This window comes from Leucopleurus acutus (assembly GCF_964270905.1).
Source record: "Leucopleurus acutus genome assembly, chromosome: 18".
Classification (NCBI taxonomy): domain Eukaryota; kingdom Metazoa; phylum Chordata; class Mammalia; order Artiodactyla; family Delphinidae; genus Leucopleurus; species Leucopleurus acutus.
This window is the reverse complement of record NC_139160.1, coordinates 35,158,307-35,735,022: the sequence shown is the minus strand read 5'-3', so window position 1 is coordinate 35,735,022 and position 576,716 is coordinate 35,158,307. Positions and strand designations below refer to the sequence as shown.

Sequence of the window (576,716 nt, the reverse complement as noted above, 5' to 3'; positions counted from 1 at the left end):
GCTGGGGGCTTATGAATTTAATCACTACCATAATAATGATAGAGATCCCTAAGGAGTATTTATTTTAAGAAAAAGAGAAGAAGAACTGGACAAGAGGCTGGAAAAAAAGAGGAACTTTTTTCCCCATTCATTAATTCATTCATTCCACATATATTTATAACAGTCCACACTGGTATCACAATGGTCTGTTATCAGACATGTCATTTTTCTTCTAAAGTACAAAGTTAGTTGAAGAAAATTCATTAAATAATCACATGAACACATTTAGAAAGAGTTATATGTGTAATGAAGATAAGGTAACAGATTTAATAACAGAAAAACATCCTTAAAATTAAGAAAGAATCCCTTGAGTATGTGGTATAGTATTTGAAATATGCTGGATAAGTGGGAATTAACTATGTAAAAACAGGAGAAAGAGCATTTTATACAGAGGTTGTTGTATGGGCTAAATCTTGTACTGGTAGAAACAAGGTGAGTGGTCCATCAGGGGCATATGGTTGGAAAAGAAAATGCAGTTTAAGGGAACACAAAAATACTTAACCATCATCCTAAAAAAGAATGAAGTAGTTGATACAATGATTTCTGCTGTGAATTTGGAGACATTTCCCAGAATATATTGCATGGACAAAAAGAAAGAAAAATCAAGAGAGAATCAAACCAGAAATTAAAATATATGACTTGAAAGTGAGACCAAAACCAGAAAAAAAATATTTTTTTAATCAAGAATTTCTCCAAACTGAAGGAAGATACAAGTTTTTAATTTCAAATGGCATACAGAAAGCCAAGCAGGATGAGTGTAAACAACTCATTATTGAGAACCTTATTTCAGAACTTTGAGAGAGAAAAATAGAGGGAAATGGCATCTAGATTTTTAAAAACAGGTCTTCTACACTGAAGTAAAAATTAAGTTTGAATTAGACATCTCCCTGGAATTTCAGGCCAAGTATAAATGTCTTTGAAATTTAGAAAGAACAATTTTGATCAGAGGTTGTTTCTAAATTCTCAATTCAGTCAAGATAAAACTAAGATATTCCCTAAAACACAAAGATCAGAAAGTAGAATTTGTGTGTATCCATTCTAAGAAAGTTTTAATACTAATTAAAAGAAAAGTCAGTCTACTTTTATTGAAAATTAAGGAAATATTTTATTTCACATAACTGCAAAGTCTAGATATTTCTGAATTCAGGTGTCGTTTTCCACGAGGCTCCAATAATCTCACCAGAAGTTTTAGTCCAACAATTCTCAGATCCACTTCCTTGAGTTAACTCTATTATTAGATAGGGTCATCTGTCTTGGTAACAATATGCTTGCAGAAATTCTCAAAACTCAAAATTCCAGGACTAATAATAATAACTATACCACTTGTTGATGGACTATTGAATCCAGCTCTTTCCATAACCCTGAATAAGTCACTTGGCTGAAGGAAAGTAAAGCTTTTTTTTCTCTTAGTTTTACATCCACCCTGGTCCTGGTGGTTGATTCAGTCCCTGAAGCCACATGGATAGAAAGTGGATAAGGGTTGATTCCCATAAGGAAAATAAAGATATCATTTTTAAAACAAAGATAGAATACTGTAATTTAGCTAAAAATAAAAAATCCTGGATCTACCTAATGATTATAAAATTAGCTAAAACCTGGAAATAAAGACAAAAAAAAAGGCGGCCTGTTTTTTCAACATCATACAAGGATCCCTACCTAAGTCTTAGGAGAATGTATGCTTTTGTTTCATTCCCACTCCATTTATTGAGGTATAAATGGCAAATAAATTGTACAATATTAAAAACTGGAAATGTACTTTTTCAACTCACTATTTACTATTGATCTTAGGTCCCAGATTTAGTAAAAGAGCCATGCTAAGTTGCAAATTTTGTCCAATAGAGATGTATATAACTTGTCTCATGGCAAAAGCAAAGATTATGGTTTATGACTGTAGGACATTGGCCATTTTTATAATAAACTCAGCAATCTTGTGCTAATATTCCTATATTTAATTGCCTATAAATATCTGAAATATTCTTTGGACCTATATTAATGACTTACTGTTTCCCTAATTAATTGATGTGTGAAATACATTTTTTGAAATATTTGTTTATATTTACAAGAGAGTTATGATTTAATATTTATGAAAATATTTTAGAACTGACATCCATATATATCATCCTTCCCATACATATGTTTCCAAAAATATTCCTGACAATACAAAAATCATTAATTTCCTCCTCTTGTCACTGCATCCATCTCCCTCTCCAGGTAAGGAGTGGTCAGGTCGACTTAGTCTCCGTGTGACCTGGAGACCTTTGGATAAATGTTAATTACCTTCAATTAATACAACATAAAAAGGAAGGTAAAACAATACAACAGTAAAAAATAATTGGAGAGAGGAAGTAATTGGAAAAAAAGTAATGTGGTTATTGCTTCATAGTTCTTATCCTATTCCAAAGAAGAGTGTGAACTTTTCACCCTGATAGTGGGATGATTCCTAGTTTTGTTTTGTTTTTTTTTTTGTTTGCTTTGTTTTGTTTTTCTGGAAGGAGCTCCTTTGCTCCTTCTTGCTACTTCTACCTCACTACCCATGCCTCTTGGTTCTGGCTTCTGAGAGGAGTCCCTTATTCAGTGGTATCCATGCCCACATCTGAGATGGGAATTGGAAAGGATGTATATTCTGGGTGCTGACTCTCTTTATCATCTTACTTCCTGCAAGTTTGTTTACATATGTCTTCATTGTGTGAGAGGATAGCAAATGTGAAAGTGGTGTTGGAATTGCTAAATGGGAAACCAATCATAATCTCTTAATCCCAGACACTAGAAGGTAACTACCTGGAAACCAGATAGCATGCTGAGCCACATTCCTTGATTCTAGAGCTGGACCTTGGAGTATCTATTTCATAGCAACAATTCTCAGTTATATTCTCACTTCCCTAGCCCTCAGTTTAATGGCTTCCACTGAGGCAGCTGCTTTGGACAATTTGAGACAAGGAATGGGAAGGTGTAGTTAGTCAGCACTTGTCCATGCTATCTGCACTTATACCATAAAAATAAGTGTCTCCTATGTCTGCCTGGTATTTTATAACAGGAGATTCATGGAAAAGGCCTGTGGGAATCAGACTTCTCTCATATCTCAATCTTATTGCCAATTTTAGATCTGGATTCCTTAACTTTTCTAACAATAACAAGCTTTTTGTTAAATAGTTTAGATTTTTCATCCCAACAAGCCTCCAGGTTATTACACTCTCAGCCATCCTTAGAGACTGGTCAGAGACAATAAGTATGCCTTTTCTTTCTGATGAGTCAGTTTCAAGCCCAGTCTGTATCTTTATTACAGGATATTACTGAAATTATAAAAAGGGAAAAAGCTAACAACCCACTCTAACAACCTGAATTTTCTCTCTCAGATTTCAAAATGTACAATCATGTAAATTTATATTGTAAAGTACAACAAAGAACATTTTTTCCATCTGTTTGATAACAAATAACAAGAATGGAACTTCCCTACTTAGGATTATTGTGATTCCCATTGTCTCTCAAACTACTTCTACTTAGGCAATTTCAGTTTTAGACTCTGCCACTTGTATGTTCACATCATGATACCAAATTTCAGCATCAGTTACGACAGACTTTGACAGCTAATAATTAGCCTAAAATAGGATGGTGAAAACATTTTTTTAACCACCTTACTACCTATTTCTTAGACATACTTTTTTTTTTAACTTTTTGTGTGTATAACTATCATTTACTTCAGGGTGGTTTCATTTAACTCAGCCTTCAACTGTAGCTTTATTAAAAGATGTTTTACTTTCTATTGTAAGTATGATAATAATATGCAACAATAAAGTCTTCAGCTTTTCACTTTCTTATAAAATATAACTTTTTGAACAAAAAAGGGTGGAAAGACAATTTCCAGAGAGAGAAGGGCACACACACACACACACACACACGCACACACACACATATATTTTGTTCTAGGCATTTTTGTACCAGGACAGCCAAAAATAAGTCCATTGATCAAAACGCTGAAAATAAACTCTATAGTCTCTATATTAAATTCAATTTAAGTATAAGAGATTGAAATGATAACAGTGTCACTCTGTATTGGGACACAGATGAGTGCAGATCTTTCTCCAAATTTTATGTCCAAATATTGCTGGTGCTCCCTTCTCAGCACGTGTTGGTCCTGGCTCAGCTGAAGAGGGAAGCACACCTCTCCAAAGCCCTATAAGTTAAAATGGAAGAGTATGAATTACTGAGAACATTGTCAATACCTTTAACTTTCATAAACCAAGAGATGATTCAGTCCACAAATACTATGTCCATCATTCCATCCCATCATTAGGACAAAAAGCATTCCCCCCCAACCAAAAAAGAAAAAAAGATACTTCTGATGTTCAAGACTATTCAATCCTATGCTAAAATCACCAGATACTGCAGAAGGATGCTTTCTTTAATAGTATCTAGAGTAACTTTTAAAAACAATGCTTTCAATGTCACAGCTGACATTGAGGTTCTTTCATTTAGCTCTCTCAGAGATTCAAAATCCCCTATTCCCTTTACTTCTGCTTTCCAATTTTTATCACAGTTTAATATGACTGGTGTGATTATGAGTCATGAGTATACATTTAAATATTGTTTAACCTCTCTCCTGTATCTGTACTAGGGTGATTTTTATTTTAAAAATTTCAGAAAGTTTATATGTAGAGAATAGAAAAACATTTAGAAATAAATAAAAATGGAATAACTAAATATCAAGATATGCCAATGAAATAAATTATAATTTTAAAATAAAACACTAATAGAAAATGTAATATAATATCAATCTTATGTTTAATATTTAATGTAATGATTCATTTAAACTTTTCTTAAATTATTATGAATTACAGACAATTCCCTAAGAGCTCCTCAGTTATAGACTGACCACACAGTTTCCTGGCCAATCATAATTACTCAGCGATTGTTTACTGAAATGATTTGACCCTGTGGCAGAGATAGCTAACCCTTCACCAAACCTACTTTCTTTACTTCCTGGTTATAAGATATGGACTAAAAGTCTCCAGGGCCCTTACTGGATCCCCAGGTGTAGCAATGCAATCTGAGATCCGGCTATGGAATATAGTTACTAAAGATGTATATCACTTTCAGATCTGACCTGCTAAAAACTTCCCACACTATCATTCTTTCCTCTTCCGTGGTGATTTTGAAGCTATGTGTTGATGAAGATGGAGCAAAACAAGAGAAGGACCCTGGGTTTGGAGGATAATTGACTTCCAGTTAGGACCAACTGCTTTGCACAGAGACAGTAAGAAATATGGTTTTCATAATATTTAAGTCATTATAACATATCATTGGATATGTTACAGCAACTATTTTTACCTTATATAAATCAGACTTTACAGGAAAGCCTGATCCCTTTTTTCATTTTATTTTTTTTTCATTTTTATACAATTTTGAAAGGTTACTTTCCATTTACAGTTATTGCAAAATATTAGCTGTATTCCCTGTGTTGTACAAGGCATCCTTGAACCTGTCTTACACTCAATAGTTTGTACCTCTCACTCCACGCACTCCTCTATTGCCACGCCCCCAACTGGTACTCATTAGTTTGTTTTCTTAATCTGTGAGTCTACTTCTTTTTTGTTATATTCACTAGTTTATTGTATTTTTTAGTATCCACCATATAATTGATATCATGAAGTATTTGTCTTTCTCTGTCTGACTTATTCCATCTAGCATAATGCCCTCAAAGTGCATCTATGGTGCTACAAATAGCAAAATTTTGTTCTTTTTTATGACTGAGTAGTATTCCATTCTATGTATATGTGTGTGGGTATATATATATATATATATATATATATATATATATATATATATATCACATCTTCTTTATCCATACAACTGTTGATGGACAAAGGTGTTTTTTTTTTTACACCTTTATTGGAGTATAATTGCTTTACAATGGAGCATTAGTTTCTGCTTTATAAAAAAGTGAATCAGTTATACATATACATATGTTCCCATATCTCCTCCCTCTTGTATCTCCCTCCCTCTCACCCTCCCTATCCCACTCCTCTCAGTGGTCACAAAGCACCAAGCTGATCTCCCTGTGCTATGCGGTTGATTCCCACTAGCTATCTATTTTACATTTGGTAGTGTATACATGTCCATGCCACTCTCTCACCCCGTCACAGCTCACCACTCCCCCTCCCCATATCCCCAAGTCCATTCTCTAGTAGGTCTCTCTCTTTATTCTCATCTTACCCCTAGGTTCTTCATGACATTTTTTTTCTTAGATTCCATATATATGTGTTAGCATACGGTATTTGTCTTTCTCTTTCTGACTTACTTCAATCTGTATGACAGACTCTAGGTCCATCCACCTCACTACAAATAACTCAATTTCATTTCTTTATATGGCTGAGTAATATTCCATTGTACATATGTGCCACATCTCCTTTATCCATTCATCTGATGATGGGCATTTAGGTTGTTTCCATCTCCGGACTATTGTAAATAGAACTGCAATGAACATTTTGGTACATGACTCTTTTTGAATTATAGTTTTTGCAGCGTATATACCCAGTGGTGGGATTGTTGGGTCATAGGGTAGTTCTATTTGTAGTTTTTTAAGGAACCTCCAAACTGTTCTCCATAGTGGCTGAACCAATTCACATTCCCACCAGCAGTGCAAGAGTGTTCCCTTTTCTCCACACCCTTTCCAGCATTTATTGTTTCTAGATTTTTTGATGATGACCATTCTGACAGGTGTGAGATGATATATCATTGTAGTTTTGATTTGAATTTCTCTAACGATTAATGATGTTGAGCATTCTTTCACGTATTTGTTGGTAATCTGTGTATCTTCTTTGGAGAAATATCTATTTAGGTCTTCTGCTCATTTTTGGATTGGGTTGTTTGGTTTTTTGTTATTGAGCTGCATGAGCTGCTTGTAAATTTTGGAGATTAATCCTTTATCAGTTACTTCATTTGCAAATATTTTCTCCCATTCTGAGGGTTGTCTTTTGGTCTTGTTTATGGTTTCCTTTGCTGTGCAAAAGCTTTGAAGTTTCATTAGGTCCCATTTGTTTATTTCTGTTTTAATTTCCATTACTCTAGGATGTGGATCAAAAAGGATCTTGCTGTGATTTATGTCATAGAGTGTTCTGCCTATGTTTTCCTCTAAGAGTTTCATAGTTTCTGGCCTTACATTTAGGTCTTTAATCCATTTTGAGCTTGTTTTTTTGTATAGGGTTAGGAAGTGCTCTAATTTCACACTTTTACATGTACCTGTCCAGTTTTCCCAGCACCACTTATTGAAGAGGCTGTCTTTTCTCCACTGTATATTCTGGCCTCCTTTATCAAAGATAAGGTGACCATATGTGCGTGGGTTTATCTCTGGGCTTTCTGTCCTGTTCCATTGATCTATCTTTCTGTTTTTGTGTCAGTACCATACTGTCTTGATTACTGTAGCTCTGCAGTATAGTCTGAAGTCAGGGAGCCTGATTCCTCGAGCTCAGTTTTTTGTTCTCAAGATTGCTTTGGATATTCGGGGTCTTTGGTGTTTCCATACAAATTGTGAATTTTTTTCTCCTAGTTCTGTGAAAAATGCCACTAGTAGTTTGATAGGGTTTGCATTGAATGTGTAGATTGCTTTGGGTAGTAGAGTCATTTCCACAGTGTTGATTCTTCCAATCCAAGAACATGGTATATCTCTCCATCTATTTCTATCATCTTTAATTTCTTTCATCAGTGTCTTATAATTTTCTGCATACAGGTCTTTTGTCTCCTTAGGTAGGTTTATTCCTAGATATTTTATTCTTTTTGTTGCAATGGTAAATAGCAGTGATTTTTTTATTTCACTTTCAGGTTTTTCATCATTAGTGTATAGGAATGCAAGAGATTACTGTGCATTAATTTTGTATCCTGCTACTTTACCAAATTCATTGATTAGCTCTAGTAGTTTTCTGGTAGCATCTTTAGGATTCTCTATGTATAGTATCATGTCATTTGCAAACAGTGACCGCTTTACTTCTTCTATTCTGATTTGGATTCCTTTTATTTCCTTTTCTTCTCTGATTGCTGTTGCTAGAACTTCCAAAACTATGTTGAATAAGAAGAGTGGTGAGAGTGGGCAAACTTGTCTTGTTCCTGATCTCAGTGGAAATGCTTTCAGTTTTTCACCATTGAAGACGATGTTGGCTGTGGGTTTGTCATATATGGCCTTTATTATGTTTGGGAAATTTCCCTGTATGCCTACTTTCTGGAGGGTTTTTATCATAAATTGGTGTTGAATTTTGTCAAAAGCTTTCTCTGCATCTATTGAGATGATCATATGGTTTTTCTCCTTCAATTTGTTAATATGGTGTATCACCATGACTGATTTGCATATATTGAAGAATCCTTGCATTCCTGGAATAAACTCCACTTGATCATGGGGTATGATCCTTTTAATGTGCTGTTGGATTCTGTTTGCTAGTATTTTTGAGGATTTTTGCATCTATGTTCATCAGTGATATTGGTCTGTAGTTTTCTTTCTTTGTGACATCCTTGCCTGGTTTTGGTAGCAGGGTGATGGTGGCCTCGTGGAATGAGTTTGGGAGTGTTCTTCCCTCTGCTATGTTTTGGAAGAGTTTGAGAAGGATACGTGTTAGTTCTTCTCTAAATGTTTGATAGAATTCTCCTGTGAAGCCATCTGGTCCTGGGCATTTGTTTGCTGGAAGATTTTAATCACAGTTTAAACTTCAGTGCTTGTGATTGGTCTGTTCATATTTTCTATTTCTTCCTGGTTCAGTCTTGGCAGGTTGTGCATTTCTAAGAATTTGTCCATTTCTTCCACATTGTCCATTTTATTGGCATAGAGTTGCTTGTAGTAATCTCTCATGATCTTTATTTCTGCAGTGTCAGTTGTTACTTCTCCTTTTACATTTCTAATTCTATTGGTTTGTGCCTTCTCCCTATTTTTCTTGATGAGTCTGGCTAATGGTTTATCAATTTTGTTTATCTTCTCAAAGAACAAGCTTTTAGTTTTATGGATCTTTGCTATATTTTCCTTCATTTCTCTTTCATTTATTTCTGATCTGATATTTATGATTTCTTTCCTTCTGCCTACTTTGGGTTTTTTTGTTCTTCTTTCTCTAATTGCTTTAGGTGCAATGTTAGGTTGTTTATTCAAGACGTTTCCTGTTTCTTAAGGTAGGCTTGTATTGCTATAACCTTCCCTCTTAAAACTGCTTTTGCTGCATCCCATAGGTTTTGGGTCATCGTTTCTCCATTGTCATTAATTTCTAGGTATTTTTTGATTTCCTCTTTGATCTCTTCAGTGATCACTTCGTTATTAAGTAGTGTATTGTTTAGCCTCCATATGTTTGTATTTTTTACAGATCTTTTCCTGTAACTGATATCTAGTCTCAGAGTGTTGTGGTTGGAAATGGTACTTGATACAATTTCAATTTCCTTAAATTTACCAAGGCTTGATTTGTGCCCCAAGGTATGATCTATCCTGGAGAATGTTCCATGAGCACTAGAGAAAAATGTGTATTCTGTTGTTTTTGGGTGGAATGTCCTATAAATATCAAGTCCATCTTTTTTAATGTATCACTTAAAGCTGGTGTTTCCTTACTTATATTCATTTTGGATGATCTGTCCATAGGTGAAAGTGGGGTGTTTAAGTACCTTACTATGAATGTGTTACTGTCGATTTCCCCTTTAGTTAGGCTGTTAGTTTAACAGTTTAGGCTGTTAGTATTTGCCTTATGTATTGAGGTGCTCCTATGTTGGGTGCATAAATATTTACAATTGTTATATCTTTTTCTTGGATTGATCCCTTGATCATTATGTACTGTCCTTCTTTGCCTCTTCTAAGAGTCTTTATTTTAAAGTCTATTTTGTCTGATAGGAGAATTACTACTCCAGCTTTCTTTTGGTTTCCATTTGCATGGAATATCTTTTTCCATCCCCTTACTTTCAGTCTGTATGTTTCCCTAGGTCTGAAGTGGGTCTCTTGTACACAGCATATATATGGGTCTTGTTTTTGTATCCATTCAGCCAGTCTGTGTCTTTTGGAGGGAGCATTTAATCCATTTACATTTAAGGTAATTATCGATATGTATGTTCCTATTCCCATTTTCTTAATTGTTTTGGGCTTGTTTTTGTAGGTCTTTTCCTTCTCTTGTGTTTCTTGCCTAGAGAAGTTCCTTTAGCATTTGTTGTAAAGCTGGTTTGTTGGTGCTGAACTCTCTCAGCTTTGCTTCCCTGTAAATGTTTTAATTTCTCCATCAAATCTGAATGAGGTCCTTGCTGGGTAGAGTAATCTTGGATGTAGGTTTTTCTCCATCACTTTAAATATGTCCTGCCAGTCCCTTCTGGCTTGCAGAGTTTCTGCTGAAAGATCAGCTGTTGACCTTTTGGGGATTCCCTTGTGTGTTATTTGTTGTTTTTCCCTTGCTGCTTTTAATATGTTTTCTTTGTATTTAATATTTGACAGTTTGATTAATAAGTGTCTCGGCCTCTTTCTCCTTGGATTTATCCTGTATGGGACTCTGTGCTTCCTGGACTTGATTAACTATTTCCTTTCCCATATTAGGGAAGTTTTCAACTATAATCTCTTCAAATATTTTCTCAGTCCCTTTCTTTTTCTTTTTCTTCTGGATCCCCCATAATTTGAATGTTCATGCATTTAATGTTGTCCCAGAGGTCTCTGAGACTACCCTCAGTTCTTTTCATTCTTTTTTCTTTATTCTGCTCTGCAGTAGTTATTTCCACTACTTTATCTTCCAGGTCACTTTTCCATTCTTCTGCCTCTTTTATTCTGCTATTGAACCCTTCTAGAGTATTTTTCATTTTATTTATTGTGTTGTTCATCATTGCTTGTTTAATCTTTAGTTCTTCTATGTCCTTGTTAAATGTTTCTTGCATTTTCTCTATTCTATTTCCAAGATTTTGGATCATCTTTACTATCATTATTCTGAATTATTTTTTAGGTAGACTGCCTATTTCCTCTTCATTTGTTTGGTCTGGTGGGTTTTTATCTTGCTTCCTCATCTGCTGTGTGTTTTTCTGTCTTCTCATTTTGCTTATCTTAGTGTGTTTGGGGTCTCCTTTTTGCAGGCTGCAGGTTCATAGTTCCTGTTGTTTTTGGTGTCTGTCCCCAGTGGCTAAGGTTGGTTCAGTGGGTTGTGTAGGCTTCCTGGTGGAGGGGACTAGTGCCTGTGTTCTGGTGGTTGAAGCTGGATCTTGTCTTTCTGGTGGTCAGGTCCTTGTCTGGTGGTGTGTTTTGGGGTGTCTGTGGACTTTTTATGATTTTAGGCAGCCTCTCTGCTAATGGGTGGGGTTGTGTTCCTGTCTTGCTACTTGTTTGGTATAGGGTGTCCAGCACTGTTGCTTGCTGGTCGTTGAGTGAAGCTGGGTGTTGGTGTTGAGATGGAGATCTCTGGGAGATTTTCGCTGTTTGATATTACATGGAGCTGTGAAGTCTCTTGTGGACCAGTGTCCTGAAGTTGGTTCTCCCACATCAGAGGCACAGCAGTGACTCCTGGCTGAAGCACCAAGAGCCTTTCATCCACATGTGTCAGAATAAAAGGGAGAAAAGAAAGAAAGAAAGAAAGAAAGAAAGAAAGAAAGAAAGAAAGAAAGAAAGAAAGAAAGAGGAGAAAATAAAATAAATTAAGATAAAATAAAGTTATTAAAATAAAAATAAATATTAAGAAAATATTTTTTTAAAGTAGAAAAAAACAAACACCCACACAAAAATATGGACAGATAGAACCCTAGGACAACTGGTGAAAGCAAAGCTATACTGACAATATCCCACAGAGAAGCATACACATACACACTCACAAAAAGAGGAAAGGGGAAAAAATAATAAATCTTGCTCTCAGAGTCGTCCTCCTCATTTTGGGATGATTCGTTTTCTATTCAGTTATTCCACAGATGCAGTGTACATCAAGTTGATTGTGGAGATTTAATCCGCTGCTCCTGAGGCTGCTGGGAGAGATTTCCCTTTCTCTTCTTTGTTTGCACAGCTCCTGGACTCAGCTTTGGAATTGGTCCCGCTTCTGTGTGTAGGTTGCCTGAGGGTGTCTGTTCTTCGCTCAGACAGGATGTGGTTAAAGGAGCAGCTAACTCGGGGACTCTGGCTCACTGAGGCCGGCAGGAGGGAGGGGTGCAGATGCGGGGCGAGCCTGCGGCAACAGAGGCCAGCAGGACGTTGCACCTGAGGTGCACCATGCGTTCTTCCGGGGATATTGTCCCTGGGTCACGGGACCCTGGCAGTGGCAGGCTGCACAGGATCCTGGAAGTAGAAGTGTGGAGAGTGACCTGTGCTCTCACACAGGCTTCTTGGTGGTGGCAGCCACAGCCTTAACATCTCATGCCCATCTCTGGGGTCCTCATTGTTAGCCAGTGCTCGCGCCTATCTCTGGAGCTCCTTCACGCAGCGCTCTTAATCCCCTCACCTCACGCACCAGGAAACAAAGAGGGAAGAAAAAGTCTCTTGCCTCTTCAGCAGGTCCAGATTTTTCCCCGAATTCCCTCCCGGCTCACCGTGGCGTACTAACCCCTTCAGACTGTGCTCACGCCGCCAACCCCAGTCCTCTCCTTGTGATCTGATGGAAGCCGCAGCCTCAGCTCCCAGCTCCGCCCGCCCCAGCGGGTGAGCAGACAAGCCTCTTGGGCTGGTGAGTGCCGGTAGGCACCTATCCTCTGAGTGGGAGTCTCTCTGCTTTGCCCTCTGCACCCATGTGGCTGCGCTCTCCTCCTTGGCTCTGAAGCTTTCCCCCTCCACCACCCGCAGTCTCCACCCATAAAGGGGCTTCCTAGTTTGTGGAAACCTTTCCTCCTTCACAGCTCCCTCCCACTGATGCAGGTCCCATCCCTATTCTTTTGTCTCTGTTTATTCTTTTCTCTTTTGCCCTACCCAGGTACGTGGGGATTTCTTACCTTTTGTGAGGTCTGAGGTCTTCTGCCAGCATTCAGTAGGTGTTCTGTAGTTGTTCCACGTGTAGATGTATTTTTGATGTATCTGTGGGGAGGAAGGTGATCTCCACATCTTACTCTCCTGCCATCTTCCCCCTCTTTCCCACTTAGGTTTTTTCCATATCTTGGCTACTGTAAATAGTGCAGTTATGAACATTGGGATGTATGTATCTTTTCAAATTACTGTTTTTGTTACCTTCAGCTATATACCCAAGAGTGGAATTGCTGGGTGGTACAGTAGTTCTATTCCCTTTTAACAGAAGGAATCAGTCAACAGAAGGCCATCCTTCACAGTCAAAAAACACTCACTGTCAGCCCTTAGAAGCATATGACACTCTGTGAGTGATGAGAGTTCCTAGAATTCTCTCGTTTTACTCATCTTTACAAAATCCCTTTCCTGAACACCCTACATAAGGGTTCTTTTCTGTATGGGTTATGTTAGTTTCCAATGGCTGTCATTGCAAAGTACGACAAACTGGGTGGCTTAAAATAACAGATATTTATTCCCTAGCAGTTCTGGAGACTAGAATTCCAGATCAAGGTGTCATGTTCCCTCCTAAATCTCAAGAAAATCCAGTCACATTAAATTTAAGGCTCACCCTAATTCAGTATGATCTCATGGAACTTGATTACTTATGCAAAGACGTTATTTCCTAACATTCTGAGGTTCCCAATGGAAATAAATTTTGAGGCAATGCTATCAACATAGTACAGTGTGGGAGGGAATAAGAAGAGGGTTAGAGGGACAGGTCTTTTGTAGGATAAGTATGTGCATAACATTCATAATAAATTTCCATAAATAAACAATATCATAAAAGTTGCCTACTTTTATAATTTGGAAGTGCAAATAAAGGGTACATTTTGAGATGGGGAGGACATCAGCAGTGGCCAGTGCTACAGATGACAATAAACTTATCATCCTACATTTTGGGGGAATTTTTTTAAGGGTCCAGATTGTAGTTCTTAACAAATTGGTTTTGACTCTAATTTTGAAATTGTTACTCACATTGGATTGAACTTTTTAATCATTTACTAATTCACAAAACACCATCATAACATCAGCTTATTCATTCATTAAATTATGCAATAACTTCAGTTTGTAAATTCAAAATAAAAATGACCAGAAAAATACATAATGTCATGTAAGACTTCATCTCAAGATGACCAAACATAAAATTTAGAGTTGTTTATTGGACTTGAAAATTAATGATATAGACATACCTGTGATTTTCCCATTTCCCTAACATCCCTTTTCCTTTCTTCAGTAAATAAATATGCATGTTTTCCCTTTTGTCGATCTTATCCTAAGAACTGACATCATGTTTTTTGAGTGAAATAAAATAATAAATAAAGTATGCTTGTATCAAAGAGATATTACAAATTTATTCTGTAAATATTGCATTAGTATACACTATGTGCCATGTTTTGGGCTAGGTACTTGGGATATAATATAATAAACTGTATACTTGATGGCTTCCTGTCTTCTTTCCTGACTTGTCACACCCTATACACAGAAGGGCCTCTGATTACAGTTAAAGCTTTCCCCTCAAAGGCAGGTTAGCTTTCCCAATACACACATTTAAACCAGAACTCTACCCTAACATGCAAAATAAAGAGTTTGCTTCCTTTTCTATTGCAATTTTATGATACTGATCACTTTTTCATATAATTATAATAGCAAATTGATATAATTGAGTGTTTTGAAACCTAGGTCAGAATTAAAATGAAGATCATATTATTCTGATTATCCTTCTTCCTAAAAATACATAGGTTAAACTTTCAAAATTTGAGAGTGATTCTAATTCTATTTCTAATTTATGCAGATGGATTTGCATGAATTATTGTCTGTAACCATTTTTCTTAATGTTAAGTCAAAACATGATCACAATTTAAGAAGGGGATTATCAATTAAAATCAAATCCAGGCTTAGGTAAGGAAAAAAAGACTATTTAGTCCCGACTAAAAGGGGAAGGGAGACTATGACGATAGAAACACTCTGAAATTTTGAGATCTATAAGCCTGTTAAAGATCAGGCAGAAATGAAGTTTACTTATAGGGATGAGTAAACAAAACTAGAAAGAACCCATTGTGAGGGCATGAGACAAGCAAGTGTTGTGGGGGCATGAGACAAGCAAGTGTTGTGTTCAGACAGTTGATCAGCAAAGTGTTTTCTAAGTCAGCTGATTCTCAGGAGCGAATCACAGAGGAGAGATCAAAGTTCAGAGGCTTGGGGAAAACTGACAAAATTTCAGTCAATTCAGTTTACCAGGCATTTTGTCCATATTGGTCAGTGAAGAGTGTAGCTACTCATTTAGCTACAAATGCCAAAGAATAGGCATTTGAAAGGTCTGTGTCTAGCCTTGTCATATGTAAACAGGAGAGTCACCCATGAACCTTATCTAAGTCACATTGGGGTATTTTTTTGCAGTAAACCATTTCCTAGAACACAAGATAGGTAGGGGCTGTGGAAGGGTGTTTCTTAACTGTTGCTATTTTCCAGGAACATTTGGCTCAGATAAAGTTCAACATTGTCAGGGGAAAGCTAAACGAACAGAAATGGAGAGTCAACTAATACATTAAAAAATAAGTTCATCTGTACTCTTAACTAAACCCTTAGTCATTGGATGCTCAAACCAAGTCATATATTTCAGAAGGTGAATTGCATTCCATGCAATCAAGTAATTATTATATTAAATACTTACCATAAGTTTCAAAATGGAAATTTTTTTCAGTTTAAAGCTTTTCTTAGTTGTTGTTCTACAAACAATTTGCAAAAACATGCATCTTGTCTGCAAAATTAGCATGAAAATCAGATGATTAGATATAATGCCTTCCTTAGGAAGCACAGCGATCTTAATAGCAAATTCATTAAGTAAAAATTCTTTCTTCTACTTTAAATTCTAGATTCTTTGTCATTTGGTTAAAAATAATTTTATATGATCTGTGATTCAACTTTCTTACAAAAAAGCACATGAAATATAACAAATAAATTATTGCAATTTAATAGTCTAATTTCATCTTTTAAATCTCACATTGCTTTTTCCATGAACACGATTTGCTGAAATTCAATCACATCTTATGGAAAGGTGATATTTAAAATACATTAAAACAAATATATCATATCACTTTTTCTCCATATTAGATTCAGGAAATGTTATTATTTTTGTAGTCTTAATGTGAAATATATAACAGTTCTCTTTCTGTCCAGTTCATTAGAATTTCACAAATCTTAATACATAACTTAACCATTGAAAAAAGGGATGATAACTAAGTCTGAAGAAGAATTAAATCAGATTACACTAGAAGCTGAGTAAGTGCAAAATAATAGTGATGGGATGATGATACTTAATAATATGCCTCATGAAAATTCTTGAGTTGATATTTCCAGGAATTTTTTTCTATATGTTTGTAGTTGTAGAAAGAATATAAGAAGCTATTTTTTAGACATAAGATTAATTAGAACAACTTGCTTACAAAAAAGCACATGAAAGATGATTATTTCCTTACACTGTTTCATGTATAATAAATGCTCACTAGAGATTTAACAATTATAAGAGAGAAAGAGATGTTTTGACAAATGGGATTTAAGAAAGTTTATAGGAATAAACTTTCCTGTGTCATGGAAGAAAAGCCTCCACAAATTCTTCACCCTTACACCCTTTGGGCATCTGAAGTAACCAGTGTGGAATTGTTGCAGTAACAATTTTCCCCAATGTGCAATATACAGGGAGGAAAAAATATTACAAGTATAAGAATCAACACGTTAAACAAAACTCACAAACAAAACAGCTGGATGGGGAGAGTATAAAGAATAATTATAAGTGCATTGTCCACCTGGAAAAAGCCTATTGTCCTGGTCACAACCCAGGGCTCTCAGAAGTCTTCCCTAATTTCCCTAGGCACTCTTTGCTTTTTCCTTGCATGTGTATTCACTTTATATAGTGCCTCCTATTTCCCCGTTACGCTCTAGGAGATGAAAAAGAATGAGATGTGGCAAAATAAGTAACTAAAATCAAGATATGTGGAATATATTTTTTGAACCTGGCAAATAAAATTAAATCTTGCCATATCATCTTTACTATTGTATTATTTGATAATATAAAGTTAATAATTGGTCTATGTTTCTGGTACAAATTCTTATTTCTAGTGTAACTATGACAACATTCTAACAAAGTAATTTACACACTAGGCTACATGATATACCTTCCTCAAAATTAAGGTGGTTGCTGACATTCTTTCTTGCTCTGGGATGTGCAAAATTGGTTAAATATGGTGCTTCTGAAAATACTTTTAAAATTTGAGCATTTCATACTCAAAGGGTAAAAGATATAAAAACTGATACTTCCAGAGCCAAGAGTAAATTATACAAGGTTATGTGGTATCTCTGGGCCATGTCTCAGAATATGAACATTCTGGGTACAATATAAGAGATTAAAAAACTTAATGATTTCAACCAGCTCACAAACAAAAATGTCATTTCAGCAACTGCCTTTGCTTTCTCTACTCTTATTGGAAATCACATAGAAGTCCTTGATCAAGGACTATCACTATTAATAATCCAAGCTTTGGAAAGCCTGAAATGGTTTACTGAACACATATAAGATCTTGAATCTGCTTAGATTTCTAAATACCTACATTTAGAAATTTTTAATAAGTAACTGTAAAAAAGCAATTATTACAGATAAAGTGAGAAGAAAAAAATTAAGATTCTGAATTTCAGAATCAACTAAAAACAGAAACCAAGGATCACACATCCCACTTGGGAGCCTTATGAGACAACTTCAGGCACATCAGTCATTACAGATTTTAGTTCATTTTGGGAAAAAAATAGTAGTTTAATAATCCTGACCTTGAGATGACAAATTCCTTGGTTGTTTTTCAGAAATCAGGGACAGAACAATAAAGCATGATCATCCATCAGTGTTCTGTTTATTCATATATACCCTAAAATATAGTAAGCTTATATACAGTGTGTGGGTTTATATATATTAAAAATACATATGATAAAAGAGTAAAAGAATGATATTTTGCTTTCAGAGTTTTGAATTTCAGGAAAGATAAGCATTTGGACAAAGATTTTCTTTGGTTTGGGGGCACCGATTACTTTTTAAAAATCTTTTCACATCATCTGGCCAGCAGATGAAAGTATTAAGATGTGCTAAAAAGCAATGCCACTTCCAATTAGGAATTCAAATGTTGTTTTACTTGTGTTACACAATTAAGGGGCACTTTGAAATTGTAGGATGTTGCCTTATAAAATTGCTTTTGACTATACAGAACCAAATCTCTTTGGTTCTTAGGGAAAAAAAAACAGCATTGCCAAGAAGGTTTGTGCTTTCCTATTTTAGTATGAATTTAAATCTATCTGTAGCTACTCTATGTATTCTGCAAAATAGACATGAGTTTGCATTTGTATAATCATAGCCTTAAAATACTTTACAGATTAAATTTTTTGTAACTTTTAATTACATCATTAGCCTGTGAAGTTGAAAGAGTTTCCCAGCCAACCAAATGTGTATTTGGGGTTTTATATCCACATAAAATGCTTTGTAAAAAAATTGCCTTAAAATGTAATATTTCTTCTCTCCTTTTCTGAGGGAAATATTTCAAATATAATGTCCTCCACAAAAACGTAACCTACTAAAACATTGTGAAGGTGCTTTGGAATTTTAATACTCTTTTGGAGAAACCACACTTATTTAGCAACTTCTAGTAGAAAGGTGTTGTCATTGATTATTTCAATTTGCTGTATCCCATTCTTTGAATGAAAAGGTGGATGTGGACAATCATTGAGAAGTGAAAAGTAATTAGGATGGTAAAATATTTCCACCTGAAATCCAGAAGTTTAAGAAATACATCTTTGCTAGGTAGATGAAGATTTATTAGACAAGTCACAAAAAGGACTGATATAAGAAAAAAATAAGAATTGAACTTCACTCAAACTAAAATTTCAGTTAATTAAAAAATACTGCTAAGAAAAGGAGGATATAAGCCACAGAAAAGAAAAATAGATACAATTTGCCTTACATATGTTTGACAAATGTCTCATATTCTGAATATATATCCATACTATATAAAAGACTCTTACAAATCAACAGCAAAAATATGCAATAAATATGGGCAAAAACTTGAACTGAAACACCACCAAGCAAGACATACAAATGACTGATAAATTCATGAAAAAGTGCTCAACATCTTTGATCATCATGATAGTGCTAATTGAAATCACAATGAACTACCATTTTCCACCCACTAGAATGCATAGAGTTAAAAAGTCTAACAAAGGGTTGGTGAAGTTGTGGAGCAACTGGAACTCACACACTGCTGGTGGGAGTGATAAGTGGTACAAACATTTTGAAGAATTGTTTGGCATTTCTTAACAGTATAACAAAATAACATATGCTGTTACATAAACATACAGTTTTCTATCTAAATATGGCTTATAAAATACATATATATACATATATACATATATACATATGTACATAAATATGTATCTTACGAGTCAGAGATGTATATATATCTTATGAGCCAGAAATTCCGCTCTTACACATTTACCCAAAAAGCAATGAAAGTATATGTTCTCAAAAATACTCACACAAGCATTTTTAGACCATTCTTATTCATAATAGACAAAAACTTGAAACAACCCTAATGCTCATTAACAGAGAAATGGACAAATTGGATAAAAACTTGTGATATACTCAAATTATGGATTACTACTTAGCCATAAAAAAGAATAAACTACAGGTATTCAAAACAACATGGACAAGTATTTTATTAAAAATACAGCCTAAGAAATCAGACACAAAGGAATAAATATTATATATAGTTGAACTTTGAACAACAGGGGTTTTAACTGCATGGGTCCACTTATACACGGAATTTTTCCAATAAATATGTATTTCTGTACTACAGGATCCACAGTTGGTTGAATTCACAGATGCAGAACAGGGGGTGGTGGATATGGAGGGCCGACTGTAAAGTTATACGCATATTTTCGACCTCCTGGTGTTTTGGCTTCCCTAACTCCCTCCCTTTGTTCAAGAGTCAAACGTGTAAGATATTTGAAATTCAAGTAACAGACAAAAGTCGTCTTTAGTGATAGAAGTCAGGTCAGGGGCTGCAGGGAGTGAGGTATGGAGGAGTAGGTTATAGGAAACATTAAAGAGTTTTGGAGGGTGATAGAAATTTTCTATATCTTATTGAATGTGATAGCTACAGGGTTGTATACAACAGTCAGTACATATAAAACTGACCATCTAAGAACAATGCAATTTATCAATATGTTAACTTTACCTCTATAAAAATATGAATGTAAAATATAGTGGCAGCATCCATCATAATTCATGTGTTCCTCAAGGCACAAGGGATAAATTAGACTACATACTTAATTTAAGAAAACAGATGAGGGCTTCCCTGGTGGCGCAGGGGTTGAGAGTCCGCCTGCCGATGCAGGGGACACGGGTTCATGCCCCGGTCCGGGAAGATCCCACATGCCGCGGAGCGGCTGGGCCCTTGAGCCGTGGCCGCTGAGCCTGCGCGTCCGGAGCCTGTGCTCCGCAACGGGAGAGGCCACAACAGTGAGAGGCCCGCGTACAGGAAAAAAAAAAAAAAAAAAAAAACAGATGAAAAGAGATGATATTTAATAATATATGATACCTACATTTAACCATTCTAAATATCTATTTGTAATTATAAAAGTAATATGTAACCATAGTAAAAAAGTTTTCTTTTAGAAGTATAGAGAAATATACAGTGAAATAAATTAACCCCCATCTCATCTTCATTGTTTACTACTAATGCTCAGTATAAAATGGTACATTTTTTTTTCCTAGAAAAGGAAAATATGTCAGAAGTAAATTTCTGAATACTTGCATGACTGTAAATTTTTATTCTATTCCTACATTGAAGTCAAGCTTTAAAATTATTTTCCATGTGCATTAGAAGGCACTGATCCATTGTTTTCTAGAATATACATTATTGCTGGTTAGAAGGAAGATGACAATCTGGCTCTCACCCATTCGAAAGCTACCATATCACTCGCCCATTTTTTTTTTTTTTGCATAATACTTTCTCTTTTTAATTGAAAATTAAAACTGCAGCAAGATTGATTAGGTTTGCTTCCTCTTTCTTATTTGACACTTCCTGGATTGTTTTAATCAGAAGATTACAAATATTCATCTCAAGGGAAATTTAATCTATTAGTTCATTTTACTGCTCCATTTTTTCTGGCATTTTCATGAGATGGAGCTGGAAATTCAGGACATATTTTCTTTGAGTTTTATAATGATATCTTAATAATAAAAAACAGCTATAAAATAATTTATTAAGCATTTACTAAAAAACAAGCACCTTAAATTCTTTTGATGAATTATTTCATTTACCAGCAAACTACCTTATGAGGTAAATATTATATTTAAACCAATTTTAGAAGATTAGAAACCAGAATATTTATAAGGTTAAGTAAGTTACCCAAGATCACACAATTTAAAAACTTCCAGTGACTGAAAGAAGGATTAGATAAATTGTACACTTAATTGTTATCTTGTTCTTTCTTTTTTCTATATATGTGTTATATATTCCTCCAAACTTTATTTTATAATTGTCAAATTTGGTCATCACCCATTTCTATTGTTAATCAGTGTTTCTATTGAAATATATTGCTTTATTTTTCTTTATTGAGATAAAATTTATATAGAATAAAATGTACAAATGTACAGATCTTTAGTGTACATTTGATAACATATGATAAATGTGTGTATCCATGCAGCCAACAACCATTTTAAGATATAGAATGTTTCTATCATCCCAGAAATTTCTATCATTCTCCTTCTGCTCAATCACTACCACCACCACTCCAACCCACCAAAAGCAACAACAGTTTTCATTTCTCTCATTATAGATTACTTTTGTCTGGTCTTAATCTTTATATAAATAAAGTCATATGCTACACATTTTTTTGTCTGGCTTCTTTCAATCAACTCTAATTCTGTTAGATTCTTTCACTTTGTTTTAAGAATCAGTGATTCATTTCTTTTTATTATTGTGTAGTATTCATTTGTATGAGTATAAAACAATTTTTAAATATAGTCTCCTTTTAAAAGAACTCTGTTTTTGGCCATAATGAATAATGTTGCTAGGGAATTCTTGAACAATTCTTTTTGTGTACAGATGCCTTCATTTCTCTTGGATGAATAACTTGGAGTAAATGTCTGAGTCCTGTTATAAACAAACATTTAACAGTATAGAAAATTGTTTCTATAAACTGAAGAAAACTGCCAAATTTCCAAATTCTTCTTTTTTGTTAAATGAATGTAATATTTTCTATAACCAGTCTAAAGATCTTTTAGATCAGAGCAGGAGAAAACTACTGATTTGGATAACAAAGCTAACTTCAATATCATCCTGGTAAATGTTTAGCAACTGCCTTTTGGGAATGATTGGTTAAATACTCCTATCATAGCCAATTTTAAGCTACCAACATAACACCAAAAAACTCCCCATACTCCTGAAAATTTCACAATCGGTTTTCCCAATAGAAGTCAACTCAGTACCCCACTGGACCTATCATTTTATTTTTGGTAACAGGAAAAATAAAGCTAGGCAACTCACAAATTATTTAGCCTAACCCCTCTCCAAACCTCTCTGTGGGAATGGAATAAGTAAATAATAATGTTTAATGAATACACACTACATGCCAAGTAATATGCTAACTGCTTCAGATGCAATATAAAGTACATTTTGATGAAGAAACTGAGGTAAAATTAAATGAAATGCTTTCTCATAGCCTCACACCTAGTAAATTGTGGAGCAAGTATTTTTACTTTTGTTTTTTGTTGTTTTGTTTTCCAGTTTATTTTTTGTCTTTTTTTAAATTGAAGTATAGTCTATTTACAGTGTTGTGTTAGTTTTCAGGTGTACAGTAAAGTGATTCACTTATACATACATGTATATCTACTTTTTCCAGATTCTTTTCCCTCATAGGTTATTAAAAAATATTAAGTATAGTCCTCTGTTCTAAACAGTAGGTACTTGTTGATTATCCATTTTATATATAGTATTGGATATATGTTAATCCCAAACTCCTAATTTATCCCTTCCCCTCTCTTTCCCTTTTGGTAACCATAAGTTTGTTTTCTATGTCTGTGGGTCTATTTCTGTTTTGTATATAAGTTCATTTGTATCTTTTTTATTTTAGATTTCACATAAAACTGATATCATATGATATTTGTCTTTCTCTGTCTGGCTTACTTCACTTAGCATGATAAAACCCAAGCATTCTAGTACCAAAAGTCACATGCTGAACATTATTACATGGTTTCCATTCTTGTAGCAATAACACAAGGTTTTATTCACAGCTATTGCAATAACACAAAGTTTTGTTCACTATTTAAAACCTTGATTAGCTGGAGAAATAGATACTTGATAGTGTAAATTATTCATCTGTATATAACACAAGCTTTACAGAATCCATCTGCTATTTCATTTGTGAAGGAAACTCGAGAGATTATAATTATACACAAAGACAAATTTGAAATCTAGAATCAAGCAATCATGAGAAAAGAATGACTTTGTATTGCTTTCAAAAGCAATTCAAGTTAAATTACTATTATTTTAAGTCAGCTCTAAAAATGTTTTGGAAAACTGGATAAAAGATGTATTTGCTTATTCATAAGACATCTACATCATAAGACTGGCTGCTCTGAAATTTCCTTATATATACTTTACTGTAAAATAAAAATTATTTCCCAAGTTCATCAAAGTTCAGCTCATGGACAAAACAGAAATGTCAGCTGTGGCAGTAGGAGCTGATCCCTGAATGTGAAAGCCCCAAGCAAGTCTGACGTATGGGTTCCAGTTAGGCATCAGGAGAGCAGTTAGCCTTGTCAAAAGACTGTTGGCCCCTAAGGCACTCATAATAAGGAGATACGCTTCTGACCTTTTATTACTTTGAGTTAGACTGTTTAGAAGGTTCCAGAGCAGGCTAGGCTTCAAGTGAGAGGGAGAAAACAAGATAAGTAAAGGTTAAATAAGGGAGTGGAGCTGGCATCTATGGTGTTAAGAGGGACGTGCAGACCTGGAAGCTGTGAAATGATGTAATTTAAGCTGATGTTCAGCCTGCTGGGAAAGCTGTGGCTGCAAAAAATGGTATCTGGCCATGTCAGACATGAAGCAAAAGAAGATGGTTCAGGAGCGTGTGTGGTTATTCTAGCTTGCAAGCTCAGGATATGCAACTTCCTAGAGTGAAGAAATGTCAAAGTTGTCTATAAGAAACATGACAGCCTCTATTTCTACTGTGCCATCAAGGGTCAAGACAATGAGCCCGTCACACTGTTGCTGAGACCTGCCCTCTCTACACTGGCACCGAATTGAATCTCAGAGACAGAGTTTTGGGTGAAGCAGAAAAGAATAGCTTTATTGCTTTACCAGGCAAAGGGGGCCACAGCAGGCTATTGCCCTCAAGACTGTGTGTCCTGTCCTGGAGGGGGTAGTGAGGAGTCTTATAGTAATGGTTCAAGGAGCAGGGTGTGATCAGCTTGTGTCCATTCTTCTGATTGCTTGGTAATGAGGTAATGGGGAGTCAGCATCATCAACCTTCTGGTTCACCAGTCTAGGTTCTATGTTCTTGCAGTCAGCAGTTTTCATCTGGTGGGGGTCTGCTTCCTGTACAAACTACTTAGGAATGTGTGTCAAGCCTTTATCTATATATTTCAGGGAACTGCTATGTGGCAGATTTATAGTCTAAATTGTTACCAGTTCCCCAGCCCAACAGCTATTGTTTGTTCCACAATCTTCACATTTCCCCATCATTAACTCTTGGTTCAGCCTTTTATTTCAAAAGACAAGGACACAGGGGTTTGTACACGGTTTCAACTCTGGAACTGACTGACCAATATGTGGAGCTCCTGGACAAATACTTCAAGCTGGACATCATCTTCAACTTTGAGAAGGCCTGCTTCATCTCAGATGCATTTTTGATGAAGGGTGATGTCCAGGACAGCTCCAAGAAGAGTGTGACGAAGACTGCAGGTGGATGACCAGCTGCAGGAGGAGGATGAGAAGCCTTGAAGTATGCTGGAGAAGATGGGTTAGGAAGAGCCCCTGCCTGGCTGGGTGATAATGTGGGGAGTGGTGGAGAGACAGGTTATGAGTGGCTGCTTCTCATATGTCTTTCTGAGTGCTGTTTTCATGGGGGTACCCAGTAGCCCCGCCGCTGCTGTCTCACCTTCTTTCAGAGTGAGCTGTAGGTTTAGATCCTCAAACATTCCCTTCCTTCCTCCATTCCCCACTTCCTGTTTCCCCTTTTCCCACCAAAGGTTTTAGGAGCTAAGAGTTAGGAAAATGTGACCAAGACAGGGGTGTTATATGACTTTCATTTCCTGTTTTTCAGGGACTAATGTTACCCCAAACTCCTCCCTTCCTTTATAACTATAAATACATACATATATCAGGTTTAAAGAAAAGATTTCAGGGTTCTTCTCTAATCCCTGCCACAAAACCTACCTCCACCCCTCCAGCAGCCTGCCAGGGTAGCTTCTCTGCCTGGGAGCGGGGCTTCTGTGTGGGAGAGAACTCCTTCTCCCTCATCTGCCCCTCCCCTTCCTTCTTGGCTGCAAAGGGGTCTGGGACTACTGCCAGGGGAGAAACAACATAATTTTTTTCTAACCTTGCAGCTTTGAGGGAAGGGAGAGTTGGGTGAAGGGTGGATTTAATGGGAGACTGGGACCAGTCCCTCTTTCATTCCATGTTTAAGGGGTGGGTACAGGAAATGTTTGACTTTATTTCCTTTTCTCTGATATGAAAAGAAAAGCACAAAGTTTTTTAACTAATGAATATCAGGTGGGAAATAAGATCTCTTTGATATCTTCATAATACTCTAAATCTTCCAAAGATGAAACCTTAGATACATTCTATTTATCCTTATACAGGTGAAAATAAGTCCAGACTATGGCAAAATTGTGCCTTTGTAAATTAAAATATGTTTGAGATACAGTATTATGTTAGTTTCAGGGGTATTACATAGTGAGTTTCCATTTGCATAAATTAAGAAATGATCACCACAATAAGTCTCATAACCATCTGTCCTCATATAAAATTATTATAATATTGTTGAAGATATTCCTTGTACTGCATATTACATCCACATGGCTATTTTTTTTGTAACTGGAGATTAATACCTTTTAATACCCTTCACCTATTTTGCCCCCAACTCCCCCCACCCCCGGTTCTTGCAAACACTAGTTTGTTCTTATCTATGAGTCTGTTTTCTTTGTTTGTTTTGTTTTTTAGATTCCACATATAAGTGAGGTTATACTGTATTTGTCTTTCTCTTTCTGACTTATTTCACTTAGCATAATACCCTCTAGGTCCATCCATGTTGTCGCAAATGGAAAGATTTCATTCTGCTTATGACTAAGTAATGTACCATTGTATGTATAAATTTTGTTTTTGTTTTTTAGATTCCACATATAAGTGAGGTTATACTATATTTGTCTTTCTCTTTCTGACTTATTTCACTTAGCATAATACTCTAGGTCCATCCATGTTGTCGCAAATGGAAAGATTTCATTCTTCTTATGACTAAGTAATATACCATTGTATGTATAAATACCAAAATTTCTTTATCCATTCATCTATTGATGGGCACTTAGGTTGCTTCTATATCTTAGATATTGTGAGTAATGGTACAATGAGCATAGGAGTACAAATATCTTTTTGAATTATTTTTTTTCCCCTTTGGAAAAATATATAGAAGTGGAATTCCTGGATGGTATGGTAGCTCTATTTTTAATTTTTGATGAATCTGCATACTGTTTTCCATATTGACTGTACCAGTTTACAATCCCACCAATAGGTTTGCTTTTCTCCACATCCTCACCAGCACTTGTTATTTGTTTTCTTTTTGATGATAGCCATTATGACAGATGTGAGAGCATATACCTTTGTGGTTTTGAATTGCATTTCCTTGATGATAAGTGATGTTGAGCAATTTTTCATGTGTCTGCTGACCATCTTTATGCCTTCTTTGGAAAAATGTCAATTCAGGTTCCTTGCCCACTTTGTAACTGGATTGTTGGCTTTTTTTGTGTGAGATTTTTGTATGTTATGGATAATAAACCCTTATGAAATATATCATTTGCAAATATCTTCTCCCTTTCAGTAGGCTGCCTTTTCTTTTTGTTGATAGTTTCCTTCACTGTTCAAAAGCTTTTTAGTTTAATGTGGTCCCATTTGTTTATTTTTGCATTTGGTTCCCTTGCCTGAGGAGACAGATCCAAAAAATGTTGCTAAGGTCTATGTTAAAGACTCTGTTGCCTAGGTTTTCTTCTAGGAAGTTTATGATTGCAGGTTTTATATTTACATCTTTTTTAGTTTTATTTTTTTTGTATATGGTGTGAGAAAGTAGGCATTTGATTCTTTTGCATGTAGCTGTCCATTTTTCCTTACACCATTTATTTAAGAGGCTTTTTTCTCCTCATTTTATATTCTTGCCACTTTGTCATAGATATTTGACCATAGAAGTGTGCATTCATTTCTGTGCTCTCTATTCTTCTACTGATCTATGTGTCTGTTTTTGTGCCAGAACCATACTGTTTGGATTACAGTGGTTAAGTAGTGTAGTTTGAAATCAGAAAGTGTGATACTCCCAGGTTTGTTCTTTTTTCTCAACATTGTTTTGGCTATTCAGGGTCTTTTGTGTTTCCATACACATTTTAAATTATCTGTTCTATTTCTGTGAAAAGTGCCATTGTTATTTTGATAGGGATTGTATTAAATCTGGAGATTGTTTAGGTTAGTATGGTCATTTTAACAATTAATTCTTCTAATCCATGAGTATGGTATATCTTTCCATTTGTTTGTATTGTCTTCAATTTCTTTTGTCAGTGCCTTATAATTTTCTGAGTACAGGCTTTTTATCTCCTTAGTTACATTTTCTCTGAAGGATTTTATTCTTTTTTGATGCAGTTGTAAATGGGATATTTTTCTTCATTTCTTTGCTGAAAGTTTGTTGTTATTGTATAGAAATATGACAGATTTCTGTGTGTTAATTTTGTATCCAGCAACTTTACTGAATTCATTTATTAGCCCAAATAGTTTTTGGTGGCATCTTTAAGATTTTCTACTTATAGTATTATTGTATCTGAAAGCAGTGACAGTTTTACTTCTTCCTTTTCAATTTGGATTCTTTTTATTTCCATATCTTGTCTTATTGCTGTAATGAGGGCTTCTAATACTTATGTTGAATAAAAGTAGTGAAGTTGGACATCCTTGTTTTGTTCCTGATCTTAGAGGAAATGCTTTCAGCTTTTCACCATTGAGTATGATGTTGGCTGTAGGTTTATCATATATGGCGTTTATTATGTTGATTTGTATTCCCTCTATACTTACTTTGTTAAGAGTTTATACCATAAATGAATGTTGAATTTTGTCAAAAGCTTTTTCTACATCTATTGAGATGATCATATGATTCTTATTCTAAATTTGTTATGTAGTTTATCACATTGACTGATTTTTGAATATTGATCTATCCTTGCATCCCTGAGATAAATCCTACTTGATCATGCTGTATAATCCTTTTAATGTATTGTTGAATTCAGTTTACTAATATTTTGTTGAAGATTTTTTCAACTATGTTCATTAGTGATATTGACCTGGAATTTGCTTTTTTTTGTGATATTTTCTGTTTTGGTATCAGGGTGATGCTGGCCTCATAGAATGAATTTGGAAACATTCTACCCTCTGCAATTTTTTGGAGTAGTTAATTCTTCTTTAAGTGTTTGGTAGAATTCATCTGTGAAACTGTCTGATCCTGAATTTTTTTGGAGTTATTTTATTATCAATTTGATTTTATTACTGGTAATTGACCTACACATATGTTATATTTTTTCCAGATTCAGTTGTGAGAGATTGCATACTTCTAGGAATTTCTTAGGTTGTCTATTTTATTGGTGTATAATTGTTTGTAGTAATCTTTTATGATCCTTAGTCGTTCTGTGGTGTGGGCTGTAACTTGTCTTCTTTCATTTCTGATTTTATTTATTTGTGCCTTCTCTTTTTTTCTTGGTGAGTCTTGCTAAAAGTTTATCAGTCTTATTTATCCTTTTAAAGAAGTAGCTCTTATTTCATTGATTTTTCCTAATTTTTTTTAGTATCTATTTCATGCATTTCTGCTCTGATCTTTATGATTTATTTTCTTCTACTAAGTTTTGGTTTTGTTTGTCCTTCTTTCTCTAGTTCATTTAGGTGTAAAATTCGATTGTTTTAGATTATTCTTATTTCATAAGATAGGCTTGTATTGCTATAAACTTTGCTCTTAGAACTGCTTTTACTGCATCCCATAGATTTGGATTATTGTATTTTTGTTTTCTGTTGTCACCAGGTATTTTTTAATTTCCTCTTTGATTTATTCGGTGACCCATTTGTTGTTCAGTAGCATGTTGTTTGGCCTCCACATGTTTGTTTGTTTTTATGTGTGTTTTTTGTGGTTCGCGGGCCTCTCACTGTTGTGGCCTCTAGTTGCGGAGCACAGGCTCTGGATGCACAGGCTCAGGGGCCATGGCTCGTGGGCCCAGTCACTCCACGGCATGTGAAATCTTCCCAGACTGGGGCACGAACCCATGTCCCGTGCATCAGCAGGCAGACTCTCAACCACTGCACCACCAGGGAAGCCCCCATGTTTGTATTTTTTGCAGTTGCTTTCTTGTAGTTGATTTCTAGTCTCATAGCATTGTGGTTGGATAAAATGCTTGGCATGATTTCAACCTTCTTAAATTTACTGATACTTGTTTTGTGGCCTAGAGTGTAATCTATTCTGAATTGTCCATGTCCATGTGAAAATAATGTGCATTGTGCTGTTTTTGGAAGGAATGTACTGTATATATTTATTAGATCTAGGTGATTAATATGTCATTTAAAGCAAGTGTTTCCTTACTGATTTTCAGTCTGGATGATTTGTCCATTGATGTAAATTGGGTGTTAAAAGTTCTACTATTATTGCATTACTGCCAATTTCTCTCTTCATGTTTGACAATATTTGCTTTATGTATTTATATGCTCCTATGTTGTGAGCATATGTATTTATAATTGTTATATCTTCTTGGATTGATCCCTTTATCTTTATGTAATGTCCTTCTAAGTCTCTTGTCACAGTCTTTGTTTTAATGTCTATTTAGTCTTTTATAAGCTACCTCAGCTTTCTTTTTGTTGCCATTTTAATGGAATACATTTTTCCATCCCCTCACTTCCCATCCCCTCACTTTCAGTCTGTAAGTGTCTTTAGATCTGAAGTGAGTCTCTTGTAAGCAGTATATACTAGGGTCTTGTTTTATTGTCTGTTCAGCCACTCTATGTCTTTTGATTGGAGGATTTAGTCCATTTACATGTAATTATTGATAGGTATATGATTATTGACATTTTATTCATTGTTTTCTGTTGTTTTGTAGTTGTTTTTTCTTCCTTTTATTTTCTTTTGCTCTCTTCCCTTGTGATCTGATAACTATCTTTAGTGTTACATTTGGATTCCCCTCACTTTTTGTGTTTGTGTTTCTTTTATAGATTTTTGGTTTGTGTTTACTGTGAAGTTCACAAATAACAACATGTACACGTATATATGATTTTTTATGTTGATGTTCTAAGTTTGAATTCATTCTAATGACCCTACATTTTTACTTCCCTACTCCAAATATTTATGGTTTTGATGTCATATTTTACATCTTTTGATTTTGTGTATCCCCGAACTGCTTATTATGGAAATAGATGATTTTACTACTTTTGTATTTTAAGCTTTCTACTAGCTTAATAAGAGGTTGATTACTATATTTACTGTATGTTTGCCTTTACCCATGATACTTTTCTTTTCTTAAATTTCATATTTCTAGTTGTGGCCTTTTCTTTTCTGCTTAAAGAAGTCCCTTTAACATTTTTTGTAATACCAGATTAGTAATGAACTCTTAGCTTTTACTGTCTGTAATTTTTTATCTCTCCTTCAAACGTGAATGATAGCCTTACAAGGGAGAGTACTCTTGGTTGTAGGCTTTTTTCCTTTCATCACTTTGAATACATTGTGTCACCTCTCTTGCCTGCAAAGTTTCTGTTGAAAAGTCAGCTGATGGCTTCATGGGGTTCCCTTCTGTGTAACTAGTTGCTTTTATTACTGCTTTAAGTTTCTTTATGTTTCTTTAATTTTTGACATTTTAATTATAATGTGCCTTACTGTGGGCCTCTTTAGGTTCATCTTGTTTGAGACTCACTGTGCTTCCTGGACCTGAATGTGTGTTTCCTTTCTCAGATTAGGGAATTTTTCAGCTATTATTTTTCAAATAACTTCTCTGCCCTTTCTCTCTCTCTTTTCCTTCTGCGGTCCCTATAATGTAAATGTTATTATGCTTGATATTGTTCCAGAAGTCTCTTAAACTACCATTAAATATTTTTTTTCTCTTTTCTGTTCAGCTTAGATGATTTCCACTACTCTCTCTTCCAGATTGCTGATCTGTTTCTCTGTATCATCTAATCTACTGTTGATTCCTTCTAGTGTATTATTCATTTTAGTTATTGTATGCTTCAGCTCTGTTTGAATCTCCTTTATATTTTCTAACTCTTCGTTGTAATTTTCATTGCATTCATTCATTCTTCTCCTGAGTTCAGATAGTATCTTTATGATCATTACCTTGAACTCTTCCCACGCAGTTGGATGTGAGGCCCAGCAGTTTGCGGCATGGGTCTTGTGCTGGCCCAGTGCACAGTGGATACAGATCCCCATGTAGCTGTCTGTGTGTCTTGGTGGGTGAAGGGAGGGTTGGGGTTGATGCCAGTTTGCTGGTTTGTGGACCATGTCCCCAGTGCTAATAGCACAGAGGGGGCATTCCAAAATGGTGCTTGCCAATGTCAGTGTTATTGCGGTAGAACTAGCTCACCAAAATGCATAGCACTAGCATCTCCATCCTCAGGGAAAATCTCAGTTGCCTCCTGTCTCTTTAGGAGGTTCTCTAAGATATCAAGTGGGTCTGAACCAGGCTTCTTTCAAATTACAGCCTCTGTGCTGGGACTTGGGGTGTGATAGATTTTGGGTGCACCCTTTGAGACCAGAGTCTTGATTTCCATAATCCTGTGGCTCTCCCAAACACAATTCCAGCGGTTTTGAAAGCAGATATTCTGGTGGCTCATCTTCTCAGTGCAGGATTTCCAGGCTGGGGACTCTAATGTGGGGCTTGGAGCTCTCACTCTTTGAGGAGGACCTTTACAGTTGTGATATTCCTCTCAATTGCAAGTTGCTAACTCTGGTGTGTGGGTCCTAGCTATACTGCATCTCCGCCCCTCTTATGTTTTGTGTTGTGGTTCCTTTTTTATGTATTCTTTTGTGGAAAATCTTTTCTGCTAGCCTCCAGGTAGTTCTCATAGATAGTTCCTTTGAAAATATTTTTAATTTTTGTGTGTTCATGGGAGGAAGTGAGCTCAGGGTCTTCCTACTCTGCCATCTTGGACATCAGCCACAAAATTGTACTCTTGATTAATTATTGTGTTGCCATTTTAGCTCTATTTTCTGCCTTCTAATTTTAGTTGCATTTTCTAAATGTTCTTTGAGGTCAAAGTCCAAAAGTGTATATGTTTCTTACATGCAAAGACAATACTTTCCATATTTTAAAGTCGGACCTCTATCAAGTGTCAGCACATTATTAGGAGTACAATATTTATTAATGTGTTAATACTAAAGTAGCCTCTCTTCTTCTCATATAGGAGAAGAAATGTGAGTTTCCTGTACAAACTGTAGTTGCTGCATGTTTTTTAATGTTGTTTTACTTTATCAGGAGTGAAATGTGTTTGTTAGGAATAAAATATGTGGAGTTTGATTAGAATTTGAATCCTGGTTGTGATATTTCTTAGTTATAAGACCTTAAACAAATGATTTAAATGGCTTTAATGTCATATTCTTCATATTTAAGTGGGATATTAATATGCATTCCATAGGATTATTTTTTGTGTTGTAAAATAATCAGCATGATTCCAGGGGCATAATGAGTTTACTCATTTGTTTACTTTCTATTTTGTTTCCCAAAATATGTTATGTAAGTTATAATATATTATAAGTTGTATCCTCAGTATCCTCATAGTTTCAGTAACAAATAATTATTTAGCTCTAAGTTTACTCATTTAGTGTGGTCTCCAAATTCAGGACACTGTTTGACTAACCAAAACTACTTTAAGCCAAAAAATATTTAACTTTTAGAATCATGTAGCCAGCTATATATTTTCTCTTATCTTTTCTCAAGTTAAACTTCCCCTTAGCATGTTATTTATGCAGACATTCCCAAACCTCATAATCTCCAATTCCCACCTCTAGATTCTCTACTCTTCTCAGCCCTCTTGATATTATTCAAAGGATAACTCTGTACTCTGTATACTGCTCCTAGTTCTATCCAGGGCTTTGCTGGTTATTGCTGAATTAGTGCAGTAACTTTCTAGTTGTCTTACCTACTCCTACCTCATTGCCTCCTAACCCATTGTCCATACTCAGTCAAGTAATAGCTTTAGACTAATTACCCAATAATAAAATTCTAATGGTTAATTTTTTTCCAGTGTATTCTATGTAAAATCCAAACATCTTCCCATGGAACATAAACCCTTTCACAATCTAAAATGTATTTTCCTCTGTTGACCACAGTATAGACTACCACTGATATATTACAGACAGAGGTTCAATGTGCCCTGGTGTCCCAGGCCCCCCCTGCATTCATGTGTGCCTGTATGTACCTGGGACACTGCTTCTCCATTTCTTTGTTGCTAACTTCTAGTAGAACTCCATAACTCACTCAAAATGGTTCCTCTTCTCTAGTGTGTCTCTGAGAATGTTTCCAATCTCCCATGTGCCTTCCTCTATTGTGACACCAAACACATTGGTGTGCATTGATCTGCTTGTGTTTTTGTCCCCTAAGTAGACTACAACTCCTTGATGGAAGAAATAACAAGCATATTGTCTGGCACATACTATCACCAACACTGACCCCTGTCTTCTCTTCCTACCACTATAATCATGATTTACAGTATTAATAGGTAAAATGTGCTAAGAGATTACCATGTGCCAGACATTGTTCTAACCTCATTACATCCATTTATATCTCATTACAAGACTCTGTCAGGTACTATGAATGTCCCCATTTAACAGAACAGGAACTGAAGGTACAAAATGTTGAAATCATTTGCTCATGGTCATACAGGTAGTAAGTAGCAGAACCAAAAGTCAAGGTGAGATAGTCTGGTTTAGAGTCTCGTCTCATAACCACTACAAATTGCTGCTTATAACTTCTCAAAGTAAATGGTTTTCTAAAATTGCAAATATAATTGAAATAATTATATCTTTGAGACCACACTTTAGTTGTATGAAGCATTATACTGTTTCAAGTTAAATTAGTTTCATAATAGTTATATATAGGTAAAAGAAAAGTCAAGTAGAAATTTGAACAATCGTATAATCAATGTTGTTAATGAAGACAACTAAAGTGTATGCTTTTTGTCTCCAAATACTTCAGAATACTAAATTAGTGATAGGAAAATGTGCTACATTGTAACAGTAAAGTAGGAAATTGATAGCATTTATTTGAGATGGGTTGGATGGGAAAAGCCTCACAAAGATCATATTTAGCCTTGGAATATATAATGAACATACAAGTAAGAGAAAGCAAACAAAGCAATTCAAGTTGGCTAAAACACATGAATGGAGAAATGAAACTATGAAAATAGGTTTCATATGGAAAAGAAACTTGGCAAGTTGAAAACACCAAGGGTGTCAAGAGGAATGTTCAATAGTCCTAGGAAAGTAGGGAAAGACAGGTTTGTGGGAAAATTATGAAAAGTATTTTTAATGACTCTACAAAAGAGTGTGACCTGTGTTTTGCAGAAACAAAAGCCAGAGTTTTCAAGCAGCTTCTTCAGTTGTTTTCAGATGGCTAATTCCCTGTAAAAGCACACATATTTCTACAAAGGAAATAAATGTATCTGACATAATCATTTTCAACACCTTAGTGTATGCAAGTATAGTAGGTGTAAATCAGAGTCCAAAACCTCTTGTATGTAAGAAATGTAACTTTATTTTCTAATAAGCCAAAATGATATCTACTTTTATGCCTCATTCTGCCAAAATGACAGGAATTCAATTACAGTCATTGGGTTTCAAATCCTTCCTGGAATCATGACTAATCTCTAACGTTTTAGAAGATAATTGGAGGGAGGGGCAATCTGATCCTCTACCATTGATTAAGAAAGCTCTTCTCAGTTGGTCCTTGGAGTCAAGCCTGGGACACTTGTGCCATATCATTTTATCTTCCTGTATTTCTACCCTTGGCCCTTACTAAAATTATAATCAAATATATAATTATGTAAACATGTCACTTAGTGTCTTCTGTATCCATCTAGCATATAAACTCCTTGAAATCAGGAGCAGGATCTATCTGACCTATCTCCACTTCACTTAGTTGTTCTTATGGGGTTTTTTTTTTTTTAACATCTTTATTGGAGTATAATTGCTTTACAATGGTATGTTAGTTTCAGCTTCACAACAAAATGAATCAGTTATATATATACATATATTCCCATATCTCTTCCCGCTTGCCTCTCCCTCCCTCCCACCCTCCCTATCCCACCCCTCCAGGCGGTCACAAAGCACCGAGCTGATCTCCCTGTGCTATGCGGCTGCTTCCCACTAGCTATCTACCTTACGTTTGGTAGTGTATATATGTCCATGCCTCTTTATCGCTTTGTCACCGTTTACCCTTCCCCCTCCCCATAGCCTCAAGTCCATTCTCTAGTAAGTCTGTGTCTTTATTCCTGTTTCACCCCTAGGTTTTTCATGACATTTTTTTTTTAATTCCATATATATGTGTTAGCATACGGTATTTGTCTCTCTCTTTCTGACTTACTTCACTCTGTATGACAGACTCTAGGTCTATCCACCTCATTACAAATAGCTCAATTTCGTCTCTTTTTATGGCTGAGTAATATTCCATTGTATATATGTGCCACATCTTCTTTATCCATTCATCCGATGATGGACACTTAGGTTGTTTCCATCTCTGGGCTATTGTAAATAGAGCTGCAATGAACATTTTGGTACATGACTCTTTTTGGATTATGGTTTTCTCAGGGTATATGCCCAGTAGTGGGATTGCTGGGTCATATGGTAGTTCTATTTGTAGCTTTTTAAGGAACCTCCATACTGTTCTCCACAGTGGCTGTATCAATTTACATTCCCACCAACAGTGTAAGAGGGTTCCCTTTTCTCCACACCCTCTCCAGCATTTATTGTTTCTAGATTTTTTGATGATGGCCATTCTGACTGGTGTGAGATGATATCTCATTGTAGTTTTGATTTGCATTTCTCTCATGATTAGTGATGTTGAGCATTCTTTCATGTGTTTGTTGGCACTCTGTATATCTTCTTTGGAGAAATGTCTATTTAGGTCTTCTGCCCATTTTTGGATTGGGTTGTTTGTTTTTTTGTTATTAAGCTGCATGAGCTGCTTATAAATTTTGGAGATCAATCCTTTGTCAGTTGCTTCATTTGCAAATATTTTCTCCCATTCTGAGGGTTGTCTTTTGGTCTTCTTTATGGTTTCCTTTGCTGCGCAAAAGCTTTTAAGTTTCATTAGGTCCCATTTGTTTACTCTTGTTTTTATTTCCATTTCTCTAGGAGGTGGGTCAAAAAGGACCTTGCTGTGATTTATGTCATAGAGTGTTCTGCCTATGTTTTCCTCTAAGAGTTTGATAGTTTCTGGCCTTACATTTAGGTCTTTAATCCATTTTGAGCTTATTTTTGTGTACGGTGTTAGGGAGTGATCTAATTTCATACTTTTACATGTAGCTGTCCAGTTTTCCCAGCACCACTTATTGAATAGGCTGTCCTTTCTCCACTGTACATTTCTGCCTCCTTTGTCAAAGATAAGGTGACCATATGTGCGTGGGTTTATCTCTGGGCTTTCTATCCTGTTCCATTGATCTATCTTTCTGTTTTTGTGCCAGTACCATACTGTCTTGATAACTGTAGCTTTGTAGTATAGTCTGAAGTCTGGGAGCCTGATTCCTCCAGTTCCTTCTTTCGTTCTCAAGATTGCTTTGGCTATTCGGGGTCTTTTGTGTTTCCATACAAATTGCAAAATTTTTTGTTCTAGTTCTGTGAAAAATGCCAGTGGTAGTTTGATAGGGATTGCATTGAATCTATAGATTGCTTTGGGTAGTAGAGTCATTTTCACAATGTTGATTCTTCCAATCCAAGAACATGGTATATCTCTCCATCTATTTCTATCATCTTTAATTTCTTTCATCAGTGTCTTATAATTTTCTGCATACAGATCTTTTGTCTCCTTAGGTAGGTTTATTCCTAGATATTTTATTCTTTTTGTTGCAATGGTAAATGGGAGTGTTTTCTTGATTTCACTTTCAGATTTTTCATCATTAGTATATAGGAATGCCAGAGATTTCTGTGCATTAATTTTGTATCCTGCCACTTTACCAAATTCATTGATTAGCTCTAGTAGTTTTCTGGTAGCATCTTTAGGGTTCTCTATGTATAGGATCATGTCATCTGCAAACAGTGACAGCTTTACTTCTTCTTTTCCGATTTGGATTCCTTTTATTTCCTTTTCTTCTCTGATTGCTGTGGCTAAAACTTCCAAAACTATGTTGAATAAGAGTGGTGAGAGTGGGCAACCTTGTCTTGTTCCTGATCTTAGTGGAAATGCTTTCAGTTTTTCACCATTGAGGATGATGTTTGCTGTGGGCTTGTCATATATGGCCTTTATTATGTTGAGGAAAGTTCCCTCTATGCCTACTTTCTGTAGGGTTTTTATCATAAATGGGTGTTGAATTTTGTCAAAAGCTTTCTCTGCATCTATTGAGATGATCATATGGTTTTTCTCCTTCAGTTTGTTAATATGGTTTATCACATTGATAGATTTGCGTATATTGAAGAATCCTTGCATTCCTGGAATAAACCCCACTTGATCATGGTGTATGATCTTTTTAATGTGCTGTTGGATTCTGTTTGCTAGTATTTTGTTGAGGATTTTTGCATCTATGTTCATCAGTGATATTGGCCTGTAGTTTTCTTTCTTTGTGACATCCTTGTCTGGTTTTGGTATCAAGGTGATGGTGGCCTCGTAGAAGGAGTTTGGGAGTGTTCCTCCCTCTGCTATATTTTGGAAGAGTTTGAGAAGGATAGGTGTTAGCTCTTCTCTAAATGTTTGATAGAATTCGCCTGTGAAGCCATCTGGTCCTGGGCTTTTCTTTGTTGGAAGATTTTTAATCACAGTTTCAATTTCAGTGCTTGTGATTGGTCTGTTCATATTTTCTATTTCTTCCTGATTCAGTCTTGGCAGGTTGTGCATTTCTAAGAATTTGTCCATTTCTTCCAGATTGTCCATTTTATTGGCATAGAGTTGCTTGTAGTAATCTCTCATGATCTCTTTTATTTCTGCAGTGTCAGTTGTTACCTCTCCTTTTTCATTTCTAATTCTATTGATTTGGGTCTTCTCCCTTTTTTTCTTGATGAGTCTGGCTAGTGGTTTATCTATTTTGTTTATCTTCTCAAAGAACCAGCTTTTAGTTTTATTGATCTTTGCTATTGTTTCCTTCATTTCTTTTTCATTTATTTCTGATCTGATTTTTATGATTTCTTTCCTTCTGCTAGCTTTGGGGATTTTTTGTTCTTCTTTCTCTAATTGCTTGAGGTGCAAGGTTAGGTTGTTTATTCGAGATGCTTCCTGCTTCTTAAGGTGGGCTTGTATTGCTATAAACTTCCCCCTTAGAACTGCTTTTGCTGCATCCCACAGGTTTTGGGTCGTTGTGTCTCCATTGTCATTTGTTTCTAGGTATTTTTTGATTTCCTCTTTGATTTCTTCAGTGATATCTTCATTATTAAGTAGTGTATTGTTTAGCCTCCATGTGTTTGTATTTTTTACAGATCTTTTCCTGTAATTGATATCTAGTCTCATGGCGTTGTGGTCAGAAAAGATACTTGATACAATTTCAATTTTCTTAAATTTACCAAGGCTTGATTTGTGACCCAAGATATGATCTATCCTGGAGAATGTTCCATGAGCACTTGAGAAAAATGTGTATTCTGTTGTTTTTGGATGGAATGTCCTATAAATATCAATTAACTCCATCTCGTTTAATGTATCATTTAAAGCTTGTGTTTCCTTATTTATTTTCATTTTGGATGATCTGTCCATTGGTGAAAGTGGGGTGTTAAAGTCCCCTACTATGAATGTGTTACTGTCGATTTCCCCTTTTATGGTTGTCAGTATTTGCCTTATGTATTGAGGTGCACCTATGTTGGGTGCATAAATATTTACAATTGTTATATCTTCCTCTTGGATTGATCCTTTGATCATTATGTAGTGTCCTTCTTTGTCTCTTCTAATAGTCTTTGTTTTAAACTCTATTTTGTCTGATATGAGAATTGCTACTCCAGCTTTCTTTTGGTTTCCACTTGCATGAAATACCTTTTTCCATCCCCTTACTTTCAGTCTGTATATGTCTCTAGGTCTGAAGTGGGTCTCTTGTAGACAGCAAATATATGGGTCTTGTTTTTGTATCCATTCAGCCAATCTGTGTCTTTTGGTGGGAGCATTTAGTCCATTTACATTTAAGGTAATTATCGATATGTATGTTCCTATTCCCATTTTCTTCATTGTTTTGGGTTTGTTATTGTAGGTCCTTTCCTTCTTTTGTGTTTCTTGCCTAGAGAAGTTCCTTTAGCAGTTGTTGTAGAGCTGGTTTGGTGGTGCTGAACTCTCTCAGCTTTTGCTTGTCTGTAAAGGTTTTAATTTCTCCATCAAATCTGAATGAGATCCTTGCTGGGTAGAGTAATCTTGGTTGCAGGTTTTTCTCCTTCAACACTTTCAATATGTCCTGCCACTCTCTTCTGGCTTGCAGAGTTTCTGCTGAAAGATCAGCTGTTAACCTTATGGGGATTCCCTTGTGTGTTATTTGTTGTTTTTCCCTTGCTGCTTTTAATATGTTTTCTTTGTATTTAATTTTTGACAGTTTGATTAATATGTGTCTTGGCGTATTTCTCCTTGGATTTATCCTGTATGGGACACTCTGTGCTTCCTGGACTTGATTAACTATTTCCTTTCCCATATTAGGGAAGTTTTCAACTATAATCTCTTCAAATATTTTCTCAGTCCCTTTCTTTTTCTCTTCTTCTTCTGGAACCCCTATAATTCGAATGTTGGTGCGTTTAATGTTGTCCCAGAGGTCTCTGAGACTGTCCTCAGTTCTTTTCATTCTTTTTTCTTTATTCTGCTCTGCAGTAGTTATTTCCACTATTTTATCTTCCAGGTCACTTATCCGTTCTTCTGCCTCAGTTATTCTGCTATTGATCCCATCTAGAGTACTTTTAATTTCATTTATTGTGTTGTTCATCGTTGCTTGTTTCATCTTTAGTTCTTCTAGGTCCTTGTTAACTGATTCTTGCAATTTGTCCATTCTATTGTCCATTCTATCTCCAAGATTTCGGATCAACCTTACTATCATTATTCTGAATTCTTTTTCAGGTAGACTGCCTATTTCCTCTTCATTTGTTAGGTCTGGTGGGTTTTTGTCTTGCTCCTTCATCTGCTGTGTGTTTTTCTGTCTTTTCATTTTGCTTATCTTACTGTGTTTGGGGTCTCCTTTTTTTTTTTTTGCAGGCTGCAGGTTCGTAGTTCCTCCTGTTTTTGATGTCTGTCTCTAGTGGCTAAGGGTGGTTCAGTGGGTTGTGTAGGCTTCCTGGTGGAGGGGACTAGTGCCTGTGTTGTGGTGGATGAGGCTGGATCTTGTCTTTCTGGTGGGCAGGTCCACGTCTGGTGGTGTGTTTTGGGGTGTCTGTAGACTTATTATGATTTTGGGCAGCCTCTCTGCTAATGGGTGGGTTTGTGTTCCTGTCTTGCTAGTTGTTTGGCATAGGATGTCCAGCACTGTAGCTTGCTGGTCGTTGAGTGAAGCTGGGTGCTGGCGTTGAGATGGAGATCTCTCGGAGATTTTTGCTGTTTGATATTATGTGCAGCTGGGAGGCCTCTTGTGGACCAGTGTCCTGAAGTTGGCTCTCCCATCTCAGAGGCACAGCACTGAGTCCTGGCTGCAGCACCAAGAGCCTTTCATCCACAGGGCTCCTTAATTTGGGATGATTCGTTGTCTATTCAGGTATTCCACAGATGCAGGGTATATCAAGTTGATTGTGGAGCTTTAATCCGCTGCTTCTGAGGCTGCTGGAAGAGATTTCCCTTTCTCTTCTTTGTTCTCACAGCTCCCAGGGGCTCAGCTTTGGATTTGGCCCCGCCTGTGCGTGTAGGTCGCCGGAGGGCGTCTGTTCTTTGCTCAGACAGGACGGGGTTAAAGGAGCCGCTGATTCGGAGGCTCTGGCTCACCCAGGCCGGGGGGTAGGGAGGGTCACAGAGTGCAGGGCGGGCCTGCAGCGGCAGAGGCCGGCGTGACGCTGCAGCCTGAGGCGCGCCGTGCGCTCTCCCGGGGGAGCCGTCCCCGGATCCCGGGACCCCGGCAGCGGCGGGCTGCACAGGCTCCCCGGAAGGGCGTGTGGCTAGTGACCTGCGCTCGCACACAGACCTCCTGGCGGCGGCAGCAGCGGCCTTAGCGTCCCATGTCCGTCTCTGGGCTCCGCACTCTTAGCCGCGGCTCGCGCCCGTCTCCGGAGCTCTCCCAAGCAACGTTCCCAATCCCCCCTCCTCGTGCACCAGGAAACAAAGAAGGACGTAAAAGTCTCTTGCCTCTTCGGCAGGTCCAGACCCCTCCCCAGACTCTCTCCCGGCCAGCCGCCGCGCACCAACGCCCTGCAGGCTGTGTTCACGCCGCCAACCTCAGTCCTCTCCCGGCGCTCCGACAAAAGCCGGAGCCTCAGCTCCCAGTCCCGCCCGCCCCGGCGGGCGAGCAGACAAGCCTCTCGGCTGGTGAGTGCCGGTCGGCCCGATCCTCTGCGCTGGAATCTCTCCGCTTTGCCCTCCGCACCCCTGTTGCTGTGCTCTCCTCCGCAGCTCCCAAGCTCCCCCACTCCGCCTCCCGAAGTCTCCACCCGCGAAGGGGCTCCTAGTGTGTGGACACTTTTCCTCCTTCACAACTCTCTCCCGCTGGTGCAGGACCCGTCCCTATTCTTTTGTCTCTGTTTAGTTTTTTCTTTTGCCCTAACCAGGTACGTGGGGGGTTCCTTGCCTTTTGGGAGGTCTGAGGTCTTCTGCCAGCGTTCAGTAGGTGCTCCGTAGGAGTTGTTCCACGCGTAGATGTATTTCTGGTGTATCTGTGGAGAGGAAGGTGATCTCCGCGTCTTACTCTTCCGCCATCTTCCCGGAACTCTCTTATGGGGTTTTATTATGCTCCTTCATCTGGAACATATTCCTCTGCCATCTCATTTTGTCTAAATACCTATTTGTATTTTTATGTATGTGGAAGGTTACTTATGTTTCTCTACCTTGGATAAGTGGTCCTCTGTAGGGGATGTCCTATGTGTCCCAGCAGTGCACTCCCCTTTTATCACCCAAGGTCCAGGGACCAGCTAGCTGGCCCCAGGGAAGGTCCCAACCTGTGCCTGCAGACTCAGTTCTGCAGGTTGTGGGATTATAGTTTTCTTGCTTCTGGTGTCTGCCTGCTGGTAGGTGAGGCTGGTCTCTATCCTCCCATACACTTTAAATCAACTCTAGATTATTTATGATACCTAGTGCAATGTAAATGCTGTGTAATAGTTGCCAGTGTGACAAATTCAAGTTTTGTTTTTTGTAACTTCCTGGAACTTTTTTTCTTTAATATTTTTGATCTGAAGTTGGTTGAATCTGCAGATATGAAAACCAAAGATAAGGAGGGCTGACTATACTGTAAACAGAAGGCGTGTAAATCTGTCCTTTAGGCAATGTTAATTGGACATTCTAAACTGAAACCAGCAAGGTTCCCTGAACCCACACAGTATAAAATAGAAACTGGAGTAGGGGAAGGAACAAATTCTTTGTGTGATAGACCTATGTGGAGCACAGACTGCAGCTTATGGCAGAAACCTGTGATCACTTCCCAGCAACGACTACTAGGACTTTGGACTAGAAAATTTCCATTTGAGGGGCATTTCCTACCTTGCTGTTGTACATTCTTAATTGAAGCTACCCCTATGACTGCAGGACATAAAATGATCTTAAAATATGAAACAGTTATAATGTCTAGGATGATGCCAGAGAAACACTCTAATGGGGATGGCAGTGCCCAGAAGAGTTTCATAATAAAATGCAAAAGGTTTATACAGGATCATGTTGCCTGGAGACTGCCATGAAGAGGTACTTACAAGCAGAGAGATTTTTTCCCCTAAGACTGACTCTGGAACTGTGTGAGGAACAGCTTCTATTGTCACATGAGCAGTGCCTTATAAACAGCTCTTTACTGACCAAAAGAAGCTGCTTGGTTTTTGTATGGCAGTTCCAAGATGAATGGACAATATCCTATTTGGAAGGCCACTGCTCTGACTGAAGAAGGTAAAAACAAATCAGCTCAGTGAGCTGAATCACATGTTACTTTCTTAGCAGTTATGGAAGAAATGAACAGCAGTAAAAATCTCCTATGTTTCAGTTTTTACTGACTTATGGATGGTGGCCATGGGCCTGGTCAAATATTCAGGCAGGAGGGCAATGGAAACGTAGCCTACTAAACAGATGTCCATATGGGGCACAGCCCTGTGGAAATGACTATGGGAATCTGAGGGTTGCATTAAAGTAGAACAGGTTGATACTCATCAGAAGAAACCCTTTCAGGTTCAGAAGGTGATTAGAATTTACAAGCAGATATCTCTGTGTGCTCATTTATGGTGTCCATGAAATGAGTGGATATGGTGGTACTGTAGTGATTCAGAGGTGGGATGAATCTAAACATAGCCCCCTTGTACTCTCTGATGCACAAAATGCCAATGACTCTTCTGTCTAACAAGAGAGACAAAGACTGTAAATGGCTATATGGCAGATTCCCTGATGGGAAAGCCTTGATCACAGCTGGCAAGTGAGACTAATGCTTGGGAGCTGCCAATGGGTCTTTTTTCTCATTTTTAAAAAAATTGAAGTATAGTTGATTTACAGCGTTATGTTAGTTTTAGGTGTACAGTAAGTGATTCAGTACACACACACACACACACACACACACACACACACACACACACACTCATACACGTATGTTATTTTACAGATTCTTTTCCTTACAAGTTATTACAAGGTAATTGAATATATTTCCCTGTGCTATATAGTAGAACCTTGTTGTTTATCTATTTTATATATAGTAGTGTATATCTGATAATCCCAATCTCTTAATTTATCCCTCCCCCCTTCCCTTTTGGTAACCATAAATTTGTGCTCTATGTCTGTGAGTCTATTTCTGTTTTGTAAATAAGTTCATCAGTTGGTTTTGACAAGAATAGACACCGACTCTGGACTGGGCTTTGCTTACCCAATGGTAGATACAAATACTCACAGTGTTATGGAAGAACTGGAAGTGAAGATATTGCACCAATTTGAATGGCTCACAGTCATTTCTTCAGATGAAGGAACACACTTTACAGCCCCTAGTGTCCAACAATGGAAAGAGAGATATCCTTCTCAGAGTAATAGTTTTAACAGAAAATTAGAATGGACAATGAAAACATTGGTTGTCTAAAAGGGGGAGATTAGAACATGAAGGGCTGGCTTACATGCCTTCACAAATATGTGCTCACATTCAAAATAAGCATGAGTGGGGTGAAGTGATGTCCCCACTGGATAGATTTCTCTGTTTTTCTGGCAGATGTGGGGAAGAGTGGTGGGGAAGGATGGTGGTGCTCTTTCTTTCACACATCACCTCAGCATTTTTTTCCCCCTAATTGATAAGGTGGTCATAGGATCAGGGCTGCAACTACCAGGGCTGGAAGCGGTGTGATGATTCTTAATCAAGGAACTGTGTTTTTAACTTTTATGTCATAATTTCTAAGGTCCTGATAAGGCAAGATGTGCCTTCACCCCATCTGGCAAAATTGGGGCTAACAGAGAAGATAGGCTACTAGTGAAACCAAGCCCCCATAAAACCAATTTCCCCTCCTGAGTTTATAATCAACTACTCTATCCAAAACTTTATTCCATTTCTTGTCCTCTGTGTTAACTGAACACAGTAATCAACCAGAGCCAGATGACTAAAATTGCTGTAGTCAAAAACATCATTAATGTGCTAACATTGCTGTTGTTGATAATATCATTAATGTACAGACTTGGGTTGTTTCTCCAGGGCAAGATGAGTTAACAGACCCCGAGGTCATGGACCATCAGACCAGAGACTTGTAAAGTAGACATCCTGACTCCAGAAACTACACTTAAGAAATGTTACAAGCAGCTCTCACTTTCTGAGATGGACATTCAGCCTATGGAATGTGTATCTCTCAAAATAAATCTACTTCTTACCTAAAAAAAAAAAAAAAGTCACAAGGCAGTGATTAATTTCAGCTTCTTTGTTCTTCCTCTTTAAAAATACCCCCAACCCACAGACCAAGTTGGAGTGGATCTGAGGCTTGTTTTCCACTAGCTTGCTTGGCGCCCTGCAATAAACCCTTACTTTGTTCCTAACACTCACTCTCAGAATTTGACTTTTTGTGCCTCAAGCACACAAGCCCATTGTTCGGCTAATAATTTAATCAATCATGCTTATGTAGTAATAAAGCCTCCATAAAATCTCAAAAAGAGGGGGTTCCCAGAGCTTCTAGGTTCATGAACATGTAGGGATTTGGGGAGAGTGGCATTCTCAGGGAGCATGAAAGTTTTCCACACACCTTGACTATTCATCTCTTCCATCTGGCTGCTGCTGAGTTACCTCATTTTCAATGGGCACCTCTGATTTACAGCCAGTTATCAGGAGTACAGCTAACAACCTGGACTTGTGATTGGCATCCTGAGTTGGAGGGGGTTGTTGGAACCTCCAATCTGTAGCTAGTGTGTTAGAAGTACAGGTAACCTAGGCTTGTGATTGGCATCTGAAGTGGAGGGCAGTCTTTTGAGATTGAGCCCTTTACCTTTGAATCTGATGCTATATCCAGGTAGGTGTGGGGAAAAGCCCCACACCCTCACATAGGAATTAGGGACAGAACCAATTAATTACACAGTATATCCCAAATTTTAGTGGTTTACAGTGCACATTATCATGTTCAGGGATCTAAGATATTCTGAACTAGGTAAACCTATTTTTTCTGTTTAACTCACAATTTCCCAAAATTATTTGTTCCTGAAATACATTTTTCCCCTTCGTATCACCCAGTAACGTCGCACAGAGCTCTTAACTATGGACTATACTTCAGAATTTGGTTGTAAACTTCCCTCCATATGTCACTCTTTATGAATTTCATGCACCCAAAAGTTAATTACATCTTCCAAACCCTTGACTTCACAAGCCAGAATCTGGGTTTGGAGAAGAACTGGATGACTCCTGTTTCCACCCTTCATTGCAATGTTTGTAAGCAGCTTTTGGCAGGAAAAAGCTCTTTGTAGGAAAGAACCCTTTGTAGATGGCACCCTTTGGTCTTGTCACTGACCTTAAACCAGGTACCCACATGTTCTACTCATCTCTAGCCTTGGGACACCTTTCAAATCTTTTGATCACACAATACTTTGCCTAGCATGTTGTTTTTTTCCATAGATTGAAGAAGTATAGATGAAGAATAAGTAATTAATTGATTAGCAGATCTGTTTCTTAGCTTCTCCTCAAGTAATCTTGCAATCAAGCTGTGTGAACAAGATCATGAGGAGTCCACAAGCCTGCACACAGTGGGGGATGGGAATGATTCTGAACCCCTATCTCAATGATTAATTGAGATTACTTCCCTGTTTCCCTTTAAAAGTTTTCATGTCCAGGCAGAATCTTCGGAGGTGGTTTTTGGGGATGCTGAGTCCACTATCTCCCCAGATTGCCAGCATCCAGATTAAAGGCACTGTTCCTTTCTACCAACAGTTGTGAGTATTGATTTTGTAAGCCGCAAGCAGTGGGATCTGATTTGATAACATGTTCATGATGTGTGCTCCATGGCTGCTTTCACATGGTTGTGTTCACTAGTTCATTGGTCACTAAGCCTACTTCAGGAGATTAGAGGAAGAATATGGGTCACAGAGATAATATTATTTTCTCCAAATTTAGTATAGCATTTAGCTTACTACCTTCTGAGAAAGAAGGGGAAAATAAAAATTAATAAGTGTTGTCTACCTCTATGCTTTCTTTGGAATCTGTGTCACATGAAAGCCAGAGGCAGCACACCAAAATAAGAGAGAAATATACCATGGGTACTTTTTACTACTCTGATTTATTTTCTAAACAGAAAGCAAACAACACATTTTTAAGACGTATGAGCATTAGTGGATTATGAGAATATCATTACAGAAAAAACTATATAATTAAAATAAAATAACTCTATCAGGTTTCAAAATTGCTTTTAAACTCTATAGGCAAGTGTATATCAGACCCATAGAAAGTGAACAGGGATACACAAATAAAAACACCTACACAAAACAGGAAGATTTGAATTCTAAACAGTTTAACCTATATGTTATGCTCCAAATGGACGGCTGATTTGTGCATATTAGGCAAAGGATCTTTGTAAAATATGAAGGACGTACTTCACTTTAAAAAAAATTGAATTACTCTTGACTTAAAGAATCTTATTCCAGCTTTCCAGATGAATTGCTTCTTAACTCTCTGTGCCAAAAAAACTGTAAAATAAGGGTCTTTAGTGTTCTATGGAGCTGCTTTCAGATTTATATTGTACATTCTATACTCTATATTAACTATACCCTCATAATTACAAAGGTTTAATTTTAGCTATTAGGAAAATATTTACAAAAATTATCTAAATACTAGAAAATTAAAATATAGGACCATGAGTATAATGACTATTCATGATAAAAATTCCTCGAGAAATTATTGATAAACTCCTACTTGTATGAAAAAGATAACAAATTTACAAGTTCCCAAAACAAAATTTTTTTTAATTAAAATATTGGAGCATTCTTAGAAACTTCTTGGAGAGTAAAGTTCCAAAGGCAAGGTCTAGAAAGATTTCTTGAAGATAAATCTCCAGCTAGGAAATCTTAAAGTTGGTAAATTAATTGTAGACAGAGAAGAGGAAGGAAATGAATACCAGATCATTGAAACAGTCTGTTCAAATTCCTAGCTTTCTACAGCTTTATATTCTCAGGGAGAAAGAAACTTTCTTTTACCCTACTAGGTTCTTCTGGCTGGTCTGAGAATTAAATTGGCACAAGACAGATTAACAGGAGAAAAACAAACACAAATTTGATAATATGTATACCTGGGAGAGACCCAGGAAAATTGAGTAATTTACCTTAAATATCATTTCAGCTGAAGACAAAAGGGGATGTTGGGAGAATCAGATATGGGAATTACCAGGAAAACACAGTAAACCAGGGTAAGGTTGTTATACAGATTTAAGTCATTGCCTTCTCCACTGATAAGAGTTTCTAGAGATTTTATCACTCTCTTCTTCCCAGTACATCCAGAGAGACACACTTACAAATGGAGATTTCCCTTAAAAGTGCAAATGTCTCTTACAAAAGAATAATTCCTACTTGGTTTTCAGTTTTTCCCATGTCTGTTGTTTTTTAGAAAATAACCAGTTTAAGATTATTAATATGCCAAAGAGACATATTTGGGGGTAGCAAATTCTGCTCCTCCACAATACCCCTACCAAAAATAGGAACCATGGTCATCCTTCAGTATCTGCAGGGGACTGGTTCCAGGATCCCCCTCAGATACCAAAATCTGAAGATGCTCAAGTCTGTCATATAAAATGGTGTAGTATTTAAATGAAACTTATGTACATCCTTCTGTATATTTTAAATCATCTATACATTACATACAATACCTTTATAATGTAAATGCTATGTAAATTGTTATAAGTACAATGTAAATATTTGCCAACTTGTGGCAAACTCAAGTTTTATTTTTTGGAACTTTCTGCAATTTAAAAAAAAATATTTTCAATTCACAGTCAGTTAAAACTGTGGATTGAGAAGGCTTAGATATGGAGGATCGATTAATCTAAAAGCAGTGCATGAACTGTGACATGACCTGAAAATTTGAATGCATAAGCATATACACAAACACATGCATATACATATGCACATAGATATCTATATTCCCACAACTATCGAGCTCTTTCAGGCTTTATAGTTTTCTGCTTGATCGTTTTTAGCTGATCTCTGCTGCATGATTTCTACATATTATGGGTTGAATTGTGTTCTCTCCACCCTAATGATATGAGGAAGTCCTAATCCCTGATACTTGTGTATGTGACTTTATTTGGAGATAAGATCTCTGCAGATGTAATTAAAATGAGGTTATACAGGGATTGAGTGAATCGTTAATCCAATACAACCAGTATCCTCATAAGTGTTGGAGAAGAGACACACGGGGAAAACACCATGTGAATATTGAGGCAGACACTAGAGTGATGCATCTGTAAGCTAGGGAATGGCAAGGATTGCCAGCTGTCACCAGATGCTAGAAAGAAGTCAGGGGACAGATTCTCCATCAGAGCCCTTAGAAAGAAGCAACACTGCCAATCTCTTGATTTCAGATTTCTATCCTCTAGAACTGTGAAACAGTACATTGCTGTTTTTTTTTAGACACCAAATTTGTGGTAGCTATTATAGCAGCCCTGGAAACTATTACAATGTGTAACACTGGACATATTAAAATTCCAGAAATTTCCATGGCTATTGCTATTAAATCTGATACAACAAAGAATCTGTTTTTCTTATATATTATTTACTTGAATATGTAGGTATCACATGTTTAACATAATGTAAAAATTATTTAGAATTTCTTCTTTTTACTTAATCAGAAGAATATATTCTAAAACTTTCTCCTCATGAGGAGAACATCAAGTAAATGATTCTGATAGTTTTAGAAACAGTAGGAGCTATAATATGTAAAGAATGCATCAGATTTTGAATCTGAATCTGAATCTATATTTGGCCTTTTCTTTTTCTTCTGTTCATTTAGGTAAATCTTTCTGTGTTTCCAGTCCCTCATCTGACTCATGATATTGTTGATAGGATAAATCATATTGTTACTGAGTCCAACCTCATTCTGCTTGCTTGCATGACAGGCCAATAAATTGGGTAAGGAGCTGTTGGGACAAGGAATAACGACTTTATTCGGAAAGCCAGGAGTCTGAGAAGATGGAGGACTAATGTCCTAGAGAATTCTGACCCCAGTCAGAATTAACCTTCTTTTATATTGAAAGGGGAGTGGCATTGGTTGGTTGTTGCAAACTTCTTGGTGCAGGAATCCTTTGCTCTTGCAGCTGTCCTAGTAGGCCAGGTCACGATATTCCTGTATACTTCCAACAAGACACATGTTATTCTCTGTTCTGCAGCTACTTATTTCTATATGAATGGAAAAGTATATGAATTCCATTCTATATGAATGGAAAAGTATTTCTATATGAATGGAAAAATATCAGAGCCATGAGAATGGGTTATCCTGTATATCTCAGGCTATAGGCAACATTCTTAACTTGAAGCAAAAGCAATAGAATACAAAGATTAAAGTAAAAGAAACAGATGTAAAACGGAGTCAAATTTGTTCTTCCCTATTGCAATATCAGGTTAGTAAAATTCCTATAAAAGTATTATGAGTTTTCTCTTCATTTTTAAAAATAAAGTTGGGAAAGTAAACACCTTTATTCTTCATGTTGAGGGGAAAACATGCTACTTTAAAGTTTTCATTTGTTGTAATTTATGTTAATTGATTGGTATATTTCACTCATATGAAAAAAGATGCTTCATGCTCAGCAAGATTTTTTCAACAACAAAGACTCTTGTTTACATAGGAAGTAGCGTTTGAACATAATTGACTTCTCTGGTCATTATAGCTAATGTTTCATAAAACTATGCCCTTCTAAAGAAATGTCAGGGCACCAGCACTAACATTTTGTGGGGTTATTGTTTTACCTCAGCTTTGCAGCTTTTACAATGGCACTAAAGTGTAAAGAGGTCACTGAAACTCAATTCCCCTGTCTTTGTAATAATATTTCTAACCTTTGTCACAGAAATTGTTTGATTTTTTTAACACTTGTGTTCACAATGTTAAAATGGTTGAAAGTTTCCAGAACCATAAGTATAACCAACTCTGCTTCACATCATCCATAGCAAATCATATTTACTTTAGAGTATCAAGAAAGCATGATGGAGAAAAAAAAAAGAAAAACAAAGATTGTTTTTGCTTTTATAGCCTTCGCTTTCACAATTCAACAGTAAATCAACAGTGAACATTTGGTTTGCCTGAGGCCAGCATGATATCAGCTTGCCTGTTTGGAGCTTATATTGTGTTTTGTTCTTATCTGATAACTCTTCAAAATAAGCACAAGCTTTCCCATCTTGGAGACCCTCAGCACCAGTGGTAGTCCCCGCAGAGTTTATTTATTTCATCAAAATGATATGAAATTTGGTTGTTCAATTTTGTATTTGTGAAGAATATTGGTAATATAGCTCAAAATAAAGCCATGTTGAAGAATTCATTTCAGCACACGAATGATTTCCCCTATAGCTAATTCTGTTTTTATTCATGCACAGAGACTTGCCTCCACAAGGCCATTTCTCTCCCTTGGAAGAAAACAGGTTTGTTGAGGAAAAACCATCTCATGAAACAGATATTTAAGCACACAGACAAGAACATTCCTATTTAGGGTGATTTTCTTGCCAACTGAGTGTCCCCCTGGTCATATCTATGTTCAGTGTCAGATTCAAGCTTTACTAGTGACAAAGGAAACTGTCAGCAAGGGGGAACAGATCAGTCATGATTTGAAAACACAATAAGACAGGGCAAGCAAGGGAAAAAGAACAAGGCATGGAGAAATTCAAAGTGATAGGCCTGATTTAGCTGATAGCTGCATCGGGAAGCACTATTTGATTTGTTAAAGTGGTATATTGAGAACTTAGCTTAAAGATATTTCCATTTCTTTTATTTTTCCTATACATAATAGGATTCTGAGGATTATTGATTTCTTAAAACAATGAATCTAATGTAGGCAAAAAGGATTCGTAAAGGGTAAAACATACAAATAAAATTGAAAGTATTCTCAACACTGCTCATGAAATGGATCTGTCTTCTTTAAACTAGGGCAAATACATTTAAATGGCTGAAAACCAAGTGTTGGTTAGGGCTTCTGATATGTCACACCACTGAGGACTAAGGGAGATTAGGTTCCCACCCTTCATTTTAAAAAGAGCACAAAAACCTGGGCATTTACCCCAGGGCTTATTGCAGTATCAAGAGTCTCTCTCACTCCTTCTATAAAAAAAGGAAGTTCTATGTCCCTTCTTCCGGAATATCCCAGAACTATGTTAATATTTTGACCAGTGGAATATGAAGGAAGTGATGTTGTGCCAGCCTAAGCTGCCATGATGTGAGGAAACCAGGCAGGTACATGGAAAGGCTTGTGCCAGGGAACTCATGCCAATGCTTCAGTGGAACACCTAGCTAGTGACCAGCACCAACCTTCTAGCTGTGTTGATTGAGCCTCTTTGGAAGTGGATCTTCCAGCCCCAGCCCAGGCACTCTAGCTGATGAGACATAGAACAGAGACAGAATTCCCCACATAACCCTGATCAAATTTCAGATGCGTGAGCAAAAGAAATGACTCTTCTTGTTGTAAACCAATAATTTGGGGGGATGTACTGTTACCAATAATACAAAACCAGAGAAGCTTGTTAAGAGGTAGTCTGACTCTGCTACCCCTACCATAACTCTAGCACCTCTCTACTCTGTATTTGGAGAGAAAAAAAAGGCTAGGGGAAATGTGCTCTCAGAGTTGTAAATAACTGACCATAATTCTCTGGGTGTTAAGTAAAGGTTGGAGGATAATGTAGAAGAATATGTTTCTTTCCCTTTTATGTCTCATGGCTCAACTCCTCTACAAGTGTTACAGGATTAACCCTCAATAACTTACTTGCATTTAAACTACAGTTTTCCCTCAGTGTCTGTGGGTGATTGGTTCCAAGACTCCTGGGGATACCCAAATATGAGGAGGCTCAAGTCTTTATATAAAATGGTGTAGTATATTCATATAGCCTACACACATTGTCTCATATCTTTTAAACCATCTCTAGGTTTCTTATAATACCTAATACAATGTATATGCTATGCAAATAGTTGTAAATTTAGTGTAAATGCTATGCAAATAACGACAAATTCAAGTTTTGCACTTTGAAACTTTCTGGAAATTGTTCTTTTTAAAATATATTCTCACCCATGCTTGGCTGAATCCACAAATGTGTAACCTGGAATAGGGAAGGCCAACTGTACTGTCTTGAGAGAATCCTAACAATGACAACCTTTAACCAGTGATGCAGGTTATACTGGTTGGGTAAATATGTCTTGCTATTTTTACTTCTAAAAATATGGATATAGTGTCTTCTGTGATCTGTTTTACTTTCTTTTGGTTTTCAGATATGTGACTGGCTGATTGAACAATGCAAATTCAGTGAGTATAAATATGAGTAAGTTTGAACGTGATTTACTTTTTTGTTTCTTCATTTTTTAATTTAGCCTCAACTGGATAATATGTAATCTCTCTTTTATAATGATTAGTAAATTCCTTAATTATAAGATTATATGACACCTTCTATGAGCTTTCTATTATTCATCTCCAGATAGCCCTGTGTTTAAACCTCCAATTAAAATTCAATTTGTCATATATCAGCTTTCTACAAGCAACATCTGAATGATTGTTTCAGTCTCAGTAATTTGGAGTAGAGAGGAGGCAGGATCTGTTCTTTCACTCTTTCATCTCTTTACAATGGAGGTTAGTGCTTTGGAGCTATGTCTTTTGGGGTATTTCTGTTCTTCTCTCTCCCTCTTCTGGGTCCACCTCCTCTGTTGTGAGCTGGCAAGGAGAAAAGGCCATGACAAAGGTCTTCTGAAAAACTAGGCCATATCAGTGGCTGAATGGCCTGGGTATAGGTTTGCTTTTTTCTGGCTGTCTTTGTCACTCATCACTACCTCTGAAATGGTATTCTGAAGAGATGCAGGTCAATTTTGACCTCATCAAGCCTCCATTGCTGCTGGTATTCTTAGAGAACTCCATTTTTTTGAAGACTCTGACAACTGTGGGAACTTGGGAGCATATTTCTCTGATCCTTTTTTTCCCCTAGAATACACCATTCTGTAGTCTCTACTCATTGTGTGTTTGCAAGCTTCTCTAGCATGCTTTCTGCTTTCAGAAATATTCAAAGATTTAGCACAAGTTTCTGTATCTCCATATGTTGCCAAACTCTAGTAGATAATGGCAAAGTTATAGTGAGTTTTCCCTCTTTACATCACATTAGCAGTAATTTCATACCTTAGGAAATGCACAAATAAAAAAGAATGAGAAATGCATCACCCATATCTATTTGTATACCAAGGTAAGTTTATTCTCTCTTCCTACAATTCTTCAAAGTTTTTACTGGTCAAATTTCTTAAAACAAAACAAAACAGAACACTTATAAGAGGGTTACTGGGATGTCCGCAATACCCACTGCTTAACTTGGTCCAAAGGCAGCAATATCCATCACACCATTCCTAGACTCCTCTTATCCACAACAAGCAGTTTTGCTGGTCTCAGTTACTTCCATCATAGGATTGGAACCTCTGCTCAAGTCAGGCCATAACTGATATAATTATTAATTTGCAGTTGTCATGAGGCATGAGAACACAAATTCCAAATGAGTTCTAGACATTGTTTTCTCTATATTTTATATAGCAGAATGATCAATTCCTTCTGCTAGTATAGTGACACTTTGTACTCTGGTTTTCTGGCATAAGGATCTCAAAGTGACAAGGCCTTAGCTACAGCTTTAGCTTACTGTGTCCCCTTGGAGAAAAGTGTCTATCAGGAATGAGGACATAAAGTCAAGCAGAGTATACATTTACTGAAAGAAGAAGCAGAATTTCCAAGAATGATTGTAAAATGTTCCTTCTACTTCCAACCCTTGGATACCCAAACCCATTTATTCTACATAATAGGATAAATCAGTATGTACTGGTTTTTGATCCCTAGTACGGTTTTCATTTCAAAGAACATTGCCCAGATGACAAGGATATCATATCTGAGTCATTAACTATGCCTTTAAGTGTGTAATCCAAAGTTCCTTAAGATTAGCTGTTTTACTAGTGTTGTAGAATATGGTACTATGACTCATTTTACACACTGTGAGATGGACTTGGAGTAGTACTTCACTTATCATCTGGAATTTGAAACTTCCACTCTAACTAGGGGTCCCTAGTATCAATGGCAGCCCAAAGTATATTCAGCAATCCTTGAGATATTTATGTATTCCTCTTTCTTCAGTATACAATTACTCTGGTGAATGGCCATAGCTTTCTTTGAGATATATTAGAGTAATTATTACTATGCACACACTATAGCATTAAATCTTTATTTCTCAAGGAGCCCGTGCCTCTCCTTCAATCAAAGGGTCTTTGTTCTGAGGAATGGCTCAGGTCTGGAAACTAGATTAAGAATTGTTATTTGTATTGTGAGAATTGTCATCAGTCTTCTGTTTCCCCACTCTTTAAATTTCTTTATTATGAGTTGAGAAATACACCCAATGGCTGCTCAGCTACCTTAAGACCATAGTTTTAAGGACAAGGTCTTAAGGACATAGTTAGCCATATCCCTAGAGGTCATGTGTGTCATATAAGCCTTGCCACCATTAAGACAATTAGGGTATTCCAAAATTCATGTCCACCAGGTATTTCCATCTTTGGAAATTGGACCTTTGAATATTTAATCAAGATGAAGTCATACTGGATTAAACTGAGCCCTCAATTCAATAACTGATATCCTTATAAGGGAAAGGAAGGGAGAATTGGATATAGAGATATTGATACAAAAGAAACACAGGGGAGAAGCCCACGTGATAATGGAAACAGAGATTTGAGCGATGGAACTGTAAGACAAAGGACACCAAGGATTTCTGGCAACCATCAGAAGCAAGGAAGAATTAAAGAAGGATTCTTTTCTAGAACCTTCAGAGAAAACACAGCTCTGCCTACTCCTTGACTTCAGATTTTTAGCATCTATAACTGTGAGAGAATAAATTTCTGTTGTTTTAAGTCATTCAGTTCCTTTGTTTGTTACAGTAGCCCTAGGAAATAATATAATCAGGGAAAGGAAGGAAGCCAAGAAAGGATATGTTATCAAGCTCTGAGCCACTGGAACTTAATTCCACCGAGGAAATCTGAGTACCAGTATAGAATGCATTCCTCAGTTATTCCTCTTAAATGGGACAGGAGTTGGAGTAATTAGCTACCAATTCCCATTGGTTGAGTGCTATTTTCAGAGGGTTTCTTTAATTTTGCAACACTTCTGACCAGCTAAGCACTTGAGCAGAGCAGGCTGTGATGGTCAGAGTACTCAGTCAAGAAGACACAAAGACTGGTAGTTGGAATTAGAGCCTATGTGTGTGGAAATGGTAAGGATCAGTGGGATATAGATAAGACACTAAGTGTCTCCTAGAGATATTAAAATAAACCGATGTTTTTTATTAACATTCAAATTACATGGACCATCCACATGTAGATTTTTTGTCACCAAACTTCCCAGAACTTCTGAGCTCAGTTGGTGCACTCTGGGTAATCCTTTAGTAGGCCAGACTTTTGGCTGCAGTTGATTTTGTTATGTGCCATCTAGCAAACTAATCCTCTACAATTAAAGAGATCCTTGCTCAATATTCTTTTGATTTTTTCACAGACCTCAGTGGTCTTTCAATAGAAGACAATACCATACCTCCTAGGTTATATACAGACAGTCTCCTCCAAACAGATGGTGGCTGTTTAGTTTACACTTTTTGAACAACCATATTGACGAAACGTTCCCTCTATGTCAGGGCAATGGTCTCATCAGAGTGTTCCAGAACAGCCACATATTGTGCCAGAGCCAGCCTTCTCTAATTTCCCTTTGACCCTGGTGCTGAGCTGGATTACCTGCTCAGAGTCCCTGCTCCCTCATGGTCATCTCCATTATACAGTTCCAATGTCTCAATTGGAATACATAAACTTTTTTTCATCATGCATGTCCTAATGACATTAATACTTAAAGAGAGGAATAATTTCTATTCCTTTGCTCTCAGGAAGTCCCTTGGGTTTGCACAAATTTATCTATCCCTCCACAGTGACATTCTAGATCTTCTTACCAAGGGCTATTAGGAGGAATTATATTAATGACATAAATGTGGTTATTATATCAACTCCAAATGTGCTCATAAGTCTTAAAAGCCAAATTGATAGTGAATGCTCTTAGTCACACGAGAGATAGGGCATGAGGGAGACTGCTTTCATATTCACCAAAGCTATTAGAGAAACAAGGTGACATTTTTTTTACCAATAAAATATCAAGTTTACAGTAAGTAGAAGATGTAAAAAAATATAATCACCCAGATATTTGGTATAAATGATTTATTTGCTAAAACATTTACTGTTTACCTACTTTGCATCAACATTCTACTGAGTGTTGGATAGATAAAGACAAACAAGTACAGCCTTTGTCATTATGGAGTTGACAGGAAGGAAGGGAAGAGAGAAATACAATTAGCCAACAATGAAATAATTAACCGTATGACAAGTGCCACCAAAAAAGGAAGAAATTCCAGTGATTCAGATGATAGATATTCAAATAGACTAGAGATATTCAAAGCCAACCAATCTTAGAGGAATAGTTCAGGGAGGACCTTTTAGAAATTACATTTCTTCATAGACCTGATGGAATAGAAGGATGAAACGGCAGGAAGGAAAGAGTTTCAGGCAGAAAGATAATGCTGTGCAAAGACTCATATTGCAGGGAGCTTGGAATAACCATGAAAGTAGCCATTGTACTAGAGATCAGGTTAGAGTGGCCTACAGGATCTAGAAGATACAGGGCCTTATAGGTAAGGATTATAAGTGTAAGCAAGTAGATAACATGACACAGTTTATGTTTTAGGAACCCTCTGTCTTGTTCACAGTGCATTGAAGAAAGCATATGAGAAAGTGGAGGGCAGAGTTTGGAGCCTATGGTAATTGTCCAAGGGAGAGACCATACATTTTAATTGGGAAGTATCATTGTTTATGGTTATTTTTCTTCTGAGTTCAACTTGAGTTTTGATTCAGTAGATACAGCTTGGTGCACTCTGGCTGTGCAAGGCCAATGTAGTGATAGAACACTATATGGTCCACGTTGATTAGGAAAGATGAATGAGTTTTCTCATTTCTGAATTCCATACCAGAAAGTTACTCCAGCATTGTGGGAAATGTGATTCAATAATTATAGAACTGCAATTAGGACGATTGGATTTGTGTTAAATGAATATATACTTTATTTCTTATCTAAAAACTTGGCATAAATACATTTATCATATTTAGGAGATGTATACAGTACATGGCAATTTCTTTTTACCTAGGGCTCAGATTGATGTTAATAAGTATAAATTAAGTGTTAAAAGTTGCCATTAGAAGAGAATTTTCCATTAAAACAAATATATCAAAGAAAAGGAAGGTAGTTAAATTTCTTAGCTTATATCTTCTTCTTAGCCATGACTGACTGTAATTTAATTGTTTTCAATAGTAACTTTAAAAATTTCATTTTCAAAGTTATAAATTCATTCAATGAATAACTCTGTGATGACTGTATTTTGATTTCATAGTATATAGTTCAATATACAATGAATTTCTATTGATGTGCAAGTTTTGCCACTGGATATATTTATTCAAAGGTAAATTAGCATAAGGTTTTGGAATTTCACTTATTGAATCACATATTGATTTAACAAAGCTCTTTAGCAACAACTGGCTTTTCTTTTTCAAAGCTCCACAACAGTTCTAGCAACTTCAACACTATACCATCTTGATTATGACATAGTAATTTTATACTTAAAAAGTTACACTTATTTTCAAGGTCAGTTTATTGATAGTTCAATTGGCTATACATAGATATAATTTGAAGCCTAAGGCATATTTGGCTATAAATATACCCAACAATTTACTTTCCTAGAATTCTCATCTGATATTTTTCCTTCTTTTTGATGAAGATATGGAAGAATGTATTGTTCATAAAGGACACCCAATTAGTCTTTATTGCTAGGGAAGAGAACTCAAGGATCTGAAGTATTAAAAAAACACATCCAAGATATGTAAGACTCAATCATATCTCTCTGCATATATCTGGAACTCGCTATCTCTCTCTGGAACTCTCTCCTCTCTGGAGCTCTTCCCTGTTGGTTCTAGCTGCTATGGTCTCCCCAGGTTCTAACCACTGTTCCTTCAACTCAACTGACTACGAGGCTAGCTCTTTTTGTATTTCCCCTCCCTGTACTGAAGAATGGAACCTCTCTTTCCTTAGGAATCATTGTCCTCTGTTGTCTTTTGTCTATCTAGTATCTGAATACTGCTGCTTCATATATTTTCTAGTTCTTTATCTGCTTGACTCAAGAGGGTAAACCTATCCCGTGTTACCTCTTTGTGGCTGAAAACAGAATTTACCTCTTGATGTGACTGAAAACCCTTGACTTAGTACTTCCTTTTTGAAATATATGTCTTGAAGATGATGGGTAGCCTTCTCATGTTTGCAATTCAGTGACTGCTATCCATATCTTCTGATTTATAGGGGATGTTTAACATCAAATCAAGGATTCACAATGTATTTTCAGAGAACATAGAGTTCAGACCATTATTAAGACCACCATAATTTTGATGTACTAAATGTAGTTATGGGCATCGATGAATGTTGTGATTATATTTGTCAACAAAATTCCTAAAATAATTAAAAGTCTTTTTTTTGGTTTGTTTTAATTTAATATGATTGGGGAAGAGAAAATTCAACATGTAGATAAATCTAGTCAATGATTTTTCCCCCAATACTATTATAATGATGTAAAATTTAAAAGAGAATAAAAGTAGAGAAATTAACTTACATGAGAAAGTACTTATGGACTTCAATGCCTATATTTCAATGGCAGATAATGAGAAAATTTTTTTAAAAGAAATGAAAAGGAGAGAATTAAAGTTGAAATCTGCAAATGCATTTTATATTATTCTATGTTCTAAGATCATAATCACTAAAAGCTTTTTGCTCATTCAACTAAATTTATTTTAGTGTTCAAAAGCAGAGGAAGTCGCAATGTTTGCTAATGCAATGTTTGCTAATTTGAGTAGAGGAAAACTCTAGACAAAATTGGACAAAAATTTAAAGGAAGTGTTAATAAAAGGAAAGATAATGATTGTTTACTTCCAAGACCCTGATGAAAGTTATTTTTCAGTTTCCAGAAAATAACTGACAGTTTCCCTGTATTCACATCTGCATGTTTTTACAGCTCTTTGAAATACGCTTAACCCAGAACTTTAAAAAAAAATAGAAATAATTTTGTCACACTTTTGTGGCTTTAATGTCTATATATTTTAGGGTCAAACAGAGTTGCTATGTCAAAGAGACCCTGAGATACAGTGGTTTACACAAGATAAAATTTAATATCTCCTCACATTACAGTTTTGGAGTCAATGATTCATCTTTGTTCCTCAGGGACAAAAATGTCATCCAGGTAATTACTTCAGAGTCCCCTATAATGCTTTTGTTGTCTCTATGGTTCAAACACATACCTGGGTTCCAGTCACTGGGGAAAAGGAAAATTGCTTCGAGGAAGCCTGTGTTATGTCTTAAGTCCTAGACCCCTAATTAGCATACATTATTTCTGCTCAGAGTCCAATGTTGATCAGAACTTAACTCACTAGTGATGGAAGGTTTGACAATAGGTAGTTAAATAGCCTTGTCCAAGCAAATTTTTATTATAATGGAAGAAGAAAAAATTTTGTTAGATGATTAGCAATTTCTACTCGAATTCTCTATGTCATTAGCTCTCAATTAATCTATCTAATTGTGAACTCTCTTCCCACTGATCAATTATTTTTTTCAAACTGTCCACTAAAATATTTCAACTTTTACATATAGATAAATTATTATGCCCAGTTAATTTTCATCCTACTCTACTCATGGACTTTCCTATCTCTATTGATGAAAACTCTATCCCTCCAGTGCTCAGAAGCCTTTCTCTACCTAATTCACCATGATCAGACAAGATCTAGTCAAGGAACCAGAAACCATGCTAGGTCTTTTAAATAGAGAGTTATTTTTATCTTATTTTTATTTTTGTTACATATATATTGAAAATAACCAAAGAGACTTTTGAAATTTTGGCCAGATCATCCACCCATAATTCAGATAAAAGCTGAATTATCTCCCAGATTTACCCAAAGAAGTGCCAGCATCTTTTTATATTCTAAAAGTACCTGCCTCTCTGTTATCATTATGACTTCATATTTATTTTCTTCCCATCACTTACTCTGCTATAACACATATGTTTCCTTCCCTTTTGATGTTTTTCTAACACTCCTTTTCCTCTCCCACTTTAGAGTTTTGGCACCAGTGATCTATATCATCAAGAAAGTTCTTCATCTATACAAATGAAAAAAAATGTTTTTCATATTTTACCTTCCTAATAATGTCTAACTTAATCTCATATCTTAAATTACAATCTCCCCACTTTCAAGACTCTGTCAATTCTGTTTCACTTTCTCTTTTATTTCATCTTATTTGTAATGTAAAATATAATTTAGTTACTATAAGAAAATAATGTATTTTTTATGGTGTATTTGTTGCCTATCACTAAAATATAAGCCTTTTGTATGCAGAAAACTTTATCGCTATTGTTCACTAATGTATCCTAGTGACAAGAACAATATTTGGCATATGATTAGTTCTCAATAAATATTAATTGAAGTAAAAAATGAGTAAATGAATGAATTTCCTGTATTGGAATTTTCATATATACTTCAAAATTACTTTATTCTTTTTTCCTTTTTTCTTTATAATATAATCTTATATAAGATCTAAGACAATCTTTGTGAACTAGAGTTTCAGTGAAAAACACAGGCATCCATATTAACTTTATTAACAATAGACTTAATTTTTCCAAAATGTAATATACTCAGAATGGCTTGTATTTCCATGTATTTTATCAACAGTTTAAGTAAGTGATGGACATTGTAATAACCAGAATATAAAGAAACCTTTATGATGTGTCATTCCATTTTGAGAAAGAAAGATATTTTTGTTTTAAAAAGAAGGTATAGCTGTGGAAACAAAATCAATTTTCATCAGTAACTATATAAGTAAGAATCCACTGCACTTTGTACATCAATTTTTAGTCATAACATTCTTCTGGTAGAACTTAAATCATCCCAAAACACTAATTAACCTAACCTAAATAGAAATATCTCTAAAGCTATTTCCAAAGTATTTCATTCATTCATTCAACAAATCTTCAGCAAACATTATTTTTGAAAATAGAAAAATTTTGTATTTAAATTAATTAAAATTATTCTTACTATTACTCATCAACCAGCCATTAGACCTAAGACTTATGACTGGGAACTCTAGTTTTATTTATTTATTTTATTATTTATTTATTTTTAAACATCTTTATTGGAGTATAATTGCTTTACAATGTTGTGGTAGTTTCTGCTGTATAAGAAAGTGAATTAGCTATATGTATACATATATCCACATATCCCCTACTTCTTGAGTCTCCCTCCCACCCTCCCTATCCCACCCCTCTAGGTGGTCACAAAGCACCGAGCTGATCTTCCTGTGCTATGCGGCTGCTTCCCACTAGCTATCTATTTTACATTTGGTAGTGTATATATGTCCATGCCACTCTCACTTCAGCAAACATTTATTGATCTAATACAATGCTATACTAGTTACTAGTCTAACCCATAAAGATATGTCACTTTTTAAAAAATGGGTTCTCTTGGACACAGAATTGGATTATGGTGTTAATGAAGAGTAATATTATACTGAAATTCAAGATGACTGGATAGGATGTTGCAGGAGGATGTGGTCCCTCTTTGCTACTGTAAAGATGTGGAGCAATTTACCAAACAAAGAGATATCAAGGGGAGAAATAGTTTTCAGAGAAATGATAAAAATTGATTTAGGGGTGTTAACCTTGTGTTTCCTGGAAGACATTTAGATAGCTGATTTGGAATAGAAATTTAAGTTCAGAACTCAGGCAAGAGGTCTGAGATAGAAACATAATGTTGAAGTTATTATCATATCAGGAGGCTATTCAGTGAAGTTGAGGTAGGTCACCCTGCAGATGTGACCGCTAGTTGAACTGAAAGCTGAACCCAGGCAGTTGGAGACTCCACATCCCCTCCCTTATCTTTGGAATGTGTATTCCACACTTGCCTTTCCCATCACCAGAAGTTGTCTCAAGGATACAGCCTTGAGATAGATATGTGGTATTGAGACTATCTGGATGTTATGTGTGACTGAATCCAGTTAAATCCTCTAGATAAATTTTAAAAATTAAGGTGGTGAGTGTGGAAAACTACCCATCATCTTGTGGCCACCCAAGACAAATCTTGTAAGTTCCCTTGCTTATTAAACCTGCCACCTACCAATTTGTAGTGGTTTGCCTCTTTCTTCCATTTCTCCCTGCCCTCTGCATAAGGGGCTTTTTTCGGATTATACCTGGGAAGCTCCCAAGGAGATTTCAAACCAACAAATTATATATGCCAAAAAGAATCTATATAAAGAGAATACCCACAGAGCATTAAGGAATACTAAATTTAAACTACAGGCTGAAGAAAAAATAATAAAGGAGAAAAATTTTTGAGCAAAGAGTTAGGAGTAAATGAGGAGATACACACACCCCCTTAAGTTCATTGAAAATAAATACTGTGTTTGTCCATCTTTGCCACATGGAGCTTGGAAAAAAAGAAAGGATGCAAAAAATATTTATTGAATTTAAATATCTCTACTTTATATGGCATTGTGTTAAGTATTTTTTAATAATAATGAAATTATTTTTTTCTGAATTTTATCAAAATGGATAAATATTTATTTAGTTTTCAGATTATACCTGATATATTCTAATAAATAAAATGCCATAGTCAAAGGTATAAACAATTTTAAGATTGCTATATATTCCCAAAATGATTCCTAAAAATATTTTACCAATTTGTATCTCTACCATCTTTTAATATACAAGAGCATTACAAATATTGATTATTACATATTTTTGTTTTTAATTTAGTTAATTTTGGGGGTATGTCAACTCTTATTACCCCTGTAGTTATAATTTAATTTATTGGACTTCTAAAGGTGGTAGAACTTTTTATTTTTCATCTGTTACTATCTCTAAGCATTTTATTTTTTACAGGATTGTCTATTCATATCCTTTGATTCAGGTCATATTTCTACTGTGAAGAAGATTAAGGAATGTAATACAACTTTCAAATTAAGAAAAAGTTCAGCTAGCTGTTTAGTTGAATAAATTATTAGAGTTGTCTATAGTAAGCACTGATGTGGAAAATCACAAAATCTCCTGTGAATATTATGAAATTTTAAGAATAAAAATTAATATTTTATAATTTATATTTGGTGAGAATATATAAGTTTAGAGTGATTCAGTATGTTTTTAGTGTGGCATGGCAATGATATCTCCTTGTTGATCATACTTTCCAAATGTAAATTATTAATGTAAACAGAAAAAATTAAAATGTAATCAGAAAATCAAGTTAAAATTAAATCTACTTAATCAAGTCTGCCTGAAAGATATAATAATGTACAATGGCTTTACATTTTGCCTCAGACTTACCATGTTGTATCATAGTCATGTTTTCTGAAGATATTATGTGTCATTGATTCTATGTGCCACTAGTGAGTTCACCATAGTATACTGAATATACTTCATTCACAATATGTATTCCATTCCATAGTTATGGTGTTTTCATGGGGATTTATTCCCATGTCAATATTATAATGCAGTTTTTTTTCTTTATTGTGGAATATTCAACAAAAGACAGTCACAACTACTTTTACTTCTCATATTTTCTGATACAGCATATAAGTACATCCAAAAAATGAACAAAAAATAAGTCACATTTTATTGGTGTTACCAACTGTCTTCTTAACACAATTTTTTTTTTCTTTTTTTGTTGTTCTGAGTTCTTGCCTTGCCAAGTCAAATTACACTCTAGAGGGGTTTATTCAATGAATCTAAATTCAAGTAATAAGAAATGTATTCTCCAGTCACTTCTATTTATTTGTTCTGCATTCTCACACTTATTTCCCTGAAAAACTGAATTTAAGCAAAGAGAATTACTTAAATGACTTGATAAAGCTCTGAGGAATCAGGTTGAAACTTTCAGTAATACAATATGTATAGATGTATATATAAATGTAAGTATATATGTGTATATATATCTATATGTATGTGCCATGTGTGTGTGTGTGCATGTGTGTAGAGAGGTAGATTGATCAATAAATAGGTAGATTTTCCTTTTTACTGGAAGTTTACTCTTTGCAATTCCACCACTCTTTTGATTCATATTTAGACTTCGACCAGTTTCTTTGTTATGTTTTACAATAAGTATAGCCAAGATAGTTAAACTGAAATTATAATTTAATTTGCAACTCTGTAATCTCTAAGACCAACATCTTTAACCATTTACTAATATTTGTCTTTAGTCATTCAAAGGATGGGAAAGTATAGAAAATAGCAGCATATATACTTCATGAGGGATGGTACCTTCTCTTTTCTTCACCACTATAATTTTAGTGTCCACTGCAGTACTAAACACAGTAACTATTTATTCAGTAAGTAAAATGAACTATTGTCCTCTGAATTGATGGGTTATATTGAGAAATTTAGCATCAATAAAAGGAGAAAAAACAAAGAAAGTCTAATTCTCCAAGGCATCACATATGCCTGTGTCCTTCTATTCTTTCCCCTTCATCCATTTAGCCAAGTCTCTGACTGTTGCCAGATTTCCAAGATGGCAGTAGAAGTATTATATTATAAGCATTCTGTTCAACAGTCTTAAATTTATTTCAATAGAAAGAAACCACTGCTCATAACATATAATCTTTTCATTTTCAAGATGATCATCTTGAAAACCTCATCTTAATGCATGTGTATTTCATTCTTATTGTGGATCTACTTTATAATCATAAGAGACTATATTCTGCTATCGTAGACAATATTCTTTTTCTGCAAAACTCTGGCCTGTTCCACAGTTCATTCACACACCTCATAGGGAACAATCTCTGACTCAAGGAGAAGTAATTCAACTGCCAAAAAAAATTTTTAGACTTCCTTTCTTCAGCATATTCTTCAACAAGCAAAATTCCTGGTAGGTATTTATTTATTTATATCATTTTCATTATTGTTGGTTTAGAGCACTTATAAAAGCAGAGCAGCTGTAGGATCTATATTATATCAATAATTGATAGTGCCATATGGACACTGTGAAAGATTTTTGTCTGCAAATAGAAGTACCTGGGGAAAAGAAGCTCCGGATCAAAGTATGCTCATTCAGATCTCTAACCATGTTGACAAAGGAAAGGGAGAGAAGAGACTAGAGAAAGGCTGATTTTAACAAAGCAGGTTTAAAAAACAATGGTAGTTCCAATCGAAGATTGTAAATTTCTAAATGATACCTTCAGAATTCCCTGAATACAGCTCTGTATTTATCAGATAGAAAATTATTCTAGCTAAAAAGACATTTTTAAGACTAATTATTTCTGTATTTCAAAAATAAAGTACTGCTGCATGATATGTTAGGTGTGAAGATACCACAGTTTATCTAAATCCAAATTTTCTCAATTTTATAGGCATTTGACTTACTTCTAGTTTGTTGGCTTTCCTTTTGCTGTTGTGTCCAATGCTGCAATAAAGAATTCTGTACATGTCTACTAGTGAAAATGAACAAGTTTGTTTTTTTGGCATATATCTAAGAGTAAAATTACTGAGACATAGGTTATATATATATATATATATATATATATATATATATATATATATATATATATATATGTATGTATTCAATTTTACAAGATGTGTACGAGAACTTGAGGGAACTACATGGGTTACTTGTAGAAATATAATATTGTGTGAAAAAGTAAGTTGTAGAAAAATACACACAAACCTTTAATATAAAGTTTCAGAAAAGCACAACAGAGCCAAAATTTCCAATAGTGGTGACCTCTGGGGAGAAGAAAAGAGAAGAGATGGGGAAGATTGCACAGTAAAGTTATTGGCAAGGTCCTAGTTGTTAGATTAGGTGGTTGGATTAGGAGTATTCATTTTATTATGTTTTATAGCAAGCACATTGTATGTAATACATGTATTATTAAAAAATTAAATTAATTATTATGAGTTATCAATGATTTTTCTAAACTAACATACGAAGAATTTAATTCCATTGCTGGTAGATTGTGGAGACCTATAAATGGTCAATTAGAGAAGCTTTATGTATGGACGTATAAAATAATATTAATACTAGTAATGTTTTTGAAATGGTAATTAATAAAACTTGAAAAGCTATAATGAGCACAGGAGTATTTGATAATGATAAATAGAAAGTATCTTGTTGTTCATATTTTTTGAACAATGGATGCTCGGTTTTGAGTATGAAAAGAAATAAAGCATAAAGCCCAGTTACAACTGCTTTTCTGTGGATCCACAGGAAGTAGAAGAGAGTGCTCAAAAAACAAAGGTCTACAAAATTCCTCTCCTTTAGAGGACCCACTGCTCCAAACACAGAGCCACAAAGAATACCATAGGATAAATCTTAAGACCAGCTAGACATCACTTTACTAGATGAGGTGGGCAAAAACTATAAATAGGAAAGCTGAAGAGGGAGTCTAAACAAAATCCTTGAAAGAGTATTCCACAGGTTTGCTTTTTTAATAATGATTTCTAAATGTTAAAATATTTTATCCAATGTAAGCCCTGAGTAATATTTTTTATTGCATTCAGATTTCACTTTATAAACCTGAGGTTTTTATTTTCTCAGTAAGTTTTGAATATTTCATGTACTAAATAAATCTAAGAGAGTAGAGTTCCTTCTACTCTTGAGCTATAAATGCAATATTTAACTACACACTAATCTTGATCCCATAGTCTCTTTATTGTACATTAAGTATCTTAATCAAGGGATTATTTTGTAGTTATTTTGTATAAGAAATATTTTATAAAAGAAAGCCAAAACTTTACTGAGGATCTTGGAGGTCTATGAATCTCTCTCACTCTTTCATACACACACAAACACACACACACACACACACACACACACACACACACAAGGCTTTACCACTCAGAAGAATATAGTAATTGCAGGTTCAGTTTATAGAAAAGATAAAAACTCAGCCTTCAGGGCTAGAAGTTGCCATATATTCTATTAAGATTTTTCTCTGGGTTTATATTGTTTTGCTCTGATGGAAAAAATGAGAATTACTGCCAAAGAGTGAAACTTGCCAAGTTTTTATGGTCCTCACTGTGTTGTCTGTTGTTTTAATATCTATAAAATTGCAAAATCTATCCACAAGAATGTAAAAGTAGGAAAAAATAAAACTGAGACCTTCTATACTGGGTGGTGGAGAATTGTTCTAAACAAATAGTATTTAAGAGCTCTATTAAGATATATAAGAAAAAAAGCAATTGCTTAAAGACTTTAGATATTATTGGCAAAACTATTGAGTGACACTTTTGTTCCCTATGATTTGGACAATGAAAATAATAATTGAGTCTAGACAAGTTACATTTTTTTCTCTTTATGACATTTTAAAGTATATTGGAATTGAAGAATGATAGTATACTATTTTATTTTTAGCATTTTACTTGCTCTCTTTGACAACAATTTGGACAACAATCTAATTCCAACTATTAACTTCCTAAAACATATCTTAGTATAAAACTGAGTTTAAAACAGCTACTTTCTGCAGGAGAAAGAAGAAGTATGGAAAACAATCCTTTCAGAAAAAAAAAAAATATATATATATATTTTCATTTAATGTGCTGGACAAGCCTTCCTCAAAATTATTTTCTTCCAGTTTTATTGAGATATATTTGACAAACAGCATTGTATTAGTTGAGGTTTTCTCAAATACTTGACTATATTTTTTTCAATGTAATTACAGACCGAAAAGTATAATATTAGTACAATGATTATTTTTTTCTAGTACCTTGAAGATGAGAATAGTAAATATTTGAAAATTTAGCAAACTTTCACATTGAGGGATGCATAGAAGAACTTATTTTGTGGAGCTGCTAGTGTCAAGAAAAGTATAAGACACTAACAGTCTCTATGTTATTTCAAAATAATGGAATGTAGTAATGTATTATGTTGTCCTCAATTTTCTTTTTAGCACAGAACACAGATTTCATAGAAATTAGAGGAAAAATTTCCACCGGCTACCCACATTTTCTCCCAGAGCATACCCTAGGGGACTTCAAAGCAATTCTTATATTCACTCTTAGTTACAGCCAGCTGAAGCTTGTCAGGAATAATCTACTTGAAGTGATTTTCTCTGCTAACATTTTATACTTATCACTGTCAAGTAGGTATTATCATTGATATCTGGCAGAATTTCAGAATTTATCATGTTGTCTAACACCTGTAAGATTTATGTATAAGCCTCAGAAATTTATTAGGAAAAGCACAAATTAATTAGTGTTTATTAATGCTTTTATAGTACTCTTATATCCTCATATTCTATTTTATCAGCCACATATCTTTATCTTAACACTTAAAATATTTTTCCATGAAATAAAAATAATATACATTATATTCACCATTGTCAAATACTAACATATTTATTAGTCCCACTTCTATGTAACCAGTTCAGATTTCTTATTTTCTTATATTTATTTTACTTCTATTACCAAAAGAGGTAGAGGAACAAAGTCATTAGGAAAACTACTCAGGCAGAATAAAATTTATGTATATCTAAATATTTTCTCATTAATTGCCCCTTATGGTATAAAATGTATTATTAAAAAGTTGAATGAAGAATGTGGCTAAAATAAAATCTGTATTATGTACCAGTTGTTCTTAATATTTTATCTACATTGTAAACTTTAGTTTTGTGTTTACAACTTTTCATTCTCCACTGAAACTGGGAATTCACACATCATTTCATCTTCTTCTCCAAATGAAAATTCAACATATGTGGAGTAGATATTTGGGGATTGCTGAAAATATATATCTTACTTAACTTCAGCAATACTAGGGATTATTACAAAATTTTGGTGGCCTTAGTTTTTGCCTATATTGAAAACCAAATTATCCCTCTATACCCTTGTTACCTACATGATTATTATATCTCTAACAATCAGGAACATTTTTACTTAACTTATTTTAAATTTCATGATTTGACAATTTTTTCCTATATTTCATTTCATTTGTTAATATTTGTTAAAAATTAGGAGAATGTTGCCTATTTGGAGTCTTTTGTGCATGCATAAAAAGTTTAGGATATTTTTTTAATGTGAAAAGATGCCATTGGAATTTAGAAAAGGATTGCATTGAATGTATAGCTGGTTTTGGGTAATATGGACATTTTAACAACATTAATTCTTCCAGTCCATGAACACAGGGTATCTTTCCATTTGCTTTCTTCTTTAATTTCTTTCATCAAAATTTTTAGGGTTTTTTTTGTATGGACATTTCACTTCCTTGGTTAAATTTATTATTATATATTGTATTATTTTTGATGCTATTGTCAGTGGGATAGTTTTCTTTATTTCTTTTTCAGATATTTTGTTGTTGGCATTTAGAAATGCAACTGAATCTGTATGTTGATTTTATATCCTGAATCTTTACTGAAATCTTTGATTAGTTTCAACAGTTATATGGTTGAGTCTTTACAAATTTTTATATATAAGATTATAACAACTGAAAAAATGACAATTTTACTTCTTCCCTTCCAATTTGGATGTCTTTTATTTATTTATCTTGCTTAATTCCTCTAAATGATACTTCCAGTACTATGCTGAATAAGAGTAGTGAGAGTGGGCACATTTTTCCTTGTCTTGTTCCTGATGTTAGAAGAAAAGCTTTCAACCTTTCACTGTTGAGTATATGATATCTACTGTTGGTTTGTTGTATAGGACCCTGAATAGTCAAAACAATATTGAGAAAGAGAAACGAATTTGAGGCACCACTCTTCCTGATTTCAAACTATACTACATAGCTATAGTAATTAAAACAGTGTAGTACTGGCATAAAAAACACAAATAAGCCAATGGAACAGGATAGAGAGTCCCAAAATAACCCACACATATATGGTTAACTAATGTTTGACAAGGGAGCCAAGAATAGTTAATGGAGAACAGATATTTCCTTCAATAAATGGTTTTGGAAAGCTGGATAACCACACAGAGAAAAATAAAATCAAATCCCTATCTAATACCACTCACAAAAGTTAACTTGAAATGAAGAAAAAACTTAAACATAAGACCTGGTACCTTAAAACTCCTAGAAGAAAACATAGGAGAGAAGCACCTTGACATTTGTCTTGGCAATGATTTTTTTGGATACTACCCAAAAGCACAAGCAACAAAAGCAAAAATCAACAAGTAGGACTGCATCAAACTAAAAAGCTTCTGCACAGTGAAAGAAACAAACAACAAAATGAAAATGCAACCTCTAAAATGGGAGAAAATATTTGTGACCATATATCAGATAAGGGGGTAATATCAAAAATGTATTAAGAATACAAACAACTCAATAACACAAAATAATCCAATTAAAACATGGACAGAAGAAATGAATAGACATTTTTTAAGGAAGCTATCCAATGGCCAACAGGTACCTGAAAAGATGCTGGACATCAGGAATCATTAGGGAAATGAAAATTAAAACCACAATAAGATATGACCTCACACCAGTTAAAATGGTCATCATCAAAAAGATAAGGAGTAGTGAGATCAAAATGGAGAAAGATGAGGAACTAGGGTTCACTTCTCCCCACAAGTACATCAAGAATGCATCTACAAGTGGAACAATTCACACAGAGCACCTGCTGAACACTAGCAGAAGACCTCAGAAACCTAAAAGGACAAGAAAAGAATCCTGTGTAGCCAGGTAGGACAAAGGAGAGAAAGGGAAGAAAAAGAAAAGAGGAAATGGGATGGGACCCACATCCCTGGAGGGGAGCTGAGGGAGAGGAGAGATTACCACACCTGGGGAGCCCCCCTGAAGGGTGGCAAAATACACTGAAATAGAGGGGGGTCTTTGGGGCCTAGCAGAAGAAAGTACAGTTGCGTGTCTGTGGCAGGCAGGATAGAGAGAGACTTGAACAGATGGCCTGTGTCACAGCCCTGTGCACCCCTGCCTGAGACAAGTGTCCATCAATGCTGGCAGGGGTTAGGTGCTGAAGCATTGGGTTAGGAGAGCAGACCTGGGGAGAGGACTGCTGTTGGCTGTGTGGAGATGGCCTGAAGAGATAAAAGTGAGGAGCTCAGCTGTTTGGAGACAGCCTGAGGGGACAGGAGTGAGGAGCTCTGAACCCAGGAATGCTCCTGGAGGAAGAGTGGACTGCCTTGGAAGTGAGGAGCCATTATTGAGTAGTGTGCAAGTGGTGGGGCTGCCATCACAACATCTATCCCCACACACCAACCCCTGAATCTGTGAGCACTGGGGGGGATTCCCACCAGAGAGAGTGCACATGAGCCCCAGACTGTTGCCACCTCCTGCCACCCCCTGCCTCCATGGACACTAGAAGGGGATCCCATTGGAGCAAGCATGTGTGCACCATTTGTTCCCACCTTATTCCTCTCCCGCCTGAGCGAGCACACATGCCCAGGTCAGTTGCCACCTCTTGCCCCTCTCACCTAACGGAGCAAGTGTGCTCCAGTCAGTTGCTGCCTTTGCCCCTTCTGGCCTGGGTGGGGTGCAGAGGCCTGAGGGGGTCCCACATGCAGGGGTGGGTCCAAAACTAAAGCTGAGCTGCAGGGGCTGGGTGGTTATGGAAGAGGAACTGAAATCTTTCTGTGCAGTTGCACAAGCTGTGGATTAAAGCCCTGTGACCAGCTTAGTAAACCCAGCAACAGCAGAATATCTGAATTGATGAGTACTCCCCAAAATGAGACGGGTCTAGCAGCTGTGGACTTTGGGGGAACATACACACAGGAGTTGGGTCAGTTCAGAGTAAACTGCCCCCACAGTGTCCACAGCAGGTCCAGAGACCTAACTAGAGGTCTTAGAGGGCCTCCTGGGGAGGTAGGTTTGGCTGTGGTTCACTGTGGGGGCAAGGACACTGATAGTGGAGGTCCCAGGGAATTTTATTGTTTGTTTGTTTTGTTTTGTTGTAGTTTATTTTTTACTTATCTTTTACATTTGTAATGTATTTTTTATTTGTTTTTTTTTATTTTTTTGTTTTTCTCTTCTTGTTTTATTGTCTTTTTTCCTTTGCTTTGTTTTTCTGTTGTTTTTGTTTTCATTTGGCGTTTTTTGTTTTTGTTAGTTTTGTTTTATTGTTTATTTTGGTTTGGTTTTTTTTTTGTTTGTTTGGATGGTTGTTTTCTTTTTTGTTTGTTTTGTTTTTTGATTGGTTTTGTTTTTATTGTTTGTCTTGGTTTCTGTTTGTCTTTTTTATGGCTGTGCCTTGGGCTTGTGGGGACGTGGTTTCCCAGCCAGGGGTTGAACCTGAGTTCCCATGGTGGGAGGGCCGAGTCCTGACCACTTGACTGCCAGAGAATCCTCTGGCCCTAGGGAATATTAATCAGCATGAGCTCTCCAAGAGGTCTCCATCTTGGGACCAAGACCTAGCTCCACCCAACATCTTGCAATCTCCAGCACTGGACTCCTCAGGCCAAACAACAAGCAAGACAGGAACACAGTCACTTCCATCAGCAGACAAGTTATCTAAAGTCATACTAAGCTCACAGACACCTCAAAACACACCCTCTGACATGGCCCTGTCCATTAGAGGGACAAGACCCAGTTTCACCCACCAGAGGGCAAAGCACAAGTCCCTCCCACCAGGAAGCCTACACAATCACTTGGGCCAAACTCACCCACCAGGGGGCAGACACCAGAAGCAAGAGGAACTACGACCCTGCAGCCTACAGAGAGGAGACCACAAACACAGTAAATTCGACAAAATGAGACTACAGAGAAATATGATGCAAACAGAAGTGTAAGGTAAAAACCTACAAGACCAAATAAATGAAGAGGAAATAGGTAATCTACCTGAAAATAACTCAGAGGAATGATAATAAAGATGATCCAGATCCTGAAATAGAATGGAGGCATGGATCAAGAAGATACAAGAAATGTTTAACAAGGCACTTGAATAACTAAAGAACAAACAACAATGAACAATACAATAACTGAAATGAAAAATACACCAGAAGGAACCAATAGCAGAATAACTGAGGTAGAAGAATGGATAAGTGAGCTGTAAGATAGAATGGTGGAAATCACTCTCATGGAACAGAATAAAGGAAGAAGAATGAAAAGAATTAAAGACAGTCTCAAAGCCCTCTGGGACAACATTGAATGCACTGACATTCAAATTATAGGGGTCCCAGAAGAAGAAGAGAAAGAGAAAGGGTTGGAGGAAATATTTGAAGAGATTATAGTCAAAAACTTCCCTAAATGGGAAAAGAAATAGTCTCCAAATTCCTGGAAGCACAGAGAGTCCCATACAAGATAAATCCCAGGAGAAACATCCCAAAACACATATTAATTAAACTATCAAAAATTAAATGCAAAGAAAAAAATATTAAAAGCAGCAAGGGAAAAGCAACAAATAACATACAAGGGGATCCCCATAAGTTTATGAGCAGATTTTTCAGCAGAAACTCTGCAGGCCAGAAGGAAGTGGCAGGATATATTTCAAGTGATGAAAGGGAAAAACCTACAACCAGGAATACCCTACACAGCAAGGCTCTCATATAGATTTGACAGAGAAATTAAAAGCTTTACAGACAAGCAAAAGCTAAAAGAATGGAGCACCACTGAATCAGCTTTACAACAAATGCTAAAGGAACTTCTCTAGGTGGGAAACACAAGAGAAGAAAAAGACCTACAAAAACAAACTCAAAACAATTAAGAAAATGTCAATAGGAGCATACATATCTATAATTGCCTTAAATGTGAACGGATTAAATGTTCCAACCAAAAGACACAGACGGGCTGAATGGACACAAACACAAGACCTGTATATATGTTGTCTGCAAGAGACCCACATGAGACCTAGGGACACATACAGACTGAAAATGAGGGTATAGAAAAAGATATTCAATGCAAAGGGAAATCAAAAAAACCTGGAGTAACAATATTCATATCAGACAAAATACACTTTAAAATAAAGCCTATTATAAGAGACAAGGAAGGACACTACATAATGATCAAGGGATCAATCCAAGAAGATATAACAGTTGCAAATATAGATGCACCCAACGTAGAAGCACCTCAATATATAAGGAAAATGCTAACAGCCGTAAAAGGGGAAAATGACAGTAACCCAATAATACTGAAGGACTTTAACATGCCATGTACACAATTGGAAAGATCATCCAAACAGAAAAATTAATAAGGAAACACAAGCCTTAAATGAACATTAGACCAGATCATCTTAATTGACATTTATAGGACATTCCATCTAAAAGCAGCAGAATACACTTTCTTCTCAAGTGCGCATGAAACATTCTCCAGGATGGATAACATCTTGGGCCACAAATCAAGCTTCAATAAATTTAAGAAAACTGAAATCATATCAAACATCTTTGCCCACCACAATGCTATGAGATTAGAGATCAATTACAGGAAAAAAAAAACTATAAAAATCACAGACACATGGAGGTTAAACAATATGCTACTGAGGACAAGGGGAAGATAGTGGAAGAGTAAGACGTGGAGATAACCTTCCTCCCCACAGATACACCAAAAATACATCTACATGTGGAACAACTCCTACAGAACACCTACTGAACGCTGGCAGAAGACCTCAGACCTCCCAAAAGGCAAGAAAGTCCCCACGTATCTGGGTAGGGCAAAAGAAAAAAGAATAAACAGAGACAAAAGGATAGGGATGAGACCTGCACCAGTGGGAGGGAGCTGTGAAGGAGGAAAGGTTTCCACACACTAGGAAGCCGCTTTGTGGGCAGAGACTGTGGGTGGCAGAGGGGGAAAGCATCGGAGCTGCGGAGGAGAGCACAGCAACAGGGGTGCAGAGGGCAAAGTGGAGAGATTCCCGCACAGAGGATCGGTGCCGACCTGCAATCAACAGCCCGAGAGGCTTGTCTGCTCACCCGCCGGGACAGGCGGGGCTGGGAGCTGAGGCTCGGGCCTTCTGTTGGAGCACAGGGAGAGGACTGGGGTTAGTGGCATGAACACAGCCTGCAGGGGTTTAGTGCACCACGGCTAGCCAGGAGGGAATCCGGGGAAAAGTCTGGACATGACAAAGAGGCAAGAGACTTTTTCTTCCCTCTTTGTTTCCTGGTGTGCAAGGAGAGGGGATTAAGAGCGCTGCTTAAAGGAGCTCCAAAGACAGGCATGAGCCGCGGCTAAAAGCGTGGAACACAGAGACGGGCATGAGACACTAAGGCTGCTGCTGCTGCCGTCAAGAAGCCTGTGTGTGAGCACAGGTCACTATCCACACCCCCTTTCTGGGGAGCCTGTGCAGCCCGCCACAGCCAGTGTCCCGGGATCCAGGGAAAACTTCCCCGGGAGAAGGCACGGAGTGCCTCAGGCTGGTGCAACGTCACGCCAACCTCTGCCGCTGAAGGTTCGTCCTGCACTCCGTACCTTTCCCTTCCCCCGGCCTAAGGGAACCAGAGTACCCGAAGCAGCTGCTCCTTTAACCCCATCCTGTCTGTGCGAAGAACAGAGGCCCTCAGCGATCTACATCCAGAGGCAGGGCCAAATCCAAACCTGAGCCCCTGTGAGCTGTGAGAACAAAGAAGAGAAAGGGAAATCCCTCCCAGCAGCCTAAGAAGCAGTGGATTAAAGCTACACAATCAAATTGATGTACCCTGCATATGTGGAATACATGAACAGACAAAAAATCATCCCAAACTGAGGAGGTGGACTTTAAGAGAAAGATTTATGATTTTTTCTGCTTTTCCTCTTTTTGTGAGTGTGTATGTGTATGCTTCTGTGTGAGATTTTGTCTGTATAGCTTTGCTTGCACCATTTGTCCTATGGGTCTATCCATCTGTTTTTTTTTTTTTCTGTTTAAAAAATTTTTTTTTCTTAATAATTATTTTTTATTTTAATAAATTTATTTTATTTTATCTTATTTTGTTTTACCTTCTTACTTTCTTTATTTCTTTCCTTCCCTCTTTCCGTCCTTCATTCCTTCTTCCCTCCATCCCTCCTTCCGTCCCTCCCTTCCTCCCTACTTTCTTTCTTTCTTTCTCTCTCTCTTTCTTGCTTGCTTTCTTTCTTTTGCTCTTTCTTTCTTTTTTCTTTATTTCTTTCTACTTTTTCTCCCTTTTATTCTGAGCTGTGTGGATGAAAGGCTCTTGGTGCTGCAGCCAGGAGTCACTGCTGTGCCTCTGAGGTGGTAGAGCCAACTTCAGGTCACTGGTCCACAAGAGGCCTCCCAGCTCCACATAATATCAAATGGCAAAAATCTCCCAGAGATCTCCATCTCAACACCAGCACCAAGCTTCACTCAACGACCAGCAAGCTACAGTGTTGGACACCCTATGACAAACAACAAGCAAGACAGGAACACAACCCCACCCATTAGCTGAGAGGCTGCCTAAATCATAATAAGTCCACAGACACCCCAAAACACACCACCAGACGTGGAACTGCCCACCAAAAAAACAAGATCCAGCCTCATCCACCAAAACACAGGCACTTGTCCCCTCCACTAGGAAGCCCACACAACCCACTGGGGACAGACACCAAAAACAACGGGAACTACAAACCTGCAGCCTGCAAAAAGGAGACCCCAAACACACTAAGATAAGCAAAATGAGAAGACAGAAAGGCACACAGCAGATGAAAGAGCAAGATAAAAAACCACCAGACCTAACAAATGAAGAGGAAATAGGAAGTCTACATGAAAAATAATTCAGAATAATGATTGGGAAGATGATCCAAAATCTCGGAAATAGAATAGAGAAAATGCAAGAAACATTTAACAAGGACCTAGAAGACCTAAAAATGAAACAAGCAATGATGAACAACACAATAAATGATATTAAAAATACTCTAGATGGGATCAATAGCAGAATAACTAAGGCAGAAGAATGCATAAATGACCTGGAAGATTAAAGAATGGAAATAAGTACTGCAGAGCAGAATAAAGAAAAAAGAATGTAAAGAACTGAGGACAGTCTCAGAGACCTCTGGGACAACAAGTAATGCACCAACATTCGGATTATAGGGGTTTCAAAAGAATAACAGAAAAAGAAAGGGACTGAGAAAATATTTGAAGAGATTATAGTTGAAAACTTCCTTAATATGGGAAAGGAAATAGTTAATTAAGTTCAGGAGGCGAAGAGAGTCTCATACAGGATAAATCAAGGAGAAATACGCCAAGACACATATTAATCAAACTGTCAAAAATTAAATACAAAGAAAACATATTAAAAGCAGCAAGGGAAAAACAACAAATAACACAGAAGGGAATCCCCATAAGGTTAACAGCTCATCTTTCAGCAGAAACTCTGCAAGCCAGAAGGGAGTAGCAGGACATATTTAAAGTGATGAAGGAGAAAAACTTACAACCAAGATTACTCTACCCAGCAAGGATCTCATTCAGATTTGATGGAGAACTAAAACCTTAACAGACAAGCAAAAGCTGACAGAGTTCAGCACCACCAAACCAGCTTTACAACAAATGCTAAAGGAAATTCTCTAGGCAAGAAACACAAGAGAAGGAAAAGAATGACAAAAACAAACCCAAAACAATTAAGAAAATGTGAACAGGAACATAAATATCGATAATTACCTTAAATGTTCATGGACTAAATGCTCCCACCAAAAGTCACAGATTAGCTGAATGGATACAAAAACAAGACCCATATATATGCTGTCTACAAGAGACCCACTTCAGACCTAGAGACACATACAGACTGAAAGTAAGGGGATGGAAAAAGATATTCCATGCAAATGGAAATCAAGTAAAGCAGGAGTAGCAAATTTTATATCAGACAAAATAGACTTTAAAATAAAGACTATTAGAAGAGACAAAGAATGACACTACATAAGGATCAAGGGATCAATCCAAGAAGAAGATATACCAATTGTAAATATTTATGCACCCAACATAGGAGCACCCCAAGACACAAGGCAAATTCTAAGAGCCATAAAAGGGGAAATCGACAGTAACACATTCAGACTAGGTGACTTTAACACCCCACTTTCCCCAATGTACAGATCATCCAAAATGAAAATAAATAAGGAAACACAAGCTTTAAATGATACATTAAACAAGAAGGACTTAATTGATATTTATAGGACATTCCATCCGAAAACAACAGAATACACATTTTTCTCAAGTGCTCATGGAACATTCTCCAGGATAGATTGTATCTTGGGTCACAAATCAAGCCTTGGTAAATTTAAGGAAATTGAAATTGTATCAAGTACCGTTTCCAACCACAACAATATGAATCTAGATATCAATTACAGGAAAAGATCTGTGAAAAATACAAACACATGGAGCCTAAAAAATGCACTACTTAATAACGAAGAGATCACTGAAGAAATCAAAGAGGAAATCAAAAAATACCTAGAAACAAATGACAAGGGAGACACGATGAGCCAAATCCTAAGGGATGCAGCAAAAGCAGTTGTAAGAGGGAAGTTTATAGCAATACAATCCTACCTTAAGAAACAGGAAACATCTCGAATAAACAATCTAACATTGCATGTAAAGTAATTAGAGAAAGAAGAACGAAAAATCCCAAAGTTAGCAGAAGGAAAGAAATCATAAAAATCAGATCAGAAATAAATGAAGGAAACAATAGCAAAGATCAATAAAACTAATAGCTGGTTCTTTGAGAAGATAAAGAAAATTGATAAACCATTACCCAGACTCATCAGGAAAGAAAGGGAGAAGACTCAAATGAATGGAATTAGAAATGAAAAAAGAGAAGTAACAACTGACACTGCAGAAATACAAAAGATCATGAGAGATTACTACAAGCAAATGTATGCCAATAAAATGGACAACCTGGAAGAAATGGACACATACTTAGAAATGCACAACTTGCTAAGACTGAATCAGGAAGAAATAGAAAATATGAACAGACCAATTACAAGCACTGAAATTCAAACTGTGATTAAAAATCTTCCAACAAACAAAAGCCCAGGACCAGATGGCTTCACAGGCGAATTCTATCAAATATTTAAAGAAGAGCTAACACCTATCCTTCTCAAACTCTTCCAAAATATATCAGAGGGAGGAACACTCCCAAATTCCTTCTACAAGGCCACCATCACCTTGATACCAAAACCAGACAAGGATGTCGCATAGAAAAAAAAAAAAATACAGGCCAATATCACTGATGAACACAGATGCAAAAGTCCTCAACAAAATACTAGCAAACAGAATCCAAGAGCATATTAAAAGGATCATACACCATGATCAAGTGGGCTTTATTCCAGGAATGCAAGGATTCTTCAATATACACAAATCAATCAACGTGAGACATCATATTAACAAATTGAAGGAAAAAAAACCATATGATCATCTCAATAGATGCTGAGAAAACTTTTGACAAAATTCAACCCCATTTATGATAAAAACCCTGCAGAAACTAGGCATAAAGGGAACTGTCCTCAACATAATAAAGGCCATAAATGACAAACCCACAGCCAACATCATCCTCAATGGTGAAAAACTGAAAGCATTTCCACTAAGATCAGGAACAAGACAAGGTTTCGCACTCTCACCACTCTTATTCAACATAGTTTTGGAAGTTTTAGCCACAGCAATCAGAGAAGAAAAATAAATTAAAGGAATCCAAATCAGAAAAGAAGGAGTAAAGCTGTCACTGTTTGCAGATGACATGACTCTATACATAGAGAATCCTAATGATGCTACCAGAAAATTACTAGAGCTAATCAATGAATTTGTTAAAGTAGCAGGATACAATATTAATGCACAGAAATCTCTGACATTCCTATGCACTAATGATGAAAAATCTGAAAGTGAATTCAAAAAAACACTCCATTTACCATTGCAACAAAAAGAATAAAATATCTAGGAATAACCCTACCTAAGGAGACAAAAGACCTGTATGCAGAAAATTATAAGACACTGATGAAAGCAATTAAAGATTATACAAAAAGATAGAGAGATATACCATGTTCTTGGATTGGAAGAATCAACATTGTGAAAATGGCTCTACTACCCAAGGCAATCTACAGATTGAATGTAATCCCTATCAAACTGCCAATGGCATTTTTCACAGAACTAGAACAAAAAATTTCACAATTTGTATGGAAACACCAAAGACCCCAAATAGAGAAAGCAATCTTGAGAACGAAAAACGGAGCTGGGAGAATCAGGCTCCCTGACTTCAGAGTATACTACAAAGCTATAGTAATCAAGACAGTATGGTAGTGGCACAAAAACAGAAATATAGATCAATGGAACAGGATAGAAAGCACAGAGATAAACTCACACATATATGGTCACCTTATCTTTGATAAAGGAGGCCAGAATATACAGTGGAGAAAAGACAGCCTCTTCAATAAGTGTTGCTGGGAAAACTGGACAGGTACATGTAAAAGTGTGAGATTAGAACACTCCCTAACATCATACAGAAAAATAAACTCAAAATGGATTAAAGACCTAAATGTACAGCCAGACACTATCCAAATCTTAGAGGAAAACATAGGCAGAACACTCTATGACATAAATCACAGCAAGATCCTTTTTGTCCCTCCTCCTAGAGAAATGGAAATAAAAACAAAAATAAACAAATGAGACCTAATGAAACTTCAAAGCTTTTGCACAGCAAAGGAAACCATAAACAAGACCAAAAGACAACCCTTAGAATGGGAGAAAATATTTGCAAATGAAGCAACTGACAAGGGATTAATCTCCAAAATTTACAAGCAGCTCATGCAGCTCAATAACAAAACAACAAACAATCCAATCCAAAAATGGGTAGAAGACTTAAATAGACATTTCTCCAAAGAAGATATACAGATTGCAAACAAACACATGAAAGAATGCTCAACCTCATTAATCATTAGAGAAATGCAAATCAAAACTACAATGAGATATCATCTCACACTGCTTAGAATGGCCATCATAAAAAAATCTAGAAACAATAAATGCTGGAGAGGGTGTGAAGAAAATGAAACACTCTTGCACTGTTGGTGGGAATGTAAATTGGTACAGCCACTATGAAGAACAGTATGGAGGTTCCTTACAAATCTAAAAATAGAACTACCATACAACCCAGCAATCTCATTACTGGGTATATACCCTGAGAAAACCATAATTCAAAAAGAATCATGTACCACAGTGTTCATTGCAACTCTATTTACATTCGCCAGGATATGGAAACAACCTAAATGTCCAACAAGAGATGAATGGATAAAGAAGATGTGGCACATATATACAATGTAATATTACTCTGCCATAAAAAGAAGCGAAATTCAGTTATTTGTAGTGAGGTGGTTGGACCTATGTCTGTCATACAGAGTGAAGTAAGTCAGAAAGAGAAAGACAAATACCATATGCTATCACATATGTATGGAATTTAAGAAAAAAAATTCATGAATAATCGAGGGGTAAGACAGGAATAAAGACACAGACTTACTAGAGAATGGACTTGAGGATATGGGGAGGGGGAAGAGTAAGCTGTGACAAAATGAGAGAGTGGTATGGACATATATACACTACCAAACGTAAAATAGATAGCTAGTGGGAGGCAGCTGCATAACACATGGAGATCAGCTAGGTGGTTTGTGACCACCTACAGGGGTGGGATAGGGAGGGTGGGAGGGAGGGAGACGCAAGAGGGAAGAGATATGGGAACACATGTATATGTATAACTGATTCACTTTGCTATAAAGCAGAAACTAACACACCATTGTAAAGCAATTATACTCCAATAAAGATGTAAAATAAAAAAAATAAATAAAATAATATGCTACTAAACCTGTAAATCACTAAAGAAATCAAAGCAGAAGTTATGAAAAACCTAGATAAATATGAAAATGAAAGCAGGTCCAAAACCTATGAGATGCCCAAAAGCAGTTCTAAGAGGGAAATTTATAGCAATACAATCTTACCTCAAGAAACAAAAATATCTGAAATAAGCAACTTATCCTTACACCTAAAGCAACTAGAGAAAGAAGAACAAACAAAACTCAGTTAGTAGAAGGAAAGAAATCACAAAGATCAGAGCAGAAAAAAATGAAACAGAGATGAAGAAAACAATAGCAAAAATTAATGAAACTAAAAGCTGGTTCATTGAGAAGATAAACAAAGCTGATAAACTTCAGCCAGACTCATCAGGAAAAAAGAGGGAGAATATTCAAATGAATACAATTAGAAATGAAAAAAATGTTACAATGGACACCACAGAAATACAAAGGATCATATGAGATTAGTACAAACAACTATATGCCAATAAAATGGACAACCTAGAAGAAATGGACAAATTCTTAGAAAGAAACAACCTTCCAAGACTGAACAAGGAAGAAATAGAAAATATGAACAGACCAATCATAAGTACTGAAATGGAAACTGTGTTTAAAAATCTTCCAACAAACCAAAGTCCAGGACCAGACGGCTTCAAAGACGAACTCCATGAAACATTTAGAGAAGACTTAACACATACCCTTCTGAAATTCTTCCAAAAATTTACAGAGGAAAGAACACTCACAAGCTCATTCTATGAGGCCAAAAACAGACAAATATGATTGTCAGTGGAGAAAAGCTGAAGTCATTTCCTCTAAGATCAGGAGCAAGACATGGATGTCCACTCTCACCACTTTTATTCAACATTGTTTTGGAAGTCCTAGCCGCAATGATCAGAGAATAAAAAGGAATAAAAAGAATCCAAATTGGAAAAGTAGGATTAAAACTGTCACTGTTTGCAGATGACATAGTACTGTACATAGAGAATCCTAAAGATGTTACCAGAAAAGTACTAGAGCTCATCAGTGAATGTGGTAAAGTTGCAGGATACAAAGTTAATACACAGACATCTCTTGCATTCCTATACACTAACAAAGAAAGATCAGAAAGAGAGATTAAGGAAACAATCCCAATTACCACTGCATCAAAAAGAGTAAAATACCTAGGAATAAACCTACCTAACGAGACAAAAAATCTGTACTCAGAAAATTTTAAGATACTTATGAAAGAAATAAAAGATGACTCATATAGATGGAGAGATATACCATGTTCTTGGATTGGAAGAATTAACTTTGTGAAAATGACTGTATTACTCAAAGCAATGACCAGATTCAATGCAACCTCTATCAAACTACCAATGAAATTTTTCACAGAATTAGCACAAAAAATTTTACAATTTGTATGAAAACCGAAAAGGCCATGAATAGCCAAAGCAATCTTGAGAAAGAAAAACGGAGCTGGAAGAATCAGACTCCCTGACTTCAGACTATACTACAAAGTTATAGTCATCAAAACATTATAGTACTGACACCAAAACAGAAGTATACATCAATGGAACAGGGTAGAATCCAGAGATAAACCCTTATGGTAATCTAATCTATGACAAAGGAAACAAGAATATACAATGGAGAAAAGACAGTCTCTTCAATAAGTGCTAGGAAAACTGGACAGTTACATGTAAAAGAAGGAAATTAGAAAACACTCTAATACCATACACAAAAATAAACTTCATATTGATTAAAGACCTAAATGTAAGGTCGAATATTATAAAAATTTTAGAGGAAAACATTGGGAGGTCAGTCTCTGACATAAATTGCAACAAGATTTTTTTTGATCTACCTTCTAGAGTAATGAAAATAAAAACAAAAATAAACAAATGGGACCTAATTAAACTTAAAAGTTTTGTACAGCAAAGGAAACTATAAACAAAATACTCAGAAAAGACAATACTGAGAATGGTAGAAAATATTTGCAAATGAAGAAACTGAGAAGGGATTAATCTCCAAATTATACAAACAGCTCATTCAGCTCAATATCAAAAAAACAAATAACCCAGTCAAAAAATGGGTGGAAGATTAAATAAACATTTTTCTAAAGAAGACATACAGATGGCCTACAAACGCATGAAAAGATGCTCAACATCACTAATTATTAGAGATATGCAAGTCAAAAGTACAATGTAGTATCACCTTACTCCAGTCAGAATGACCGTCATCAAAAAATCTACAAACAGTAAATGCTGGAGAGGGTGTGGAGAGAAGGGAACCCTCCTACACTGTTGGTGGGAATGCAAACTGGTACAGCCACTATGGAGAACATTATGGAGGTTCCTTAAAACACTGAAAACAGATCTACCATATGATCTAGCAATCCCACTCATAGGCATATATCCAGAGAAAATCATAGTTCAAAAAATATATATGCACCCCAGTGTTCACTGCAGCACCATTTACAATAGCCATGACATGGAAGCAACCTAAATGTCCATCAACAGAGGAATGAAGAAGATATGGTACATATATACAATGGAATATTACGTAGCCTGAAAAATAACAAAATAATGCCATTTGCAGTAACATGGATGGACCTAGAGGTTCTCATACTGAGTGAAATAAGCCAATAGAGAATGACAAATATCATTTGATATCAGTTATTTGTGGAATCTAAAAAAGGTTACAAATCAACTTATCTACAAAACAGAAATAGAATTAGAGGTGAAGAAAATAAACTTATTATTCCTGGGTGGTAAAGGGGTAGGCATATACTGGAAAATTGGGATTGACATATATACACTTCTATATATAAAATGGATAACTAAAAAGGACCTACTGTATAGCACTGGGAACTCTAGGCAATACTCTGTAATGGCCTATATGGGTAAACAATCTAAAAAAAGTGGATATATGTATATGTAAAATTGATTCTCTTTGCTGTACACCTGAAACTAACACAACATTGTAAATCAATCATACCCCAATAATCTTTTTTAAAAAATGATAAAAAGAAGAAAAAAGAAAACAAGTATTTTCCTGTTTGTATTCAGTTTCAAGAGAGAACAGTGAAATTGAAATCAAATTATGTTCACCAAGAGAGGTCATTATCCCTGGAAATTTAGAGGTGAGTTCAACATGAACCCTAGGGAGATCCCAAAATTTCCAGTGATGTGAACTTGTCTGTTAGTTTAGCCTTCAATTACTTAATGCAAATTCTTGAATAATATAATGTATTTTTCTTTCATGTAACCACCTGAACTACTAGTATGCATCTCCACTTTTTTGGAAGTTGTCATGATGTAACTGGCTGTCCATGAAGAAGTGGAGGAATGAATATATATAATGTGGAGGAGGGAGAACTTGCAGTTTTTCATTATTGATCAGGACGACATAACACATATTTAGCAGTAGGCAGAAAAGAATAAAAACATCTCTTGCTAAGATCTGTATCTGTGTGCCTCATCTCCCAAATTTGTATGTTGAAATCCTAACCTCCAAAGTTGATGGTATTAGAAGATAGGGCCTTTGGGAAGTGATTAGGTCGTGATGGTGGAGCCCTCATGAATGGAATTGGTGCTCTGACAAAAGAAATCCCTCCCCTTTCCCTGCGAGGTTACAATGACACATTTGTGACTCAGAAGAATGCCCTCACCCTATCATGCTGATCCCTAATTTAGGATTCCAGCCTCCAGAATTGTAAGCAAAAAATTTCTGCTTAATCTAAGGTACCTAGTCTGTACTATTCTGTTATAGCAGCCTGAACAGAATTAGACACTTCTACTAAATTAAAACCTCATGTTGCAAATACATTACAGATAACTCTGGTTTTTTTTAACATCTTTATTGGAGTATAATTGTTTTACAATGGCATGTTAGTTTCTGCTTTATAACAAAGTGAATCAGTTATACATATAAATATGTTCCCATATCTCTTCCCTCTTGTGTCTCCCTCCCTCCCACCCTCCCTATCCCACCCCTCTAGGTGGTCACAAACCACCTAGCTGATCTCCCTGTGCTATGCAGCTACTTCCCACTAGCTATCTATTTTACGTTTGGTAGTGTATATATGGGCATGCCACTCTCTCACTTTGTCACAGCTTACCCTTCCCCCTCCCCATTTCCTCAAGTCCATGCTCTAGTAGGTCTGTGTCTTTATTCCCATCTTACCCCTAGGTTATACATGACCTTTTTTTATTTCTTAGATTCCATATATATGTGTTAACATACAGTATTTGTCTTTCTCTTTCTGACTTACTTCACTCTGTATGACAGACTTTAGGTCCATCCACCTTACTACAAATAACTCAATTTCATTTCTTTTTATGGCTGAGTAACATTCCATTGTAGATATGTGCCACATCTTCTTTATCCATTCATCCGATGATAGACACTTAAGTTGCATCCATCTCTGGGCTATTGTAAACAGTGTTGCAAAGAACATTTTGGTACATGACTCTTGTTGAATTATGGTTTTCTCAGGGTATATGCCCAGTAGTGGGATTGCTAGGTCACATGGTAGCTCTATTTGTAGTTTTTTAAGTAACTTCCAAACTGTTCTACATAGTGGCTGTATGAATTTATATTCCCACCAACAGTGCAAGAGTGTTCCCTTTTCTCCACACCCTCTCAGCTTTTATTGCTTCTAGATTTTTTGATGATGACCATTCTGACAGGTGTGAAATGATATCTCATTGTAGTTTTGATTTGCATTTATCTAACGATTAATGCTGTTGAGCATTCTTTCATGTGTTTGTTTGCAATCTGTATATCTTCTTTGGAGAAATGTCTATTTAAGTCTTCTACCCATTTTTGGATTGGATTGTTTGTTGTTTTGTTATTGAGCTGCATGAGCTGCTTATAAATTTTGGAGATTAATCCCTTGTCAGCTGCTTCATTTGCAAGTATTTTCTCCCATTCTAAGGGTTGTCTTTTGGTCTTGCTTATGGTTTCCTTTGCTGTGCAAAAGCTTTGAAGTTTCATTAGGTCTCATTTGTTTATTTTTGTTTTTATTTCCATTTCTCTAGGAGGAGGGACAAAAAGGATCTTGCTGTGATTTATGTCATAGAGTGTTCTGCCTATGTTTTCCTCTAAGAGTTTCATAGTGTCTGGCTGTACATTTAGGTGTTTAATCCATTTTGAGTTTATTTTTCTGTATGGGGTTAGGGAGTGCTCTAATTTCATACTTTTACATGTACTTGTCCAGTTTTCCTAGCATCACTTATTGAAGAGGCTGTCTTATCTCCCTGTGTATTCTGGCCTCTTTTATCAAAGATAAGGTGACCATATGTGCGTGGGTTTATCTCTGGGTTTTCTGTCCTGTTCCATTGAACAATCTTTCTGTTTTTGTGCCAGTACCATACTGTCTTGATTACTGTAGCTTTGTAGTATAGTCTGAAATCAGGGAGCCTTATTCCTCCAACTCCTTTTTTTGTTCTCAAGATTGTTTTCTTTATTCGGGGTCTTTGGTGTTTCCACACAAATTGTGAAATTTTTTGTTCTAGTTCTGTGAAAAATGCCAGTGGTAGTTTGATAGGGATTGCATTGAATCTGTAGATTGCTTTGGGTAGTAGAATCATTTTCACAATGTTGATTCTTCCAATCCAAGAACATGGTATATCTCTCTATCTTTTTGTATAATATTTAATTGCTTTCATAAGTGTCTTATAATATTCTGCATACAGGTCTTTAGTCTCCTTAGGTAGGGTTATTCCTAGATATTTTATTCTTTTTGTTGCAGTGGTAAATGAGAGTGTTTTCTCAATTTCACTTTAAGATTTTTCATCACTAGTGTATAAGAATGCCAGAGATTTCTGTGCATTAATTTTGTATCCTGGTACTTTAACAAATTCAATGTTTAGTTCTACTAGTTTTCTGGTAGCATCTTTAGGATTCTCTATGTATAGTATCATGTCATCTGCAAATAGTGACAGTTTTACTTCTTCTTTTCTGATTTGGATTCCTTTTATTTCTTTTTCTTCTCTGATTGCTGTGGCTAAAACTTACAAAACTATATTGAATAAGAGTGGTGAGAGTGGGCAACTTTGTCATGTTCCTCATCTTAGAGGAAATGGTTTCAGTTGTTCACCATTGAGGATGATGTTGGCTGTGGGTTTGTCATATATGGCCTTTATTAGTTTGAGAACAGTTCCCTCTATGCCTACTTTCTTCAGGGTTTTTTAACATAAATGGGTGTTGAATTTTGCCAAAAGCTTTCTCTGCATCTATTGAGATGATCATATGGTTTTTCTCCTTCAATTTGTTAATATGGTGTATCACATTGATAGATTTGTGTATATTGAAGAATCCTTGCATTCCTGGAATAAACCCCACTTGATCATGGTGTATGATCCTTTTAATGTGCTCTTGGATTCTGTTTGCTAGTATTTTGTTGAGGACTTTTGCATCTGTGTTAATCATTGATATTGGCCTGTAGTTTTCTTTCTTTGTGACATCTTTGTCTGGTTTTGGTATCAGGGTGATGGCGGCCTTGTATAATGAGTTTGGGAGTGTTCCTCCCTCTGCCACATTTTGGAAGAGTTTGAGAAAGATAGGTGTTAGCTCTTCTCTCAGTGTTTGACAGAATTCTCCTGTGAAGTCATCTTGTCCTGGGCTTTTGTTTGTTGGAAGATTTTTAATTACAGTTTCAATTTCAGTGTTTGTGATTGGTCTGTTCATATTTCTTCCTGGTTTAGTCTCAGCAGGTTGTGCATTTCTAAGAATTTTCCACTTCTTCCAGGTTGTCCATTTTATTGGTATAGAGTTGCTTCTGGTAATCTCTCATGATCCTTTGTATTTCTGCAGTGTCAGTTGTTACTTCTCCTTTTTCATTTCTAATCTATTGATTTGAGTCTTCTCCCATTTTTTCTTCAGGAGTCTGGCTAATGGTTTATCAATTTTGTTTATCTCAAAGAATCAGCTTTTAGTTTTATTGATCTTTGCTATAGTTTTCTTCATTTCTTTTTCATTTATTTCTGATCTGATTTTTATGATTTCTTTCCTTCTTGTAACTTTGGGGTGTTTTTATTCTTCATTCTCTAATTGTTTTAGGTGCAAGGTTAGGTTGTTTATTTGAGATGTTTCCTGTTTCTTAAGGTAGGATTGTATTGCTGTAAACTTCCCTCTTAGAACTGCTTTTGCTGCATCCCATTGGTTTTGGTTTATCGTATCTCCATTGTCATTTTTTTCCAGGTATTTTTTTATTTCCTCTTTGATTTCTTCAATGATCACTTCGTTATTAAGTATTGTATTGTTTAGCCTCCATGTGTTTGTATTTTTTACAGATCTTTTCCTGTAATTGATATCTAGTCTCATATCATTGTTGTTGGAAAAGGTACTTGATACAATTTTCTTAAATTTACCAAGGCTTCATTTGTGACCCAAGATATGATCTATCCTGGAGAATGTTCCATGAGCACTTGAGAAAAATGTGTATTCTGTTGTTTATGGATGGAATGTCCTATAAATATCAATTAAGTCCATCTTGTTTAATGTGTTATTTAAAGCTTGTGTTTCCTTATTTATTTTCATTTTCGATGATCTGTCCATTGGTGACAGTGGGGTATTAAAAAGTGGGGTATTAAAAAGTGGGGTATTATTATGATTGTGTTTCTGTCGATTTCTGTCAATTTTATGGCTGTTAGTATTTGCCTTATGAATTAAGGTGCTCCTATGTTGGGTGCATAAATATTTACAATTGTTATTTCTTCTTCTTGGATCGATCCCTTGATCATTATGTAGTGTCCTTCTTTGCCTCTTGTAATAGTCTTTATTTTAAAGTCTATTTTGTCTGATAGGAGAATTGCTACTCCAGCTTTCTTCTGATTTCCATATGCATGGAATATCTTTTTCCATCCCCTCACTTTCAGTCTGTATGTGTCCCTACGTCTGAAGTGGGTCTCTTGTAGACAGCGTATATCCAGATGGTGTTTTTGTATCCATTCAGCCAGTCTGTGACCTTTGGTGGGAGCATTTAATCCACTTACATTTAAGGTAATTATCAATATGTATGTTCCTATTCTCATTTTCTTAATTGTTTTGGGTTTGTTATTGTAGGTCTTTTCCTTCTCTTATGTTTCTTGCCTAGAGAAGTTCCTTTAGCATTTGTTGTAAAGCTGGTTTGGTGGTGCTGAACTCTCTCAGCTGTTGTTTGTCTGTTAAGGTTTTAATTCTCCATCAAATCTGAATGAGATCCTTGCTGGGTAGAGTAATCTTGGTTGTAGGTTTTTCTCCTTCATCACTTTAAATATGTTCTGCCAGTCCCTTCTGGCTTGCAGAGTGTCTGCTGAAAGATCGGCTGTTAACCTTTTGGGGATTCCCTTCTGTGTCACCGGTGTGACATTGCATCATCCTGAGGTGCAATGGGGTCCAGGGGTCTCTGGGGTCCAGGCTGATAGCCGTGGCTTGCACCTATCTCTGGAGCTCCTTTAAGCTGCACTCTTAATCCACTCTCCTTGTGCACCAGGAAACAAAGAGGCAAGAAAAAGCCTCTCGGGCTTGTGAGTGCTGGTCGGCACCTATCCTCCATGCGAGAATCTCTCCGCTTTGCCCTCCGCACCCCTGTTGCTGCGCTCTCCTCCATGGCTCTGAATCTTCCCCCCTCTGCCACCCGCAGTCGCCGCCCATGAAGGGGCTTCCTAGAGTGTGGAAACCTTTCCTCCTTCACAGCTCCCTCCCACTGGTGCGGGTCCCGTCCCTATTCTTTTGTCTCTGTTTTTTCTTTTTTCTTTTGCCCTACCCAGGTACGTGGGGAGTTTCTTGCCTTTTGGGAGGTCTGAGGTCTTCTGCCAGCATTCAGTGGGTGTTCTATAGGAGCAGTTCCAGGTGTAGATGTATTTCTGATGTATCTGTGAGGAGGAAGTTGATCTCCACGTTCTACTCTTCTGCCATCTTCTCCTGTCTCCTCGATAACTCTGATTTTTAATAGAAATATTTTTAAAAGAAAATTCTGTTTATTTTGTATAAAAATACTGAAGGAATAAACAGGGTTATGAAGTGAAAAATCCAGAATCATTAAAGTAAAAAGTAATGCTGATACACTTTAATTTGTGTTTGAAACACTGTAGTGTATATATATTTTTAAGTTAATTAATTAATTTATTTATTTTTGGCTCTGTTGGGTCTTCGTTTCTGTGTGAGGGCTTTCTCTAGTTGCGGCAAGCAGCAGTCACTCTTCATTGTAGTGCCTGGGCCTCTCACTGTTGTGGCCTCTCTTCTTGTGGAGCAGAAGCTCCAGATGCGCAGGCTCAGTAGTTGTGGCTCATGGGCCCAGTTGCTCCGCGGCATGTCAGATCTTACCAGACCAGGGCTCAAACCCGTGTCCCCTGCATTTGCAGGCAGATTCTCAACCACTTTGTCACCAGGAAAGCCCCTGAAATACTATAATATTCTTAGTAATACTAAGGCTTTCTTCATTATAGTAATAATATATATCTTGCAATGCTTAAAATACTACGTGGAAAAGAGAATCACCTTTATAAAAGTACAAAATTGTATTTTATATATTTTTTTATTAACTCATGAAAATGCTGCTATATGTACTAGAATAAAAAGATAATTTATTCATATATTAAATGCAAAAAAATGATTAAGCATCTGAAATTAAGGGCAAAAATATAGGCATTCTCACATTATTTTATTTTCAAATAATACAAAGAGCACCCAGAGTTTCAAAATATTAAGCTTATGGGTATATTAAATTGTTATTATTCATTACATTCTTCTAAAGCCTGAAAATTTTAATTTGTATGCTTTATTCATGAAGAGACAATATTGTTGTTTCAAGGACTCAACATTTTCATAGTCATCCAAAAACATTTATTGAATGCTCTAATGAGATTGACATTGTACTAGATTGTACTAGACCATATTTAATAAGGTAAATATATTCCCTGCATTCATGTTTCTTATATTGTAACAGTAGGCTAGTTGGATAAATAAAATGTAACTACTAGAATATAATGATATATACTCATAATAATGTGGCTGAATCAAAAGTCTTAAAAAAATGATAATGAAAAGTCTAAAAGGAATAATTGGGTTCTAGATGTATTCTGTCACTGTTTATGTATAACCACTGGTTAATTTGTCTAACTTCTAAGGGCTTTAAATTATCTGTGAAAGGAGAAAGCTAATTTAATTTCCCCAGAGTTCCTCTCAACCACTAAAATGTTATGATATTAAAAATTATTATTGTTGTGCATTATTTTTTTCTTAACTGTGTAGTAATCTTCTTAGAAGAATCAATAACCATGTTTTATAATAATAAATATAGATGTCATCAAAATAATAATAGTTCATTCAGAATATTTATCAAACAGCAATATAAATACACACACAAACAACACAAATTATATTTACAGTGGTGATAAAACTAGACATTTTCCTTGGTCTCATGGAGTTTAGTAAACTGGGAGAAAATTAATAATAAAGAGGTAAACACATATAGTATATGAAAACACAATTATAATTTAATAAAATAGAAGTAAATATATTTAATAGAATTCTGAGTTTCTAACTTTAATTTGCAAATGATGCAAATTTGTTGAAGTCAGTATGAATAGGTTTTTAGGAGAAAAATGACAATTGGCACATTCTGTTCAGCTGGAAATTATGGTGAGCTAACCAAATCAATATGTCAAGTAGAAAGTTGGATTCATGTGTCTGGCACAAAATATTTAGGTTTTTGATGGAGAAACTTGTATAAATGTGTCACCATATATTTGGCATTGAAACCCATGAATTGGTTGATAGTACCTACAAAAATAGTGCAGAGAGAAAAAAAGAAGAAAGATCAGGAATGAATGTCAACATGGGGATAAGAGGTGGAGGTAGAGGAGTGAAAGTGAGGCAGGATATAAAGCACGAATGCTTCATGAAGCAGAAACCAGAGAGGAAAGTTTTGTAAGAAGGGAGTAGTTAATCCTGTCACGTACAACTGAGACACTGAGCAGAAATTTCTTGTTTGCCTAATATTGGTTGTGCCCCTCTGCATGCCAGGCACAATCCTAGGCTCCTAGTACACACCAGTGAAGAAATCAGTCACAGATCCCTCCCTTGAGGAGTTTTCCTTCTCTTCCCTAGTTGGGGGAGAGGGTATAAAATAAATAATACACACACACACACACATATAATTATAAACAATTATATAATTATAAATCATTAAATATTTCAGAATATGATAAATGCTATAAAGTAGAGTAAGTAAGGTATTTTGAAAGTGCATCAACCCAGTGGAGTGTAGCAAGGGATGAGATCAGTGAGATAATGATAATTGGGTTTTACTCTGAGTTTGAGCAGAGGAGTGACAGGTTATGAGTTGTATTTTGAGAGAAATATTCCAGTAACTCTTCAGAGAATAAACTGAAGAAGGACAAGTGTGGAAACCACATTTCCATTTTGGAGGCTGGATTACCACAAGAGAAATTTTAGTGATGGCTTTGGACAGAGTGTATAAGGATGATGAGAGGTGCTTAACTTTTGCATATATTTTAAAAGTACTGACAAAATTTTCAGATATACTGAATGAGAGCAGAGGGAGAAGGGGAGAATTCAAGGATAGCACTAAGATATTTGGCCTGAGCAATTAGAAGTTTGGGCTGCCATCAACTACGTTATGACAGGCTGAGGCTGGAGAAGATTTTGAGCAGTTTCAGGAGTTTGATTATAGACTTTTCAAGTTTAAGATATTGATTTGTCACTCAATTAGAAGCATTGTGGAGAAAGTTGGCAATAATGAGCTGAAGATATAAATGATGATGTTTTCAATATGTTGATAGTATTTAAAGACATATGACTGGATGTAATTATCTAGAGAATGAGGGTAGATAGAAAAGGTATCCTGGGACAGTGCAATATTAGTATGTGAGGAAGAGTAGAAGGAGCCATCAAAAGATACTGCTTGATTTGGCTATATGTGAAGTGATGATGATTTTTATGTCAGAGACATGTCCTCAGCCACAAAGTTAATAGCAGGCTATTAAGAAAAGTGAAGTTAAAAAACAATAGATATTATCTCATTAAATCCTCTTAATAATCCTATTAATGAATTGCATAGTTGTTTAAAGTATAGAAATTTGTCCAAGAACACCCATAGATTAAGTGACTGTCAAGTGTTACTGAGTTTTTAACTCTTAGGTAGTATAGCTCATATTGTTCTTGAATAGGTCTCTTCTTAAAAAAGGAAAAGAACAGAAAGAAAAAAAAGAGAAAGGAAAAGAAAGGAAAATAAAGAGGAAAAGAAAAAAAAGAAAGGAAAGGAAGATAAAGAGAGAAAAAAGCTTTCTACCAAATAGTATGTTGATTGGGCATTTGCAATGTATTTGTTCAAAGAATAAATATGTTATTTGTTAATTGAATAAACCATGTAGTACATTTTGTTTGGGGATTTAAAAGGATGGCCTATAACTGTTTGAACCAAATCTCAGAACTTCTAATCAACATTTAGATCCCATTAATTCCTTTTACTCATCCTTCATTCTTTTTTGTTATGTTTTCATTTGGTTATTCTTCATTAATGATGGCTTCTGATTTCCTCGTTAGTTTTCTATGCATTCTCTTCTCCTCTAGGGTCCTTCCTATTCTTGATATGAAGCAATTTCCAATACTCCTTCTAAAGTTTCAATTATATTCATTGTTTTTTATTTATATTCCTTCAGCTGTTTTATACACATTTTGTAGTGTGTTAAAATAGACTCTAGGACAGACTAGAGACATAAACAAACAAATAAGCAAAACTAGGAAAGTAGCGGTGTATGAGTGAGACCAAGAGAGAAAGTTAAGGTAATGTGTTGATAAGAAGTACGTAGGAGAAGAAATGAAAAAATTTTAAAGCTACCAAAAAATATAACCCAAGATTATAATCTATTTTGAAGCAGTAACATGTAAGCCAGCATTGTAGGACAAGAAATACATTGTGGGATAAAAATTAAATTGTAAAGCTCTGTAGACATGTTAAGTGTAAAGACTCTCAAGATGGAGGGTCAGAGAAGCTGACACACTCTAATTTTGTAAGTGCTTTTAGGCCTTGACTAATTAGCTTAGATTTTTGGCTATTATTATTTGTTCAAAAGAGCATTCATATCATTTACAGTAGTTTGACAAGTCCGTGCTCCTTGAGTAGTATAGTATTTTGTCAAGTTTATTCTGATCTAGAGTCATTGTTAAACAAGCATGATGTAATTGTTTACCATAAAAAATAATTTATCATGTTGAAAGGGATTTTACTGGAGATTTGTCTTTAAGAGTTAATTTCTTCATTACTGTTATTATTTCTTCCATTTGAAACTGGCTGTTAATGTTAAAGTCTGTTGTAGTATTTTTTATTTGTTCCTTTGACATCTCTCTAGTTATTTACAACTGAACTTCACTTCTAGAATATTCAAGCTTTAATAAAGTGTTTTAATGTGTGCTAAGGACAGTTTCTCTGTTTTACCTCTGCATTTCAAATACAAGAATACAAAATAAACCCCTTAAACATTAGTTTGAATGTTTTCCAAGCATATACAGCTAAATTGTGATCTTTTTGAGAGAGGAAACAATGTAGTTTATCAATGTATGCCTAATCCTGAGTGCAATGTTAATTTTGTTTACTGAATGCTAATCTGGCTTGGGAAAACAAATGGAAAAATATTTTTGACAGTGACTACTTTGGAATGGTGGGATTTCATGTAGTAATTATTTAATGACAGATATGAGAGATATGTTCTTTATTAATCATATTAATTTCCACCCAATCAGCTTGAACAGAATTTTGTTGCAAGGTCACTGGGAAATGTAGTCTTCCTTCTGAGCAGCCATAAGTTGAGTAAAAATTTCTACTTTTATGAAAGAAAAAGATAACCAACATTTGGAGGCAACTAATAATATTTCCATGCAACTATTTAGTTACTAATTCTCCAAGTGCCAAAATAATGAGACTTGAATGTTACCATAATTTTGGCAAGTCTTTCAATATGCAATATTATTTTCAGAGTCCCTTGTATGTGGAATCTAAACAGAACAAAATAAACAAACAAGATACAGAGAACAGATTGATGGTTGTCAGAAGTGGAGTGAGGGATTAAATAAATAGGTGAAGGGGGTTAAAAGGTAAAGAAAATCACAATATTGGGGTCAGCAGATCATATAACCATATATGATGCTGACTCAGGAAAGTCTTAACATTTGTGTGGCTGGACCACACTGACTCCATTTTGTCAGCTCCATTTTAGGTTCCCAGTCCTAACCCCTCCCGTTTCTGCATGGCTGCACTCTAGCCTACTCGCAAGGAATGCGCCCAAGTCAGATAAGTTTCCTATCAATTTTACCCTTGCCTTCATCTGTTATGAAAAGTGGAAGAATGCCTTTGCTTATGCAGACGTTTAATGGTCCATGAGGAATGATGGACATGAGACCACCAGGGGAGGAAAAACCCCTGGTTCCCATTTGCTTGGGTATACTTCCTCCTTAGTAGTCAGATTCTACATTTAGCTTTGAGTCCATTAAATTCCCCTATGCCCCTTTCAGGGGTGCAGAGTGTAGCTACAAATGCTTCCGGATCACTGTCTACCTGCCTGTAAGTTACCTGCAATAAACTTCACAATTGTACTTTATGGAGTTGCCTGCTTTGTTTTTTGGTCTCAAAGTTCTTTCTCAGTTTGGGGGATATTATTCAATATACCTGCCTTTCAAACAACATTCTTCCTTGAGTACCATTACCTTACATTTTGTTCTAAATTGTAGCTACATTAGGGAAAGATTTGTAATTGTGTGTATTTACATTAGGAATTTAACTTTTGTATTTGTTAGAGTAAAAGTTGCTGCAACAAATAAACCACAAAAGTTTAGTTGCTGAACACTGTTTTTTCCTGGTGGACAGGCAGATGACTTTCCTCTATATGGTAATTTGGGGACCAGGCTCTTCCAGTCTGTGACTCCATCAACTCTTAGGGTCTTAAAATCCTTTACATGAAGCCAGTGGTAGAGGGAGGATTATACGGAGAAAGGACACTTACTTCTTATCTAAGTCATCATAGATAGCAGAAAGATTTCATCTGTTACCTTATTAAAAGACACACACACACACACACAAACACACAAACATCTGTACAATAAAGAACAGAGCTCTGCATATGTGGGTTTGAAAGAAACAAAAACAAAAAAAGAACCTACAGCCAACATCATACTTCATGATGAAAGACTAAATGCTTTTCCTCCTATGAATGGGCACATGGTGAGGATATCTGCTCTTTCCATGTCTATTCCACATATTACTGGGGGTCCTAACCGGTGCAATTAGGCAAGTAAAAGAAATTAATAGTGTAAAAATTGGAAAGCAAGAAGTAAACTGCTTTTATTCATAGGTGACATGATTGTGTACCTGTAGAAAATCTTAAGGAGTCTATAGAAATATTTACAAGAGCTAATAAGTGAATTTAGCAAAGTTGCAGAATAAAGGTCCATATATGACCCCCCAGAAAAACCATAACAACCTCACATTAAAAAAGGAGGGTAGAGGGTAGAAAACTTGTAATTAAAAAATTACAAGTTTTCTAAATTAAATGTTTTAACAAAAGAGAGATCAGGGACCTATAGTTAGGAAGAAACCTCTAGAAATTTTGGTCAAGCTGAGAAGAACTTTAAGGCAGTCTTGGTTATCCTTTAATAAGCACAAAAATTATATGTGACTTTTGCCCCTTATTCATTCATTTTTCCATGCTAATATCTGAAATGTAAGCTGTTCTTTGGACTCTGCAGATATGGACGATACTTTAGGGATAGCACAACAATGGATTGAAGAGACTCTGAGTCTGTGAGCGCTTTGTGATGGAGCAGAGATTCTGCATCAACCACAGATGCACGCTTCTATATACTCTGAGTGTTTAAACCACTGGGGAATTTTGATCTCTCTTACTCTCAGCTGAACATGATCCTAACTTTTACTGCTTGGTTGTTGAATTGCAATGAATTCTAACAGATTCCAAAATAACTTCTCTCACCTTCACCAACACAAATAAATGCTTTTTACCTCAACATTCCTACATTTGTTTACCCTCTATTTTAATTTATTATATTTTACATTCCCAACTTAATTCAAAGCTATATCTTATATTTTGTGAACCTCTTAAAGAATAACATGGTAACTACCACAAAATTTACTCTCAAGTAATATTTTCTTGAATGATTATCTCCTTTAATAGCATCTATATTTCAAAATTGAGCAGAATTTCTAGTATTTCTTTTTGTGTGTGGGGGGGTACTATATTAGAGAATGCAGAGGTTTGTGAATATGGGATTGTCTTTGCAACATATCGTTCTAAAAAGTGAAACCAAAATATAGAACTTAGCATGGGAGAATGGAAAACAATATCCACTGCTAATTGGTTTGATTATTGAATGATTTGAAATAATATCAAAATAAAATGTACAAAGGATGTAAGAGCATTTTTCATATTTTAGACATCCTTGAAGTTATTTAGCTCAACTTTTCTGGTCTCCTTTCCTCAAATAAAATTTTAGTTAATTTGAAATATAGGTAACCTCAAGTTTAAAATAATAGCCATCCAAGTTTGGCAAACAAAATTGTTTTCATTTTTTATAGGTATTTTACTGAGACCTTTAAAACCAATAAAAATAATGTCAAAGCTCAGTGAAGAAATGTGGTCCACAATAAATATTAAACAACATGATAATAATGATAACGATTTTTTCATTGAGGTCAGCTTTTGAATTTTTGATTCATACAAACTATTAGCTTGAAGCCTTATTAGAGTATTTATTGTATATGAGGGCTCTAAATACCAATAAAGAGGTTATCACAAATGGAAAACATCACATGAGAGAGTTTCTAATTAAAGTTATAATTTATTATTATAAAAATAAATGTTATTGCTATAATTTATGGTCACTATACCTGAAAAACTAACTCTGATTGTGGTCAATAAGCATTGACTAATAGAACTGAGTTGGTTGCAATTTTTTCCGAGCTTGCACACTAGGACACATTTGTAAACACCAAAAACTGTCTTCCTTTAAGTAATACATTCTGCTAGCAAAAATAAAGTAAACATACAATAAAAAGAAACCAATTTAACTACTGGTCTTATTTTATATGAAATTTAATTTAATTCAAATTGTGATGTATATTTGAATACCCAAGAGTCAATTTATATATTCAAATGAGTTTAGAGGAGTAGAGTGGGAAAAATATGCTTGAAAAGTGGTATCTCAAAATAGAAAGCAAATTTTAAACATAATTTTGGATGGTAATGAAAAACAGAACAGTCACTTCCTCATGCTAGATAATGATCACCTTTATGTTCAATCTTACTATGGAATTTATTCATTTGTAAATAAGAGTAAAAACTTTTAATTATATTTATATTGCTAATTTTACCTACAAATATTTTTTGAGTACTCCCTATGTGCTAAGCACTGTTCTAACATGTTGAGGACCCTATGTTTATCATTGTCTTCAAAAAGTAATTCGAGTTTGAGTAAAAAATGGAGAATGGTGGAACCAGTGCTATCCTTCACCTCTCATAGATCAAATTTTAAATATCAGGGCCACTGTGTGAACTCCGTCTGTTATTTAATTTTGATGTGTCTCTGTTTCTTCTTCTGCAACATTAAGATGATTATAACTAATTTGCTGGACTGAAAGGGCTAAGTGAAATGATATGAAATGTGCAGGTACATTATACAACTCAACAGATGGCAGCTTACTATAAATAATAAGTAATAGTTGTAAACCATTGTGAGCATTAACAAAAAATTTTTGGTGATTGAGATTTCAAGTGATCAGTTTATGTGAAGATCCACCTTCAGTGGTTCTTATCTCATTTCAGTGAAGAACATGAGCCACATATAACATTCCTAAAAAGTGTATATGTCCTGTCTCACGTGTTCATGAGATTCCCTTTGATAACATCTGGGCACAGCCACTGGTAATCGAACATCAATAGCCTCATGTTCAGGCAACTGTCACACTTGGGGGACATCCTTGTTGTTTCCAGTGAGTATCACTGCATTAGGTTGGCTTGACCACTACTTGAAATGATACCACAGAACAATTGCTTCACTTTTCATAAATAATTTTTCAGCTAGTAATGTCAGTTATGGGGATCCTCAGGCTACCAAAAGCTGTGTGGTGGTCTCTGGCTAAATTGAAAAGAATATCACTTTGCATTTAGACTGTATTCTGTTAGAGAATAATCAAAATCCTGCCACTTGTGCCTTAAAATTTTGAAATTTTCAGTGAATCATTTCTTTTAATTTATATTTACAACACTTACTATGAAATTGTATGATTTTTTAATCTACTGTTTAGCTTATGTGTCTGACTTCTCAAATGACATTTATGATTATTGCCCTTTTATTTTCTAATTTATCAACTTTTTATATTGAATGGCATTATTACTGGAATACATATTCTAAAAGTGGCATCAAATAAATAGTCTCAAGATCTCTGCTAACAAAATATCCAAAGACACTGTACCATCCCACTTCAGACAAGGGTTACCTATTACCCGATTTAAATTCTGAGACAGTGTGTATATATCTGGTCAGTAGTTTTCAAAGACTGCTACAGAGAACATTAGACCCACAAGATGCTCAATTAGAATGCAAATTCTATGAAGGTAGGAAGTTTTGTCTCTTTCGTTCATTGGTATATTGCTAGGACCTTCTAGGCTGTTCTACAGTGCCTTTTATTTGGAAGATACTGAAAAAAAATTTTACTGAGTGAGTAAATGAATGAATGAATGAGAAAAAATGGGAAATTGCTGAGGAAATACTGAAAATTATTCTAATCTTAGAGATTCACAGTGCATGTTAATATATTAAAGGCTATGAGGGATTTTGTATCACATAAAACAGTTTATATAAATTTTTATACTCAATTTCCTACAGAACCCTTTCAACACCTGTAAAAATCAATTGGAATATAAGTTCTAATGAGTATATTTTGGAAAACCAAATTGTTTACACAATTCAATTTACATAAGGTCATCAAATTGACTAAAATTGATTTTTTAAATATACTATTAATTTTGTTTTTGTCATTTGGAATGCCAAATTTCAATCTTAATATAGATAAATTCAATAGTGATAGTTTATCATCCTGAAAAATCAATATTTTAGATGGATGAAATGATTTGTTTCTCCCTGACTGCTTTCCTGTCATCCTTACTTTAAACTAACAAGCTAGTCTGAATGTCTTCCTTTCTGATCCCAACTTACTTATCTAGAATTAGTTTCCCTTTCATGAAATGTTGTTTACATTTTCACAAAAAGAGTCATTAATAGGACTTCTTGTCTGCTTAGCATCCTCAGAAGAGCTAGTAACAGGCACATGAATCTTTTCTTTTGAAACATCATTTAAAAAGCAGGACTGGGCTCCTAGTTCCCATTGCTGTTCTTTTTTTCTTTTTTCTTTTCTTTTTTTTTTGCTGTATGCGGGCCTCTCATCATTGTGGCCTCTCCCGCTGCGGAGCACAGGCTCCGGATGCGCAGGCCCAGCGGCCATGGCTCACGGGCCCAGCCGCTCCGTGGCACGTGGGATCCGCCTGGACCGGGGCACGAACCCGTGTCCCCTGCGCCACCAGGGAAGCCCTGCTGTTCTTTTTTTCTGATTCCTGGGAACCAAACTGGAAATGTAACACACAAATTGACATTGTCTGGTTAATCTGTTAGGTTTTATAATGGACAGCAAAAGGGAGGCACAATCTCCAATGAAACTGTTTCCATCTAGAAAAAGAAGTGAATTCATTGATCCTACAGGGACAAAACATCTAGGACTCAGAAAATCCAATTCACTTAAAAAATTAAAGTTGCATTGTTTGTCAGTCAAACCTTCATTTTATTCTGAAAGAAGACAATATTGAACAACTACTTTGTAAGCACTTTACTGTATAAAAAGATTTGTACATTGACAAATTAAGTAAGTAATGCCTTCTTTATTCTATTTTCTGCGTTTGTTTTCCTTTTACTTGATTTCTTATTAAAAACAGCAATGAGGGCTTCCCTGGTGGCGCAGTGGTTGAGAGTCCGACTGCCAATGCAGGGCACGTGGGTTCGTGACCCGGTCCGGGAAGATCCCACATGCCACGGAGCGGCTAGGCCCGTGAGCCATGGCCACTGAGCCTGCGTGTCCGGAGTCTGTGCTCCGCAACGGGAGAGGCCACAACAGTGAGAGGCCAGCATACCGCAAAAAAAACAAAAACAAAAAAAACAAGAGAAAACAGTAATGAGAGGAATAAGCACAGTTAGAAGTCAAGGTTTTACTCCAGCAATTCATTCAAAGATTTCAATCAAAATTATTTTTTAAACAAAAAATTTTTCCTCAATAATTTTTTTATATGTCAAAAGTTCAACTAATTATGTGAGCTGCAGTATAAGTAGGATGGTTACAAGAATAAGTCTTGAATATGAACAGATTTAGCTGCTTACTGACTGCATGATCTTTCTCAAAATATTTAATCTTCAAGTCTAGTTTTGCCTACAGAAATGGGAACATTAAAATTTTACTGGCTAAATAGATTATGCTAATTTAACCTCTGTGTGTGTGTGTGTTTGTGTGTTTAAAACAGGCTTTTGGGCTTCCCTGGTGGCGCAGTGGTTGAGAGTCCGCCTGCCGATGCAGGGGACACGGGTTCATGCCCCGGTCCGGGAGGATCCCACATGCCGTGGAGCGGCGGGGCCCGTGAGCCATGGCCACCGAGCCTGCGCGTCCGGAGCCCGTGCTCCGCAATGGGGGAGGCCACAACAGTGAGAGGCCCGCATAACGCAAAAAAAAACAACAACAACAAAAAAAACAGGCTTTTATGACAGAACTTCAATAGTTTACATTCTATATATTCTGGATAATATAATAAATATAAAGATTTATTCTATTAATAAAATGGGTTTTTAAATTATAATATATTGATAGCACAATTAATATAATAAATTAATAATACCAACCAATTTATTTGTCTCTACCATTAAGTCATATCCTTCATTGATTCTCTTAAGCATTATAGCTACAATATATAATGTGTGGCATACTAGGAGAAGGGAGTTATACCAATATTTCCTATCATATAACACATAGTATACAACCTAACCAATTATTGTACATCCATTTCTGCATCTCAGTATAGAAGCCAATTTACAATAATATCATTAAGACAATTCACTGAAAAACACTTTTAGTTTTAACTCCCTTAGCTCAAATATTATCCTCATTTGACAATTTAAGTAACAATATCTAAATACTGAACACACAATGTCAAAATATTAGACCTAGGTAATGTTTCAGGTTAGCGATTTTTTTTTGTAGTTGATTTATAATGTTTCGTTAGCTTTGCTGTACAGCAAAATGAATCAGTTACTCATATACATATATCCACTTTTTTTTAGATTCTATTCCCATGTAGGGCATTACAGAGTATTTAGTAGAATTCCCTGTGCTGTACAGTAGGTTCTTATTAGTTATCTATTTTGTATATAGTAGTGTGTATATGTCAATCCCAATCTCCCAATTTATCCCTTCCCCCTTCCCTTATATAGATATATCAACACCTCATTTTTAGAAACCTCCTTTCTTTGTACTTCATATTTTTAATTCAACATCTTTCAATTAGTGTGAAGCTATTGCTAATTAAACCACTGAAAGTTGAATAACATATTTTGAAATATATTAAAATATTGGGTAATTATAATGATTAGAAATTATAATTTCAAAAGAGTATAATATTTTGGCTCATCTTGCTTCATACTTATCTTTCAGGGATTGTTTTTATGCTATAGTTCATCAAAGGACAGACATAATCATTAACATATAATTGTCAAGCTTTTGACATCTTTGGGAAATGCATCTCCCTGTACATTGTAGTAACAAAATGTTCTGTATTTGTCTAGTGTGTTACTCAAAAGGGAGCAAATGTTATTGCTTTCTTCATCAATGAGAAAACTTCCAACTTACTTTTTACAAAAACTGAAAAGATTGAGCTGGAGACATTTTTCTTCCTCTGAGAGGAATAGTAAAAATTTTAATACTATTAAAAATAATAAAAATAATATTTCCTTCTGAAATAATATTAATATTTATATGGAATGTAACAAATACATTTAACTATAAAGAGACATATAGGTATTTAATTATATAGTATTCATAAATGTATTATTTTATTCAGTCAACTAATATTTGTTGTACACTAAATGTACACTATTCTCAATCTTGTGGGCAGATGAAAGGGATTAAAATTTTTTGCATATATATGTACATGTATATGTGTGTGCATATACAGATTTTCCAATTATACATATATATAGTCCTATCCATAAATAAATGAATTCTTATTCATTTACTTATGTGAATGTAGGTGTGTATAAATGTGAGCTTATATATATACAGGTACATATATATACATATACAGTTACACACACAGGTGTCTATATACACAGATATATATGGATATATATGAATGTACATATATATACACACAAAGGTTTATATATATATAAGTTTTCATAGGTCTATACACACATATGTATATATACATACAGGTTTATCAAACACATGAATTGTTCAGCTGAGTGTGTGTGTATATATATATATATATATTCAGAAATCACTGGGGAAATAGCTTTTTACTAGTTGGTTTTACTAATTATAATATAAACATATGAATGTTTTTATACATATATAATATAGTTAACCATTTTTCTCTTCTACAAGCTTGTAAAATAAATAACATTTATTTAAATATCAAAATTATATTTTATATTCTATATTCAGTAATTAAAACTTCATTTTGATATTTAAAAATTTAAGTAAAGCCTACAAACATCTGATAAAAAGTTATATTGCATATTAGATTCAGAATACAATTGGTAACAAAATGATTGACCATGCAGACTAATTTAATTGTCAAACACCAAGATTTCTCTGTGTTTTAATATATTAGATCTAGAGTTTTTAAGCCACTTAATTTCAGCTTAGAAAATATGTAAAACTGCTTAGAAACCATTCAGGTGAGGTGTCATGTGCTGTACTGACCTGAGATTAATATACAGAGGATGATACTGTGATGAGAACATTAATTTAACCTATGACTGAACAACTGCATCCACCCCCAATTCAAACTACGTGTTTGAGCCTGTTCAAATCCACCTGATTGGAAAGTATCCTCAACAATTTTTTTTATTTAATTCTGTCATATTTCCAAAATTAATATTAATGACTGATGAGCAATTACAGTTTCATATCAGTGCATTTTTGTTTAGCTATGACTGACCATTCTCATCAAAGCTTTGACTAAAATCTTATCCTAATTTAGTAACAAAGTTAGGAATTCAGTGACACAGGAATAATGGCTTTTTAAGAGCAATTCAAGAAAAAGTCTTTAAATGCGTGTATGACACACACACATACAGTTTTCTACCATTAAATAACATGTTATCCAAAATTTAGGTGCTTTCAACATCACCCATGAATTATCTTACTGTTTTCATGAGTCAAGAATCTGAGCACAGAATAACTATATACTCCTCTCAGTTCTCACCAGGCTGAAATTAATGTACTGGCTGGCACTGAGATGATCTTGTGAACTTGAGTTTTCTCCCAAACTCACTCAGGGTATTGAAAGAATTTAGTAACTTGTATGACTGCAGCCCCACTTTCCCACTGGCTGTCAAACCAGGGCAGTTCTCATTTCCCAGGTGGCACTCTCAGGTCCTCCATATGTGGCCCCTCCATTGTTCTCTCACATTAAAATCTCCCTGACTTCAGGAGCACACAGACCCTTTGAAAGGCATACTTGATTAGTAGATGCCCATCTCAACAATTTCCTCTTAAATCAACTAACTAGTAATTAATCAGGGGAATCATACCCCATCATATTCACAAATTATTCCTTACTCCAAGAGAAGAGTATACTACAGAGCCCCACAGTAGGATCAGGCAGGCATCTTAAGGCCATCTTAGAATTCTGCTCATCATAATATTCATGTGATATTATAGGTCATGAAATACTAGTTACAGATGAAGTCTGCAACCTGCTTTTTACTTTATTGTGGGCTATACTTTGCTGGAATTCATACTGGGAGACACATTTATATTGGCAGTCAGGTCTTCTTCTGTTTTGATAAACAGGAGCCATAGTAATATTTTGAAAATGTACGTCAAATGACCATACTTTTTCTCCCACTAAAAACACCTCCATGCCTCTTCATTTATTGAGACATGTAAGGCCCATTAGCGCTAAAAGATTGAGAAGCCCTTATCACAGCAGCACCTTGTAACCCCAGGACCCACTTGCTCTTACACTTCCATTTGCTCTGGACTAGGAATAGGCTATGTATGCTTCCACCATGGAGGATGGTACATGCAAATCTCTCTCCTTGGAGTGTTTGCCTAAATAAATTATATCCATTCTTTATTAAGCAGCATCAGTATCTCAGAGAATCTTTCTCTGATCTCTGTAACTGTCAAATTCTATTAGTAGACCTGTTCAAATGGCAATCTTCTGTCCATTTATGTGTATACAATGTATACATTGTTTTCAACACTAGATTGTGATTTCCAAGAGGGAAGTGGCCTTGTAGGACTATGTGTATTATTACTTTATTAGAGCTTAATAATATTTTAAATAAATAAAATAACATAGAAAATTAAGAAACCTTAGAGTCTCAAAACTGAAAAAATCTTCCCTGGAAAACTTTAAGTTTATAATTTTAAATATTTCTTAATTAATTACAGTATAAAGATAATGCCAAGAGATAATTCTCCCTGGATTTCTGTTTTTCTGCACATTTCAGGCCTTCTGTAGGAAAAGAATTATAAGCTATAATCAATGTAGAGAACATATCATTCACTGGACACATTTCAAGATAATAAAAATTCCCTCCTCTTCCTGAAGATTTGTTGTGTCCCACAGTAATAATAAACTTAGACACTCCTTCTTTTGAGAGACATTTGATTAAATTTCAGAGTAATAAACATGAAGACTCTCCAATCCTCATACGAAGAGATTCTTTTATATTTCAGATTAAGAATGAAGTCTTTCTTTTCCTAGCAGGAAAATTGGGTAGATGTACGAGCTGCTCTATATAAGCACTAAGTGTTTTAATTTTGGGCTTCCACTCTTGTGATGTGAACCCACTGCATGATGACTTAATAACATATACTGTGTGCAATGGAAAGAATTTTTGTATCCCCCTTAAATTCATGTTAAACTCTTAACCCCAATGTAACACTATTAGGAGGCGGGGCCTCTGGAGGTGATTAGATCATGAGGGTGGAACCCTCATGAATGGGATTAGTGCTCTTAAAAAAGAAGCCTTAGCAGAGGCAAGAAGAACTACAATCCTGCAGCCTGTGGAACAAAAAACACATTCACAGAAAGATAGACAAGATGGAAAGGCAGAGAACTATGTACCAGATGAAGGAACAAAATAACACCACAGAAAAACAACTAAATGAAATGGAGATAGGCAACCTTCCAGAAAAAGAATTCAGAATAATGACAATGAAGATGATCCAGAATCTTGGAAAAAGAATGGAGGTAAGGATGGAGAAGATGAAAGAAATGTTTAACAAAGAACTAGAAGAAGAAAAGAACAAACAAACAGAGATGAACAATACAATAACTGAAATGAAAAGTACACTAGAAGGAATCAATAGCAGAATAACTGAGACAGAAGAATGGATAAGTGACCTGGAAGACAGAATGGTGGAATTCACTGTTGTGGAACAGAATGAAGAAAAAAGAATGAAAAGAAAAGAAGACAGCTTAAGAGACCTCTGGGACAACATTAAACACAACAACATTTGCATTATAGGGGTTCCAAAAGGAGAAAAGAGAGAGAAAGGACCCGAGAAAATATTTGAAGAGATTATAGATGAAAATTTCCCTAACAAGGGAAAAGAAATAGCCACCCAAATCCAGGAAGTGCAGAGAGTCTCCTAGAGGATAAACCAAAGGAGAAACACACTGAGACACATAATAGTCAAATTGGCAAAAATTAAAGAAAAAGAAAAATTATTGAAAGCAGCAAGGGAAAAACAACAAATAACATACAATGGAACCCCCATTCCCTTGTTAAGCTGTAAGGTTAACAGCTGATTTCTCATCAGAGACTCTACAAGCCAGAAGAGAGTGGCATGATATACTTAAAATGATGAAAGGAAAGAACCTACAACCAAGATTACTCTACTGGGCAAGGATCTCATTCAGATTTGATGGAGAAATCAAAAGCTTTACAAACAAGCGAAAGCTAATAGAATTCAGCACCACCAAACCAGCTCTACAACAAATGTTAAAGGAACTTCTCTAAGTAGGAAACACAAGACAAGAAAAGGACATACAAAAACAAACCTAAAACAATTAAGAAAATGGTCATAGGAACATACATAATGATAATTACCTTAAATGTAAATGGATTAAATGCTCCAGCCAAAAGACACAGGATTGTGTCTTTTGAATGGATACAAAAACAAGACCCATAAATATGCTGTCTACAAGAGACCCACTTCAGACCTGGAGACACATACAGACTGAAAGTGAGAAAAAGGAAAAAGATATTCCATGCAAATTGAAATCAAAACAAAGCTGGAGTAGCAATATTCATATCAGATAAAATAGACATTAAAATAAAGAATGTTACAAGAGACAAGGAAGGACACTACATAATGATCAGGGGATCAATCCAAGAAGAAGATAAAACAATTATAAATATATATTCACCCAACATAGGAGCACCTCAATACACAAGGCAACTGCTAACGGCAATAAAAGAGGAAATTGATAGTAACACAGTCATAGTGGGGGACTTTAACACCTCACTTACACCAATGGACAGATCACCCAAAATGAAAATAAATAAGAAACAGAAGCTTTAAATGACACAATAGACCACATAGATTTAACTGATATTTATAGGACATTCCATCCAAAAACAGCAGGTTCCACTTTCTTCTCAAGTGCGCACGGAACATCCTCCAGGATAGATCACATCTTGGGTCACAAAGCAAGCCTATGTACATTTAAGAAAACTGAAACCTTATCAAGCATCTTTTCTGACCACAACACTATGAAATTACAGGGAAATGAATTACAGGGAAAAAAAACATAAAAAACACAAACACATGGAGGGAAACAATCCATTACTAAATAACCAACAGATCACTGAAGAAATCAAAGAGGAAATCAAAAAATACCTAGAGACAAATGACAATGAAAACACAATGATCCAAAACCTATGGGATGCAGGAAAAGCAATTCTAAGAGGGAAGTTTATAGCTATAAAAGCTTACCTCAAGAAACAAGAAAAATCTCAAAGAAACCATCTAACCTTACTCCTAAGGGAACTAGAGAAAAAAGAACAAACAAAACCCAAAGTTAACAGAAGGAAACAAATCATAAAGATCAGAGCAGAAATAAATGAAATAGAAACAAAGAAAACAATAGCAAGGATCAATAAAACTAAAGGCTGCCTCTTTTAGAAGTTTAAAAAAATGATAAAACATTAGGAAGACTAAACAAGAAAAAGAGGGATAGGACTCAAATCAATAAAATTAGAAATGAAAAAGGAGAAATTAAAACAGACACCGCAGAAATACAAAGCATCCTAAGAGACTACTACAAGAAACTCTATGCCAATAAAATGGACAACCTGGAAGAAATGGACAAATTCTTAGAAAGATATAACCTCCCAAGACTGAACCAGGAAGAAATAGAAAATATGAACAGACCAATCCCAAGGAATGAAATTGAAACTGTGATTAAATCTTCCAACAAACAAAGGTGCAGGACTAGATGGCTTCACAGGTGAATTCTATCAACCATTTAGAGAAGAGCTAACACCCATCCTTGTCAAACTCTTCCAAATAATTTCAGAGGAAGGAACACTCCTAATCTCATTCTATCAGGCCACCATCGCCCTGATATCAAAAACAGACATAGATACTACAAAAAAAGAAAATTACAGAGCAATATCACTGATGAATATAGATGCAAAAATCCTCAACAAAGTACTAATAAACAGAATCCAACAACACATTAAAAGGATCATACACCATGATCAAGTGGGATTTATCCCAAGGATCCAAGGATTCTTCAATATACACAAATCAATCAATGTGATACACCATATTAACAAATTGAAGAATAAAAACCATATGATCATCTCAATTGATGCAGAAAAAGCTTTTGACAAGCTTCAACACCTATTTATGACAAAAACTCTCCAGAAAGTGGGCATAGAGGGAACCTACCTCAACATAATAAAGGCCATATATGACAAACCCACAGCAAACATCATTCTCAATGGTGAAAAAGTGAAAGTATCTCCTCTAAGATCAGGAACAAAACAAGGATGTCCACTCTCACCACTATTATTCAACATAGTTTGGAAGTCCTAATCAGGGCAAAAAGAGAAAAATAAATAAATAAAAGGAATACAAATTGGAAAAGAAGAAGTAAAGCTGTCACCATTTGCAGATGACATGACACTATATATGGAGAATCCAAAAGATGCCACCAGAAAACTACTAGAGCAAATCAGTGAATTTGGTAAAGTTGCAGGATACAAAATTAATGCACAGATATCTCTTGCATTCCTATACACTAATGATGAAAAATCTAAAAGAGAAATTAAGGAAACACTCCCATTTACCATTGCAACAAAAAGTATAAAATACCTAGGAATAAACCTACCTAGGGAGACAAAAGACCTCTATGCAGAAAACTATAAGACACTGAAGAAAGAAATTAAAGATGATACCAACAGATGGAGAGATATACCACATTCTTGGATTGGAAGAATAAATATTGTGGAAATGACTCTACTACCCAAAGCAATCTACACATTCAATGCAATCCCTATCAAATCACCAATGGCAGTTTTTACAGAACTAGAACAAAAAATCTTAAAATTTGTATGGAGACACAAAAGAGTCGGAATAGCCAAGGCATTCTTAAGGGAAAAAAAGCAGAGCTGGAGGAATCAGACTCCCTGACTTCAGATTATACTACAAAGCTACAGTAATCAAGACAATATGGTACTGGCACAAAAACAGAAATATAGATAATTGGAACAAGATAAAAACTCAGAGATAAACCCATGCACCTATGGTCAGCTAATCTATAACAAAGGAGGCAAAGATATACAATGGAGAAATGACAGTCTCTTCAATAAATAGTGTTGGGAAAACTGGACTGCTACATGTAAAAGAATGAAATTAGAACACTCCCTAACACCATACACAAAAATAAACTGAAAATGGATTAGCCACCTAAATGTAAGACCGGACACTATAATACTCTTAGAGGAAAACATAGGAAAAACACTCTTTGAAATAAATCACAGCAAGATCTGTTTTGATCTACCTCCTAGAGTAATGGAAATTAAAACAAAAATAAACAAATGGGTCCTAATGAAACTTCAAACTTGCACAGCAAAGGAAACCATAAACTGGATGAAAAGACAACCCTCAGAATGGGAAAAAGTATTTGCAAATGAATCAACGGACAAAGGATTAATCTCCAAAATATACAAAGAGCTCATGCAGCTCAATATTAAAGAAACAAAGAACCCAATCCAAAAATGGGCAGAACACCTAAATAGACATTTCTCCAAAGAAGACATACAGATGGCCAAGAAGCACATGAAAAGCTGCTCAACATCACTAATTATTAGAGAAATGCAAATCAAAACTACAATGAGGTATCACCTCACACCAGTTAGAATGGGCATCATCAGAAAATCTACAAACAACAAATTCTGGAGAGGGTGTGGAGAAAAGGGAACCCTCTTGCACTGTTGGTGGGAATGTAAATTGATACAGCCACTACGGAGAACAGTATGGATGTTCCTTAAAAACCTAAATATAGAATTACTATATGATCCAGCAGTCCAACTACTGGATATATACCCAGAGAAAACCATAATTCAAAAACACAAATGGGGGCTTCCCTGGTGGTGCAGTGGTTGAGAGTCCGCCTGCTGATGCAGGGGACATGGTTCGTGCCCTGGTTCGGGAATATCCCACATGCTACAGAGTGGCTAGGCCTGTGAACCATGGCCACTGAGCCTGTGTGTCCAGAGCCTGTGCTCCGCAACGGGAGAAGCCACAACAGTGAGAGTCCCGTGTACCGCAAAAAAAAAAAAAAAAAAAAAAGAAGACACATGTATCCACATATTCATTGCAGCACTATTTACAATAGCCAGGTCATGGAAGCAACCTAAATGCCCATCGACAGACAAAGGGATAAAGAAGATGTGTTACATATATACAGTGGAATATTGCTCAGGCATAAAAAGGAACAAAATTGGGTCATTTGTTGAGACGTGGAAGGATCTATAGACTGTCATACAGAGTGAAGTAAGTCAGAAAGAGAAAAACAAATATCGTATATTAACGCATATATGTGGAATCTAGAAAAATGGTACAGATGAACTGGTTTGGGCAGCAGAAATTGAGACACAGATGTAGAGAATAAATGTATGGACACCAAGGGGTGAAAGCAGCTGGGGGTGGTGGGGGGTTGTGATGAATTGGGTGATTGGGATTGACATGTATACACTGATGTGTATAAAACTGATGACTAGTAGGAACCTGCTGTATAAAATAAATAAATAAAATAAAATTCAAAAGAAAAACAAGCTGTGGAGAGCTTCCTGCCTGTGTGAAGACACAGCAAGGAGACAGTTGTCTGTGAACCAGGAAGTAGGCTCTTAAAAGACACCTAATCTGCTATCATCTTGATCTTGGACTTCCTAGCCTCCAGAAGTGTGAGAAATAAATTTTTATTTTTTATAAGCCACCCAGTCTATGATATTTTGTTATAGTAGCCTGAACAGACCAAGTCAGTGTGTCACCCAATGAGGTGTGGGGGTCAAGGAACTGGCATTAAGATGCTACTTTGGTGTTTTTGGTGTAATACCTGTTCTGTTTCTCAGATTCAGCAATCTGATATTTCTGTCAAAATATATATGAAACTGTATAGACTAACTTAACTTTCAAGTATGGAAAACTCTTAGACTTTTTTATGACTTAATATATACTACATAAAATATTTTCATCCACAATTTCTGATTTAACATATATTACATAAACTATTTTACAGAAACAAACAAGAAGTACCTGTACCAAAACAGAATTTATACCATCACTCTGAATAATATACAGAGTGTTTAGATAAGTTGTTTTTCTAAGGTCTTGGAGTCCATGGCTTTTAGTTCATGATACTATCTAAAAAACCAGCAATCATCTGTGGCTGGTGTAAAAATCACAAAATGCAACTAACTTGAAAGAGCTTAAAATATGACATGTATATAATAATTATGTGTATATGCAATGACTTCTGCCACAAATCTGGGGAATCAGGCTACCTTCAATAATGACCAGCTGACTACAAATTTAGGAGTATTCACTAACCCCTCAGGTGAGATACTTTTCTGGAATGGCTCACAGGATTTAGGAAAATTATATACTTACAACTTCAGTTTTACTTTAGCAAAAGGGTACAAGTCACAAGCAGCCAAAAGGAGAGATTCCTGGGAGAGGACTGGGAGGAAACCAGATGGAAAGCTTGCAACAGTGCCAAATTATCCACTCGGCACATTGATATGTGACAACATGTAGAGTATTCCCAACTAGGAAAGCACATCCAAGCTTCAGTGTTCAGAGTGTTTATGGGGACTTCATTAAGCAGGAATAATTAATTAAATCATTGACCAAGGGATTAAACTCAATCTCCAGCCATCTCCCTTCCTAAAATATCAAATAGGCCCTCTCATTACTTGACTGATCTTTCTGAAATGACCTCCTTCCTGAGTCATCTGGTTATCACTAACTATGTAGGGGCCACCATGAGTCACATATCATTAGCAAAATTGTCTGAAAGGTTCACCATGAACAGTAGAGATAGTCATATCATGTGGGAAATGTCAAGGATTTAGAGAAGAGCTCCCAGGAACTGAGGAAAAAGGTCAACCGACTTTTTTACTATACTATGTATATTACTAATAAAAAATAAGCATGTAGGATAAATATATTTAGTAGTCTACATTTAATAACTGTTTCATTAAGAAATGTCAAGATCTTCTTGAAAAGATAGAGCAAGTCCTATAGGACAGTTCTGTCCTTACTTCCAAAGCTGTTATTATCTTCTGTAAAGAAACAGGGGTCATCCTATCATAAGAAGAATACCAAAATAATGATGCCTATTTTAAAAAGTATTATTCTGCATTTATAAATCCAAGAAAATATCAACACTTGAAACATCTAAGGAGAAACAGTATAGCTATCATCAGTAAGATGGTAGACTAGATAAATTCTAAAGTATTTTTCTACTCTTAAGAACACATTATTTTGTGATTTGGGGACATAATAATGCTGTGTATTGCGTTCATTCTGAAATTGTGTACAACACTGATTTCAAAATATGGTTAACTTTCAGTTCTTTCTATTTTCAATGAGTGACAACGATATCTATTCAGTTCACCAGCTTAGATACCCAGGCATCATTCTTTTTACCTCTCCACTATGTATAGCATCCATCACTGAGCCCTTTTAATGAATGCTCAAAAAATAACCCTAATTCATTCATACCTGTTCATCTTCACCATCACTAAACTTACGCAAGAAATAATCATCTCTTACCTAGGCTACAGAATTACTTCTATCTGAATTCCAAATGTGACTTAGACATTAAGGTCACAATGTGAAAAAATATTAATATATATTTAGAGCACTAATGCCAATCTCAGAAAAATAATCAGGGTATAAAGACTCATTTCTTTTAGTATAGGCATTTTTATATCTCCAAAGTTTAATCCTCAAAAATGTAATCTAAATAGTGTCCTCTAACATATCCTAAGCCAAGCTGTGATTCTTTCATTCTTTCTGTTTTTGTCCTTGATCTGGTCACTGGGGAAGAAAGAGAAGTTTTAGGAGGGAAGCAAAAATGACTGTGTGATTTCTTAGCAAAAGTCCCAAAAGTTTAAACCTCTCTTTTTTCAATACTTTTAATTTTCACATGTTTTAAAATTAATGTGAGTACTCTCTTCTTCACAGTGGCCCATTTGGATTAGTAAATTCCATTGATAATGACCTTAGGCAAATGCAACCTCATAAATTTTATTAGGAAAATAAGTCCTCCAGGTGTGTTTAAGCAATATCCTTTTATATTAGTTTTGCAAAGGGCATATGTTATCAAAGTTCAATCTGAAATATAAAAAGTGACCATGAAATTTGCCATAGTAGTACTTAATCCCTCCCAGATGTCATATACTTTTGTCAAGTTAAAATAATAACAGTGTATCCTCTTTTTGTCTCTTCAATAAATGGCACTATTGAGGAAATGATTGTCCAGTTATGTCAAAGTTACTGAGGCAGTGAAATGAACTTTCTCACTCATATCTAATAGGAAGTCATTTAATTGTATTAAAATTAAATCTACATTCATTTTTTTTTGAAATAGACAAAATAGGAGTGGAAACTCAGGTAATTCCAATTTTGGGGAAAAATTAGTTATTTCTCAATAAGTTTTGAAGGTCAAATAAACTTTAGATAGAATTTTTAAAGTAATGAACAAGTGCATAATTGCTGGGAACTCTTTTAAACAATAAATTGCATATATGCAATAATGTAGCAGGTATGGCAATTTCCTTGCAATTTCCTCTTTCCCTTTTTTGAATCAATCAAACTCCCCAGGATAAAGATTTCATTTCAAACACTCTCATGTAGTTAAGTATAGCCATGTATCTAAATTTTGGCTAATAGGATAAAAACAGAAGTGCTATATGTCAGATGCTTGGAATTTCTTCAATAGACAGTTGACATGAGTGTTTTCCTATTTTTATTTGTTCTTTCCTGGCTCCTGCTACCTTTATACAAATGTGATGACAAGGGTTGGTGCCTTTATATGCCCTAAAGGGAAAACCAACAGTGTCTAAGTACATCAAAAATGAAATGGAAAAAGCTTAGGTATCTGGGGACTCCAAAAAGGAGGGTTACCATACCAGCCCTGGCCTGCATACCTTCAGACTTTATATGAAACAGAAATATACATTTATCATCTTTTATTTATGACACTTTGATATTGGTGCCCCTACAAAATCTAATCCCAATAGATATAGTGACATTTTCATGGGAATAAAGATATTCAGGTCAGTGCAATATGCTATACATTTTTTGTCACAGGTCTTTGACAAAATAAGAATAGAAACTGAAATAAACATTTAAAAACTTTAGTGACATGATGCCTTTATGGTATTTTGCAAAGATACTCATCTGCAATAGACTGAAAAAGATTTAATAGGGCTCCTTATTACAGATAATTTGAAACTGTTTAGGCAACATGTACTGTGTACGTGTGTGTGTGTGTGTGTGTGTGTGTGTGATCATTATTTCCATTTATGAATGAATGTCTGATAAAGTACAGACTTTACCTGGAGAGAGCCTAAAATTGTTAAACAGATATGAAATCATTCTGTGTCAGCTCTGAGTGTTTAATGGCCCTGAAAGATAATCAGGAACCCACATTAGCTACTCTTGGAATTATATTTCTTGCCCCAAATATATTCCAAAACCCAGATATGAGAAGAGGGCTAAGCATCTTTATGAGTCTTTAGACTCTAAAAGAGATGTTGAGAGTATCTCTATGCTGAAACCATGGTCCTAGGATCATCCAAGTTCAGGATGTGAGTATATAATGATAGGCCCAACTATGAGAAATACCTACAACTGAATGAGTTAAATTGGCCAAGAAAAAGATCAATCAAATGACAGTTCTGGAATAACCCAGAACTGGATGGGTTAAAGGGAAAACATTTTTCTAGAATAAGTTGAGTGCCATTGCTGAAGAGTAAAGAGAGGAGGATGCTTTCAATGTTTTCACTTTTCCATTAGGAGGAATGGAAGGAGGGAGGGAAAAAAAGAAGGGAAGAGGGAGGGAAGAGGGAAGGAAATTTGTTGTTTCCTACCATTTCTGTATCTGTTGGGTGTCCTGGGTGTCAGACAGGAAGAAGTTTCAACAGGGCAATGGTTAATTTATTAAATTTTTGCATTGCACTTTAGCAAAAAGGGAAATAAAACTTGAAAATGATAATCATTGTTCTTCTACAAAAGTATATATAGATATTATTTCTCCCAAATAGCCTTTAAAAAACAAAAAATGAAAAGAAAAGCAAGTGATGCATGCTTCACAAGCAAGAGAATTTTCTTCTCCCTTGCCTTTATGATTTTTTAAGCAATGTGCAATTCATTTCAATTTTGTTGCTTTATTTATTGCTCAATTTTGCTTCTTTTTTATTTGCTATTGAAGATTGCTTTATAAAGTCTATCAAATATACAACTTATTGAGTACTCCAGCCCCTCTTTTTACTGCCGACCCTGAACAATGCAGGAAAAAAAGAGAGAGAAAGAGAGAAACAGCTTTGTTATTACCTACTGCCACTTAAAGATAAACAATGGCTCTGTTATTAGGGGGAATTGGATGTCTTTTCCAATCAGATATGGAGAAAATGTAATGCTTGAGGGTAAATAACAGTTAACTAAGAAAAAGGTATAAACATAATTAAATTCCAGTTCTCAAACAAAACAGTGATGTTTCTCTTATATACAAAATAGACATATTGAAACAGCAGTGATGTGTAGCTGAGATATTTTTAGAAGGAGTAAAAATAAATCAAATGTAATTAGAAATTAAATAATATATTTATTGTGCCTACTGAATAGATCTAATACAGGTAAAGACTATTCTTTATTATATACTTTGTTCCAGGTAGTATATTAAAGTATAAATAATGTATTAATCAGGTAATAATCTCATTTTACAGATAGGAGGGCTTGCATCTATTTTATATAGCTTTCAAGTAAACAAGTTTATGTTAGAAGATGAAAAAAAGGAAAGGAAATAGAACAAATTATAAAAAAATAATAACAAAAGCAACAATAACAAGAAAAATATTTGAAGGAGCCAGAAATGAAAATGTAGGGGAGAAAAGATTTTTCTCAACTCTCTTAGGGTCCCTGGTTAGATATGAAACTTAAACTGACAAAGACATTAACAGGGGAAAAACATACTAATTGATTTAATATAAGTCTTATGTGACACAGGAAATGAAGACACAAAGAAACAGACCTATGTATTTTTAGCTTAGGTTTGATGAAGAGTGGACAGTTGTGGAGGAATACGATAAAGTAAGGAGTACAAGGTAATTGTAGTACACTGGGAGAAACTTAGCAAGGCCTGTTTGTTAGGGCTCTTCCTGACCTCCCTTTGCTTTCAGAGATAAGGCTACTCCTTTCCTCTGGGTATAGGGAAAGCACCTCTCACTTGAAGGTTTTATAGCCTGTTTCAGGAAAGAATGGTGAGGGGCTGGAAGAGGAGGTCAGAGTAACCTTCCTCTTTCTGCTCTTTTCTCAAACTCCTTGAGCATAAAATATTCAATATGCCAAGGTGCCATATCTTAGGGAAATGTGCCTTGAACCCTTTCGAAAACTATGTTTTTTCCTAGTGTTAAGTAGATATTGAATACTGGGAAATGTAACAGGGAGATTTTTTTTTAACTGAAATGCAGCTATAATGTTGGCAGGCACTGAAACTTCAATTACTCTTCCAGGCAATTACTATACCTTTTTATAAAAAACAAAACTAATAAAAAAAACTAGGGATTTGAAAGGATTATCAGAGTTCCAAATAAACATTATACCACTAATTTATATTTTAGAAAACTGAAAATGTTAATGCACCTCCTTAAATGCCAGCATCGCAGTTGTAACAAGGATATCAAGTTTGCTACTCCTTTTAAAGATGACCTTTCAGAAACATCATGACAAAATTGGAAGTAAGAAAAGAACTTGGAAAATCTATGGTATTAAAAAAAGAAAATTTGGAAAATACTATTATATCCAGCCTGTAAATATTATAGCTATTTCATAAGACTGCTATTGGAGTTTAAAATATAAGATCATGTTTAATGCCTTAATAATTTTGGACAATGATCTTGACTGTTTCTTCTCTTTTACCTCTATTGTATTAAAAAGAAGATTTGAATAGAAGAAATCTTATTGTGAGTTTAATAATGGAAGAAACACCGCAAAGGAAAGAATTTAATTTGTTTGTTAATTAGCAGTAATTAACAAGTGAATGTTGGAAATGGGCTTTCACTGGCCAAATTCAACGTGTTTAAATTTTGTGGATGTTGGAGGAAGTAATCTAGAGGGGGGAGGGGAAGGGGTGGGGCCCAAACCCCCAGGCCTTGGACCCTACTGTTAGGAACCCGGCTTCACAGCCGGTGAGTGGCCAGTGAGCAAGAAAAGCTTCATCTGCCACTCGCCATCGTTCCCCATTGCTCACATTACTGCCTGAAACATCCACCCTCCCCAGTGAGTGGAAAAGTTGTCTTCCATGAAACTGGTCCCTGGTGACAAAATGGCTGGGGACCACAGACCTAGAGGACAGGACATCACCTCCTGTTGCCTCTTGAGCTGGACCCAGGCAATGGAGGCTCCTCCCCTCCTCCCCTGTCTCTGGAATGTATACTCTGCCTACCTTTCCCACAGTGGGAGCTGTTCCAAGGACATAATCTTGAGGGTGTAAGATGAGGCCATCTGGACTAAATAGTTGACCAAACCCAGTTAAGTCCTCTATATACAGTTTTAAGATTTGGTTGGTGGGTATGGAGGTCTACTCAACTTGTTTCTGCCCAAGACAAGCCTCATAATTAAGTTTCCTCGCTTATTAAAATTGCCACTTACCAATCTGGAGTGGCCTGCCTCTTTCTTTGGTCTGTCCCTGCTCTATGTGTAAGGGGGCCAATTTGCAAAACCACAGTGGATTAGCCAAAATATTTTAGAAACAATGCCTACACTTGCAAAAGAAATAGTAAAGAATCTGCCAAGACCTAGAGACTGTACGGTAAAGATACTAACTGTGGTTTGATTTTTATGATCTTGTGTTTATCCATTGCTAGAGAAATAGTTCTACTTTTCCAATACTAACTATAAATGTACTGCATTTCTGCCTCCAGAAGCTTGTCTTTTATCTGTTCCAGTTTTCATTCAAGGGGATGGTTGCACTCACTGAAAGGGCAGATCAGGTCACTGGACTTCATTGAGCTTACTGTTAAAAAAACCAAGACAACGGGCCCCAAGTGGAGTCACTTGTGTTAAGCCCTCATCATCGAAACAAGGCTTAATTACAGTTTAAGTTTAATTACAATACATTCCTGGCTCTTCCAGGAATGCACTCTTAAACCGGTCAATAGGAAATCACCTGATCAGCACTAGTTAGATAATCTGTCTGACAGACCCATACCATCCCCTAAAGGAAAGTTATGTTGCAATAAACTACCCACTTTCTTGCCTAGTGTAACTTTCTCTGCCCACTCCCTTCTGCCTGTAAAAGTCTTTCATTTTGTACAGCTCCTGGGAGCTCCTTTATATCTGCTAGATTGGAAACTGCCCAATTCAATTGATTTTTGCTCAGATAAACTCTTTAAATATTTTAATATGCCTCAGTTATCTTTTAACACTGCATAAATTGTTGGGTGAATTGTTTTGCATCTGTGTAGATGTCAATGTTTCCTTAAGAAATGTGTAGGGTATGGAAGAATTCATTTTGAAATTTCCTTCTTTTTTAACAGAATAATGCAAAATTATGGCTGACTAATCAATACTCACCTAACTCAAATTTTTATTTGGCTATCATTATCTACCCAAAAAATCTCCTAAGTATTATGCATCATCAAGTTGACATAGGGTAGTTCCCAGGATTCCAATTTAAATCTTTTACTTGTTTTTCGATTTATAGTTTTAACTAGAAAACCATGAGAACATAGCTAAGTATAAATGCAGCATTGAAATATATGAGAACTGGCCTTGTCATATTTTATTATTTTTATTCCTGCCTCTTACAATTCAGGACTAACTAGAGGAAGAAAAATATGCTTTCCAAACATGAGATGTATCACTTCTAGTTAGCCCACTTCCATCTTATCCCATGTCCACAAACTCCAATCACAGCATACCTCAACACTTTTCTTTAACTATAAAGATTTCCCACTCCCCTGCTTATATTTGAGTTCTTCCAAACTCAAGTGACGGTGGTTGACTCCATTGTTTTAGCAAACTCTAAATAAATAGGCTTTTCTCACTCTTGTATTGATGGTCTTCATTTATGACAGGTACAATAAGAATCTGTTTTCCATTTTATCAGGATTAGAAGTACTGGTATGTAACCAAGGCCTTGTCTGGAATGTCATCAAAATTGAGTCCCCGTAAAACTGACTACCTCTTGCCAAGTTTATGATCAACCTTTTTATTCAAAGCTTTATTCTCTTTCTTGTCCCCTCTGGCCTCAATCCTGTGCCAACTGAGCAATAATCAATGAGTCAAATGACTAAGATTGCTGTTGTCTATAACATCATTAGTGTACTAAAATTGCTATTGTTGACAACATTGTTAAGGTACAGACTCAGGTTGTTTCTCCAGAGTAAGATGAGCCAACAGACCCCCTGGGTCATGGACCACCAGACCAGAGACTTGTAAAAACTCCCTAATTCAAAGACCAGTTGGAGTGGACCTAGGCTTGCATCTCACTCCCTTGCTTGGTACCCTGCAATAAACCCTACTTTGCTGCAAACACTTGTGATCAGAGTTTGGCTTTCTGTGCTTCAGGCACACAAGCCCATTGCTTGGTTCCATCATATTTGAGCAAAATGCTCACTGATTCAGCTATGACCAGATACTTTTAAGAAACTAAAACTGACTTTATAGATCCAATCCTTACAAAGTTCTCTTGGAAAAACTGGCTTGGTATCTGTGTTACAGTGTTCCTACTCTGACATGCTATTAAGAAAATAGGCCCAGGAACATGAAGATATTTTGGCAGCCTTGAAAAGAGAGGAATTCAACCAAATTAATAGGTACTACAACAAATCTGATGTCAAGTTCTTGGTCTGACTTTGAGTTTCTATGCTCACAAGGATTTTATAAATCCAAACTGAGAATCTCCTATGTGAGATTCCAGCAGAGCAAAATTTAAAAGGCCATATGGTAAATTATCATAGTTAACGGTACCTATGAAAGTAATCAGGCCAAACCTAATGACATCAGCCTTATTTTACAATCAAGAATAACCTTTCTTTAAAATTACTTTTTATCAAAAGATAGAGGGGAGATAGTAGAGGAAATTTTTATGTTTCAATGGAAAAAAATCCTTCCAGGTTGTCAGACTCTGTCAGTTCACTGCCTTAAGCTAGTTTGTACCACTTTGTAAATTTCAGATAACTAACGGGTTTACAAAGAAGATTTGATTTCACCCTATGAAAACCCAGTTTGAGTATCTATTTGAAAATTTGAGTGGATCTTGTTAACTTGCTCAAACTTTTAGTTCTTCTAAGTTTCCTTCAATATCTGTCTAAAACCACCCAAATTATTGTTTGCAGTTTTCTCCTTCCCACTTGACTCAGTGTCACTAAGAACTAAAACCTGTTTTCACATCCCGATAATAATATATGAAATCCTGTGAGCTAAACCCTGACAACCTGATAAAACCCTCTTAAGATTCACCATTTACAGCAGGCCTTGCCTAGGCCAAATTTATCCCAGGATAAGTCTCTGTTGGGTGACTAAGGAAGACTGACAAAAGGTTTGGGTCCTATATTCATGCCCTTGTACAAGAGGTAACAATGACTGTGCAAGAGCATCAACATTCTAGCTCTAGAGCTTCAAGAAACTTGAAAGACTTTGCTAAACAACCAGTTGATCCTGGCCTCCAGAAAGGGTCAGAAACAACTGCTGTAGATTTGTTTCCTGAAACTTCTCTGACATCTCTGTGGTCAACAATCACATTTGAAATGCCAATGAAGAAATTCACAGAATATCTACAATTGTTCTGACTCCTCCAGTTTAAGATTTTCCTATAACAACCTCTTAGAATCCACAGGATTGGTGATGCTAGGGGTTTAATTGCTTAGTGTTCAATAGGAGTTTAACTACACACGTACACACATGCATACACACACACACACACACACACACACACACACACATTCTTTTTTTTGTTGCGGTATGAGGGCCTCTCATTGTTATGGCCTCTCCCATTGCGGAGCACAGGCTCTGGACGCCCAGGCTCAGCGGCCATGGCTCACGAGCCCAGCCGCTCCGCGGCATGTGGGATGTTCCCAGACCGGGGCACTAACCCGTGTCCCCTGCATCGGCAGGTGGATTCTCAACCACTGCGCCACCAGGGAAGCCCCCCACACACATTCTTTTTAGGCATTCCTCTTTTAAGATGTCTGACATGGAGGACCCTAAAATAACCGACCTATACCACCAACTATGAACAGAGGGTTCAATTGGTTTTACTGGAGCTTAGTTAACAAGAATCTTCATAAAACCATTTCTTAGATCCTGATTCACTCTGATTCACTCTACTCAGGAGGTTTTGGATTGTTCAGCATTGAATGATATTAATCTTGAGCAAACTCAGCACTAATGATGTTGAGTTTATCTGAGTCTGATCTTCCTGGAAAGCAGTTTGAGAAACACTTCCCCCCCCTCTTGTGTTCTGAGAATTGTATCATCCTTGCCTCTACCAAGACCTAAGCACCTCCATCCTTCAAATAAGACTCTCGCTCATCCTTCATGACTCCCTTGTTTGCCTGACTCTGAACCTTACTTTTCCTCCCTAGTCTTAACAACATCTTTAATGAAAGTTTCCCCTATTACAATAGCCTGAATAAAGTAATCTTTGTAACTGTTCAGTGAATTTTGTATTTTACAAAACTTGTTTATTAATAAAGTGAATAGAATTTGGTAAATGGTCAGACATCAGGTAGTGTTTGAGTATGACAAGAGATAATTTTTATATATTTATACCTATTTTAATTGTTGCCAATTTACTTTTACTCTTTTGTGTTAGGAAATTTTTCTTTTTTTCAACTGTCAATTATTAATGAAACCGAGTGGAGCCCTGTGGGGCTCCTGGGCACAGAGTTTTTTTATCCCCTGTTTCTTGTAGGCAAGACTCCAGACTCCGTTACCTTCCCTGAGTTCCAAAGGACAGATCTTAACAGTTGTTAATTATGGGAGAAGCAGCCAAGAAACCACCTAAGGCAAGATTAAAGGGACCAGAGAATTTCATCAAGATTAGGAGACCAACCACCTGAGACCCTGCACACACCCTAATCTTGTCAGCAACCCTACCCTTGGACTAATGCTATAAAACTCATCAAATTCTCCCTGGTTGGGACACATAGTTTTCAAGGGCAGGAGGCTGCTGTGTCCCCTTTGCCTGTCAAAGCAACAAAACTATCCTTTTCTACTTCACCCAAAACTCTGTCTCTGAGATTCAAATCGGCACCAGTGTACAGAGAAGCTGAGCTTTTGCCATCATTAAATTTTCCCTGACTCTGCTACAAACAAAATTGCTTTCATAACTTATGAAATTACTTGATCTAGGTATTTGCTTAGTTTATATTAATTTTTTTTTCTGTATCGGTCCTAGTGCTAATACTAACCTTGGTTCTGTTAATAGGCATATGTTTCTCAGAAAAATAAACTTCATGAAAAAAGTATTTGTACAATTGCTTCTCTAAAAATGATGGCATAGTAGTAAACAATTTCTTAAACTGTGACACTTTTTGCATTTCTGTATGAAAAATCACCACGCATAGCTGTTATCATAGTTCAAGAAGACTGTTTGGTTTACTTTATTAACACTTATCAAGGATTTTCTCAAGGATAGGCACTGTTCTAAGTGGCTTAAATACTTTTCACATTTAATCCTCCCAATAAACTTAGAGTGAGGAAACTCAGAAATAAAGAGGTTAAGTAATTTGCCTTAGTCACATATCTGGAAAAATGTATATAACCCAGATACAGGAATGTGTGATCTGAAACAAAATTATAACCTCTTAACACCTAAGAATACTTCTTGAATGTATAGAGAACTGTTCTATATTTTGTCACCTAAACCAGCCCCTGAGGGCTAAAGGATTCTTGCCTTAATTTATTTCTTAGCTCTCCCATCTCCATTCCTTGATCAATGAATAAAGTTTCTGCTCTGCTATACTGAACCTGGTTTCCTTGGATTGGCATTTGTGACTCTGGTCATAGGACCCACTGAGGGGTGACCAACCCATTGGGAATCAGTAATACATATTATCAAACTTGCTATAAATGTCAGATAAAAAATATATACCTGAAGTAAAATGGTGAAATGAAAGTTCATTCAGTACTTCTTGCCACTTGGATCCTTATCCATAATTTATAGTTGAAGAAAAGTAGATTACTAAATGCATATAATGTTTCTTTTTCTGGAGGCCTTACAGAAGAGAGAAAGGCACCCTACAATTTTCCAAATCAGAGCTACTTAGCACTTTTAACATAAGAATTCACAAATATTAATTGGTCTGCATTACCTAAGGATTCATCAGTAAACCATCTGAGAATTATTTCTGAGCCTATAAAGAAAGGGCCTAGCAAAAATACCTTCCTCCTGCCAAGATTTAGCAGTGGTAGTCATGTGGGAGATGAGCAAAATGTGGTTAGAGAAAGAAGGACATAATTTTTTCTACATCTTCAAGTCTACTTCAGAAGAGGTAGGTGATAGATGGGGCTGAGTAGCTGGAGTTTGTCCCCTGCGGACAGATATTCCAAGATGAAGATAATAGCAGGAGTCAGAAGCTAAGCCCTGCCCAGATAAAAGATAGAGACCACATATTTCTCATTCTCCATGTCAAGGAGACCTTCCTGACTACACCTGTGAAAAAAGACTCTTCAGGGGCCAGAAAGGGAGGGGGCGCCACCCCATAGTAGGTGATGTCAACCTACCCATAGGCCTCTTCACTAGAATCCATCTTGGCTAAGATAAACCAAATACAGACTCAGAGCCAGGCAAAGCAAGCTGATTGGCCAGAGGAAACCCACAAGAAATGCCCCATATAAGTGATTCAAACTACCTTGAGAGTTCAACTCTTTCTCTGAGCCTTCCCATGTGTCTATCCACACGTATCCTTTTTCCTCCAAATAAACACTTTACTTGTTTCACTACTTTCCATCTCTTTGTGAAAATTCCTTTCTACAAAGCTGACAGTCCAGGGCCTTGTCACTGGCCCCTGGTCTAGTGGGTAGGATTCAGCACTGTCACTTCCATGGCCTGACTTCAATCTCTGGCCAGGGAACCAAAATCCTGCTTCAAGCTGCTGCAGGCCGAGGCCACCCAAGATCAAGACCCTTCTCCAGATTTTTCTATCCTTAGAAATAAGGATATTTTTGTTAAATACTTTGTTAAATGCATCTTCTCCCCAAACAATTTTGATATCAAGCAGGACTCTATGGGGCTCCTGGGCACAAAAGCCTTTCTGTGTCCCCCATTTCTTGATTACAGGAAATAGGTTTCATTCAGCCTCCATGACCTTCCCTGAATTCCAATGAGCAGATTCAAACAGTTGCTGATTAAGGAAGGGAGGGGATATGGAGACAAGGGAGGAATAGTCAAAAGAAACAATAATGTAGCCTTGGGGCAGGGTCCTGGTTCCCCCTCAAGGGATATATATAACAGTATCTTTGAGCTGTTTGGCAGACACTGAAATCCCACCAGGTGGGAGAAGTTAACCGTGTACTGCCCACAAGCACATAGACCCCAGACTGCTTGAAACCAGAAGGCTGATGATGCTGACTCCCACTTACCTCACCACCAACCAATCAGATGATTGTCCAAGAGCTGATAATGCCCTATCTAAACCATTACTATAAAACTCCTCACTATCCCCTGCAGGGTGGGACACAGAGTTTTGAGGGCATTAGCCTGCTGTGGCCCCCTTTGCCTGGCAAAGCAATAAAGCTATTCTTTTCTACTTCACCCAAAACTCTGTCTCTGAGAATTAATTCAGTGTTGAGGTACACAGGCCAGATTCGGTTTCAACTTGATATTACCTCATCAACTTTTTTTACCTCTGGCACTTAAATCTACCCCAAAGTTTATTCAGCATACAGGAATTATTTGCTTATAAGTGTGTTCTTCTCACTGTTCTGGAAATAAATAAATAACTTGTTGCTTAAAATTATGCCTCCAACACCAATTTTGATTCCTAGCATTATAGAAGGTTTTCAGTTAATATTTGACATATGTTGCATTATGAATATATTACATTTAATTTATCTTTGTCATATAAATTATAGATAATTATTTATTATTTTGTTATGGATCTGTAATTTGTATATACTTACATAATTTGAAGCCAACTGAAGAATTGAGATTTTTCTGCAAGTTCCTGAATTTTTATTCAGTTCAAAATAATAGCATAATATGTGAATAATAGAATTAGTCCAAAATATGTCACTAAAATAGTGTTTTTTATGACCATAGAGCTGATTTATTCCAGTTGAGAATGTACATCTAAGAATGTGACATTATTATTAAAGAATATTTTATATGTGCTAAACCACTTGATAATCAACAAACACATAGAAAATTGAGATTAGCCATCAAAACAAACATTTTGTTCACTGGTTAATCTACTATCCTGTTTCTACTCTTTCTGATAGTAGGTAGGGGCTGTTGATTTGTTAGGATTTAGAAAACTCAATGTAGCATATTTATATGTAAAAATAAGATACTTATTTGACTGTGAAATCACCTTAGCCTTTCTTTTACTATATTCTTTGGTATTACTTTGCTAGTTCAATTCCCGTAGTCAAGCTTTTAGTCTCCATGGTTACTTTTGCAAATGTAATTTGGTGAAAGGATCAGAATAAAAATCAATCAAGTCAGTGCTTGGACATGCAATTTAGCTATTCTCTCTAATGTGTACACTTCATGGTCTGTTTCCTAGACTCCTTTAGGAATTCTCTTAATTTTTTAACTGATATCAAATTACCTTTAATCTAATTTTCCTTTTCAAAGATTTAAAATAAAAATAAATTCCCTGTAAGCATCTTTGATACCAGTTAACATCTAAATGTTATTTGTATTAGCTAATTATTGCACATCATTTATTTCTGGCAATAGAGGTGATGGAAAGGAAGAGATTTTGGACATTTAGGAAAACATAGGCATTCAAATACATATTATTTTTAAAAGAATTTCAACATTTTTGTGAGTGGGCATGGGGCGTAAGGGATATAACAATTATGCATTTCCAAACAGATATATCTCATTTTTCTGAATTATTACTAAGCAGAAATAGACTTATTTAAAATTATCTTCAAATATCTAACAGAGATGAGCTGTCCTAAGGTGGGGAAAAAATGAGGTAGAATACAAATACACTTATATTAGGTACAAATATCAAGATATAATGACTAAAACATTATTTAAATACAATAAAAATCTTTACATTTTTTACTGGAGGTAGTCTAATATCCATAAGTTTGTTTAATTTTTGAGGCAATATGAAACATTTTCTCATAAATTTATATTTAATTTAGCATATTTAATAAAATGGATTATCAGATCTATACCATAAAATTCTATTTTTCATTCTATGATGGATAGAGTATAGCTCTGAAGAAGCTGTTAGTTTGAATTGGGGCTAATGATGAATTAATAATAGGTAGGGAAGTACTTTATAAATATTAATATTTTTGTTTTTGACTGAGTGCATTTTATGCAGGAGGAAAACTATTAGTAGTTATTTTCTTCATACAATAAAATCAACTTTTAAAACTAATTATATAAACAAACCATATTTTCCTTAAGTTTCTAAATGGAACTTTCAGAGTCTTGGGATTTTAGTTATAAATCTATGAAATATTAATAATCCTTTTAAAGGGCCCCTTGATTAATATGTACTCATATGAATTTAAGGACATTAAATTTTCTTAAACAATCAGTCTCACTTATATAAACTTCCTCCCACATTTTAATCTACACTCATAAATATAATATGCTTGTGTTCTAAGCTTGTGTAGTACTTATCCTAAGAAAACTTTTCAAAACATTAGTCAACACTAACAAATATAGCATTAAAATTATAAATTCAATGGTAAATTTTTTAATATTCAAACGTTGTAACTTTCTCTTACTCTTCCACATAACATTTTCTTAAATCTAAAATTAATATTACTGCTTTAGAATAAGTCAGTTATGATTGAGCTTCTAACATATCAAAATATATTAATGCTGTTAAATTAATTAAACAAAGAGGCCATTAGACTGAGGTGGCTCTAATGCAAGGATAGCCTATGAAAGCAAACAAAAATCTAAACCAGTAAATGCCTCAAAGGTACAAAATCAAACCGCTAAAAACAATCAATCACAGCCAACTAAGCTTTAAGCTATAGCCAATCAAATAATTCCCTTTCTTTGCTTCTGCACCTCCTCTATATGTCTTTCTCTTAGCTCCTATTGGCTGAGCACTCCTAACTACTTGCAGTTTGGGCCTGCTTGCTTGGAATCAATTTTTGCTGAAATAATTTCTTAAAGTTTTTATTATGCCTCAATTTATCTGTTAACTACACAAACATTTTAATTGTATCCCTCAGTTTAATACAAAAGGTGTTGATGCTGTGGGTTTGATTTTCTCCATCATTTATATACCAATTCTAAATCTAACTCATTTTGAAAATTTAAGTTTCTCAGTAAGCAGGGGAAGAGGTTTGACCTTCTAAGTGTTAAAAAGAAAACCATAGGCCCAAAATGGCATCATTTGTGCTAAAGCCCATGATACCAAACCTAGACTTAATACCTAACCTAACTGTCATATTCACCTTCTTCAGAAATGTAATTTTAATCAAACAGTTTGGAATTTTCTGGTCATCACAAATGAGGTAATCTGTCAGGTAAGCCTTTACATCATCTCCCAGGGAAAGAAGAGGCAATCTGCATGATAAAACCTGCGCTGTTCCCTTCCCCCAAAATAGAAGACATCCTGGATTAAAAATAATTATTTCCCTTCTTTTGTTAATATCTCCCTTGCCCTACCTTCTTCCTATAAAGCCCTTCCATTTTGTACAACCCCATTCTGAGCTCCCCTCTAGTTGATAAATGGGGTGCTGCCCAATTCATGAATCATTGAATAAAGTCAATTAGATCTTCAAATTTACTAGGTTGACTTTGTTTTGTTTGTTTGTTTGTTTTCGGGGAAGATGTTACTAGAGCAATTCTGTTTATTTACTTTTTTATTTTCTTTAATTTTTAAAAAAATTTATTTTGTATTTTTTTTTACATCTTTATTGGAGTATAATTGCTTTACAATGGTGTGTTAGTTTCTGCTTTATAACAAAGTGAATCGTTTATATATATACATATGTTCCCATATCTGTTCCCTCTTGCATCTCCCTCCCTCCCACCCTCCCTATCCCACCCCTCTAGGTGGTCACCAAGCACCGAGTTGATCTCCCTGTGTTATGCGGTTTCTTCCCACCAGCTATCTATTTTACGTTTCGTAGTGTACATATGTCCATGCCACTCTCTCGCTTTGTCACAGCTCACCCTTCCTCCTCCCCATATCCTCAAGTCCATGCTTTAGTAGGTCTGTGTCTTTATTCCTGTCTTACCCCTAGGTTCTTTATGACATTTTTTTTCTTAAATTCCATATATATGTTTTAGCATACGGTACTAGACTTTCTCTTTCTGACTTACTTCACTCTGTATGACAGAATCTAGGTCCATCCACCTCATTACAAATAGCTCAATTTCATTTCTTTTTATGGTTGAGTAATATTCCATTGTATATATGTGACATTTTTTTTTAACATCTCTATTGGAGTATAATTGCTTTACAATGGTGTGTTAGTTTCTGCTTTACAACAAAATGAATCAGCTATATATATACATATGTTCCCATATCTGTTCCCTCTTGCATCTCCCTCCCTCCCACCCTCCCTATCCCACCCCTCCAGGCAGTCACAAAGCACCGAGCTGATCTCCCTGTGCTATGCAGCTGCTTCCCACTAGCTATCTACCTTACATTTGGTAGTGTATATATGTCCATACCCCTCTCTCACTCTGTCACAGCTTACTCTTCCCCCTCCCCATATCCTCAAGTCCATTCTCTAGTAGGTCTGTGTCTTTATTCCTGTCTTACCCCTAGGTTCTTCATGACATTTTTTTTTTCTTAAATTCCATATATATGTGTTAGCATATGGTATTTGTCTCTCTCTTTCTGACTTACTTCACTCTGTATGACAGACTCTAGGTCTATCCACCTCATTACAAATAGCTCAATTTTGTTTCTTTTTATGGCTGAGTAATATTCCATTGTATATATGTGCCACATCTTCTTTATCCATTCATCCGATGATGGACACTTAGGTTGTTTCCATCTCTGGGCTATTGTAAATAGAGCTGCAATGAACATTTTGGTACATGACTCCTTTTGAATTATGGTTTTCTCAGGGTATATGCCCAGTAGTGGGATTGCTGGGTCATATGGTAGTTCTATTTGTAGTTTTTTAAGGAACCTCCATACTGTTCTCCACAGTGGCTGTATCAATTTACATTCCCACCAGCAGTGCAAGAGAGCTCCCTTTTCTCCACACCCTCTCCAGCATTATTGTTTCTAAATGTTTTGATGATGGTCATTCTGACTGGTGTGAGATGATATCTCATTGTAGTTTTGATTTGCATTTCTCTAATGATTAATGATGTTGAGCATTCTTTCATGTGTTTGTTTGCAGTCTGTATATCTTCTTTGGAGAAATGTCTATTTAGGTCTTCTGCCCATTTTTGGATTGGGTTGTTTGTTTCTCTGTTATTAAGCTGCATGAGCTGCTTATAAATTTTGGAGATTAATCCTTTGTCAGTTGCTTCATTTGAAAATATTTTCTCCCATTCTGAGGGCCAGCTAGCTGGGGGTTACTTCCCAAGCAAACTTGAATTTGTCATCTCAAGAGAATTGAGGTGAATAAGAATCACTGATTGATTGTAAGCCAGAAATTTGGCTGCTACTTGAGTCCAGGAATTACTTCTCTTCTCTCCAGTCTCAGTAAGACTGAAACAGATTACAAAATAATGGGCATAGTATGAACATATACTTTCCCTCGCATCTTCCTTTTTAAAAATTGTAGGTCTTCGTAATTGGAACTCTCTGCTTATCATATATGCATTTCACCTAGCTAACTGTTTTTCTGCTGGGGCTTGGAGGGAATCGAATGAGTAGCACCCTCCTCCTCATCTAGTTTCTGAACCCATTAAAAAATTAGACAAAGTGAAAGCAGGTGAGAACTAATACATTACTTCTATTCCTGATAAAATTTATCCTGGAGTACATGGATTAAATATGAGAACTAGATAGGATTGCTAACTCCCTAGTTGGTGCCCTTATTGAGAAAACCAGAGAGGGAAATAGAGTTGGCAGAGAAATAGTGACTGAAGTTGGTGTTTCTCAAGGTTTAACAAGTCACATTAGGTATTTTGTTAAAAAACAGGATCTCATTTAGCAGCTCTGGATGGGTTTCAGATTTAGCTTTTCTAACAAACTCCTAAGTGATAGTAAAGTTGCTTATCCGGGAAATATACTATGTCTCCTAATGTTAGATAGAAAAACAACTGGAGGGAAAATACACTAATATCAATCATGAGGACAAATACAATGAAAACTAAGAAGCTTAATTCTCCCTGTTGAAATAAGGGAAGAGATTTTCTTCCCTTTTTTTTTCTCAGAGCATTTACTTTAGAAAACTTGTAATTCTGAGTACTTTCTCCTCTCTTTGAAATGTTTATAAATCCTCTTAAAAACTAGATAGGACTTTTGTCAGCATTATGACTTAAGGATGTCTTTCTCAAGAGCCTGGAAGCCATTTCTTTGAAATGTAATCCTCACGGAAGACAGCACCCTTATTGCACAGCTCCTGTGGGAGGGGAGGAGTCTATCTAGTGGGACCTTAATCCAAGTTGCAAAATTACCTACTGTCACAAAGTTTTGAGAAGTGTGCTTTTTCCCCCCTCTGGATAAAGCTAATTAGTTAACTCAGATGGTCACGCCAGCTACTGGGTAAAGTAAGGATGAACTTGTGTGACAAATAGTGCTGTTCAGTCCTCTTACTTAAGAAGTAGATATTGATTACCTGGAAAAAATATGTCTAATGTGTTGTATCTGCTTGGCTGCATGGAAGGGTGAGATTTCTCTCTATCTTTGCGATCTCTTAGCATGTTGCCTGTGATGTGTATTAGATTCTGGTTTCATGCTTATTCAATAATAAAAAAAGTTTTTTCTAGTACTTTTGTGGAGAGGTTTTCTGGATTGTAGAAGTTTTTTTGTTTGTTTTTAATTTATTTTCCCAACATTGTCACACATCTACTGCAATACTACTGGTTCACTATCATTTCAATAAATACAGTACTACACAGTCTGAGGTTGGTGGCACACACAGATGTGAAGCACTGACTATGGGACTTGAACATCTACAGACTTTGGTATCCAGGGCAGGTCCTGAAACCAAATCCCCATGGATATGGAGGGGCAATTATATATTATATATTCCTATTATCATTAATAGTCATCTTTAACATTGAAAATATTTGCAGATTATTCTAAGATTATATAGAGGTATTTATAAAAATAAGTTATATTCTAGAGATATCAATGCAGTAAAAAACCTGAACAGTAACTTAGAAAAACTATCCTCATTGATGGTATTTTCTATACGTCTTTTATTTAAGTATGCCTTATTAATTAAACAGCCAAATAGTAAATCCTGTCTTTAGCAGAAATTTTACCCCAAAGGGCAGTCTTTAGCATAGCTGAATAAGGACCTGCATAAATTTCATGCTATGCATCTTTTAACTACATTTAAAAAATCACTGATACTTCCTTAAAACCTTAACAGTTGACAAAGTTTCAAGAATACTGGATTGGAGTCATGGCAGGGTAAATGGTAAGTCCTGGAACTCATGTGAACTTGGTGGACAATATACTTTTCAGTAAATGGTACGGTAATATCCCTTCTTCCTATCTCATATAAGCTTAGAGTTTATTGCCCAAACTGCTTTTCAATGTCCTTGTATGGTAAATTGGGTGTGTACACTCATGGTATGAAATATAAGAGGCAGCAGGCTAATATGATAAACATATAGAAAATAGTTGGTTGAATGCAGCAAATTTGGGGAAAATTCCTTCTAAGGAAAAAAAAAGTTTGTAAAAATATTGATAAATTTATTAACCAAGTTTTAAGTATGACCACCACAAAGCTTTACTGATTAAAAAATAGATATACACCATTTTATCTTTCCCTCTATTTAACATTTCAGAAATAAATTGTCCACCTCAGTTAAATAATATTATCCGTATGTTCTATGCATTGAAGTAAACATGTGGGCAAAGAAGTTGAATATACTTAACAATTCTAAACTGTACAATTAGAAATGGCTAAAATGATAAATTTCATGCTATTCATCTTTTAACTATGATTAAAAAATCACTGATACTTCCTTAATATCTTATATCCTTTTTCTGAAATGTGACTAATAAATTTGATCACATATACATGTTGGGAAATTTTAGATTTCCTAATATTTCCTTGACATAAACTATCAATATTTTCCATGGATATTAATTTCAAATATTTTTCCACTACCCAGTAATAAAACTCAATTTCATGTTTTACATTGACTCAAAAAGAGGGATTTTCTGAGCTGTGACAGGGCGAGAGAGAGTCATGGACATATACACACTAACAAACGTAGTAAGGTAGATAGCTAGTTGGAAGCAGCCGCATGGCACAGGGAGATTGGCTTGGTGCTTTGTGACAGCCTGGAGGGGTGGGATAGGGAGGGTGGGAGGGAGGGAGACGCAAGAGGGAAGAGATATGGGAATATATGTATATGTATAACTGATTCACTTTGTTATAAAGCAGAAACTAACGCACCATTGTAAAGCAATTATACCCCAATAAAGATGTTAAAAAAAAAAAAAAAAAGAGGGATTTTCTTGACTTTTCTAGCCCCTGCATGATTATCAGCACTTTCATTATGGGATGGGCATTTTCTAAGCACTATTGTTAGCTGTCTCAAGTGAGTGACTATAAAAGAAAACAATAATTAAAGATCACATTTGCGGGCTTCCCTGGTGGCGCAGTGGTTGAGAGTCCGCCTGTCGATGCAGCGGACACGGGTTCGTGCCCCGGTCCGGGAAGATCCCACATGCCGCGGAGCGGCTCGGCCTGTGAGCCATGGCCGCTGAGCCTGCGCATCCGGAGCCTGTGCTCCGCAACAGGAGAGGCCACAACAGTGAGAGACCCACGTACCGAAAAAAAAAAAAAAAAAGATTGCATTTGCTGTCAGCATAGTATTTAGGAAGAAATAAACTTGTGTTTTGATGAAAATATATACTTCTTGATTTTTGAAAAGTCGAGCAATAAAACGACTATTTCTTGTCAATTTTTTACTCAGTTCTGAATTAAAATTTATTGAAAAAAATACACTGATAAAAGTAAATTTTCTATTATTTATTAATTATATTTAAAATTTACATGGACTATTAAGGACATTGTGTAATGTTTCTACTATATGCTTTAAACAATTACAAATATTGGCATAAAATAATGTGCATATCAATGTAACAAGTTTGAAAAGTGGGGAATGAGAATCTGAAGTCTGCCTTCCTTCTAACAATGATGATTAACACTCCAAATGAATGGATCATAGATTTCTCTCTCAAATTTCTAAGATTCTTTATGAACAAAATTCTAAAGGACTTCAACATGCAATGGAGATATATATATATATATATATATATATATATATATATATATAAAACATTCAGAATAACTAACTTCCATGCTTACACTGAACTCATCATAAGGCAAAAGCCTATAATTGTACTAATTCTTTGGCTCAGTGTGTTCAAAAAGCAAAGCAATGTGGTAAGCTTAATGAAAAAGATCCTTTGTGTTTTCCAGCTTCAAATTGCTTATACAGTTGCAATAAAATCCAACCATCCTCTCAGATTATATATGCAGCTCTGATTTGTTTTCTGAATGCAAGAGACAAGCATGAATCTGTTTCTCTAGTTCATAGTTTAGGAAAATTAGGAAGAAGCATGTTTGTTTTAATAAACATCATTCCACCTCCTGGTATGATCACATCTGAGTAGGAAAATAGTAAATTGATCAAATTCTGTCAGATGAAATATCATGTCTTCTACTCTTGGCAACCTCTTGGTATCTCCACAGATTATAAAACAATTGAATGAACTGTGGTCATGAAATTATCCATGTCACAAATCTCGGTTTCTCCTTTTAATTGCTCAAGAAAAACAAGCCTTTGGTAACTCTAGTTACTGTATGCTACAATACAAAACAAATTACCAATAACCATTCCTGAACTAATACATGACCAGATAGTGTTCCCAGAGCAGTTTGTTTTCTTGTTTCCCATAATTCTGTTTGATCTTTTATTTCTTTTGACATCAGTAGGTAAATCTACCAAAATCTTTGTTCTTGAAGAATTTTCATCTCAGGAAGTTCTCATTCTTGCCCTCTGATATAAAAATAACCACTCCAGCAATTAAAATACATCCAAATAAAAATAAGTCAAGGTTGCTTGATGACTACTACACAGGCACCTGCTCTCCCAATATTCAAGGAAGCCATCTGTTGAAAAAGATGAAACACAATTTAAGACAAATTTTACTGTCTTAAAATATACAAATTATAATGTATTTAAACCACTCATTCATATGCATGAAAATCATTAATAAATGTGCTTATCTTTTCCCAGTTTATCCACAAGTAGTACAATATAAATGGAAACAATGAAAATGACATTTACATAAAAGAATAATATGTATATTGAATTTTTTTAAACCTGCAATCATTTACAGAATTTTTAATGAAACTAGTAAATTCTTTAATGATTTTTAGTGAAATGAAGCTGTTTAAGAAAAGTTTCCAGCAAAGATTTATTCTAGAGCTTGCATGGACACATTTATGATGATATTTCATAGTGACAGCTTGGAGTATATTTTAGATGAAATAGCTATTTCACTATTGAAGTCATTGTGAAGTTATTTCCCAAGATTTTATGCTGAATTAAATGTATTATTCATTCATTCTAAACAGAGACATACAGTGATATAGCTTCAATATTTTGTTATTAATGGGCCATAATTACAATTGCTACAGGGTCTATTTTTTTAAAAGTCTACATTATGCTTGTCATTGAAATGAGAACTGAGATTTTTAAAATAATCCTGAATATGAAATTGGTTAGAAATATATTAAAACAATAATTTTTACAAAGTTTGTAATGAAAATTTATTCCATAGAGGTAAACTAAGATTTTAGTAGTTTGAACTTTTTCATATCAATGATTTTTATTACAGTTTTCTAAGAATAATTTATGCACATAAAAATATTAGGTAGATGAGAAATTACAGGATATTATTTCAAAGAGAAAGGAATAAAATGTAACAAATAAAATAGCTATGAGCAAGATAACCTCAGATCACATACATTATCTTATTGATTGAGAAAGGACATGGTCTCACTCTCTAAATATGAAAATTACCATCATTATCTAATTATCTGTTAGTTCTTTTAACTGTGCTTATTGTTACCTGCCATCCCCCTTGCAGGTTAAAAATAAAAACAGAAACAAAACCAAAACACCTTCCCATGTGACTTTTTTTTATTCCTTTCATTTAATATCCTATTTTTTAAAAAGCTAATATAACATCTCTTGTCTTTTTCATAGATATTTGCTCAAAATGAGTAGTTAAAAGGGGCATGTGATATATTGATAGCATATTGTGTGTTAAGAATAATTTTTATATATCACTGTCACCTTTATAATCCCATCATATGTTGTCTTCTCTGTATGACAGGCATGTGAATGGAGTGTCAAGAGACAATATGTAAATCTGGTAACATCAATGTCTACAATCTGAAATATTTCTGACTCCAAAATGCACATAGTTTCCATTGCCGCTCTTTTAGTTTCCAATGATTTTGAAACATTGTTTCACATCAGAGTCATCTAAGGGACTTTTACAAAGTATAAGTACTCAAGGCCCACCATTCAATAGGAATGGGATGAGTATTGGGTAGATGTATTTTTGAAGTTTCCCAAATACTCTCTGACATTCATTCAGTACTGAAAACTACTATGCATAGTTTCTAGGTGAAGTACAATGTACATACTTTCACTTTATGTCTGTATCTACATTTGCATCTATAATTCTATACATGCTTGTATGTGTGTGTAAAAATGAATGTCTGCTTTTTTCCCCTGAGTTTACTATTCCTCCTGTATTTCTTTTACCAGTGAATGCCACCACTTTCTACCCAGTTGCTCAAGACAGGAACCTAGAGCACATCCATGACCCTTAATTTTACCTCCCTCAACCTTGCAGGTAAATAACCATCAAGTCCTATAAGTATCTCTCCAACGAACTTAATTATACCCATTCGTACTGTCTTCAACCTAGTTCAGGTTACAGTTTCACCTTGAGTGTGAAGGGGAGCAGAATATGCCACTCTAGGGTATCCCACTTTGGCATATTGATTATTTTGAACTAAAGGTACTTGAGAGATGCCGGACACAGGAGGGACACTCTGACCCTCCTTTGATCCCTTAAAGTAGGAGATAAATCTCCCATGTGAAATGGTACCCTCATCTACCAGGAGGGTAGAGGCATATTGATCACCAGACATAGGGAATTTAGGGCCAAGAAGGCTGTGTAAACAAACCTTGTAACTTCACCAATTTCCTACCTCAGTCTCAAACCACTTTGTCTACTCAGTTCTTCATGAATTTATTGTTTCTTTGTCTAAAAAGTATCAAAGCTTCCTGCTTTGGTCACTTCTTTGAGTCTCATGTATTTATGGGGTTTCCATATGTACAAAATTAAATTTGTTTTTCTCCCGTTAATCTGTTTTATGTCAATTTAATTATTTCATTAGCTGAAGAAACAAGAAGGAAAGAAGGAAAAATTTTCCACCCCTACAGTGGATTAATAAAATATGTCCTAATAAATTTCTCACTCTGATCTTGCTTTCTCCTAATCGTTTTTCACTTCTCATCAAGTGCAATCATTTTAAAGCACAATTCTGATGACTTACTTTCCCTGTCTAAAATCCTTCATTAGCTCTCCTTTAGGTTTATGGTAAAGTCAAGATTCTATAACATGGTTTCTGGTCCTATATGATATAGACACAATTTATCTCTCCAAACTTACTGCTCACCGCTTTATTTATTGCCAAATGAAACACGCTATGTGTTCTTCTTCCTGCGGCTCTTTAAAAATTCTCTTCCTTAAACCAAACCACTCCTTATATTTTTATCTGTTTAACTATTACTCATTTTCTATGCTTCACTCTACATATCATTTTCTGAAAGATTTCTCTATCCAACACACTTAAGTTCTATCATAGTATTAAGTATACCCCTTACCCCAGCATTTATCATTCTATTTTAAACATTTGATATATTCTACAAAAATATATTTTAAATATTTGAGACCTCTTCCCCTTTTCCCCCTTGGTCCAGTTTTATCTTATTTAATACATATTTTAAACAATCTGTCCTGTTCTCTCTCCAGGGTTATACCTTTCAGCCTTAGTATGATAACCTAAAAAGGTTGGCATGAAACCAATTATTAAACAGCAACTGAAAATTTAAATATCTCACCAGGCTTCCCTGAAACTCATTCTAAGCATCTTATATATCTATTATATGCAAATAAACTAAATCCACACACAACAGAGTAAACTGAATTGCAAAAATAATTCACAATAAATTTATTTAAAAAACATTCACATATCTCTCACCCCATACAAGCAACTATGTCAGGTTTTGGAGATATGACAGTAAATGACACACTATCACTGTTTCTTTACAGCTGCAGGTCGATGCAGCAAGACAGCACTACAACATTGTGAAAGGGTGAAAGGGTGATTTTAGCCAGGCTAGGGGAAATGGAAGTAAATTTTTCTTTCTATGTCTTGAAGCACACATATTCTTTTTTCAAATCATATGCAAAAACACAAAATAACAATGCTAAATGACAAAGTCAAATTTATTTAAAACACAAACAAATACACACACCTGCAAGCATGCATGGGTTTGTTCTCTGTGTAACTATTAAGACATGAATCTGGCAAATACTCTCTAATCTATTTACATTATTTCCAATTCTAGCTAGCTTGGGAAATTTTCCAAACATACATTGTTATATATTTTAATATATTTGCTTATTCATTCTAATGCTTGGCCATTTTATGGTGCCAGTAGTAAATGAAATAACCAGATGATATTGTCCATTTATGGGGTATGTAAAGGGAAGGTGACAGGCATTATCCAGCAAATACCAGAACTTTCTCTAGTGGCCTGGAATTTCAAAGGGATTTTGTGTGGGTTTGCTGATGGTCCCTTGAGAGTCTTAAAAATACAAATAATGATAAGATACGGATGTAAAATCTTAAAGTAATTAAGAGCTTTAAAATTAATGTTTATTGTATTAAAATAAAGTTGTTATAAAACATTTTATATCTATATATATATTTTTTTTAATGCAGCAGGTTACTATTAGTCATCAATTTTACATACATCAGTGTATACATGTCAATTCCAATCGCCCAGTTCATCACACCACCATTCCCACCACCCCACAGCTTTCTCCCCTTGGTGTCCATACTTTTGTTCTCTACATCTGTGTCTCAACTTCTGCCCGGCAAACTGGTTCATCTGTTCCATTTTTGTAGGTTCCATATACACGCGTTAACATACGATATTTGTTTTCCTCTTTCTGACTTACTTCACTCTGTATGACAGTCATAGATCCATCCACGTCTCAACAAATGACCCAATTTTGTTCCTTTTTATGGTGGAGTAATATCACATTGTATATATGTACCACAACTTCTTTATCCATTCATCTGTTGATGGGCATTTAGTTTGCTTTCATGACTTGGCTATTGCAAATAGAGCTGCAATGAACATTGGGGTGCATGTGTCTTTTTGAATTATGGTGTTCTCTGGGTATATACCCAGTAGTGGGATTGCTGGATCATATGGTAATTCTATTTTTAGTATTTTAAGGAACGTCCATACTGTTCTCCATAGTGTCTGTATCAATTTACATTCCCACCAACAGTGTAAGAGGGTTCCCCTTTCTACACACCCTCTCCAGCATTTGCTGTTTGTAGATTTTCTGATAGTGCTCATTCTAACTGGTGTGAGGTAATACCTCATTGTAGTTTTGATTTGCATTTCTCTAATAATTAGTGATATTGAGCAGCTTTTCATGTGCTTCTTGGCCATCAGTATGTCTTCTTTGGAGAAATGTCTATTTAGGTCTTCTGACTATTTTTGGATTGGGTTGATTGTTTCTTTAATATTGACCTGCATGAGCTGTTTAGATATTTTGGAGATTAATCCTTTGTCCGTTGATTCATTTGCAAATATTTTCTCCCATTCTAAGGGTTGTCTCTTCATCTTGGTTATGGTTTCCTTTGCTGTGCAAAAGCTTAGAAGTTTCATTAGGTCCCATTTGTTTATTTTTGTTTTTATTTCCAATACTCAAGGAGGTGGATCAAAAAAGATCTTGCTGTGATTTATGTCAAAGAGTGTTCTTCCTATGCTTTCCTCTAAGAGTTTTATAGTGTCTGGTCTTACTTTAGGTCTCTAATCCATTTTCAGTTTATTTTTGAGTATGGTGTTAGGGAGTGTTTTAATTTCATTTTTTTACATGTAGCAGTCCAGTTTCTCCAAAACCACATATTGAAGAGGCTGTCTTTTCTCCATTGTATATTCTTGCCTCCTGTGTCAGGGATTAGTTGACCATAGGTGTGTGGGTTTATCTCTGGGCTTTCTATCTTGTTCCATTGATCAATATTTCTGTTTTTGTGCCAGTACCATACTGTCTTGATTACTGTAGCTTTGTAGTATAGTCTGAAGTCAGGGAGTCTGATTCTTCCTGCTCCGTTTTTTTTTCCCTCAAGACTGCTTTGGCTATTCGGGATTTTTTGTGTCTCCATACAAATTTTAAGATTTTTTGTTCTAGTTCCACAAAAAATGACATTGGTAATTTGATAGGGATTGCATTGAATCTGTAGATTGCTTTGGGTAGTATAGTCATTTTCACAATATTGATTCTTCCAATCCAAGAATGTGGTATATCTCTCCATCTGTTGGTATCATCTTTAATTTCTTTCTTCAGTGTCTTATAGTTTTCTGCATAGAGGTCTTTTGTCTCCCTAGGTAGGTTTATTCCTAGGTATTTTATTCTTTTTGTTGCAATGGTAAATGGGAGTGTTTCCTTAATTTCTCTTTTAGATTTTTCATCATTAGTGTATAGGAATGCAAGAGATCTGTGCATTAAGTTTCTATCCTGCAACTCTACCAAATTCATTGATTAGCTCTAATAGTTTTCTGGTGCCATTTTTAGCATTCTCTATGTATAGTATTATGTCATCTGAAAACAGTGACAGTTTTACTTCTTCTTTTCCAATTTATATTCCTTTTATTTCTTTTTCTTCTCTGATTGCCATGGCTAGGACTTCCAAAATTATGTTGAATAATAATGGTGAGAGTGGACATCCTTGTCTTGTTCCTGATCTTAGAGGAAATGCTTTCACTTTTTCACCATTGAGAATGATGTTTGCTGTGGGTTTGTCGTATGTGGCCTTTATTATGTTGAGGTAGGTTCCCTCTATGCCCGTTTTCTGGAGAGTTTTTATCATAAATGGGTGTTGAATTTTGTCAAAAGCATATTCTGCATCTATTGAGATGATCATATGGTTTTTATTCTTCAATTTGTTAATATGGTGTATCACATTAATTGATTTGCATATAATGAAGAATCCTTGGATTCCTGGGATAAATCACACTTGATCATGGTATATGATCCTTTAATGTGCTGTTGGAGTCTGTTTGCTAGTATTTGGTTGAGGATTTTTGCATCTATATTCATCAGTGATATTGGTCTGTAATTTTCTTTTTTTTTAGTATCTTTGTCTGGTTTTGTTTTCAGGGTGATGGTGGCCTGATAGAATGAGTTTGGTGGTGTTCCTTCCCCTGCAATTTTTTGGTAGAGTTTGAGAATGTGGGTGTTAGCTCTTCTCTAAATGTTTGATACAATTCACCTGTGAAGCCATCTGGTCCTGGACTTTTGTTTGTTGGAAGATTTTTAATCACAGCTTCAATTTCATTACTTGTGATTGGTATGTTCATATTTTCTATTTCTTCCTGGTTCAGTCTTGGAAAGTTATACCTTTCTACGAACGTGTCCATTTCTTCCATGTTGTCCATTTTATTGGCATAGAGTTTCTTGTAGTAGTCTTTTAGGATGCTTTGCATTTCTGCAGTGTCCATTGTAACTTCTCCTTTTTCATTTCTAATTTTATTGATTTGAGTCCTATCCCTCTTTTTCTTGATGAGTCTGGCTAAAGGTTTATCAATTTTGTTTATCTTCTCAAAGAACCAGCTTTTAGTTTTATTGATGTTTGCTACTGTTTTGTTAATTTCTATCTCATTTATTTCTGCTCTGATCTTTATGATTTATTTCCTTCTGCTTCTGGGTTTTGTTTGTTCTTCTTTCTCTAGTTTCTTTAGGTGTAAGGTTAAATTGTTTATTTGAGATTTTTCTTGTTTCTTGAGGTAGGCTTGTATAGCTATAAACTTCCCTCTTAGAACTGCTTTTGCTGCATCCCATAGGTTATGGATCATTGTGTTTTCATTGTCATTTGTCTCTAGGTGTTTCTTTATTTCCTCTTTGATTTCTTCAGTGATCTCTTGGTTACTTAGTAAGATATTGTTTAGCTTCCATGTGTTTGTGTTTTTTACATTTTTTTCCCCTGTAATTTATTTCTAATCTCATAGCGTTGTGGTCAGAAAAGATGCTTGATATGATTTCAATTTTCTTAAATTTACTGAGGCTTGATTTGTGACCCAAGGTGTGATCTATCCTGGAGAATCTTCCGTGCACACTTGAGAAGAAAGTGTAATCTGCTGTTTTTGGATGGAATGTCCTATAAATATCAGTTAAATCTACGTGGTCTATTGTGTCATTTAAAGCTTCTGTTTCTTATTTATTTTCATTTTGGGTGATCTGTCCATTGGTGTAAGTGAGGTGTTAAAGTCCCCCACTATGATTGTGTTACTGTTGATTTCCTCTTTTATTGCTGTTATCAGTTGCCTTGTGTATTGGGGTGCTCCTATGTTGGGTGCATATATATTTATAATTGTTGTATCTTCTTCTTGGATCAATCCCTTGATCATTATGTAGTGTCCTTCCTTGTCTCTTGTAACATTCTTTATTTTAAAGTCTATTTTATCTGCTATGAGTATTCCTACTCCAGCTTTCTTTTGATTTCCATTTGCATGGAATATCTTTTTCCATCCCCTCACTTTCAGTCTGTATGTGTCATTAGGTCTGAAGTGGGTCTCTTGTAGGCAGCATCTGTATGGGTCTTGTTTTTGTATCCATTCAGCAAGCCTGTGTCTTTTGGTTGGAGCATTTAATCCATTCACATTTAAGGTAATTATCATTATGTATGTTCCTATGACCATTTTCTTAATTGTTTTGGGTTTGTTTCTCTAGGTCCTTTTCTTCTCTTTTGTTTCGCACTTAGAGAAGTTCCTTTAGTATTTGCTGTAGAGCTGGTTTGGTGGTGCTGAATTTTCTTAGCTTTTGCTTGTCTGTAAAGCTTTTGATTTCTCCATCTAATCTGAATGAGATCCTTGCCCAGTAGAGTAATCTTGGTTGTAGGTTTTTCCCGTTCACCACTTTAAGTATATCGTGCCACTCCCTTCTTGTAGAGTTTCCATTGAGAAATCAGCTGTTAACCTTATGGGAGTTCCCTTGTATGTTATTTGTCATTTTTCACTTGCTGCTTTCAATAATTTTTCTTTTTCTTTAATTTTTGCCAATTTGATTACTATGTGTTTTGGTGTGTTTCTCCTTGGGTTTATCCTGCCTGGGACTCACTGCCCTTCCTGGACTTGGGTGGCTATTTCCTTTCCCATGTTAGGGAAGTTTTCAACTGTAGTCTCTTCAAATATTTTCTCGGTCCTTTCTCTCTCTCTTCTCCTTCTGGGACCCCTATAATGCAAACGTTGTTGTGTTTAATGTTGTCCCAGAGGTCTCTTAGTCTGTCTTCATTTCTTTTCATTCTTTTTTCTTCATTCTGATCCACAGCAGTGAATTCACCATTCTGTCTTCCAGGTCACTTATCTGTTCTTCTGCCTCAGTTATTCTGCTATTGATTCCTCCTTGTGTAGTTTTCATTTCAGTTATTGTATTGTTCATCTCTGTTTGTTTGTTCTTTAATTCTTCTAGGTCTTTTTTAAACATTCCTTACATCTTCTCCATCTTTGCATCCATTGTTTTTCCGAGGTCCTGGATCATCTTCACTATCATTATTCTGAATTCTTTTTCTGGAAGGTTGCCTATCTCCACTTCATTTAGTTGTTTTTCTGACATTTTATCTTGTTCCTTCATCTGGTACATACCCCTCCGCCTTTTCATCTTTTCTATGTTTCTGTGAATGTGATTTTTGGTCCACAGGCTGCAGAATTGTATTTCTTCTTGCTTCCGCTGTCTGCCTTCTGGTGGGTGAACATTATAAAACATTTTAAACACCACTTTGCTCTTTGTAAGATACTTTATGATCCAAAAGAGTGTAATAAAATACAGATGAGGGAAAATGGCCTTTAGGACGCTTTTACCCATTACTACTACATTCATTATTTTACTTTCAATTTTAGAGGAATTATAAGCATAATGGCTCATTTCTATAAATATGTAATGAAGATATTATATCATTTATATGCCCATAAACTTCCTTTATTTAATGTTCATTTGTAAAAGTAGCACATTTAAAATATATACCACTGAACTGGTACATTTCCTTAGCAAGTCAACAGCCATAGCAGTGCTCCTTTTGTAAACACTAGGGACCTAGGAAGGTAAGGAATTAAAATATATCTTCTAAAATCTCAGTGCAATAATTATAGCTTATTTTATATTTGCTGCTCTCTGGATAAGGAATGCTTCTTTCTCACAATTAAAGTAAAACATAGAATATCACAGGACCTAGTTCTCCAAATTCTTGCTGTTTGTTCCTCTATTCCACCTTTTTTCTTCCTTCTTAGCCAAATGCCTCTTCATTGGAATCAAAGGATTTTCCCTTGGGGAAGAGTAAGTTTCATAAGGCAGATACCTTAGTCTGATCATGTGGAGTCTGGTTTTGTACTTCAAAGTCAGCCTATTTAATATTGTAGTTGAACACATATCACCAAAACTGGCACAATCAAGGAAGTTATGTATCTTTAAAAGTAAACATTTTTTTTCCAAGAAATTTACTTCAATCAAATTTTAGTTAATTTCTATGACCAAAAATAAAGCCTTCTATACATTAAGGAATAAGAGGAGATGAGGTTATTATCCTGCTTCAACTAAGTAAGACTTTGGAATTTAACTGCATCCATTGATGGAAAATTGTTCTGTTTGTTTGTTTAAATTGTTTCTCATTTTTAAGTTTCTGATAAAGGAGTGAAATAAGAAATATTGAAAGATTTGGCAAAGAAAGAAAGAAAGGAGAAATTGAATATAACGACAAAAGTCTGAAAATATACCCATTCTCTTCATTACAAGCAAGGCTATAGTAATGGTACAGCATAAGTTATTTTCCACCATAATTAAGTTGTCCTCCTCTCATCTTTCCCCACCACTCACACACACCTCAACACAAATAGTCCAGATCTTCGACCAGATTGGGAGCTTCTCTGAGCATGATCCTAAATCTCTAACTACAGTGTATGTTTAAAGGCTAACCTAAGATCAGCCAATTATTTCACTCCATCTTCTTGGCCAAAGTGTTTGTCCAGGAATGAGTGCTTTGTACGACAGACCATTCAGAACTCTTTGCTGTTTGTTTTTGGGTTTCTTTTGAAAAAAGAATTCTTTTATTTTCTGATTATGGCTGTGAGGATTCCCACTTGGAGTTTCCAGCAGCACCACCCCATGGAAAATTCTCTCTGCAGTGAGTAACAATCAACCTAACAAAGATAGTCAAGCAAAAACGGGAGGCAGAAAGTTGATTTCTGCAGGTTTCCATTCTCTTATTTTTGTTATCTCTAAAACCAAATATTTTAAAGATGAGTTTTTGTGAACCAATATATTCCACTTTCATTTTTTGCTTCAGCTAATTAAAATTCAGTTCCTGTCTCTTGTTATAACATAATAAAGTGGAAATCTCACTGAAGCATGAATGTAACTTTCTAATATAAATTTTATTGAAGTATAGAATACACAAGAGAAAAGTACACAAAAACATATGATTTAATAAACTTTTTACAAAATGAAAATAGACAAAATCAATCATTTTGAGTTCAGAGTAATTTGACTAGACACATTGCTGTATGTACCCCTCTCCTCCAAAGGAAGTAAGTGAAATAAGTTCTTATATGCGAAGTAACTTATGCTGGCAACAATCTTACCTGGGTCCATTCATTAGTTTGTGGATCGTAGGATTCCATAGTGTTGAGGTAAGTCTGCCCATCATAGCCACCAACAGCGTATAGTCTGTCACCAAGGAGACAGACACCAACAGCATCTCTGGGCATACTCAAAGGAGCCACCATGGTCCATGTATCTGTTTTAGGATCATATCTAAAATGTAAGGATAAAGGACATAACATATTCTAGTCACATTGAACTTTTACTGTATTAATGATGCCCTTTCAAAACAAGCCATGGAAAAGAAAACTTAACTTTTTTTCCTAAAAACTCAATATTTAAGCAGGTTTTCAGGAACCAATATCCATAATGTCTGGCTTTCTATAGCTTAAGGTATTTTAAAAACATACCTAGACTCTTAATTGGATGGATGCTGAGTCATCTTACAAAAATGAATATCATGATTTCTTTCCACAAGGAAGTCAGATATGTAAATAACTATTGTTCCACAGTAGAATGAGGTTCTTTAAAACAGGTACAAGAAAGTGTTATGGTCATGAAACAGAAGTAATGGTTAAAAATCTGGGACAATTATGAAATACTTCACATTTGAAGTCTCCTTTAAATGAGATCTGGAAATCTATCCTGAATTTGCTAGAAAGAAAGAGATATTTTTACAAAGGAACACAAGTGTTAATAAAACTGCATGGCCAGCTTTGCGGAAAGTAGGTGTGCAGTGTGACCAGGTTCAAGCGTATGAGAAGAAGCAGTGCTTAAAAAGGTGGTTTTTGGGCTTCCCTGGGGGTGGAGTGGTTGAGAGTCCACCTGCCGATGCAAGGGACATGGGTTCGTGCCCCGGTCTGGGAAGATCCCACATGCCGCGGAGCGGCTGGGCCCGTGAGCCATGGCCGCTGAGCCTGCGTGTCCGTAGGCTGTGCTCTGCAACGGGAGAGGCCACAGCAGTGAGAGGCCCGTGTACCGCAAAAAAAGAAAAGGTGGTTTTTGATCAGCTCATGAATTGCTTGATTCCCAGAGTAAGAAAGTATTTTGTGCTTACTCAATAGGAAAATAGGGAACCACTGAAACTTGAGGAAATAGGTACAACATGAACAGAGCTATCTTTTAGTGATTATTACTCAGGATTCACTGGAAGGGAGAGATTGGTAAATCAAGAGATTGAAGCAGAGGGTCCAAGTATCATTATTGAATTTTAACCAAAAATAATTAAATTTCCAGAAAGTCTGATTACCGTACATTACATACAGATATTTTATGTGTTGGATGGTAAGACACCAAAGAATTCCTTGGTGAGTGTGCTTTACTTCAGCTAAGAAGGAATGATTAAGCCACCTCTTTGCCTTTAACCTACAACTGCAGGTTCAGATACGAAAACATCTAGTAAGAGCCCAGTAGAGGAAATATAAAAGAAGACTAGATGACAGCAAATTTATTCCTAGTTTGTTTTTCTACTCCAATCTTGTTATGAAATTTTAATGAAAAAAAAAAAAACAAACACAAACAAGCCAAAAAACCCACATACAGTTTATTGACAATAAAGAAGGTTGTTACAAAAAAAATGACTGGAAGGGCCCCAAGGATCTGGAATTTATATTTTGGAGAGAATATTTCTCCCAGGACATTACATGCATTTACACACCATGTCTGGAGGAGTTGTGACAGTCAAGATGATATATGTGAGATGAGAGATTGGTTGAATGCCTGAAAATCAGGACCACCTTAAAGCACAGGCTGTCAGGCAAATAAAAAAGTAATTTTATATGCTATAGTTAATAAGTGTAAAACATCACAAATAGATACAGGCACACATAGACACAAATGCAAATATGCAATCTATGCTATCAAATCTTTAAGATATTTAAACTTCTACAATGAATATTTTGAAATGTATAAACATAAAAACAGAGGACAAAAAAAAGGAAAGATGAGAAAAGAAAAGACACCACAAGGAATCATATTGTACAATCCACAAAGTGGAACATTTTATAACATACCTGACTGAAGTTTTCAGGTAAGAAAAGCCCAGTAATAAAATGAATTACTAAGAAGAAGTAGCTGTTCTAAATTAAATGTGACTTTAAAATGTAACAAAATAAAGTGAATGAAACCTACTTGGATCCCAATTTATAAACCAACTATTAAAAGATGTTTAAGGCATTTTGGAAATTTTAATTCTGGGTATCAGATTAAAATAAGAGATTTTTAAAATTTTTATTACTTGTGATTATGCTAAAAATGTAAAGTTCTGATCATTTTCCATTGTTTGTTTCTGGGATGAATTCATAAGGGTTTTGAGCTAAAGTAAAGAATTACTTTAAAACACTTCAGGAAAAAAAAATACTGTAAAGGTGAATGGATGAAGCAATTTGGTGATGGTTGTTGAATCTGGGTAATGAATACGGGGAGTTGTTTTTTACTTTTCTGTCAGGAAATTTTTGTCATAAAAATAACTTTAAAAGGAAGAATGTATAATACTCCTAATTTCAGTGAAACATGAACGTTCTTTATATTTTATTCATTTTCCAATAGAAACTAGTCTGCCTTTTGTCACAACCACTTCACTTAAATAGCTTTTCCTGAAGTCTTATTTTAGTCCCCATGTAATTATTTTTGAGCTCTATAGGATTTTTTTCAACTATTGTCTACATAGCAGACTTTATCACTTTGCAAAAAGGCAGAAGAACTGAGAAAAAAGCTAACAGTAACAGCATTAGAGAATAATAAACGCATTTCTGAAGGCTTCTGAAATTTTAAATGAAGTTCATATAATGAAGATATTCTCATATACTCATACTTCAGGGAAAATTAAGAAAACACTAGTATGTCCTATATCTAGGTACACATTTAAAATAATATCCTACACTTTGAAATAGATATCATTCTTTTCACATTTTACAAAATTCCTGAAGAAAAGTTAAAAAATTTAGTGCATTCTCCTAGAAGATCCAAATCTTTGAATTAAATATACCTGTTTTCAGTGGTAGGTAACATATTTCATGTGTTTAATAGCAATCTTTTAATTTATATCTGGCAATGGTGATGATATTTCAACATATATATTGCTAGAAAATCAAATCAAACCAAACCAAAAGAAAAACTGAGTCCAAACTACCCCCTCCTACACACACTCACACACTCTCTCTCTCTCTCTCTCAGATATTTATGCAGCAATCACACTAATTCAAAATTACCCAGTAATGGTTATCCTTGTCCTCACATTAATTAATCTAAATTGATTTTTCTGTATTTAGAACTCCGTGGATTTACCTCTCAGCCTGGGGATACACATAATTGTTACCCCCCAAATGAAATAAACAGCATTTTTTAGCTTAGGGAAAGATCCACAGATGTATAAGCTCTTTCCAAACAATTACTAACAGCGAACTTTATCATTATCTGTTCATGTTTTTGACAAAATTTTGTTCTAAGCATTCTTTTTTGCCTCAGGTTGCCTGTTTATAGAAAGAAAGAAAGAAAAGAAAAAGCAGGTGAGGGGTGGCTGCTGTCTTTTTGCATTTAGGCTGTCTGCCTTTCCTACGTTTCACCTTGGCCTTCATGGTCAGAATGTGAGCTCTGCATCAGGGACTCTATTAAAGTTTCCAGCCCTCAGGAAAGAGACGCATCCGTATATAGTGGCTAAAATTGGCTGTAAAATGAAAACTTGCCAAAGGCATATAACAACCACAGAACAAAAGTTAGTTTCTAATTGAAACTCCTGCTTGCAATTTTTGAGGTACCATTACTTTTTCAAGTATTGTTATTTCCACAATTAGAAGATAAAAATTTATCTTATGTTTAATGGACAATATAACTAGATTTCTGCTCCTCCTTTCAACAGTTTTTGCTTATTTTTATACAAACATATTTTTAAAAGTTAATTTGATTTAAACTTTTCTATGAAGGTGTATGAAAAACTCTATTTTGATTAGGTCATATTCCATTACATCTACTCTTCAAGGTTGAGGGGAGGAGAGATGAGCTGGTGACAGTACCGGAGAAAGCAAGGACCCGCTAAGCAACTCCGACTCCTCTCAGGTGTAGCTTTCTCATTAAAGTTTTAAAAATTATTTAAGCTATTGTCAATCAACAGAACATGGAGCATACACAGAAGATCTTAATGCTAGTAAAAACTCACTTTTAAAATATATATCTTTAACAGTTCAAAACTAAGGAAAATAGATTCTTTATGTAATTATTTTCTCTACTCATATAATAGAAAAATTTACTAGTGCTGTGAGTCCAAATTATGTATTTTTAAATACCTTTCTCAATGTGAAAATGAATTTCAGAGTTCGATACCAGCGTTGATAACCTTCCATCTATATACGCCATCACGTTTCACCTTTTCATGTACATCTACCTTCCACAGAATTGTTCTCCTTCCTCCAAAATTTGCAGATAAATTACCACGATGTCAGCATTCCAGGCAGAATATCCCAGGACAACAGATTACTCTGTCACTCCCTGTGTCCAGCTGACCACTTCAAAGATAACACTTGCCTCATAAGCTACTGAGGCAAATATTAATCACAAATATAAATTAGTATGGTTATAGTATAGGTTAATAATTTTTGCATCTACTTATAAAACAAGGGCTTTATATACATAGACTGGATCTCCATCTGTTGAATATATTTCTACCAGAAATTTGAACATAATTTGTTATCAAAGAAGTAGCAAAGATTATGCATGCACAATAATAGAAAAACAAAGGCAAAAAAAAATATTTTCATGCTGCACTCATTTGGCTGGTTCCAACAGTAAGATCTTAAGAAGAATAAAAAGAAATATTTATTATAAAGTAAAATAGTGCCTACCTAACATTTTAACTTTAAACAATTCAAGCAATTACATTTTTGTAGAAAATTTAGGATCTCACGTATCAAAAATGTGAATTAATATATTAATGTGCTACTTAAGGCCTAGGATAGCATCCATAATTTAAATAAAAAGTAAGTCTCTCCTTTATCATCTCTCTTCAGTGTTCAGAAATTCTTGGATTATGTCTAAACCAAAAGGATGAAATGAGAAATTAAGAGAAATGAAAGAATCCAAAATTCCATACTTGCTCTATATATTAATGTTTATGGTAATCTGAAAAGAATTATTAAAGTAGATAATGTAGTTATCCCTGTATGTCAGACAGCATATCTTAAATTATTTCATTTTTAACAAAGATCTAAAGATGATAAAAATAGAGTCATACCCTGACAGTAATAAGTTAAATACTGTTATTTTAGATGACTTTTTCTGTTATGACTGGAGTATATTTTGGTAGACTTTGAACAAAAGTTGTATATTTATTATAAGTTATATATCAAAATTGTGATTATTGTTAATAGTGTTTGGTTGATAAGATATGATGATATAATTTTCAACAAATATATGATTAATTGCTTAATATTTTAGTCTCAATCAAAAATTTTCTGTCTGTTGAAGATATGCCTGAAGTATATGTAAATCATGAATCCTCAGCCAATGATGGTGGAAATGGGTGTTCACATGCAAATAGAGAAGAAATAAATCAATATCTATCTACATATCTTTCCATCAGTCCATCCAAACATCCATCCATCCATCCATCTCTCCATTTATCCCTTTTAAAACCTGTCTGTCTTTCCTTCAGTCCATCTGAACATTCATCCATCCCTCTATGATTCCTCTTAAAATCTCTATCTATCTATCTATCTATCTATCTATCTATCTATCTATCTATCTATCTATCTATCTATTTATCTACCTACCTACCTATTTACAGTATACCTCATAATGTTGTCCTTGTGAGAAATTTGACACCTCTTTTTCTTGGTGTCTGACTGATTTAATAAATGCTTGTTAAGTGCTTACTCAGTGCCAGGAATTGAGCCAAGTGGAGGTGTATAGGCATAGATAAGACAATCTTGGCCAGCACATAGAATCTAGTTTAGTGGAAAAATTGATGTAAAACAAATAATTTTTTCATTATGTTGATAATTCGTACAAAGGAAAACTCCATTGCACTTTCAGGTCAAATCTGTATTATGAAAAGTTTCCTCAGGCTACTCTAAGGGGAAAAGATTGGAGGAAGCAAGAGTGGATATTACAAAGGCAGGTTTAGGAGTTTCCTTTAATGTTGACACCCCTTTCCTATCAGGTCTCATTACTGGGATGTAGATTCAAGGGCAAAGGTGGTCCTGATCTCTTATTAGCCAGCAGTGGTACTGATGGCTTTGAGCATATTTTCTGATCCATTGCGTGATTTCCAGCTTTGTGATCTCAAAGTTCTAATTATTTATTTCTTTATCTCTTTTTTTCTAATACATTTTAAGCTCTATTTAGTATGGTGAAAGCACACACAAAACAGTATTTATTGAGTAAGTGAATAGATGAATGTGCTTTTTCTAATGAATTGCACCTTCTGGGTCTAAATTCTGCTAGAACTTACTGCATTTTTGCACACTGCTTTTGTCCACTAAGATGCTCTCACTAGGGTGAGGCTTGGCTACAAAATTAGCTTTTACTGTTCCAGCAACTATTCTAAACTTCATGTTCTTACTCAGTCTCTGCTTTCTTATCTGTTCTGATATGAAGTACCAATGTTCCTTGCATTTAAAAAAGCCTGACTTTACAATTTTTGATAGGTGCTATATAACTGTACTTTGCTACTTTATAATACCTTTATACTTCTATAAGAAATCATTGTCATATAACAACATTTGTCTATCTACTTATTTATCTGTCTATAAAACATAACATTGTACATTACCTGCTATTCCTAATGATTTGTTTGCCTATGATTATATACTAAGAAACATTCCTTACATTACACATGCAAGGTAATTCTACAGGGGTACCATTATGTAAAATCATCAATATAGAATATATCTTATAGAAATTGTAAAAAATGCTGTTATCTGACACATGGTATGAGCTCAGATAAGAATCATGATGATGCTGTGCTTCTGCATTACCTAAGTTTTTCATCCCCACTGTACTCCTATAACTTAAAATAGTTATGCTTAATTAAATACAATTTTGCACCATAAATGTATTCCTAGACTGAATTCTTTATGCCTCTGTTCATAAACAACATTTTAATGCATTAGAGAGTAAACTTAGAAAATAATGTGTATGAAATATCATTTTATTAGTGGCATTTATATATTTGCCATAAAAGTAGCAGCCTCATCATATTCATTTTTTTTGTCATTGTTTCCCAAGAATTTAGCAAAGGAAAATGTGAATAACCTGCCATTCTAGTAGCAGTATTTTTTAAATAAACGGTTGCATGTTTGTGTTTATAAAAGTATACACTTATTAATTTGGACTCTGATCACTGTCCTCACTATAGCACCCATAGTTCCTAATTTCAATGGACAAGAGAACATTGAATTGCAACTGTGGTGAGCTTAATGCCATCCTCTATGTATATATAGCCATAAATCTACAGTCCATTTCACAGAGTAGGAATATCGTTAAACATTTCTGTATTTTATCCTAGAAGTGGCTTAAGTTTGAACAGAGCCTGTTCACTAAAAGCTATCTCTTGCCAATGGCCTTATTCTCAGTAAAATGTTCACGTATCCTAAGAATAAATTATCATAAATGAGAGAGAGCCCCTTTTTTCCAATGACTCTTCCACTATCAAGCATGGATATAAAGGATTTGGTTTCTTGATATTAAGAGGAAAATTACTGTGGTCATCAGTGTGATCCTCCAGACATCTGTTCCTCTCCCAGGTACCAGGTCAGATACTGTCTTTCCACACTCTGAAGTTTTCTGTGGCCATGTGACTGAGTTGTCATCAAAGTATCAACAAAGGAGAATTATATTACTTGAAGGTTGAATCTTTAAGAATGCATAAACAATGTAGTACTATTCTCTGGCTTTTCCCTTCTGACATGGAGACCAGCGATGTCCATATTTTAGCTTATATGTCCTTTTCGGTACTAGAGTAATAATATCACATGGACACACAGCATGAGAAAAAAAGAGCATTATAGTATTAAGTCACTAAAACTTTTGAAGTTATTCATTAAGGTAGAATTACTTATCCTATCCCAGGTGATAAAAAAATTATCCTCAATACTTCCTAATCTCACTTCCTCATGTATCAGCATGTTTCCTTATGTAATAGAAAATATCACTATAAGTTTCTCTAACTCTCTAATCCTTAATTCACATGACATAAAAGTGCTAAGAGATCCACATCCACTAAAGAGAATTCAGCCATAACATGCCAGGAAGTGTGTGGATAGTTGGACCAAGACTGAAGCCAAGGTAAATTTTCGCTCCAGCCTCTGTGCACCTGCCATTTTTAGGAAGGAATTAAAAGAGAATCTATACTTCTTCTATACACCAGGATAATAGGCAATATAGTTCTAATAAGCTTTTCTTACATTAAGAAAGGTATGGCATAAAACAAAGTTCGTAATTCACCTTTACGAATTTGAAGAGAGTAGTAGAACAAATAAGACAGGATGAATAGAACAGATAAATAATATATCCAATTTTTTAAAAAAAGAATTATCAGACATTCATTCATTTTAAAAATTATTTAAAACTGTATTTTAATCGACCTTTTAAAACATATTAATGGGAAGTTTAAAGATAACTTTAGAATTATATGAAAATAAATTGTAGGGTTTTAAAAAATATTAGTTGAAAAGAACGGAAAAAAAGAAAGAAGGAAGGAGGGAGGGAGGATGAGGAAAGAAAAAATAAGGTAAGGCATAAAGTGGTGTGTGTGTGTGTGCGCGCATGCACGTGGGCACGCACACGAGCGAGAGAAAGAGAGAGACTAAGAAAGCAGCTCTAGGAGTTGAATTTACTTTCCTAAATTATGCAGATTTTATAATTGCTTGCATTAGGTATCAATGTAATTCGCATTCTTTCTTTCACTATAACCGTGCCTTGGGGTCTTACCTTTCTACGTAATCTAGCAGCCGAGAACAGTGGTTTGAAGCAGGAGCATCATGACCTCCCACTGCATAAAGAAAGCCATCACATGTGGCCACTCCAACACCCCCTCTTCGTTTACACATTGGAGCACACATGTTCCACTTATTTGTGTGAGGATCATAATATTCCATTGAACTCAAACAGGAACTTCCATCACGACCTCCAACTGAATACAACCTAAAAACACAATTGGGCAAACATGATTTAGTATTACAGTCTGTATGACCAAATGAAGGAAAGGAAAAGTCCTTTACAAATAAATTTTCAATCACAGCATGATCCTCAAATGTGTTAAAAATATATTACTTCACATGGAAGTTTTTGTTAAAGGAACATTATAACTAATTAAGTATACCTGAATCCCATGATTTTAATAAGCTATATACTAGATGAAATTAAAATGATAATTTTCTAACCTCTTTATTTCTAGAATGTTAGATTAAAACTATTTTTGTGTAAATAATTAAATCATCTAATACATTATTTTAATAAATATCGAGGAATGCCTATTTTAAAATAAGATATATTTATCTTCAATTTTTCTTAAAAATGAGCATAATCAGAAGAAAATCGATTATCTTACTTGTTGTTCAGCAATTGATTTTGCTATTGATTTTGCCAGTAGGTAAATCATGCCTACTTCTTGTGTTCTGTATTCACAGTTTAGAACACTAAATAAATAGAATAATTTAAACACATACTGTCATAACACTAGCTTTCATAATCAGCGCCTATACTATAGCTAATGTGTTATCTGGATAGACAAAACTTTATAGGAAACAATAGTACAATGATATTAGCCTGATTGAATATTGCTGAAACTTACTTGATACACTTATTTTGCTATTTCATTACTGAGAAGTATGATAGGAACCCAGGAAAAGAAATATTACAGCACACATGGTACTTAAAATACATTCATAGAATACAAAAGCAGAAATACATCATCTATTCCTAGTAAAAACATTCTTGCTTATTTAATAATAGCCATGAAGATTGTATCACAGAAAGGTACAGAGTTGAATTTATTTATTTACTCATTTATTCAACACATAACTTTGAATGCCTAGTATATGTCACACACCATCCCAAATTTTGTGAATATATCCATGAACAAAATATTAAACAATTCCTTGCACTCAATTCTACTAGGAGCGATATAGACATAATACACACCGTAAACACATGTATTATATACTACTAAGGGCTGTAGTCACATAGAGCAGGGACGTGGGGTCAGGAGTGCAAATGGTGGGAGTGGGAGTTATAGTTACAAATTTAAATATATGATCAAAAAAGGTCTCACTGAGAAGGTGATGTTTGCCCCAAAACTTGAAGAAGATGATAGTGTTTGGAGGTGAGTTCAGGAATTTCTCTGGGGGAGAAGATTTGAGGTCAATTGAACAGGTTAGTGCAAAGTTCCAGGGGCAGCAAGGAAGCCAGAACAGCAAGAGCAGAGATAGTGGATGGGGTAGCAGAGGAGATGATGGATGGGGGTAAAGGGTAGGTCTCACACAGGTGTTTAGATATTTCTCTAATGTCTAAAGCAAATGTAGACATTTTCCCTAAGTGAAACAGGAAGCCATGGGAGGATTTTGAGTAGAGGAATGTTATAACTTGTTTATGGTTTAATAAGATTAGATGTCATGAAATTTTTGCTTTACTAGTGGACATTATGCTTAATATATTGGTAAACAGACTTAATTCTAACTAAGCAAATGCATAGGAAGACATTATTACTTAGTATATAAAATAGTTTAGGCCTTAGATTTAAAAATTCCTCCTCTTATATTCTTTAGTAAGTCTAAAATATGATGTTTAAACTGACTTCAAATCCTGGAGATATTTTTAAGATGTTTATGTTTCTCTCAATGCCTGCCATGAAAAAATACTTTTGATTGCCCAAGTGTTCCCATTATGGATGTAATGTCTCTTTGCTTGATTACTCACAAGTTGTCTGCTGGCTCTCAGTCTTGCAATATGCTGAAATTAACCAATAGGAGCAATTTAAAGGACAAGTATTGGACACTTTAGCTTGCAAAGTCACCCAGAAGTAAAATGATTATTCACTCGGAAGTTTTTATCATCCTAAAAACTTTTTCATGCTTCGCGAAATCTGAACTTTATTTGTGTTTCATTTAAATTGAAGATCTAACTCAAAAGAAGTATGCTATAATATTGAGATATTGTTATTAAAACTTAGCAAAATAACTTTTTGCAGAGATTTTATTTATTGGTTAAGTATCTTCATGAAGGGCACCTAGCACAGTCCCTGGTACATAGGTTACAAATAAGAAAGGTATTCCCCTTTTTATTTTCTATTGTTTTAATGGAATGGTTGACTTCAAGCTACTGTGTTTATTCATACACATTATAGTGACAAATTATACTGTTGCTTTATCTGAACCCAGCATTGCTGATACTAAAATAATTCTATACAATACTTTATCACTTTTTTTTGAAATTATTAAAGAATCCTTACATATACAAATATATAGCTAAATGTGTATTAAAATAATGATAATTAATTAAACATATTGCTCACATTATAGAAGTCAAATGTCGAGCCTATTAGCATAGCCTTGTATTTGAAAAGAAAATGTAACTTAAATTTCACAAGTTACAACATCATTGACTTTTTAATATAATTATATATATATATTATAAACCACTATTTATTCAATCTCTCTGCCTTTTGTGTGAACCCTCTCCTAATAAAACTCAGTAACACATGGGTTTATACAAAAGAAATTTATGTAACACCTCTATAAAAATGATATAATATCTGACAGTTTTTTTGTAAAATAAATGTTTGATACATCATAGCTGTTATTTTATAAATTATTTACTAAAGCCTAAGCTAGGTATCAGGGTTTTATTTCATTTGGTAAATATCCCTTTTAATGTTCTTCCTATTATATAGTCTACAGATTAACAATGAAATTATTGTAATTTTGATAATGTAATATAAATTATTAATACTAGAGCAAAATTGGTTGAAAATAATAAATACACTACAATTTTTTCCTCAAAAAAAGCTTTGCAAAAGAAATGAGAAAATTGTAATTGTATAGAATAGATAATAGTGTCCTTTGGGGCTGCTTTATGGAGTAATTATTAAAACCAACAGATGCATTTCAATACTTGAAAATATTTTGCAGCTAGAATAAATGTTGCAATGTACACACAAAAATTCATGGACAATTATCCAAGGTTATCTTCTCAGATCTCCTCTTAATATCTATTTAATCATAGTTTAGACTGATTCCCTGTTTTGTTTTACTACAATGACAAATTAGATGTTGAGAATATGAAGAGCAGAGAAGGATCTGTTACTAGAAGTAAATGTGCTGACAACATAAGAAGTGACAGCTGACAGTTTCATGGCAAGAAAGGAGCCATGATATTTTAACTTAGAGTTGAAAGATGAGTAGAAATTTGTAAGATGAAGAAATAGGGGAAAGCATTACATACAGGGAAAGCATTATGTGTAAAGACAAGGGAAATGAAAGGTCATAGCCGGTGATAAATAGAGTGGCAAGTATGTCATATTGGTGGAACAGGTGGTAGTAAAGGAGGGGAAGAAGAGATGGCTGGTAGGATGAAAAGGTTAGACTGAGAATGAAGGGGATTGTATGCCATGCTATGGAGCTGGAATTTCATTCAGAGACAATGAGAAAAGGGCAGAAAAATAACATTCTTAGGAGACATCACTATCATAGGTCAGGTTGCTGTGAACATTGACCTGTATATCCCTCCTTGCATGCCAAAAATTGGCAGGAGGTCAGAAATACCCCTGACTTAAGTAAACGCTTCTAGAATTTTGCTGAGAATGAATGAGTCTTCCCTACCCCTTTCATTAACTTATGTGTTTATTCAGCCTACAGAAAAGTTTTATATAAAGTTTAGCAACAAGGTCTTCCTGTTTTGAGATCTAGTTGCCAGGTGCCCATCTCAGCACCATGTATTTTATATTCTAGTACAGGTATACTTCATTTTATTTATGCATGATTTATGCATTTATTGAATTTGATTGTGCTTCACCTTATTGAGTTTTGCAGGTATTGTCTTTTTATTTTTTTAACAAGTCGAAGTTTTATGGTAATCCTGCATTGTCAGATGATGGTTAGCACTTTTTGGCAATAAAGTATTTTTTAAATTAAGGTATGCAGATTGTTTTTAAAAACATAATGCTATTGCACACAGTGAACTATGATATAGTGTAAACATAACTTTTATATGCACTGGGAAACCAAAAACTCCATGTGACTCCCTTTATTGCAATATATACTTTATTGTGGTGGTCTGGAATCAAACCTTCAATGTCTTCGGGGATGCCTGTCCATACAATATGGCAGTAGGAAGAAATAAATTCTGTATTAGTTAAGATATGGGTTCAAATGTATGTAAAGTGGCTTTACAGGTAGGAGCTGAGACCCAGGCTGCTTCCAACTTTCAACCTATCATTTGTAGGATAAGACCCTTTATCAAGAACTGTGAAGAGTGAAATTTTACCAGACCTGAAAGCTAACAAATTAGCCTACCACAGTTTCATAGATGCTGGTAAAAGACACAAGATTCTGGGATCAGAAACAAATGACTTTGTTTCTCATGCACAACAGATAGAATGAGCTCTATGTTCACATGGGTTTCCCCTGTCCCTCCAAATCCCACCAGGGTGATACAGAGAGATTCATGTGAATGCTTATTTACATAGAGGACTTTTCTCACATCTGGAGTTTAGGAACTGCTAATCCTTAAAGGGGCTGCCAGCAAACCTGTCCAATCATTGCTCTGAAGGTAGATATTATCTTTATTTTTGTGTTCCTGCTCTCTCAAGGAACAAACCTGCTCTCTGCCCAAAAGAAAGACACTATCTCTACCTTCCAAAGCTGTTCGATTTACAAATATCCTTGAAAAGATGGTGAAAAAAGTTGCCAATATTTTTGCTTGGAAAATGTGCAGGAATGTTAAAAGTCCATGGAGAATTGTCTACAAACCCTCTGGTCCTGAAGGTGGAGTCCTAGCTATCACATTCACAGTTCAAACAGAAGAATGAAGGAAAAGTGGAAGAAGGAGCGCATCCTCTCCCTTTAAGAATCAATCTTTTAAGTTTCACTACTCACTTTTTACATCCAGTTGGCCAGAACTTAGTTACATGACAATACCTGACTGATCAGGTGCTGGGAAATGTTATCTTTATTTTAGGTGGCCACTTGCCTAGCTAACAGTGCTGTGCATGCTGTCATATAAAAAGGAATGAATGACTATTAAGAGCCAATTATAACCTTCTGCCACAGCACTAGATCTTTTCCAGCCCTGTGTGCCACTGTGCATTCTGTCCTAAGTACCTTGTTACTATATAGGGTGGGTTATTGTTCATTCATCGCTCATTAATCAATTCAGGTATGTCTCCACTAGAAAGTCTTTTTGATCCCACTTTGTCTTTTCCCCAGAAATTTAATGTTATTTATAATCGGTACACTAGGGAAATTTATTTAATATGTGGCATATCTTATCATTGGTACATAACTTCAGGAATGGCTATAGAAAGTGCGGTATAACACATTTGATGCAAATCTCTAGATCCAGAACTTTGTTTGATCCTTTGTTTCCTAATTGATGGAGAACTCTTTCATCTGATCCCATGATAAGGCTTGTCATTCCTGCTATCAAAATACTCCTGCATGTACCTTTCAGTGAATAATTTCCATGAGAGGTACTAGTTGAGTGCCTGAGAGTACAGTGAGTGGGATTTCAGTAAGCTTACACATCAGGCTGCTTTTGTTCCCACTTACTAAGAAATGTTGGTACATGTAGCAAACTCAGTCTGAGACTCTGTTATTGTGTATTGGTTTGCTATGATTTCAAATTCACTTATTTATGACCAAAAAAAAAAATGAAGTTGTTTTTAGAAGTAAAGTTGTTTTGATATAAGAATGAAGTAACTTGTGTCTGGATGTCATCATCTCATCTGCCCTTGATTGATAAGCACTTAGTAGCTCAGCTGCTGAGGGGCCCAGCTGGGGGCTTTTCAATAAAAACTTGTGGAGAAGCAACTCTGGCAAAGGGAACATTTAGACTATAAATACAGAGAGTTCGCGAAGGCTATCCCAGAGTTTCAGTCTGGACAAAGCTACCCTGTGCTAATTTAGCTCTCGGAAGATCTTGGGCATTAGTTTCTGCTATGATAAAGGAGACTTCTTTATCAGCCAGTGGTGATCCCCAGGATTATCAGCCTGTCTGTCAACACCACTGCCATCGTTCCCTAGCAACATGCTCTAGCAACTGAGGGACTTTTAATTTTCCACTGGCAGCTGCACATCAGCTCTTGGTTGGCAAAACCAAACCGCCTCTTGCAGAAACCAAAACTCATAGAAAGAGTACACTTCAAGTAAATTTGGACTTTATTTCTATCTTCTCCCCTTGCCTGGAACAATAGTGTATTTAATCTGTCATGGGTGTGTTATTTCTTTATTAGCTTATTAAGAGATATGACCCTGTATGCTATTGGTTTGTGAAATTCCTACAGTGAAGCTGTGTTTAAACTACTGGCAAAGACAATCTCAGTCCCTGAGCATAATTTGCTGCCCCAAACAAAACGGACTTGCTGTCATTATAGCATATGGTTAACAGAACCCACTTACCTTTATTTATTAGAATGTGCCTATATTTCCTAATAAATCTCTGACAATTATAAATATAGAAATTAATTTAGGTTAATGAATTGCATCCCACCCAACTTAGTAGGATTTACTAACCCAAAACCTGGTAGAAATGGTCACTTCAATTTTAATCCCTCCATGTTTCCTTGCCAACTCCCACTCTACACCTATTACAATTCTAAATTTCTTTCTTTTGATGTTTCTTATTTCCCTTATTAATATAATGTAAGCTCTCTGAGGGCAGATTTGATTTATTTTCTCTGATATATCATCATAGCAAGTACCTATTTGTAAATTTTTAAAAAATGAATGAAGCAAGCACTCATATCCAATTCTTGAAAAAGAATGATGTATGAATGGAAGTTGTCAAAGAAAAGGCACCTGTTTAAGTTCCGCTGAAATAAGATATTGACATATTACAGAGAAAAGTGTCAATCCTGTGTCTTGGGAACGCAAAAGATGGAACGATTATTTTTAAATTGGTGAATTTTAAAAAGGTTAATAGAAAAGGTACAGATTAAACTAGGCTTTGGGTGATGGAGATATTACAAATAATTTCATTTAGGTTTTATTTAAAGGCACATCTTAATATATTTTTAATGTTTTTTTACACTATTGTTCTCAAGTACAATAAACTGAATTCTGTTTGTACCAATCTTGCCACATGGAATTTAACACACATAGAGATCTAGAGTTGTGTTAGGCTGTCACTCCAGAGAGTTTTCAAATGTATCCAAAGACCAGAAAATCTGGGGAGAGAAACTAAATGGACAGTGGACAGTCACAAGTTATTAAGAAAAAAATGGAAGGGAAATCTGGGGAGAGAGATGAGTATGTAAAAATGCAGAAGAGTGTGAACATCAAGCCGTTCTTTATGTTTGGGACATAGGGTGGCTATAAGGCAGGTGGTTAAGAGAGAAGACTGGAGAAGGAAAGAGAGGTCTGTTTCATAAAACCACTGAATTCTAAATTAAGGAGTTTGGCAGTAGTTATGCTCAAGTAGGGAGCCAAAATGAATTGTCTTCTTGAGATAGGCTGGGTCTTGAGACCATTGCTGCAGTGCTTGCACCTGGACAAATGTCTCCTTTAGCAGCAAAATACAAAGAAAGTATAAGGGACTAAAAATAGCTGCATACATGTACAGTTGGGGCAAATTATGAATAAGAAGATACAAAAAAACAAAAAAAAAACAGGGTGTTGGGAGAAAAAGCAGGGTACTGCATATGCACCTTGCACACAGCACCACCATGGGGGTGGGCAGACCACCCAACCCACCTCTCCGGCCAATCCTTGACCCACCCATATCCCATATAAAGAAGCAGCTTGCCCTGCCTCATGGAGCAAGCAAGGAAAATTGTTACTTGTTTTTACTCCCTCCTGCTGCAGCAAGAACCCCAATAAAGCCTTGCCTGAATTTCTTGCCTGGCCTCTTATCAATTTCTATTGATTGAGGGGGCCAAGAACCCTGGTCAGTAACATTCTGTTGCTATACATTTTAATTCTGAGGCATGATTTATCAAGTAATCCCTATGAACCACTGGAATGCATCTCAGCCAATCTACTTTTGTGATGAGCTTCTAATAATTTTTTAGTTTCCTTGAGCAATTATAAATCATTCTTCAGCCAGAGTGATTTTTACAAAATTGAAATACATCCATGTTGCTGCCCTTTTTTAAACCTTTTATAATATTTTTACCTTAGCCAAGTTGCTATGACCTAGAGGCTGGCTTTCTATCCAATCTATTGGGGCCACTATTCCTCATTATATTTCAGCTAAACTCAACTTTTCCACCTTTTGTTTGCAATTCACACTCAGGAACTGAACACAGTTTGTTCCTTCTCATTGCAGTTCTTCCTCACTTTCTGCAAATCTGGTAAATCAATCAAGTTCCAGCTTAGAAATCATTTCTTCCAGAAGGCAAATCACAAATCTCCTAAGCCTAACAGCTCTCAGTGAGACTCAGCAAACAAGTGATTTTTTTTAAATGTGTGACTCTAAAATAATACAATTTTAATACAAACTGCTTGTAATAGGGAAGAACAAATCTGACTCCATATTAAATCTGTTTCTATTACTTTAACATTTGTATTCTATTGCTTTTGCTTGAGTTAAGAATGTTGCCTATAGCTTGAAATATACGAATTGGCCCATTTTCAAAGCTCTGACCTTTAAGGGTGTGACACTTTTCCATTCATATAGAGATAAAATGTTGCAGAACAGAGATTAACATTTGTCTTGCTGGTGGTTTACAGGAACATCTTGTCCTGACCTATGTGGAAAACTGCAAGAACAAAGGATTCCTGTACCAAGAAGTGTGCAACAACCAACCATGCCCCTTCCTCACCTTGCCTTTAAAAATTCATTGCTGATATCCTTCAGGGATTTGGGGGTTTTGGGGGGCATTAACTACCCATCTCCTTGCATAGCCCTGCAATAAACGTTTCTCTGCTCTTAACTCTGATGTGTTGGTTTGTTTGGCCTCACTGCCTCAGGCACATGAACTTGCATTTGGTGACATGTTTATCATAGGAAATCTTTTACAATTTGGGGTTCATTTTTAAGAAAAAGAATGTCAAAGTTTGGATACAAAAATAGAAATGGTCTTAGAGAGCACCATGTAAGTGGCAGAGCTTGAGGCATAATAAGATACAGTGCTAGATATTGGGATGTACTGGAGAAAACAACAGACATGACTCCTGTTCTCATGATATTTCAAACTGTATAAACTTCAGACTGCACAGAAATAGCAGCTTCTTCATGTGTATTATTAACATGAAGTTTTGAATGACTGAGTAAATCAGTTTTGCCATGGTGAATCATGAAACAAACACAGTTTTTTAAATCTGTTTTGCAGATTCTCCAAGGACCAGAGCATACATTTATTAAAATTCAGGACTATTTATGGATGTGCTCAGGCAGTATGAGTATCTGCTTTTTGAGCTTACTCAGGAAATAAAGGGAAACAAACCGGAAAGACCTTTTAGTTACAAAGTAAAGCTTGAAAGAACAAAGCTAAGGCACAGAGCAAATAAGAAACAAAAATAGTTACTAGTGTAGATATTATTTGGAGAGTCTGAGGTTTTATATGGTCACTCTCCACACCAGAATGTCTATTTACTGTTTTGTTGTATTCCCTTTATGCATCAAGTAAGTCTGTGGCTGTGCTGGCCTAAGATGATATATCTACGACTTAGGTTAATCTGTCTCATTGGATGACTGACCAAAATGTTTCATAAAATTGATATAATTTTGCTCTTGAATACACCAGAATACACTCATTAATTTTAAGCCATGAACCAATGCCTTGTTTTTCCACAATAAAGGTATCATGAATGATCTAAACTCAAGAAGGCTGTTCACCGGCTTTTATTAGCCTTAATTGGGAAAATTATTCAAAATAATATTCAGAGAAGCAACAGTCAGGTTAGAATGACACATTAGTGAGAGGTGAAAATTAAACAAGACGTAAAAAAAGTCATGTCAGTAGAGGTAAATAAAGTCATGTCAGTACAGGTGAGAGAAAAATAAACAACTGTTTATTGAATGTTGAAACAATTTTCTGATGTGGGTCTGAAGTGAAAGGTCACTTTCTAGTGATTATGTTTTTCTCTGAGTAAAACAGGAAGAGCAACCAGACATTAAGAGAAAGTCATTAAACCACAGAATTTAGAGGTCATTAAATCACACTCAAGGGAATTAAAAAATAATCCCAAATGAGGTCTATACTATTCTGATTTAAAGGAGAAAGATTATTTGAAGTAAAAATGAAATAATTCCAAACATTTTCATAAAATAGGGTTAAAATTTGGGAAAATGTACTTAATTAAAATGTAAACAATTTTAAGAACAAAAACTTTAAATACTCTCACACTCTGATATTTGGTATGAAGAATGTTGTTAGAGTAAAACATGATTTCTTAGGATATTAAATATCCTAGCTGACCAAAAAGATACAAGGACCACAAAATGATACAAATGATGAATTCCATATAAAGCTAATTTAAAAGGGAAGAAACTGGATTAAAAAATTCAGTTATAATAACATGTGAAAATTTACTATAAGACTATCCATTAAATATTATATTTATTAAATTTTTTATCCCATTTATTTCTGATTAAGTTTGGAGATTTGTAACAAAACACACACACACACACACACACACACACACACGCACATATATATATATATATATATATAAAGATATTTCACAGTAAAATATTAAGGAAGGGTCACAAAAATATAATGCAAAGTAATTATAAAAAATCTAGAATAAGATAAGTAATATATTAAAACTTTAAAATAAGTGTGTGTGTCTTGGGTGTGTTGTGTGTGTTGTGTGTGTATGTATGCCTTCTCATTACAGAATAATGTAACAAATGAATAATATAAGGAAAGGGTAAAGATATTTCTCATCTTTGTTGAGCAAATTTGCTATGTCAATGAGATACCCATTTCCTAAATGATATAAGAGATGAATCTATATATTAGCATCAGTGTAAGTGGTGAGGAAAAGTCACCAAATGTACTCTCAAAAGCAATTTAAGGGCTTCCCTGGTGGCTCAGTGGTTGGGAGTCCGCCTGCCGATGCAGGGGACGCGGGTTCGTGCCCCGGTCCGGGAGGATCCCGCATGCCGCGGAGTGGCTGGGCCCGTGAGCCGTGGCCGCTGGGCCTGCGCGTCCGGAGCCTGTGCTCTGCAACGGGAGAGGCCACAGCAGTGAGAGGCCCGCGTACGGCAAAAAAAAAAAAAAAGCAATTTAAGAAAATATACATTTAGTGATACAAGAGATTTTTAAGGTAAAACAATAAGAGAGTATCCTCAATTGAAATAAGATGAATATGAGGCAGATAGGAAAGAGAGCTGTCAAATAAGTATATCATATATGGAGAATTAAAATAAAGATTATGTCTTCACTAGAAACAGTAAAATTCATAAGCAAAATGGCAATGATTAACAATAAAATATAGAAAAAATTTCCCAAGTTAAATGGAAAAGAAATAAAATGACTGAGGAGAAAAACTGTTTATGGGAAAGAAATCAGTGCTCAAAGACACACAATCATTAACATAAATACATACTGAAATATATATCCCAAAACCAAAGAACTAGAATAATGGAAAAGGAATCAAACAAAAACCAATCCTCAGTAGATAAAAACTTTCCTTAGTAAAATAAAGACATGATTGAGATTGTTCAAATGAATCTCCAAATAGTAAGTTAAAAGAATGAAAAGCAGCCATCAGGTTATACCCTGGTAAACATTTTGAAATTGGAGAAGAACATGTCAGTAGTTAAGCTCTTATCTCGCAGCCCCACATTCTCTCTCCTGTACTCTGATTTTTGATATGGGGGCTGGAACTCTGAAAACCACGTTTCTGCTTTGCCACCTGGTTCCTTCTTTTAGGATGTGACATTAATGGATGCTAGAGGGAGACTGAAAGACTAGAGGAGGAAGGGTCTTGCTCCTTGCTGCTCATTTCCTGTTCCTGTGTCACCCCATCTTTTTTTCCTGCATTCAGTTGCATCCAATTGCCATTTTGCAGAACTTGCAAAATTGGCCTTATTGAGACCACTCAGAGCCATCAACACTAGCAGACTGGCACCACTTCCTCAGAGATTCGGGTCCCAGGCCAAGGGGCCCCTCTTTCATGTCAGAGATGCCAACTCTGGCTAAGCAGAGGTCCAATCACCAATATCTGGATTTCATCTGCATAGGGGCTCTCCTCTGATTTTCTAAATCTTAATAACTACAATCCCTTCTTTTGTTTTCCAACACTAGGGGTGGTAGCTCTTTCCTTTAGTTGATACATTTATGATATAGTGTTCTCTTGTTGACTTTTTGGTTAACTAGTTAATTTTTATATCTACTTAACAAATCTTTATATTAGATTATCTTTATATAGAATCACTGATAAATAGCTGGAGTGGTTTCTATCTCTTGACTGTACCCTAACTGATAGAAATATAGTCAAAACATCTATAAGAATGAGATATAAAAACATATTAAAGATGAAAAACTACTGGACTTACCACACATCTCCCTAAAAAAAAAATGACAGAAGATAAGTAAGTATATAATATCTACTTAACTATAATGATACAAGGCTGTGACATTAAATTACTCAAGCCAATTTACAATAAATGTGTGAAAACATAGGAAAATTCCTTTTAGAAATAAAGTTTCATAAATTATATAATCAACATATCCTTCCTGGAAAATAATAATAGTAGTAATAGTAATATACTACTAACAATAAAGTGAGATACATTTATCTAGAAATAATTTCTAGAACATAAGAAGAACTCTACAAGGCAAAATGAAAAAGACGGAAACCCAAATGGAAACAGGAAAAAGACTTTAATATATACTTCAGCCAGAAGATATAAAATTGTTAATAAGTATATAAAAGGTGCACAATCTCAGTCATTAACTGAATGTGATAGCATTATCCACCAGAATAGATAAAACCATAAAAGATAAAAACTGGCGTTACCAAATCAGTAGATGCATAGTATCTAGATCTCTAGTACAGTGTGAATATGTACATAAATTAGGAAAACACTTTCAAAATCCTCTGGGAATTATCCCTTAAGGCTGAGCACAAGAATACCGTACAGCCTAGCAATTGCAGTTCCAGGTCTACACTCAGCTAAAATTTGTACGCATGCTCACAAAGGACATATATAAGTGAGGATGTTCACAGCCAAACTATTCTTAATAAGCAAGAAATGGAAACAATTAAAATGATAATTTTGATATATTAAAGAAGAATAAACTGCAAAGACAATTATTAATACTATATTTTGTTAAATTCTGAATTTCAAGACATATTAAATAAAACTGAGCCAAGTATAAATTAATGAATAAGAAAAGAAGAGGGAAAACAAGTATAACTTCACTCTATGCACACATTTGATTAAAGATAAAAACAAAACCAAATAATGATACTGACAAAACCTAAGATAAGGCAAAATTAGTAATAATACTAACACCTAAAAATAACAAATTAGGAGGTTAATAACAGTACAAAAGAAGATATAACAATACAAGATATATTATTATTAATAGTCATAGGGTTAGAAGTAAGGTACAACTGTCTTCTGCTAAATTTTAAAATCTCAGTAAAATATAACTTTTAAAGGGAATATATATGATAATATACATATAATTTTTTTCTATCATTTGTCATGTTCAAGAATATATACTTCCCATATTTGTAGATACTTATAGCAGATAAATTGTAGAAATCTTCTCAATTCATGTTATGATTTTATTATGATAAGAAAAGCTTCATATCGTAATGGAAAATATTATGAAATGTTTTTCAAAAGATATGTAGATCAAACATAGATGAAAAATCATAGACTATAGAATGCAACAAATTACTAAATGAATAATGCAACATGGATAAGTTGGTTTTATTTTAAGTATGCAATAATGATTTACAATTATAATATTTATGTAAATCACCATATTAATAGATCAAATAAGAAAAATATAATTTTATACATTTTTAGAAAGAATTTAATAAAACATTATACCAAGGTTGATTTTTTAAAATAAAATATCCATTAGTGAAACTACAGGTAATGACAAGATCTTGCCCTTGACACCACATGGTATAAGTATCTTAAATAGCAACTAATATCACACAGACTATAAAGCATTAAAGTCTTTCCAATTAAAAGACATAAACGAGGTCACCCAATATCACTACTATTTATGTCACTATTCTAAAAATAAAAGCAATACAATAAAAAGGAAATAAACATAAACATTAAGAAGGAAGAGACAAAGTTTCGTTATTAGTTTACCATTTTATCTTCCTAGAAAATCTATTATTATAAATCAAAAAAACTGATACATGGGGCTTCCCTGGTGACACAGTGGTTGGGAGTCTGCCTGCCGATGCAGGGGACGCAGGTTCGTGCCGCGGTCCGGGATGATCCCACATGCCACGGAGCGGCTGGGCCGGTGAGCCATGGCTGCTGGACCTGTGCGTCCTGAGCCTGTGCTCCACAACGGGAGAGGCCATAGCAGTGAGAGGCCCACATACCACCAAAAAAAAAAAAAAAAAAAAACCCTGATACATGCATTTAGTAAAATGATTATCATAAATATAGATACTTAAACTTTCTTCTCCAGTGTACTATAAATGTATAATTATTAATACATACAAATATATAAACCAAAATATAATATCTAAAATGTTCAAAAATACAAATAAGTGTGAATAAAACTCAGAAAGAAAATACTAAACCTATACTTAAATTAAAACCACTAAAATACATAGCGACTAATTTTAAGAGATAAAAGTAAGATCACATTTTCAGATGAAAAGATTTCAAATGTATAGATCTAACATTTTCCCTAATTAATATGTAAACATTTATTTCCAGGAAAAATCCTAAATGAATTCTCAGGAAGTATACATGACACTAAGAATATAATTTTAGGCATCAAATAAACCTAAATGAAAATTGAAGCCCAACATTCATTAAACATGTATATCTAGTGAAAAGAGAAAACAGTAATGTATGTAATTTTAAGAACAGTAAGCAGTTTGGGATAGTGTGCAGAGTGGTTTAATTTAATAGGATTAATAGTAAATAACTTTCTTTGTGGACAAATTTTGAGATGAAACCTGAAAAATGAGAAAAACCCAAGCACGTGATGGTGGGTAGGAACAGCATCTCAGACAAAGAAAAGAGCACATTCAAAGGGACTGAATTTGGTTAGAGCTGTTATATTTGAAGCAAAGATAAAAGGGCAATTTGGCTGACGTACAGAGAAAAAATGTAGAATAGGCAGAAATAAGATCCAGTAGGTCCCTTTAGGTAAAGATAGGCATTGTGTTCTAATTGTAAAGAGAAGTTCTTGAAGAGGACTGAAATATTACTTGCATTTGTTAAGCAGCTGTGGCAGCTTTAGCAAATGGACTTTAGGGGAAAGAGAAGTAAACAGATTGGAAGCTTTTGCTGTTGTTCAAACCAGGGGTGTTAGTAGCTTTTTTAGGGCAGAGTTTCTCATGGCAGTGAGAGGGAGTGTATTTTGCCATCCCAGAGGGTATATTAGGCAATGTCTGGAGACTTTTTTGATTACCACATTGGGCAGGGTGTTGCAGTTGGTATCTAGTAGATAAAAGCCAGTCTGCTGCTAAACACTGTACAAGGCACAGGACAGAGCCCTGCACCAAACAAAGATTTATCTGACTCAAAATATCAACGGTGTTGTGTTTGAAAATTCCCCATTTAGGGTGATAGGAATGGAAAAGGAGAAAAGTGAAGAGACATACAATCATGCAAAAAAATATATTAAGTACCAAATTTTTAGTAGTCTTTTGCAGGCTCCTCAGACTGTTTTACCAGAAAGGATATAAATATGCAGATCTTTAGTTCACAAAATTCTCATGAAATATATGTGATACTTAAAAAAAAAACCAGTTATTGTAAAGAAGTTTTGGTTTTTATTTTATAAGAAGGGACAATCAGAAAAATATGCAGTCTTGATCTGTCAATGATCCATGAAGACTAAACTTAAAAAAATAATCAAAACCCAAAGATTTAAATATTTTATCAAAACAGTTTACTAAATGTTATTTTTAAAACAATATTCACTCAAAAACTTTTTTTTTCAAATAAAAAAAGAAAGTCTACTCACTTGCCATTCAATGCTGCCACACCAACTGTGCTTCGGGCAATTGACATACTAGCTACAAATGTCCACTGCTGACTCTGAGGATCCCACCTCTCCACTGTGTTCAGATAGCTCCAGCCATCATGGCCTCCCACGGCATAGATAGGGCCTTCTAGTACAGTCACACCTAAAACATGGGAGAAATGAAAACCGAATGGATTTATTCCATAGTGAGGTTCTAAAATCAAATTAATAGTAAAAATTATGATGCCATTCAGAATAGGTTCTAGCAGTTAAGAAACATTTACAACTCCCTCTTGTGAGAGCACCGGAGTCACAGCTAACTGCTGAACAATCATTGACAGGAAGTCACTGGAACTCACCAAAAAAGATACCCTACATCCAAAGACAAAGGAAAAGCCACACTGAGACAGAAGGAGGGGTGCAATCACAATAAAATCAAATCTCAAAATTCCTGGGTTGGTGACTCACAAACTGGAGAACAATTATACCACAGAAGTTCACCCACTGGAGTGAAGGTTCTGAGGCACATGTCAGGCTTCCCAACTTGGGAATCTGGCAACAGGAGGAGAAATTCACAGAGAGTCAGATTTTGAAAGCTAGCAGGATTTGACTGCAGGGCTTCAACAGTACTGGGGGAAACAGAGACTCCACTCTTGGAGGGCACACACAAAGTAGTGTGCACATCAGGACCCAAGAGGAAGGGGCAGTGACCCCATAGGAGACTGAAACAGACCTACCTCCTAGTGTTAGAGGGTCTCCTGCAGAGTCAGGGGGTGGCTGTGGTTCACTGTGGGGACAAGGACACTGACAGCAGAAGTTCTGGGAAGTATTCCTTGGTGTGAGTTCTACTGGAGTCAACCACTAACCCTGCCAAAAAGCCTGTAGGCACCAGTGCTGGGTGGTCCCAGGCCAAACAAACAACATGGAGGGAACTCAGCCCCACCCATCAGCTGACAAGTGGATTAAAGTTTTACAGAGCTCTGCCCACCAGAGCAACACCCAACTCTACCCACCACCAGTCTCTCCTATCAGGAAGCTTGCACAAGCCTCTTAGATAACCTCATCCACCAGAGGGCAGACAGCAGAAGCAAGAAGAGCTACAAACCTGCAGCCTGTGGAACAAAAACCACATTCACAGAAAGACAAAATGAAAAGGCAGAGGACTAGGTACCAGATGAAGCAACAATATAAAACCCCAAAAAACAAATAAATGAAGTGGAGATAGACAATCTTTCAGAAAAAGAATTCAGAATAATGATAGTGAAGATGATCCAGGACTCCAGAAAAAAAAATGGAGGAAAAGATCAAGAAGATGCAAGAAATGTTTAACAAAGACCTAGAAGAATTAAAGAACAAACAAACAGAGATGAACAATACAATAACTGAAATGAAAAATACACTAGAAGGAATCAATAGCAGAATAACTGAGGCAGAAGAATGGATAAGTGACCTGGAAGACAGAATGGTGGAATTCACTGCTGTGGAACAGAATAAAGAAAAAAGAATGAAAAACAATGAAGACAGCCTAAGAGACCTCTGAGACAAGATTAAATGCACCAATATTTGCATTATAGGGGTCCCAGAAGGAGAAGAGAAAGAGAAAGGGTCAAAGGAAATATTTGAAGAGATTAGAGTTGAAAACTTCCCTAACATAGGGAAGGAAATAGCCACAAAAGTCCAGGCAGGATAAACCCAAGGAGAAACACACTAAGACACAAAGTAATCAAATTGACAAAAATTAAAGACAAAGAAAAATTATTAAAACTAACAAGGGAAAAATGACAAATAACATACAAGGGAACTCTCATAACAGCTGACTTTAAAGCTTTAAGACAAGCAAATACTAAGAGAATTCAGCACCACCAGACCAGCTCTACAACAAATGATGAAGGAATTTCTCCAAGTGGGAAACACAAGGGAAGAAAAGGACCTACAAAAACAAACCCAAAACAATTAAGAAAATGGTAATGGGAAAATATATATCAATAATTACCTCAAATGTGAATGACGTGAATGAATTAAATGCTCCAACCAAAAGAAACAGGCTTGTTGAATGGATACAAAAACAAAACCCATATATATGCTGTCTACAAGAGACCCACTTCAGACCTAGGGACACATACAGACTGAAAGTGAGGGGATGGAAAAAGATATTCCATGCAAATGGAAATCAAAAGAAAGCTTGAATAGCACTACTCATATCAGATAAAATAGACTTTAAAATAAAGAATGTTACCAAAGACAAGGAAGGACACTAAATAATGATCAAGGGATCAACTGAAGAAGATATAATAATTATAAATATGTATGCACCCAACATAGGAGCACCTCAATGTATAAGGCAAATGCTAACAGCTATAAAAGAGGAAATTGACAGTAACACAGTAATCGTGTGGGACTTTAAAACCTTCCTTTCACCAATGGACAGATCAACCAGTCAGAAAATTAACAAGGAAACACAAGCTTTAAATGACATAATAGACCAAATAGATTTAATTGATATTTATAGGACATTCCATTTGAAAACAGCAGATTACACTTTCTTCTCAAGTGCACACGGAACAATGACATCTTGGGTCATAAATCAAGCCTCAATAAATTTAAGAAAATTGAAATCATATCAAGCATCATTTGCAACCACAATGTTATGAGATTAGAAATAAATTACAGGGGAAAAAAAGGAAACAACACAAACACATGGAGGCTAAACAATATGTTACTAAATAACCAAGAAATCACTGTAGAAATCAAAAATAAAATAAAAAAATACCTAGAAACAAATGACAATGAGAATATGACTACCCAAAACCTATGGGATGCAGTAAAAGCAGTTTAAGAGGGATGTTTACAACAATATAATCCTACCTCAAGAAACAAGAATAATCTCAAATTAACAATCTAACATTACACCTAAAGGAACTAGAGAAAGAACAAACAAAACCCAAAGTTAGTACAAGGAAAGAAATCATAAAGATCAGAGCAGAAAAAAATGAAATAGAAATTAACAAAACAATAACAAATATCAATAAAACTAAAAGCTGGTTCTTTGAGAAGATAAACAAAATTGATAAACTTTTAGCCAAACTCATCAAGAAAAAGAGGGAGAGGACTCAAATCAATAAAATTAGAAATGAAAAAGGAGAAGTTACAATGGACACTGCAGAAATACAAAGCATCCTAAGAGACTACTAAAAGCAACTCTATGTCAATAAAATGGACAACCAGGAAGAAATGGACAAATTCTTAGAAAGGTATAACTTTCCAAGACTGTACCAGGAAGAAATAGAAAATATGAGCATACCAATCACAAGTAATGAAATTGAAACTCTGATTAAAAATCTTCCAACAAACAAAGTTCAGGACCAGATGGCTTCACAAGTGAATTCTATAAAATATTTAGAGGAGAGCTAAAACCCATGCTTCTCAAACTCTTCCAAAATATTGCAGAGGAAAGGACACTCCCAAACTCATTCTACAAGGCCACCATCACACTGATACCAACATCAGACAAAGATACTACAAAAAGAACATTACAGACCAATATCTCTGATGAATATAGTTGCAAAAATCCTCAACAAAATAATAGCAGACAGAATCCAACAGCACATTAAAAGGATCATACACCATGATCAAGTGGGATTTATCCCAGGGATGCAAGGATTCTTCAATATACACAAATCAATCAATGTGATACACTATATTAACAAATTAAAGAATAAAAACCATATGATCACCTCAATAGATGCAGGAAAAGCTTTTGACAAAATTGAACACCACTTATGATAAAAACTCTCCAGAAATGGGCAAAGAAAGAAAATACTTCAACAGAATAAAAGTAATATAAAACAAACCCACAGCAAACATCATTCTCAATGGTGAAAAACCAAAAGCATTTCCTCAAAGATGAGGAAGAAGACAAGGATATCCGCTCTCGCCACTCTTATTCAACATAGTTTTGAAAGTTCTAGTCACGGCAATTAAAGAAGACAAAAAAATTAAAGGAATACAAATTGGAAAGGAAGTAAAACTCTCACTGTTTGCAGATGACATGATATATACATAGATAATCCTAAAGATGCCACCAGAAAGCTACTAGAGCTAATCAATGAATTTGGAAAAGTAGAAGGATAAAAAAGTAATGCACAGAAATCTCTCACATTCCTATACACTAACAACTAAAGATCAAAAAGAAATTAAGGAAACAATCCCATTCACCCTTGCAACACAAAGAATAAAATACCTAGGAATAAACCTACCTAAAGAGGTAAAAGACCTGTACTCAGAAAACTATAAGACACTGATGAAAGAAATCAAAGATGACACAAACAGATGGAGAGATATACCATGTTCTTGGATTGGAAGAATCAATATTGTGAAAATGACTATACTATCCAAAGCAATCTACAGATTCAATGCAATTCCTATCAAATTACCAATGGCATTTTTTACAGAACAAGAGCAAAATATCTTAAAATTTGTATGGAAGCACAAAAGACCCCAAATAGCCAAGGCAATCTTGAGGGAAAAAATTATGAGCTGGAGGAATCACACTCCCTAACTTCAGACTACACTACAAAGCTACAGTAATCAAGACAATATGGTACTGGCCCAAAAAGAGAAATATAGATCAATGGAACAGGATAGAAAGCCCAGAGATAAACCCACACACCTCTGGTCAACTAATCTATGACAAAGAAGGCAAGGATATCCAATGGAGAAAAGACAGTCTCTTCAATAAGTGGTGCTGGGAAAACTGGACAGCTACATGTAAAAGAAAGAAATTAGAACACTCCCTAACACCATACACAAAAATAAACTCAAAATAGATTAACAACCTAAATGTAAGAGTGGACACTATAAAACTCTTAGAGGAAAACACAGGAAGAACACTCTTTGACAAAAATCACAGCAAGATCTTTTTTGACCCACCTCCTAGAATAATGGAAATAAGATTTAAAAGCTTTTGCACAGCAATGGAAAATATAAACAAAAAAAAAAATGACAACCCTCAGAATGGGAGAAAATATTTGCAAACAAATCAATGGACAAAGGGTTAATCTCCAAAATATATAAACAGCTCATGCAGCTCAATATTAAAAAAATAAACAACCCAATCAAAAATGGGCAGAAGACCTAAATAGACATTGCTCCAAGGAAGACATACAGATGGCCAAGAGGAACATGAAAATCTGCTCAACATCAATGATTATAGAGAAATGCAAATCAAAAGTACAATGAGGTATTATATCACACCATTCAGAATGGGCATCATCAGAAAATCTACAAACAACAAGTGTTGGAGAGGGTGTGGAGAAAAGGGAACCCTCTTGCACTGTTGGTGGGAATGTATATTGATACAGCCACTGTGGAGAATAGTGTGCAGGTTCCTTAAAATACTAAAAAAAGAATTATCATATGACCCAGCAATCCCACTACTGGACATATATCCAGAGAAAGCCATAATTCAAAAAGACACATGCACCCCAATGTTCATTTCAGCACTATTTACAATAGCCAAGCCATGGAACACCCTAAATGCCCATCGACATACAAATGGGTAAAGAAGATGTGGTACATATATAGAATAGGATATTACTCAGCCATAAAAAGGAATGAAATTGGGTCATCTGCAGAGATGTGGTTGGCCCTAGAGACTGTCATACAGAGTTAAGTAAGTCAGAAAGAGGAAAATAAATATTGTATATTAAAGCATATATGTGAAATCTAGAAAAATGGTACAGATGAACTGGTTTGCAAGGCAGAAATAGAAATGCAGATGTAGAGAACAAATGTATGGATACCAAGGGGGGAAGGGGGAATTGGTGTTGGTGTTGGGATGAACTAGGAGATTGGGATTGACATATATATACTAATATGTATAAAATAGATAACTAATAAGAACCTGCTGTATAAAAAGAATAAATAAAATAAAATTCAAAAAAAAAACAATTGCAATGCGGTAGAAACTCTTCACTATTTATTGAATTTTTTCATTCAAGTGAAAAAAATGGAATCCAACTAAATATTATGACCTAAATGCTTTATGAAAGATAATACATTTCCTTATTTATGACCATGTGAAGTAGCAAAATCTAAAAATCAGAGGTGATGCATCTTGTGCCTCACGTTTTGAAGATTATTTCTACACTGTTGTTTAAAGTACTTTATCGCTTTAAGCAATGCTGCATTAAGCAATGTAACATTATCAGTTTGAATTTGAGGTTAGGGTTCTCTGTGCTTTGGCTCCCCATCACTTCATAATAAACTTATCTAAAGCTTAGAAAATATGATGCCTCTTATAAACTGAAATCATTAAAAACTAGCAATTTAATTATGAGTCATCAATAGGACAATATATACAACTTTTATATACTGTTTTTCCAGTCAATTCACTTCTTCCTTAGATGGGTTTTCTTAGATCTTAAACAGTTGCTAAATATTTACATATTATGTTAATATTGATTGAAGTGATCTCATTCAGTCTCATTCAGTGTAGGGAAATTCTGGTGAATTTTCCCCAAAGTTCAAAATCTAATGTCAAATTGTTAAGAACTCTGAAGCATTTGTGACTTTATCCTATTTGCTAGCTGACAAGGTAAACTGCCACAAATGTATGTATATTGAGAGAAGACACAAGACTCCTGAGTCAAAGAGGAAAGGTAATTACTCATAGCAACAGCAATAGTCAGAGAATCACCAACTTTTTTGACTGGTTCTTCAAGCCCCAATTCCCACAGTGTGATGCCAAGAGGGCTTTAACATTTCCTTCAGTTTGACCAAACTTTAGACAGGTTTCTCCTGCCTCTAGAGTCCTGACCTCACTTTCCTTAGAGAATTTACTTTGAACAACTTGTAATTGAAAATTATAAGTTCTCTGTCCCTTTGAGATGTAAATCTTTTTAAAAAACCTCTTGCCAGTGTTACAGCCACAGACGCTTTTTCTCAAGGACCCGGGAATATAATCTTCAAGAAAGATAGCATCCTTATCTCCCAGTTTCTGTGGGAGAGTAAGGGCTTAACTTCATCTGACACCTTGCTTCAAGTTGTAAGTCTACCTCTTGTCTGGAATGTAGAAAGTTTACTTTACCTTTAGGTAAGGTCAATTGGCAAACATAGATTGCCTATGATTCCCCCACTCACTCCAGGTCTCAAAAGCTCTCCCACCTTTGTTTTACTGGAGGTGAATTTAGCCTCAATTCTGGCCTTTCTTCCTTCTTGCAATAACCTTGAATAAAGTTTTCTTGTCTGTTTAAGTTTGTCTAATAAAATTTTGCTTTGAAAAGCATCAGGTGAAACCTGTACATACAATGGGTTGTAAGTAAAGTTGAAGTTGAAAGTTGTAAGTTTAAAGTAAATTAATTTATAATGGGCAATAAACTTACATGCCCATTACTCCGGAAGGAGACATTATCTTCATGCTTTTAAATATGCCTGACTTTCTCTTTGGAGATAGGAACTATCTTTATCTTCCTAGTATTTCTGTTAATAATTTGGTGGAGGAGCGGTCACTGCTTTGCTCAAAAGCTGTGCAGAAATATGAAAGATCCTTGGAGAATTATGTCTCAACACTGATGTGAAAGTAAAATGATGCTTTTTAATTATTTAATTCATTCATTTAACTGCTATTTATTGAATGTCTATTATGTGTCAGGAATTTTTCTTACCACCAAAGACACAATGCCAAGAACACATAGGTGAACAAGACAAAGTCCCTACCCCCACTGAGCTTATATATGTCAATGAATATTTAGCTAAAATGGATTAAGTACATTACTCACAAAAGACCTTACTTAGAGTGTTTCCAATATCAATTCCAAATCAATACAAGAAGAAAGAACAAAGGAGACAGAAAAGAAATGGTCAGATAGGTCGGAGGGTTTTCCAGAAACTTTTGGTATCTGGAAACTAAGCATGAAGAGTGATTCCAGGAGGGTGGGTCAATTATTTACCTGCATATTTCTGGCCAACTACAAATTTCTATTGGATCTGGAGAGACAAAAGTTACTGCTGACTTTGAAAGTAGGTTCTGGACCAGTACTGTACAAGTTTTAATCCATTCTGGTAACTACTTATTCAGTTATAACTCTAAAATATATTTGATTTGTGACTTATTTTAAAATTTTTGAGGTTATTTGATTTCATAAAAATCATTTACTCATAAAGTATAACATATACAAAATACAAAATTTATAAGATATTTTTTCACATGAACAACACCACATACCCATCATCTACATTGTTTCCATACCAGAATACCAACTTCTAGTCACTAACCTCCATTAAAAGGTAATAATTTTTCTGATTTCTTTCCGCCTATAGTAAGTTTTTTCCCCCTATTTTAAATTTACAAATTAACACATTTAATATATTCTTTTTTGTGTGTCAAAGACTGAAAGTTCATGTCCCTTCAAAATTCACATGTTGAAATCCTAACCTCCAATGTGAGGTATTAAGAGGTGGGTCCTTTGGTAAGGGTGATGAGATCATGAGGGAGAGGCCCTCATGAATGGAATTAGTGCCCTTCTGAAAGAGATCCCTGAGAGCTCCCTCACTCCTTTCGCCATGTGAGGACACAGTTAGAAGATGGCTGTCTGTGAACCAAGAGCAGGTTCTCACCAAACACAGAATCTGACAGCACCTTGATCTTGGATTTCCCAACCTCCAGACTGTGAGAAATAAATTTCTGTTGTTTATGCTCAGTCTATGGCATTCTGTTATAGCAGCTCAAACTTAGACATTGTGTCTTCCTCCTTTCAAGTTATGTCTATGACATTGATTCAGGTTGTTAGGTGAGGCAATCATTTATTATTTTCCATTGCATATACTATTACATTGTATGAATAAGCAACTTTTATAGGTCCATTTCATTTCTGATAGAAATTAGTATTGTCTCTAGTTTTGATATCTGCTTCTCAAGTCCTGGCTGCCTTGGTTTATCTCTGATGTCTTCAATAATTTGATATATGTATTTTATTCATCATTCACAGTTGTACATGTCTAGAAAGCTTACACAGACACTAGATACTCCTTCAAGGCCAGAAATTCAATGTGTATGTTTAAGACTTCTAACTTTATTTTTAGTGCACAAATTTAATAAAATAATACAATCAAATATATTAATCTGTCATTAATATTTTGGCCTTGGTTTATACATGTGTTTTTAAGATTTTCCTCAAGCTCTACCACTTACATAGGTAAATTTCTTAATCTCTCTATATTGTAATTTTCTCATCTCTAAAGTGAGAATAGTTATAATAATGATTTTATTGTGTTGTGGTAAGGATTATATGCATTAATGTATATAAAGCACTTAGAACAGAATCTGATACATTATTGCCATTCAACTTTTGTAAGCTATTGTAATTGCTATTATTATCCTCATATTCAAATCTTAGGAAGATATAAAAGGAAACTTATAGAAAAGGATATATAAAAGTCCTATAAGCATATATGTTTGATATAAGTTGTAATCAGAATAATCAGGATATAAAAATAAAACATGTTTGACAGAAAGTTTTTGACAACCATACTTTAATTTTTTTTTTAATTTAAAAGTGTTTCAATATCAAACACTGTTAAGAATATTGGGAACTTATATTTTTTATCATGAAATTGTCATTTAGGAATACCACTTTGGAGGGAAATTTAACAATACTTAGTGAAAGTATTATGATCTAGCCTTTACAAAAATTTGAAATATTTTATAATTTAAAGTTGTGATTATGAGAGAAAATAAAATATAGTAATTGAGGTATAAGAACTAGTAAATATTTCTTACAATAAGTCAAGAAAGATTTAGATAAGCAATTAATCTATTAACTTTCTCTAAAAAAATATTAGAATGTATCCATATCTGCTGCTGGAGATAAAATAGAGCTTACATTCTAATGTGGAATATAGAAAATAGGAACACAGACATAATTGAATGATTTTATATATTAATATTCTTTAAGTAATCAAGGTATTTTGGGTGAGAATATCAGGGTCAGGGGCAGTAAAAAAGGCAGAAGAGTGTTGGCAGCTCTGCCATTGGAGTGTAATTGCCTGGGCTCAAATCTCAGTCTATTTCTACCAGCTATGTGATACTGGGAAAAAAAAATACCTTAAGTTTCTTGTATCTCAGTACCCTCATTCCCCAGGAGTACCTACCTCAATTATTTGCGGTGCTCAGCAAATAACAAGCTCTTAATAATTTTAGTTGTTACATAAATAGAATGGACACTATGGTCTCCCTTAGTATAAGTCATTAAAGCTGAGACGTTAAGAACTGCAGGCGGGATGACGGAGTAGTTGTAAGGTGTATCATCAGCCTCAAAACTTAAATTCATATCCCAAACATCTCTACTTATAACTTAACAGTTGAGCAAGTACTGTATACCCAGGATTGTGTGATTTTTTCCCCTGCAGAAGGATCTTATTAAGCAGAGTGAATAATTAGGACAGAATAATTTCAAAATGATACTTTCAATTTCTTCATGTTTACTAAATATATCTTTGCAAATGCAGTAAAACAAGATTAACAATGCAAAAATATTTTTCAGTAACAATATTAAACCTGCATTAAGAAAATAATAATCTAATAGAAGCAATGGAAATATTTAATGTTATTTTTTGTGTCTCAAGCCAAATAATTGCATGATTACTTCTAATAAAAAATTTTTAAATATCTTTTTGATGTTTACTCCTATCAAAATGTTCTTTTTCCATACATATAATAATTTATATATGTTAAAGTCTAGCTCTTGAACATATTATTCCTTTTGAAAATTCTGCAGTAAAATATTAGAATTTTTATGCAATTTTTCTTCAAGATAGTTCAATGAAAGTAGAAAACCATTCTTAATTTTCAAGTAAGATAGCACAGTTAAAGCTGAACATTATCCATGTGGGTTTTAGAGCACAAATAAATACAATGGACATTAAGGCCTTTGAATATAGAGAGTAATCTTGGGAATGGTCATTTGTACAGGTCATTCCCCCAAATATTTTTACTTAAAAGCAAAATTTATTGCTTACATAATTTACCCCAAAATATTTGTTTTACTATTTCTGTATTAATATAATCAGAATCTTAATTTGTTCTCCTGAGAAAGAAATTATCCTTTTTCTCTATCCTCATTAATATTATCCATTCAAACTATTGCTAAATTTATTCTAAACTCTCAGTCCTTCTGATTTATAGAGAATACATGTTGTAACTATGCAAAATAATGAAATCATGGAACTAATTTTTAGTATTGCTTTACTGTTTACATATTTACCATTAATCACATAATTTAAGAAGCACAAGCCTGTGAAATATCAGATTTCCTTTTGCCTAGGTGGAGAATATTTAGTTTTAAATGAATAGTAATGCATTTAAATCTATTTTGACTTAATCATTATGTTGAATAAATTACTATAATATTGCTAATTATTATGTTATGGAAGTCACAAAATATATCTAAATCATCAATGTCTTCACAATATGCATATGACCTACTGGACATAACTTATTTTTGATTTTCTTTCTTAAATCATTTATTAAAGTCATCATCAAGGAAATAGTAGCACCTAGTAAATATTTATAACTAATAATTAGGATGACATTTCCACTGCCATCAAATAGTTTTACTTCAGAAGCAATGAATCACCAAGTAATAGTTCATAAAAATGAATATTTTACAGTTGTTCTGTGCAAAGAAATAAGCAAAAATAACTTTCATAATGGGAATGGGGAAATAGATAAGTAAAATTATATATGTTTTATACACATTACTCCATAAAATTTTCCCAAAGATATTAAATACATCTCTCTCTCTCTTTCTCTCTCTCTCTATATATATATAGACATATATATGTAGATTTTTGCAATCCTACAAAATCATATATATATAGAGAGAGAGATGTATATTAAATACATCTTTCTCTCTCTCTCTCTCTCTCTCTCTCTCTCTCACACTCTCTCTCTATATATATAGAGAGAGAGAGAAAGAGGAGAAAGACCTTGTGAAAATTTCCCCAATATTATAAATGTATGTAATATACAATATACACAATAACTTCTATATGAATCTCTATATATAATTATGATGTAAAATATAAATGGATTAATACAAATAAGTTTTTAAAATGTTGACCACAGGTAGTACAAAATGGAATAAGTTACTAGGAATATTTTTCATGCAATCCTACAAAATCGCTTAAGCTTAAAATATATATTATTTCTTGGGGCTTCCCTGGTGGCTCAGTGGTTGAGAGTCTGCCTGCCGACGTAGAAACACGGGTTCGTGCCCCAGTCCGGGAAGATCCCACATGCCGTGGAGCGGCTGGTCCCGTGAGCCATGGCTGCTGAGCCTGCGCGTACGGAGCCTGTGCTCCGCAACGGGAGAGGCCACAACAGTGAGAGGCCCGCGGACCACAAAAAAAAAAAAAAAAAAGGCTTAGGAATTTACCCATTGCCTGGGAAAACAGTTCTCCTCCGTATTTGCAAGGGATTGGTTCCAGGACTGCCCCTTCTCATACCAAAATCAGAGGATACTCAAGTTCCTTATATAAAATGGCATAGTATTTGCAATAACCTATGTACATCATCCCATATACTTTAAACCATCTCTAGATTGCTTCTAATACCTAATACAATGTAAATGCTATGTAAATAGCTGTAAATACGATGTAAATGCTGTGTAAATAGTTGCCTGTTCACAAAAAATTCAAGTTTTGCTTTTTGGAACTTTCTAGAATTTTTTTCACATATTTTTCAGTCCTTGGTTGGTTGAATCTGCTGATGCAGAACCTGTGGATATGGAGGGTCCACTGTAGGTGACTGACATGAAGGTGATTTCCAAGCCATAACCTGAGCACAATATTAATAAAAAGTCACTGTTAGAGCATGGAATTAGGTGCAAAAAGTTTTGAGTGTCTTTGTAAGAGTAAGTCAATTGCTTCATCTCTTTGAGCTCTTGTTTTCTAATCCGTAAAAATAGTGATAATAATACTACTCATCTCAAGGAGCTGTTGTGGGAGTTAAATGAGAAAATGTACTTAAAATTATTGGGAGAGTTTTCAGCACTTTTTTTAAAAATAAAAAGTAACTTTTAGTTTAATGTGATTTCATGTACCGAGGATCAAAAAACAGGGTCAAGGTCAAAACTTTGTCTAAGAACAAACATAGACATGGTCTGGATTCATATCAGTCCAATCGCTTTTTACACCATTTTTCTGATAGTTCTCCCTTTATTATTCTTAGTTATAAATTCTACCTAAAATATTGATATTTTACACTTATTTCTAATGTTTAGCAATTATTTCGATTCAACATCAAGTTAGTGCTTTAAGATGTTGAATAGTCACTATGTTTTTATTCATACTGATTTATGGAATATGCAACTATTTATATTTGTCACAAACAAAATAGGAAAATTGATTTTGATTGTACTGTATATAATTAACAGTCTTAATGAAACATAAAAATTTTATCATATAGATAAAACAAAATGATAGGCTGTATTTTAGGGAAAAAAATAATGGCTAATATTGTTTAAATAAAGATAAAAACCTTGAAGAATAAAACCAAAGTTATAGATCAAAGCATTTATCTTTTTATTGACAAACAGTGAGAGAATATATACATTTAACATGAGATAATGTATTAGCAACAATGTAAAGTTTTATTCATAAAAATATAAAAGTTCTAATTATATTGTCCCTATTGTAGAATGTGTCAACATATTGAATAAATGTATTTTTCATATGGTTTTGCTTCAATCTTTATTGAGACCCACTAGTTAATATTTGAATTATTCTTATCTAAAATAAGGGTTGGAGAAGGGGCGGCAAAGAAGAGTGATTAGTTAGCATTTAAACAACTCTAATCAGAAGTTCAGATTCAGGTGTGGACTATTACAAGCACATCATCTATTTTAATCCTATACTATTTTTTCACATAATTGATAATAGAAATTTTCTGTCACTTAGTAGAATGAGTGGCCTTTAAGATATGTGGACTAAGAAGAAATACTTTGCAAATACTTCTGCCCTCATGTCAACATGTTATATGATTATAGAAGGTTATAAATTATAATTATAATACATTGTTCAGTAGCCTGTTCAAGGTCAAAGGCTTTTTCAAGTATGGCCAAGTATGGGGATTTGATCGCTTAGTTTAAACCAGTTTTAGCTGTATTCCACTACAAAGAGCTGTACTTTGCTTAGCTTATAAATTAAGTGGTGTGTTTTTGTTAAGTGGTGTGTGTTTGTTTGTTTCTGCCTGATTTGTAAGAATTTGATTTTACACGTTGTTTTTCTATTGACACAGAAAGTCTGTGGTGACAAAAATTACATTCCACAGCTACCTACAACTACTGAAGCCTACAGATAGCTACTAAAGAAACTCCAATATTTATATTCTAAAGTTAGGATACTTATAGAAACCATTTATATATAAATTAATTTGTATTCCCCTAGAGACAGACATCATTTTGTGCTATGGGCAAACATACATATTATGTGACACAGTTTTTATAGTAAATTTGTTACTTCTTTTTAAATTCGATAGCATAAAAATAAGCATATTTTTATAGAAATGTTTTAAAAACCTCAATAGTGTGGTGCACCTATAATAATAATGCACACATTTAATTTATAAATATAGTATTTCCCTTATTTAAGCAAACCCAAAGAGAAATTGTCCTAGAATCAAAGGTCAACAACTACTAGATAAATGGTTTTCTGTTACTTTGCTAAACCCAAAGCAATACAAAAGCAGGATAGTGTTTCTTCATAATTTTCTCTCTGGCACTCAAGAAAGTCTTTGGGAGTACATTTGTTGAATGAATAAAATTTAGTCTGAAAGTTTACATCTAATATAATAAAACATCAAATTGAACTTAATTTATCTGTAAATGATGTAATAGACTCAATATTAATAGCTAATGGTTTTCCAAAAGTACAAGTGAGGCAAATAATTTTATTGCAAAAATAATAAAAATGTTAACTTTCATAAAGTAGTCTCTATCAAATAAAGGAAAAGCTTGTTGAGCACTCAAAAGAATAGTAACAATGCAGCCTTATTCTTTTTAGATACTTGGAGTCCTAATAATTAGGACCCTTCAGGCTAAGGATAAGGATTAATCATAATGTACTATTTTTTGGTAAAAATATATAAAACTTTTAGATATATATGGTTGCAAGATGTATCAAAATGTCTAATTAAGAGACCTTTAATCAAATTTTGACATGAGAGTACAATATACAGTTACACAAGTATACTTATGGAGATATCTTAATCCATTAAGATATACTTACACATATATATATATATATATATATAGTGATCCACCTTCTTAAAATTCAAGATATTGTGTTTTTTGAGTAGTACATTAAACTGTTAATTATTCTGTATTTTTGTCATTCTTTAAGAATGTTAAATAGGGGGGATTCCCTGGCGGTCCAGTGGTTAGAACTCCCTGCACTCACAGCTGAGGGCCCAGGTTCAGTCCCTGGTGGGGGAACTAAGATCCCACAAGCCACACAGCGCTAAATAGCTCAATCTGGCAAAATAATGGAAATAATTTTTGCCTTATTTTCTCCCTTCTTCCAAGCATAAAATGTAGTATGAGTTATTTTTTGCATTGCCCCTTCTTTTATCCCAAAGTTTAAAGTACAATGTGACTCTAACTGATTAAAATATATATATACTAGCCTAACTCATTCCATTCGATTGTAACATATTAATGCTACAATATTTTCTCACATATTGACTTTTGAATCTGCTATCTCTCAGGAATCATTTAACTGAGGACCGTTGAATTATCTTTCATTGTAAAAGCCATCTTAGCATTAAAGTCACTTCCAAACACTATTTGAATTTCTACATTTAAAACTACCTTTTAGCTGAAACAATCAAGGAAGAGAAAGTTGCTGGGACATCATTTTTCATCTTTATTGTTTCTTTGAGCAATGGTTTCATGTCCTGTGAAAAGGTAAAATGTTTTTGGAATGCACTTTTTTCTGTATTAAATCTGACAATCTATTCTCTGTCTTAAGCAAAGAAAAAAAAATACACAAAGGATTTGTATTTAAATGTTTTCCTGGTAGTGCTGAATGATGAAATAATCTCATGAAACTAATAGATAATTCAATACTAAGGACACAAGTAGCTCCTTGTACTTGGCATTGCTAATGCACTCAAGCCTTAGTATTTGGTGTCTTAAAATGTTTGGTGTATTACACAAATGACATCAAAAGAGGCAGAGTGAGTCTACACTGTTGGTCAATTGCCATAAAAAAAGGTCATTTAAATGAAATATATTTTTTTGTATACCTAAAGATTACAGGCCAAAAACTCAAAATGTCGCCTTAATAAAATAACAAATAAGAGCATGTTCTTAGTGTCAAAACATTGGCCATATAACATTTTTTAAATAAATATCTGGTCTTAGAGTAGCAGCAAATAATTCACAATCTCTGGACTTATATGAACAATGGTTCTAATGATTTAGGAATATTCTATTAAATCATCTAACAAATATCATATGCATGCATATCCACAGAATTTCAGTTGGATACTTATGTGTTCATTTAAAATATTTTAAGCCTTAGTAAATTTATGGCTGGAATGTATAGTCTTTTCTACATTACATGAAAAAAGAAAACAATTTTTATAAAATTATAATCTGTATACACTCTTGAATGTGAAATGAATTTATATGTAATATAATCCCATTAGTAATTACCATAAAAAATCAATTTACAGCATTTGTTTACTAAAGCAAAATATGACCTTAGAGTAAATGTTGATAATTCTCATTGAGAAAGGAATTCCAGTGAGGCTGTTGAAGCTTAAGGCTCAGGGCCCTTCCTTCTGTGGTCCAGGAAGGGGTTCTAACAATGTATTCAGGTGGTGATTACATTTTTCTTTCTTAAGGAAAGTCTCATCTTTAAGCCCCACAAAACGTGGTTCACCCCGAGACTCATCATACTTACTGTGAAAAATAAAGTTGATTTATTCTAGAAATAGTAATACACAAATAATCAGAATGGGAGGTAGAAAATCAGTGCAAAAAGCAAAGCAAAACAAAACAAAACAAACCCCAAATCTGTGGAGAATTCCAAATCAACCTTTGCTACTAGTAAGTTGAATAAACTTCAGCAAGCTACTTAATCTTTCTGGTCCTTGGTTTTCTCATTTGTAAAATTAAGATTCTGGAGTCTCTTAACTACTCTGTAGGTTTAAATATCTATTAGTCTATATAGTTTTTATTTTGATTGCTTTAGTGTCCCATTACCACCAGCACATTGAGATGGAAATTATTAAAACTGAAGACATTTTTCTATTAAATGTGATTTTAATGTGAGTTTTAAATTGGAACATGGAAGATTAGTGTGATCATTCAGGTTGAAGACATATATAAAGAAAGATAAAACATAAAGTAAAATAACCTCTCCAGACAAACCTACAAAAGAAAAAACAAGCAATAAATTAGCAGTCATAACCAAAATAATAGGAACTGAACTGGTACCTTTTCTGTAGTTGATTTAATATTTTTCCTTCTCAGTTATTAGCTCTTTCTGTGTGATTCACCTGAGTGACCAAATTGCCCTCTCTAAAAGTCCGATCTTATTAATTTTCTATTCAATATGAAAAAGATATAAGGTGAATTTATACCTTTATTATTTGAAAGTTGAGCTAAATTCAAATATACCAGGCCAATCATGAATGAGAAATTACTCAAAATAAATATTTCATTATTACATTTAAAATTCCAATTAAAACATCATTACAGTGTGGGATTGTAGAGGTCATATAATGTATTCTCCTGCATCTCTTATACTTCAGCTTAAACTTAAAGGATATTTGTTATATTTTAAAATATATCCATGAGATAATCCAACATCATTGAAACCAATTTGTTTTCAAATAATTTTGTGGTTTGCTACTCAAGTATTCTATGTTTCCTTTTCACATTTGCGTTTTTACATATTTTACCTTGTTGCCTGAAATGTATTTTTTCTTCTTCAGTTTGACTGACTATTAATTATGGTTCAGTTTTGACATCATCTCTATTTAGAATCCTTTCCTAACTAACCTTTCTGACTTAAAAGAGTTTGATCATAACACTCTTACTTATTGTACTTATAACACTTCTTTTTAATTGTCTTTTAACTTTTTTGGTCTCCCTACTGAGGTGTAGGATCCTTCAGTACAATATCTCATTCATCTTTTTATTCTAACATGAGTATTGTAGTATGTAGTAGTACAATTTTAATGCTCCTTGAATGTTGGAATAATTTAACCAATTAACATTGTCACAAAACTCTTCTTGTATTTAACTAGACTAATTCTGATAGCCTTATATTTAACTTAATACCTCAACTTACTGTTGAAAAATTAAGGTGATTCCAAAATTATATGAAATAGAGGGAGATATTTTACTAAAACTAGGTGCTAAAAAAGATAGCAAAATAAGCAAAGAAAGATAAAATAGAGGTAAATATGAGTTTGCTACAAAAAGTGCATACATGTTTGTTATATTAGACTGCAAATTTAATTCTAGACTTTATAACATTTAATTCACAGAGGAAAACCTAGTTACATTATCTACAATATTCTTGGGATAAAAATTGACCAATTGCTCAGGAAGAGAAAATTAATACTGTGACTCAAATCAAACAGGTATATTTTTCAAGCTTTCTCAATAAAGAGGAAACTTAGTATTCACATTCTAGTTTCAAGGATCAGTGTTCTAGAAGATCTTCTATTAGCCTTTAGCATTTATCAAAGTACAGTGTATTAAAGGGAATTCTTGCTACTCAGTCTGCAAATTTTGACACCATTGCCAAATACAATACCAAGGATAATCTATGATTCTTGACTATCTAAGAGACAGGATATCCACAAATAACAGAGGAGCCATGTTGAAGATCAGTCACACATTTTGTGATATAAAATTTTACTTTCAGAAATGAGTAATAAAGTAAAAAATTATTACCTAACAAACAAAGCACAGAATCACTGTGATTGGATAGATAATTTTTATTTGTAAGAGAACATCTGCAACTATTAATATAACTTGTATGTATAATACTGAAGGTAGGTCTTCTTTCTTACTCATCTCTTTTTCCTCAGCACAAATGGGATTCTTAGCACTAAAAAGTCTTCAGTAAGTGTTTATTCAAACAGAAACATATTTCATTGGAAAGACACCAGGGGATATCTAAGCTTAGAATTCAACAAGTGATAGGACCATAGAAGACTAAATGTATAATGAGGATATTTCACTGATACTTAGAGTTCATAAATCACAATATATAGGGTCATATTCTGTTGAGACAGGTCTTAGAATTTGTTGTTTCTTTTCTCTTCCTTCATCTTTCCTTCCTTTTTTCTCCCTTCCTTTCTTTTTTTTTGCCGGCATTACTAATGTTTTGTATATGATATTTCCAAGAGGAACTGATAAAATGAAAGTAAAGGAATAAAAGTTCTAAAATATTCTTTAAAACTGTATACACATGTCTATGTCTATATCATATGTGCCTAAGTAATAAGAAAGTTGTCCTTATGACTTTCTGTTTACTCAAATATTAAACTTCCAAATGAAAATGGTAGCTATCTGCTCTAAAAACTTCTTGTTATGTCCTATATCTTGTTCAGAATTTCCCTATTTTTTCAATCAGACATGCAAAAGTATTTAAAATTGTGGGTCTGTGTATATATTTGTGTATGTGAGTATATATTATCAAAAGAGTTAAATATTTTATTCGTATCCCCAACTTACTCCATTATAATTTTTCCTCTCACAATACCTTTTTTTAAATCTGATACATAAAACTGAATGGGCAGTTTTGAATTTTGTCGACTTGTGAATATTGTATAACTTTTAAAGCAACCTAAGCCTTCCTGGTCTTGTGATGAAAGCTATTTTTTTAAGTAAAAGATACATGAAGAAGACAAACATACTGATATAATTAAAGAAACAGAGGCTAAGTTGAAGCAAGTGTTCCTTCTAAGACAATGAAAGCTGACAGTTTCAAATGAGATTTTCTAGTCTAATGGGTTATATCACAAATAAGTGGAAGGTTTTATTTGGCTGATATTTTCTTCAGTCCATTCATTGCTTGTTGTTATAAGTATAAGTCCTAAAAGCCAGGGAAAAGACTGATAATAAATGCCACTTTGGGTTCTCTTTCTTCATACATACATTCAAGAATTTTATTAAGTTAAATGCTTGATATTGTTTTGAAAATGTTCCTTAATATTTTAATTTTAACATCATATTTCTCCTGGTTGGTTTATGAACCTCATTTTTTTTGTTTCCCTGGCAGGTGAGCATTTCTGGATGCATATAAACAGATTTCCCCCGCCACCTCCCACCCCATCCTCAGTTCTGACTGCAGTATCCTCAGATTGCTTTAGTAATTTTCCTTTAGTCAAGTATAACAAGCCAGAAGTGGAATTGAACTTCTTAGAAACAAGAAGGAGGACAATCCAGTACCATATATGGACGGCCCAAATCTTTGCATGTGGGAAACAGTCCTGTGTTTGCTCTTTGCAAAGAGACAATCTAATTACTTATTTTTTCCCATGAGGTCAAGAACTCTGTGAGTGTACAACAGTTTATTCTCTACCTTTCCTGACAGTGAAGGAGATCTTCGAATCCTAACATTAGAATATTAATTTTTCTTAAGACACTCCTTTCTTTTTTCACTCTCAAGTTTGTGAGAATAGATTTTGAGGTTCACATCCTTGCTGAAATCAACAGAACCAAAATGTCTGAAGATGCCCTTCTTTTCTCCCTTCATACTTGAGTAATAGTTTGACTTGACATAAGTTGAAAACCTTTGTCCATCAGTAGCTATCAAAGGACACTATCAAGAAAGTTAAATTAGAACCCATAGAATGGCATAAAGTATTTGCAGATGTTATGTCTGACAGAGGACACATATATAGAATATAAAATGAACAATTACAAATCAACAATAAAATAAAAAATAATCTAAACAAAAACTAGCTAAAATATTTGAATAAAAATTTATCCAAAGATACAAATGGCCAATAAGCACATGAAAAGTTTCTCAAAATTATTCATTAGAGAAATGTCTATAAAACCATGAAACACCACTTCATGTACACTAGAATCATTATAATAAAAGAAGAACGAATAGTAACATGTGTCAAGGATGTGGAAAAATCGGCACCTTCATAATTGCTGAGGAGATGGAAAATGGAGCAGCCATTCTGGAAAAAGCTTGACAATTCTTCCAAAAGTTAAAGTTGGAGCTACCATATAATTCAACAATTTTACTCATATGTATATATCCAAGAGAACTGAAGATATATATTCACACAAAAAACACATATGTGAATGTTCAGAGCAGTTTTATTCATAATAACCCCAAAGTGAAAACAACCAAAATGTCCTTCTATTGATGATGTATAAATAAAATGTGGCAGGGAGACCTTCAAGATAGCAGAAGAGTAAGACGTGGAGATCAACTTCCTTCCCACAAATACATCAGAACTACATCCACATGTGCAACAACTACTACAGAACACCTCCTGAATGCTGGCAGAAGACCTCAGACTTCCCAAAAGGTAAGAAACTCCCCCACGTATCTGGGTAGGGCAAAAGAAAAAAGAAGAAAACAGAGACAAAAGAATAGGGACAGGACCTGCACCAGTGGGAGGGAGCTGTGAAGGAGGAAAAGTTTCCACACACTAGGAATCCCCTTCACTGGCAGAGACAGGGGGTGGCTGGGGGGAAGCTTTGGAGCCACGGAGCAGAGCACAGCAACAGGGGTGCAGAGGGCAAAGCAGAGAGATCCCCACACAAAGGATCAGTGCCGACCAGCACTCACCAGCCTGAGAGGCTTGATTGCTCACCTTCCTGGGTGAGTGGCGGCTGGGAACTGAACCTCCAGCTTCGGAGGTCAGATCCCAGGGAGAGGACTGGGGTTGTCTGCGTGAACACAGCCTGAAGGGGGCTAATGTGTCACAGCTGGCTGAGAGGTAGTCTTGGACAAAGTCTGGACCTGCCTAAAAGGCAAGAGACCATTGTTTTGGGTTATGGCACGAGGAGAGGTGATTCAGAGCACTGCCTAAACGAGCTCCAGAGACAGGCGCGAGCCATGGCTATCAGTGCAGCCACCAGAGACAGGCACGAGATTCTAAGGCCGCCACTGCAACCACCAAGAAGCCAGTGTGCAAGTACAGGTCACTATCCACACCTCCCCTCCCGGGAGCCTGTGCAGCCCACCACTGCCAGGGTCCCGTGACTCAGGGACAACTTCCCCAGGAGAACACACGGAGCCTCAGGCTGTTGCAATGTCACACTGGTCTCTGCCACCGCAGGCTCGCCCCACATCCATACCCCTTCCTCCCCCTGGCCTGAGTGAACAAGGGTCCCTACTCAGCTGCTACTTTAACCCTATCCTGTCTGAGCGAAGAACAGACGCCCTCAGGCGATCTACACAGAGACGCAGGGCCAAATCCAAAGCTGAGCCCCTGTGAGCTGTGAGAACAAAGAAGAGAAAGGGAAATCTCTCCCAGCAACCTCAGGAGCACTGGATTAAATCTCCACAAGCAGCTTGATGTACCCTGCATCTGTGGAATATCTGAATAGACAACAAATCATACCAAAATTGAGGCAGTGGACGTTGGGAGCAATGATATACATTTTTTTTTCCTTCTTCTCTTTTTGTGAGTGTGTATGTGTATGCTTCTCTGTGTTATTTTGTCTGTATAACTTTGCTTTTACCATTTGTCCTAGGGTTCTGTCAGTTTTTTTCTTTTTTCTTTTTATTTTTAGTGTAAATTTTAGTGCTTGTTATAATTGGTGGATTTGTTTTTTGGGTTAGTTGCTCTCTTCTTTCATTCTTACTTTTTTTTTCTTTGTTTTTTGTTACTTTTTAATTTCTTTAAAAAAATTAATAATTATTTTTATTTTAATAACTTTTATTTTCTTTTTTCTTTCTTTCTTCAGTTTTTCTCCCTTTACTTCTGAGCATTGTGGCTGACAATCTTGGTGCTCCAGGTGGGTGTCAGGCCTGTGCCTCTGAGGCGGGAGAGCTGAGTTCAGGCCATGAGTCCACCAGGGATGTCCCAGGTTCACATAATATCAAATGGTGAAAGCTCTCCCAGAGATATCCATCTCAACACTAAGACCCTGCTCCACTCAGTGACCAGTAAGCTACAGCACTCGACACCCTATGCCAAACAACTAGCAAGACAGGAACACAACCCCATCCATTAGCAGATGGCTGCCTAAAATCATAATAAGGTCACAGACACCTCAAATCAAACCACCAGACACAGACTTGCCCACCAGAAAGACAAGATCCAAACTCATCCACCAGAAAGCAAGCACTGGTCCCCTCCACAAAGAAGCCTACACAGCTCACTGAAAGAACCTTAGCCACTCTGGCAGACCCCTAAAACAACAGGAACTGCAAACCTGCAGCCTGCAAAAAGGAGACCATAAACCCAGTAAGTTAAGCAAAATGAGAAGACAGAGAAACACACAGTAGATGAAGCAGCAAGGTAAAAACCCAATAGACCAAACAAACGAAGAGGAAATAGGCAGTCTACCTGAAAAAGGATTCAGAGTAATGATAGTAAAGATGTTACAAAGTCTTGGAAATAGAATGGAGAAAATAAAACAAACCTTTAACAAGGACCAGGAAGAACTAAACAGCAAACAAATAATGATGAACAACACAATAAATGAAATTAAGAATTCTCTAGAGGACTCAATAGCAGAAAAACTGAGGCAGAAGAATGGATAAGTGACCTGTAAGATAAAATAGTAGAAATAACTACTGCAGAGCAGAATAAAGAAAAAAGAATGAAAAGAATTGAGGACCGTCTCAGATACTTCTGGGACATTAAATGCAACAACATTTGAATTATAGGGGTCACAGAAGAGAAAGAGAAAAAGAAAGGGACTGAGAAAATATTTCAACAGGTTTTAGTTGAAAACTTCCCTAATATGGGAAAGGAAATAATTAGTCAAGACGAGTAGGTGCAGAAGTCCCACACAGGATAAATCCAAGGAGAAACATGCCAAGACACATATTAATGAAACTATCACATATTAAATGCAAAGAAAAAAATATTAAAAGCAGCAAGGAAAAAAACAACAAATAACATACAAGAGAATCCCCATGAGGTTAACAACTGATCTTTCAGCAGAAATTGTGCAAGCCAGATGGGAGTGGCAGGACATATTTAAAATGATGATAGGGAAAAAACCTACAAGTTTACTCTACCCAGCGAAGATCTCATTCAGATTTGATGGAGAAATTAAAACCTTTACAGACAAGCAAAAGCTAAGAGAATTCAGCACAACTAAACCAGCTTTACAACAAATTCTAAAGGAACTTATCTAGGCAGGAAACACAAGAAAAGGAAAAGACCTACAATAACAAACCCAAAACAATTAAGAAAATGGTAATAGGAACATACATATCAATAATACCATTTACCTCACATGTAAATGGATTAATGCTCCAACCAAAAGACATAGACTGACTGAATGGATAAAAAAACAAGACCCATATATATGCTGTCTACAAGAGACCCACTTCAGACATAGGAACACATAAAGACTGAAAGTGAGGGGATGGAAAATATATTCCATGCAAATGGAAATCAAAAGAAAGCTGGAGTAGCAATTCTCATATTAGAAAAAATAGACTTTAAAATAAAGACTACTACAAGAGACAAAGAAGGACACTACATAAAGATAAAGGGATCAATCCAAGAAGAACATATAACAATTGTGAATATTTATATACCCAACATATGAGTACCTCAATACATAAGGCAAATGCTAACAGCCATAAAAGGGGAAATCAACAGTAACACATTCAGAGTAGGGGATGTTAACACTCCAGTTTCACCAATGGGCAGATCATCCAAAATAAAAATAAATAAGGAAACACAAGCTTTAAATGATACATTAAACAAGATGTACTTAATTGATATTTATAGGACATTCAATCCAAACACAACAGAATACACTTTCTTCTCAAGGGCTCATGGAACATCCTCCAGGACAGATCATATCTTGGGTCACAAATCAAGCCTTGGTAAACTTAAGAAAACTGAAATTTTATCAAGTATTTTTTCCGACCAAAACGCTATGAGACTAGATATCAATTATGGGAAAATATTTGTAAAAAATACAAACACATGGAGGCAAAACAATACACTACTTAATAATCAAGAGATCACTGAAGAAATCAAAGAGGAAATCAAAAACTACCTAGAAACAAATGACAATGAAAACATGACGACCCAAAGCCTATGGGATTCATCAAAAGCAGTTCTAAGAGGGAAGTTTATAGCAATACAATCCTACCTCAAGAAAGAAGAAACATCTCAAATAAATAACCCAACCTTACACCTAAAAGGATTAGAGAAAAAAGAACAAAAATTTCCCAAACTTAGCAGAAGGAAAGAAATCATAAAGATCAGATCAGAAATAAATGAGAAAAAAAATGAAGGAAACAATAGCAAAGATCAATAAAACTAAAAGATGGTTCTTTGAAAAGATAAACAAAATTGATAAACCATTAGTCAGACTCATCAAGAAAAAAAAGAAGACTCAAACCAACAGATTTAGAACTGAAAAAGGAGAAGTAACAACTGACATTGCAGAAATACAAAGGATCATGAGCGATTACTACAAGCAACTATATGCTGATAAAATGGACAACCTGGAAGAAATGGACAAATTCTTAGAAAAACACAACCTTCCGAGACTGAACCAGGAAGAAATAGAAAATATAAACAGACTGTTCACAAACACTGAAATTGAGACTGTGTTTAAAAATCTTCCAACAATCAAATGCCCAGGACAAGATGGCTTCCCAGACGAATTCTGTCAAACATTTAGCAAAGAGCTAACACCTATCTTTCTCAAACTCTTCCAAACTTTAGCATAAGGAGAAACACTCCCAAACTCATTCTACGAGGCCACCATCACCCTGATACCAAAACCAGACAAAGATGTCCCAAAGAAAGAAAACTACAGGCCAATATCACTGATGAACATACATGCAAAAATCCTCAACAAAATACTAGCAAACATAATCCAAGAGCACATTAAAAGGATCATACCCCATGATCAACTGGGCTTTATCCCAGGAATGCAAGGATCCTTCAATATACTCAAATCAATCAATGTGATATACCATATTAACAAATTGAAAGATAAAAACCATATGATCATCTCAATAGGTGCAGAAAAAGTTTTTGACAGAATTAAACACCGATTTATGATAAAAACCCTCCAGAAAGTAGGCATAGAGGGAACTGTCCTCAACATGATAAAGGCCATATATAAGAAACCCACAGCCAAACTCATTCTCAAAGGTGAAAAACTGAAACCATTTCTACTGATATCAGGAACAAGACAAGGTTGCCCACTCTCACCACTATTATTCAACATAGTTTGGAAGTTATAGCCACAGCAATCAGAGGAGAAAAAGAAATAAAAGGAATCCAAATCAGAAAAGAAGAAGTAAAGCTGTCACTGTTTGCAGATGCCATGATACTACACATAGAGAATCCTGAAGATGGTACCAGAAAACTACTTGAGCTAATCAATAAATTTGGTAAAGTAGCAGGATGCAAAATTAATGCACAGAAATCTCTTGCATTCCTATACACTAATAATGAAAAATCTGAAAGAGGAATTAAGAAAACACTCCCATTTACCATTGCAACAAAAAGAATAAAATACCTAGGAACAAACCTACTTAAGGAGACAAAAGACCTGTATGCAGAAAACTATAAGACACTGATGAAAAAATTAAAGATGATACAAAGAGCTTGACAGATATACCATGTTCTTAGATTGAAAAAATCAACATTGTGAAAATGACTATACTACTCAAAACTATCTACAGATTCAATGCAAGCCCTGTCAAACTACAAATGGCATTTTTCATAGAACTAGAACAAAAACTTTCAAAATTTGTATGGAATCTCAAAAGATCCCGAATAGCCAAAGCAAACTTGAGAAAGGAAAGTGAAGCTGGAGAAGTCAGGCTCCCTGACTTCAGACTACACTACAAACTACAGTAATCAAGACAGCATGGTATTGGCACATTACAGAAATATAGATCAATGGAACAGGATAGAAAGCCCAGAGTCAAAGCCATGTACATATGGTCACCTTATTTTTGATAAAGAAGGCAAGAATATACAATGGAGAAAAGACAACCTCTTCAATAAGTGATGCTGGGAAAACTGGACAGCTACATGTAAAAGAATGAAATTAGAACACTCTCTAACATCATACACAAAAATAAACTCAAAATGGATAAAAGACCTAAATGTAAGACCAGACACTGTAAAACTCTTAGAAGAAAAAAGAAGCAGAACACACTACGACATAAATCACAGCAAGATCCTTTTTGACCCACCTCCTAGAGAAATGGAAATAAAAACAAAAATAAACAAATGATATGTAGTGAAAGTTAAAAGCTTTTGCACAGCAAAGGAAACTATAAACAAGATGAAAAGACAACCCTCAGAATGGGAGAAAATATTTGCAAATGAAGCAACTGACAAAGGATTAATCTCCAAAATATACAAGCAACACATGCAGCGCAATATCAGAAAAACAAACAACCCAATCCAAAAGTGAGCAGAAGACTTAAATAGACATTTCTCCAAAGAAGATATACAGATTGCCAACAAACACATGACAGGATGTTCAACATCATTAATCATTAGAGAAATGAAAATCAAAACTACAATGAGGTATCACCTCACACCAGTCAGAATGGCCATCACCAAAACATCTACAAACAATAAATGCTGGAGAAGGTGTGGAAAAAGGGAACCCTCTTGCACTGTTGGTGGGAATGTAAATTGATACCACCACTCTGGAGAACAGTATAGAGACCTTAAAAAACTACAAATAGAACTACCATATGACCCAGCAATCCCACTACTGGGCATATACCCTGAGAAAACCATAATTCAAAAAGAGCCATGTACCACAATGTTCATTGCAGCTCTATTTACAATAGCCAGGACATGGAAGTAACCTAAGTGTCCATTGACAGACAAATGGATAAAGAAGATGTGGCACATATAAACAATGGAATATTACTCAGCCATAAAAAGAAATGATATTGAGTTATTTGTAGTGAGGTGGATGGACCTTGAGTCTGTCGTACAGAGTGAAGTAAATCAGAAAGAGAAAAACAAATATCGCATGCTAACACATATATATGGTATCTTTAAAAAAACAAAAGGTTCTGAAGAACCTAGGGGCAGGACAGGAATAAATATGCAGATATATATAATGGGCTTGAGGACACAGAGAGGAGGAAGTGTAAACTGGGACAAAGTGAAAGAGTGGCATGGACTTATACATACTACCAAATGTAAAATAGATAGCTAGTGGGAAGCAGCTGCATAGCACAGGTAGATCAGCTCGGTGCTTTGTGACTACCTAGAAGGGTGAGATAGGGAAGGTGAGAGGCTGGTGCAAGAGGGAGGAGATATGGAGATATATGTATATATATAGTTGAATTACTTTGTTATAAAGCAGAAATTAACACACCATTTTAAAGCAATTATACTCCAATAAAGATGTTTAGAAAAAATGTGGCAAATCCTTACAGTGGAATATTATTCAATCAGAAAAATAATGAAGTACTGATACACGATATGAAACTGATGAACCTTGAAAAACCTTACGTTATGTGAGAGAAACCATATACAAAAAGCCACAAAATATGATTCTGTTTATATGAAATGTCCAAACTTGGCAATTCCATAGAGACAGAAAATAAATTAATTTTTGCTAAGGGGTGTAGGGAGATGGGGCAATGACAAATGACTACTATTGGTTACAAGGTTGTTCTTCAGGATGATAAAAATGTTTTGGAATTTGATAGTAGTGATGGCTGCACAATTCTGTGAATAGACTCAAAAGTACTCAATTCTATACTTTAACACTTAATTTTATCTCAATTAAAAATTAAACAAACAAAAGTAAAACAACCCCTACCATATATTTATCATACAACATGGAGCATGGCATATAGAAAACCCATAATATACACTAGCTATATAACTGTTTTATCAATTTGTCTTAAAATGACAATTGCAAACAATGGATTGTAGTAATGCCTTTTTCAATTTTATACACTATAAAGTGTGGTGGGAAAGAAGACATGATATATAGAATTATGTGTTCCAAAGACATAATGCTAAAATAAAAACTCAGCATATTGAGACAACTGTAGTCTTAATTATCTTCATTCTCTAGATAAATGCATTACTCCCTGATGTCACAGACTTAACATGAATACAATTTTATATGCTATTTTATCCAGCACAAGAAGTGTTCTTCATTTACTGGTTGCTATGAAAAATTTTTGGCCACATATTCAACCTTAGCAACAGAAGAACTCACGTGGCTTTCTCGCATAATCACGTAAAGATTTTTTTTATTATTATTATTATTTTGCGATATGAGGGCCTCTCACTGTTGTGGCCTCTCCCCTTGCAGAGCACAGGCTCTGGATGCACAGGCTCAGGGGCCATGGCTCATGGGCCCAGCCGCTCTGCAGCATGTGGGATCTTCCCGGACCAGGGCACGAACCCGTGTCCCCTGCAATGGCAGGTGGACTCTCAACCACTGCGCCACCAGGGAAGCCCAGGATTTTTTTTTTTTTTCAAAGAAATCAAGTTGGGGGAAAGCTATATAGGTCAAAGAAATTATTTTGAGTTTTTATTTTATATTTTAAAATTTTACTTTAGACTCTAGCTCCTTGTCACTTGAATGTATAATATGGGATACATAGACAATATTGCAATCTCACTGCATACCACAAGGTAGGTATTTTTTAACTATGGCAAATAAAAAGGTACATTCTAGTTTCTGAACAAATAAAAGACTAGTACCGATGGCTGTTGGTTTACACTCAAACCCAATATTGGTTATTACACTGAAGGAAGAGTCATCGTATAGTGATTAGAGAAACAGAGTCAGTTGTTACTTCCTGAGTGAGACAAAAATTCATGGCACTGCCTTGGGGGAATAACTTGGAGGAAGTTTTGATTTGTGTTCTTTTTCCTATGCCATATTGTTCTCTTCAAAAGAGCTATTGTATCTTGCATACTGCCAGGCAGTGAATCAGCTGTGTCCATGCAGATCTTGTCATAATTTGTTGATAACAAGACTTTGCTGTCAGTCTGGCTTCAACTAATTGGACCTTGGATTGGCATCCAAGTCAAAGGCAGTTTTCTATGTACTGGGCATTGCTAGCAATCTATGAGGCACTTTGAGCTGAGAATTGTCCCAAGAAATGATGCCCTATGCCATAATTTTACCTATTAATTCAATCAGGTATGACCTTGGGGAGTACTGTAGTAGAGAATTTAAAAAATACTGACAGGAAGCAATAACCATTAGGAAGTAAATCACAGAGGAAGTCAATGGCATGAGATATGGAGAAGAGGTGAGCTATTTGATAATGGAACTGAAGCAGAAGATAAACAAGAGAGGCTTAAGCATGAAAATAGTGGACTACTAGAGTTGGTATTGGGTCACTAAAATTTGTGAGAAATGCTGTATTATATATCAGATGTGTTTGATACTTGGGTCGTATAATTTTCTATACAGCCTTACTTCCACAATGGATTCTTTGCCAAATAAGACAGACTAAAAGACAGTATCTAAGATTACCATCTTGCTCAGCACTTGTTCCTAAAGGGTCAGCAGCCTATGTGATAGGATTTGAGGCAAACCATAACCTTATATACTTTAAACATCTAAAATTTTACCACTTAAGGTGTATTTTTGGTGAAATGTTTTCAAGTATGTTCTCTTGATATACAAATATCCTACGTAACTGAACTTTAGAATTCCTTAATAGAAAGGAACTGAATTGTCTAAAAAAGGAAGAAAGACATTAAATTCCAAAAATTCCAATCCAGTGTGTTTATTATCTATATTTCCCCCAAACAGGAACATAGGTAGTTAGATAGCTTGCTAATAAAAGCAATACATAGAGCTTTTACATGGACACAAAAGCCAAAATTCTTCAATATATTTGAAAAAAATATATAAGAAAACTTTTATATAATATTACCTGGGAAAAATGATTTGCTGTTCATATTTTCCATATTATAATTGGGGACTATATGATTTAAAGTATTTATACAATTTTTATTTAAAACACAAACTTTTAGAGCTTGAAAAAGTTCCCAAACATTTATTACTATTCCTTAATTTTGCTAATGAGCAAACTGAAGAAAGAGGAGGTAAACCAGAAGAACAAAAAGGTAAGTTGCTTTAGTTCAGAGCTATTTTATTTATTTTCATTTAAAAAGTTTTTTTAGATGATGGCAGACAAGAATAAGAAATGCAGTGCTGAAGACCTCAAAGTTGAAGTATCAATGTTTGTTTTTGAAATGCTCTATGATTTTGCTTACCTATGAATGTCTAAATCAGTACATTTGTAATTAAACTTCAATATCTTTCTAATGTGTATTTCTACATATATGAAAGGTACTTAGTCAACTATCTGGCCTATTTCAGGTCTTCAAAGAAACTAATTAGCACTTCTTACAATCCATATAATAAGTACAAATTCAGGAACTATCTTTATTAAATTACTCTTTTTTTCAAATATTTGTATAGGACTTTACAATTTACAAGTGATTTCATATTCATTATCATCATCAGGAAATGGTGGCAAATCAGGAAACAGAGGCTCATAGTTTAACTGCTGGGCCCATTCATGACAATATCAAATGGTAGATTCAAAACTCACACCCAGAACTTCTGAATCCAAATATAGTTCTCCCCATCTCCAAGTTACTCCATAATAGAGATCGATTGAATCCTACCATATTGACCCCTGGTGCCTATTGATGTGTCACTCTTTTTCTAAACCTGTGTTGCCTGCTCTCCATGAACATTTCAAGGTGGAATCAATTAAGTGCAAAGATATAGCTAGATTTGTCTGTCCAGTAATGTGGGAGCGAGCCACCTTAATTAAGTTTTCCTCAATTCACATTAACTGTTTCTTTCTCTAGGCTGCATTACTCTGGTCTCTCCATGATAGTTCTGCATTGTTTTCTTCATACCAAATGAATTTTACATGTTGTATGAATACCAGACTGTGAAAACTTTGAGAATAACTTGATATCTACTCGTCTTGGTATATTTAACATCACTCTCAACAGTTTATTGCATATTGGTCAACACAGGAAAATATCAAGAATTAAAAATATATATATGCTCCAAATAAGCCCACAATTTACCTAAAGTTAATGATAATTGATGACAGTAATACTATATTTTAGCATACACTTTTACTATCAATAAAATATTTTCTAAAAATAATATCAATAAAGTAAGAATCTTACCTAGACCATGCCTATGTGTTGACATTGGTGGTAAGACAGTCCAAGTCTTGGTTTTGGGGTTGTAACATTCAACACTGTTCAGTGTCTTTAAACCATCTCGACCTCCAATTACAAAGAGTTTGTCATCAATAACAGCCACACCAAACTGCAGTCTCCTGCCATTCATCATCCCTGCCTGGATCCACAAATTTGTTCTGAGGTCATATTTCTCTATGGTTGTAGCTCCTGATAAAACATAAAATCACATAGTCACCATTTACTACTAATCCAACAAAGAATTTTCCCAAGACACTGTACAAACTAGGATGCGAAAACATTCTTGTCCTGTTCATTTTTCTTGAAGAAAAAAAAATGGCGGAAAAAAGAAGTAATATAAGTACTTTATTTTCTCTTCTTGGCAGACACTAATGATTAAAGTAGACACATATGTTCAGCTTGTTTGAATTACATAATGGTCTCATGCTAAACTATTGATTCAATAGAATCATTGTTGGGCATGACACAGTTCTGTGAGTAGATTTTACAACTTCCCTTTATCACTGTTTGCTATGAAAAATGCAACATAATCCTAGCTTGAAAAGACATTTATTAAAGCCCTTTTAAATAGCTAAGCTATGTATGTTATCTGTATAATTTCTTAAAGTGAAGAGAAGTTAATAAATTCTTTACTAAATTTCTCTTTAAATTTGTCTTATGCCTTAAATAGCAGAAGGGTTTAAAAGTCAATTTTAAGATATGTAAACAAATGTCAGCTGTGCTTTTTTTAAACCTTATTTTTAAAAAATGCATTCGGGGAATAGCAATAGAATTAGAGACATAAAATGATCTTCTATCCTTATCAACTCTTAGAATCTCTAAACAAAATAGCTTATCTTTCCTAAAAGCTTTTTATGTATAAATTTGAGAAATGTAGTAAATCTGACTAATAAAATAGAAATCAAAAGAATAAGCTAAATTGCTGATGAGGTGTGTTTTAAGGGATTCAGTTAAACATTTCACATTAAAAACATTTACCTTGAACTAGTTCACAACTGTTTATATGATAAAATATAAACCAGCAAACACTGATCTTGCTTCAGTGTTTGATCTTAATGTTTACACTCACATTCAGTTATGTTCCATTTTCAGTGATTAAATATCCCTACATGTACAAGTCAACATTCTTGGGTACTTTCACTTATGCACTAAAGATCATTTTACTTGTAATGTATTACAAGTTTGCAAACTAGGGAAGACATTCCTCAGGGGACTCATTTACTTTGTAGAACATAACCAGCAATGAACTAAATAAATATAAACAACTTGGCAGGAAAAGTTTTGCTAATTGAAGTAAAATGGTATAATTTATGCTCAATTTTTATTCAAAAGTGACAAAGCTGTACTAATATAAATGCTGAGTTAGAATGAATTAAATCTGTTTTTTTGAAGTTATTAAATATATGAGCTAATTTTCATACAACTAAACATTAAGTATTATAAGACTATTATTATTTTTAGAGTAAAAATAAACTGGAATATTCATAAAAGTCATTTGATACTGTTTAGTAACATAAGATAAATTATTTAAACAAAAGTGCTTCTTTTATGCTTAAATGTATTTATGATGTTTTATTGATATGTTAAATGTTTTATTCAAATATGTACAAATTGAAATTCCAAGGTGAACTAAAGTGTTAAATAATTTCAAAGTCATGTGAATTTTCAAAGCTTGATAGCATTGGGATTCCATGAATGCCTAACTAAAAATTAAGAGTTGTATGCAAATACCTCTCTCTTATGACTAACTCTTGACAAATCATGGCAGAAGAAATAGGGTAACCTAATACTAATTAACACAATCCCAAGAGACACGTATTTGCAGGTCTGGAATTAAATATCTTCCACTACTTTCTTCTCCAAAACCTTGGTCAAATTCTTTGCATGGTGTTTAAGGTACATTCATCCTTCTCAGAGAAAATCATTGAGAATGTGTGAGGTTAAGGGCCTCTGAGCAATAAAAGGTGTTGGTATTCAAAGGGGAAAGTGAGGACTTGATTTGAGTTTCAAAGTTTCATTGAAAAAAGCTAGATGTGTTTTCAACCTCAACACATGGCAGGATTTTTTACTTTTACAGTGTTTTTCCTCTAGCTGCAGTTTTCAGAGGTGAACTATACATTTTATCCTAAAGTTGCTACATCAGAAATAGGAGTGCATTCCTGCTTTCCTTTTTTTTTTTTTTTAATTTAGAAGCTGTGTTAATTTACTACGGCTGCTGAGAAAAATTATCTCAAATTTAGCAGTTTAACAAACATGCATTTATTATCTTACAGTTCTGGAGGTCAGAAGTTCAAGTTACGTTTTGTGCTAAAATCAGGGTGTTGGCAGGGCTTTCTTTTCTTTCAGGAGGCTCTAGAGAAGATCTATTTTCACTCCACTCTTCAATTTTGCTTAGTCAAAAAAAGTTTCATAATACAAAACAAAGATTTCTTGATTTGTAGAGCTTACTTATACTAATCAATAAGTTGATTATTTTCTTATTCAGACTGTAATATAAATGTTTTGTCTAGTTTTTAATGATCACAAACTTAAAAATATGCTTGCTCTTTTTCTAATGCAAGTTATTAGTGATAATATTCTTTAAGGTATTTTCTCACCAGCATACTTCATTAGTTGACTGTATAAACTTCCCAACTGTATTATACTTTTAAAAATGTATCAGTTTGTTTGTGAGTTCTGTTGTTTTCTTTTGCTTATAAGAGTGTATGTATCCCCTTGGTGGTTTCCTGAGTTAGAGGAAGGACAAAGCCATTCTCTCTGAGCAATGTTACTCTGAGCTGTTCCTTAAAGTAAAGGCAATATTTGTCACCACATAAATTAAAAACAGAATATGAACAAGAGTGGGCTACTGTGCTGGTAAGTAATATAGTTGAAAGAAATAAATAAGGAAAGGTTATTTTAAGACATAGTTACTCTCGGGTTCATGAAACCATCTTTAGTTATCTCAAATGCCTGCAAAGCAGAGGCACAACTCTAAAATGTGTGACTGCAGGCACAATAGCATCCAGATTGCTTTCATAAACTCTCTGTCAATAATCTGAATGACCTTGGAAGATGGCCTCCAGCTGCAGATGAGAACACAGCCTCGCCAACCCCTTGTTTTCAGCCTTTTGAGATCTCGAGCAGAGAATCCAGATGTGCTTTCCTGGACTTCTGACTTACTGTGAGCTAAAAGATGGCACTTGTTTTAAAAAGGTCTTTATGGCAATGTGTTATAGCAGAAATAGAGTTTACTTTAACTTGCATTTTAAAAATTTATAAAGTATCTGTTTTCCAAGTTCAGTAACATAACTAGAAGGTACTGATACAATATGACTACAAAAATGATTTCCTCATGACAAAACAAATAGCAGGCTCCTTTCTCAAAATATAAAACGGAGAATAAGTGCTCAAGATGTTATTAAAGTGTGGTTCTGGGTCTCTTTGGAGTTGTTCATTCATAGAGCCAAATGTGATTATTTGGAGAAGAAAAATAGGAATTAATACTTGCACATTCTATTTTGGCATTACAGACAGCAAGACTTATTCCATATCTATAATTCAAATAATTAACAATCTTACTTATCTTGAACACAACACAGGATAAAATGATAGGAGTTTTCTGAACAGACACAACAGATGCCACAAAAATATCCAGTAAAGAAGGTAAAGCTTTTATTCAACTTAACAGAAAGGACCTCAGGTATTCTCACAGAGCCTTTTTACTATAATTTTAACACAATGTTAATAAGCTTAGTTACTTGATTTTCAAGACTTTTTACAAACCTACAAGTCAAAATGATCTGGAGGAGTTGAAATTAGCAACAGCTGATAGTGAAGGAATAACCAGAAAAAAGAAATATTGCTTTAACTCAAATAGAACAATCATTTATAGCTGTTAAAAAAAAAACACATTATATAATGACTAAAGAACATTTTGGCCCAATAATAATGGTGATCCTGGTGCCATCAAATCATTTGGAAAAAGTTAAATTAGTCAGATGTATTCTTTTTAAAAAAACAGTAAATATTGAGAAGGATTCTGAAAATTTTTTAAAGCAAAAGATATGTTTCATGATACTTAACATAAGACATCAAGCTTTAAAGAAGGTATTATTATAAAAATTACTTATTTCTTGAATTTTTCATAGAATAAAATTTTCATTGTCTTTCATGTATCTGCATACTTATGAAAAATATAACTTCGAGATAACATTCTTACACTTATATAAAAAAGTATTATTGCAGAGAAAATATTTTTCAAGCACAAATAAAAGTCTTTACTTTTTAGATAATTCGTTATATTTTATTAGGATGGCATTGTAACATTTCATAATCATCAAAATACTTTCATGTGCACCAAATAAACAACCAATGAAATTCTACATCCCCCCAGTATAAATATTTGTAAAATGATAATAAACTGATAAATAGCTATGTACAGACACTCCCCGACTTTCAATGGTTTGACTTATGAATTCTCTGACTTATGATGGTGTGGAAGTGATATGTATTTGATCGAAATTGTAAGTCGAATTTCGAATTTTAATCTTTTCCCGGGCCAGCAATATGCAGTACAATACTCTCTTGTGAAGGTGGGCAGGACAGTGAGCCGCAGCTCCCAGTCAGCCATGTGATCACGAGAGTAAACAACTGATAACTCTTACAGCCATTCTGTTTTTCACTTTCAGACAGTATTCAAAAAACTACATAAGATTTCCAACACTATACTATAAAATAGGCTTTGTGTTAGATGATTCTGCCCAACTGTAGGCTAATGTAAGTGTTCTGAGAATGTTTACGGTGGGCTTAGCTAAGCTCTGATGTTCTGTAAGTTAGGTGTATTAAATGAATTTTCAACTTACTATACTTTAAACTTGCAATGGGGTTATCAACATGTAATCCCGTCGTAAGTTGAAGATTTGTATAGAGACATAAATGTATATATATCATTAAGCTTAATGCTAGATTTTGAAGTACGTATATACATCTCAAAACCCAAGCATTTTGTTTAGTTTATACTAATTTCACTAAAATCAAGAAATAAAAAAGGATGCCAACTTCTTGGCTCATAACCAAGGGAAACAAAAGTATGGAATATCATTTTAATTATTTGTATTTCATGTAACAGTCCACCTTAATAATTAAAAATTATTATCTTTAAAATCTTAGAAAAAAATTAAAATTTCTGGAAGTTGGCAAATAAGTAAAATACAAAAATCCACGTAATTTTTAAAAATGAAAATAACCAGATTGTGTACAGAACAGAAGAACCTATTTAAATAGCACCACTAAAAGTAAATTATTTAAAAATAAAATCAGCAAAATAGGTTACAAATCTAGATAAAGAAAAAAGTAAAACTCTGTTGAATAATATCAGTTTGAATGAATACAAAGAATCATACTAATTTTGAATGAGATGGTTTGTTATTGTGCAAATGATAATTATTATCTTATAATCACAATTTATATAATAATATTTGTACAAGGTATTTATAAAATTATACTTGTGTTTCTCTGGAAATTTGAAAGTCAAATATTAGGATATACATTTTTAAAAGCCAGACAATCTCCAATACAAAGGAATCTTGAGGAAATAATGACCTACCAGATATTAAAAAGTATTGTGTAACTAGAGATTTTAAAAAGATGGCTTTATTATGAATGAAAATGGCTATGTTAATAAATATGAAAAGAAAGCCAGAAATAACTCTAATACATGTGAGTGTAATATAGTAAAAATGGCTGTTCAAATCAGTGAAAAAACATTTTATTATTCAAATAAATAGTGTTAAGATAACCAGTTGTCCTCTGGAGAAAAATAAATAACTTAGAGTCCTGCCTTACTCGTTACATCAGAATGAGGTTTAGATGAGACAGGGCTAGAGCACAGCACACAGTGCCACAGAAATAGCATATGTGTGGTTCTTTTCTCAGGGCTCCACATGCATTAACAGGGACGGGAATTTTAAGTAACCTGCCTTCGGTCACACTCTACTACAACCTTAAACATCCTAGAAGATGAAAACGTAGTTGATGAACTTTCACTTCTAGGTGGGCCTAAGATCAAAAGTCCATGAGGGAAAGCATGAGACCCAGAAATTTTAAAGTATATATATATATATATATATATATATATGATCACTAACCACCTCAATATAAAATATAGTTACATTAAAAATAAACCAATTTAAAAAACCCAAAGACTGAGAACATTAACAACAAAAATGTTTTATAAATATAACAAGGAGTGAATTTCCTTGATATGTAAAAAGCTTGTATAAATCAAGAAGTAAATTAGAAACATTAAAATAGGAATACACTAATGAAATTAGCAGGTAATTAATAGAAAATCAATATGAATACCATGTAAATGTTGAAAGATTTACTTAAGCTTTCCTAAAATTAAATAATAATTTTATTAAATAATCTTAATAATTTATTAATAATCTTAATAATCATTAAATTTACAAAAAATTTAGAAAATGTATAATTTTGATATTCACATCAAAACCAACTGGTTGATATTAAATCAATGCAACTATTATGGGAGGTGTGGAGTGTGTGCGTGTGTGTGTAATAAAATACATGGAGCATTTAGGAAATGGAGGAAGTTGAATTTTTGATTTGTAACTTCCTATTTTAAAGAGTTTGCCATAAATACATCTTAGTTCTGTTATTAAAATACTAATTCATTATTTTTAAAAGCAGTTTTTGGTGTTGCTAAAGATGTCATAGGAAAGAGACTTTAAAAAAGTAACTCAAAGCTTGTAGTTATTATTTCTATCATTATTACTAAGCCACCTTTTTTACAGTAAAAAGCTCATGTATTAAAATAACTTTATAGCAAAAGAACACATATTAAAACATTATTACAAGTATACTTTATTTTTTCATTTTCTTAATAACTGTTCACTGAACATAAACTCATACTACTTGAAATTTTCCAATTATTTATTTTTATAACTAACATTTGCATAAATTAAACCAAGCCCTTGTTATTTATATTATTATTAAAATACTATTTTAAGATACTTCTTAAAAACCTTTTGAAAAGTTTAAAAACTTTTCAAAACACTTTCCATATAATATTTATTAGAATTTTTCTACCCTTTTTGAATGAAAGAAAATGTCAGCACTTGTGAATGAAAGGAAAAATGACTATTATGACAACTGAGTTCTAGTTGTAGTATTACTGACTGTATGACACAAACAAAAGTCACTCAAATGCCTTTTCATCAGTATAGTAAAAAAACATGAGCGCTCATTGATCTCCACCTAAACTATAAACTCTTGGAAAGTACATTTTTGTCTTTTTCATAAATGAGCACCCACCCTTACAAAGATATATTAATTGAAGGCTCTCTATGACCTACCAATGTTTATTAAAATTGAGGGTTTATATTAGTACCACATTAGGTGAAAATGCAGTGACTTCTACTTATGTCTAAATATTTTGTTTGTTTTTGCGGTATTCGGGCCTCTCACTGTTGTGGCCTCTCCTGCTGCGGAGCACAGGCTCGGGACACGCAGGCTCAGCGGCCATGGCTCACGTGCCCAGCCGTTCCGCGGCATGTGGGATCTTCCCGGACCGGGGCACGAACCCGTGTCCCCTGCATCGGGAGGCGGACTCTCAACCACTGCACCACCAGGGAAGCCCATGTCTAAATCTTTTACTTCTCCTTCTCTGTGAGTTTCTATCATGGAAGTAAGCTGAGGTAGCCCTGCGAACTCTCTCTTTCTTTGACAGAGAAGAACCACGCATTGGAGGATTAAGATCTAGTACTTATGAAACATGCATAAACACACACAGGCTTTTTTCCCTGTGGGTTTGTAAAAGGAGACTTGATTTAGAAAAAGAATGTACTTATGTATTGAACATTCACTGGGAGATTGATCAAAAAGAATGTACTCACTAAAAAGAATTTATAATTATGATGGCATTTTATCATAATACACTAATTTATTACTCAATCCGCATTCATTGAAAGATGTACACAATGTACAGTTAAGTGGTGCAAATCCTCTGAACACTAAAAGGCAAAATAAAGTTTTTACTAGACTAAATTTTGAAGAATTTAACTTATAATTTTAACCCTGATCCATCCTCAGAAGAGACCCTGGAAATGGTTACAGCCAAGATAGTCACTAAGCTTTGTGTCTTTCTAGTGAAGATGAGCCCATGAAAGAAAACTTCACTGACAAGCGATTCAATTTTTAACTGAGAGAACCTTCCTTCACTCTTTATTACAGAACATAGCTTCTAGGAGCTGAAAGTCCTTTGTCTGCAGACTCATTGAGAACAATGTAAACAACCAGAATTTAATTTAACACATAAGCATCTTCCCTGATTCTAAAGACTGTCAAGGAAGCAGTTACCTTGACTTTACTTTGTTCTTCCCCTGAGACCCTTGGGGAAGAAGTATGGTTCTTCCCTAAAATATCTCTTAGCAGCCTCATAAGTCAACACCTATTCCAGAAGAAAACTCTTTGTGTCTGTAAAACAAACTGGGTTTAGGCTGACATGACGTTATTCGTAATTTTGAGTTGTTTCTACAGCTTGGTGCAAACTGATGACCTTGAAATGGTAATCTCCAATGATATATTTCAAGTTCAATGAAAACGTACTGAAGTGGAACTAAAGTGACTGAATGGAGTTACTGAGGCAAACATTAAATAGTAGTCCTCAAAAGGGCAAATATGAAAGAATAAGTTTTCTTTTATTATATTGCTCTTCTTCAGAAAAAGTCATACAGTATTTTAAAGTTATTTCCCCCACCTAACTGCAAATGCTTAGATTTCTCTGGCACAGTATTGTAAGTGAATCATTTTATTAAAGCCATATGATGATCACTACTGAGCTAAATGCTTTAGAAATTATCCAGTTGTAGAACTGCAGTATGAAAAGCTGTTTTTTAAAAGTTCTTGATAGTGCAGTTTGTTCAGTTCAAGCCAAGGAGTAAAAATCAGGTCAAGATGGTTAATTCCACCTATCTATTTTAATTTCCATTTTTGCCTTTCAACAGTACAGGCAATGATGGAAAGTGTGATGAGAAAAATTCAGGATAAAATGATCTGGCCAAGTCCTTTGAATAGAAAGAGAGAAATATCAGTTCATCCCTACAGTTAGATAATTTAAAAATTTTACATTTATGAAAATCCAAGGTACCCATTAAATAGTCAAACATCATAATATGCTCAATAATATGCTCAATAATAAAATGATTCAATAAAATAATTTCAAGGAAATTTTTAGTTAAGAATTAATGCTTTCTCTCCTTTTACATTTTTTTTTTCACCAAGATTCCTGTTATTGTTAGCTATATTAAAATTTGCTTTGAGTTCACATGAAAGATGTAGAGCTGTCTGATCAGACACCTGGTTGTTAATGAAAATCAGTAACTGACATGTGGCTGCAAGAAGGTCATTAACAAGGAGGCAATGCAAACATGTAGAATAAAGGATGGTTTTAATTCTTTCTCCTGTCCATTCAGTCAATCACAATCTAAGGGAAGAGTCACTGCTATTGTTGTCTTGATATGCCATCAGCATGCTTGACATATATCTTTAACTAGGCTCCAATTGGTGTTCACAGTTAGCACGCATAAGGTAAACAGAACGATGTAATGATACAGTTTTCTTATTTTTTTTCTCTTTTACCTCTAAAATATATCAATTTGAAAGATTCTCACCTTTTAACTCTTTGTTGACTCTTTCTTTGGAACTAAATAGTCTCTTATAAATGCCTTAGTCTAAGCTTGAGGGACCCCTGCTTGCCTGCTGCCATGCTGGATGCAGGGCAGCACAGTGGGACAGCCTTGTGTCAAGAAGAGATCAGTGCCTCTCAGAATCTTGATTCCCCTTTAACCAAAGCAAAGGAGGGCTTCTTATTCATACACTTGTGCCTGTCAGTCTTCTACCCTAACATTCTAGTCCTCTTTCTCTGCAGTATGATTGTACAATATCTCCTCAAATATAGATGGTCCTAGCTTTGCATGGTTCTGGTGTGAATAAATTTCATTTACCATGGCTTAGTTAAATAAAACAGGCCCTCCCAATTTTAGTTACCACAACATATTAACTGTGAATCACTGCATACAATACAAACTTTGCTACTAGCTCTTCAGTCCACAAATCACTACTTAAACAACAGATGTACCTCATGATCAGTAACGAATCACCTCACTTTTTCCAAAGTCTGCAGGTGATTGGTCATTGCACTTCTGTTGCTGAGTTCATGCACAGACCCTTGTGTTGCTTTTTTGTCTCCTATGATAAACTCACTGTCATTTAAAAATAAAAAAAGATAATTGAAGAAAGTATTTGCCAACAAAGAAGTTAAGTGGATCATATAAAGAAAAAGGTGAGAACACTGAAAGTGATATTACAGTAGATACACATACTTCCATACCCAGTTGGTTGAGGATAGCTCCTGGAGCTTTGTTTGCACAGTTGGGCTTCCTGTGTAAGGGTCATGCAGTCTGAGCTTGCTCCCAGCACCTCAAAGAATGCTCCTAAGAGGATAAACAGGTAGACCAGAAGGCTGCTTATGGTGGGACATTGTAAACATGTACAGAAACTGTCCACTCCAGCTGCCAATAAATTAGAGTTGGGTCAAGGGAATATACATTTGGCACCACAAGTTTCCTAGAAATATGATATGGAGATTTATTTTCTGCAGTAACAGAGGTTGGAAAATTTTTTTTTCCATGAAGGGCCAGATAGTAAAAAACAGAGCCTTTGTGGGTTTCCTTATGGGTCTCTTTGTTGCAACCATATGGGCATTAAAGAGTGAAAGCAACTGTAAACAATAGGCAAACAAATAAGTGAGTCACAATTAAATTTTATGGGCATTGAAATTTGAATTTCACAAAATGCTAATATTCACTAAATTCACCATGAAGTATTATTCTTTGTTTGATTATTTTCAACTCTTATAATGTATAAACCAAAGCCATACAGAACAACCGGTGGGTTAGCTTTGGCTTTTAGTCCATTGTTTGCCAGTCCTTACTCTTAAAATACCAATAAAATATAAATATTTGGAGAAAAAGACACCCAACAAATGTTTATTGGTCATAATAAATCAAAGAACTCTTCCTTTTAGAAAAACATTTATTAAATTTTCATATAGCAATTTGTATATAAGATTTAACTAATCAGGGTGGCCTTTCTCAGCCAACCTTCATAAAAATAGCAGCACTGTTCCCTTATCCTGTTCTTCCCATCCCCCTTTTTTTACTTTTAGTTATATTTCTTGATAACTAGTCATTGCATAAACTAAACTAACTTGTATATTTGTTCTTAATCTGCTGAATATAATTTAAACTGCAACAGACCAGGGACTTTTGCTGTTTGGTTTACCAGCACTGAGAACAGTGACTGGAGATTAGTAGGTGTTCAGTGAATATTTGTAGCAGAATTAGATAATCCAAAAAGGATGAATTAATAACCTGGGAACCCAAGAAATGCTGGGGAACTGGCAGTAGAATGGATACAATTGTAACCCAATTTCATAATTAGTACTTTCCAATTTGGGGGGCAGAGATTTAAAAAATCAACAAAATCTATTTTACTTTCCTAATTTTGGGAAAAAAAGTAATATTAACAGAACAATCAGAAAGTCACATTTTCTGTTCAACACGTGAGTACCTATTAAAATTAGTTTAATTTAATAGAATTATAATTAGACTGCCAAACATATGAAACCATTATTATTCATGCCCATGCTTCAAAGGTAGACCTAGGCAATGGTCACCCTTACAGATTCCTGTAAAGAAACCACTTAAAAGGAAATTGTAATTATGTACAACAAAAAATACCTCTGACTAGAATGTAATGACAATAGTTCAAGTAAAGATTAAGAATAGTATAATATGTGAACATAATTTATTTGTATAATTGGTATAAAACATATGTATTTGATTATAGTAAAGAATAATAGATGTTTTAAAATTCTTTTAATCTGATAAATATTAAATTGATACTGACATTGAAATTTTGATATATATAAAATGTAGAAAACAATGGCTAATATATAGGGTTAAAATATATATGTGCAAATCAGATGTGCAAAAGCATAACTATATTTTTTATAGGTATACACATGTTGTTCATTAATTTCCTTTCAAAAGGAACTTTGTCTAAAAGTTAAAGCTTACTAATGAGACCTTTCTTGGCTGGATTTGTTCTGTGAACTGTAAAAGTCTTAATCCTGAAAACTAGAGTTTTAAATGTGAAAAAATTTGCCAGCACTGAATAATATGTAACATTTCAAAAGATTACCTCCACCATTATTTATTGAGTTAGCATTCAGTTAAGTTTTTTACATGTGTCCTTGTCTTGAATTTGTCATGGTATCTCAAAGAGGTATGTGATATTATTGTCATTATATATATGAGGAACACCAACATATGGAATACTTAATTATGTTGCTAAAGAATACAAGGCTCACACAGCTCTGTTATAGTTTTACTAAAATAAGTAAACATCACTCATCAAGTGGTATTTGGGGTTGTTAGTGAGGAATTAGGCTTTAAAGTCTGTACACCAGCCAAAAGTCCTAAAATAACCAAAATTGTTTTCATTAAAATCCCTTACATTTCTACTAAATGCACATTAATATGGACTTAGACAAATATACACACAGATATATAGCTGTACTTTGAAAAGTTTAAATTTAGTATGGAAACATTCTTTGTTGGGTATTTCTTTGTTGTTGATACAAAATAAAATACCTAGTTTTCTTTTGTATAGTTTGTTCTTATATAAAATTAAAAGTAAGTAATTAAATGCATAATGGTACTCCCAGCACAACACAGATACTGGAACTTTCTGAGGCATCAGCATTTTCACTTCTCCCATCTCTTGCTTACTCCAGAGAAATTAAGGTTGACATCACACCTCATCATTGAAATGATTATCTCTATCTCTCTCAGCAGGTATGGTTGGATTCCTTGAGTAATATGTATAGTTAATATGACTCAAGTGTAACAGAGTAAATTAAATGTGCTTATTCCCTGTGATATTTATTCATGAATTTTGCTCTTGGTATTAAATCATCTCTTGATGGGTATATCATTATGTGTATAGATCATTATCTACAAGTTTACATGAGCATTTCTGAACCACATTAGTGCTGCATGATCTTAAAAGGAAATTTTAAAAGTCAGGCATCAAGACTACCTGAGTGTGAAACAGAAATAACATAAAATTCTTCAAAAGCTTTGACATTAAATAAAAATACATCTGATAATTCCAGTATATCAAAGAATATTTCATATGCATTAAAAAATCCCCAAAAGCCCAGGTTGTTATCCAACATGTGAAATGTTATTACTAGTAGAACAAAAAACATGAAAAAGCAAATAGGTTTAGTAATGAATAGCCATAGAGAAAACAGCATATTTTTGTGATTTATTTACTCATATATTTGTATGGTTTTCAAGAAGCAAGAAGATTTTTTTCATGATTTCTTTTCCATGCATATTTTTTGCAAGTCATGTTATAATGTCTATAACATTGGTTAATGTATCTCTTATTCATGAAAGTACAGTGGTCACAAAATGTTACTTGTACATGACTGCTCACAGCAGTTTTACCTATAATAGCTAAAACTGGAAATATCCCAGGTGTTCATCAGCAGGAAACTGGATAACCAGATTACTATTAAGGAATTCAAAGGAAAGAATAAATTATTGATACACATAACACCATGGTAGAGTCACCAAAGTATGCTAGTTGACAGAAAGTTTAGATAAAGGCATATGAAATGTGTGATTGCATTCATATGAAGTTTAAGAATAGACCATACTATTTTAAGCAGAAAGAAATTCAGAGAAGTGGTTGTCTTGGAGATGTGGAAGCTGGGGACTAACTAGGAAGGGATATGAGGGAGCTTGCTGAGGTAATGGCAATGTTTTCTATCTTGTAAGGACTTTGAATTACATAAATATATGTATTTGTCAAAATTCATTTAAAAGTACATTTAAGATTTGTGCATTTTGTTGTATGTTAATATTGTCCAAAAGCTCTAAAATAATATTGAAATCTAGTTAATAATATGATGATGTGTTCAGTATGAAGTGTACTTATGTCTACAACCTTGAAATGTATTAAAAATATGATAGATGAGTAGAGGAATAATAGTTGGATAAATATGTGTTAAAGCAAATGTAGCATAATTTTAACTGTAAAATCTAGCTGAGTATGTGGAAGTTAACTGAATGATTCTTTTAAGTTTTATATATGTTCAAAAATTTTATATTATTTTGGGAAAATGAAAACAGATGTATTTAATATAACTGGATTGGTACAATAAAAGTGGCAAGAACACAATGCTAAGATATAGATGAGGGATAAATAAGGCTAACTGAGAAGCCATGGGTGAGAGAATATTACAATAGGGTTAGACAAGCAAAGAAAGAGGGATAAAAGGAAAAAGACACTGAAGCATCAGATAATATATATATGTGTGGGTAGTACTGCAACCAGTGTGGTGCTTCATATCTGAGGAAGTGAGTTGTGAAATTTGGTAAAGATTAAAAGTATCCTTCAAGACATTTATGGTGGAGAGAAAAATAGGAAAAAACTGCTGGTTAAATTTGTAATGATAGCTGGTGAAGGATAGATGTTGCACTGGTAAAGAATATTGGGCTCTTCCTGGGGGAAGGGGGCCTAATGAAGGTTTTTATTTTATTATTTTATTTATATCTTTGTGTTTTAATGATCATGCTAAAAGCTGTGATAAGTTACTTTGGAAATAATGAGCTGGATGAGGACGATTGGAGAGAGACTGGAGGTAGGGAGATCATTATCTAGTTTAGTAATGTGTTGTCAGGAAAAATGGTCCATTTGATAAACACATGAAATACCCCAGGTTTGCAGGCATAAGATGACAAAGCTTCAACTAAAGTAGTAGAAATGCTGATGTAAATCAGACAGTCCCTGATAGCTGATTAACTATAGAGAGCAGAGTAATTCTGACAACTGAAATTTGAAGCCAAGTTAGATGGAAGTACTAATAGTAGGGTATAGTCTAGATATTAACAGGTTTTTTTTATAGTAGGAAATATAATTACCTGTGTTGAATTATAGAACTTTTTATTTAATAAGTATACCATGTATTTCAGCCTAGAAATATTTAATCCCAGAAAATAGGATTTTTATATTTCATATCTAAAAGTTGCTTTTTTCATATGGATAATTTTTCTTTGAGGAAATAATATACATATAAAAGTTAAATTTAAAAAAATGGGTATTTTAGAGCATAGTTAATTTTTTCAATTACTTTCTTTTGTATTTCTTAAAATAATAAAATAAGGTTTATTTACCTGTCCTGGGATTTTTTCTTTATCCTGTACACTAGAGAACTAGTTCCAAACTTCAGTAAAATTATAAATAAAAATCACATATTAAGAATTAAAAGTATGTCGGAATTTTATGCTGATATTTTAAAAAGTCACTTTGAGCACATCTCATCATTAACAGGTTAAAGGTGGGAAAAAAGGGTAGAAGAAAGATCACCAATTTTGGAATTACACAGATCCCTAGATTTAAAGTCTACCTTAATTTTAACTACTTACTAAAAGGTAAAAATAAGAAGTTTCTTAACCTCTGTCAAAATCAGAATGATCAAGAATATACTCTCAACCTAAATTTGCTGTAAAATGTAAATGAAATTTTGTATATAATGGTGCTTGGAAGTTAGTAAAGTACATGTTATTGGGGGGGTGTTGGGACAAGATGGCAGAATGGGAAGATCCTGGACTCCCCTCCTTCCACAGACACACCAAAATTACAACAACACATACAGCAACTATTTCTGAGAATGACCTGAAAACTATCAGAAAAGATTTTCCACAACTAAAGATAAAAAGAGGAAGCCACATTGAGATGGTCAGGAAGGGTGCAGATGCAGTCTGCCTGGGACCCACACCCCCAACACTGGAAACCAGGGACAGGAATGATATCACATTTGTGGTGGTCCTCCCTGAGAAACAAAGCCTTGAAACCCTACATGAATCTCCTGAACCCTGGGGACTTGCACTGGGAAGACAAGCTCCCACAATTTTAGACTTTGAAAACAAGCAAGCTTATGTCCAGGAGAGGCAGAGGGGTATAGAAAACCAAAATTTGCTCTTAAAGGTGCATGCAAAACTCACTTGCTCTGAGACCCAACACAGAAAAAAGCACCTAAGTCATACTGAGGGGATTTATTGATTAATTTTAAGGTGTGTTTCCGAGGGACTGGGAGCTGTTAGAACTTTCTCTGGGTATAGAGGAACTGGCAAGGGCCAGTCATTTTTGTTTGTTTGTTTTTCCATCATCCTCTACCTAGCTGACCCTGTGCTGGTAGGTGTCATTTCTGACTCTCCCCACGTAACTTACTTGCACAATTCAACCCACCCCAGGTTCACCTCTGGATCTGACAAAGGCAGTGCTCCTCCAAAGTGGCCACCTACCAGACCCAATAACCACTTTCAGCTGGCAGCAGAGACCATCCAAAGCAGCTCCTTTCACCACCAGTCCTGGCAGGCACACTTGATTGGCAGTACAGCCTATCCAAGGTGGCTCTCCACCCTGACAGACTTGGCAGCTGCCCTTGACCAGCACTGATATTTCCCTGAAGGTGATCTCACACCAGGAGCCAGTCACACACAACAGAGTGCATGCAACATTTGTGACTAGGCCTTTCAGCCAGATGCATGACAGGCCAGTCCCACACACTAGGTATATCCACAGCAATCACAGCCCAACCACAACATGAGGGCACATGCAGCCCACACAGGAGAAAATCCTGGGTCACCTGGTTCTGGCAACCAGGCAGGACAGTGCTACTGGGTCTGATAGGACACCTCTACTCAAAACCACTCTTTCAAGACCAAGAGATGTAGCTGATCTACCCAATGCATAAGAACAAACACAAAGAGTTAGGAAAAATTAGACAAAGGAATATGTTGCAAATGAAAAAACAAGACAAAGCCTCAGAAAGAAAAAATAGCTAAATAAAATGGAGATAAATGATCTTCCAGGAAAAAGGGTTCAAAGTAATGGTCATAAAATTGTTCACTGAGCTCAGGAAAAGATGAAGGAACACAGTGAGAACTTCAATAAAGAGATAAATATATATATATATATAAAAACTATACTAGAGGGAGTCAACAGCAGATTAGATGTTGCAGAAGAATGGATCAGTGTAAAAGACCCAATCAGGATAGTAAAAAGAAAAAAGAAACCAAAAGATGAGGATAGTTTAAGGGAGCTCTGAGACAACACCAAGCATACTAACATTAGCATTATAAGCTTCCCAGAAGAAGAGAGAGAAAAAGGGACAGAAAAACTATTAGAAGAAATAATGGTGAAAACATCCCTAAACTGGTGCAAGAAACAGACATCCAAGTCCAGGAAGCACAGAGAGTCTCACAGATGAACTTATACCATGACAAAATTATATAATCATCTCAATAGATGCAGAAAAAGCTTTTGACAAAATTCAACATTCATTTAAGATACAAAAACTCTCAACAAAGTGAGTGTAAAGGGAACATACCTCAACATAATGAAAGTTATATATGACAATCCCACAGAAGCATCATACTCAATGGTGAAAAGCCAAAAGTATTTAAGATCAGGAACAAGATAAGGATGCCCACTCTTTCCAGTTCTATTCAAAATATTATTGAAAGTCCTAGCTACAACAGTCACACAAGAAAAAAGAAATAAAAGGTATTCAAATTGAAAGGAAGTAAAACTGTCACCGTTTACAGATGACATGATACTATATTTAGAAAACCCTAAAGACTCCACCAAAAATATTAGAGCTTATGAATTCAGTGAAGTAGCAAGATATAAAATTAAAGTACAGAGATATGTAGTGTTTTCATATACTAATAATGTTTTATCAGAAAGATAAATGAAGAAAACAATGTCATTACAACAGAATCAAAAAGAATAAAATACCTAGAAAAATTTAAGCTAAAACGTGAAAGATCTGTACTATGAAATCTATAAGACACTGATGAAATTGAAGACAATACAAAAAAATTGAAAGATATAATGTGCTCATGAATTGGAATAATTAATATTGTTAAAATGTCCATACTACCCAAAGCAATCTATGGATTCAATGAAATCCTTACCAAAATACCAATGGCATTTTTTCACAGAACTAGAACAAATAATCCTAAAGTTTGTAGGGAATCACAAAAGATCCAAATAGCCAAAATAATCCTAAGAAAGAAGAAAAAGACTGGAGGTATTATGCTCCCTGATTTCAAAGTATACTACAAAGTTATAGTCATCAAAACAGCATGGCAGTGGCATAAAAACAGAAACATAGATCAATGGAACTGGATAGAGAGCTCAGATATAAACTTACACTTATATGCTCAATTAGTCTATGACAAAGTAAACAAGAATATACCATGGGGAAAAGACAGCTTCTTCAATAAATGTCTTGGGAAACTGGGCAGCCATATGCAAAAGAATCAAACTGGATCATTTTCTTACACCATATACAAAAATAAACTCAAAATGTATTACAGACTAAAGTGTGAACCTGAAACCATAAAATCCTAGAAGAAAATGTGAGCAGTATGCTTTTTGACATCAATCTTAGCAATATTTTTTTTTGTATATGTCTCCTCAGGCAAGGGAAACAACAGTAAAAATAAACAAAAGGGACCACGTCAAAGTGAAAAGCTTTTGCACAGGGAAGGAAACTATCAACAAAAAGAAAGACAACCTACTGAATGAGAGATGATACTTGCAAATGATATATTCAATAAGGAGTTAAAATCCAACCTACATGAATCCAAATCATAGAATTCAATATCAAAAACACAGCCTGGGCTTCCCTGGTGGTGCAGTGGTTGAGAGTCCGCCTGCCGATGCAGGGGACACGGGTTCGTGCCCCGGTCCGGGAAGATCCCACAAGCCGCGGAGCGGCTGGGCCCATGAGCCATGGCTGCTGAGCCTGAGCGTCCGGAGCCTGTGCTCCCCAACAGGAGAGGCCACAACAGTAAGAGGCCCACGTACCACAAAAAAAAAAAAAAACACACACAGCCTGATTAAATAATGTGCAGAGGACCTGAACAGACATTTTTCCAAAGAAAACATATGAATGACCAGAAGACACATGAAACAATGTTCATATCACTAATCATCAGGGAAATGCAAATGAAACTCATGAGATTTTGAGATCTTACACCTGTCAGAATGGCTCTCATCTAAAATACAACAAATAACACATATTGGTAAGGATGTGGGGAAAAGGGAACCCTTGTATACTGTTTTGAGGAATGTAAATTGGTGCAGCTACTATGAAAAACAATATGGAGTTTCCTCAAAAAATTAAAAATAGAACTTCCATATTACTCGGCAATTTCACTTCTTGGTATTAACCTGAGGAAAATAAAAACACTAAATCAAAAAGATATATGCATCCCTATGTTCATTGCAGCATTATTTACAATAGCCAAGATATGGAAACAACTTAAGTGTCCACAGGTAGATGAATGAATAAAGAAGATACAGTATACATATACAACCAAATAATACTCATCCATAAAAAAATGAAACCTTGCCATTTCAAAAGCATTGATGAATCTAGAGGATAACATGCTAAGTGAAGTAAGTCAGACAGAGGAAGACAAATATTCACTTATATGTTTACTCTAAGGAAAAAATCAAATGAACAAACAAAACAAAAACAGGCTCATAGATACAGAAAACAAATAACTGGTTGCCAGAGAGGAGGGAAGTGGAGGGTTGGGCAACATAGGTGAAGAGAATTAAAAGGAAAAAACTTCAAGGTAAAATAAACATCACAGGGATGTAATATACTATGTAAGGAATTTAGTCAATAATACTATAATAATATTGTATGGTTATATATGGTTACTAGAGTTAACTGCTGTCATCATTTCATAATGTGTTTAAATGTGAAATCACTATGTTGTACACCTGAAATTAATATTGTACATCAACTATACTTCAATCAAAATATGTATATAAATCATTGATGAAATAATTTTATCATTCCCAAATGATCAATTACTAAGGATAAATAACAAATTCACAATAATTCTTTTTTCTTGAGGAGTACTTCTGGGAAAGTTATTCAGGTAATGGCAATCTTTTGTTTACAGTTTCCCTTTAAAATCTTCCAAAGATTATAAATAAAGGAGAATTTCATAGTTATACAAAGTTTATATTGATAAATAGTATATATACACACACATACATGTGATTTTTCATTTTGGATATTAAAATTAGCTAAATAGGTTGTAATTTAAGTATGGCAGATATTTACTGAAAGCCTACTCTAAATAACAATGCTTTCTGATGTTAAGAATGTAAAGTTCCTGTCTCCAAGTTGCTTATAATTTAGAAAAGGGAATTAATCTATTATATTAGAACAAATATGCTCATGAATTTATACTTGTAGTTCTGAATATTTGTTAACAATGCCTTAGATCCAAGGTATGTATTGATTTCTATTTAAGCTCAGGCATGAATTTGAATTGTATTTGCTATGGGAAGAATATGTAAGGATTCAATCAAATTGTTAGTGAGTCATCATCTACATTATAATCAGAACTACTCTAACTTATTACATGATATAATATAATACTTTGAGGTAGAATTATTATCTTCATTTTAGAGATGTGGAAGTTATATGTGAATATAGTATTACCAAATTTGTGAATATTCAAACACTGTCAAACCATGGAAACATCAATGGTATACTTTATAAATATGTAAAAAGTGGGGAAATGTCAGGTTTGCTAATAGTTTAATTCTAAACAAAATCTGTACTCTCCAAAAAGTATAGGGCATAAAACAAGTAAAATAATCTATGGAGGAAAAAATCAGGATACAAAAGAAAAAGGAGGCTTCTGCTTGATAGAGAATGGAAGACACTCCAAAGTGCCCTCTAATTAAAATACCAGTAAATCTGGGTAAATTGCAACAATAACATTAATTTTTTGCATTGCTGGACTTGAAAGTAAGAAAAAACTCCAAGAAAAAAACTTCAGCCAAATAGCTGAAGAACAGTGAGGTGAAACGTGGGATAGAGTTTGCTACCCGAGTACAAAAGACAGCATTTCCTTGGAGTGGATGTCCACACCTACAGTAAGATCTAGAGCATCTGCTTTGGGCCTAACATGAGGTAGGAGAATGATCCAGAGACTTTGCATTAAGCCTGGAGCATTGAAGAGGACTGATAAAGCTGTATGTCACTGGTGGCCCTGGTTCTTTGTTAAAGCTGACTTATGCTTGCTAAAGGAAAGTGTGAAAATATTTTAATGTAAAATGGAACCCAAAAATATGAAATAGATAATCTCACGCATGCTCCCTGAGGGAGATAACACAAGAACCGAGAGACTGATTTCCCACAAATGCCTGATTTAAAGACCAAAATTTACCAATGACCGTCTGCCAAGAATCTCTCCCCATCCTCAAGCCAATAAACTAACTTCTTGGACTCTGGCTGGAGTCTGCCCTCTTTGCATTCCTTGCCCATAAATACAGCCTGCCCCAAACCCTCAGGGGACGAGCCTGTAGCTTGCTAGAGATTGCATCTCCAGAATTGCAATTCCTCTGCTATTCCTGGTGTCAGAAACAACAAACAATAGACTTAGACTCTCAAGCTTTTAGATGTTGGAGTTATTAGCTACAGAATATAAAATAAACCTGTGAAATATTTAAAGAAATAATAGATTAAATTTTTCAAAAAGCATGTAAGATGAGAACATCAGCAACATTATCATATATATCTCAAAAAAATTCGAAGAGAAGTTTCATAAATGGATAATGTTGAAATTACAAATTTGCAGGGGCCTCTGCTGTTAAGTATGGATTAGCTTGTATCAAATAAGCTATCTCCATAAGAATAACTATAAAGTGATAGTCTTAGAATACAAAATTTAGCTGTTTAAAGACATTAGAGATTTAAAAAAATGATATCAAACACTTAGGAGGACAAATCCCAGATAGAAGGGATGAGAATTGAAATGAGGCCAACATCCTTTGCCATTTTCCCCTTGGGAAATGGCTGATTCACAGGCAGCACTAGGCTGAGAGTCCTTGAAGCACTTGTTGGCCCAGGCTTGTTGGTAGCCTTATGCAGCTGGGGCGACACTAACTGTAGTTCAGGGCAACCAAGGTAGTCAGGACTTTAGACTCAGAAAAAAGAATGACAAGGCATTATTGCTTGTCTTCTGGGCACTTACTAATTTGTAAGACATATACAAGGAGAGACAGAAATCCAGGCAGAAGATGGAAGCTAAGATGCTAAGAAATTAGAACTGGTTCTTCTGAGGTGAAAATAAAATGGGATTCAGGGCCCAGTAAAGACCAATGGCCTTGGTATACATACAGAAAGCAAACAAGGAGTAGGGCGACCCTCACAGATACTACATCTTAGCCTCAAATTATCTAATGCTTGTTTGGAAGAAGGTGTTTTGCTCTTACTTAAGTGTCTGTCAAAAGGAAAGTTATCTCTGAGAGAATTTAAGGTTGTCCATAGCCTCTATGTATTCTCATACACAGTATTCATCATTCTCTCCAAAACTGCCAGGAATGCTATGCTACATACTAGATGTTTACAGCAAACTTGTAAAATATTTAAATTATTCCTTATAAAATAGACAAAATGAGAAAAACACCTCAGAAGCTATTTCTATTGAACTTTATGCCAAATACTGTAGGCAATTAGTTCAAGAAACTGAAATAAAATATGTAATAATTGGAAAAATAGCAAACTAATATGTCACTCTTCAGCAGTATATTTGATGATTAAATACAAAAAAAATTGAAATTACAAAAATATTCAATTTCATTACTAAAAGGAGAAATATAAATGTAATGACAAGAATATGGGGTTCATTATATTATTTTTTCTACTATTATGCTAAAATTTTTAATAATAAAAAGGGTTTTTAGACAGAAAATTTGTTGACAAGGCCCTAAAAATGGCACTATTTCCATAACTTAGTGCTACTATAAATTCTTAAAAATTTTCAAGAAAGAAATCAGCTCATATGTCACAAAAGCTTTACCTTCCCACCCAGTAATTTTTCATCCAGTTATCTGTATAAACACTCAAAGCTTAGGAAAAACTCTTAACGTATGCAGATACTAGTGATGGTGTTATTTATAGAAAATAAAATGGATTATTCCACCAAAGTGTTTTATAATAGGATTAAGCTCAAGTAAACCATGGCATTTTTAATGTGAATAAGAATTAGTAAGGTACTTGAAATGATGTATTTAAAAAATTTAATGAAATATAAATTTACACATATAATTAACAAATAAAAGCAACAAAATAATAATTCTTAGGTATGTTAATAAATCTAAATATGCCTATATTTAGATACCAGAGTGAGAAGATGAAGACAATTGTAAATAGGTAATCTCTGTATAAATGTAGATATAGAGTTATGTCTGTATACAAACATGTATATATATATATATATATACACACACACACACACACACATGCACATTTACAGAGAAATTTGGAAAAGAAAATATGCCACTCTGTTAACAATGGTAACAATGATTATATTTAAGTTATAAGCTCACAGTTGGTTTTCCTTTTCTTATCTATACTACTGTATATTTACCAGGTTTTCAATATATGTTCATAATTAGAATGAAATAAAATGAATCTTCAAAAAATACAATTTCTATGAGTACAAAACCAAATTATTTTTACTTGCATGGAATTTTCTAATAATCAACCAACATCAGAAAATAAATTCAATAGACTTTTTGATACAAATATTTTCAAGTAACCAATAGCACCAAATTTTATTTCATAGCTTACATGAATCATACATTAGTGTGAGACATTTCAAGCACTTGAGAATAAGCAATTAGTGTTTTACTTTTAACTCAACCTTCTAAAGGATTTATGATGATTCCTATGTGATTTGTAATAAAATTCTTACCAAAATGAAAGCATATTTATTGGTACAATTTACTGCATTGTTTTAAATCTGCATTTGATTTCAGTTGAAAACATTTAAAAAATTTGTCCTCCTAATAAAAATAGTTTTTAAAAATTCATTGACTTTTTCCGTATTTAATTTTATGTCTCCTCATTTTTCATTCATAGTAGAACAAACATTAATAAATATATTAATCATTTTAATTGTCCTTAAATATGCTATAAATTACTACATCGTTAAAAATTTATTTTTCAGTATTTTCCAGTATGGCAGCGAATTAAATCATACTTTCCAAGAGATACTGCTAACTTCATTTATGACTTGATTCTTTTCTCTCATACAATTCATGTGAATCCCAACTCTTAAATGTTTTTGTATTGGTATAAAAGGCATTTAATTTCTACATAATGCTAATCATATAAATGCCACTGATATGAATATCTTGTTGTCCTATCTTCTTCCCTATGTCACATTACTATTATGTCATAGAACCACTATAGTCCATGCCTCCAAAGTTCCTAGATGACTTGGCCTTAGTCCATAATGTGATAAGGAAAGTCAGCCCAGGTTGCTGCTGAGTTCTCTGATGGTTTCTTTGGCACTGAACAAGCATGTTGGAATGCTGTGTATTAGTTTAGCCTCTTTACATTTAATAACTGTAATTGTTACAGAAACACAATACAGTATTGAGAAAAGATAAATTAGACTAGAGATTTTAAGTGACATTCGTGGATTTGAACAGGCATCTCTCTGATCGCAAAGACTACTTTCTTCACTCGGAACATCACCTGCTTTCTATGATGTCTAGATTTCAATTCAGAATCTATCATTCTTATCCTTTCCCTGAAATCTGCTGTGTCTTTCCTCTACTACCATGTGGCTTTCATTTCTCCACTGGCTAAATTTCAGCCATAAAGGATTTCTCTCCATTTTTAAAGATGTCACACTTCTTTAGCTGTAAACCCTCACATTTGATTTATCTCTAGTCTGGAATTCACCACCACATCTACTCTGCTGCTCCAGTAATGTGCTAAACTAATGCCTAATAATTCTTTAGATTTCAACTAAAAACAGCAACAACAACAAACACTTTCTCTGTACTTCTCTACTCTTCTAGACTACACTAGGTTGGCTCCCAAGCATTATACTGATTGCACTCGCAATTCCATTCCTGTAACACTCATTTTATTCACAAATATTTTGTTTACTATTTGCTTTCCTAGAGTAACTTGGAAGCTTTGTGAGGTAGGGGTAATATTCATAATGTTCACAAGTTCTTAACACAGAGCCGGCACAAAATAGATGTGCAAAAAGTGCATCATTATAGGATGCATGTATGTGTGGATATAAGAAGAAAGGAGGGGAAAGGAGAGAAAAATGCTCTGAATTTTCTTAATATTTACAGAAAATCTGCAAGAGTTGTACTCATAGTTTATCAATCCCATAAAATATCATACAAATCCCAGTAACTGTGGAGCTGAAGAGGAATTCAATAAAATGTTTATACAGCCTTATGAGGCACAATATGAATATGTAAATAATTCCAAAAAGCACACTAAATATTGCATATCATTGTATTGTATTGTAACATACTGTATTATATTGTATTGCATTATTTTTCAAATTAGTCATGCAAAGTAAATTCCAATGTTTTGCTATATTTTTTCTTTTGATTTCCCTGCCTCTTTTTACATTTTAATTTTCCTCATTACCTTTAAAGAAAAGAAAACACAATTTTAAGATAAAATCTTAATGCCTATTTAGAGATAGCACAAGTTAATAAGGTGTAGAAAACAGCTTTTAAGCAGTAAAAGCACAATGCAAATACAAGGGATTAACTTGAAAATGTCCTAGTTGTTCTTTAAATCTCTTGAAACTGGTAAAGTTTCTGCTGCAGCAGGAAAAGTAGGTTCTCTGAGGTTTGGTAATGTCAGATTTTTATCTAAGTTATGGGATATATTTAATATCCAATTCCTAGAGTGCTGAGGATATGGTAAGAATTCCTAAAATTTACTTCAATTTTTTTTCTATTTTATTGCTGATTTAATCAGGAATATCTTTTTAAATCCCTTGTTTTGTCACACGCTTTTAATCTTCTGGACTACTGGATAAGTGGAACAATAGCTAAATAATTAGTAGTGTTCAATTATAAAATGAAAGATTCAAAATCCCTAAGAAAGTTCAATTTCTTAAGAATTTCTTCAGTCTCAAAAGAGTGCTGTGTAAAATTAGACAAATTCAAATGCTGACAAAGAGCTTAACTCAATAGACCCCCCCATACTCGTATTATTTTATGCTATGGTAATTGTATTTAAAGTCGATAAATTTAAAAATTTAAATTAGTCATGTCTTTTGGCTCTTCATAGCATAGTGATTTTTATACTAATGTTAATTTGTTGTTTATTGCTCAGTCCTAGTCACTGGCTGGCCTGATTTCATCAATGTTCTTTCTTTATTTTTTCAATGATATGTGCATATTTACAAATGGAATTTATCTTATACAGGCATTCATTCTGTAGAATGCAGTGTTCTTGAAAAGTAAATGTCATTCATTAGACCTTAAAATTTGATAAACATATATAACATCATTGTCCTTTTATTGATATTTACTTTTATAGGTAAAATGAACTTATTAAGATGTTACAATAGGGCTTCCCTGGTGGTGCAGTGGTTGAGAGTCTGCCCGCCGATGCAGGGGACACGGGTTTGTGCCCCAGTCCCGGAGGATCCCACATGCCGTGGAGTGGCTGGGCCCGTGAGCCATGGCTGCTGGACCTGAGCATCTGGAGCCTGTGCTCCGCAATGGGAGAGGCCACAACAGTGAGAGGCCCACGTACCGCAAAAATGTTACAATAAAGTTTGCATGCTTCTGCTCCAAGAGATGGCAAATTATATCACGTGCCGTGTGTTATTTAGTATTTATTACTCTCATAAGGACTACATGGATACAGGTTAATAGATTTGTTTTCTAAGCTTGAAAAACATTTTTGGGGACATTTCAATATAATTTCTGGCTATTTTTGACAGAGATTTGTATCTAAGATATTTTGTTTCACCACTTTATAAAAGAGGGTGTTAAGCACTATATCATTTAGGGGGGAAATTTTGGACTTAGTCTCTTAAATAATAACATTAAAGAAGGAGCTAGAAGTGGAGAGAGACAGGGAAGGACGGAGATTGATGCCATTTCCTTAGTTCTTAAAGTGTCAAGTCATTTACCCTTTTTAACTAATAGTTAAGCTCTTGAATATATATGTTAATATTTTAATGCTCGTTTAATGTGATAATCACTAGAAATCCATAGCCCAGCAAATAGGAGTAAATCTTCAAAAAATTAAACCAGTGAAAATCATTTTATAGCCACAGATATCTTCTTGGCAAATAAAAAATGGGAAATGTGTGTTGTTCTCTATTGATTACCTGAATTGTTTCCCTTTGCCTCCTATTTTGGGATCTCACTTCACAGTAGTTGAGGTAAGTTCTGTTGCTTCCTCCTGATTCTTTAACAACAGAGTTCCTTTAACAGAGCTTGAATATGTGGTCATACTCTATGTTTGCCAACTGTATTTTGTACATGTATAATAAATGTATTATGGATAATTATGTCACCTATTAGACACAAACATAGGACACTTACATTATTTGTCTTGTGTACTTGTTCAGGAAAATTAAGACACATAAAAACGGCTAAAGAGAACAAACATTCATGGAGATTTTCCCACTAACTATAGAAAAGTAAGAACAAAACCTTCGAATGTTTGTATTTGGTCTTAAACAAATCATTTACTTCCTTGTAAGAGTAAAAATGGTAAAAAAAAATTTAAATTTGTAAATGATACCTGCCATAGTCAGTACACCCATTTATAATTGTCTACTTCTTTGTCTGGCTTCTGTATGAAATTCTAAACCCCTCAAAAGCAGAGACTCGCTCCTTCATAATATTACTCTCAGCAAGCATGTGGCTGGCAGATTACATTTCCTTTACTTAGAATAGAAATACATGTTTCAATATATCCAACAAATTATTTGGCCCATGTTTTCTAGGTACTTTTAATCTTTTTTTCATTTCATATGAAGTCTTGTACATAATGCATGAGATAAAACATTTAAAGATGAGTAAGAAGCAGAAGCAGCAAATACAGATTGAAAAAATGGAAAACTGAGAGGTGTCTTAACTTTTCCCTAAATCTTAAATCTTAATGAATAAAGCTGTGATTCTGTGAAGTTTGTTGGTATTACACAGGTTACAACCGTAAAATCACGTCATGGTGTGATACAGTGTGTGTATTACTAAAGATCTAGAACTAAATACCTTTGTTGTTATCCATTCCTCCCACTGCATACAGAGTTCCAACTGTAGATTTTCTAGGTTTAGTTCTTGGACTTTGCATTAAAGTTCTTCTTTCTGGCAATAGATGGTATTTCATTGCTTCCAGAATCAGCTTTTGACATTCCAGATCATTCTTAAATAATGTATGGTTTTCTAGGTCAGCCAATATCTGTGAATAATGCACAATCACTGTTAATAATGATTTTTATAGAGATGAGCATAAGTTATCAAATGAAAAGTAGAAGATTAGTACTTATGATATTACCCCTATATTCAGAGGGATGCAAAATATAATAAGAATTAATTACACTGACAAATAAATATGAGTAAAATGCATGGCTTCCAAGAGAAACAGAACGGATATTATTTTTGATTCCATATTATTTATTATCATTTTACCACACAGAATATAAAGGTACTTCTACAGATCACATTTTCAATTCCCTTTCCTTTTTAAGAAAGCTGTTCACAAGTCAAGTATAGTTTCCTATTTGGCCATAAACATGTCTGGTGAAGTAAATTAAAAAATAAAGTCAACAAACTAAGTCCTAACAAGCCTATCATAAATATTCACATATTTACTTTAAGATGTTCCAAGTATAGTTTAAATCCCTTTCAAACTGAAAAAAATCTCAATAAAAATAAAAATTTATGCTCGTAACATCTTTTTAATTATGCAAGCAGTTGAAAAGCTGTACATCAGGCAAAGTAATAGTTTCCAGCCATGAAACTAAAAAAATATTTACCAAAAATGCAGCACCTGAGGGAATAATAGAGTGACACCAGAGTTTTAAGTTCTATTATGTCTCCCTTTTACTACAGAAGGTTATCATCTCCACAAATTATTTTCTGTACATTTCTTTGAATGTAACCAAAGTATCTTTAATTTCCCTCTCTCTGTCCCTCTTTAGATTTTCTTTTTCCTTGACTGTTTCAGTATCACATTCTCTTCTTTTGTTCATGAATCCTGTTTTACTTCAAGTGAGTTAAATCTGTCATATGGATTTACAAAATTAATAAGTAGAAAATTTAACATTGACTCACTGACATTTTCATCTACATTGATAAGACACTGTACCACATTGGTACACAAATTTATTGAGTGAATAAATTAATAAATGATAGCAGAATATAATTAATTGATTTTAACACTATAATTTGAATCTTAATTAAATAAAGTTATTTAACCATTGTAATAAATAAATTATTGGTGGAGATGTCAGAAAGAATATAAAAACACATAAGATACACATATATATAAGAGGTGGGAAAGATAACAGAATGGCTCTGAGGCTGAATAAGGAGTATAACATATTAGAATTACCAGATACTTTGGAATATAGAAGGGAAGATGTTTAGTTAAAGTCTTGCTTATGCTTCTCTTCTTATATGTTAAAACTTTAGTTGCCTTCCTACCCATTTCTTTCTTTTTTAAGGGACTACTATTTTACTTGTAAGATATTAATGAATAGAAACCTTAATGAAATAGAGTTGGGGGCTCAGAGGGGGATCTCTCATACTCTGAGACAATAGTAGAGCCAACAAAAAGAAGAAAGACTCACCTTCTTTCATGGCAAGGACTCAACCCATGAAAAGCCAGGAACGAACTCATTTGTTTGCTTAAGGGAACTATTATAGTTTTTAAAATTCAGTAAGATGATATATACATTGATGATAAAGCTGAAGCTAAAAACATTGATTTTATCATCTTTTTGGATAGCTAAATATTTATATATTTCTAAACACTCATACAATGTATATAAGGACTATTTCAAAATGTTTATGGATAATATACAATTATAAAGAAATGTATAGAATCCTGTAAAAATAAAGTATCAGAGCAGAGTCAACTCTGAGTGCCTAGGTTTAAAATAATTTCAAGTAATAATTTCTAAAAGGAAATGAATTTCTCAATGTTGATAGATGTATGCATAAAAATATATTACATATTATTTGTTTTAAAGTATATCCTAGAACTTGAAAAAGAATACATACATATATATTTATAACTGAATCACTTTGCTGTATACCTGAAACTAACACAACATTGCTAATCAGTTATAGTCCAATTTAAAATAAAAATTAAAAAAAATGCAAATTCAAAAAAAGAAAAAGAAAAAGAACTCCTTAGACCTAGAACTTAGATCTCAGACTCCCTAGACCTCACTGCATGTGTTGCAGTCCACTTGGTCTTGAGTAAGGCTTGTCTTAAGTTTCAAAATCTCCATTTATGGGCAAACACCTCCTCTCCAGGCCTCTTCAAAGCCCACCTGGGCCTCACATGTCTGCACATATTATAAATGGTTAAGAAACAGAGAAGAAGCCAACAGATCACAAACTTTTACATAGAGAGGTCAGCAGAAGGATCAACCGTTAGAAAGACAGTGAAGTTGGTTTTGAATGAGTTTAAAGCATCTCTGCTTCATTCTCTCTCCAACTATCCAAACCACACTTCCTGGGGCTCATGAGTAAGGTGGGCTGGCACTCCTCCCCTGGGCCCCCTTCATCCCATCAGGAGGCTGCCAAGTTTGCTCTGGCAGGAACCACACCCACCAACTTCTCCCTGTTTAGTATCTCTGTTCCGCCATCCCCAAATGTCAACTGTCTAATCTGATGAACAGTTTCTAAATGTGAGAATGCCTTACTCAGGAAACACATGGTTTATTTAACTCGAGCCTTCTGAAGACAGTGGCCCTGTTTTTCTTGTTTCTCCCAATAAAAATCAGCTCATAGCAAGCCAAAAAAAAAAAAAAAAAAAAAAGATCTAGAAGATATACAATATAAAATTAAAACTTATACTTTATTTCTGTAAAATGACAGATATTCTGTACTTAAATGATATTTTCCATTTTATTAACAAATCATTTTGTAAAATTTCTTGACTTTAGTGTACCCAATCATTTGAAAAAGTTATTTATTTTGAAAAAAATTGAATTCTTTATAATCTCTGTACTTATTACTGTGTGTTTTCAAACTATTACTTGTAACTATTTCTCACTTATGAGTACTATATGACTTGTGTCTGTATTTCATCTCCCCTGACACTTTTTAGGATTATTCCATCCCAAATTCAGGCACAAGTTCAGAATAATAAGATGGTTAAGCTGTCCTTTAAACTTGGACTATCTTTAGATTTTCTGCAATGATCCAAGATTAACACAAATTTTTCTCCTCACTATACAATGGAAGTTAGTTTTGTTTTTTACATTCTTAAATTTTTGAATAAAATTAAACTACTGTAACAGTTCCTCTGCTTGTTCCACTTAGAAAAAATATCAATATGTTTCAATAATTGTATACTACTTTGAAACATAGTCATGTTTATGTACAAGAATTTGTACAGTAATTGTCTATAAATCAGATTTTATTCTTAGGATATTATATACCAATACCCTTTCCAGTCAAAGATAATTATAGTACAACTTAGTTTACAAGAAAAATGTCCTTGGAAGTTTGTCAATATCTTCACTGTTAGATATGTTCTTACGCTTGGGATAAAAATTGACTATGTCCCTATGAGTTAATTGTGCATTAAACCTCAAGAAAAGATCTCTCTATGTGCAAAATAATGTTTCAGAATATTTTGTCATGTAGAAAATATGTCAGAAATAAGAATATCCTTAGACTTAATATGAAGGACAGCATAGGGTGTATTAACAATTAACACTGTAAAATTCTAGGAAGCTGATCCATCCGAGGATCCATGTCAGCTAGGCAGTCACTTTGCAAATATGATCTATCTCTCTATAACATTGGTAGTTTATCTTTGTGAGTAAATAATGACCATCAAGTTGTAGGGTAAACCTATAGTGGCAGAAGAGAACTGGGTCAATAAACATATATGCAAATCCTGTGTATGATATTCAGAAATGACTAACATAAAATACTAGAATAATATATCCCTTAATAGCTAGAATACTCAATAGTAACTTTGTTAGTTCCAGTTGCCAGAAATGTTATAAAATTTTAATTAGAATAAGGATGTTCTTTGAAATTGTTTATATTAAACATTATTACTTTATTTTTGTACATTCTTCTTAAAGTTTACTGGCTTTATCACTAACTTCAATTAGGAAAAAATGAAAAGAAATACAATTATTTAAACAATACTTCTTTCAAATGGCCATTACATTTGTTATTAAAATAAAAATAATTTTGATTGTTAATGGTTTGAGGAGCTGAACCACATATTAGCACCATACAAATATTTAATGCAGAGGACCTTTAAGATGGCAGAGCAGTAAGATGTGGAGATCAAAATGTGGAGATCCTCACCACAAATATATTAAAAATGCATCTATATGTGGAACAACTCCTACAGAACACCTACTAAACGCTGGCAAAAGACCTCAGACTTCCCAAAAGGCAAGAAACTCCTCACATACCTGGGTAAGGAAAAAGAAAAAACAGACACAAAAGAATAGGGATGGTACCTGCATCTCTTAGAGGGAGCTGTGAAGGAGGAAATTTTTCCACACACCAGGAAGCCCCTTCACTGGCGGAGATGGGGGTTTGGGCATGGGGCAGCGCTTCGGACTGACGGAGGAGAGAGCAGCAACAGGGATACAGAGGACAAAGTGGAGAGATTCCCACAAAGAGGATCAGTGCCAACCAGAACTCACCATCCTGAGAGGTTTTTCTGCTCACCTGCTGGGGTGGGTGGGGGCTGGGAGCTGAGGCTCAGGATTTGGAGGTCAGATCCAAGGGAGAGGACTAGTGTTGGCTGCATGAAGACAGTCTGAAGGGGCCTAGTGGGCCACAGCTAGCTGGGAGGGAGTCTGGGAAAAAGTCTGGAACTGCCTAAGAGGCAAAAGACCATTGTTTCAGGGTGCACGAGGAGAGGAGATTCAGAGCACTGCCTAAACGAGCTTCAGAGATGGGTGCAAGCCATGGCTATCAGCATGGACACCAGAGACGGGCATGAAACGCTAAGGCTGCTGTTGCAGCCACCAAGAAGCCTGTGTGCAAGTACAGGTCACCATCCACACCTCCCCACCCAGGAGCCTGTGCAGCCCCCCACTGCCAGGGTCCTGTGATGCATGGACAATATCCCCAGGAGGACACATGGCACACCTCAGGCTGGTGTAACATCATGCTGGCCTCTGCTGTGCAGGCTTACCCCGCATTCCATACCACTCCCAAACCCCGGCCTGAGTGAGCCAGAGCCCCCTAATCAGCTGCTCCTTTAACCCTCCTCCTGTCTTGGCAAAGAACAGATGCCAGAGGGCAACCCACATGTAGAAGAGAGCCAAATCCAAAGCTGAACTCCAGGAGCTGTGTGAACAAAGAAGAGAAAGGGAAATTACTCCCAGCAGCCTCAGGAGCAGTGGATTAAATCCCTCAGGAGCAGAGGATTAAATCTCCACAATCAACTTGATGTACCTGAATCTGTGGAATACCTGAATAGAAAATGAATCATCCTAAAATTGAGGTAGTGGACTTTGGGAGCAACTGTAAACTGTAGACAAAATAGACTTTAAAATAAAGATCATTACAAGAGACAAAGAAGGGCACTACATAATGATCAAGGGATCAATCCAAGAAGAAGATATAACAATTGTAAATATTTATGCACCCAACATGGGAGCACCTCAATACATAAGGCAGATGCTAACAGCCATAAAAGGGGAAATCGACAGTAACACAATCATAGTAGGGGAGTTTAACACCCCACTTTCACCAATGGAAAGATCATCCAAAATGAAAATAAATAAGGAAACACAAGCTTTAAATGATACATTAAGCAATATGCACTTAATTGATATTTATAGGACATTCCATCCAAAAACAACAGAATATACATTCTTCTCTAGTGCTCATAGAACATTCTCCAGGAAACATCATACCTTGGGCCACAAATTAAACCTTGGTTAATTTAAGAAAATTGAAATTGTATCAAATATCTTTTCTGACCGCAGTGCTATGAGACAAGATAACAGTAACAGGGAAAAATCTATAAAAAATACAAACACATGGAGTCTAAACAATATACTACTAAATAGCCAAGAGATTGTTGAAGAAATTAAAGAGGAAATCAAAGAATACCTAGAAACAAATGACAGTGAAAACACAATGACCTAAAACCTATGGGATGCAGCAAAAACAATTCTAAGAGGGAAGTTTACAGCAATACAATCCTACCTCAAGAAATAAGAATAATCTCAAATAAAAACACTAACTGTATACCTAAAGCAGTCAGAGAAAGAAGAACAGAAAACCCCTCAAAGTTACCAGATGGAAAGAAATCATAAAGATCAGATCAGAAATAAATGACAAAGAAATGAAGCAAACAATAGCACAGATCAATAAAACTAAAAGTTGGTTCTGTGAGAAGATAAACAAAATTGCTAAACCATTAGTCACACTCATCAAGAAAAAAAGGGAGAAGACTCAAATCAATAGAAACAGAAATGAAAAAAGAGAAGTAACAACTGACATGCAAATATACAAAGGATCATGAGAGATTACTATAAGCAACTATATGCCAAAACAATGGACAACCTGGAATAAATGACAAATAAACAACAATGACAAATAAATGACAAATAAACAAATTCTTAGAAAAGCACAACCTTCCAAGACTGAACCAGGAAGAAATAGAAAATATGAACAGACCAATCACAAGGAATGAAATTGAAACTGTGATTAAAACTCCTCTGACAAACAAAACCCCAGGACCAGATGGCTTCACAGGAGAATTCTATCATTTAGAGAAGAGGTAACACTTATCCTTCTCAAACGATTCCAAAATATAGCAGAGGAAGGAACACTACCATATTCATTCTACAAGGCCACCATCACCCTGATACCAACACCAGACAAAGATGTCACAAACAAAGAAAGTTACCGGCCAACATCACAGATGAACATAGATGGAAATATTCTCCACAAAATACTAGCAAACAGAATCCAACAGCACATTAAAAGGCTCATACACCATGATCAAATGGGGTTTATCCCAAAAGTGCAAGGATTCTTCAATATACTCAAATCAATCAATGTGATACTCTATATTGACAAATTGAAGGGTAAAAACCAGATGATAATCTCAATAGATGCAGAAAAAGCTTTTGACAAAATTCAGCACCATTTATGAAAAGAACTCTCCAGAAAGTAGGCATAGAGAGAACTAACCTCAAAATAATAAAGGCCATATATGTCAAACACACAGCCAACATCATTCTGAGTGGTGAAAAACTGAAACCATTTCCACTAAGATCAGGAACAAAACAAGGTTGTCCACTCTCACCACTATTATTCAGCATAGTTTTGGATGTTATAGCCACAGTAATCAGAGGAGAAAAAGAAATAAAAGGAATCCAAATCAGAAAAGAAGAACTCAAACTGTCACTGTTTGCAGATGACATGATACTATATACAGAGAATCCTAAAGATGCTACCAGAAAACTGCTAGAGCTAATCAATGAATTTGGTAGAGTAGCAGGATACAAAATTAATGCACAGAAATCTGTTGCATTCCTAATCACTAATAATGAAAAATCTGAAAGAGAAATTAAGGAAACACTCCTATTTACCACTGCAACAAAAAGAATAATATATCTAGGAATAAACATACCTAAGGAGACAAAAGACCTGAATGCAGAAAACTATAAAACACTGAGGAATGAATTAAAGATGATACAAACAGAGAGAGAGATATACCATGTTATTGGGTTGGAAGAATAAGTATTTTGGAAATGACTATACTACCCAAAACTATCTACAGATTCAATTCAATCCCTGTCAAACTACCAATGACATTTTTCACAGAACAAGAACTAAATATTTCACAATATTTATGGACACAAAAAAGACCCTGAATAGCCAAAGCAGTCTTGAGGAAAAAAAATGGAGCTAGAGGAATCAGACACCCTGACTTCAGATTATACTACAAAGCTACAGTAATCAAGACAGTATAGTAGTGATACAAAAACAGAAATATAGATCAATGGAACAGGATAGAAAGCACAGAGATAAACCCATGCACATATAGTCACCTTATCTTTGATAAAGGAGGCAAGAATATACAGTGGAGAAAAGACAGCCTCTTCAATAAGTGGTGCTGGGAAAACTGGACAGCTACATGTAAAAGAATGAAATTAGAACACTCCACTCCCTATGACCATACACAAATATAAACTCAAAATGGATTAAAGACCTCAATGTAAGACCAGAGTCTATAAAACTCTTAGAGGAAAACATAGGCAGAACACTCTATGACATATATCACAACAAGATCCTTTTTGATCCACCTCCTAGAGAAATGGAAATTAAAAAAAAAAAAAATGAAAAATGGGACCTAATGAAACTTCAAATCTTTTGCACAGCAAAGGAAACCATAAACAAGGTGAAAAGACAACTCTCAGAATGGGAGAAAATATTTGCAAATGAAGCAACTGACAAAGGATTAATCTCCGAAATATACAAGCAGCTCATGCAGCTCAATATCAAAAAAACAAACAAACAATCCAAAAATTGGCAGAAGATGTAAATAGACATTTTTCCCAAGAAGATTCACAGATTGCCAACAAACACTTGAAAGGATGCTCAACATCACTAATCATTAGAGAAATGCAAATCAAAACTGCAATGTGGTATCACCTCACACTGGAGAATGGCCATCATCAAAAATCTACAAACAATAAATGCTGGAGAGGGTGTGGAGAAAAGGGAACCCTCTTGCACCTTTGGTGGGAATGTAAATTGATATAGCCACTATGGAGAACAATATGGAAGTTCCTTAAAAAACTAAAAATAGAACCACCATATGACCCAGCTATTCCACTACTGGGCATATACCCTGAGAAAACCATAATTCAAAGGGTCATGTACCACAATGTTCATGGCAGCTCTATTTACAATGGCCAGGACAAGGAAGCAACCTAAATGTCCATCGACAGGTGAATGGATTAAGAAGATGTGGCACATATATATAATAGAATATTACATTACCATAAAAAGAAATGAAATGGAGATATTTGTAGTGAGGTGGATGGTCCTGGAGTCTGTCATACAGAGTGAAGTAAGTCAGAAGGAGAAAAACAAATACCGTATGCTAACACATATATATGGAACCTAGAAAAAAAATGGTTCTGAAGAACTTTTGGGCAGAACAGGAATAAAGACGCAGATGTAGAGAATGGACTTGACACGGGGAGGAGGAAATTTAAGCTGCGATGAAGTAAAAGAGTGGCATGAACATATATACACTACCAAATATAAAGTAGATAGGTAGTGGGAAGCAGCCACATAGCACAGGGAAAACAACTCGGAGCTTTGTGACCACCTAGAGGGATGGGATAGGGAGGGTGGGAGGGAGACACAAGAGGGAGGGGATATGGGGATATATGTATATATATAGTTGATTCACTTTGTTATAAAGCAGAAACTAACACACCACTGTAAAGCAATTATACTCCAATAAAGGTGTTAAAAATATATTTAATGTTTTTTAATCCTGTGTGCTTACACCTAGACACTACTCAAACTTCATTTTCCAAGAATATTTATATGAATTTATTTCAAATGCTTGCTATAAATTGGAAATTATGATCCTGAAAATATTGCTTCATTAAAATAAAATGTACTATTCAAGTATCCAGATTTTGCATTGGTTTTCCAACCTCCAAATAAGAAAACATTCAAATAATTGTCTCCTTTCTCTATAATTACCTTAATGTGTCAAAGACAATACTCTCTTGGCTAGAATCTGTCATGATTCTCTGCAGCAACTTGCATGTATAAATACTACCTTAAATTGTAACACTGTAACATTTCTTTTATAAGTAAACAAAATCAAATGCACAAATGTGTGCTGCACAACCTACTCTTATTACAAAGAGGGCACACAACTCTAATTTTGCAGTAAGAGTCAAAAAATATCTACATTATATATAATGTTAGTGGCTGAGAAGAAAATAAACTATATTCTAAGGTATTCCTTAAGTAAGAGTAATATTGCCTGAATGAAGACATAATCTGAAAAGCATGGTAACTAACAGAATATGTACAAAGCATTGCAAACACATCTTTCTGTACCTTTTATCTGGTTAAAGTGTCCATTGGAAAATGGAATGCAATATTGAATAAACAGTTAAAGAAAGATGTCTAAACTTATTATGGACCAAAGAATGTATTGAGTCTTCTAAGACTATATCCTTGGGCAATCAAAGTTATGAAAACATTCTCACATTCATAAGAGAGTGACAAAATTTCATATACCTCATATTATTTCATAATATTTGAAACTGTTGTTTTGCTATTGGCTGTTGTGCTAAAATAATCGACTCACAGAATTTGAATCTATAAAACAAAATTGTTTACTATTAGAAGTGACAGTCCTTAGAAAAGAAGTGACAGTTTCATACATAGTTTTTCAAGTTTTCTGCTTGAAAAAATAAATAAGATGAATATTATCATATACTGTAAACACCAGGAAAAGTGATTTTCTACTTCAATGTCTTATAAATAGGAGATACAAATAAAATATTTTCAGTTGTTTTTATTAAGCAGTTTCTAAGACATTCTACAGGGAAACAATGACTTAGTAGTCACACTGAGGGTGACCTTGAAACTTGAGCCTATTTAACAGTCAGTGGAGGTGCTGGTCAAAGGAGAGAGTTCAGTTATGACAGAACTTTGTGGCAACACAATAAATAAACTCATAGGTAGGGCTGTCCCACTTCTCAAGGGAAAACATAAGTTGTCTTATGCCTAGGGAGGTTTTCTATATATTTCCACCTTTTCTGATAGACTTTCAAAGACTATAGAGAGGGAATTGGACAATTATGCTCAAAAGTTTGCCATGTAAGTTAGTTGGTTCACCGATTTTTTGTAGTCCTTCATCAGTTATTATTTCAGTATCTGCTTGCAACTGGAATGGCCTAAGCTTATGCCACAGTAAGTAGCTCAACCGTGGCCAGAACATCTGTCTGCACCCTGAAAAATACTCATCTATATGAATAGATAGACCTGCATCTTACCCCTAAAATCCCATTAACATCAGTAGAAAAGAATTTTGACAAAGACTAGAATCATGAAATTTTAAGAGACTGAAATATCTTCTTGTTCTTTTTGCTGGCATACTGACGATTCTGGCTAAAGTGTGTGAGGACATTATTTTTATTTTTAAATACGTGAGAAAAGTAGACAAACAGAGCTTTTTATGTTCTCTTTCAGCCCTATCATGTCAAAAGGGAAACACAAATTACTGACATGCTAAAGCTTACATCTGATACATATGAATGATACAGCAGAAAGATTCCTTCTCCAGTTATTTGGAAGAAACCATCTATGAAGTGAGGAGCAGGTTCATTAATTTTATTCTGAATACAGAAATATTTGATTGCCTTGAGAAGAAAAATAATTGGCTAAGCTGATGGTACAAATAGAGAAGAATAATGACATAATCAAAACAAGTAGAGCTCATAATATTAACTCAAATGACAGTTCTTATTACCGATAAGTGAAATGGGTTTCATGCATTTATAATTTATGATTAACTTATATTTATTTAATATGGGTTTGGAGTTCTGTAGGTGGTTTGAAAGCTCAGAATTTCTAATACTGAAATAAGTGATCCTGTGCCCTGCATGAACATCACCTCCAACCTGACAAATTTTATTGCATCCTAAGTAGGCTCTGGACCTTGCATGCATGCATGGATTCATTCATTCATTTAGCAAATATTTAGTTAGCACCTATTTTGTACTGGGTGCTATAATAGATCCTGGATACCTGCAATCTCTCTTACCACTAATCTATTCTACTCAAACCCACCCTCCTCTCCACCTCTTAGAACACCTTCGTTAATTTACTTTGTCTAGGCTATATTCAAAACCATGTATTATTTCCTTATGGTTTGCACGACATTATTCAACAGGCTCAGACTAGCACGCCATAAATTCTATAACTTCATTTTAGCTATTCAGTCACTTTCCCCAATACCTTAGTGCACATTATTCTGTATTTCATAATTTAGCTCTTCTGATCTCTTTCCTCTCATCTGAACAGAAAAAGAAAGAAAAGCAAGCATCAAGACAAATACAAATATCTATTTATGATTTTGTCACTTTATCACTTTTTATGATTTTGTCACTTTATCACTTTAAAGAAAGTGATATTCATAATGCCTTTCCCTCTGGGGCTTCAATTAAAATATGATCCAATCTTCAGAGTCCAGTTTAAGTCCTATTATCAATACTTCCAGGAGGACTTACCTATTACTCAGGCCACAGTTGGCATAATTTGTTTTTATTGGTCATATCAGACTTTAATCAATTGCCATCTGTATAGTCACTTAAGGGATTCATAGTCATGCTAAGTCATAAACTTATAGGAAATCAGGGAACATGTCTGGCACTTCTTCTTGAAAACAACTAAGAGGGTCTCCTAGGAATTGTTTAATAACTATTTAAGTTATTGATCATTTACTATGATTAGAATATCTATTAATTTATTTTAAATAATATATTCAGTATTGAAATTTGAAAATATACAATGTATAGGCAGAAATATATTCAATATCACATCCCAACTTATATAAATTAAAAATATTCACAAATATTTATGGTGCTTCAAAATTATCTTTGCTTAACAACCAACCAAATATCTGTATTTCTAAATGATTTATCTCAGACCCAGCTGATGGTTTGCTAATTTTCAGTCATGGTCAACAGCAAAATTCCATTACACAAATAATTTGGGATCTTGGACATTATGGTAAGGTGATTTTGACTCTTAACTAAGAAGCATTAAACTTGAATGTTACACTGACAATTCAAATTCACATATTTAAATCTGAACTTTCCCATTATCACTCTTCTTTCTGTATTGGCTTAAGCCTTCTACTTTTTATTGATTGTTTAGGGTATTTCTTTACCTGTACTTCTATTATAAGATATTTCTGTTTAAGCTGATTCAAAATATTTTGGAAAATATGGTAGCAATAAATAATTATTCCTCAAATTTGTCTTCCTTCCTGAAATACTGATCCATTGAAAATTCTATTTAGCAAAGTTTCTTATCTTTTCATTCAACTCTACATCCAAAGCGTCAACAAATATTATTGATTATTATAATATTGCCTAAGACTCTTCCATTCCACTTTTTCCTTTCCTTTCCAAAAGCCACTTCTCTGGTTGACAGTCTTATTAGCTCTTTTCTGAGTTTTTGAGAAAGATTCATAATTTGAATTCTTATATGTGGTACAAGCAATCACATACAGAATTAATACTACTCTCACATACTGTCCTGAAACATATACATTCAAAATTTACTGCCTTGATATCTTGTTTTAATGTCTTGCATTACAATTGAAAGTATTTCCTAATGTAACTTTAAGCACCTAGTTCAGGCTCATTTCTCTTTGTACCTCCAGACCAATTTTCTACTTTGACAAGGCTATTCTATTTACTATCACCCGTGTGAACAATTTCTTTATTGCATCTTTAATGTGATTTTAAATCTTTGTACTATCTGACTCTTAGGTGAGAATAGTTGCTTTACCCTGTGTAAAAAGTTTATGTCTTTTTGTACATAAATCAATATCCTTAGGACTTAAATTTGATCTCTAATTTCCTTAATTCATGATTTAGTACTGTATTGTTTACACTTTGTAGTCACCAGTAGAAAAAATATACTGCTTTTATCTTGCTTGTATGGTTTCACATGTATCTCATTCTTAAATATTAACTGCATCTATTTGAATTTTAAAGGTGAAATTAGTAGGAATATATCTTTATAAAATTCTGTTATTTGTGATCTTATTTTGCAGGAGGATAATTGAAAATGAATGTGTTCAAATGTGTGCAGATTCATCATGGGAAGCCATTGTTTGTATTTATGCTTCTTTTAGATTTTTCACAAAAACATTTCTGACTGAGAAACACAGATCACAGTAATTGGTAAGCCATCTTTGCCATCTCAGTGAGGAATCAGACTCATATTGAGAAGAATGGAAATTGTACATTTGTGCTTTTTGAGGACACCATGACACCTATGAAAGAGATTTGCATAATCTGTAGCACTGGATTAACTGAAGGCATTCTTAACCTTTGAGCTGCATGTAGTAATAACTTTCAATATGTTAAATATGTATTGGGCTATGTGTGTTATAGCCTTCATGACAGAGAGATGCATAAACCCCAGCATTTATTTTCAGAGATATTATATCTGAGAACATTATCAAAGTGTTTAATAAATATTTTGATACACCAATAATATTTATATTTTCTTAGAACAAAATCATAAATAGATATTTGTATTTGTCTCGATGCTTGCTTTTTCTAAACTCCCCCTTCCTTTCTAAAGATGTCTAGCATGCTCCTATGTGCCTAGTCTCTATTATAAACCTTCCCTGGTGTGGACCATCTCCCAAGTAATAATTTACATGAAATTTGTGGATCACCTTTTCTTGCAAAACTCATGTATCTGCTAGTTACCAGGACTAAAAAGATCAATACCAGGACTAAAAAGATCAATCTCCTAAAGAAAAAATAATCTTTAAATATTTAATTGTTACTAGTTGGATAGTTTTACTAATATAACATTAATTACATTTCAATACTAGTTATTATTTTCTGAATTTGGTGAACTGTATTATAGCCAAATGGGGTTCTCAAATCATAATATCAATTCAAACCATTCTGTGATAAGTAAAATGCTACCGAAAGATTAAAATTAATTGTGATATCCAGTGTTATCCTGTATTACTGTAAGCTCTCTTATAAGAAATTTCTCTGAGTTAAGAGGTAACATAACACCCCCAGACTAACCAGGAATAAGAAGTGCAATGCACTAAGTATGAGGGTCATTCTCAAGTACACCTTCCTTGAGAGAGGTATATCTCCAAGTGGCCAGACACTATATCCAGAAGAGGTAAATACCTTAAGTAACTGAAGAGACTGCATTCATTTATTATTTGGAAAACTGGCTTTCCCAATTTCAATAATAATGTGAACCTGGTATTAAATTTTTGTTTAGCCCTATCTCAATTACCTTTAAATAAAAACATTCTCTTTTCTCTCACACTAATTATATCAGTCAGTATTTTACTTTCCTCATTTCACTAAGACAAGACGGAGAGAGAATTTTAATCACCGCATATTTGCAGATTTCCAGGTTTCTTTAGACTTACTCTGATCAAAGCCCAACATACGTCCTTTGATCATCATCAGTAAAATAAGTTCCTGTGAAAACATCAAGGTGGATGCATCTTGCAAGTCAGTCAATAAGGGATTAAAATAATTCTCCCAAGTAAAGCTAATTCCACTGGGCATACACTCTGTAAAATTTCTAAAGTTTGGATATGAAATGAGTTGTTCAAACATCCTGACTGAACAAACTTCAGGGACAAGGGAAAATAGAAGCTTATTAATCTTAGTACTAAAGGCATTAAAATAATTGAAATGTGTCAAACCCAATGCCAGACATTTTAGGGTATGTAGAAAGTAATACATCAATTCCTAACTTAAATAATTTATAACAGAATTTGTATTAGAATGGAGTAACCTATAATATAATTTATAATAGAATGTATAATAGAATGGAGCATATGGTCATTACAGTATTTTCTAGTACTTACAGTTAAGCAGAAGTGTATTAAGCTGTGTTGAGGAGACTGATAGATTTTTATCCAACAGTCCAGTTTTCAGTTGGTTAACTTTTTCAAAACAGGAATCATTAAACTACTTACTCTTCTGTTCTTTACAGATAACCCTCTTGGACTTGCATAACAGTAGCAAGTCATTGCAAGAAGTTACATTAATCAATTTAATGTATAGATACATACTGGAAGAGAGTTGTTTAAAGTGATATTCACCAGATTCAGAGAAATTCCATTTCTGGGCATTTGTCCAAAGGAAATGAAAGTACTAACTCGAATGTGTATATATATATATATATATATATATATATATATATATATATATATATATATATTTAATTCAGCCTTACAAAAGAAAAAAAACCCTGCCGTTTGTGACAACATGGACAGATCTTGAGAGCATTATGTTAAGAGAAATAAATCAGACAGAGAAAAAAGAGAAATACTGTATGATCTCACTTATATGTGGTATATAAAAAAACCCAAAAAACAAACAAAAAATGAACATGTAGATCCATATAACACGTCGGTGGTTGCCAGAGGCAAGCGGGGGAGGTGGGAGAAATGGATGAAGATGGTCAAAGCTACAAATTTCCAGTTGTGAAATAAGTAAGTCCTGGGGATGTAATGTACAGCATGGTGACTGTAGTTAATCCTGTACTGTATATTTGAAAGTTGAGAATCTCAGGACCCAGATGACAGTGTGGGGAAGAGAAGCATCTCTGTCATTGTAAACACATTTGCATGTCCTCCTTCAAAAGGCACGATCTAAGGGAGGAGGAAGATTGGGGTGAGACCCTTGAGAAGGAAGAGACAACCCTAATAAGGACTTTGGATTCTGAATTTACTGAGTAGTCACCTGAAAGTCATAGTTGTGAACCATACAATTTTTTTCTAACTTTCTATTTTTTCTAACTATTAAGTATAAATTATTCTGCCATCAGGAGGAATAGAAGCTTAAAAACAAGAAGACATCAGTTATAAAAATTAAATAACTTCTTTCTTTGTAGAAATATGAGTTAAAATGATTACTTCTGACCTCCAGGAGAATACAATTAACTAACTGATGCAATAAACACTCATCATGTTCATACTGTTTTAGAGGCACTGTCTTAGGAACATAATCATAAATAGAATTCTTTTCTGAGCTGCAAGGCATCATAAATTACAAAGAAAAAGAGATGTAGCTGTAAGAATATAACTAAAACTCTTCTACTATTAGTAAAGTGTTACTAATAAATACATAAACAAAGTGCTCTAGGAAACAGGAAGATGTGATTAACCAATTGTTATGTGGTAAAGAAATATTTACAATAGTAATTCTTCCTTAAACTGAATTGATAAAGATAGATACCTCATTGCCAAGGGTGAAAAATGAGCAAAATTTCATGAATTTTAATCCTTCGTATATAAAATGTGGATAATGTCTTTTTTACATTCCTCAAAGCATTATATGTGATCAAGTATGTGAAAATATTTCATATATATTTAAATCACATAACATTATTTAAAATTATTATTCAAGTTTTGCTAATTTTAAAATTTAGGGAGAATCTAAAACAAGATATATAATGTAAAACAAATTTATTTTTATCAGATTTTTGAAATATATTAATTCCTATATGATTCTAATTGGATAATTACATTGTTTCAGAATTATGTTGTCATTCAGAATTACATTGTTTGAAAAAAACTTACTAATAGAATTCTTAATTGAAAGGAAGTAGTGAAATTTAGCAAAGTATAAGCTAGCTTTTCTTCTATGATATTCATGGGGGGGGTGCATAGTTTATAAATTCTAGTCAGTTTCTTATACCTTGTGGGTAATCTCATCCATATAGAGAATTCTAATAAAAATACATAGAGAATACTAAAATTCCGGGGAGAGAAAAGATGTTTCTTAATAGCAGTTCTAAACTATTTCTGAAAGGTCTCAAGTAATACAAGCCATTAAATATTATTCTATGTACTACTCTCTACATTGCTTTATTGTATCTTGCCAAATAAGTGAAATCACCTCATGAGCCAAGATGGAATAAATTGCTTTCAAGTTTTAGTGTCCAGATTATCTTCTAGGGAAGTTTAAGTTTCCCTGCTTTAATCTCTCTACCTTCTTATGGTATTGTTTCTAAATTCTTATAGATGAATGCTTTTTATATCTACCCACATTTTGCTAATGTTTCAATTTATCTGTTGATAAATTTTATCAGTTTGAAAATAGCTTCAATGGTTTTCTCCTAATACATATCTATTCAGCATGTTACAAAGAAGTTTATGATTTCATATTTGGTCAATATAACCTCTTATCTTGCCTTAAAAGAGAAGATAAAGAAGAGAGCAAATAATGGAAGGAGTAAGCAAGGAATATTATTATTTTGTCATACAAATTATCACATATTTGATTCAAAAGAAGGAGCTATTGGGGAAGAAGAAATTTTCCTCTACCTTATTAGGTTCTTCTGGCTGGTCTAAGAATTAAACTTAGATTAACAGGAGAAAATCAAACAAAAGTTTAGCAACATACATACATGGGAGAAACCCAGGAAAACTAGCTCACCAAAATAGCTGAAGCCCTCACCTTAAACATCACCTTCAGCTAAAGACAGAAGAGGATGTTTGAGGTTGTGGTTTGGTGTTTCAAAGAGGAGGCAGGCAATTCACATAGAGATAGAAAAGCAAATGTTTGGTAAATAAATGTTTTCTGGGCTATGCAGAGACTATGGGACACAGAGAGAAATTTTAACAATCAGTCTTTGCTAGGTGCTTCCCTGTCTACACATCTAGTTCATACTATAGTTATATGTGGTGGTGACTCCCTTCCTGGAACAGATCCTCTTTCTAGTACATTCTTTAGGCAGTTAGCAGGAAGGTCAAAGATTCTTTTGGACCTTAAAAATAATCAGCCTAGGGGCTTCCCTGGTGGCACAGTGGTTGAGTGTCCACCTGCCGATGCAGGGGACACGGGTTCGTGCCCCAGTCCGGGAAGATCCCTCATGCCGCGGAGCAGCTAGGCCCATGAGCCATGGCCGCTGAGCCCGCACGTCCAGATCCTGTGCTCCTCAAAGGGAGAGGCTACAGCAGTGAGAGGACCACATACCGCAAAAAAAAAAAAAATCAGCCTACGTTAATCTTCATGCCAAAGAGAAACCTCATTGGGGTGGCAAAGTTTGCTCTCCTACAGGGCCATACATAATCTTTGAACATATATCATGTAAGAAGGTAATAAATATTTCTAGGTAACTTGATAGAGAAACAAATTACATACAAGTTGCGACTGGAGGGGAAAAATTGAGGTGGACAGAGGAAATTTGGTATTTATATATATGAATTATATAATATATATGTATATAAAATTTCAATGTTTTCACAAAAAAGGAAGCCAAATATTAGAAAAGAGGTAGACCCAAGAATAAAATCTTGATTTGGGATTCCAAGGTTCCATTTTACCAAAATGCTCAGGGCATCATTACGTGGTAGAGCATATTCTTTAATGCTTACACTTAAGATATATAAAAAATGTTTCAAGGTCCTTTCATTCAAATGTAGATTTTCACAAATGAGTTAATCTTTTAACAGTTGCTATTTTGACAGTTGAGTTGGCATGTGTTAAAGTTAATTTTGTTGTCATTAAATATTCCTTATGACCATCAGGTTATCACAACTCACTAAGGTAAGTATAAGCATAAACTCAATACAAAGTGAGTTTTTATACTTGGTGTTATGGAATAAATTGTATCTTATCGAAATTCATATGTTGAAGCCCTAAACCTCTAAATGACTGCAGTTGAAGGCAGGGCCTTTAAGAAGATAATTAAGGTTAAATGAAGTCATAAGGTTGGGGCCCTAACCAGAGATATCTGTTGTCCTTATGTCCATATAAGAGAGGAAGATACACCAGAGCAGAGCACGTGCACCCTCCCTCCACCCCACCACCTCCCAGCAGAAAAAAGGCCATGGGGGAACACAGCAGGAAGAAGACTGACTGTCTGCAAGCCAGGAAGAGACATCACTAGGAATTACATTTTCTGGTACCTTGATCTTGTATTTATAGCTTCCAGAACTGTAAGAAAATAAATTTCTGCTATTTAAGCCACATAGTCCACAGTATTTTGTTATGGCAGACCAAGCCAACTAATGTACTTGGATAACAAAAATCTAAGCAAATTATTGTCATATTTTACTTGTTTTATTCTATATATATTGTCAGCTACCTTTAAAGATTATTTTCAGTTTTGCAATTTAATTGATAAAATGTTTTATTCTATTATTGTGGAATTTCTTAAGAACTTGCTATCAGGTACATGGCACTTATTAATTGCTCTTATGCAATTGTGTTGCAATTTTCTTCATACTGTAATTTTTCTTTTTATTTGTGTTTTATTTTTCTGTCATATATTCCAACCAATCCTCAGATAAACTGAAAGAATGGGATTTCGTGATTACATTTAACTAGGGAAAACAAAACTTTAGGAAAAATCCAAACCCAAGGCTCAGCCTAGAAAGCAAACAGAAGGGTAGAAAACTATAAATATGTGGGATGCTGAGTGCTGCGGAATAGAGGAAGAAGAGAGTATTAGAAGAAGGATAGACAGATGCAAGCAAAATGTTAAGTACCGAAAACATATTTCATTTACCTCATTATTCTCTGTTGGGAAAATTTGGGTTTGAATGAATTCTATAAACAAAGTTCATGAAAAAGCCCTAAGAGGTGACAAATTTTGCATTTTTCATGTTGGTAAGAAAACTACTTCAACTTGCAAGACTGCTTTTATATTTGAAGTTATGATGTTTATCACATTTCATGATTCTTAAATAAAATAATCTTTATCATTGAGGAAGTCCTGAATGAATGAATTATCTGATTTTGTTTCAGCCGTCACTTTGACAATGCAAATACCCACATTCCACATCTGTTGAATGATGCAAACAAACACCCACATTCACTTGTTCTTACAGCATTGGAATTGCCTTTCCATGCCGATTCCTCTCAGGACATCTTTATTTGATATTTTGCATTCACCTCAACTTAATAGTCAAAACGACTTAATGAACAATACAGTTATTTACATTTGTTTCAGTCAAAGGACAGAGTCATGAAACACCCAAGTATCATCTTGAGTCAATGTTATTTTTTTAAAAAAAGCATTCTTTTTGTGAAACAATAGCATTCTTTTTCTGACATTTTTTTTTTACTCTGGGGACTTTACACATGCAAAGAACATAGCCTTGTTGAGGATGTGAAAACTGTCCAGTCACAGCAAGGAGAAAAAGGCTTCACTTCTATTCTTCTAAGAGGAATCATAGAGCATGATATGCTGTGCTATTAAAGTATGCAACTGACAAAATACTCTAAAAGAAAATGTTAGATTAATAAGAAAAATATTAAATATATATGTTCTTTTCATATGTAAATATATATGAATATATGCATTGATTTATATATATTTGTACATAAATGTATACATATACATATATATATACACACAAAAAAATAAAAAATAAAAACTGAAATTCCTGCACAATATACCAAAATAATTTCAAACTGACAAAATTTTAGTTGACTTTAGCATTCATCATGGTGAACTGTCATACTTCATTTGTGTTTTGTATGTTTTCCAATATTTTATCATAGTTTAACATAAAAGTTTGAGTTTAATTTTTCAGATAAATTTATTGTTTCAAGAAAAATGTCACACCCAGAAGATAAAGACTAGTAAAGTTCTGAGTAGTCTGTTTAAAATTTGACTATAATAGACATTGATGAACAAATTTTTTTTTTAATCCTTTACATTGCTAGAGACAGTTATTAGGTACCCAACGTGTGTCAAATATTGAGGATAAGATCTTAAGGAACTTATAGTAGATTAGGCCATGTAAACACATACCTCTAAATAATCTGAATAAAATTTTACTGGGATTTCCCTGGTGGTCCAGTGGTAAAGAATCTGTCTTCCAATCCAAGGGACATGGGTTCCATCACTGGTCGGGAAACTAAGATCCCACATGCTGCAGGGCAAGCCCGCATGCCACAACTACTGAGCCCATGCACCCTGGAGACCTCATGCCACAACTAGAGAGAGAAAATCTGTACATCACAACTAGAGAGAAGCTCGTGCACCACAATGAAAGATCCCACATGCTGCAACTAAGATCCAATGCAGCCAAAAAAATAAATTAAATAAATATTTTAAAAAATAAAATAAATAAAATAAAATAAAATGAAATTTTACCAGTGCTAGGAATGGAGTTAAAACAGGGTACTATAGGGACTTCCCTGGTGGCACAGTGGTTAAGAATCTGCCTGCCATTCTGTCCAGGGGACATGAGTTCCAGCCCTGGTCTGGGAGGATCCCACATGCCACGGAGCAACTAAGCCCATGCACAACAACTACTGATCCTGAACTCTAGAGCCCGTGAGCCACAACTATTCAGCCCATGTTCCACAGCTACTGAAGCCACGTGCCTAGAACCCGTGCTCTGCAACAAGAAGCCACTGCAATTAGTAGCCCACGCACTGCAACAAAGAGTAGCCCCCGCTCACCACAACTAGAAAAAGCCTGTGGCAGCAAAAAAGACCCAACACAGCCAATAAATAAATAAATTTATTAAAAAAATAAAGCCTGAGTGCCCTCCTTTAAAAACAAAACAAAACAAAGAACAATAAGAGGAGCACCCATCTCCAAAAATGGATAGAAGTGGTCAAGGAAGTGCCTCATAGGAGAGTCAACCTCAAGTTGACTTTTTAATGGTAAAGCAGGTAGTTAGTCAAACACATGCATGTCTGAGTATGAAGTTCAGGTTATGGATGTAGAGGTTAGAAGTCTTGTCATGTGCTAAACTAGAAAACAATTTTTAAAAATCCCATTGCTTTCTACAAGTAGATTAATAACTATAGGAAAAAAGATTGTAACAAAGAATGTAATGCTATGAATATTGTATAGTGTATAAGTATCTGATGTGTGTGTTCCAAAGCCAATGAACATTATAAATAAATTTGTGTTTAAAAAAATTCACTCTGAAAGCATGTGAGGAATAGATACAGGTGGGGAAAGATGTCAGTGGAGTTATGTAATTAACATAGAGTCCTTTCAAAAAATGATATGGCATAATCTAAAGACAATGATAATAAACAAGGAAAGGAGACTGAGAACTTTTTAAAGAAAATGTATATTTACAAAAAAAAAAGCTTGGGGACACATGGAGTAAGAAGGCAATAGCGGTTGAGACGTTATTTAAAAAGAAAACACATGTCTAGGCTTCATTTCTGGACATGAGATCAGAACAAAATGTCATTCCATTCTCCTAAAAAATTGATCAATCAGATGAAATGGACATTTATCATTTAAACAGATCTTTATATTTCAGACATAGCCTATTTATCTAATTTTATATATATATATATATATATATATATATATATATATTTGGGATATTCTGAGATAAACATTAACATGAATGTATATTAGCATGAGGTGAAAACTCATGGTCAGAATCAAGTTACATCTTTTACTGTTATAATAGATGAATATTATGAGTGACTACTCCCTGAAACCAGATATCAGGTGTTCATTGTGATTAAATATTCATCACTCCTTAAATTCTTACCATATATTTGCCATCTTTTATTCTTAGCCTCCTTTTGAAAACAGTGCAGCACTTATGCTGAATTTGTAGCAAATTGGGAAGTTGTTTAATGGTTTGAAAAATCCCCACAGCTGACTGAGTCGAGAATAACACACTCATTATTACTTATGACTCTATTTCCAGGTCTTTATAAGTCAACTTATTGAATTCACTGAATATGCTGCTTTTCCAGTTCAGCAAAGCCAGTTTTACAGGTTACTTTGTGGTAGACAGACTCATAGAAGTGGAAGAAAGCCAATTTCTTTAAATATAAGCACACCTTAGAACACCCTTAATTTAGGATAATTTACTCTAAATGAAAATCCAGTGTTTATTAACCTTTACCATTAAGAATTCCAAAACTTTAGAAAATAAAACCACCCAGAACAGTGCTTCCCTACTGTGTTCAGTAGACTATTGTTTCCATGAGACATCAATAGCCTTTACTTGAGATAAGTGCTCTTCAGAAAAATCAGTGATTCCATGAGTTAGAATTAAGTGAATTTCTTTATTAAGAAATTACTGTGACAATCTGCATTGCAAAATTTTAAAAGGGGCACAAGGTAAGATGGGTTTATAATTTTTTTTTAACATGAAACACTTCTGTGATAAATACCTTTAAATACTATTAATACTATACAGGACAAAATGCTGGGAAATGCTAGTCTAGAGCAAATCTTTGAAAATATTTCAGAAACCAAATGTAGAGGTAATAAGAAGGCTTAATCATAGAAAACACACCATGTTTTTGTTGTTGTTTTAGTAATTTTATAATTTCAGCCTCAACATTTGCCACTTTATCCTGTGGGAAATATGAGATATTTTAGTCTTCAGGATCACATGTTTCATCGTTTTACATATGTTTAATGTGTATTTAATCTGCCTAAGTATTGAATAATATATAACTCTAGGCTGCCTGAAGTACTAGAAGAAAAATAAAAGTGTTAACCATGGAATTGTGAAGGATTTGATTTTTTCAAAACTACCACAATAGTAATGTATAACCTCAGTAACTGTATTTTATTAATAGCCATGTGGAAATAAAAAACAAGCAATTGAAGATCTCCTTAACATAGTCTATCAAATAACTTTTATGTGAAATAATATTTAAAATATTTTAAGGAAATAAATATACCTTTAAATGTAGATGTACTGGTCAGGAATTCTATAGTACAATATATGACAATTTTAAAATAAATAATGAAAATATTAACTTTTAATCTATCTTCTATTTTCATTTTTTGTTTGTCACTGATTAACTCTCCCCAACCACCCCCCTGCCACAGGTGTTGAAATTAAGTGTAATTTCAACACCTATTTACACCAGGGAAATGGGAAACATATATGTAGCCATGTCCTTGAAACCACACCAGAAAACTTTAGTGATAGACTAAGATGTATATGGTATTTATTTTTAAAAGCTGTTTTTCAGTCAGGTACCATTATATTTATTTATTTTTTTAAGTTCTTTAGAAAAAAAAGAAATATTTTGCTTTAAAATTAATAATTAAATTTGATTATTTAAACATCTATTTATCAATTTATTATTCCATGCCAAATAAAGGTAGGTTTTTAGTGAAAAAATGAGTCCTCAGAAGTATACCTGAAATATTTAAAATATCACAATAACATTCTCAGAATACTGTTCTTTAATTAATTTATGACCAAAGAAAAAAAGAGCATGTGAAACAATGATAAGAAGACTGTTAGAATTTTAATGATCAAAATTTAAATGCATTTTGAAAAAAATTATTAAATATTTTGCATGTAGTATTCTATTTCATACCTTTTCTACTATACTTGACTTTGGGTAATTTAACTAAGTTTCAATTTCCTCATGTATAAACTAAATATCTACAGTATAACAATATGTATGTAGTAAAACATTTAAGGAGATAATATGCCTAAAGCATTTAGTGTTATACCAGCGTATCTTACTACTAAATAAATCATAAAATAGACGTCATGACTATTGAAAATGTTAATCAATATAGACATACACAGATTATATATTTAAAAAGTACAATTGGTAGTTTAAAAATATAAACATGATTGTATTAATTTCATTAATTATGCAATAAAATACCTTTAAAGACAGTATTTATATACAGAAGTAAATTATATGAATATATTTATTAAGATGGTTGTAATGAACATTGAGAAACTCAGTAAATAATTATATGATCATAAATTTCAAGGAAAACATTTATAGATAATAAAATATTACTTAATTGGTCAGGAAAACTTTTTCTTTGAATTACAATAAAACTAGTCTTTGTGGTTTAAATTATCTAGCTTTACACTTGAACTATAACACAAAAAAATTGACATATTCAGTATCTGTGTTATCATTTCTGCTCTGGTGTCATGATGACAGTTTATATTTCAACTTGTGCTAAATGAGAGTCAAAAGATAATATTTTTGTTGGAAAGCTTGTTCTCATAGATGGAAAAACTATCATTTGAGAGTTAGGATTCCTAAATTCCATTTTAAATGTATCTATAAGTTATTAAAATAAAAATATTACACAAAATAGTCTTTAATTCTCAGAACCTCAGATTCCACAGGCAAAATATTAGAGTGCTGGTCTTGAAAGTCTTTTAGGCAATACAAATCTGAGAAAGTAAGGTACATACACATTTTAGTATTGCATCATGTGATCATTCACTATCATCTTTGGAAATTGTGAAAAAATTAATTCTAAGTTGATTTGTATTGGTCTGATAAGGAAGCTAACAGTGGGAGTAAACACAACTTCAAATTAACAAAGGTTAAAAAAAAGCTCACTAATATTTCATAAACTATTGTTTGGTTCAAAAAAGACAGAAAGTAATGTACCCACCTGATGAATTCCACTTGATGAGGTTAAGTGACAAAAGACTAACAAATAATTCTGATAATAACAATTTCTGAATTGTTTTCATTAATTTAAATTGATCATATAGAAAGTAAATAAAATTTCCTCCAATTTTTCAGGATTTGAATTGGAAAATTTGATGTATATTTAGGAAATATTAAATTAACATGTTTGCCATTTGCTTAATGGTTAGAATATTGAAATTTCATAATAAATTTTTGGATAAATAAATTTTTAATATTTATGCAAAATAATATACTAGTATTATCACTTTTTAACATTAGCAGGTACTGTTATTTTTTTAAATATTATTAAAGAACAGCTTTTATTTTGGGTGACCTATGGGCATTTTCCATTTAATTAGAATGGAAAAGAGTATATGTGCCTAATTCTCTGGGTAGTCATCAATGTTGAATTGTTCTTCTCTAGGGGTTTTTTTTTTCCATTTTCATAATCATTAAAATAATAAACTTTAATTTGTCTGATACTCTTGTAAATTGAAATCACAGTAGTAGTTATTTCAGTACACGTTTGATAAAATTCAGTTCACTTGTGTTTTCTTCCCATAGCTTATACTTTGTTTCCTTTCCTCTTAGGAATACTTTAAATACTTTAAAAATACTTTAAACCTATGGGCATTTTCCATTTAATTAGAATGGAAAAGAGTATATGTGCCTAATTCTCTGGGTAGTCATCAATGTTGAATTGTTCTTCTCTAGGGGTTTTTTATTTCCATTTTCATAATCATTAAAATAATAAACTTTAATTTGTCTGATACTCTTGTAAATTGAAATCACAGTAGTAGTTATTTCAGTACACGTTTGATAAAATTCAGTTCACTTGTGTTTTCTTCCCATAGCTTATACTTTGCTTCCTTTCCTCTTAGGAATACTTTAAATTATAGAAGTTTGCAAAGTAATCTTAACAGTTTATTTTTTAAGTTTTTTTTTCTTTGGCATTTAAAAATTGTAAATGATGAGTTAGGAAAAAATTACTACAATGGAAGGAATCTATATTTCATGAAAGACCATTTATTTGGTGAGCAAAAGGCATTCTTCAAGTTGCTTTTTGCTTTACATTAGTATATTTTGAAAAAATGAAAAGTTCATGAGAGCTTTGAAACATTATGAATTTTTTTTCACATAGGGAGGCATGAATATCCTAATTCTCTATAAAATTATCTATGTCACAGAATTTTGAGCAGGCATCAATTCTTAGGAAATTAAAACCTATTTTCAATCGTACAATGTTACTCTCAGAAGAGATATTTCCATCTTCTCCTTGCCCTGATGTGGAAACCAAGGTCTAATTAAATGAGATATACTTTCCATGATCAAACACTGAATTAATGTCAGAGTCAAATGTAGGATCCACCATTGTATCTGCTCACCTACACACATCTGCACACAGATATCTTTTTCACTTGTTGACATAGATAATTTTCCAATTGTCTTTTCTAAAGCCAATCTATCCATTCGTGCATGAAATCTTACCTACTCTAGTACATTCAAAGAAAATTTTCCAACAATTCTTCCCTCTCTCTTACATCATCAAATTTCCCTCTCTTCTGAATCACACCTGTAAGTATACAAAAATGCTTGGCTCCACTCCCCCAGCTTCACATTTGTCAGTTTATTAACTCTCAGTTCCAAAATCATCCTTTTAGGTTGTTTTGTGAAAATGGGTCCTTTAAATAATTTTTCTTTGCCAACTGGCACTCTGGTAAGCATTATCAGTAGAGGACGCTGAAGAGATATAGCAGGAGGAAAGATTTTGTTTCCTGGTATGAGCCCACTTATCTGCAAGTTCCCCAGTACAGTAGGGTGTCTCTTTTGAGACATGTAGGGGGAAGATTTCTAGTAAGTTCTGGAGAACAGGTTTCTATCAAGTCTTGCCATTTGCTTTACCACAGTGACTCCTCTTCCATCCAGGAAGCCATGATCGTTCCCTCTTCAAGAAGGTCCAGATCTCAGCTCTGGGGGTTGGTATTAGCCTTATAGGTAGTAGCTACTCTTTATATCTGATATTTCTGTATTATTTAGAGTTCTCTTAATTTCTTACTTTCCAATCCTTCCTTACTCTAAATATAAGAATTAATGATTCTTTATTTAAATTTTTCATGCTGAAATTTCAATGTTTGTTTCTCACCAGTGGATCCAGGCTGACAAAACCAGCCACCTTTAAGCTAATTTTTCAGTTCAGTTTTGCAGTTTTAAAGATTCTATGTAGTTACTCTTTTAAATTCTAGTTTTCCCATGTTTGCTTAGCTCTATTCCACAGAAACAAATCTTGTCAAAGTCATCAATGGCCTTCAATTTATTAAGTTCAAAAATCGAGTATTGGGCATCAGTCTATTTGAACTCTCAGCAGCATCCACACTCCTTTATGTTGGTTTATTACCTGAAGTTCTAGGACATTAAGCTCCCTTGGTTTTTATTCTATTTGATTAGTTACTCCATTTCAGTCACTAGGTTCTTTCTTCTTTTTATCTCTAGTTTTGTAATGTTTTGATGTCCTAGAACATCATTCTTAGTCCTCTTCTTTTATTTATCTATACTCACTTCTATGGTGAGACCACCCCACCTCATGTCTTTATCTTTGTCAACAGTTTCCTAGTTTATATCTCCTGACCATTTCTCCACAACTCCTGAATGATGCATTCAATGCCTACTCAACACATCCACTTAGGGGTCTCATAGAAATCTTAAAAGTACATCCTTCCTCATTGGGGCTCAAGTCAAAAAACCCTGGAATCTCTCTGATTCCTCTCTTTCTCATTCCCCCATCTAACCAGCTCTACTTTAAAATATATCTAGGATGAAAACACTTCTCACTATCTTCATTGCTAGTAACTTATTACCATCATCTGACCACTTCAAAAGCCTCTCACTTCTAAATTGCTATCACCTATTAACTGATTTCCATTTTCCACTCTTGTTTTCCTCCAGTATGTTCTCAACACAGCAACAAGAGAGAGTCCATTGACTTGTATACATTAGATCAGACTCTCCTCTACTCAAAACCCTGCAACAGCTTCCATTACACTCCAAGGAAATGCCAAAGTTCTTAGAATAGTTTCCTAAACATTTAATGATTTGCTTTTTCACCTTCTCTGAATTCTAGCAACTCATCCCTTGCATCACTCTGCTTCAGTCCCGAAAGCTACCTTATTGTTCCTCAAAGAGTAACAAGCAAAAATATTTTCTAAAAATAGCAATGTGGACAAGAAGATGCAGGAATGTATGTGTTTTATTTATATTTCAAACAAATCACTTAACAAAATAAAAGAATAATTCTATAATTGGATCAATGTAAATTTTCTCTTCTGAGGCTTTAGCCTTGAGATTTGCCAAAAGACTCAGTGTTCATAAGTCTAAGGATCTGATTTTAATCTCCAGATTTCATCTCTATAAACTCCACTTACTAAAATATTAAAATGGCTTTAATAGTTCATTAAAATTTTCCTAAATCCTAAATTAAAATCACAGCAAAATCTGAATGATTTAAATGGCTTTTGCCTTATTACAAATGTTCCACAATTTTTCTTAGTCCTCTTACAAATTAATATATTCCATTTAAATTTTATCATTCTTATACAGTAAGCATGAACAAGAAATGAAATTCTCTCTTTAATGTTTAATTGAGAAAAATAATTGTTCTTGCACTGTGTGGCCTCTTGATAAATTTTATGTATATTATTTAATATGCTTATATTATTTAAAATGTTTATGAGCTAGTATAATTTTTAAGTTCAGTTTTCCTTTCCTCATTAAATGGACTTTTGCTTTCTGGTTTATTACACTAGATGTGAAAATGAAACCAAGTTTTCTTATAGCCATTTTATCTTTAAATACACCACTGACTTATTTATGTCATTCTGATAAATTTATTTTATTATTATGTCTAATAGAACAAAGAGATTAGAGGTTATATCTTATTCAAGATTGACCTTCCATTGTCCATCGAATAATGGATTTTTAGTAAAGTCTAAATCAATGTGCTATGATCCCTCTTTATGACCATGTTCCTAGTATCCACTGTTAGCTCCATGATAACACACAAATGCAGAGCTTTCTCTCACATTACAGACAAATCATACATCAACAGAGAGTTAGAATAAATGAAGCTAAAATTCCTAAGACTTAACATAAACTTTCCATTTGTTGATTCAACAAATACTTATTGAGTATCAACTATGCCAGGAACTTTGTGAACAAGAACTTCAAGCCTGATTTTCTGAAAAATATAGTTATAAGGAAAGAGATGAAAACAAACTATGACTAAGCAAGAAAACAGTAGATGAAAGTACTAAGAAGACACATTTAAGGTGAGATGTATTTAATAAGAAAGAGTCAGTCATGTCATGATGGGCTGAACACCTTTTGGCAGGGAGGGACCAGAAAAGGGGTGTGATGGGCCATTCTACCCAGCAGGTAGGAATGTGTTATCACTGGCATTGTTTAGAATTGCCAAGGTATGGTAGTGATAAAAGCTCACCGATGTTTAGTCAGTTTTATTGCTGTCTTTAATTATCTCTAGACCATGTCTCCCCTTTCACTGGTTACCCCTTAGAAAACTGTATCACCACCACCCTCTTCTCTTGGGTGCCAGGGTTTCTAGTCCCCAGAATCAGCTGGTACAAATGTACTAGAGAAGAAATAAACCTGATTTGTTCAAGAAACAGAAAGAATATCAGTGTGCCTGTAGGGTCTTGAGAACTGGTAGGAAATGAGATCAGAGGACTGGTCATGAGACTCTTGATGTAGTGCCTTGTAGGACAGGGATATTAGAATTTTGTTCTAAGTATCTAAAGCTTAAGTTTGAGATGAATTGATTCATACTGTAAAAATTCTGTTTGCTTGCTAAATGAAAGTTATGGCAGTGGTTAAGTATAAAAGTTAGAATAATAAATAGGCTATTTCAACTGTACAGGAGAAAGATACTGGTGTCTTGTTTTAGCATGTGGTTGTAGAGATGTAGAAAAAAAAACAGAACAGATTCAGGATTCAGGATATGGTTTGGAGGAATGCAGTTAAAAGGACTTCCTAAGGAAATGAAGGCTAAATGCAATGCAAAGTAGAGAATTAAAAATGATTCTAGGATTTAGGTCTGAACAACTAAATGTTTGGTAATGATATTTACTGAGAAAGTGGGGGTGGATGGAGTCTTGGGACTTTGAAATCTTCCATTTTGGACATGTGAAGATTTGAATAGCTGTTGGATATCCAATGGGAGATATCAAGTAGTTAATTGGGTATTTGAATCTATCTTTCAGGGAAAGTTTAGAGCTAGAAATATACGATCAGAATTTATAATTGACTCCCAGATAGTATTTAAAATTATGGAAGTAAATGCTATTCTTGACAGAAAATATGGTGTCCTAGGTCATTGCAACATCAGAAAGCAGAAAGAATTAACAATTATCATTGAGTAAGAATGGCCAGATTGATTGTGTCAAAGGCTGCTGAGAAGCCAAGTAAGATGAAAACAAGTGAGATGTGGGAAAAATGACAACATGGAGGTTTTGGGTGATCTTGACTAGTTCAAAGAACTGTTATAGTGAATTGAAGAGAAAAATGATGATTACAAGTAAGTAGATTTAATAACTATAAACGATAACTACATATTTTGCTGGAAAAGGGAACAGGGAATTGGAGTAGTTGGTGGAAAGGAATATGAGAAATTTTGTCTTGTTTTAATATGTCTGAAGCAACACATCTTTGTAAGTTACTTGGAATGATCCAGTATAGAGTAAAATTCATAATAGAAAATATAGAAGGAGTCATAGCTATAGAGAAATTTCAGTATGAAGAAAGATGGGATAAAAACCAGAAACAGTGTGATCAGTCCTTGATAAAGGCAGAAACACTTGATATATTGTAGCAAAAATAAAGACTTTCAGAATAGGTTACAACTCTCCTCCACTCGCTTTACTTGACCAAAGGGTGTAACGTGAATGTATGAGTTTATGCATGTGCAAATCGTTTTTTACATTAACAATCTGTTGACTTAAAACTTACTGAAATAAAAAGGTTTTGTACTTTCTTAATGTTGTAACTTGAACTGTGAATGTCATAGTGGGTTAAAAGATCATGAATCTAAATAGTATTTAAGAAAAATATATAAGATTTTAGAAGTATACATTGTCTGTGTTTCTGTTTTAAAGACACAGTTTTCAAGGTCTCTTTTGGAGAAGAATAACATTATTCCACAATTTTTTAAAACTCTTATACTCTAATTTTATGGAGGAGACTATTTCTTTGATGATGGCCTGGTATAATAATTAACAAATCAGACAGCGAGCAGATCAGAGAGAAAAAAAAAAGAAAAAAAATGAAAAAGTAAGAAAGACTGGTAATGGATTGTGTTAATGTGTTTGATTGATTCTTTTTGCATTACTCATTTGTAAGAGTTATTCCTTTTTAAAGAAGTTAAGAGTTTTTCCTTTTTAAAGATAAGATATATAATATGCTAAACAGTGGATGTTATACTGACAAAGTTAGAGAACTGTTGGATTTATCAAGGAGTAGTTTATCTATGCTTGCTTTGGGGAAGTAAAATCAAATAAAACATAAATTACTCAGAAGTATAGTCTATTCTGTATAACTTATGCTGTGATTTATAACTGCTTTTTTTCTATTTATTCACTCTTTGTCATTTTGCTTGCTTTTCATTAGGTTTTTTAGTTGTGGCTGTAATTTTTATAGACAACAGAGTTTTTATGTCTCTGGTATCTAATCAACTGTCACATTTCCAATGGAGTAAATGATTGAAGACCTCTCCCCTCTTGAATTGCTGTAACTGCCATAAAGAACCTTTGGAATAAATTTATTACAGATTTGCATAAAAATAATTAATTCCTGTAAGATAGAGGTAGCATCTGTTTCCTTAATTTAAACTCTTTAGTCTCCTTGTTATTTTTTAATTTTTTATTATTTGATTATAAATAATATTCCTCTAAACCTAGGCAATATTTTATTATCCATTGCAACTTATTTTTTCCTTTCACATTTTGCTACAGAAAATAAAAGTAAATGTTTATACACATAAACAGACACTACTATTTATTTATCTTAAGAGTCAGTAGGTATACTTATTAGAAAGTTGTGAGAAAGGGTTTTCCTTGTTGTCTCTAAAGAGATAAACAACACCAGTTCTAAGACATGAAGCAAAGTTTATCTGTATATCTCCAACCTTTTAAATAATTTCTGACTGTGATAAAACTGAATTTCCCTGAAGACTTTTGATTTGATCATACATGGAACTGTACTTTTTGAGAGCACCATGCTTCTACTCTCTAAATCACTCATTAGAAAAGTGCACAACAAAATGGATACTTATGTATACTTTTAAAATATGTATCTAACAAATAAATATATATGTACCTATTACAAAGATCCATTTTATGAAATGAGTTAAAACCAGTGGAAACAATAGTTACAAAATGTTAAAATGTGTTGTTCATTGCATAGCTACATGTTCTTTTGTTGCATCTTTGAAAAAGGAAATATAGAAAAATAAGTGAATCAAATTGAGTAGCCTCCTTGTGATATGTATATTTGCATACATAATCACCCATTCTTTTAAATGAAATTTCCATATTTTTTCCAATTCTTTTGAAATTATAAACTTCCTTGGTATCCAAGAAAAACATGAAAACTATTATGCAAAATTCTGTTCCTTACTTATTTAAAAAGCTAATAGAAATTATTCACCACTTCTTAGAGTATATCTCAATTATATATTTCTTTGATTTTGCCTTTTCCTCTGGTCCTTTCTATTGCAAAGTCAATTGAATTTATTTCAGTATTAGCTATTCTATTTCAATAGAAAATAAAATAGGCATTATTGCTTCTGAGTTTTTAAAATGTCTTTTCTTTCATTCTTTTCTGAAGCTCATTTTTTCTACTAGTGTTCTCAAATAAAATCCATATTCTCTACTAAAATTTACATCTTCACTTTGTTTTTCTATACCAAATTAGAATAATTTATACTTCATAATAACATACATTGATTTTTGAATAATAAAGAATATCAGAACTTAAGAAATAACTTCTATAACATAATGGGCTTAGTAACAAAAAACATGAGAATGCAGATTGTAGGACATGAAGGAACGGAAATCTGCTTAAGTGAAGTGGGTTAGTTGCCTCATGATTATAAGAGCAGACTCTTACTATAATCTACATTTATTCTTTGGCTCTAATCAATCCTTTAACATGTTTTCTTTGTTGCTAAAGTTTCTGTCATTGTCTTTATTTTCACATTTTTTACTCTAGAAATTTTTTCATGCACTCACTAAATAGAAATAGAAACTCCTAGCTATATAAAAACTTGTAAGTTATTTAGTTTAACTTAATCCTAGAGGCTTTCATTTTCTCCTTTTTTTGTTTGTTTGTTTTAAACATCTCTAATTTTTTTTGCCTTTCCACTCTCTCCTTCGTCAGTAATTTACTATGTTTTGCTTAACAATACACATAAGAAGATAAGCCAAATTCTTCTCTCAAGTCTCCTTCAAAAATTAGTCCAAGGACTATTTCTTTTTGAAAATAAACCCCTACCACACTAGAAAAATGTAGGCTCTTCTTCATTTAAATACTGCTAGCATTTTAAAATATAATATTGTTTTGTTATATAACAAAAACATTTTGTAATTATATATTATATATAAATATGTATATAATATATATAATATGTAATATAATTACATAGGTAATGTAATAAGACACCCAGTATATACACACAAATCACTTGAAAGTTAAAAAAAAAAAAAACACTACACATTAAGCACTGTCAGAATTAAGGACAAAACCCATATTTACTGGCTCCCAAACCCAAGAAAAAAGTGTTTTCTGGTCATCATATGGCTTTTCTTAAGAACCGTGAGATGTTTAGTAGCTTTGAAAATTCATGCAAAGGCTGGAAAATTCTAGATTTAATTAAACTTTTTAAAACTCTGGCTGGACATTGAGGTAAATAGGAAACCATCTGCAGAAATAAACTTTGCACTTATTTCTCATCAGTAGGAGAGGAAACACAGTATCAAACACAATTAGCGTAGTCTGAGCTCTACAGTTCACTAGAAAAATGATTATCATGTCAATTCTCAATTTATTCATTTGTCAAAAAATAATAATGATATTTACTGCATAAGGATATTATAGAAATTAAATGAGATAAAATATATGTTTGGTGACTGAAGAAAGAAATAAATGCATGTTAATTCCAATTCTGCCACTCTTCTTCCTTTCTCAGGCTTTTAATAGGAATCTTGAGAATTGCTGTATTCAGAACATTTTAATGATCTTCAAGTTTAGACAGCAAATAAGGAAACAACATACATTCACAGTAGTAATATCCCTGTGTATGTGCATATCTGGCTAGCCTAGATTTGCAGGAAAACTGGATTTTTCACTAGCTCTATGACCTTTGAAAAATCACTTAACTTCTTTGAACCTGTTTATCCCTCTGCATAATATAATTAATAACCCCTACCTTGCAATTGTATTTTTTAAGATTAGAAATACTGTATGAAAAGTGCTTATGACATGTAATTCATTAATAATAGTTATGGAAGCAATAGCCCCTCCTATATCTAAAGACATTTTTATGAAAAGAAAATGTGCTTTATTTTTCCCCCTGCACGTATGTTGCTTGAAAGTGTATATAAAGTTATGTTTGTAATGTACCCAGCTTAAGAGATGAGAAATGGAAAATAAATATATGCTATGTTTATGCCTATTGGACACTGTGATGAGTTAAACTTAAAAGTCTTTTACTAGTTAGTTTCACCAAAACATAATAATAATTTATTTTCTAATATTAATAAATATTGTTTCACTAATCAAGATAAAGCACCTTTACCAATCAGAATTAAAACGCTATGTGTAATATGCAGCCTTAGGAACAAATGAGTCAATAGAATGTACATCTCTATTCTGATGTAATAGTTTAGATGAGATACACATGTAGGGTGTATCTCAAATACACATTTGTGTATGTGTATTTGTGTATCTCAAATACACATTTGTCCCATTTTTATTGACAAAAGAGTGGGCAAGGAGGGTATGAAGAAAAGGTATATCATGAAAAAAATGGAGCCCTGGCCACATTCTTGGCCTCCTCTCGTATGTGTCATATTATATATGACGATTTTTCAGTACCAATTTAACTCCAAACTCCCAACATTTCAGCAGACAGGTGAAATGGGTGGGCAGGATCAAAGGGACCAATTGCCACATCATCTATCATTGGTTAATGGCTATCTACCTATTATTGGCTAATAGTGATCATTGGCTATTTCCATCTTGAGGGAGGATGCCCAAGCTCTGAGAATATGTGGTATCAGAACCTATGTTGGAAGATTCAGAAAAATCCAGTACATGGCTTTCCAATTCATTCTTTGTCCCATTACCAAATTAGATGTTTCCCTTCCTTTTATAAGAGCCTGGTGTTAGGATAAACTTTTATTGAATATAATTTGTTTAGGCAGGATTTCCATAATTTTTTTACTTTTACTTCTTTATTTATTTTAGTAGCCAAATGAAACACAATTCTTAATTTATTCATAAAACTTCATTTGTTTCCCAATTTTGGCAAAGTGTTTTTTTTTTTAACTTTCCAATCTTAATATATGACCCAGCTCCCTCTCTCTTCTCTTGTTACTAACATGTTATACTTGCTTATTGTTGTTTCCCGATTTCCTAATTCCCTATCTTACATTCTTAGTAATATGTGGATTATTGAAAATGTTGATAGTGATTTTAATTCAAATGAACAGGCTCTTAATATCCCTCATAAGAAAGGTACACATACACAATTTTATCTATCACTTCAGAGGTCAGAGCCACCTTCAAGCTTATGTTTGGATACCCTGAGATGCCAGACGCCCTGGGTTAACAATGTTGTGCATGGATAATTTTGCAACATTACAAGTTATTTTAAAGACAGAAGACTGTGAATCAGGGAAAATTAATTACTCTTCTTCTTCTAAGTTGAGAACTTGGTGTTTTATCAAATCACCTGTGTCCTACATACCTCATCAATAAAATGAGGTGATTTTTTCACTTGGTGTGTGTATTCTTCTTAGCTCCAATTATTAAAGGTTCCATAATTCCAATTGCTAAATGGTATTAATTCATAACTCTGTACTATTCAGTAATATATCTTATCCTTCTATAGACATTTGAAATTCCATGCTTTGAGCTTTTAAGAATACCGTAGGGATGGCCACAGAATATGTATATTCATCAGAGAATGATCATATTATTGTATCTTAGGTCAGATAGATGATAGCTTGATAGATAACTAGCTGGCTAGCTAGCTAGCTAATTAGGTAGATAGATAGACAGATATGTAGAGAGTTAGATCAATCATCAAAACAGGGAAGCAGTGAATCAATAATTGCAATGTTCTAAAATCTTTTTTTTTTTTTTTTTTTTTTTTGTGGTATGCGGGCCTCTCACTGTTGTGGCCTTTCCCGTTGCGGAGCACAGGCTCCGGACGCGCAGACTCAGCGGCCATGGCTCACGGGCCCAGCCAATCCGCGGCTTGTGGGATCTTCCCGGACCGGGGCACGAACCTGTATCCCCTGCATCGGCAGGCGGACTCTCAACCACTGTGCCACCAGGGAAGCCCTAAAAATCTTTTAAATATTCTATTAAGATTAAGTATTTTATATATATTATCTAATTTGATCCTCATAAAATTTTGCGTGGTAGTACAATTTGATTTGATAGATGAAGAAATTTAATTTCAGAGAAATTGACATTCTTATAGTCATATAACCATGACTCAGTAAGTGGTGGAAATGGAATTCAGACCCATGACCCATGACTCAGCATTTTCCACCAACAAATTTACCTTAAAAAGAGTGTTTGATTAAAACAAACAAAAATGTGAATAAGTAGTAAAACATGGGTTGTAATGTTTAACACAGAATTTTTCAGTCAATCGTAGGTACGAAAACAGCATCCCATGTAATTACCTGAGGTGGAAGCAGGGGCAGTCTTATAAAGGCCAGAAGCATACTCAAGTCATTGCATCTCCTCTGCATGTCATATTTGACCCACATCATTAATGCATGGAAGATGGTTTCTTCATCGGGGACATTGACATCATCACTGGCCAGGAGTTTATGGAGCTCCTCAGCTGGAAGCAGTAAAAACTCTTGATTTCTCATAACTTCCATTATGTTTTCCTACAGGGAGAAAAGAGCTTGGCATAAATTCGACCTTGGTTTTATTTAGCTAGCACAGCACCTCAGAAAGAAATGAGAAAAGTAGTCATCAACCTTTGTTCTCATTATACCATAATCCTTGAGACTTAATCCTTCAGAAACTAAAAGCTGTTAAGATGAAAGCATTGTAATTGTAATTGAAGTGTAAATGTATCCAAGACAGCACAGATCTTGTAATAACTGGAGGATTATAATGTTGAGCTTTGTTTTGCAGGCAGAATATAAAGTGATTAAATGTTCAAGTTTCAAGAGGACTGCTAGGTAAAATTTGGTGAATATTAAAAGAATAGAATTTCAACTTTTAAAAAACTTGACTACATATACATCAATCAGAAAGTGGGAATAAAATTACACAGAAGTAACACTGTAAGATGCATCATTGTTTATTCAGAAAGGGAAAAAGAGAAGAGGTAGGCCATAGGTATCACAAAATCCCATATGTTTCACCCTTTTATTATCTCTCAAACCTCCCTCCTCGCATGACAGTTTTTCTGGCTTAATTCAGAGTCCCATTTGTTTTCTTGCAGATTGCTGCCATACTCACCTAGTTACTCTTCCTGATTCTACCCTTAGCTTCTCTACTTCAATGTGCCCATGGCACTACTCTAAAGTTTTTGTTTCATCTTGCTTTTTTTTGTTGTTCAAATCTTTTGGTTAAACACACTGGTTCTTCACGATCTGACCTCTTCCTTATTCTAACACTTCATCTCCAAACTTATTGGCACATCAGCCACAAAATTACTCTACCTTCATTTTGCCTTATCCTCACTCCATTGCTTAAAATGACTATTAGCCACCTTGTTTTCCTAATTTGTGTCATTTTTCAAGATTCAAGTCAACAATTAAATATGGATATATATATATATATATATATATATATATATATATATATATCCGGTGCTCTCTGTTCACTCCCATTTGATTTGGCTGCCTCACCTTCTATGCGTGCACAGTGCATGCTGTTTACATCTATGACACAGCAGTTACCAAACTGCTACCTAATCTTTGGTGCACTTAGGAATCTTATCACAAGCTTTAAGCTCCTTGAGACAAAGACTTTGACATTTAACCTTTCATATCTAGATTCTGGACATAGCAGGTGAACAGCACTTACTTGTTGAATAGATATATTGATCCTTGTAGAGAAGAATAGATTTTGGAAATAGTACAGAGCAGTGCAGTGTTTTTCAAACACTTTTAAAAAACTACTTGTCAAAAATCTTCTTACATTTCATCACAAAGTCTTCTGTGTCTGATAAATGGTTAGAGAAGACAGAGATTTGACTGTTGGCCTTCACTTGTGTTCCACCTTCTTTTATGTCTCCTGAGACAACTCCAAGGAATATATAACTAAGGCTTCTCAGATGGTAGCTTTAAAGCCACAGTTGTGGCAGAAATCTCAGTAGGATGGTTATTTTAGGGTAAACCTGAAGTAGAGTGGGACTAGATCTCTTCCCCAAAGGGCATTGTGACTATGCTGAAACATAGCAGAAGAGTCAGCAAGTGCCCATTAATCTGTATGTCAGAGCAGATTCAAACCTGTTTTCTGAAGAGACACTTGACCTATGTTATGACTGTATCCTTAGAAATGAATCCAAGGCTTGAAGTGCCTTCAGCTTTCACAAAAGCAGTCAACTTTATTTTAGGTCATTGGTTATTTTCTTTACCTTTAAATGACATCACATAATAGCTGATTTCATGAATTTTTTTTTACCCCCTGTGTTTCTTCTGTGTCTAATACAGTGCTGTGTAAATTACAGATGTCCAATAGCTATTTACTTAATGAATGAACTGTGTGCCCTGAGATTTAGTGCCACCAAATTTCTCTAAAGAGCTACAATAAGATAAAGAAATTTTTGAAGAATCTTTAAAGGACTTTTTGTCCATCTATTTTTCCAGTTATTCAAAAATCTATGTGTCTATTAAACTACACACAGAATTATATAGCTAGACCATCAGTATATAGCGAGGGGTACCATAAAAAAGCAGCTCTATGAAACTGTCAACAGTGTCTATCATAAAGATATTGTTCGAGGCATATTTCATTATATTTTACAGTGTTCTCTTTATGATGACCCTTGGGAGAAATTTCTTTTAGGTTTTAGTAGCAGGAATAATTGCACTTCTCCTGAGTAAATTGGTTTGCTTTTATCATGGATGTTGTAAATTATGAAATTGATCAGATTTCTCTTTTTATTTGGCCTCTAGAAAACTTAGAGCCAAATTGAAATCTAGCTGATAGGAAGGCTATAGCCTTTTATAATTTGATTTCTTTTTCAGACAGTTCTGACAATAGCTTCATTTAATATCACTACAGCAGATTTTCTTTTTTCTTCTTTTATTCTTGCACCTAATTTAGATAATATTCTTATAATTTTGTATCTTTATAAATTATACTACATCTTTTGGAAACAAGCAATGTTGTTTGTAGATATTGCTATAAATAAACTGGGCATTAGAAGACAGTATCAGATATTACTGAATCTATCACACTGATGCATGGATTATATTGCCTTTTTTTTCTTTATATACGTTGGAGTTCTAAAGGTCCCTTAGCTCTTTTTTCTTTTTTTCTCCATCAAGTCTCCTTTGAATGATATCTTGCCTAATATTCCTGTGTTATTTGCAATCTAGCTTCTGGAAACTATTTTATTTTCATTATCTTTTATTCACTGAAGAATAAAAAATACCAATTCACACTAGTTTCCTTATACATAGCTAATTCCTTGTTGTCTGAGAAGATCAAGTAATGAGAAGCATCAAAACTCTTTGGCCTGTTTACTTTTTGTACAATACCTTTATTTTAAGTTTATTCAATCATTCATTCTACACAGACTTATTGAACACCTAATATTTGGTCCTGTATAATTGTAGTGAGGAGAACAAAATGGATGTGCATCAAAAATCTTACCACACATGGGACACCTAGACAATGTGCAAAGCCTAGAAAATGACTGTCATCAAGTCTGTAAAAGCTTGTTTTTCAAATGGACCTAGAATATTAGGTAGGAGTATAAATTAGAAAATAAGAAACAGAAAGAAATGTATTCTGACCAGGGGAGACCATATGAACAAAGGCACATAATATGGTATGAAGTGCCATGTTGAGTATGTCAACTTGATTGACAATGAACGCAGAAAAAGTCGTAGAAATTAATATTGAAAGTGTAATTTAGACCATATAATGGAATACGTTTATTGTAAAACTTTAACAGTCTCTCCATTAAATGGGAATATCTGTGTACATACATCTTTTTTTTTACATACATCTTTTACATATAGCTTGAAATATTCATTTTAAAGATTTTACCACCAAATTTAAGTTGCCACTGCATAAGACACAACATAAGACAATAATCCATATTAATTACATAAATAAAGACTAAAGTATACTATTTTTGCTACTTCATAATATTTTAAATAATTTTTCTAGCTATAAAAATTCATAGTTTTGTTTTATTCTAAGTAGACAGATATTACCATTTTTAATTATTATTTCCTGAATTTGACATAAATGTATTTTCTAATATTCATTTCCCTCTGTCTCTTAATTCTATTATTGTTTTTCCCTCATCTTATTGTTGCTAATATATCAAATAGCAGTAATTAATTTGATATTCCATTAGAAATTCATTTTTTTACACCATTTAAAAAGTTAGATAACAATTAATGGTAACATCAAGTCAAGGAAGATGTAAGTAAATTCCTTCAATTGTCACATTTTAGTTATTGGTTTAGTTTAAACTATGGATATTAAAATGTATTAATGATCAAGTAAGTTTAACATAAACTTTACTGTTGTTCACAACACATTATCTACTTATTATGGTTAACTCAAGGAAAACTCACTGCTATGAAAGTCTACTGAGATAAAACCTATGTCTCACCATCTTGCACCTTGCAATTAGTGGTCAGTTAGAGGAACCTCCCAATCACTGTTTTAAGCATTATGGTGGGAAGGTTAATCCTTTGACAGACCAGTATAGAATCTCTGGCTTGATTTCAAATCACCAGAGGGTGTGGAATTTATTTAATTGCCATTTAAAAAGTTATTGGTTAAGAAGATGAATACTTAGGAAGCTCATACTGTCAAATAAATGGAAAACTGAAAGGCAAGCCTAGGAATTGGTTACATCTTCTGGTTGAGGCATATTATCTAAGTATGAAAAATGTAAATTTTTGGTCTAAAGTTATAGGATTATAAAGTTATAATTCCATCAGCATCCTATGCCAGCAAAGCTTTGAGAGTTTCTGATACATGTATCATTCTACTATTGTCAGGAGTAAGATTGAAACATGCATCTCTTGACTCCTGAAGCAGTGTCTTTTCTGTTACAACATGTACTGGATTGAATAGTGTTTCCCAAAACTTCAAGTTCACTTGGAACCTCAGAATGTAACCTTATTTGGAAATGGGGAATCATTACAGATGTAATTAGTTAAGGTCTTACTGGATTGGAGTGGACCCTAATCCAATGGCGGGGTGCTTAGAGGAAAAAACTAGGAGAGATGTAGTCATACAGTGAGGAGAACCCCACGAGAAGACAGAGGAGACACAGGGGGAAGAAGGCCATGTGAAATTGGAGAGACAAAGATAAAAGTAATACTGACACAAGACTAAATAATGAAGAGAGCTTTACCTCCTCTTCCTAAAACTCACATGGTATCATCTTCCTGGACAGCGATTCTTCATGAAATCTAGTCAAATTATATTGAATATCAATGTCATTAGTGTACGTGAAGGTTAGAATAAAATCCTTCTTCAAGAAAGAGCTAGATTGCAACCCTTGTATAGTGGCTACATTTCCTCCTACCTGTACCATCATCTCTTTGATGACTGAAACTGGTCTTTTACCTGTATATATGTATTAAGCCAAATGGAAACTCATTTTCATAAGGTAGACCAAATAGGAGTTGTTTGTTCACTTTTTCTACTTTACTATAAGATTTTCATAGTAATTCTTTAAAGGACAAACTTCTAGTGTAGAGAAAGTTTCATTAGTAATCAAAAACTGAAAATCAAAATGAAAATAATATAGCACTTTAGCCTATTAAGGTTGCAGTGATTTCAAAACAATTATGAACAGTACTTCTGAAAGCATGAGTTGATATGCTACCTTTGAAAAGTGATTGTCATTGTGCATCATGACAATTTAACCCAAAGAACTCCAGTTCTAGGAATCTTTCCATACATATATGAAGAAAAAGATATATATATATATAATATATATAAACACACACATATATACACACATATATACACATGTGTATATATGTATATATATATATGCTCAATTATTCAATACAGCATTACTTAAAATAGTAAAAAATATAAAAAGCTAATAAATAAATTTTCCCATCCCCAAAATTGAGTGAAAAATAAAATAACACAGTGAACAATATTTCACAGAAATATAATAAAAAATTTCACAATTTGTATGAAAACACAAAAGACACCGAATAGAAAAATCAATCTTAAGAAAGAAATATGGAGGGGGGACCTTGAAGATGGCGGAAGAGTAAGACGCGGACATCACCTTCCTCCCCACAGATACACCAGAAATACATCTACACGTGGAACAACTCCTACAGAACACCTACTGAAGGCTGGCAGAAGACCTCAGACCTCCCAAAAGGCAAGAAACTCCCCACGTACCTGGGTAGGGCAAAAGAAAAAACGAAAAAACAGAGACAAAAGAATAGGGACGGCACCTGCACCAGGGGGAGGGAGCCGTGAAGGAGGAAGTTTCCACATACTAGGAAGCCCCTTCGCGGGCGGAGACTGCGGGAGGCGGAGGGGGGAGCTTCGGTCCACGGAGGAGTGCACAGCAACGGGTGCGGAGGGCAAAGCGGGAAGATTCCCGCACAGAGGATCGGTGCCGACCGGCACTCACCAGCCCGAGAGGCTTGTCTGCTCACCCGCCGGGGCGGGCGGAGCTGCGAGCTGAGGCTCTGGTTTCGGTTTCGGACGGAGCGCAGGGAGAGGACTGGGGTTGGCGGCTTGAACATAGCCTGAAGGGGTTAGTGCACCACGGCTAGCCGGGAGGGAGTCCGGGGAAAAGTCTGCACCTGCCGAAGAGGCAAGAGACTTTTTCTTCCCTCTGTGTTTCCTGGTGCGCGAGAAGGGTTTAAGAGCGCTGCTTAAAGGAACTCCAGAGATGGGCGCGAGCCGCGGCTAAAAGAGCGAACACCAGAGACGGGCGGGAGATGCTAAGGCTGCTGCTGCCGCCACCAAGGGGCCTGTGTGCGAGCACAGGTCACTCTCCACACCCCTCTTCCGCGGAGCCTGTGCAGCCCGCCACTGCCAGGTTCCTGGGATCCAGGGACAACTTCCCCGGAAGAACGCACGGCGGGTCTCAGGCTGGTGCAACGTCATGCCGGCCTCTACCGCCGCAGGCCCACCCCGCACGCAGTGCCCCTCCCTCCCCCCGGCCTGAGTGCGCCAGAGCCCCTGAATCAGCGGCTCCTTTAACCCCGTCCTGTCTGAGCAAAAAACAGACGCCCTCCGGCGACCTACACGCAGAGGCAGGGCCAAATCCAAAGCTGAGCCCTTGTGAGCTGTGAGAACAAAGAAGAGAAAGGGAAATCTCTCCCAGCAGCCTCAGAAGCAGCGGATTAAAGCTCCACAATCAACTTGATGTACCCTGCATCTGTGGAATACCTGAATAGACAACAAACCATCCCAAATTGAGGAGGTGGACTTTCGGAGCAAGATTTATGATTTTTCCCCCTTTATCTCTTTTTGTGAGGGTGTATGTGTATGCTTCTGTGTATATTTTGTCTGTATAGCTTTGCTTCCAACGTTTGTCCTAAGGTTCTATCTGTCCCTTTTTTTTCCTAAATATTTTTTAATTCAATAACTTTATTATACTTTATTTTATTTTTACTGTTTCTTTCTTTCTGTCTTTTTTCCTTCTTTCCCTCCTTCCTTCCTTCCTTCCTCCCTCCCTCCCTCCCTCCCTCCCACCTTTCTTTCCTTCTTGCCTTCTTTCCTTCTTTGCTTCTTTCTTTCTTCCTTCCTTCCTTCCTTCCTTTCCCTATTTCTTTCCTCATACTTCTACTAATTCTCTCTACCTTTTCTCCCTTTTATTCTGAGCCGTGTGGATGAAAGGCTCTTGGTGCTCCAGCCAGGAGTCAGGGCTCTGCCTCTGAGGTAGGAGAGCCAACTTCAGGACACTGATCAACAAGAGACCTCCCAGCTCCACATAATATCAAACGGTGATAATCTCCCAGAGACCTCCATCTTAACACCAGCACCCAGCTTCACTCAACAACCAGCAAGCTACAGTGCTGGACAACCTATGCCAAACAACTAGCAAAACAGGAACACAACCCCACCCATTAGCAGAGAGGCTGCCTAAAATCATAATAAGGCCACAGACACCCCAAAACACACCACCAGACGTGAACCTGCCCACTAGAAAGACAAGATCCAGCCTCACCCACCACAACACAGGCACTAGTCCCCTCCACCAGGAAGCCTACACAACCCACTGAACCAACTTTCGCAACTGGAGACAGACATCAAAAACAGCGGGAACTACGAACCTGCAGCCTGCAAAAAGGAGACCCCAAACACAGTAAGATGAGCAAAATGAGAAGACAGAAAAACACACAGCAGATAAAGGAGCAAGATAAAAATGCACCAGACCTAACAAATGAAGAGGAAATAGGCAGTCTACCTGAAAAAGAATTCAGAATAATGATAGTAAGGATGATCCAAAATCTAGGAAATAGAATGGACAAAAGGCAAGAAACAGTTAACAAGGACCTAGAAGAAATAAAGATGAAACAAGCAATGATGAACAACACAATAAATGAAATTAAAAGTACTCTAGATGGGATCAATAGCAGAATAACTGAGGCAGAAGAACGGATAAGTGACCTGGAAGATAAAATAGTGGAAATAACTACTGCAGAGCAGAATAAAGAAAAAAGAATGAAAAGAAATGAGGACAGTCTCAGAGACTTCTGGGACAACATTAAATGCACCAACATTCGAATTATAGGGGTTCCAGAAGAAGAAGAGAAAAAGTAAGGGACTGAGAAAATATTTGAAGAGATTATAGTTGAAAACTTCCCTAATATGGAAAAGGAAATAGTGAATCAAGTCCAGGAAGCACAGAGAGTCCCATACAGGTTAAATCCAAGGAGAAATATGCCAAGACACATATTAATCAAACTGTCAAAAATTAAATACAAAGAAAGCATATCAAAAGCAGCAGGGAAAAACAACAAATAACACACAAAGGAATCCCCATAAGGTTAACAGCTGATCTCTCAGCAGAAACCCTGCAAGCCAGAAGGGAGTGGCAGGACATACTGAAAGTGATGCAGGAGAAAAACCTGCAACCAAGACTACTCTACCCAGCAAGGATCTCATTCAGATTTGATGGAGAAATTAAAACCTTTACAGAAAATCAAAAGCTGAGAGAGTTCAGCACCACCAAACCAGCTTTAAAACAAATGCTAAAGGAACTTCTCTAGACAAGAAACACAAGAGAAGGAAAAGACCTATAATAATGAACCCAAAACAATTAAGAAAATGGGAATAGGAACATACATATCGATAATTACCTTAAATGTAAATGGACAAAATGCTCCCACAAAAAGACACAGATTGGCTGAATGGATTCAAAAACAAGACCCTTATATATGCTGTCTACAAGAGACCCACTTCAGACCTAGAGACACATACAGACTGAAAGTAAGGGGATGGAAAAAGATATTCCATGCAAATGGAAACCAAAAGAAAGCTGGAGTAGCAATTCTCCTATCAGACAAAATAGACTTTAAAATAAGGACTATTAAAAGAGACAAAGAAGGACACTACATAATGATCAAGGGATCGATCCAAGAAGAAAATATAACAACTGTAAATATTTATGCACCCAACATAAGAGCACCTCAATACATAAGGCAAATACTAACAGCGAAAAAAGGGGAAATCGACAATAACACATTCATAGTAGGGGACTTTAAAACCCCACTTTCACCCATGGACAGATCATCTAAAATGAAAATAAATAAGGAAACACAAGCTTTAAATGATACATTAAACAAGATGGACTTAATTGATATTTATAGGACACTCCATCCCAAAACAACAGAATACACATTTTTCTCAAGTGCTCATGGAACATTCTCCAGGATAGGTCATATCTTGGGTCACAAATCAAGCCTTCTTAAATTTAAGAAAATTGAAATTGTATCAAGTATCCTTTCTGACCACAACGCCCTAAGACTAGATATCAATTACAGGAAAAGATCTGTAAAAAATACAAACACATGGTGGCTAAACAATACACTACTTAATAATGAAGTGATCACTGAAGAAATCAAAGAGGAAATAAAAAAACACCTAGAAACAAATGACAATGGAGACACAACGACCCAAAACCTATGGGATGCAGCAAAAGCAGTTCTAAAGGGGGAAGTTTATAGCAATACAAGCCCACCTTAAGAAGCAGGAAACATCTCGAATAAACAACATAACCTTGCACCTTAAGCAATTAGAGAAAGAAGAACAAAAAACCCCCAAATTTAGCAGAAGGAAAGAAATCATAAAAATCAGATCAGAAATAAATGAAAAAGAATGAATGAAACAATAGCAAAGATCATTAAAAATAAAAGCTGGTTCTTTGAGAAGATAAACAATATAGGTAAACCATTAGCCAGACTCATCAAGATAAAAAGGGAGAAGACTCAAATCAATAGAATTAGAAATGAAAAAGAAGTAACAACTGACACTGCAGAAATAAAAAAGATCATGAGCGATTACTACAAGCAACTCTATGCCAATAAAATGGACAATCTGGAAGAAATGGACAAATTCTTAGAAGTGCACAACCTGCCAAGACTGAATCAGGAAGAAATAGAAAATATGAAAAGACCAATCACAAGCACTGAAATTGAAACTGTGATGAACAATCTTCCAACAAACAAAAGCCCAGGACCAGATGGCTTCACAGGCGAATTCTATCAAACATTTAGAGAAGAGCTAACACCTATCCTTCTCAAAATCATCCAAAATATAGCAGAGGGAGGAACACTCCCAAGTTCTTTCTATGAGGCCACCATCACCTTGATACCAAAACCAGACAAGGATGTCACAAAGAAAGAAAACTACAGGCCAATATCACTGATGAACATAGATGCAAAAATCCTGAACAAAATACTAGCAAACAGAATCCAACAGCACATTAAAAGGATCATACACCATGATCAAGTGGGGTTTATTCCAGGAATGCAAGGATTCTTCAATATACACAAATCTATCAATGTGATAAACCATATTAACAAATTGAAGGAGAAAAACCATATGATCATCTCAATAGATGCAGAGAAAGCTTTTGACAAAATTCAACACCAATTTATGATAAAAACCCTGCAGAAAGTAGGCATAGAGGGAACTTTCCTCAACATAATAAAGGTCATATATGACAAGCCCACAGCCAACATCATCCTCAATGGTGAAAAACTGAAAGCATTTCCACTAAGATCAGGAACAAGACAAGGTTGCCCACTCTCACCACTCTTATTCAACATAATTTTGGAAGTTTTAGCCACAGCAATCAGAGAAGAAAAGGAAATAAAAGGAATCCAAATCGGAAAAGAAGAAGTAAAGCTGTCACTGTTTGCAGATGACATGATCCTATACATAGAGAATCCTAAAGATGCTACCAGAAAACTACTAGAGCTAATCATGGAATTTGGTAAAGTATCAGTATACAAAATTAATGCACAGAAATCTCTGGCATTCCTATATAGTAATGATGAAAAATCTGAAAGTGAAATCAAGAACACACTCCCATTTACCATTGCAACAAAAAGAATAAAATATCTAGGAATAAATGTACCTAAGGAGACAAAAGACCTGTATGCAGAAAATTATAAGACACTGATGAAAGAAATTAAAGATGATACAAATAGATGGAGAGATATACCATGTTCTTGGATTGGAAGAATCAACATTGTGAAAATGACTCTACTATCCAAAGGAATCTATAGATTCAGTGCAATCCCTATCAAACAACCACTGGCATTTTTCACAGAACTAGAACAAAAAAATCTCACAATTTGTATGGAAACACAAAAGACCCCGAATAGCCAAAGCAATCTTGAGAACGAAAAACAGAGATGGAGGAATCAGGCTCCCTGACTTCAGACTATACTACAAAGCTACAGTAATAATGACAGTATGGCACTGGCATAAAAACAGAAATATAGATCAATGGAACAGGATAGAAAGCCCAGAGATAAACCCACGCACATATGGTCACCTTATCTTTGATAAAGGAGGCAAGAATATACAATGGAAAAAAGACAGCCTCTTCAATAAGTGGTGCTGAGAAAACTGGAGAGGTACATGTAAAAGAATGAAATTAGAACATTCCCAAACACCATACACAAAAATAAACTCAAAATGGATAAAAGACCTAAATGTAAGACCAGACACTGTAAAACTCTTAGAGGAAAAAAGAAGCAGAACACTCTATGACATAAATTACAGCAAGATCCTTTTTCACCCACCTCCTAGAAAAATGGAAATAAAAACAAAAATAAACAAATGGTATGTAGTGAAAGTTAAAAGCTTTTGCACAGCAAAGGAAACCATAAACAAGATGAAAAGACAACCCTCAGAATGGGAGAAAATATTTGCAAATGAAGCAACTGACAAAGGATTAATCTCCAAAATATATAAACAGCTCATGCAGCTCAATATCAAAAAACAAACAAACAACCCAATCCAAAAATTAGCAGAAGATCTAAATAGACATTTCTCCAAAGAACATATACAGATTACCAACAAACACATGAAAGGAAGTTCAACATCATTAATCATTAGATAAATGAAAATCGAAACTACAATGAGGTATCACCTCACACCAGTCAGAATGGCCATCATCAAAAAATGTATAAACAATAAATTCTGGAGAGGGTGTGGAGAAAAGGGAACCCTCTTGCACTGTTGGTGGGAATGTAAATTGATACAGCCACTATGGAGAACAGTATGGGTGTTCCTTAAAAAAATAAAAATAGAACTACCATATGATCCAGCAATCCCTCTACTGTACATATACCCTGAGAAAACCATAATTCAAAAAGAGTCATGTACCACAATGTTCATTGTAGTTCTATTTACAATAGCCAGACAACCTAAGTATTCACTGACAGATGAATGGATAAGGAAGATGTGGCACATATACACAATGGACTATTACTCAGCCATAAAAAGAAATGAAACTGAGTTATTTGTTGTGAGATGGATGTACTTAGACTCTGTCATACAAAGTAAGTCAGAAAGAGAAAAACAAATACCGTATGCTAATACATATATATGGAACTTTAAAAAAAAAAGGTTCTGAAGAACCTAGGGGCAGGACAGGGATAGAGACGCAGGTGTAGAGAATGGACTTGAGGACACAGGAGGGGGAAGGGTAAACTGGGACGAAGTGAGAGAGTGGCATGGACAAATATACACTAACAAATGTAAAATAGATAGCTAGTGGGAAGCAGTCATATAGCACAGGGAGATCAGCTGGGTGCTTTCTATCCACCTAGAAGGATGGGATAAGGAGGGTCCAAGGGAGACGCAAGAGGGAGGAAATATGGGGATATATGTATACACATAGCTGATTCACTTCGTTATACAGAAGCAACTAACACAACATTGTAAAACAATTATACTCCAATAAAGATGTTAAAAAAAAGAAAGAGTTATCAGAAAAAAAAAAAAAAAAACAGTGAACAATAGGAAATGGGCTAATTGTGCAATTGGTGATTGCTTATGCAAATTATGGTATATCCACTGTACTTAACTTTATACAACCATATAAAATTATGTTAATAAATATTTTTAAAGTGAGAAAAAGAAAAAAAAGTAATGCTGCCATAAGCCAAGGATGGCCAGAAACCACCAGGAGCTGCAAAAACCAAGGAAAGATTCTTCCCTAAACTTCAGAGACAGCCTGGCCCTGCCAATATCTTGACTTCAGACTTTTAGCCTGTAGAATTGCAAGAGAATAAATTTCTATTGTTAGAAAATACCCGGTTTGGGGTACTTTTTATGGCAGCCCTAGGAAAATGACACATATCATAAGAGAAAATTTAAAATAGTTATGTTAAAAACTCTCACATAAACCTAAGAAAACATGGTAATTATTCCCAATATTTTAAGTGATCAATTCTAGGCTCTTTATTTTATAGAATGATTCCTTTAAGAAATATTAGGTTTCCCATGAGCCAAGGAGCATCGGGGACAGGAAAAAGTGGTCTACCCACAGGATCAACTTCTCTTTATATATACTTTTTCCACTGCCTCTATGATTTAAACTTTCTAAAACTACGCGGCAGGGAGAGGCACCTCTCCCAATTATCAATGGCTAAGAATAACACTTACCTTAATGTTGCTACACAGATTTTGCTGTCAAGACCCTTTCAGGTTAAAACCAATTTTCTTGGGCTTTTGATTATTTGGCTTCTGTGAATTTTTAATGCCTGTGTCAAAGTTGCTGCCTGAGCTCTTGAGCACTACCTGAGAGTTCAAAAGGAAGGGATTCATTAGGAGATAATAACACCTTGTTATTTTACAGATAGGAATGCTGAGGCTCAGAGGGGCTCATACATAGTCATACCATTAGTCAAGATATGGCTGAGAGTAGGAATTCAGTCTTTCATCCTATTATATTACCTGGGCTATCCATCCTTCCATTAATTTCCCCTTCTGGTTCTCCTCTGCCCATATAGTTTGGACTTACTGGTTTACTTTGATCTATGCAACATGCTTGCACACTGATTCCTTAGTGCTAACTTAGATCTTATTTCCAATTATTTCTTGGTATAACTGGGTTCGATAATATGGCTTGGTGACAATGGAGAGTCAATAGATTACCATTGACTTGGAGAGTTGGCCAAGATTTAGATCCCAACGCTGCTACCCACTGGCTGTGTGTTAGGAATTTGGTTCCTTATCTGTAAATGTGGATAAAAATAGTATTCACCTTAAAGCACTGTTGTGAGGATTAACTGTGAAGATTAAATACATTTACTGTTCTTAGAAAAGTAACTGACACATAGCAAATATTATATAATCATTAGCCATTAACTGTTCTGCATCAGAATTTCCCTTCCTTTCAGGCTCTTATTGATAGTTGTATTCATGTTCATATCTCTTTATCTCCTCTATTTTCTTTACTGATTATTCAGTCAAGAAACTTTTATTGAGTGCTTTTTCTATGCCTCGTATGTTCTTAATACTAGGAATACAGAGCCAAAAAAAAAAGAAAGAAAAAGCAAAGTTCTGGCTTCTAAGAAACTTATTTTCCAATAAGGAGGACAATATGATGTTAAAAGAGAAATATATACTTTTTATGGCAAGAGAGAAAAATATGAAAGATTTAATGGAATCCAATAGTTGAAAATGCAAATAGAATAAAGGAGGCCAAAGAGGAGTTTGAATTAGGAGATACACACTTTTTTCTCTCTGGAATAACAATTCCCAAGACAAGGAAATGTTTCTCATAGAATCATAGATTTGGAGAGTACTAAAGAAATGTTGATGTCACCTGGTCTAATACTCATATCATTATCTAGCAGGGTTAAAAATGGGAATTTCTGTGACTTCATATAATCTCAAATCGGAAACAATGTTTGAAGTCACTTAATTTAATGTTCACGGTATGTACTTCTGTGTAGTTTACCCAGTGAATATTTTCAGTGATGGGAAACCCACTGCCCTAGAAGAAAGCTCATATCATTGTTAAATAGCTCTGTCAGAACACCATCCTCATTTTGAAGTAAAATTGGCTTTCTTGTAATTTTCTCATATTAATTCAGGGCAAATATACTATTAATATTCTATTGATTGGCTTTATGAATACTTGAAGATTGATTTTTTTTTCTCTTATGTCTTTTAAAGGTTACAGAACTATTACTCTTAAATCTATCTAAAGGATCTGAATCCTCAAAATCAGGAAAGAATGCTAAGTAGAAAGTACAATTTTCACTGAATTTCCCCTGAACTACCTGCTTTCTTTTCTGTACTCCTTCAGAAATAAAAACAAATTAAAAAAAATGTTTTTCACAGACTATATTGCTTATTTACATACATCTTTTTATCTTTCCCAAGACATTTTCTAAAGGCAGGAAAACAAATATGGAGCAATCACTGTCTAAAAACACATTTCAGTAATTCAATTTATCTCTGTGTATATATATAACATATATACACTTATATATATATTTTTTATATATATATATAATTCAGAAAAGAAAAGAAATGTTTTCAAAGAGTTGCCAGTGTGTTCAACTCTTCTTTTTCTTGTCAATTTTGTTATCAGTGCTTAGGAAATGACATAAAATTGAATTTCTTTAAGACTTCTCAGATCCAAATCTGCCAGACTAAAGTGAATGGTTGCCAGTTTTATTAATTCTTTTTTTAAACATCTTTATTGGAGTATAATTGCTTTACAGTGTTGTGTTAGTTTCTGCTGTATAACAAAGTGAGTCAGCTATATCTATACATATATCTCCATATTTCCTCCCTCTTGTGTCTCCCTCCCACCCTCCTTATCCCATAACTCTAGGTGGACACAAAGCATCGAGCTGAGCTCCCTGTGCTATGCAGCTGCTTCCCACTAGCTATCTAATGAGATAGATATACATTTGGTAGTGTATATATGTCCATGTCACTCTCTCACTTTGTCCCATCTTACCCTTCCCCCTCCCCGTGTCAAGTCCATTCTCTATCTGCATCTTTATTCCTGTCCTGCCCCTAGGTTCTTCAGAACCATTTTTTTTATTCCATATATATATGTTAGCATATGGTATTTGCTTTTCTCTTTCTGACTTACTTCACTCTGTATGACAGACTCTAGGTACATCCACCTCAATACAAATAACTCAATTTCGTTTCTTTTTAAGTTGAGTAATATTCCATTGTACATATGTGCCACATCTTTATCCATTCATCTGTCAGTGGACACTTAGGTTGCTTCCTTGTCCTGGTTATTGTAAATAGAGCTGCAATGAACATTCTGGTACAAGACTCTTTGGTTTTCTCAGGGTATATGCCCAGCAGTGGGATTGCTGGGTCATATGGTAGCTCTATTTTTAGGTTTTTAAGGAACCTCCATACTGTTCTCCATATTTGCTGTATCAATTTACATTCTCACCAACAGTGCAAGAGGGTTCCCTTTTCTCCACCCCCTCTCCAGCATTTATGGTTTGTACATTTTTTTGTAATTGCCATTCTGACTGCTGTGAGGTGATAACGCATTGTAGTTTTGATTTACATTTCTCTAATGATTAGTGATGTTGTGCATCCTTTCATGTGTTTGTTGGCAATCTGTATGCCTTCTTTGGAGAAATTTTCTATTTAGGTCTTCTGCCCATTTCTGGATTGGATTTTTTGTTTTTTTTTTAATATTGAGCTGTGTGAGCTGCTTTTATATTTTGGAGATTAATCCTTTGTCAGTTGCTTCATTTGCAAATACTTTCTCCCATTCTGAGGATTGTCTTTTCATCTTGTTTATAGTTTCCTTTGCTGTGTAAAATCTTTTAAGTTTCATTAGGTTCCATTTGTTTAATTTGTTTTTTATTTCCATTTCTTTAGGAGGTGGGTCGAAAAGTATCTTGCAGTGATTTATGTCATAAAATGGTATGCCTAAGTTTTCTTCTAAGAATTTTATAGTGTCTTGTCTTACATTTAGTTCTTTAATCCATTTTGAGTTTATTTTTGTATACAGTGTTTATATATTTATATAGTAATATATATATATATTACTATATATATTAATATCTATATTTATCTAATATAAATATATAATTGAGATATACTAACAGCTGGCAAAGCTCTCTCTGATTCTTTAATATACTAGAACAGTGGTTCTCAAATTGTTGCATGTATCAGAATCTCCTGGAGGCAGGGCTGTCTACACAGTTTGTGAAGCACAATGCAAAGTGAAGATGCAGAGCCTCTTGCTCAAAGAGCAGGAAAAAAGGCTGTAAAAGGTACACATAAAGCTTTTTATTTTCTTCCACAGAACTTTGATTTGTCATGGTGCTTTTTATTTGTTATTTAAAGTCATTCTAAATAAAGAAAAAATAAAACTTTAAACTACTAACATGAATTTTACTCCTGATCTTTATTTTGTGCAATGTTAGTTTTAAAAGTCAGTAGCAGAGAGTTTAAGTCATATGCAGAAGCACTGAAAGTACACAATTTGTATTTTGTGGTTCATCTCTGAAGGGTGACCAGAGTTGGCCAGAAGAAACAGAAGCTTGAAAGTTTGGAAGGAGAAAGATTGTATCCCCTCAGGCATGGAACCAGCCTGAGGTGGTGCTCCCAGGTATGGGAAGACTCTCACAGTTGCTTGGGGCATTAATATCCAGCTATTCACTTGACAAATGCTTTTTCCTCAATTCTCATTATCAGCAAATTATCAAGAAAGAACAAAAGGAGTTTTTCTTTATATGACAAAGGTGGAAGTACACTTTCATAATCTCAGAGCTCTAGTTATAATTAAACTATATTCTCTGTCCTGATATAGTTTGCAAAAACCTTGATGGTCCTGACATTCCACAAGGCATCAAAGCTATCCATTCTATTGATAATATATATTGTCATGCTAACTGGATTCAGTGAGTAAGAAGTGATGAGTATTCTAGATAACCTAGTAAAACACATGTATGCCAGAAGCTGAGAAATAAATACTTATGAGGTTTCAAGGATCTGCTGTATCTGTAGACTTTTCAATAATCTCATGGTCTAGAGTATAGTGGGGGAACTTCTCCATATAGAGAAAGTCGCTGCCCCTCACACAACCAACCAGTGAAAATGAGGCACAGAATTTATTAGGTTCCTTTGGATTTTTAAGGTACATAAGAATATGATTCAAATCTATTTGTTGCTTGGTTCATAAGGCTATTGGTTTCTAATGGGGTTAGTGTATGCAAGTCCTAGTTGTTGGGTAAGTTTCCCTGCCATTTGTGTCATATGACTGAAAATTAGTTCTGGGAGTATCCATGGGGGATAAGAATGTGGAGAAGAGAACTAGCAAGTCTCAGTGGTAAAACCATGGCTCAGACTTCTAAAGTTCTGTAGCAAGACTACCCTCTGCAAATAAGATTTGCTCTCTGTTTGAAAAAATAGCTCTTGTAACACTATTGGGTTCACGTGGTAACTGAGGATATTACCGTGGAACATCCAGAGACTGAAAACTATTTTGGTGTTATTAAATCCATTGGATAGTAATGTGAAGTAGGCATAGCACCCAGCTATCATAGAATGCAATTTTTAAAAGGAACCACTGCCTTCAGAACAGGCTCAAATAGGTCTAAAAGGCACTAGTAAGTACATTCCTCAACTCAAATGGGGTTCCTCACAATAAATTTATGAAAAAGAAAGAATTTATTCCCAGTTTAGGAAAGGGTTGGCATGGTACACTGGTGCTAACCAAGATAGTGATGCAAGAAAATCTTTCTCATAGGCAAAGCTTTGAACAGTACACTTGGATGCTCAGTCTAAATTATACATGGACCTCTGAGAACAGGCAAATAGCTTTGCTGGTTGGGGAGAAGCCTAAAAGGAACAATAGCAAAAGATCAGTGTCAAAGAGATCTGGAGTAATCTTATGTCAGTAGAGCCATTGGAGTGATCATAAACTAAGGATCTTTCTTGAATGTTCAGCAGATAGCATCCATTACAGAGGAGGCTCTCAACAATCAGGTAGACAGAGTTACTTGTACCATGGACAACAGCTATCCCAATGTTCCTACAATGGGCCCACAAAGAGATCACCAAGGTAACAAGGAAGAAAGCTATGCCCAAGCCTGAAAATATAAGCCCTCTCTCAATAAGGCTGATCTAGATAAATCACTGTGAATTCCTAATATGGCACAATTAATTGGGGAAGACAAGCTAACCAGCTGGTGAGAGTGGATTACATAAGTTCCCTTCTATGTTGCAGGAGACTGAAATTCATCTTTTCTGAAATAGACACATACTCTGCACTTAGGTTTACCTTCTTTGTCCCTCAATATCATCTAATGGTTTAGGGAATTCCTAATCCATTGATATAGTATGATTGACAAAATTATGACTGAAAAAATTTCCTTGGTAAAAGGAACCTCTTTTATGGTAAGACAAGTATTACAATGGGCTTTAGAATACGAGATTCATTGGTCTTATAATATCACCTGTAAACATCTGGCCTTAAGAATAGTAAAACATGTTATGGGTTTGGATAAAGCACCAGCTTTGGACACAGCACCATGCATGGTGGAGCACGTTCCTCCAAGGTATAGTATATACATTGATTCAATGCTGGTATTTAATCCCACATCCCCAATTATTAGAATTCATGAGCTAAGGAAATAAAAGGTAGATTTAGGATTAGCCTTTCTCAGCATTACTCACTTATGAAGGAGTGCTTTACTTTTCTACAACTAAAGGATTTCTTGAGCAAGAGATACTAGGTTCTAGTAGAGGGGCACTTTTGCCAGTAGACGTTGTTACAGTTCCACTGAACTAGAGTCTGGGGTTACTAAAAGGACAAGCAGAATTGGTTAACAGAATTTTGGAGTGACAGAGAAATAATGTACATTAGTGCAAACTCGGACCTCTGAGAAACAGAAGACGAGATGTGTTGGAAGATAATTCCTTTCCTTTTATCTCCTGAATGAACAGATCTGAGACACAGTGATTGTTTGGAAGACATTCTCATAGTTCAACTACAAACTGTGTTTTATTGTTAGTCTGTTAACAACTTAGAAATGCACTACCTTGAATTTTCTTTCCCTGCTTTTTCTTTTCTTCTCAGTTTTGTAACCCTGTGATTGCATATCCCAGTAAAGCCTTGGCCCATTATGACCACAAAAACAAATAATAAACTCATGGAGCATTTACATTTGTAAGATACTGTGCATGCAAGCAGGTGAGTAGAACGGAAATAACATTTACAAAGTATTAATTATATGTGGAGGCTTCTTTAGTTGCTTTATATTACGGTGTTTTTGTTCACATATTTGAATACCTGACTGTGAAGACATAAGAAAATAAATTTAAAAATATATCATTAAAAAATTGTCTAAAATAATAAAAATAAGTGCTATTAATATTTATCTTAAGTCAGGCACTTTACTCATATTTTCTTATTTGATCTTCTTTATGCACATAAGTAATGAGACTCATAGAGATTAGGAAATGTATCCAAGGACACATATCTAGATAAGCAGCTAATTTAAACCTAGAATTGTATATTTTTAAGCCATTCCTCTTTGCACTTAACTTTGTTTCTTGGAATGTCATTAAATTATCAAGGACTAGGGTAGGTAGACAAATTTCCATGAATGAGTTGGCTAATGAATTAAACATAATAATGAAAGAAGAACTGTAGCAAATTGGAAAGATGGAAATGTGTATGGTATGCTTGGGAGATAATGACAATTCTGGTCAGGGGTAAACAGATGACATATTTTGGAAGAGCAAAAGAAAACAAAGTAGACTAAGCAGAGTGAGATAAGGTACAAGTGACTTTGAATGCCAACATAAATTTTGACACTAGTTTGCAGTTTGGTAGCCAAATATATTGATAATACCTTTGGCAGAACATCTGGTAAAGCACAATAAGTTCTTACAACACTTGTTGCTATAGAAGTGATAAGACACAATATATGGGAAATATGTGGCAGGAAGCTAGAAGTGTAAGTTCATGAAAAGTTAAGTCTTGGATAGACAGGATCTGGAGTAATTTTAATTGGGGAGTTGAATTCCTTTTATGGTTTGGCTAACATTGCTGATCTAAGGATAAAGAAGAAAAAGAGATATCCATGATACAGAAAAGGCAAGCAAAAGAAAATTTTAAGGAGAGTTTAATTAACAAAACTGCAAATTATTGTAAGTTCAAAGGGAATGAAAACAGAAAAACCCATAGATTTGCCATTAGTATCCTTAAAGAGCATTTCCAGTCAATTGGTGTTAATAAAAGCCTGGCTGTAGGAAATGAAAGCCTGAATGGTGAATACAGTGCTAGCAGAAGCAAAATACACTTTAGAGAACTATAGCACTTAAAAGAGAGAATTCAATACAACAGCTTTACAATGGTATTTATTTTTTGTAAAGATAAGGTCCATCTACTTGACTAAATCCTCAATAATTATCTCAAAGCCTGAAACAACTTAGGTGCTCAAAATATTTCTTAGAATAAATGCATATTCTGAGCCTTTTGCAAAGCAAACAGAGAGCCTTTGAGGAGAAACTGAATACAATCATGAGAAAAGAACTCAAATGGGGGTAAGGAAAAGGCAGAGGCAAATGAGAGATTGTAAAATAAAATGCTTCCTACACAAGAAAGAGTAATAGTGATAACTTTAACCAAAACTTCAAAAAAGTAGTCAATATTTTAAAACAGTTCCCTGGACTTTAGTTCTCAGAATTTATTACTGAACACATATAGAATTCCAAAGGATGGAGGGTAAAGAAATATGAAAGTACACAGACCAACACAGAAATAAAATTGAGAGAACAGCTATAATCCAGGGAACACAGTATAAAGAAAGTACAGATCGCATATGAAAACATGCTGCTGAAACATAGTGGTCTTGTATCAATGATCATGATACTACGTCTTTAGTTTTTCTTGTTCATTTAAAGGAATGTTTACTACATGCCCATGTATTTAAAGAGAAATACTCAAAATTATCAGCAAATACCATTTTTAGTTTAGATTTAATAAAAGAAATGTAATGCTATATAGTTTTACACTTTGATATACAGAACAGAGAGATTTTTTATTTTTTAAATTGAACACTAAAAAACTCTTAAAAAAGATTTATGAAAAATAATTGTTATCATCATCATTTCATGAGAAAAGTGCATTAAGTTTAGAGGTTTAAACTTTGCTGAAGTCAAGAAATATGAAAGTTGAAGAATTCTTGACAATTCTTGTTTAAAGTTATGAGTCTCAACTCGGGTATTTTTAGGTACAGCTGAAAGTATCATTGTGAAGATTCTCACCTTGAGAATAATAGGATATGAATTTTAGAAGAAATGTACATGTATTTCAGCTGGATTTCTGTTGTGCAAACCTCTCTTCAACATTCTTATAGATCTTCAACATAGTCATTCTTCCCATCATTGGGAACTTTCTACCAACTGACAGAGCTGACACTATTAAAAAAATCTTTATACTCAATTCAAATCATTCTTCTTGCATCTTATTCCCATTGGCTCTGGTACCATTTGAGGACATAACTCCATATAATAATTAAGCAACCCATAATTTACACATGTTAGTCTCACAATAGCTCTAAAAAGTAGAAACCTGTTTGGCCATCCATGTTTGCCATTTGAAAAAACTCAAGCATTGGAGAGAGAGTTTAAGCAAATAGTCCAAGTTTACACAGCTTGTATGTGGTTGAGAAAAACATCTGAGGATTTTAATTCTGGCTACAGGATTTACACCTAATCATTAAGTTATATTGTCTCTCACTATGGCTTAAATAAAATGCTGCTGAAATATATTGGGCTTGATATGATCATGATCAATTATCATAATATGAATTTTTTGAAATTTTTGGAAGATTTACAACCAATGGTTTGTAGTTAATCTGTTCTTTGTGTTGGCTCCCATAACTGTACTTTCTACAATAATGGAATGCCTTACTGAAATAGCTAGAGAAAATAAAACTGACTATATCATGGCTATCCTGAAAAAATAAATTGACAAGGCAATTAAAACTGCTTTCCTTACCTTCCTTCCACTTCAAGTAAATTCAATTTGTTTCCTACCTCTAAACCACGTAGAACACACAGAAACACTTATCTAGATTGGTTCAATTGCAAGTGTGTATAGATTACGTTCATCATAAGTCTCCAAGCAATGGCCTTGACTAATTCAAAAGAATGTAGATTCTCAAGTGTGGTGGACAAATCATGTGTTTACATGCAGTAACAATGCTGATGATATGGCAGCGCTGTTTGACTTTGATAAATTTTAACTACTATCTTTTAATTCTGAACTCAATTTTTAAAATTACGTGAGAAGGGGGACACCATGCACTGTAGCTTGGGACTGACCTTTCCTCTTTATGTTCTAAATTGACCAAATTCTGGGACTGGTTAGATATCATTTACAGCTATTAATATTGAAATGTGGACATGATGATTTCTCCTTTTCATCAATTTCAAAACATTTATTGATTATCCACTCTGTGACAAACCTATATATCAAATTCTGCACATTAAAAAGGAAGTAAGCCTTTGGCTTCAATTAGCCTAGGCTATACAAAATCTTGGATTCCTGCCAACTTCATATCATTTGAAATGGTTTGTAACTATAATAAATTTTTAACTTCATCCTTTAAATTTCTAAAATATTAAATATATTAATACTCATTAATATATTGGCAAGGTAGATAGCATGATCTTGCCCTTTTAAAGATAGGTAAAGTGAGTCACAATGAGGTTTCTTGCCTTGAATAACTTTCCAAAGTGGTCATATTAAAAATCCAAGCATTCTGCTTCCAAAATCCTGTCTTAATCCCATGTCACACTATCTTCTTGCCAAAATAATCCCTGAGTTTTAGAAATTTACACCATCACAGTGCCCCAGGAAATTATTTAACAAGATTGCCACACTAATCAACTGATGCCCCCAGATTAACCCAGTGTACCGAATTTCCCAAGGAACTAAAATAACTGGCATAAGAATCTTGATTAACAAAGTAGCCTCACATAGTGGATTTTTAGCAGGTAAATACACTACGTGTTTTCTTTCCTTCTTAACATCCTAAGAGAATTGCCACTTATTAAACAGTCACTGAGGTTTCACAGGTTCAGTTAATGAGTGTTTGACAAGACTGGACATTTTTTTTTCTTTTTTAACATCTTTATTGGAGTATAATTGCTTTACAATGGTGTGTTAGTTTAGTTTCTGCTTTATAACAAAGTGAATCAGTTATACATATACATATGTCCCCATATCTCTTCCCTCTTGCATCTCCCTATCCCACCCCTCTAGGTGGTCACAAAGCACCGAGCTGATCTCCCTGTGCTATGTGGCTGCTTCCCACTAGCTATCTATTTTACGTTTGATAGTGTATATATGTCCATGCCACTCTCTAACTTTGTCCCAGCTTACCCTTCCCCCTCCCTGTATCCTCAAGTCCATTCTCTAGTAGGTCTGCATCTTTATTCCTGTCTTGCCCCAAGTTTCTTCAGATGATTTTTTTTCCTTTTTTTTTTGAGATTCCATATATATGTGTTAGCATATGGTATTTGTTTTTCTTTTTCTAAGACTGGACATTTTAATTACGGTAATGAGGCTATTTCTGTGACTCAAAGATTCCTGAGAGAACTTTCATTAGCTAAAAACCATCAGAAGAGTCATGGAGACTGTCTTTGATTTTATTCAGTGGGTTAAGGAAAAGTGGACTCACAAAGTAGGTTTACAGGGGCATTTGTGAGAAAACTCTCTTTTTATTTTCCCTTCAAGGCCCACTTGATCAAGGTATGGGCTGTATTTGTAAATTAATATGCAGGAAAACAGGGCTGGAACAAAACACTTTAATATTAAAGTTGTCTTGTAGTGGTGATATTTTGAGTGTTTTTCTTTCATACTTTTTTCTTGGTTTTGGATTTTCCAAATTTCCTGGAAAATTAGCATTTTTTGATAATGAGATAAAATTATAATCTCAGAATTATATTTTTTAATCTTTATTTTATCTTGGATACAAAGTCTTTATAAATATGGTTTAATTCTCATTCATTTATTCTCTTTGGTACTAGAATAGAATGTTAATACCAAAATTTCTATCCTGATTTTCATACATGACACTTTCTTCATTTGTAATGAAAATTCATTTGACTGCAATTATTACATATACTACCACCATTCTGTTCCATCTTATCAAGTCTACTTAAATCAGTTTAATTCTCAAGGGACTGGAAAACATATATTTCATTTGGATTTCAGGTTATACTAGCAAACTTCCTCAACTGTTAAAAATATTACTTTATTACCATATTTTGATATCATCTGTGCTATTTTGCAAGAAATTAGTTTTTATTGTTCTGATTTAAATATTTATTTTCACATTTATAATTCTATGATTTTCAAACTTTCCTTTAAATCTCAGAAAGATAAAATATCTTTGCAATTTCTATCACATATTTCTTCACAAAGTGCTGCCATAATCTTTGCCTCATTAAAAAAAAAATAGCAGTTGATAGATTTTTAGAGTTGGTCCATTGGTGGCTGACATTTGTGGGTAAAGCTCTAAAACACAATTTTAAAACTATTCATTTATTTGAACATGTAAATAAGTATACATTAAGTATACATTACACATAGATTCACCTTGGCTACTAAAGTTATATTGTGCTATATTGGTGACTAAAATACCATGAGCAGCATTGACAAGGGCACTGCAAGTTTCTAATATGGCAAACATCTATGGCAATGTTCTGAGCAGAAGATATTTACAGTCTTCCTTCTATTTACATGGCAATTGCCACATTTGAAAAATTCCTAGAAACATTTAATTCATATAAAATATTAATAACATTTTGTGTTTATACATAAATTTTACTGTTAGTTTCAGATAATTCTGAATATCTGTTTTACTTACATGAATGCTTGGCTAGGTATTTGAAAGTCATGGGTAGAAATGGGCAATTCTTCATTGTGCAGGACTAGCAATGTAGCAAGATAGTTAATTGCAATTTAGATAGCATATTCTGTGGGAAAAATTGGAGAGGATGGAGGACATAGATATAACCAGAAAAAATGAAATTAAATGAAATACAGCATTGTTAAAGAGTGCTTTGGGGGCCTTGTAAGGATTTGGAGCTTTAAACTATAAAGAATGGAAATCAATTCAGACAATACAAGGTTTCTACATAAAAGAAGATTCTATTAGTAGGATGCAGGATATATTAGAATGAAGCAACATGGAGATGGAGAACTTTTTAAGGCATTTCAGAATAAGAATTTTCATACATGGAAATTATTTAAACAGTAGGAATGAAAAAGAGGGAGGAATCTATTTCTGCCATGAGCTTATTAAACTGTTACCTTGCAGATGGTGAAACCTTTATATGAAATGCTAAGAGTTAGAGAGAATTTGTTAGAGAACACTATTAGTTCAATTAGAACATACAAACTATCAGTAGTTATACACAGAGATTGAGAAGTGAGCTCTGGAGCTCAGAAGTGAGGTCTCAGTTTAAGAATAATTATTGAAGCCATAGGCCATGGATATACTGAGAGAGAGTATAGATTAGTAAGAGAAGAGGAGAAAGGCCAGAAACTTAGGAGTGGGAAGATAGAGTAGCCAAGGAAGTACATAGAGAAACATTTTCAAAGAGCAAGGAGAATTAGAAGCTGCAGACGAAAGTATAGGGATAAGTTATTAGTGTTGTAATTTAAGTCTGAATAGGGTGAGGGAATGGTCTGAGAGAAGAGTGGACCTAAGAATTTGTTCCTTGGCTAGTTATCCTTTCTTCCTAAGATCTGAGTCAGCATTTCAAACAGTCAATCTATACACTGGGAAGTATAACAATTACACAGTTTGTTTAGTCCCTAAATTTATGATGTGAAGAATTTGAGGAGGAAATCGTGAAAAACATTTTCACTAAAATAAAAGATCCCTTTGTTGACAAAATGAAATATGTATAACTTGTACAATTACATGTGAACTAAAAATAATACCTATTCATTATACTACCTGATTTAGACATCAATTTCTGAAGCTATAGGGGATGTTGGTTTATATTATTTTTGTTTCCTTTGGTAAATAAAGGTTGAGCTATATAATAAAAGAACTTTTATTTATCAATATTTCTTCTGAATTCATCAACTAATACAGAGTTGATTACAGAATTTTGCCTATCATTTTACAGTGTTAAAATAGAGTGTTTGCCCTTTTTTACACTATGGTATTTTCCATATATATTAAAAATATTAAAAAATAATCTTCAATATTAATGTACTATACATGATACATATTGCTAATTTAAAAGTATTTATTCTATTTAAATATTTATTCTGTATTAAGTTCCTGAATGTGGCTTCATCTAAGTTATGACAACTTCTAATTATTTACTTATATTAAATAATAGAATTCTATGTATACACACACACACATATATATATATATATATATATATAATTCTATTATGTAATAGAATAGGGGAATAATTCAGTGGATGTTCAAGATAGAGGGAGAAAGAAAAGAAAAGGAAATAAAATTGCAAGTTAGGTGCTTACTTGTCATATTTTAGCCCAGAAGAAATATTAACTGCCTCTGCTTTATGGTGAAACTTGTGCAGAATAAGCATACTTTTACATGCAGAGAGAATTTATTCCAAATGAATCTACATCTACATAAATACTGTTTCTAGAGTGAAAATATCACCCTGTTGTAAAATATTTCACATAATATTATTCCATAGAATTTTCTTTAAAAATTACAGTGTAAGGGAGGCTACAACAGTGAATACCTAAAGTCCACAAAATATCAATAAATTAATACACCACTATTGAGCAATCCAAAGCAAAACGTATTCAGACTTTGCAGTCATTATTGTTTTTCTGATGGAGAGAATCAAAAAGAAAATCTTAGCTTAATGTCCAGATGTTTTCTCATTACCTCCAAAATACTTTCTCAATAGTTAGTTGATCAAATAACAATGATATGTATCAATAAAATTATCCTGTTCACTGCATGAATGACTTTTTTGGGTCTCAGAAATAATTTTTAGATTTTTTTAAATGAAAGATAAATCTTTACAGTTTAGGATACAGCTAAGTGATGAGGATAACTCACAAAACTATATTTTTAAACACTCTGAGTTTATTAATGGCATATTATGAAGCTAGTAAAAGCAACATATTAAACCTAGAAATTATCAGTAATTAATATCTTACTATATTCTTTATTCATTACTATTGTTCTTATTTTCATCTTCCTTTCCTTTTCCTTCTCTTCCCTTCCCTTCCCTTCCCCAGGTCTCAGATCTGGCATGAAATCATCTGTGGTCTTCCTTAAATTCCTCAGAGTTACAGGTCCCTTCCTTTGTGGGCCCCAAATAGTCTGGCAAATTCCACAGCATTGAAAACTTTTTGCAGTAGATAAATATTGTCATATTCAACATTGTATCACAATCTATAACAAAGGGCCTGGATGACAAAGTCTTAAAGTATATTTATTGCACCACCCTGACCTCCAAAATTTAAGACCAGTTTGGAAATTTTTCAGTGTTTTTGCAAAACATGTGGTGAATGGTCAATACACCACAGATAAATAATTTTCTAAGTTAAAAAAAATTAAAAGATCCATGTAACAACTTAGATAAAAATGAAATATAACACTTAAAAGAGTAGGTGAAAAATAATGATTTGATATCAGTGAAGAACAGCAATGTGAATCATGCAGAATTTGGGATTGGAGTCAACCCAAAGGATGCAAATATGAAAGAACTTAATTTCATTTACTGAATACAACATTTGGCCATGCCTAAAACTCACCCCCACCCTTGGCCTTTTGAGTTATGTGAATGAACTTTCAATTTGGAATTTCTCTCTTGTCACCAAAGAATGACCTGCTTCTTTTGGAATAGAAATTTTGCTATCTCACTCCACTTTTTCCCTGAGATGTTATTTCACTGTCTCTCAACACATTTGAAGTTGTTTTTATAAACTCCTTGGCAAATAATGTGACTGGCATCAACTTTTCTATGAGTGAGGTATATAGCTTTGAAATGTTAGTTTCAGGGTTTTTTTTAAACTTTTTTTTTTTTAAGTTAAAAGCTTCCTGACTGATTTTCACATGGTATTTCCATGCCAGCCATGCACAAGGTGCCACCATCTTGGGAAGTAATAGATGGCTGGGTCTGGAAAAGCACAGGGATATCATATCTCCCTGTTCCACAGTACTAAATCACTGAGTCTGCTAGGATCTCCTGTCTTCCTGCCCTCCTTTCCTTCAGCTACTATTCACTGTGGCTGCCCACTGGCTTGTTCCTGGAGGAACTCCAAGCCCCTTCAGTGCTGTTATGAGGCTATCCACTTGCTGTATAATCTCCCTCCAGTTATCTCTCCAAGGAAGCAGCCTTATCCTTGTAGGGGACAGGACCAGGTGCTGATTGCGGCAGCAGGTGAACAAGATGTGCCCCAAGTGTGGGGCCTCTTGGCCTCAGTGTTCTTGTCATCAGAGATCAGGTCCCCTAAGACCAGCAGCTACTCCAGCATGGGGATAATGCACCTTACAAGCTGGAGCTCAGGTGCTTCTTCACCCCACTGCACTTCCGGATCACACAGTTTTCATACCCCATCCAAGGTCTGGTTCAGATGAAGACCTTACCAACCTTCATGTTGCTCTTTAACTTCTTCATGATTTTGAGATCTCTCCTTCCCCTCTTGCCAAGTTGCCCTCCAAATCTGGGAAAATCCTGGTGTTTCTTACACAGCCACTTTTTCAGCCAGGTCCCCCGACTGGGCTCAGTACTGCTCAAGGGTAAGGAAACCAATGTGCTTTTCCAGGTGCAAGGGTGGAGGACTCTCCGAGTCCATCAGTACCCGCATGCAGGGTACCCTGAGGGCCTGAGGAGGGTGTGGGGCTGGGTTGGGTTTCCCCTGGGAAACTCTGGGGATATAGAGGAGCCCTCTGCCTCAGGTGGGAAGGGATGGTGTGCCTTAGGAAGGGAAAGTGAGCCAAGAATGTGCTCCAGATCTGTCGCTTTATTCAGTTTTGTTTTTCAATATGGCTTTGCCATGTTTTTTAATTTGCTGACTTATTTTTAAAAAATAATTTGTAAATATGGCTTATATTATTAAGAGTATTTCTTTTAAATTAAAAGCTTGAAACATTTTCTCCCGAAATGCCACTTGCATTTTATCTTGTATCCATGTATTTTTAGAAATGCACTGTTTATTTTTGCCTGATGAAATTGAATGTTGTATGAGAAAGAAACAAAGTGGATGATTTCTCTCCCATCCTTGTTTACCTCCTTTTCTTTGCTAGAATTTCATGAAATGATATCTCATAGAGTCAGTTTATGTGAGCCAATTGCAGATGTTTTTGATAACTGGCCATGCTTCATCAAACCACAAACGTAATATAGTTTAAAGTCAACTACAACAGTACAATGCTCTTAAAAGTCAGGCTCAATGGGATTTAGTTTCCAATCTTCATCAGGTGATTTTTGCCTCTGTAACCTTTCCCAAATCCTTCTCCTTTCTGAGTCTAGGTGCAGCCATCTCATAAAGGAGATTATCACAATGGCCTATAGCAGTTCTCCTGGTTTCTGGTGTGTCCTTTCTTTAATCAATTAACTATATTCTCCTCTCCATCATCTTTGTAAAACACTGTTTGTGTCATTCTCCTACCTAAAAGCTTTTCAAGATTCCCATTCAATTATAGAAAAAAAATCCAAATAATTTATTATGATAATAGTCCCTTCACAGTGGATTATGTCCTACTTTTCCAGCTATTTATTCAGACACGATTTCTCATATGTCCTGCAAACATATAAACTATTCACAATTTCAACAATATTTTGTACCTCTTATGAATTTTTGGAAATACAGCTTACAAGTCATAGTAGCATGTGTGTGAAATATGAAATCTGAAGACATGAACAAGCTTGTCTTGCACCATCATGGACTAATTTGGCATTTTGACTCAGGAGTAGCAACTATTTGAGGGCTGGCTATTTTACTTTAAATGTTTTGTTCAATGAGAAGAGCTCTAGAAATTATATTCCCTTTCCTATAATAAGTAGGATATTCTTTCAAAGCATCTACATATTTTACAAGCAATATGTATTTCCTCAATTTATCTGTAGAATATATGCTAATTGTTAAAGATTATGATGATGAGTTTGATGGCTACTATTAAATGGAAACATTTGTATCTGGGACTCATAGGTGCCCAGGATGGATGCTGTAAATTTTCCGAAACTGGATGGTCTTCTCCACCTGACATAGTGTGAATTTTTTCCATAGAGTTTAAACTTGTTGCTTAGATGGTTAATTTGTGTTTTTTATGCGTGTTTGTTTGTTTCATTTTTTCTTTTTGTTGTTGTTTGGCTGCAAACTTTCTTGAGTGGAAAAGAAACATAAGGCAGGTGGTAGAAAAATGCATGCTGGGTATGTTAATGCTGCAGATATTTTTCTAGAAACAGATGGAATCCCCTACCACATAGGCAAGATCAGCCCTGCAGGGAGGTCTAGTAGTAAGTTAAGGAGAGTATCCTGAGACTTCAACCTTGCCCAGTGTCTGGGTGAGAAGCCAGGGAAGCCTGAAGCAACCATCACCGTGCAGCACCCAAGACAATCTACTCAGTCTATTTGACTTTCTGTTCTCTATTTGGCCCTGCCTCATCCTCATGTTTAGGTTATAATTGGCTAAAAAAGAAGTTGAATATGTATCTTTCAGCTGTGCTTCTTCCATTATTCCAGTTTAGCTGATAGAGCATAAATGGAGTATCCTCATTTCTCTTATGATCCAGCAATGTCCTTTCATGTCTTCAAAGTATAATCTACCTTCTGACATAATTCCCCTGCTTGTATCATGATACAAATGAAAGAAGATATATGTCAAATTGGTGCTTCCCTTTTACATTTGGCCTAAATTTACTTATTTGGCAGCTTTCATCCTTCACAATTTACATTATTGAGTTACAATACTCTAACTCAAAAGTAGATACATTTTCTTCTTTATTTCTGTTCTTTTTCCATTCATTTTGAAGTTTCATAAAAGAAGCTGTGAAAACAGTGCTTACCATCTTTATCAGAATTCCCATTCATTTAAAATATATGTGAGATTGTCACCTGCCCAATTTTAGAAGACAATATGTGATTCCTAGGTTAACATCATTTTAAAAGAGAATTAGAAAAGTTAAATAAATGTTAAAAGTTATAAAGCATTAGTCCATTTGTAGTTCACAGTGTTATTTTTAACAGATAGGCAGTACCTATGAAACGATTATAATAAAAGTGACATTTCTAAATCAATGTCACCATGTAGAATCCTACATACAATGTTATTTCACACATATCAGAAGGTAAAAGAGGGTAAAAATTAGACTAAAAATATCATTGGATTGATAAAAAGTAAGATCTCTAAATTGATGAATAATATAGTAAGACACAAATGGGCTTTCTTGGGTATTTATTTGTGCTTGTCTAGACATGTCCTTAAAAATATTAGATTTTACATAAATTTATGACAACCTTGAGCTCTTTATATTACGGAGATGTATACAGATATGCCCTTTCATACTAAAATTAGTCACAGAAAAAAGGTAACAATAAGTGTAAAACATTCCTGTTCATTTAAATTTTTCATTCTCAAATGTTCTTAAGAGAAAAAGAGAGAGGTCAGCAAACACTTGTTTGTTCACATATTATCTCTGACACAAAACACCTCACGAATATTAATTCTCCTCTCTATGCACTCATAAAGTAAAGGTTGTACAGGAAATTAACAGAAACACTAAAAATACAAATATATAAAAAGTCATGTGTTAACCCCTATCTCATTTTAGCATATTCATAAAGTCTATTTCTGCATAACAATTAATGACTAATGCTGTTTCAGCATCAACTTGGCAGATAACTAGAAAGCTTCTGTATGTTAAAATGTAAATGATCTTACTGACCAAATAAAAAGGGACATATATTTCTTTTCCATAAGAAAATCTAGCCAATAAAGAACTAAAACAGGGTTGCAATTGCAATAACATTTTCTTTGGAAGAAACTAAAAACCTCTTTCTTCAGTAAAAAGAAACCTTATCAAACATCTTACTAGAAATCTGATAATGTAAGGTACATAGCAGGATAAGTCACCTGTGTTGTCTGCAAGACGATTTGTAATACGTGTTTCTATTGATACAGATGTAATCCCTGTCCTTCAAAGAGAGGGCAATAATGCACTTCTAGTCAGCTAATCTCAGTCGTGCACTGCAATGTCTTAGGTGTTTCAAGTGAGATAAATGCTGCTGCATATGGACTGAGAGTTGGCATAGTTTAACAAATCCAGGTTTATAATTATTTCTGAAACTACTTTACAGTGTTCCAAATCCATGTGACAAATCTGTCTTAAATTTCTTTCCTCCCTATTTGTTGAAACTTGGTCATTTCAAACTCAATTTGAAGACAAGCTTTCAAATCCTAACCTTGTCCCCATTCTCTCCTTTCCTCAATATTGGGTGGGAATTTTATTTCCCCTTTTCCTTCATTCATGTTTTCACTCTATTATTCATTCATTTGTTCAATCATTTAATCAAAACAACGTTAAGTTTTAGGTGAAGTAGACCAATAGACTCTAGTTTTTTTAAATTAATGTCTAATGGAAATTAGGAATAAACAATACACACAAAATGTAATAAGTTCTGCAATAGATGTAAGAACAAAGTTACATGAAAGAATAATAAAAAAGTTTGGGAGAGGCTAGTTAGATACCAGATTATAAAAACACTGTATGCTAATAGTTTATACTTAATGTAGTTTGCGGGAAACCACTAAGGAATCTAGCTGGGAACAGATTTAATCAGATTTAGACTTAAGGAAATTAACCATCTAACTTAAGAAAGGTAAATAATAAAATGCTTTTTTACCTCCACTGTAAACTATGATGTATTACAATTCTTATAAGGCTCAAGAATGACAAACATGATTTTACTGGTGAATTTCCATGTTTAATATGTATATTACCTTTTTTTTTAAGTTGCATGTTAACCTGGTATAAAGTATTATCTCTGCTTTATGCTTTGAGTAAAAAGCAAAAAACACAAAAGAAAAGACAAGTTAAATTTTTACCCCACTATGTACTATTACATATGCCTTTTCTTTTAGAAAATGTCAATTATAATTACTATTCTCACACAAAAAAGAACAAGCAAAATAAATAATGTAAATTTTTGGGATATGTACATATGTGGTAAATATGTTATAAAGAGCACATGTATTAAACACAACATGCTTGCTGTTCTCAAAGGACAGTGTTTACCACTGAGGGAGCAACTGGTAGAAAGGATTTTGAGGAAGCCATACTGCAATGGGGGTTCAAGAAATCCCACATTGTGAGGATGGTGATCTGATTTGGACAGGTTCTAGATTTCTTGTACTGATGTTGTGATTGTAGAGAAATTTTAAGTGTCTATTTCAAGTCAATCAAAAATTACATGCTTGAGATACTCTTATTTACATTTTATTATTTTTTAAAATGCCAATCAGAATTATTATTACTATTATACTCCTCTTTGAGGTGATCTTAGGAGTTGCTGATGGAAAGGAAGACACTCATATGGCACTAAAACAGTTGAGGAAGAATCAAGGTATAGGGAAGGGTGTTAGTGAGAGAGAGTACAGTGCAATAGTTAAAATTACAGACTTTGAAACTAACCTCCCTAATTTGAATTCTGGCTCCATCACTCACTGAGTGAGGTACAGTGAGTTAATGAAATTTTCTTTGCCTCAGTTTCTTTGTAAAGATACTACCTATCTTATAGCATTGTTAGGATTAAAATAGTTAATATATGTTATATACTTAGAGCATTGTCTAGCTTATAGTTATCTGATTGTTAATATTATTTTGGTGAAATGGTGAAGAAATTTTAATTCCTTGCACTTCTTTTCTGTTTTCTATATTGCTAAGGAATATTATGCTTCACTTGTAAAATAAGTTTCATGTATGTTTGTATATCATTTTAATGTCATATCAGAACATTGTATAATAGTCACCATTGAAGAATTATTTAATTTACTAGGAGAATATACCTTCATTTGACTTACCATTTCTAAGTTGATTAGGGCTTAAACTCTGTGAAATTACATATTAACTTGAAGAGTAATGATAGACCAAGTTATTTCTGCCTTATGGAAAAGATAAACCTTAATGCTTAACATGTTATTGCCTTGTATGACATTAATCAGGTTTGTCTTTAACATTGCAAATTTATTTCAGTGTTCTTTTTCTTAGTGATTTTGTCATCCTTAAACTAGTTTTACCGTCCTGCTTATGTTCTCATTCATGAGATAAATACATTTTTTGTCATTTGCTCAGTATATATTTGTCAGAGTCATGGTTTTTATTTTGTCTATATTAAAGCCATGTTTTAACTTTTTCAAAATGTATGCCTAATTATTTATAAGTCACTTTTGGCACTTTCCCATCTTGTGTAATAGTAATAAGCAAAAGTAATAACCCCAAAAAATGCAAATATAAAATAAATCTCAATAACAAATTTAGTAGTGTTGGAAATTAGGCAATCTTTTTCTGGATATGGACATATTATTATAATATTTGGGAAGCTTATTTCCTAATCCCCTAAGAGCAGTCAAGTTGTCCTTTGACCCTCAGGGAATCACTGCTTCTATATTTTATTCCAGAATATGAAGGCCTGGGGGATTTACTGTGCCCTAAACTTCAACATCATTCTGCAGCCTACTCCCCTCTTTATGCCTATTGAAAAATTTGAGAGCTCTCATTTTTTCAGTTTAGATCAAAAGGAATTCTACCACTATGAAATTGTTTAGTACTGGTGATATGCAGCAAAGGTTTTGTTTTGGACTCCGCACAGGCTTGTCTTTCTCCCTCCAGGTAGGATATTTTTGAATGAAGATATCAGCTGAGACTCAGATCAAACAAGCTTACTCAATTTCTTTTTGGGCTTACTTTGTGGACTGCCTGTTCTTCATTAAACAGTATGTCTTAAGTTGTGAGTGCATGGTGGGAGGAAGAATGTGGAGCAAGTGGGTAGAGAATAAACAAATATTACTTAATTCTTGATTACCCCCAAATCCTTTGGAAGTTAATCTCCAAGAAAACTTGATCTTCATGTCACTATTAAAAGGCTTCCCAGACAACTAAGCTGAGCCATCTCCTTTCAGCCTTTTCTCATTGTTAATCATTACAGTGACCTGAAAAGTGTGCTGTAGAGTGGATGGAGATAGAGAAGTGAAGAGAGAGAATAACGTGTTGGTTAGAATGCGACAATACAAAGAAAGACATGACAATTTAGGCAAAAGACATTTAATAGAAAAAATAATCATAATGCTAGAGGATGGTTGAGATTAAAAAGACAAGTGGAAGAATTAGTCTTGAATAGTAGAAGGGACACCTATTCTTCCAAGTTTAGAAATAAACTTAGGTGTGTTGATAAAAATATAATAATGCTTTTCATTAGCCTTGCACTTCACATATTTGGTTCATATTTGACGTTTATTGCATCTTTCCATATTATTTATCCTTAAACTAAGGCCCAAATATCTGCTTTCTCCATTCCTTTTTTAAAAAATAACTTGTGAAAAGTTACCTTCAGTTTTGGATAATACATTTTTTCAATAAAGTAATATTATGGCCATAGTCTTATAAGTATAATCTAGAGCAATGATACAAAGCGGTTCATACTTGTTTTCTAGATTCAAAATTCAAGGTCTACAATTCATTAGCTGGGTGACTTTGGGCAAGACATTTAATCTTGTTGTGTCTTGGTTTTCTCATCTGTAAAATAAGAACAATAATTTTACTTATTTCACAGGGATGTTGTGCTAATATGTAAAACCATTTATGCCAAATCCAGGGAGTGTCCTCAAGAACTTTTAGCTAGCATTATTCTGTGTTCAGTCCTTGACATTTCAGAAATTGTTTTAATACTTCCTTTCTCCATGGTAGATTAATAGCTGAAGATGTTGAATACTATAAATATAAATTAAGCATATAATTAAAGAAAATGTCTAATTTTATTGAATGCATCATGTTAAAAATCTTGTATACACATGTGTGTATTAAAATATTATATATATATATACTGCTGTCAAGAGACTAATAATTATGCTGTATTTGGCTAAAAAGATGATAAAAGATCACAAACAACAAAAGAAAAAATAGATAAGCTGGACATTGTCAAAATGAAAAACTTTTGTCCTCAAAGAATACCATTAAGAAATTGAAAAGACAACCCACAGAATGGTAGTAAATATTTGCAAATCCTATAGTTGATCTAGAGTACATAAAAAAACTTTTACAATTCAAAAAGAAAAATAGCAATTAAAAATGGGCAAAAGAGCTGAACAGATATTTCTTCAAAGAAGATATACAAATATTCAAGAAGTACATGAAAATATTCTCAATTTCATTAGACATTATGGAAATGCAAATCAAAACCACAAGACATTATTTCTCACTAGGATGGCTATAGTCAATAAGAAAGTTAATAAAAAATCATTGGCAAGGATATAGAAAAATGGAACCCTTACACACTCCTGTAGGGAATGTGAAATGGTACAGCTAATCTGAAAACAATCTGGCAGGATCTCAGAATCTCTAACATAGAATTATCATATAACCATTTCATTCCTTACAAACCCAAAAGAAATAAAAATATTATGTCCACACAGAAACTTGTATTTGAATGTTCATAGCAGTATTATTGATAATGGTCTTAATGTATAAACAACCAAAATTTCCATATACTGTTGAATGGATAAGTAAAATGAGGTAGATCCATACAATTCAATACTATTTGGCAACAAAAATAAATGAAGTACTGGCATGTGCTATAACATAAACAATTCTTGAAAACATTATATGAAGTGAAGGAAGCCACTTTTAAAAAATGTATTGGGCTTCCCTCGTGGTGCAGTGGTTGAGAGTCCGCCTGCCGATGCAGGGGACACGGGTTCGTGCCCTGGTTCGGGAAGATCCCACATGCCGCGGAGCGGCTGGGCCCGTGAGCCATGGCCGCTGAGCCTGCGCGTCCGGAGCCTGTGCTCCACAACGGGAGAGACCACAACAGTGAGAGGGCCGCGTACCGCAAAAAAAAAAAAAAAAAAAAAAAATGGCACTTATCTATATTATCTAGAAATTCATTTACATTTCATGGAATTTCAGATTTAACAAGGTATCTGGAAAATCATAAGGCTGCAAAAGACTACAAGGGCTCAGTATGGTCTCAAACAAACTTGATCATTTTACAGTGAATGAGAGAGCTCTCCAGTGAATTGTTCAAAGACACACAGTTTCATTAAACATAGTTTAAACTAAGTCTTATAATTTTCAATGCAATTTTTTCCTGTACTTTACCTTCTTTTTTTGCCCTAGAGGTATTGAAACTCTCAAATGTCTCAATTGTCAGCAATCAAGTGATCACAGAAAATTTTGAAGCTAGTTAAAAGTGTGGGATTGTGGGCCAAAATTAAAGCAGCCTAGACTTTCAAGCCCTTTTAAAGAAGGGCTTGAGAAAATATCTAGTTTATCCACCTGGTTGGAGTTACTTCCACAGTGTCCGTGCCAAGAATTTGACCCCTTTGTTCCTGACATCTCAATCTATCTTTTCACAAATAGTTTAAAAAATAAACTTCAAGGAATGTCACACATTGTAAGACATTATTAAATAAAATTTTAGGTTACAATGGTTAATGTTAAGAATATAATATATATAATATCTTATTGTTACAAAATCTTAGTCGTAGCTTTGAGTTAAAACAACAGAAACTAATATTTGCAGAGAATTATGTATGTTTCATAATCTAATTCTGATATGTTATATTGGCTTTTTAAAGTAAATAAAGGGAACTCTAGATTACTATAGCGGTTTTTGGTTTTTTGGCCAATAGGATACATCTATTTTCTACTAATCTTTGATATAGAGGAATACCATTGAATGAAGAGTTGATGGTTAACCTATATTATACTGTTCACCCAAACTGAATCTTGGAGTTAGTAAGTTTTTCATCTGTTGATCTTTCAGAAAATTTCTTTTATTTTGGCCTGGAACCTGAAGCTTCATTGATTCCTATCTCTATGGCCTTGGCCCCCAAAGGATGAATTTACTATTGGAAACTTACAGATTTTGGTGTTGTTTAGCTTAAGTTATGGTTATTGCCAAGTTTTATTTGTACTAAGCTGGAAGACATTACTCATATTTCCGCCTTTTTGAAATGAAATAAGGCAGAGCATTTTATGATTTTAAAAGTAAAAAAAAAAAAGTGTCAATTTACTATGATGGATTTCAAGTGAGTTCATCAAACTGTCCATATTTTATTCTAAATGTTCTAGTAAAATAATATTCTTTCCTATGCCAAGTGATGTTTCAATCTATCGACAACTAAACCATCACAAATCACTAAAGGCTTTTCACCTATTGAAGCAAGCTGTTCAAATGTATACCACATCGTTGGCCACCTACGAACCAAGCTTTAGAGTCTTTGACAACACTTGCAATTTTCAAATTTTTTATATTTAATGACATCTTTTGCTATAATCTTTCTGAAAAGCTAAGAATATACAACTTGCCACATTCTTAGTCCAAAGAAAAAGAAAGTACATTATTGCATCCTCAAATGACATCTGTTAGTGCATATGACAAGGCAAACCTAACTAATGAAGATGATACCCTAAATGTTTTCTGTATTTTCTTTATGCCTTTTCTAGTTCTGTGTCAAACTTGTAAATTTTTACGATATAAAAGTTAATATGATAATGATGAACATAATACAAGTATACATACGTGGAAAATGTCAATTTTTGAAACCACATAAACTAGGGTCATTACAGAGTTTGCCACTTAAAATACAGTCTTTCTTCTGATTAATATATGCAGTCAATGCTGATAAAGATGCCTACTTGTATATGTAAATGTATGCATATATGTCTTAATCAGTGACTACATATAATAAACTCTAATTTTAACTTCATCAATTTTCTTCTAGTTCAACTGCAATACATTTTTTTGAAAAGAATGTACTTTTTCTACATTTCCTGTTATCCTGTCTCTTTATCACTTAATTATCTTTATTTATTCTTATCCATATACCAGAAGTAACAATAGAAACACTATTTAATAAATTGATAATTAGGTTATTCTCCTTTCAAATAGAACTGGAGAAGAAACTGAATTCCATCTCTATCCATATATTTGCAAATCTCTTCATGTTCTTTTAACTGTAGAACCAATTAACATGAAAATTTTCTTTAACAAATGCTTAGAGTAGTATATCTGGCTTGAATAATATCAGTCTTAAATAAATCTACTTAGATTTATTATTGATGAAATAGTCCATTTTGTTTAAAATATGTTTAATCTTCATTGTTTTCCAGAAAGTCTTTTACTAATTATAAATTATATAGCTCTAACAAAACTAAAATATATTTTTTATGTTGTTCAAGTAAAGATTGTCTTATATAAAAAAATACAATAAGAATAATTATAAATACTTACTGGAATAAAGCCCACCACCTAAGTATACCATTTATTGAATTTACTTAGATCAGGATCTGAATTTCGTTTATCAAACCTTTGCCCATTTCTGATAAATTTCGTTTATCAAACCTTTGCCCAAATATTTGCCCAATATCATTATTGACCAGGGGATTTTTCAAGAAACTAATGCCTGTGGCTGGCGATTTTTATTTTGGCCAGCCAAAAAAATTAATTCTGTTATTTCACTAATACTTTGTGGGTCATTACATTCAATAGTTACACCTGACACACCTGTACAGTCTTCTAATTTTTGTGAAATGTTGTCTTGAATCCACTCTTCTATAGAAGCAAAAGAACATTCTCCAGCACCGTGAGTTTCATTTTCACTTTCCCTATCAGAATCAATCACTAAGTATTTTTGTCTTTTTGTTGGTCTAATATTAACATCGTCTGAATCAGAACTATATTCTGAAGAACTATCATCTTCTGAGACACTAGTATATATGTTGCTTGGACAATCAGAGAGAGTATCTGCATAAAATTCACTGAAAACTTCTTCTTCACTCAAAATTTCACAACGCGTCATTTTTGAAAATCTTACATTTATAATACACATAAGATTGGAACAAAAACCTAATGAAGCAAAATGTGAATGATAATGACAATCATTAGTTGTATAATGAACGCTTGATCAATTTTAAGCTCTAACAACTTCACAAGATGATGTTAATTGTATCACTCTCTAAAAACATATTGATACGTCTCTGGTCAATAACGTCTGGGTAACAAAAGAAGTATTAATACATCTCCGGTCAATAATGTGCTATTATCCAGAAATTGTTAATGATGATGTATTATTTTATATAATCTGAACTCATATACAACAATAGGATACATTTGGCCCACTATTAATTCTTTGTAGTATGTGCCTTTTCTGTTAAACCACCAGGTTTAATATTTATTCCTGGATAGCATAGTGACCTTCAATGAAAATGAAATTTAAATATGAATAGCTTTTATTAGAAATACTAAAAATATTAAATATAGACCTTGAATATGAAATAGGTCCAGTGAAAACTTAATTTAAAAATATACATACACAGTAGGTGGAATAATGTTACCTGTTAAACAGTTTTGAAATAGCTGATAAAAAAAGCTAATGAACTCTAAAGATTATGGTACATCCTGTATGTATTTATTTATTTGTACATACATTTTAATAAAGAGGTATGAAAAGTAAGTTTAAGCACCATATAAATATTTTTAATTATCACAGAATAGAGATAATATACATCACTTTAAATTATTAATATTCAAAAAATTTCATTTAAGTTGGTAAATTTTTGACAGTATTTCAAATTATTAATGTGTAAAACTATTCATTTACTCTTTCTTTCAAATATCATTTATCATGTGTCTACAATGAGTAAGGTGCTATCCTAAGAACTAAGAGTATAACAGTGAACAAGTAAGATGAAGTTTGTGGAACTTATGGAACATGCAGTCTAGCTCTGTGCAGAAAATTTAATACATTAGAGTAACTTGGGATCTGGGAGGAACATCTGATACTCTATTAGAAGTAATTTTTCCCTTGAATTGTGTTTAGTTGTACAATACATTTCTGAAAATTTATTTTTTTTAAGGAAATGATCTGCCGCATCTCTATACAGCCCTGTGTACAAAGGGCAAACTGGGCTTCCCCTTAGGCAAGGATTGATTTTAGCATATTTCTTGTGAACAGTAATCGATCCCTCTTCCTTTTATTCCTCTTTTAAAAAAATACTATTAAAGATCTTTAAGCACAAGTATAGTCCTTAACAGAAATGACACTGAGAGAAAAATTGAAAAGGGAAACATAAAAAAAAATTAGTTCCCTGTTATGTGATTCATTACCTCAGCAAATAAGTATAAATACTTTATAAGATTAGTTCATGATGTGTAAATTTTTGTAATAAAGTGACACTTTCATATACATACAAAATCAGACTTTTTCACAGGCGTTTAAAAAATCAGAACAAAAGCAAATTATTGATTTCATTGTTGAAGAACTGTGATTTGCAAAATGAAAAGACACTGTAGCCAAAAATTTCTGGCTTTTCCTTCTTCTGACATCACCTAGGAAGCCCTTTTTGAACTATTTTAATAAAGTAGAAATATTGGGACTTCCCTGGTGGCAAAGTAGAAATATTATTTATCACAGAAGGAAATTCTTTACATTAAATGATTGAAATAAACGCTAAGGAACACTTATGAGTTACTATGAAAATCCTTTAGATGTGGGTTTATAGGATATTTTTTAACACTATTGTTCCTTCTTGGAATTTTGTTAGTTATATTGTTGCTGCAGAATCAATTCAAGACATATAGCAACTCTATAAAAATTTAAATCTGCTACAATAAAAAATAACTAATACTTTTTAATAATTTTAATAGTAGATTTTGTGTATGTGTGTGTGTGTGGTGTGACTTTATAATACAGCTGTGTGCTGAATCTTTGTGTTTTAGAAGTAGCTCAGTAGAAGAAATAAAAATAAAATTAAAGTATGAAAATGAAAGAATTCTTACAACGAATGGAATGTTTTTCAAGTAGATGAATATTATCTTCTTCACCATTATCAACAACAACAAAGCAGAAGGATACATTTCTTAAAATAGACTGTCTTTGATTTGAATATGAAAGCCTAAAATGGAAACATATTTGGAGAACATCTGAATAGAAGAAATGGACTGTGCCTAAAATGATCCCTTAAAAAGCTTATAATTTTCATAGGATCCTCTGTGATTATGCTTAATTAGTCTTCAAAACTGTCATAAATGCACATTTCATTGTGGTTATTTTCTAGAATCCTAACAATTACAAAGTTCTATATAGTCAAACTGCAATTACATGAGTGAATAATTACTTGTTATAATACCACTATTTATTATACATCTCTATCAGTTTATCTGGTGTAATCTGAATATCCTCTTTGTGTACAACACTAAACAATTTAAAGGCAATTTTTAAATTGCCAATTTTTAAAAACTCCTCCACTCAAATCAACTTCCAATCTTAGACAATAGACTAGAATTTTACCAATTCACAAAAAACTCACAATTTTACCATTTGTGAGTTAGAACACAAATAAAAACTGTCTTTGCAGAGTTGTCAGTCTAATTTAGCAACAAAACAAGTAAAGAAAATCATACACAAAAACAGGACAAGAGGAAATTCCTTTCTACGCAGGCTTCCACATACTTCCTTACTGCTTGTGAGGATTAAGTATTGGTGGTAGTTGTCTTCCGAGCCACTCATTGTACTCACCCAGAACCTTCATTTCTTATCAATTTACAAAGAAATTCTGAAAATCAAATTTGGCTAATTTTCAATGTGACACATTTATATACTGACTTAAAATCATTACTCACGCCATGTATGTATATGAGATACTCAAAGGACTAACACAAAGTAATGAATGAAAGGAAAAAATGAATATTCAAAGCAATTTTTAGTACTAATATATCACATAGTAGTCCTGAGTAAAATATGGATGAAGTGAACTTTATTTTGACGATGTAGAAAAGCAAAGACATTTAAATTTCATTTGTTCTACCAAAGCAAACTCTAATTTATGGCTTATTAGAAGGGTTATTGGTAAAGATTTTTTAAAAACCATGCTGCTGGCTAGAAACCATGAGAAATGTCAGGTATTTCAAAACCATAAATAGAAACCACATAAATAAAGTTTGTCCATTTTCTCTGGCATTGCTTTAAGGGCTATGAAGGACAAGTAAACCATGTACAGGAGATTTTAGAGTCTGGACTCTGGAAGGGTCACTGCTCTTATCCTGAGTCTGGAAGGCTTTGTTCTCCAGCTCAGAAATGCCTACTTTTCAAAGCTACTGATTGAACATAGCAAACTCTATTTAGTCTTATTACCACTGCTTCTGCCTCTAGCACAAACACTGTGGAATGTTCCAAGTCATGCTGGTAGCACTGAGCAGAAAGTGAAGGTGAAGTGAACAGGGGAATGAAAAAACTGAGGAGCAAAATATTCACGGAATTCTTTGGTCTCATCTATGATTCAGGTTTATAGTGTCCATTTGTCTCAAGTAATCCATGTTTTGAAATATCCTGGATATCAGAAATCTAATTTGATATACTGGATAAAATGTAAATTTATTAGCATATTAGATAGAGCTTGAAATTTGTGGTAAGATAGTACCAGGCTTAAATCCCCATTCTAGCATGTTCAATCTATTACTCCTGAGTAGATTATTTAACTTCCTAAGCCTTAGCTTTGCCATTTTTAGAATGGATATAACATACCTTGCAGGAGTTGTGAAAGGATTAAATTTCAAAAGTTTGTTTAACATGTAGAGCAATGCCTGATATATACTATATACTTAACTTGTGCATCACCAGCACCAGTAGTGCTAAGCATTAACATCAAACAAAATGGCAGAAGCTAAAGTTACCTCATTTTCTCTTTTTCTTTCTCACTCACCTAGTATGTGTGTGTAAATATCCATGTAGACCTCTAATGAAGTACTAACATTATTCTTATTCTTTCTTCTTGATTTCTTCTAATGCCAATCTGGTGATTAGTCAAAATTAAATCTTGGCTCATACTTGCTCAAAAACTTTCAATGTTATACCATTATTTTAATATAAAAACACAAATATGTAACAAAGTCTCCTTAACCCTGCAAAATTTTGTTCTGCCAAAATCTCAAGCTCATTGTCTCCACCTCTTCTTTGCCTTTCCCACCATCCCATCACACTTGAATTTCCTTAAACAGAACAAAGCACCTTCCCACCTCAGATCATTGGTACATGCACTTACCTATGTGATGAATATTCTTTAAGTCTTCATTTGACTAATATCTGCTTCATCCTTTACAACTCAGTTTTTGCATCACATATTTAAAGAGGCTTTCCCTGTTTCACTCTCCTATAGCATCCTATAATTTTCCTTTGTAGTATTTACCATACATATAATTATCATTCATGGTTATAATTTCTTTGCTCCAACATATTCATCTTGACTGTAAGGGCAACTTATGCCTATTTTGGTCACCATTGTATCCCCAGGCCACCTTCTACAGCTCCTGGTACATAGCAATCAGCAATCACTACCCCCTTCAACAATGAATGCTATGTACAGACATCTGTCTAGGTTTCCAGGTTATAGAAAGTTAAACAAATGCTACCACATTAATGGTGGAAGTAGGTAATAACAACACTTAACAACAAATATATGATATAAAGGTGGGAATTAAAGTACTCTACAAGATATAAAACAGTGTGAGGAAATAGAGAGTTTTGAAGGCCAGGTCACTTTCAGTAGAATATTCAGATATGAGATCTTTGTGGAAGTGACGTTTGAGCAGAAAGCTGAATGAGGCAGAGAAAGGATATAAATATTTGGTAGCAGAGTGTTTCCGGCAGAAGGAAGAAAGAACAGCACAAAGGTTATCTGGTGATATTATGCTTGTTATAGTCACAAAACAGCAAGAAGATCAGTGTAGCTGGAATTGTGTGAACAGGGAAAACAATGATAGGAAATATGATTGGAAAGAAAGTTAGAAAAAGACCATGGGTAGTCTCGTTGAATGACTGAATTCAGGAGTACTGAGAATCACAATTCTAAATATCTATGAGAACTGAAGAAATTAATTAATATATTAATTTCTGATAGGTGCTGATAATTTACAGGTGCTGATAATTTGTTGGGACAAAATGAATCTCAGTGGAAAGAATTGTTCTCTGTCACAAAAGTTACAATATAGTTGTGAAGACCAGCCATAAAGACATAAAAGATAATTAACTGCATAAGAAAATTTATGGTGACATCATATAATCCTAAGGAAAGGAAAACTAAGAATTTAAATGAAGGAGAGAATGTCATGAAAAGTTTTTAAATATTTCTTAGGCATGGATGAACTTACCTGGAAACTGAGGGGTTATTTAGAATTAGATAACAGAGATTCCAGACAAGCGAACTATTGTGAGTAAAGTACAAGGGAATTTACAGCACATATTTAGAAGAGGTGAAATTAATTCAATGCATTTTTAGAAAAAATGTCCAGATAGTTGTTCAGAAGTTAGGTGTGCAGAAACATGCCTATCAAAATATGGAGTTTAAACCTGCTATTTGTGGGTATGTGTTTAAGACATTGTTGAACTAGGAAAGCAAGCCACTCTGTGTTCTAAGTAAGACAGATTTTGGATAGGGAATTTGAGACCTAAATGGTCTTTGAAAGAGCCGTGGAAGTGAAGGTCAGGGAACTTTCTGCTAATGATCTCAACCTTCAGTTCAATGTGAAACGTTCTGAAAAGTACTATGCAAAGGCACTGAGTTCCTCAAGAACCTTCCATCAACTGTCTACAGTCTTCCATCAACTGTCTCAGTCTACAGCAGTGAAGCCAATTGCTTTTAAGGGCTCACTTAGAAGTTACTTCAAGTTTCCATTGTCCACATATCTGCCTGAATCTGCGTGTGGAGAAATAATGGCTTTTTCTCTTCCACCTTCTATACCTTACCTGAATGCCTCTTATGGCAAACTCTAACCCAGAACTGTATGGAGAGAGGATTTCTTAAAAAATGAAGATCCAGGAGTCTCCTCTAAAGGTAAAGCTGACCTTGGAAGGAAGTAAGGCTGATGATGAGTAGAAATAGATAAACCAGCATAGAAAGAAAAATCAGAAGACTGAAGTAGAAGTTTGTACTACTAAAATGAAAAACAGAATGAAAAAGCACTTAAACACTACTGCTTTAAATGAAAGCTCATTCTATCACATACATGAAGATACCTATTTTCATGCCCTGATATTATTCAGCCACATGAACCAAATTTGTTTCAACTTTTCTTCATATGACATGGTTATAAAATGTTTATTATTCTTGTTATTCTCATCTATTTCTGTCACTCTCTAATATTTTTAAAATGTGATGTCTAGAACTAAGAACAGGTCTCATAATGAACTCTGTCTAATAGAGAACTATTTCCTTCAATTATTTTGTTGCTATCTGTATATTCACACAGCCAAAGTTTAAATTAATGTTTTAGAATATATTTCACACTTCTGCCTAATATTGAGCTTGCAATCAGAATTTTCCAGTATTTTGCACATGAACCACTGCCAAGCAGGGTCACCTTCCCTGAATCAATTTTGGAGTCATCACACAAAATCAATAGCTGAAGCCAAATAAATAAGTGAAATTTCCAAAGGAAACATAGCAAAACATATAAAAAGCAAAGGCATACAGACAGCAAGTTAAGATCTGGATGTTGAAGATCAAGTTCATATCTAAAATATTTTGACAAGGAAATTGAAAATTAGAAAAGAATTTTACTTATGAAATAAGCAAAGAATGCATATTTAGATGCAATAAATAAATTAATTCAGTACCAGAGGTAGTAGGAAATCTGAGATGATTTGTTACTGAAGTAGTTAAGAAGAAGAAAAAAATAACATAATAAATTTGTTCAAAAAGCACAAATTAAGTAGATTAGATGAGGAGATATGCAGGATTAAACACAGATCAGAAGCAAATATGTGGTGAGAAATTATAATACCAGATACAAACACTCACTGTAAAGTGTTAGAACTGAGAGAAAATAACGATCTAGGAAGACAACTGGTCAGTAAATTTTCTTCATTAAAATAGTAACCCAGGAACATTGGGAGAACACTGGAGCTTCATGTTTCCAAAAGAATTTGAAATCTTTTTAATTTCAACAGACATGACACAACATGTGATCAATTCATAGTCTCAAAAATAAATTAAAATAGTTATTTAGAATGTTGAGTGTCTTAGCTAGAACTCTTATATGTTTCTGTTTTACACATATTTTACTACAGAATATAAATTTTAATGTGTTTAAAAATATATTGTTACTATTGTGTGATAAATTGCAGATCAGTCCAAGCAGCTGCAAGAAAAACATTTTTATTACTAAATTAATAATTTCCAACTAGACCAGAAGGAACCACTATCCCTCTGGATATGGAGGCATATTGTTCTTTGGCTTAGCTAAGCCAGGAACTCCTAAGAGTAATGAAATGTGCATAATTAAATGACTGCAGTTAGACTTTGATATTTTGGTTGATGAAGTATTTGTTTACATTGATTTTATATGGTTCATATAATTTCAATAGTAGTACTGTGCCCTGTCATGGAATATTTTGAAAAAAGAATTTGAAAATAGAATTACAAAGCATGTATTTCCTTCCTTTTATTTCTACATTTTCATTTAATTTACTAATCTGCTTAACAGATTAAAGAAGAAAATTAAAATAATATTGAGATTCTGTCTAAGAATAACAATGAGAAGACTTTTAAATGGCTGACTGTCATTAGTAATTTGAAAAGGTGTTAAAGCTCAAAATAAGAACTTTTAAATAAATAGCAACTATAAAGCTTAATGAGATTTATTTCATATAAATTCTTCCCTTGAGGTGAAAAGAGAAATTTCTATACTTTACAATTGGTTGTTTCAATAATAAAAATCAAATCATTAATAATGTTAATAATAATAACAATAGCAAAAATGGCTAACAATTTATATAGAGATTGCTACATTCCAGGTACTGTATTAAATGATTTTAGAATGATTATTTCTAGGGTATGAAATGATGGGTGTGAAATTGTTGTAACTGATTACTCAATTCTATAATGGAGATAACATTAAAAGAAATACACTACGAAGTACACATACTTAAAGTCTAAAATTCAAATGAATTTTAATATCTCTTATAAAGCTGTTAAAATACCTACACATATACATAGTTGTGTATATATAGCAAAAAATTAAAGGGAAAAATACAAAATAGGCTTATAGTATTTTAGGACTATTGACTGACATATTCAATCAGTTTAAACTCTTTATGAAAATAGTACAGAAAGTCAAATTTTTAAAAAAAATAGATCAGTTGATCTATATATCTAAATATTTTCCCTTAGTATACTAGTTCCCAGGAGTTCTGAAATCCAATATTCACTATAACAATAAATACTTTAAATATACAGTATAGATATGATTTTTTTCTCCACAAATCATACAGGCAAATCCATACCTAACATATCATGCTATGATAAAAAGTGTATTAAATAGCTGGAGCTGCCATAACAAAATACCACAGACTGGGTGGCTTAGACAACAGGAGTTTATTTCTCATAGTGCTGAAGGCTGAGAAGTACAACATTTAAGGTATAGGCTGATTGGGTTCCCTGGTGAAGGCTCTATTCTTAACTGGCAGATGGCTATCTTCTCACTGTGTCCTCACATGGTAGTGGAAGAAAGGAAGCAGACTCTCCAGTGTCTCCTCTTATAAGGGCACTAATCTCATCATGAGGGGCCAACAATGATGACTTCACCTAAACCTAATTACCTCCAAAGTCCCCATCTCCAAATAACATCACATTTGCAGTAGGACTTCAACATTGTATTTTGGTTGATAGAACTCAGTCCATGACAGAGAGGTTGTTAGAAAAATTCAAAAGAAAAACTTTTGTGGCATAAACTTCTAGCTCTTAACTAGAAAGAAAAGGGAAAAAATAGGGCAGCTGTGGAAGTGGATGCAAAAAGATAGATATGCCAGGAGCAATTAAGAAAAAAATCTTTTAAGCACTATTTAACATCCCGAGTATCAATATCTATATCTATATTGCCTATAAAATGTAAATAAAACTATAACAATAATAAAGTCCATTGTGTGATGTCATTTTTTACTTTGAGATTATTAAATATTATATGGTACATTGTGTCCCATGATAAAAATGTGCCAAAGATGCAAAACTAATTTTAAACTTTAAAAAGATTTTTAACACAACAAGAGTAATTATTTTAACCTCTGATAATACAGCTATGTCTCTTTTATTTAAAAATTAAATTTCCTTACCATTGTGTAGCTGTGGGCCACTTTCATTAATTCAATACATCCTTGAGCATCTGCAAATGCTCGGATTCCTAAACAGTTAGATGGATGCAAGAGCTTCATGAGGAAATGGCAGCACACTTCTACTACTTGAGGAAGCTGAAGAAGGGAAGCTGCAGCAAGAAGGTTTTCAATGGTTTCTTCCTTTAATTCCAAGCAACCTAAACATTAAGTGAAAAGAATTATGAAACTGTTCAAAACATGAAATAACATGTACCATTCTATTACTCAAAACATTAGTCCAGTCTTCTAGACATGATCTGAACCTAAATTGATGATCCAAATAAATATAACTCATGAAAAGCCAGCAATTGTTTTCAACATCTTGCATTTCTTAGTTTGTGTAATGTTCAGAATCATGTAGTACATACAAATGCAGCTTCAACTAAAATATCTGTATCCTATTGAACAGGAATTATGGTTGTTCCTTTGGTTGTGGATTAGGAAAGAAAAAAAATAGAAATATTTCACAACACATGACTACAAACTTAGGAGAGCAAAGATGCACTAACATCTTCTGACAATATATGTGTATAAGAATATGAAATACCTATGTATGGATAATGAACATATGTATATGTATCTATAAATACCTGTGTTGTATGTTGCTAATATTGTATTTAACTCATTGTGCCTATGATTATAATTTCCTATAATTTTTCTTTCTTTTTGGTCAGTTAACTTCAAAAATTAAGCTCTTTAGCGTTTCCCCTTTTCTCTAACTACTGGAATAACTTATTAAATAATGGAGCTATTCCTGGACTGTTTATAAATCTCATCTGTGAAAACTTCTAGGCTGAACTATTTAGGTTATATTTCATTTAGCAATTCAACACATCTTTAATAGGTATAGTTTCATTCAGATTTTCTATCACTACTGGGTGAGGTTTTCTAGGTCATACATTCTCAGAAATGGTTGATTTCATCTTAATTTTTGTGACACAGATGGCTACTCTTCACTAGAAATATCTCCACTTACTTTTCCTGAACACAGGGTCAGGCCACATACTGCCATGACACATGTCAGTGGATGTGTGTTGCTACCACACTGAGGCATTTATGATGTGAGTGTGCTTCATCCCTACTCTTGCTCTTCTACCAGCTAACTGAAGACAGAATAAAAACCCTCGTGGATAGAGGCTACACGGGAGCAAGGAGCCTGAGCTCTGAATCCATGCCCAGTGCTATGAGCTTCAAACAGCAATATGCAATGTTTAAACTAATAATACTCCCAAAATAAACTCAAGTTTATACTTGTGTATGTACTTGAATGCAATCCCAAGTGTCTAAGTTTGAAACTCAAGTGCAAAACCATAGGGAAAAATAATTGATTAACCTTTATTATTAATATGTTGTCATCTAAGTTAGAAGGATATTCTTGCCAGCTGAAATATATTTTCTAACTTTGTGATGCTGCTGTAATTTTTTCTTAGATATCTCCTTTTTCCATCATTAGCATTTATTTTTATGACATGTAAGAGAAGTTGTCTACTTTCAAAAATTCAACTTTCAAGGACAGAATATTTATTAAGAAAAGTCTCATAAACAGAATGCCTTTATTGTTTCCCACACCAAAGTTTTTGTTCTGGATTTTTTAAAACTTACAATAATTTGCAAGAATAATACAATAAGCAGTTAAAAACCTTTCACTTAAATTCACCAAGTGTTAACATTTTGCTATGTTTATCTATATGTGTGCATGTTTATACTGTAGTTGCTGAATAATTTGATGGTACTTCTAATCAACCTGTATTTCACCCCTGAATACTTCAGTGTGTCTCTAAGAACAGAGCTTTCTCCTACATAGCCACTCATGAATGTAATTCTTTACACTCATGAAATTGATACAATAGTATTTGCTATAATGCAAATTTCCCCAAATTTTCAAATAAGATGCTTTAAAGATTTTATTTTTAAATTCAGAATCTAATTAAGTCTCATTACATTAACTTGTTATGTCCCTTTAGTTTTCTTTAATCTAGAACAGTTTCCCAACTATTTTGTCATTCACATTTACGTTACTGAAGGGTTCAGACCAAATGCTTTGTAGAATTCCTCAATTTAGGTTAGTCATATTTTTTCCCCATGACTAGATTTAACTGAAAACTTTTTGGCAGGAAGACTGTACAGGTGATGTTGTACCCTTTTCAGTGCTTATATATAGAGAGGTCCATAATGTCAGTATATCCCACTGTTGATGGTGTTAAATTTGGTACCTTGTTTAAACTACTGTCTGCCAGATATCTTCATTTTAAAGAAACTCTTCCATTTATACTTAATAAGTAATCTGTTGGATGAGGGACAACTTTTCTTTCAAACATGACATTTCACCCATAACTTAACATGTTTAACAGATGAAGAGCATTATGTTTTATTTATGAGTTTCATTGAAAGAATAAGAGAGCAAAGGAATCTAATGCATATTTCAAAGTATCACAAGGGATGTGATGAAGAAAAAAGAAAGGTAAAGTGGATGCAATAAATTGAAAGGAAATTAAAACTCTTTTTATTACATATAAATTTCCAATTAAATTGGCTATCTAAAGTTTAGTTTGGTATAAAAGAGAGACACTATCAATAATAAAAGTTATTAAACTTTCAAGATTCTAAAAAATGCACAAGGACCCTGTTCAGATATTATCAACTAGTAGAACATTGAGTATCATGATCAATTTGACAGAGGAGACATTTGCCAATAGTAATAAAATTATCTAAGGTGTTTATGTTTCACATTATCAATAACTTTTTCATTCAATAATAATGTCAAACAAAATCTTCATCTGCAGTTGAAGGATTCATACCAGTTTAAATGATTTTAAGACTAATTATATTAGTGCAATTATAGATATATATGTTAAAGATTATGAATATTATAGTAAACATCAAAATAAAGTATTCTACAAATTATGGAAGCCTATATTTTATATAAACTTTAGCTGATTTACAAAATGTATACCTATACTTATAAAAATAAAAAAATATAAAATATAGAGGAGCTAACATGAATACTATAAAATCTGTTATTATTTACAATTGATTATAAGCATAACAATTATATACATATATATATATTTTAAATGTCATGATTTAAGACCTTTGGAGGAATTTTACCTAAAAGTTTTCAGTAAGATTATCAAGAAGATATTTGTATGCTTTTTAGCATAGATTATATGAAAATCAGCTTAAAAAGGATATGGTTTCAGTTAGTATGGTTTTTATAGATTCCATTTTTGTTGTGATTTCAGAACAGTGGGAGAGTGATTTTCTTTAATTTTAATTGATTAGTTATTCTCAATAACATCTGTTCAGAAAAGAATTAACACAGTAAGCCTGAACTGCTCTCCTTGAAAAGTCCTACTTGCAAGATTTGCCCTTGACTAGTGCCTGAAAACTTAGATTTCAAGAGGGTTCCCACCATTAAGTAATATAAATGGCTCACTGTGCCTAAACTGTTTGTGTAAGCATTATGGTTTATGCTTAACAACTGCTTTCCTTCTGGGAGTCTTGAATTTTGGTATATACTAAACAGAGGTTGTCTATGTGATTAGCCCTCAACAAAAACCTGGGACTCCAAGTCTCTAATGAATCTCCCTGTTGGCAGCAACTCACAGGTTTCATCATAACTCTTTGCAAAGGAAATTAAATGCCTCCTGTGATATTCCACTTGGAATGCTGACCTTGGAAGTTTGCTCCTGGTTTCCCAAGGACTATGCCCTGTGTACCATTTCCCTTTCCTCATTACTCTTTGAACCCTTTTGATATAACAAATCAGAGCCATTGGTTTGTCTGTATGCTGAGACTTGTGAGCCACCCTCTCATGAATCATCCAACCTGGAGGGTTAGTCTTGGGGATGTCTCAACACAGCATTCTAATTAGAATAGTTGGGGTGGTGGGTGATGTTTGAGATATACTGTGCCCATGTGTTGGAAGATACAACATTGCTAAGATTTCAACTGACCCCAAATTAATCTATAGATTTATTATCATCATATTTAAAATCCCAGCATGCTTTTTGTAGAAATTGCAAAACTGATCTAAAGTTCCTATGTAAATGCAATGACCTAGAAAAACCAAAACAATTTTGAGAAAGAACAAAGTGGGAGTAATGTCACTACCAGATTTTAAGACTTTTTACAAAGATATGGTAATTAAATTGATTGCTATTGGTCTAAGTATAGACAATAGATCAATGGAAAAGAATAGATTCTAGAAAGATTTTCAAAGGCTCAAAAAATTCAACTGAGAAAGGATAGTCTTTGAATAATGGGTACAAGCAGGTAGGCATGTACAAAAACTTGTGTTTTAATCTGTACCCCACAAAATATATAAAAGTTACTCAAAATTGATCATAGTCCTAAATTTAAAACTTAAAACTACATATCTTCTCTAAGAAAACATGGGAGAAATACTGTGACTTTAAGTTAGTTAATGATTTCTTAGATAAAACATCAAAAAGCATAATCCACAAGAAAACATGGTAAATTGGACTTTATAAAAATCACTACAAGTGACAATAGTAAAGGAACAAAAAGATGAACCATGAATGGGAAAAAATGTGTGCAAAATCATATATCTGATAAAGTACTTGTATCCAAAATACATAAAGAACACTCAAACTCAATAATAAAAAAAAATTAATGGGCAAGTGATCTAAACAGACATTCCACAAAAGAAGATACATGAATGTAAAGTGCTCAACAACATTACTGTTTAGGAGAATGCAAGATAAAAAGCACAATGATATACCACTACATATACATTAGAACAGCTGGTGGAAATGTGAAATGGTATAACCATATTGGAAAACATTTTTACAATTTCATCTTTCAAATGACTCAGCCATTTCACTCCTAAGTATTTACCCAAGAGAAATAAAAGAATGTGTCAATATAAATCCTTCTACATGAATGCTTATAGCAGATTTATTTTGTAATGACCAAAACCCTGAAAACAACCCAGACATTCATCAGCAAATGAATGGATGAAAAACTTGTAGCCTATCCATTTACTGGAATAAATTAGAAAGAACTATTGATATGTGCAACATCATGGTTACTTATGCTGAGTGTAAAATTATGCTGAATATAAGAAATCAGATGAAGATAACGCTACCATCCAATTTAATTAAAATTCTTAAACATCCAAACTTATCTATTGTGAGTGACATAAATCAGATCATCAGTACCTGAGCATGGGTTAGGGGTGAGGCGAGGCAACAAGATGGATCATAAAAAGAGATGACAGATATATTAATTATCCTGACTATGGTAATGATTTTATGTATGTATAAACATGTCAAAACATCAAATTGTATATCTTATATATGTATAGCTCATCGAATGTAAATATTCATCAATGAAGCTTTTAAGAAATACTCAAATGTTAACAAAGATGATTTGAATTGACTAGTACCTGTAAATATTTTCTGAGGGCTTTAATTCAAACTTTACTAACAAAATCACAAAGATAGAATATTATAATTTAGAGAAATTGTGGTTATGTGTACAATTTGTCTTAAGCTTACAATGTACAGGACACATTATTATAGTCATGGAAACTTCATATATACTATTACCAATTTAAAATACTTGACCGAAGTATTTTAAAAATAATCTTATAAGTGTAAACCTAACATGTAAAATGGTGTGTGTGTGTGTGTGTGTGTGTGTGTGTGCACGTTAGTATATTTACTTTCCCAATCAAAGTGATTCATAGATATTATGCAATGGTTCATAGATATTATGATTCATATATATTATGCAGTGAAATAAGCTATAGGATATATAAGAACAAATAATTATTCAGTCCAAATTCAAATACTGGATCTAATATTGTACTTTATAATAATTTAGGTAAAATGTCAGCAGGGCATCTCACCATCCTTTCCTGTTAAAAAAAAGAGAGAGAGAGAGAGAGAGAGAGAGAGAAACTAAATTTTCACAGGTTATCTATAGGCTAATTTTTAAAAGTTACTTAGTGGTAATTTTGGATGTGAATTTGGAGGATATGAGCATTGTTTGTGCTATTTTTTTCAACTTGGAATATATCCAATGAAAGGATCCATTTGTAGAAAATCAGAAGGCACAAATGGAATATTAGTTAGTGTTGAGCTTGAATACACACAAATTGAGCTACCTCATGCATGATATATTCTTTGTAACTATAACCTGGTTATTTCTCTGGCAGATTTAGATGGTAAAAAGGCAAAAATCTGTGAAGTATTTGACTTAAAATAATCCTAAAAAAAGATATGACTACTGTTAATGGAAAAAAAAAGTAATTCTATACATCCACTCAAAGTTAACTTTCAAGGCATTAATGTTCACAAATGGCTTTAGACTTACTGAGAGGGAAAATCTATGATTTTACTTTAGGTGACATTGAAAATTGGCTTTAAAATATCCAATGACATTTTAGATAACTAAGGAGCTATAAGTATAGTAAAAGAAAACCCTGAGAAATTTTTCTAAAATAATAAGAAAATATTTATAATGTTTCTTGACAAGTCCAGAGGATGAGGCTGGTTGTCCCCAGAACTGATTAATTGAAGGGCTCAACACATCTTTAGGAAACAGCCATCCTTTCAAGAGCCTTACTGTTTCCCTCATGGTTGCCATAGTTGCAAGCTTCAAATTCAGACAGGAAAACATCCATCAGAAGAGAGAGTATTCCTTAATGCATTGATACATTTCTGTTGCATCAGTGAAGAAATCTTTACTAAAAGTTCCCCAGAACTCTTTCTTTATGTTGCCTTGGCAAAAATATTTATGACATGACCATGCCTTAACCCAATAATTAGCAATGGGGTAAAACCCCAATAACTGATTTTGACCTTACACGAATTACATTGATAGAAATGAGTCACTCTCCCTTAAGTTAACTGGGGGAATAAGAAGAGACTGACTTTTGAATATGGGACCTCTAATGTGTGCTACATTATCTGCAGTCTCACCTTAAGTAAATGACAAAGCTACTGAGCATTCCAAACATGTATCAGTGGACTCAAACTCTGATTTCCTACAAGAGAATATAGTTAAATTTACACTATATTAGAATGAAAATATGTAAAATATAATTGGAAGAAAATCACAAAGATTATAGAAGAATATAAATCTGTGCTGTTCATGTTTTAATAGATAAGTTGTATTCTATTAACAACTATGCTGTATAACCATATTTTATGTATAAATTCAGTTATATTGAAAAGATAATGCATTTTACCAGATAAGTGCAAGAACTGCCCATAAAACCCATAAAGTAAATTAAATATTCTCTCTATATATTTATGTGTCTACCTACATATCTATCTCTATCTTTAATGGAAATAAAGAGAAATAATATGATACATTAGAATTAAAACAAAGTAAAAAACTGATATTTTAGTAATTTGTAGGGGTTTAAAAATAAACTTTTTCTTAAAATATTTTATTTATTTATTTGTTGACATTGAGTTTATTGAAATGATATTAAATGTGTAAAATCTCCATTTTACAGAAAATGAGACTCTTGTAGAATTAAAGAGCTGGTAAATGATAGCATAGAACTCAAATCTAAAGCTAGTTTCAAAACCTGTATCTTACTACACTGCTTCTTACCATGAGCACTTGGAGAGCAGGTATTAAGTTTTGATCAACTCTAAATCCCTAGCACTTAGCTTAGTACTAGGTACAAGTATAAAAGAGAAATTAAATTACCTATAATGTCACCAACTAGTATAACCACTATTAAAATATTGGTATATTATATTGACAAGTACACACTGCTATATTTAAAATAAAATGCCTTTCTATGAAAAAAATGTTTTCAAAGAATACTGACTCAAGTTGAAAAATGTTCACACTGTATTAAAAAAGATAAAACATAAGTAATACGATCAAAATTTTATAAAATATTATTTATTTATACACATGTTTTATATATATGCACATAAAAAGATTGAAATAAAATACTTTAGATTTACAGAAAACCTGCAAAGATAGCCGAGAGATTTTTCATATAGCACATACCTGTTTTTCCTAGTTAACAACGTATGATCCACATGTTAAATTAATGAACCAACATTGTTATATTATTATTAACCAAAGTTCAAACTTTACTCATATACCCTTACTTTTTTACCTATTATTCTTTTTTCTGTTCCAAGATCCCATGTAGAATACAACATTTCATTTAATCATTATATCTCCTTAGGCAACACTTGGCTGTGACATTTTCTCAGACTTTTCTTGTTTTTAACGACTTTGACAGTTTTGAAAGTATTAGTTAAGTATTTTGTAGACTGCCCCCAACTGGGATTTGTCTAATTATGATTACACTGGGAATAAGGGCTTTTGGTCTCATCACATCATATCAAGGGTGCAAATTATCAACATGACATCACTGTTTATGTCAATTTTGATTACTTGGTAAAAGTATTTTTTGTCAGGTTTCTGACTATAACATAACTCTTTCACCCACTTTTCCATACCATGCTCTCTGGAAGGAAGGCCCTATGAACAGCCACACTTAAGGAGCAGGGAGTTATGCTCTCTTTGAGAGCAGATTAATTACATAAATGATTTGGAATTTATTTATTTCCTCAATAATTTATTTATATAAATACATTCCTAGGGTTTTTTCAGTGCTTCACAAAAGGCAGGAGAGTTAAGGAAATTTTGGTTTACATCATTTTATTAAATTTAATAGATTTACATATCTTTCTAACAATTACCAAAAGAAATTGATTTTTACTGTAATTTAGACTTTTGCTGCTATCAAATTATTCCTTAATCTAATATGCACCACATTACTGACGCTTTGGTATACTCCCTCTCTCTCTCTCTGTCTGTCTCTCTCTTTTCTCTCTCACTCTCATCTGTAGGGAAATCCTGATTGTCATGTGAAAATTATAGCAAACCAATTTTAGAAAAAAATAATATATACTTGGGAAATTCTATAATCTTAGAGCTTATTAATTAATAAACAATGTCTTACATGCATTCTAGTCACAAGAAAAGCAATGATTATGCTTTTTGAGTACTAAGCATACCTCAGAGTTCTTGGGCTCATTGTCAGAAAAGTTAAGGAAATATCTGTGGGTCAGTAAGAAAGTAGTTGTGTAAGCAACGACCATCATTTTCCCATTATATCTGTACCTCATTTTCTTTAGGAAAGTCCACTGGGAGTCAGGCCAGAACCAAAAATGTCAATAGTTCTCATTTACTTAAATTGCTTTAAATCTACTGTCCTTACATATCCATCATTTGGAAGAACAAGGAATTGTTTGCTGAGTAAAAATCTTGACTTTTTCTGAATATTCCCTTGACCCACATCCATGCACAGATGTTTAAATTCCTTGACTTTAAAGATAGAGTGTCACCCCTTATTTTCAGTGTATCATAGTTTGTAATTCCGTCCCTAATCAACTACATAGAATTTTTTCCCACTTCCAGTACTTGCTATAGAGTTTACTCTAAAGCAGACTGTTACTCAATACTCAAGCAAATTTTGGTTATGAGAAAAAAAAGTCAAAAAGAATCAACTCATAGTTATACAAGTTATCCAAACATCTACTCTAGGTAACATAATTTGGCAACCTGTATATCAGACCTATCACAAATATGTTCATTTGGCCACTACAGAATTTAATACTTTAGAACACCTTTACATGGAGCATGTACTCTTGAGTTCAGCATAGATAACAATCTCTTCAAATTAAATGTACACTGAACCCAAAAGAGTTTGATCCAAGGATTTTATTATTCTATTGTTTAATACATGAAATTATTAATAACATGTTTTTGGACATTATCTTTTGAACTTGAATCAGCCAACAGAAGAAAGAGCTCTGTGGTTCATTATTATATCTACTTTTGGTACATTAGTGAGGATGTCTGAAGTACATCATTGTGTCTTACAAGTATTCAAATACTCAAAAATATTCCTCTCAAATGTTAATATCAGTAAACTGTGCTTAACTTGAGAAAATATTAGTTTCTATTTTATAGCATAACTGTTAGGCTTCTTTCTTTGCCTTGGTGACTGAGAAGCTAAAACAAAAGATTGATATATAATTTCTATGAATACAAAAATAAAAGACAGGATGCAAATTATACCTTGGTGTTGCATATTTGAGTTTGATTGCCTTTTGTTTTAAGGTCTTTTGTATTTGAACTTCAAAGTCTTATGCTCCATGGATACTTAGGAATGAAACTGTGATGAGAGTTATAATCCTGTGGCTTCTGTAAATGACTTTTGGATTGTTTTCTTCCTTTATTGCTCTACTTCAATCAAGAAAATAGAGGGGAGATTGAAAGGGATACGTATAAGAGAATATAACTTCTCATTAGACAGATTTTGCAGCAACAGTACTTACAAGTTGCTACAGTATGTTCTCAAACAACAAGGTTGAATTGAAGTTAACTACAAAGTTGCTTCATCTTGGGTGAGTAAATATTTTAAGCACTCACATGGATGGCTGTGTAGTGGAAATTAAAAAGTCTGCAGTTTTGATATTTTATTCTCTGACCATCTGCCCAGATTGGGAGTTCTATCATCCTGTCTGTGCATGAGCCCATCCTACTCACTTCCTCTGCACTCCCGGGCTTCTGAGTTGCCAGATTGTTTCTGTTTGTTTGTTTAACATACAATTTTCTTTGGAGTTCTATCTTGGCTCTCAAAATATGCTTAATATGTTATTATGTAATTCCCTTTTTGTTATCAGTATAGATCAGTTTCAGATATTACTATTTTCATTTTCTGACTATAAGCATTCATGTTTTTCTTTAAATCATCACATCTAACAATCCATATTCATAATCAATATTTCTTAGCCCAATGAATGAGAAGTGCAATAGCTACAAAGTGTTCCTCAGCAAGTACACAGTTGATTCTCAAATAAGCATGAAATCCTTTCCCAAAGCATTACCATATATTACTAACATGTTAATTTCCCCCACTTATGTATTTTTTTAAAATTTTTCTTGAAGTACAGTTGATTTAGCATGTTGTGTTAGTTTCAGGTGTACAACAAAGTGAATCAGTTATCCATATACATACATCCACTCTTTTTTACATTCTTTTCATGTATTGGTCATTACAGAGTATTGAATAGAGTTCCTTGTGCTATACTGTAGGTCCTAATTAGTTATCTGTTTTATATATAGTAGTATGTATATGCCAATCCCAATCTCCCAATTTATCCCTCCCCTTATAATTCCCTGGTAACCTTAAGTTTGTTTTATACATCTGTGACTCGACTTCTGTTTTGTAAATAACTTCATTTCTACCCATTTTTAGATTTCACATATAAGTGATATCATATGATATTTGTCTTTGTGTGACTTACTTCACCCAATATGACAATGTAGAGGTTCATAGATGCTGCTGTAAATGGCATTATTTTATTCTTTTTTATGGCTGAGTAATATTCCATTGTATATATGTACCACATTTTTTTATCCATTCCTCTGCTGATGGACACTTAGGTTGCTTCCAAGTCCTGGCTATTATAAATAGTGTTGCAATGAACATTTGGGCACATGTATCTTTTTGAATTATACTTTTCTCTGGGTATATGCCTAGGAGTGGGATTGCTGGGTCATATAATAGTTTTATTTTTAGTTTTTTAAGGAACATCCATAGAGTTCTCTATAGTGGTTATGCCAAGTTACATTCCCACCAACAATGTAGGAGGGTTCCCTTTTCTCCACACCTTCTCCAGCATTTATCATTTGTAGATTTTTGATGATGGCCATTCTCACAAGTGTGAGGTGATACCTCATTGTACTTTGATTTGCATTTCTCTAATAATTAGTGATGTTGAGCATCTTTTCATCTTCTTTTTAGCCATCTGTATGTTTTCCTTATGAAAATGTCTATACTACCCAAAGAAATCTACAGATTCAACGCAATCCTTATCAAATTACCAATGCCCTTTTTCACAGAATTAGAGCAAAAAATTTTACAATTTGTATAGAAATGGAAAAGACCCTGAATAGTAAAAGCAATCTTGAGAAAAAAAAATGGAGCTGGAGGAATCAGGCTCCCTGACTTCAGATTATACTACAAGGCTACAGTAATCAAAACACTATGGTACTGGCACTAAAACAGAAATATAGATCAATGGAACAGGATAGAAAGTCTAGAGAGAAACCCACGCACCTATGGTCACCTAATCCATAACAAAGGAGGCAAGAATATACAATGGAGAAAATACAGTCTCTTGAATTAGCTTAAGATGGCGAGTAGAAGGACGTGCACTCACCCCTTCTTATGAGAACATCATAATCACAACTAACTGCTGAACAACCATTGACAAAATACCTTGGAACCTAACAAAAAAGATATCCTACATCCAAAGACAAACGAGAAGCCAAAATGAGATGGTAGGAGGGGCACAATCACAATATGCCAGGTGGATGGCCCACAAACTGGAAAGCAATCGTAGAGTAAGTATCCTATATATGAACGTTCAGAAGGCAAAATTTCAAAGATGCAAACGTTCATTAACATGTCCAGTCACATAAGTTAGTTCACACGTCTGGAGTACGTTGTCATGTTCATGCATCCTCTGCAAGTGGTTGTGCTTTTGTGTACTTTGTTGCACAGTACTTCATAGAATACAGTAGTGCAGTATCTTTATTTCAAGGCCAGGATGTCCAGAAGCAAGCATAAAAGCAGCAGTGATGTAGCTGGTACTGATAAGAAGAGCCAGGAATTGGAGGCCCAGAGAAGGGATGAAGAGAGACAGAGGAAGAAGAAGTAACTGAAGAATGGAAGAGATTCACAATACAGGAAATGGCAAGGGAATTTTCTTTACTTGAGGAGGTACTGTTAGTTTTTGAGGCACGGGACCCGAATGTAGAATGGAACACAAAGGTTGCAGCAGACATTTAGAATGCAGTCCAGTGCTACCATGTCATCTATGACAAGAAAAAAAAGAGCTACTTCCCAGACATCACTGGATTGTTTTTTCAAGAGGGTAGATAGAATTGAATCCAGCAAAGAACCAGAACCTATGCCATCAGTGTAAGGCATGAGTGAAATTGAAGCTTGCCCTCCATCTCCTATTGCTTATGATCCTTCAGCTCTACCATCTCCCAGCTCCTCTCCCTCCTTCAGTCAGTAACTCTTCTTGCCTGTTCACTCGATGCCAGCACCTGTATGCCAGTTGTTGTACTGTACTACTGTACTTTTCAAGGTACTGTACTGTAAGATTAAAAATGTTTTCTTTATTTTTGTATTTGTTTTTTATGTATTATTTGTGTGAAAAGTATTATAAACCTATTACAGTACAGTACTATATAGCCGATTGTTAGTTGGGTACCTAGGCTAACTTTGCTGGATGTATGAATAAATTGAACTTATGGACACGGTCTCAGAACAGAACCCATTCATATGTAGGGGACATACCGTATGACAGAAGTTCTCCCACTGGAGTGAAAATTCTGAGCCCCACATCAGGCTTCCCAGCCTGTGGGTCCAGCAATGGGAGGAGGCATCCCCAGAGAATCTGGCTTTGAAGGTCAGCAGATTTGATTGCAGGACCTCTACAGGACTGAGGGAAACAGAAATTATGCCTTTGGGAGGTACACATAAGTCTTGTGTATACCAGGACCCAGGGGAAAAAAGCGGTGACCCCATAAGAGACTGGGCCAGACCTACCTGCTAGTATTGGAGGGTCTCCTGCAGAGGTGAGAGGCTGCTGTGGCTCACTGAGGGTACAAAGACATTGGCAGCAGTAGTTCTGGGAAGTACTTATTGGTATGAGCCTTCCCAGAGACTGCCATTAGCCCCACCAAACAGACTGTAGACTCCAGTGCTAGGTCCCCTCAGGCCAAACAACCAGCAAGGAGAGAACATGGCACCACCCATCAGCAGATAAGTGGATAAAAGTTTTACTGAGGACTGACCTGCCCACCACCAGTCCCTCCCATCAGGAAGCATGCACAAGCCTCTTAGATAGCCTCATCCACCAGAGGGTAGACAGAAGCCACATGAAGAACCAAAGTCCTGCAGTCTACAGAATGAAAACCACAATCACAGAAAGTTAGACAAAATGAAATGGCAGAGGATTATGCCCCAGGTGAAGGAACAAGATAAAACCCCAGAAAAACACCTAAGTGAAGTGGAGATAGGCAACATTCCAGAAAAAGAATTCAGAATAATGTTAGTGAAGATGATCTAGGATGTCATATAAATAATGGAGTTCGAGAAGATGAAAGAAATGTTTAACAAAACCTAGAAGAACTAAAGAAAAACAAGCTGAAATGAACCCTTGATAACTGAAATGAAAAATACACTAGAAGGAATCAATAGTGGAATAACTGAGGCAGAAGAACAGGTGAGTGATGTGAAAGAGTGAATGGTGGAAATCACTGCCATGGAACAAAATAAAGAAAAAAGGAATGAAAAGAAATGAAGACAGTACTTTTGGACAACATTAAACCCACCAACAGTCACATTACAGGGGTCCGTGAAGGAGAAGAGAGAGAAAGCACCTGAGAAAATATTTGAAAAGATAATAGCTGAAAACTTCCCTAACATGGGAAAAGAAGCAGTCAACTTAGCCCCACTAGTCCAGGAAGTGCAGAGAGTCCCAGGTAGGATAAACCCAAGGAGGAACATGCTGAGACACATAGTAATCAAACTGACAAAATTTAAAGACAAAGAAAAATAATTTAAAGCACCAAGGGAAAACAACAAATAACATGCAAGGGAACTCCCATAAAGTTATCAGTTGATTTCTCAGCAGCAAATCTGCAGAACAGAAGGGATTGGCACGATATATTGCAAGGGATGAAAGAGAAGAACCTATAACCAAGAATACTCTACCCAGCAAGGCATTCATTCAGATTTGATAGAGAAATCAAGAGCTTTACAGAAAAGCAAAAGCTAAGAATTCAGCACCACAAGACCAGGTTTTCAACAAATGCTTAAGAAACTTCTCTAGGCGGGAAAGAGACCAGAAACTTAAAACAAACTTGTACTTAAATAGATTGCTATATCAAAACCTTGCCAGACCAGCAAACCAAAAATCTACAATAGATACACACACAAAAAAAGAAAAAGCAACCCAAACACAAACACTAAAGATTGTCATCAAACCACAAGAGAAGAGAACAAAAGAAGAAGGGAAGAAAAAAGACCTATAGAAACAAAAACAAAACTATTAAGAAAAAGTCGATAAGAATGTACATATTGATAATTACCTTAAATTTACTGATAAATAGATTAAATGTTCCAACCAATAGACATAGATTGGCTGAATGGATACAAAAACAAGACACTGTATATTCTGTCTACAGGAGACCCACTTCAGACCTAGGGACACAAACAGACTGAAAGTGAGAGGATCAGAAAAGATATTCCATGCAAATAGAAATCAAAAGAAAGCTGGAGTAGCAATGCTCATATCAGACAAAATAGACGTTAAAATACTCTTATAAGTGACAAAGAAGGATACTGCAAAATGATCAAGGGATCAATCCATGAAGAAGATATAATAATTGGAAATATATATGCACCCATCATAGGAGCACCTCAGTAATATAAGGCAAATACTAACAGCCATAAAGGGAGAAATCGACAATAACACAATAATAGTGGGGAACTTTAACAACCCATTTTCTTCAAAGGACAAATCATCCAGAGAGAAAATCAATAAGGAAACACAGGCCTTAAATTAGTGCAGATGGACTTGATTGATATTTATAGAGCATGCCATCCAAAAGCAGCAATGTACACATTCTTCTCAAGTGCACACGGAACATTCTGCAGGAGCGACCAAAAGCTGGGCCAAAAAGCAAGACTCCGTAAATTTAATAAATTTAATCTTTTAATTAAATTTAATCTTTTCTGTGAGATTAGAAATAAACTACAAGTAAAGAACTGTAAAAAACACAAACACGTGGAGGCGAAACAATATGCTACTAAGCAAGCAATTGATCACTGAAGAAATCACAGAGTAAATCAAAAATTACCTAGAGACAAATGAAAATGAAAGCACAATGATCCAAAACCTATGGGATGCAGCAAAACAGTTCTAAGAGGGAAGTTTATAGCAATAAAATCTTACCTTGGGAAAAAAAAAATTCAAATAAACAACCTAACCTTACACCTAAAGCAACTAGAGAAAGAAGAACAAACAAAACCGAAAGTTAGTGGAAGGAAAGAAATCATAAAGATCAGAGCAGAAAATATATGAAATAGAGACAAAGAAAACAATAGCAAAGATCAATGAAACTAAAACCTGATTCTTTGGAAGGATAAACAAAATTGATAAATTTTTAGCCAGACTCATCAAGAAAAAAAAGGGAGAGGACTCAAAGCAATAAAATTAGAAATGAAAAAGGAGAAGTTACAACTTACACCATACAAATACAAAGGATCATAAGAGACTACTACAAGAAACTGTATGCCAACAAAATGGACAACCTGGAAGAAATGGACAAATTCTTAGAGAGATACAATCTCCCAAGACTGAACCAGGAAGAAACTGAAAGTATGAACAGACAAATCACAAGTAATGAAATTGAAATTGTGAATAAAAATCTTCCAAGAAACAAAAGTCCAGGACCAGATGGCTTCACAGGGGAATTTTATCAAACATTTAGAGAAAAGCTAACACCCATCATTCTGAAACTGATCCAAAAAATTGCAGAGGAAGGAAAACTCCCAAACTCATTTTATGAGGCCCCATTACCCTGATACCAAAATCGGACAAAGATACCACAAAAAAGAAAATTACAGACCAATAACAACTGATGAGCATAGATGCAAAAATCTTCAACAAAATACTAGCAATCTGAACTCAATAATACATCAAAAAGATCATACACCATGATCAAGTGGGATTTATCCCAGGGATGCAAGGATTTTTCAATATCCAGAAATCAATCAGTGTGATACACCACATCAACAAATTGAAGAATAAAAACCATATGATCATCTTAATATATGCAGAAAAAGCTTTTGACAAAATTCAACACAGATTTATGAAAATAACTCTCTAGAAAGCGGACATAGAGGGAACATACCTCAACATAACAAAGGTCATATATAAAAAACTTATAGCTAGCATCATACTCAACAGTGAAAAGCTGAAAGCATTTCCTCTAAGATTAGGAACAAGACAAGGATGTCCACTCTCTCCACTTTTATTCAACATAGTTTTGGAAGTCCTACTACAGCAATCAGAGAATAAAAATAAATAAAAGGAATCCAAATTGGAAAAGAAGAAATTAAATTGTCACTGTTTGCAGATGACATGATACTATACATAGAAAATCCTAAAAGATGCCACCAGAAAACTACTAGAGCTAATCGATGAATTTGGTAAAGTTGCAGGAGACAAAATTAATACACAGAAATCTTCTGCATTTCTATACACTAACAATGAAAGATCAGAGAGAGAAATTAAAGAAACAATCCCATTTACCATTGCAACAAAAAGAATAAAATACCTAGGAATAAACCTACCTAAGCAGGCAAAAGCACTGTACTCAGAAAACTATAAGGTACTAATGAAAGAAATCAAAGATTACACAAACAAATGGAAATATATACCATGTTCTTGGATTGGAAGAATCAATATTGTCAAAATGACTATACTACCCAATGCAATCTACAGATTCAGCGTAATCCCTATGAAATTACCAATGCATTTTTTCATAGAATTAGAACAAAAAATTTCACAATTTGTATGGAAACACAGGAAACAGCAAATAGCCAAAGGAACCTTAAGAAAGAAAAATGATGCTGGAGGAATCAGCCTCCCTAACTTCAGACTACACTACAAAGCTACAGTAATTAAGACAGTATGGTACTGGAACGAAAACAGAAATATAGATAAATGAAGCAGGATAGAAAGTCCAGAGATAAACCCATGCACCTGTGGTCAACTAATCTATGACAAAGGAGGCAAGAATATACAATGGAGAAAAGATAGTCTCTTCAGTAAGTGGTGTTGAGAAAACTGGACAGCTACATGTAAAAGAATGAAATTACAGCACTCCCTAAGACCACACACAAAAATAAACTCAAAATGGATTAAAGACCTAAATGTAAGACCAGACACTATAAAACTCTTAGAGGAAAACATAGGCAGAACACTCTTTGCCACAAAGCACAGCAAGATCCTTTTTGACCCACCTCCTAAAGTAATGAAAATAAAAACAAAAATAAACAAATGAGACCTAATGAAACTCACAAGCTTTTGCACAGCAAAGGAAACCATAAACAAAACAAAAAGACAACCCGCAGATTGGGAGAAGGTATTTGCAAATGATGTGACCAAAAAGGGAGTAGTCTCCAAAATTTACAAGCAGCACATGCAGCTTAATATCATCAAAACAAACAACCCAATCAAAAAATCGGTAGAATACCTAAATAGACATTTCTCCTAAGAAGACATACAGATTGCCAAGAGGCACAAGAAAAGTTGTTCAACCTTACTAATTATTAGAGAAATGCAAATCAAAACTACAATGAGATATCATCTCACACCAGTCAAAATGGCTATCATCAGAAAATCCACAAACAATAAATGCTGGAGAGGGTGTGCAGAGAAGGGAACTCTTCTATACTGTTGTTGGGAATGTAAACTGGTACAGCCACTCTGGAGAACAGTATGGAGGTTCCTTAAAAAACTAAAAAAAAGAGCTACCATATGATCCTGCAATCCCACTCCTGGACATATATTCAGAGAAAATCATGGTCTGAAAGGATAAATGCACCCCAATGCTCATTGCAGTACTGTTTACAATAGCCAAGACATGGAAGCAACCTAAATGTCCATCAACAGAGGAATGGATAAAGAAGTTGTGGTACATTTATACAATAGAATATTATTCAGCCATTAAAAAGAATGAAATAATGCCATTTGCAGCAACATGGATGGACTTAGAGACTGTCATACTGAATGAAGTAAGTCAGACAGAGAAAGATAAATATCATAAGATATCGCTTATATGCAGAATCTAAAAATAAATGATACAAATGTACTTATTTACAAAGCAGAAACAGACTCACAGACTTAGAGAATGAACTTATGGTAACCGGGGGGAAAGGTGAGGGAACGGGATAGTTAGGGAGTTTGGGGTTGACATGTACACACTGCTATATTTAAAATGGATAATAAACAAGGACCTACTGTATAGCACAGGGAACTCTGTGCAATATTATGTAACAACCTAAATGTAAAAGGAATTTGAAAAAGAATAGATAAATGTCTATGTATAACTAAATCACTTTGCTATACACCTGAAACTATCACAGCATTGTTAATCAACTATACTCCAATATAAAATAAAAAGTTAAAAAAAAAAAAGACAGTCTCTTCAATAAGTGGTGCTGGGAAAACTGGACAGCTACATGTAAAAGAATGAGATTAGAACACTCCCTAACACCATACACAAAAATAAACTCAAAATGGGTTAAAGACCTAAATGTAAGGCCAGACACCATAAAACTCTTAGAGGAAAACATAGGCAGAACACTCTTTGACATAAATCAAAGCAAGATCTTTTATGATCTACCTCATACAGTAATGAAAATAAAACAAAAATAAACAAATGGGATCTAATTAAACTTAAAAGCTTTTGCACAGCAAAGGAAACCATAAACAAACAAAAGACAACCTTCACAACAGGAGAAAATCTTTGCAAACAAAGCAACCAACAGGGGATTAATCTAAAATATACAAACAGCTTCTGCAGCTCAATATGAAAAAAACAAACAACCCAGTCAGATAATGGGTGGAAGATCTAAATAGACATTTCTCCAAAGAAGACATACAGATGGCCTCACTTATGTATTTTATTTTGAAGCCATTTTGTAAAATGGCAAATTTAAATTAAACAAATATGTAGAATGAAGTTTGTACTTCAGGTCTGTAACTTAATTTGATAAATAAAATAATCTGTCAAAAAATTTAAAACACATCATATTATATAAAAAATGCCCATTTGTCATAAAGTAGACTACATAACCCAGGAAAACTCTTGACAATAATTAATGACATATATTTCAAAGTATTGGTACATTTTGTAGACATGAATGTATCAGGAATAAAAATGTTATATATTAAATACATGTTAAGTGACTTTTACAATTCTTCTCACAGGAGTGAATTTCCATTACTAGTCTAGATTTTCTTTATTGATTTTTTTATTCTGCATTATCCCCTTCTCTACCTACTTATAAACATTTCTCCAAAGAAGAAAAGACGGGCTGGGAAACAAGCATCAGACATCAGACTGGCATGAATGCCATTTGAGTAGAGTGTTTTCTCTGGTTGAGGAATATGAGGGGAGTGCAGTCATAGCTACAATGTTGCCTAAGCATGTTCAAGCACACAGTTTAAAGGGTCAGGGATAGGATATTCCTTTAAGATATCTTGAGCATGAAATCTACTTCTGGCTGAAACTTGCTTTCCTTGTTGGGTAGCCCTTACCATCTTTTATCTGAGGGAGAGAAAGCATTTAAAATTAAAGTGTTTGGGGTTCTCATTATAAATTCTTTTCTCAAACATGAAGAGGAAGTAACTCCTCACTAAAGATGGCAAACCAGGCAAAGGATAATTTATGGAAATCTTAAGAGGAGTGTAGTGACTGAGGTTGTTTTGTTTCCTTGTTTTTGTTTCTTTATTGTTTTTAGTTGTGTTTAGTTGAATTTAGATACAATCTACAAAAAGTATCAGCTCTATCAAATTTTAAATGAAAAGTATTGAGAAGTAGTTAAAATTCAACTAAAGGAGTATTTTAAAAGGTACATATTACTTAGAAACATATGAATTTGGTGCTTCAGTTTTCCTAATTGCAAGATAAAGCTGAATATTGTGAGGCATAACTGAGATGTGTGTGAAACGTGCTAAAATACAAATATTAAACATGTGTAGTGTTTTCTTTTTATAACTTCTTATTTAGATTAAAATAATAAAACAAAATTGCAAAATTCTGAAATTGTGAATGTCCAAGACTGAGGACTTTTTAAATAATGCTATAAACAATCACAAACAATTCTCCATTTAGGTAACATCTACATACTTTCCTCAGATTATACAGGATTTTATGTAAAAGGAAATTAATTATAAAGAAAAATTATATTTGATGACAGTTGATACTAGGTCAATGTAAGGCCAAATTTGTCACACAGTGTGGCATAGCATAAGTACATATAAGCAGCATTCCCTTTCATATTAATCGGACAAAATGTTGAGTAACTTTACAGCTAGTAGAAAGAAACTTGATATGTCACTGGGAAAACTAGACTGTGGTTTCACATCTATGTTACTTTGCTGACCTCTGTGTTAGGGTGTTTTCATTTCTGTATCTGACAATAAGATTTAACTATCCATCTCAGAATGTTGCTGTGTGGATCAGCTGAGATAAGATAAGACAAAATAATAAAAGTAATACATGATAAAAATGCACCTCAAACATATAAAGTAGCAAAATTATAAGTCGGTGGTTTAAACAAAACATGTACCACTAAAAATGTACATGAATCATACATATGAATGTGAAATCATATTGTAATACTGAAGAATATAATAAATTGGATTCAAAAGTTATGTTTGTTGAACAAAGTGATTATTCCCTCCCCAGTTCTCAGTCTTTATATTCAGTTTTTATAACAGATTATACAAAGGACTTGAAAAGACTTATAAAAATACCTGTCATGAATAATCATTATAATTGAGTGCTTACAATATGCTAAGTATTATGCTAAACCCATTTAATTTTATTAGTTCATTTACTCCTTAAAAGAGCTCTCTCAGCCATTATTATTTTCCCTTTCTTATAGTTGAGTTATTTTAAGACTTCATAAAGCTAAGTAATTTAACTAATATCCCAAACTGTAAAAAGGGGGAGGCCAAGGGCTATAATCAAAATTCTTAATGAGAAGTAACAAATAGTAGCACTGATTAGAATAAATGCCCAATCAGAATGAACATAGGGCTGCCTACATCATGATGAATTCTAGTTGAATTACTTCTGGTCAAAGAAGCTCTCAGATATTTCCAATGTTAAATTCAACACACTACACTATACATAGATATGCCCCTTCAAATACAACAGAATCAAGTGTACAAATATTTTGGGATTAGAGTGAAGGTAAACTAATCCTGAGAAAATTTAATCCAATATAATGTTAATGGCATAAGAATACATAGCATCGACCCCGCCCAGTTGGTATAGTGGCCTATGATTCAGTTCATGCCTTCCTAGTAGCCAAAGCAAAGGAAAATGTAAACAATTATAAGATTGAGAACATCAATAAAATAAAATAAAAGCAGATTTTTAAAGAAAAGTTGATTACAAGACAAAACTTGAGATATTTTCCTTACTTGGAGACTCAGAAAGTAAATGTGAGTTACAGTGCAGAAGAGATGAAACCTTTCCTCTATAGTGACTAATTATTAAGTTTCACACAGCTATTTCATTTATCAGTCTGTCTATGGAATCCCATAGCAAAAAGCAAAACTGCAGTTCAATAATAACAACAAAAATTACACAATATTCACAAATATACATCATTTTAAATTATTTTACAAAATAATATTCCCTCAATTAATTTTATATGATTCAGTGTTGTGCATGCACACACACACACACACACACACACACACACACACACACACACAAGGTTCCCTGGTAAAATAATGGCAATATACAACTGAGTTATTTTATTTTGTTTTATTATTTTTATTTTTTTCTTGTTCATTAATATAGGTTATTTCAACATCCTGTGAAAATTATTAAGTCAATATTTTTAAATTATTTGGTAACAGTAATATGTAAAACCAATCTTTAAAGGCTCAATTTCTTAAATGGAGAACAGAATTTTCTCAACTAGTAAAAGCCCTAAGTTTAAAACTAATATTCTGCTAATGTGCTTGCATATTCATGCCACTTGAATTAAACCAGTAATAAAAATAAAACAATAATTTACTTTTAATTACAATAAAAGTTATGAGGGAATTTAGAGTATTCAGTCCAGGCAGAACATATTGATGTATAATTTTCAATACTAAAGGAGAACATTAAATATCTCAGCTCCACGTGTGTGTGTATTTATTTTGTTCAAATGTTTGGCAGTAAGTAGAAAGTATTTTACCATTCCTTAGCATGTACTAAGACTTTAATTTACTTCAGTGACACATAAACCTTTTTTTTTTTAAAGATGTTAACTCTTCAGTATGATTTTTTTGCCACTTGGCAGTTTAATTTTCTACCCCTCTTTTTAATACCACTGCTAGATGGACAGCTTTCTTTTATTTAAACCTGTCCTTATCAGTTCCCTACAGGACCTGACACTTTGCTACTAACCCTGCAATCCCATCTTCCATCTTTGTTCAAACTCTATTTCCTTATGCATCAATGAACACAGTGTATTTTAAGTATGTCAGGATAATAGGGACTATGTAAGAGATAAACTGGAAGGAAATTTCTATCAGCCTGAAGCAACTTTAAAATACAGTGAATCCCAGAGCATCCTTTTCAAATATATTAAACTTCCTGTTTCATTTTCACAATATGATCATCAAGTTTTGGCTAGAATTGATATTCACACAATCAATATAGTAGCCTTCAAAATTGGCTTTACGACATTCTCTAATGAGGAAACACTAGGCTGTGTATATCTAAAAGGATGTTTATACCAAAAGAAGATAGCAAAAATTAATTATTTGAAACCCTGTATTGGAAAGTCCCTTAAAGGAAGAGAATGTGTATAATTCAGCATATTGTCTTCCAGAGCCCATCATAGGGCCCGGCACATAGTGGGCATGCAGTAAAACTTGAGAGGCATTCAGTGTAATCACGCAGCAAGAACTATCAGGCATTCATGTGCTGAGGTTGTCAGGTATCACTGGCTCCTGCAGAGAACTACTAGAAGCACTAGACTGGGAGGAAGTATGAATCAAATCTGCAGTGAGCCTCTATCTAGCAATAGGGGAGTCAATTTAAGCTACCCAAAGTGTTATGAGGGCAAGATAGTCATAAGCCACTCCAAGGAACTCCATTGTAACTAATACTCTACAAAAGGACATTGATTCAGTAGAGATAATACCATTCAATTTGTGCTCTGACATTTTACTCTAGTAATAGATTACTCTAGTAAGAGTAATAGATCTTACTACTGATCTTTGTCAGGTTACTTTAGCTCACTGAATGGGTTGCATCAAGAACTTCAGAGTCTCTTAAACATTGAAAGAAAAATCTTTCCCTTCATATTAATTCAAAGGAGACCAACAAAGTTCTGATTTATGTTATGATGATTTTGTCAATACTTATCTGAGATAGCAAATATGTAATTCTCAATAAAAAGTAGTTTTGGTGCCTCTGCTTTGTGTCACATACTTAGCCATAGAAAAATGTTCATTTGTAACATTTATAATGCTCAGGATAGAATTTCTAAAGTTCTATACATCTCTAACATTTTAAGTAATTTGGAAGTTGAATGATGAGAAAATGTAAACATATTTTTTTCTTTTCTTCTCTGATTCCATCCTTCTGAAGATGTTCTGTAGAATAATTCCAGAACAACCTTGACTTCATTATCCCAATCCACAGGCTTTATTGTAGATTAAACAAATAATACTCCAGATCTTTATTCTAGATGAGTACAATTACAGAATTGAAACACCGTTGCATGTAGGAAAATGTTTAAAAAGCTGTTTTTAAGTATGTTTGACTCTATACAGTTGAGAATGCCATTAAGTGGATATTGATACATAGATCTTACCAGTTTTGAAAACAAAAGTAAAGAGCCATTTCACTCCAATAAGTCTATTCATTACCAAATTTGTTTAAAGGTTTATGTCATTTTAATTTGTTTCAATTTATATTTTATTTTGTAATCCCTAGTGTAACCCCCAACAAGTGCTCACATATTTTTTAATTAAATTATGGTTTGATTTTGAAAAACTGATATACTATCTTATAATTACATATTCTCTGGATTAAAACTAAGTATTCAAACTTTAAATTTAAGACACCAATGGTAAAAAGACACTATTTTATAACATACACAGTTGCTAAATAGTCCTTTGTTCATATAAATGACTAAGATCTCACTCAGATTTCCTAATAAATAAACTATAAAGAAAGCCCAATGGAAAGTTTTAAAAAGAAGAAATTAAAGTTAATCAAGAATTTAGAAAAGCGATATGAACTCTCCTGTTAGACATACAATTCTTTCTAACACCAGTGGAAATGTTCATTTCCTTTTCATTCCTGAGCTATTATAGTGTGTGAAAAAATTGACCTTATAGTACCTTTTATTTTAAGTAGTTTTGATACTGTGATAATTAGTCATCATTTTTATAATTGTATCTTTAAACTCCATACTGTCAAGAATGTTTTCTTTAATGTTGTCAACGCAAAGACCTTGTTGGTTTTCTTTATTCTACCTTACATGTTGCTCGTATTAACCTGTTTATTATTATATATATTTTCCTTTAGAAAAAAATCTAATTTTGTTTGAGCTATTACCCAGCAGTCACCCCTTTTTACCCAGGTCATTCTTCCCAATTACCAGAAAAAAAAATTTCTAAATATTTGCTTTGGTTCTTATTGAAGCTCTGCGAGGCCCCTGGTCCCATCCTTTCTCATTCTAATTTGATGGAGTAGGAAAAAAGAAAGGGAAATAGAGAGAATGTCTCCCACATCTTACATGTACAAATTTTACCTTATGAAGTCTTTAAAGAATGCTTCCTCTTTCTTCAAATCAAAGATTACTAAACTCTATAATCATTGAAGCTTACCTCTGTTAGCAAGTTATTCCAAGCTACTTTACCCATTCATTATTTTCTTTAATTTCTGAGATAAAAATTAGCTACATATGATTCTTTCAAATCTAAAAGACTTTCCAGATCTCATGGAAAATTTTATCTGTTTAAATCATTTCAAAGTCTCTTACCCATCTCTACGGGTGCAGTACTTCTACAGCTAGTAGTTAACTGTCAATTCTTGACATAGTTAAGCCTCCTTAGTTTCTCCAAGGCCTCTCAAACTTCAGAATTCAAGAAAATACTCCCAATTGGATGACCCTTTAAGGAACTCACTGTTCATTCATTCTTTCCCTTTTCTGTGATGCATTTATTTTTAGCTTTCTACAAAGGAAAGCTTAGAGATCAGCTAGCAGGTGAGCTAAATAGACACATAGAGATACTTCCTATTTTTCCCTTGCTATACCATTGCTCACTTGATCTCTTCTATTGTTATAATTTCTTACATTGCATATAGCAAAAGACAAGGTACATACTTTATATTGTGGCTAGCCCCCCCATATTATGATGTAAATGATTTGCTCATCAAGCACATTTCTATAAACTAACAATTGGAAATTTATCAACTACCAGGGAGGAATGGTTATGGGAGCAAAGACCAGAGTGGCAGTGGTAACTTAACAGCAGCTTTGTATCTGGTCTGCCCTCTACAAAGCAGAGAAAAATCTGGGTCATTACATTCAGCAGGGAGCTTTGAAACACCTTCCAACTTTTTGCTACACGATGATAAGTGTCTTTTGACCTAGTTTTGCACTTGAGAAATGCAAGGCTGCCAGGCCATGGAGGCTGTAAGTGTTGGATCTATGCTTTTATGTTGCTAGAAGGATTCCTAAAGTGTTAACTTTGTGATTCTTCTCTTTCCAGGAAACAGTAATGTGGTTATGTTTTCTATCTCTTGCCTGGGAGGCCAATGATCTTTTATACTATTATTTCAGGTTGCATGCAAATTGAAATTGAACAAGGTGGTCTTAAAGTCCCCTCAGCTTTACTAAAATTTAGACAGTCTACTTCCTGACTATAGGCCTTTGATCTCCCTTTTCTTAGAGCATTTACTTTAGAAAACTTGTAATTATAAACCTTTCTCTACCTCTTTGAGATGTAAATTATTTAAAAAAATTAAAAAACAAAAACAAAAAACTGGCCTCTTGCCAGTTTTACAACCCAGGAATGTTTTCATCGAGGACCTGGAAGCCATCTGTTTGAAATGCCAGCCTCAAGGGAAATAGCACTCCTATCTCTCAGGGTTTTTTTTCGAGGGGGTGGTTGGGAGCATAATTTAAGTGGGCACTTTGTTTCAATTTGTAAAACTACCTTCTTTCAAAAAGATAGAACAAAGTTTACTTTTCCTTTAAGTAAAGCCAATCAGCAATGGTCTGTGTTCTCTCTTTTACCCCAGCACTTAAAAATCCCGCCCCCCCACCTTTGTTTCAGCATTATTAGGTAAAGACTGAGTTCTGGTCTCTCTCCCCTATTGCAACAGACTTGAAGAAAAACTTGCTTACCTGTTTAACTTTGTCCATGCAATATTTGCTTTGACAAACTATAATTTAAAAATTACTGAGGCTGGAAAATGTCTAAGTCTTTCCATTACATTGCTGCTTTGTGATTCAAGCATCCAGAACATGTGCATTTTTCTTTCCAAAGAGGTTTCATTTACTAAGTGTAACATTAGTGTAGCAAACTCCTCTCTGTAAGAAGCTAAATCCTCCAAGAGGACAGATTCCCACTAGTTCCACAAATTTTGGTTCTAGTGGGTGATCTTCACAATGACATCTCTCGTTTCCCCGTAACCAGAAATGCTGCAAAAACACATCTCCTTAAATTAGGGTCCTGCTAGTTTGGTAATCAGGCTCTAGCTTCTCTTTCTTTCCTCATTTCAGGCAAAATGAACTATATACCACTTCTAAAAAATATTACTTCAATCCATACTATTTGCCTTTGCTTCTGTCACAAGATTTTAGTATAATATGTCCCCTTCTGTTATTAATCTGGAAAGTTATTAAAATGTTTTAAATGAATGTGAGCCATAATAATGCTCTGAATAGCAGGTTTTATGCCCTCTAACTCCCTCTTAACATTTCGTATTCTATCATATTTATCCCTTGTCTAACTGTTTTCTCCACTTGGACTGTGAGCTTCTGGAGGGCAGACATGGTTTATTCACTAGTTTATTCTCCAGAGATACAGCTAATACTTGCACATTGAGCAACATTCAACAAATGTTTGCTAAATTGGCAAAATTATTTGTGCTAATATGGTGCAAAGACCAATAGAAAGAAGAGCATAGTAGATCAGGAGAAAAAGCTTCCAAAATAGCCATTTTCACAACTCTAGTTATCTTCATTTTCCTTTTTAACTAAGTTTGCCAAGTCCATTTTGTGAAGGATTTAATATTGAAATAAACACATTACAAGAAAAAAAATAGTTATTTGAACCCATCATTTCCTTAAAGAAAGAAAATGAAAATTTTCTTTCTTAATGCTCTAAGTTTGACCATAAACAAATTCATAGTTAATAATTAATAACCTCTCTTCTCCTCTCCCAAGCTCATTCCATTGACTATTATTATAAACCAGTTTAAATTCTTTGTGGAAGAGTGTAGAGCATATGTATACATATGTACATTGATGATTTTAATGACAAATGAAAAGGTAGTCTGATTTTTCTCAACTAAAAGAAATGAAAGATACATGCTCAACAGTTTTTTTTTTAAGCTTTAAAACCTGTGTTCAAATTCTAACATTCACAAGACATTAACATGAAGCTATAATTCTTTTACTGTACCTGTATATGCAAATTGAACAAGGTCCCAGAGAGCATTTGGGTCTATGCCTTCCATCTTGATCTCCTCTTGCTTGGCTTCGCAAACATCACTTGTAAACATGGCAGCAAAATAGTCGGAGACTGAGCTCAAAACAAGCCTGAAAGAGTCACAGGATCTAATTTAGGCCACGAATGTAAGTGTCAACAAGAATGCAGTGCAGAGGACTCTATCTATCTATCTATCTGTCTATCAATCAATCTATCTATCATCTATCTATCTATCTAGCTAGCTGCCTATCTATCTATCATCCATTATGTGTGTATGTATCCTCTATCCATCTATCTGTTTATCGCCTTATGAATTACACTTTTAAAATCTGATTTAGGAAATTCTGCTCCAACTTTTGGTCACAGAGCATTGTCTTACATTTTCTTCTATAATTTTTAATACATTTTTTTCTTTCACATCTAGATCTTTCATCCTTTTGGATAGGATTTCAATTTTATTTCTCTCTACATACTCATCCATATTTCATGAAACTACTAAAGAAGTTGATTTGTCCCAGTGAATTAACAGAGCCAACTATATTGCAAATTTGAGTCCTGAATGTACAGTGATCTGTCGCTGACTTTTTTCTTTTTTTGCTTATTTGCCTATTCTTGTACCAATACAATACTTTTGTAATACTATGATTCTAAATAGTCTATAACCAATTAAACAAATCCTCCCTTTTTATTTTTTTTCATTTAATTATTAGTGGAGTTTTATTCTTCATATAAAATTTAAAGTAAGCTCTTCAAATAAATTAAGTGGAATTTTAATTAAAAATACACTGAATTTCTGATTTAATTGAGGATAGTTGGTATATTTATTATATAAAGTCATCCAATACAAAAATATACAATATCTCTCCACATATTCAGAATATCTTGTCTGCTTTTTATTCAAATTTTAACTTTTTGTTCCAAAATTGTCTTGTTTATTCTTTTTTGATTCTTATTTACTTTAGAATTTTGTTGGTATTATGTACAGTAACTTTTTAAAAAATTCTAAAAAATTCTTACTTGTTGATTTTTGTTGGTTTAGAATTCATTAGCTGGAACTTTCATGTATCCATCTTTTATCTAGCACATGTACTGAATTATCTTATTAGTCCTTTCGATTCAACTGCTTTGTCCTCTAGGTAGATTATTATATCATCTGCAAACAATCTCATTTTGACCAATTCCTGTTAATTCTCTATAACTCCTTTTCTTTTGCTTTTCTTTAAACTTCATCCAGGACCTCAGTGTTATGTTAAATGGCAGCTGTGCCAGGGGAGAAAATTTGTGTTATTCTCTACCCTAAACGAGTCACATCTAGGGTCTCCTTTCAGCAGTATGCTTGCTGAAAGTATTAGTGTATAAGCTTTACCAAGTCAGGAAGACTCCTTTAATTTTTAGCTTTGCTAAACAGATTAAAACATGTGGATGCTAAAATTCATAAAATGCCTTTCTTCTGAATCAAAATTATTTTTAGGATTTTTCTATTTAAATCATAAGAGAAATGAATCTGCTATTTTCTTTTCTTGCATTTTCTTAGTTGCCTCTTTAATCAAGATTATACTAGTCTCATAAAATGAGCTGGCAGCTTAAACTCTTTATAATTTTGTATAACAACTTACAGAAGAAAGTAAATAATTTTTCCTTAAAGATGTTCTAGAGCTTACTTGAAGAAAATCTTAGTTGGGCTATTTTGGGAAAAGGTGACATATCAATACAATTTCAATTTTTGAATAAGCCAAAAGGCTTGTTTATATACTCTTTTTCTTCATCAATTTTTACATTTCACATTTCTCAAGAATTAGCCCATTTGATTCATGTTCTGAAATTTTTAAATGTTTATTATTAATAAAATTATGTTTAGGTTTAATTCTATCATTCTACTCATTTATATATTTTTTATCTGCTCCATTTATTCTTTTGGTTTTATTGTCTTTATTTCATCTCATTCATTTATATTTTAACTACCTCTTTTTCTTACATGTATGTTTGCATTCTTTAAGGTGGTTGCTCTTAAGTAGGCACCAGAATTTTTTCTATAAAGAGCCAGATATTAAGTATTCTAGGTATTAAAAGTCATGCATATCCTCTCTATCATGTTTTCCTTTTAAGAAAATTCAGTCAATGGAAAATGTGAAAAGGAATTTTAGCTCATGGTCCCTACAAAACCTACCTGCATGCCAGATGTGGCCCCTGCACTGAAGCTTGCTAATTCTGTCTAGAGATTACAACATTAATTTTTAACTAGTAACAGTCTACCATCAAGTAAAATTATCCTACTTTGTGAACACTGTAAGAACCTTACAGCAGCATAATTTCTTTTACTCCTTCTTGTTCAGTCAAGAATCTTTTTAAAGAAGAATATACATGTGAAAGTAAAAAATTATTTTATATATACTCCTTTCTTCACCATTTATGAGGCTCTTTATTTATTTCTATAGAAGCAGGCATCAATCTAGTATCAATACCCTTCAAGAGGAAGAAACTTCTTTAGTATTTTTTGTAGTGCAGGTCTGATGGCAATAAACTCTCCCAGCTTTCATTTACCTGAAAATGTCTTTATTTAGCTACATTGATAATATAAAGTTAGTTTCACTTGATAGAGAATTTTAGATTGAGATAACTTTTTTCTTTTGGAACTAGAAAACTAATATTCTATTATGGTCAAGACTCCATTGTTTCTAATAGAAATCAGTTTTCATTCTTATAATTGTTTCCCTGATTTACTATGTCCTTTATCTCTAATTATTTTATTTTTTTCTCTTTATTTTAGGATTTTAGCAGTTAGACTATTACGCCTTAAGTTACATAAATGTGGTTACTTAGTATTTACTCTTCTTACCATTTTCTGAGCTTCCTGGAGAGGTGGATGGATTTTTTCATCAAATTAGAAAATTATCTGCCAATAATTCCTCATTTTTTCATCCAATTCACTCTCTAACTCTTTCTTGGACACTAAATACATATGTATTTCAATAACTGAGAGCGCCTTACAGGTTGTAGAGTGAGTTCAATTTATACTCAATTTTTCTTTTACTCTGTGTTTTATTGCAGATGATTTCTAGTGAGTTGAATTTTTCCAAATCTCTCTTAATTTTCCCTTGCTTTATTTATTATATTCATCTTTTTCTATAGAAATTTTAAATTATTTTTCATGGTTGCTTTAATGGCCTTGTTTCCAGGTTGATTTTCATTGACTGATTTTTCTCTTGACCATGGATTACACTCTCCTGCCTATCTCCCATGTGTTGTAAATTTCAGTTGTGAAATGGACATTGTGCCCACCCCCGCCCCCCAAAAAAGTAGAAGCTAAGAAGGGAGCATTACTCTAGTTTTTAGTTATTTTTATTTTTTATGCCACAGTTATTTGATAGCTTTAAAAAAGTGTAAGTATTTCAATTTTCTATGATTTATTGTTGTTTCAATGACAATGAAGATTTTTATATACTTTAAAATCCTAGGTGGAAATATGCTTTAAAATGAATGAGTGAAATACTTGACAATATGTTCTTATTCTAAATACATAGAGAATTATAAAAAAAAAAAAAAAACCAGAACTGAACTGTAGTTAAGAGGTGTGTTTTAAACAGTTGTTTGAATTAATCCTGAAACTTCTTTCTATTTAAAGTGGATTCAAATTAGAAGTATCAGTATAAGTTTATGATTCATAATATTTTTTAAAATAGAAATACTTGTGTTTTTTGTGCATATGCATATGTATGTACATGTGTATGTATATTTAAGGTTCCTTGGAAAAAGAACAAACCACAGATCTGTAACTGAGGAAGTATAAGATGAGCTTAGATCATCTTCTGTTCCAGAATTTAAGGAAATGTTCAAATAACAGAGACACATTAAAAGAAATAATGCGATGCTTACATCTGTAAGCTAAACAACTTAATAGTAAACTTTGGATGCACTTTTCTTTCTAAGAAAAATGTAAGGCAAAGAAGAGGAGGAAAGGTCAATACAAGGCATGGTTTTCATAATTTTCAAGTCAATATTTTTATATTTTATTCTGCAATTTTATCTGCTATATATTTTATTTCTACATAAGTAGAAGGCATGCTCAATGTTAACTTCAGCAAAGAGAGACAATCCTTTTTTAACTGGAAAAAAAAAAAACCCTCAGTATATACTTCATGAATTTAAGAATGGGATTCATGATTTTAACTATTAATGCCCAGGGTGGTAACACGTTAGAAATATTTTAAATTACTTGTTTGTTACACATTTAAATGGACAATTAGTACCTAAACATGTTAACTCTTTATATTCTCAAAGTTTGACAAAATAATTGATACAGGTATCTTTAAATATTTGTTACATACTGACTAGATAAATCAGTGTCAAATCAGTTTTATCAAAAGAACTGAATATAACATTGTATGATATGAAAGTAAACTATCATAAACCAGATATATATATATATATATATATATATATATATATACACACACACATGTATCATTTCTAGAACGTAAGAAATAATATATTGACATAAAGTTAACCAGTTTAATTTTAATCATATAAGGGCTTTATTTAGAACCAGGTTACATCCATGTAGAGGAAAGTATTATGAGACCTATAGAATTCAATCTTAAATAATTACATGAAATCTTCTCCATCGGCTATAAAATACAAAATACTGCTAACTCAATAAGAGAAGTACAGAAGAGTTTATACTGCTTTTAGATTTAGTGACACAACATTTGAATTAGATGTTAAAATAGGGATGCAATGCATAACAGAAAGTAATATCTTTATAGGTACATATATATAACTTCTATTAATGCAAGAGAAGCAGGAGTGAAAACTGCATAAATAAATGAATGCGTGCAACCTCTCTGGAAAAATCTCTTATTAAGGTCACTACAAATTTATTTCCTTTCAGAGTTATTAAACTTTTCTAAGTCCTACTCCAGTTTGTTGTGGAGTTTGACCCTGTGGGCTTCCCACACCTTCTTTTTTTTTTTTTTTTTTTTTAGCGGTGCACGGGCTTCTCACCGCTGTGCCTCTCCCGTTGTGGAGCACACGCTCCGGACACGCAGGCTCAGTTGCCATGGCTCACGGGCCCAGCTGCTCCGTGGCACGTGGGATCCTCCCGGACCGGCACGAACCCATGTCCTCTGCATTGGCAGGCGGACCCTCAACCACTGCACCACCAGGGAAGGCCCCCACACCTTCTTTAAATCCCATTTTAGCTAAGGCAGTGCAGACTTTCTTATACCCAGGCTCTCCTCGGATTCTTTGACTCTCACAGTCTTACTTATTGACCCTTTCATTGCCTCCAGGTTTTTTTCTCAGCCTCTAAATTTTTGCCTTAACACTCACTATCAGAATCATCTTTGAGCATGGTCTTAATTATAATTTTATGGTGCTTTTAATCTAACATCTTATCTCAAATGCTTATAGAAACTGCTGACCAGATAGCTCAGGAGCATACCAGTATACCCTCAACTAAACTCAAAGTCTTCCCTGTGAGGTCTCTTTTATTTTTACTTCCCGATTCTAATTGATGCATCACCAACATATTGAATTTTCACAGGAGATATTGTCATCACTTATGTCTTCTGCTTTGTTGCCTATATCAAATATGACAAAAAATCCATCTTTCCTTTTCTATTGGACTTTGTGGTTTTGGTGGCCAGACCCCTTTTATGAGGCACAACAATGCCCCCAGCACCAGTGATGTTGGCACCTAACTGCTCCCTGTTGCCCCTTCTCTGTAGAATTGTACTTGCTCCAACAAGAGCTCACTTCATGTGCTTCCTGATCCTCTTATCTCATCCCCCAGCTTCCACAACCTCCCCCTACTCTCAACCTGTGGGTGGGCCCAATGATGATGACTAATAGAACCAAGGTATAAAATACTGTCCCTTTTCCTCAGGGTATGACTAACTCTGAAACAAGTCTTGCTCCAGAGCATCTCAGGAGTTCAAGATAAAACAAGGCTGCTGCTGAGACCACATCCTTGATTTGCTCCTTCCTCTGCCCTATCCTGCTCTTCTTCTGAAAACACTCTTTAAATAAATCCTGCATACCTGAACTCTGGTCTCCAGCTCTATGTCCAGGGATCCTGATTTATGTCACTGTTCAAAATATTTCTCAGTTCATCTCTTTTTCTATGTTTATATAGTTCTCATTTCATGCCTGGGTTAACTATAACAGCTTCTTAGATCATTAACTAGTTTTTGCTGTGCCCATCTTTTGTACATTTTAAAGCTGTACCATTTTTCAGAGCTGTCTTTGTAAATTATGACAAGCAGTCTATCATAGTTGTTAATGCATTACTTCTGTAGCCAGACTGCCTGGGTTTGAATTTATTTCCACCACTTATTAAATGTATAATTTGGGTGAATGCCTTAATTTCTCCATATTGTATTCTATAAGAAAAAAGTGGGGAAAACAATTTTATTCCTTTTCAGGGCAAAATGGATCAATATACACAAAACACTTCAAACATGGCTTGGCACATAGTCAACATAGTGAGTGTTAACTATTATTATTATTATTATTATTATTATTATTACTATTGAATTGATTATGTTACTCCTCTCTCCAAGAACCTACATGAACTTTTAATTATACACATCATTTCAAATACAAACTTCTCTATGGGATTTCAACCACTATCTATCATAACCACTTTTGTCCTACTTTTATGGCTTAATTTCCTAGTATGTTCAATACAAATTGCTCCACTTTCACTAAGCTGGTACCTTATAATTTCCACAGCCAAAAATTCTTTATTTCTCTCTTTCCCATACAATTCTTACTATCTAAAATAGTATACTTGTTCTTTTTCACTAGGTTGAACTCAAACACAATTTCTCTAAAAATATTTTCATAATACTCTGTCATATATTATTTGTTTCCTTGTTTGATTATCTCTTGCACTTGGAATCAAAACTATAAATTTCAGTTATAGTTACTTACAAGTATAATAATTTCCATAATTGTCCTATGGGTTCCTTTTCCTCCTCAAGATAATTGGAAGCTTCATGAGGAAAATTATCATGCTTTATAATCCTCTTGCGTCACCAATAGAGCATAGACCAATGCTACAATACGCTTTATAAACATTTATTTTAATTAATGCAAGGAAAGATGCTTCATGACTGCTGAATATTCATAGTGGGTATAAAGAGGATATTAAAATGATGTCGAATTGATGGGGAAAAAAGCAAAGCAAAATATTTCAGATTCTCTTTTCTCCTCCCCAGCCCAGTTTTATTGAGATATTATTAACACATAACATGTGAATTTGATACATATATATAGTGAAATGATTACAGCAATATTTTTATGATTGTTATATCCTATTGATGGATTGATTGTTTTATATTATATAATGACCATGTTTGTCTCTTGTTACCATTTTTGACTTAAAGTTTACTTTTTCTGAGATAACTATAGTTACCCCTGCTCTCTTTTTGTTTCCATTTGCTTGGAATAACTTTTTCCATCCCTCCACTTTGACATGACGTGCGTCCTTAAAGCCGAAGTGAGTCTCTTGTAGGCAGAATATAGTTGGGTCTTATTTTTTAAGCTGTTCAGCCAACGCTATGTCTTTTGATTGAAGAATTTATTCCAATTACATTTAGAGTAGTTATCGATAGGTAAGGACTTGTGATGTCAGCTTATTGTTTTCTGGCTGTTTTGCAGGTCCCTTGTTCCTTTCTTCCAGTTTTGCTATCTTTCTTTGGGAGCAGATAATTTTCTATAGTGTTATGCTTTGATTCCCCTCTTTTTTCCTTTTGTGGTTACCATGAGGCTTACATAAAACATCCTATAAAAATAAGTCTATTTTATGCTGATAACAATTTCAATTGCATACAAAAACTTCGACCTTTTACTTCCACTCCTCCCAGTATTTTGTTTTGATGTCACAATTTACCTATTGCTATACTGTGTATCCATTAACAAATTACTATAGTTATTTTTATTTTTAACACTTTTGTCCTCTAACCTCTGTACTAAAGTGATTAACACACAACCACATTACAGTATTAGATTATTCTTGTGGCTGGCTTAGCACTAGGGTAAGCCTGGAGCAGAGACCACCAGAGTCAGCCTGTAAACTGGGAACTTGGGGGCCAGTCTGAGGGTTTGTTCTGACAAAGCAAGTCTGGTGCTGAGAAAGCAGAGAGTCTGGATCCATGGGAACCAACCAAGACTTTGGGTCCACAGGGGCAGGTCTGGAACTGGGGTGAACTGAGAAAGTGGAGATATGGGGCCTGGCCTGACACTAGAATGGATCAAAGCCTGGGTCTCTAGTAGTTGGTTTGGTTGGGCCCAGCCAGAAGCCTAGGTTCAAGGAACCCCCTTGTAATCTGGGGTGAGGGGCAGATTGGCATCCTGTGTCCATAGGAGCCCTTCTGGAGCCTAGTGCCATGGGTGATGCCTGGAGCTGTGGGAGTTGCCTGGAGTTACTGAAACCAACAGGCACTGGGACATGTTTTTTTTTTTCAAGAAGCTTGTACAGAACTGTTATAAACTACGAAGCTGATTGAGAGATTTAAGTGGATGTTGGATTTAATATAATGGAAAAATGAATTATTCCTCTCCCATCAAAGAATATCTATAAATAAACTTTCCACCAGTAGAGAGAAACACTACTACTTGCCTACTCCTGAGTATTAACATCTAAGTTACTTCTAAAGTAATTTCTTTTTACTCTATTAAATATGTTTCTAAATACATCAATTCCCACTTTTAGCCTCACCTATTTCCTTGATACTTGTGCTCAGTAAAGAACATTAAAATAATAAATGTATTTTGAAATAATTAAATCATTGTCAAACATGCACAAAAATGAAAACGGAATATGATGCCTCCTGAAATGCCCAGTATTTTGGTCTAAAGAGAAAATCTGTTTTGTCCCCATCACATATCATTTTAATTTTCATTAAGTATTTATTTGATCATGAAATGTTCATAATAAGAAGTTCAAAGACTTTATATGTTTATACATTAAAAATAATTGCAACACCTCTTTTATCCTGCCCAGCAACCCTGCTCCCAGGAAAAAAAAAAAACTTTATTGACTGTAGGTTGTATATGCTTCTACACTGTTTCTATGCACATAAAATTATAAGTAACATTATTTCCAACTCAGAGGATGTTAGCTATTTGAGATTTTGTCATTTATTTCTATCCACTGCACTTACTCTTAATAATGGCTAAAGGGAGAAAAAACTTTCAATAGCTTAACCGTGTTTCATTATATATCTGTGCATTATGAGAGAGTAAGCCATGAAAACTCCTTAATTTTTTACTATTGAAGATTTGACTGTCCAAATTATTAATATTGATCTTGCCAGTCTAATTTTCAGTATCTGACATCCTTTATTACAGGAAGCCTACCTATCAAAATTCCTGTATTTAGTATTCACGGTTTTATATTCAAGTGTTTTGGTTCACTTATTGCTAATCAGTTATTCTGGGCCATTTATGAGAAGTCTATATTTATTTTCAAATTTCTCTGAGAAACTGAAACACAGATAAAATCAAAAGTTTCATTATTTTTCATGGTGAAAATATATTAATGTGTCATCTTAAGTATTGTTAGCCTTTCAGAATTAACCTACTTAAAAATATGCCTAATAATAACTTAAGGTACCTATACAGAAATGGCATTTCATAAATAAATTGATAGTTGTGACCTACATCATGTTAAAAATATATATACAATATAGTCATCACATAAACTAAAGGTTTTATGGAGAGCCCTTTAATGGTCATAATCTGTTAAATTAAATAAGAATTGATTTGAGAGTTTCAAATGACAAGATAATTAATATGAAAATAAATATACATGAACTTTATGAATGACTGTTTATGACATTAGCTTGCAGTGTATTTACTGGAAGAGCAGGAGATCTTAATGCAAATTATTTCTTTTTTCATTATTTGAACTTATTTTAACAGTCCTATATTTTTCACTGCTAATGAGTGCAACATCATATATATTTTGCCCAAGGACGATACTCAACTGTGTTAATCAAAATGTAACAGCATGACTTAAAAATCCATTCATTACTATTACTAAGATGATTATTTGTTTAAAACAAAGATCTAATTTTGCATTAATTACAGTTATTTCATTTTGCAAAAGTATAAATAAGGAGGTGCAACATATTTCCAATTATTGAAAACAGTGCTTGCTTTTTTCAGGTGTCCCATAAATATTTTCTCACATATTTGTTAAAATATGTTTAACTTAGAAACATAAGTATGTAATTTACTTGTTAAAAAGATAGTACTTAAGTTTTAAACCATGGGGTAAGAAAATATGAATCCTTATTTAAATAAATTTAGTGGAGAGTACAATTTTTCTTATATTAAGAAAAACATAATTAATATTTAATTGATGATAATTTAATATCTGCTAAATATATAAAATATTTAAATGTTTAGAATAATATGTATATAAATAATACATTGCTCAGGTATTTTAGAGTAATCTAAACCAAGAAACAAATTTATGTCTTAGTCATATGGGTTATTGCAAAATAAATGCATAATTAAATACATTATTTACAAAATAACATTAACAATCTAGATAAGAGTAATAAACAATGTAGAATATAATTAATATGGGGGAATTCAAATGAGAAATACTAAGTTATTACCAATAAAGCCAATAAAATAAGATTATACAAATTATATAAAGTTTTGTTCTTTAAAAAAAAATTAATGAGCATTTGATGTGTTAACATACTTTTGAGTTGAGTCCCTCTATCTTCTTAAACAAATATATAATTATATATAAGTTAAATAAAATATAATTATTTAACTAATGTGCAATTTAAATGAAATAAACTTAGCTACATTCTCAAATTAAAATATCTCTTACTATAGAATTTTTATCTAGATGCTATTTTGATGATAGCTCAGAATAATTTGCATATTTGCCATATATATTACAATATTGAATGTCTCCATAATAATGACAATGTAACTGCTCTCTTGCTAATGATAATGCAATTTCACAGAAGTGCTTGAAAAATAAGTGCAAATATTATATCATTAGAATTTTTGCCATAGTTAGCTGACAGATTGAACCCCATATGACTTACATGAGTTAGTTAATGTCAAATGTTCTTTCCTATGCATTTCTAGTGTATTGCTTCAAAGTTAATGACCACATTTTAACATTGCTATCGTAATAAAAATATAGCCTTATTTTTCTGGAATCCTTATTTTCTAGAATCCACATTTAGGTCCATATATATTATCTAGATAATATAATTTAATTTAAAAAAATAGGGGAAATGGGTACATTGAAAACATTTGTTATACAATTAATTAAATGGCATACAACAAGGTAGTCTAAGGTAATTTGCCCATATGTTCAACTATTTAAAATAATAAGTATCAAAAAATTAAATTAAAATTTTTTTACCTAAAATTTCAAAAATTAAATAGAAAAGCTGAATAAAAAATCAACATCAAGCTTAATGAAGTTTCAGAAGTAAACTGATATCATATCAATATGATACAAAATAATCAGATATCTAGTTCATGTATCTTAGAATTATCAATCATAAATACATAAGGGATGTTTGAAAGTGTATTAACCTTTAAATATATTGGGCCTTATGAATAATATTAGTATGTCACAAAGAATTTTTAATCAATGTAAAATAAAGATGTCACTATGAAATAGGTTGACTTTCCTATTTGAAATAAATAATGTATACCCAAGATAACCTGCCTTCCTTTCAATTTTGACAGAAAAGCATATCTCATTTCAGACTTTAGGTACATCCTCCTAAGTTAAAATTGATTTCCAATTAGTATGATTGTGAATCAATAAAATGAAGTATTTTTCAACCCTTATTAGAAGTTTTATTTTTGAATTATTTATATTTGCTTTACTTCTTAAAAAGATGACTTAAAATGGCATTATAACTCTCCACAAAAGGAAATAAACAAGAGTAAAAGAAAAATACCCAAGCTTTCTTAGAAATGTGGATTCTTAATTTTCTAGTTGCAGAATATTTTGCAATCTACATAACAGACAATCATTCTAAACATATGAATGCATATTTCCAAAAAAGACAGATTACTATACCTATGTGCAGGTATCTTTCGGTTCCCAACAATCAGGATAACATCACAGAGTTGCTGTTGTTTCAAGTAACTTTCCATTTTTCTGAAGGTTTGCTCAGCATGATGCACAGCCTGATAGAATTCTTCAGAGCTACTGGAGTCCACATCACTTTGAGGTGTCAGAGAATGGCTAGTTGCTGAGAGCCTGAAAACCATACACAGAAAGAAGAGGTTTAGAAAGTGCCACCAACTGTCCAGAATTACATACAGAATTTTAGAATTTTATAGGAAAAATCAATACATCTCTCCTTATGTTAATCATTATTAATATATCAGAAAAATGAATTTGGTGTTAAATGATTTGTTCTAAGAAGCAGTAAATGAATTGTAATTTTTTTCTCATCCTAAAGAGATTTAAAAGATAGGTTATTTGTATTTATTAAGACAGTAAATTAGTAAACTTGAAAAACATCACAGAAATGGTAAATTACAAACATGCCTATTCTAAAATTTATTACTAATAAAATGTTAATTTAATCAATTTGACATTGAGGTAGACCATCTAATTATACTATTCTAAATTACTATTCTTATGAGGTTGTAGTAAATGTTGCGTTACAGAAGTAGGCAATTTTCATTGTGAGGAATTATAAAACATGGTTTGTAAAAAAGATTGACAAAAATTTTAAAGTAAGTTGTTTCATATTCTATATCAAACTGATTAAACAAAAACATACAGAATGTATTAGCTCAGTATTAATATATACTTAATCATATATATATATATATACATATATATATATACACATATGTATATGTATGTAAAATACTTTAGGATTTCACAATGTCCATGATACTTAAGTTTGGCTACTACATATACTAATATCATAGACTGTTTCACAATGAAGACTTTAAGATACCATATTTCATATCAAGAAGACTCTCAATATACTTAGATGCATGATAGGCTCAGCAGACCCAATCAAGTGCTCTGATAATAAATCCTTAAAACAACTTACAAATGAAAATTTATTAAGTACATAACAATAATAATGAAGTAAATGATTTATTTCAAGATAAGTAGTAACATGGAGAATTTTGCTTCCAATTACAATGCAATAACATACTGCTGACTAAACCCCTCACCAAGGACACCAGAAAAAATTACATATAATATCAAAATAACTATTGGAATATACTTATAGCTACTAAGGACCTGAAAGAACAAGATCCCAGAAATAAGCTAAACTCATGGAAGTCAGCTCAAAATTCTACACAGCTTTTTCTTTCCTCCTCAAGGTTTCTCCCAACTGTAAGCAGCATATTCTGAGAAGCTCAGAAGCTAATAATGTGGCAACTAAGAAGAACTTCTGGTGGTACCATGGGGCTTGGGGGAGGAATGGATATTGGAATTATAGGCCTCAAATATAGCCAGAACTTGAGGGCAAATGAGGGGACATAAAGAAGGAAAGTTCAAGTAAGGCCGCTATTTTGTGCCACTTTTCCCCTAGTGGTATTTGCTTATTCCTAAACGTGCTAGACAAGCAGAAAATAGTTTAGGTGAGGTTGAGAAGTTAAACAGAGTTTGAAAGATAAAAATTTGAATTTAAGGACCAGCAAAGACAGGGGACTGTGGTATAAAAATGGGCTTTCAACTGAACTCCCTGAAGAACTATATCTTAGAGATCAGGGAAAGTGAAAATAGACAAGATAATACAAAGGGTGAAACCTAGATTTAAATCAATGAGATCTCTAATTGCATTAAAGTGATCTAATGTAAATGCCAGCAGTCAAAATAAACCCTCTTTAGAAAGAGTTAACTTCATCCAGACTCTATTATTTCATTCATATATATATATATATATATATATATATAAATACTTGACATTAAAGAAAAAAATAGCAGACCTATAGAGAAAGAAGACATAGGGAGAAAAACAGATATTAGAAACATGACCCCAGGTGCTTCAGATATCCTTAAATGGATGGATCCACAGTTGGTTATTCAGTAGATGTAAAAATAATTGTCATTAATATGTTTTAATATATATGACAAGCTGGAGGATTTCACAGAATATTAGGCTCTATACAGATAAAATGGAAATAAATAAGGAAATTGAATTAATGATTTTGGTAAATGCACTGAGCTGGTAGATTGAATGCAAATGAAGAACATAGTGATTTGAAAAATAAGTAGAAAACATTTAAACTAAAATATTGAGATAAAAAGATAAAAAACAATAGTTTGGAAAACAAATGAAACATGGTAAGAAATTATAAGATTCATGCAATTGTAGTCTAAAAAGCAGGGGAGAAACATGATGGGTCAAAGGCCAACTGAAGAAATAATGGCCAAGAGTTTTTGAAAATGTGTTAAAGACATCAAGACACAGATTCAAGATTCACTATACACCCCATGATAAAACAAAGAAAACTACACACCACAGTAAAGTCAATGAAAAACTAAAAAGAAAATAAAAGGACTTCCACCAGAGAACAGAAAAAGTGATCATTCTCCCAATTCTTTTAATGAGGCAAATATAACTTTGATACAAAACCTAAAAAGGATGTTACAAGGAAGGAAAATTAATGGCCATTGTCTCTCCTAAATATATTTATAAAAATCATAGCAAAATATTAGTAACCAAATACCTTATTAAGAATGTTGTAGCTTGGGAAATTTTATTGGGAAAAAAATTTAGTATACTTTATTTTCAAGTCACTCAAGTTATGATGGGTGCAATATTAGAGCAAATAGTGAAAAATAGAATATCTTTCACTTTCAGTTTTAGAGCTTGGTGAGAACATAGACATCAGATGAAACAGGGCATAGAATTTGACAGGATTTATTCAAAGTCAAAAAGCTAATTGCTGTCAAGATAGCCTTCTTTTACATAATCTAGGTACATTAACAAATCTTGATTATGACATAAACATGGTCTTTTTCTGAAGAATTTGAAAATAATTTGAGAATAAGTCTTAAAAGAACAGAGAGCTGGAAACTAGCCTCAAAAATAATTCTTTTTAGAGTTCATGCTCATGCCTAGATTTTGTACCTGAAATTTCTCATGTTTTGTTTCTCCATATTATATATGAAAACGATTCACTTCTCTTGAAAGTTAGTTAATCTGCCAGAGTAATAGTTATGTTGGTTTGTCTCTATTTTCTCCTTATAAAGTCACTGTCACAGTGCTTACATGTTTCCTTATAAATCATTTCCTGATCTCAGAACTGAGTAGGGTTTGTTGCTCTTGAACTTTTGTTCAGGATCTAAAAAGGTGTTTCAGAATGTGTATGATTTTAAAGTTAAAGTTCATTGTGTAATTAAGACCCATCATATATCTAGGCTTATTATTTTAACAAATGTTTAAAATTTTAGGAAATAAAGATCATATCTTTACAATGTTTCCTATAAGTATTAAGAAAGAACCTGACATTGGATTATTTCTGTTATTGTCTAACTTTTATTTCTTCAGCTTAAATAAACTTTATAGTCTCTTTCCAATCTGAGAGTCCCTCAGATGTTTTGGTCTCACATTGTAACTTTTTTTTTTTTTTTTTGCGGTATGTGGGCCTCTCACCATTGTGGCCTCTCCCGTTGTGGAACACAGGCTCCAGACATGCAGGCTCAGCAACCATGACTCACAGGCCCAGCTGCTCCATGGCATGTGGGATCTTCCCGGACCGGGGCACAAACCCGTGTCCCCTGCATCAGCAGGTGGACTCTCAACCACTGCATCACCAGGGAAGCCCTGACATTGTAACTTTTATCCTTATTGTGACCCAACAATATAAAGCTTCTAGTTTTAATAAAGACAGTTTTAAAAGTCCAATATGACTTCTTCCCATCAGAATTTAAAGATACTAAAGATTTCCCCAACCTAAGATATGTAAAGCAGTAAAACAAAGAAAAATTTTTCTTGACCTTGTGAAAAGAACTATGTCAGGATGACTGAGATGTGACCTGAGAGCCTGCACATTTGCTGCTCATGTGAGGCTTCTGCTGAACCCTGTAAATTAAAGCTGATAAGTAATTGCTGAGAACTAGACTTTGTCTAGCCTAACAAAACATAACTTTCCCTAGTAACAAATGAGATGAATTCCATAAATCAATCATATGTAAAGAAAGATTTTCCCTCAAATCCAAATTCTTGGTGAACAACTTGTGTAAGCCTGCATTAACTTCCCACTTTTTCCTATTAAAAACCCTTGCCCATTTTCTTCTGATGGGACACCATTCTGATTTTCTCCAGAAACTTTGATCCTTGAATTGCAATTCTAAGACCCCCATGTAAACTACCTCTTTGCCTTTTTATAGTTTGCGGTCCTTTCAGCTGACATTTTTGGTGTCAGAAGTGGGATGCAAAATGCTCTGCCCCCCCCATCTCTGAAGCTGATGTAGATCTGAGCAAGGTACTTGTGTGAGTCCTTTTTGCTCTGTCACATCCTTTGTTGTTCTGGACCTGGGTCATAAGTCCCCTTGGTCCAGAACCTCCTTCCTTGGTTGAGGTTTAGATCATTATCCTTGGTGTCTTTTATTTGATCGATCACATGAGGGATTGCTCTCTTTTGGTGAGTGCACTATAATGGGACGTTTACAGTCTAAGACTGTTATGAGGGAGGATTATCTCCTATCTGGGACTCCTGCTGGGTACAGGTACAAAAAGTATGGGGCTGCCTCTTGTGCTTACCTAGGTAAATGGTAATGGTATAACAGAGATGACACAAAATTGAACTGGTTACAATAGGGAACTTTTGAAATTCAAAAATTGGTCTTTTCTGTGTGTGTGCATAATTAGAGGCTAAAGGTCTGAAACTAAACAAATAGAGTGGGAAACCTATTACAATTGGAATACTGAAGTCTCCCAATGAACTCATGAAACCCAAAAGGTCTGTGAATCTAAAATTGCTTCACTGCATTTGGCAACACCGGGGCTCCAGCGATCCAAGTAGTCATACCACCTCTGTGCCCTGTCCTCACTGGGGCAGACCCAAGAGCTCCAATTCAGCCTCAGGACAAGACTCCTATGGGTAGGCCACACACAGAGGTGGGGATAAAACCAAAGCTGAACCCCAGGAATGGGGTGACTAAGGAAGAAGATCAAAAATCTTTACATCAGCTGTACAAGCTATGGATTAAATCCCCATGATCAGTTAGGTAGACTCTGCATCTATGGAATATCTGAGTAGACAATGAATATTCCTACAAATGAAAATGGTCTAGGTCTGGCAGCTGTGGACTTTGGGGACAAGCACAGGCAGGAATTGGGCATGATTGGACTCTGAGTGGGGCCCACAGGGCCCTCAGCAGGTCCAGAGACCAGCCCAGAGGCAGAAGATGGCCTCTTGCCGAGGTGGAGGTGGGCTGTGGCTCATGGCGTGTGCAAAAACTCTTACAGCTGAGAACCCAGGGAAACATAATTATTACTATTAATTTGATTATGTTTTGTCTCATTCTGTTTTTGGTTCTGGCATTTTTTGTTTGTTGTTTTTGTTGTTTTAGTAGTTTTTCTTTTATTTAGTCTTTTGGGATCTTCATGTTTTATAACATATTTATTTTTTAATTTATATTTTTACTTTGCTTTTCTGTTGTTCTGTGTTATTTTCCTTTACCTTTTTTCTTCTTCTTTTTCTTTAATATATTTTTAATTTTTTAATATTTCTATTTCTACTTTACTTTTCTGTGTCTTTTCCCATTTTATTTTAGTCATTTTTATCAGTTTGTTCTGTTTCCTTGCTTTATTCTTCAGTTGGCACACTGCTTTGGTTTGCTTTTAGGTTTTCTGTTTTTCTTAGTTCTGATTCTAGTTGTCTGATTTCACTTTTGGGTTCTTCTGTTTGTCTGGTTGTTCTCTTGCTTTTTGTTTTATTTGCTTCTGTTTTTGTTTCTTTTGTTTGTGCATGTTTCCTTGTTTCTTTTTTTGTTTGATTGATTTTTCTTTTCAAATCAATTTTATTTATTTATTTTTCATTGTATTGGGTCTTCATTGCTGCATGCGAGCTCTCTAGTTGTGGTGAGTGGGGGCTACTCTTCATTGTGGTGTGCTTCTCATTAGGGTGGTTTCTCTTGTTGCAGAATGCATGCTCTAGGCATGCAGGCTTCAGTTGTTGTGGCATGAGGGCTCAGTAGTTGTGGCTCATGGGCTCTAGAGCACAGGCTCAGTAGCTGTGGCGCATGGGCTTAATTGCTCTGAGACATGTGGGATCTTCCCAGACCAGGGCTCAAACATGTGTCCCCTGAATTGGCAGGAGGATACTTAACCACTGCATCACCAGGGAAGTCCCTGTTTGTTTGATATTGTCTTTACCATTTCTCTGGGGTTATGTTTGTCTTTTTTTTTCCTTCTTTAGTATATATATATATATATATATATATATACTATTATATATATATATATATATATAATATATAAATATATATTTATTTATTTATTTATTTATTTATTTATTTATTCATTTATATTTATATTTATATTTATATTTATATTTATTTATTTATTCATTTATATTTATATTTCTACTTTCCTTTTATGTTGTTCTGTCTTTTTTCCCCTTTCTCCTTTTCTTTCTTCTATCATTTTTGTCAATCTGTTTTGTTTCTTTGCTTCATTCTTCAGCTGGCACTCTGCTTTGGTTTGTTTTTATGGGTTTTGTGTTTTTGTTAGTTTTCTTTTTAATTCTTTGATTTCGTTCTTGGGTTCTTTTGTTTGTCTGTTGTTCTCTTGCTTTTTGTTTCATTTGCTTTTGTTTTTGTTTCTTGTGTGTGTGTGTTTCCCTGTTTCTGTTTTTGTTTGTTTGATTTTATTTTTACCATTTGTCTGGGGTTTCATTCGTTTTTTCTTTTTTTTAATTTCCTTTATTGCCAGGACAAGCAACTTGCAGGGCCTTGGTTCCTTGACAAGAAGTTGGACCTGAGGCTCTGGAGTGGGAGCACAGAGTCCAGGACGCTGGACCACTAGAGAATTCCTGGCCCCAGGGAAGATTAATCACCAAGAGCTCTCACAGAGTTTCTACCTGAATCTAAGACCCGGTTCCACCCAACTGCCTGCAACCCCCAGTGCTGGACGCCTCACACCAAACAACAAACAAGACAGGAACACAAACCCACCCATGAAGACACAGAAGGCATAAAGTCATACTAAGGTCACAGACACCCCAAAAACACACAACGTGACATGGCCCTGCTCATCAGAAGGAAATGACTCAGCTCCACCCATCAGAATGCAGAAACCAGTTCCTCCAATCAGGAAGCCTACATAAAACATTGGATAAACCGCACCACCAGGGTCAGAGAACTAAAGCAAGAGAAGCTATGACTCTGCAGCCTAGGGAAAAAAAGAACTAAAATATTGTACATAAGTCAAAATGAGAAGACAGAGAAATATCTTGCAGGCAAAAGAGCAAGAAAAAAATGCACAAGACCAAATAAATGAAGAGGAAATAGGCAAACTGCTTGAAAGATTTCAGAGTAATGATAGTAAAGGTGATCCAAAATCTTGAAAATAGAATAGAGAAAGTACAAGAAATGTTTAATGAGGAACTAGAAGAACAGAAAAACAGTAATGAACAACATAACAACTGAAATTAAAACTAGTCTAGAAGGAATCAATAGCAGAATAACTGATACAGAAGAACGGATAAGTGAGCTGGACAATAGAATGGTGAAAATAACTGCCGCATAGCAGAATAAAGTAAAAAGAATGAAAAGAAGGGAGGACAGTCTCAGAGACCTCTGGGACAACATAAGTGCACCAACAATCAAATTATAGGCATCCCAAGGAGAAACACACAGAGACATATATTAATCAAACTAACAAAAATTAAACACAAAGAAAAAATATTAAAAGCAGCAAGGGAAAAGCAACAAATAACGTACAAAAGTATCCCTATAAGGTTAAGAGCTGATATTTCAGCTGAAACACTGCAGGCCAGAAGAGAATGGCAGGATATATTTAAAGTGATGAAAGGGAAAAATCTACACTGAAGATTACTGTACCCAGCAAGGACCTCATTCAGATTTGATGGAGAAATCAAAAGCTTTACACACAAGCAAAAGTTAAGAGAATTCAACACCACCAAATCAGCTTTACAACAAATGATAAGGGAACTTCTCTAGGCAGGAAGCACAAGAGAAGTAAAAGATCTACAAAAACAAACCCAAAATAATTAAGAAAATGTTAATAGTGACATACATGCCAATAATTACCCTAAATGTAAATGCTCCAACCAAAAGACACAGACTGGTTGACACAGAAACAAGACCCAGATATATACTGTTTTCAAGAGACCCACATCAGACTTAGGAACACATATAGACTGAAAGTGAGGGGATGGAAAAAGATATTCCAAGCAAATGGAAACCAAAAGAAAGCTGGAGTAGCAATACTCACATAAGACAAAATAGACTTTAAAATAAAGACTATTACAAAAGACAAGGAAGGACACTACATAACAATCAAGGGATCAATCCAAGAAGAATATATAACAATTATAAATAACTAGGCACCCAATATAGGAGCACCTCAATACATAAAGCAAATGCCAACAGCCATAAAAGTGGAAATCGACAGTAACAGTAACAAAAATAGTGGGGAATTTTAACACCCCATTTACACCAAAGGACAGGTCTCCAAACTGAAAATATATAAAGAAACAAAAGCTTTAAATTAAACATTAGAACAGATGAACTTAATCGATATTTGTAGGACATTCCATGCAAAAACAACAGAATACACTTTTCTCTCTAGTGCCCATGGAACATTCTCCAAAATAAATCACATCTTGGATCACAAATCAAGTTTTGGTAAGTTCAAGAAAACTGAAATGGTATCAAGAATTTTTTCTGACCACGGTGCTATGAAACTACATATCAATTACAGGAAAAAAACTGTCAAAAATACAAACACATGGAGGCTAAACAAGGTGCTACTAAACAACCAAGAGATCCCTGAAGAAATCAAAGAGGAAATCAAAAAATACCTAGAAATAAGTGACAATGAAAACACAGTGACCCAAAATCTATGGGCTGCAGCAAAAGCAGTTCTAAGAGGGAAGTTTATAGCAATACAACACTATATCAAAAAACAAGAAAAATCTCAAATAAACAGCCTAACTTTACACTTAAAGCAATTAGAGAAAGAAAAATTTAAAAAAAATTAGCAGAAAGAAAGAAATCATAAAGATCAGATCAGAAATAAATGAAAAACAAATGAAGAAAGCAATAGCAAAGATTAATAAAATTGAAAGCTCGTTCTTTAGAAGATAAACAAAATTGAAAAACCATTTTCAAGATTCATCAAGAAAATAAGGAAGAATACTCAAATCTACAGAATTAGACATGAAAAAGGAGAAGTAACAATAGACACTGCAGAAATACAAAGGATCATGAGAGACTACTACAAGCAACTATATGCCAATAAAATGGACAACCTGGAGGAAATGGACAAATTCTTAGAAAAGTACAACCTTCCAAGACTGAACCAGGACACAATAGAAAATATGAACAGACCAACCACAAACACTGAAATTGAAACTGTGATTAAAAATCCTCCAACAAACAAAAACCCAGGGTCAGATAGCATCACAGGCGAATTCTATCAAACACTTACAGAAGAGCTAACACCTATCGCTCTCAAAATCTTCCAAAATATAGCAGAGGGAGGAACATTCTCAAACTCATTCTATGAGGCCACCATCACACTGATACCAAAACCAGAAAAAGATGTCACAGAAAAAGAAAATTACAGGCCAATATCACTGATGAATATAGATGCAAAAATCCTCAACAAAATACAAGCAAACAGAATCCAAGAGCACATTAAAAGGATCATACACCATGATCAAGTGGGGTTTATCTCAGTAATGCAAGGATTCTTCAGTAGAGCAAATCAATCAATGTGGTACACCATATTAACAAATTGAAGGATAAAAATCATGTGATCATTTCAATAGATGCAGAAAAAAATTTGACAAAATTCAACACGCATTTATGATAAAAAAAAACTCTCCAGAAAGTGGGCATAGATGGAAGTTATTTCAAAGTAATAAAAGCCATATATAACAAAACATAGCCAACATCATTCTCAATGGTGAAAAACTGAAAGCATTTCCTCTATGATCAGGAAGAAGACAAGGGTGCCCACTCTCACCTCTACTATTCAACATAGTTTTGGAATTTTTAGCAGTGGCACTCAGGGAAGAAAAAGAAATAACAGGAATACAAATTGGAAAAGAAGCTAAACTGTTACTATTTGCAGATGACATGATACTGTACATAGAAAATCCTGAAGATGTCACCAGAAAACTATTAGGGCTAATCAATGAATTTGGTAAAGTAGCAAGTTACAAAATCAATGCACAGAAATCTCTTGCATTCCTATACACTAATGATGAAAAATTTGAAAGAGAAATTAAGGAAACATTCCCATGTACCACTGCAACAAAAAGAATAAAATACATAAGAATAAACCTACTTAAGGAGGCAAAATACCTGTATGCAGAAAACTATGAGACACTGAAGACGATAGAAATAGATGGAGAGATGTGCCATGTTCTTGGATTGGAAGAATCAACATTGTGAAAATAACTATATTACCCAAAGCAATCTACAGATTCATTGCAATCCCTATCAAACTACCAATGGCATTTTTCACAGAACTAGAACAAAAAAGTTCACAATTTATATGGAAACACAAAAGACCCCAAGTAGCCAAAACAATCTTGAGAAAGAAAATTGGAGCTCAGGAATCAGGCTCCCTGACTTCAGACTATACTACAAAGCTACAGTAATCAAGGTGGTATGGTACTGGCACAAAAACAGAACTACAGATCAGTGGAACAGGGTAGAAAGTCCAGAGATAAACTGATGCACATACGGGTACCTTATCTTTGACAAAGGAGGCAAGAATATACAGTGGAGAAAAGGCAGCCTCTTCAATAAGTGGTGCTGGGAAAACTGGACAACTACATGTAAAAGAATGAAATTAGAACACTTCCTAACACCACACACAAAAGTAAGCTCAAAATGCTCAAAATGCATTGAAGATGTAAATATAAGGACAGACACTGTAAATCTCTCACAGGAAAATATAGGCAGAACACTCTTTGACATAAATCACAGCAAGATTTTTTTGACCTACCTCCTAGAGTAATGGAAATAAAAATAAAAATAATCAAATGAAACAAAAGCTTTTGCACAGCAAAGGAAAACATAAACGATGAAAAGACAATGGGAGAAAATATTTGCAAATGAAGCAACTGACAAAGGATTAATCTCCAAAATATACAAGCAGGTCATGCAGCTCTATATCTAAAAAGGAAACAATTGAATCTAAAAATGGGTGGAAGACCTAAACAGACATTTCACCAAAGAAGACATACAGATTGCCAACAAACCCATGAAAAGATGCTTAACATCATTAATCATTAGAGATATGCAAATCAAAACCACAATGAGGTATCAGCTCACACCAGTTAAAATGGCCATCATGAAAAAATCTAGAAACAGTAAATGCTGGAGAGTGTTTGGAGAAAAGGGAACACTCCTGCACTGTTGGTGGGAATGCCACTATAGAGAACAGTACGGAGGTTCCTTAAAAAACTAAAAATAGAGCTACCATATGACCCAGCAATCCCACTACTGGGCATATACCCTGAGAACACCATAATTCAAAAAGATACATGTACCACAATGTTCATTGCAGCACTATTTACAATAGCCAGGACATGGAAGCAACCTAAATGTCCATTGACCGATGAATGAATAAAGAAGAGGTGGCACATATATACATTGGAATATTACTCAGCCATAAAAAGTAATACAATTGAGTTATTTATAGTGAGGTGGTTGGACCTAGAGTCTGTCATACACTGTGAAGTAAGTCAGAAAGAGAAAAACATATACCATATGCTAACGCATATATATGGAATCTAAAAAAAAATGGTACTGATGAACCTAGTGGCCAGGCAGGAATAAAGACACAGATGTAGAGAACGGACTTGAGGGCACAGGGTGGGAAGGGGAAGCTTGAACGATGTGAGAGAGTAGCACTGACATATATACAGTACCAAATGTCAAATGGATGGCTAGTGTGAAGCTGCTGCATTGCACAGGGAGATCAGCTCTGTGCTTTGTGACCACCTAGAGGGGTGGGATAGGGAGGGTGGGAGGGAGGCTCAAGAGGGAGGAGATATGGGGATATATGTATACATATAGCTGATTCACTTTGTTGTACAGCAGAAAGTAACACAACATTGTAAAGCAATTATACTCCAATAAAGATGAGAAAAAAATAAATTAAATACATAAAACTGCTTCACTTCAGGATACTGTTTCTAAGCTTATTACTGCAAATAACGATCTATGCTCTCATCTAGACACCCTGGGAATGGGTCAAGAGGCCACTTCCTCCCTTCCTTCTCCTTGGGCCCCTACTTACCCAGAACTTGCTAAGCTACCATTTTATGTTTCTTTTATCCTTTTTCTTTTGACCGTGCCATTCGGCATGCGTGAACTTAGTTCACCAACCAGGGATCAAACCCGTGCCCCCTGCAGTGGAAGCACAGAGTCTTAGCCACTGGACCACCAGGGAATTCCCAATGCCATTTTGTCTTTCTTATTCTCCTCTTCCTCCTCCAAAATCTCCCTACCTTATAGTTTCCGGACAAACCTTTCCCTTTTTCACTACTTAGAACCCTGATGGTACCGGCTATCTGGTAGAATATAGGCCTTGATCTCCTGCAGAATTATGGGCCATAGTTAAGGAATTTCCCAAGGCCACTGAGGACCCCTTCTGCTTTTCAGAAGGACTTAACCTTGTGATACAAACCTATGATCCAGGATTCTCTGACTTGTATCACCTACTGAGCATTTTAATCAGAGAAAACCAAGCCAGACACTGGCAAACTACTGCTGCCTGGTTTCACCCTTTAGATGATATCCATAGAAAGAACATCAGTGCAGTAAGACAAGCTTCTTAGTTAGCTTGAGCCCTTCATGAAGAAATTCCTTGGGCTTTTCTCATCCCATTGACTGAGGAAAAATTCAGACTCTACACAAACACCTGAGGAAACTGTTTGTGCTTATCACTCATGCCTAGAGATAGTACTCTGGGAAAACTCTGCTACTTGCTAGGGAAAACAATGCTCAAATCCTCTTTAATTCAATCTTTGTTGGTGGATTAGATGAGAAATTTGGATTGCTGATGAAATGGGCACAATTAAATTGGAAAACAATGGCCTCTCCTGATCTGGTCAATTTGGGTAATCAGCTATCTATAACAATCAAATGTACAGAAAAACTTAAGACCACTAATATTGATTTACAGCTGCAGCAAATGGAAAGACTGAAATTCTCAAGGGCCCCTTCTGGGATCCAAGTCCCTGCCACTATTATAAGCTGCCAGGAAGAGGAATTAACCAAAGTTAAAAAGAAGGCCTTATCATCAGCCCAAAGCCCCTTGTTCTGACCCTTTTTAGGATATCTGAAAAGTGTCTGACACTGAAACACCGAAAAGTGTCTCCCTTTCATACATACTCATGAATAGGGATGCTCTGAGGAAAGTATTGGGGTCTTACCAATACTCCCACTAACACCATGGGGAGAATAGGACTTTCTTTATAGGACCCAATGCTATTACTGCTCTTGTAGACACAGGAGTAACTTTGTCTGTCTTGAACCCCACCAGCTTCAAGACCCCCCTTCCTCAGAGTATAGAAAAGGTACAAATGGTGGGAGTTTCCAACACAGATATGAAGGTAAGAAAAGCTCCTTTGCTTTCTGAGATAGGGTCTTTTCAGGGAACTCACCAGTTTCTTCTTTTTCTTTCTGTACTTTTTGGGCTGAGACCTCCTGCAAATATTACAAGCTACTATTTCCTTTTCCCCAAAAGGGGAAATACACTTACAAGTCCTTGACCCCTCCAGGTCTACTTCTAAATCTAGTCCTTATATTGAGATCCTCATCCTTGCTGCTGTCTTGTCAATTCCCAATCACAAGGATTTCCTAGATTCAGTTCCTCCTAACTTATGGTTCACCTTTTAAAATGACATAGGACACATTTATTCAGCCCCACCAATTAAGATCCAGGTGGATCCTAATAAACCTTTGCCTCACTTCTCAGACCTGAGGCCCTAGAAGAAATTTGTCCTGTTGCCAAGGCACACCTCCAAAAGGGCCTCATAATTCCATGACCCAGTCCCTGTAACACATCAGTTCTTCCCGTACACAAGCTTCATGATCAAGTTTGGCATTTTGTTCAAGATTTTTGAACCATAAACAATATGGTATAAACATAAACATAAACAATACCACCTCTCCCTGTGGTCCCCAACCGTCATATCATTTTCAAGTTAATCCCTCGAAACACATAGTCCTTTACAGTCAAACATTTATGTAGTACTTTCTTCAGCATTTCTATACATCCATATAATCCGTATTTGCTTGTTTGCCTTTATGGGAGTAGGATGTCACTTTACTTTATGCCTCAGGGCTACATGGAAAGCCCCACTTATTTTTCACAGATATTGAAACAAGACTTGGCCAATGTAAATTTTGCCCACAGCTCTACTTTACTCCAATATGTTGACAAACTTTTGTTATGCCTCAGGGATAGCCTATACCTCCTCACTTACTAGCACACAATAGACATAAAGTCTCAAGGGATAAGCTCCAATTGTTCAAACCAAGGTAAGATATTAGGTTTTCATAGGGACAAAAGAGCCATTCTGCTCTTTCTGCAGTCACTCAAGAAACCATATTGAGGGTACTGATAAAATGATAGCTGGGGAAAACAATACTTTTGGAAAACTTCTCCCACAGTAACAGCCAAAATATGTCAGAGTTGTCAGATCTGACCTAAGTATAACCAGGAAAGCTTATTCATGCTCCTCAAGGCCACTTTCCTTGGCTTCAAGGTCCCTTTGCTATCTGGAAACTGGATTTTATCCAGCTGTCTTCCTTTCAAGGATACAAATATGTTCTGATGATGGTTTGCATGTATTCCCAGAATCCTTTCCTTGAAGATGAGCCACTGCCCTTGCAGTGACCAAAATATGGTTGGAAAGGATTATCCCTACTTGGGGAATTCCCTTGGAGTTACATAATGTTAAAGGTATCCATTTCACTGGACAAATTTCAAATGCTGTTTGTGAAATCTGGCCTATTCTACAATATTTCCACTGTGCCTATCAGCCTCAATCTGCTGGTCTAGTGGAAAGAACCAATGTCATTATCAAAACTCAATTAGCAAAACTCTCTGAGGCCTTCAGTCATTCTTGGCCTAAATTGTTACTCATAGTTCTATTAAGTTTAAGATCTACACATTTTGGAAAACAAACTGTCACCTTTAAAAAAATTACTAGAAACCCATGATTTTTGACTGAGGGTTAAATGAGCTCCTTTTAGTCAATGGAGATCTTTACTTTATTGTTAAAGTCTCATTAAGGCTGTAAAGAAAAATGAGCACTTGGCTGAAAAATCTTTCCACAGTGGGGTCCCAGGAGACCTTCGTATAAAACACCACAATTTACAACCGGGGGACTATGTGTATTGTAAAAGATATCTTGTAAAGGACTCCTTACAGCCCAGATGGAAGAGACCTTATCAGGTACTTTCAATGAACCTCTGTGCTGTTAAACATAAAAGAATTGCATCTTAGACATTTCCCATTAAAATAAAGGCTTCCCTACCTGAGTGGGCCTTTGAAACAGCTAGAGACTTAAAGCTGAATTTGAGCAAGAAGTGAAGCAGATGGCACCTGATGCAGACAGCTCTTCCAAGACTCTGGACCAGGCCAGTACTCTGCATGATCCCCACTGATTAAATCTCTCTCATAACCTTTGTTCTAATTGCTGTCATCATGGAACTGCTATATCTTCTTCATTATATAATAACTGATGATACATCAACTTGCCACTCTCCTTCTTATACCCTTTTTCATAGACAAAATTTTCAAAGAGTGAAAATTTTTGTGAATGGATTTATGCCTGGAACGAAAGTTTAGAGGAAGTGACTCTGGTCTTTTAGTCCTTTGATTTTACCTATGAGAGACTGGATAATTGAAGTTTTGGGACTCCTCCTTGTAGCTACAGGTTTATTGATGCTCCTTGCCCTACGACATACAGTGGGTATCCACTTTTGGTGGTAATTCTATGAAAACCATTGATATTGCCTTAACTCTGCTGTGAATAAGTCCCTGACTCCAATTCTTGGCCATTTAATTGATCTGTTCAGCTTGGAATTATGTCACTAACCAAGGGCAGGAGCCATCATTACTCCCCTTTATATTAAAATGGTTGAATTTCCTTAGGATAGTTCTTTCACTAGAGTTATGTTATTATTATCTCTCTTAATATCCATCCAGATCCCGTATACCTGGGAAAAATAATGCCTTTTTCTGCATTTCCTGAAGCCTAGTCACTAGAGGAAATCTAACAGATGGTTGGATACCCCATCAGTACCCAAGATCACTCACTGAATACTGGGATCCTTGGCTGCCTTCAATCTTGCTGGCATATCTCCACTATGGCTTATTCAGAATTCATCTGCTCTCCCAGCATACCCTGTTAATTTACTCGAATACACAGCCTCCTTTCCTTGTTTGATCAATACAACCAGAAACACACCCATCCCCCACCCTTGCAATAATTCTCTAGAAATATTTGTTCCAAGTGACCCTGCAATTACCTGGAAACATTGGCTTCAGCTTCGAAACACCTACCTTTACCTCACTATGTAACAGCAAAACATATTCTTATGATAAGCCTTTTGTATTCCAACAAGGACGTCTTCTAGGCTACTCAAATAAAACAGACCCATGATTTAATTTCACCTTTGACACCTCCTTTCCCTATGTTCTACCTGGCTATGTCTTTATTTGTGGTTGGAATACTGCCCCCAGGTGATGTGCTCCATGGTGGTACATTATTCTGGTTCCCTCCAGAATCTGTGATTCTCGATTTGCAATTCTAAGATCCCAAATAAATTGCCTTTTTACTTCTTTACAGTTTGTAGTCCTTTCAGTTAAAAACCTCATGAATTACTAAAGCCATAGCTATTCCTCTCTACTTCTTTTCACAACCATATGTCTTGAAGGTATTGTCTGAACTCATCTTAATCCCTGACCCCGAATGCTCCTCAATCCATTGCAGTCTTACTTCTCCAACCACCCATCTAAAGAAACTGCTTTTGCCAAGGCATTAGTGTCTCTTCTTGTGGCTTTATTTAGCTTTCATTTTCATTTTTTAATTGCAGAGAAGTGACCAACATGCATTCCTATCCCTGTGCTAAACAATTCTGGCCTAAACATCATTTACTTTCCCTGTTCCAAACAACCTGAAACAAAACATATTTTTCTATTTTTGTGGTAAACAATATTGGGATTGGGCAGAAATAACAGCTCGTGGACTAGGACATAGTTGCTTCTGGAAGATTAGACTGTGAATTAACTTTAAAAAACCTAAAACCCACCAAGTTACCCATCTGTTTTCACTTTAAGATGCCTATCTATGTGCCAATCCAAAGCTATTACATCATAAATTCTACACATTGCCAACCAGCCCCCAGGCTTCACTGCCTCCCTGGTTCAAATAACATATCATGTGTTATAAGTTCCTATCTAATCTGATACTTTCTTCAACTTTTAATACCCTTCAACTCAATCTTTAATTCTAGGCATACCAATTAATTCCACATCCTACAATATATCACACTTCTTTCTTCTACGCTTTCACATACATATTTTTTCTTTACCTGAAACTTTCACAACACATTGACATTCTCTTGAACAACTTTACTCCTTCAGAGATCAGTTTAAATATCACTTCTTTCAGAAATATGTCTTTTACTCTTCATAGCTTGGAGGGTTGTGGTTTACCCTGATATGTTAACTCCCTAGTATGATTTAAATGTATCTCTGGCATACAGAATATTTTAGGAGTCCAATAACTATTTGTGGAATAAATTAGTTATTTAATTTAATTTAACTTTTTTCACAGAACACAATAATATATTTTTAGTAAAGGAATTTATATCTCAAAACCTAACAGAGTGCCTGGCACACAAAAGGTAGTTGGTAAATGTTTGTGATTTGCTCTTGTTGAATTTTGAATAGCTTCTAGAGCTCAGAAGAAAAAAAGCATACATAACTACTATAACCAGAATAGATACTCTCAGGCATTCTCTCACAGTACATTTACGTACATTGTGAAAATACTAAAGAGTAAACTAAATATACTGCAGTAAATACTTTAAAAATACTTTAAACAGATATTTTGCTACATTTATTTCAAACAATGGACGCTAAGACTAGATCCCAGCATTATTATTATTTCTTTAATGTCAGTGACTAAGAGTAGAACTAAAATGGCAAGATATATTTACAAGAAATGTTTTGTTTCCCTTGAGAGATGAGTTAGCTTTTGTTTTGAGAGAATAATTTTAAAAACATTTCTACAATATCAAATGAAATAATTACCTATGCATAGTTCTTGGGCAAGACCTGAAAGTAGTGAAAGATGCTTTTATTTAAGTGAAAAAAAAAAACTGTTTTAGCCCTCCAAATTTAGTATACACTGCAGAAAATGTATATCACTTTATATTATGTTTTCATTAGGGAAATATTTATTTTAACTTTTAAAAATATTTCTTAGTGAAAATTTAAAAATTTGTTATTTTCCTCCTTTTGCACATTGATTAAGTATTTTATATGAAGCACATTTATTTCAATTTTAAAACCATAAATTCATTATTACAAACAATATCAAAGATCAAAAACTGACCAAAAATTCTCAGAAAATAAAATACAATACTACATATGTATTTAATCTCAAAAGTCCTCCACTCACAGTTAATGTTTTATTATTAAAAAAAAAAAGAAAGAAAGAAAGAAAAGAAAAGGGAAAACATTTAAATAAATTAATTAATTTTAAAAATCAACTTTGTATTATTATAACACTAGAGACTGAAACATCATCATCATATATTGGTATGAAAGAATAAACTAGTGTTCAAAATAAATGTCTGGTTATTTTAAACACACTAATTTTCAAATCTTCCAATTATCCCCAAAAGAGAGGCTCAGATGCAGGAAACATAATGGATAAAGTTCAAGACCCACAGGCTACTATTTAGAAACAAGAAAAATGAATATAGTTATTAATGTTGCTTCTGGGTACAATTTTCTTTTATAAGGTAACTGGAATTTTAAGTAAGGCTTTTTATCAGAAGTATTGAAACACACACACACACACACACACACACACACACACACACACACACACACACATTGGTAAGACAGAACAATAAAAAAAGAGAAATAAATTATGAGCCAAGGGAAAAGTATATATATTCAAGACTCCATCCATCAGTGAATTCTGAATCTCAATTAATTTGCCTGTAAAACAGAATTACAATTAATAAAGTTTCTCATATTATGGTTTGTGGAAATAAATAAAACATACATTTAAATTTGCTTTGTCACTTAAACTCTTAAGTCAATTTCTAAAAAAATTACTAAATGTGGAAATGTAACCAATAGTATTTGTGAAATAAAAAGAGAACTTTTATGAACTAGATGCATATCAGTACAGTGCAACATGTTGCTTGAAAAAGTATACCTACTTTAAATAATAAATAGAATATAAAATATAAACAAAACAAATAATACATTTGTGGTTTTCCTGTTAAAATTTTAAATGCCTAATTCATACATATATCTATTTTAAATTAAAAGTATTTTTAAAATGTTTGAAATGACAAAAGTAAAATATTTTAAAAAACATTAAATTCAGAATAAGAAAAATTGTGTTTGAGGTCTTGATGATAATGGTTGACAAATAAACCACATTTAGATCCTGAAAATCCTCAACACAAAAAAAAGGGAAAATCTAGGAAGAAAGGCAACTTAGAGAGAAAGATTCATGCAGTATGAAATGCTATAAAATTCTGAAAGTGCTTCTAATATGAAATTCAGTTGGAAATTGACATATTAATGATTAAATAATGCAAGTTCTGCTTTGAGAAGATATACCACACACCAAAAATATTACAATAATGTGCTAATTTTTTATAGACAGGTACCGGGAAATAAAACAGTAGCAAAAGATTCAGAAGGTATCAGATTAAGGTTGACCTCGGTAAAATGAATTTATGTGGTTTCAGAGGATTCAGAGGAGTGGCTGTAACATCTGTTATGGGCTAATGGAAGTCTGAATTAATAGAAATCCTAGAATCTGTAATGCCAACATTTCCCAGTCATATTGTAGAAGAAAGAAAATTACTTATGAATATATCTTTCCATATTATTTATATCATTTCATATAAATGCTTATATGGAATGATACAGCCCATCTATCATGGCCAACCTGTTTAACCATAACTATTGGATGGCCTAGGGAACATTATTTTCACCATCAAGAAATTTACTGACAAGGAGACAAATAGCATACTTTTAAAATTCTCTGGTAAGTAAACTATAGGTTCTGATGACAAAAATTGAGCTCTTTGAAGTCAATGGCAATAGTGTACTAGATGATGGTACCTAAGAATCCAAGACAATATGGTTCTATTGTCATATACCACTGACAGTTGTCCAATCAAGCTTGCCACTTGTTTTGGTAAGTAAGGTTTTATTGGAACACAGCCACACCTGTTAGATGATGTATGTCTATGGCTACTTTCTTGCCACCACAACAAAGTCGAGTATTTTGCCTCCTGGAGCCAAAAAAATGTTTACTATCTTGCCCTTTATACAAAAAATTTGCTGGTCCCTATTATGATCATGGGAATGGAGGAGTGATCAGTAGATTTTTGTTACCTAAAAACATCTCTGGAAGAAACAAGTTTATTATAAGGTGTGAATTAGATAGTCCACTAAGTTATTATTTGGTCTATTTAATCAGAAAGAGTGATTTCTTTTGTGAGCAATTTGAGTTTAATCATCATGGTGGGATTTTTATGCTCTCTCCTGAAGTTACTTTATTTAAGTTATTTCACATTCAGAGCTTTTTCACAGATTATAAGACTGTTTTTTTAGAAATGACCCTGAAAAACTGCTACAAATCTGAAATGGAAATTTTTATCCATGTTTTCCCCAGACATTAGGCCCTAGACACTAGAAAACGAAAAATATCAAAATATTTAAGTAGTTTTTAAATGTTCTCCCTGAATTTAAGCAAGCACCTCACAACACTTAAAAACTACCATATCCACGAGAAAGAAAGGAAGCCTCTGAAAACCAGATAATAAATTGTGTATTTGTCAAAGTCCATATCCTGGTGTGTTTAATGGGCTGATGGATTCAACCTGCAGTTTTTTCCTCAGTCCCAGAAAGAATAGTTGAAAAAGCTGTATTCAGAAACTGTCCCAATTCACAAATTTCCTACTGGTTTCCTGACCCACAAAGTCAGGTCTATAAGGAAGAATGTGTCAACTGGACTACCACCACACACCTGCCATTTTAGTAAAGCTAAGGCTGTACTGTATTGAGAAAGAATTTGCAGATATTAATGCCACATTAAAAACTTAAAATATGAAAGAATAAAGATTCTATTATATTCCAAATTAATTAATTCATTTGATAGGTACAAATTCCAGATGGATCTTGAATAATAACTAGATGACTACCAACACAATCAGGTAATGATGATAATTGTACCTGACATTCCAGGTGTGATATTTTTACAGAAGGAGAACCAACAAAGCTCCTGACACTTAGTATGCAGCTATCAATTTGGCATAACATTTTTTCTCAATGAACATTATTAGGGAAAGCGGAACTTGTTTACCTTCTCCTAACAGAAGCATCAACATCACCTCAATGTCTTACCACAGACAAATGACAATTCTCTTCCCTTCAGTTTGTAAGAACTTTGATCACCTTGATATCCCATAAAACATTGCCTATTTCCACAACATCTGTGATATTATGGTCATTGGATCGGGTGGGTAGATAATAGTAAGTGTGCTAGATGTCTTACTTGCCAGAGGATAGGAGAAAAATCCTGCAAAATTTAAGGGGTATGTCACATTGATGAAACTCTACGGGGGTACAGTAGTTGGAGCATGTTAAGAAATTACCTTTAAAGTGAAAGACCTTAAGTGATTTACCTTGTACCACCTGTCACTAAGAAAAAGGCACAAAGTTTGATTTTCCCTTTTGTTGGAGAGATAACACAAAATTTAAGTGCTCTTTACCCATGAATTTGCTAATAATCTCACAAGTTTACCAGCTTTGGCTGAAACCCAGGGCAAGAGAGAGGTCTGCTGCTGGTTCAAGCTGTTGAACAAGCTGTTCTGCTCTGAGAATCATATTACTCAGAAGATCCAATAGTGGTAGAAGTGTCTGTGGCTGATAGGAATACTACAGGGAGCCTGTGGCCAGCACAATCAGAGAATTATAGTCCAGAAATACTTTGTGAGCAAAAACATAATTCTTCTTTCAAGAAACATTCTCTATTTGAGAATCATCACCTGGTTTACTATTGGGTCATAGAAGAGACTGAATGCTGACTAGGAGACAACTATGATCTTACTAGCCCATTATGATTTACAAAATCATAATAGGTGGTGTGTTTATTAACATTCTATTATTATATAGAAACGGTATATATGAGAATGGGCCTCAGTAGTTTCAGAAGGAAATTGCATACACATGTGGCTCACATTCCCTGGTAACTATTTCTACTGGTTTATCACTTCTACCTCAACTAGTACCTAGGAGCTAATGCAGGGGACACAGGTTCACACCCCTGTCCAGGTGGATTCCACATGCCGCGGGGCGGCTGGGTCCGTGAGCCATGGCTGCTGAGCCTGCACATCCGGAGCCTGCGCTCCGCAACAGGAGGTCACAACAGTGAGAGGCCCGCATAGTGCAAAAAAAAAAAAAAAAAAATCAATAAAAAATAGAAGCCAGTATCTTAATAAGATGGATAAAAACAGAAAAACAATTGGCAAGTGTGGTGAAGAAAAAAAATATGTTATCAGAGAAGATAGAAATAGAAAACATAAAAGAGAAAAAAGAATAAATGTTACATGAAGACCAGTGGGAAGAGGCATATTTAATCATTTGTTTAGCCATTTATTTTGGAGAAAGTTACGAAATAATTCAGATAAATTTTAAAGTTTAGTAGAAATGGCTAATAATCTAAGAAATTAGTATGCAGGAAGTATTACTTAAAAGAACACCCAATTAATCAAAAATTAATTGAATAAAAGAAAAAATTTTCTTAAATATTTACCTTATATGAACATACCAATCCTAGGTAATTTAACTTATGAATTCTGCAACCATTTAAGGACCATAGAGGTCAAACGTTATACAAATTTTTCTCTTTCAGGAAAAACAAACATGGAAAACCTTGTATTTCATTTTGAGTTTAATATAATTGGATTCCAACTACAAAGGGCAGAACAAGAGAAGGCAAGTATAAGCTAAATCTCATTTATGCAACTTTGTATTTGGAAAAGAATATATCATGCTAAGTTTGGATTATGACAAGATTGCATGAATGTTTAATCATTAGGAAGTCCGTATATGTAACAGATCACATTGGTAGATTTTAAAACAAACGTATCACAAAACCACCTAAGTAGATCCTGAAAACAAAAACTATTTGATAAAATGTACTACTCATTAAATTTGTTTAATTAATACCTACCAGAAAACTAGAGCATGCTTTATACTTAAGTTTTAAAAACATCTGAAAATACAGTTAAAGTCAGCAACAAAGGAAAGGCATGTGCTATCTGAGAGAAATAACAAGCCAGAAATAACAGCAGAATCACAGAAAATCAAAATACTCATAAATTAAAATTTTAACCAACTCTAGGTAAATATATCTGATAACTTGGATGAAAATAACAATTTTCAAGGATGATATAATTTGATAATGCTAACCCTAGAAAACCAATTTACATAGTAAGTATAGAGATATTTTCTCCAAAACTATTTCCAACAAATGTTCCTGGTCTAGACAACGTTATGGACAATTCAAAACATCCAAAAATTAAATTCTTAAGATAAAATAAAATATATTTAATATGGTCTTAAAATACTACAAATATATAAAATAATTAGGAATTAGCCTACTTAAAAAATATAAAAATGTATATTTAAATACACACACATACAACACACACAATTATGAGAATAATTGAATATAAAGAGAATTACACCATTTTCCTGAATAAAAAGTTTAATAGTATACTGATGTCGATTTCAGTATGCCACCATACTTTATTATAGAGTTAAGCTGATTTTCCAGTTCATCTGAAGTTAGCCAAGGTAATTTTGAAAAAAAATAAAGTGATACATACACCAATATATATATATAAAATGCTGTGAGAGTAAAGTAATTAAAATAGTCCCAGGCATAGTCAGACAAGAAGCTAGAATAGAAAGAAAATGATGGAGTTATGTATACAAGTGAACCCAATCATAATAAGTTGGCTGTTCAAATCAGTGACAGTCTGTAGTCAGGGCAAAGGAGATGTTATCAGACTTGACCTCTTAAACAGGTATAAAATCAGACCAAATGCTCAAAGTAACCATTTTCAGATGTGGAGAATAGACAGTGCTGGACTGCAATCTCTTTTGGAAGGAAAACATACAAGATGAACTGTGCTCTAGCTCTCTACCTAAAGGTAATTTTTCAACTGTGAAGTTTAAGGTGGAGCTTAAGCACTTTGGCCCCATTAAGCTGAGGGGATATAAACTGGAGTTTGGGCTAGTAAAACAGTAAAATTTATGGGCTAGGGCACTGGAAAGGAGGGCTTAATCCAGAAGTTTGGGTGGGAAGTGTTGCATTGAGAAGTATGTGGGATGATTCTCTATAGACCCTTGGCTCAAATTTGGGCTGCACATGAGCAGGGTGAGACTTCAGGAGGCCTAGCAGAGAATGGCTGTCTCAGGGCTAAGAGCAGAGATTCTTGTGGTCACATAGGACTGGGAGCACTGCCACTGGAGTTTTGGTTCAACCAGAGCAGGATTGATTGTAGTACCTGGCGTTCCTCTGAGGCACCAGAAAGATCACATCTTAGGAGTAAGAACCACAATAGAGTAAGAGATACTCTACACCCAATGATATCAAGACAGGCTACCAGTAAAATAACTGATTGACAGAACACTCTTTAAAAGAAGGCAACATAATGTATACTCCTTGTTATACAAATACAATGTCCATCATACATTTAAATATTTGTAAATATGCAAAGAAGAAAAATATGCCAAGAAGTCATGAAAAAAAGCAGTCAGTAGAAAAGGGCTATAAAGTGACCCAGATGTTTGAATAGGAGAGAATGGCTTTAAATAAGCTATTATAATACGTTTAGGGAATTAAAGTAAATTATAATCTCAATGCATGAAGAGATTTGAGAAATGTAATCTAACAGAAAAAAAATTCTAGAAATAAAAAGCACAATATCTAAAATAAGTGAGGCAGGTGATTGGAGTTGGCAAAAGAAAGCATCAGTGACAATCAGAAAGGAAAATAATTTTGAAAAATTAAAGAGAGCTCAATAACATGTAGGAAAATATCAAGTAATCTACCTTACTGAAATTGGAATCTCAGAAGACAATGTGAGAGAGAATGAGACAGAGAAACTAATTAAAGAAACAGTGGTTAAAATGTTCCCAAATTTGACAAATACTTAATCTAGAGATCCAAATTATCTCAATGAACCCCAAGAAGGATAAATATAAAATAAATCCCAAGTAGCCACATCAAATCAGTGACAAAAGTTCAGATTATTCAACAAATAATCTTGGAACAACTTGCTTTACATTAAAAATAACTCAGTATATTGTATAGTACATGATTTATAGCTTTTAATGGAGTATAATCTGTAAAAATACTGATTACTATGCTATACATCTGAAACTAATGTAATATTGTAAATAAACTATACTTCAATAATTTTTTTTAATTTTAAAAAAGTATTGAAAAATTAAAAAATAAAACAAAATAAAATAACTCAGGTCACTACCTGATGTCATAAAATTCAGATACGTTAAAATGCTAAGCATGAAAAGCAAAACTATTAACAAGAAAAATTAGTGGAGGACTTCTATATATGTACTTATATATTTACTTTTATATGGTTTGAGGGGTTGCATTCTTAAGCAAGCCATGAGTTCCAGATGTCTTAAAGGGAAAAGGACAACAGAAATATTTTAATGATCTTTATGAGGGAAAATTCCATAAACATATTTAAGTACTAGCCACACACTTGGAGAAATTATTTAACTTGTATAACATACAAAGGAATGATAACCAATTTTCAAAACACTTCTTAAAAAGAACAATAAAAAAGAAAAATAGACAAAACATATTTTTATTCAATTCAAGAGAGAAAAAAATCACAAATAGAAAATATATGTGAAAATAAACTCAAAGAGAAATAGCAATTATCAACACCAAAATTCTAATAAAATGTTTTATACATAGTACTGGAAACATTTTAAAGTATTGACAATCAAGTAATATGTAAGCTTTGCCTGGAAGCATGATAAGAGCATTTTTTGATGAATAAGGGGACTAATAAAATTTCAAGGGGAAAAAATGAAAGAGTCAGAGAAAAGTGGATGCTATGTTCAGATAGAAGGAAGCGATCCAGTGCACTTAGATGTCCATGGAAGTATGTTGAGAGTAGAGGTTGAAAATCTTTCAAATGACATATTAAAGAGATTAGAAACTATCTTTTAAGCTGCATCTAATGAGATGTGTTTCATGAAATATTTTTATCATGAGATCAAAATAGAGGTGATCAATTTGAAGACAACGCTGCATTCACTGCCTCCATTTAGAGATTCATATTACACTTAAAAATAAGAAAGGATATGAAAAGAAATAAAATGAGCTTAATTTTTTTAGCTCTATTCTCCCAAATACATTTATCTTTGAGATAATATTTAATTTCTGTTATATTTGTGTATTTTTCAAGAAGGAGAGTGGCACAAAGTTTAAGCCATATTAATATTTCATGAAACTTGAGCACCACAGAACATTTTGGAAAGAGCTATTTCAAGTAATTAGCCATTTAAAATCTGGGGAGTGAGATAATTGTATATATAGATTAGAAAGAGGAGAGAATGCAGACAGGGAGACTATTGTAGTAATCAAGGGGAAAAGTTATACAGACCTGAACTAGATAAGATTTAATACAGAGAGTGTTAAGAGAAAGGACATGGACTGAGGAGATATAATGGAGGTAAAATCCTACAAAACCTGAAGGTCAATACATGCATTTGGGAAAACCCATTTTTAGGTATTAAATAATATTCAATAGCTTTTATACATGGATACTAGTTCATATATACTTATTATAACTTTGACCTGGGATCCACCTTTAAGGTCGATTAATGGCCAATATGTGGTGTATGTTATAAGTTTTAAACCATTATTCTAAATAGAAATTTATTACCCAATGATAGCCAAAGTACAGGAATGGTGAAACTATTACTGTGTAGAGCTGACAGATAGGAAAACGTAGGACCAGAAAATAAAGACTCACAGACAAATGGTAACATGAAAACTTTTGACTAACCCATGAAATGGTAGACATCCAAAATTATGTTGCTTTAAGTTTTGTCCTGGACCTCTCTTTGGTCATAGAAAAGCTTTTAGAGGGTTACATCTTGGCTGTATGTAATTGTGTCCTCATTTGAGGATATTAAAATTACTAGTTTTTAGCTTTTCAACCTTCTTGTCAAGTTCATGTTTTCTTTGTTTTATTATTCTCTTTTCTGGTGATTTAATGTAATTAATAACTTTAATATTATCTATCTATTTCAGTATAACATTTCTATGTGCACCAAGACGTTACAAGGCATATTCAAAACTATCCAATTGTTCTTAAAGAAATAAAAATCATAGTGATAATGTCTCTATTCAAATGTTATAATTGTTTTCCACTTTTCATTTCTCAAATAATTTTATTATATGAAATAAAATGATATGCTGGGGTAAACAAAATCAAAGTTAGTATATTAGCTAAAAATACTGTTAACTAAGAAACACTAAATTTGATAATCACTTTGATACTTACATTTATAATTAAAATTGCTGCAAATACATTTTATTTCATTACTTTTGCATCAATACATATTCCAAATATTTTCAAGTAGGGAAGAAAGGACAGTTAATGTAATGTATTACTTAGAAAATAATTTCCTGTTATGCAGGTTTTTAGAATGATAATGTGATTGCAAAAGCCTTTGAAATTAAGAGACATATCTATGCCTTAATGTATCTGCAATATATCTCTTCCTTAAGAAGTCATAAAATTAATTACTAAATCAATATATCATATGGTGTCCTATGTATATTTTCAATGTTTTTGAGAAAATAAATCCAGAGAAATATTCTACATGCAAATTTACTACGTAACTGAAGCTAGAAATTCAACTGAGCTCATTTTTTTTCAGACATGGCAAATAAAATTGTTAATGTCTATATTATTAAAAAATGTATGTGTCTATTCTCCAGATAGTGCAAAATAAACAAATACTCTCTATATCTATATCTACATATGTATATAAATTTAAATTAGATGGTTCCTAAACAGACTTAGGGCAAAGTAAATATTTATTTCCAAAATAAATAACCAAAATGATTTGGTCAATTTTATTTTATTAGTTAAAAAATTTTTTTTGCGGTATGCGGGCCTCTCACTGTTGTGGTCTCTTCCGTTGCAGAGCAGAGGCTCTGGACGCGCAGGCTCAATGGCCATGGCTCACGGGCCCAGCCGCTCCGTGGCATGTGGGATCTTCCCAGACCGGGGCACGAACCCGTGTCCCCTGCATCGGCAGGTGGACTCTCAACCACTGCACCACAAGGGAAGCCCGATTTGGTTAATTTTAGAAGTACAAATTCTAAAGAGAATTTGAGAATTAGAGACTTTGCATGAGCAATAATAAAAAGTACAGAGATTGTTTTACTAAAGTTAAATTTATTAAAATTAACATATCTTTAAAATATTTAGATAAAAGTTTATTAGTCTACTATTAATCATATGTAAAATTTAAACAAATTATATGTTTTAGTGATTAAAAACAAATGTTTTGCTTATTATAATTTGATTAAAGTATTTTACATTTTATATGAAAAAATACCTGAGAGTAGCAAGGAAATTTATACAAAAGAATAATAATTAAAGGGGTATTGCTTTATTGGTATCAGAATAGTCTCTCAATACTATGAAATCAACATAGTATTGACATATGTTAGTAAGAAATAATAGAAATCCATAAATATATGCCAGTATTTACTAATATATTAGAAAATTGGGAAATAAAAGGATTACACATTAATTACTCAGGCACTAATGACTAGTAACTGGAAGACCTAAAGAAAGGTACTCATAGTGTCTTGATGAGTTAAATTTAAAGAAAAAAAATTACTTAAAAAATTGATAAAACAATATCAACAATTTAGGATTTGGGAAATCTTCATCAAGACTGAAAGCACAAAAGAGGAAGATAATTTCTATGCATTGTTTTTAATCAATTTCAGAACATTAATGGTTCTGTTTTCAAAGCAGAAGGACTGAATTGCTGTCTTTGAGAATACCATAACTTAAGAAAGAAATTTTAACATCTAACATAATACAGAAAATGTATTCAAAGACATAAATTTTTGCTGTTTTTTGTTTGTTTTTGTTCTAGTTATTCAGTTATATATATATATATATTATTTTCCATTATAGATTAATATATAATATTGAGTATAGTTCCCTGTGCTAAAAAAAAAAAGAATTGTGACAGATGTGTGTTAGCTGTTCTTTGTTTGAAACATGTGTTATATTTGAATGTTAGAACAGCAAGTTTAAAATCAAACATTCTATGACTGACAGGAAAAAAAAGTTATGAAGATAATTTTAATAGTTCCCATATATCCCATACCCAGTTTTCCCTTTTGTTAATATCTCTCAATATTTTGGTTTATTAGTTATAATCAATGAACCAGTAGTAATACATTATACCAATAAGTCCATACTTTATTCAGATATACTTAGTTTTTTACTAATGTTCTTCTTCTGCTCCAGGATCCTATCCATGATACCCCATCACATTTAGTCAATGCTTCTTTTTAGGCTACTTCTGGTTGACAGTGTTTCAGACTTTCCTTGTTTTGGATAGCTTGACAGTTTCGAGGAGTGCTCCTCAAGTATTTTGTAAGATGCCATATATTGGAATTTGATTATTTTCTCATGGATAGACTAGGATTATCAGTTTGGGGAGAAAGATCACAGAGGTAAAGTTACATAAAATCAAAGGTAAATACCAAAAACATGGCATTACTCTTGATATCAACCAGGACCAGCTGGCTGAGGAAGTGTTTCTTTATTGTAAAGTTATGCTTTATTCCTCCCTGATGATTTAATTTTAACTTTGATTGGCAGCTGTGCTTATTTTCACCAGTCCAGGTAGATATCAAAATTCCACCATTATGATACATAGAGTCTGTTTCTCCTCTTGTTGGAAAAGAGAAAGCTTGGCAAGCCTATCAACTTTATTATTCCCTTAGCTTGACTATCGTCTTCAGGTGGATGACGTTCAAGTAATGCTTATATGACTGGACAATATTATCTGTCATCGGTGGATGAATAAGGCACTACTATTCTATGTGTATGCTCATTACCACTTTGAGCAGCCCAAACAAAACATTAATATGCAAAACCATTGAGGATCATGTGGTAGTTTCAATCTCTTCTCTAGATATTTAATTTAATAAATCCAAATTTATTTTACAAAGGGGAGAAGTTTTAAAGACTTTAGCATAGTTGGACTTTTAGTAAGCAAACAAGTTGCATTATATTAAAAAGTAAATACATAAAAGATGGAACTTCACAATCTAACCTTTAAGACAAGATTTAACCTATCCACTTATAGACATTTTTTAATCTTTGAGAATGGTCTCACTTGAATTTTTTTTTAATCTTTAATATACTGAACATTCTCACTTCTTCCAGACACATCCTTTTAACTCCCTGACCTCCAGTCACCAAGATCTACCTTCAGCATTTTTTCTAGAATCTTTACTCCTCTTTTTAAACAATAGAATCTCAATTTTCCCATTATGAATAATGCATTTGTGCTGGCTAAAGGCAGCAGAAGATTTTTGTTCAAAACTGGAAGTGAGGCAGAAAACATAGGGTGACTGTCAAATTCAGAATATAGTTATCCTTTTTCCCCTTTTGTCTTCAGTTATATAAAGAAATAACAGACTTAGGGACAGAAGAAGGAAGACAAAAAACAATAGTAATAAACCTAACCCGCCCTCCCTAAATAGGGATTCTGATTCCCCCTGTACTTCAATCAAAGAAAGAAATCTTCAGTTCTTCTCTTCTCAGAAGCAGAGAAAGCAGGAGAGGAATATTTTTACTCATAAGTGACAATAAAGGCAATAATAATGGTAAGATACAGGAAGAGACTTGCACTTGCTAAATTTTGAAAGGAGGATAAGGGGACAAGAAAACAAGATGGATTGGGACTTCAGGAGAAAAAAACGTTTTTGAAAAGACAGAGGGTCCTTTGTGGGGTCGTTGTGAGAAAAGGGAAGAAGAAGAAGAAAGGAGAGGGCACTCACTTGAGACGCTGTTATCCGGCCTATTAAACTTGAACGGGTTGAAAACCTGATTCTTTGGCATTAAGGTTCATATACTCATAAAGTGTAAGTTAAAACAAAAACAACTAAATCAAACCTACTCATTCCATATATATTGTTTAGATTCACTACTACAAACCTTCAATAGAATTATTCTTTTTTTAGAATTACTTGCACATATTCAGCTCAGCCTCCAGGAAAATAATTGACCTAGGGAGGGAAAGAGTCCCTTTCTCCAACAACAGCAGGCAATGAGGGCTTATTTAGGGTGAGATAAGGGACAAGAAAGCGTCTACCTCAAGAAACAGATGTAGATAGAGAGATTGACTAAAGTCACTATCTCCGGAGGAGAGTTACAAATATAGAATTATTAAAAGGTAAAGCAATAAAGGTATTCATTGAAACTAATGAATGTAGTTAGGGTCAGTGTCCCCTGATTAAGTAGAGCAAACTTGTGACATTCTTCAGGTTGGGTTAATTCAAACATTTCTGGAGTTCTTACAGACTTCAGGACATTGGGCTAAATACCTGGTATACCAATCTAAACACACGTTATCCACTTCTCTCCACCTCATTTAAGACACAGCAGAGTATGAAATTATTATTGTTCATTAAAAAAATCTTATCAGTCATTTAATCAATTTTTATTTATTCAAATTACATTAAAATGTTCTGTGGTTATAGAAGAACATACATTCTTAGAACTTACAGTGTGGTGAAGGCAACAGACACTAAACAAATATATTCATAGTATTGGGGTGTGGATATGGGCCAAGAAATAAGATAGAGGGAGAAGGGGTATATGAAACGTCTAAAGAGAAGGATGTCACAATTTCAGTATTAGATATTTTATTGATAAATATTTCCTCAATGATTAAATGTAATTTTCTTGGTTAAAATGAATTAATCATTGGTCATAACAAAAAAGTGTGCATTTTTTAAATTTCTCAATAAAACATTTTCTATGGACACTAGTTATAAAATAAATATTTTAAATGTATTGATGAATTCAATGTGTCAGTTAACATGAAGTAAAATAAACATATTTGTAATATTTTGTGGGCATTTATCTTATTTAAGGAAAATTTATGAGAACAAAAATGGAAAACTGGTGACATGGATAAGGATTAAATTTAAGTACATTAGAATAAATTATTTTTTATCACGTATTCCTAAAACATCTTTGATTTTATGGCTATAATAAATTTTGTTTTCAGTTACTTAACAGGCATAAATATTCCTTCAAGCATTATGTATCTACAAGATGTCCATTTCTTTCATTATATTTTAAACGCAGTATTAACCTGACTAAATAAAAATTTATTTATGCATTAGTATTCTCCAAGGTTAAACATTAAATCAAATTAAATCAATTACATCCACATGTAATAACTTTCTTAGTGGCTTCTTCCACTCACTCTTGTGAATTATCAAGACTTATTGGTCTCCACTGAATTTTCTATATTAAAATTCTGTGGCAATGTAAAAATTAGTGTGGATAATTTCCAATCTCAAATGTAATTCTAATTGTGCAACCTCACATCTCTATAAAACTATCAGCCGTTAGATATTAAGACAAACATATTGCTTACATTAAAAGTTAGAAAAACAGAATAGTTTGCTATAATAACATAACATTTGAGAGTCAGCTTTGATTTAACATCATTTATACCAGAATTAGATCAGTGTTAAACATATGAAAACTTGTATTTTCTTAAAATGTGTGAACAAAATAACTGAAGTTCAATATTAGATGTTTGTACATAATCTAGGGGAAACATCTAAGACATAGTCTACAATGTTTTGGAGATTCAGGAGAGTCTTCAAGAAAATGATTAGCCTTGAACTAAGGCTCAAAAGATATGCAAATGTATATGATAGAAGGGATGGGAAGATGGGCTATTTCAGGGAAAGGAATACGCATAAGCAGGAGTAAGGAAGTATTAATACTATGAAATTCTGCAGGAGAAATTGTAATTAACTGATGGGAAACAGAAGCAAGTGGTAAGTTCTGAGAGATAAGCAGGGTTCAAATCATGAAAATTTTTAGTTTGCTTCTGTATTTATTCTGTGGATGAACCTGAGCCATTCCAGAATTTAACTCTTTCAACTTTCATTTTAAAACCATCCTAAATATCTGAGAACTCTGTGACAATGAGTGGATTCTGAGTCCTGGATCTGTTGCCCATTCTGCAGTGCGTGTAGCTCAAGAGCCATAAGTGTAGAAAACAGAAACTGCAAAATACTTTGAGTTTTGTTTTTGCATTCACTTTCTGTTGTTCCATTTACATGGTTCTACTTCATATTCTCAATTTATTGATATAAATAATACCATGTAACATTTTATTTTACTTAGTTGTTTTAGATCTGACTTTTTCAACTTTGAGAGTCAAGGTTTGCCTTTTCCTCATCATAGTACACTGAGCAATTAGTTATTCAAAGAAAACAATATGTAGCTTGTGCTTAATATTTTGAATAAATCAATATTTTTACTGGCAACATTTTAATTGAATAATGTATATGTAGGAACTTCTGTTTCAATTAATTTATTTCATTCCACTTAATATTTATTTTATTAAATTGAATTTTAAGTTTACAGTATTAGTTTTTACTAAGAGATAATCTAAATGGCAGTATTTTGGAAAATGATTGTACTATTTCTATAGCAGTACTCTAGAGGATGTTAATTATTTTTGATATAACCTACACAAAACCCCATTTCTTTTACACTACATACCAGGGAAAATTTTGCTTTCTTACAGTTTGTTAGAGTTGAGACACTGACAAGCTCATATTTAAAATGTAATTAGAGCAAAAAATTATTTTCAAATAATTTAGATATAAAAAATCTAGATTCCATGCCTAAGAAATGTTTCTTATTCTATGTTTCATTAATTATTTACATTAATAATTAGATTAATAACCAGTAATAAACTATAGTTATTATTTACTAATTTGATACTTTTATAGCTTAATAGTGTGAACTCAAAATGCATAAATATCTAGTTTCAAATAGTGTATCACTTGGGTTTTAGAAGATCCTGGCTGTTTAGGCCTAGAATGTGTTAGTTACAATTTAGTGTTTCTTATAAAATTATACATTTATTTTAAAGAAAAATAATAGGTGTTCCATGAAAGGGTCACCATACTTAAATTTTTTAAAGCATAATTTGTACCCTTTTTTTATTTTGATATACATTTATGTTTATAACAAAAGAACAGTAATTATTAAATAAGGTAGCTTAAATTACAAATTTTTCTGCAAATATAATAAAGTTGACATGTAGTCAAATGTTAATATTTATAATATGTTGCCAAATTTCACATAGTTTATTGTATAAAAGGCTCATATTATAGGATTCTGCAATAATTTGAATCATCATATTTCTTATTAGAAGAAAAATAAGAAATTCTGACAGAAAATCTGAATGGAAAATAATAAATTATTCTCTTAAAAGATTTGTTAGAAGAAAATATCTTTTATAATCATGAAATTTAGAACTATAAGTAAGAAGTGATTGAAGATAAATTGTATTTATTTTCTTAATTAGAATGATCTGAACAATCATAAGATATTTCCAAGTTAATCTTACATATGCCCAAATTCCTCTTCTTATTACTTTTAAATCAGAATACATTACCATATTTGATTATGGTTAATAAAAATTGATACCATTATGAATGATAAGCATAAGAGCTATGACACTATTGTTAAAATGTAGTTTTAGGAAAATTACCTGATTGCAATTAAGAATCCAGTGTTTTCTCAGATTTCACAGGTGTTGCTGATGATAATTTAATCTATAAATAATATAAGCATCTATCAACAAACCCTGATATTAATTAGAATGGGAAAAATATATTTGAAACTTGTCATATTGTGGTAAATAAGCATGTGCATTTGATTTGAAAAATATCTACTTCTAAGATTCACAATAAAATTATTGAAGTTAGACTTCATTATGTTTCTTCTAATACTATTCTGCTCAAAAGATAACTTTTCCTGGAAATCACACACAGAGGCACATATATATCTATGTAAGTACACATTATTTAAGTGAATCCTACATTCTGAGTTTCTGACATATATATGGGAACTATCTACTTTAAAAACAGTATAACCTAGAATAGATGATGATGGGACTTAAGTTGATGTATTTTTGAATAATACGAAGGGAAATACCAAAAATAGGCACTTGCATCTTTTTATAATTCAGCTAGGAGTGTGGATATGGGATCGGTTTTTGCCTGTAATTTATTTAAACTTTGTTGATGAGCCATTAAATAGCAAAGAATCTCAACTTGTCTAGTACTTCCTAACTTTACACATTAAAGTAATTTTAAAAAATAATATTTACAGATCATAATCATTTATTAGAACACAGAACAAGAAAAAAAAACACAGATACAGATGTATCCACTCATCACGAGGACAGTGAAGAGATCTTTGCTTCCCTTAAAAATTTTATTTTTATTATTGTATATAGTGCAACATCTTATTAGTTTATTCAGTTGCTTATAAACTATAAGAATGTATTTCTAGCTATGAAAAAGAAAGCTTATACTCTGAACATGTGGCAATTCAAATAATGAGCTGAATAAGAGAAAAGACAGTGTGAAAGATGGAAAAATAAATAAAATTTGAATTTTATTCATTTGAATAAAGTTGAATAAAACAAGCAAGTGTAGATTTCCACTCAGAGAGTGCATGCTCAAGCTCTGAGCAGGAGTTGGCAGGAATAAACATCCTGGTCCCTCTGATGGTCTTAGTTCCACATGTTTCTCTCAGGGAGAGAATATTTTACATAAGCTAAGATACATATTTTTGTGCCACTTGACTCCTAACTACAGACTAGGTAAGAAATCTGATGTTGAAAAAAACAGCCTCAACAACAAAGGTAAGTTTTCTTTTTGAAGAAAAATCAGATAGTTTCAGCCTCATTGTGAAAAGTGTGATGCTTTCTTAGGAGGTGTTGAAACATATTTTTAATGGTACAGTTTTTAATGTTTACATTACTAGTTACATTTAAAACCTATCCCTATACAAGTTACAACTTTCTTCACTCATTAAAACAAAATGTTAAGGAACCATAAAATTTTTTTAATGAGGCATGATATCTAATTCTTGTATTTCTTGTCACATTTCCAACTTCAAAATCTTCAGAAGTATTTATTTTAGAGTATCATTTTCTGAAGTGTCAGATGACATATAAAATTTATGATGTTTATGACTCCATGTTGAAAATGAATGTAGTGTGGCATTAATAGATATTGGTTTATTCTGATATGGGGGCTTTGTTATTCTGTTTTCCTGAGTATCATGGTGTACTCTTCTTGTAAGAGTTCTAGCTTTAAATTTTCCAACTTCAAAGTCTTCAGAAGTATTTATTTTAGGTATCATTTTCTGAAGTGCCTATTACACAGCTTAATCATATTCTCAATTTATTGCATTGAAAGGCAGGTAGTCATGATTGTTTCATAGGTTTCATTTTGAATGTTTATTCAAAAGTAAATATTTTGGGGCTTCTTTGACTCATAGAGGGAATCCTCATCCTTTTAGGAATAAAGGTTATGAGAAACGTCAAGATGTTTAATTCACTTGAGAACATGCACTTGTGTCTCATAGTTAGCTTTCACACCTAGGGTCCTATATTTACAACGTCTTAAAGATTTTTGTAATTTTTGTGGACATATAAATATGTGTATATTTTCTGTGTCTGATGATATGGCTCCCATATTTGGGTACACTCATGTGCACAGCTGGCTATTCACTCAAATAAGCATGTACATAACCATATACATTAAAAATCTACTGAGGACAGAAAAATTGATCATTTATCCTAATACCTCCCCAGTATCTTCCAGAGTTCTCTCACCCATAATTGTATGGCTCTCATTTACATTGACAATTATTCTCCTCACACTACTTTCCTCTTTTCTCTTACACAGATGTTGATAATAACGATTGATTATTTATCGTTTTACCGACTTGAAGAAAAAACTCTATCAAGTATTTGAATTGCACTAAATATATAGGCCAAAAGAGATAGAAATTTAATTTTTCATTAGTATGTCTGCCATTTTGATGTAATCAAATTAATTAGTTCTTATTGATTTAAAAAATTGTATACCTACAATAGAAAGCAGCCTCAAAAGTGGATCAATGTTATAACAATCACTCTCACAGTACAATGTACTTCATTCACTCTCTTAGATTTTTAATTTGTCATTAATTTTCATGATTATATGATGCTTTATCTAAAAAAAGTGAGATAACATTCACTGTCTTTCTTAAAATAACCCTATTTTCAGGATTTTGAAAAATCCTATTTATTCCATAAGCATGTGAAATTTTAGATACTGAAAATAAAAACATTAAAAAATATATGCAAGATACAGCTTCTACCATTAAGAAGTTGGTGGGAAGACAAATAATCCAAGGCAACAGTGCTTTTAATGACAAATATACAATGTGCCGTGACATCAGAAGGGTGGAATTTAATTTGATTCAGTCTCTGGGGGTGAGGATTAGGGAATATCAATCAAGTGTTCATGGAAGAGAAAATTCATAAATCGTGTTTTAAGAAATCACTAAGAGTTGCATAAGTAAAGGGTAAGGGAGTGATGTGATAGGCTTCTCAACAAGAAGAGCACATTTAAAAGCTCAGAAGTTAGATGAAATATTGGGGGAACCTGAATTACTTTCCTTTGACTTAAGAAAGTGGCTTTTGTGATAGAAAGGCAGGAGATGAAGGGCTCACAATACTGAAATAATGACCGAAATTCTACTACCTTCCAACAACTTGGCTATGGGCTGCCTCTAGCTCTTGAGTAGTGAGCCAGCATTGGAGAAGAGTAACTAAGGTGAGACAGGGTTGCTGCATCTTACTACAATGTAATTGTCATCTATTAAACCTCTCTTCATCTGAACTTCAATTTTCTCATCTGTAATGTGAAATCAATATGCATATTTTGTTGCTGTTTATTTTTTCAGATACTCATTTATTTATTCAGAAAATGCACATTATGTGATTTTATGTATTTACAGCAGTAAACAAAAGAAGTAAAGTTCCTGTTCTCATGTTGCTTACCTTTGAGATGAAAGGAAGACAAGCCAAGTTGGGAAAAATATCAAGTAGAATAATAAAGCTGGAAAAGAGAAAGAAAGTTACCATTTTCTGGTAAACTGATGATTTAAGAGTAACTTAAGGAAGAGAATAAGCAGAATATGTATATATCTGGGAAGAGTGGTTGCCCAGAAGAGAAAAATATGAGTCAGGAGAATGCTTGATGGTTTAGAAATAACAAGGAAGCCTGTGTAGCTGGAGTGGAAGAACAAGGGAGATTGTTGTGGGAGATAAAATCAGAAAGATAGCAAGGATCTTGATTCCATAAGTTCTGTAGGCCTAGTAAGATTTTTGGTAAGATGGAAAGCTATTACAAGTTCATGCTTTAGAAAGTTCACTAGCTGCTATGTGTAGAAGAGATTCCTTGGACAAAGGTGGAATCAAGGTGACCAATTAGAAGCCTGTTACAAGAGACCACTACAAGTAAGAATAGCAGTTTGAATTTGGGTGGTATCAAAGAAGATAAGTGTTTGGGATATTTTCCAAAGGTACTACTGAGAGAGTATGTGGTTAGATTGGATGTGAAGTATGAGGGTAAAACAAGGAATACAGGATTATTTAAAGGTTTTTGACCTTAGCAACTTGTGGAATGATTTTGAACAATACCTAGTTGAAAAAAAGACAGGAGAAATGAATATAAACAAGAGTTCAGTGTCAGAATATAGCCAAGTGGCAATGTCAATTAGGCTATTGGATATACATTGTTGAGTTCTGGGGGAGTTAAGAGTTTGAGTAATATACTTGGGTACCATAATTTTTATTGACAGTATTTAAAACCATGCCACTGGGGCAGATCACATAGATAGAGAACACATGTAGCAAAGGTAAAATGTCCAAGAACGGAGTCCTGAGAAGAACCAGCAAATGAAGCTAAGAAGAACTTGCCAGAGAAAAGTTAAAGACAGAAACAAACAAACAAACAAAAACAACTGTGAGATATTGGTGTCTCAAAGGGCCAAAGAAAGAAAGTTTGATAAGATGAAGTTCATTAAATATTCTGATAGATCCATTAAGATAAGGATGGAGACATCACCATGGAATCTGGCAATATTTTGGATTGTATGCACCAACTAAACAAATAAATAAAATGAACTCCTTCAGGCAAATGCCCAATGGTGAGTTCCAGTCAAACTTTTCCTTTCACTGTCTCTATTATTTTTTTCACTGACTTCCCAGAGACATCTTCATTGACAAAACAAAAATAGGTAATTTCTAACGTTAAAAGCTTGTTTCTCAAAATTTCTAAATTATTCTTTTTATGTTTCCCTTTTAAATACTTCTCTTAATCATAATATTTATATTATTAATTTATAGTCCTTTCAGCAACAGGTATGAAAACTAAACAATGTGTCTTAAATATTCATTAATTTGTAATTTTTTCAGCAATGTGTCTATGAGTCTGAGTGTCAAAAGATATTCTGCCGTAATCCCTTCACTGGCTAGTCTGCATTCCATAATGTGAAAACAAAAGTACAACTGAAATCCTCGTAATGGAATTACAGACACAGAGTTGCAAAGCAGTCCTTACAAAAGAAAATGAAGACTTACAGATTATTTATGCTAAGCATGCAGAAAAATTCAAAGTTAAAGACAGAAATTAACCCAATTGTAGACCTTGTAATATCATTAATTTCTAGGCTCTTAAAATATTTATGAACCAAAATATTTGAAATTCATTTTGGAAATAAATAAAATTTTTAAAAATTCTTCACTTTTTGTTAATTTTCCATGTCCTATTTATTTCCTTCCAAAAAATTAAGACTATCTTATTTTCCTGTAGTATCCAGCTGAAATATATAGCATATGAATGTAAAATCAACAAGTTTTCTAATCCTAGAGTTATTTCTATTTTTTCAAATTTGATGTACTCATTGAAGAAAATGGGGAGGGATAACTGGAAAATAGAGTTCATTTTTGTTTCCATCACTCTATACTGATGATTTAATTGAACAATTTAGTGTAAAATTAAACCAAAACATTTATTTTAGGCTATCATTTTCTATATGCATAGAAAGTACAAATAAGTCAAATGTTACCTAGAATATAGCTTAACTTAAAAGTTAATTTTGTATAAATCTTTTAAGTCAAAATGTGTTTGGAGTGCCAAATAATTTATCTTTTTTTTATTAAACTAGTAGAAATGGTATCTTAGATGATGCTTACATGCAGTGAAAATATAGGTGATTTGTGAAAATTCTTTTCTATTGAGAGTCAAATGATTTTTCTTAGCTTTGCACATGACATATCTCAACGATAGCATTGAACTAGGCAATACACTTTGAGGTCATGTTTTTCTTTGTTTTTCCATTAATAGATAAGTACTAATTGATTAATTGTTATCTTGGCTATACCATCTTTAACTGTAGTCCTCATAGAATGAATTAATGTTTGTCTATTTTTCATACTAAAGTCATAGGTCCACAACTAAATCTGGACAATGACAGTAAAAAAAGAGGGCAGGACTGCCACTGTCAACTAAAACCCTGAATTGTGCACAACATACAGCCCTACGAAGACACCACTCATGTATTCTTCATTCATTTATTTTTGGAGCCAGTGCAGAGTTTACATGTTTACTAAACATCCCCTTGATCAATACAGCCTGCCAGCATTCTTTTGGATTATGTCACATAAAATTTTGCAATATTTTCCAGTTTGCAATTACACAAACTTGATGAGTGTGATTTCTAAACTTTGGCAGACTAATAGATAAAACTATTGAATAATCAAACCCAAGGAAAGAACAGTTTAAAACCTCCCATCATTCTCTTCTTCAACAGTTTTTTATAAAATTATTCAACTAACAACAAATATTCTTTCATATGCACTTATTGTTTTACTTTATCTCTGTGGAAAAATAAAATATCTTCATGAAATAAAGATACATGCTCTATCACATTTATTTGGTTGTTCAAATTAATCTAGCAAATCATGAATAATGACCACTGATTCCTAGAGTTCACAAAACCTTAAAATTCTTTATTCCATTTTTCCATCTTAATGTCAAGCTTATTGTAATATAGTCTGAAAACATTTTCCTCCCTTTTGGAAAGCAGCATATTTGTTTTTCTTTAGCCTTATGGATTCTTTCCTGATTGTTAATATGCTTCAAAAAATACGGAGACAACCTCATTTGAAGGCTTAGAATTTTAGTATAAAATGTCTAGACCAGATACTAAACATATTTTGAGTATTTATACACTTTCCTTCCTTGCTGATATTTTATTTGCCCTAGTCAATGGCTTTTCTGCCTTTTCCATCTTGAAAAGCATCTTTTCTGACAGCGAAGAAGGAAAAAAAAAAAAAAGAGGAAACGAGGAGTTAGGTTTCTGCCATCAGTCATTAACATTGGCTGGTGGTTCCAAGAGATGGGTCAAGCCCTATATTGAGAGTTTTGCTGTAAATGTCACTGTTCTGATTATTATTTTTACAAGTGCAGATCCCCACTTGAAAGAGAAGACCAGATAAATAATGTTGCATAAATCTTTTTAGGTAAGATAATCCAGCTCTTGAAAAAGTTCAGGCTGAGAACTCACTTTCCCCTTCAAATATTTGTTACTCTATTCAGGCAAAATTTAATTAAATTTTGTTACTTTTTATTATTCAAATTGTCTATAGCGTTCTTTGAAGGGTGTCTATATTCTTCCAAATGTAGAGAGCAAATATTTGTTCTCAATAATCATATACTATGTGTAATACTGGTAGAGTCACTATGAATTTATTAATACTGGGTCCAGAATTATATTTTAAAAATTCTATTAAACTTGAAAATTTCATAAATAGCCCATTTTTCCAGAAAAATTTAATGGTTATGAAGCCTTCCACATTTTGTTTTATTTTGTGTTTAGTTGTCCTATTTTGTATAATTCCCCACATTTTCCTTTGCCATTTAGGAGCAAAAGGTTTGTTTCTGTTTAGCATTTGTCTTCTTTCCCAACAGTTTGTATTTTCATTATTTTCCATGTTTATTGCTTTAAGTTCATATTCTCTTAGCTATTTTCACCCTCTAATGTCTACCTTTTAGAGTGGAGTCTTGAAATTGTAGTTACCTACATCTTTCACTCTCCATTTTATTAACATATTGATGGATTTCTACTTTAATTTATTGACAGAAATTTAAGTTTGTTGGTTCTCAAGGCAGATTTTGCTTAAGAACATTCTCCTGCCCATAAATTCCAGGAATGTCATTTCAGAGGGCTGGTTTGGTGGCCTTTGGAAGGAGGAAGGTAGGCACAAAGATATAATTTGTATGGTAGTAGGTATTATGAAACCTGTGATTGTGCTAGAAACTCCTAGAGATTTTAAAAACTCCTCTCTATACCATACTTTTTATATTTTTGACATATGACAACTTACCGTTTGCCTTTTTATTCCTCATTTAAATATTATTTGCACATAAATTCTGGTATATTGTTTATAATTCACTTCTATGATGATTCTTAGACTAGATATGGAAACATAACACTTAAAAATATTAGGAAATGAAGATCAAGAACACCAAATTCTGGTGTCCTATTAATTTGTAAGTAAATGAAGAATAAATATAAATAGTCAAAAAACATCCTTAAAGACAAAATACCACTTCAATGTACAATGAAAAGAATTCTAAACATTTTAAAAATATTTTTTGACAAAAAGAGAAGAAAGGAAGTTGGAGAACCCATCAAAAATGTCACTTGTGATTACATGTTAGATTGTTACTCTGCTTGACTGTAGAGGGGTTTCTCACAAGTCTTTTAATTAGTCTGGGGCATAATAAAGCTTTGGTCTCCCACCACAAGGTTTTCCTTGTTGGTAACTTGGGGGAAGGGCCAGATGGTAGTGTAACAATAGCGCAGTATTCTTATCTTTATTTTACCAGAATGGAAGTTACCTCACCGATTTGAAGCATTGCTCTCTGCATTTGAAAAGCTTATAACTGTTTTCTGGTCTCTAATAATTTGGGTTTTCTTCCAAATTGGTGTACAAAATGAATCATGTTACATAGTTTCCTATAGGAATTCAGTATCATATTTGCATTATAATATTATAAAATATTTGAAAACTGGTAAATAACAAATTTCTAGGATGTATTAATTTTGCACTAGTAGGGTAGAAGCTTGCTATATCACAGATGCCTATAATGAAGTTTGAACTATAAATATAAAATAGATTCCATACCTGTAAAATATAGGCTTCTGCATGTGGTAAATTCCAGATTTAATAAAACAAGCCATTTTATCTCTACTTGTTATAGACACCAAAAGCTGTGATTTACAATTAGTTTATGGTATATAACTTAAGGTTTATAACTGCAAGAAAACAATTCTCTGCATAATAACTTGCATTTACTTGGTGGCTAATATATGGAGAGCTAGAAATCAAATTTGAGGAGAGAAAATATATTAAATATTAGGTTGTCTCTAGGGATATATATTCCAAAAGTAAAATGCTAATAAAAAGTATTGGTAAAGAATATCAAATAATAAAATATGCCTCCATTTTTCAGATGCTTATGTGAATCCATATGTTTGAATGAGAAAAATTAATGATTTTTATCCTGAAGAACTGAGACAAAAAATGAGCTGAAAAGGATTGATATTTCTAGTGTTAATATCAATTTTCTGTTTAAATAATAAGATATAATCCGGTTTCATAATAATCAAAGTTAATAAAAAAAACTCTATGAGGAAAAAGGAGAGTGAATACTGAAGTTAAAATGAATGAGCAACTTTATAAAAAATCGATCATTGTATGTTGCTGTAATATTCATTGTCTTTTTTTAAAATAAATTTATTTATTTATTTATTTTTGGCTGTGTTGGGTCTTCGTTACTGCACACGGGCTTTCTCTAGTTGTGGTGAGCAGGGGCTACTCTTCCTTGTGGTGTGCAGGCTTCTCATTTCTGTGGTTTGTCTTTCTTGGGGAGCATGGGCTCTAGGCACACAGGCTTCAGTAGTTGTAGCACGTTGGCTCATTAGTTGTAGCCTACAGGCTCTAGAGTGCAAGGTCAGTAGTTGTGGTGCACAGGCTTAGTTGCTCTGCAACATGTGGGATCTTCGCGGGCCAGGGATCGAACCTGTGTTCCCTGCATTGGCAGGCAGATTCTTAACCACTGCGCCACCAGGGAAGTCCTAATATTCATTGTTTTTTGTTTGAAGAATGTCAGAATACTCTGGTGCAGTCCTAATAAGAATTCTAATAGCATTTATTAGATGATAAAGGGTTAAGAGGAGGGCTTCCCTGGTGGCGCAGTGGTTGAGATTCCGCCTACCGATGCAGGGGACACGGGTTCGTGCCGCACTCTGGGAAGATCCCACATGCCGCGGAGCGGCTGGGCCCGTGAGCCGTGCCCACTGAGCCTGTGTGTCCGGAGCCTGTGCTCCACAACGGGAGAGGCCACAGCAGTGAGAGGCCCGCGTACCGCAAAAAAAAAAAAAAAAAAAAAAAAAAAAAAATGGTTAAGAGGAAAGTATAGAAATGTTATATTTTGAGAATGACAGCTAAGAAAATCATCGCTGGTTCTGTCAAATTGAAAGCTAGTGAAAGAGAAGAAAATGTAAAGTCAAGTCAGAGAAGGAAATGTAAAGTAAAGTCTAGGTGTTTTTCATACTTTTTATAGCATCATTCATGCATTTATAATGAGAATCTCTACGATTCAAAATGTTATTCCAATTACTATGGAAACTATAAAAAACAGTGTGTTTAAAACATTATGAAGACATACAAAAATGTAGTATGAATAATGATAATGATAATGTTGGGTATTTATAAATTTTCAGTTAGCTTGCAGGGCTAAAATATAGAAGAGCTAAAGAAAATGAACAGATAGTCAAAACATTCATTTTCATGGGAAACAATATGCTGGTAAACATGACATTTTAGCTTATTTTCCCCTTTATTTGGAGTAGTTTCTAGAAGTATGTATTGTTGTTTCACAGTATTTTAAACAATTTTAGAGCAATATACACAGGATTATAATACATACTGAATTACTCATAAAAAATTAAGAAAAACAAAAAATACTTTTAAAAATTTAGTTTAAAGTAATTTATACTAATTACACTAATAAGAAGTGATTCACAAACATGATCTGAATTCATCATTGAACTGGAAGCAGTAGGGTATATACATACACACATACATGCATATACACATATTATATATTTATTATAGAATTGAAATATAATATTACCATAACCTTCTTGAAAATATTTTTATTCCTTGAAAAAACACTATCTCATACATGGCATCATTTCACTTTTATGTCACCCCTGTTTGGTAGACCCTTAAGTGTTAAATGCTTTAATTTTAGAGATGAATAAAAATATGGTACAGAAATGTTAAATGATTTCTTGCATGTTTTGATGAAGATATTAGTTTCAGAACTCAGAAATTTTCTAAGGAAATGCACTGACCTTTATACAAGTAAGAGCACCCTAAAAAATGCAGGTCAGTACTGACACTTCTCTGTCTTCTAAAAGTGCTGTACAACTTCACCCCAGAAAAATCTCTTACAGTCCTCTGAAATTACTCTAGCCATCTATGACAACACACACACACACACACACACACACACACACACACACACACACCCCTATGACTACTAAATCCTAATGTTAAAAAAACAAAGTAAACAGGATTAAAGGTATGGAAATAAAAAACAACATTATGTAAGGCTGAAGTATAACATTGTGGCTGAATCTCAGAGTGCTTTCTGGGTAGGGGCAAGAGATAACTGTAATAAATTAAAGGTGGGGCTGAAATCATAAAGTTATTTATGTGCAAAGTTTTTTAAACGTTTAAAATTTGTCTTGAAAGCTATGAGTAAACATTTTATGGGGAGCTAACATAGCAACTAACCCTGATACAGCATTTACTTTATGTCATGTTTGCACATGTTAATATAATTATCACAATAACCCCAGGGTATAGATGTTATGACTATCCCCACTTTATAAATTCAGAGGTTGAGGAATAGGAGATAAATAAATTGCCAATGTCACACAGCTATAAAGTGGAAGAGGCAAGAGTTGAACTCAGACGGTGGGGATGTAGAGACTGTGACATGTCCTATTTCTCAAGACTAATTAAGTAGCTGCTGCAGCAGTACAAACCAAAAGTAATGAAGACTTCATCTAAGCAGATGGAGAGGTGAACTCCATGGGGATTGGTGTCAAGTTTTAGAGAGTGACAGAGTATTTTCAAGTGATTTTGAAGTTTAGAGCTTAGGTGACTTGTGGGATGACTGTGCCATTTCATGAAACTGGAAGAAAGGAAAAAGAAGCAGATTGGAAAAATATACTTAGTTCAGTTGTTGAATTGTGGAGTTGGAGGTACATATAGGTAATTCAAACAGAATAAAGTTTCTGATGATTTAAAGGGAGGTCTGAATAGAAAGATAGATACTTAAGACTCAGTAGTACACAGTTAGGAGTTGAAATGAATAGTTAGAATATGGTCATGTCAGGATATATTGTAAAGTGAAAAAAAAAGGAAGGACTTTGGGGTTACCAATAATAAAAGGATGAGAAAGCATTGAAGCCAGAAAGACAGGAGAGAAACAGAAGAGATTGGTGCCACTAAAGCAAACGGATGAGAGAATTTCAAACAATAAAAAAATGAAGATAACAGTTGGTTAAATGCTATAAAAGTTGATGGAACACTTGAAAATAAAATATTCACTAGAATGTTTTATGTCATTAATAGATTAAAGGCAATTTTTCAATGGAATGTGACGACCTGAAGTCTGATTCCATAAAATGATATTTGAGAATGAAAAATTCCTGCTTAACTTAAACCATGAAGAAATGCCCTGAGGGTAGCCAGAGAGAAGCATCAAATCCAGGGAAGGTTATTCGTTTTAGTGTTTTGAGACAGAAGAAACAAGAGGTGTTTAAAAGTCCATAGAATAGAACCAGTAGGAAAGGAACATGTTGAAAATCTAAAAAGAAAAAAATGGAGTAAGGTTGGAGACAGGAACACAAAGGAAGACATGGTATCCAGAACCCTGGAGGAAAGAGGTTCACAGAATTGAGGATGCCATTGAGAGTTAAAGAAGGATCCAAACTCAGGCATTTAGCACCTAGGACATAAGAAGAGAATTTCCTTACCTGCTGGCTTCACTTATCTCAGTGAAGTAACAGGTACTATTATGTTCAAGGAGCAGGGACTAGTGGAGGGGCATTGGATTTGGTGAAAGAACAATAATAAACTAATACATTGACTACTAACTCCATGTTAGATGATGTGCTAAATATTTTACAAATATTATGTTTTTAAATTTCACAACTATTTTCAGAAGAAGGTGCTATTATTACTTCTGTTTTACAAATGATGGAATTGAGACAGAGAGATAAATAACTTGCCCAAAGATAAACAGTTTTTATATGATGCTGGAGTGAATCTGGGCAATTTGACCTCCTGCCTTCAACTATTATATTATACTGTCTATTGAATATTAAAATTCTTTAATAATTTAAATGGAGAAAAAGATCTGTTTAAGGAAAACAAATTATTTCTCAGCACCATCAGTAGCTAAACTAAGGTATAAGACAAATAACTGTAATGGCACTAATATGCAAAATGGTGTGACTTCTCCAGAATGCTTCACTAGCTGAGGTGGCTTAAAGGAACACTAGTTTTTTCTGCCCTTCTTCCTCTACTTCAGTGTTTTCACTTTAGTCCTTCAAAACTCACATAACCACTCTGCTTTTTTTGTGATCCCCCTTGCCTTGCCCTTAAATTAAAGATTAAGCATTTTTCTTAGTGTGTAGAACCATGGATGTATTTATCATACTTACCTGTGTTCTCATCTTTGGCTAACTTAACTCTTTCCACTCTATCCTGAGACTACCTGGAGAGCAGGAACTGTACCTTTTATCTCTGGATTCTAGTGCAGAACTAATCAAGTTACAAAATGGCACTCAACACAAGACACAAGTCTGCTGAATGCATTAAGTGGGAGTATATATATATATATATATATATATATATATGTACTAAAATGATGTTATTGATACATCAACAGACTATTAGTTAAAAGCATTTATTTGTATATTTTGTTATTGTTTTATCATGATAATGATTAAGGTGATTCATCTCTCTCTATCTCTATCATCTATCTATCTATCTATCATCTATTTATCTATCATCTGTCTACATATCTACTGTCATCTATATCTATCTACCTATCTATCATCTATTTATCTATCATGTATATACCATCTATTTATCTATCTATCATCTATCTACCTATCTATCTACTGTCTATCATCTATATCTATCTATCATCTATATCTATCATCTATTTCTCTATCATCTATCTACCTATCTATCATCTCTATCTATCTGTGCATCTATCTATGTATGTATATTAATTGACTTTGTTTTTACAACAGTTTTAGGTTCACAGCAAAATTGAACTGAAGGTACAAAGATTTCCTGTATACCCCTGCCCCCATACATACATAGTCTCCTCCATTATCAACATCCCCCACCAAGAGTGGTACATTTGTTACAACTGATAAATCTACATTGATACATTATCATCACTCAAATTCCATCCTTTACATTAGGGTTCACTCTTGCTGGTGTACATTCTGTGTGTTTGGATAAATGCATAATGACATATATCTGCCACTGCAGTAACATGCAGAGTAGTTTCACTGACCTAAAAAGCACCTCTGTGCTCTGCCTATTCATTCCTTCCTCTCCCCAGTTCCTGGCAACCACTGATCTTTTTACTCTTTCCATAGTTTGGTCTTTTTCAGGATGTCATATATTTGGAATCATATAAGTACATAGCCTTTTCATATTGGCTTCTTTCACTTAGTAATATGCACTTAAGTATCCTCCAGGTCTCTTATTGGCTTGAAAGCTCATTTCTTTTTAATACTGAATAATAGTCCATTGTCTGGATGTACCACAGTTTATCTATTCACCTACTGAATAACACCACCTCCTAAGGATTCTTAGTTGCTTCCAAGTTTTGGCAATTATGAATAAAACTGCTATAAACATCTGTGTGCAGTTTTTTGAGCAGGCATCCATTTTGAAATCCTTTGGGTAAATACCAAGTAGCATAATTGCTGGATCATATCTAAGAATATGTTTAGTTTTGTAAGAAACTGCCAACTGTTTTCCAAAGTGACTGTATCATCTTTCACGCCTATCAACAATGAATCAGAGTTCCTGATGCTCCATATTCCCAACAGCATGTGGTGTTGTCAATGTTCCTATTTTCGACCATTCTAATAGATATGTAGTGGTATCTTACTGTTTTAATTTCCATTTATTTTCTATTTTTTTCTTTTTATACACCCTTCACCACTTCTCCCACCCCCTACACCCTGTCTCTGGCAACCACGAATCTGTTCTCTGTATGTATGGGCTTGGTTTTGTTTCTGTTTTTGTTTAATTTTTAGATTCCACATATAAGAGAGATCATATGGTATTTGTCTTTCTCTGACTTATTTCACTTAACATAATACCATCAAGATCCATACATGTTGCTGTAAATAGCAAGATTTCATTCTTTTTGTGTGGGCGAATAATATTCCGTTTTATATGTGTATATATATATATACCACTTCTTTATCCACTCATCCTTCCATGGACACGTGTAGTTTCATATCTTGGCTATTGTACATAATGCAGCAACAAACATAGGGGTGCATATATCTTTTCAAGTTAGTGTTTTTATTTTCTTCAGTTAAATTTCCAAAAGTGGAATAGCTGGATCATGTGGTAGTTCTATATGTAACTTTTTAAGAACCTCCATACTCTTTTTTCACAGAGGCTGCAACCAATTTATATTTCTGCCAACAGTGTACTAGGTATTCCCTTTCTCTGCATCCTCACTGACACATTATTTCTTGTCTCTTTGATACCAGCTATTGTCACAGGTGTGAGGTGGTATCTCACTGTGGTTTTGAATTGTATTTCTTGCTGATTAGTGATGTTGAGAATCTTTTCATGTACCTATTGGCCATGTCTTTTTTGGGACAATCTTTATTCAGATCTCCTGCCCACTTTTTAATATATTTTTTTTTGCTGTTGAGTTGTATGAGCTCTTTATGTATTTTGGATATGAACCCCTTATCCAATAAGTGATATGCAAATATTTTCTCCCACTTGGTAGGTAGCTTTTTAATTTTGTTGATAGTTTTCTTTGCTGTGCAGAAGCTTTTTAGTATAATGTAGTTCTACTTATTTATTTTTGGTTTTATTGTTTGTGCTTTTGGTGTCATATTAAAAAAAAATCATTACCAACGCCAATGTCAAGGATCTTCTTTCCTTGGTTTTCCTCTAGGAGTTTTATGTTTTCAGGTTTATGATCAAGTTTTTAGCCCATTTTGAGTTAATTTTTGTCTATGGTAAAAGACAGTGGTCAAGTTTCATTCTTTTGCATGTGACTGCCTAGTTTTCCCAACGTCATTTATTGAAGAGACTGAGTTTTCTTCATTAGCTTCTTTGTCATAAGTGAATTGACCATATAGGTGTGTTTTGGTGGGGAAGGGTTCTGTTTTTTTGATCAATGTGTTCAGTGTCAATGCCACACTGTTTTAATTATTATAGTTTTGTAATATATCTTGAAACCAGGGAATGTGATGCCTCCAGCTTTGTTCTTCTTTCTTAAGATTGTTTTGGCTATTTTGTGTGTGTGTGTGGTTCCAAACAAATTTTAGGATTTTTTGTTCTATTTCTTTGAAAAATGTGACAGAAGTTTGATAGGAATTGTATTGAATCTATATATTGCTTTAGGTAGTATGAACACTTTAACAGTATTCATTCTTCCAATCCATGAAAACCAAATATCTTTCCATTTAATTATGTCTGCTTCAATTTCTTTCACTAATGTCTTGTAGGTTTTGATACACAGATCTTTCACCACTTTGGTTAAATTTATTTCTGGAGATTTTATTATTTTAGATGCAATTTTAAATGAATATTTTTATTAATTTATCTTCTTTTACTTTGTTCTTGTAACATATCTCTGTGTATTGATTTTGTATTCTGCAACTCTACTGAATTTGTTTATTAGTTATAGCAGTTTTCACTGGAGTCTTAAGGGTTTTCTATATCATATATCATTTCACCTGCAAATAGTGACAGTTTTACTTCTCCCTTTCCAGTTTAGATTCCTTTTGTTTCTATTTGTTGCCTAACTGCTCTGACTAGGACTTCTAATATTATTTTGAATAGAAGTGGCAAGTGGCCATTCTTTTTTTGTTACTGATCTTAGAGGAAAGGCTTTCAGTTTTTCACATTGAGTATAATGTTAGCAGTGGGTTTATCATATATGGCTTATATTAATTTGAGGTACATTTTCTCTATATCCACTTTGTTGAGGGTTTTTATCCCAAATGGATTTTAAATTTTATCAAATGCTTTTTCTGTACCTATCAAGATGATCATATAATTTTTGCTGTTCAATTTGTTAATGTGGTGTATCACATTGACAAAATTGTGGATGTTGAACCAGCCTGGTATCCCTGGAATAAATTCCACTTGATCATGGTGTATTATTCTTTTGATGTATTTTTGCATTCTGCTTGGTAATATTTTATTGAGGATTTTTGCATATTTATTTATTAGAGACATTGGCCTGTAATTTTCTTTTCTTTTGGCATCTTTGTCTGCTTTTCATATCAGGATAATTTTGGCAACATAAAATGAGTTCTGAAGGTACCCTTCCCTATTATCTTGGAAGAGTTTGAAAAGGATTGGTATTAATTCTTCCTTGAATGTTTGGTAGAATTTATCAGTGAATCTGTCTGGTCCTGGCCTTTTATTTGTTGGAAGTTTTTGACTACTGATTCAATCTCCTTACTAGTAATCATTCTGTTGATATTTTCTATTTCATCATGATTTAATCTTGGTAGGTTGTATGTTTCTACGAATTTATCCATTTCTTCTAGCTTGTCCAATTTTTTGGTGTGTAATTGTTCAGAGTAGTCATTTATGATCTTTTTAATTTCTGTGGGTACAATTGTAAGATCTCCTTTTTTATTTCTAATTTTATTTATTTGAGACCTCACTCTTTTTTTTCTTGGTGAGTATAACTAAAGTCTTATTAATTTTGTTTATCTTTTCAAAAACAATCACTTAATTTCATTGATCTTCTCTATTGTCTTTTTAATCTCTTTTTCATTCATTTCTCCTCTAATCTTTGCTATTTCCTTCCTTCTACTAATTTTGGGCTTTGTGCATTCTTTTTTTGTTCCTCGAGGTGTAAAGTTAGGTTATTTATTTGAGACTTTTCTTGTTTGTTGAGGTAGATATTTTGGCTATGAACTTCCCTCTTATAACTGATTTCGCTGCATCCCACAAATTTTGCTATGTTACATTTCCATTTTCATTTGTTTTGATGTAATTTTTAATTTCTCTTTTGATTTCTTCTTTGACCCATTGGTTGTTTCATAGCATGTGGTTTAATCTCCAGTATTTGTGAATTTTCCAGTTTACTTCATGTAATTAATTTCTAGTTTTATACCATTGTGGTCAAAAAAGATGCTTGATATGATTTCTGTCCTCTTAAATTAATTGTGACTTGTTTTGTGGCCTAACATGGTCTAGCCTCAAAAATGTTGCATGTGCATTTGAGGACAGGAATGTGTATTCTTTTGCTTGTATTATTCTGTATATACCTCTTAAGTTCATTTGATCTAATTGATATTTAAGGTCAATGTGTCCTTTTTGATTTTTCTGTCTAGATGCTCTATCCATTGATGTAGATGGGGTATTAGAATCCCCTACTAATACTGTATTTCTGTCTATTTCTCCCTTTACATTTGTTAGCATTTGCTTTATATAATTAAGTGGTCCTATGTTGGGTGCATAAATAATTACAATGTTACATCCTCTCCTTGGATTGGCCTATTTTTATTTATGTAAAACCCATCTTTGTCTCACATTACAGTCTTTGTCTTAAAGTCTATTTTGTCAGATGTAAGTATAGCTACTCCAGCTTTCTTTTGCTTTTCATTTGCATGGAATATCCTTTTTCCATTTTTTCACTTGTAGCTGGCATGTATCCCTACATCTAAAGTGAATCTTTTGTAGGCAGCAGATAGGTGTCTTTTTTTTTTTTTAATCCATTCAGCTACTCTGTGTCTTTTGATTGGAGACTTAGTTCATTTACATTTAAATTATGATAGGTATGTACTTGTTCCATTTTGTTAATTGTTTTTTGGCTGTTTTGTAGTTCTTCAATTAGAATCCTTTATCTTTCATATATTTACTATAGGTTTTTGCTTTTTGATTTCAGTGAGGTTTATATATAACAACTTATATCTATAAGAGTGTATTTTAAGTTGATAACAACTTAAGCGATCATATTCTAAAGTTTAACACCTCTACTCTTCCCCCTTCACATTTTATTTTTGATGTCACACTTCACTTGTGTGTCCCTTAACTAAATATTGCAATCACAGTTATTTTTACTAACTTTTGTCTTTTAACATTCATACTAGCTTTATAACTGATTAATCCAATACTTTTACTATATATTTACTTTTCCAGTGAGATGTATTCTCTCATGTTTTCTTGTTTCTAATTAGCACCCTTTCTTTTCAGCTTAAAGAAATCCCTTTAACATTTCTTTATAAGGCTAGTTTAGTGGTGATGAACTCTTTTAGCTTTTCTTTGTCTGGAAACCTCTTTAAACTCTTCTTCAATTCTAAATGATAACTTTGCCAGGTAGAATATTCTTGGTTTGAATTTTTTTCTTTCAGCACTTTGACCATATTGTGCCACTCCTTTCAGGCCTGCAAATTTCCTGCTGGAAAATCTGCTGATAGTCATATGCTGATAGTTCCCTTGTCCATAACAACTTGTTTTTCTCTTGTTGCTCCTTGTCTTTAAATTTTGACATTTTAATTACAATGTATCTTAGTGTGAGTTGCTTTGTGTTCATCTTATTTGCCACTCTCTGGGCTTTCTGTATCTGGGTGTCTGTTTCTTTCCCCAGGTTAAAGACATTTTCAGCCATTACTTCAAATGGTATTTCTTCCCCCTTTTCTCTCTCTTCTCCTTCTGCAATCCCTATAAATAAATGTTACTTCATTTGATGTTGTCTTATGTGCCCCTTAAGCTTTCTTTCACTTTTTTTTCATTCATTTTTCTTTTTGCTGCTCTGATAGGGTGAGTTCCACTGCCTTGCCTTTGAATTGATGAATCCTTTCCTTGCTTCACCTAGTACATTTTTGAACCCCTCTCATGTATTTTTTTCAGTTCAGTTATTAAATTCTTCAACTCTGTGATGTTTATTTGGTACTTTCTTATATTTTCTATCTTTTTGTTAAAGTTCTCACTGTGTTCATCCCAGCTTGATGAGCATGATTATGACCATTACTTTGGACTCTTTATCAGGTAAATTACATCTCTCCATTTCATTAAGGTTTTTCTCTAAGGTTTTACTTTGTTCTTTCATTTGTAATGTATTCCTCTGTTTGTTTGTTTTTTATTTTGCTTGACTCTCTGTGTTGATTTATCTATACAGTAGATAAAACAACCACCTCTCCCAGTCTTGAAGGAGTGGCCTCGTGTAAGAGATAAAACTTGTAGTCCAACCCTGCCCCAACTCTCTGGTATCTCTCAAACATTTTTGCTTTCCAAGCAACCTATTATACTTTTGGCAGATTCCCAATAATTGAGGATGTGCCAAGACTAGTCAGTGTCACTCATGGGAGTATCTCAGCACCTAAATTCAAACTGTTTGGAAGCCAGACCCTCAGGCAGTAGCTTTTAAAAGTATGCAAATATCATATATTAATGCATATATGTGGAATCTAGAAAAATGGTACAGATGAACCTGTTTGCAAGGCAGAAATAGAGACACAGATGCAGAGAACAGATGTATGGACACCAAGGGGGGAAAGTCAGGGGTGGGGAGTGATGATGGTGGGATGAATTGGGAGATTGGGATTGACATATATACACCAGTATGTATAAAATAGATAACTAATAAGAACCTGTTGTATAAAAATAAATAAATAAAATAAAATTCAAGAAAATGTATGCAAATATATACTGATCCTTGGGACTACAGGCATACCACCACCCCTCCAGGTAATCTGGTAGTGTTCCCTGTGTGGTAATCATAAAAATGAAAGCTCCAAACAAGTGTATAAGCTCTTGTATGGGAGATACTGGCAAGCTGGAACAAGACAGAGGGATGGAGTCCCAAGATGGTGTCTACAGCCTACCTTTTTGAGAACAGCTTCATAGTCCACTCAATGTGTGCCGAACCTGAAGCTTATCCCTTAGTCTGTAGCTCCAGAATAAGGCAAGAGGCTTCCTTTACAGGAAGACTGGGAGTGTACCTCAATCTTCTGTCTGGACAGTGCCCTGTTGGTGGCAGCCTACCAAGAATGGTCTCCCTGATTGCTGCTGTGCTATGGGACCCAGGAATGTAAGCCTTCCACACCACAAGAGTCAGGTAATCAATGGTATCATCTGGGTGGCAGCTTCAAAAACTGCAACACCAGTTATAAAAACCAAGGCACCAGCCACCTGTAATGCTCCCCTCCAGAAGGCACTCATGTTCTGGAGCACAGGAGAAGAAGAATGCCCCAGATGTCTCTGGAAAGAATTACAGTCAGTCTTTAGATGCATGTTTAATTAGAAGCCTGCCTCTCAGGCTGCAATCATGATGATTAGCTAATAGGCCTCCTTCATAGAAAGTCCTAGCTCCTGGGTCTTATGCCTCTTGCTGTACCCTGGGGAAATTTGCATTTCTATGATGACATATGTTGTAGAGCATCTTTTCATAGGCTTATCTGCCATCTGTGTATTCTCTTTGGTGAGGTATCTGTTAAGATATCTGTTAAGGTATCTTTGGCCTTTTTTTTTTTAAGCTAGTGTTGTTTGTTTCCTTACTGTTGAGTTTTAAAAGTTCTCTATATATTTTAGATAATAGTCTTTTACTGGATATGTCATTTGCAAGTATATACTCCCAACGTGTGGCTTGTCTTTTCATTTTCTTGGCAGTATCATAAGCAGAACAGGAATGTTTGGTTTTAATGAAGTCCAGCTTATCAATTCTTTCTTTTAAGGCCATGCCTATAGTGTTGTATCTAAAAAGTCATCTCCATACCAAAGGTCACCTAGATTTTTCTCCTATGTTTTCTTCTAGGAGTTTTATAGTTTTGCATTTTACATTTAGGTTTGTGATCCAATCTGAGTTAATTTTCATGAAAGGTAAGGTTGTGTCTTGATTGATTTTTTGCCATGTGGTTGTCTAGTTGTTCCAGCATCATTTGTTGAAATATTATCTTTTTCCCATTGGACTGTCTTTGCTGCTTTCTCAAAGATCAGCTGACTATATTTATGTAGGTTTATTTTTGGGGCCTCTATTCTGTTCTATTGATCTTATTCCTATATATATATATATATATATATATATATATATATATTTTCTTGTCACCACTATGACTAATGACACCTGCTTATTGGGATGGGGTCAAAAATGTAGCTTCATACACAGAACACATCAAAATATTCTGTGTCATTGTCTTTATTGCACCCCCAATATTACTCAAGTTAAAAAAATGAAAGGGGGCTTCCTTGGTGGCGCAGTGGTTGAGAGTCCGCCTGCCGATGCAGGGGACATGGGCTCATGCCCTGGTCTGGGAAGATCCCACATGCCGCGGAGTGGCTGGACCCGTGAGCCATGGCTGCTGAGCCTGCGCGTCCGGAGCCTGTGCTCCGCAAAGGGAGAGGCCACAACAGTGAGAGGCCCACACACACACAAAAAAAAAAAAAAGAAAAGGAATTTATCTCTAATAAAATATCATGGAAAAGCAGACATATTATGAAAAAGTTCATAAAAAAACTATAAAATAGTTATTATTTATCTTAAAATTAGCATTTACCTGATTTTAAGGTATAATACAGCAAATAGAAGAATAGAATAGAATAGAAGCAAAAATCCTTCATTTTTATGTATGCAAATTAGCAGACTTGACAGTGAGGTTAGATGAATTTAGAAAAACACAGATCTAGTTATTTTATATGGTACCATCTGAAGTGGACAGATGTGAAGTTATTCTCTGAGCATATGTTGAAGCTTAAGCCTTTTTATGCTTTACTTTCATGCTTTCCTTGATGCATAGTTTACAAAGCAAGCAATCTGGCAAACTGTAACTGTATTGAGTTCTCAAGTAAGATAAAATCTATACTGAATAAAAGTACATCACAAAGCCCAGAACTACATGATGGTTTATTTATGTTGAAGTTTGGATTATGTTTTCCATATGGATAATACATCTATGTCTTCTTAAAGGGTTCCTTTGTTTAAAGAGTGCTCATCAATGATTTTTGTTTACATATTTTTGTTCACTATACCTTTAGAATGTTAGAAGGGTTACATATAACATTTTAGCCACCTTTTTATTTAGGAAATGGTCAAACCTATCAGATCTATCAAGCCTATCAAAAAGTTGAAAAGCTATACTCATATACCCTTCATCAGATTTATTGTTAAAATTCTTTCACATAGGCTATCACTCTACAGCTCTCCTATACACATGTGCTGTGTGCCCTCACACTCAGTGCGCACGCACACACACACACACACACTTGTAATTCCCTGAAACATTTGATAGTGTATCGAGGACATCAATACACTTCACTCCAAAATAATTATGAATTTCATAAGAATAAAGGCATTCTGTAACAAATTTAATACCATGTCATGACCTAGAAAATTAGCAATAATTCCATAATATCATTTTAGTTTATATTCATATTTCCTTAATTGCCCTAAATATCTTTTACTGTGTTATTATTTTAATCTAGGATCCAGTCAAGTCCACAGATTGCATTTGTTGTGTTTGTTTGCAAACATTTAACCTAGAGCTACTTTATATCTTCCAAAATTTCTTTCTTTCTTTTTTTTCTTTTCATGACATTAACTTTGTTGAAGCAACCAGGACAATTCTCCATAGAAAAACTCACAATATGACTTTGTTTAATTGCTTTCTCATAGTGTTGTCCAACTTATTTATGTACCCTTTATGTTGCCAGTAAATGGAAATTTAGGTCTAAAAGTTAAACATTTGTGGCAAGTATAGGTGTTGCCTTGTCTCAATAAGATACCACAATATGTCACATTGTCTGTTCTTTGTTACAGTAAGTTTGATAACTGCTTAGAATGTGATTACCAGATGCCACCATTATAAAAGTACATATTTTCCCTTTGGAGTTAACCTGCCACACATTTTTATTTTGATAATCAAAAATGTTTTTCATAAGTTTAATTAGTTGCAAAGAATACATGACCTAACTCTTTAGACATTGTTGAAATCTTTCAAAATATTTAATTTGTTTGTTTGTTTGTTTAAACTTGACTGACCATTGAGTGCCAAGATTAGGCATTATTTCTAAGTGTTGTGAGGGTGTTTCTGGATGGGATTAGCATTTGAACTGTTAGATGAAGAAAAGTAAATTTATCTCGCCATCGTGGGTAAGCATTATCCAATCAGATGAAGAGCTGAATAGAACAAATGACTGAAGTTGCCTCTTTTCTCTGCCTCACAGCTGAATTGGGACATATCATCTCAGACAGGGATTTACACCATTGGCTGTTCCAGTTCTCTTATAAGGATAGAGTTTAGGAAGGGGTGCTTATAAAAGTTGAGGATATGCAAGTTGATTTCCTTAACCATAGTCTAACCCTTTTAGTTCTGAAAGAGTCTTTGTGTGCTCCTAAAAGTATATATATTACAGTGTGAAAACCTCGAGTCTAAAGGACAATCACAGGGATAATATTATAGTAGGTAATAGTTTATAAGTTCCTAATATTGGCCAGACCCTTACAATATTTTATTTATAAACCTCACGACAGTCCCATGAAGAAAGCTACATATTCTAATGTAGCATTTGATATTCGCATACACCTGAATTTCATGTGACCCTGCAGGAAACTAACCAGGCCAGGTGGCACCAAAGTTTCCATATCTCCACTATTTAAGCTGCCACTCACATAAATCATAGTCAAGATCTTTTGACTATTTTCCTAAACAATGCCCAGAATATTATACAATGGTAAACAAGGATGTTTTCATTGATATTTTAAATATAATCTATGAGTATGATGTGCTAATGAGGATATAGACCACTATTTACTTATTCAAAGCATGTATCATGACTCTAAGTGGTTACCTTCTTTAGTTTATTGTGAGGTGGAATTATTTTATGCATCAATATATATGCTCAAGTTGATATATCATTTATTTCTTATCTTTAAGAATTCTAGTACATGCTGTGTAGTGGACTTTAGTCTTCTTTTGTTTCTTATTTTTTAATGATCTTACTACTGAACAGAACATCTGGAAAAGAACATGCATGGGATATTTAAGTAGTAGGCTCTGGAGTAAATGATTATGTATCTTGAGAAAGTTACCCACACTATATCTGAACAGCCAACTCCTGTATATGTATAAGTTAAGAAAACATAGACTGGAAAGATGCCATTGAATTCAGATCAACAACCCCATTATAAACATGTGAACTTCCCAAACCATTTTAAAGACTTTTTTTAATCAAAAGTATTTTAGAGTGCTTAAATGCCTTACATATGTAAACTGTCTCTGATCGTCTTCATGCTGCCCACAGACTGCCAGGTATATTAAAATAACAGAGACAGAACATTCTCAGCAGAAGCTCTAAAGCTAATAAAGCATCAGTCTCAAAAGCACTGACTCAGGTAAAACATTTTGGAAGTTCAGCAAAGAGAGAAAGTCAGCGAAGTCTCCTCACATTGACCTTCCTCTTGAAGTCATCCAAAAAGGACCTGCTCACTGCAGGAACATCCTGAAGTTAGAGGAAAAAGGATATCCTTTTGGCTGTTATTTTTATGTTAAAAGAACTCCTCTGTTAAAGCACAACAGGATCAGAAATAAATAAACAATCTAGATAAATGAATATTTGATAGTCACAAAAATAATTTACACATAATTTAAGATAGCCACAAATCATTATTGTTTGAACATGTTATGAGATACATGTATAACTGAAACTAAAACAACAACAACAAAAAACCTCCTTGGATGATGTAAAGTTGACAGAATTGTATAGATTGTTTCTAGACATGACTATTTGAACAATAAAATTGTACTACATATAGCTAAGTTTTAAAAGGTAGGGCATTTTTTTTCAGAAATTCAGTTTTAGGGATCCAGAAATACAGAGTTTACAATGTTCTAATTTATATAATATGTACTATAGTTATTCATGTATATTACATTTAAAGGAACATTAAATTGAGAGTTAGTGTATTTGGATTCTTATCCTACTATTGCTGATTGTTGACTATCATATTGAATAAGTCACTTAGCCAGGTTGAGTGCCTTTTTTTCCATGGGTAAAAATAATACAACACATATATATAAGGCACCTAATACAGCCCAAGAATTGTGCAATTGATAGAAATTTAAAGATGATTTTAAAAGAGTTGCTATCATTTAAGAACTTAGAGTGTGTGTGTGTGTGTGTGTGTGTGTGTGTGTGTGTGTGTGTGTGTGTGAGAGAGAGAGGGAGAGACAGAGAGACAGAGAGAGACAGAGAGAGAGAGAAAGAGAGAGAGCACAAATGATGAGAATGAAACACCATGTGAGTTGTGCATTGAGGGATTAGTTATTAAAAAGAAGGAAGTAAACTACAAATTTAAAAAGAAAACATAAAGATATGGGAGAATTAGAATGTGACGTTGTTGGAAAATCATGTACTTGGACTAGATTTGTCAATATTGTGAAATGTGTTATCCCCTTCAATTTTATGCTTAAAAGAGATCTAAATAACAATCATTATTGAGTTCATGCTGTTGGTTGTGCATGTATCAAGTACCTCATAATGTGAATAAAACTGGTAGCTTAGAGTGATTGTAATGAAAGAATATTCTCAAATACAAGAGTGAATATGAAAGATTAAATGGAGAAAGAGAACCACGTGGCATAGGATGCTTGTTTACATTTAAAAAGACTACTGTAGCATTTTGACTATTTATAAAAATATAATGTTTTTAAAAGGTAAAATAAAAAACAAAATTACTTCTCATTTACAAACATTATATGACTGAAATCCGATCTGGAAAAACAGAGACAAAGTAAGAAGGCACAGAGATACAGGGACTGCTTCAGTGAAAAAAAAAAAAAAAAAAAGCCTAAGGAGAATGATGGAGCATAAATCCCTCTTAGAATCAGTTCAAAGTAAATGTTGCTCTTTTCTTTTCCTCCATGGCTCCCAACAAAGCCCACATTTCTTCAGGATAGAACTTTGCAGTTACAAAACCAAGGCAAGATAGGAATACAAATATAAGTTCTCTACTGTAGCAGTCTGAAGTGATTGCATTTCATAGAGCAGGAAGGGGGGAAACTATACTAAAAAGCAATATTGCAATTCTACCATGACAGTTACTACCCTCTCAAAGGCCCCTTAATGTTACCTAAGAGGGAACATTCTCAAAGTGCACAACATAAAAAGTTTTTTATGTTGTTAAATAGCTTTATCACTGCAACAGCTGATTAAAGATAAAGTATTTGGGATTGGTTTTGGAGTCAGGTGGCAGACAGTGAGGAATCTTTTTATAGAGATTGGAATAGTGACCTGTTATAATAGTGGTGAAACAATTGGTAAACCTACTGACCAAGAATATTTGAGAGGCAGAACATATACTTAATGAATTTATGTCTCTGGCCAAAGAAATTCCTAGAAGAAAGTTACAAGTCCTAGAAGGACTTGTGTTTTATTAACTGCATTGGATAAGGTACTACAAAGAGTAGGTGAGGTCAGAAAAACAAATTATCCCAGTGAAATTTGTGAAAAGAGAAGGAAAGAATACAGGATTTGGACTGATATGAAAGGAAACCATTGCCCATCTTACCAGTCAAAGGTAAAATTCAGATATACTTTGAGTCATAAACCATCATAAGATATTTGTTAAGAATCCTGATTGGATTAATGGGTCCAGCAAATCCTTTCAGTTGGACCAAATAATTCAATAAAAAGGGACAAGGATGAAGTCCATGGAAGATTGATAACCTCAAAGTACTTGTGATTGAGCTTATAAATAGAAATACAGTTCTTGAAAAAAAATGGTATGATTATGAGCACATGGAACTGACTGGATTGGATTATTTACTTTTCTTTTTTTCCCTTTTGGGAGGAAATCTGAATTAAAGGAGACAATGACAATTCAAAATGTAAAATGTTTCTTAACATTTTATGGGAAGGAAGCAGTCTGAGCACTCTATTCAGGTGAAAAGAAATGCATATTTCTCAGTTCTATAATTAAAGATGGCCAAAGATGATGCTGAAAATTTGGCCTCTGTGCACTGGTGCTGAATCAAATCTGAGACAGAGTTTTAGGTAAAGTAGAAAAGAATAGCTTTATAGTTTTGCCAGGCAAAGGGGGACACAGCAGGCTAGTGCCTCAAGAACTGTGTGTCCCAACTCTGGGGATTTGGTGAGGAGTTTTACAACAATGGTTCAAGGGCAGGATTGCTGATAAGGATCAGGGTGTGCACTCCTTTACTGTGGCCTCAGGTGGTCTCCTGATGAGTTTCTGTGGTTCCTTTAATGTGGCCTCAGGTAGTCTCTGCATCCCCTCCCTTCCCTGATTAGAAACTATTCAAATCTGCCCTTTGGAACTCAGGGAAGGTCATGGAGGGTGTTGTCTATTCCCTACAAACAAGAAACTGCGGACACAGAAAGGCTTCTGTGCCCAGCAGCCCCACAGGGTCCCACCTGGTTTCAAGAATCATAGTTGAAGGAACAACTTCCTGGGAGCAATAATGGGCCTAATCAAGGAACTCTGCCATCTTGGGTGGGGGTCCTTGCAATATTTGATGAACAGTATTTTAGGATTGCCATGATAAACAATGGTGTGGATCACCCATTCCTGCCCTTTTTTGAATGGGAGTGTTTACTGCCATTATTTTGTCTTTCTGTCACTATTATATGTTTTATGTTTGAATGTGTGTAAGAGAAGAGGGCTGCTGATGACTCAAATCTGGACTGATCTGGATACTATCATGAGATCTTGTGTTTTGATCCTGACACCATGTTGGGATGAGAATTTCAGGGGGTCTTCCTTGGGGAGAGCTGAATATATGTTGTGTGCAGAAGAAAGGGATATAAATAGTGACTTTCTGTAACCAAAAAATCAGACCATAGTGAAATATATTATTAATCAACAAATGTTGACTCTCTACTTTATACCCCAATTTGATGGAATAAAGCCCAGTACTTGAAATTTTAGATGTTGGGTTTATCCAGTAAATTTATTTTGCTTATAGAATGAAAGCACAAGTGACAGTGTTGAAATTCTATGCAAAGAGCTTTAAGAAGCATTATAAATATGATCCAGCTCCCCTAAGCTGTTGCCCTCCAACCAGGAGTACATTGCAAGTCAGGTAGAATGTGCTCTTTAAGCTTGGAATCCAGAACCTGAAGACACATGGAGTTGACCTGAACCTAACCTACATCCTGGACAGAACCAGTTTTACCAGGCGCCTGCGTCTCTGGATGAGAAAAAAAAAAAGTATGAAAAGAACTGGTATTTGGGGGTTGTCTGTTACTCAAAATTAGTTGCAGAAGTTAATTCATATATAACCAAAGTGCCTAGAAAAAAATACTTTTTTCTCTTTCCCTTAGGCATGGTCTAAGACACTGTTAAACAATAAATGACACCGAACATACTGGTTCCTGAATATCAGCTACAGAAAGGTTGTAGTCCTCTGTACTTTTTGCAAATTGATGGTGGATGATCAATCAGGATCCTGAGCTAGATATGAACTGGCTGCTCTGAATAGCAGATACCTAACCACCACCCACATCCTCCCAGAGGGGAAAGAATACAAGACTATTTACTTAGAAGCTATATATTCTTCAGTTTTTCTAGAGTGTTAGTACACTATAGTACAGGAAAGGTATGACCCTAGGCAATGAAAAAAATAAAAATAAATAAATATGAATGTTCTCCTGTACCATCTAGAATGTGTTAGTGAAACACAAATAAATATGAATGACAACAATAAGATGGAAAATGTTAAGTGAATCTAGAAGAGTCAAAAGTATCACAGAATTTCAAAGGACAGAAAGATATGGGGTAGAGAGGAAGAGGACAAGATTTAGAATATGAAAGACCAGGCTAGAATCCTGATTATACCACTAACATATAATATACACTTTGGGAAAATCAATTTAACCCATGTGAAATTCAATATCACAGTCTATAAAGTGTAGCTATGTATGCTTACGTAAAGGTTTATTGTAAACATTTGTCAATGAATCACATGTCTAGTGCTAAGCATAGGATGTAGCATACTAATAGATGCTATGATTATGGAGTGGCAGAGTGGGGCAAGAAGGTAAGAAAGGGATGGATGGGAGAAAGTAGTAATTACCATAATGACTTGCAAAATATACAAGATTTCTAAAGTGTGAAACCATGAGTAGGATAAGTGATTACTTCACTACCAAAGGAAAAAAGATTGAATCCAATGTGCTTAAGTATTAACTAATAGAATCTGATAACATTTTATTATATCTTATTTCAGTAAAAAATGGTAGAAAATACAACGACAGAGGAAGTTAAAGAAATAAGTATAGTGGGCTCCAATTTCACAGAAATGAAACAAGTATAATGCCATGCAAAATTGTATGTTTCTGGGTCAAATAACTTATATAACATTGCCCTGTGAAATTTCAATACCTTGTTCTTATATATAGCTTTAATTTTAAAAAATCTTAAAGCTCCATGACCATTAAATAGTTGAGTGTGTTTTTCATTTTAAAAACATAGTTTTCAAAAATTCTTCAAAAGATTAAATGAATTTAAAAATAGTTCTTAAATATTGTTTATATGCATTTGAATATGCATCAAATATGCATATAAAAATAATCTATGTTGAGGTGAATTCCACTAAAAAAACACTGAGTAAAATGTATCATTTTTCAAATATAATTTAAATTTTAGATTTTTTTTTCAGATAACTAGTATTTCTTTTTTATGATCATTAAATGCCATGAGAACCTTTAATTTCCTTAATTATCTTTTGTAGCTTTTAGTTTTTGAGCATAGATACTACCTCTGGAGTTCAGTGAAGTTGCTTTCTATTAGTACTTCTCAATCTGAATCTACAAATGTAATTTTGTATCCTGATACGTATTAAAATGCATACTTCACTATATTTTAATTATCTTCATTTTCCTCAAATATTTTCCTTTTGAACTAATTGTTTACATATTTTTTTGTGTTCCTTGAGTCACTCTGTTTTCCACTGACCTGTGTTGGAAGAAAAAGTTTTACTCACTTTAAGTAAGTGATGAGGGAAAAGCCACTCTTAAACCTCATATAGGGGCTGCGCTTAAACCACTAATGAATGTTGCTTAATTAAAACCCAACCATTAAGTCCTAATACAGACTAAATATCAAATGCTCAGGTATACTTTTATAGGGGAGGAAAATAATTTTTTCTCTACCCTTCTAGGTTTTGTGGCTGAAAGCCCCCTAAAATAAAAGACTGATTAACGGGAGAAAAACAGAAGTTTAATATCATATATATTTCCTGTACTCATGAGAGAGACCCAGGAAAACTGAGTAACTCCCTGAAATGGCCCAAGCTCTCACCTTAAATACCATCTCCAGTTAAAGACAAAAGATAATGGGGGAGGAGGGGAAGTTATGGGAGGTTATCAGGCAAAGCACAAAAAAGGGGATGGTTGTTATGCAGATATAAGCCTGCTGCCTTTTCCTTTGATAAGAGTTTCTAGAGATTTAATCATCCTCATCTTCCTGATACAGCAAGGGAGACGTGCTTAGAAATGAAGATTTCCATTATAAATGTAAATTTCTTTTACAAAAGAATAACTTCTACTTGATTTTCAGAGATTTTCTTATGTTTACTGTCTTTTAAAAATAATCATCCTAAAATAATCTATATGACACAGAGAAATGTTTTGGGGATGAAATTCTGCTCTCATTCATTTTCTCCTTACTCAGATACATCCTAGGGCATTTTTGAGAACCATAGCACTTCCTTAAAAGACAGGCAAAAAATAACAGTGCTTTAGTTATTTAAGAATTAAGAATCACCTCAAGTGCTCCAATAATATATGCAACTTGTTTTAGAAAACTTTCTAGAACTTATGTATTGTTAATTTTTAAATCATGCATAATTTTACTGTTCTGTCAGTAATGAATATACATGTTCTGTCATGAATATACATGGATTCTAAATGAGTTATTGTTGCTATCTTATTGAACATTTAAACAAATGCTTTATTACAAAATCTTTCACACATAAGAAGCTAAAGAATGTTGAATAGAGAAAGCAAGCTACTACTGACTTTGAGTTTAAAAAGAAAAAAATCTCTGTTCTCTGTGCTAAAACGGATTCTTCAGATCAGGAGAGTCAGAAAAAAATGAATGGTATGAACCTAGGATCTCCATCTGTCTGTTAAACAGGGACTTGGCAGATACTATGATATGGGTTTGCCTTAAGTTTGTGGAAGAGTTGTCATGGAAACTGCATTTCTATGCATATCTGCTTGTATGGGATCAGGAGCAGGACAGAAAAAAGTTCCCTTGTCAGAAACAGGAACATATGAGAGTAAAATTTTGCAGTCGTCTTTACCAGAAAAATAATGTATGGGTATATTTCCTTAAAATAGCATAGTAACTAAGTAAAATAACATTTGTTGGTGATATTAATTTGAGTTAAGATTATACATTATACAAAGAAAAAAATCACTTTATCAATAAGTCATTAAAGAGAATCAGTCTTGGTAAATATTAAGAGAATAGTCCTTTGTTTACAAGCAGGTCTGTTTATGAAGATTTGGAGACTGAGGCCTAGCCACTGTTTCCCTCTAAATCAAATGAGAGGTTTATAAAACTAGGAAAAGGAGGTTGGTACAGTTTTGGGAATCTAGAAAGCAGGAGCTCATGAGCAACCTGAGTTTAGTGAAGGAAGGGCAAAAACTCTGATGTTAAATCATCATTTTAGGGGAATCAAGTGAGGTGATAAGAACTTTATCAAGTCTGGTATGGAATTAAATGATGGATAATGCTAAAGGAATAAATGTGTCTAATACATTAACTAGGACCATTTATAGTCTGTAGATTAGAGCACAGAGAAAAAATATGTCAAAAAGAAAGATTCATGAAATAGTTAATTTTATAATGTTACTGCTTTAGCAATTATGCAATAAAATATCATTTAATAATGCTTCAAAGCATAAATGTTTCAACAATGAATATCAATGTATTGAATAATTCCAGTGATTACAAAGGTTCTTACATTCGGAAATACTAGTCATGTTTCTAAAATAGTTATAGTTGCCATTTATTTTGTTTTATAATTTTTACTTTATCTGGGAATATACTGTGAATATACAAGCTGTATCTAGGTGGATATAGGAAATTTGTAAAAAGGGCTTTATTTTTATCATCTTTATTGAAAGATAGTATCACTGGATATACCCCTAGATGTATTTATTTTTCTATCCAACAAGCACTTTGAAGATGTAACTCTACAGTGTTTTGGATTTTACTGTTGTTTTTGAGAATTCAGTATCACTGTTGCAATTCTGTTGTATAAATTTGGATTTTCTCTGTCTTTGGTGTTCTGCCGTATAACTATGCTTTGTTTGGGTTTCTTTTTATGTATATTATTTGTAATTTAGTGTCTAAAAGCTAAGAATGTGTCTTTTATTATTTCTAAATAATTCTTTACATGTAAATCTTTGTATCATCCCCTTATTCTCTCTGATATGTCAATTCAATATAAAGTTAGAACTTATCCCTCCTTTCTCATTATCTTAACTTTTCTTTAGTGTTTCTTTAATATCGTCTGTCTTCCCGTGCTATGATCCATGTAATAGATTTATAACTATTTCCAGTTCATGAGTTTTCTCTTCATTACTAAGTGCTATTTAATGCAGTAATTGGGTTTTCTAAATTCATTTACTATTTTCTTCACTTCTTATAATTCTATTTTGTTTTTTGTCAACATGTTTGATCTTTTTTGATGGACTCATTCATTGTATTAACAATCCCATTTTATTTCTTTAGATATTTTGAACATACATTTTATATATTTAATGTGATCATTCTAAGAACTGTCATGTGAGTTTAATTTCACTGTACCTCCATTTTATTACAGAAAATTTCCTTGTGCTACCTATTTATAGTCACACCTGCCTTTCTCCCCCTCCCCTCCATAACTAACCCATGACAAACACTAATGTGTTTTCCATCTTTATAATTATGCTATTTTTGAGGATGTTAGATAAATTTAATCATGCAGTGACTTTTTTTTTCATTTTTATGCCCTTGAGATCCATCCAAATTGTGCATATGTCAATAGTTTCTTCTTTTTTACTGAATAGTAGTCCATGGTGTGGATGTTCCACACTTTGCGTAACCATTAATCTGTTGAAAGGTATTTGGATTCTTCTCAGTTTTGAGCTATTACAAACAACCCAGCTACGAAAAATCTTGTATAGATTTTTGTGTGGCAATGCATATTCATTTGTCTTCAATAAATGCCCAAGAGTAAAATTTTTGTGTTATACTGGATTTTGTTGTTTCTGTTTGTTTTGTTTTTTAGTGAAACTTCCAAATTAATTTCTGTAGTCGTTGTACGATTTTACATTCCCAACTGCAGTGTAGGAGAGATCAAGTTTCTCTACATCCTTGCTAGTTTATTTAATACTATCTTTTTTTGTTAATGTGGGTTGTTTTAATAATGTGTAGTGATATCTCATTATGGTCTTAATTTCTATTTCTCTAATGGATAGTGAGGTTGAACATATTTTCATGTGATTGCCATTAGTATATTATGTTAAATATTACTTCATTTCTTTGCATGTTTTCTAATTGGATTGTTTGAGTATTTTTATGATTGAGTTTTGAAGTTATTTAAATATTCTAGATATGAATCTTTTGGCAGATATGTTGTTAATAAAGATTTTATCCCATATTTAGTTTGTTTTATTTTTCATCTTTTTAATAACAGCTATCTATAAGTGAAAGTTTTTAGTTGTCATTTTATTTATTTTTTATGTTTTCCTCTCTGATTTTTTGTTTTGTTTTGTTTTTTACTGCTTTTGTTTGGGTTTCTTAAACAATTTAAAATTTTTTATTTTTAATTAGTGTTTTTATAGTATCTCTTTGTATACTTTTTTTTAGCGGTTGCCCAAATGTTCCATTATATATACATAACTTAAATTCTATATGTGGCAACATTTTATCAGTTGGATTAAAGTGTCAAAACATCACTTCATATTCCTTTACCCTCCTGCATTTACTACACACATTGGACAGTGTTATAATTTTTGCCTTAACCATCAAACATAATTAGAAAACTCAAGAGTCAAAAGAATACCTGTTGTATTTACCAATAATTTTACTCTTTTTGCTCTCTTTTTTTCTTCCTCATATTCAAAGTTTCTTCTTTTATCATTTCTCACATGTTTAAAGAACCCCCTTTAGTTTTATTTTTGAGTGTCTAATTCATTTGACTTCCCTGGGTCTGCTGGTGACTAATTCACTTTCCTTTATCTGAGAATGCCTTGGTTTTCTCTTTATTTCGGAAGAATATTTTCACTCAATATAGAATCCTTGGTTGACAGTTCTTTTCTTTCAGCACTTAAAAAATACTGCACCACTTCCTTCTGACCTCCATGATTTTTGATGAGCAATTCACAATCATTCAAATTATTTTTCCCTTATAGGAAATGCTTTGTTTTTCTCAGTTTCCAAAATTTTTTATTTGTCTTTAGTTTTCAAAATTTCATTATGATGTGATATGGATTTGGGGGGGGTTATTCTGTTTTAGGTTCATTCATCTCCAGTCTGTGAGTTTACATTTGGTATTGTCATTTTTTGTTTTGTTTTGTCTGTCAGATTTAGGGAGTTTTCAGCCATTATTTCTGTGAATACATTTAAGTCTCACCCTCTTTTCCTTTCTTTATGGAACTCTAATGACACAAATAATTGATATTTTGTTGTAGTTCACATGTCCCTGAAGCTATGTTCTTTTCTTTTTTCTTTTTTTTTTCAGTCTTTTTTCTCATTGTTTAGTTTGAGGAATTTCTATGAATCTATCATCAAGTTAAAAAATTCTTTCCTCTGACTTCCTCTTCATTCTGTTATGGAAGTCATCAATTGAGTTTTATTTTAATCATTATATTTCTTTAGTTCTGTAATTTCAACCTGGTTCTTCATTATATCTTCTGTGAATTTGCTGAAGCTTTCTATTTTTTACTTGTATCCAGCATGATTATAATGCTCCTTGAAATATTTTTTATGTTGGCTGCTTTAAAATCCTTGGGAAATAACTTAACCCCTGAGTCATCTCAGTGTTGGTCTTTGTTGTTGCCTTTTTACATTCTATTTGGATCCTCCTGATTGGAGTATAATTACAGATTGTCAATTGTAACTGGACATTTTGGATTTTCTATTATAGTACTACGGGTCTTATTTAAATCTTGTGCTTTAGCATGTCTTTTCTGACACTGCTCTGATAGTGAAGTGGGGCACAGCCTCATTATTTATGTGTTGATATTTAAGTCTAAGTTCTCTACTTAGCTTCTGTGGGTTGGGGCTACAAAATGCTCTCAGTTACTACTGTGTAGAGGTCAAGTGGGAGGTCAGGCTCCCCATTAGGTCTCTACTGACATCACCCTGACTGGGAGGGGTAGAAACACATTATTACTGCTTCCCACTTGGCTTCCACTGACACTGTGGAGAAGTGGCCTTGGTGATAATGAGTGGTGGTGAAAACCCTGAGTCTACTAGTACTCCTCTCCTCACTAGTACTCCTCCCCTCCTCTAACACCATCCTAGTAGGGAGGAGAATTGTCTTGTTACCAGTTAGTAGGGCTAGAAATCCAGGGCCCTGACATGGTCTCTACTGATGCAGTTGGAGAGAGGGGTTGGGAAGAGGGCCTTTTTATTGCCGTGTGAGGATAAAACACCAGACTCTGGATGTTATTTAAATCTTGTGCTTCAGCACGTCTTCTCTGACACTGCTCTGATGAGTGCAGGGAGCACTGCCTCATTATTTCCATGTTGAACCTTCTCTGAGGTCACTACAGTGGGCCCTCCTTATGCCCTGGCCAGGGTGGATGTCTGGGTTCCCTAGTCAGCATATGCTGGTGGGAGTGAGGATGAGGTTGTAGTTTGTTTGTTTTTTTTCCTCTTGTATCTTGCTGAAGTAGATAGTATGTTATCTAAAAGATTACTGTCTAAAACCTTCTATCATTTTAGACTTCCCATTCCTAGTATTTGCCTAAACAGCAGATTTTCTTAGGACTTTTTTCTCTTTCTATTGGTATTTCCAGGTTGCTGACTTCTCCATAATTCAAACTGGGCTATATAAGATGAAAATAAAACCAGAAGAACTCACCACTCTGTCATTCCTTGGGTACCTAAACAGTATAACTTCTTCTCTATACGTTCTATCTTCTTATGTATGTCATGTGTGTGTGTCTGTGTCTGTGTGTGTGTGTGTGTGTGTGTGTGTGTGTGTGTATATATATATATGTATGTACATATCTTCCCCATTTCTCTGGCTAAGTAAATGAAAATCCCAAGATATCCATAACTATATCTCTTTTACTTATATCTATTTTTTACTTATATATATCATTTACTTAGCCAGAGGAATTGGGAAGAGTCTGTCTACTCTATCTTCCTAAAAGCAAAAGTTTCAAAATACAATGAGTTTCTCAGTGCCTCTACCAATTCGCCCTGATCCATCATCTCTCACCTGCACTTCTGCAACTGCTTGCTAGTTGGTATCTTTCTGCAATTCTTAGTCACCCTCATATACGCACTTGTCTTATAGCAGCAGCAATCTATAAAAAGTAAGTCCCTGACATCATCTGTGCAACACTCTACAGCAGCTTCCCATTATACTCAGAACTAAATTCTAATTCCTTACTATGGCCCATAAATCTCTATGTAGCATACTCTCTTCTTCCTCACTTATTTCTCCTCTTACAACTTTTCCCCAGGGCTCAGTTACTCATTGGTATTTTGGAGTCTGTTTATATTCCTAGGACATTCCACATTTGCTCCCTCCTAAAAGCATTTCACTTGCTCTTCTCTGCCCTACAGTACAACTACCTCAGTTGTTGAGATGGTTCATTCATTCCCTCATTGCATTTAGATCTCTGCTTAGATGAAATGTTCTGGAGAGGCTTCTTATCAGTTTGTCTAGATAACTACCATCATGTTGGTCACTTCCTGCCTCTTTACCTTCTTTAATTTTTTAAAATAAAAATGTTATAATAGGACTTCCCTGGTGGTGCAGTGGTTGAGAGTCCACCTGCCGAGGCAGAGGACACGGGTTCATGCCCCAGTCTGGGAAGATCCTACATGCCGCGGAGTGGCTGGGCCCATGAGCCATGGCCTCTGAGCCTGTGTGTCCGGAGCCTGTGCTCCACAACGGGAGAGGCCACAGCAGTGAGAGGCCCGTGTACTGAAAAAAAAAAAAAAATATATATATATATATGATATAATAGTAGGTCTGAAATAAATATTAGTTGAATTAAATTAAATTATTTATATTGAATAAATAGACAAATTCACAATGAAAAACATAAATCTAGATCTTTGTAAATATATAAATATATATGTAAAATCTAGATTTATGTTTTTTATTGTGAATTTGTCTATCAATTTAAATAATTATATATATATAAATTTATTTTTAAATACCTGGTAGCAAGATATATGACTAGGTGTAAGCTACAATATTTTCCTTTTTAACAAATAGCATTCACATTTCCAAATGTGTAAATACATCATCTTTGGATTGGTCTGCATGGAAAAAAATCTAAGTCCCTTCAATACACTAATTTAAATGAGATTGTTGGTATTATTTTAAAAATTATAAAACTTCACTTAATTCTAAATCTGGAATCTTATTTGAGGATTAAAGGAAGAGTAGACACTTTATCTCTAATGTAGACATTTTACCTTTCTAATAATTTAGAAAGAAATGTTACTAAATCTCTGAGCCTCTTGACAGCATAGTCAATTTGTCAATTTTCAAATAGTCAGGATACAGGAGTCACAGAACTGAACTGGCCTCCTGGGCTCTATTTCCAGTCTTGATTATGACTCATTGAGGAACCTTGGGAAAGTCATATAACCTTCTGAGACCAGGTTTTGTTGGTATAAAAAAGAAACAGTAACACTTAACTCTCTTGAGTGTTATGTATAGCAATTCATATTTGAAATCATTTTGATGATTTTTACACACACAGAGCACAAATTGCTATTTTAACTACAATCTCAAAGTCAATACACAACTCAAAGAATGAAGCCTTGATTCCTCAATCCATCATCTAAAAGTCTGGGAGTTCTTTCTCTAAGGTGATCTTTCCACAAGAAAACTTGGATTACTTTCTAAAATCATTAAATCAAATATATTGCAATCAGGAGCAAAATAAATCTAATAAAACAAACACACAAATGCCCTTTTATGCTTTATCTATTTTCAAATCCTTAGTTTTGTCAGTTACAATTCCTCAATTGCAAGCATTCTCTTAACCTTTAGCAAATATACGCTAAAAACAGTGTTTTTTTCTTATTGTGTTCTAAAAGTAAAACCACATTTAATTGATGACACATTTGTGGAATATTTACCATCTGTTAGATAAATTGCAAGAAGTGGGGGTGTACATACATGACTGTCTTATACTTGGCAAGCAATAGAGTGGGGAAAAGAGCTAATTAAGAAATATAATGACTTGAACTCCATTAAAAAGTTAAAAACCAAAAAACAGAACACAAGAAATCCCCTTTAGACTTCTAAAGGTAACTGAGCACAATATATGTTTAAATGTTTGAAATATCTTTGGATTTGCTCTTATAAATACAGATCTGGGTTAAAGAAAATATTTTCTCTAAATGACAATTGGACAGCCCATAACGTATCTCCTTATTTGGCAAAATAAAATGCTTCATGTTAGTTCTATCAAGTCAGGTGGTGCTGCTCTACCTGCACTCATTCATAAGGACAAGAGCTGATGTTTAGTTTCCAGATTAGCAGAGAGATTTTCCTATACTAGTTTTGTCAAAACTTTTAATCAAATTTAAACCCTTTCTCTGAAAACTGCCTCATCCCAGTAAAGCTTTCTTTCGTTCAATCAAACCTTCAACTGACCTCTTTAAGGAAATATTTTCTAGTTAAGTTGTCCTTTTGTACTTTTTCTGCTCTCTTTGTTTAAGATGAAGAGGGGACCTATGTTGAATCTCTTTTTGGTAGCAGAGCAAGCTTGCTATAGAAAGATTGGATTTGGCCAACAAGCCAGCAGACTGGAAGATTCTAGACAGAGGAGACAGCCAATGAAAAGACATACAAAGGACTGAAAATATTTCTTGTTTTTGTCACTGGGAGCTTGAGTATGAGAGAAAAGGTCACAAAGAATAAGGTGGGAAACATACTCAGTGGCAGACTTTGAGAGATGTTTTACATTAATTATTACATTTAATCCTCATGCAACTTTTGGAAAGTAAGGAAAATTGTCCCCATTTTACAAACAAAGAACATGCCTCTCAGAGAAAATAAATCACACACTAAGATTCCACAGGTATAGAGTGACAGTTTCTAGACTTGGACCCAGGTTCATCTGTCTTCACAGCCCATGTTTTTCTAGCTTACCACAGCAAGCATTGAAGCAACAATTCTTGATTATCTTTATCTTCTCTCATCCAATGTATTAAGGCATTTGTTTTTCTACAGATTATTAACATTAGGTTTTCCCTTCATAGTTACAAACTTAGGTTACATTGACTGCTTTTAATAAACTCATTCAACGAATAGTTATCCTGTGTTAGAGATTATGAATAGTTCAGTCAGTAAATGCTTATCTTCTTATGGAGCTTGCAACCAAACCATCTAAACATGTACACAAGAGTATCTATGTGGACGGACCAGTGCAGAAAACAGGAATAGCTCAGGATCTGAGATGTTTGTGCAACAGTAAATCTTTTCAAAAAACGCAGTATCATAGATATAAAACATAAGAGAAAATAATAAAAAACTTAGATTGACCAGTTTGATTTTAAAAGAAGAAAACAATGATGACAAAGGTTTGATTAACTTAGAAAATGAAGATTATATTCCAATCTAGAGATTAGTTCATTGTGCACAAATATCCATATTACATAAATTAGCTTAAAAAGGAAATTAATATATATAATATATAGTATATATATAGTATAGTATATATATTATATATATCTAATGTATATAAAATCATATAGGAACTAATTTGGCTCCATGTAGTAGAGTTTATGAAGGCCATGTTCTTTAGAGACAGATTATTTCACCATTCATTGTTTCTGAATAATAATACAGAGAATTCATTCATTAAACATAAAAATCTGATCTATTGAAAAGGAAAATTCTTCTGACCTCTAGGCAGTAGTCTGCATGTCATGTTTTAGTGATTTCAATTTAGCAAAATAAATTCTGGACACACTGCTTTAAAAACAAAGCTAAAGGGCTTCCCTGGTGACGCAGTGGTTGAGAGTCCGCCTGCTGATGCGGGGGACGCGGGTTCGTGCCCTGGTGGGAAGATCTCACATGCCGCGGAATGGCTGGGCCCGTGGGCCATGGCCGCTGAGCCTGCACGTCCGGAGCCTGTGCTCCACAACGGGAGAGGTCACAGCAGTGAGAGGCCCGCGTACAGCAAAAGAAAAAGAAAATAAAAAAACAAAGCTAAATATATGAATTGAAATATATTAGAAACAAAATTAAATTCTTATCTTCAAAATGTAAGGTTTCATCTCCCATGGGTTTTATAACTATATCCTACTTCTTCTACGGCTGCTTCTAGATTTCCAGGCAGAAGCAGAACAATATTCAAAAGGAGCATGGAAAAACACTTCATGTGAAGCTGGGAGCCAGTCTTGGTGGTTCCAGTAACCAGTTTTAAAACCTTAGACATGGCCCTTTGTATCTCTGGACTAGAGCTCCCCCCACAAGATCATAATGGAAGTGCTCAGATAAATTTTTGATGAGATCTCTTCAGAGTCTTAGACAAGTTTTCATTCCTTTTTGCGGGGAGACTTCAGCTCTTTCATCACTGGCATACATCGCTCTGCAATTTGGCACACTGTCTCGAGGAAGACCTTAGGAAAAGAAAAATGAGACTACTGCACAATTACATTTTCCAGGAATTTAGAAAAATATATACTCCCTAGAGTTTCAGTAAGGCTGACTGGCCTGACAAGAAATAGGCACTTCAAAAACTCAGAACTTCATGATGTATGATTATCCTCCTATCGCAAATGTTGTTACTTAGAATGAATAATTACCTAAATTCTGTATATATTTCAGAATACAATTTAAGGTTCAGTTTTAATTTTGTGATTATCTCTAGATTTATCTTTAAGTATATTTGAATGATAAAAGATTGCTTCAATTCACATTCTTTGGTAAGCAAGGAAGTTATTAAATAACTATAGGTGGATATTATTACATCAATTTTATATGGCAAGGCAACCAACTAGAAAGATTTTGAAACCTAAGGATGATATTTAAAAGGGGGAAAACATTGAAAAAATAAATCTATGTGTAAAGGTAAGGCTATAAAAATCATTTTATCTACTTTCATTTTAAAATTGGTCTATATTATTGGGGTAAATACTTTCTCTTAAATAGAAATTCATTTGTTACCACTTGGACATGTTTTATTGAATGCAATATCTTTGGTAATACTAATAAACATTTAATTAGCAATTTATAGTTTAGGAAGTACTCATTATTTAATTTTATATTTTCTGTAATATTTTCTTCCAGTGGGGGAATACTAAAACCCAGTTTATAGATATGGAAAATAGAGGCCAAAATATTCAATAGTTTAGATGAGGATCTGTTGTAGCGCTAAGTGACAAAACCAACTCTCCTATCTATAACTGAACTCCATTCTTTTATTTCTTTTTGTCTCTAAATCTAAGTTGAAGGGACTTCCCCAGTGGTCCAGTGGTTAAGACTCCACACTCCCAATGCAGGGAGCCTGGGTTCAATCCCTGGTCAGGGAACTAAGATCCCACAAGCCGTGCAGCATGGCAAAAAAATAAAACAAACAAACAAACAAATAAAAACAAAAATGCTGTTTCCTTCAAAAAAAAAAAAAACTAAGTTGAAGAAATATTATTAGTTCTTGAAAAAGCTACATTTTTCCTTTTTAAAATTCCTCTATCTACATTTTGAAATACTTAGGCAACAGTTTATCAGATTTCAAAGTTCTTCTAGCAATCACTACTTGACCTTGGTCTGAATTACTAATGAAAACCTTAATGAGTTCCTAAATCAGCACACAAATGAACTGCAGCTTCTCCACTTGTACTCTCACCATCTGCTGGAGTGTCATCATCATTGCCATCAACAGAAGCATTTGTAATTTATTACACACCAATGGCACTAATTTAAGGTCTGTAAACTTTTAATAGTTTATTTACATGGGATATTATGATTTACAATGTGCTTTTATATACAGTATATTATCTCATGTTAACTTCATAACAAACTTCAAAGTGAGAAAAGAAGGTATTTTTATATATAAGGAAAATGAGGCCAAGATAAATTATGTTTTCCCAAAATACAGAGTTAGAAATACAAATTTAGTATTGTTCAAATCTGTTCTGGCTAACCCCAGAACAAAACAAAATTATTTTACCTGTTGTCTTCTGATACAACATTAATACTGAAAACAAATCAAAGTGTCTAAAACTGCAAAATATCAAAATGGGGGAAAAAAATTAAGAATAAAGCAGACTAATAGATATTTTTTTTGAGAGTGACAGTTTAACAAATACTTTTTCAGACTGTGAAATATAAAATAAAACTGTAGATGATCATTTCCTGCCTTAACTCTTTACTGTGAATATACTGCTTCCTTTAATTGATCATTTAAATGGATGGATCAGGTGAAATTATTAAAAATTGTAATTTTATCACTTTAGTATTAGTAACAGAATCCATCTAAAGTTTGAAAATCAATTTTTGATGCTCTGTATGTCATCAAAAGGAAGCCTTTTGATGCAAACTGACTTGCATTACATGAAATATTCACACATGATTCTGGAGCCTTCTTCTTTCTTAAGAAACCTTTCCAGGGCTTCCCTGGTGGCACAGTGGTTAAGAATCTGCCTACCAGGGCAGGGGACATGGGTTTGAGCCCTGGTCCGGGAAGATCCCACATGCCACAGAGCAAAAAAACCTGTGGGCCACAACTACTGAACCTGCGCTCTAGAGCCTGCAAGCCACAACTACCGAGCCCACGTGCCACAACTAATGAAGCCCATGCGCCTAGAGGCCATGCTCTGCAACAAGAGAAGCCACCACAATGAGAAGCCCGCACACTGCAATGAAGAGTAGTCCCCGCTCGCCACAGCTAGAGAAAGGCTGCACACAGCAACAAAGACCCAATGCAGCCAAAAATAAATAAATAAATAAGTAAATTTATATATAAAAAAAAATGAAACCTTTCTATAAAATTCTTCTTCAGAAGCCAGCCTCTACCTCTGTATTAAACTTTTATCTAGAGAGTTAAAATTTCATAAGGTTTAAGATTATAAAATATTAAAATGAAAGTTGAGGTTCTGATATGTTCAGCTAAAGCAAGTGAGCTTTGGCTTTTTTTTTTTTTTAAACTCTTAATCTTTTCTTTATAAAGAGCATAGAAACTGAAATGCAGTGCACTTCAGAAATTCCCTAAAGGACAATGGTGATTGATTGATTCCCCTTTTATGTGTCATAACTTGTATTCTAAAATAAACTTGTATTCTAAAATAAATATTAACCAGGCCAGTTACTACACTGATTTGAATTACTAATTTATTTTTTCTTCTGAGTTTATTTAGTTGGTGATACAAACTTCTATTTCTCCAGCCTATGGAACATCATAAAAATACTTAATCATGACAAAAGACAAACATTAACCTGGTAGTTGATAAATATAAAGCCCTAAACATAGCTTTTTTTATGAGAGCAATTTCATAATAATCTTCAACATATTATCATCAACATCTTTGTGGCATTTTACCATTTTGAAAGTGTTTTTATATGCATTAACTAGTTTTGTGGTAATAATTATTATCCCTAGGAAAAGGAATCTTGTATTTTCCATAGCTAGTGATAGCAGATAAATAAATCTTTGTCTAACATTATACTTAGAATAGAATTTTAAATGGAAATCAATACTGGTTAATATAAGGAGGTTCGTTATACTCTCAAGTTTAGTAGGAATATAACATGTTATTGGGAAAGATATTAGACATGTCTAGGTCACAGATTTCTTTAAAAATAGATGTGTGGCATGGTGTGTTAGGGTGTTCTATAAAATAATCATTAAGATATTTTCTCATGTAAGAATCTTGGACTTAAGAAGTTTTTATTAATATTGTATAACTATGTCATGTAGAAATTTTATAGCATTTATTTAATTAGTAATACCATGTTCCTAAAATCAGAATCTCAGAAGATGAGCATCTGAAGACTTCTGCCCTTATTTAGCAAATGAAAATGAATAAGAGATGGTTACATCCTTTATTGATAGTTGCCTTCAGCTCATCAGGTTTTACTTTTGGTTATAAAATATTAGCATTAGCCTAGAGTTCTTTCTATGTAGAATTAGCCATTACTGTTTACTTTGGGAAAAACCAGTGCAGCAGATACTTGACAGTCACTGGAAAGAACACATAGACATTTCCTTTAAAAGGCAAGTATTTTATGCAGACACTCCATGAATCAAATTTAACTCAATAAATGGAAGAAATTCCAACACTGACAACATTTAAATGTACAGCAATGAGGCACCTGATAAAGATATTGTTAAAGAGTTTCTTGGACTAGATTAGGGGATATATCACTGATTTTTAAGGGTCCTTTCCACCTGCGATTTATGATTCTATCTGCCCTTGCCAACATTATTAATTATCTGCCAGTTCTACTAACATTTCAGAGATGGAGGTAAATTGCTAAGAAAATCTACATCTGTTTTTTTGTGGATTCCAAAATAAAAATCCTAACTTAAAGAATGTAAATAAAGGTATTTTTTTTTTAGTTTTGGTTTTATCGAGAGTTATTTTGATTTGTCAAATTCTATTAAGCTACATTTTTGTAGATTAGTTTTTATTCTTAAATATGACAAATATTTCCAACATTTCAGACACAGATTTTATATTATTTATCATTGATCTCTACTTTCTTTGCAGCTGCATAGGGCATTGAATTCAATTCAGTTCATACTGCAATCCAAATTCCCAGTAAGTAGCAAAAATTTTGAGGCACAAAAAATATGTTTGCTCAGTCAGCAGTGGAATTCAAAGTTAATGAAGCCATAATGAAATATGATTTATGTCTCTTTTTAATGTAGTATATTTAGTATCACTCTTTTAAGGCTACATATTATCCCATTAACCAGGAGACAAAAACAAAATCAATACACTTGCTCTATGGGAACTTGTGAGAAAGGTAAGGAACAGTGCTGAAGAATGTTTACATTATTTCTCACACTTCTCTAGTAATTGTGAGAAATATCCTGATGTAGCTATATTCTAAATAAAGAGATCTTTTCTGTGATGGTAGCTAAACTGTAAAAACAAAACAAACAAAAAAAACCCTTAATATCTTTTATCTCCCAAATTTAGAAGGCATTATCTAACAGAGGCTTTTCCATATTTGAAGCCAGTACTTAAAATTTGAATTTAATAAAAATATTTTTGCTAAAAATAAGCATACTAGACATAACATATTTTGATATGTTATTCTTCAATATATTTTAATAACTAATTTTGTACCAATATTGAGTAACATAAACTATTAAAAGAGTTATTAAAAACTTAACTTATTTTTGTATTTCCCTTTAAAAAAGAAAAAAAAAATCTAACTTGCATTTTTCTGTTTCCTCTGAAACAGGCTCTCCTCTCTCTCCCATGCACATACCTTAAATTCAGTTCAATCATTAGGGTGGGGGGGAGGAACAAGTTGGGCGTTAGGTCCTGTTCTTGAATATGGAGAAATAAAACAATGAATTACACATGCTGCTTGATCTTCATGGACATATGCTTGAGTGATAAAAACAAAAGTACACAGTTTACAGAAACAAATACAGGGCAGAATGGCAGAAAGTGATTATTGCAATAAATATACTAAACAAACTGTTACAAGCACACAAAAAAAATAGACTGTTAACTTAGATTGATAAGACAGAAAATCTATATGTAAACGATAAAATTTGACTGTAGTCTTGAAGAAAAATATAGAATTTCAAAAACTACGATATGAAATCAAAAGGATAAAAAGTATTACAGGTTCTATGAATAAAATATAGACAGATAATTAACTACAAGAATTTTTCCAGAGGTGTCACAGTTAGAATGGTGGTGACTGAAATATCTAAGGGTACTAGAAGATGTAAAAGTTAGATGAGGGCCAGATTTGGGAGCGCATTATACTCAGCACTAATTTTATTCTTTATGGTATAAGCAATGGGAGACACAGAAAGCTCTGTGAGAAAGTGACAATACGTTTTTTAGAAGTTTAATTCAGAGAATTTTGTGAAGGGTGCACATTAGCAGGAAAGAAGTTAAAGACAGGGAAATGAATTATGATACTATTGTGAAAGTGTACTTAAAATAGATGCAATGGAGAAAAGAAGAAAAAAGGGGAGACATATTTGAGGGATAAAAGGGATTAATGACTAATTTAGTATGAAAGACAGAAAAAGGGAACTGAATAAAGATACCTCTAAAGTTTCTATTCTAAAATACAAGATACCTGAGAAATGGGCTGGTTCTGAGCAGGTTCAAGTGAAAGAGTTGGGAAAAAGCTTTTATTGACATTTATTTACTATATGCCACAAACTGTACTAGGTACTCTACACACATCATGTCACTTTCTGTGAGAAAGTAATGAGATAGACATTATTATCTCTCCATTTTTTGTAGAAGAAAAAGCATGTCAGGGAAAGTAATTTACCTATCATTGTACAACTTTAACTGATAAAAATAGAATTTTTGCAAATTAAATAAACCCATGTTTTCTTTGAATTTTAATGATGTCGTTGTACAATATGTGCTATTTTGTGTTTGGATTTTTCTCAAAGTTATGTCTGTGAGATTCACACTATGGTATGTTGCAGTAGGTCAATTTTTATTGCTTTAAAATAGTCCAATGTAAAATTTAATGTGCATCTTACTCTAATTAAAATAAGTAGTATTCACTAAAAAAATAAAATAGTCCAATGTATGAATATACCACATTTTATACACTGTATTGTTGATGGATATTTGGTTGTTTCCAGTTTGAGTTATTACAAATAATGTAATATTCACATTTGTAAATATGTTTACATATGTTTGGGTTTATACATGGAAGGTGTGCATATTTAGGAGTGAAATTAGTGGTTCATAAAATATGTGTGTTCATTTTTAGCATTATATTGCCAAACACTTTTCAATTCCAGTTGACAAATTTACACTCACACCAGTAATTGTACTGATTCTTTGAAAAGAGTAGATATTGAATATTCTTTTCTTTTTAAAAAGCTTAGCCCTTCTGATTGGTACTTACTTCCATTTCACTGTGTTTTTAATTTGCATTGTAATGGTACCCATTTTGGTGCCTGCTTTTGTAAAGTGGCCAGTTCAAGTTTTCTTTTTTGAAAAAGTTGGCTATTTTCTTTTAAAGTTGGTTCATTTTTGGAAATATATATTACATGACTTTTTGCATAGCGTCCATAACCTGCCCTGTGAATTGGCAAAGGTTTTGAAGGTAAAAGTAGCTGCAAATACAGGGTTTATCCCAATTCCCTTCTCTGTATATCAAGATTTTGCATCCCCAAATCCTTGCTGCCTGCTGTTTTTGTTTGTGTGTTTATTTATTTTTAATCCACTTTTTAAAATTCTCAGCAGGAGTATCTAATTGTTGTCTGTGACAAAGCCAGAAGTATAAATCTTGTGTTCTTTTAAATATAATAAATATGAGAAGCAGAAAATCCATATCCATATAAAACTATCTATCTTGAACTGATGAGAAATTTTGAGGTACAAATGAACAATTTAAATTTGAGATTTATTCACCAAAATTTATCAATATAAACCATTTGAATCATTTAGATGTAAAAGTAAATGGCGTGCTTTCTAAATATATTTGTATTCCATGAACCATAAATTAATTATTTAGGGTGCATGAAGATATTGAAATAGAAATCTAGATCAAAACTTCTCAGTGTAAGATAACTTTTTCCCTATTCTGTTTAAGTAAAACTGAATTAGTTCACTTAAATCAGCGCAACATAAAAATACTCATTAAATTGAGTATAAGTAAATTATTGATGAGTAAGTGAATATAGCATCTATCCATGCCTGTCTTATAGTTACTTTTATTTGTTTATTTTTTTAATGTTTTGAACATGCATTTGTGAAAACCATACTATTCTTATTAGTTCAGTAATTTCATCCCCATTCACATTTGCATAACAGAATTATAATCTAGTTATACAAGCACAAAGTTTACTAGAAAGAAAAAATAACTTAAAAAATAAAATGAATTTGAAAAAAATTAAATGAATGTACATTCTCAGTTATCAATTTTTTCTTCTGTTCAAAGGTATGTGATATTGTCCTTGATCTTTTTACCTTAATAAAGAATTTTATTTTCTCTTCTAAAACTCCTTTTTCATTTTAGCTTTCCCAATCACATCATGGTTGCTTCCTGGAGATACTTAGTACTGTTAAATTAGGCCACAGATTCTAATCTTTCTTAATGGCAATTCAGTTGCCTCCGAAGACAACTCAGTTGTAATTCATCATTCATTCCAAGCCTTCACCTAAAACACTAAGCATCCAGGTCCATCTCTGGTTGCTTTTCTTTATGTAGACTTTTGTCAGTGGGATACCTAAAGCTCTTGAGAGATACAAGTGTCTTCTTTATTCCAATATTATATTTTTCTAAGAATTAAGGTTTTATTTTTTGAAGCAGCCACTCCACAGACAGCATTAATAATAAGTGCACAGTTTTTAAATCTAAGAAGGATACAGTCTTTTTTAAAGCCATAGTCATAGCTTTTATGGATTTAAATATGTAATGTATTTAGTAACACTTCACTGGCATCATGAAATGATTTCTGATTTGATCTTTATAACTAATGAACTGTTATGTACAGTAATGTTTATATTGTCACTTTCACTCATACTCTCATTTCCCCTTGCCATTTTGTCATTAAAAATGTATCCATTGATAAAAATTTAATTAAAAAAGAAAATATAAGTGTGAAAGGAAAAGAAAACAAAATCACAACCTAACAAGCATGATGATATTCCATCCACTTAATAGCATACTTAATCAGAAACTTCAATGTAAGTAAAATAGGATTTGGGCTTTGTAAAATTCCTTATTTTAAAAAATGTAACCTCATCTTTTCACTCCAAAAAAAATCTAAAATAAGAAAGAGGACAACTATTGAGATATTTTTTAATATACTTAATTTTGGAAAAAAAAGAATATGAAAATATTCACTTCTCTGTTGCTAGTAACACAGCCTGGAAAGCTACCTCACAATTGCCTGTTTTGTATGAATGCCTTGCTTTCTTGTATGTGAGATGTTCTGCCTTGGAGAATAAATTTTGAAAATATTGTGTTTTGGCTTAGATTTTATTTATAGGTGGGCTTATGTAACTCTATGGTTTCTTTTTCTACCTAGAGTCTGAGTAATTCTTCAACTCAGCAGGGTTAACTCAAAACTACCAGAACATTGGGCTTCCCTGGTAGCACAATGGTTGAGAATCTGCCTGCCAATGCAGGGGACACGGGTTCGAGCCCTGGTCTGGGAAGATCCCACATGCCACAGAGCAACTAGGCCCGTGAGCCACAATTACTGAGCCTGCGCGTTTGGAACCTGTGCTCCGCAACAAGAGAGGCCGCGATAGTGAGAGACCCGAGCACTGTGATGAAGAGTGACCCCCACTTGCCACAACTAGAGAAAGCCCTCACACAGAAACGAAGACCCAACACAGCCATAAATAAATAAATTTAAAAAAAGAAAAAGAAATAATTCTTAATAATAAAAAAAAATCTACCAGAACATCAATACTATGAAACGTTGTTTTCTTCAGGAAAATATCCATCAAAATATTAATTTGATAATCTCAGGTTATAAAAATACCTATCCTGAGAACTGATTGACTATCAAGCTCTAGGTAGAAGACTAAGGGACATGAGTACATACTGAACAAAGCAACAGTTATTTATGAGAACTAGTTAATCAGCATGCAAAGAGAATGAACAAAGCAGCAATATTTATTTTGGTCAGTTGGCACCCAGAATTTGCTAGATGAACATTAAATACATAGGAATGCTATAGTGTGTTTCATGTCAATATGTACGGGGGTGTTATAACTTGTCATTCAGAAGCTGATGCTCAGCCTTTGTCCACACATCTGTTGTGAGAGTCCTCGCCATGACTGTCTTGTTTCATATTTTCAGTTGTTCGGTTAATATTCTCTTAACTGTAAGCTTACAAGGTTAGTGACCATTGCCCACCATTGTATATGTAGTGCCTAATACTGTGTTGATGAGTTGAGGTATCTGGAAGAAATGAAGAAATATAATAAATAACCTGGTCACCTGCCAATGCTAGTGCACAACAGACTTGTGCCACTATCCTAGACTTAAGTCTAAAGCAGGGTGAGAGAAACTGACTCCCATGCATGGTCTCCTTGACATTGTTACCTGGAGCTTTCAGCTCTTCAAGTCCCCTGATTATCTATTTTCTTTTAATTAATTTTTAGATGTAATTTCAGTACTACAAAATGCACACATATGAAGTATACAGTTTGTCTAGTTTTCATCAACATGTACATGTATGAAAGCACGATCCCATCTTAATTACATTTTATTTCCCTCATTCAGGAAAGTTTCATTATAACTCTGGGCAGTCAAATCCCCATCAAACATTTTGATCAGGCCAAGACATCTAATTTTTATCACCATGGATAACTTTGGCCTGTCATAGGATTTCACATAAAGTACATACTCTTTGTAACCAGCTTCCTGTGCTCAGAAATTTATTGAGATTCACCTTTTTTTAATAGCTCAGTAGTATTCCATTGCATAAATATATCCTAAATTTTTTAAAAAATATTTATTCCCTTGTTGGATTATTTCCAGATTTTAACTATTTTGAATAAATTTTAACTATTTTGAATAAATTTCCAGATTTTAACTATTTTGAATAACTATTTTGCTGGTTTCCTGATTCTGGTTTATATCCCTTTGAATTTTAACCACAAATTATCAAATCTATGTTGTCATTGATGTCTGAATCTCTGAAAAATTTCCTGTGTGTGCCTATATGCAAAGGGGATAGGGCAAAATAGTTCATAATTTTTATTCTCAAAGACAGTTGGCCCAAAATAAATGAAAGCTGTTGACCCTGTTTGCTTCTTTTGTTCTAAAACACATCACAAATTGTCTTGGGGCACTGTCTGCTCACCGGCTCAATTGTCAATTCCTGGCCCAGCGTCAATTCTCACTATATCAGCTCTTCATTCTAAAGTAGAAACACTCCCTTAACACAAATATGTTACGAGGGAACAAGGAAGCAAATTAGGAAAAGTAAGGAGAAAATAAGCATTGATTACAATCTTCTTTATTGCTGCACTTCTGATATTTCTTTAAAATTGTCATTAGCTTATTTAATATTGTTTCAAAAGTACTAAAAATCTGAGACAGGCTTTCCTATGACTTCATGTTTCTTACCTGTAAGAGATTTATGTTCTACAATATAGATATTATGTAAAAACTAAAGCACAGCTGTTATTTAATTACAGTTAGGAAAATTACATTTTAGAAAAATGAATCAAGGTTTAAAAGGATAGAGAGGGTGATTTTGGCAAACACCTAAGTCATGATCAAATGATGTTGACTTGATACTCTAATGCTGTTTATTGACTATAAGTGCAGGACAAATTAAATACCACTCAAGTTATTAAAATTCGTTGGTACTTTTATGCAGGATTTCACGTCCTTGGGTTTTTCAGACCAAGCGCTTTGCCTGTAAGAGATGACCATTGCCAGCACCAGCTTTGTAGTCAAATCTCACTAGACTATGGCATGCTAGCCAACCTTCCCTACACCTTGAACCATATTAAGGAGAGAATAATAGATTGGGAAGAGGTAGGAAGTATCTGATTAAGAATGAAAGGCTGAATGCTGAGGTGCTTGCCTATTCCTACCACAGTCAGTAACAAGAAAGCAGACATCTTTTATTTAAGTTATTGTTCATTAACACTGGGAAACAAATACACTTTCCAGCAGCAACTACTGTTTAAAATAAAACTTTAAGAACAGTGGAAGGTTTTAGAGACCATAACATTTTCCCTTGGATTTTATTCTTTAAATCTATGTGTTTGGGGGGAAATAAACTGTGCAAAGGCAAGTAATGTAAACCCATTATAACCAGAACTTTTTTTAGATTTACATTAATGCCAGAAGCAATGTCTTTGTTTTATTCAATGGCATCTAAGCATCAGTTGACGTAAGGGTTTAGCAGGTGGATCAAACAGATGGTAGTCTGAATTCCCAGGTTTACCACTAACATTCATCACTTCATCAAAACCAAGATAAAGCAAAAAATATTTAAAAGAGAAGGCTAAGCATATATCAGCTCCTATTATGAAGACCAGTGTGATAAATTTTGCATTCCACAGTGATTATCCGGGGGAAATTAAAGCATTAACTAGAGACATTGATAAATATTTCTATCAATTTACTCAGACAAAAATGTTTTTTAAACTACAGACTATAGCATAATTATTCAAAATAAACAGTAATTAACTGAACTAAATCAAGTAACACAAGGGTTTGCAAATTTGCATTGTGGTTTACCAGCTGTGCTTTTTACTGTCTGTTCTGTGAATTTATACTCAAGCTTTGTGTTCTCAAGAGGTGGTAGAAAATTTAAGCATGTTTTAGAAGCATATTAAGTAAGGGTAAAATTACCAATTTAGTCAGTCTAAATCATCTGGAAATGAGAGATTTATTTTTTAAAAAGATCTTTATGAAGCAAGATTAGCAAGCCTTTATTGGACACCCTCTCCATGACAGTTGTGTGAAGCATGAGGATATAGACTTAAATAAGACATTTAGGGTGTAAATAGTATAAAACAATATAGAAGCATTATCAAAAACATTTTGATGAATAATTTAACTCCAGGTTAATGACTTAGTAAATTAGGGAAATGAGCAAAATTCCTCTTTAGAGCTACATTAAAAATAGGTTTGGGAAAAAAAAATAGGTTTGGGAAAAAGAAACTTAATGTACTACCTCGATTTTGGCCTCAGATTCCCAATCCTTCCTGGGTAGTGAGAAAAATTTATTCTAGAGCCTGATAATGCTGGGCAGGTTTTATTTGCTTCTCTTTGTCATTAGAGATAGGCCTCACAACTCAGCTGCAAAGGAGTCCTTGTCCCTGTCAGGGCTGGAATTATAATGAATAATTTGCATGGCATATGATGGCCTGTGCTAAGTTCTTAGATTCCTATTTGTAACCACAGTGCATATTATACTTCTGTTGAAAGTGGAAAGATTACATTATAACAGAATGAAAAACAATTATTTTATATAGTTGCTCTTAGATACTAATCTAGCTACCCACCTACCTAAGCACATTTCTCCTTGTTCAGAGTCATGTTTCGTTATCATTCCAAAAGTATGCTTTTCAGTATTTAATATATATAATAATATTTATTGATCACTTTCTAGGCACTAAACAGAGCACTGGAGATACAGAATACAAGAAACCAAGTCTCTGCCTTCATAGTTCTCACACCCTGGTTTCCACAATTCAGCTTTATAATTTGGCTTAACTGGAGAAACTGTTATGGCATGATGTTCCAAACAGTGACTGAATAAGTACTCAAAATCTCCATAAAAAATACACTAATCAGGGGCTTCCCTGGTGGCGCAGTGGTTGAGAGTCCGCCTGCTGATGCAGGGGACACGGGTTCGTGCCCCGGTCCGGGAAGATCCCACATGCCGCGGAGTGGCTGGGCCCGTGAGCCTGCGCGTCCGGAGCCTGTGCTCTGCAACGGGAGAGGCCACAACAGTGAGAGGCCTGCGTACCGCAAAAAAAAAAAAAAAAAAAAAAAAAAAAATACACTAATCAAACCTGGTAATACCTAAGCATTTTCATATTATACTTTAGAAAGAAATAAGTAATATGTAAAAAGTGTCCTCTTTTCAATGTTATTCTATTATAACATTGTAATAATACAGTGTAATATTGTAATACACTGAATACACTGTAATACACTGAAGTAATAGAATTATCTCATTAGATTTTCAAAACACCCTGTGAGGTAGGTATCATTTTTTCCCATTCCTACATTATGTTTATTTTAACTTACTCTCTATTTTTTGGTAGAATATTATGACTTTAAGAAGGTGACAGACTTGCTCAATGTCACACAGCCACCAAGTGGTTACCCAGGGACTTAAACACTGTTTGGGATAAACTGCCATTCAGACCACCTGCTGCTCAGGCTGTGGTCCAACATGGGCAAGTCATTCAAATGGAACTCCTTTTTACAGGATTGAAAAGGAGGGACAGTGCTAGTGCAGGTAATAGGAATGACAGAGTCCTGCACAAATGTTTTGGGGGAGGCTCTGGTTGCTGAAATATGCAAACAGTGGTACTTTTCAAGGAGCATGGAATCTATGGCCATAGGAGTCACTGAGACCCACCATCCTTTATCATTACCTCTGCCATAACCATTGCTGTCCTCAGGTAATGGTTCTACCAACAAGTGGAGCAAAATTTTTTCCAAAACTAGAATGTGGTATAGAAGAAATAGAAAGCTACAATTGCCACACCAAGACATCTGGTAAGAAAGAAAACTCCAGAAATACTGACTGACAAGCTTGATAGTGACTATTCCAAATATACAAATCCTCTTGAATATTCAGACCATCTCAGACACATTGATCAACACTCTCCGTTGACCTTTTTGGGGAAGTGGGAGACACTTTAATTACTCTGTTAACTCCAAAGACTATTTTTAGTGTAAATAAAAATGCTTGGGTTTGTTTCCCTAAGGTTAATTGGGTATATGTGAAGATACCCAATTGTCATATGAAAACCAAGGTAATTTAAAATTAATTTTAATTTAATTTTTTATATAGATACAAATTTATTTTATTCCACATGGCTTTAACATGTTATTTCTTTTTTCTCTTTTTAATATTTTTCAGCTTTATTAAGATATAATTAGCAAATAAAATTGTAACATATTTAAGTTGTACATTGTGGTGATTTGATATAGGTATACACTGTGAAAAGATTCCCCAAATCTAGTTAGTAAAAATTCCACATATTTATCTCTTTTCTTGGTAAGAACATTTAAGTTCTACTTTATTATCAAATTTCAATTATTGTAATATTGTGCTATCAACTATAGTCATCATATTTTAAATTAGATCCTCAGACCTTATTCATCTTACAGCTGAAAGTTTGTATCTTTACCCCTCCCTATTTCTCCCACCCTCTAACCCCTGGCAACCACTTTTCTACTCTCTGTTTCTGTGAGTTTGACTTTTCTTCTTAGATTCTGCATTTAAATGGTACCATGCAGTGTTTGCCTTTCTCTCTCTGGCTTGTTTTACTTATTTTAAATATCGTCATTGATACGTTGTTAGTTATTATTTATGAGAATAATATGTGTTTCTAAGTATTTATTTAGTTAACATTATTATTATTATTATTAATTTATTTATTTTTAAAAACTATGTGTCCCAACCCTGGAGGATTTTTTTTTTTTTTTTTTTTTGCGGTACGCGGGCCTCTCACTGCTGTGGCCTCTCCCGTTGTGGAGCACAGGCTCTGGACGCACAGGCCCAGCGGCCATGGCTCACGGGCGCAGCCGCTCTGCGGCGTGTGGGATCTTCCCGAACCGGGGCACGAAACCGCATCCCCTGCATCGGCAGGCGGACTCTCAACCACTGCGCCACCAGGGAAGCTCTAGTTAACATTATTTTGATTAACATTAGAATTTGTTTTAAGAGTAACAGAAATGAGTATCAATTTTTCTAAAGTTAATACAACACATAATGTATAAATAACTTTTGTATGTGCTTTGTATTGACAAACTATATCTGTCACAGAGTTATACCTTCAGCAGAATATGCTGTTAATTTTCAAAGTTTTCTTTGGTCATGGTAAACCATATGTTCTTCACTAAAGTTTTGACCATTAGATTCATCAAAAGTATAAATGAAAGTAACATTATTTTTCATTTTCTTTACATTGACATAAAATCATTAAATTATGATGATTTTATTAAGAACTTTAAGGTCTTCTAGAGCAAGGTACATTGTATTGGATGTTGCTAATTGTTTTTAAATATTTTATCTTTTATACAGGGATATATATCTGAGTTTTGGACCCCAGTTTAAGTTTCACAAATGTCACCTCACTTACAAGCAACTTCCAATGTTTTTAAAGTTATTATATACAGTGGGTGTGCATATGCTGTAGTGTATAAAAATGTGCCTATTTTGTGAGTAGAAATAAAGAAGATGCACTTGCTCACCTATGAAATAACTAAATAGTTATAGCTTAATGTAAATTTTGATGTAAACATTTGATAATAAATTTATGTAAATAGTTGAATAGATTAATTTTTAATAATATCAGTTTTTTTCTTCCCATAAAAATAACTAAAATTCAGTTTAAACTATAAGGAAGTTAGTCCAAGAGTTAAATGTTCCAGAGGCCCAGTTTTAGGGGAAGGAGGTTCATGTTTTTGTGAGTTTTAATTCCAGCGGCCTTCTACCAGAGTCTTAATGTGAAGATCTGAGAAAAATCCTTTCTTATTTCCAGTAGGAGAAGGGAAAAAGATGAAATTCTTTTGAAATACCCTCAGGGTTCTCTGTTCTTTTTAATAACACCTAACCTCAAGGGATCTATTACACTGTCATACCAGAATGTAACCTATTGGAATTTTATCAAAACTTAATCCATCTGAGAGAAAGGAAACAGCCAACTCAGGCTCACTAAAAGATTGACCATTGGGGTGCATGTATCCTTTTGGGCTATGTTTTTCTCTGGAAATATTCCCACTGTTTACAATAGCCAAGACATGGAAGCAACCTAAATGTCCTGTGACAGAGGAATGGATAAAGAAGATATGGTACATATATACAATGGAATATTACTCAGCCATAAAAAAGAATGAAATAATGCCATTTGTAGCAACATGGATGGACCTAGAGATTGTCATACTTAGTGAAGTGAGTCAGACAGAGAAAGAGAAATATTGTATGATATCCCTTATATGTGGAACCTAAAAAGAAATGATACAAATGAACTTATTTACAAAACAGAAACAGACTCACAGACTTAGAGAACGAACTTATGGTTACCAGGGGGAAAGGGTGGGGGAAACGGATAGTTAGGGAGTTTGGGAGTGACATGTACACACTGCTATATTTAAAATGGGTAACAAACAAGGATCTGCTGTATAGCACAGGGATCTCTGCTTAATGTTATGTGGCAGCCTGGATAGGAGGGGAGTTTGGGGGAGAAAGTATACATGTATATGTATAACTGAGTTGCTCTGCTGTGCACCTGAAATTATCACAACATTGTTAATTGGCTATACTCCAATATAAAATAAAAAGTTTTAAAAAAAGGACTGTGACCTAATCATAGGACACTATACAGTGCTTCCACAAACCCACCTCTACCACCACATCAATAATTCTCCTGTATAATACAAGGGAATTATACTAAAAGAACTGAAAGACTCCAGTGCTTTTTAAAGAGTGTTTAGGGATAACCAGATAAAACACAGGGGGCACAAATAAGAAGACCAGAGCAAAGTTTAGCCTCTGACATCACAGCTTTAGCAAAACATAAACAAAGTCTAACTTCTAGCCAGACAACCATAAAGCCTCAGGTTCTTTTTGTCTGATACATCATGTATGGCTTTCAACAAAAAAATTGCAAGGCTTGCTAAAGGAGTAAAATATATAGTCTGAAGAAACAGATCAAGCATCGGAACCAGACTCAGATATGGCATATATTTTGAAATTTTCAAATTGGGAATTTGAAATAACTTTGCTAAGGACTGTAATGGGAAAATTAATATGTTAAATATAGCATGTTAAAGGCTCTAATAGGTAAAGTAGACAACATGCAAAAACAGATAGAAATATAAGCAAAGATGTAGAAACTCTAAGAAACAAAAGGAAATGCTAGAATTCAAAAACACTCTAACAGAAATGAATGACTTTGATGAACTCATCAGTAGACCACACACAGTTGAGAAAATAATCAGTGAGTTTGAAGATATGTCAATAAAAACTTCCAAAACTAAAATGCAAAGAAAAAAAAAACAACAACTATGAAACAGAATATCCAAGAACTGTAGGCCAATTGCAAAAAGTGTAGTCTTATGTGTAATGGACATACCAGAAGGAGAAGAATGGAAAAAAGAAACAGAGAAAATAATTGAGGTAATAATAGTGGCTGAGAATTTTCCAAAACTAATGAGAGACACCAAACTGCAGATCCAGAATTCTCAGATAACACTAAACAGGATAAATACCAAAAATTATTTAGGTGTATTATATTTACACTGAAGAAAATCAAAGGCAAAGAGAAAATCTTGAAATAATGCAGGGGGAAGAGGGAAACACCATGCCTATAGAGGAGCAAGATGAGAATTACATCAAACTTATCTTCTGAAATATTTCCTCTATGCAAGCAAGAAGAGTGGAGTAAATATTTAAAGTGTTGAAAGAAAAAAAGCAAGAAAACACCAAGCTAATATTCTGTTTAGAGTGAAATTACTCCTCAAACATGAAGGAAAAATAAAGACCCTCTCAGACAAGAAAAATAGACTTTACCACAAATAGGCTTACCTTGTAAGAAAGGTTAAAGAAGTTATTCAAAGAGAAGGAAAACTATATAGGTCAGAAACTTGGATCTACATAAAGAAAGGAAGAATATTGGGGACAGAATAAACAAAGGTAATATATAAAATTTTCTTTTCTTAATTTAACAATTTGTTCAAAACAATAGCAATGATGTATTTGGTGGTTATAGCTTGTGGATAATTGAAATAAATGATAGTCATATGAAAAGCAAATGGAGAGAGGAATTGGAGATACTCTGTTATAAGATACTTTTATAAGGTACTCTTATAAGGTACCTATAAATCTGTAGTGTTATTTAGAAGGGGATTCGTATTACTCATATATTTAAAACTCAAAGGCAATCACTAAGCACCTTAAAAGAAGAGTAACTGATATGCTAAGAGAGGAAAGAATATTGAATCATATAAATTTCTCAAAACCAAAGAAAGTAGAAAGAGTGGGAGATAAAAAAGAAACAAAGAACAAAGACAACACATAGAAAACAGTTAAAGTATAGGAGATATAATAGCAACTATTAATAATCACTTTAAATGTGAATAGTCTAAATAAAACAATTAAAAGACAGAGAATCTCAGAGCAGAAAAAAGAAAAAGACTCATCTATATGTTGTCTAGAAGAAACCCACTTTAAATATAAAGACAGAGAAATATATGCCAGACTACCATTCTTCAAAAGAAAATGGGAATAGCTATATTACTTTCAGGCAGAGCTGACTTCAGAGCAATAAGAATTATAAAAAGATGCATGACATAAAGGTAAAAGGATCAATTTTTCAAGAAGACATAACATTCCTTAATATCTATGTGCCTAATAACAGAGTGTCAAAATATGTGAGGCAAAACTGATAGGATTGCAGAGAGAACTAGATAAATCTACTATTACATTTGGAGAGTTCAACACTCCTCTATCAGTAGTGGACACATACAGGAGGCAGAAAATCAGTAAGAATGTGGCTGAACTAAACGGGACAATCAGTCAACTGGATCTAATTGACATTTATAGAATACTTCATCAAACAACAGCAGAATACACCTTCTTCTCAAGCTCACATGGTACATTCACCAAGGTACATGACATTCTGGGCCATAAAACTCACCTTAATACATTTGAAAGTACAGACATCATATAAAGTATGCTCTCAGACCGCAGTGGAATTAAACTAGAAATCAATAACAGAAGGACACCTGGAAAATTCCAACATATTTGCAGACTTTGAGACTTCTCAATAATATGTAGATCAATAAAAGGTTTCAAGAGAAATTTTAAAATAGTTTAAAATAAATGAAAATGAAACCACAACCTATCAATGTATGTGGGATGCATCAAAAACAGTACAGTGAAATTAATAGCATTCAAAGCATATATTAGAAGAGATCTAAAATTAATAATCTATGCTTCTGCCCTCAGAAACTAGGAAATAAGAGCAAATTCATTCCAAAGTAAGCAAAAGAAAAAAGATAATAAAAATCAGAACAGAAATCAATATAATTGAAATGAAGAAAAAAATAGAGAAAATCTAAGAAATCAAAATCTGATTCTTTGAAAAGATTGATAAACCCCTACTCGGACTAACCAAGAAAAAAAGAGAGAAGACAAAAATTACTAATATCGAAAATAAAAGAGGGACTATTGCTACTGAATCCATGAACATTTAATTAAGGAATATTATGAACAACTATATGCTCACAAATTTGGTAACAGATGAAATGAATCAATTCGTTGAAAGACACAATCTATCAAAACTCATGCAAGGAGAAGCAGATAATCTGAATAAACTTTAAAGATATTGAATCAAATAAATAACATTCCAACACAGAAAGCACAATGTCCAGATGTTCTCACTGGTCAATGGATTTCTTGTATACCAGCAATGAACAATTGGAATCTGAAGTTTAAAGCACAACACCATTTACATTAGCATCAAAAAATGCTTAGGTAAAAATCTAACAAAATGTATATGAGGTCTATATGAGGAAAACTATAAAACCTGATGAAAGAAATCAAAGCTCTAAATAAAGGCAGAGATAGTCTATATTCATAGATAGGAAGATGCAATATTGTTAAAATGTCAGTTCTTCCCAAATTGATCTATAGAATCAATGCAATCCCAACCAAAAATCTCAGCAAGTTACTTTGTGGAAATTGGCGAACAAACTCAAAAGTTTATAAAGAAAGTCAAAAGACCCAGAATAGCCAATGTAATATTAAAGAAGAGCAAAATCAGAGGACTGACACTACCTACTTCAAGACTGGTTATAAAGCTACAGTAGTCACAATAGTGTGATATTAGTGAAAGAATAGGCACATAGATCAATGAAACATAATAGAGTCAGAAATAGACCCACATGAATATAGTCAATCAGTCTTTCACGAGGGGCAAAGGCAATCCAATAGAGACAGAATAAATAGCCTTTTCAAAAAGTGATGCTGGAACAACTTGCCACATACAAAAAAAAAAAAAGTGTATTTAGATATTGACCTTATACTTCTACAAAAAATAACCAAAATGGACCATACACCTAAAGTGAAATATGAAACTATAAAACTTTAAGAAGATAACAGAGAAGAAAATCTATGTGACCTCAGGATTGACAATGATTTTTTAGACTAACACAAAAAGCCTGATCCATGAAAGAAAAAATTCATAAGTTGAACTTCATTAAAATTAAACACTTCTGCTCTGCAAAATTTTCTCTTAAGGGAATGAAAAGACAAGTCACAGACTGGGAGAAAATTTTGCAAAATACATAGCTAATAGAAGAACAGTATTCAAAATATACAAGAACACTCAAAATACAAAAATAAGAAAAAAAAAGGCTAAAGCTTTGAACCGACACCTCCCTAAAAATATATATATATATGTATATACATATGTCAAACAAACATAGAAAGAGCTGTCAATAACGTGTCATTAAGAAATTGCATATTAAAATAATAATGATATACCACTGCACACCTATTAGAAATGCCAAAAATCCAAAATACTGACAACACAAAATACTGGTGGAGATGTGGAGAAACAGGTACCATCATTCATTGTTGGTTGGAGTACAAAATTGTGCAGCAGTTTTTTAAAAAGCTAACCATATTCTTACCATGTAATACAACAATTGTGCTCCTAGGTCTTTAACCAAATGTACTGAAAACTTATGCGCACACAATATCCTGCACATAAATATTTATAGAAACTTTATTCATAATTTCCAAAAAATAGAAGCAACCAAGATGCCCTTCAATAGTTGAATGGAAAAACAAACAGTGGCATGTACATCCATAAAATAAAATATTTTTCAGCAATTAGAAAAAACAACTATCAAGTTACAGGAAAGTATGGAAGAACTTTAAATGCACATTACTAGGTGAATGAAACCAATCTGAAAAGGCTACACATTGTAAGATTCCAGCTATATGACATTCTGAAAAAGTGAAAACTACAGAGACTAAAAAAATTAATTTTTAAAGGTTTACTCGTGGAAATAACTATGTGGAAGACAGGGAATTTTCAGGGTAGTGAAAATATTTTGTATAGTATTAGAATGGGGTATGTGTATAACTTTATACATTTGGCAAAATCCATAGAACCAAAGAACAAAAAGAGTGTATCCTAATGTAAACAATGGAATTCTGTTAAAAATAATGTATCAACGTTTGTTCATCTGTTGTATCAAATGTTTCTCACTGATGCAAACTGTTAATAATAGGGAAAATGGGGGGTGGGTAGGCAGAGGGAAGTTTATGGGAAGTCTCTGTACTTCATGCTCAATTTTCCTATAAAACTTAAACTGCTCTAAAATAAATTCAATAATTAAAAATTATATTAAACTAAAAATATTAGGAACTACATTATAAGCATCAAATGTTAAGGGAAAATAGTATTGTATCCAATGAAATAGAAACCATGCAAAACCTCTGCACATGTTCAGTGCCCTTTCTGTGATATTTACCTTGATAGGTTTTGTGTGTTTTTTTCAAAGACTTTCCTCTCATTAAATAAAAGGTCAAGCAGAATTTAGCCCATATTTATTATTCTTTTAAAAATCCTGTACTGGAAAAGATTCTATTAATCCGTTCTTTACAGGTGCCCTTCTAGGGGGCCATTCTTTACCTAGCAGAGTCTGCATCTGCTCTCCCTGGTCTAAATTGAGATGGGAAAGATTTACAGAGCTGGCACAGCTCAGCTCTGTATGTTTGCCGAGCATGCTCTAGTGAAGTGAATTAACTCAATCTGGGTAAAGGAGAAAAAAGTATCACAGAAGATTTTTAGACCACTTAAGCACCAGCCAACAATCTTACTGCTACCACATTCACAGTGAGGAAAGGATTCAATTTCATCTGCTTATATTTAAAAGGTTATATTAAATAGGCTCCTCATTCATAGACAAAAAAGTGTTTGGGATTAGCAAATTAATGACGTTTGAAGAGTTATTTAAATACCCCATTAAATTTTTAATAACAAATTTAATCATAGAAAAGTTTCATCTGTATAACTTCCAAATCTTCTCCCCAAATATTAATAAAAATGTGACAACAAAAACAAAAATACAAACTCAGATTTGAAAGCCAGAAAGCTTAGTGAAGGATATTGGCTTTGCAGTCAGACAAATAGTCTTCCAGAACTTGGAAAGCCACTAATGAGATCTGAGACCTTGTAAAGGTCAATTAATATTTGAGAGCCTTAGCCTCCTTGCCTTCTCATTTATAAAATGAGAATGTGAGTCCAGCTTATCAAAATCACTGCCAGTTCTACGGTTCTTTTAAGTTCACCACTCTATTCAGTGTATTGGTACAAATGTGCTTTTTGAAATTATAAATGCATTTCAACAGGAATGATTTCACCAAAAATAAAAATAAATACATATGTATACAAAATAACATACTTCATTAAATATCAAACTCAGGAAACACATTTATGTGGAAATGAATCAATTTAAACAATCAATTCTCTAAAATGACCTATCTCAAAATATGCACATTGGTTTTCTCATTAACATCAAGTTGTCAGCTCTTCCACTTGACAAGATGCACAGTTTGATGGCCAGCAGGGAAATGGAACAGTTTTATGATATTCAACCCAAATAATTAAAGACAGAATGCTCGTGAGCATATGATAGAAATACAAACTTGGCAGTTATTAACCATGCCATACATATTACAGTTGATATAGGCTCTCCAAGGCTTCGTAGAATGTAGACCTGGGGCAAGGCAGGGTCAATCACTTCGCTAAATCTGTTCTGTATCTGTGGTATCCATGCCAGTTGACTTTAATAACCACTTATAAGCTTCTTAACTATTCCTATAACCAGAACCCATACCACATTCACTGAATCAAAATCTCCCAGGATGGGTGGAGCTTAACAATGTCTATTGTTCAAAGACTCCCAGGTGCACTGATGTTTACGGTCCATTTCATATATGCTATGTTAGACACTCAGTAAATTCCCAAGACCATAGCTTTCTAACTCTCTTCTGTTGTCTGTGTAACCTGTGCTATTTCACTCTTACTTCATCATGTCTAAAAAATTACTTCACTTTGTTAATGTCCCACCTAATCAAGGATCAGCACAAAATCTCTTATTTTAGTTTCATCAGCACAGTAAGAACAGAGAAATACATTTTATGACGACTTACATACCTTATAGTGTCAATATTTTCAACAATGGAATAATAGTAATAGCAACCATTTATATAATTATTATATAAGTGCTGTTCTAACTGCTTTAAGAATATTATTAACTCTTTATAACAACACAACGGGGTAGGTAATATTATTTCTCATTTTACAAATGGTTTAGAGAAGAAAAAAGGCTTAGAGAAGCTAAGTAATATGTCCATGGTTGCACCTCTAGGTAAGTGTTAGAACTGGGATTTGAACTCAGGATATTGAACTCTTAATTTATACCCTATATGGTTACTTTATTTCACTCTTTTAGAATGTTTTTAGAATGGTTCCATAGCAGATCTCCAGTGCACGTACACAGCAGGACATGATGGTGTATTCCATAATTCTTGATAGCTCATCATTCTATCTCTGGCTCAGTAGGTGAAAAAAGGGATTTGTGGACAGGTACCAAGATACTGCCACTAATATGGTAGGCTGTTCATTACTCAACATGCAGCCTTGTCAAAGTCTGGCATAGTCTGAAAGGACACATGTTGGCATGGGTCTCAGACTGCCTTTGTGTGTCTGCTAGTCTGAGAGCTGTCCGATTGGACCAGGGAATGAATCTGAGGAGTGTGCCAACACAGCTTGACTCTTATTTCAAACACCCATCAATACTTGGCAAGTGCTCCAAGACTGCAACAATTAAGTGACCACAGAATCATTTTTACTTCTCAAAAGGAAATCATAAATGCAGAAAGAGGTATGATAATTGGATGAAAGGGTTTTAAAATTAAATAATTTATAATACATTGTTAAAACAAAGTCATTCTGTATCTTCCACATAAACCTAGAGATTAATATTACTTCTTTACCTTGTTGTATCTCCTCTTCTCACTAGAACATCTGCTCATATTTTTATAAATATGCTGACAGACTGATATATTGGCCAATCACAACCATGTTAAAATTTAGTTTTTTAATGTTCAACCATTTTATTTATTTATTTTATTATGTGCATAGTGACACAAGTTTAATTCAAACATACAAATAGAATCCTTTGAAAATCATAAATACTCTTTATATTTTGGAACAACTTTTTTTCTAGGTTGTTTCCCTTTCTTTCTTCCTACTCAATAGTACCTTATGGAAGTCCCTCTAATCAACCAGTATATTGCTAACTCATTATATCGGTGGCCTTGTAATATTCCACAGTGTCACCAGGCTATTTATGCTTTTGATGGTCTTTCATATTCTTTCTCAAAATTGCTACGATAACAACGCAACAAAAATCTTTTGAGAGGTTAACTTAAAACTGTGGTTCTAATCAGAGGCATTTTTGTCCTTCAGAGGACCTTGAACAACATCCAGAGACAATTTAAGTTGTCACACTGAGGAGGGTGGGTGCAGGCCAGGGATGCTGTAAATATCCTACAGTGCACAGGACACATTCTCCTACAAAGGTCTGGCCAGAACATCAACTGTGCCAAGACTGAGAAGCTCTCATTTGAAAAATATCTGTATTTTTAATATTTATAGCTGTCTTCAGAATATTCCCCCAATGATATAACACTTCATGATTCTGCCAAAAATATTAAAGAGTAATCCTTTTGTTACTTTTTTCAAAGTTCCGATCCTAATCTGTGTGACAGCTCTTTTAAGTTTTTTGCCAGGGTGTGAATGAGATTTCTTTTTGTTTTCATAAATTGCTACTAAGTTTGAGCAAAATTCTTACTTGAACACCATTTTAATTTGCCTGTTATTATTATATGCCTGTATACTACATGCCTGTTTTTCTACAATTATCATTTCAAATGATTTTTACAGATCATTGTTTTCAATTGCCTTTTGATGGGATATTTTTGGCCACTAAAATGTTGTATATTTCATTTATTTAAATATGTTGATGAGATATTTTTGACTACTAAAATGTATATTTCATTTAGTCAAATATGTCCATCTTCTTCTGAGTTTCATGTCTTAATTAATATATTTCCCACTTGTAGATTATTTTTCTTTTGACAGTTATATATAGTATAACTCATATCCCAATATGAAATAGAGAACATTTCTATTAACCAAAATAGTCCTTTAACAAATAATTTTTCCATTCTGTGGCTTATATTTTCATTTCTTAATAGTGTCTTTTGATTAGCAGATATTTTAAGTTTTGGTTAACTCTAATTTATCACTTTTCTTCTTTCAAATTCAGTGCTTTTTGCTTCCTGCCTAAAAACATATTTGCTTGCATTAATGGTATCAAAATATTTTACCACATTTTCTTCTAAAAGATTTGTGATTCTAGTATTTATGTTTAGGCCTGTGATCCATGTGAAATTAATTTTTGTACACAGAGTGTGGTAGAATTTGAGGTTTGATTTGCCCTGTACAAAGTTTTGGTTACTCTAAGAACAATTTGTTAAAAACAACTTTTCTTTCTTCATTGAATTGACTTTGAATCTTGATTGGCTACTGATTGATCATAAACATGTGACAGTTTATTTCTGGATTCTCTATTCTATTGGTGTATTTGCTCTATTTTGTACACTACCACCATAATGTTCTGATTACTACAGTTTTATGATAAGCCCTGAAATCAGAAAGTTTAGATCCTAAAACTATTCATATTTTTCAAAATTGTTATGGTTATTCTAGATCCTTTGCATTTCCACACAGATTTTAAAATCAGCTTGTCAGTTTTGTCCACAGAACTATCTGGGGTTTGGATTCCAATTGTATTAAATCTGTAGATTAAATGTGTAGATAAAGTCTAACACAATGGACAAACTAACAATGGTAAGTCTTCTAATTTATAAAAATGTTATGTCTCCATTTCTTTAGATCTTAACGAAATTTTCTCAGCAATGCTTTGTATGTTTCATTGTGGAAGACTTGCACATATCTCATTAGGGTTACTCTTAAGAACTTGATGATTTATTATTCCATTGTAAATTGTATTGTTTTAAATTTTCACTTTCCAGTTGCTTGCTACTAGTATGTGGAAATACAATTGATTTTTAAATTGATTTCATTAAATTTTTAAATGTTCAACTATCCTAAAAGATTATTGCCTGGTTTTAATATTATTTTTAGGAATATAGCACACTTATTTTAATTTAACCACTACTTTCAGGGGCTTCCTTTTCCAGAAATATCACAAAGTACATATCATGAAAAAATAATTATTTGTATAGAAATTTTACAAAAATTATACCAAGTATATTTTAAAATGCACACCAGACCCAACAAGAAAGTAAGGAATGTTTAAGATAACCAATTTACCCCAGTTTGCCCAAGGATGTCTCAGATTTAAAACTGAAATTCCCATATTTGGGGAAGTACTTCAGTTCTGGGTAACTGCCACAGTGGTATATTAAGTTTCTATTGCTGTGTTACATATTACCACATATTTAACAGCTTAAAACTATACACATATTTATTATCTCTCAATTTTCTTGGGTCATGATGGAGAACTCACAGCCTGCAATCAAAGTGTTATCTGGGCTGCTTTTTCAGCTGGAGGCTCAGATTGGTGAAGAATGTGCTTCCAAACTTATTCTAGTGGTTGGCTGAATTCATCTCCTTACTGCTAAAGTCATTCAGCAGATACGTGCCATGTGGATTTCTCTACAGGTCCTTTCACAACAAAGCATCTCACTTCCTCTAAGCCAGCAAGGAGAGAGTCTTGAGAGTTTTTTGTTTGTTTGTTTTTTGGTACGCGGGCCTCTCACTGTTGCGGCCTCTCCCGTTGCGGAGCACAGGCTCCGGATGCGCAGGCTCAGTGGCCATGGCTCACGGGCGCAGCCGCTCCGCGGCATGTGGCATGTGGGATCTTCCCGGACTGGGGCACGAACCCGTGTCCCCTGCATCGGCAGTAGGACTCTCAACCACTGAGCTACCAGGGAAGCCCTTGAGAGTTTTGTGTATGCTGTGGATATAGTCAGATCTAGATCAAGAACTATCATCTTATTTCCTTTGAAGTATAAAGTAACTTAATCATGGGAGTAAAATACCATCATCTCTGAGGTATTCTGTTAGAAGAAAGTCACATGCCTCATTCACACTCAAGCAAAGGATATTATACAGGGTGTGGACATCAATGGCCATGTTCTAAGGTCTATCTGTAACAGCCCAACTTTTGACCCCCATGACTCATGTCCCTTCCAAATCAAAATACATTTACTCCTCTCCCCAAATTCCCCAGAGTCTCATCCTGTTATACTGTCACTTCAAAGTCCCAAAATACCGTCATTTAAATTAAGTTCATGTGTAGATGAGACTCCAGTGTGTAGTCCATTAAGTACAGCTACTACTGCAGTATTCCTTTTCATCTGTGGATCTGTGCAAGTAGAGACAAAATATCTGCCACAAATGTTCCCTGCGTTTAATAGTGGGACAAGCATAGGAGAGCAGTTATATACATTCCTGCTCAAAAAGGGAGAAAATGGAAAGTACAAAAGAATCACTGGTCCATGGCAATACTTTAGTCTATCTCCTTAATTCTGCCTGCCTGCTGCTATTACACCCTGGTTTGTCCTGAACTTTTTGGCCGGAATTGCTTCTTGAATTTTAGCTATGCTCATATTCTAATACTAATTCTGGATGCTCTACTTAAGTGACAGTGGTTTTGCTGTTGTTATTGTCAGTAGTTTTCTTTTTGTTATTGCTTTGTTATTTTTAATGTATCACCAGAAGTTCTCCACAGAACACACAGCATTTTAAGACAAGAAAATATATCTGAGCAAAAGTTTATAAGAGAAATATAAAACTTAAATAATGTTGGCTAACTGCTCTACCAACCCGTCCAATTTGACTTTGATCTTATTGGCAAAGACATAAAATACATACCTCCTGGTTATTAAAATAGCTTGACCTCCTTGGATAAAGCAGTTCTAAGTTAAATTTGCATTTTATTTATTCTTCATAAAATATAGTGAATAAAAATATAGAAAATCATATATAATGTACATTATAATATATATTTTATACATATATAAAATCTAAGTTTATAGCTCTATCAATTATGCTAAATTGTTCACATAAATTTAACATTTACAGATTCAGCTCATGATTTCCGAAACATAAATTTCTGGGATTTTTAAATTGAAGTAGAGTTGACTTACAATATTATATGAGTTTTAGGTGTATACCATGGCAACTTGATATTTTTATAGATTACGTACCATACAAAATTATTATAATATTATTGACAATATTTTATGTGCTGTACTTTACATCTCTGAGGCATACTTATTTTATAACTGATAGTTTGCACCTCTTAATTCCCTTCATCTATTTTGTCCATCCTCTCACCACCTCCCCTCTGCCAAACACTAGTTTGTTCTCTGTATCTGTGAGTCTATTTCTGTTTTGTTATATTTGTTCATTTATTTTGTTTTTTAGATTTTACATAGATGTGAAAATATACAGCATTTGTCTTTTTCTGCCTGCCTTATTTAACTTAGCATAATCTTCTCTAGGTCCATTCATGTTTTCACAAATGACAAAATTTAATTCCTTTTTATGGCTGAGTAATATTATATATATATATATATATATATACACACACACACACACACACATGCACACACACACATACATACCTGTGTGTATATATATACCACATCTTCCTTATCCATTCACTTGTTGATAGACACTTAGGTAGCTTCCATATCTTAGTTATTGCTAATAATTCTGCAATGAATATTGAGGTTCACATACCTTTTCAAATTTGTGTTTTCATTTTCTTTAGATAAATATCCAAGAGTGGAATTGCTGAACTGTCTGATACTTTTATTTTTAATTTTTTGAAGAACCTCAATACTATTTTCCATACTGGCTGTACCAATTTACATTCCTTCAAAAGTTTACAAGGGTTCCCTTTTCTTCACATCCTTGCCAACACTTGTTATTCCTTGTCTTTTTGGTGATAGTCATTCTGACAGGTATGAGGTGATAGCTCATTGTTGTTTCGATTTGCATTTCCCTGATGATTAGTGATGTTGAACTTTGTTTCATGTGCCTGTTGGCCATCTATTTATCTTATTTGGGAAAATGTCTTTCATCTCCTCCTGCCCATTTTTAACTGAATTTTTTGTTTATTTATTTATTTATTTATTTATTTGGTATTGATATTGAGTTGTAGGAGTTCTTCATATATTTTGGATATTAACCCCTTATTGGAGATATAATTTGCAAATATCCTCTCATATTCAATAGTCTGCTGTTTTGTTTTGTTGATAGTTTCCTTGGCTATGAAAAAGGTTTCTAGTTTGATTTGGTCCCATTTATTTATTTTTGCTTTTGTTGCCTTTGCCTGAAGAAACATTCAAAAAATATTGCTAATATCAAAGAGTATACTGCCTATTTTATTTTTACAACTTTTATGACTTCAGGTCTTACATTTAAGTTTTTAATCCACTTTGAGTTTATTTTTGTATATAGTGTGAGAAAATGGTCTAGTTTTATTTTTTACATGTAGCTTATCCAGTTTCCCAATAGCACTTGTTGAAGAGGCGGTTTTCCCCCCATTTTATAGTCTTTTCTCCTTTGTTGTAGATTAATTGACTGTATGTGCATGGGTTTATCTCTGAGATCACCATTCTGCTCCACTGATCTGTGTATCTGTTTTTGTGTAGGTACCATACCATTCTGATTACCATAGCTTTGTAATATAATTTGAAGTCAGAGAGCATGATGCCTTCAGCTTTGTTCTTTTTTTCTCAAGATTGCTTTGGCTGTTCAGGGTCTTTTGTGGTTCCATACATATTTGAGGATTATTTGTTCTGGTGCTATGAAAAATGCCATGTGTATTTTAATAGGAATTGCACTGAATCTGTAGATTGCTTTGGGTAGTATATAGACATTTTAAAAATATTATTCATCCTCCCCATGAGCACAGTATATCTTTCCATTTTATGTGTCATCTTCAGTTTCTTTCATGAATGTGTTATAGATTTAAGAGCATACTCTTTCTCTTCCTTGGTCAAACTTATGCTGGATATTTTATTCTTTTTGTTATAATTGTAAATGGGACTTTTTTCTTGATTTCTCTGATAATTCATTATTAGTATTTAGAAACACAACAAATTTCTGTATATTAATTTTGTATCCCACAACTTTACTCATTAGTTGTAAAAGTTTTTTGATGTAGTCTTTAGGGTTTTCTATATATAGTATCATGTCATCTATAAATAGTGACTGTTTTACTTCTTGCTTTTTAATTTGGATTCATTTTATTTCTTTTTCTTGTCTTATTACTTTTTTCTAGGATTTCCAATACTATGTTGAATAGAAGTGGTGAGAGCAGTCATCCTTTTCTTATTCCTGATCTTAGAAGAAAAGCTTTCAGTTATTCACCATCAAGTATGATGTTAGCTGTGGGTTTGTCCTTATTTTTAAAAATAAATGACCTTATTATTTTTTAGGTATGTTCCCTCCATACCCACTTTGTTGGGAATTGTTATCACAAATAAATGATGAATTTTGTCAAATGTTTTTCTGCATCTATTGATATGATCATGTGATTTTTTTATACTTTGTTTTGTTAATGTGGTGTATCATATTGATTGATTTGTGGATATTGAACCATTCTTGCATCCTTGGAATGTATCCCACTTCATCATGATATATGATCCCTTTAATTTATTATTGAATTCAGTTTGTTAGTATTTTGTTGAGGATTTTTGCATTTATGCTCATTAGTGATATTGGCCTGTAATTATATTTGTGTGTGTTGTCTTTGCCTGGTTTTGGCATCACAGTAATGCTGGCCTTGTAGAATGAGTTTGGAAGCAGTCCCTTTTCTTTAAATTCTTGGAATCGTTTGAGAAGAATAGATAATAACTATTTAAAAAAATATATTTGGTAGACTTCCCCTGTGAAGCCTTATGGTCTTGGGCTTTTAGTTGTTGGGACTTTTTTTGTTATTGATTCAATTTCATTACCAGTAATTATTATGTTCAGATTTTCCATTTATTCTTGATTCAGTCTTGGAAGATTATATGTTTCTAGGAATTTACCCATTTCTTCCAGGTTGTCCAATTTGTTGATGTTCATAGTATTATCTTATGATAACTATCTTCATATTTTAATATTCTTTTTGTTTTGCTGTTCTGATAGGGTGATTTCCACTCTTCTGTCTTTCAGGTCACTTATGCACTCTTCTGTATCACCTAATCTGCTATTGAATCCTTGTAGTGAGTATATTCTTCATTTCAGTCATTGTATTCTTCAGCTCTATTTCTTTTGTATACTTTCTAGTTCTTTGTTGAGGTTCACATTTTATTCCTCTTCTTTTCCCAAGTTCAGTGAGAATTTTATGACTGTTACTTTGAATTCTTTATAGGATAAATTACTTATCTCCATTTGATTAGTTTTTTCCCTGAGGTTTCATCTTGTTCTTTAATTTGGACCATATTTCTCTGTCATATTATGTTGTTTTACTTTCTGTGTTGGTCTCTATGAGTTAGGTAAAACAGTTACTTCTCCCGGTCTTGAAAGTGTGTCCTTTTGTATAAGCAAATCAGGCTGTCTGTGCCTAGTGGCTGTGACAGGAGGACTGGAGTCAAAGTTGGCCTGGGTTGGGGCTTTTGCCAGGGTGGGCCGGGGGCCACTGCCTTGGCAAGGCTGGCTGGTGCCACAGCCTGGTGCAGCTCACAGCTTCTCCCAGGATAGACTGAGGTCCACTGCCTTGGTGGATGGATCTGTAGTCAAATCCCACCCTGGCTTCTCCTGGGGCTTGTCAAGTGTTGCCACCTTGGTCAAGTGGGAGTCTGAGGCCAGAGCCTGACACTGGCTTGAGGTGGTGTGTTGGGGCAGTCTTGGCAGCCTGGCTAAAGGGCCTGGAGTATTTTAATTTGCTACCTCTGCTCTGGAACTCAAAGGGAGTAAGTTTGTGTATGTGCCCTTTAACAGTGGAATCTTGGTTTCCTACAATCCTTCAGCTCTTCTGGTCTTGTGCCCTGTTGGTTTTTAAATCCATTAAGGGGGTTCAACCACTTTGTGCCAACATCCAGGGCTGGGGTGCCTAATGTAGGACTCAACCTCCTTGCCCCTTTTGCAAGGACCTTGGAGTTTGTGATATACCTTTCCATTTTTGGTTTGCCCTCCAGAGGTGTAGGTCCTGACTAGGTCATGTCTCTGTCCCTCCATTCCACCTTGATGGAATATTTTTTTCTTTATATACTTAGTTGCAGAGGAGCTATTGTGGTAGTCTTTAGGTCTTTCTCAAAGAGAGTGTTTCTATATGTAGTTGTAATTTTGGTTTTACTGTTGGAGACGATGAGCTCTGGACCTTTCTACTCTGCCATCCTTTTCCTGATTAATTTAAATTATATAGAATGATAAAGACAGAATTGGAACCCAGATCTTTTGATTCTGTTTTCAGTTAGGTCCTGTAAGATTCAATACTTGCTATAATTCATAAAGAATTCAGAATCTCTAAGAGCTACTCATGTGGCTACATACTACCTGGTCAACGAGTATAAGCAAGTATAGAAAGACCTACTTAGAGAGGGAAATTTAGAAATACAGTAAGTTCAATAGCTTTCCCAGATGGTCCCTTTTCCTTTTTTTCATAGAAATATGTATTGCTCAGACTGCTGATGCATTTAAAGGAGATAGATTATTCATTCTTCACTCACCAAATTGTGACTGGGGCTATTTTCTCAATAAGCCAAAATTCAAAAGGTTATTATTGATTGGATATATAAATTCTCTTGTGTTATAATAAAGTAGAAAGCAAAAATTTGTTAAGTTAAATAGTTATACAAATATATATATATATACTAATGTGAATATATGATTTATAATCTTATCTGTGCCAATATTAGGCTTTGTGATATAGCTGTCCCTCTATTTTCTCATCTGAAAAATGAAAATAACAATATTATCCATTCCCATAGAGATTAGTTGAGGATCAAATAAAACGATACATATAAAATTCTTGGTATAGTGTCTGGCATATGGTGAGCATTTGACATATTATACCTATTTTTATTACAGACCATATGTGATTGAGTTATAATTTTTGGTAATGTCTAATTATAACAGGGCATATGAGCAAGAACACTGACTAGTACAAATATATCCTACTTCCAATTCAAAATTTTAAAAATATAAAAATTGGAAAATATAGGCCATGTGGTTTCTTCCACCACTAGTGAAACCAATTGAATTCAATATAAAGTTACTTTTTTTCTTGATAACAGAAAGCCAAAGGTTAAGAATAGAAGAGTTGTAAAAATGGAATCCCACTTAATCTTATTCACATGAATACTAATGTTTAATTCTCCTTTCAAAGTTCAAGAAAGAAAACTTGCAATTAAAGACAGAGCAAGCCACATATTTAGGTAATATTTCTTTAAAAACCTAAAAAAAATATTTGACACAAGACCAATGATATCAGTGGCATATATGCTATTAACACATTTTCTGAAATCTGGTAGGTGTCATCAGTCCTGAATTAATTGCTAACTAAAAAGAATTAACTGAGGTTTATACTTTTTCTATTCCACTATAGCTTTCTTTCATCTCATTTTAATGTCATTCTTCACTTTATGCCACTTTCAGTAGTATTCTAAAAATCTTCAAACAATAATCCTCTGTTTGGTCTGAGTTCTTACCATATTAGTTTTCACTGGATTGAGCGTCACCTTCAGATTTAATGTCTTCACTAGTCCCATTGACCTCATTCTTAGTATCACTTTCCTTCAACTCATTGAATCCCAAATGCACATTTTTAATTTAGTTTTCTTTTCTTTTCTTTATTTTAAAAATCATCAGATCTCTTCTTTTCTTTATCCTTGGGCTTTATATCTTGCTCTCTGTTCCAACTTTTACTTCTGTGCTTACATGACTTTCTATATTGGCTTGTTGATCTTCTTTAATCATGACTACAAGATCTATATTCATTTTTTCCCAACTATCCTGGTGGCTGCTTCTTCCACTATCTGCTTCATCTTCACTCTCCTCCACTTCATGATTTTTTGTGATTCTGAGATCGGCTGCATCTTCATTCATAAGTTCAGCTTATGTGCATATTTTGTAAGCAACTTATCTTTCTTATTTCTCCACCACAAGCCCTTTCTTTTTCTCTTTCTTCCTCTTATCTTCCTTTCTATACTCTTTCTTTATTTTTTCTCACCCATTCATTTTCTTTCTCCTTGTTCTTGCTTCCCTCTTTTCAATCACTCATTATGATCAGATTCTTAAGTTCCTTTTCTTTCATTCATTAAAAAAAAATCCACAAGAGCTTTAATATTTTCAGAGTCCGTATGTTGTTTTCTTACAAAATGGTCATCTGTCCAGACTGAGCATCTTCTACTATCAAAAGAGCTCCACCCACTTCACAAACTTCCAATTGTTTAAACTGGGCAGCAAAGATTTAAATCATCAATGTTGTAGATATAAGCAACTCTTCTCTTCTTTTAACTGTATAATTTCACATTTCCTTAGGATTCCTTTATCTTGTTTTCAGATCCTAATTATTCAATCTGTTCCATGAGTACATCAATTATTTTTGTTAGAACCTGAATTTTTAATTTTTAAAAAAATTTTGCCTATAGGACCAGTTGCTTCAGAGGACCGCTGATTTTGAGAGAAGGCCAAACAAATATGGCCTTACCTAATTCTACATGACACTTCTACAAGTGAACTCTGTAAGTATTGCAAAAAAATCTCTTACAACCAACTTTCATAAAATGAGGACTCATACTATTTTTGTGGCTTCTCATCATAAATTTTTCTCACATGGACTTATAGATTACTTCCCTGAAAATCATTTTCTCTAGAGAAAAGTCTTCTGTCTGGGAAGAAAAAGAAATCTAGCTGTATCTTTCTGGCACCTCCAAATCCTGAGCCTGTCCTGAGTTCTACTCATCAAACACTCAATTCTCTTTAGTATCCCCATCTGCAGGCTCTTAGAGCAGGTGTTTCACTTGTTCATTGAGTTTACTGCTACTCCTCCATCCACTTATTATCTTTCAAAAATTTGTTGATATCTGAAATTATATCTCCTCTTCCACCTACAACAAGATCAGAAAGAGTATTTGTGCACAATTCCACAGGTCAAAAACTACAGAGAAAATATTTACAAATTCTCTTGTGGTCCTACTGCACATAGTTGTGCTTATTTTCTGGGACCAGGTTTTGGTACCAGCCCATTAACTCAAACAACAATTGCATGGTTGAAATTATGATGTTTTCTTTGGGCAGTTGCTACTCCCTGTCCTGCTACCTGCCAAAGAAAATGTTGGCAATACAACTGCCAAGTTCTACATCCACCACTCAGGTAGAAAAACCTCCTCTACAGAGGAGTCCATAAGGCAAAATGGCTGCTAAGGGGGCACCTTCCCAGAATGTGTGCATGTGGGACATACCCAGGCCTGGCCTACAGTACTTTTTATTATTGATTTTAATATGGCTTTACAGTCTTTCCTTGGTTTTGTCCTATGTAGTTTTAAACAGATGTTCTTGTCAATTGGACATACAGGATCAATACAATTTTATCTCCTATTCCATCTACTACTATAAATTGACTATTATACTGAAAAACTTGTAATTATATATTCTAGGCTTCAATATATTCTTTCATTATGTCCAAACATCCTTATACCTAAAATTTCAGGAATATTCAAAATATCTATACATGAGAAGATTTTACAAATAACAATTATCTTTCATTAAAAATAGTTTCTTAATTTTTACATAATAGTTTAAGATATAAATCACATACCATACAATTTACCTACTTAAAGAGTACAAATAAGTGTTTTTCTTTGTATTCAAAGTTGTTCAAATATCACCATATTCAGGTTTTGAAAATTTTTATCACCCTCAAAAGAAACCCTGTACCCATTAGCAATCATTCCCCATTCTCCTCAAACCCCCAGATCTAGGTAATCACTATTCTGTTTCTTACTTTTAGACACTTGTAACTACTGATAAAATTCCCTCTTTAAAAAAAAAATTTAATCTTGAAGGATATTGCATCATAGGTATTTTCACCTATTACCTCAGGGAATACATTCCTTCTCATTTTCTTTTTTTTTTTTTTTTTGCGGTATGCAGGCCTCTCACTGTTGTAGCCTCTCCCATTGCGGAGCACAGTCTCCGGACACGCAGGCTCAGCAGCCATGGCTCACGGGCCCAGCCACTCCGCGGCATGTGGGATCTTCCCTGACCGGGGCACGAACCCGTGTCCCATGCATTGGCAGGCAGACTCTCAACCACTGCGCCACCAAGGAAGCCCTCATTTTCTTTGTTACTCCTGTTTTCTTTGTTAAATTTACTTTTCTCTCTCCAGTTACAGATGCATGGTTGACATGCCTGACACCTGTGCTCCTGATCACACTTCTAGGGAAGATGGAATCAGCACACTTAATTCTCCTTAGTTTCCTTAATTACTGCATTGGCTTTTTTATACTACAGAAGTTGTCACTCAAATATAGGGCTTTACTACCTGATAACTGTCTAGAGTAATGCAAGGTGTTTTAAAAAATTGATCCTTTGACTTTAGTTCTATCAAAACAAAACAAAGCAAAACAAACAAACAAACAAAACCTCTGATTTTATTTCCTCAATTAAATGAAGACTTTATCTAAATGACTTGAGTCCCTCTCCATTGTACACTGCAACTTCAGCCTTCAAAGCACTTCTTTTAAATGTATATCTACTCAAAAACGTATGATGTTCAAACGGTAAATCTATACACTCCACAACTAAATCCCAAATAGCTTTTTATACTTGACTCAACCTAAGGTGGTCCTTAATGAGATCTCATATCCTAATATAACCTCTTTCCCTTCAGTGCAGGTGGAATCTGTGATTTACTTTTAACCAGTAGAATGTGGCTTAGGTGATAGGATGCAACTATCTTAATTTACATTATATGAGACTCCATTGCATGAGTCTGCAGAGATAAACTTTTCTTCTGGCCTTGAAGAAGCTAATAGCCAATGTGTAAACTGCCTATGGAGAAGGCAGTGTGGTAGGGAACAGTGGGTGTCCTTGAGAACCTGAGGGCAGCTTCCAGCTGACAGCCAATAAGAAGCCAGGACCCTCAGTCATACAGCCACAACAAAAAGAATTGTGACAATAACCCGAGTGAGCCTGGGAACAGTCTTCCCCAGTCAAACCTCTGGATGAGAATGAATCCCAGCTGGCACTTTGATTTCAGGCTTATGAGGCTCAACAGAGGATACAACTAAGTCATACCCCCACTCCTCATTCATGGAAATAGAGATAATTATTTGTTGTTTCAAGCCACTAATTTTGTGGTAACTGGTTACAAAGAAATAAAAACAAATCAAAAATGAATGCAACTTTCTAATTTATTCTTCAGTCCAAATCTATTATTTTTCTGATCAACTATCATTTATTACTTCTATACTTAATTCTACCTATATGACTTAGTTCAGATTGTTTCCTGTATTTAGAATCTTTGCTTACCCACCATATATTTGCCTAAAACCTTACTTCCTATTTAAGATGAAATAGTAACCATTCTTATCTTTATTTTATTTATTTATTTTTTTGTGGTACGCGGGCCTCTCACTGCTGTGGCCTCTCCCGCTGCGGAGCACAGGCCCCAGATGGCGCAGGCTCAGTGGCCATGGCTCACGGGCCCAGCCGCCCCACGTCATGTGGGATCCTCCCAGACTGGTGCTTGAACCCTCATCCCCTGCATCAGCAGGCGGACTCTCAACCACTGTGCAACCAGGGAAGCCCTATTCTTATCTTTATTTATGCATAATAGTCAAAACTGTAAGCATGTATTTCATAAAATAATGAGTAATTTTGTTTATATTTTGTACCATACAGCTTATATAATTTTAGTTTTAATTAATGAAAAGTAGTATTAGTAATTAAAATAATGACTTGTGGAATGTAAAGCATCCAATGGATTATAAATAGAAAACTTTACAATCACAACTTTATTTTTATGTGCTGAATTATCCCTTTCTTAATTCCACCATGGTATTGTAGCACACTAAAAATATAGAGAAGTTGCTCATATTGTTCATTATAAGACGGCACTAGTCCAATATGGTAGCAACTAGCTATATGTGATTGTTTACATTTATATTTAGAATAATTCAAATTAAATAACTTTAATCAGTTTTTTAGTTAGACTAAGCACATTTTAAGTGCTCAGTTATCACATGTAGATAGCGTCTATAGTATTGGACTGTACATCCGTAGTATTGGACTGTGTATCCGTTTAATCATTACAGAAGTTCTATACTGTAGAACAATAGTTATGAGATTTATACCCAAAATACATTAATACATTTTAAATATAATTTTGAAATCATGAAATATGATTTTATTTTTCAGTGCCATTGGATAAAATTAGGAAAATCCCCTTATAGGACAACACTATAAATATTTTTCCTCATAGGAACTTCTTAAGAAAGTTGTATCAAGTTGCATGTGACTCCAAGAAAGCTGCATAGTAGAATAAAATGAAAATAAACTATATGATACTTCTTTTAAAGAATTTTATCATTATCTAGAATTGAATATCTTAGATGAGTTGAAAATAAGATTGGGGAAATAGAGAGGAAGAAATACAGACAGAGAGTCAACAGAGAGTAGGCAGCGAGGGAGAGATGAAGGAAGGGAAAGAGGTAGGGAGTAATAGAGGACACTTCTGATCCCATAATTGTGGTGGAGTAAATAAATTATGTCTGTCAGCCTCAGAGAGGCTCATCCACAAGACTGAACACATCCTCTGCCATCATATCTCCAAAGACCAAGTGAAGTAGACTGGCTCTGAAGTCCTAAGTCGATTTGATAACCAAAGGCTCTTACCTTCAGATAGATAATGAAATGGGGGGAGTAGAATCTAGGTATCCCTAAGCACTATAGTTGTATCCCCCCAAATAGAGCAGCAATATCCTATTTTTCTAATTTTTTCTCCCAAAATATCTGCCTCATTGTAAGAAAAATATTTTGACACAGAAAGTGTGTGTAGGAAGGTATTATTTAGTTTGGTAGATTTTAAAATAATTTTTTAATTTCCAAATTGAAGTTTGTACTTGACATTAGTCTGATTTTGACAAAGTATTTGTTTTCTCATGGAATTTTGAACCAATTATAGCATACACAAAGAGCTTTGCCACAAATGGTTGGATCACACTTGGACGATCAAAGAGTGGAGCATGAAGGCTAAGTTATAAAAGCTAAGTGACAATCAGAACTGTAGTTCATACTGCAAACTGACATATACATTTTATCAAGATCATATTTATATGTATAAAGTTATTTAATATACTTGATTAATTAACTAAATAAACAGAATTCTCTTGTGACATTATTTGTGTCTAACATTCATATCTGATTATGGAATTATATATTTTACTAAAACATGGTAAAAGGCTATATTCAATTGTACCAGTCATGAGAACTAATTTTATTTTAAATTACCCATGGTTCTTTTTAATGTGAGAAAATTGGATTCTTTAAGCAAGATATTTTGTGGAAATGAGCCCTCTTACAGGAGGCTGAAAGGTTGCCAAAGAACATCTAGAAACTTCTCTAAGATTTATGTAAAAGAAATATAAAGCATTCCTCTAAAATTTTTTAATGTAAGAATATATTAATTATTGCTGACTGGATTGAATTTGGGAAAATGGAGCTGTTTGGAAAAAAGGCAAAAGTTCACCTGGTACAATTATTAGACTCATGTAAACTAAAATAGAAAATTCCCATTCTTTCATGTCAGAAAACTTTTGAGTAGATTGTGCTTAGAAAGGTTTTGAATTAAGTTGTAAGACACTACATTACAGTTATCTGTCTAAAGCAGAAGGGGCCATTTTACTCCAAGTGTACTTTGACTTATCTGGGAAATCACTAGAGAATTGCCATTTTTACACAGAAACTTGAGTGGCTTCCTTAGTTGGGCAGGTAAGTTGAGGACATCCTTTTGATCCCTATTACTCCTTCCTCTGCTTTCTCCATTGCAAACCCACAACTGCCAACTTTTTTCTACCTGCCTACTTGGTTTCCTCTCATACTGCTCCAAATAAACCAAGTAAGGAATTATATGTGTTTATCTCCCTTGAATTCTGACCCAGCCAAGAGAATTAATGATAAGAGATGTGGGAAAAGAGTTGAATAAATCTCAAGGACCATGCCCTCTACCTAATCCCCACTGTTACTAAAAATAGTCTCCTCTTTATGTCTAGGCCTAGATATCTTGCTTTTCAAGCTTTTGTTTCACTGACCCTGATATAGCATTGATATGGGCAGTTCAAAGAGTGATTAAAAACCTAATTTTTCTTCCAAATAGTAAGTATTGCTTCAGTCATTGATCTACTCAACATAATCAGTGGTATCAGTGATAGGATCTAAGTGAAATTTGGTAAGGTCCTGGGACTTTGGGACTCTTTTTGAAAAAGCTTATTGCAATAATCTTAAAATAAAAAGTTTTACAGTGATTGGCAGATTTGTCCAGTGGAAAGTTAAAGGTATGTAGGACCCAAGAAAGAGAAGGACTTGTTCTACTTGCATTCTCAGGATTATCAAGAACTAATGACATAATTGTGCGACTCGATGCAAAATGAAAGTGTAGGGTCCCTCACGCAAAATTATTAGGAGTTTCAAGAGAGAGACAGCAGAGCATTAAACCAACCATGGGATACTTCTAGGCACAGCCTTGTGAGACTGGGCAGAATGCATGCCATGAAGTTGGCTCTATCAGGAATATTTTAAATGGTTATTTTTCTTAATGCTGTATACAAAAAGTCCCTGATTCCAATGCCATGCTTTTTATTGAGGAGGGGGGAAGGGATACTATTCTGTAATCCCAAGGTGGGAACTTTAAAGACACTCCCAATATGGTGATTCAGTTCTAGTGTAATTATCATACATTATGGGAATTTTGAGAACTTTCTACCAGTGTCCTTAGGAGAAAATTCAAAAAGACCTCAGAACAACTCCATTTGGGGAATTGGTAAGGGTTTCTATTTAACAAATAGAAACAAGGGTTTATATTTCCAAATATGGGCCCTGAAAAGCAATTGCTATGAGAATAGACTTGAAAGCAAAAACAAAACAACAGAAGCAAAACTTCAAATCAGAAGAAAATTTCCTTGCTTTGTGTAATATAACTTGACCTCACATTCCAGGTAGGAGAGAGATGTGATTAGCAGAGTAGACTTACCAGGGTAGAGTCTCTTCTCAAGGAAGTGGGATAAAGAGAATCAGTTGCAATTCAAATTATTAAAGCAACAATTAGCTAAATGAGAATACACTAGTTGTTACTACTAGCTTCAGGACAAGATGACATTTTGAAAGACAGCCAGAGTTAGACTTGCAAACATGTTGCTTCTCTGAAAGAGAAAGACTGAAGCATTGTCCTGATAATATATTTCAAAAACTTGGAGAAACATTCAGAGAATTAAAGAGGGACTACTATTTGTGTGCTGTTTGGGTTGTTTTTCTTTTCCTCCCTTCCTCCCTTCCTTCCTTCTCTCTTTTTCTTCTTTCTTTTTAAAAAAATAATAGCCAATGAATCATTGTGGACAACATTGTCAGGTTATTATATAATATTTAGTGCAAGGTTACATGCTTTACTAATGAAGTTCTATATAAACATTCTCTAGCAAATTACATATGACAATATTAAAGCCTAGACAAAGCTCTGTCTCATGGGAAAAAGTGACACACTGCAAGTATTTTCAATCTAGTTTCATTAACTCTAGTATTATGGACCCCACTACCGACATTGCTAGCTCAATCGCCATGATGTAAGTAATGTGTTAGTCTCCAAGTGCTTTTAGATGCTCGGCTGTGATTTCCTCAATAAATACGCATGTGAGGTGGATAAGGCAGACGTGGAAACCTCATGTAACTCAGGAAGACACAGACTTAGGGTAGCCAGCTATTTTTTAATTCTAATAATCTAGACTCCATAAATTTGGCTTGTATGATTTGAAAGTGTTGTCATTTTAAAATAGAAAATTTCACCTGAAATTTAGATAATACTCTTTTAATGTTATACTTATATATAATATTAAATAGTTGAAATTGTTATAGTTTATGAGTAGGCACACTTAATTCTCTTTCCATTATTTTAGAAAAGAAATCTAAGCAAATTTTGATAATATTTGAAAAGTTGGAGTGAGCTCATCAAGATGGTGACATATGTTGTTCCCAACTTTAGTCCCCATAACAAGAAGACCAACTATTAACTTTCCATAGAAAAACACCATTGTGAAAATCCCAGAAACTGGGGGTAAGGCTGATGCGTCTTCCTGAATCACAAGGACTGAGAAGGACCTCATTAGATGGGTAATGAGCAGTTTCACTTTGATAGCATCTCTCTCCCTCAGGCTGGCATAGCAGCTCACCAGGAAGGCCCTCCTGGGATTATGGATTCTCCAGTGGGAAAAGGAAGGCCAAGGTAGATATCCACATCTGCCTTCCCAAGGGTCACAAGGGGAAATCTGAGGGTTCAACCACTGGGGATCAGATAGAGAAGGGGGCAGGGCTACCAGCAACCAGTGATCAGATCTTGGCTGACTGAGTTCCTGCTTACAGCAGTTACCAAACAAGGATCCAGCCAATGGATCTGCCCATCTTCAGAGATGAGTCAGTGGCCCCACTGGTCAGGGAGCTCAGTTGGCAGATTTGAGGCCCCAGCCAACAGGCTATACTGGCCTTAAAGCCATTTTCTGGCAGATTTGAGTCCCCAGCCAACAGGCTATACTGGCCTTAAAGCCATTTTATGACCCCACTGGACAGGTAAGCAAGCTCAAAGCTCTACCTAATTGCTAAAGCATCCCATAGCCCACCAGGGTAGAAGAACAAATTTGCAGTCCCACCAACTACTGAACATAGGCTCTAGTCCCACCCCATCAAGAAGCCTGGCCAGAGAATCCAGGCACCCTACAGACCTGCTTGGGCAGGGAAACAAGCCAGAAGTCCAACTCTTGAGCATAGACAGGGAGCCTGAACAGTGACTCTGGGCAGCCTCAGAGCCCAGCCAACAGTGCCACCTAGCCTACAACCCACCCAGCAACACTGCCCAGCCTATGGCCCGTTCAATTGTTGAACACAGACAGTGGCCTTGCCCAAGCAGGGAGCCAGCTAGTGGCCCCACTAAATCATAAATCACAGACTGCGGCCACACACAACCAGGAGCCCAGAACACAGACAGTGACCCTGCCGCATCATGGGACACAGTCTGCAATCCCACAAAATTGCATCAAGTAGCTGGAGGCCCTAGCCAAAGAGAGAGCCCAGACGGTGACCTCACACAACAGAGGAGCATAGCCAGTGGCCTACCCAATCTTCAAGCCCAGCCTGTGGACCTGCCCAATTTTAGGGCATAGCCAGTGGCACCGCCACCTCATCAGGAGCAATTATGGATCCCAACCTGCAGACTTATGTAATTGCAGAGTCTAATTAGTAGCCTCATCTGTCAGTGAATATAACCTGCAACCTCACCCACCCAGAGATGACTACAGACCCCAACTAGTGACCCCACTTGACCACAGAGTACAGTCAGCAGCCCCAACAAACCAGGAGGCCTCCCAGCAGCTCCACTTGAATGCAGAGCCCAACCACTAGGCTAACCCAATTTTGGAGCTCTGCTGGGGACCCCTCACTCTCAACCTCAGAGCATTGGCAGTGGTCTTGCCCAACTAAGATCCTTGATAGTAAGCCCTGCCTGTCTGCAAGTAATACCAGCTGATTGGTCCAGTGCCCAAGCTGGTTGGACTAGTGATGGTCTTTCTCTGCCAAAGGGAATGTGTAAAGTCTGAAAGAGGAGATCATTTACTCAAATGAAGGTGCCAACACAAAGATACAAGGAGCACAAAGAATCAGATAAACGTGACACCACCAAAGGAAACTAATAAAGTTTCAATAACTGGCCTTAAAGAAATGGAGATCTTTGAACTGTCTGACAAAGAAATCAGAATAATTATTTTAAAAGGAGTTCAGTAAACTATAACAGCATATAAATAGACAACTAAACTAAATTAGTAAAGCAGTGTATGAAGAAAATGAGAAATTCAACAAAGATAAAGAAACCATCAAAAAATAAAGGGGAGAGAACACACCCAAATTCATTTTATGAGGCCAGCACCACCCTGATAGTATAATGAAAACTAAATATAATGAATAAGAAAAAAATAATCCCTTGGTGAGTGTTTTGGTATCTTAGAATATTTTAATGTCCTTATTTATTAGCTACATATATATCTATAGTTTTAACTGCTTGGGTAATAATAATATGTATATTATAATATGCATTATAATATACAATAATAATATGCATTATTCTTAAAGTAAATATTTAATAAATTAAATTTTTTGCAACCTTTCTTAGCTTATTAATTTAAAAATATAATTGTAATCAAGTTCAATATATCACATCAAGAACATAGAAAAGAATCTTATAATCTTCAGGAAACAAATGTAAAAATGTGGTATTTAACTTACCATGCTATTCTGTCTTACAAAGGCATTTACACATATAAACATGCATGTGGGGTGTTTTGTTTTTAGGTTTAATATAATTTGATCATATCTCACACGTTATTTTTACACACATCTCACACAAATTTTTACAAATTGCTCTATGCACCAAATACTAGTGTTTTCCAAGACATTCTAAATTTATTTATTCTTTTTCAAATTCTATATATTTTACATGACATATTTTGACATATATTTACATGATATATTTTATATGGTATATTTTACATGAAGGATACAAAATGATTTCTTGTCATTTTTCTATCAATGAGCAAGTATGGGATATGGGTCTTCCTTAACTTCTAGTTCTTTTATTTCTGAAGGATATATTCTCAAAATTTGTATTACTGAAAAAAAGGCTTTTATGTTTTTGTCACTAAAAATTTTGTCCCATTGCTCTCCCGACCCAAAAATACAGCAAATTATATTCCCACCAGCAATAAAATATTTCTGATTATTTCTAATCTGTATATCACAAGTATATAAACTTAAGCCATTTACTTGTTTAATAGTGACTTGAGAATTATGATATAATTTCTACTTCAGATATATTTGTTAGTTGAAAAAGATTAACCTATTTCATCATAAAGTTTCCATAATTATAATTTCAAGGAATTGTATTTTCAGGTGCAGCATCCTTCCTTCCTTCTAAATTTTTAACTGTCAAAGTTTCTCTATCTAAAGAAAGAAAAGTCCAGACTTAAACACCCCACTTTCACCCATGGACAGATCATCCAAAGTGAAAATAAATAAGGAAACACAAGCTTTAAATGATACATTAAACACGATGGACTTAATTGATATTTATAGGACACTCCATCCAAAAACAACAGAATACACATTTTTCTCAAGTGCTCATGGAACATTCTCCAGGATAGATCATATCTTGGGTCACAAATCAAGCCTTGGTAAATTTAAGAAAATTGAAATTGTATCAAGTATCTTTTCTGACCACAACGCCATGAGAGTAGATATCAATTACAGGAAAAGATCTGTAAAAAATACAAACACATGGAGGCTAAACAATACACTACTTAATAATGAAGTGATCACTGAAGAAATCAAAGAGCAAATAAAAAAATACCTAGAAACAAATGACAATGGAGACACAACGACCCAAAACCTATGGGATGCAGCAAAAGCAGTTCTAAGGGGGAAGTTTATAGCAATACAAGCCCACCTTAGGAAGCAGGAAACTTCTCGAATAAACAACCTAACCTTGCACCTCAAGCAATTAGAGAAAGAAGAAAAAAAAAAACCAAAGCTAGCAGAAGGAAAGAAATCATAAAAATCAGATCAGAAATAAGTGAAAAATAAATGAAGGAAACAATAACAAAGATCAATAAAACTAAAAGCTGGTTCTTTGAGAAGATAAGCAAAATAGACAAACCACTAGCCAGACTCATCAAGAAAAAAAGGGAGAAGACCCAAATCAATAGAATTAGAAATGAAAAAGGAGAGGTAACAACTGACACTGCAGAAATATAAAAGATCATGAGAGATTACTACAAGCAACTCTATGCCAATAAAATGGACAATCTGGAAGAAATGGACAAATTCTTAGAAATTCACAACCTGCCAAGACTGAATCAGGAATAAATAGAAAATATGAACAGACCAATCAAAAGCACTGAAATTGAAACTGTGATTAAAAATCTTCCAACAAACTAAAGCCCAGGACCAGATGGCTTCACAGGCGAATTCTATCAAACATTTAGAGAAGAGCTAACACCTATCCTTCTCAAACTCTTCCAAAATATAGCAGAGGAAGGAACACTCCCAAATTCCTTCTACAAGGCCACCATCACCTTGATACCAAAACCAGACAAGGATGTCACAAAGAAAGAAAACTACAGGCCAATATCACTGATGAACTTAGATGCAAAAATCCTCAACAAAATACTAGCAAACAGAATTCAACAGCACATTAAAAGGATCATACATCATGATCAAGTGGGGTTTATTCCAGAAATGCAAGGATTCTTCAATATATGCAAATCTATCAATGTGATAAACCATATTAAGAAATTGAAGGAGAAAAACCATATGATCATCTCAATAGATGCAGAGAAAGCTTTTGACAAAATTCAACATCCATTTATGATAAAAACCCTGCAGAAAGTAGGCATAGAGGGAACTTTCCTCAACATAATAAAGGTCATATATGACAAGCCCACAGCCAACATCATCCTCAGTGGTGAAAAACTGAAAGCATTTCCACTAAGATCAGGAACAAGACAAGGTTGCCCACTCTCACCACTCTTATTCAACATAGTTTTGGAAGTTTTAGCCACAGCAATCAGAGAAGAAAAGGAAATAAAAGGAATCCAAATCGGAAAAGAAGAAGTAAAGCTGTCACTGTTTGCAGATGACATGATCCTACACATAGAGAATCCTAAAGATGCTACCAGAAAACTACTAGAGCTAATCAATGAATTTGGTAAAGTGGCAGGATACAAAATTAATGCACAGAAATCTCTGGCATTCCTATATAGTAATGATGAAAAATCTGAAAGTGAAATCAAGAAAACACTCCCATTTACCATTGCAACAAAAAGAATAAAATATCTAGGAATAAACCTACCTAAGGAGACAAAAGACCTGTGTGCAGAAAATTATAAGACACTGATGAAAGAAATTAAAGATGATACAGATAGATGGAGAGATATACCATGTTCTTGGATTGGAAGAATCAACATTGTGAAAATGACTCTACTACCCAAAGCCATCTATAGATTCAATGCAATCCCTATCAAACTACCACTGGCATTTTTCACAGAACTAGAATAAAAGATTTTGCAATTTGTATGGAAACACAAAAGACCCCGAATAGCCAAAGCAATCTTGAGAATGAAAAAAGGAGCTGGAGGAATCAGGCTCCCTGACTTCAGACTATACTAAAAAGTTACAGTAATCAAGACAGTATGGTACTGGCACAAAAACAGAAAGATAGGTCAATGGAACAGGATAGAAAGCCCAGAGATAAACCCACACACATATGGACACCTTATCTTTGATAAAGGTGACAGGAATGTACAGTGGAGAAAGGACAGCCTCTTCAATAAGTGGTGCTGGGAAAACTGGACAGGTACATGTAAAAGTATGAGATTAGATCACTCCCTAACACCATACACAAAAGTAAGCTCAAAATGGATTAAAGACCTAAATGTAAGGCCAGAAATGATCAAACTCTTAGAGGAAAACATAGGCAGAACACTCTATGACATAAATCACAGCAAGGTCCTTTTTGACCCACGTCCTAGAGTAATGGAAATAAAAACAAAAATAAACAAATGGGATGTAGTGAAAGTTAAAAGCTTTTGCACAGCAAAGGAAACCATAAAGAAGACCAAAAGACAACCCTCAGAATGGGAGAAAATATTTGCAAATGAAGCAACCAACAAAGGATTAATCTCCAAAATTTACAAGCAGCTCATGCAGCTCAATAACAAGAAAACAAACAACCCAATCCAAAAATGGGCAGAAGACCTAAATAGACATTTCCCCAAAGAAGATATGCAGACTGCCAACAAACACATGAAAGAATGCTCAACATCACTAATCATTAGAGAAATGCAAATCAAAACTACAATGAGATATCATCTCACACCAGTCAGAATGGCCATCATCAAAAAATCTAGAAACAATAAATGCTGGAGAGGGTGTGGAGAAAAGGGAACACTCTTGCACTGCTGGTGGGAATGTGAATTGGTTCAGCCACTATGGAGAACAGTTTGGAGGTTCCTTAAAAAACTACAAATAGAACTACCATATGACCCAGCAATCCCACTACTGGGCATATACCCTGAGAAAACCAAAATTCAAAAAGAGTCATGTACCAAAATGTTCATTGCAGCTCTATTTACAATAGCCCGGAGATGGAAACAACCTAAGTGCCCATCATCGGATGAATGGATAAAGAAGATGTGGCACATATATACAATGGAATATTACTCAGCCATAAAAAGAAATGAAATTGAGCTATTTGTAATGAGGTGGATGGACCTAGAGTCTGTCATACAGAGTGAAGTAAGTCAGAAAGAAAAAGACAAATACCGTATGCTAACACATATATATGGAATTTAAGAAAAAAAATGTCATGAAGAACCTAGGGGTAAGGCAGGAATAAAGATGCAGACCTACTAGAGAACGGACTTGAGGTTATGGGGAGGGGGAAGGGTGAGCTGTGACAGGGCGAGAGAGAGTCATGGACATATACACACTAACAAACGTAGTAAGGTAGATAGCTAGTGGGAAGCAGCCGCATGGCACAGGGATATTGGCTCGGTGCTTTGTGACAGCCTGGAGCAGTGGGATAGGGAGGGTGGGAGGGAGGGAGACGCAAGAGGGAAGACATATGGGAACATATGTATATGTATAACTGATTCACTTTGTTATAAAGCAGAAACTAACACACCATTGTAAAGCAATTATACCCCAATAAAGATGTTAAAAAAAAAAAGAAAGCAAAGTCCAAAATAATTGCCAATTTACTTTCATACACTAAATTAAATGTATCTGCACTTTTAAATAAAATATAATATTAAAAAAGAGTTATATTTAACATCATACTGTGAGATAATTTTAGTCAATAAGAAATATTAATAAGGATGCTTCTTGAGATTGTGGCAATTATTGATTTTTCAGAAGTGATTGTATTACTTTGACATCCTTATGTGTATAGGTTGTTGATATTGCATCAGCTCACTCTGGTACTCGTCTCTTTGTGCTGATTCCTGGACCAATGCAATTTCCCACCTCGTAGAATATTGGATAAAGCTGTGTGAAATATAAAGCTGCTCATAACTTCGTTTTTTAAAGAATGTAGGAATTATTTTTATTCATTAAAAACAACATAGAAATAGAATTTTTTTTCATTGAATTTAGCATAGAAAATTATAGGCATCTGTGTGAATACTGAAAAACTTTTTTTTTTTTTTTTTTTTTTTTTGTGGTACGCAGGCCTCTCACTGCCGTGGCCTCTCCCGTTGCAGAGCACAGGCTCCGGACGCGCAGGCTCAGCGGCCATGGCTCATGGTCCCAGCCGCTCCGCGGCACGTGGAATCCTCCCGGACCGGGGCACGAACCTGTGTCCCCTGCATTGGCAGGCGGATTCTCAACCACTGCGCCACCAGGGAAGCCCCTGAAAAACTTTTGAAGTAGTTTTAAAGTCCTGGAAGCCCAAGCATTTGGTATTATCTCTTTGGTTCCAATAGCTTTTCTCTCAAATGAAATAATGTGTTGGGTATTTCAGAAGCATTGTACTCTTTGGAGAAGTTATTTACCACCTTAAATTAATAAATTAAAAAAGAAACATTTTAGTATTTGTCCATTTATATATGACCATTTATAAATTTTATTTTATATTATATATGGCCATATATATTTTTATATAAATGTACTAATTTATAGATAAATGTATAAATGTATATATATGTATATATGTATATAAATGTATAAATCAGTTAATTTATATACATATTATATTATATTATGTTAATATATTATATCATATAATTATATTATATATTATATTATATATTATATATAATATATTATATATATTAAGTTATATACATATTACATATACATTTATATGTAAATATATAAATTAGTTAATTTATCTATAAATTAAAGTTTATATCTAAATTTTACATGTAATGTATATACCCATAAATTTATCAATAAATTAAACAATTACAATATTAATGTTTCACCAAAAATGATTTATTGATATATATAGACTCGAGTGAGTTGTTTCCATTAATATACCTCATACTGATTTTCTTATGCCCTCTATTCATTGACAACATTGAGATCCCTCAAATCTAACTTTATTCCTGGACATATTCAGTCTTCCATAGATGATTCATCAAGCAATGTAGCTCCTGCCTTGAATTCCACATCTTCATCCAAATTACTAAATTATTCTCATGGCCACATATTTCATGTTGTCACTATCCAGGTCTATGCTTCATGTGAAATCTGAAGTCCCAACATATTCTTCAACTAGAATTTTCTAAATTTTAATTCCTATAATTCCTTTACCTCACTACAACTCTTCCAAAAGGACTAAAAAATAATTAAAATATTTATGTCAGCTACTTATTGGACTCAGATTGTTCAAAACAAAAATTATTTTCTTCCCTCTAGTTTCCTGCATTGTCCACTTTGTAGAACAACAACAAAAAAATCCATTCATTTGCCCACCCAGAATTGTAGGAATCTTCTTGTGCCTCTCTCTTTTACAATTAAAACTTCAATTAATGGACAATTGTGACATTTTATTTTCCATGTGCTTTCTTTTCCTTCTGCCCCTTTTCTTAGTAATAGTTCTTCAGTAGAACTATTGTTTTAGCCTTTTAATATGGCTATCTATTTTTAGTTTCATCCACCTTTTCTCTAATCCATCTTATATACTGTAACAGAAAAATTTTCTAAAGTTTGAATCTTGTCAGCTAGATTCATTGCTTCAAAGTCACCATAAGTTAAATCCAAAGTTTTTAATATAATCTAGAAGAATTCTGGCTGTCTGGTCATGGTCTATAGCTCTGGTCAGATCACCTGACCAGTCTACTCAGGCATAGTCATGCTAATTTACTTGATATTTTTTCTTCTAATTAACAATTGTACACACTGATGCTGGTCTGAACTTATATTAAAACCCTTTTGAAGCTTTCTTTTTCTGTACCTTTAAAAATCCTTTTTAATATATATATTTAGTATAGCACTAGTTAAATTTCTATAATTACTTATCTGTTAATTTTTTATTACTAGTTTTTACTCTGTGGAAAAAAGGAGTTTTCTATACATCTTTGTATATCAAGAAGCTGGCATATCATCTGGAAAAGAATAACTAATTCAAAATAGTCTTCATTGAGTGAGAGACTATTTAGTTTCTTCTTAAGGTACATTTGGCTCAGAGTATATACCTTAAGTGTTCAAAATAGAGATTAATTTATATCTTAAGGGCAGCCTAATTGACACTGCTGCTAGGGGTCAAGCTGAGTCAACTATAGGTTAAGATCTGTTGTCTTATGGAAGAGAGGCTAGATGACTTTAGATATAATGTATTTCTTGCCCTCTCTAATCATATTCCAATGAAAAAAATGAGATAAGCAGCAATTTAAGTGACAATGGTGACATTTTTCTATAGTTTACTCTAGAACTTAAGTTTTCAAATGCCATATCCAGTTTTCTTCCCACTGTAACATGAAACTGTGAGTGTCAACATATTAGAATAAGGCAAACAATATTAATTTAGAGAAATACATGCTGTACAAAATTATCAGTATTTACAGATCATACATATTTTCAGTGTGTAGAATTATAAAGGCCAAAATTTTTTCTGGAGTTCATTCATGAATAAGAATCCAAATGTTTACCATACTTGGAGAAAAGTTGGTATGAGGCAAATAAAATAATGTGAAAATATAGGAGTAAGAACAGATACAAGTGAGTCTTCAACTTTAGATAAGATTTCAAACAGATGTGTCAATTTTAAGAAAGAAAAAATTACATTCAGAAATAATTTTAAACTACCCATGACATTTTTCACAGAACTAGAACAAATAATCCTAAAATTTACATGGAACCATAAAAGACCCAGAATTGCCAAAGCAAGCCTGAGGAAAAAGAACAAAGCAGAAGGCATAACCTCCTAGACTTCCGACATTACTACAAAGCTACAGTAATCTATATGGTAAGGTATTGGCACAAAAACGGACATATGAATCAATGGTACAGAATAGAAAGCCCAGAAATAAGCCCACACACCTGTGGTCAATTAATCTTTGAAAAAGAAGGCAAGAATATACAATGGTAAAAAGACAGTCTCTTCATCAAGTGGTGTCAGAAAAGTTACACAGCCACATGTAAATCAATGAATTTCGAACACACCCTCAAACTATACACAAAAATAAACTTGAAATAGCTTAAAGACTTAAACATAAGACATGACACCATAAAAGAAAACATGGAAGAGAACACAGAAGAGATCATGGGCAAAATATTCTCTGAAATTGTACTAATGTTTTATTAGGTCAGTGTCCCAAGGCAATAGAAATAAAAACAAAAATAAACAAATGGGACTTAATCAAAATTACAAGTGTTTGCACAGCAAAGGAAACCATAAAAGAAACAAAAAGACAACCTACAGACTGGGAGAAAATATTTGCAAACCATGTAACTGACAAGGGCTTAATTTCCAAAATATACAAACACACAACTCAACAACAAAAAAAAACAGTGCAATTGAATAATGGGTAGAAGATCTAAATAGACATTTCTCCAAAAAAAGAAATACAGATGGCCAAAAGACATGTGAAAATATGCTTAACATCAGTAATTATTAGAGAAATGCAAATCAAAATTACAATGATGTATTACCTCACGCCAGTCAGAATGGTTATGATTAAAAATATACAAATAACAAATGCTGGAGAGGGAGTGGAGAAAAGGGAACACTTGTACACTGTTTGTGGGAATATAACTTGGTGTAGCAACTATGGAAAACAGTATGGAGGTTCCCCACAAAACTAAAAATAGAGCCACCATATGATCCAGCAATCACACTGTTGGGCTTATATCCAGACAAACTTATAATTCAAAAAGATACATGCACCCCTATGTTCATAGCACCATCATTCACTATAGCCAAGACATGGAAACAACCTAGATGTCCATTGAGAGAGGAATTGATAAAGGTGTGGTAGATATATACAATGGAATATTACTCAGCCATAAAAAAGAATGAAATAATGCCACTTGCAGCAGCATGGGATGTAAGTAGAGATTATCATACTAAGTGAAGTAAGTCAGAAAGAGAAAGACAAATATTATATGATACCACTTATATGTGGAATCTAAAATATGACACAAATGAAACTATCTATGAAACAGAAACAGACTCACAGACATAGAGAACAACTTGTGGTTGCCAAGGGGGAGATGGGTAGGGGAGGGATTGAGTGGGAGTTTGGGGTTAGCACATGCAAACTATTATATATAGAATGGATAAACAACAAGGTCCTACTCTATAACACAGGGAACTATATTCAATATCCTGTGATAAATCATAGTGAAAAGAATATAAAAAAGAATATATATATATGTGTGTGTGTGTGTGCATGTGTGTGTGTATAAGTGAATCACTTTGCTGTAGAGCAGAAGTTGACACAACATTGTAAATCAACTACACTTCAATTTAAAAAAAAGAAATAATTTTAAGTTGTGCTCTTTGATAGGCTCTTTAATAATACATATTTAATTTTACAATTGAAAAAGTATTCTTCTAATAAGAAATATATTTAAAAGTCACAGGCCATTATTAAGGAGAATAATTACAGGTAAATATTTTATATATGTTAGGACAAGAAATAAAGTGAAGAATGAGCTCTCTTTTCTCTGTGGGAGAATATGTTTAGTGGTGCTTCCAAACCATCTGGTAAAATACAAAGAAGAATCAGAGATGAGAACAGCATAGCATTTCCTTTCTGTGTCCTTAAGGTAAAGCTGTGAATTGTACTGCTGTTCCTCTAGTATTAACAATGGAGATGGTTCCCACTGTCTCAAGATAAAAGTCCTTGTGGTCACACAGCAAGAACTTCTGAGCTTTCTTTGCAGAAACGCTTGTATAAAACTATTCAGGTTTCTCTGGGCTTCCCTGGTGGCGCAGTAGTTGAGAGTCTGCCTGCCGATGCAGGGGACGCGAGGATCCCACATGCCGTGGAGCGGCTAGGCCCGTGAGCCATGGCCACTGAGCCTACGCGTCCGGAGCCTGTGCTCCGCAACAGGAGAGGCCACAACAGTGAGAGGCCCGCGTACCGCAAACAAACAAACAAACAAAAATTATTCAGGCTTCTCATCTGCTGCTAAGAAGAAGACAGCAAAAAACTTAATGTGAATATTTCATTATCATGTTCTGCAAGGCAAATATCAATAGATGATTCCTTGAACCATGTATAAAATTCAAGAGATGTGTTACTTCAATACATGATTCAAGGCAAATTAGAAGCAAATTTCTATTCAAAATATGAATAATCAACAAAATGGATGTTTATCTGACTTATAGCACTTAAATGTTAAAAAGAAATATACCATACAGTTGAGTTTCTTTGACTCATCATAACATATTTTTTCATTCAGTCATAAGTATTCAATGAGCTGTTGTTTATTCTTTTTTTATGGCATAAAGTATTACTCAATATGGCTATTGTAAAAATGTTTTATCTATTTCCCATTAATCTATATATTGTGACCTTGATAGCACACTATTTTGATTAAAGTAGCTTCATAATACATCTGGGATCAGTAAGTGTTAGTACTCAAATTTCTTAGCTTTTCTCAAATTTGTTTTGTCTCTTTCTAGTTCCTTTGAATTTTTTAATGGATTTTAGAATGAGCCTGTCAATTTGTACAAAAAAAAAGCATACATATATTTTCTTGGGGGATGTGTACTATCAATAGATCAATTTGGGAAGAACTGACATCTCAATAATAGTAAGTTTTCTGACCCATGAACATAATATATCTTTCCATTATTTAGGTCTTTAATTACTATCAGCCTGATTTTATTGTTTTGAGCTTATGAGTTTTTCACATCTTTTGTCATAGGTATTCATAAGTATTTCATACTTTATTGATGTTACTATGAATACATTATTTTTGTAATTTCAATTACTAATTGTTCCTTGATGGTATATAAAAATACAATTGAATATTGTATATTGATTCTATATCCTGCATTGTGAAAAACTCTTTTTTATAGATTCCATAATTTTTTTCTAATAAACAATTCTGTCTGCAAACAAAAACCATATTGTTTATTTCTATATAGATGATCAATTCCTGTACAAATGAAAAATTTTCTTTTTCCTTTCCAATATAGATGCCTTTTATTTCTTTTTTTTTCTTCTATTGAACTGACTGGCATCTCCAATACCACGTTGAACAAAAGTGGTGAGAGAAGACATCCTTATTTTGTTCCAGATCTTAGAGGAAACACATTTAATCTTTCAACATTATGATGTTGGCTCTAGGTTTTTTATAGGCTCTCTTTATCAGATTTATATTCTTTTCTCTGAGATATACTTTATCTAATATTAATACATCCATTCAGCTTTCTTTTGTTTAGTCTTAGCATGCTATGTATCTTTTCCATCTTTTTCTTTTTAACCATTTTTTAAATATTTAAAGTATTTATTGTAAGCAAAATATACTTGGGTCTGGCTTTTTATACAAGTTGATAATCTTTGTCTTTAAATTATGGATGTATAGAGCTGCTACTTTAATATAATTCTTGATATAGTAAGGTTTCAGATTATAATTGTGCTGTGCGTTTTCTATTTGTCCCATCTTTGCTCCTGTTTTCTTTTTTTTTAGATTAATTGAATATTTTTTATGAGAGCATTTAATTTTTGTTGTATTACTAGCTACTTATCATTGTTTTGTTAATTTAGTGGTTGCTTTAGGATTTCTAACATACTTCTGAGACTACCTTCAAATGATATACCACTTCACATTTAGTATAAGAACCTTGAAAAATGATGCTTTCATTTCTTCCCTTGAGTCTTAATGCTGTAGGAGTCATGCGTATATCTTATGCATGTGATAAAAACCTCAAATTATAGTGTTTTTTGTTTGTTTGTTTAACCACCATTTGTCTTCCAAATGTTCCAGATTTATATAATCAAGAATAACCTTAAATGTTTACACATGTAGTTACCATTTCAGGTGGTTTTCATTCCTTTCTGCCAACTGGTGTCATTTTCCTTGTGCCTGAAGGACTTTAAAATTTCTTATAGAGCATGTCTCCTGCTGACGAATTGTTGCAACTATTCTATGCCAGAAAAAGTTTGTAATATCACTCTCACGTTGAAAAACATTTTGGGTATATAAAGGACTTCATATGGGCAGGGTTTTTTTATAGTGCTAAAAAGATGTTGTTCCACCTATCACTTGCATCTTTTTCAATGAAAAATGATCCATTATTCTTATTTTTATCCCTCTCTGCATAACATGTGTTTTCTCTGGAAACTCTGATATTTTTTCTATTTATCGTTCATTTTGAGAATTTGATTAAAATGTGACTTATGGTAGTTTTCATGTTTCTTGTGTTTAGAATTCATTAAGATTATTGAATCTATGGGTTTATACTTTTCAAAAAATTTGAAATCTTTCTGCCATTATTTCATTTTTAATTTATTTTTATTTCTTATACAGCAGGTTCTTATCAGTTATCTATTTTATACATATGAGTGTATATATGTCCATCCCAATCTCCCAATTCATCCCATCACCACCACCCCTCCCCCCACATCCCCCCCTCGGTGTCCATATATTTTTCCTCTACCTCTGTGTCTATATTTCTGCCACAAACTTGTTCATCTGTACCATTTTTCTAGATTCCACATATATGAGTTAGTATACGATATTTGTTTTTCTCTTTCTGACTTACTCCACTATGCATGACAGTCTCTAGGTCCATCCACATCTCTACAAATGACCTAATTTCGTTTCTTTTTATGGCTGAAAAATATTCCATTGAATATATATACCACACCTTCTTTATCCATTCGTCTGTTGATGGGAATTTAGATGCCTCCGTGACCTGGCTATTGTAAATAGTGCTGCAGTGAACATTGGGGGGCATGTGTCTTTTTGAATTATGGTTTTCTCTGGGTATATGTCCAGTAGCGAGATTGCTGGGTCATATAGTAATTCTATTTCTAGTTTCTTAAGGAACGCCCATACTGTTCTCCATAGTGGCTGTATCAATTTACATTCCCACCAACAATGCAAGAGGGTTCCCTTTTCTCCACACCATCTCCAGCATTTGTTGTTTGTACATTTTCTGATGATGCCCATTCTAACTGGTATGAGATGATACCTCATTGTGATTTGCATTTCTCTAATATTAGTGATGTTGAGCATCTTTTCATGTGCCTCTTGGCCATCTGTATATCTTCTTTGGAGAAATGTCTATTTAGGTCTTCAGCCCATTTTTTGATGGGGTTGCTTGTTGTTTTAATATTGAGCTGCATGAGTGGTTTATATATTTTGGAGATTAACCCTTTGTCTGTTGATTCATTTGCAAATATTTTCTCCCACTCTGAGTGTTGTCTTTTTATCTTGTTTATAGTTCCCTTTGTTGTGCAAAAGCTTTTAAGTTTCTATAGGTCCCATTTGTTTATTTTTATTTCCATTACTCTAGGAGGTGGATCAAAAAAGACCTTGCTGTGATTTATGTCAAAGGCTGTTCTTCCTATGTTTTCCTCAAAGAGTTTTATAGTGTGCGGTCATACCTTTAGGTCTTTAATCCATTTGAGTTTATTTTTGTGTATGGTGTTAGGGAGTGTTCTAATTTCATTCTTTTACAGGTAGCTGTCCAGTTTTCCCAGCACCACTTATTGAAAAGACAGTCTTTTCTCCAATGTATATCCTTGCCTCTTTTGTCATATATTAGTTGACCATACATGCATGGATTTATCTCTGGGCTTTCTATCCAGTTCCATTGATCTATATTTCTGTTTTTGTGCCAGTACCATATTGTCTTGATTACTGTAGCTTTGTACTGTAGTCTAAAGTCAGGGGGTCTGATTCCTCCAGCTCCGTTTTTTTTTTTTTTCCATCAAGATTGTTTGGCTTTCTGGGGTCTTTTGTGTCTCCATACAAATTTTAAGATTTTTTTGTTCTAGTTCTGCAAAAAATGCCATTGGTAATTTGATAGGGATTGCGTTGAATCTGTAAAATGCTTTGGCTAGTATAGTCATTTTCACAATATTGACTTTTCCAATCCAAGACCATGCTATATCTCTCCATCTGTTTGTGTCATCTTTGATTTCTTTCATCAGTGTTTTATAGTTTTATAGTTTTCTGAGTACAGGCCTTTTACCTCCTTAGGTAGGTTTATTCCTAGGTATTTTATTCTTTGTGTTGCAATGGTGAATGGGATTGTTTAACTAATTTTTCCTTCTGATCTTTCATTGTTAGTGTATAGGAATGCAAGAGATTTCTGTGCATTAGTTTTGTATCCTGCAACTTTACCAAATTCATTGATTAGCTCTAGTAATTTTCTGGTGGCATCATTAGGACTCTCTCTGTATAGTATCATGTCATCTGCAAACAGTGACAGTTTTACTTCTTCTTTTCCAATTTGTATTCATTTTCTTTCTTTTTCTTCTCTGATTGCAGTGGCTAGGACTTCCAGAACCATGTTGAATAAGAGTGGCAAGAGTGGACATCCTTGTCTTGTTCCTGATCTTAGAGGAAATAGTTTCAGTTTTTCACCATTGAGAATGATGTTTGCTGTGGGTTTGTTGTATATGGCCTTTATTATGTTGAGGTAGGTTCCCTCTATGCCCACTTTCTGGAGAGTTTTCATCAAAAATGGATGTAGAATTTTGTCTAAAGCTTTTTCTGCATCTATTGAGACTATCATATGGTTTTTATCCTTCAGTTTGTTAATATGGTGTATCACATTGATTGTATATATTGAAGAATCCTTGTCCTCTTTGTCTCCTGTAATAATCTTTATTTTAAGGTCTATTTTATCTGATATGAGAATTGTTACTCCAGCTTTCTTTTGATTTGAATTTGCATGGAATAACTTTTTCCATCCCCTCACTTTCAGTCTGTATGTGTCCCTAGGTCTGAAGTGAGTTTCTTGTAGACAGCATATATACGGGTCTTATTTTTGTATCCATTCAATGAGCCTGGGTCTTTTGGTTGGAGCATTTAATCCATTCACATTTAAGGTGATTATCAATATGTATGTTCCGATTACCATTTTCTTATATTATCTTGTGTTTGTTTTTGTAGGTCCTTTTCTTCTCTTGTGTTTTCCACTTAGAGAAGTTCCTTTCGTCTTTGTTGTAGAGCTGGTTTGGTGGTGCTGAATTCTCTTAGCTTTTGCTGGTCTGTAAAGCTTTTGATTTCTCCACCTAATCTGAATGAGATCCTTGCTGGGTAGAGTAATCTTGGTTACAGTTTCTTCCCTTTAAATATATCATGTCACTCCCTTCTGGCTTGTAGTTTCTGCTGAGAAATCAGCTGTTAACCTTATGGGAGTTACCTTGTATGTTATTTGTCATTTTTCCCTTCTTGCTTTTAATAATTTTTCTTTTTCTTTAATTTTTGTCAGTTTGATTACTATGTATCTCAGCATTTTAATCCTTGGGTTTATCCTGCCTGGGACTCTCTGCACTTCCTGGACTTAGGTAGCAATTTCCTTTCCCATGTTAGTGAAGTTTTTGACTATAATCTCTTCAAATATTTTCTCAGGTCCTTTCTCTCTCTCTTCTCCTTCTGGGACTCCTATAAGGTGAATGGTGTTGCGTTTAATGTTGTCCCAGTGGTCTCTTAAGCTGTCTTTCTTTGTTTTCATTCTTTTTTCTTTATTCTGTTCTGCAGCAGTGAATTCCACCTTTCTGTTTTCCAGGTCAGTTATCCATCCTTCTGCCTCAGTTTTTCTGCTATTGATTGCTTCTAGTGTATTTTTCTTTGCAGTTACTGTATTGTTCATCTCAGTTTTTTTGTTCTGTAATTCTTCTAGATCTTTGTTAAACATTTCTTGCATCTTCTTGATCTTTGTCTCCATTCTTTCTCTGAGGTCCTGGATCATCTTCACTAGCATTATTCTGAATTCTTTTTCTGGATGGTTGCCTATCTCCAATTCATTTAATTGCTTTTCTGGGGTTTATCTTGTTCCTTCATCTGGTACATAGTTCTTTGCCTTTTCATTTTACCTATCGTTCTGTTAATGTGGTTTTCATTCCACAGGCTGCAGGATTGTAGTTTTTCTTGCTTCTTCTGTCTGGCCTCTGGTGGATGAAGCTATCTAAGAGGCTTGTGCAAGCTTCCTAATTGGAGGGATTGGTGGTGGGTAGAGCTGGGTGTTGCTCTGGTGGGCCAAGCTCAGTATAATAAGAATCTACTAAAGAAATAAACCAAACCAAATCACATACTTTATTGTAGATACAAATAGATTTTGGCATTCACCTCTTGAAGAACTATAAAATAGTTGTATTGTATTCTCCCTTCCTTTGTAGTATAAACTCTCGCAATTTTCTGATCCCATTTTTAAAGTTTTTCTGTCATATTTCAGCCAAGATGAAAATGCTGATTTACATGGGTAAACATCTAGCAATATCAGTAAGAAAAAAGGAGTCCAAATGATCTACCAAGATACAGTGTCACAAACAAGTATGATAGGAAATTAAACTGAATGATTTTCTTTGAGAAATTATCAGAGTTGGACTAAGGCTGCCTAGGCAATGGGAAAAGCTGAATTTAGAATTAACATCAACTGATTCCACTCTTTACTATTATTGATGACCCTCAGATTACTTTTAAGTACCATTTCTGTGACATGATCTTCAGCCAAAATGATCTGTCTCATTTGCTTACCATTCAAAATGACATTTTCCTGGGATACTAAAATCATAGTACACATTTTCTCTGGTCAAGTTAAACTTTGTTATGCTTTCATAAGTACTTAGATCAATCTGTTTTCAAGTCCTGGCCAGAAAAGTCAGCAAAGGTAGTTAGCATCAAACCTATATTGTTCAATAGATTTTCTTTTCTTTTTTTTTTTGCTGTACGCGGGCCTCTCACTGTTGTGGCCTCTCCCGTTGTGAAGCACAGGCTCCGCACGTGCAGGCTCAGCAGCCATGGCTCACGGGCCTAGCCGCTCTGTGGCATGTGTGATCTTCCCGGACCGGGGCACAAACCCATGTCCCCTGCAACAGCAGGCAGACTCTCACCCACTGTGCCACCAGGGAAGCCCTTCTTTTTTTTAATCTATACTTGACTTATAAGATTTTGAAATATTTAATTCTGCTCAGATTATCTGTGTCTATATAGGATGTTTTCTTCAAAGTTTTGAATAACCTTATCTTAAATGCAGAAAGGTAAATTAATTATTATCTGGTCTAATCTAATATGTAAATTCCAGAGCATTTGTTTTTACACTACTACAAAAATACCTACAGTTATTTTGGATGTTAAAATAAATCAAAAGAGACTCATTACTATAAGACTCTGTTTAAAATGTTGTCATTTTCATGTTCAGAAACTTGACATAACTCTAAAATACCCTGCAGGTCTAAGTTTTCTGTAAATTCTATAAGAGCTCTTGGTCAAAAACAATGAAATTTGAATTAACATGTACTTGTTAGAAGCATATCATCCTCCAGATACACAAATTATCTTTTGACACTTAGGAAAAATAAACCAATGAAATAAATATCTGATCAATAGTATATTTTGTATTAACCAAATTTTGGATAGGGAGGATTTCTTTATTATTTTTAAATTATTTAAAGTAGTACCTTAAAGTGGTTAATGATATAGTTTACAAAGTATTCATTAGCAATTTATCAAAGAAAGCCAGAATATGGTTCTTCAATTAGTGTAGAGGTTTTATTGTTTGTTATAATTAAGAGTTCTATTTATTTCATCTTGCATTTATTGGGTTGGCCAAAGGGTCTGTTTAGGTTTTTCCACAAGATGTTACAGAAAAACTAGAATGAACTTCTTGGCTAACCCAATATACTCACATCTTTCTCTCAGATAGCTGTGGAGTTTTGTGTACCTGAAAATCCAACCTAGTGATCTTATTACCTTTTCTTTTATGATCTTCTTAGTTTGCCTGAAGCAAATTTGCTCAGAGGGGAGGGCACCTGGAAATTGTGGACCTCTTTGCAAACAATATATAATATTGGTAAACCCATCCTAAATTAAGTAAAAAAAAAAAAAACTTTCGCCAAACAAGCTATTGTCTTTTGCTAGTTCTGACTTAAATGCTAATAGGCTATATAATACCCAAGCCTAGAATAAATTAGTAAGGAAGACGTAAAATTGAGTAAAATCACTCTATACACTTTTTCACTAAGAAATTGAGGTCATAGGGAAAATATGAACATTATTTTAATTTAGTGTCCATAGAAGAATAGTTTGAGAACTACTTTCCTGAAGAAATAGCCCTTTGCCATTTTTTAAATTTTTCTTTTTTCTTTTGACTGAAGCAAGGCTGCTTTCTTTTTATTCTAAACAAATACGACCATGTGATTCTAATGGTATATGCTCTCTGTCTGTGACACTTCTCTTTATCAATTGTTCTGAACTTCAGAAGGAGAGTTTCTATCATCATGCTCTCTTTTGGATTCCAAATTTAAATAATTTTTCCCTATCTAGGTTATTTCCTCATACTTTTGTTTAATTAAAAAGTAAAATACACTGAATGAACCATAATTCAGGAAATAACTGAATGTTTTTTAACTTGGGCCAAGTCCTCCTTGACTGATCCTTCTCAGGCATTGTCCATCACTATCATTTTAAAGAATGTATTTAAACATTCAGACACAAGCATAATTTCCACCAGAGGAACAAGAGAACTGCCTCAGCATAATCTTGGTTGGAGCCTCTTTTCTTCTGTTTTGTTTGTTTAAACAGAGGTAAAGAAGAGTTGGCAAAATCACCTGGAATATGGTGTCAGGAGTCAGAGTGCGAGGATTAAAAATCTAGCTGTACTACTTACAATCCTGTGGTTTGGAGCAACTTAATTACCTGTCTATATCTCAGTTTTCTCATAATCATAAAATGATTATGTAATCATTTTAACAAAGGGATCCATAATTGTACCAGAATCATAGGGCTGTTCTGAGTATTAAATTCCACAATATAAATATTCAGCTTGATATCTGGAAGACAGCAAGCTCTTAATCAATGTCACCCATTATGATTATGACAAATATGTATTCACTCAGTGATATTTATTGAGTAACTACATGCTCTATGATAGGGATAAAATAATGAGCAAAACAGAAACATCTTGTCCACTGGGCAATTGTAGTTAAAGACAAACAGAAAAGGAAACATGGATATTAATATATGGCTACAGTAAGAAATTGAAGACAGAGAACACTTACTCTAAGAACATAAAATAAGGGGATAAAATAAATTTAAAAATTTTTAAATGATTTTTCCTGGGGGATCAATGAACACTTCTTTAAGAAAGGTACAGAACTTTTATTCACAACATCTCAGTAATGAATAAGAATGAATACAGAAAAGGGTGGATTGAGGGAAGGAGAACCACTATGTAATAAGGAAAGGAATTAATTTTGTGAGGCCTAAAGGCAGAGAAAAATGGTAAAGAAGAATGTTGCCTGTGGAAGACAGGGGAGAATGGTGGGGTTGTGATGAGTGAAGGGCCTGGATGGCAGACAAGAGTCAGCTCTTTCAGGGCCTAATTGACCAGGAGATAGAGTGTGGTCAGAGTGGTGGAAATGCTTTGAAAAATAAAAGGAGAGCCAGGATATGGGGAAAAACTTTAGATTTTTATCTTATAAATTTTCATTGACTCTGGTGTGGAGAAAGAATTACAGGTGGCAAAATCAATGAGGAAAGAGGATGCAGATGGCAGTTGCAGAAGTTGAGTTGAAAGATGACAGTATTTTAAAATTAGGTGTGGACAATGGATATGGAGAGATGTGAGGCAGACATAGGGGAGGACATTTTTGAAGGAAAAGTGACAGGGCTTGGTGGAATATTGAAAATCAGGGGAAAGAGAATTCTGGTAAATATGATCCTGGATTTCTGGCTTGTACAACCTAATGTATGGCGAGCTATTCTCTGAGATAGAGAAGAAGAAAATTGAGCAAGAGAGAAGGGAGATTATGAGCTCAATTTTGTGTGTGCTGTATTTATATTGTATCTGTGATATCTACCAGAAAGGTCAAGTGGATGTGTGAGACCTGAGTTCATGGGGGAAGTGGGGGGAGAGGGGGTTGTGGGTGTGGGGAGGCAGAGTCTAGGTTTTGAGATGCAGCTCTGAAATACAGTTTATGGGTGGTAACTGAAACCATGGAAATAGATGCCTGCACTCTGTGAGAACTGAGAAAACTAAAAAAGCAAGTAGTTAAACACGACATCTTTTCTCCTACTCACATCACTATAAACTGCAAGAATAGAAATATTTCTCTTTGGTTTCTTAGTTTACTACATATAGAATTTTGGACAAAAAATATGCATATCAAAAATATATAGTGATCTGAATGGCTAGGAAATGATACACTCTCTAAAAATTACATTCAGACAGTAAAGTAGAAAAAATAGATGATTAATAGCATAGGGCAAGAGCCTATTACTGTAAGAGTTAGGATTCTTAATGGTGTCATGGTTAAGGTAGTAGAATACTGAGATTTGTTTATGTGTGTCTGGTGGAGTGGGATAAGATAAAGGCTGGGTTTCAGCAGTAATTCAGTTTACTACTGTCTTATTGCTACCTTTATGTTTCAACTCCATGATAATTTGACCTTTCCAGAATTCTGAGATTAAGAGCAGCTTTCTGCTGAGCAACTTCCATCTGCTGTTTGAACAACAAATAAAACCAACTGAGCTACTTATGCTTATCTAAAACAATGTTCTTAACTAGTATGAGACCAAATGAATAAAGAGAAGATCAGAAAATGAAGGAAGAGAAAAAGAGCCAACTCTTTTTTATACGTGAAGATTAATTTAGCATAATGGTCAGAATTGATGAAACAAAATGTTAAATATCAAATGTGATATCACAGAACGGTGATACAGTAATGACCCAAGTAATCAAAATGATCATGCAGGTTTATATACTTCATGTGTTCATTGGTCATTATGAACGATATGTAGATTTCCTGCATGGATTATGATAGAAACCAAAGTAAATCCACATTACTGAATTATTTTACATATTGTTTTCCATTCCATACTTAACTTTGGAAATGCTGTCCTTTCTGGGAAATGAACATTATTCTTACTGCATATTATAATAATATATATTGATAATAGCTTATTGTTTAGTTTAGTAGCATGTTGTCAATCAATCATGAGCACAGAACCAGTAGTCTATGAATGTTTAGGAACATATAAAGTCCGTGAGAATACTATCAGTGTTGACTGATTTGTCCAGTGAGAAATTAAAATTTAACTAAAGGATTTAAGCATGAATAAGAATTTTAAAATAAAATTAGACCTGATTTTCAATATTTTACACATGCAAGCCCTCATTGGAAACCCTCATTCCAAAAGTAAATATGACTTGGGGTGGCACTTGGCTTATTTTCAGAATTCTTTCCATTTACAACCCTTTGTGTGTATAAACACTGATGTATATTCAAAAGTAAGGGATTGGAAGTTAAATCTGATGGATATTTCATCCCTAACTGAGGTTATTAGTTATTAGTTTTATTTTTAAATTTATTATATTTTCTATTTCCAAATTGTCCAATTTACATGAAAGTCTTCTGAAATTACTCATGCCAAGTATGCCTTATTTACTTAAAACTGTAGTTTTATAAAGAAAAATTTTTTAATTATTAAACATTATTAAACATTAATATTTCCAGAAATCAGATATTTGAGCTGATTTGAAGACTCAAAACTGAAAGAAAAAGATTCAAAACTGAAACTAAAACTGAAACTGAAAAAAAAAGACTCAAGACTGAAAAACAAATCTATTTATTCCCTGAACTGTCTGAGACACAAAAATATCAATAGTAATTAGTAAATCTTTAACCTAACTGGTTTTCTTTTAAATATATAAGGTGAATTGCTAAATGTTTATGAATGATTTCCTAAAACTAAAAAATTACATTTCCTCAACTAAAGGAGGTAAAGCCCAACATATTTTATTTTTAAAAACGATCTAAAACTATAGGTCACTAGTGAATACATAAATCAAATAACTTCATAGTATTAATAGTACCCCAAATTATAATCATTTTGGTAAATTATCTTAATTGATTGAATAATAGATAAATTTATATTTAATCGCCTATATATGGAAAAAACTTTCTCATACTCGAAAATTGCAAATTAAATTTCTTTGTCTTTAAAATCATAATGTTACATATTGTCATCACATATTAGATTATGTTCAAGGCTCTTAAAATTCAAATCCACATAATCCATACAATTGAAATTTTTTAAGTATAATTTTTGTATCTTTAACTTCACATTTGTCAACATAATTGGAGACCACCTATGGTATTATTTTGTTTTATGTGTTCTTTTTGTGACTTAACTTTATAAAAAGTTGATTCAATCAAGCAAAAGTTTAAAACATTGCTTCTGTTTCTAATTTTTATTTTTACTGAAAGGTAAATTTTATTAAAATTTCATTATTATTTTCCTATATCTCTCCTGTATTTCTTCTTCAATAATATATTCTGATATATGAATTTAAATGCAAATCTTTTCGTATCATCACTATGCGCCAAAAGTAGTAATGATCTAGTGTAGAATGAATCAATTCTTTGAAAATGTCAAACTCAGAAGGAGGTTATGTGTGCAAATGTTTTCTATAAGTCTTGAAAGTAGAAGAACTGTGCTCAAAGAAGTGTAATATTAGATATAAACAAGAAATAAATGTTGACCTGCTCACTAAGAATACACAGTTCCATACCGAGACAATGAATCAGGACAGAAAAGTGAAAAGGGCATTAGCAAGAGTTTAATTCTAAGACTTTAAACAAAGCAAAGGTGTTCATGAAGTAGGATAAAAAGGGAAGTTAGGATAGAGAATAGTAACACTGTCCTTCATGGGGAAAAAAAGAGAGAAGATAATCTTGCTGTCTGGTGGCCTACTGTCCACCTCATTACTCCTGGAATATAGATTCAAGCCACAGGGATCCTAGGTAACCTGCCAAGTCAGTTTCTAGGCCAGTATATGAGATGCATTTGAATGGTGTTTAAAGGAAGTTCCTCCTCATATCAAATAACTGGGAGACTGATGTATGTAATTTAATGACAGAAGATGACAGAAGAATACTACAACCTCAGAAATATGAGAACCACTCTACATGGAGAGTTATCAAAATGCATATATATTCAATATGTGATTAAGCTCCGAAAACTTGGGGAAAGAAAAGCAATATGCATGAGCCAATAGAAACTAAGGAGGAAACTTTTAATGAGGTTGCAATTTGAGTAATAAAAACCGGGTTGGCATCTCTTAACCAAAATTTTCAACTTGAAACGTTTTAGACTTAGTAACTACCCAGAGTGCACAGGGTGGGGGGAAACGAGTGGAAATTGAGGAATGCTTGGATGTCCCATGGGGACTTACTGTACCTGTGTCCACATCCTTCACCTGTTGCCTGGCTCGAGTTGGCCGGTTCCACTTTGAGCTCTTGCAAGACAAGTCCTTTTTCGTGTGGTCCAGGAAAGTCCATGCCTGGCACCTCCTCCTCTTCTAGGGACTCCACGTAGAAGAGAGTCCTGGCCGGCTGGTGGGTGCCCTGCCCGGGCGCCCCTTGCTGCAGTCTCGTGGCCACTGGCAGCAGGGTGCCATTCAGTGGGTTGAAGGAAGAGGAGGAAGAGGACGGGGAGGCAGAAGAAGAAGAGGAGGAAGAAGAGGAAGGCTTCTTCCAGAAAGTGCTCACGCTGCCCTTCTCTTGGCTTTTGAGCAGGCGGCTCTGGCTGGGTCCCCAGTGCTCGAAGCTGCTGCTGCTGTCTTCTTGCAGGCAGCTGCCCCCGACCGGAGCGCCGGGGGACTGCGACGGGTGGCTGAAGAGTTTCCAGCGGAGTCGCAGGATGTGCTTCACATCAAAATCTTTTCGCCCAGAGCCTGACATGCTTGACGCAAGGAAGGCAAAGGGGATTCAGCGGATGCAGGAGTAGACGGGTCAGCGGGTGAGGGAGGCCAACGGAGCCCGGGGTTGGAGGAGGGGGAGGGAAGCGCCCTCTGCACCCTGGCAACAGACGGGACCAGGCGGCTGCGCGCCCTGCCAGGCGACGAGCGGAGCGCGGACAGCAGAGCCGCGCGGCTCAGCGGCGGTCAGGTCCGCGGGACCCGCGCGTGGTGAGCTCAACGGCCGGGAGCAGAGGAAGGAGCTGGATGCAGAGGGCTGAGAATCCCCGATCTCCTTGCGGGGTCCCCGTGGTTACCGCGCGGGGAGGGACGACCCTGATGCTGGAGATGGGCGAAGGAGAGAGGTCTGCGCGCTCCGAAGCTTCGGAGGCAGCGACAGCTGAATACACCTCCCTGGCAAGCACCGGTGGCAGAGCCTCAGTGGAGAAGCTGTCGGCTCCCCTATCCTTGCAGCTTAGAGTTCAGTGCCTGGGGAGCGCAGAGAGAAAGATCCCCAAGTCGCGAAGAAGCGCACCCCTCTCCCCTCTGCCTTCTCGTTGCACCTGCGCTCCTGTCACTGGTCTCTCGGATGATGCTCTGAGAGCTTGCGGGTACCTCTGAGAAAGTCAAATGCCTTCTGCAAGGCGAGAAGGGGTGGTTTTATCTAGTCAGTTTGTAAAAGAGAAAAAAAAATCTATTCCAGAAAATATAGGAAGGCAAAAAGAAAAGCCCGCGCCGGTAAAGCTGTCAAGGTCCTCACAGTACAATTTTCTCTCTGCCTCAGCGCCTCCTCCTCCAGCGTCAGTGACGCAGATGTGCACTGGGGCCTATACGGAGAGATGGAGGGAGGGAGGGAAGGCTTCAATCTTCTTTATGCAAGTGTGTCTGCTGCTCTTATTGTCCCCTTGCGTGGGTCCTGTCACCTTTGTTCATTCTCTTTCCTCACTACATTACTATGTAGCAATAAAAGTAAAGCAAACAGGCAATATGCTTTAGCATCAGTAGACACCAAACATGAATCATGGCAGCGTAAACTTAACAGGCTGCCATCGGTTTTCAGGTTGCAGGTTAATGGCTTGAATTATTTAATAAGCCACATCCTTTAACCTTTAGCCTTAGTTTCCCTGTAGTGAGAAGAAAGAAAGGAGGACGTTGGCGTCAAAGTGTGATGATGCCACCATTCTGACAATTACATTGTGATTCTGCCATTAATGCACTCAGGCAGTGCTTCACCCTGGGGGCCAGAGGCACGCAGTAGAAATCTGAAGATGGGCATCTTAGCGGAGGGGACGAGTTTTGCAAAATCAGTGTATTTGGTGCGTCGCCTTAGAATGAAAGCTGTTCTGTAAACCAAGAAGTGTAATAAAATAAAATAAAATTTCAAGGCATAACCTTCTAGTACATAAATCATGATATAAAATGTATGGAAGAATTTAGGCAATAAATGAGTATATCCAAAGGCTACTATTCTGCAAAAATCTCTTGTTTGAAGAAGGAAAGATGTGTTTTTCCTTATATTTAGAATGATGAGGATTATGATCCCTTTCTAGCTATGACTACTTAGAAATTTTTCAGCTTTTCCTTTAATGAGCAATTAAAATAGAACCCAGGCACCTTTGCTAAAGCTAAACTGGGGTCAAAGAAATAGTAGTTTCCTTAACTCAACAAGGAATATGGTTGTTTAATGAAATGAAATTCACAGAAATTTATGAAATCCAAAGCTTCAGCAACCCCCAACAGGGCACGGAAAGACAGAAATCAAATATTAAAGTGCAGTTATATTCCTGTTCTGTTACGCCATTGTTGAGCAGTAAATTTAAACAGAAACTGAAGCTAAATTTTCAGTCCTTCCTAGACAAAGTTGGACATTTTAATAAAACAAGAAATTAAGCACACAAAATCCCTACTTTAGAGGAAGAAAAATCACTATTGTGCATTTTAAATATTGATTTATGCCACAACAGCTGGACTGCAATCCCCTGTGCCTTGATTTTTTCTTTCAGTATTCAGTGTTTAAATAAAAAAAAGTAAAAAGCCCTTTAAAGCAAACAATGGTGACAGATCATTTTTATCCAAGAACTGAATCAAGTAAGTATTTCTCTTAGGGAAGAAAACAGTGTATGAAATTACACATCACAAGCAGGGCAGAGAAAACTTTCCATCAGAGGTAATATAGAAATATGAAGTGTATATAATTAACTGACTTTTGTAGAAATTGAGGCTTCATGGATTTTCTAAATTGATGTAATTTAACTTAAGTAATATAAAATGTATAATACAAATATATTTATATTTTATAAATATAATATAATATAGCATAAGTGATATGTCTGTTATATCTATAGTTTCTTCCTTAATTAGTACCTATAACTTTAAAAACTGTAATATAAAATTCATTTTTGTTGTTATTCTAAAATTCCATTTTGTATTCCCTTTTACTTTGCAATTCTGATATTATTATCATACAGTTTAAAAGTTATCTGTTCAAAGGTCAGTAACTTCTATGACCCAAAAGAAATGTAATATTGAGTTTTAGTATAAAGGAACATGAATTAAAATATTGTCATTTTTAACAGATGGTGATTATATATTGATTATATATATATTTTTTAATTTTAGTGTTATATTCTATTATTGAGATGGAAGGAAGGAAGAAAGGAAAGATGAAGTAATAAAGGAAGGAAGGAGGAAAGGAAGGAAAATGAAGGAGAAAGAAAGAGAGAGAGAGAGAAGGAGGAAGGAAGGAAAAGAAAAAATAATTTACTAAGATAGCATGACTAACATTTACATATTGTTAGAAAGCTCCTTGAAAAAAATATGCCTTGTCAGATATGCACTCATTCATTTATTTATCCACTACTCAAACTAAAAAAATTTAACTTAGCACTTACAGCACATTAGGTCTAATGCCAAGTAGTAGCAAATATGGAAGAATTAGGTTCCTTGCAGCTGGCTGTAACAGCTAACAAAGGATGATATTTTAGCCAGTTATAATTTGTAATCTACTTCTGAGTCGATTAAATTATGATTTAAGATAACCAAGATTATAAGGAACAGGGCATAGACATAATAAATTTCACTTTTTAAGTATTCTAACAATCACATGACACTTTCCTTTAAAGACAAAATCAATTCAATTTTTCTAATCCTGTTTAATTAAATTGAACTGTCATTTCAGTCAATTAGGGTCTTTCAAATGACCCTAATTGCCATAGTTTCCTGACAAAATCTTATCAAAAAAGATTAATCAGGATCCTGAAAATCCAGAGGATGCTCAAACATTTACTACTATACACATAGATAAAACTCTTCACATAATTAAATTCAACATGAATGTTAAATATGAAACTGTAGGAACTGAAAGTTCCTACAACTCAAGCATTTAACCAATAAACAAAATTGGATGTGGATCCAAGCATTTTCTTGGTGGAAAATTTTCTCTTTTACCAATCATTTTCTAAACACACTCAATTAGATGTGTGTTTACCCCAGGTAAAGTAAATTGTGATCCTCCTAAATCTTGACAGTACTTCTACAATGTCTAGTAAGTTGCCTCTACATAATAATACTCAACAAAAGCATTTGAATGGCTAAGTATTATCCAATTAGAAAGTTCAGGCCTCAAAGTCTCCTATATTTTTGATTTTTTTTGTTCATCTTTGTTCTATTTTAGTGAAACATTTCTATGTACATTACTAGAAAATATTATTTAAAATGAATGGTTGTGGATGTGGAAATTAAGGTAGTTCTTTAATGACACTTTCTTTCTGAAAATGAATGAAACAATACCATATAGCACTAATATTAAGTGAGCTCATGTATAATATCAATGTATAATATCAAGAACTTCTACTTCTTAAAGCAAATAAACATAACCTGTTCAAAGTCTATTAATCTTCATTACTGTGTGTATAGTTTAGTTCAGTAGCAATTAAGTGACTGCTTACTAAACATTCGTAGGTGTTAATTGATACTCAGGGACCATTTTAATCCACTCTACCTCTTTGGCTTATTTGACCTTTTGATTTGAATCAGGTAATAAATGTATATACTTGAGAACTTCTCATACATAAATTTCTGAGTTAATTGCTTGAATGTAGGAATTCAAAATGGCACTAAAAGGATGCATTCATATTAATGATGACCCAGGTTTCATTTAAGTATCTTTTTATTCCCAAAATTGTGTGCAGAATATCAAAAGTGAAAATTCACTATTTTGACATTTGAACTAGGTCCTCTGGTTAATTGCACTGCTCAGGGCAATATGATATGATTAAAGAAAGCCTACTTCTTTTATGGAAATATTTCTATAACTATATAAATATATAGGTAAAGATAGGTATATTTAATATAGAAATAGAAATATTTAATACATGTAATTATTTTTCAAGAATGTTTTCTACTGTAAAAAACATTTGGGGATATCATAATACTCATTTGTATAAAACTGAAATCTTTTAAAGAGAAAACTGCTTAACTAATACTTTATATTTCCAAAAGTGTTATTTACATAGTATAAAGTAATTTCATTATTTTGCATGTTTTATTTAAATTTTCCATTATCATTGTGAGGTAATCTGAGTGACCTCTGAAGTTTTAACCATTAAGAATAAAATAAAATAGTAAGATTATAGTGTATACAATACAGACTTGAAAGTTATAGACTTTATCATGTCCATGTAAAAATGAATAAAATAACAAAAAAATTAAATATTAGTTTCAACACAGTTGCAATTATTTTTTTCCTGGTTAGGAGACCTGAAAATTCCCTCTTCTTTTAAGCCAACCCTGAATGAACTTTGTGGATGATATTTTATTGTCTCATGTCTCATTTGGACGTGGGTTTTTGAAAACTGTAAAAGATTTTCTTATGTCAGGTGTCTATACTTCAGTCTCTCTTTCTATCTGGAGACACATCTGCCAAACTTTTATATTTGCTTTCATCTGCGTTATTACCAGATCTTTTAAAAATCTAGGGTCAAAAAAGCATGGCTTAAGAAACTGAGATCCCATGTGCCTTATCACAGTTTTGAGTAGGTATACAACATAAATTACACATAGTTTACAAATGCTCCTTTTCCCAGGAGTAACATGTGAACGTGTAACAGCTGAGAACAACATTTTATGCAAACTCTGTTTTAGAAATAATACTGTGACTTTATTTCAAGTAAATTACATATTCAAAGAGATTCAAGAAGTTTATTCTGAGAAATCAGATTCCTTCTGAACATTAACTACGAGTAAATAAGTTTCTAATTTGAATATCATAACACTAAGTATTTGGTATATTTTCATGACTCTTACTACCAATCAAGATGTCTTTTGGTCCCCAGTCCAAAAGAACATTACTTGTCAACCTTGTAGGGAGCTAACCAAGGGATCCCTGCCCTAGAACCTATCTCCTGTGTCTACAGGGACCTCTCTCTTCCTATGCTACACTGGTTGTTAGCCATCATGAAAGATGGAAAATCTCACTTTCTTATAGAATGGGGGAAATTTGACATGTGTTGAATATAGGCATACTGTAAAGTCTGAAAAATATTAGGTTAGATAAATCTGGAAATCATAATACTACATAGAGTCTAATTAAGTTTTTGTGTATACTTTTAGGACAAAATTATAAAGATGACAGTGAGAAAACAAAAGATACAATTGTAGATTATACTAGATTCTTTAAATCTATTCATTCTAGATAGACTCAGATTAAATATTGAATATTTTCTCAAATTGATAAAAATATAGAATTTTTAATGTTATCATTATTTTCTTCTTAAATAATGATCTGGGAAACTAAGATAAGAACTGTAATTTTGTAACATTTTATTAAATGCCAGACAACTTTTTCATTTAATCCTTATAAAAATCTTATTAGGTAGGCATTATAAAAGACTTAATATAAGAAAAATAAATTTAAAACTTTACTTGTCACAGGTATTTTCTTTTATTATCTATCTCAGACACTTTTCCAGAGCTATATATACTTCCTCCTGTTATGTACAAGAATACATTTTAAAAAAGGATACACTCATTATGCGTTGGTATTCTCAATATCCTTTCATGAATTGTGTGATTCAGAGTTTGGAGGTTCATAATTATCTATACATTTGCTCTGCTCTAATAAAAGAGAAATTTCTAGCATTCTCAAAGGTGAACTTTTTAATACTAGTGTGTATTTGTCTGTGTGTGTGTGTGTGTGTGTGTGTGTGTGTGTGTGTGTCTAGACTTGAAAACAAAAATAATGTCTCCTTTGAGACAATAATTTCTGGAAAAATAGAGATTATTTTACTAGGCTAGAATGGTTCTAGAGGGCAGAGAACATATCTTATTTAATATTGAATTCACAGTAGCTAACACAGTGCCAATCATGGCATGGGAAATTAATATGCACTTTTTGAATTAATAATAATGACAAATTTGGGGAATGGGGAAAAAATAGCACTAGTGAAGGAGAGAGAAAAAAACATATTTAAACAAAGGTACTATAAAATTGTGTCTGGAGTTATTTTATGTAAGAGCAAATAGAATTATAAGAGTGGTTTCTGGGGCTCCCCTGGTGGTGCAGTGGTTGAGAGTCCACCTCTCAACAGGGGAGAGATGCAGGGGACACGGGTTAGTGCCCCGGTCTGGGAGGATCCCACATGCCACGGAGCGGCTGTGCCCATGAGCCATAGCCGCTGAGCCTGCGCGTCCAGAGCCTGTGCTCCACAATGGGAGAGGCCACAACAGTGAGAGGCCCATGTACCGCAATAAAAAAAAAAAAAAAAAAGAGTGGTTTCTGGAATATCAGCCATATTACTAAATGATTCTAAAATACTAAACTATTTCAGCATATATTCTGCATATTCATTTTAAGAAAGAGGCAGGGCAATGTGCAATATATTTAGACAAATTTTCATTGTAATTATTAAAATTTATTTTAAAAGTCTTTACATTTAAATTTATAAACTATAGTTACATTAGAAACAAAAAAATCATCCACCCATGCATTGCTTCATTTACAAACATATATATATATATTTTTAATTGAGCATCTACTATGTGCCAGGCCCTATTCAAAGTGATAGGGATGTGACAATTAAAATAAAAATGTAAACTAAAATCCGTGCCGCCACTTAACTTAAATTTTTGAAGTGAGTGATATAAATTAAAATTCAACAAGTAAATAAGTATATCATATGATGAAGACATCTATGAAGATAGTATCACACACGGGAGGTAGAAAGTTTTAAAGTGAAGGGGGTTGAAATTTAAGTAGTCTGAAAGGCCAAACCCCACTGGAAGGTGAACACTTCAGCAGTGTCCAGAAGGAAGTGAAAGCAGATGTTGTTCATGTACATTGGACAGTACCCTAGGCAAAGGGAATAGAAAAGCCAGAGCCCTGAGATACAGTACATTTGGAATATTTGAGGGACCATACAACCTGGAGCTTAGTCAGCAAAGGGGAACCAAGTTGAAGATGAGCTCATGGAGGCAGCAAGCACCAGGTTGCTTGTAGGATCTTACAGGCCAGTCCAGGAAGGTTCGTTTTTATTCTGAAAGAGATGGGAAGCCATTGGAAGATGTGGAGCATTGGTGTGATGGCATCTGGCTTTTATTTCCTAAGAACACCCTGGCAGCCATGTTTAGAATAAACAGAAGAAAGCAAAGTAGGGAAAAGAGACATTAGGATGCTATGGCAATAAAGGAGATAAGAGAGGATAGAAGTGTGCACCAGGAGTTCTGGGAACGTCTTGCATTTCTAGGACATAGAGTTTTCTAAAAGCTCACAGTCCTTTTTTTTTCTTCTAGATTCTGTTTTATAATGTCTAATCCTATTTTTGCTGCCCAAAGATAATCTCTTCCTCCATTTTTTCTGGTCTTGTTCATTGATGTTGGATGCTCACATAACTAAGGTATTAATGGGCAGTTTCAACCAGATAAAATAATTTGTATTTCATCAAGATTTAGTAAATAACCATGCTTTTCCCCAGGTTTTAAAAATTTGACCCAAGAGATACTCAAAATTCTTTATCATTCTTTAGGGATTGCTAGAAATATTAGGGGCAGCACAAGCAGTCACAGCCTAGGGTGGGCTCTCCAGTTTAAATAAAGACAGTCTTGCTTTTATCTGTTTTATAAATAGGGTTCTGCATGAGTTTAGATATCTGAAGAGTTTCTACTGTTAAAATTTTTTTTAAAACTACTATCATACTCTCAGGTTGAACGTAATTTAGAAAATTACAGGCATGTTGGCAGAACAAAATATGGATTATTTCTGAGTGAATGGATCCTTTTCTATATTTTTTAATCCCTTTCACCACATTACCCAATGTTACTACACATAGGTTATTGTGTATATGATTAAGTTTATCCTAAGGGCATAGGACTAACACATATTAAATTTTGCACCATACCCTTTTGAGGGATGGTTTCTGATGAGTTTATGATTTAGATTCTAAAGGAAAAGGAAGTTTAATTTAAAAAAAGTTGAAAGTTTTTTTTTTTAACATCTTTATTGGGGTATAATTGCTTTACAGTGGTGTGTTAGTTTCTGCTTTATAACAAAGTGAATCAGTTATACATATACATATGTTCCCATATGTCTTCCCTCTTGCGTCTCCCTCCCTCCCACCCTCCCTATCCCACTGCTCCAGGCTGTCACAAAGCACCAAGCCAATATCCCTGTGCCATGCGGCTGCTTCCCACTAGCTATCTACCTTACTACGTTTGTTAGTGTGTATATGTCCATGACTCTCTCTCGCCCTGTCACAGCTCACCCTTCCCCCTCCCCATATCCTCAATTCTGTTCTCCAGTAGGTCTGCGTCTTTATTCCTGTCTTACCCCTAGGTACTTCATGACATTTTTTTTTCTTAAATTCCATATATATGTGTTAGCATACGGTATTTGTCTTTTTCTTTCTGACTTACTTCACTCTGTATGACAGACTCTAGGTCCATCCACCTCATTACAAATAGCTCAATTTTGTTTCTTTTTATGGCTGAGTAATATTCCATTGTATATATGTGCCACATCTTCTTTATCCATTCATCCGATGATGGGCACTTAGGTTGTTTCCATCTCCGGGCTATTGTAAATAGAGCTGCAATGAACATTTTGGTACATGACTCTTTTTGAATTTTGGTTTTCTCAGGGTATATGCCCAGTAGTGGGATTGCTGGGTCATATGGTAGTTCTATTTGTAGTTTTTTAAGGAACCTCCATACTGTTCTCCATAGTGGCTGAACCAATTCACATTCCCACCAGCAGTGCAAGAGTGTTCCCTGTTCTCCACACCCTCTCCAGCATTTATTGTTTCTAGATTTTTTGATGATGGCAATTCTGACTGGTGTGAGATGATATCTCATTGTAGTTTTGATTTGCATTTCTCTAATGATTAGTGATGTTGAGCATTCTTTCATGTGTTTGTTGGCAGTCTGTATATCTTCTTTGGGGAAATGTCTATTTAGGTCTTCTGCTCATTTTTGGATTGGGTTGTTTGTTTTTTTGTTATTGAGCTGCATGAGCTGCTTGTAAATTTTGGAGATTAATCCTTTGTCAGTTGCTTAGTTTGCAAATATTTTCTCCCATTCTGAGGGTTGTCTTTTGGTCTTGTTTATGGTTTCCTTTGTTGTGCAAAAGCTTTGAAGTTTCATTAGGTCCCATTTGTTTATTTTTGTTTTTATTTCCATTACTCTAGGACGTGGGTCAGAAAGGATCTTGCTGTGATTTATGTCATAGAGTGTCTGCTTATGTTGTCTTCTAAGAGTTTGATAGTTTCTGGCCTCACATTTAGGTCTTTAATCCATTTTGAGCTTATTTTTGTGTATGGTGTTAGGGAGTGATCTAATCTCATACTTTTACATGTATGTGTCCAGTTCTCCCAGCACCACTTATTGAAGAGGCTGTCCTTTCTCCACTGTACATTCCTGCCACCTTTATCAAAGATAAGGTGTCCATATGTGCATGGGTTTATCTCTGGGCTTTCTATCCTGTTCCATTGATCTATCTTTCTGTTATTTCATCCATTGATAAATGCTTATTGAGCACTGTTAAAATGGCAGTACAGTGGCAGGTAATGAAAATACAAATACATATAGCCTAATAAAGAGATAGAATTGTAAGAGAATGATTCTAAACCATTAAGTATTACAATAATTAATAACAAAATAATAATAATATAATAAATAATAATATTAATAGCATAATACAGCCATATGCAGTATGCCATGGGAGCATAAGTATATTATTGATTGAGAAAATAGAATATCTAGCAAGAAATTTATTACAGTTTTATTAAATACTTGCAAAGGTTTATGTGCACTATTCCTCCTGTTTGCATTTTGATTAAGAAGCAATATTGCAGATTGAAAACTTCACAGGCTTTGAAATCAAATTATGATCCAAAGGCTTCTCTGCTACTTATTAGCTGTATGGCTTTGAGCAACACTCTTAACTTCTTTGAGTCTCAGCTTCCTCATCTGCAAAATGGATGTTAAGGGAGGGCTACTTCGTTAGATTTTTGTGTGGATCAAAGAAAATAAAACCTGCCAACCAACTAGAACTTTGCTGGTGCTTAGGTAATTGTACCTATCTATATTTATTTTGAAATTATGTGTGAATTTAATAAACCATCTTGGTGTAGACAGAATTTTGGAAATAAAACTTTCAATAATTTGGTCTTGTAACATTCACAAATATTTTGTAAAAAATAGAACTTACTGTACACTTGAGTATTCACAATATATGGATTCCTGATTAATCACAACATTGCTTTTCTCAGTGACCTGGGGGTTTTGCAAGTGAATGACAGCAATTGAAAATCTTTTTTCTTTTTTACATAATTTTATTGTAAGAATAGCCAGTATCATAAATGTCTGTATAAATGTTATAATCTAAAATCAAGTAGGAAAAATGTACTAAAAATACTTGTTTCAGTTGACAAATCACTTAAGTTAATTTTACTCTCACATGAGTGGGAAAGATGGTGAGAAGTTAATGAATAAAGTGATTTAGAGATTACAAAAATATTATAGGCATTGGACTGTGATGAATTAAGGGGAATTCTGGTGCAATACATGAATTCCTAATAGTGTGAGTGAAACAATTTTACTGAGGAAACATAGAATTTATGTATATTAACCACCAGATATGATGTATTAAAAGGCATCATCGTGTTTTTATTTGTAGTAAAAATTTAGTCAAGTGTGTTTGCTAGTCAAACTGCTGGTCTTGCATAGGAATGTTAGCTATATTTCCTAAAAAATTAAAAATTTAATTTGCTTTGAAGAAACAAACTTTCAACAATTGAATATTTCTTCATTTACTAATGCTGTTTTTGTGAATATAATAGACTACTACAACAATTTATATCACAGGATAGACTTCAAATTTTCTGACTTTCTAGATTACTGACTGGAGAATCTAAGATTGACACTTACATCCAATAGAACAAGCTTACTAGAAGATTCATTCATCATTTTGGACCTACTGCTACAAATCTATACTTTCATATAAGCATTGAAAACCCAGACTATGGATTTCTGACTCACAAAAATGTCTAGCCATGCAGAGCTAATTGAAACCACAGGAGATTTTAATAAATCAATCAATTAGTATTGAGAATTGGCTGTGTCCTTAGTCCTGTGATATGAAGGAAATAGGGACCCATTTTGGTAGAAAACACACACACACACAAAGATTTTAAATTATGACTAACTTATAACATATGATGTTTCGTATAGTTTTCTAATTCTTATAATGTACATACAGATTTTGCAGCTTATTTTTCATAATTATTTCACATGCCTGTTTCCCAAACATGCAAATATAAAGCATGGAGAAGCCAAATTAATAATCACAAAGTACTACAGACTCTAATCAGCCACTGCTGAGTCTATTTCTTTGATTAACAAGAGAATTTTATAGGTAATCGAGAATTGTAAAATTTTAATTTTCATATGGAACGTAACTTCTAATATTGTCTACTTCCTTTACAAAAGATTGTGTTTCATAATACATTTGAAAACCTCTTTTCCTTTGCTGGGGGTATTGTTCTTCAATAAAGCCATAGAGTAAAGCAGTTATCACAGTATGAATTTATTATTTTCTATTCAGACACATTTGTATACATATGTGTGTATATGTAAATTTATAGGTGCATGAACACACAAAGTTTGAAAGGGAATCAAATCATAAAGAACAATATAGCCAACAACATGAAAGTAGAAACAAATAATTTGACATTTATTTCTTTTTGACAGAGATTAGGTCAGCTTATGGGGTAGATATCACTTGCTAGATATTAAAAAAATTTCAAAACTTTAAATGGAGTCAATTCACAGAAGATACTGAATTCTGCACAGCTGTAATACTTTAATTGTCATTGTTTTATTATTGCTACTGAGACTGTGACATTTTTGGGGGTGTCATTGACACATACAACCTCTACTATGTCCCCTTTCAATAGGGTATTCCAAGAGAAGACAGTGGAGAAGGAAATTTTAAGATGATGTTGGCAGCTGGTTTCAATGATGTCAGAAGGTCCAGGAGAATTAGAGTTAAGAAAATGAATTTATCGATAAGGAAAGATCTACTCATGATCTTCAATAAAATAAGTGATTTGACTAATCTGCCATTCAGGTAGACAAAGACTGTCCAATACTGAAATATCTAACTTCCTAATAATAATTTAGGCTGTTAGATAGAAATGATTAACTATTGGATTTAGTGTCATCAAACTGTTGGAATCTATTCAGTCAGGGAACAAATATTTATTAAGCACTAGTTATGTGCCTATAACGTGCATAGTGAAGGGGGCTTCTCGCTGTCCACACAGAACTTACACTTTATTTGGAGACAAAAGCTATAAACAACTAAACAAACAAAAAACAAACCCAAACATTTTGGTAAGTGTTATGAAGTGATCAAGAGGGTAAAATAGCAAAAGACATTGCACAGACAGTTCTCTATTTTATGTAGAATCCTTAGGGAAGTGTTCCTATAATGTTGACCTTAGAACCCATCTGAATGATAGAAATATACATATGTGTGTGTATGTATGTGTGTGTATATATATATATATATATATAATATATATATATAAAATGGATGAAGAGATCAGAAGAAAGATAAAATGAAAAAGTGGAAAACCCAATAAACACAAGAGCAGGAGAAAGAGAAAACCAGGAAGAGAATAGCAGCTGAAAACCACTTAGCAAAGAGCATGGGACATTGGAGGAATATAAAAGTCACTCTTATTGAACATGTAAGGTGGAGAAGGCTGAGATGATGTTATCCTATAATTCACAGTATGGAGTTTTTTGTTTGTTTGTTTTTGTTTTTTTAATTTATTTATATTTATTTATTTATTTTTGGCTGTGTTTGTTCTTCATTGCTGCGCGCAAGCTTTCTCCAGTTACGTCGAGTGGGGGCTACTCCTCGTTACGGCACACGGGCTTCTCATTGCGTGGCTTCTCTTGTTGCAGAGCCCGGGCTCTAGGTGCACAGACTTCAGTAGTTGTGGTGCGCGGGCTTCAGAATTTGTGGCACACGGGCTTAGTTGTTCCGTGGCATGTGGGATCTTCCTGGACCAGGGCCCGAACCTGTATCCCCTGCATTGGCAGGCAGATTCTTAGCCTCTGCGTCACCAGGGAAGCCACAGAGTTCTTTTTTAAAATTGTACCTAAATTGGAAAATTAGTGAAGGGTTTAAGTAGTGAAATAATGAAACACTGAAGATTTTTTTAAAAGTTAGCTTGATTAGATTGGAAAATTGCAAGGACCAAAGAAAGAAATACATCATCAGGAATATTTTTTTCTCCATCAGAAAACTCGATAATATAGCCAAGGATCATTCCATAATAAGTTTCAGAACTAAGCTGGGTAGTATTAATACTTGCTTTCATATAGAAGTGTTATCTTAATTTAATTTAGGAATTTAACATCAGAATTGGCATTTAGTAAATGGGTATAAATTACAGCGTTAGGTTTGTATTTTTTTAAAGCACTTTGCTATATGTTATCTCGCTTTATAAATTGTTTTGATTCTCAAGAGGAAATCAGGACTCTGCAGACTGATAGCAAAGCAGAATCCTGATGGATGAGGAGAAGCAAGCCATGGGAAAAGCAAGAAGAAAAAAGAAATGTTATGTGCAAAGACTCTGGGTCAGGAAAGAGCTTGGTGTAATGAATATTGTGGGGAGAAATAATTTTGAAAAACAGGAGAGGTCGTTATTATTCTTTTCTAGATTATTAACCTAAAGATCAAAACAATGATGTAAACCATACAAATTTTTTATTACTTTTCAGCATTTTCAGAATTATTGATCTAGATCTTCTGTAAGTACCATACCACACTGATCCCTTCCTGCAAACATTGATGTAAAATGTTTATAACCAACAATACCATATCCCAAGTAAATTTGCATATTTTAACCTGCATTATCAATGTATGTTGTCAATTGACATACAGCCCAGAAATTTCATCTGGATAATCTCTAAATTTTAGTCTTCCTCCAGTCTATCTCCAATTACTCTAAAGATTAACTCAATTTTCTTATCTTCTGCTCATTTAGTATTCTGCATTTAGCCTGCAATTTGAACTTCCTGAATGCAGTTTCAATTTTTCTAACACTGAAGTCTTAGTAGTCCATTTTATTCTATGATTTAACTTCAGAGAGTTAGTTCTGAGTAAAACATGATTGTAAATACCCACGGATTCTTGAAAATTAACTGAATAAAACATTTATTGTCATCTGCTCTCTACTCCTTTTCTTAGACAGGGATCTACCTCAATATTATCTAAAAGAAAAAGAATTCATAAAGAAATAGAAATGGTCTGTAAGTCAAAAATGACATTTTTAATGTGCATAATGAAAAAAAATACTTGTACATTTTTATAAAACTGTGGTATCTATGATTTGAGATTCTTTAGAAATAATATATAGAAAAAAATAATAGAATTGAAAAAAATAATTGTGTAGAAAGTACAGAAAGAAGAACCTGAAACAATAAAAATGAAAGGAGAGGCATCAAGAGGAGAATTATATTGATGTGTCTTCAAACTTAACTAAATGAGAGGAGCATTATCAAAATCTACCAAAATTTTAAAATGATACAGGTAAGGCTTACTCTTGGCCCTACAACTTGGCTTTGAATTCTAGCTCTGGTAATTAACTGTGTTAACTTGAAATATTTTCAAAACTTCTCAGAGACTTTGTTTGCTAATCCATAAAACAGAGGAAATAATGTTTCAAAAGGTTTTGAGGAAAATAAATTAATTATATCTTTCATCATAGGGGCCAGCATATAGAAGTTAATATATATATATATATAATATTTATTTATTTACTTATTTATAGCTGCTTTGGGTCTTTGTTGCTGTGCGTGGGCTTCCTCTAGTTGCGGTGAGTGGGGCTACTCTTTGTTGCGGTGCACGGGCTTCTTATTGCAGTGGCTTCTCTTGTTGCAGAGCGTGGGCTCTAGGCGCATGGGCTTCAGTAGCTGTGGCAGGCGGGCTCAGTAGTTGTGGATCGTGGGCTCTAGAACGCAGGATCAGTAGTTGTGGCACACAGGCTTAGTTGCTCTGTGGCATGTGGGATCCTCCCGGACCAGGGCTCGAACCTGTGTTCCCTACATTGGCAGGCAGATTCTTAACCACTGAGCCACCAGGGCAGCCCCAACTCAATATACATTGATCTCTGTCTTTCTATATCCTGTCTCTAAATTGAAATGGTTTATGATAAATGCACTATTAGTATGCAAATTATGGAACTCTTAGTTAATAAATGTTATGAAAATAAGATATTATAGGTAGAAAACATTACTGATGTTTAAATATTAAAATAATGCATTGATGTCCATAAATTGGAAAGGAAAAAAATAGGACTTTTTGAAGTTGACTTTGAAATATAACCATGTACTTCAACAGTAAGTTCTTTGATAGCAATTTCAGATTATTACATTGATTAATGGTGAAGTGTGACGAGATTTACATTATCAAATTTTTCATTCACTGATCATAGCTAGCAGAGTGAGTCTTGAGAGTGATTGTGAGGAATATTCAAAGTTCCATTTACCATTAAAAATATTATCAATTTTTAATGAAGCAGCCCTATATTCCGTTTACATGACCAGACCATATAGAATCACCCAGGGAAGGCAGTGACCTGATTGTGAAGCCTCATACGAATGTCACTTTCTCATACTAGGGGAAGTCTAAAGATGTCACTGATTGGTACCATCCCCAAGGTCTGTCATCAGGAAGCAAGTGGCAACCACTGGGTAATGGAAAAGATTTCAAATATAGTATGTTAAACCAATAAGAATTTATCATTAAGTAATGGGAAATATATATCAAAAAAGGAACCTACAGAGAAAGTAGTTATTTGCACTTAGAAAATCCTTCTCACAATAAATATTTTACTCAGTGCCTCAAGATGTCACCAAAGATGTCACTTTATTGAATTCTTGTATTTATTTAAGATCATAATATATAAAGGATATTTAATTTGTGTTATTCATAATTTGTGGTTAAATTGCTGAAATATCATCTGAGTATGTTAAAGACAAGATGTAGGCTTTTTGAAAATGAGATTTCCTTTGATAAAAATACAAACAGAATTGAATTTATTTTGTTTATTTACTTTATAAGAATTATATTTAGAGACACAATGTTAAATCCAGTGGAAAGCATTTGTTATTGAATTTCATATGTCATTTTTGTTCATATTCTTCCTTTAGCATTTAGAGAAGATATAAGTAATATATTTTTCTTGTATGATTTTCTGCTTTTGCACATTAGCAAGTGACCATCATTTCCCAAAGAAACATTGGTGGGGTGTCTCAGCTCTTGCTTTTCTAAGACATTAAATAATTAATAATGTTTCTTGTTTCATACTAGTGTCAAACCCTGTTCTAGATGCTTCAGTGGCGCTTACATCCTAGTGGAAAAGACAAACAAGAAAATAAATAAGTAAATAATGGCATGGGGTTTTAATTATCATGTAAAAAAATGAAGAACTAGAGAATTCTGAGGGAGTTACAACAATTATTTTTGATAATATGGTTAGAGAAATTCTCTCTGATAAAATGACATTTGAGAGGAGGCATGAATAAAGCAATGGGAGGGTGAAAGGGAGTCTTGCAGTTACCAGGACAATAGTCATTGGCACAGAGAAAAAGTGAAATGGCTCTGGAGCATATGTTTGGCATGTTAGAGCAACAATAAATGGGGCAGAATAATTAAATTGATGACTCAATTAACTGTTGCCCCAAGTGAGAAAATCTCAGCAACACTCAGTCTCCTTGGTTTTTGGTTTGTTTGTTGTTGTTGTTGTTTTCCCCCTAAATTTGCCTCTCCCCCAAGGCTCACTATCTCATTCAGGCTTTACTACCATTGTTGGGTTGAAACTGTATAGTTGCCATTTACCATCCTATGCTAATGATGGTCTAACTTTAAAACAATGTTGACTTAAGTTCTTGTTACTCTGTTTTTACCATGCAGTGCGGTTGATGATAAAACAAGTTCATATATTTATACACACACACACACACACACACACACACACACACATTCTTATTTTCACAGCTGATAATCTATTTTATTTCCTTTAAAATATTTTTTACTTTCTTATTTATGCTCTGCGATGTAATATTCTTCCACAATGGAATCATTGGACTTTTTCAGGCTTTTTTTTTTGCATTCATTTTACATTTACATTCAACTGTTCTGAAATTTTGAGTTTTTCTTCAGCACTGTGCTGTATTTGTTTTCACATATATTTTATTCCCTTCTGCTTGAACATCAATTAGAGAAAGGCGTAAATTATGGATGCTTCATTCACAACTAAACTGTTAGGGATAAAGTGCCAAATTACCCTAATTTTCTCAAACTGTCTTTCTAACTCATTAAATTGTTCCTTAACTTATTTTCCTCTGCTTTTCTTCTGATTAAAGTAGATACAAAACTAAGGTTTCATGTACCTATCACCCAAATTTCATGACCAATTAATGAATTGGCTACACACATACATTCCTTCCTATTCTTGGTAGGACCAAAGGTAGACAGAGTGCTTAATCTGATCTGTTAATTCAATATATTGCTCTTATATTTCCAACCTTAAACTGTATTGTTACACTAAATATATAAATACACATCTATATAATCTAAATATCTATAATCTATATCTATAGAGAAAGCAAGTTTAAGATTCAAAACTGAAATTAGAAAGAAAAATTAATTTAAATTGAATAATAATTTAATCATTTAGTTCCTTTTATATCATTTAATTCTTTCTATCAATTAGATATGTATCAACCCTTAAAATAGTGATGATCTAATGAGACAAAAATTGTTCAAGGTAGGAGATATAGATCCTATTAACTTTGTCATTTAAGTGAGAGGATTGCTAGCTGCTCTTTAATAAGTGAGGTCAAAACTAAACTCAATGTGAAGGTTTCAGGTCATGGTAAAATATTGATATTATCCTTCAATCCAGTCTTAATTATTAAATATAATGGACAAAAGTACATAGAATTATGAGTGTAAATAGTCAAAATAAATTAGCTTTGCATTCTGGAAATAAACTTACAAACAGAAGTATATGGACATTAAGATTTATGAGCATGATTTCTATAATCATTTCATAAAAGGAATGCTTTAAAGACACTGAAAATATTGAATTAGCAAACAGATGAAAAAGAGAAAGTTCTGATGTCATCTCCCCCAAACACATGCTTGTACTAAATATCTAAATCCTGCCATATAAAAATCAATGTGAATTTTGCCCTGCCTCAAAGAGTAAGTTAAATTTTTGTGGAAGTGTTTAAAGAGTGCACACCTCAAGTCATTAATAACAAGAACTTATTAAAAAACAATACGGAGTGAAGTAAGTCAGAAAGAGAAAAACAAATATCGTATAATATCACTTATATGTGGAATCTAGAAAAATAGTAAAAATGAACTTATTTACAAAGGAGAAAGAAAGACACAGATGTAGAGAACAAACTTATGGATATCAAGGAGGGCAGGGGCGGTGGGATGATCTAGGAGATTGGGATTGACATATATACACTACTATGTATAAAATAGATAACTAATGAGAATCTACTGTAAAGCACGGGGTATGCTACTCAGTGCTCTGTAGTGACCTAAATGGGAAAGAAATCCATAAAGAGGGGATATATGTATACGTATAAATGATTCACTTTGCTGTATAGCAGAAACTAACACAACATTGTAAAGCAACTTTACTCCAATAAAAATTTTTTTAATTTAAAAACTAAATAAAACTCAGTACTGTTTAATAAGGAATTTTTTTTTTATTAAGTGTGAATTTTGGGTTTTAGAATTATCCAAGTGGAGGCTAAATAGTTACCTGTTTTGTGTAATTGTAGATAGAATTCTAGATTTAGGAAGATATATGGTAGTTGTCATTAATAGCCCTTCCTGCTTTAAGATCTTGCTTTCATAGGGTTATAATTTATGAAATTTCATATAAATTATGCTAGAGGAAAGTTTGTATTAAAAATGTTTACATAAGATTTATATTAATTGAGAAATTGCCTTTTATCCTATTTTTATTTATATCACCTAGCAAACACAATATTTAAATTTTGATTTATCTGACAGTTTTTCTTTCAATAGATAGATCCATTAATTGCTTTGTTGCCTGTTCTAATGGTCATTAAGTGAACACGGACATCTGGAATAACACAGCTGGGGTCCACTTTATCAAGATTCTTTTTAGCAGTTGGAAAGCTACATGACATTCACACCCACTGTTCTCTCTGAACATTAGTGCTCCATAACTGTCTTTTACGATGTAATTCACTTGCTTCTTTCACTTGACTCTGTTGAAGGAATAAAAAGGCTTAAGCTTTATACTGAGTGTTTATACTAAGGAGGATAGTGTAGCTGGTAGTTGTAGGGAGGAGAAACAACTCACTTTAGAAGTAACATTAAGATTTATTGGGCCCATTGAGTCTGTATTAACTTGAATATTAAAAAAAAGAATGTTAGTAATAAATTTCAGTTTCAGAACTATTTATTCAATAGTAATTTATAACTCAAAGGGCTAACATTTATACAATATAACAAATGTTACCAAGTGGTATATAATTTTCCATGATGCAAAAGTTCACTCTTGTGAGTATTGTTTCTTCACTGTACTATTAAGATTTTCTTTCCCAATGCCCTTTATGTCCTTATGTTTATATATATATATATATATATATATATATATATACACACACACATATATATTCACATATATAAGGTATTTATGTATGAAATATTGCTCTAAAATGGTAGATTTTCCTCCCTAAAACACTTCTTAGACATATTTAGATTATCCTTTTCCTTGAATCAGGGCATTATGTTTTAGAAAGCCTAATGTAATGGATATGCCAATATAATTGCCATGTATTATAGTTATTTATTTAAAATGTATTAGAGCTGAGCCATGGCTGCTGAGCCTGTACGTCCGGAGCCTGTGCTCCACAACGGGAGAGGCCACAACAGTGAGGGCCCTAGTACCGCAAAAAAAAAAAAAGCAAAAAAACTAAATAAATAAAATTAATGCTTGTGATTTACTCTGTGCGTATGAACGGCTGTGTGTGTGTGTGTGTGTGTGTGTGTGTGTGTGTGCAGTTTACTTTCACTAAACCAGGAAACTTGCCAATGTTTCTCTCTTGGGTACAATAGGATTTTTCTTTCTGATACCATTTCCTCTACACATATATACCCAAGATGATTATTTCTTTTACTAAGTGTATCTAATATAAGTTAATGGAATATATTTTTTTAATTGATAGGATTTAACTTTTTCAAATTCCTTTACCTGAGGAAAATCTATAATTATATGTAATATTTTATAAGTTAATAGCATCTAAAGGTGTTTGATACTACATTTAGAATGTTCTAATTATTAGAATTACTTTAACCATATATTTAGATTGACAAAATATTTTCTATGTGTCCCTTTATGTCTTTCCTGGAACTTTATTTCCACTTTAATCATGGTACTTTTGCAACCACCCATCAATGCCAAAATTCCCAGACTAGTGTGTATATTGTATACACACTAGTGTGTATATTGTATATTGAAGTGCTGAGAATATAGTGGGTCAGAATCAAGCTTGGAACAAAGTAAGAACATCAAGATATCATGCTCATGTATAATGGCAAGGTGCAAGATCATTGGTGCCTGCTTGATGAAAAAAAAAAAATAAAAGGAAGATACAATGGATTAACCACATATTCATTGACTCATGAGCAGTGATTAGATCTAGAAGGTTGAAAGGGTACATTTAAATAAGTAAGCACTTAAGTTCTCTGTATGGACCATGGATTTCCTCCCAGTTTACCTGAAGATATCTAAACTTCACTAAGTACCCAGATACCATTTTGTGAAGAAAGATAAAGATATTCTTAAAGGGAAAAAGATACAACCAGATGTGAATACCAAGATACTAAATATGTTTCCTTTTTTTATTACACATAATTCTAACTCTATAATAGACTCCCACTTTTCCTAGCTTTGAGTCATTACATACCATATGGGGCAGATAAAATCAGGAACAAATAGGTCTTTGCTCAACTTTGACTTTCAAATTAGAATTTAGTTTGTGTGTATGTCGAAATGTTAATGTTGAAATCCAGATTTTACAGAAATAAGCAAAGACCTTTGAGTACCAAAAGTTTTTATTTACATACCAAGAATAAGACTTGGGGAGAATAAAGTATTCTTGGAGGAAAAAAGTATAAACTTTATTCCGATAAAGCCTTTTGCAGCATTGATGTATAATATAGAAATGCATGGTATGATGCAGGGAAAGTCCCTTCTCACAAAAAATAGGAAAGATTATTGAGATACTGAGGATAGGTGTGAGTTGGGGGAGAGATGGGCAACTGATATGTAGGAGCAAAAATGCTTAAGAATAAGCATTCTGGCTTCCTATTTGCAATCTAAACCTCAGAGGGTGTAGGGAGGGAAAAGGCCTAGATAGATCTGGGATAACCTAAGACTACTGACAGCAAGTGTTCTACTTCCCCAATAGTAGAACAGACTTCACCTCAGCATACAGTCTTGGGATTTCAGTGACCGGGCAGAGTGAAGGACAACTTAATTGAAGGCATAGAGAAGACAGCAATGCGCACAAATGGTCCTTCCTCCACCAGAGAAGGTTGGTCTAGACTTTGCATTTCAAATATGGAGAGAGGAAGGGAAGAGAATGCATACTGACAGAGGAGATATAGCATTTATTGGGAGTTTAACATTGAATTGACTGAATATCCACCAAATAATATGGTTGTGACACAGAGGTTTAGTCATTGGCAAAAAACTTTTGTCATTGGCAAGTTTTTTCTTATCTCTCATCTGTATCATTCCTTGCTCTCCCAATACATGTGTAAAAGTTTGCACAGGCATAGATATGCAACAAGCAGGAATAGCGTTCTAAGGAAAGGCAATATATAGTATAGGAAATAGTGAAAAGTTTTTGTATGTCTATATCATACGGTATGCATACTGCACATCCTAAATGTTTCTCAAGTTATTTACTTCTGTCATTTTCCAAACCCCTTAGTCTAAGATACAAACATTTCTAACCTGAAATACTACAGTGTAGTAGTAGTATTACAGTGTAATTTCCCAAATTATTTTCCTGGATCAATATTTCCCTCTTCAAATTGCAGGCGGAATTATATTTTCAAATTGCAAATATGACTACATTATTTATCCTTTTTAGTATAGAGAAAATCCCTAACATGGTCTGCAGCTTCCTGCCACTTCTGGTCCTACTTTTCTTCAGTCTCATTTCACACATTTTTCACCAAATCTCTATGCTCCTAGAATTAATCCTGCTATTTTTTTGGACTACCTATTTCCTCTGCATAAACCGCTTTCCACCTGTCACCTCTTGGTTCAGTTAATTCTTTTTCAGCATTAGATGCTCAGTGAAAAATATCACTTTCTTATGGACACATTCTCAGCTCAATGCAGGCTAGATCACATTCCTTACTCTGTTTTTATATCTGCCTCTGCATTTCATCCATAATACTTTGGCAGTGTGTAATTATACAACTGTATCATCATTTATTATTTCCTGTCACTCCCATCTTCTGTAAACTCAGTGCAAGCTGAAACCTGTCTATTTGCTTCACTATGCTACACCTAACTCCAGGCAGAGAATATTAAACATAGGCACCAAATCATTGTGTGAATGCATAAATGAATGAACAAGTGAATACAGGTACACTGGTCTAAACATGTTTCTACAACACATATATACATAAGAGTTCCTAACTAATAAGATGTAGAGTGATAATTGACCATTGTCAGAAACAATGTCTTGTAATGCTTTTGCTTTTTGGATATTTAAATATCATTCATCTTAAGAAATCTGTAAATTTGGTCACTTTAATAGTGCATTGAAAATAATTGGGGTATAATCATTAATCATGAGTCTTTTCATCTTAAAAATATTGTCCAATGAGATCGATAGTGTATACTAAATCTTGAGAGAAATTGAACTGTATGAATATAACACAAACATTACATTGTGGATTAAGAGGTTTTAACACACATTATATATTTTTGTCCTTTATTTTTAGACATAATATTAAAGGATTCAATAATAACATTTGAAAATAGAACGTTTTCTTAATATATATGTACATATTAATTAAGGTAGTCTCTCTGAATATCATCTGCTTAACAATAAAAGTTTGTTTCTTATGTGTGCAAATTCCAGTGTTGAGATTTATGGAAGCTCTCCCCTAAATGTGACTCAGTAACCCAAGTGGAATCCCTTGGGTGGAAGCCACATATTCAGACCTCTAAAATCTCCACAGCCAGGGCTGGGATTGGTATTTAGCTCTTTGACTATCATTCCACTGAACTAGCTGAGGCTCACTCAGTCGCCTAGCTGTGCCTCACTCCAAAAGCGATGGGATATGTAGTTTAAGGACGTTTTAGAATTAGGAGGAAGGAGTATAAGTTGCAAAATTGTAAGTCTTGGATATTTTGTTATAGATGTTATAGTTTAAATTGTGTCTCCCAAAAAGATATGTTGAAGTCCTAACCCTCAGTTCCTGGGAATGTGACATTACTTGGAAATAGGGTCTTTGCAGATAATCAAGTAAAGATGATGTCATATGTAATTAGGGTAAGTCCCAGTCCAATATGACTGGTGGCCTTATGAGAAGAGAAAACAGAGACACAAGAAAGAGAAAGCCATGGAAAGATAGAGAGCCATGGAAAGATAGACACATACGGGGAGGGAAGATGGCCATCTGAAAATGGAGGCAGAGATTTAAGTGATGCTGCCATAAACCAAGGGACATCTAAACTATCAGAAGCTGGAAGAGGCAAGGAAGTTTCCTCACCTAGAGTTTTAGGAAGAAGCATGGCCATGCTAACACTTTGATTCTGGGCGGCTAGCCTCCATAACTAAAAGACAATAAAATTATCATTTTTAAGCCACCCAGTTTGTGGTGCTTTGTATGTCAGGCCTAATAGAGATTTTTGTTAAAGAGAAGCAAAGAACAAATTTGAAAGTTAATACCTTTTTTAAAATAAAACAAATTAGGGTTTGAGGTGAGATCACATTTTATTCATTGGACTCAGGGTAAATCTGGCTGATTTTTTCGCTGTTCTAGATATTTGCAGAATAGCAACAACAACATTTTTCTTTTGTCTGACATTTAAAAAGAGAAGAGAATGAACTAAGTACCAGAATTATTTCCATTTGGGCGTACAATTTAATAACAAAACTTATACATTAGAAAGGAGCAACATATGAGTAATTCGTGGCTGTCAGCTATACAGATTACCTGACTATGTGCATTCTGTAAAACGTAGAAGATATAGTTAGGGATCAAAGGAGAAATTAAGGATTGAAAAACCTCTTCATGGTAACTATTTCTTTATAGCCACATAGTCTGTCTTCCTTACTATATTAGAGCAACTCCACATCTTACTTTACAGAAAATACTCTAATAGTGTTCCCTTCTCTTTTTTCAATCTCTCCCAGTATAGCCTTTTCTTTCCCTCTATTTATCATCTCAATAATAAATAATACTCCTCAGTTTTACTTGTTGTTTAAGTGAATGTACTATTTTTTCCTTCCTTTGGTACCTAATGTCTTCCGAAACTCCACATTTGTTAGGTAACTTTCAGTAATAAAATTTACTCCCCAAAGCATTGCAATCTGGTTTCTTTACAAACCATGTGTTAAATCTTCGTTCATTTAGGAAACCAGTGAACTTCTAATCCCTTTAATTACTTTTTAAACCTTTGTTCTATTTGAAATTACTAAACAAAGTATAGTTAAGAAATGTCATTTTTTCTCACCTTTCATAAAAGAAAAGCAACCTCAATATTTTTCTTATGTGGAGGAAAACTGGGTAACACATTAAAAAAAAGATATGTGTGTTCAGGAGTGATAGCCAGCTGATCAAAGAAGGGAATACTGATGTCTCAGCCCCATGGGGAAGATGATCTTTGAAGGTCCGGACTCTCACAGGCAGGTACAGAATTGGGCACACGTCTCTTTGTGGCCAACAGCTGGTCTTTATAGAAAGGAGTATAGACTAGGGAACAAACAGAGGCTGCAGGTCCACACAATCCACTCTTGCTCATTCTCCTTTCCTTTGTCTGATGTCTCCTTTATTCTCTTTTGAGTACTCGGAAATTCAACATAAATCAGTACTTCAGTAGAAGTTGCAAGGGTCCAGAGGGAAGAACTTGGCACTCCCTTTCCATGATCCTATGTAACACATCAGGTCTTTGTTTCAGGTTTGCCAATACTATTTCCCTACTTCTTTTATAAACCCTTAATTTTGTTTTTATGACATCAGAGTCTTCTTCCTATCTTACTGGCTACATGGTTAATGTTCTTCTCATTAATTACTGTGTCTTTTACTTAAATGGTTCTCTCCTTGTGATTTCAGCTTCTTACTCTACACCCTCTTTTTGCATAAAACTGTTCATTCCCATAGCTTAATCTGCCAGGTAAATTGTGATAATGTCTACAACTCTATTCCCAGTGTCAACCAATATTTTAATTACCAATATTGAGCATTTTTTCCCTTCCATACCCCACTCTTAATAACATGATTTTTATATGCACTACTATGTAAAAATTACATGATACATAATCCAGGACAAAATCATCTTGGTTATTCTCATGGGTGTCCTACTGTTAAGACTTTTCTGCCACTTATATTTTTATAATAAATTTACAGTGACTACCTACATATATAATGCAAGACAAAATTGAATCAATTATCTGAAAAGCAAAACAAAGCAAACAAAACTACAAAGGATAAACAGATGACTCTCAAATATTACATTTCTTTTAAAAACAGTCTTCCAACACCCAGATACAAATTTTAAATTCTTTACATCTATAGCTTCACCACATCATATCCAAATTTCAACCCATTATTTCTTTACTCTTTCACTTAAAAGCATTCATGCTACTCATTTTCCTAAGACAAATGTTATCATTCTAGTTCTTTCTTTTCTCTAATCTCTTCATATTAAGGAATCATTAAGACCACAGACAAGAGCCCTTGCAGCCCTAGACCTTCTACCTGCAGACTTCTATTGTCAGGAAGAGATAGTTTTATTTTTCTCAAACCACAGTTATTTTGAGTGTTTCTTTTACTTGCAACCAACCTTAATGTTAAGCAGTGTTTCAAACTATGCTTAACTAAAACAAACCATATTATTCAATTCAAGGTAACAAAATAGAATCATTTAAATTTACATCAATGTACAAATATGTGTCTGTGAGAACAATAGAACTATTTTAAAAACCAGAACCACAAGATTATTTGACTAGATTTTGCTCTGATTAAGACAAGGATGTTGTTCCATATCACTAAGAGGATCTTAGTGTCTAGTAATGATGTCAGCTAGAAGCAGGATCCCATTTGAGATGTGGTCATTGTCAAAAAAGGTGTAATATATTAGAGAGATCTGCTAATCTGCAAATCCACTGTCAATCATGCATAGTTCCTCGTAGCTTGAAGAATTCATCAAGAAAAACTTGCAGTTCTTATAAATTTAGAATACCCAGAACATTTCTCACATAATAACTAGCAATGTCAGTCAGTATAAAACATTAATATTTAGTATTCACTGGCCAATTTCTTTAAAAATCTGATCAAAAATATTTGGAATTCAGTGGATCTCTCCTAATGCAATTAAAATGTTCAGCAGATGCATTTTTAATATCTAGCTTAATGCTTATGTATTTCCAGGGTGAAGTGCCACAATCATGACTAGATATTGCATGAGAAGGCACAGTGTGTCTGTATGAAACATCTCTTATTGGTTCAGCTTATTCCAGTACATTAATCGTACTCAATGCTATTATTTGTTATGAAGTCCCTGGTATATTTTTAAAGATTTTTTTTTCATTCATATGGGTCCTTTTAGTTTGTCAAAGCTAAATGGACTTTTTTTTTTTTTTTTTGGCAGTATGCAGGCCTCTCACTGTTGTGGTCTCTCCTGTTGCGGAGCACAGGCTCCGGACGCGCAGGCTCAGCGGCCATGGCTCATGGGCCCAGCCACTCCGCGGCATGTGGGATCTTCCCTGACCAGGGCACGAACCCGTGTCCCCTGCAACAGCAGGCGGACTCTCAACCACTGCGTCACCAGGGAAGCCCTGGATTTTTTAATTTATCTTGTATTTGACAAACTAGAAAAGATTAGGTGAATAGACATAATCAAAATTTGTCTATTTGTAGAAAATTGTTTTGAATTTGTGCTACTCTGGCTGATTTACATTTTCCAAACATATTTCTAATTCTAAAATGAAGAAGTGCCTCTTCAGTGATATTGCTTTTTCTGTCCCAGGACTGGAATATTCATTATTTGTTTTGAAGCAGGTTTAATGAGGGCCCTGAGAATTAGCTCAATAGCTGTGACATTTGCAATTAAATATTACAAAATAACTACCTTAACTTTTGCAGAGTCTACCTGTTACACTACATGGTTTTTAGGACTATTAAAATTTTCCACTTTGCTCTGACAATTCAGTAAGTTTAACCAGGTTGTTTGTTGTGCTTTAAATTGATGTTTCAGATTGGATGGTTCTGATCCAGAATATATGATCAGATCCAAGTTCACACTCATCATCAAGCCATTATGTCTAAATTTAATTTGTTTAACTTGTTTTCATCATGTTTGTGTGATTATTTTCATTTGAAGCTGGAAATTTTGCAACTCTAAAAGGTAATTTGTTTTTAACATGGGTCCTGTAAACCTACATAATGATATTCATTCATTCAGAAAATATTTATTGAGTGTCCAGGCATAGTTCTAAGTGTTAGTGATTCATCAATAAACACAACAGGCACAAATATTTGGCAACTTTTTTCAGTCAATGAGAATACTCACTATTTAAATATTTAAAAAGTTAATTAATCACTCACTATTTAAATATTTAAAAAATTATTATGAGTTCAAGAGTGGGAGAGGAGAGTGGAAGGTAAATAGAAATAACCCAGATCTTATTCCAATACCAATTTACATGTTGTGTACTTATATACCCTAGTACACTAAACAATTGTTACTTATTGAAGTACATTTTAACTTTTTATTGAAAGTAACCTAAAATTTTGAATTTTTATTAATAATTTATATAATTGGTACCAAACACTTACAGTGGAAGATTCAATTATTGAAGGTTTGAAAGACTTATGGGAATACATGACTGTAATTCAGGGGCTCTGCCACTTTACCTACCTTACTCTTTTCCTAAGCAATGATATTGGTAAAATCACAGCTTAATTTTGCTAGTTACATTTTAAAAAATACACTGTGAGTTGCAAACCTAGTATTTTTTAAATGTATATTTTAGATCATATCATACCTAATTATTACTTGGAACTGAAAGTAGTAGAAATTGACAAAATTAATATATGTCAAGTAGATACTGATTCAATACTACATGTTAAATACAAACATAAATTGAATTGACATAACAAACTCTATACCAAGTGCTTTGAACTTATCATCTCCATTTAGAAATTATATTGTTAATAAAGTTACATGACTAAAATGTCCCTCTGTCAAACCCTAAGTTCTTTATTTTTGCATTTACAGATCATCTTACCTAGTTCCTGGAATGGTATGAATGGTACCTTTTTATATGTTGTGTAATGTACAACTTGCCCAACTATATGTGGCAGCCTTACAGATTTTTACCATATATTTTTTACTTGAATGATATTTGGTGTAAGAAAAGTATTTTTAACTGAAAAATATTTTAATCTTTCAAATTTATTTTTGAAACACTATTATTTTAACTGTATAGAACTTATTCTTTTCAAAATACAAGAGGATGTGATGTTCCTTAAAAAAAAAAGAAAACTATAGTGTCTTAACCAATTCTGGAAAAAATTATATGTATATATATATATATATATATATATATATATATATATATATATATATAAAATACCTTTATATATAATATGTTCCAATATATACATTATAATATATATACATCATTATACATATGTATATATTGCTCTTTTAACTTTTAATATTGTTTTGCTATTCCCTGCCCCACTCTACCCCAAATACAAAAGTGGTTACCATGTTTTCATTCATTCACCAAAATAGATCCTATTATGTTCCAAGGATTCCTGTAGATGTTGGAAATACAGTAATAAAAATATTAGGCAAACACTCCTCTCTCATGAAGGTTATAATCTAGTGGAAGAAAAAAATTTTGAAAAAGTTTAAATAATTTCATAGTGTGGTAAGTGTAAAAACAATTACACTTGTTTTTTACACTTACTTATTATGATAAGAAGTACTCCCAATTTTTTAAATTTGGATTGGGCAGTTCCAGGAGTTTGCTGTCAGGAGATACTCTCTAAACTGAGACTAGAGAAGCTCAGAAGTCTTGGAGTTAAGAAGTCTCATGGAAAGGATTTCTTTTTATGGGAAATATTGGTTATTAAGTATTACATTGTATACAAATAGAATATTTCAGAGTGTACGTATAGTGAAAACCTTGGCAGTATTGTTGCTTTTTTTTAATGTATTTTACCATCTACAGAGTATAGGTGATTGTGTGTTTATAGTATGTATGTGTGTGTGCAGGAGAAATCTGACAAAATCTTATGGTAAATTAATTTGTTTATAACTTGGGGCTGAGTGTCCACTGGGCTTTGGGCTAAAACCTTCTCTTACACAGTTCTTATCATTAAATTTCCATTTAACAGTGTTATTTATCTTTAAAGAGGAGGTTAAGGTCATAATTTTCTATACTGTTGAATTCAAAATCTGTCCTTTAGGGAGAAGGATCTGGAAGATTTTCTTTGTGATGTCCTCATTAGAGTCATGCTTTAGCCATTGCATAGAAAGGTGTTTTTATTACTTTACATGAGTTAATCGGCAAAGTGTGCCTCAAACCTTGTTTGTACTTTCATGACTTTATGTCTGCATGGTAATGGTAATCATCATTATGCAGTTCTGTTGACTAATTAGATAGCAAGCCCTTAGGAGAAAAGGTCCATTCACACTTTGGACCAGATTTTCTCTCCAATTTATGCTTTTTAAAAGAGAGTGATATCATTTTTAAAGGGAATAAATACTAAATGAATAGATACTAGACTGCAATACAAATAAATTTGTATGGTAATTTTGGGTATGTAGAGTGTTTTTCATGTTACTATATCTAATTAACTCTTAAAAGATAATTTACCAATTTGAGAAATAATAATTAAAATAATTTATATTTGAAAGATTAAATGCTGGTTTCCTATTTACATGCTTGCTTTTAATGTTCCTTGTCTTAATCTAAAGTTTCTAACATGATCCCTCTCTCTCTCATTCTCTCTCCCTCCCTCTTTCTCCCTCTCTCTAGAATAGTTGCAGCTCTCAGGTATCACCCAGAGGATTTTGCCTATTGCTCTTGATGTTCTTTTCGAATTTGAATCACCAGCAATAAATATGAAACAGCTTAGGTCGTGAATTTAATTCAATTAATAATGGTAAACTTTTTTCTCTTATCTCAGTGTTCTGTGTTTAAGCCAAATGAAAATTAAGAATTATTTTTATTTTTCAATGTTCATGCTGTATGCTTCCTGAAATTTAAACTGAGTTTGTGGATAAGTGTGGCCAATTTCCTCCTCTCAGGTCCAATGTATACATACATCTAGGCATAGAGAATTTGGGTAGAGCTTTGCAGTACATCATATCTGTCTTTTTTCTTCTAGGCACACACGCTTTGGGCTGTGTATTGCAGTAAATTTATGTCATACATATATGTCTGGGATTCTATGAAGATTCTTCATGGCAGAAATTATTTTTAACTGTTTGGTATGTCTAAAAATATGTTTAGGTATAAGAAGTCTTCTAATTAAATTTGATAGTACTTAAAATTAGTTACTTTACATAGTATGTTGACATGAATACATAATAGCTGCCTTTTAAACTTAATGATATATTGAAAGATTAAAATAATTCTTGTTCACAAATTCTGTCTTTATGTATAGCAAATTTTGATGTAAATTAAAAGATTAGGTCATTTGATTCTATGCCTCCACAGGTTCTCGTAAGGAAATAAAATAGGCCCAGAGTGGTATTGTGGAGATAAAATGGGGCTTTTCAGGTGAAGTACATAATACAGTCCCTGGCAAAAATAAGAACTTGGTAAATGTTAATATTTAGTATTCATATTTTTATTACCCAGAAATATTCCTTTGGTTTATTATCCTGTTCACTTTTCCCCTTTCCATTGTTAAAGTGGCTTACATTTATACTGCTCTTTAGGAAGTACAATTTTCTCCATCTGGTTACATTTCCAGTGGCTACATTCTATTTTATGTCCATTGGTCACCTAGGAATCCACTCTCTTTGTGTGGTCCTTAACGTGACTCTGAATATCATCATTTTTGTGTGTGTGTGAACTTCTATAACATTGTATGTAAGGCTTGTGTTTTGTGTCATAACAATCTAGTTGAGCATTTTTCTTATTTTTCTCTCCTGAGTAGAGGATTCAATATATATACTTATTTTCATCCCCAATAACCTGATGTAGAGCCTGAAATGTAATGTTCTCATAATGGGCAATTATTGAAGAAAACCAATGGTTGCAGCATGTGTACAATTAGAATCTTTCCACTTATTAAAGTCAAAGTGATTGTTGATATAGAGGTAACTGATTTGATTTAAATGGGAAAGCTACTGGAGTTCTACATTATTTTTTTCCAAATTCTATTTTATAATTTTATCAAACAAAAAGGATAACCAACTATCCTGATTTGTCTGAATTAGAGGTTACTGGGTAATAGGTCTTTCAGTGCTAAAATTAGGAGGGTCTCGGGTAAACTGGGAGGCTGTTGGTCCTAGTTAGAAACCCTAAATAAATGCATAGATATCTGAAGCTACATTTACAGATAATGAAAGTATAATTTATATGACCTCAACGTCTTTAACAAACGTTAGACAGACAGTATAATTTGATATGTTTCAAGATATTCAAACTATGAAAATATCCATATATATATTCATACCACATTTAAGATTCTTTCTTAACCCCTTGTTTGCAGTCACATTCTCGTGTCTGCATATTTCACCTAAAATACAATATATTGTATAAGTAACACATGAAACATTTTATATAGATTTGAAAAAAAAAGATTTATAAGTAAAGCAATTGAAAGGAAACTGTTCTCAGAAATGATAAATGACCTTAAAACAATTTTTGGTCTCCCTCTGACATGATTTATAACATATTCAAGTATTAAATGTCAAAGTCTTATTTTTAGTATTTGATTAGAATGTGTTTCCTTTAAAAAAATGCTTCAGTTAAAACTTGATTATTGTCAAACTGCTCAATGTTTTTCAGTGAAACTTCACAGTCAATGTAATGTAATGGTCAAGGCCATAGACAATAGATTCAGACAGTCTGGATTCATGTCTCAGTGCTGGGAGGTACTTAGTGACCCACAACAAATTACCCAGCAAACTGTTCATCTGTTTTCTCATTCATAAATTACAGATGATGATGATGATGATGATAATAATAAATAATAGCTTCATGTATAAAGCTGATGTGAGGATGAAATGAGTTGGTTGACTGGCTGAGGGAAAGTATTTTCTGTTTAGTACTTTATAGTTACGTACAAACAGATGAATTTTCTTGCCCCATCCATCCCACTTCCAATTATATAATAGGCAGCGTCTTCTTTATCATTTCATGTACTTAAATATAAATACTGAATTACAAAATATATACTGGTGCCAAAGAATGCCTGGCCTTGAGAAATAAATGGTTAAGAGTAAGTTTTCTGAATTATGTAGTATCTGAAACCTTTTATTATTGTGTCTTTAGAACCAAGTATTCATTAACTATTCTGGACATTTGACATTACTTCTTGGTTTTTTTACATTTATTTTCAAAAGGTCCAAATGTAACAATGAGTTTCAAAAATATCATTTGTTTTATATATATACAAATAAATATATCCTTAATATTCAGTGAAATTCCTTTAGTAGATACAAAAATAATTTTGGAAGAAATATGTCTACTAGTGGGAAATTGCATTATTACTCTCTGGTCTACAAAGAAAATAATGCATTATGAAAAGTAACCCAAGTACAACACAATCATTTGGAAGGTGGTGGTTAGACAGTCTTTGCAAAGTGATCTCAAACATATTTCTATTTCTCCTGAATTAAAATTAGTGTCATTTCCTTGAAGTAAGTATACTTATTTTTTAATCATGTAGTCTTAGAATAACTATATTATCATGTAGTCTTCAAATAACTGTATTTTATAAAGAATTACATGGCAAATCTTAGTATAACCTACAAATTTCCTTTTATTTTTCTGAAAAACTGTGGAGAATAAAAAAACCACAAAACCAATGTGCCAGTCTATTATAGAGTATATATATTGTGTTTTGTTTTGTTTCTTATTAGGTACATTTGTAAAATAAAACAAATTAAAACCACAAGCACACATTTTTGTCTAATCTAATTCTTTCTATGTCAAATTGCCACACCTTGTGAAAAAAAGTAATAGACATGATTTATCTTAATATTAGTAAGACATATTTATTAATTCTGAAACAGTCTTTCCAGTGATTTACCAAATAAAATTGAATTACTTTGTACCTACAAAAGGAGTCCAAGAGAGTGAAAATGAACAGATCAAAATAATGTGGAGGCTATACTGACACCTGTTTTCCAAAAAAATTTTATGTCTAGAAAAAAATATTATTCAATGTTTTAAAACTAATATGAGTTTACTAATTAAACTCCAAATGACAAGAAATTAAGAAGAAATGCCAAAATGTTAGAGAAAAGAAATATAATTTGAAATGACTATGACTACTTGGATTTTTAAATTTTTTTTCTAGTTCTACATCTGGATAAAGTGTGAAGGATTTTGAATCCGTTGGAAAATATAATTTTCCCCCATTTACTGGCTTAGCTGGTGTTCCTGATATAGACAGAACGTATGCCACTTTCCCCAATGTTTTCTTCTTGCCATTCCTGTCTCACAACTCAGGAGTGATCAAAATTGGGCTGAATGACTTTCGAGTCAGGAGAAAAGAAGTAGCTGTATATACAGTGTCCACATATCTGAATAAAACTGAATCACTTATTTATTATTCCTTATGTTTCAAACACAGAGAGATGTCACTGATCCTGATTTTAAATATAGGAATGTATTACATTTCAGTGAAATTAATGACTGATTATTTTCCTTCTTTCTTTTTTGCTTTAACTTTTTTCTTTTGTTTTATAATTTAAATTTTTTTAATCAAGATTTTTGAAAGTTAAATTTGACATTTTAGGAGAATTAGACAAGTAGTTTCAATCTCCAGCAAGAATTTGTACCTATTTTTATTATTAAAAAAAGTGACAGAGGGCTTCCCTGGTGGCGCAGCGGTTGAGAGTCTGCCTGCCGATGCGGGGGACACGGATTCGTGCCCCGGTCCAGGAGGATCCCGCATGCCGCGGAGCGGCTGGGCCATGGCCTCTGGGCCTGCGTGTCCGGAGCCTGTGCTCCGCAAAGGGAGAGGCCACAGCGGTGAGAGGCCCGTGTACAGCAAAAAAAAAAAAAAAAAAAAAAAAAAAGTGACAGAAAATACATGATTTTCTCAAGTGCCTATATAAATATATTAACATGGGGATATCTTTAAGTAAATAATACCAGGTACATATGTATTATCTACATGTGTAGAAAATTTATAAAAAGATAAAAGAGAAAAGATAAATCTAAAATGATTAACTTTTATTACGCCAAAGAAGTTGGACTGTTTATGAGACTTTAGAAACATTTATCCTGTTTTAATTTTGCACAGTTTAAATTCTCAAGATGTATTAGAATTGATTTTTTTAATTTAACTTAAAAAGAGTTAAATTTAGTGTTAAGCAGAACTGATTTTGTTGAAGATGTGGTAGGGTACAGTTCTAGAATTTCTGTCTCAGAATCACACAGGTTGGAATCTTGTTTGTGACAGGAACACAACATAAAATGTAAAATGTTCATCTCAACTAATAAAAAGGAATACATTTTCATCAGATACTTTTCTTCAAAAATGCAACAATTCCTCACACTATTTCTACATCTGAAATAGAGACATTTCACTTAATGTCAATGGCACTGTGTGAATAATTCAGAGGAATTTAACATTAATTGTTTTGTAACAACTTTAAAAATTTAAAAATTATTACATTTTACATGAAAATATAGGTATTGTGGTAACATTAAATTATGTACATATTCTTTACATTAAATATAAATTTAGTGAAATTGTTCATCATTAAATTGTGTTTAGCTAGGCATTGATACTTAGTTAATTTTAAACATAAACACTAAAATTAATAGAGCAAGATCACAAAAGAAATTGTTTCCTGGCATCTTCTGTTTACACACACAATAAGACAATATCTATAAGAATATTGATTTTATAAAATTATCATAAATATAGCCTACAGCCAGGGGACATTCACTTAAATATTTATTGAATAGCACTATTGTCATGACCCACAATGCATTATCCATAGGCATTCTGGGATCACAACAGCATGCCACTGGGGAAAAGCCTGGAACTTTCTGCTGTTGGGGCTAGGGGATATTATCTGACTAAAATTTGGCACACGGAAATGGTTATTTATTTCAATGAAAACAATCACTGTATGTATTAGTGAGGGTTTAGGAATCGTTAAAAACAAAAAACTTTTTTTGCCTTTGGAGCATATTGCTTACATCAGTGAAAAAAAGAAAGAAAAAAGGAAGGAAGGAAGGAAGGGAGGAAGGAAGGAAGGAAGGAAGAAAGGAAATGAGAAAGAAATAAATATCCTTCTTAATATAGAATTACAGAATCAGATAGACTTTCTCATCCACTCACAGGCAGCTTTCTAGGACTGCTGTAGCATCAATCACTTGTCTTCCCCTGATATGTAGGAACAGAGAAGAACTAACCTTTCCAGTGCTTAGCTAAGCTCCCAAGAAAAAGAAGAGATGAAAGGGCAAAGTTATACTTGCCTCACTTCTTTTCCCAAACTGAGCGTTAGTAAATTACTCCTCCTATGAAGTGAGTAAAGGAGGTGACAGACAGGGGTCAGAACTTCAATGTTAATGAGTGGCCCTGCTCATGAGAAAAATATCAGGAGTAGAGGAAGTGTTTCCCCCAATATCTTGTCTGTTTGGGGAAGGCGTGTGTTTGGGGTGGTTGTATGAGGACAGTGATGAACCTTGCTTTGAACCATTATGGCGAGAATTGCCTAAGGATGTATAATAGGTCATGGCAGGGAAGGCTCTGTGAGCTTTCCAGTCTTCATTGCCTATAGTTGAAGGAGTTGGACAGGAAAGATATTACTGTTTACTCTGCGCAAGGCAGAACCCTGGGAAACTGAATATATAAAGAGGTAGACCCAGCTTCCACTGTCTGGGTGTATATATCCCACAAGTGCTAAGGCATAAACAGACATTCCTCCTCTCTGGAATGCCCTGGACCCTATTTGTTCTAAAATCTCTTGTCTTCTTCAAAGCCTAGGCATACCTTCTTTGTAAAGCCATTTCTGACCCCTCTAGGAAGTACTTAGTGTTTGCTTTGTGAACTCATGTTGATAGTGTAAAATTCTAGTGCAGGGGTTATCAAATTGCATTGCATGATACACATTTCAGTTGGGTGAAAAGTTCTGTTTCTCAGTGCCAGAAAACTTGTCATATTTATTCTACTTAAAAAAAAAAAAAGGGATGCCTAGCAGAAGGCTTTACATATGACAGCTCTGTATGTATATTTGTCTGATTAATTGATTAAGTTGTAACACAAGGAGAGGGAAGGACACAGCATCTGGCTTGAGTGGGTCAAAGAAAATTTTATGTACACTAGAAGAGGTATTAGGGTTACACTTTTGTGCATAGAGAGAATTTGACCCAATAACGAAGAAGAATAGAGTAAGGGTACAGGAAACTGCTTGAGGAAAAGAACGGGAAGCAAAAGTTGCAAGAATGTACAGCAAATGTGCAGGAGTTCAAGTTGATTGCTAACTAAGTTGTGATGCAAAATAAGAGAGGAGACAAAAATAGAGAGCTTTGAATGCTAAGCTAAGGAATAGGGTAAAATATCCTTTAGCTAATAAAGGGTCACTGAATAGGAAATAGAGATGATCAAAGTTGTAATTTAACAGGAATCTAAATTTGAGAGGTCTTTTAAAAGTCTCCCATAATAGTTCAGGTGAGAAGTAATAAGTTCTGGGATTAGTGGATTTATTAGAACTATGGAAGTAGTGGCCACGGGAAGCGAGAATATAGAACAACTCTGAGAGATATTATTGAATTCAAATCAGTAAATGTGACATTGATTGATCATTTCACTCAGCACCCTTCAATGGTTGTCATCCACTGCGTTCAGCATAAATTTCACAATCTTTATCTTGACCTACAAAATCCTTAATGACGTGACCCTTTCTTACATTTTTATCTCCCATCATCTTGTGTTACTTTCTCCACCTCTTCTACACTTGCTTCGTCCATAATAATTTCCTCATAATTTTTCTAAAGCTTCTGATTCTTTTCTCTAAGTGATTTCACACAGACAATAAATTCTCCTGGAATGTTCCTATTTCTATTGACCTGTCTAACTCTTATATATACTTCAGGTTTCAAGAGAAACTATCCTTCCTCAAAGGAGACTCTCATGGGTCTTCTGGGTATCCTGTCCATAGCACCATGATGTTTCATTTATAGCCGTTATCACTATGGTGCAGTGTGTGTGTGTTTAGTTGTTTTATGGAGATTATTTGGGTCTCCTTTCCCTCCTATAACACCATTAATGAATGGGTTTTATACATTTAATGTATCATACATGTAGCCCCTATGCCTAGTGCAGTATTTGGCACAGAGAAAGTAATCAATAATACATTTTAATAAATTAATGAGATGGAGAAACTCTCCAACATCTTTTAATTTAGCAGTAGAAATTATCTCTCTGTTTCAAGTATGCTCAGGTTAGTCTCCATAAAAGAAATATTATCTATAATGAAGTTGTCAAAAAGATTCAGAGGTTCATTAGCCTATCTATTGCATCTATCTATCTATCTATCTATCTATCTATCTATCTATCATCTATCTGTCTATCTGTAATCTTTCCCAGAATGATAGCCCATTGTCTATGGAGTTGAAGTGATTACTATATTACTAAGATCATTTAAAGAGTGAAAAGAAGAAACTAACTCATACCCACATTTATAAAGTAAGATGGGGGTCCTAAGAAAAGGTCATGAAGAAGAAAGGAAGGAAAGTTAGTAAATGAATCAGAAAAATATATATACTTTGGGAGAATATTAGAAGGCATATGGATAGCAGTGGGGGATGAGAGAGTAGGACACTCTTTGGTAATATTCAAGTGGCTTCATACACCAGTGAGAGTAGAAGACTACAGGAAATGAATAACTAGATAGTCAAAGGAGTCAGCAAGTATTAGCATGTTTAGCTTGTTTCTTGTCATGAGTGAGATAAAACTTGAACTCATATTAAAGACTATTTCTATTCAAAATATGGGAATTCACATAACGTGTTGTCAATTTACATGGATTGCTCTTCTAATTGTCCCCTTTCTTCAGTGTCATACCCAGAATGTCTCTAGGGTCTCACTGTGACACCCTGGGTATTACATTTTTAATCATATTGAATAAGTGGGGCATAGTTAAGCATGAGTAATTTTATTTTTACTTTTTAAAGATCTTTTAAAACCATGTTCTAGACGTTTTTCTCTTGGGACCTTAAATAAAATTTTGATCAGGTATCATTGCTTTTCTAGCTCATGTCAATCACAAGTAAAATTTCATTTTAATAACTTATTAAATAATCCTTTTTTTCTAATATTAGAACTTTATTTTAAAATTCAGTTTAAAGTTTCTTCCTAATTCCAATTCAGTGCTGCTTCGGGTCAGAAAGCTTACATGTGGGAAAAGCTGTTTCTTTTTCCTTCTTTCCATATTTTCCTATCCTATTCTACATTTGCTATTTTGGGCCCCTCTGGGTTGAAACATGGGGATAGGGAGATGGAGGAGCAATAAGAGGCTAAACAGTTCTTATCTGAATGACAGGAGATGTCTTTTGGTGCTTGTACCCTCTTCACAGCAAATGTTGTAGTTGTGCTTTTCAACTTCTGATAGAACTGCATTTTCCCTGACATTACAATGCTCCCTGTGGCTGGCAACGTTCTGCTCTCTCCTCAGCCCTCAGACTTCCAGAAATCTCTCCTTCTTTAAACCTCTAGGCAGTCCTTTAGATCTCCCTTAGACTGATCCTAGAGAAATTCTCTTGCTCAATTCTCTATGGTTCATAATAAATATACTTGTTATAGAATGCAGACATAACTTCCCCATGCTGTTTTTCTTCCCTACATTGCCAGAAAATGGCAACCCCATATACAACTTTCATACTAAGACTTCTCCAGGCAGGAGTCAAATAGTATCTCAGTGTCTCTTGAACTTCAGGAAACACATAGCAAGCTGTCAAGTGATGTCTTAAAACTTTCCTACATTTTTTTAAGAAAAGGGAGAAACAACTTTCTCCATTCCGAAAAGAATACTGAAGCCAGGAATCCGAAATCCTCTCTCCCAGATGGATTTTTCAACTTTCAGTTCATATGCAGAGGCAGCAGAACCCATTTCACCACTAAATATGCCTTTAGTAGGTGGAACACCACTTTAGTTTAGAATCCGAGGGTACTTTGAATTTATTAAATTGTCCTTGACTTTTGGGGCATTAGCCAAAACTGAGATTGAAAAGAAAAATCTGATTTTAACTGTCGTATATTGTGTTACCAGGAAAAAAAAATCAGCTGTCAGTTTTCACTGTGCCTTATTTCCCTGTTTCTCTTACATAAATATATATATATATGCTATTTCAAATTCTGGTTTGAGCCTTGCTCTATATCTGCTTGTCATATGATTTTGATTATCCCTGTCATGCAATATGTAGGTTACATGTTTTCAGATCATATTGTCATATTTTAACTAAAAATATTGAATTGATTTTCCTAACTTTATACATAGAAAGCAAATCTTTGGTTTTCTATATTTTCCTGATATATAGCCTGATCCATGTAATATAAAAAAATATATTTCTTACTGACTATAATTAACACTCAACTCTTCACTTACTCTTTTATTGCTCTTTCAAAAGCAGGCTATGTGAGCACATGTGTGTTCATATTTGTTGAAATTACTTCCTAGGCCCAAGATGGAGCTGCTCCTGCCGGGGGTGCCACATCAGCAAACTGAAACTTAGATAACTTTCTGTCCTTGTAAATGTTTTGCTTGACCAGAAACACAGTCTATCCAGTCAGCCAGTCCCTAAACCTGGAGCCAGCTCTGGGCTCTACACTTATTTTCTTCTTCCTTCTCACCCCAAACAAGGTTGACTACATGGCCTTAGCCAATCAGATATTTTCTCTTTATCTTCCTTTTTTTTCACTCTCTACCCAGTAAAAGCTTTCTGCCTTCTGCCCCTTTTTGCAGTTCTCTGGACCCTTGAAAACTGAAATTATCTGCTTCTTGAAGTGCTAAATAAAGTGTGTTTGTACCACCTAAACTGTCCTCTTTAATCATTTTTAACAGTTTTTGGTGATGAGGAATCACCAAAGCTGGCTGCTATGACCTGGAGGACAAAAAGATGGGCAGGCAATGCACCTGCTAATCCTTTGGGTTCCCTCTTCTCATTACCGAGGGCTGTGAATAAGTCACTCTCAGATCTGAGCTCCACTCCTTTGCATGCAGCTTTCCAATCCAAGAAAACTTTATTTAAATAAATATATATATATATATATTTATTTATATATATTCACGGGAATGTTCTCGGGTCCCCAAAGGTTCTGGGATAGTTATATTGAAGTTCACAATGGGTGGTGGCCATTAGAGGGACTCACAAAGCCTGGATATAAATCTATAGCATAAACTCCTGGGTGATTTAGGAAACTAAATTAAGACAAGAAATTCATACTGTTTTGATCAATGGCACATCAAAATCTAAGCAGGCATAAATGGGACAACTAAAAACCATTAGGTGTCTGCCACTATAAAGAAATCTTCTCCTAAAAGGATTAATAGATCTATTGCTAATGGGAATCTCAGAAGCCAAAGCCAAAAAATTTGTGGGTATGAGTCGAGCACTTAAGGCTGTTAGATTGCTTGCTACCTAACTCTAAGACTCCTAGGTTAGAATAAGTTGGTTATAGCATGTGTTAGGTTGACACTAGGTCACCTGCCAATCTCAAGAAAGTTTTCATGCAATGAGGTACACTAAAATACCACAAAACCATTAACCTGGAGGCATATCCCTCTTTGGTATTAATTTTGCTCTGCGACACACAAGGCTTAGCTTAAAAAAATGGAATCCTCAGGTTTCAGAGAATTAAGTCCACCACCTTTTGACACACCTGCTTATTTTATGTCTAAGAACTTGGTCCTGGAAGCTGTAGATATCTACACAAATAGCAAAATCTTAGTGAGAGAAACTAGAATTACAATGGCCATTATGGGGAATGTTCTAATAAGACAAGATCATCCATTTAAGACATACACTTGAAAGCAAGGGTTCCCAAATCAAACAAACAGAATAGGATATTTATTTTAATTGGTATGCAGAATACTCCAAAAGTCTTCGAGGTTCCAATATAGTTTTATTGAAAGATTCATTGCAAAAGGCTAATGAAAAATTAAAGACACAAGAGGTACCTAAAGCAAAAGACTCTAAGACTGACTCTTACTACTCCCCTTTGTCCTCCTTTACTTTACTCTCATCTGCTTATCCTGTATCTGAATTGCCTTTCTACTCTGAAGAGACCACAGACTATTAAAAAGTCCACCAAGTTATTGGCTTTACAACTGCAATGCCTCCAAAGCCAGAAGCTTCAGACAACACATGAGCCTCCCTGGTTCCACCCTCCCAGGGAGTCCATCATCAAAATACTCGTCCACAAATCAGTTGTCTCATTTGCCATCAACCAGGACACTGGAAAAGATTGTTTTCAAAGGTTTTGTCAAATCCTTTCACACCAGCTGGAATGTCCCCATATCCACCCTCAAAGGAGGGTCCCGTTCCTAAGGTTGACGGGGCTCTGAGGGATTCTCTGGTAAACTGCTGCCAGGTCCCTTAAACAGCCGAGGGAAAACTAAAATTAAAATTAATGGAAAATGTTGGTAGATGCCAGAGCTACACTCTCTAAACACCACTTGCTCTGAAGCCTGCAGATGGAATCCTAGGAAAACTGGCAGACTCCAGCCAAAGATGAGAATTCTTCTCAGAGTCAGCTCTCCTGGATCTTTGCAGTGCTCAGTCAACAGAGGAAGTAAAAGTTTATATTGCTGCTTACTGGTTGCTGATCTTTTTCTCTCCCAGGGACAGCTATTGTCTGCTTGTTTGTCTTGTCCTTTTGTGTCTTGAGAACTCAGCGTTGCTTTCTTCCAGCCTGAAGCATGCGGATTGTGAGTTCTTGTGTATGCAGACAGCACTACTGTCCAATTGGAGGCCCAAAAGTATGGCTGACAGAAATGTGGGTTGCATCCCATTTGTGGCTAGATAAGGCTAGACAAAAATGTGTGTTGTGCTCCATTTGCAGCTAGGGTCCTATCAATGAGTGCCAGCTCTCAGGGAAATTGTCTAAGTCTTTCTTTCTTTTGACAATCTTTGGGAGTGGTTATGAATTTTGGGAGGGGAGTATATTTGCACCCTATTTGGGGGTATCTTTTGCGTCATGGGGTTCTTCAATACTGACAGGAAGATTTACTGTTTGTCCTGGCTGAAAGCTAAGATATTTTAAATGATTTTTTTTTTAAGTAGCTCTATGATCATTTGCCCAAATTGAAAGCTGATATTCAGAGCCCAAAAAGAACTTTTTTGTTTTGTTTTGTTTTGTTTTGTTTTTAAGGTTTCTCCCCTTAGCTAAATAAAACTATGTACATAGAGGGAAAGAAAAACATTCCAAAGACAAAGGACTCTAAATCTAGAATCTAAAAATCTTTTGACTTCTATCTTAAATAAAGTCATTTTCTCTGATCTAAAGAAGTAAATTGAAGATAATGTAGTTGGATGGGTGGGTCATTCCCTTCATATCATTTTGGATGCAACAATTTTAGGGAGAATTAAAAAAAAAACTGTCCTACAAATTGAGGACAGTATAGACAACTTGTCTTACAAATTGAGTTTATTCAAGAACAGAGAAAGCCTGTCTGTTCTTCTTGCCAATCTCAAAATCTCTCCTATTTATCTCAAAAGACTTGTACATATTATAAAAATTCTGGACTTAGGACACAAGAGTCTTTCTGGGGGGAACTTGCATTCTTTCTCTGTGCCTAGGAGATGTCAATGTTCTACCAAGTCTACTCTAGGAACTGGAGATGATCTCTTTGAAATGCAAACTTCAGGGAGATAATTCTTATCAAAAGGAAAAAAGAGTGGAGAGGGGACACCATGAGGAAATTAGTCAAATGAGAAATCTTAAACTTCCCTCCACAAATAGTAGGAAGTTTAAGCCATCTGAGAAGGTAACCTTAATTTATTCCATCTGCCAGAAACACAATTTGGACCCAATTGTTCTTTTGTAAGCGAGTTTCATATTATTGCACCCACCACATGGCTAAAATTTTAAAAGGAAAGCTATAAGATCTCTGCATCTGTCTGTATGTTTATGTACGTCTGTGTATTTATGCTATTAAGTATGTGTTTTTTTCTACCTTTGAATGGTATTACCAAAATTAATCTGTAAAAAGTCCTATTTAATTGGCTTAAAGAAATTTAAGCATTTATATAAATCAAGTATACTCTCAGAAATGTAGAAAGTAACCCAAACTTTTTTTCAGGTTCACATAATATAGGGTAATTTTGGGGGGAAAATAAACTAGTTTAAGTTTGCTGCCTTCATTAAAACAGACATGTTTTTACAGTTATCAATATCAAATATAATTCAGACATATGGCATTTATCCTACATAAGTTTACTAAAAGTCAAATAGGCTCATGTTATCACTGTGACAGAATTTGTCAACAAAAAAAATAAGATGATGGTTAGCCATTTAACGACTCATGAAACTTTCATGAGTAATCTAAGCATAATTTCTAAAATAAGTAAATTCAACAGATAAAAGTTAAAAGTTTATAAGTTAAATTTTCAACAGTAATTATGCTTTGTGGTATGTCTCCTTGAAAATAGTTTACAAAATCTTTTTGTTAGCTTGAAACATTAAAGTTATACTGAGATAAGTTAAATGATAGATATTCATTGAATATCTTGATGATTTCCAAATAAGATAAAATACTGAAACATTAATTACTGAACATAGTTTTTTCTACATTTGGCTTCCTTGTACAGAAGAACTAAAGATATTTGGGTCTATAGGTAAATATGTTTTCTTCACTATAGGGAAGAATATACCTCTAGAAATTATAAAATGTATTTATAAATTTGTCACTCCACAGAATGCTACTGTAATGGACATTCCACAATTTCTTACTTCTTAGTTTTCATTAGGAAATAAGGACTCTAAGGGTCAATAATTATAATCCACTGAAACTATTTAGAAATAATAAGGGTGAAAGAAACAGTTGTGTATGAAAGGTAAGAAAATAGAATGTGTTTTTTGGATAAGAAAAGGTATGGGGGACGTGTTATTATAGAGGGGGCGGTAAGAGAAAAAAGAAAGTAATTTTGTCCTAAAGTATAATTATTAGTTGTTCCAGAATGAGAAAGAGGAAAAATCTTGAACAAAATCTGAATAAATGTAAAAAGGTTTAGAAGTTTTGTGTAAAAGAAATCTTGGGAAAGGAATTTTATGTGTGGTCAAGCTGGCAAATATCAAAATGGACTCATATTTAAGAGTATTTTTAACATAAATTTTAATATGAAAAGTACAATGGTGCAAAATTAGAATTGGTTTTCTCTCTGTTAAAAGAAAAAACTTTTGGGCTTCCCTGGTGGTGCAGTGGTTGAGAGTCCGCCTGCCGATGGAGGGGACATGGGTTCGTTCCCCGGTCCAGGAAGATCCCATATGCAGCGGAGCGGCTGGACCTGTGAGCCGTGGCCGCTGAGCCTGCGCGTTTGGAGCCTGTGCTCCGCAACGGGAGAGGCCACAACAGTGAGAGGCCCGCGAACCACAAAAAAAAAGAAAAAACTTTCTAATATTATTGGCCTGCTCTTAATAAGAAATTATAAACAAAGTATGCTTGTTTATCTTTTAAGTAATCTGCCTGGTAAGCAAAGATTTTGTGTTTTAACAAAATAATTTACTGTGCTTCATGTTGTCTTTATCAGGTCTTTGATTACTTAAGAAAGCCCAGTCTTATTATTATTAAAGAGCTAAGTATTTTTCTTGCAACTATATACTTTTCTGGATTTACCTTTGAAGTCTTTAATTGTCACTTTGGTTAAATGAATATTTTTGAGAAAACTCCCCAAATTTAAATTCTAAATAAAATCTTTGGACCTTGAAATAACTTTGGGATTTTTCAGAGGGTTCCTGGAACATTTGAGTTTTGTTTTCTCTCCATACAAAAAGAGAAATATTAAACTAATTAGGCTTACTTGAGACATTAAATTACATAAGAAGATGTCCTATAAGAATAGGTGCTTAGCCTTCTCAGGTTATATGGTGTATTTTATTAACATAAATGTGCTGAAAATTTTATAAAATTCCTAAAATTCTGATATGTCCTGGGATAAGATTATCAGTCATAATTTCAGTTATTATCTTAAGATGTTGTATATTAAAGAAATAACCAAATCTCTTTGTCAATTCCATTATAATAAACTCTCATCAGATCTTTAGCAATGGGCATTTTTAAAGTCTTCTGTAATTTAAGGACTGTTATTGTTTTCCTCTGATGCAAAAGTGAGATTTGTAGAAAGGACTCTACTAAACACTTGACCACTGACATTACTGTCAAATTACAAAGTATCAAACCTTGGGTGCATATTTCAAAACTGAAGAAAACTCCACTTGACATCTGGTCTTGTATAAACTCCAGAAACCTCAAAGTCAAATTGACTAGGAGGAAAAGTAGCTGATGTCAAGGTGGCCGCTTCTTCCCAAGATGTCTGATCTAGAACACTTCTTTCCATTCTTATGTCCCTTTCTGACCATCTTTTTCCTAATTCTTATACCGTGAAAGTCTTTATGATTCTTTTTTCCATATTTTCCTTGCCCAGGTCTGAGAAAACAATATCAAGTTTCACATATCTCGAGCCATTGCAAAGGAAGGGCATCCAACCTCCAATTGACTGTTGGATTTGCTATGACACTGGTGGTGCTGTAGTTCTTTCTGCTCATCACTCACTTCTCCCTGATTTCCAATGCCCCAGGATAGCTCGATAAACGCTTCTTGGAAAGTAGAGATACAGTTACAGGAAATCCTAGCTGGTTTGAGTCATGGGGATGTTGGCTCAGGAGTGCTCACCAAACCACGGGCATTATTATGTTTCTAATAATTATTGTCTCCTTAATATACCTTGTTCTAAAAAAGTTTTAAATCCACATGGGCAACCATTGACCAACCAGCCAACAGATATGTTTCTGACTGGATCAACAAAAAAGAACAGAAGAAGTTAACCAACTCCCAAGAATATGAGCTTGACATGGTCTTTTGTAAACACTATACTGAGACCTGAAGAGACAATGGTAACAGAGAGTCACTCTAAGACCAACATATCAAGCCTCTTGAGTGGTCAAGAGGATGATCCAGAGTGGGGACTGTTGAAATAACTTAGGGTCAAAGTGGAGCTGCTCCTGCTGGGGGTGTCACATCAGCAAACTGAAGCTTAGATAAATTTCTGTCCTTATAAATGCTTTGGTTGACCAGAAAGAAGTCTATTCAGTCAACTAATCCCCAAAAGCCAAGTCAATTCTGGACTCTATATTTATTTCCTTGTACCTTCTCACCCCAAACAAGGTTGGCTACATAGCCCCAGTCAGTCATATATTTTCTATTTTTCTCTTCCTTGTTCTTTATTCTTTATCTTGTACAAACTTCCTGTCTTCTACATTATTTTGCAGTTCCCTGGAGCCTTGGGAACAGAGACTGTGTGGTTCATGAAGTGTTAAATAAGTTCGCTTGTATCACCTAAATTGTCATCTTTAATCATTGTGTGTGTGTGTGTGTGTGTGTGTGTGTGTGTATTTTAGTTAAATCAACTTTCCAAGCAATTTATTCTGTGTTTTAATACCAGTTGGTCTGAGAAGTGATTTGAAAATTGATCACAGAATTTTACAGGGATTTAGCCACTAAACTATTTCATATATTCAAATTATTATACTTTTATTCCATACTGTATATAATTAAAGCTTTCTGAAGATTTAAACTATAAGAAATATTGTGTTATTGTATTTTATAAAAAATGTCTATATGCAAAGGAAATGAGTTTCCAATTTTGCCTATAATTATTTATCTTCCTAGAAGACAAATTCTTAAGTATATATAATAAAATTGACCTTGATTAATCATCTGTAGCAGTGGTTATTTCTTTTTTACAAACAAGTGTCAGTGAAATAGAGATTATTAGTATGCTAAATAAAGTGACAAATTCAAGGCTTCTTATTATGTTTTCTATAAGAAGCATGAGTTCTCATAAACTATCACAATGAGTAGGTCATTACTGAATATGAATATACCAAACTGTCAAATTAGCTCAAACTTTTATTCTCAAGGTCTTCAATATTCTTAATTTGATTCACCAGTAAACTATCCATGTTTACTTTCTAAAGTCCAAATAAATTTCCTTCACAAGTGATAGAACTTACAAAACCAGGTTGCTGACATGGCATTATGATGCCTTTTGTATGTTACATATTCTCTAAATGCTAATCAATGAAACATGGTCTTTAAGCCCTCTTTCAGATTAGAAAACAATACACAATAGAAATAAGTAACAAAATAAGGGTAAAAGAATTGCCACTTCTCTAAACCAATGCTACACCTTGGATTGGTCTAATTTTTTTTAACATCTTTATTGGAGTATAATTGCTTTACAAAGTTGTGTTAGTTTCTGCTGTATAGCAAAGTGAATCAGCTAAATGAATACATATATCCCCATATCACCTCCCTCTTTCATCTCCCTCCCACACTCCCTATCCAAGCCCTCTAGGTGGTCACAAAGCACCCAATCTCCCTGTGCTATGCAGCTGCTTCAAATAGCTATCTATTTTAAATTTGGTACTGTATATATGTCAATGCTACTCTCTCACTTCATCCCAGTTTACCCTTCCCCCTCCCCATGTCCTCAAGTCCATTTTCTACGACTGTATCTTTATTCCTATCCTGCCTCTAGGTTCCTCAGAATCTTTTTTTTTTTTTGATTCCATATATATGTGTTAGCATACGGTATTTGCTTTTCTCTTTCTGACTTACTTCACTCTGTATGACAGACTCTAGGTCCATCTAACTCACCTACAAATAATTCAGTTTACTTTCCATTTATGGCTGAATAATATTACATTGTATATATGTGCCACATCTTCTATATCCACTCAACTGTCGATGGACATATAGGTTGCTTCCAGGTCGTGGCTATTGTAAATAGTGCTGCAATGAACACTGTGGTACATGAAACTTTTTAAATTATGGTTTTCTAGGGTATGTGCCCAGTAGTGGGATTGCTGGGTCGAATGGTAGGGTTTTTTTGTTTCTTGAGGAACCTCCATACTGTTCTCCATAGTGGCTGTATTAATTTACATACCCACCAACAGTGCAAGAGGGCTCCCTTTTCTCCACACTCTCTCCAGCATTTATTGTTTCTAGATTTTTTGATGATGGCCATTCTGAACGCTGTGAGGTGATACCTTATTTCTCTAATGATACTGCATTTCTCTAATGATTAGTGATGTTGAGCATCCTTTCAAGTGCTTGTTGGCAATCTGTATATCTTCTTGGAGAAATGTCTATTTACTTCTTCTGTCCATTTTTGGATTGGGTTGTTTGTTTTTTTTGATATTGAGCTGCATGAGCTGCTTGTATATTTGGAGATTAATCATTTGTCAGTTGCTTCATTTGTAAATATATTCTCCCATTCTGAGGGTTGCCTTTTCATCTTGTTTATGGTTTCCTTTGCTGTGCAAAAGCTTTGAATTTTCATTAGGTCCCATTTGTTTATTTTTTATTTTATTTCCATTTCTCTAGGAGGTGGGTCAAAAAGTATCTTACTGTGATTTATATCATAGAGTGCTCTGTCTATGTTTTCCTCTAAGAATTTTATAGAGTCTGCCCTTAATTTTGGGTGTTTAATCCATTTAGAGGGTTTTTTGTCTGTATGGTGTTAGGAAGTGTACTAATTTCATTGTTTGAAATGTAGCTGTCCAGTTTTCCCAGCATCGCTTATTGAAGAAAAGACATTTTCTCCATTGTATATGCTTGCCTCCTTTATCAAAGATAAGGTGATCATATATGCATGGGTTAATCTCTGGGCTTTCTATCCTGTTCCATTGATCTATATTTCTGTTTTTGTGTCAGTACCATACTGTCTTACTTACTGTAGCTTTGTAGTGTAGTCTGAAGTCAGGGAGCCTGATTCCTCCAGCTCTGTTTTTCTTTCTCAAGATTTATTTGGCTATTCAGGGTCTTTTGTGTTTCCATACAAATTGTGAAAATTTTTGTTCCAGTACTATGAAAACTGCAATTGGTAGTTTGGTAGGGATTGGATTGAATCTGTAGATTGCTTTGTGTAGCTTAGTCATTTTCACAATGTTGATTCTTCCAATCCAAGAACATGGTATACCTCTCCATCTGTTTGTATCATCTTTAATTTCTTTCATCAGTGTCTTAAAGTTTTCTGCATGCAGGTCTTTTGTCTCCTTAGGTAGGTTTATTCCTAGGTATTTTATTATTTTTGTTGCAATGGTAAACGGGAGTGTTTCCTTAATTTCTCTTTCAGATTTTTCATCATTAGTGTATAGGAATGAAAGAGATGTCTGCATTAATTTTGTAACCTGCTACTTTACCAAATTCATTGATTAGCTCTAGTAGTTTTCTGGTAACATTTTAGGATTCTCTATGTATAGTGACATGTCATCTGCAAACAGTGACCATTTTACTTCTTCTTTTCCAATTTGGATTCCTTTCATTTCTTTTAATCTTTTTTCTTTTTTTTTTTTTTTTTTTGATTGCTGGGGCTAAAACTTCCAAAACTATGTTGAATAATAGAGGTGAGAGTGGGCAACCTTGTCTTACTCCTGGTTTTAGAGGAAATGGTTTCAGTTTTTCACCATTGAAAATGACGTTGGCTGTGAGTTTGTCATATATGGCCTTTATTATGTTGAGGTAAGTTCCCTTTATGCCTACTTTCTGGAGAGTTTTTAATCATAAATGGGTGTTGAATTTTGTGGAAAGCTTTTTTTGCATCTATTGAGATGATCATATGGTTTTTATCCTTCAATTTGTTAATATGGTGTATCACATTGATTGATTTGCGTATATTGAAGAATCCTTGCATTCCCAGAATAAACCCCACTTGATCATGGTGTATGATACTTTTAATATGCTTATGGATTCTGTTTGCTAGTATTTTGTTGAAGATATTTGCATCTATGTTCATCAGTGATATTGGTCTGTACTTTTCTATTTTTGTGACATCTTTGTCTGGTTTTGGTATCAGGGTGATGGTGGCCTTGTAGAATGAGTTTGGAAGTGTTCCTCACTCTGCTATATTTTGGAAGAGTTTTGGGAGGATAGGTGTTAGCTCTTCTCTAAATGTTTGATAGAATTCGCCTGTGAAGCCATCTAGTTCTTTGCTTTCTTCTGGTGGAAGATTTTTAATCACAGTTTTTATTTCAGTGCTTGTGATTTGTCTGTTTATATTTTCTATTTCTTTCTGTTCAGTGTTGGGAGGTTGTACTATTCTAAGAATTTCTCCATTTCTTCCTGGTTGTCCATTTTCTTGGCCTATAGTTGCTTGTAGTAATCTCTCATGTGTCTTTCTATTTTTCAGTGTCAGTTCTTACTTCTCCTTTTTCATTTCTAATTCTGTTGATTTTAGTCTTCTCTCTTTTTTTCTTGATGAGTCAAGTTAATGGTTTATCAATTTTGTTTATCTTTTCAAAGAACCAGCTTTTAGTTTAATTGATCTTTGCTATTGTTTCCTTCTTTTCTTTTTCATTTATCTCTGACCTGATCTTTATGATTTCTTTCCTTCTGCTAACTTTGTGTTGTTTTGTTCTTCTTTCCCTAATTGCTTTAGGTATAAGGTTAGGTTGTTTATTTGAGATGTTTCTTGTTTCTCAAGGTAGAATTGCATTGCTATAAACTTCCCTCTTAGAACTGCTTTTGCTGCATCCCATAGGTATTGGGTCCTCCTGTTTTCATTTTCATTTCTTTCTAGGTATTTTTTGATTTCCTCTTTGATTTCTTCAGTGATATCTGGGTTATTTAGCAGCGTATGGTTTAGCCTCCATGTTTTGTATTTTTTACAATTGTTTTCCTGTAATTGATATCTATTCTCATAGCATTGTGGTCAGAAAAGATACTTAATATCATTTCAGTTTTCTTAACTTGACTAGGGCTTTATTTGTGACCCAAGATATGATCTATCCTGGAGAATGTTCCATGAGCACAAGAGAAAAATATGTATTCTGTTGGTTTTGGATGGAATGTCCTATAAATATCAGTTAACTCCATGTTGTTTAATGTGTCATTTAATGCTTTGGTTTCCTTAATTATTTTCATTTTGGATGATCTGTCCATTGGTAAAAGTGTGCTGTTAAAATCCCCTACTATTATTGTGTTACTGTTGATTTCCCCTTTTATGGCTGTTAACATTTGCCTTATGTATTGAGGTGCACCTATGTTGGGTGCATAAATATTTACAATTGTTCTATCTTCTTCTTGGATTGATCCCTTGATCATTATGCAATATCCTCTATGTCTCCTGTAGTAATCTTTATTTTAAAGTCTATTTTATCTGATATGAGAATTGCTACTCCAGCTTCCTTTTGATTTGAATTTGCATGGAATAATTTTTCCATCCCTTCACTTTCAGTCTGTATGTGTCCCTAGTTTTGAAGTGGGTCTCTTGTAGATAGCATATATATGGGTCTTATTTTTGTATCCATTCAGTCAGTTTATGTCTTTTGGTTGGAGCATATAATCCATTTACATTTAGGGTAATTATCTATATGTACGTACCTATTACCATTTTCTTAATTATTTCAGGGACTTTTTTGTGGATCTTTTCCTTCTCTTGTGTCTCCTGCCTAGAGACATTCCTTTGGCATTTGTTGTAAAGCTGGTTTGGTGGTGGTGTATTCTCTTAACTTTTGCTTGTTGTAAAGGTTTTAATTTCTCCGTTGAATCTGAACGAGATCCTTGGTGGGTAATCTTGGTTGTAGGTTTTTCCCTTTCATCCCTTTAAATGGGCCCTGCCACACTCTTCTGGCTTGCAGATTTTCTGCTGGAAGATCAGCTGTTAACCTTATGGGTATTCCGTTGTATGTTATTTGTTGCTTTTCCCTTGCTACTTTTAATATATTTTCTTTGTATTTAATTTTTGATAGTTTGATTAATATGTGTCTTGGCGTGTTTCTCCTTGGATTTATCCTGTATGGGACTCTCTGTGCTTCCTGAACTTGATTGACTATTTCCTTTCCCATGTTAGGGAAGTTTTCAACTATAATCTCTTCAAATATTTTCTCAGTGCCTCTCTTCTTCTTCTGGGACCCCTATAATTCGAATGTTCGTGTGCTTAATGTTGTCCCAGAGGTCTCTGAGACTGTCCTCAATTCTTTACATTGTTTTTTCTTTATTCTGCTCTGTGGTAGTTATTTCTACTATTTTATCTTCCAGGTCACTTATCTGTTCTTCTGCCTCCATTATTCTGCTATTGATTACTTCTAGAGAATTTTTAATTTCATTTATTGCATTGTTCATGATTGTTTGTTTGCTCTTTAGTTCTTCTAGGTCCTTGTTAAACATTTCTTGTATTTTCTCCATTCTATTTCCAAGATTTTGGATCACGTTTACACTCATTACTCTGAATTCTTTCTCCAGTCAGCTGCCTCTTTCCTCTTCATTTATTTGGTCTGGTGGGTTTTTATCTTGCTCCTTCATCTGCTGCATATTTCTCTGTTTTCTCATTTTGTTTAACTTACTCTGTTTGGGGTCTCCTTTTCTCAGACCGCGGGTTCATAGTTCCTTTTTTGTGTGTGTGTCTGCCCCCAGTGGGTAAAGTTGTTTTATTGGCTTGTGTCAGCTTCCTGGTGGAGGGAACTGGTGCCTGTGTACTGGTGGGTGGGGCTGCATCTTGTCTTTCTGGTGGGCAGGCTGCATTTGGTGGTGTGTTTTGTGGTGTCTGTGAACTTATTTTGATTTTAGGCAGCCTCTCTGCTAATGGATAGGGTTGTGTTCCTGTCTTGCTAGTTGTTTGGCATGTGGTGTCCAGCACTGGAGCTTGCTGCCTGCTGGGTGGAGCTGGCTCTTAGTGCTGAGACAGAGATCTCTGGGAGAGCTCTCACCAACTGATTTTTACATGGGGCCAGGACGTCTCTGGTGGTGCAATGTCCTGAAATTGCCTCTCCCACCTCAGAGATTCAGGCCTGACACCAGGCTGGAGCGTGAATACCCTGTCAGCCACACAGCTCAGAAGAAAAGTGAGAAAAAAAGAAAGAATAATAAAAAAATAAATTAAATCCATTAGTAAAATAAAAAAATTAAAATAAAATAATAAAAAATAATAATAAAAAAAGAAGAGAGCAACCAAACCAATAAACAAATCCACCAATGATAAGTGCTAAAAATTATACTAAGATAATCATAAAAATCAGAAACAAGTCAGTCACAGACAGCAAACCCCAAGTCTACAGTTCCTCTCAAAGTCCACTGACTGAGTTTTGGTTTGATTCATTTTCTGTTTAGGTATTCCACAGATGCAAGGTACATCAAGTTGGTTGTGGTGATTAAATCTGCTGCTCCTGAGGCTACATGGCGAAATTTCCCTTTCTCTTCTTTGTTCGCACAGCTCCTGGGGTTCAGCTTTGGTTTTGGCCCCACCTCTGCATGTAGGTCACCCTCAGGCATCTGTTCTGACCCGGACAGGGTGACTGATTAGGTGTTCTGGCTCACTCAGGCTTGGGAGGGAGCAGGGTATGGTAGTTATATTTGGAATGCAGGGCAAGCCTGCAGCGGCAGAGGCCAGCATGACATTGCAACAGCCTGAGACGTGCCATGTGTTGTCCCAGGGAATTTGTTCCTGGATCACAGGACCCTGGCAGTGGCAGGCTGCACAGGCTCCCGGGAGGGTGTGGATAGTGACCTGTGCTTGCACACAGGATTCTTGGTGCCTGCAGCAGCAGTGTTAATGTTTCATGCCTGTCTCTGGGGTCCGAGCTGATAGCTGCAGCTCACACCTATCACTGGAGCTCATTAGGTGGTGCTCTGCCTTCTGTGGGCAGATGGGGAAGGAATCTCCTCTCCTCGTGCACTCCAAAACAATAGTCTCTTGCTTCTTAGGCAGGTCCAGTTATTTTCCCTGACTCTTTCCCAGCTAGCTGTGACACACTAGTCCCCTCAAGCTGTGTTCACACAGCCAACCCCAGTCCTCTCCCTGGGCTCAGACCTCTGAAGCCTGAGCCTCAGCTCCCAGCCCCCATCCACCCCATAAGGTGAGCAGACAAGCCTCTCTGGCTGGTGAGTGTTGGTCAGCACCAATCCTCTGTGCGGGAATCTCTTCACTTTTCCCTCTGCACCCCAGTTGCTGTGCTGTCCTCTGTGACTCTGAAGCTTCCCCCGCCCCCACCCCCCACTCATCTCTACCAGTGAAGGGGCTTCCTAGTGTGTGGAAACTTTTCCTCCTTCACAGCTCCCTCCCAGAGGTATAGGCCCTGTCCTTATTCTTTTGTCTTTGTTTTTTTTTCTTTTTTCTTTTGCCCTACCCATTTAGGTGGGGGATTTTCTTGCCTTTTGGGACTTCTGCCAGTGTTCAGTAGGTGTTCTATAGGAGTTTTCCACATGTAGATGTGTTTTTGATGTATTTGTGGGGAGGAAGGGATCTCCCCGTCTTACTCCTCCTCCATCTTGAAGGTCTCCCTAGATTTGTCTCCTCATCCTAGAAATCCCAAATTGGGGGCTTCAATTGCATTCTGCCCTGTTTCTTTCTTCTTCTTCTTTTTAGTCAGGTGGATTGCTTTCAGTTGGGGCAGTCTTCATTCCACATGAGCTTTGAAATCATACCCTTGGATCTGAAATCCCATATCCCAGCAGGTTGGCGATTGTCCTTCTTTCATCTGTTATAGGCACATACTCATATTTGTATGGTTTTACTGAGCATGCCTTGCAACTCTTGGGCTTTTATCCTATGTCTCACATCCCCCGTGGCCAAGAATTGCTCCTCAGGGCAAACCACTGAGACATTCTTGTTTATTTTTCTAAATGTGTTCGCATTGGTTTTTTGACTAGAGGCCCACAACAATATTTAATTTTTTTTGAAACTAGTTGAAATATATTTTCATCATATTAGAAATGACAGAAATAAAGGAAGAACTTTATGTGTGAACTATATTCATTATTAAAATAAATTTTGAGTCTAGGGAAACAGGTGTTTTTTTTTTCTATTCTATTTACAGTTACAATTTATTATGTTGAAAGGGTACAGATTAAAATCAGCTAGGAGAAGAAGCACATGTTGAAAATATTAGGAGAAATATCAAATGCAGAGCTTCAGTCCTCTTCTGTGGAATTAAGACAGCGTTACTTTTCTACAATTCATGTCTAATAATACACATGGAGTATTGCCAATCAAGGAAGCTCACCTGAGCATTCGGTTTCCAGAGTTTGACGGGGAGCTCATTCACATACTACCTGCTTGACTGACCTTTAGTCACCAGCCCTTTCCTGTGGTTGGGAATGATACTTTTTTTTTCCATTCCCTTCTAGAGGTAAAACTGATACTGCATGGCCCAAATAAATTATCAATACATCCATCATAAATTACACTGTTAGTCTGTCTGGTGGCCAAAGGCCCCAGTCAAAGATACTTCTATTTGACATGATATTCCAAGAACCTAGAGATCACCTTCCAGTAGCTGCAGCAAAGACCAGACCTCTCTTCAGGTAAGTTTAATTCTTCACTATACAGGCTACTTCCTGGTCTTTAGCCAAGGCTCTCTTAGAGCCAAATGATCATATTTGTTTGTGCATTTACATTTAGTGTAGCATTTATATGATGGACACAGTAATAGTATCAGTGTGAATATGTCTGTCATTTGGGGAAACCATGTGTGAGGTAGGGATAGATTTAAAGAAACCACTAATTCATCTTATAAGGCAATTACATACATTTTCATATTTTTGTACTAATTTAATTACATGTTTTCCCCCTTTGATGTACTGCTATTAGTGCCATATGATAAACTTGTATAAAACTGTTTAGCATAGAAACTAGCTGATGGTTAACTAAATCTAGTTCTTCCTCTGGCTGTTCATTTTATTAGAGGCTGAGGAGGCTTTAACTAAATTTTAAGGAAACAGTTTTGAGAAATAGATGGGAGGAGTTTTTTTGTTTAAAAATACTTTAAAGAGTATATTTTTTTCAATCCAGAAAATTGTGAGAGGGGAAAAATCCTAAGGAAGTTAATTCAAATTTAGTCTTTTTTTTTAGCAAGAATATATTGTTTATAAAAATCAAAAATCTGAATTGCAACAAGATTAGATTAAGAAAAAAATAATTAATTAGGTTCATATCACTTAGACATCCAGATATTTGCCTATTCCAAGCACTTCTCAAAAACTAAAAGGCATTTAAACAACTCTTTTAGTTTTTCACCCTTTATTTTCCTGCTCCGAGCACTTCTCTCTGAGTATGGGGCTCATTCTCTCCTACTGACACAGCTTAGCATGTATTTATGGGGAGTATTGGTACATGGACAACCTTTTACTCTTCTCAGAACTTAAGGTCTTAGAGAAAAAAAAATTTTTCTGGTGTATGTTTCCAACACACTGACTCCATTTGGCCTAACAATCAATGATCATTTGCATGGAATAGGGGAATCATGGATCTCTAAATAAAGGCTGCTGGGAAGACACGAGATATGCTTGCATAAAACAAAATGTGTTGTGGCTGCAAACTATGATTTAAATTTGTCAATTAGCACAGCCCTGAAATAAGTTTGCAAAAATTATTAGAGCCATGAGAATTCCATTCTGCCTGCAAAATGTGCATTGACCCCAAACACATTTAAAATGCAGTAAAAGAATTATCCTCCTGATATTGTCAGTTTTTCTGCATAGGAGATTGTGTTTAAAACCACTAGGAAGAACCTCAATATAGGCTTGTCACACTTTTATTTAAGGTAGAAGAGCAGAAATATGTAATAGGGCACTCATAATATTTGAGTCTTTCTGCTGCATCAGTCCTTGTCAGAAGAATATGCCTAGACAAGAAATGGCATTTCCTCTGCCACATACTGTTGTAAAACCCAGGTCAGGAAACTTTTTCTGTAAAGGGTCAGATAGTAAATACTTTCAGAACTGCAGGTCATTTAGTCTCTGTCTCAACTACTCCACTCTGCTGAGCAGCATGAAAGAAGCCATAACAACATAGAAAGAAATGTGTATTGTTTGGTTCCAATAAAACTTTATTTATAGGAAATGGAATTTGAATTTTGTATATTTTTCACAAGTCATGGAATATATTCATTTTTTAAAATTTTTTCCCCGACCATTTAAAAATGTAAAAACTATTCTTAGCTTGTGGGCTGTGCAATCAGTAGTAGGTCAGATTTGGTCCATGGGTCATAGTTTTCTACCCCCTGTGTTAAAGGACTCAAGATCTCAAACCTTTGATTTATGAAAGAAAGAAATGGGATAAAGTGTAATTCAGAATATGTTTTCTTTGACTATATACAAATGTATTTATTTAGATATCATTTTATTATAAAAATATTGTATGTTTGTGTGATTCCACATGTTAATCCATTAAGTGATTTTTATGCTATCAAATGTTTTCAGGCTCATATTAGATGGTCAAAAAGTATTGTGAATAAAAGTAAGATTTTTTCAATAAGAACATCAAGAATAAGCTGATATTCCATCTATTAACACATGTCTTTCATAGTGCTATGATTTAACTGCAAAGAAGGTGAAACATATAGCTAAATTTGAAGAATTAAAAAATCATAATGTAAATATATTTTACTAAGCTCTGTCAAATAATCCTAGCTAAATCTATTCATACTATTCTTTATTTACCTTAATGATTTTTGTCTTATTTCTTACATTCTGTCTTTTAAGCTCCGAGTTTTAGAGAGAAGCCTTTTTATAAAAGCAGTCTCTGACTTGAACAAACTTTCAGTTCTGTCCAATATCAACAAGAATATTGTTCTTAGCTCTAACTATCACATGGTAGCCCACTATTTCTAGAGACTATTGTTAAGTGAAAATTTTTCTCTAGTCCACTCAAAGTTTTGTTCATTTCACATAGGATTTTAGCTTTGTGTGTGTGTGTGTGTGTGGTACGCGGGCCTCTCACTGTTGTGGCCTCTCCCATTGTGGAGCACAGGCTCCGGACGCGCAGGCTCAGCGGCCATGGCTCACGGGCCCAGCCGCTCCGCGGCATGTGGGATCCTCCTGGACCAGGGCACTAACCCGCGTCCCCTGCATCGGCAGGCGGACTCTCAACCACTGCACCACCAGGGAAGCCTAGGATTTTAACTTTAATAAAATAGATTTGGAAATAAGCTATGATGTGATAAATAAGATTACAATCTTTCATCACTGCATTTTCCCTCAAGGAGAAAATTCCTGTTCCTTCTAACTTCATGCTTCATCCTGGGTGGATATGCAGATATAAATTTCATTTACTCAAGATTGGAATTTCCTTGTTACATAATATTATAGTTTAGCCTATTTCAGATCTCTCTGCAAGGTACTGCTTTAAATTTGTTTCTTTTATCTCTCTCCCTCTCTTTCTTTCAACATTTTATTAAACATACAAGGTATATTAATATTTAAGAGGTACAATTTTTTTCAGTATTTCCTTGGATTTTCTATATATACAGTCATGTCATCTGCAAAAATAAGAGTTTTATTTCATTTCCAATATTTATACTTGTTAGACTTGTTAGGACAATGTTTTACAGAAGTAGTACCAGAAGATCCTCTTCTCTCATTGGCAGGGTAGGTTTTCATTAATTCTTAATTAAATATCATGTTTTTATTTTTTTTTTTAAAGAAGATGTTGGGGGTAGGAGTTTATTAATTAATTTATTTATTTTTGCTGTGTTGGGTCTTCGTTTCTGTGTGAGGGCTTTCTCGAGTTGTGGCAAGTGGGGGCCACTCTTCATCGCGGTGTGCAGGCCTCTCACTATCGCGGCCTCTCTTGTGGCACACAGGCTCCAGACGCGCAGGTTCAGTAGTTGTGGCTCACAGGCGTAGTTGCTCCGTGGCATGTGGGATCTTCCCAGACCAGGGCTCGAACCCGTGTCCCCTGCATTAGCAGGTAGATTCTCAACCACTGCACCACAAGGGAAGCCCCCTGTTTTTCTTTTTTGTCCTTTACTAGATTACAGAAGATTCTTTAATTTTCTATATGCAGTTTATTATTTATGATTGGTATTAATTTTTATATACATACCATACAATTTACATATTTTAGTGTATGTTTCCACGGATTTTAGCATTTGTGTACCTTTGTATAACAACCACCACAATCAGAATACAGAATCAGAAAATTCTTTATTATGCTGTCTTGTTTGTAGTCAGCACTTTCTCCCATCCCCAAACCTGGCAACAACTAATCTGTTCTTGTTTCCTATAGTTTTGTGTTTTCTAGAATGTCATGTAAATGGAATCATACAGCATTTAACTTTTTAAGAATGGTTTCTTTCTTTCAGTGTAATGCATTTGAAATTCAGCTATATTGTGAATATCAGTAGTTTATTCTTACTTAGTAATATTAAATTTTATGGCTATGCATAACTTGTTTATCTATTCATGGACAATGGGCTGTCTCCAATTCTGGTCAATTATGAATAGAGCCACTATGAACATTCATGTGAATAAAAGATGTCATTTTTCCAGGGCAAAAACCAAGCAGTGAAATTGTTCGGTTATATGGTAAGTGTATATTTAATTTAATATGAAAGTGACAAACAGAGTGACTGTACCATTTTGTGTTCCCACCAGCAATGAAGGAAAGTTCCAATTGTTTTGCCTTCTTGTTAGCACTTGGAACTGTATTCTTAATGTATTTTATATATATATATTTTTTTGTTTGTTTTTGTTGTTGTTGTTGTTAGACTCATTTTTATTACAAGTCTTCATTTTGTAATTTTATATATTTAATATATATTTTTCATTTGAATAGATGTGTAGTGTTGTCTCATTATGGTTCTAATTTGCCTCCTTTTAATGATTCATGAATTGAGCATCAAAAAGAGTTTTTAATTTTTGTTTTATAATGTGTTGAATATAATCAAATGATTGTTTTGTATCTATGAAGAAAATCTCATTTTTCCACTTCTTTCACTTAATATTGTTAATTGTATCGAAAGTTTTTCAATGCTAAACTGTCATTTTATCCCCACTTACTTGATTGTGTTTTGGATTTTTGCATTTATGATTATAAAAGAGATATGTCCATAACTTTCCCTTTTTTGTAATATTTCTGTCAAGTTTTGGTATCAAGGTTATGCTGGTCTTAGAAAATAGGTTTGAGAGTAGACATGCTTTTTTATTCTCTGGAAGAATTTGTGTAAGATTGGCATTATTTCTTTCTTAAAAATTTAGAGAAATTCTCCAATCTTAACCTAGGGTTTTCTTTAAGGAAAAAGAAGAGGAAAATATATCAGATTCAATGTCCTTCCTTTGTATAGAGAGGTTTCCTATTTTCCATTATCTTTTGAGTCCATTATCTTTTGAGTCCATGTAAACTAAATTCATTGAGGAGTCCTCCTTTTTATCTAATTTGGAAAGTGGAAATAAAAGTAGTGAAATCTCCAACTGTGTATGGGGTGGGAAGATCCTTGACCAACTAGTTTGATATTAGGAGTCCTGAGCATAAAATCTTTTAGCTAGAATGACTAGCTATTACTGAAATCTACATTAAGCAACTTAAGAACAGAAGTAGTCTCTTCTAATCTGTGCATCTCCCATTCCCAGCACAGTGAATGGCACAATGTAACTGTTCAGTAAATATTCTGGTTGTGATTAACAAAGGACAAATTCCTATAAAGAAAAAATAAACTAAATTCATGAATCTATTGCTGTAAAATTGATCATGATGATTTTTTAAAATTTTTAATGTTTGCAAAATCTGAAGTGATGTCCCTTTCTCATACCTTATATTAGTCAATTTTTGCTCCCCTCACACTTTTCTTTGTCAGGATTGTTAGGGTTTATGAGTCTTATTAATCTTTGCAAAATACCAGCTATTGGGTATGGTTACTTATTCTCCTCTTTTTGTTCTTTTTCATTGGTTTCCAATCCCATCATCATTTTACTTTTCCTTTATTTTGGTTAGAGTTTGTTTGTTGTTTTCTCCAACATTTTAATATACATGCATAGATCATTGATTTTTCCAACACTTTAAAAGCATTACATGCATTTAGGGTTATAAATTTCCTTACAGGCATTCTTTAAGCTTCACCCAACTGTTTTTATTTTTAACAGCTTTATTGGTTATAATTAACTTACAACTTGTTCACATTTAAAGTGTACATCTGATAAGTTTTGAGGTTTATGTATGCAAGATTCCACCACCATAGTAGATGTAGTGAGAATATTTATCTTCACCAAAAATTTTATCAGGCCCTTTTTTTAATACAACTTTCTCACCCTTCCAGACCCCTGTCTCCAGGCAACAACTGATCTGTTATTGCAGATTGATTTCTATTTTCTAGAATTTTATATAATTGGTATTAGTGTATGCTCATTTTTCTATGGCTTCCTTCATTCAGCATAACTATTTAGAGTCTCATCTATGTTGTTTTATCAATAGCTCATTTCATTTTATTTCCTAGAATTCCCATTGTATATATACACAAGAATATATGTAATCATTTATCTGTTGATGGACATTTGGGACGTTTACATCTATTACAAAGAAAGCTGCTATGAACACCTGTGCACAGGGCTTAGGAATTATGCTTTTTTCTTTATGAAAATGCCTAGGAGTCAAGTTGTCAGGTCATATGGGAGGTACATGTGCTGTGTTTTAAGAAACTGTCAAGCCATTTTTATCATTGCCAATGAAATATTATCACAAAAATATATGAAAACAAAATATAAAGTTGTTAGGTCCAAATTAAGATTTATTAGAAAATACAGATAGGAGAGCAATTAAAATAATATCATGAGAAAGTTAAACAACACAGTTAGAATACAGGTATTCTATAGTTCAATTAAATGAAATAAATACTTGGCCTTTGTCTGGATAGAGATTTGAATAAGCCAACTCTAAAATAGTCATCTTAAAGACAGCTAGGGAAATTTGAATTTGAATGGACTGACTGTTAAAGACACCAAGAAATTATTTTTAATTTTGATAAATATAAAAATAATATTGTGATTAAGTAAAAAAAAAATCACATTTTTAAGAGATGTATACTTAATTATGGTGATAAAATTAGGAGATATCCGTGGTGATTTGTTTAAATGCCTCAGCAAAAACAAACAAACAAAAACTTATAGGGAGATTAGATGAAGCAACTGTGGTAACAATGTCAGGTTCTCCAGAGCTAGTATATATGTATATACGTGTATATGTATGCATATACATATATGTGTGTGTGCAGATGCATATATATATATATATATATATATACACATTTTATTTTATAGAGAGAGAGAGAGGAAGACAGAGAGACAGAGAGATTTATTTCTAGGAATTAGCTATATGATCATGGAGGTTATGAAATGTATATGTAGGCTGAAAACTCTTGGGCAATATCTGGTTTTACAATCTTGAGGTAGAATATCTACCTCCTCCTGTAAATTTTAGTTTCTGCTCTTAAGAACTTTCAACTGATTAAAACTAAGCATCACAAATTTTCTATCCAACTCTGGTATATACTTGGAAATTTTAAGCTAAAATAAAAATAAAATGATTAATTACTCAAGTTGGCAAGTGATTACTATCTTTTCATCTATATTATTCTCCACCTCTTGTCTTCCACACAGTCTAGTTCCAAAGCCTTTCTCCTTGTTGAAGAGAAAGAATGTCAGGTATCAGTAGAAAATTCTATGTAGGAAAAGAGTAATCAAAACCACACTATCTTACCTGTCATAACATTGTTTAAACCACTTTAAAGGTATTCCACCATGCTTATTATGCCTTGCCCCATGCACCCCACAACCCCAGAAAACTCACATCAACTCAGTGCTTACTTTAGAAACTCCCTTCTTCAACTTTGTTCAGCCATGACATTGGACCCTGTTATGTAGCAGTAGCAATCAATGCTAGAAGACTGGAGCAATTCTTTTAACCTTCTAAAAAATTTTGGTTTTTTTCTTGAATTTTATATCTTAGCCAAACAATATCCAACAAGTATGAGACTTTTAAAAAAATGTCACTTACTGAACTGCTTAGATGAAGAAATTCTACATCCCACAAACCCGTTTAAAGGAAATAACTAGAAGTTGGAAACCAGAAATGAAGATAGTGTAATATATGAGAAATTATATAGGTCATCCATTAGTTCAGTGAAAAAAGCTAAGGAAAACAGCAGGCCTGAAAGATTACTTGGCCAAAATTAGAGCAAAATTTATGAGCAAGGATATGTTCATTTTGGAGATTAGAATGAATTCAAAAACCTTAATGAGTGTTTGGATTTGAAAAAGGAGAAATATTTTCCAAATCCCAACAAGAAATTGGAAAGGCAACCAGAAGTTCTAGGAAAAGGAACAAAACAAAACTTCTGTGCAACAATGTCATCATTCAAATATAAATAGAACTAACATGTAACATAAATTTGAGCAATTAGTGAAGTTTAGAAAGAAAATCTACTTGACCTTGTTTCTAGAAATTTTCTCCTTTGAGTGGCACAGGGCATTCACACTAAGAACCAGAGAAGAAGGTGCAATCCCTTTGATCTCACTAACGGGATCAACAGTAAATAATATTTACATAAACACACCATATTAAAGGTTACTTATTGATATTCAAATTTTAGATTAAAAATTACTAAGCACAGAAATGTAATTATCATTAAAAAATAAATTTTATCAACAAATGTAAATAAATGTAACATTGGAAAGAATGTATGGAGTGCAGGGACAGGAGGATGGTTAATAATTCTGATAAACTTTTCTTACTTTGAAGAAGAGAATCAGTAAACACTGCTGTATATTAATAAAGTAAAATGTCCCAATTTAAGCTTATTATTTAAAGTTTAAAAAATAATAAGTACAGGTAATAAAAACATGATGCAATTATTAGAAAGGAGAGATTGATGAGAAGCATAGGAGATGTAAATCAATTAACTCTTCGTCTATCATTCATATTAGGTCAATGGTTAATGAGTAAACATAATTAATCAAGAAATAATCCAAGATGATCACTTAGAAATATGAAGATAGCTTCCAGAAACTGTTAAAACAGAAGAAATTAAAAGCAGTTGTCTCTGGGGAACAGTAATAAAAGTGACAAAGTTTAAAAAGTCCAAACTCATCAAAATGTATACATTTAATATGTACAATTTTTACATATTAAGTATACCTCAATAAAGATAGAAAGTTTTTTTAATTATTTGAAATAATTGGATTATTTTCCATTATATCACATAAATGTATGAAATCTTATGTGATAAATACAAAATTATGAGTATACACACATAATAACAATGACAACTACTACCACCAAAACAACAACAACAAAAAATTACTTTTACAATTCCAAAGTAGTTGACATTTCCTTAGTGAAAGAAGTCAAGACACCAAGGTCAATATTAAGAAAACATCATTTAGGCTAAAGGGTCATAATACCCCAATAATCCATATCCCTTAAAGTAAGTACCTAATAAAAAAATTAGAAAATAAAATGTTTGTAAATTAAAATGGGATATTTTCATAACTAGTCTGAAAGAGTATAAACTTATTTTTTAAATTTTGCATTAATTTATACATTATAAACTTAGAAATCTATTCACTTTATCAGTGAGCGTTATTTTTGAATTATTATGCAGTGCTAGGTAAACATGGATGGGGTTGTGGTCTGTGAGGTGTGTGCAGTCTGAGACTGACAGATGCAGTGAATGGTCCATTTTGGAGGATACACGGCCCCATATTCACTTATTTTATACTTTGTGCAGAAAAAAGAAAAGATACAAAAATAATAGATGCTACTATTTTCCTATGAGTTCCTTGTTAGTTAAGATTCTACAGTTCAAATTTATTCTTTATTAGAATTGAGTAGTACTATTCTAGGTGCCTTATCAAAAATACCATAGAGATAATATCCAACGTAGGATTTCTTTATTACTTATTTTGTAAAATTTGATATAAACTAAAATATTAATTATTTTTAATAAATAACATTTCAAAAACACTCTACAATTAGAAATAGAATGATCAAGAATCCCTTTGATATTCTTTTTACACTTACTTTGTGAATCATTTATTTCTCTTAAACTAATAAAATAACATTTTAATTTAATAGAAGAATTACAACTAAAGCAGAATAATATTATTTACAGTGATTATTCTAAATAAAAATTTACTTTCGTTAAAAATATTGAAGACATTTTATAGGGCTTGGAAATGAATGATTTTCAGCAAAGGTACTTAAAGTTGTAGAATATAATTGGCTACTTTAAAGGGAATATCTTCTAAGTACAGCATGTGCAAACTATATGGCGGCTGTCAACTGCACTATTAAAGATGTTCTTAGAGGAATTCACAGTAGAATTTTTTTTAATATATAAAACTATTTTATTGAAGTATAGTTGATTTACAATATTACATTAATTTCAGGTGTGCAACATAGTGATTCAATATTTTTATAGATTATATTCCATTTTAAGTTATTATAAAATATTGGCTATATTCCCTGTGCTGTATAATATATCCTTATAGCTTATCTATTTTATATATAGTAGTTTGTACCTCTTAATCTCTACTCTTATCTTGCTCCTACCCCCACTGGTAACCACTGGTTTGTTCTCTGTATCTGTGTCTGTTTCTGTTTTGTTATACTCATTCGTTTTATATTTAAGATTACACATATAAGTGATAGCATACAGTATTTATCTTTCTCTGACTTATTTCACTAAGCATAGTACCCTTCAGGTCCATCCATGCTGTTGCAAATATCAGAATTCACAGTGGGATTTTGTTTATCAAGTTGACTTTAGGCAGATTTGAAGTTAATTTGGCATTAATTTAGCACATCTCTTGTGAGGGTAATGAATTTGAATAAAAGTTCTTACTATTGAAAATTGTTATTCTAATGTTAATAAATTGTCATAATCACATTTCAATATAAAAATAAAATTTTACATGTTTATATTCTTAGTTGACAGGTATCATAATAAAACTAAAGTCAGAAATTTTATCAAAGAATGTATAGAAAATATTTTTGGTACATGTGCTCCACACAACTGACTTACCTGAATTTTAGAATGCTGAATCAGACTCTTGTACGTTCACACATTTTTTGTATAAAATATATCAATCTAAATGAATTAAACATGGAATAATTACAACACATTTGAATACTCAAGTTTTCAGCAGACTGATATAATTTAAAGAAATAAGGGATTGCTTTAAAATAGTATTGCTAATTATAAAGACAACTACATAGCTGAAATTTCTAAATATAAATTATTAAATTAGAAAATTCTTTTTAAACCTACTTGTCTTGACTTTTAATGATGTTAAAATTGATTTTTTAAAAGCAAGCCAGCAGAGAAACTAAATATTTCAAAGTTGAAATTTTTAAATAAGGTTAAACAGAAAAAAATAAAGACTAAATAAGGTTAAAGTAGAATATCAATCCTCATATAAGGCTTGTCCATGTAGTTTTATGTGGATCAATATTGTTAGAGAACAAAATTTACTGAATAGTTTTATCTTATTATTTTATTTACTGGGAAAATTCTGATATCTGCATTGCATCAGATTAGCATAAAGTCCATTTATTTTTAGCTGTAAAGACAACAGAGAGAAACACATTGTTTTGACCTAGGGTCAGGTATCTTGCCTTTTGCTTTGTCTGGCGTATTCTTCTCCCAGGCAACTGCATGACTTCTAAGCTCCTCATTTATCTCTATGCCATTCATTCTGTACTTAAATGTGACTTTTTCACATTTTAGAGTATATTTTTCTGACTATTTCTGAAATAGCACAACCCACTAGACATCTTCAGTGTAGACTTTTTCCCTGCTTTATTTTTGTCCAAAATCGATACAGTTGCCTAATGTACTAAGTAATTGTTTATTTTCTGTCTTCTTCCACTAGAACATGAGATCCAAAAGAGTAGAGGTTTTCCTTTTAGTTAGTTTTCTCTTGCTATCCCTTTGAACAATACCCAGTAGCTGCTCTATAGATGTTTTTGAG

At 34.2% G+C, this 576,716-nt stretch overlaps 1 protein-coding gene across 2 annotated transcripts; it reads right to left on the bottom strand.

The window, feature by feature from the left end:
* Positions 1-137,383: 137,383 nt before the first annotated feature.
* KLHL1 (kelch like family member 1) lies at positions 137,384-508,723 on the bottom strand (the record flags this gene model as incomplete). Of its 2 annotated transcripts, XM_082859184.1 has the most annotated exons (11): positions 137,384-137,443; positions 148,293-148,464; positions 157,174-157,386; positions 173,537-173,699; positions 205,920-206,144; positions 234,210-234,396; positions 272,299-272,511; positions 322,654-322,850; positions 351,249-351,385; positions 363,352-363,534; positions 508,221-508,723. In XM_082859184.1, the coding sequence occupies 11 exons, from the start codon at positions 508,721-508,723 to the stop codon at positions 137,384-137,386; spliced, it is 2,253 nt and encodes a 750-aa protein (XP_082715310.1). The 2 variants fall into 2 exon arrangements, with proteins under 2 accessions (XP_082715310.1, XP_082715311.1); XM_082859185.1 differs by lacking the exon at positions 363,352-363,534.
* Positions 508,724-576,716: the final 67,993 nt, after the last annotated feature.